Source organism: Zalophus californianus, chromosome 10 (genome assembly GCF_009762305.2).
Source record: "Zalophus californianus isolate mZalCal1 chromosome 10, mZalCal1.pri.v2, whole genome shotgun sequence".
Lineage (NCBI taxonomy): Eukaryota > Metazoa > Chordata > Mammalia > Carnivora > Otariidae > Zalophus > Zalophus californianus.
Genome location: NC_045604.1, coordinates 113,201,799 through 113,765,259, shown reverse-complemented (window position 1 = coordinate 113,765,259; position 563,461 = coordinate 113,201,799). Strand labels below are relative to the sequence as shown.

Here is a 563,461-nt window from a genome sequence, read left to right as displayed (position 1 = left end):
TGGGAGGAGGAGGGAGGAGGGAGAGGGAGGGAGAGAGGAGGGAGATGTGAAGTCCTGAAAAAACTCTCCTTAACCTGCAAGTATTCTGCAAAACACAGCCCCTGATAATCCCCAGGACAATCCTCTCAGGACACAGAGGCTGAGGCCCAGCGAGAGGAGGCCTTTCCCGGTTACACAGCCAGGCCTGGGCACCGTACCTGTGCAGCTTCCCCAGACCTCCTTTCAGCCTGGGGCTCTGCCTCCTCATGAAGGTGACACTTTATTTATTCAAACACAGAAGGCTCTTGAGGCTGTGTGCCATCACGGCTGAGGTCGGCCAGGACTGCTCCCTGCCTCTCAAGGCCAAGCAGGAGGCCATTCTAATGGCCATGCCCCCTTGGCGCCACACTCACTTGGCATCTCACCAGTGCTAGCCACACGGCCCTGGCACTTGCTTTCTGTGCAGGAGGGCTCCGTCTCCACGTGTTTGTGCAGGCCACACTGCACACTGGGGTACTGCACACGGCCAGGCCAGGGCACGGATGCCCACTACAGGGGGTGGGGCAGGATGTGACAAGGGCCTCTAACTGTGCTTCCATTTCTAGAAACACTGCATGCTGAGGAACTCAGCCAGATCCCACAGGGAACAGGAGACAAGGCGGGGGGCACCTCCATGGCCCCAGAGGGACATCATCGGGTGGTGGCTAGAGCCAGGTACGCTCCTAGGGAGCCAGAAGAAATCATGGTTTTGAAGAATATTTAATAACTGGGAAGGTACTTTTCATGAGTGGAAAGAAACACGGAAGTACAAGGAGTGCTCAAGCAAAACTGGAAATGAGAACACACACACCAAAACTCGTGGTGTGCACCTAAAGCCATGCTTGGAGGGAAATCCATAACTGCAAACTCCTGTTTTGTAACAAAAGAAAGATCTCAAGTCAGTAACTTACTCTTCTATCTTAAGAAACTGGAACAGGAACAGCAAACTCAACCCAAAGCAAGCAGAGGAATGAAATAACAAAGATCAGAGGGAAACAAATGGAGATGAGAAACAATAGAGAATATTAACAAAGCCAAAAGTCAAATCTCTGAAAAGAGCATCAACACTGTCGAACCTTTAGCTTTACTCACACAGAGATAGAACTCAAATTACTAAAATCAGGAATGAAAAAAGGAAACATTACTACTAACTTTACAGAAATAAAAAGAATTATATGGGAATACTCTCAACAATTGTACGCCAAGAAATTAGATCACCTGGATGAAATGGACAGATTCCCAGAAACCTAGAAGCTATGGAAACTGACTCAAAAAGAAAGGACTCCAAGAAAAATGAAGATCCATAATGAGCAGAGAGAATGAACTCATTAAAAAAGAAAGAAAGAAAAGAAAGAAAAAAGAAAGAAAGAAAGAAAGAGAAAGAAAGAAAGAAAGAAAGAAAGAGAAAGAAAGAAAGAAAGAAAGAAAGAAAGAAAGAAAGAAAGAAAGAAAGAAAAAGGGAAAGAAAGAAAGAAAGAAAGAAAGAAAGAAAGAAAGAAAGAAAGAAAGAAAGAAAGAAAGAAAGAAAGAAAGAAAGAAAGAAAGAAAAAGAAAAACTTCCTACAGAGAAAAGGCCAGCTTCTTGGGTGAATTCTACCAAAAATTTAAAAAAAGAATTAACACCAAGGCTTCACAAACTCTTCCAAAAACAGACAAGGAAGGAATTCATTCTCATGGAATCATTTTTATGTGTTGATACCAAAACCAAGTTATCAGAAGAAAAGAAGACCATGTACCACTATCCTTCACATACAGACATAAAAATCTTCCAGGAAATATTAGCAGGCCAAATCCACCAACACACACAAAAAAGTGATTATACCCCATGACCAGCTGGGATTCATCCAAGGAATGCAAGGTTGGTTTAACAAATAAGAACCATATAATATATATACTATATTAAAGGAATAAGGAAAAATAACATGATCACCTCAATTGCAGAAAAAACATTTGACCACAACCTGTTTTGTGATTAAAAAAAAAAACAAAACACTCAGCAAAATAGAAACAGAAGGGAACTTGCTCACTGGATAAAGTGCATTGACACAGCAGGCACCATATTTCACAGTGAAAGACTTAAAACTTACTCCCCAAGACCAGGAGGAAGACAACACTGTGTGCTCTCCCCACCTCTACTCAATGCTGTACTGGACGTTCCTGCCAGGGCAATTAAACACACACACACACACACACACACACACACACACACGAGAAAAAACACACTAGATTGAGAAGGAAGAAGTAAGCTACTCCTGTCTGAAGATGACATGGTCTTGTACGTAGAAAATCCTAAGGAATCCAAAGACACACACAGCAGAACTGATAAACGAGTCAGGAAGGTTGCAGAATACAGGATCAATACATAAAACCAACTGTATATTGATCAGTATGTCCTAGCAATAAACAATCCGAAAATTAAATTAAGAAAACAATTCCATTTACAACAGCATTGAAAAGACTAAAATACTTGGAAATAAATTTCACCAAAGAATTGTGAGATTTGCATGTTAAAAATTACAAAAACATTGCTGAAAGAAATTGAGGACACAATATTACAGTGGCAAACTCCCCAAACTGATCCTTAGATTCAAGCCCCATCAAACTGCCCGCTGCACTTTCTGCAGAAATTGACAAGCTGATCCTGAAATTCAAATGGAAAGAGAGTGGACCCATAATAGCCAAAACAGTGTTGACCAAGAATAAGGTTGGCAGACTCACACTTCCCGATGTCAGCCTTACTGCAACCTACAGTGATGTTGACTGTGCGGTGCTGCCACAAGGAGGGACAAATCCTTGGCACATATCGAGAGTCCAGAAATAAGCCCTTACATTCATGGTCAACTGATTTCCAAGAAGGGTGTCAAGTCAATTCAATGGGAGGAAAATAGTCTTTCAACAAATGGACAACTGGACATCCATGTGCAAAACAATAAAGTGGACCCCTGCCTCACACCATATGCAAGAATTAATTCAGAATGGGTCAAAGACCTAAATGTAAGAGCTAAAACTATAAACTCTTAGGAGAAAACATATAAATCTTTAGCACTGCATCTCTTAAAATCAACCTATGCACACAAATTTTGGTGTACTATGGTCTTATGTCACAGGTGAGGCGACTGAGGCCCAGAGAGGGGGCAGCCCTGTGTGCAGCCCCTGACCCCCTCTAGGAACCCCCCTGGTGTGTGCCCTCTCTGAGACAAGGATGAAGGAAGGGAGGGAGGGAGGGAGGGAAGGAAGAGCTTCTGGAAACCTGGCGACACAGCCACAGACTCTGGCTGTCTAGAATTTAGGGCTTGCTGGCCCTGGAGGACGTCTGAGTGGGTGCTGTGCTGGGGGAAGAGGCAGGGGGTGTTGGCACTGCCAGGCTGTGCTGGAGGACAGGGTGGAGGGCCCTGGACCAGCACGGGGTGGGAAAGTGGCCCCGGGGCCGGGCAGAGCTCACAGCAGGCACTGTGGTGCTGAGCCAGGGACCCGGGGTCTTGGCACCGTGCAAGAAAGAGCCTCCCGTTGCAGGTGGCAGCGGCCTCTCTGGGAGCGCAGGTCGAGCAAGTCTGCAGAGGCCTCTTTCTTGCCAAAAATGCAGCTGTAGGGAAAGGCTCACGGTCTCTCTCTGGGGACCCAAGGAGCCCTGGGGCCCCTGACGGTGGGCACCGGGGGATGGGATGGGGACAGCTGCCTGCTCTCCATGAGGCCAGTGGGGCAGAGCAGGGACCGGGAAGGACCCCAGGGGCAGCTGGACAGAAAGGCCAGGGTCCCAGCGCCTGTCCCCAGTCAGGCCCAAAGGAGGACCCCCTTGAGGCACCTGGAGAAGGTGCTGCTGCACCCTGGCATGCCCCCCACCCCCAGGCTGACAGAGGATGATGCCCACCCAGGCCCATGCTCAGTCCGAGACACCAGCAGGCATCTCAGGAGCAGCAGGAAAAGCCAGAATGGGGCGCCCCGCCCAGGCCCTCCAATAGGCACCCTCTGCAAAGGGCACAGCCAGCCCGGAGCCCAGAGCCCAGAGTGGTGACAAGCACAGGGCTGAGCCACTGGCAGGGGTTTGGGGGAACTGTTCAAGGCTATCCGCGCTCGGTTGTGTGCTCCGGGTGCCTTGTCCTTGACAGTTAGGATGACATGTAGTCTGGGAGGTATTCCTACGAGCCTAGAGCCCCCCAGGTAAGGTGATGGGGACTCATGGCCCATGTTCCGTGGCCAAAGGCTGGGGCCGACCCCCCTGGGGAGGGATGTAGCCCCCAGTGGAGCTGTCTGCTGGCAGCTTACCCCCCCCCACAACCCCCGCCCAAACCTGAAGCCTGCAGTGGGACCCCACCTAGGGACTGTCTAGGAGAAACTCAGAGGGGAAAGAAGGATTTCTGTCTGTCTGTCTGTCTTCCCTGCACATTGGAACCACAGAGGGCCTTCTGGGCAGTATAGCACCTGGTGGAGCCCCACTGGGAGCCAGAGGGCTGCAGGGGGGGGTTGCTTCATCCCCCAGGGTACACCAGGCAGGGGCCTCAGGCTGCCAGCCCAGCAGGGACTGGTGTCTGGTGCATGGCGGGGCAGTCCTCCCAGGAACGCTGCCCACTGATCGGCAGGCCAGGGGCCAGATAGCGAATACTCCACATTTTTTGGCGGCTCAAGGGCCTGGTTGGAAACAGTCACCGTTTTATTCTGCAGAAACCACATGCTTTGCGTCCCAGTGCCCTGCAGGGAGTGGGGGTGGAGTCCAGCTGCCCCCGCCCCTGGGGTGACAGGCCAGGTCCTGTTCACCGCTGTCACCTCCGAGGCCAGGCTGGGTGCCAGCCTCCGCCCCAGGGTGAATCCTGCTTTGGTGCCGCCAGGACAATGGGAGATGAAGGACCCCAGGGGCCCCCAGGCCTCCCTTCATGAACCCAGAAAAGACCCAGACCCCCAGCCCTGCCTCTGGGAGTCCCCAGCTGGTGAGGAGACAGACTGGGACCCAGGCAGTCGCTTCAGCTGAAGGTGTAAACAGGGCGAGATGGTCCGGACTGGCAGGGGTGGGCAGACAAGCTTCCAGGCCCTCTCACCTGGAGGCCACCTGGCCCACCCTGCACCTCCTCCGCACGTTCTGTGCTCGCAGCTTGGCGAGGAAGATGGACGGGTGTGTGAGTTCGTACACTCTGCCATCCCTGTTCGAGAAGCTGCTCAGGTGGGTGGCCAGGTGGGTTTGATAGACCGTTTTGGGGTCTGTGCACCCTCCTATTCGTGCTCCCCTGGCCTGGACGGCAGCTCCTCCCCTACGGGACTCCATCCCGAGGGCCTGCTCGGGGCCAAGCCCTTTGCATACACCAGCAAAGCTGTCCAGCAATGGCTTCCGAGAGTGGGGAGGGACCTGCCAAGGTCACACGGTGAGGACACCTACAGTCACATGGCAAGGTCATCCAAGGTCATATGAGATACCCAAGGTCCCACTACCAGGTGGTCCAGGGCACAGAAGAGCCCAAGAGAGCCACATTCTCACACCCCACCCTCGGCTGCCCCCAACAAGTGGACGCAAAGGGTCCAAGAGGAACTTCTTTATAAAGACCCCTCTTCGGCCAGGATGGGCTCAGGGCTCACGCTCTGCTTCAGTTCATGGGCCCCCGGGGATGCCTGCCCATGGAGCCCCAGCCCCAGAAACACTGGCTCCTCCTCCCAGCCCACCCACTCGCGCCCATGCAGGCGTTCCCCCCGCCCCCAGCAGAGGCAGCCTGACAGCGCCCTCGGGCCCCCTGCCTGCCTCCTCTGGTACCAGCAGGGACCCTGGAGAACCGAGCACTCACATGCGCACAACCGTGCACAACCGTGGTGGACAAACGCGTCCACATTCGCCGTGGTAACAGCTCCGAGAGGCATTTTGCAAGGCCCCTCGGGGTCCCATGGGACGGAGCCCAGAGGCGGGAGCGGCTGGCGCCCAGGGCTCCCTGCTCCCTGCCTCATCCTTGGATCTCCTCTCCAAGGAACTATCTGCCCAGCAGCCCTTCTCAGGCTCTGCCCTGGGGAACCCGGGCTAAAGGCGTGGCCCAGCACCCAACTTCCCAGCCCGACAGCTCCGAGGTCACATGGCCGGCCACCTACCATCACCTGGGGGTGCAACTGGCCCCAAAGCCTGGCCAAGGCCCAGGGGTCCCATCAAGGCTGCCAGCCACTCAGCCACCAGGTACTGCCCGACCCTGTTCCATCTGAATTGTTAATTGAAGTAAAGAAAAATTACCTTATGTCACTGCCAAAAATGAACGATCACAGCATCAAGGCACTGCGGCTAACTGAATTTTTAATGCAACGCTCGGTTAATGCAGACCCATCCCAGCCACAGAGGGAAACGCCAAGTCTCAGTCTGTGCCTCTATAAAATGGGCCACACGGCGGGCAGGATGCAGACCCACATGCATCACCCTGCTGCCTCCCTCCCCAGAGGGCTTTGCAGGCAGGGCCTGGGGTGCCCACCACAGCCTTGCCGGGCCCTGGTCCCCGGAGCCCCAGGACGGATGTCATTTGGGAACCACCTGGGATGCAGCTGGTGGGGGCTAGACGGGGACAACAGCAGGCTTCCCAGGGGAGCTGCGGCCAGGAGCCCAAGCGGATGTGAGCGGGGAGGGGGCCAGATTCAAGTCCCACCTCCAGCTGCTGCCTCGGGGGGACGCCTGAGCGTCGGAGCTTCCGTCTCCTCCATCTGCACGAGGTCACAGGCCCTGGTACAGACGGCACCGTTACTGCAGTCCCCACAACCCCGACACCCGTCAGGGGCCTGGCCCCGGGACCAGGCGTCTTGGCTCCGCTCCAGGGGAAGCGAAGCAGGTGGAGGAGAGCCTTCCACCCTGGAGCTTCAGCTCGGCTGGGAGCACCTGGCGTGAAAGGTGGGCCAGCCTGTGTTGTGTGTGACGTGGTGTTGGCAGCGATGACAGGGAGGAGATAGAACTCGGTGCTGCTGGGGGTGGGGGGTGCGGGCGAAATGGGGGAAGGGGTTACAGAACAAGGAAGTCCGGGGATGAGGAGTACACAGCACAGGGAGCTCAGTCAGCGACGCTGGAGTAACAGAGAGAACGGTCCAATCCCTGTGTGGTGCATGTGGACCCCGCAGAACACTGTGTCAGCCATGCTTCACTACCAGAACCCCAGCTCAGCTCTGCAGACAGCCGCGCACGCAGGACGTGCCCAGGGAGGATCTGCTCGGGTGACCGTTCGGAGCCCAAGGGAAGGGGGAAGCTTCTTCCTCCTCTGACCTGGAGCATGCTGCCCTCCCTGGGGGCCCAGGTGGCAGCCGTTGCTGACCCGGTTCCACAGTGGCGGCTCTGGAGGCAGACCGCGTGCTGACACGGGGCACTCGCCGCACCAGCCAAGGCCCCAGCACCGCGCAGTGTCTCCGGCCTGGTTAGCCTGAAGCCAGGGAGGCAGGGCGGGCCCCTGGCCCCTGGCAGAACCCTACCTGCTGCCCCCTCCCCTGGTGAGCAAAATGTGCCCCCTCCTCTGCTTCTCTGCTCAGGATCCCCCCCGAGGGTCAAGGGCACGCCAAGGGCACAGTGCCCTGTCCGTTCCCATCCCCAGAAGGTGGGAGGTGCCCACGACAGGCCTCTCCCCAGCGGCGGCTGAGCCCGGCCCAGGCTGGAGTGCAGCACATGGGACACACCAGGGACAGCCACTCCCCAGCCAGGCACACCCACTTCGCAGACCGGGACACCCAGTCTGGGTGTGGAGCGGGAGCTGCTCTGAGCAAGGTGGAGAGGCACCTAGTCCACCAGCATCTGGCGGGACCCGGCGCGGGACAAGGACGGGTGTGACCAGGCGACTGGAGGTCTCCAGGCAGGTGCACCCGTGAAAGAGCCACCACCCCAGGGCTCTGTTCCTCTGCCAACACTGGGCCCAGGCACACAAAAAGGAGGGTATGCCAAGGGCGGGTGTGACGTGCTTCGGCACAGGGAGGCTGAAGACCCCGAGGTCTGTGCTGGGGTCCCTGTGAGCATCATACAGAATCCTTGCTGTATGCAGAGCCACCGTCCCCACCGTGCGGATGCACACACGGAGGTAGAGAGGCCCGTGGCTCAAGGGCACAAGGCTTTCAAGAGTGCAAGGGACCAGCCCCCAGCCGACAGTGACTTCTCGGGCGCACCCAGGTGCAGCCCAGGGTGACAGGCCGGGAGGGGCCCAGGCAGGAGCAGAAATGCCAGGAATGCAGGGCAAAGCCACAACAGAGCCTATGCACCGCATAGGCCTGCAATCCAGAAACAATCCAGCCACAGACTGTAGGCTCCGCCGGGCGGCAGCCCCTTCCTGGCTGGGCGTGGATGCCACCCTGCCCACCCCGGCTCCACCCAGCAGCACAGGACCTGGCCGGGGCGACAGACACACGCAAGTTCCCGCCACAGCCACCAGCCCCCGCCCCCGGGGCTCTGGGCCCTCTTCCGGCACCGTCCCCTCCCCAGAAGCGCAGGAAGGCTTCTCTGCTCCAGCGCCCTAACAGATAAACAGGTCCTCCAACAGCCAGCTCGGGGCAAAGAAAAAAAACGGGGGGGGGGCGGTACTCTCAGCATCTCAGGGAAACATAATACATAAATCACACGTTGTCCACCTACCACGAGACACGTCTCCAGGGCCCAGTGTCGTGAGCGGTGCAGCCGCGAGACGCCCAGCCCGGGGTCGGGGGGACTGGGAGGAGCCTCCACGGGTACCACCCACGGCCGAGCACGAGCCAGGGTACGTGGCCCCCTGCGCCCGCGAGCCCCTACGCCCCGCCTCCCATCGCACGAACTGCGGACCAAAAACCACACCGTGAAGATGTGCTGCTGAAGGAATGCCTTTATAAAAACTCTCCCATGAACACGCAGACAACCAGAGACGCTCGCTTTCGCTCCGGAGACCCCACAGGCACCAAGGGGATCGTGACAGTCACACGGCCTCTCCGCTCGGAGCAGGGAGAGCGGGTCACGGGCGACACAGGGCGGCCGGCCCTCACTGGCTCGGCCCGCGGATGCCGAAGTCAACTCACTTCCGGATGAAGCCCATCGTCTGCTTGGCTGCTCAGCTGGGCGCGTGGCCGCCGTCTCCAAGAGGCCACACACCCGGGCAGGATGGCGCTGTTGGCCCATCAAGTTCCGGAATCCCAAGGGCACGCCTCGCCGCACAGGCTCTCGTGACGGGGCGGCCCGGGGCACCGCCGAGCGACGGGCCCCGTGACAGGAGACAGGGTCTAGACTCAGTTACGCAGCTAGAAAAATGTGACCACAAAGCACTTTTCACGTGTATGGGTTTTGTTGGTGGGTTTTTCTTTTTCCTTTTGGTTCAAAGAAAAAACATAGCAGGCTCTCAGGTATACAAAACTGGTAATATTAGATAAAAATACAAACTTCACCTTTACAAAACAAAAACAAAAACAACACACACACATTTCTGTTGAATACATGTAAAGCGTAACATCTTACCAAAAATAAAGAATTTAGATTCTGTCCAAACACTGGCACAGGGCCACCTCGCTGTGGCGAGGACTGGGACGGACTCGATTGGTTCACGCACAGTTCTCTCGAAATGGCTTAAATTAAGAAGTAAGATAAAATGGGGCAGGGGAGAAACACGTAAAGCCAGAAACATTTAGGAAGTGATGCATAGGTGGATATACCATGTTTATTTTAATACATCTCATTTGTTTGCATCCTGCGAGGGGAAATACGGTCCCACTGTCCTGACTTACAGCAGCCTGGTGTTACCGGTGTAAATGTCATCCAAGAGATAATTAAAAAAAAAAAAAAAAAAAAAAAAGCTAGCCAAAGAGTAAAAAGGAAAGCTTAATAATCACTTTATGGTGTAAAAAAAAAAAAAAAAAAAAAAAAAAATCCACTTAAGGCTCTCGGGAAGGTTTCTGGATAGACTTAAACACTACAGCAAGGAGATGTGTTTCTAAGTCCCGTGGTGGTTCTGAGATACCCCTGCTCCCGTGTGCCCTGCGGGGCCTTCGGCCCCCGCCCGGAGTCCTCCAGAAAGCAGGCTGTGTCCCTGGCAGAAGCACCTGTGACCCTGGACAGAGATCCGGTCCGCCGAGGCACGTCGCTTCCATCCCACGGGGGTGTCCCTCCATTCCAACAACTGTTTAGGTATTTTCGTGAGTCCGTTTTGTTTGTCATGTTTTGTGGTTCTCTTTGCTCTCTCTCTCTCCCTCTCTCTTTTTGACAAGGAAGCTTCTTACTGTTTCACCGAGTGCTACAATACTTGCTTTAATGTCACATTAAACAAATGTGTACTGTCTCTTTGTTCTCCAGAGTGTGCACGGAGACGGTTTTTCACGGAGGAGAACAAAGACCGCACGCTGTCAATGAGCACCGTACATAGTAGGTTCAGGAATGTAACACGCCATGTACATCCGTGTCCCGGAAAAGGGCTGCTGGCTTATCCTCACCTCACATCTGCAAGGAGAGGGGAGAGAAACAGACACTGACGAGGGACCGAGCGTGCGCGCTGCAGCATGAACAGGGACCACAGGGAGACGCTTCACCCAGTCAGGGGACACACTCACACACACGGGGACAAATCTCAGGATTTGAGGGGTTTGTGGCATTTTTCAAATCAAATATGCCTCAGTACCCTTTCTGTAACCTCCTGACCAGAACTGGGACTAGACTCTTGGGATCTCACAGAACATTCCTTAAAACAAGCCCCATTCTCCCATTGTACAGATGAGGGAAACTGAGGCCCAGATGGATATTTTTGTCTTTTTCCTCATGTTCCTCCTCCTGGGCCCCCCCCCCCCCACCGCCAGCAGAGGGCCTGATGTGATTTCTGGAGCTCTGGCAGCCATCCTGGGCCATGAGACAACCCTGAGGATGGATACCACCAGGCAGACAGGCGAGCAGATCTACACTGAGCTCTGAGCTAGAGCAGCTCTTCCCCACCCACATTACCTGTTCACTGCTTGTCCCAACACCTGTACTACCCACAAGCTAGCAGGGACGCCACTTGCCTCTCACTTGGTGTCTCTGTCATCGGCTGGCCCATGGAGGCCAGAGCCCAATCAATGGTGTGCAGACTGGACACACAAGCAGGCACAAAACCACCCCCAGAGCCACACGCTTGGGGAAAGCAAAAATCACAGGCAAGAAATTGTTTTGAGGCTGCTTCAGGAACCCACCCTACTGGATCCTTTCCCCCCCCAGAGGATTCTTATGAATGGACCAGACCCGCCAGCCTCAACACTGCTGACCTGGCAGCTTTCTGCAGTCACTGAACCAGCACCTGCACTCTGAGACACGATCTCTGAGTCTCATTTTTCCTACAGCCACCCGTTTGGGATGCCATGGGTTCACACATGGCCAGAGGCATGTACTAGGCTCTCCAGAGCAGACCCAGGTCAACAACAAGGAGCAGGAAGGCTGGAAACTGCCTCCGTGATGACTGTGGTTGCCCAAATCCCATTTTCCTCTGGGAAGCAGAATGCCTCTCTACAAGACTACGCTGCCCAGGTCCTCTTGCAGCTGAAGGATGGCCAGGGTATCAGAGCAGAAGTCACTGGGTGGGACTTCTCGAAGAGGGTTCTTTTGCCCGTCTCCCAACATTACTCTTCCAGCCTGGAGTGCAGATGTGATTTCTGGAGCTTCAGCAGCCATACCGAGCCATGAAGCAACTCTGAGGATAGACAGCCCCAGTCCCACATGGGAGAGGGTCCCTGATGATACCTGGAGGATGCCACACCTGCTCCTGAACGTCTACGGCACCTCAGCCCTTGCTGGTTTCGGTGTGTTACCAGAAGCCAGTTTCCAACACAGTAGCCAACAGCCCTACACGTCTATAAAACATTTTCAGATAAGATCCACGCAGTCTTCAATTCCCTTACCTATCATCCTGTAAGCCTCAGTCTTTCATCTGTCAAATGGGACGGGTAACCTGCCCAAGGTGATCCCAGCTGATAAACATCAGAGCTACCCCACTGCTGTTCAGGAACCCAAATCACTCCAGTCCTGTGACGCCGGGGCCTCCCCAATCAACGCAAGAGACCCAAGCCAGAGCGGGGACTCCGGAGCAGCAGGGGACATGAGCGAGCAGACCCACAGCCCAGCCAGACACCGGAAGCCTGCAGGCCGATCAGGGCCGATAAATCAGAACCGCGAGCTCGCCGCCACGGGAGGGATTCGCCGTGTGATCAGCCGGTGCACCTCCCACCCACAGGACCGAGGCACATCCGCACACAGCTCCTACCTGGTTGGCTGCATTAGGTGGGTTTTAACCTTTTTCTTTTCCGTTTTTTACCTGACTCCCTACGCCTTCCTGTTAACAGAAGGGCAGGGAGGGTGAGCGGGCCTAAGGGTTAGGGCTGCGGACCTGAGGCAATAAATAGCTGAGGTGTTTGTCTTTCTGGAAGAAAACTCAATTAGCTTTGGCACAGAGACACTTCCTGGTGCCCTTGAGCCAGCCAGCCCGACACAGCGGGTCACAACGCCACACTGCCTCGGGGCGAAGTCTGCCCGGGGCCAAGGGGGAGGCCGAGAGGCCCCCAGGCGCCGCCTACTCGGGGTCGGGCCTCCCTCAGCCTCGCGGCTCCCGGGCACCCGATGCCCCAACCAGGGTGGGGACGTCCAGCGTCCCCCAGCAGGCCGCCTGGGCTTGCATGCTGGGCTGGTGGCAGCACCGGACCCTACCGCCCGCCAAGCCCTGCCTCGGCATGGAAGCCAGGCCCCGAGGACTCCCTGTGAAGTGAGCTGAGGGCGAGGGCGAGGAGCGGGACAGCGGCCGAGGCGGGGCTTACCCGTCTCCTCCTCCCGGTGGTCCGGGTTCAGACCGCTGGCTGTGCATGTGCATTCCAGATGCTCCTCCAGCCGCACCTGCACTTCTTTTAACTTTGGCTTCTTCCTGATGTACTCCACCTTGGCCACCTGCCCGAGACAACAGCCCCGCCGTGAACACCTCGGCCACGCCTCGCACGCGTCAGCGGGAAAGGGGTACGTGCTCGGCCCCACCCAGGCCAGGAGGGCAACGCCAGCAGGCTGACCTCTGACCTCCAACCTCTAACCTCCTCCCCGCAGAAAGGCAGGAGTGCCAGGTGGGAAAGTAACCTTCGGCATTTGTGGTTCAGCCCATGTTAACTGGAACCCGAAGGCTCGTCCGTGTGAGTGGGCAGGAGGCCTGCATGAGGCGCTCGAGGGAAGAGCTCTGAGCAGGGCGGGGGACGGAAGGTGTTCGCTCCCAGGTCTTAGGGGCAGCTGGGGCAACAAAACCTCCAAACGCACGCTTGATTAGTAAAGGGACAAAAACCCACGGCCACGGAAAGGGGCTGCCGCACGTGGCCTGTGGCCCCGGCCTCAGCCTCCCTCCCGCCCATCCTGCCGAGGCCCCAGGAGGAAGGAGCGCAGCCCCAAGGGCCCACAAGAAGGCTGTCAGGGTCTGGACCTGGATTCTGGTCTGTGGACCACAGATTAGGGCCCCACAGAGATGGAGCCACCTCACGGCCTCAGTCTCAGGCTGGAGGCCTTCCTGGGGACCCTGGCTACAGCTGACCTTGGCCTAGGGAACCCCAGCCTTCTCAGAAACATGGGCAGGGACCCCGGGGTGTCGTCCCAGGAGGCCAAGGTGGGGAGAGTGTAGAACTGAGCCAGTGGTTCCTCCAACCAGGCGTCCTCCTTTGTCAGCCCAAAGTACCTGGGCACAGAACCACAGCATGGCGGACCTGCCTCTGCACCTCTCCCGGGGTCTGTCGGGAGGAAACGGCCGGATCCAGCCCGTGGGCACAAGCCCAGGCAGCCTAGAAATCAAGCTCCTACGGACCCCAGCTCAGGCCTGGGGAAACCGGCTCATTGTGTCATGGGAACGCCACTCCACACATACACATCTGTGCACACAGCAGTGCACACACACGCCCTGCCGTGGGAACACAACTCCGTGCACACACATATACGCACCCACCTGGCATCCACGGTGGCCTCACTTCATCCCAGCTCACGAAGGACATACAGAACACTAGAAGCATGCCTCCCAGACTCTCTCTGCAGCCCCAGTGGGCTCCCCCCACAAGTGCCCAGGCCTGAGCTCGGTCCCCAGCGGGGGCGGGACCACCCTCTTCCCACTTGCCCTGGACCCCACAGCTCTGGGCACACGGCAGATGCTCCCATCTGTGCCAACACTGGGGTGCGGTCCTGGAAACGGCCCCCAGGGATATCCATTCCACCCCATTTGCCAGGGGAAACTGAGGCAGAAAGGGAGCAGGGTCCACCCAGGTCACACCCTAAGCGTGTGGCGGCATCAGGGAGTTGGCAGGGGTGAGGGGATCCCTGGTGGAGAGCAGAAGCCCCCAGCCTGGGGACAGTGGGGAGGGGACGTGGTGAGAGGGGGGAGTTCCTATGCAGAGGCCTGGACTCCAGAAGCCAGAGGACCCCAGGCGAGTGGGACCGGCCACCCCACAGGTGAGCTGGCCCCAAGGCTTGCCCAGACCCGTCCGTAGCCACTGGGCTGCAGTAAGGGTTAACCCGCAGTGCAGAGGGTGCTGGGTGCCCAGCGGCCGTGGGAAGTGGGATGCGGCCTCAGGTGTGAATGTGGACGGCCAGGTGTGAGCTCAGAGGTGGGGTGGGAGCCAGGCCCAGTTTGGGGCCAGGCCTGGGAGGTTTTCTAAGGAGAGAAGAGGTAGAGGAAAGGACCTCAGGCATGAGCAGCCCCAGCCAGAGGGCAGGGTCTGCTCCGCAAGGCACCTACCGCTCCAGGAGGCCAGCACCACAGAGAGTGAGAGAGAAAAAGAGAGAGAGAGATTGATCCTTGGGACATGGGGGCAGAGAGCCTCCACTTTCCCCTCTATAAAATGGGAACAAAGATCGCGGCCCCCGCAGGGTTTCACATGTATGGAAGCACTCGGAACTTTGCCACTGGGCTACCTTCCGGAGCAAGCAACCCCTGGTACCAGCATGTTGAGCTTACCAAAACCAGCCCCCAGGCCCAGAGTGAACCTCCCCTCGAGGGCACTGGGTAGGGTGCACCTCAGCAGGCCTCCCAAGAGGACCCCGGCCTGAGCCTGGCCACCGTGCCAGCCCTCCACGTCAGGAGCTCCAGGCCCGCCTCAGCCCCCTCTCCCGGCCCAGGCCTAGGGTCAAAGCAGGTAGGTCAGAGGCCACGGCCCCCAGTTCTGAGCATTCATGCGCCCCCACACACGGCTTCCCTCCGCCACTGGACTCTGCTGGGGGACACAGGGAGGCTGGGGGCAGGCAGCAAGGCACAGGTGAGCTGGCCCCTCTGCTCAGCAAGTACCTCACCTAGTTCCTTTAGGGGAGCGGGTACTAGGACCCCAGGCTCTGGGTGCAGGGGGCCAGGCTTGTTTTCCACTGAAGACAGACCAGCCACGGTGGGGAAGGCAGACACTCCAGAAACCCACCCCCGCCACGGTCCCCTTGGCAAAGCACTCCTAACACTGGCCACTCCAGTCTGGGAACCCACTTTCTCCTCAGACAGGCTGTTTTTATCAAAGAAAAACAAACAGCGATTTATGATTGCACCTGCTTCTGGGTATGTGAGGATTCCAAGCTGTTCCACCACCTCTGTCTGGCCAGGAAATAGCTGCATTTTTCCCCCAAGAACACACTGAATATTAACTTCTCAAAGCAGCCTCCACACTAACCAAGTCCCCAGAACAAGATGTTTACATCTTTGGGACCCTCATTCCCGTCACCTCAGCCCCCAGATCCATCCTGGAGCCCACCCAGGGTCCCCACACAGGGTCCCCACACCCCTCCCTTCCTCCTCCCTTTGTGCCCGGGCGTCTGAGCTGCACCCTATAAAGAGGACCTTCACCTTCCCACCGTGAGTCTGCCTGGCAGGAACCACCCCACCTGCATGCTTCCAGGGCAAAGCCACCCGAGCGTGCGATCCAGTATTGCCGTCACCCCTTCTAAACAAGAGACACCGAGCACAGAATCCCCGAGCTCCTGCTACTCATGGTGTCCGGGGCTGGGCCGGGTAGAGCAACGCCCTGCTGGGGACCTCCACCCCTCCCCAGGTCATGGCCTGACCACTGCAGAGTCGAGGGCAGGGCACCATCCACGACAAACATCAGCATTTACTGAACCCCATGTGCTGGTCACTGCAACACTCACAGCTATCCTGTGAGGGTGCAATTATGGTTCGTTTTACGGATGGGTGAACTGAGGCAGCTCAGAGGGGAGACCCACACTGCCCGAGCCACTGATTTTCCCCAAGGTCCCTGAGCTGGATCTCATACTCCATCAGGGCGCAGAGGCCCGTCCCGGGCACCCCAGCAGACACACCCAGACCCACCTTCCAGAAGCCTGGGGTCTAGCGACACACAGCCACTACCAGCCATCACGGCTGTGGCCGAGGACCTGGGTCTCTCCCTAGAGACTAAGGGACCTAACCAAGTTAACGGACTTGGCTGTAAACCCACAGGATGCCCTGAAGAAAAGGGGAGCCCCCAACTTTCAACACCACACAGCGAGAGGCAGGAGGTTTGCCCCACAGCCGCATCCAGTGCGACCCGACCAGAGTCACGGGCTCCGCTGTCTACACCACCCCTTCTGCTAGCCCTTGACCCTTGGACCTAGGGGACAGGGTCAGATGCCTGCAGGGTATGGGGTCCCCGCTCACTGGGGAGAGGAGCTCATTCATCTGGGACCCCAGTCAGGGAGCACGCTTGGCCCCCCAAATGCAGATCCCAAACGCTGAGCACAGCGAGCTGATACAGGGACGTCACCCCAGCCCGGACCACGTACCCACCCCACCCCTCCCCGAGAGCTAATGGCGGCTATCCCCTGCAACCCCAGGGGGACCACCCTGAAGGCAGGTCCCAGAAGACACATGAGGGCCCAGCCCCAGAGAGTGAAGGACCCATACCTGAGACCATCAGAGTTGGAGGCACAAGACGCCCCAGGCCACCCTCCCTGGCGGTCACGGAACAGAGCTGGCCATCCACCCCAGCAAGTCCCGACAGTCAGGGCCCGGGGGGCCTTCAGCTGAGCACACCAGAAAATCCACCGTCTGGGCCTCATGGGGTGGCCGTTCCCAGCCTTCCCTTACCTTCTCCAGTAAGCGACCTTTAACTGTGACCAAAAGGCCATAAACCAGAAAACCAAGCATGTGTCAGCCCAGGGCAAGACCTCCCGCCTGCCCAGCCACCCGGGGCCCCTGCCGGCCCCCAGCACCCCTCCCAGAGGCTGGGCCGAGGACTCGGCCCCGACGGAGCGCGGACAGCCTCCTGGGAAGGCGTGGGGGCCAGGCCGGCCTCCACAACGGACCTCCTGTTCCCGCTGATCTTTAGTCCCTTCTCGGCCAAAACCCCCAGTGTCCGGGCCGGATGTTTTCCTGCCAATGCTCTGATGGGTGGGCAGGGAGAAGGGGCTGCCTTCCCTGAGGGAGAAGGAGGAAGGAGTCTGAGAAGAGCAGGGCGCCGGACATGAAACCAGGCCGCTGGGCTCCGGCCGCAGGACTCAGGCCCTCCGTCCCCTCGGGTGGACCATGACCCCATCCGAGCGGACGAAGGCCTGTGGGGGGAGGCCTGGCCCAGCGCCACCATCTGCTGAGACCTTTGGGCCTGTGCCCAAGGCAGATATGGGCCCCTCCCAGGAGGGGGCCCCTGGGCCCCCCCCCCACCCACTCAGGGTGGGCCAGGAAGAGGGGATCACGGCCCATCCCAGGACCAGACACGGGGAGCCCCACTTCAGCCCGGCACTGCTTTATCTCTGAGCGCCTAACTGGACACCCGCAGGACAGGCCCTATGCCCAGCGTCCACGTGTGGGACCGTCTCACCTAGAACACTACCACCCCCACGCCCAGGAAGAAAAGATCTCAGGTGTCTGGATTCTCGGGGCTCATGAGACTCTCTCACAACACACTGTAAGTGAGGACACGGGGACCTGAGGGAAGCAGGCCAGGGTCCCGCAGCAGGCTGCAGGGGAGAAGTCGCAGTGCGAGAAGGCACAGCCCCGTCCCTTCGGGCCTCTGTTTCCCCCTTTAACGAAGGGTGCAGAGCTGGGCTCCGTGCCCAGCCGGAGCCCCTGGCAGCATGGAGTCGGGAGGCCTCAGTCAGGCCCGAAGGCCCGGCCAAGACAAGAGCCAGCGCCCCAGGGAAGTGCACCAGGGCGCTGGGAGCCTGGGCGTCAGGGGAGTGTCCGCCGTGGAGAGCACAGAGCAGCAAGCCATGGAATTTGCTTACTCAATGCCCCAAGTGCTCGAGGACCAAGTCCCCGGAGGTCAGGGGGAGCCCCAGGTACAGGCCTAACATGCCTTCTCACGTGACAAGCAAGTGTCCCAGCCAGCTACACGGCCTGTAAGTGAGAAAGTCTCCCCTGCACTTCACTCTGGGGCCAGGGGCCAACATCCAGGGGCCCTGAAGAAGGGCACACGGGATCTGAAAGAATCTCCAGTCGAGGAATGGCTTCTGACACACCCCCAGAATCTTCATTCCAGGAAAAATGGACGCACTTGCTGCTAGAGGCTCAGCTGAGGGGGCAGCCCATCTCCACTCGATAGGTGTCCCGCTGCCCAAATCCACAGTCCAGGGTTACGTGGGACCATAACCCGCCCAGAGGCAGCTTCCAGGGAGGGCAGCCCCCTGCCCTAGACCGGGAGCACCCAGGACGCTCCAGCCTAGCCACACTTCAGAGAAGCCAAGACACTCTGGATGCCTCCCCTCCCACTCTATCCTTTTGGAAGCAGGAAGATGGCACCCAGACAGGGGCTGAGCGCAGAGAAGCAGAACAGCTCCCCTCCACAAAGGGGCCCGGCTGCCCTGGGACCCACTTGGGACCTGCGCAGCCCTAGACACCAAGTCACTGTGTTTCAGACCCATTTCACAGATGGGACACATGAGGCCAGAGGACAGCAGACCCGTGCCCTAGGAACTCCTCCAGCCGCTGGGCCAAAACACCAACATTTGGCCAAGACCCCAGTGTGGCAGCCCAGAATGACCCAAAGCAGCAGATTTTCCCCAAGGACTAAGGCGGGAAGAACAAGGAGCCCCCACACGTGTAATCTGAACACGACCTTCCTATGCCCCCAGCACTGCCCTGGAAGTCACCAGGGCCAGCGCCCTGCCCCGGAGAGGGCTTTGGGGCAAGCGCTGGCTCCCAGGGAATGCAGGAGCACGGCAAAGACAGCCAAGCCGGCACCGATCCTGAGGGTCTCCAAGCGGAGCGTGGCTTCCCAGGACCAAGGCACCGCCAGGAGGGCCCTCCGGAGGGGAGTCCCTGGACACACAGCCCACAGCAGAACGGGGTGCCCTCCCTGACTTATAGACAAGGGACGGAGGCCCAACATGGCAGGCCCTGCGCCCACACCAGCTCTCCTGGCCTGTTTCCCATGTGCTTCTGGGGAGAGGCTCTGAGAGGGACCCCTGACCCCTCTTGCCATGCACCACAGCTCCGCTCAAGTGCCTGCAAAAACTCTCCGGGGCTTGGGGGAGACAGCGGGCAGCACGCACACAACCCGTGAGAGCCTTCTGCGTTGTCGCTTCGTGGGGGAGGCTGCTTGCAGTGGCGGCGGGGGGACCAGAAGCCCACCCCCCAGCAGCCGGTCCAGCCCCACGTCCCAGCTCTACCACCAGCCTGCTCTGCACCCGGGGCCTCGTGTGTTGTCGGCCACATCAGCCTCGGGGCACCCCAGGGTGGGGCCCAGGGCTCACCTTGACGCTGCGGTGATGAACGCGGGAAGGCTGACACTTGACGCTGCTGGTGTTGCAACAGCCCGCACAGCGCTTCACCTCCACGCACGGGGGCCAAATCAGGAAGTTGGCAGACGTGGGGTCGACCTGGCTCCGAGGTATCTCGTAAATGACCGTCCTGGTCTTGCAGACTGCAGGGATGGCTTCCTCTGCAGAGCAAGAGCCAAGGTGAACGCACGGGCCGTCCCGGCAGCACCCAGGCCCACCCTGTGGCCTCAAGCCCTAAAGGAGGCGTGTCCCCCCACGGCTGCCGCTTCGTCCCTGTGGCACATCGCACCACCCCAGCGCCCAGCAGAGATGGAGAGACACCCAGGGCCCCGACTCGGTGCATTTGGCCTGGCCCAAGGAGGAGCAGAAGTGAGGGCCAGGCAGGGAGGCCCCAAGGCAGGAGGGCAACAGGCCCCACAGCCAGTGGACACATCAGGGCCCAGCGCCACCAACTGCCACAGCCCCCAGGCCAGGCCCAGGAAGGGAAGACACCCGAGACGGGCAGCGGATGCAGGATGCGGGACGCAGGACTCAGGCCTGCCTCCCCAGCCCACCGGCCGCAGACCTGCTCACTAAAGGCCACCAAGAGAGCACCCCGCCAGCTGGGAGGCCGACCTCCCAGGAGGGACTGGCTCTACCTTCCAGTCTGTGCTCCTCAGCACAGGCCGATCCATCCGACCCGAAGCCCCGAAATGCAGTGGATGCCAGGGCACCACTGCCCGATGAGAAATCCACCTGGGGACCCCAGCACACGCACCTTCCTCCCCACATGCTGCCTTACTAATCCACGCCGGCCCCTAGGCCCACTGGGCCTTGAGTAATGCGGGGCCGGGCAGGCAGGCCCCCAGAGCCCAGAACTGGAGGGAGCCACTCCTGGCCGCAGAGGGGCTGGCACGACCCCCGTGGCCAGCACCAGGCAGGGCCCCGTCCTCTGCAGACAAGCAGAAGAGCCTGAAATGCAATCAAAGGACAACAGAGGCCTTGCCCCAGCACCAGGGAGGGGTGCCAACCTCTCTCTTGCCCGTCCCCCCACAGGGGCCAGAAGACCTGAGAGCCCTGGGAGACTGGGGGTACTGGCATCCTCCCCGGTGGCCTGGGAGCACCTGGAGAGGGGGCGCACGGGGTCTCCCAGAGCAGGCCTGCCAAGAAGGAAGGCCAGGTGCTGGAGATCTGGCCACTCCAGTGCAGGAAAGGGCTCTGCTCACGGCAAGCAGCCCAGGGCCCACTGGCTGTGAGGGGCCTGGGGACCCTGGCCAGGCGGGGCCGAGGCTGGAGCCAGAGAGACAGTCCAGGGCTCCCCATCTGGAACAGGACAGGCCTGCTGAAGTGCCCTCACCTCTGACACTGGGCTGGAGAACAGGAAATCTACAGTTCTACAATAAACGTCGTCTGGGTGGGCCCACCTGCCTTCAGGAGGACTCCTCACCCACACACCATGCTGAGGCAAGAAGCTACGAAATCTACCTTCTGGGAGGAATTTAAAGCTCAGAGGGGGCAGTCACTGCCCAAGGGCACGCAGCAGGGAAGAGCAGTGTGGGGGGCGCACACCCAGGCAGTTAGGAAAAGCAGGAGGAACCTCCAGGGTGGCACAGGACTCGGGGGGTCATACCCCCAGAGCCCCGCTCCCAGGGCAGGAAAGTGCAGGCCAAGATCTCTCTCAGAGCTGAGCCAGAGCCCCGGAAACCCCTTGCAGCCTCAAGGGGCCAGACAGATATGGGGGTACTCTGCTAGAGAACAGGATGCAAACACCCCGCAAACCCACGCCCGGTGAGTGGGGTGGGGGCCATGGGCAGGGGCGTCTGCTGGAGGCCCATTCCGTGGCTGCCAGCCAGGCCACCACACTACAGATTGGAAAGGAAACACGACCACGTTTGCAGCGAGGCCTCCTCCAGAACAGGCCCCAACAAGACCGGGCACTTAAGGAATTTATGATGGCTCTCCTCTCCTGGAAACTCTTGGCCCAGGCCAGGCTGCAGCAAGCAGCAAGCAGCAGACGGGCCGGGGCAGGGAGGCGCCCCCGGCAGAGGAGGGAGGCCTCCGGAGAGACGGCGGGCGGCTGGGGCTGAAGCCGCTGGGGCCCCTGGGCCTTTGTTTTACGGAGGGGCGAAGGGATGACTCCCCTGAAGGCCCAGTGGGCGAGAGCCCCCCAGCGCCCCCTCCCCACCCGGCAGACCCAGGGCTCACCAATGCTTCTTTTCCTCCGGATGGGCACGGGCGGCTCCTCAGGTGCATGCTTGGTGGCATGGCCCCCGTGGGCTCTCAGACTCGCTTCCAAAGCATCCTCGGCCCCTACAGATAGAAAGAGGAAATGGTGACCAGCCGGTCCACATCTGTGGGGCACCCCGGGGCCTGTCCAGCGGCGCTTCCTACCTGCCTCCCCCAGACAGACAGGGTCCCCGGGGGGACACGCCACTCCCACGTATGCAGAGGATGAAAGACTCCCAACTGCCAAAAATCACCCGCCGACCTCTGGGAAGCCTACACGGAGGTCCCCCAAATGTGGCACCCCTGCTGCGCTCTGCAGCAGAGCTACGGACCTGTGCAATCGGTGCGGAAGGGGCGGGTGATCTCCCCAGGTGAGGGCTGGCCTTCCTCCGCCGTAATACCCAGAACTACCAGGCCGGCTGCTCCCAGGCAGGCCCACCTCCTCGGAAGGGCCCCGGGGACAGGGCCCCTCCGACGGCACTGAAGGAGAAGCGCATGCGCTGCCATGACCTCCCTGCTGAGCGCGCGTGTCTTTCTCTCCCTCTTCTTACTAAACCAGCTCTGGGCCGACAGCTGAACTCCGCTTGCTCCTGAAGTTAGTCCGCTCGGAGGCCACAGGAAATGCAAGTGGGGAAAGTAAAGGGGCAGGAACCCTGGTGCCCGGCAGAGGGGGCGGGCTGGCAGAAGCAAAGCGTGCTGCCCCTCAGACGCGGACCCACCGTCCCAGGGTTAAAATCAGAACTGGACCCTAATCCCCCAGGCCTGCAACGGCACCTGGTACACACACCATCACCCTCGCCCGCCCCAGTGCCCCTGGGCAGCCTAGGGGAGTCCCAGGTCTCTCAGATTCCTAGAAGGGAAATGTGGGGTGGGAGGGACACAGAGTCCTGCCACCTGCCACTGGACCCGGCCTGCCCCGGTGACACTGCCTGCACCTGGATGAGGTGGGTCACCCCTGGCCTGCCCGCCTTGGCCCGCAGACCCAGCTGGGGGAGGTCTCTTTCTACTTCCCCCTCCGCCCCTGGCTCCCCAGTGGATGAGCAAGGGCACCAGGTCCTGAGAAGCATGCCCCCACAGCTGTGCAGACCTCCCCCGTGTGCTGCTGTCCCTTCCCTGACAAGCTCAAGCGGCGTCCTGGCCAGCAGCCCGGACCACAGGCCCCCTCCTGCGTGCCTGGCCCACCGGGGCCTCAGCGACTGTCCACAAACCAACAAATCCAAAACCACTGCTCACTTAAAATGAAAACCGACAACCAGGCAAAAGGTACAAACAGCAAAAGATGCGCCCTTTCCGAAAACTAGAGTCTGGGAAGAACCCAGCTTCTCACTTAAAATGACTCAATGTTCCACTGCCACTAATTTTTTTGAGACCCAAAATAAGATCAGAACACGACTATTCATGCAATAAGAATTTCCCATCAACCAACTGTTACAAGAAGCATTTTTTCACGAAAAAGTGACATCTATGAGTCACGTCCTGGTGGAAGCCATCTTGCCACCCTCAAACCAAAGACCTGCTGGCCCATCCTCGGCCTCCAGGAGAAAACGCCCCATCGGCCACCATCTTCCCAGCCTCCCGAAAGCCAGGCATGAACCGCTCCGCGGATGCCTCGATCCCAACGCGTCTGCAGGACCTGACGCGGATGACGAGCAAGGATGTGCCTGCAGGAGCTGCCGGGAGCCCCGTCCTGGCCGCTCGCCTGGACGGACAGAGAAGACCACAGCCCGGCCAGCTGATGGCCAGCGCTGAAATCTGAACCGGCGGGCGGACTGCTTTCAAGATGAGAGCCCTCCTCTGCCCCCTGATCAAGATGGGTGGTCGCCGTTCCACGCTGATGGGGGGCGGCCTGCAGCCTGACACTGCTTGAGAAATGACCCAGCAGTGACTTAGGAGAGAAGGCCCCGCCTGAATGAGGTCCTAAAGCTGCTCTCAGGACAGCTCATCAAGGGGGTTTCCCTTTTGTCTTGCATGCACAAATGCCCAAGTGACAGCTCAGGATGGGGACAAGTCCTCCGGCCTTCAGTCCTGGTGGAGCATTAATGGCCCAAGCAAGATGGGGACATTCATGCATCTGTTACTGAGTGACCCCACCGCCCGGGCACCAGACCAGGCTGCTTGGAGAACAAAGCTCCCCCCTGGCCGCCTCACCGCTGAATGGCTGGTTTCTCATCACACTCGACGCACAGGTCCCAAACTCCAGCCACTGGTCATTCAAAGACCACACGCTGGTCTCTGCACCCGAAAGCCCCACGTGGAAAGTCAGCTACCCCTGAGCTCCACGCACACCCTGGGGATTCTCAGACTCAGTGCCGTCCTCACTGCTGCTGTCCTCACCACCTCCGGCTTCATCTGTAAAATGGGGACGCAGCCGCCCACTGTCCCAACCAGGGTCCCATCCAGAGTCCATCACAAAGCCCTGCCAGGGAGGAGAGGGCCTGTAAGAAAAAGCCTTTTCTGCTTCCCGGGCCTGATTAGCTCTACACCCAAAACACCAACCTGAAGGGGCCGGTTCACCCTTGGAGTTACAAAGAGGGATTTAGGACTACCAAATGGGTTTCTCCACACCCCAGCTCCTTCCTCAGGGATCCCAGGCAGGCCTCCAACTGGACCTCACGGGGGTCCAGGGCCTGGAGAGCAGCTTAGTCCTCAGATAATTGGCCCCTCAGCTGTTTACGACCTTCCACAGTTGCAAGATCTGTTTCAACTCTTCACTTTGGGCGGGAACAGGTGTTGGGGGAAAGAGGGCAACGTGAGCTCTAGGAGCATCCAGTGGCAGCTTCTGTGCTCAAGAGACCAGCACTGCCCTGGCTCGCAACTTCCCCCTGTGAGAGGGCACCAGGCCGGGACGGAGACCCCACTTTGGGATCGGTGTCACACAGGGCCTCCTAGGGGGAGAGCTAGTGAGCAAAGAAGATCCTAGAAAACCCCTCTTCTCACTCCAGTTTCCCAGGCAGGAATTCTACCCCAGAATCCTAGTCAGACCCCAAACCATGTGGCAGAAGGTGGAAGGCAGGGGCGGGGAGGTGGGGTGGGGGGGTGGGCAGGAGGTGTACGAGCACCCAGGGCTTTTTATAAGGGAGCAATTTGAAACCAGCCAGGGAACTAGCGGGTGCATCCTTTTTCGGTTTGGACCCTCCCAGAGAGGCTCTGGGCCCAAAAGTCCCCAGGGTCAGGAATGCCATCAGCATAACCCACCACGCTGCAATGCAAAAAGTGTTAATGGGTGGGGGGCGGGGGGCGGGGGGGGCGGGGCTGCAGAGACCAGAATAAGAATGGTCCCAACAGAAAGTGAATGGCCCATTTCCCGGTGGCATCCCAAAGCTGTCCCACAGGGAGGCCCAGCCCTGCACCAAACCTAGCTCCACCAAGCCAAAAAAAAAAAAAAAAAAAAAGGCCCTGAATCTTCTCAGGGAGGCGGCCTCCCCACTTTCACAGATCTGCCAGGGACCAGCAGAATGTAGGCGAGTGTTTTCCTCAGCTAACCAAAGCCAAACCCTTCTCCCCAGGGTTACACATCAAGGAACCAGACCAAAATCCCCCCTGGCCCAACTCTGATCTCCAAGTGAAATTCTACCCCCTTCCTGATAAGGATCAGCCAAAGGATTTCCTGGGTCACGAAACTACAGAAACCATCGGCCTTGCTAGCAAATGGTCTTGGCATGAAATGAAAATAGTTCAGGCCTCTCCACCACCATAATTAGGTACAAATTTCCAAATGACTAGACCATGTGATTTTACTTAATTCTCCCCCCGCCCCCCCTTTGAGGGTAGTCTGCAGCGAGAGTGAAATCTTCACTGAAAATTGTTCCAACCAACCTCTACCACCTTCAGCCTTCTGTCTGACAAGCCCCTTTTGGGCCTCTTTTTTAACCAGACGTTAATAAGACGTATTTCTGTAACTAACCCTCGCATGGGTGTTCCCCCACCGAGTATTAATTTGGAGCAGGATACCACGAAGATGTGGGCCAGAATCCCTGCCCTCTAGGAAAAGGCTCCCTCCGGTCACACCGCAGCCACCAAAACCACCAGCTCCCACCCCACCAGGGACAACCTGGGTCCCTGGCAACCCTTCCCCACCAGTCCCCTCCAACTCCAAAACCCACACCAACCAGCTTCAAAACTCGGCATTTACAAATAAACTATTTTCTAAAGTGCCTAGGCTCCACAGCCCGAGGGTGAGCCCCCAAACAGTCCCCAGACACCAGATGTGTCCAAGATGTGCCTTTTTATTGGCCTGTGAAAAGAGAAAGGCACGGGTCTCCAGCAACCACAAAGGCTGGGCCGCCGCAGGAGCGGGGCACCGGCTCGCGGCGATGACAAAGCGGCCCGGCCCGGGGGGCGGCTCCTCCCTCGCGCCTGCCCGCGGGGCGTGAGGCCAGGGCTCTGCGCCCAGGCCCCGGCCCGCTCCGCTCCGCCGCTCCTCCCGGCCCCACAGGGCAGGCCCGGGGCCCGCACACCTGGCCCCAGCGCCGGCGCCCTCTACGCCGCTGAACTTTCTGTGACACGCGCGCGGCATTTTCCTTAAATGCAAAAACAATCCCCGGGCGAGCGAGCAGCTCGCGGCCGCCGCCGAGAGAGAAAGTGGGGATTGGAAGAGAAACTCCTGACTCATCCGCCTGGGCTTTTATGGCCCGGGATTGGATTCTGACCTTTCGGTGCGCTCCTGCGCGGCGCCCGGCCCGGCCCGAGCGCGGGAGGCGGTGCGGGGCGCACACCCCGCACACCCGCCCCGCGCGCCGAGGGAAGGGGCGCGATTTACCTACGGAGTCTATCTCCAGGAGTCGCTGGAGGTCCCGGATGCTGTGGATCTGACTGTGTGCCAGCCTCTCAATCACCTCGCGGGGGATCTCGGCTTCCTGCAAACAGAGCCACACGGTCAGCGCCCGCCGCCCGGCCAGCTCGCGTCCCGCGTCCCGCGCCCCCCGCCCCCGAGAGCGGCCCGGTCCCCCAGCCGAGGTTGCCCGGCCCCGAGTCCCAGGCCCTCGCAGCTCGCGGGCCGCCCGGCCCCCGCCCGGGACCCTGGAGTCAGACGCCGAAGGGGGGGGGAGGGGGACTGGGTGCGACCCCAAATTCTCGGCCCCCATCCAGGTCCGCCTTTGCAGAAGGCAACCCCTCCCACCTTTAAATTTTCAAACAAAAGCCCGGCACCGCGGCCCCTCCGCCCCGGGTGTCAGTTACAGGAGGTCTAGGGGCAGCGAGGGGCCCGAGGAGTTTGATCTAATAGTGAAATCGACATGCAGAAAGATCAAGTTGAAATGCGTCACGGATCGGCGACGAAAGTCACGGCAGCCTTAACACTTTAATCTAGCCAGGGGCTTAAATTTCACACCCCGGAATCCCGGGCCGAACCTGCGGGGTCAAGGGTCTCCGTCGCAAAAACACGCGCGCGCGCGCATTCACTCGTTCACACGCGCGCCCCACCCGCTCCGGCCCGGCCGCGGCCCTAGCACCGCCCAAGACGCTCCAAATCCAGCGGGCGGCTGGGAGAGGCTGCCCGGCAATGGGAGGGTTAAATCTCCACCTCTCGCAGCTCTCGATCCCTGCCCAGACCACCCCCACCTCGCGGGCTCCCCCCCACTCCCTCCAGATTTTTAAAGGGAGTCGGGGGTCGCTGGGTGGGTGTGGGTGTGGGAGGGAGGGGTCTCAAGCACTAAGTTCCCACGACGGGGGCTGCAGAAAAGTCATTCATCACAGCAGAGCTCCCGGGGATTCGGGATTCGACATGGGGGGCGGGGGGGGGGACGCCGGCGGTGGGAGGACGCGGGCGCCTGGCCCGGCCCCGGCTCGTCTCGCTCAGCCACCTGTAAGCAGGCCCTGGGCGGGCGGGACTGCGCCGGCCGAGCCGCCCGGCCAGGCTCAGAGACAGGGACCGGGGGGGAGGGGGGGGCTGCGGCCCCGCACCGCCCACCCTGCCTGCCGGGGGCTTCCGCCGCAGCCGCCCCTGTTTATCCGCCGCTCTTCTCCCCTCCCTGGTTCCGCCAGGTCACACACACCCCCTTCCGCGCTCCCCCCACCCCGATACTGCATTGTCCGCCGCGCCCCTGGCTCCCCTCCCTGGAGAGGAGCCCGCGCCCCCCGAAGTTTCTCCCCACTCGTCCACCCCGCGCCACTCCGTCCCTCCAAGGCAGAGCGACGCAACACGCTGGAAACTCACCAGACACACTTCAGTATGGCAGAAAATAAAACCCAGTTGGAAAAATCAAAAAATCGACCACCCTAGCAGAAATCTGCAGATCCCCAGAGCCCGAGGCGCCCCGGCCCGCGGGTGGTTGCAGGAGGCGTGCGCCGGGGGAGTCGGAGAGGGGACGGGGCGCGGGGGTGGCACCCACCTCGGCCAGGGCATGGGCGAGGTATCCGCAGCCGAGGAGTAGCAGGCAAGCCCAGGTCCTCATCGCGTCCCGAGGCGCTGGCGGCTCGGCGGGGAGGCGAGGCCGCGGGGCGGGCGCTCCAGCCGGGCTCCTGTGGCGGCGAAATTCAGTACCATCCCTCAGGGAGCGCGGCCCGGAGGAGGGTGGCGCGGAGAGCAGGGAGCCGGCGGAGCGCGCCCGGCGCGAGCAGCGAGTGCGGAGAGGCAGGCAGCGCCAGCGAGGAGGAGGAGCAGGGAGTGCGCGCTCGCCGCGCCCGCCGCGCCGGGAGCCTCCTGGGCCGCCGGGTAGGGGGTGGGGACGGAAGGGGCGGAGGGCGGGGGCTGGGCCTCTTCCTTGGTGCGTTCCCGGTGCTGGCCGCCGCCGTGCTCGCTCCCCGGCGCTGGCTTTAGGAGCGACCCGGCCGGTAATTCTGCATATTTGCGGGCGTCAGCCCCGAGAGGGACCCCGGAGCGAGGCTGGAGCCGCCGCCGCCGCACCACCCATCACCTGTCTGGACGCCCGGCCGGGCCCCGCCGCGGGCTCGCGCTCTCCCTGCGGGCTGCGGGCGACCCTGCGCGCCCACCGCCGGCCCCGCGCTCGCCTCCGGCCTCCTCTCGCAGCCGCCGCCCGGCCGGGCACGGCGCGGCCCAGCACGGCGCGGCCCGGCGGCCTGCGTGCGCCCCTCCGCGGCGTGCCCTCGGCTCTGGCGCCGCGCTCCGCCCTCCGCCGGCCCGAGCCGGGCAGCGCCCGGGGCCGCGCCGCCTGGCAGCCTCCGCCCGCCCGGGGCCTCGCCGCTCCGGCCTGAGGGCGGGCGCAGGGCCGACCCGGAGTCGCCGCCGCCGCCGCCGCCGCCGCCGGGGAGAGGAGGAGGAGGCGCGGACCGGCCCGGCTCGCCGGAGTTGTGCGGGCTCCGCAGGGCGCGCGTGTGGAGCCGGCCGGCGGCGAGGAGGGGGTTATAGCGCCGCCGCCGCCGCGCCCCTCCCCCCCCCCCCCCCCCTCGCCTCCCCCGGATTCCGGGCCCCGGACCCGCACCTCGGAAGCGCGCGGGGGCCGCACGGGCCGGGCAGGGCCCGGCCGCCGCCGCCGCCGCCGCAGTGAGCACACACTGGCGTTCACGCAGGCAGTAAAATCCATCAAAGCCCCGCGCCTGGCTCCGAGCAACAGCCGCCGGGCTCCGCTCGCCCGGCGGGGCTCCCCGCGCGCCCCTCCCTCGAGCTTGCCCACCCTCCAGTGCCAGCTGCAATCCTGCGGCACCGGACGGGGAGGGGAGGAGGCCGCCACAGAAGAGCCGCCGTCGCCGCCTCGCCTCCCTCGGGCCCCAGCGGCGGCCGAGGGCAGCGCCCGGAGCTGCTACGCCAAAAAGGGCAAAAGCGAACCGGCTCCCGCCTCCGGCCCCCCGCCCCGGCGCTCGGGCCTCTTTCCACCGTTAGGATCCAGGGCTCCTGCCTCCCCGTCTCCATAAAAGGAGGGGGAGTGAGTTTCTGGTGAGAGGTGGGGCGGGTTTAGGGGCGCGTCTGGGGCACTCACCTGGCGGCTGCCACGCGCCGCCGCCCAGAATCCGATGCCTGGGGCGTCTGAATGAGGAACCTCCACCCGCATTCCGAGATGGGAGAGCGCCCAGGTCGGAGGAGGGGGTTGCAGTGTGTCTGGTCCCCACCCTGGGACCCCGCGTCCCCACTCCCTCGTGGAAGCCTAGGCTGCGGCCTGAGCCGGGGACTCGAGGGGGCGGAAGGGAAGGAAGAGAAAGGAGCCGCTCGCGAGGAACCCCCGGAGTCTGAGCCTCCCACGCCGGGATCCGCTGGGCGCACAGAGCGCCACCTCCGGCCGAGGCGCGGCACAGAGCGCGATGCGGGGGAGCAGCGCGCTCGAGGCCGAGGCCTGAGCCGGCTGCACCGCTCCCCTGCCACGCAAGGGCAGGTGCACCCGAGCTGGGCAGATTACGCCCGCCTAGAGCAGGTGGGATCGGACCCCGGCGGGTCCCTCGAGGGGACAGCCGAGCCTGGAACCGGGGTTAGGAGGAAAGACGGGCCTTGCGACCCCAAAGCTAGACGGCAAGGCCCCAGAAGGCTAGGAGACTCCCTGGCCAGTGGGAGGGTGGGCGGCCGGCCGGGAATTCCGCCCGCCCCAGGCCTCCGCCCCCTTCGGCCCCATCCTGTGGATTAGGCCCGTGCCCCGCCACGGCCGCCCTCCCGCCAGACAAAGGCAGTAAAGGCGTAGCCCCGCGGGCGGTCTTTCATCCTCGGCTGGGCGGGCTCCGGCATTTCAAAGGCCAAGTCGGGAGGGCGATTTGGGGGCGCTCGCCTTCCCCCTAATACCTGGGGAGGGGGGAGGCGGGACTTCTCCTGCCCTTTCCAGAGGGCCCTGGTCTACTAGCGCCCTTCCACATGCTTTCACACCCCTGCAGCCTCCCAATGCCCCTGCCCTCTCCAGGCGGCAGCCCCCCCCACCACCCGCCGCCAAGCCCGCTGTCCAGGTGTTGCGGGTGAGGAGGGTCAAGGAGGACCGAGGCAGAACCAGGGAAAGCTTGGAAACATTTAGAAGCACAGGAGGGCCAGTCCTTGTCCGTCCAGGTCAGAGGGGCACCACTGGCCGGTTTGGGGAAGGCAGCCCAACATGCACCACCAGGACTCAGGCTGGACCCCGTCTGAGCCATGCCTCTGCATCCTGACTGGGCTGCATCACCTCCATTTGAGCCTCGGATTCCTCTCGGGCAGAGGGACCGGAGGACACGCCTTCGGGGTTAAAGGCCTGGGTTCAACAGTGGGTACAGGAATGAAGGAGGGGAGGCCGCCTTGTATTTCGGCGCGGGGCTCTTCCAGCTCCAACCCCGCCACACCTGAGCCCCTTCTCCATGCGGCACTTCAGGGGTGCCCAGCTGGAGTTTGCGGCCAGCAGGGGAGTTAAGGGGGTGTCTTCAATGGCAGTCAAGCCAGGTCCAGGGCGGAAAGTAAGGGCGAGGCCTGAGTGCATCCCAGCCCAGACTGGAGAGGGGGGGGGGGTAGGGAGAGGAGCAGCGCCGGCGTCCCTCTAATCGCCGGCGGCTATTAAAACCTCCACGAGTCGTCATAGCGACCAGACAACAGCGACTCTGGGAGGGTGGTAAACGCACCGCAGGCACCTCTGGGGGCGGAGGGGACTTAGGACACGGTGCGGGCTCCAGCTGGGGTTGGGCAAGGACCCCCAGCCCCACGCGCCCCACCCTCCCCGGATCCCCAGAAGAAACCGGCAGAATTAGGCCCAGGAGCCCAGTTTCCAAGAATTGGACATGGAGACAGGAGAACTGACTTGACCAAGAGGTCACCAACTTAGATGAGAACCCACACGGATAGGCTCCGTCCCCCGGCCCTGGTTCCTCCTGACACCCTGCCCAGCCCATTCAGGTTCCGAGCACCCTTTTAGCCCTTGGAAAAGAGGGGCTGGGTGAGGAGGTGGGCCGCGGATGCCCACGCCAGAGAGGGGACCGTAAGTCCGGAGGCCAGGCGCATGGGGGCTACTGCACCTGCCCAGCGCTCCTGTCCTGACCCTTGCTGGTCAGGCGTGGTCACGTGCTCTTTCTGCCTGGGATCAAGTTTCACTTCCAGCCGCTATTAGGCGGTTCACACGGTTCATTGCAAATATTTGATAATGAGGCTAAATATACATCGGAATTGGAGGAGGCGTGGGCGGCCGTGCCCAACGCGTGGGAGCAGCGTTACCGGCTCTGCGGGCATCCCCGACTGGCACCCAGCTGTGTGCGGGAGGCAGACCCGCCCTGCGCGCACTGCCCCTGGGCCATTCTGACCCCAAGCCCGGGCACAGTCCCTGGAGGCCACGCAGAGGGCCCCTTGCGGAAGGAGGGGCTGCCACGGGGGTCTCCAGAGTGTGGGAAGGTGCTGGTGGGAGGTGAAGGTGCACCTGGCTGATGGTCGGGATGTCCGGTCGCCCCCAGAGCCGGTGCTTCCGGGCTATCTCGGGCGTCTCCGGCGCGCCCCGACATGCCTGAAGGCCCATAATTAAAGTGAGTCAGGTGCTCCAAATAGGCGGAGAGAGGGGCCGCCATGCAGCTGGGGTGACTGGTTGGGCGTCCGCCCCTCCCTGGTTGCCTGCCGGCACTGCCCATGACCCAGAAGCCAGGGAGCAGTGGGAAGGGCCTTGGCTATTCCTCAGAGCAAAGTAGGGGGCCCGTGGGAGGGGCATCTGCCTTTATTAAGCACCTTCTGTGGTGTGCAACCTGCATGTCCCCCTAAACCCACCTCACTGCCTATGTGCCAGTGCCTACCTGGGGCCTGGCTCCAGGTGATGCTCCCTTATTGCTACGATGTTATTTCCCCGTGGGAGTCATGACTGACACCCACTGAGCACCTCAGGCCCTGCATGATTTCATTTCACTCACATAGACACCGAGGAGCAGTGATCTAACCCACCTCTCCCCATTTTACAGATGGGAACACTTAGAGGCCAGGAAGCCGGGCCATTTGCCCACAGGACCAGGGCCGAGACGTGGCCCGGCCCCCGGGGAGCAACTCTGATGGCACGGACTCCTCTGCACAGACCCTGTTAATTCACCGAAGCAGAATTCCTCAGGTGGCGTTTGTCCCAAGGCTCACAGACAGGAGTGTGAAGGATGCTGGGTCCCCCAGCAGCATAAGCTCTGGGACTGGAGCCCATCCCACTTGGTCCCCAGTCCCAACGTGCACAGGGCAAGAGGGGCACACCCAAGTCCTGGCTGCCCTCTGTCCCTTGGCCTTGGCCTTGTTGTGTGTTTGTCCTTAGACTGCCTTATCTCAGGTCTCTCTGGAAAACGGGGGTCAACCACCCTTACCACGGCCAGTGAACCTCCCTCCCACCCAGGAAAAGCAGCCTGTGCGCGTGTGCACGCACGTGCGCACACACACGTGTGCACACACACATACACGCGCGTGCATGCGAGGCTGCGGGGCCGTGGCGCCCAGGGTGGGTCACAGGGGAGGGGGCCAGCCAGGCATCCAGACACAGGCCACTGCCCAGAGCCAGAGTGGATTTCAGAACAATTTGTAATGATGAAACACCACATTTCCCTTTATCTCTGGGCAAGGCTTTCTTGGTTCAGAGCAGTTAATCCAGGAGCAGCCTCAGCCGAGTGGGCATGGCTCCTTGAAGATCAAGAGTGCCCGTGAGGGCGTTAATTAGGGTATTACCGCAGGCCGCCCCAGGCCCCAGTGGCTACGGATCGGGCCTTTCCAGTTCAGGCTCCCCAGAAGGGGTGAGAAACCTGGCAACAGGCTGGGAACACATTCTCAGTGTTGTTTTTTACTCCCTATTAAATATTTTTATTTTCCTTTTTAAATACACAAACAGAAACAGAGTGTAAGACAGCTGTGTGCCCACAATCATCTTGTGACTATTTTGTGCGGGAAGACCTAGGCTAAGGGACACTTGGTGGCTTGAAGGCTGAGGCCATGGGGCATGGGAAACGTGTGAACAAGCACGGTGACTGCCGTAGGCATAAGGCACACGCAGCCGAGAGGGCTTCGTGTGAAAGTAGAGTGCGAAATTTCTCATTACTAATTTTTATGTTAATTACATGTTGAAATGATAGCATTTTTGAGGTACTGAGTTAAACAAACTACAATACTATGATTAATTTCACCTGTTTTCCCTTTGTTTAACATGGGTCCTAGAACATTTGAAATGTCCTGTGTGGCTAAAAGGGTATTTCTATTGCGTGAAGCCAGTGTAGACACACACAGTTCATACCTGCCCTGTAGAGCCAACCAGGTGCGTGGGGGCGGGCCTCCCCCAGCCTAGAAGCCAGCAGAGCTCTGGAATCTCAGCGACCCTGAGACCAGGGGTGGAGCCAGGGCTCAGTTACACCCCACCAGCCTCACCGGCTCTGTGACCTTGAGCAAACTGTGTGGCATCTTGGAGGCTCAACCTCCTCCTCCGGCCAGCTCAGAGGGTTGCTTTAAAGAATGCTCGCTCACATATTCAACAAGATACTCGTGTGCCAGGCACTACATGGGGCACTAGGGATACAAAGCTGAAACAAAGCTCCCCTGGAGCTCAGTGTCTCCCAATAAGCAAGTAACAGATATACATATGCTATTTCAAGGAACATATTTTGGGGGTGGTCAGTAAGGCCTATTTGAGAGGGAGCCAGCTAGCCAGCTAGAAAGTCTAGATCCAGCATTCTAGGCAAAGACAGACACGGCATGTACAAAGGCCCTGAGGCAGGAACTGGCTTGGGTGGTTCAAGGAACAACAAGGGGCAGGGGGTGGTGGGTGAAGGTGAGCTGGGAGAGGTCGGCAGTGGGGCAGGTCACACACACTGTGAGACCAAAGTAAGGCATCTGGATTTTATTCGAGGGGCATGGAAGGCATTGAAGGGCTGGGGCAGAGAACCCAAACTGTGGCAGCACAGATGGGAAGCTTAGCTGCAGTCCCCTCTTCCCCTCCCCTGCCTCCTGGGGTCTTCGGGACTCATGGCCAAGTTCCTGTGTGGTGGGTGTGAATTCCAAGGCTGGGACTGGTCACCCAGTTTGAACCCAGAGCCACCCCCACACCTCTTACCCCGGATTCCTCTCAAGTCCATGACCGCGGATGGGGTGGGAAGGGCCTGCAGTGCTCCTTGGCCATCAGACAACGACGGGACTCAGCCCGGCCCAGACAGAGGTCGGAGTGTGGGGCTGGGCCCTGTGCCTGTGGGGACATGCGGGCAGGCCTACCACTCCTCCCTCAGACAAGACAGTGAGGTCATGCCCTCCAGAGACATAGGGCTGGCAGATGGAAGAGCCTCCCTATGTCCGAGGGGCTCGCACCTCCCTCCATGGAAGCACAAATCAGACCAGAGCCGTGGGGTCAACTCAGGGGTGGGGATCTCACTCACCAGGGGAGAGGGGAAATACAAGGTGGCCTGTAGCGGCCAGGGCCGAGGGGCTGAAGGTGTGCGCAGGAAGCACAGAGACTTATAGAAGGAAGAAGAGCGTGGGTGCGTATGAGGAAGAAGGCGTCCTAGAGCCACAATAATCAGAACGGCGTGGCTCTCGTGTAACAAACGGATCGGAACCTCGAGCCTGTTTATTCAGTAAGACAGTTTAGAAAAACGACCTGATTTAAACCCTCACTTTACCCCCAATACTAAATCCACTTCAGGTCAAGAAATGGTTAAACGTTCAGGAACGAGCATGGAGCGTGTGGGTCTTGGTACAGGGAGAAGCTCCCACTGCCACCTGTCACGCTCTTGCCACTGTGTCTTGTCTCGATCAGCCTCGAGGAAGCAAGGGGACATATCGGCACAGAGAGGCATTCCACAGACACCCACTCCGACCTTCCGAACATCACTGTCACAGAGAAGCGTCAGAATCAGAGGGGGGCTGTTCCGGGGACAGTGGACGGACGAAAGCATCTCCACCCAAACCACCATGATGTCCAGGGCGGATCCTGGTGACGCTGCTGTGGGGGTGCAGGCGGACTCCCGGCTCCTCCGGAGATGCCCGGGTACCTGCGTGAAATGGCGTGAGGTCTGCGGCTTATTTTCAATGGTTGGGGTGGGGGTTGGGGACTGTGGATGACGGAGAGACAGATGACAAGTAGATGGGCTGATCGAGAGACTGATGATGGACAGAAGGCGGAGGACCACAGATGGGGGAGTGTGCGCAGAAGGGACGCGGGAGCCTGGGCAACCGAGGGGAAGGGCTCACAGCTCTTCACTGTACCACTCTTACGACTTCTCTGTAAGGCTGAAAGTTTTCAAAATATAAAATCATGAAAAAAAATGCCAATTCCCAGTCCCTAATTTTCCCATAGTTTACCAAACTTCTAGAAGGCGGAGAACTTTCACAGCTCCAGAAGACAAACCAAATCACTAATCAAAGACCAGCAGAAGTGTTACATCTCACACTTTTTAAGTTAAAAAAAAAAAAATCCAATTTGACAGGATAGAAATTTAAAACATAGAGTAAAAATCTAAAGACCTGAACCAACGGAATCCTTCCATTGTGGGTTCGGATGGTGTTCCTGGCTCCCCTGTGTACTTTCTATCTGCGTAGAACAAGTGTATTAGCCAAAATTTAAAAGACATTTATCTGCTGGGTCTCTGCCCCCGGTTCTCTCCTCGGAAAACCACGGACTGACGCAGACAGGAGGGATGACAACGCGGATGAGCCCACGCTCGAGGGCACTTGGCTGCACGGCCAGGGGACGTGTCCAGTGGGGGTGGGGCAGTGCCGGGCAGGAGGGGGGCTGCTGCCATGCTGACAGCCACTTGGCACCCGGAGCCGTGGACGTGGCTGTGACCTGACCCTGCAGTCCCTTGTCTGGGCACCTGGCCTAAGAAAATGGCCTGACGACAGAGCGGCCTCGTGCAGGCTCTAGGAGGCACGACTGATACCACAAACATTGGAAACACCCTAAAATCCCAGGTGTGAGCCGGCCTTGTTTTCCTGGCCCTCTGGTTGGAAACGGTGTCCATTCCCGGGGGGGCGGCGGCGGCGGCGGCGAAGACAGTTTCCCGTGGTGTGCAAACGGACAGAGACGGGACACTGTCCACGGCGGGGTCAGAGTGTGGGGCTGCCGGTCTGGCTACCTTCCACCCAACATCCAGGTGGTCTGACTTGTCTGAGCAATTCGTCTACACCTCTGTGGTAGAGGAGACACCCGGGCATCCGAAGCGGGCAGTGCTGCCCCTGCCCCGGGCTCCCCTCGTGCACACTCCAGGGGAGGGCAGCTCTCAGAGCTGCCGGGCTGCATCTCACCGGCCAGTCGGGGACACAATGCTCCAATGGGCCTTGCTGTGCCCAAGGTCCCAGCGTCCCCCCTCACCCTGCCCCAGGCCTGCCTGCGACGGCTGCTCTGGCCTGGCCTGGCAACCTGACCCCTGCCAGGTGGGGCATCCGGGAGGGGGCCCTGGAGCTCCGGGCGCACACCTCTGCTCTGAGTGACCCTGGCAGCGTCCTTCCTCCCTGTGGGGACGAGGGCTGTGGGCCCAGCAGAGGGGGGCCTGACAGCCCCTCCCTGTCTGTGACTGCTGGAGAAGCTATTTTCATCTGTGGCTGTTTTTCTCAACAGGAGAGAGCAAAGTACGTCAGATAATCTTAACCTTGTCCTGCTGTGACCCTCATGAGATGGGGGGGCTGGCAGCCTCCGTAGCCCAAGCTTCCCCCTGGTGAGCAGCATACGGGTCCTCCGGCTTCCCGAGTTCCTACTACGTGCCTGCCCGCGGGGGTGTCAGAGGGGCAGGAAAGAGCCCAGGCCCAGGGCCCAGGGCGGGAGGCAGCCCGCATCTGAGGATGGCTCCACCACTGGCTGGCTGTGCAACCTGTGGCGAGTGGCTTCACCTCTCTGAGCCCCTGTGGCCTCACACATGCCTGGGAAGTGCTCAGCACGGCGCCAGAGTGCAGCTGAAATGCTGCCCTGATTCATTACCAGGTCTGGAGAGCGCTGCATGCGGTGATGTGTGCATAGACACTGCCCGGCATGCAGCAGGCACTCAATACAGAGTGACTGCACCTGCAGCCCAGAGCCCCCCCGCCTGGGCCACAGGAGTCCTGGGTGAGGCCAGGCTGCCCAAGGCTCATCATGGGGCCACCCCTCAGGGTCCCTCTGGGCCACACGCCACCAGCCCTCATTTACCTGGGACAGTGTTGAGCTCAGCCCTTCAAACCTCCGTGTCCAGCTACGACATGACGAAGCCCTGCATCCAGAGAATCCAAAATAAAGCCACCAGCCCCTGAAACCCAAACTTGGGTATACACGAGGGATTATTTCTGGGTCCCGCTTTGACAACACGCTAAGACACATTCATTCAACAACAGACATTTATCATGACCTCATAGGAGCAACGTATCTCTCGAGAGACCTCGCCATGGGTAACACCACCCCTGCCCTCGTGGAGCCGACCTACCAGAAGGTGGAGGTGGATGGCAAACATAGAAACAAGGGGCTTACCTGCCTGGTGATGGTCCTTGGCTGGATGCTTTCAGCTCCAGGGAAGGAAACTCAACACAACCTGGCTTATACAGTGAGAGATCTTACTGGGAAGCGCAGAGGTCATGCTTCAGCAGAGGTCTGATCAAGGATCCAGCTCTGTGTGTTAATGGTCCTCTCCCCTTGACATCTTCCTTCAGCAGATCTCTTCATGGTGACAAGACGGCTGCCAGAAGCAGCCTGGGCTTCCTCGTTCACACTGAGCAAGAAAGAGCAAGAATGCTGTGCCGCTGGTTTCTCTCAAGACTGAGGTAGCTCCTTCTCAGAACGCTCTCCTTGGCCAGAAATGGTGGGATGCCATTCCTGTGTCCCTTTCTCCCCTCCCCTCATCGTCAAGATCTCAAACCCAGAACTCCCTCTTGAGCCCCAGACTCCACTCAGCACCTCTGCCTGGGTGTCCCACAGACAAGCCAACTTTAACACGACCAACACAGACCCCCCGACCTACTGCAAGCTCTGACCCTGGGGACCCTGTCCTCCTGGCTGCTCAGACCATAGCCTGGGAGTCAACCCTGAAGCCCTCTGAGCAGATGTCCCATGTGCCAGGAAACACTGGTGACTCAGCCCTCAAAGTGTCTCGGAAACCTGACCAGTGCCCACCCAATGTCGCCTCCTGGCCCTAGCCCCCACCTTCCCCCAGGAAAACTGTCCCATCGTCCTGGGCACCACACCCCCACCTGCCAGTCCATCTCAACTCTGCAGCTAGACTGAGCCCCTCAGATGGATCAGCCCGTCCTTCTCTGCTCCAGGGACAGGAAAAGCCACCGGATCTCGGGGGAAATTAAGTGTGCAGTCGGACTCTGGTGTGAACGCACTCAATGGCCCCCGATGCTGGCGTCCATGGCTCCTGCCAGCACCCCCATCGGCAAGTCTTGGGCCCTCCCTTGAACTACAGAGCATTGTCCTGGCAGATAACAGGTTATAAATAATCCTTTCCTCCCTGTCCAGGCTCCCGCCCGCAAAGCTGAGGTGGGCAGGAAGCAGCTACTCGGGGGTCTCACCCAGGCCGGGACCCAGGGCCTGCCCAGCACTTTCCCGTGAGATCTGGGAGTTGAGACCACCACCTGGCTCTTGCCTGTCTAAGCGGCTGGTGTGGCCAGGGTGAGAGGCCCTCCAGGTGTCCCTCAGTGTCTATCAAGGACCCCAGAACTCAAGTAGCTGTGGGGTCCGGGTGAGGAGAGCTCAGCACCCAGGAAACCCAGGTCCAAATCTGTGCTGTCTCCTTCTAGCATGTTCCACGGGGAAGTCATGGAGCCACCTGGGCCTCGGCTTCTGAGGAATCATAACAAACCACTCCCAAACTGGGAGGTTAATCCACCACAAAGAGCGTTTACCTCACCATGTCCGAAGGTCGGCCGGGCGGTCCTAGGCACCGTTTCTCTGCTCAGGCTGCTTGTGCGTCCTCACGACCTGGTGCCTGGCTTCCCCAGAGCGGGTGACCCCCAGACTAAGGCATCCTCAAGGCCCTGTCCTCCAGCACTTCCATAGTATCCTCCTGGTAACAGACCTCCAACTCCACCTGGGTGGGGAGCACCCAAGGGCGTGAAGCCCAGCAGCGGCTACCCCTGACTTAAGGGGGGTTTCAAGGATTAAGTGACCTCACACGGGGAAGCACCGGCACGTGGTGGAGACTTGGCACTGGGCACCTCCAAGAATGGGCCCCTGCCTCTCCAGACTCAGCAGGAAGCGGTGACCCAGGCCCAGCCAGGCAGGCCGGCGCAGGGCCTTGTCTAGCAAAAGGGCTGCACCCCTTCTGGCAGTGCACATGCCTGGTGGCACGGCTTATCATTTTCCCGAAGGGTCCCCCAAAACCCCGTCCAGCTCCCACCATCTCCCTGGCCCTCCTGAACCCTGCCCCAGAGTTCCTGGACTAGCCCCCGTCTGACGGGAGGCTGAACGAAGCCAGGCTCCCCAAGGGCGCCCCTTGGTCCAGAGGGCAGAAAAGGAATCTGAGAAGGCTTCAAGGAGGTGGTAGCACCTGAGTCAAGTCTGGAAGGATGGCAGCCAGCAGCTGGGCTCCCCCAGGCCAGGAATTTTCCTTCCAGCCGGGCCCCGCCCATCTTATCTCCCTCCCCAGGGAGCGGATCCCAGGGACCTTCCCGAGAGGGCGGGCGGCCCAGCCAGCTCCCCTCCCGCCGGCGGCAGCGCTGACTCATCAGTCTGGAATGCACGTTCAATTCCTCCGCCACCCCTCCCCCTCCCCTGCTGTCCCCCCAGGGCCCACCCACCCCTTCCTGACCCAGGCGCGAGGTTCCGGCCGCCCGACGATGGAGGATGGGTCAGGGACTCCCCAGGACTCCCCGCCACCCAGGAGGCCAGGGCAGGAAGGAGGAGGTGCCTTCCCAGCCAGGGGAGGGCTTTCCTCAGGGACCCGCCCCCAAGCTGGCTGGCCAGATGGGGAAGTGCAGGCTCTCGGCATCCCTCTCAGCCGGCCCCAACGGAGGTCGGGCCGAACCCAGAACCTCCTGCCCCATCTCCTCTGCACCTCAAGTGCTCACTCTTCACAGGGCTCTGGCTTCTGGAAGCAGCTGAACAGGGGCCTCATGCTTTCCTGGTGGCCTCCCTGGAGGAGGGGGCACCTGGAGGACCACAAGCTCCCTGCCTCTCTCTGTGCTGCCAGTTTGCGGACTCTGCCAGGGCAGCGTCCGGTGGTTCTGCGCGTCCTTACACCGTCTCGGCCCCTCTGAGCCTGTGGCTTGACCCATCTTCCTTGGGCTCACTTTTCCGGGCCGTGGCCCCACAGGCATTGAGAGGACAGAATCCCTGCCCTGCCCGCCGCCAGCCTCCTGAGGCAACCCCCCTCCTTTGCCACGTCCTTACCTGCTTCAGTTCACCTGCCGACCCAGGGAGCTGCACAGGAAGGCTTCAACACCCACAGGCAGGCGGCATTCCATTCCGGAAGGTTCCCACACTCCCCCTGGGTCCCCACGAAGCCCAGCGGGGAGGGCGAGGCTGGGTGCCTCCAGGCCCCCACAGAAGCTGAAACCCCTCACCCCGGCCGGTTGGTGGTCTGGACTTGGGCCGCGCCCCGAAGCCTGAGACTCCCCCCCGCCTCAGATATCTAGGGACCGGCCACTGGGTGCCAGGCCTGGGCAGAGTGGGCAGTAGGGCAGACAGGGCCTCCGAGATCGGAGGTGGGGTGCAGGGGAAGTTCGGGGACAAGCACTGAGAAGGGGGCGTGGATGCAGGGATGGTGAGGATCGGGGCTGCCCGGATCTGGGGATGGGAATATACCAGGAAAGGAAGGGGTACAGTGGGAAGGGCTGGTCTGTGCTCGTCTCTGCCCGCAGGCTCCCCGGGGCCCATCTGGGACTGGACTGTAAGAAGGTAAGCGGGGAGCTGCAGGAGGCTGGTGACGGATGGCCAGGGGCCCGGACCGGGGGTGGCCGTAGAGGTGGAGAGGGAGCCCAGAGGCAGCCAGCCCTGGCCTAGAATGTGTGGGGGTGCCGGGCATGGAGGGCTGGGGGGCAGCCTGGATTGGGCGAGGCTCCACTGCCCCCCAGCCCCACCTCTCAACTGGCCGTCAGGCCAGTGTTCTGGCCCCTGGGACCAAGGCCTCATGGTCCTAAAGCACCCAAAACCCAGTCCCCAGAGTGTGGCCCCATTCTCAGGCCGGGAGCACCCTGGAGTCCACCCCTGCCCCCTCCCCCAGGCCAGGGATCGCTGAGATTGTCCCTGGCCACCCTCACCCCCCAACACCACAGACACTGTCTAATTTGGAGAGTTCACACTGGAACTGTCTAAATTTGTCAAGTTTTTCCGGGCAACCTATTTAGTCTGTAGAAAAACGAAGTGTGGGGGTTCCTAGGAGTCTCCAGGTATGACCAGGTCACTTTTCTCTGGAAGCACATACAATTTGCTGGAGTGCGTTTGGAAACGGTGATGATCCAACCAAAAGCAAAGTAACACACGTTTTCTTCTGACTCGGTAGCTTAGAGGAGTTATGTGGGGGCCTGGAGCCCAGAGGTAGGGGGGTTCCAGCCCTGGCTCCAGCATCTAGTGGGACCTGGCAAAGTCCCCTCTGTCTTTGGCTCAGCCTCCCTGCCCCATCTAAGGTTCCTGAGGGTCCTTGATTCAGCGGTTCAATTCATTCTGATCCAAGCACTCCCTACAAGGCCTTTTGTGTAGGTTTAGTCAATCATGCATTCATTCAACAAACTTGTGTGTGGGGCTGGAGGAGTGGGCAGACAGCTGTGGACCAGACCAAGAGGGCCCTTGTGTGGGGAGACACACAGCCTGGTGCAGACTGATGAGCTGTCCACCCAAGCCTGCAGGAGGGCCCCCTCCCAAGGACCTGGAGAGACACAAGGCCTGAGTCCTAAGGAAACCTCTGGCCAGGCGGCTTACCCTGGGTGGCCAGCAGAGTCGCTCCCGGGGCCTCCAGTGCCCACGCAGGGAGGCTGGCTGCTGAGGCTGCCTGGCTGTGCCGAGGCCCACACCATCGGAGGGGCGTCCGGGCCCAGCAGAGCATCCAGGACAAGGCAGGAGGAACACCCCCACTGCTATCCCCCCAGGTCCTTAGTTCCCAAGACCCCCACATCGGGGAGCAGAGACAAGCCACACACGCAGGGCCCCGTCCCACGTTTGAACCTCAGAATCGTGGTGGCTGTTTATGTCGCAAGGCTTCAGAGGGACGCTACACGGTGACCGCAAACCACACCCAGGGGATGTGGTGGGTACCGGGGACACGTCTGTCACCTCCACAAAGCCGGGTTCCCGAGCAGCAGCTGGGCGTGCTCGGGAGCCAGCCCCTGGGCGACGGGGGCTCCGCATGCGGGGGGAGCTGTGCAGCTGCCCAGCATTCCAGGCCCAGTGCCGCTACGGGGTCACCCTGCAGCCCGGAGGCCGGCCCCGTCTGAGCCCGTGGGTCTGAACACACAGGATCTGGGATCCACATGTTTTGCCTCAGATGTGGGCGCTCTGGTTAGACAGCTTCTGTTCCAGTAGCTCCGAATCTGCACGTCCACTCTGCAGCAGCCCCCGCGTCACGGGCACATCGAACCGCACTCACTTGGTAGACGAGACAGTCAAGGCCCTTAGAAGAGGGTCCTGGCCGCAAACAGCAGCGGGACTCGGGGCAGATTAGACGGCACCCTAAGGGTTCTGTGCGTTGGCAAGCGCAACGTATGCCGACCTGGAACCGTCACGGTGTGGTAGGTCAGGGACTGCCGGGTTCATTGCCCAGCACATTCCTGAAACACACCAGCCTGATTTCTCCAGCTGTGAAAGTAAAAGGAACGGTGGACTGGGGAGGCTAAAAGGGAGGTCTCCAGGGGAATGACCCGGGGCTCTGTGCAAGCTAGAGCAGACCCCCCACCACTGGGGGCAGCGGAAAACCCAATGACCTTCCACGTGGCTGAGTAAAAGTTCTGCACGTGGATTTTAAAATCGATGCGGGATCAGCCTTTGTGAAGCAACTCCCACAGAAGGGTCCTGAGGGCCTTGGGGGCCCCCGAGCATGCCACGGTCTTAGGTTTCTAGGCCTAGATTGAGAGACTAATTGAAGGTTTCCCCGCCCTTGGAGCTTAAGTTAGAAGCAGACTAGCTGACCCCCACAAGAGAAGGGATGCTCTGCCCAACTGGAGGTGAGGCTGGGGCAGAGAAGTGAGTCACCAGCTTCCTAATTTGGTCACATCCCAGAAGGCAAGAGCGGTCCGAGAGGGGAGAGCGAGGTCGGCGCGGTCCACGGCTTCCTGGAAGGGGGTGGGGTTGAGCCGCATTCTGGCGAGGCCAGGGCAGACCCCAGGGACACCGTCTGGATCTGAGTCTCAGGAACCGGAGCCCCCACGGCCTGCAGCCGCCACAGGAGCCTTTGAACTGCAGGGCCCAGGACCCCCAAGTCAGCCCAGACGGACAGGCCGCCGCTGAGGGCGAGGACCTCCCAGACAAGGAGTCAGCCTCCGCTGGGCGCAGCCTGGCAACTGTGGGCCTGGGAGGGAAGTGCCAGACCTCAAAGTGAGTCACTGCCCGTCTGATTCAGCCACTGAGCCAGGCGAGGGGAGGCTGGGGCGGTTGGTAGCCACGGGTGTCTCTCCCTAGCAGGGTGCGTGGGGAGGCCAGGGTCTGCGAGCTTCTTCCTGCCAGTTAGGGTCTCATTCCATGCAGGGCTGCGGGGGTCACTACCCAAAATTTACAGACGGGAAAGCTGAGGCTCAGAGGCTCACGCTCACAAGACCCATGGCAGGCGGCGAGGGACGGAGAACCCAGGGCACCACGCAGAAAAGCCACCGCACGGGGACTCGTATGCAGCAAGAGGGGCTGCTGGGCCCAGCGCTGGTCCGTCCTCTGAATGCCCAGGCTGGCCGGCCAAAAAGGATCTCTCTGGGGGAGCCAAACCACCTCCATGGCCAGGAACAGTGTCAAAGGGGCACGGTGACCGGACAAGGGCTGACGAAATGAATGAACTAATGAATAAGGCCGGGTGTCCACGGCAGGGCAGGCCTCTAACTCTGGGGCCCCAGCGCCCAGCACCCACCCGTGAGCCCCCCGCAGGTCAGGGAAGGGATTCTGGACCACTGTGTTCCCTTCCAGGTACAGTGGGGGCGGTGATCCTGGGCTGTTTTAGAGTGGGGAGGGTAATTCCCAGAGATGTCCAGGGACTTGCTCAAGGCCACACAGCAAAGCGGCAGAATGGCCCCAGGGGACTCTGGGTATGTGGGGAAAGGGGCCAGGGCCAGGCCGGGCGGTGCCGCCTACGTGGGAGGTGTGAAGACTCGGCTTGTTGACCCCCCCTGCAGCACCTCCTCTGCTCCTGCCCTGGCCGAGGCCTCCCCCGCCATGCTGTCCTCCCTGCTCTCCTCCGCAGTCAGGCCCAAGCACCTTCTCTGACGCACACCAGACTCCTGGCTCCTGGGCGCCCCACTCCGCAGGGTGTGGAGGGGTGTCCGCTCCCATCCCCGGTGCCACCTGCCTCACCTGCCTCCGGCCTTCTGCACACTGCCCCTGAAACTCCCAGCCTCTCTCTTCCCCTTGGAATCAGAACACAGGGACCCGGGCTGCCCATCACCCGGTGTCCTCCAGCGCCCACATCTTGCAAAGCTCGCGTGCGGCGCCACGAGCAGGACCTCCGTGTGGATCCAGCCAACGTGTGGGTTACCCCACCGGTGCGAGGGGTGCTGTGTGCGCGCCGCTCCCTCCCCGCACCCCACCGAAGTCCGGCTGCTCTTCCACATGTCGTCATTTCAAGGAGGGCGGGCATGTGGCACGTGGAACCACAGAGCCCATGACCCTTGTGCCGGCTCTTCTGCTCAGAGCGACTCTCTGGAGATGGACCGGGGCTGCTGCCGTATTGCTGGATGGGTCCTCTCCGTGGCCAAGCCACATCCCGTGGCAGCTCGGGGACAGCCCGCTGAAGGACGTCTCGGTTGCTTCCAGCCTGGGGCCGTGTGAATAAGGCTGCCGCAAGCCTTCCCGTGCGGTGCTGCGTTTTTCTGGGGCAAGTGCCCAAGAGCGCAGTAGCTGGGTCATATGGTAGTTTCATGTTGGGTTTGGGTTTTTATCAGTGTTTCTTAAAGGTTTATTTATTAGAGAGAGCGCAAGTGCGTGAGCACACGTGAGTGGGTGATGCCGCGGCCCTGGGGTTGTCACTACTTTTCCCTGCAGCCGCCCGGACGGGCGTGGGGTGTGGTCCCTGCGGTCTCCTCGGCCCTTCGCAGCCCTCATCCATCTGAACGTCGGTGCCCGTATTTGCCACCTGCATGGGGTGTGACGCCCGCTCACGCCCTAGCTGAGTGTCCAGAGCTCTTCCCTTCGTGGGACATATGGTTTGAAAACCTCTTCTCATCTGTGGCTTGACTTTTCAGAGGCTGTTGCAGGACAAATGGTTTTAATTTTCAGGAATTCCAAGTAATCCAATTTCCCTTTTACGGACTGTGCGTTGGGCGTCTAGTCTCAGAGCAGTTTCCTAGCCGGCTCGAGATCGAGGATCTCCTGTTTGTGCTAAGTTTTATACTTCTGTGTTTACGTGTAAGCTGTGAGCTGTTCTGAGCTCGTTTTTGTAGGTGTGAGACCTTGGTCAAAGTTTCCCTTTTTTTTGACCTGTGGAAGCCAGAGGCTGAATTTCCCAACATTTCCCTCCTTCAACCAGAAGTTTGCTTTTATGTATTTATTCAAATGTTTATCGGGGCCAACTGAGTGCCCAGCCCTGTGAGGCCCCGGGCACCTGCGCTCATGAGGTTCACCCTGCAGGCCTGCCCGATCACGCCCTGACCGCTTCCGGAAGCCGCCTCAGGACTGTGGTGTCCACGTCAGCCCCCAGGGCAGCCGAGAGGCACGGGGCCACCAGGCACAGAGGCAGGCATGGCCCCGGCGGCTGGGGGTCCGGGGGTGCATGGCTCAGTCTACGTGGCCACAATCCGCAGGCCCCTCCAGCGCGGACCCCTTCCCGGCAGTTATTCCGTACTGCGCCCCTGGCACCGCCCTGGGGGCCGCGATGGGGCAGGAACAATCACCCGGCTTGTTGTCTCAGGCACACAAAAGTACGCTTTCACAAGCCCTACAAGACCGGGTCTGTGCCCGCCTGGCGCCAGAGGGAACAGGCCCAGGGCCCAGCTGGGGAAGATGCTACTCTGGCCCATGGCCCCACAGTGGGCAGCAGGGACCAGAGCCCACCCTCTGAGGCCCGGGACTTCCTGGGAGAGGGCCTGAGTTCGAAGCAGCACGGCTGGTGGTGGACCCCAGCCTCCAAGACGGGCACAGAGCTCGGCTCCAATCCCAGCTAGGCCTCTGTATGAGCTGCCTCCAGCCGCTGTAACAAAATGCCAGACCTGGGGCTCAACGCATCTGCCTTCCTTCTGTGGCTCCATGTGGCCCCACACCCACGCCGGGACCCAGTCTCTGAGGACGGTGGGAGGATGCCGGCCAGGCCCAGCCTTGCGGACCGGGGTAGGGGAGGGCTCGTGGGCGGGGGCCACCGTCTTCAGCCTCCAGCTTCTCATCTGTAAAACGGGACCTCAGAGTGCAACGTGGCCTCTCTGCCTGTGGTGGTCTGGACACCCACCGTGCCATGGCGTCAGAGGTGCCCAGGGCTCACTTCTCATGTGGCATCTGGCCACCAACAGCCCTGGCAGTGGCCAGGGTGACCCATCGGTGAGAGCCCTGACCTCGGGGCCACCCACAGGTCCTGTGACATCCTGCTTCCCTGCAAGTGTGACCGTTTCTAGTGAACAGCTGTGGTTCAAAGTGACTTCCAGGATGAGGTCCTAAGAGGCACTGCCCCCTCGGGCCACTTGCTGGGGGAAGCCAGACGCCATGTCACCACATGGTGGGGAAGCCGAGGCGGCACCAGGAGCCGTCCCGTGTCAGAACCGAGGCCTCCTGCCCACGGCGGGACTGCCCTGGGAGGCGGCCCCAGGGGACGCAGACCCAGCCCCCTGGCCTCTACCCTGCAAAGGGACCCAGGCCAGAACCGCCCAGCTAAGCTGATCCCCACGCCTGCCCCACACGCAGACATGGCCACACGGTAGGCGCGTGATGGTTGGGGTTGCCAAATTTGAGGAATTTGTTACGTGGCGCGAGGTAACAGAGAGGCTCCAGGCCCCAATCCCAGTTCTGACTCCCTAAAGTGGGTCCCTCGACACCCACCTCCGCTCTGCCCAGAGTCTTCCCCCTAGTCTTTCTCCCTGTGCTTCCCAAGCCCAGCCCAACAGGCCAGGTTCCCACCGGTGTCGGGCACCTGGGCCCCCTTTCCTCCGGGGCGCTCAGGCCTCAAACCAGGACCTTCACGTGCTAAGGCCTCAAACCAGGACCTTCACCTGCTAAGCCACAGGATGCTGAAGTGACGAATGTTGGCATATCTCTAATGGATTCAGAAGGATAACTGTTATTTACACGTACGTCCCCTACGGGCTCATGTGTAACTTTAACAGAAGCAATTGAGGAGGATGCTGAGGCCTCTCTGACAAAGACAGAGCATGTCCAGGGCTGCAGATGAAGGCCGCACACAAGCAGCTGATTCCCACACTTGCTTTGTTCTCACCAGCTCAGGGGAATCCATGCTCACACAGATCGGATCCGAGGGCCCAGGAGGAGGCTGCCCCCAGGTCTGCAAAAACCCGTGGTCCAAGAGCGCAGCAGCACGTCATGCAGAGCTGCGCTGTCCAGAGGGGCAGCCGCCAGCAACATGTAGCCATCGTTGGGCGCAGGAAAACTGCCCGCGGACAAGTGCTACATGAGTGTGTGCGCCAACGCCAAAGACGCAGTTTCCAGAAAACAGGGTCTCTTATCTGCTGTTTTCTATACCGGTAATATGCTCAAAGGGCAAATGACAGTGTTTTCGATATACTGAGTCAAACAAAATATATTATTGATACTATTATTTTTAAGTAGGCTCCAAGCCCAGCGTGGAGCCCGGGGGGCGGGGGACTGGAACCCACGACCCTGAGACGAAGACCTGAGCTGAAATCTAGAGCTGGATGCTTAAGCGACTGAGCCCCCAGGTGCCCCTAAATAAACTATATCATTAAAATAAACTTCTCTACAGAGACAGAAAGCAGATGCGGGGCTAGGGGAGCAGGTGGGTGTCAGTGTGCCACGGGGACACTGAGGGGGGGATGGAACGTTCTGGAGACGGACAGTGATGGTGGTTACAATTGCGCTTAATACCACTGGACCGTACATTCAAAAATGGTTAAAATGCTAGACTCTATGTTATGTCTATTTTAGCACAAAAACCTGAATCTCACCTGCTTCTTTCACTCCTATTTTTGAAGTGGTACTAGAATGCTTAAAATGACGTACTTGGCTCACATTACATTTCCATCACGCAGTGCTTTGAACTGTGAGGGTTTTTTACTGTTCAAATACATATTTTAGTAAGAAATTTGAGCAAAGACTACTGGGTATTTACCCCAAAGATACAAATGTAGGGACCCGAAGGGGTACGTGCTCCCCAATGTTTATAGCAGCAATGTCCACAATAGCCAAACTGTGGAAAGAGCCAAGATGTCCATCGACAGATGAATGGATAAAGAAGAGGTGGTATATCTACACAATGGAATATTATGCAGCCATCAAAAGGAATGAGATCTTGCCATTTGCAACGACGTGGATGGAACTGGAGGGTGTTATGCTGAGTGAAATAAGTCAATCAGAGAAAGACATGTATCACATGACCTCACTGATAGGAGGAATTCTTAATCTCAGGAACAAACTGAGGGTTGCTGGAGTGGTGGGGGGTGGGAGGGATGGGGTGGCTGGGTGATAGACATTGGGGAGGGTATGTGCTATGGTGAGCGCTGTGAATTGTGCAAGACTGTTGAATCACAGATCTGTACTTCTGAAACAAATAACGCAACATATGTTAAGAAAAAAGAAAAAGAAGAAGATAGCAGGAGAGGAAGAATGAAGGGGAGTAAGTCAGAGGGGGAGATGAACCAGGGGAGATGATGGACTCTGAAAAACAAACTGAGGTTTCTGGAGGGGAGGAGGGTGGGGGGATGGGTTAGCCTGGTGATGGGTATTGAAGAGGGCACATTCTGCATGGAGCACTGGGTGTTGTGATCAAACGATGAATCATGGAACACTGCACCAAAACAAATTATGTAATATATGGTGATTAACATAACAATAAAAAATTAAAAAAAAAGAAATTTGAGCAAAGTATGCGTTGAATTCCTAACACGTGGCAGAGAAACAGTTTGAAGACTGCTGCCAGTCCCAGGCCCCCACCCCTCCCAGCGATGCCACGCGGCTTCCTGCATCCCGTTCTGGGCATCCAGGACCACACGACCTAGGCAGCTGGTAGCCAGGTGGCCTCGTGGCCCCGGGTCCATGGGAGGAGCCCAGAAACCTCCGGTGGCCAGCACTTATGGTCCTTCAGAAAGTTCCTGGGGGTGGTGGGACTCGAGAGCAGGCCAACCAGCCCAGCACGGGGGTCCAAGGGAGCCTCCCGGGAAAGACCACGTGCTCTAGCGTGGCGAACCACCACCCGGTGAGCCCTCCTGGGTACGCTCCTCAGAACCTCACCTCCGGCCCGACCTCGGGCAGACAGGGGTCTCACTACAACGCACCCCCAGAGGGATCTCGGCTCAGGGCTGAGAGCTGCACCCCTCACCCACATCCTCTGTGCATGGAGACCCTTCCCCACCCACCACCTCTTACCAGCCCAAGGGACAACTTCAGGGAAGGTTCAGGCAAGGTTCTCCCCATCCCGGACCCACCAACTGCTGCCCAGCCCAGCAGCAATGACCTTCCTTGGGTCATTCCTTGGTCTGGAATTCCCACATGGCCAGAGCAGGGCAGACTGACCTGCACGGGGGCTGGCGTCCCTGTTCCTCGCTTGGTGGTGGCTTTCCCAAGGAGCGTGGCCCCTGTCCAGCCATGAGAAAAGGAGCTTGGCTGGCGGCCCCCCCACCCCTGCTCCCATGGGCCCTTCCCAGCCCCACAGCAAGGCTGGAGCCCGGACCCACCGCCGGCAGTCCCGAACAACAGGGCTGCATGTGCGCCCCCGTTTTGCTGTGGGGCTGAAGCCTGCCTGTTGGCCTGGGAGAGGCCAGGGGAGGCCTGCAGCAGGGGGTTAGGCTCTGCCCAGAATCGCGGCTTCCAAAGTCTGGACATGAGGACTGAGTCCTCTGGGCTCCCTGTCATCACCCCTGTCCCGTTGGCTTAGAAACTCAGGTCCATCCAAAGCACCTGAGGTGGGCAAGGGGCCCGTTTCCTTCCCCACAGCACCCAGCGCTGCTGCATCCCCACGACACCATAATGAGCTCTTGATAACGGGACGGAGAACGGAAACGCCCAAGCTGATGGAAGGGAGAGTCCCCCTGTCTGCGGTTGGGTGGGCAAATAAACACGACCTGGTCCATACAGTGGACATCACTCAGCTGTTAAAAGGAATGGAGCCCTGCCCCCTGCCCCCACGGGGACGAGCCCCGAAGACACGAGCCAGACACGGAAGGACACGCACGGGGACCCCACTCCCACGAGGTCCCGGAGTCGTCACACTCACGGTCACAGAGGGCAGACGGCGGGGCCGGGGCTGGGGGGCACGGGTCGGGCTCCGTGCATCACGAGGACAGGGTCCCCGAGTGTGGGATGGAACATTCTGGAACCGGACGGGGGGACGGCTGCACAGCAGCATGGACGTGCTCGGTGCCCCTCAACTGCACCCTGAGAAATGGTTAATGTGGTCAATTTTACGTTACGTGTATTTCACCACAGTAAAAACAAGAGAAAAACCCTCCTCTGTGAAGGATTTCAGACTAAAAGCGCAAGTCGGGAGGAGATATTTCATTGCACATTTAATACTACATGCAGCATTCAGAACGTCGCGATAAATAGGGCAGGCTTACACATCACAGAAAATCCACGGGCAAAGGCAGGGCTGGCCGGGGGCCACCTGGGACCGGCAGCCGCCCGGACGTGCACAGGAAGAGCAAAATTGGGGTAACTGCACCATCTCATTTGTGACACCAGGAGCCACCACGAGGCTCTGCATGGCCCACAGGCCTCTTCGCTCGCGGGGTGCTTGGACGGAAAATACACCTACAGGGGCACTCAATGGATCATGGACTTGAGACTGTGGGGCCTGGAGCTGTTTGCTACTTTTCCTGCTTCAGGAGGGTGGGGTCTTGGTCCACACTTACCTCCCAGGGCAAGGGCACATGTCCAGTGGGCATCGCTGGACAACTCAGAAGACGACCCTGGTTCTCACAACTTTATCCAGAATGTGTCTAGAAAACCCCTCCCCTCCCTCCGAAAGTCTCCAAGAAGCTGCTTTGCAAACAAGTTGAAGAGCAGACATCATCCAGGCCCCACCCCACTCCGGGAGAACAATGCTCCCCAGATGGTGGTGCATCCCCAGCTCCAGGGAAGGCAAGGGCAGGCCACTCGACCCCGTCCCTCCTCTAAGGGTACCTGGGAGCTTGGGTCCAGGGGCAGGGGAAGGTCACCAGAAGCTCTCATGCCTGGCATCTCTGGCAGGAGCCTCAGGAGCTGGGGCCTTCTCTTCCTTACACTGACTTCCCCTGGAAGCTGCGGTCCCTCTGGGACACCCCCCCTGGAGGTCAGCAAGCCACACTGGGGACTGCAGCCCTCATCACATGACATTCAAGGCCCCAGGGCACGGTGGCACCTGCATGGCCTGACCCAGCCGACCCAGCCCACCTGCGCCAGCCTGGACTCATGGCTGGCCCCTCGGCCACTGGGGGCAGGCTGGCTCGTGTGCCCCCAGAAGTTCAGGTCCGAGAAGATGAGCCCACCAGCTGCAGAGGGGGAGGGATGTGGGGAGGGGCCGCCAGCATCTCCTCGGCCTGGGGGTCTTGGGGGACCTTTGTTTTTGCAATGCACAGGGTGACTGTTTTATTCCAAACGTGAGTCCAGGGGGCGGGGCAGCCCCGTGTGGCCGGGGCGCCCACCCGCAACGGCCGCAGATACAGACGAGCACGCCACCACACGGAAGCGGGGCCGCGGGGCTGTAGGGCTCAGACAGTGAGGGAGATGAAGCTGTTGTAACGCTGGATGTTCCTCTTGAGGATCTCGGAGCAGGGGCCCAGCACACGCTCAAAGCGGGGCCGGTCCAGCTTGACGCACTTGAGGGGCCCCCGGGCCACTACGGTGGCTGCCCGGGGCCGGTTCAGCAGCAGCGCGATCTCCCCTGGGGGGCGAGAGGGTGGTCAGGGGCCCGGCCCCCAGGGCTGCCCACACCGCTCAGTTCCACTGGATTCCAACAAATACGCGTTTAGTGTAAGCATGTCCCATGGAGTGTTGGGGTACCAACACATGGCTCCCCATCAATCTGCCACAACCCCACGTGGTCTGCAGCCCGGGCCCCTGCCGGAACTTGCGTGGCTAGGGGCTCGAGGTTATGACCTCCCGGGGGACGGCCGTGTCCGGGACACATCCGTCGATGGTGCCCAGGCCTGCACCCCGCACGACCCCTGCAGCTCTCCACCTCAGGGCCCTTCCAGGGACCCCCCAATGAGACACGCACCCTGTGAGGGCGGGGACTCCAGACTCACCGAAGTAGTCCGAGGGCCCCAGGCGCCCCACCTCCACGTACTCCTCGTTGGGGGACCGGCGCTGGAGGACGGAGGCCGTGCCCTGCAGACGCCAAGGGGACACGTGAGGGTCAGCGGCTGGATAGGGCATAGGCAGGGGAGGGGGGCATGGCCTGAGGTCACCCAGCAGGGGAGTCACAGGTGAGGGGGTCACACCCAGCAGGGGGTTCACAGAAATCAGAGGTGAGGAGTCAACAGTGAGGAGGTCACAAGGAGAGGCCACAGGTGAGAGATCACCCAGCAAGGGGGCACGCCCAAATCCCCTTCCTGCCAGCTTCCATTCATGCGCCCCCCCCCCACTAAGCTGAATTCAGGGTTCTCCTCAGGGACAGAAGGGTGTGGAGTCAGAACCTCGCTGGGGTCTGGCCAAGGGCGTGAGGCTGCCATAGGCCATACAGTGGGGAGAATCTTGGAGCTGACCTTGGGCTAGCTCTCAAGGACACGGCGCTCCAGCGGGATGGGTGTGGCCTCAGGTCATTCACCCAGTGAGCAGTGTGGCTCCCTCCCGACCCCCAAACGGGGGTGTCTCCAGACGCTGCCGGCTCAATGATTAACGCAGGTCTTAGAGACGAGCACAGGGCACACTGAGCACATTTCAGCCGAAGTCTCCCGCTCCAGGGGGACCTGCAGCCTCACACCCGGGCAGGAACGGGCTGAAGCTCTGGCATTGAGTGGGTTCTGACCCTCGGGCCCCCTTGCCTGCCAAGCCACTTGGGCTGGTCCCTTGTTTGGGGGAACCAGACACCAGCTGCGTCCATACCTTCCTGTTCTACACCTGTCGGCGGGCTGGTGCCGCTACGCAGACTAAAAGGGAGGCTTTATAAACTGCCGGGAGCACCCAGGTGGTGCTCAACACTGACCCTGCAAAGCGGGTGTCGATGAACGGCGTCCCTCCCGCAACCAAGCCCCATGTGGCTGGGCTCAACGGCCTCCCGAATAACGGAGCCACTGGGAGGGGCCACCAGCTTCTTCGTGGCTGCCAAGCGGACTGAGGCCCGGGAGGACGCGGGCCCCTGCACCCCCCACTGCCCTCAGCCGTTAGGGCGCGCCCGCAGCTCTGCAGCCCAGCACCCCGATGCCCTTGCTGCACGAACAAACGTGCTCTTGTTCCAAGGTGGGCTCAGTTCACCGGCTCACCATCTCTGGCCGGGCCACGTGCGGGTTACTGAGTAACTCCCACCTCACCTGTCATAAGACTCTGCTGGTGCTGCAGTGCCTGGAATCTCTGGGCACCACCTGGCAGCCCCTCCGGCTGGATTCCCCCCACTCGCCCCTGATCCGGCCGTGGGGCCACTCGGCTCATGGGCCTCTGGGGTGTTTATGAAGCTGGCTGATGGATGGCGCCAGACGTCTAAACAGCCAAGCGACGCCACCACCACCCAAGAGTTGCGGCTGGTGGGGGGCCTGGAGAACACGTGTTCCCTCCCCGAGCCCCTGGGAGGAATGGAGTCCTGGCCCCCACGGCCCGCACTGGGTCTTCCCCGCAGCGAGACGTGGGGCAGGTCACCCAAACGCCACGTGCGGTTGCTGCCGCCATGAGAGCCTGGGTCCCCTGTGCCCAGGGCCGCCATGACAGGCATTATTTTTCTTGACACCCCGTTGTGCCGACCTAATTCTCTTTCACATCTATGTCTTTTACCTTGTGATGCACGTAATCTACATGCCTTTCATTCCCATTTTAGACAATTTTCCACTTTACAATGGGATCATTTTCTCCTTCCAAAACCCCAGGCATGGAACTGGAGGCCTTTGGTTTGCAGAATTACTCGGCGACACTCCAGGCCTACAGTGTCCCTTCAGATGCTTTGAACCCCCAACATCGGCAAACCCAAGCGGAGTGGGCTGAGGGTTACTGGGATTCCGCTGCGCAGATGTGGGTCAGCGACCCGGGCTCATTCCCACCTCCTGCTCTGGCGACCTCAGTCCCTCCTGGTGGCTCAGTGGCTGCCGTGGTTCTGGGAGTCACCAAATGTCTCCCCACGCCATCAGCAGGAAGAGAACCCACTTCTTCCTCCTGCAGCTCTATTAGCAGGAAAACCTTCTAGAAGCTTCTGGCAACCTTTCCTCTGCTGCACTGACCCAAGCAGGTCAGACGTTCATGGAGCCACTGCTGAGAGGGTGGGCACTAACAGGGAGGGGCTGGGGATCCAGGTTGTGTTCACAAGAAGGAGCAGGGATGGGCTCGGGGGTGGGGGGGCCAGCACGGGTCGGCCACATGGACAATCACCTGAGACCGCCATCCCCCGTGCGACTGGTACCATATCCTTTCTGGTGGCACACAGAGCAACGGCCACATGAGACGAGACCACCGACACGGGGGAGCACACATGCCCTGCCCACACACCCTCAGAGGATGTGTGCACTCCGGCACGTGGGTGCATCACCATCCCAGCCAGACGGCAGCGAGGTAGGTGCCTACAAGGAGAGCCCTCAGCAAACGCAGGGTAGGGAACAGCGCCGTCTGTCGTGGGCCGCAGCCCCAGGCCTCCTTCGTGGGTAGATGTGACCACGTGGCCACGTTCTCACAGACAGACTCCCTTTGCGTGACTGTGACGCTGACCGCGGGCAGCAAGGCGCAGTGGGGGCACCAGGTGGAAGGGCCACGTGGGACAGCCTCCCAGCCCAGGACACATGCTCACAAGAAGACACTTCGTTCTTCCAGGTGCGCTGTTTCAGGGCCTCTGTGCCAGCAGCGCCGACTCCCCCACCCACACACCATCCCCCAGCGCCCAGCGCGGGACCGTCAAGGACCGCTCTGTCTGCCCAGTGCCGGCCCGAGCCTGGAGGGCGCAGACCTCCAACCAGCAGAGCGCGGTTCCCACGACACGACACGCCCCGGTCCTGGAAATAATCCTCCCATCCGAGCCCTGCTTCCCAGACCGCCGTAAGGGCAGCACAGACACCCTCGCGGGACTGAGAGTTGGAATGTTCTGGGCTGGAAAAACACACTTGCCAAAACTCCAGATCATATTCCCCAAATTTCTCACTTAGTGATTCTAACCCTGGTCTGAAAATAAATCAGGTCACACGGAGCACGGCTGGGAGAACGCAGGAGAAAAGCCTTAGCACAGGCGTCAGGGGGTGGGGATTATAAATGATCCCTTTCCTTCAGCATTTTATTTATTTTTCAAAAGTTTCCTATGAAATCGAAAACCAAAATAAACGTTCTGGTTTCCGACAACGGGCAGGTACAACTTCCATGAGAAAGACCCAGTGAGGTGGCGGCAGAGAACAGCCGGGTGGGGCGGGCACTCGGGGAGCACGCCTGGCCCCAAGCCTGTGCTCCAGACCCGCACTGCGTGTGCAGCAGGTACCCTCATTCCAGCCATTCTCTCGGGCGTGCCTTCCCACACCCAGTGCACAGAGCAACCCCTGCACCCGCCCGCTGTCTTGGAGCCCCACCCTGATGGGATGGCAGGCGTCATCGAGTCGGTTGGAGCTGTGAGCTGGTGGCGGTCACCCCAGTGCCCGCTGGACCCTGATGGCACCCAGTGAAGGGGGAGGGACGAGGCTCAGGAGGGGTGGGTGTCCATCAGACGCTGACATGCCGGTGAACAACTGAGCACCAGCTCTGTGGCTCCTTCTGCCTAGACCAGTGCTGTACGGACAGTATTGGGGTTTCTGAAAGAGCCATCATTGCGGCAGACAATAGCCTGTCCCAGCGTCAGACCCATCGAGCCCCTCCTCTGTCCATTCTAAAGTTCTGGAGCCTTGTCTCTGCCCAAGTGCGGGTCCACCTCCCTGTGGCGTGGCGGAAAGACTCGGTGCAAGGGTGTCACACGCTTGGGGGCAAACTGCTGAGGCACACACACTGGCCTGTGTTCGTGCTGGCGTTCAGTGGATGCTCCATGAGGCCAGGGTGAAGGGAGAACAGCAGAGCCACGTGGGCCCCAGGGCTCCAAGAAGGGGGCAGGGAGCACCAGAGTGTGGGGCGCCACAGGCCCTGCTTGGGGAGGGCTCCTTCTCCAAACCCAGTGATTGTCTCATTCCCCCTGAAGCCAGCCAGCGCCCATGAGGAGCTCAGGAAAGTGGCTGGCGACCCATGCTCCAACGGGCAGCGTCTGGGAGACATGCAGGCGGCCACACCACCTGTCCTTGAGTGGAACGACAGAGGGGCATGCAGGTCACAGGCCACGGCTCCGTTCCTCTGGGCTCTGCTCCCAATGCCCGGTTCTTCCCTGCCACCTGAGCACCCATGGCTTCCGCAGGCTCAGGGCACCCAGGGCTCACAAGCCCGAGGTGTCGTAGGCACACACACCCTGCCATGAGCCAAGGTAGGAGAGAGATGCCAGCACCCAGGGCTCCTTCCAGGTGGGGGTGGCTGGCAGCCTGCTGTCGGCTACTCTGGGGTCGAAGTGGTTCTGGAGCTGCCCCCCAGCACCCCACCGAGGACCCCAGGGGCTTCCAGCTCAGCAGAGCCCGAGCCCAGCAGCCACCTGCCCTATCCCCAGGCACCAGGGTCTGCAATCTCCCTGCGCAGGCTGACAGCCTGCACTGCGGGTACCAGAGCCACTGGGTGGGTTCTGGCCTCAACATCTCCCCAGGGGGCGGGTCAGCAAGCCCAGACCACCCATCTGTCCATCCTCCATACCACGGCTTCTGTTCCTCCCTCCACGTCACAGCCAAAGCCTCAGGCCCCAGGCTCCCCCCTACGTGCTCCATCACTGTCGCCGTGTGTGCGCCGTCCCTCTACAAGGCTCTCCACCCATTCTAGTGGCACCCCATGGCACACCAGGCTCTTTGAAGATGGGGCCTGGCCCCTGGCCTGCACATACACAGGCCTTCCCAGGTGATGCCACCTCGTGCAACGTCACCTCCAGCTGCGTCTCCCTCATTCTGTGTGGAGCTCCTTCCCCGCACGCTAATCCCTGGGGGAGATGCCACTGGCCCTCTGCCTGGACTTGGGCTCTCCCGTCCCTGCACGGTCGGGGTCACACTCCGGGCCCCTCACATGGCCCCCCGTCCAACTCCACATTCCCCACCCTCTGTCTCAAGCGGCTCGCGGGCCAGGGGGCCTTGTGCTCATCACAAGCATGACGCACCCTGGGAAGCTGCCCCACGGCTATGGACCAGCACACAGCCGCCACATCAGAGGGACACGCTGGGGACACTCGTCTTGCGGCCCACTGCTGGCATCCAGACTTCCGGGGGTCGGGGTCTGCAAGTCCTGAGTCCCCGGGGGGCCCTGGCTCCAAGATGGGGGTCTCGACACCCCCAAAACCTGACTCGTCCAGAATGGCGCATCTGTTAGGATTTATCCGTCTTCGGGGCAGTGATGCGCGTGCTGCTCAGCCCTCCTCCCGTGGGGCCAGGAACCGGGCGGGATCATGCAGGACCTCACGGCCAGCACACACACTGCACGCTGCCTCATCTGGGAGCACCTGCAGGCCTGTGGGCACACGCGTGAGCAACAGACAAGGTCTGGCAACGCAGGCCGCCGGGGCACCTCTGGCCTTGGGGGGGCGCGTTCTCCATCTGGGTAAACAGCCCCCAGACTCCCGGAATTTCTTATGCTGAGAGCAAACCCAGGAAGAACCGGTCAAGGAGAAGGCGCTTGTCAGGAATGCTCACAAGCTGCCATGGGGATGGATGGAGGTGGGGGGGGCGGGGTGGACGATGCTTTCCTGACTCTTCCGTGTCACTTCCAGCAAGTAACACTGTCATTGCACAATTTTTAAATTTTTGTGGGGTTTTTTGTTTGTTTTTTTCAGAAAAGGCTCTCATCTGAGCTCCAGCCTTGATGACCAGCAAGCCGACTTGTACGGCCTGTGATTCTTCGTCCACAGAATGGTCTGGGCGCAGCCGGTGCCAAGGCCCCGGGTCACACGGACATGCACTTAATCCGTCCTCAAGCCCGTGTGCCAAGGTCATTCCAGAGCCCAGAGCACCTGGCCTGCCCGGGTCCCGCCCGAGGGGTCGGAGGGGTGTGCAGGCATGCCTAGTGGGGAGGCCATTGGGTGACAAGGTAGAGACACGTCAGAGCCCAGGAGGGGCCGTCGGAGCTACTCCAGACGGAGCCCCCGCTGGGGTCACAGCAGCACAGATGGTCGCCCCAGGGGACATCCAGGCACCAAGTCGGCGCTGGTGTGGGTAGAAGCAGATCTCTCAGATGTAGCCATCACACTCCCTGGTATTTACCCGAAGGGCCAGGATGAATACTTAACATCCGCACGAAACCCGCGCAGGCATGTTTACGCACTTTATCCGCGACAAGCGAGATGCCCCTGAGCAGGTGAGTGGCTTCCCCGTGTTCCATGCAGACAGCGGGCTGTGATTCCGCACACTAACAGAGAGACCCACCTGAACGTCACACCATGGGACCCCGACGCCCGGACGCCCTGGCGAAGCAGAGCTGTGCACACAGCACAGGGGGGCCGGCTGCCAGGGGTTCAGGGCAGAGGAATGAACAGGTGGGACGCAGGGGACCTTCAGGGCCGGGAACACTGTGGGACACGTGGCGGTGGATACCAGCTGTCACCGTCCAGACCCACAGAATGTGCGCCCACCCAGAGGGACCCTCGCACCGACTGTGGTCTCTGGTTGACGACATGTCCGCGTGGGATCACCGATCGTGACAAACGCCCCGTCTGGGGGACACTGATCATGGGGCAGCCTGTCCTGGTGGGGGGGAAGCAGGGGGCTATGGGAAATCTCGGCTCCTTCCACTCAATTCTGCCGTGAACCTCAAACTGCCCTAAAAAATGAAGTCTTAAAAGTCAGGGAGCAAGAACTTCTCTGAAAACCCTGTTGGCTCTCATTCTGGGGACCTGGGCCAACAGGCCAGTAAACACCTGTGACCTCGGGTCGCCCCCACCAGGCAGCAGGACAAAGGTCTGGGCGCTAAGGAGGGCACCAACCCGGGACCCGGGCACTCTGGAAACGGGCTTCTTCCAGTTCGGCCCAAAAGGGAAGTTGCTAGAGAAGTCTGGGACAGTCGGCCATCCTTCATCACCGACCTGCAGACTCTGCCTGGACACACACCTTTGTCCATCTCCTCCGTCTGGACCCCAAAGCCCAGCCCCAACCTGCCCACCACACCTTTCCTGTCGGTGGGCGAGTCCCTGCTACCCTCAGGCCCACCCACTATCACCGCGGGTCACCGCGCCACCGCCAGGGACCCCTGCATTGGCCTGGGACCCAAGGTGAGTCTGTGCCAGGTCAGTGGGGCTACTCCCCTCCTCCCCAAATAAATATCTAATGACCAGCTGCTGCTGCCCACCCCCCAGCTGTGCACACAGTGAAGGCGCTGCACGGGCCGAGTCACGAATGACCCCAGGGAAAGAAGAACACCCCCAGCGGGGCGTGTGACGACCCCCTTCCTGCTCCCCGAGACCCTGGTGAATTTGCACCCACCGACGGGGTCCACGCGTCTGAGCGGCAAGCAGGGCGAGTCCCTGGCCAGAAGGCGACCTGGGAAGAAGTGCGGTGCCATTGCTTCAGCACCGTGGACGTCCACAAAATTAATTTGCTAAGAGAGCAGATAAACCACATCTGGAGTTTCCGTGGCAATGCCTCCCTGGCTGCCACCTGGTGCAGGACAGCGCGGGAAGCTCTGTGTCGGAATTTTATGGGAACCAGCTGCCCTCAACACCCACCCCAGCCCCGGCCTCAGCAGGGTCCTCGTGGGCGTGCAAAGTGGGGCCATGTGGCCAAGCATCGAGACCCGCCCACAGCTTTGTCCATTTTCCTGGAGCGCGGGAACCAGGAGGTAGACCCTGACTCTCTCTGTCCCGATGCCCCTGCCTGGGGAGGCCACGGCCGGTCCCACCCCATAGGCTGCGGCAGGTCTGGCCCTGGGAAGACCCGAGTACTTTCTCCGTGTCTGTCGGCGGGGTTTATGTGGCAAGGATCTCACTCAACGGCTGAGAACGTTTTCCGAGAGCTCTGGGGAGATCCAGAGTCGGGGGGATTCAGACACAGCTGGCATCTGCAGAGCTGGGAGACAGGGAGACCACCTTACCCAGGAGGGGCCCTGCTCCGGCAGAGACCCCCCAGGCTCAGCTGAGGCCGGGGATCCTGCAGTCCCACTCGGCCATCCAGGCTGGGCTCCCACCAGCCGGCAGGTGTTCATGACTCACGGAGTGTCTGTGGGGGCCGCTGCCCACACCTGTGCAGGGCAGGGGGTCTCTGCCAGGCTCAGCCACACCTGGGGGACCCGCGGGGAGGACATGCACGAGGAAGCAAATTCGATGACCATCTGCCAAAACGGAGCAGAGACATTCAGCCAGACAGCGGCATGAGGAGACAGGGGTCCGGTCCCACTTGTTGCTCTGAGGAAAATAGGAAGCCCAGCACCAAGCCAGCCAGCCACGCAGAAACCTCAGCCAGTGCTCCTCACAGGAGGCACATCAGCAGGCGCCTGGCACCCAGACCTGGGCCTCAGGGCCCTAGGCACCCACCTGCACGGGAGGCCGGACTGTTCTGGAAAAGCCAAGAAGCAGGTGCATCAGTCAGGGTTCTGAGGAGAAACCATCAATGGGATGTGTGTGGACAGAGAGGTTCACGTCTCTGAATTTGCTTGCACAACAATGGGGACTGCAAATCTAAAATCCACAGGGCCAGCAGCTGGCAGGGGGTGTCTCTTCTCGGAGACCGCTGTCTTTTTTCTCTTAAGAAAGCCTTCAACTGATCAGATGAGGCCCACCCACACCGCAGAAGATCCTCCCCTTCACGCAACATCAGCTGATGTCAATGTTAATCCCATCAGAAAAATACCTCCTTGGAAACATCTGGTGTTGAGCAAACATCTGACATCTGGGGACCATGGCTTGGTCAAGTTGACCCATAAAATTAACCCTCACAGAAGGGACCCGCAGGGCCTGGCCCCTTTCCCGCCGTCTCCACAGGGCAGGGGGTCACCCTGCACAGTGGAATCCACAGGCGTCCCAAGAACTGGGGGTTAATGCGTTACAACGTGTGCATGTGCCATCAGCTGACTGAGGAGAGGACAATTCAAACCAGAGAGGTCACGTGCCTGGACACCTCCTGCAAAGTCTTCTAGAAGAACACAGGCCATTCTCACTTCACTTCCCCCATGTGAGGCGTGGGGGGGGGGGGGGTCTCTGCTCCTACAGAAACATCAGCCACCGAATAGTCACCGAGTCTCCAGGACTATCTAACCCAGGGGACAACATCCATGGGGAAAGTGCTCACTTTACAAAACCCAAAACAGCACTAACTTCTGCTTTGTTCTATGACATTCTGGGTCGACTCCCGGGGGCCTGATGTGCCACCCAAACCAGGGACCACCCAGGCGGCCTCCTGAGCCACCGGCAACACCCCGAACGGACAGGTGTCCTCCAGCCCCACCTGCGGCGCCCCCAGGCAGCTCACTGGGTGCCAAGGGGAAGCAGGGCTGGCAGGCCCGACCCGTGTGTCTGGCAGGTGTGGCCAGGGGGCCTCTTCTGGTCGCGCAGCAAACAACAGGGAGCCTCTGATGCCTGCAAACCCTGGGGTCCCGTGTGACCCGCCCGACCTGGCTGATCACAGAAGAAAAGGGGAAAAAATCCAAGTTGCCAAGGAGACCACTTCAAATACATTTCCGGGAGTGTAGGGTTACATTCCAGAGCCTGCACACCCGCCCTGATGTGTGTGAGCCCCCACCCCCATCAACGGGGAGGCCCCAGCCCCTAGACAGAGCCGTGGCAGTCACCGTCACCCCACCGCCCTCCCCCCTGCACCATCCCCTGGCTTGCCCCCGGCACACCCTCAGAGCCTGTCCCAAGAAGAGACACCGACAGCCGCTAAGGGATGAGCAGCAGGGACGCCCCCCAGAGCCAGCACGACACCGGGAAGGCCCCTCCCCGGCGTCACCTGAAGGCAGCAGAGAGAGAAGAAATAAACGTGTAAGACGAAGGGAGCAGCACTCACTCCATTTCTCGGGCCCCAGACGAGAACGCGGTGTGCTTGGAGCCTCTGCTGCACCCATGCACACACGAGCGTGCGCACACGCACACGTGCACACGCGCGCACACACGCACACACGTGCACACGCGCACGAAGTAAATGCCTGCCCGGCACTCGGGAGCAAGGAGCAGGACCCCGGCCAGTGGGGTGCGAGGCGGACACTGGTGGGCTGTGCGGCCTTGGCTGTGTCCCCCGACCCCCACTAGGAAGGGATGCTGAGCACTGACCAGACGTCCCTGGCGGGGGCCTGGGAACTCACACAACACATCCTGGGCTTGGAAAGCGCCCGCTCACGTCATCAGGATGAACACACTCGGTAGCGAATCCCTTCCCTGGCGTCCTGTGAGGGCCCCTTGCCAATCTGCACCTCTCACACGCATTTTACGCTCTTTCTGCCTGTGGCCTTGGACCTGGCTGGGAGGCAGCCTTGGTCACAGCGAATAATGGACAATTGTTTGGGCTGGCCAGAGTTACTCCCTTGGCTTTGAGACCACAAGCACTGAGGCCACCAACCCCAAAGCCTGCAAGGGCCTGCCGAGCAGGCTCTAGGGCTGGATGGGGACTGAGGCTAAAAGGGCCCTTTCCCACCCCAAGGGGCCGCCCCTCAGGTCTGCTGGTTGTGGCCAGATAGAATGCAGGTCCAAGGTGGTCAGATAGCAGATTTTTAAAGGGAAGAGATCCGGACTGTTATGGGAAATATCTTGATTTTTAAATACTGACAATTCAAATATTTTTTTAAAAATACCACACAGGCCAATACAAACGTGTCTCTGGGCCAAATTGGCCCTGTGAACACCAGCTTCTTGTTCATGAATTTAAACCTAGAGCAGGAAAAGATCTGTGCTTTTAAGCTGGCATCACGCCCTCCCCTTGGTCCCCGGTCATCAGAGCCACCCGAGGGTGGCTCCACACAGGCATCATTCGTGGTGACAACTGAGGAGGACAGACAGGCAGCTCCAGGGCTCAGTGATTCCTCTCATGGGGCCTGGCCAGCCTGGCCGGGTGCTCTCACTTGGGGGTCTCTGCGGACACAGGCGGGTGGCCGATCTTGTGGAGATGCAGCGGGCTGAACATCCAAGGGGGGGCGTCAACTGGCCACTGAACTCGGAGCTCCAGGCCCCACTGATAAGCCAAGCCCTGTGGGCATCTCGGCATGGCCGCTGGCGCCAGGATGAAGGGCCCCAAGGGTTAGAGGGTCTGAGGGCCCCCCACGACCAGCCTGAGTGCCCCATGCCAGGGCTGCCACATCCCAGGGGTCTGGCGAGTCGCCTAGGCCCTCCCACGAATCAGACTCCACCTGCCCAGGAGTGCAGCGAGGACTCGGTCTCATCTAATGCAGATTAGGGGAATGGGGTGGCTGAAGGAACCTCCTCCACCTCCAAATGAGTCTCATATTCTTAACCACGAAATGCTAGGCCCACACAAACCCAGACAGGGTGTCATATCCAAGGCCACAAGAGAGAAGTCAGACAGTCTGGGGCGCGGGGGCACAGGGGTCGGCCACATGCCACCGAAGAGGGGACGGCACCCCACCTGCCCCTTCGTCCGATGGTCATGGTTGCTTTGGAGACAGGACGAGCTTTCTGCAGAGGCCCTGGCTTTCCTCCTAGACGCACAGGAGGACCACACAGGATAAAAACGGGGCCTCCCCACCAAACTCCGCAGCAGAAGTCTCAGGAACATGGCCTCCGGGAGCGAAGATGAGCCTGGCCAGCCTTCCGCCCTGACGACTGGCTCCGTCCGCATCACGGTGGGATGCAGATTCAGCATGTGTCCTGCCTGGGCTTTATTCATTCCTCCTTCCTTCCTTTTCCCTTTTCAAGGAAATGTGTTGAGTGGGCCTCCTGCCCTAATGACCTCGAGCCACACCACTGTGAGCGCTTCCCCGCGCTGTGGACGCCTTCAGAAATATTTACGCGGCTTTCAAGGAGCTCAGGCTGGAGGCAGCCTCCTTTGCCCACACACATGCATGGGCTGCCTGCCTGCCACCTGCAAGCAGGGTTTGTCCCGGGCATGGTGCTGGGACGGGGCGGGAAAGTGACCAGGTCCCCATGAGCATGCTCGCGGTATGACCCGGAACCTCCCGGTGCCTCGGATGCCCCCGCAGACCCGCGTCTCCCCTCCTGCTGAACTCCACGGCCTCTGACGATTTCCTGCTGGAAGGGGTGGAAGGGGCAGGCTGGCGGCAGAGAGGAGGGGCCCCAACATGGCGTCTCAGGAAGGGCTCTGCAGGAGCCCAAAGCCGCGAACCAATTTGTGTTTCTGTCCGCGGGACCTTATCTGTGCTGCTTGTGCTTTATGGGCTGCACATCACTGAGGTGGGCGAGCGCCGGCAGAGGGGCTCCAAACCTCACCACCCGCATCGACAACCCGGCAAGTTCTCCTTCTCTCAATTTAACCCAAGAAAGTGGCTCACAAGTGCCGAGCTCTGTGTCCGAGACCCAGCAGGGATGGCCGACTGCCACGCCAGGCCCCCACGCTGCCACGCGAAGGGCTCCCTTTGTCCGGTGGCAAAATGCACAGCTGAAGAATGTGCTCTAATGAGCATGAACGTGAAATCTTTCCGCCCCTGAGCGCCGGAGGAGGAGGAAGCGAGCCCAACAGACGGCAGCATACCTCTGGCCCTGCGTCATCAGGGCTGCCCACACCGCGAGGCGGGCCCCCCATTCATTCCGGGCAGCGCCTGGGCGGGGGCTCACTCTGGGGGTCTCAGCCCAGCCCAGCCCCAGGACAGGCGGCCACAGCAGCTGCTTGCCCCTGTCAGTGACAGGCTTGAGCGTGGCCGCCACGGATTACAGCCCCAGACCAGCTGTCGCGGGGCCTCGTCAAAGGGACTCATGCATGTCCAGGCTGAGAACGTGGAACCATTTTTAAAAACTAAACTTTCAGTTTGAGATCATCGTAGATTTGCACGTAGTTTTAAGAAACAGTGTGGAAAGATCCCACGTGCCCTAAGTTTACGCATTTCCCCCAACGATAACACACCACAAAACTCTAGGTTCCAGCGTGGATTCATATTCCCCACCTTCACTGAGCCCACACGTGTTCAGTCCTATGTAGTCACCACACATGTGGGCCTGGGCACACGGCGCCATTTTCTAAGAAGAGACCCTTCTGATTCTCAAGGGCAAGAAGACGGGTCAGTGCGGGCCAGAGACTGCTATCGAGACAGAAGGCAGGAGGGTGGAGGGCTGGGGTGGTGCATGCAGGAGTAGCAAGGGCGGGACGCCTCATCCCCTGCACCCCAACCGGGCAGCACTCACCTCCGTGATGATGAAGAAGTCATCCCCAGGCTCCCCCTGGACCACGATCTTCTCTCCGTCCTCAAACTGCACGGGCTCCAGGGCATCCGCCACGGTCAGGCGCTCCCATTTCTCCAGGGACTCTAGAGCGGGTGACAAGGAGACCGTTACCACGGCGTGCACCCCTGCTCTGCACCCCAACGCTTTGTCAGGAAGCGCCGTGGGTCAGCCTTTGCTAAGACAGCAGTGAGTGAGACGGGGAGCACGTTTCCATGCCGGGAAGGCCTGGGCGTTCCACCAGTGAGTTGGGTGGGATGTACTGGGCTAGCGCTCCATCCCCGGCAGGGGACAGGGTCTTGGATAGGGCACTGTGCTCACACGCATCGCGGTTTAGCTTAGGCGATGGGTGCTGGAAGTGAGGCCTGTGAACCCAGCATGAAAATAGACATCTTCAGACGTAGGCTGCCCGTGTTCCTGCAAAAACACAATCACGGCTAAGCACTGGGGCTACTACGCGGTTTAAAATATTTCAGCGGTTGAAGCAATTCCCCATCCAGAAAAAACACCATTCATCACGGTTCAACTGCAAATGCACTTACGTTGCAGGGCTGGGCAGAGCACACCTTCCATTATTTTAGGTCAAAACACTGAATTCCAATGCCACGCTCTAAACCTTTACAGCTCACGAATTCTAGATACCTTTCTGCCTCTCCCTGCACCTTCCCTTCCCCGTCATTGTCCATCCCTAGCCCTCAGGAAGGAAAAGGAAAAAAACCCAATACGCTCCTTTGGAAGAAAATAACTTTTGCCTGATTAACTATTTCTTTTTTGGCAGAAAAACCTTCCCTGGCCTATACTTATCAGATGCTACTTAAGTAGGTCAGCGGCTAAAAATACAAAGCAAAGCATTTATTTTAGAACTAGGTTAGGAGCGAGATTTCTCTGCTTTAAGACGCCTGCCAATGCTGTGCATTGGAAAGGACGAGCTTCTGCGGAGCCGCCGGCACACGCGCCCCGCCGGCCCGTCCGGAAAGGTCTGCACAGCCGGGGCTGCTCAGGAACCCAAGGCCGGTGGCGTTCCCACACGGAATGAGTCCGTGCTCGGGGGGAATTCAGCATGCAGGCCGGCCCGAGGGCCACGCGGCACGTAACTCTGCGAGTCACATAACCAGGGGGAAGCCGTTCCCACTGTCCCATCGGCAAGTTTCTCTGTTCCATCTGAAACGTGCCATACTCTGGGGTCCGAAAGTCAAGACACGCAAAGCTGTGTCCCCCAGCAGCAGGAATCTCAGGAGACACTGGGGGGATGGCAGTTTGTTGCCCTGGGTTTTGAACCGTACCCAGTCTTTGAGGTGACACAGGACACACAAGCCCTGGGCGCGTTTTCATGGCGTTCGGGGTCCTGAGTCTCAGGGTTCCGGGGGCTGACCGTCACGGGCCCTTTTCCTGAGTGGGATTTCAACTCTGCACCTGGACTGCGAATACAGACAGGCAGGCGTCCCGCCGGCAGCCACAGCCCAAGACCATGTGAGGCACCAGACGTGGAGACCAGGCTTCCCCCAAGCCTGTCTGGTTCTGTGCCCGTCACAGACCGACCCCAGTGTCCATGCACAGGACCCTCCAGGCCCTGAGTGCACTCTGCCACCTCCATGTTCCTTCCTGCCAATGGAGGAATGGAGCTGAGGGCAGGCCGGTAGAGGGCAAGGCCTCCCAACGCCAGCCGCAGACATCTCTCCTGAGGATTCTCTGCAGCCAGGGTGACTGAGGGCGAAGATTAGTCTCGGGGTTGCTCTGCCCAATGGCCATGAAGAAGCACTGGCTGGTACCAAGCTTGTGGACGGGGACTGACCCGAGCGTGTAAGAGCGCCTGGCGCCAATAAAGGGAGATGGAAGGTGACCGTGGGCCCCAGGGTCCTGGGTTCGGGGATTTCTCATGGGGCTAAAATACCCCTCACGCAGCCCCTATGAAACCGTGGGAACCAGCTCATGAGGCGGCCAATTTTCGCTTCTCTGAGTACAACACTGGCCACACAGACCAGCATCCCTTCCTAGGACATGTCCAGACCAGACGCACCTGCAGAGACATGGGAGTGCCTCACATCACCTCCACTGGGGGTGACCAGAAAGTTCTGGAACCAAGGAGTGGTGATGGGGGCAGACGCCCTCAAGAAATGGCTGACACGGTGCATGCTGTGTGATGTGCTTTCACCACCAGAGGAAGAGAGGAACCAGAACCTTGCCTCAACATCTCACAGGGTCTCTGCGAGGACGTGGGGTCAGAGGACCCGCGGTGCCCTCCCTGCTGGACCTACTTTACTGTTTTGTGTTAAATTACTCACATTCACTACAAAGAACTCAAGAGATACAGCAAACTGTAAAGAATGTGAAAAACTGCCAAGCGCCGCCCAGAAATAGCCACGGCGACATCACAACCTGGCCGTGTCTCCAGTCACAAACCCAGACAGAAGGACGGACAGACAGACAAGCAGAAATACTCTTATAGACGTGACCCACCAGCTGTGTCACCTTTTTCAACGTAAACTCTTAACTCTATTTTGCTTGAATTTAACACAAGAAAAAGAAGCCAAAAGTAACCAGGTATTTTTTTCAATGTAAGATATATTCTTTTCTAAAAGATTCCCCTAATAAAGATCATTAAAAAAAAAAAAAAAAAAACGGTCCTCAGATTGAACCATAAGGAATGCCCACCTTTTAGGTCAAAAGGAGTAGAAAACGGGCCATTTCAGGTGGCTAGACTCGGCAGTGGCGCTGGCTCCACGTTAGGACAAGCTGGCCTCTCCTGGCCTCCCTATGGGTTTGGGGTTCTGCTCCCTGGTATGGCCTGTGAAGGAGCAAATGCACCGCAGGCCACCCACCCTGACCGGGGTCTTCTGAAACCCGCCTTGGGGGCACTGGCCCTCCGCGGGCACTGCGGGCACCTCGGGCCTGGCCAGGGGCGCCCTGTGCACTGTCTCTGGGTGGCTCGTCCTTCCACATCCCCTGGCGCCCTCCCTGGGTCCGGTGGCGAGTCCTCCACGGGGGTCCTGCCCCACCACTGCTCCATAGCTGCCTCATGCCGTTCCAGCGCATCACCGACTGACCCCATGCTCAATCTCGTCCACTTTTCTTCATTTGGAGAAAAAAATCAATCAAAAAAGTAGCGTGAACAACATAACTGTCTGTCCTGAATAAAATCATATGACTATTTTGTCGTAATAGCTTCAGATCTATTTGTTCGGGTTTTTTAAATTTTTTAATCTTTTATTATCGAAGCACAGTTGACCTTCAGGTCTGTTTTTTAGAGATGCCCTGACATCACGCTCGAGCTGACTTCTCTCCCTTCCCCGAGGCCGTGGCCTCGTGCTTTCCTGTAAGACAGCCTCACAGATGCTACGGAGGGCTGCTTGCACCACCCACGCATGCTGCGTTCTGCTTCTGAGATCTGCGTTGACCCCGGAGCTCTGGTGCACTCGCGTGACTGCAGTCCATCCACACGACGTGGCTGACTTCACCTTGTTTCCCCTTCCTATTCCTCGTGGAAGCTGCTGCAGTGAATGTCCGCGGCCGTGTCTCTGTGGCCTTGCGAGAAACACCCAATGGCAAAGCTGTAGGGCTGGGGGCACGCGGCACCGGCTCCACTCCAGGACCCCAGTCGACCTCCGAGGCTCTGGCCAGGATGCGTCTCCCACCTCTTCCCTCCACTGCTTGCTCACTGGATTTGTGTTCTTGAGAAAGGCTACTACCCTGGATCTGTCTGCTCTTTCTGTGGAATGCTTTCTTCCTAACTGGGTTCTTGTCTGTGTGTCGCTTGCTCTGAGCTTTTCTCTGTAGTTCCGGCTCCTGCGGCTGGTCTGTGCGGCTGCTGTGGCTTTTCCCTCCACTTGTCCAAGCTTGCTATGAGCTGGTGCGGCGTCCTCCACTAGAAGGGCAGGCAGCGAGCCCTCGCCTCGTCTCTGTGGTCCGGACAGCAGGGACCGGGCAGGGGGAGAGCCCAGCTGGGAGCCAGGGCTGCTCCAGGGCTTAGGGCAAGCCCAGTGTCCCCACCAGCTCATACCATGCAGGCAGGGGAGCAGCCATGGGACTGACCTGCTGCCCAATCCTACACCCTCATCCATGAGCGTCAGCCCTTTGCTTCTTTCCCTTCCTCACTCCATTACGTTCTTGTAAGACAAGGATACCCTTCAATCAGCATCTTTACCCAGCAGCCTGGCCTGGGGGTGCTGCTGGATGGTGGTTTCCAGTGGTTCCTGGAGACTCAGCACTCAGCTGTCCCTCACCTTCCCAAGCACGGCCCCTCCCGTGAGCTAGAGCCTCCTTGTCCAAAGTGCAAGTCGCCAGCCACATGTCAGAGGCTGGACACAGATAAGGAACATCAGCTCCATTGCTGAAAGTTCTGCCAGAAAGGGCTGGGCTGCATCAGCATGTGATCATCACGCACGGTACAGCAACTTCAAAACACTTAAAAACTCTTGTTGATGAAAATTTTGTTGACACTTCTGAAAATCAACAGAAATGGAGCCATTGTGTTTATCAGACCCCAGAAGAAGGAAGGGCAGAAATGCAGCAGGAGAAACCACACTTAGGAAAGCACCAAAACAGGTCATGGGAAGAAGCTGAGCACAGTGGGCTGCCTTTACTACAACATGAATTGGGCTTGCAGCTCAGAACCGATGGACATGGAGGAAGGGCTGGAGGTGACTCTGGTGGTGGAGGGACAGACAAGAGGAGCTGACAGGATGAGGAACAGACACTCAAGGAAAGGAGAATGGTGCCCTAGGGGACAAGACACAGAGCTCTTGGTGTATGCACGTACACGTGGGATCGTGCCTGTGTGTGCATGTGTGTGAACACGCCTGTGTGGGGGCATGTGTGCATGCATGCGGGTGAGTGTGCCTGTGTGTGCATGTATGTGTGAGCATGCCTGTGTGTGCACACACGTATGTTTGCATGTGTGTGATCATGCTTGTGTGGGTGCCTATGTGTGCATGCATGCATGTGAGCATGCCTGTGTGGGCGCATGTGTGCATGCATGCGGGTGAGTGTGCATGTGTGTGCATGCGAGTGAGCACGCCTGTGTGGGGGCATGTGTGCATGCATGCGGGTGATTGTGCATGTGTGTGCGTGTGAGCACGCCTTGTGGGGGCATGTGTGCATGCGTGCGGGTGATCGTGCATGTGTGTGCGTGCGTGTGAGCACGCCTGTGTGAGGGCATGTGTGCATGCATGTGGTTGAGTGTTCCTGTGTGTGCGTGTGTGTGAGCACGCCTGTGTGGGGGCATGTGTGCATGCATGCGGGTGATTGTGCATGTGTGTGCGTGCGTGTGAGCACGCCTTGTGGGGGCATGTGTGCATGCGTGCGGGTGATCGTGCATGTGTGTGCGTGCGTGTGAGCACGCCTGTGTGAGGGCATGTGTGCATGCATGTGGGTGAGTGTTCCTGTGTGTGCGTGTGTGTGAGCATGCCTGTGTGGGGGCATGTGTGCATGCATGCGGGTGATCGTGCTTGTGTGGGTGCATATGTGTGCATGCATGCAGGTGAGCACGCCTGTGTGGGGGCATGTATGCATGCATGCGGGTGAGTGTGCCTGTGTGTGCATGCGTGTGAGCACACCTGTGTGGGGGCATGTGTGCATGCATGCGGGTGATCGTGCTTGTGTGGGTGCATATGTGTGCATGCATGCGGGTGAGCACGCCTGTGTGGGTGCGTACACATGCGTGTCCCAAGCTTGCACATCACCAAGGGCACTGAACCTGCCAGGCATGCAGGGAACATGGAAATGGCTGGGGCCAGCAGGCAGGACTCAGACGAGACTGGAGGAGGCCACGCGGCACAGAGCGTTGTACACTGGGCCAGGGCCACTGACCCAGGATGGAGACCTTGCTGAGAAACTCCTCATACATCTTGCGCTTTCTCAGGGTGCTGCCCTGTTTAGGAGAAAGAAGACAGAGAAGGTAGGTCTTCAAGCCTGAATCGTTTCAACATCTCCAAATTTCCCCAAATGACTCTGAATCCTTTGAGGATTCCATGTCTCAGAAGCCCCTCAGAGACTCCACCCCGCACCTCCCCCATCCTCCAGGCAGCTGCCCCTCGCCTGGCTAGCCTCAGCAACCTCATCAACCTCATCCAGGCTGGGCCGGTGACGGGTCCACACAATGAGCACTCAACCAACCATTCCTGAGCTCGGCTTTCCATGGGCTGAGGGCAGGTGTGCCCAAGGTAGGATGGTGAGGGGCGCTGTCTGGGCAGCCTCACCGCCTCCCCACACCACCCCCGGACACACACGCTGGGGCCAGCAACAGAACCACATGGGTGATGCATTAGAGAGGGGCAGCCAGCATCAGTGAAGTCTCTGGACCAGACATGCCTGAAACTGGTACTTGGGGAAAAAAGCGAATGAGTTGCTTCTTTCCCAACCAAAAGTTGGCTGAATAAGACAAAACCCGCAAACAGGGTCCCATCAGCCTTTAAGTGAACTAGAAATGAAAATCCACTCCAAAAATTAGAATCTGAATGTGAATTAGACAAAGGCGGGTGCCTGGGTGGCTCAGATGGTTAAGCGTCTGCCTTGGGCTCAGGTCATGATCCCAGGTTCCTGGGATCGAGTCCCGCATCGGGCTCCCTGCTCCTTGGGAGCCTGCTTCTCCCTCTGCCTCTCTCTCTCTGTCTCTTTCTCTCATGAATAAATAAATAAAATCTTTAAAAAAAAAAAAGGACAAGGCACCCCCTTCTTCAAGTGTGCATCCCAGTGAGCTGGTGGCCTAAGCAAATAAGGAAGCCCAGGCCTCCCAGTGGCCAGCACCAGCTTGGCAGGTAGAGAGCAGCCTGGACTTCAGCCCCTCACCCTGCTGCCCAGGGCCTTTGGACAGTGTACACACTCTACAACTATACATGGTAGCCCTGCCAATGAGTACTGGTAAGTATGGCACATTGAGAAAACAGGGACATGCAGTCCACAAGCAGCCTTATCCATCAATGGGAGCTGGAAGTTCACCTGTGAAGTGAAAAGGATGGAGAGTCCAGTCACCACAGACTAGACACCTGACGTGGAAAGAGGTGGGAGGAAAGATGGTAACAATAAAAAAGTGCTTAGGCCAGGGCAACGGTGGGTCCTCCAGACACTTGGGATGATTACCCTCAACCCAGAGGAAGAGGCAGGCTCAGAGGGGCAAGTGACCCCCTAGACTGTGATCAAAGGAGCAAGAACGAACCCAGACTGGGCTCTACAAGTCCCAAAGCTTGGTGATGATGGTGATGGTGATGGTGATGATGGTGATGATGATGGTGATGATGATGATGGTGATGATGGTGATGGTGGTGATGGTGATGATGGTGATGATGATGATGGTGATGATGATGATGGTGATGATGGTGATGGTGATGGTGGTGATGGTGATGATGGTGATGATGGTGATGATGGTGATGAAGGTGATGATGGTGGCGATGGTGATGATGGTGATGATGATGATGGTGATGATGGTGATGATGGTGATGATGGTGATGATGGTGATGAAGGTGATGATGGTGGCGATGGTGATGTTGGTGATGGTGATGATGGTGATGATGATGATGGTGATGATGATGATGGTGATGATGGTGATGGTGATGGTGATGATGGTGATGATGAAGGTGATGATGGTGATGATGGTGATGAAGGTGATGATGGTGATGATGGTGGCGATGGTGATGATGGTGATGATGATGATGGTGATGATGGTAATGATGGTGATGATGGTAATGATGGTGATGATGGTGATGACGATGATGGTGATGAAGGTGATGATGGTGATGAAGGTGATGATGATGATGATGTTGGTGATGAAGGTGATGATGGTGATGATGGTGATGGTGGTGATGATGGTGCTGATGGTGATGGTGGTGATGGTGATGATGGTGATGATGATGGTGATGAAGGTGATGATGGTAATGATGGTGATGAAGGTGATGAAGGTGATGATGATGGTGGTGATGGTGGTGGTGGTGATGACGGTGAGGATGGTGATGGTGGTAATGAAGGCGATGATGATGATGGTGGTAGTGATGGTGGTGATAGTTTTAGTGATGATGATGATAGTGAGGATGGTGATGAAGGTGATGATGGTGATGATGGTGATGAAAGTGATGATGGTGATGGTGATGATGATGATGATGCTGGCAATGGTGATGATGGTAATGGTGATGATGATGGTGATGGTGATGATGGTGATGATGGTGATGAAGGTGATGATGATGTTGGTGATGATGATGATGACGGTGGTGATGGTGGTGATGAAGAAATGGTGATGATGGTGGTGATGGCGCTGATGGTGGGGTGATGGTGATAGCAGGGATGAGCCTTCCTGAGCACAGTGGAGGAGGGCTGACAGGGAGGATCAGCACACTCCCATTCCAACTCGAGATCACCCATACCCCCCCACTCTTAGCCCAGAGTCACCCCCTCTGGGCCCTAGTTTCCCCATCAGAAGAATGGACAGACAGCACTATGTTCTCTGTGTCTTTGACCTGGGCTCCTCCCCACCTTCCTCCAGACTTCCCACCTCAGCCCAGCAGGCTCCTTGTCTGCTTCCCACTGAGACACAGAGGGAGGGCTACCAGCCTCTGGATGGTGCATGAACATTGGGAGTCCATTCATGCGCCAAGAGGGAGGCACCCCTTGGGCGCTCTGTCCCAGAGAGGCTGGCACTTGACTCCTGCTTCACGGGTACAGGGCGGCCTGAGGAGCTTTTCCATTCTTCACACACGGAGTGGGAACCCCACACCAGACCTAGGAGGGACCGACGGGGCGGGCACAGGCAGTGCTTCCTGACCCCCCTCATTGCAGATGGGGACATGGAGTGTGGCCCTGCTCAGTGGGGGTCCTATGCCACACGGAGCAGCAGAAGCAAGAAAAGGGATGTTTGAGGGAAGCTTCTGGATCAGATGTCCTGGGATCCCTATCGCCTGAACACATAGGGAGGGGCCTCCTCCCTGGAGACACCCCTGGCGGTTCCCCGCCACCCCCATCTCCCCCTTGGCAAGTCCCAGTTTAGTGCCAAGTGAATGCATGGTGGGTCCACTTTGCATGACGGATGCATCCAAATCCGCCCAAACCCAGGACTGATGCAAACACGGGGACTGTCCTGCAGGACACTCCCTTCCGGGTCGGCCAGCACTATCATTTTCTTTCCCAAGACACAGAAGCTATGCAACTCCCAGCACAGCCATGGCTATTCTTAGCACACAGGGATCCAGAATTAAGACAGAGGAAGTGCCAGCAGCCTCGGTGTTTTGGGAACTTCCCTGAATACAAGGTTCCAGCCACAAAAATCCCACAGCCAAGAAGGACTGAGCACTGGGGATGGTGAGAAACAATAGCTTATGCAACATGGGGCCAGGTGCGTGCGGAGGGCACTGCGGGCGGACAGAGGCTGCTGGGCCCTAGCCCAAACCTGCCCCTGCCTGTGGGAAGGAGGGGGTAAGGTGCCTCAGGGCGCCCCACCCACGAGGCACCCAACCTCTCCTGGAGAAAACAGGAGTTAGCAAGTTGAAGATGAAGAAGAGAGAGAGCATGGCTCCGGAGGCAGGGACATTCAGCTGCTCTCGCCTGATGTGTCCACGGCTCTAGAAGAGCCCCTGGCACACAGCAGGCACTCAGTCAGTGCTTACTGAGTGCACGGATGACAGGTTCCTCATGCGCATGGAGCATCGCCCCCAGGACTGCACTGAATTCTCCCTGTGTTGTGAAAACTGGGGTGTTGTGGTGGGACCAGGGTGGGCGAGGGACGCTGACGTTCCCGAGAGGGGCAGCCTGAGCAGGACTCCATATCCAGGCTCCCACCTGACTGAGCCCTGAGGCTATTTTAAACTACTTGCAGACTGTCCCCAGGCCTCCCCCAAAGCACCCCTGCATCACAGCCCCTCCCTGGAAGCTGCACTGTCCAGACCAATCTCGGGGGGACAGTCAAGTCCCAGAGAGCATGTGGGGGAAGCCAAGGTCTCCCGGCAAGGAGCTAACCCTGGTCACCTCCCTCTGGACCTGTCGGGACCCCTCCTGGGGTCCAGGCCCTCTGGGATGCTGGGTCTAGCAGATACCATCCCTGACCCACCCGGAAAAGCACCTGTCCCAGCCGTCACCACCAGGCGAGCCTAGGTGGCTGAGGAGTGAGACTTCCAAAGGCCAGGCGCTCAGCTCCGGTGGCCTCTGCCCAGGGATGGGGAGGGACGGAGACCCTCGGCCACTCTGGGATGTCCTCGGACCAGTGTGGCCGGCCCAGAGCCTTCTGGCTTCCTTGCTGCTCCCGGAGTAGGATGGTTTCCACCCTCCCCGGGACAGCCCCGTCAGCTGCAGAAGCTCCTCTGTTCAAACCCCTGCAGGGCTCCTCCCACACACTCAGGTGGGAGTTGAGGGCTCTGTGTTAGCCGTACCCCCCACAGGACCCCTGTATCCCCATCCACGGTGGTCTGCCCACTGCTCCACGAGCATCCAAGCTCATGCTGCAGGGTCTTTGCCCAGACACTCTTCTCCTGGATATGCTGGTTCCTTGCTCAGAGGCCTCGGCTCCAAAGCTGCCCTATCCCAGGAGGAGTTCTTCTGGGCCTTTCTATAACACAGCAGCTCCCCCCCCTCCCCTTCTCTGCTGTAATTTTCTCCAAGGAATTGTCGCTACCTGAGGTACGTGTTTGTTCTCTGACTCCTGCACTAACATGCTGGCTTCCAAAGGGCAGGCTCTGCCCCTGTGATGATGCTCCCTGATCTCAGCACCAAGAACGGTGCCTGGGCAGGTGGTGTGTGTGGGATGAGCACTGAGTGGGCACACGAAAAGCCTGCCTCCTCTCCCCAGGGAGGGCCTCTCCGTTCACAGCTCACCATGCCCCCGACCGCCACATAGGGGCCTGCGCCCACCCTGCACCAGCGAAGAGTGGATGTGGCTGCACAGGAGAGAAAAACTAAAATGACAGGGGCAAAAACACCCAGGGGCTGACCCCCACATGAGGACATCTGGGGCCAAGCAGTCTGGCCCCGCTGTGCTGGGGCTACCAGAGAGCCAGGCTCCTGGCATCTCTTTGCTCCACCACCTTGATGAACGGTTTCCATCCTCAGAGTCACCTCATGGTCCAGAATGGCAGCTGGCGCTCCAGCCATCACAACCCCATTCCAGACAGCTGAAAGGAGACAGGAAGGGCAAAGGGGCCTTCCTAGCTGCCTGCTTACCTTTTAAGAAGTTTCCAGAATCCTTCCCACACTTTTCACCCATCCCATCAGCCCTTTTCTATCACCCCCACTTGGACAAAGCCAGGGTTCCTGCGAGATGATTGGCTGTGTGCCAGACCACCCCCCCCCAGCCCTGCTGAACTCCTGTGCCAGGGAGCCACTCACCATGAGGATGCGCCGATAGCTGTCCCGGTCGATGCCCCAGAGCTTGAGGTCCGTCTTGGCTTTCACGGTCGCCGCCCTGGGGGTGCCATAGATGAGCGCCAGCTCCCCAAAGCTGCCCCCTTCGCTGATGCTGGTCACCCACTCTCCGTTCACATACACCTTCAGGGGACAGAATAAAAAACGTCAGAAAGGTCACGGGGGATGTGTGGGGTCACAGTGGCCTGTCCTGTACCGGGGGACCTCCTCCATGCCTGCCAGAGGGGGCTTGGCAGGAAGGGGACATACAGCCACAGCCCCCAGACTCCCTTGCCCACAGGCACAACTTCCCACCACCCTGCCCAGGCCCGTCCTGGAGCTCTGCCAGCCATGCTGCCTGCCTCACCCCCAGCCCTATGCAGAGTCGCACGTGGCTGGACCAGCACGATGGCACCCTCTGAGTCTCCGCCCTCCACAGGCAGTGACACGGGCCTGCATGGGAAGCGGATGCACCATCCAGCGCTCCTGGTCTGCGCAGAAGGCCTGCCTGCCTCCCTCCCAGCCTTCAATTCAAGTCCTCTTCTGCCTTGGAAGGGTCTCGGGGCTGGTCTCCCCAGCTGCACACGGTGGGTCAGACTCGGTGCTTCCTCAGGCACCCCTGCTGACACCTTCCCGGGTTCTGCCCCCAGCCCACCCTCATGGAGCCATGCTGACGGGGCCTCCCAGCCTGGGGCCGTAGCACCCAGCTCCCGGGGCCTGGGGTCGGTGGAGTCGCTGCCGGGGCGCCGATGAGGCCCAGCTGAGAGGGGCCCTTTCAGCGTGCGTGGGTGACCCAGCACAGTGCTGCCACTATGCATTGACCCTGCACGTTCCGTATCGCGCAAGAATAGTACAGATTGTTTATTATGCGGTGCCTATGCAGATTCCGTTACTATAAATTGACACAACGCAGCTTTATTCCCCCAGTGTGTCAATGAGCTTGAAGAATAGTGCCCATTGCCAAAATGGGTGTGCATCGGGAAAGAACGGATTGCCGTGAGTCATGGACGCCATTCTTACTGAAATCAATGACTCATTATCTGGGCAATAACTGAGGCACAGAATCGTGTATCCGCAAGAAAATACCATGCATGTGGTAACTCCGTAACGTGAGTGAGTGAGGGTCCCGGGGGACCCGGCCGACCATGAAGCCACATGGGAAGGAGACCACAGCTGCAGAGAAGAAGCCGCCCCACAGGGGCCTGTGTGCGTGTCCCCGCCAGCCTCCGCCAGCCTGGCCGAGCGCAGGGCGCCTGCTCCTGGGCCTGTGTTCTCGTGCTCCTGCAGGGAGATCGGGCCCCTAGGTCCCCAGGGCAGGAGTCGCCAGCTTCCACACAACGAGGCTCTCCCCAGGGACAGGAGGACAATGTCCTGTCCTTCCCACGAGGCAGGGATGCATGGTCCAGGAGTTTTAGGGACCACAGACGACATCCTCCAGAAGCTGCTCTCCTGGTCTTCTCAAAGGGGACCGAGAGACTGTGGGGAGGGGGGCGGTGACAACTTCTCAAGGGTCCCGGCAACCCGGGCCCCCGCCGGCCCTCCCCATACTGTGCTTCGCTGTGAAATCCTGCCCACGGAAATCTGACTCACAAACACCCATGTGCCTGGATCCCAGCTCTACAGCTCGGTGACATCGGCACTGCTCCCCCGGGACCCCTCAGGTGACAGGTCCCCTCCAGCGACCATGGCTCCACGAAAAGGAATCACAGGGTGCATCCTTCTGTTGCTCTGCATGTGAGCTGTTGGGTTTAGTGGGTGCCCGTCCTGTGGGGGGACGCACGTTTCCTGCAACTTCTCCAGGGTGAGTGCCGGGCACTCCTGTGTGCACAGATGTTGCTAAACACTGTTCCCCAACAGTTGAACCAAATGGCCCCCCCGACCAGTGCACACTGCACGTCTTCCCGGGGGCCTCTTCAAGTTGGGGCAGTGAAGGGAGCTTGGGAACGTGAGTCAGTGGTTGGGAGACTCTGCCTGACATGGTAGTCTGGGGGGGTTGGGGGACCTCCCCCTCACACCTGAGGGTCACAGAAGCCACCCACCTCGAACAGCTGCTGACAGGGGCAGGACACCCAAGAGCACAGGCACTCAGGGGACAGACAAAGGAGCTCAGCAGAGGAAGCAGGGCAGGACCCAGGGGAACTGGGGGACCTGGGGCCCAGAGTGCATCATCACCAGGGGCCGCCGGGGACCCCCTTCCTGCCCAGAAGCCCAGGCCTCGGAGAACTCCCTGAGAGGCGTCAGAGAAAACCATTGTGCAGAGTCCCAGACGGGCCCAGGAACACACTGCAGGCCGCCCCACAGAGCACAAAGGGGCCATCCTTCTCGGGACACTGGCCTCTGTCACCGCGGCCAGTGCAGCACTGGGCCCCACCCCAGCTGGCACGCAAAGGGGCTACTTCTTGCTTTGTTTCATTTTTTGTTTCTTCTTCTTTTAGAAGAAAAATGGTGGGAGGCCCCACTGGGCTACACTTATGGTCCCACCATTGACAGTGACTTCTCCGGCTAAGCCCAGAGCTCCCACCCAGCTGTTCTGCATTCGTGCATTCATCCATCCATCTGTCCATCACCGCCAGTGTGAACTGAGCGCCCCTCTGTGCCCTGCACGTTCTAACTGCTGGCAGTCACCAGGGGAAGGCAGGCGGGTTCCTGTCCACGGGGACTCCAGCCAGGAGAAAGACGGCAGGCACAAAATCATACAAACACACATTCATCATGAAGTGTGCTCCGGGCATGAAGAGAGCAGGAGGCAGTGTTCAGAAGGACCAGGGCAGTGACTGTGCGAGGAGGGCTCTCCACGAAGGAGAACTTGAGCCAGGCCCCGTGCGTCCAGGGCCAGCGTGCAAAGATGTGGGAGAAGGGTGACTGAGGCAGAGGACAGGGTGTGCAAAGGCCCTGGGGCCACAGTGAAATGGAGGGCACTGGATGCCACATGACCCAGCAGGAAGAGAAGCCCAGGGGGCAGGAGCCAGGGTGGGGGAGGGAAGGGCTGGGATGTTATTCTAGAAGCAAAAGGAAGCCACAGAAGGTTCTGGCACTTCATCGGGTTTGCGCTGTGACGCTCCCTCTGGTGGGGCCGCCGGAGGGGGAAAGGAGCGGGGAAGTCACTCAACAGGCAGCTGTGGGCAGCGGGCTCAGCAATCCCAGCGGCTGGGTCAGAGCCCGGGAGCCGAGGCCCAGTGACCAGCGTGGCAGCAGGTGGCTATGACGTGGTCCACACTGGACAGGCTGCTTCCGCTCCACGCAGAAGGAGGTGGAGATGGTGATCGGACCAAAGGCACAGGATCCTGCTCAATCAGATCCCGAGTTGGGGCCCCAGCATCTGGAGCCTCAGATGCAGACCAGGGCTGAGAGAGCATCGTCCACATGGCGTGCTCGCCACCTCACTCCGCCACCTGCCCTCCCTGACCTGGGCATCTTGGGGCAGGGCTCTGCTCCACAGGAAACAAAGACGGGCCGGCAGAAACCATCTGGGCAGCGGAGACAGAACACCAGGGCCCAGAGTTATCCGTGTAATCTAAGCAGGCGGGGGGGTGGGGCAGACGGGAGTGGCCAGGTTTCTCACACCGCCTGGAGTTGACCTGGCACTCCGGCGTGCCCCCGGCTGTTCTGCCTTCACAGATGGTGAGGAAAAGTTAATGGCCCGTCTCCTGCTGCCTCCCCAGGCTCCCAGCATAAGCAGCGGGCGCAGCCCTACCGCGAGCGGGCACCTGTGTCCCGGGCCCTCGGCGGGGCTGCCCACAGGCACCCTGAAGGGAGCAGAAGCCCGCCTGTGAGCTGCTCTTCCCGCCAGGCTCCAGCACCTCGAGCCCCAAATGCCAAATGCCCAGAGGGTATTTGGTTGGTTGCTGCTCACAAAGCAAGCCCTCCCGCACAGGTGTCCCTCCTGAAGTTCCCATCTGCAGAACCTGGGCCACGCGGGCTCCACTTCCATTCAGGTCCCCTCCAGAGGAACCCCGAATCTGTCCTGGCGCATGGCCCTCCCCGACGTCAACCACACTCAGGTGCTCATAGGGTAGGATTTTGCAGGGACCCTGAGCTCCCCTCCTGAAAATGGAGCAGGTGTGTGGTTTGTATAAAGGCCACCACCACATGGGGTGGCTCTGAGTTCCCTGTCCCCCAGGTGCCGAGGACAGTCCTTACCAGCTGACCACACCCAGGCTGCCAGGGCCTCAGCAGAGAATGAAAAGGGCGTGCTGGGGTCCCCAGATGCACTCTACGGTGAAACAGGGGTTGGAAGGCCCCAAGATACTGCAGAAAAGCTTCACAGCCGGCTCCGGGTGAACCAGTCAGTGATTGAGTAACAGAAACATCCTGATAGCATGGGCAGGAGCAGATGCTCGTACCCATAGCAGCGAGATGCATGATGGCCAAGGGGTGGGAGCGACGCAGGTGTCCGCTGATGTGAACATAGGAACACAGTGTGGTCCATCCACATGACAGCCTTAGAGGGAACCTGCCCCCATGGGGACAAGCCCCGAGGATGGGAGGTGGAGGGACACCAACCAGGAAACAGAAGGACATGCACGGGTACCCCACTCCCACGAGGTCCCGGAGCTGTCAGACTCACAGACACAGAGAGTAGACGGCGGGGCCGGGGCTGGGGGAGCGGGTGGGGGTCTGTGCGTCACGGGGACAGGGTCTCTGTGTGTGGGATGGAATGTTCTGGAGCCAGATGGGGGGATGGTGCCCCTGAACCAGACGCAGAGAAATGGTTAAGATGGCAAATTTTATGTTACTTGTATTTTACCAATTAAAAAAAACAAAAAAGCAAAAAACCAGAGCTCCAGGGAAACGCTGAATAACTGACCGCGACCCACGGAGCCAGACGGCCATGCCCTGGGGTGCCCTGTCCCAGGGACGCAGCTCAGAGGCCTCATGCCCACCTCAGAGGCTAGAAACCGGAGGGAAGCGGGTGGGGCTGGAGCTGGAGGGCGGGAGGGTCCCAGCACAAAGGAGGGTCCCAAAATAGTGAAGGCCTCGCAGGATTAGGGAGGAGCCAGGCCTCAGACAGAACTATGTTCCTGAGCCCTAAAATCGGCAGCTGAGTATCCTTTTAAGTAGAAATGCTATGTTCCATGAATAAAACAAATTGGAAGATATTTTTATACTTAGAAAAATGGATTATAGCTCTTGGCAACACACACACTGCGGTGTCTCTCTGGAAAACCATAATTTAAACTGAACCTGGTGCTTCTGGCATTGGTCACCTGGCCAGTCCCCTAGGGCGCTGCTGGTCAGAGGGCAGCGTCCACCCTGCAGAAGAAGAGGGCATGCGCAGGATGCCCACCCCCGAGCGCAGCCAGGCAGAGGGCCAGGCTGGGGTCCCGGGGGAACGTGCCTCCTATGGGGCTTCGGCACTTGGTGAGCCCCTCACCCCCATGAGACCAGCATCGCTGGAGCCTAAGAGCCAGGGTCAGTAGGCCCAACATTGTCCTAGGCACGACCCTGGGCCAGGTCAGCCAGGTCGCTCCCCTGCATCCTGGAAGGCAGTTTACAGAAAAGAGCACACAAACGCAGCGCTCGGGCCTCAGAGCATCTGCGAGCAGTAATAACAGTAATTATTATAATACACATCCCATAACTCACCCCAGCTAGCCCACATGCCACTTTTTCATCCTAGATTCCTGACTGAGCTCTTTTGATTCCCTTAAATGTGGCCTTCACCCACAGTGCTGCACTGCCCGGTGCGTCCCACATCACAGGAGGGCTCCCCGCCCGCCCTGCCCACTGGGAACCCGAACAGGCTGGTGGGGGACCCCGACGGGCATCGTGGGGCGGCCCCACAAGTCACTGCCTGTCCCTTCAAGGGCTGGCTGGCCCAAATTTGAGACTATAGCTGGACTCAGACATCCACCCACGGGCCCGGACATCCTGGCTCAGGCGAGCCAGGGTCCAGTGAGCGCCTTAAAGCTGCCTTTGTACCTAAGCCTCTGAGGCCGGGGCTGGGGGGCTAGATCTGCCAAGACAACATATTTGGATAATTCCGGTTACAAGAAGGTGACCTCACTTTTCCCACTCCCCAAACTGCCTCCATGGGCCCCTGGCCTCAAGAAAAGCCAGCTATGGCCCCTGGCACAGCGTAAGGTGGCAAGCACAGGGAGCCTGGGGAGAGCCCAGAGACCCCTACCCCATCTCGAGGGGGCTCTGGGGCTGGGCTCTGGGACCTCCCTTGAGGGGGTGGGCAGGGGGTCCCATCAGGATGAGCAGGCCAAGCCAGCCACTTCCTACCCGTCAGTCACATCCTACCTCTGAAGCGTGCTGGGGACAGTGGGGCAAGACGGCAGAACTTTACAGTTTGCAAAGAGACACCATCTTGTTGGACCTGAGTGCACTTAAATGAATGTAGGTGGGTGTGACGAGGCGAACGGCCCACACTAAGCAGCTAAGTGGCAGGGGTCGGCCCAGAGCTGCACACCCCAGCACCGCTGTCGGGCACAGCAGGGCCCACAAGCTGCTTCCCTGACCTGGCCGTGGACACAGGCGCTGTTTTCCAGACCAGGTAAGAGATACTCACATCTACTTCTCCTTGGTCGATCACATAGAAGTTATCTCCTTCGTCCCCTGGAACGAAAGAAAGCAGAGACTGTGGACAATGCGGAGGGTACCACGTGGGGCGCCTCTAGCCTCCCTGTATGCAGTACCTGCAGCCTCACTTCACGGAGGCCAAGCAACTCTGGGTCCCACCCATTTTTCCCTTAATTTTTTTAAAAATAAAACTTGTACAAACACCATGATGGTCTGACACACATGGACACAGTGACGTGGCCAGCACATGCTCCCGGCGCGATCACCTATGTCTCGCGTGTGGTGGGGCACCTGCAGTCCACACTTGGCCCATCCCAGGGTTCGACTCCGTTAACGAGAGTGCAGAGCGACTTGCTCTGGTCTCATTAGTGACTTTCCTTGAGGGTGGACAACGGGTTTTGTGTTCACACCCTGGGCATGCCCACGGCCCACAGCCCCCGCGCTCTGGCTCAGAGAAGCAGGGAACGTACCTTGCTGTATGACGGTCTCCCCGGCGATGTGCGTGACAGGGAACATGGCGTCGAAGATGTCACTGGAAGAGAAAAACGTACCACGTGTCAGAGCTGAAGTGATGCAGGGCACGGGCACCCCAACGCATCACCTCACATGGAGCAACCAGCTCGGTTCCCCCGGGAAAAATGGGAAAAGGAAATCAGGGTCTTTCGTAAGCCTGCTGTCCAGGCACCAGCTCACCACCTGGGGATGCTTCTGTGCGGGTACAGACGGGATGGAATCACACTGTACACATTGCTTTGGACAAAAAAAACAAAGTAACAACATAATGCAAACAAAGTAACAACATACCCCAAGAACGGTTCTCACATCTATAAACATAATCCTACCAGAACACTGCTTTCTGCATGCTTCCGGAGGAGAGACGCTTCTCCTCGAGGGGCGTCCTGAGACCCCAGACGCAGAACAACGCACAGAACAATGCGTTAGACATGCAGAAGCCTGTGAGCCTGACTCTGGCTGTGCCAACAGGCAGTCTGGCCATTTAATTTCCTAAATGTGGCAGTGGAATGGACCAAACGGGCAGGACATGGACAGCGGGGAGGTGGAGTGTGCCCACTGGGGACCCCTCACCTCTGCTGACTGCAACCAGGACGCAGTGTCAGAGGTCAGCCTCATGCTCCCATAATGCAATGGCCACCTTCAGGAGACAGCACCACCCACGGGTCCCCGACGGAGAAGTGGGCAGCCGGGGCCCCGCAGTGGGAAATGCACACTGCAGAGCTCTGAGCGGCCTGCCTCCCCTCGCCTGGCTGCTGAAATAAGAGTCTTGGAAACCTTCGCCCGACTGCTCGGGCTGAACCAACCTCAGAGGTGCTCACAGGTGCTGGACGCAGGCTGAGTGCCGAGCCTCCAGGAGCAAACGCAGAATGAGAGACACAAACCACCCTGTGCCCTGCGATTCCCAGGCTCCAGAAAACATTAACAAGTCCTTCTTAAAGCAGTAGCTGTTTTCACCTCAGGGGTGGGGGTACTGGTGCGTGGCAGGGGCCCCTCCCCGCCTCCTCTTCCCCCCCGGCGCGGACCTAGCATCTGTCCCCTGGCCTGGGCTGCACTTCTCAGCCACACCTTCCCTGGGGGAGCATCTGCAGATGGGTCTGGTCTGTTTTCCAAACTGCATTTCTTCAAAACCACAGCATCAGGGATCTCAAAATGAGCAGATCTTTAAGAAACGATTTTTCAACTCCTACCTCATTCTTTAAAAACTTTAAGTAGTAATGGTAAAATATTTCCACAAATGCCATTAGCAGTGACGCTAACCCCAGGACCCACCACCATGCAGCCTGGGCAGGTGTCTCAGGCAGTGGTCAAGCCACACAGTAGGGCCCCAGCCCACTGCCCTCCACACACATGGCCGGTACGTCTGCTGCACATGGACGAACCCGTGAAAAGGCCTATGCTTATCATTCACATGAAGGTCCTGGTTGCAATTCTTACATTTTGTCCTGTGTTTCTTGATGCGTGTGTACATGGAGACACGCAGACCTGGTGAATCCCCTAGGGGCTGCCCTGCCTGGGCCTGGCCCAGCACCCCACTGACCACACAGGCTTCCCCCCTGGGGTATAGAAGGAGCAGCCCAATCTGTGAACAGCAAGGCCAGAGAGCCCAGCCCCACTTACCAAAAAGGCCTGCTAGCCCCATTTCCTTTGGAAGAAGCTAACGTCCCCAGTGCCCCCCCAGCTCATCACCAAGGCTCGGACACAGGTGGTATGCGGGACATACAATGCACTCCCACCGGCTCAGCCCATCCCCCGCTAAGAAGCCCCCCTCCTTCCCCAACTTCTGTGTCTTCTCAAAACCCAATCCTTCCTGCTTCTTAGTACTTAATGGCATTAAAAGGCCCTGCCTGCCTCTGCCACAAAAAGAAAACCGGTTTTCTATTCTAATCTGGAAGTGACCTCTGGAAGGCTTTACTGAAGCTGCCACCCGCATCTCAGAGAGTCTGACACGTGGGTCCTGTCGCCCCCACCAGGATCACCAAGGACACTGGGCTTGGCACTCAGGCATCCGGGACTGTGCCAGGCCCAGGGACACAGTGCCCGGGGCTGCTGAGACACAGAAATGTGAAGACATTACTGTCCTCACTCCATGAGGCCCCAAGGACGGGACCAGAGCAAGCCAAGCACCCTTCATCTGTCCGCTTGCTCTGAGGTCAGACCTGCGGCTGTCTCGTCCAGACTAGGAAACCAGAGATGCTAAGTACCTTTGCCAAGGCCCGCAGCTGGGAAGAGGTGAGGCCGGGCCGCACTCCTGCCTTCCCGTGCAGGGCTCTGTGGGGTGCTGGGGGCTGGGCAAGGCCTCCTAGCATGGAAGGGGAGGCGTGTTGGGGGGCACAGGGCCTTCCATGTCTCAGAGAGCAGGTGATGGAGGGCCCTGATGCCAACCCCGGGGAAGCCACTGGCCAGGGAGGGGCGCTGGTCATTGCCAGGGGGCAGGGCCCTCCAGTCCCAGAGGCAGCCCTGTCAGACAGGCTGCACCCTGCCCTCTGCTCTCAGCCTGACGTGCGGTCCTCGGGCTCCTGAGCGGCCCCCAGGCCAGAGCAGGTGTTGTTCCCTCAGTTGCGGGGAGCAGCCAAAAAAGGGGTGCCCGCTTGCCTTATCCCAGTGTCCCTGTGGCCCTGTGGGTGCTTTTCACCAGGACACCCCCACACACAGATCCGAGGCAGCCCAAGCACCAAAGGGACCGTCAGGGTTGGACCAGGAGTGATGGGGGCAGAGGCATCATCTGTTAATTTTGCTTTAATTATAATTACTTATTGGTACTGTTGGTTTTTGTCACTCTAGGTCAGGGGCTGGGTCTCAGCCCTGCTGTCCCGTGGACATCTCTGGCTTCCGGTTCTGCCCAGGCACCCCTTCCAGAATAAGGTTTTACCTGCATAAAATGGAATAAATAGAAAAACCAGCAAAATCAACAATATGGAAACACAATGGTTAAAATGTTTAAAGAACCAGCCTGCAGCATCGTAGCCCGGGGTTTGTCCTCCTGCGTCACATAGCCGGGGTGGGGCATGCCCAGCGACCACCCCAACGGTGAGGGAGCCACGAGCACAAGCCTCATTTTCAGACAATCTGCAAGAGCCAGGATGGGATGCGGAAGTGCCCACACTGCCTTCAGGTGACAAGATCATAGGCACCGCTCAGGCCTCAGCAGCCTGCTCACGACAGAGGGAAATGCCATCCACGTTCACGGACTCCTTCACAGACCTCCTCCCTCCCTCTGGGCCGGCAGGCCTCTGTGCTGGGGGCCAGGACCCAGAGCAGAGCATCACCAGCAGGGAGCTGCGTCAGGATGGTGGTCAGGGAGTGGGCACTCCTGGACCCCAGCCGCACCCGGACCTTGACCCAGGCGGAGCCAGCGTGACACTCGGGCCTGCAACGTGCTGGGTCCCCCAGACGACCCACGGCTCAGAGACCACAGCCCTTTGGAAGCTCCCACCTGAGTCACCTGGTGCCCCTCCTTCCCTGGGCTCCTTCGCTCTTGCTCTCCAACGCCTGTAGCTGATGGTGTCCTGACTTCCTACTCCCCAGCTTACTGTGAGTTCTGAGAACGAAGACCATGTCTTCACTGCGGCCTGACACACAGTGCCTAGCCCGCGTCTGACTCACAGCAGGTCCTCGGTACAATACGGACGAAGGATAGAGATTGGATGGGTGGATGGAAGGATGGTGAATGGGTGGGTAGATGGGTGGGTGGTGGGTAGAGGGTATATGGGTGGGGGGTGGATGGAAGGAGCAGTGGATGGAGGATGAGCTCTCTGTTAAGGCAGCTCCACAAGAGTAGATCAGCTAGAACAAGGTATGCGTCTCCTGACAGAAGTCCCTGCTTCCTGCAGCTATTCACTATGAAAACGGTGGCAGTTGATCTTGAATCCTCAGGCTGACCCCAGTACTCTCCACCCAAGAAGAAGCCTCATTAACATTCTTTCATTTAAACCTCAAAACCATAGAAAGACTTTGACCCCCATCATTGCCCCCATGTAGGCACAGGAATATCAAGGTTCAGAAAGGTTAAGTGACTTGCCCATGGTCACACAGCTGGTTTTGGGTGCAGTAAGGCTGACCACCCCCTCAAGGTGCCATTCATTCATGCCACAGAAGGTGCACAACAGAACACACCAGGGCGGTGGGGGGGGGGGGGTCTCTGCTCTCCCTGGCCATGCATCCAGGACCCAACTCATGGGGTGGGTCTACACTGAGGTCTGGCCTCTGCAAAGGAGGCAGTCCCTGGCTCTTGCTAGCAGGACCAGACTCCTGGAGATGCTCTCAGGGTGGGAAGGCTAGATGCCGCCTACACTTGCCAGACAACTTTGCATCAACCGCAGAGGGTTCCTCCCCTGGCCCATGGTCACACCTCCACTTCCGGGCTCACCTGGCTGCCACCAGAGCCCCGCTGGCTGACTGGTCCCCTTGGTCCTCTGTGACCAGGTGGGAAAACCTGATGTGATCTGGTGGTCTTCCCAGAGAAAGCTGTATCCTGCCGGCTGGGGGTCTCATCCTGAGCGCTGCACTCTCCCTGGTTCCAGCAACGAGGGCATCACCTTCAAAGCCTAGACCCTTCCCCTTCATGCCTGACTCCCTTGTGGGGAGGCTTCCCAACTGTTCACTTGAGAGTCATGTTTTCAATGACACATCCAAAATGAGGTCTCGCCCTTGAGGTCAGAACACCACCAATGAATCCCAGCTTTCTATATTTCCAGGAGAAAAATTGCAAGTGTTCTCTTCGGTCTTGGGGAGCTCATCCCCACTAAATAAAGGCAGTTTGAATCCCCACCACACAGAAAAGTTTGGGGGTTTGTTTGTTTTCAATCTAAACCCCACAGACAGTCCAAATGCAAGTAAATGTTTGGAACATGACCTGCTGGTAAGTTACTCATCTCAACCTTGAAAATAAGACTTTACAAGCTAATACCAAGCCAGCTGGCTGAAGCCCACCGCACACTTCACTTGACCATTCAGGAGGTAAGAGCAGGTTAAACTGCCTCCGAGCTGGAAAACAAAGTCTAGGGCAAGAAGGAAAGGCACTGTCGGGCGGGGGCCTGGGCGGGCCTCCCTCCACCTTCCGGGGCAGCCCCCACTCCCTGGGACGCCAGCACCAGGCAAGCTCCACCAGACCCTTCTGTCGCCTTGGGCCAGCCCCCATCTCCTCCTCTGTCCCTGCAGAAGCCAAACCCTGGGCTCCTGAGCCCTAGGCGGTATCAACAGGACGTCTCTGAATGCCCTCAGTCCGTCCCAGAAGGGAGAGGGCATCTTGTTGTCTCAAGGTCAGAAGAGCCCACTCCCGGGGTGAAATCTCAATACAACTTCATGGCATTTGTCACCATCATCCCCATTGTCCTCATTTCCAGGCGAGAGGAGGTCTGAGGCTCAGAGAGGGTAAGGAACTCACTCAGGGTCACACAGCCAGGAGGTGCAAACGCAAGACTCCAAACTAGGTGATCCGGCATGTAAGCCAAGTTCCCTAATAGCAGGATGCGTGCTCGGCAATGGGTTCGTGCCAACTTTACTAAATTAAAACACTTCCCCTCTAGGCTTAGTTTGCTAAGAACTTTTATATTGCTAAGCTTTATCAAATTCTTTTTCAGCATCTACATGAGATACCGCACAGATGTTTTTTCCTGTGGTCCATTAATGTGGAGAGTGTTCTGAACTCGAACCGTCCTTAAAACCCTACTTGGTCTCGATGGGTGGTTTTCAAAAGGCAAGTTGGATCTGTTTGGCCATTGAGGATTTTTGCATCCAAATTCACAGACTACATACTACGCCTTATAGCTCTTACACGGCTTGTCGTTTGTTCTCTTGAGTTGTCCAGACCACGGGTTAGCAGCTGGGCAGCCTTCCCTGGGTTCTGTTTTCTGGAGCCACTTGTGACAAGAGAACGCACGGTCTGCTGACATTTGACGGGACTCGCCCACAAAGCCGTGGGGACCTGGCCTCCCAAGGGAAGGCCTTTGGCTACCATTTAATTTTTTAGGGTTATTGATCGCTCCGCATTTTCTATTTCTTCATGTGCCAACATTGGCACCATTTTCAAAGTTAGCTCCCAACATTTAAAAGTTGACAAAGTTAGAAAAATCCAAATTTTTGGCTTTTCTTTTGAAAAATAAAAGGAAGCTCTAGCAACACGGGTCCTGCATTCTCGCAAAGCAAGACCTCAGGCCAGTCGCATCCTGGTCGGAGCACATGCTCTCGAGTCTGCCACAATCCACAGAAGGGCACGGATTCCTGGCCCCCGGCTGCGTGTATGTGCCAGCCTGCCCATGCGGCTCACTCTCTGGGTGTGGCAGGTGCACACGTGGGACCTCGTCACAAGGTGGGGGCTGTCCTGATGGCTGCCACTCCTAAACTTGCCTGGAGAGACCCAAGGGTCTGAATCTCCAAGGACTTCACCCATCTGTCTGTAGAATGGGCATGGGAGCCTGCCCGCCCTCCTAGAGCTCTGGGAGCCTAACCCAAATACTGATGTTTGTGAAGCACATAGCACAATGAGCTCTCATAGCCAGGAGCTTCTGTAAGTGTTTCTGCGGGTTCCAAATCCCATGCACACAGCAGCCCTTTCTCCCAGCCCTGCTACGATGCTCACACACATCTCAGGATCCCTTGGGAATGAAGCCAGAGGTCTTGGCCTGTCTCTGTATGTCTTCTGTACCCCTTTTTAATGGCTTACAACTCTGATATACTTGGAGCTGCAGCCGGAGGTGGCCTGCCCTCAACCCTGCAGAGCAGCCTGCAGAAGCAAACAGGCTGGGCCAGTTCTCAGAGCGGGGCCACCCTGAATGGGACAGGCCTGGGATACAGCAGGGCGGAAGTGACAGGGTCCCACACCACGACACTCACCACCGATCACCTCCAGTAACACACAAAGCAAAAGATATCTAACTTTTGGAAGCATGGGGGACACGGGTGTCAGAGCAGGATGCATGTCCCACTCACCGCTGGTGACGTCAGGCGAGCAGAAAGCGACACGGCACATAGGTGCCAACCGCAGGTCTGCACAAAAACGCACGTGTGTGTTGACGAGGAACAGAAGGGGATCGTGAGCAACGAGAACAGCACACTGAAACACAGACCACCCAGACTGCAGGAAACATGTCTGAGTGAACACTTGCGTATTTTCCTGACTCCAAAATGACGCCATAGATGGGAAAAGTGCCACTGACGTCCAGTCCGTCCTCTTTAGAAGTGGTTCTGAAAGACCCAAACCTGCTGCCGTGGCCTTGGGAGAATTTCTCTCTCTGGCTGTTGGGCTCACGGGTCAATGTCTCCTGAGGGAAGGAAGCACCCCAGACCTGCGGGCAAAGCTCTGGGGCACTGAGCACCATGGCAACACCCTGTTTGACGCTGTGGGTCACTGCGCGAGTGACAGAGCTGGGCACTCCAGACACAGCGGCCCCAGGTTGTGTTTAGGCTTCTCCACTGTTTGGGTGAAAGCTCACTGTGTTTCTCTATGGACTGCAAGTTTCCAAATAATTCTCTCTAAACAGTGATAACTCAGGCATCGCTGCGTACTGTGGTGAGACACGAGGTCCTGCCTGCTCCTGCTGGAGCACCAGGAACATGATGTTTGTAAACCCCAGGAGCCTCGGCCTCAGGGCACCCTGGTGCCACCTCATCTGCAGTGGTTTCTCAGTCACGCGTGCCCGGCCGAGGACTCCAGGTGGGGAGGGTGTCCACTCTACCCTGTGCCTCTAGGGGAGGGGATGATGGAGGGCCAGGATCCCCAACCCAGAATCACCAGTGCACACCTCTGGCCCTGATGTTCACCGTGTCCCCAGATGCCCAGGACAACCCGAGCTGCCAAGTAAGAAGGCACCTTGGATGGAGACCAGCACTGGCAGGTATAGGCTGGGGAGGGTGAGCTTTTCTCTTAGGGATGTGCCCTTTGAGGGGAGCCTGGGTGGCTCAGTCATTTAGCCTCTGCCTTCGGCTCAGGTCATGATCTGGGGGAGGGTCCTGGGATCGAGCCCCACATCGGGCTCCCTGCTCCTCGGGAAGCCTGCTTCTCCCTCTCCCAGTCCCCCTGTTTGTGTTCCCTCTCTCGCTGTGTCTCTCTCTGTCAAACAAATAAATAAAATCTTTTTTAAAAAAAGAAGAAGAAGAATGTGCCCTTTGAACCAGTAAGCCTGCTTAGGGTTCCATTCCCCTCCCATATTCACCGTGGAGACATGATTACACACATACAAGAGGAGGCTACCGGGCTGCCTGGGACAGTGCTATTTGTAGTCATGGAAATTTGTAACACCTAACGGCTGGGGACTGGCTAATTAAATAACACAATGGAATACAAGACGCCGCCGCAGAGGCACATCCGTGGAGAATAATGATGTTCACTACAGGTCTACTAAATAAAAAATGGGTTGTAAAACAAAGTCTGATAGATTTGCAAGGAGAAACAGACAAATCCAAATTATAGTTGAGGATTTCAACACCCGTCTTTGAGTTACTGGCAGATCCATAGGCAGAAAATGAGTAAGGAAGAGCACCATCACTTAACTAGATGTAGTTGACATTTATAGGATATTCCATCAAACAACAGCAGAACACACATTCTTCTCAAGTCTGCACAAAACATTTACCAAGACAGACCACATCCCGGACCATAAAATACACCTGAACAAATTTAAAAGAATATGAGTCACATAGTGTCTGCTCTCAGACCACAAGGGGTTAAACTAGAAATCAGTAACAAAAAGATAGCTTGAAAGTCCTAATATTTGAAGGTTAAGCAACAGACTGAATAACAAAACGTGGGTCAAGAAGAAGGCTCAAGAGAAACTGAAAACATTTTTAACTAAACAAAGATAAAATGCAGCTTATTAAAATTTATGGGATGCAGCGAAAGCAGTGCTTAGAGGGAAATTATAGCACTGAATGCACATATTTTAAAAGGGAAAATATCGAAAATCAGTAATCTAAGCTTCTACCTTAGGAAACTAGAAAAGAACAATAAGTCCAAAGCAAGCCAAAGAAAATAATAAAAACTAGAGCAGAAATCAGTGGAATTTAAAATAGGAAATGAATGGAGAAAATCAACAAAACCAAAGGTGGTTCTTTGAAAAGATCTATAAAAACCTATAATCCTCCAAGGAGGCTAACTGAGAGAGAGAGAGGAACACACAAAAATCGGTGTCAGAGTGAGAGAAGACGGTATCACTGCAGAGCCCATGGACGTTAAAAGGTCAATAAAGGAATATTATCAACAACTCTATGTCCACAAATTTGAAAACCTAGATGAAAGGGACCAAGTTTTTGAAAGACATTATCTACCAAAACACACACAAGAATAAAGAGATAATAAAATCTATTGAAGAAATTGATCCAATAATTATTAACTTTGCAAAACAGAACGCAGCAGGCCCAGATAGGTTCACTGGTAAATTCCGACAAATATTTAAAGAAGAAATTATACCAATTCTCAACAACCTGTCCCAGAAAACAGAAGCAGAGGAGACACTTTCTCTTCGAGGATAATATTACTCTAATATCAAAACCAGACAAAGGCATTACAAGAAAGGAAAATTACAGACCAATATCTCATGAACATAAATGTAAAAAATCCTCAACAAAATATTAGCACATCAACTCCAACAATGTATTAAAAAAATTATACACCACAACCAAGTGGGGTTCATTCCAGATGAAGGTTGATTCAACATTCAAAAAACAATCTAATCCATCGCATCAAAAGACTAAAAAGGAAAATCACATGACCATAACAATAGATGCAGATAAGGTATTTGACAAAACTCAACACTCATACATGATAAAAAACTCTCAGAAAAATAATGCAGGAGAATTTTCTCAACTTGATAAAGAACATGTCCAAAACACCTGCAGTTAACATCACCCCTAAGGATGAGAAGCTAGATGCTTCCCCGTGAGACTGAGACCAAACCAAAACACTCCTTTACCACCACTCTTTTTCAACATTATACTGGAAGCCCTACCTAATGCAATAAGATAAGGAAAGGAAAAAGGGAATGGAAAGGAAGAAATAAAACCGGTTTTGTTTGCAGATGACACTGACTGTCTATGCAGAAAATGCCAAAAAATCAACAACAATAACAAAACCTACTGGAACTTGTAAGCGATTATAGCAAGGTTGTGGGATATAAGCTTAATACACAAAAGCCAGTCACTTTCCTACATACCAGCAATGAAAAAGGGGAATGTGAAATTAAAATCACGATGCCACTTACAGTAGCACCCCCAAAAATGAAATACTTAGGTATAAACCTAACAAAACATACACAAGATCTATCTGAGGAAAACTACAAAACTCTGATGAACAATTAAAAAAAAATACAAATAAATGCAGAGACATTCCATGTTCATGGATAGGAAGACTCGATTTTGTCAAATTGATCCCAACTTGATCTACAGATTCAATTCAACCAAAATTCCAACAAGTCATTTTGTGGATGTCAACAAACTGACCCTATGGTTTATGCAGAGAAGCAAAAGACCCAGAAGAGCTAACACAATATTGAAGTCTGAGGACTGACTACAAGCTGCAATCATCCAGACAGTGTGGTATCGGCCACAGAGCAGGCAAACAGATCCATGGAACAGAACAGAGAGCCCGAAACAGACCCCCATGAATACAGTCAACTGACCTTCGACAAAGGGGCAAAGGCAACATGACAGAGCAAACAGAGTCCCCCCAACACTGGTGCTGAAACAACTGGACATCCACACGCAAAAACCGAATCTAGACACAGATTTTACTTCCTTCACGAGTTAACTCAAAATGGAACATTGATCTAGTAATAAAACTCAATAACGACACTTCTGGAAGATAACAGAGAAGACAACTAGGGGACCCTGGGTTTGACGACTTTGCAGATACAACACCAACAGCCCCCCAGATGGAAGCCTGGCTCCACCACAGAGGATGCTTCTAGTTGCCCCTCTTAGGAGGGCACCAGCACCCCCCAGGGTACAGCGGAGGCTCCAGGGGCCACTCTACTGAGAGCTCCATCATCCCTGGCTCCCACCCACCCACTGGGCATCACTGGGTGAGAATGAGCAGCCACAGGGGGGTCAAGCACCAACCATCAGTTGCGGCCACACTCAACTCTGACTCAGCCACTGGGAGACCATGGAGAACAAGGTGCGTGTAGTCCCTGCCTCGAGAGGGACCAGCAAAACAGGGGCAGACACGAAACAGATGGGGCCTTCTCGCTGTCATTCATTCATTCAACAAACATACAGAGGACCAGTGCTGGGTCAGCCCCCTTCCTGCCTCAGCCCGTGGTGAGAGCACAGGTGAGAAAGACAACCCCCTCCTTGCCACCCGGCAAAGACTCTATGAGAGGCATCAATGCCCCTGAGTGCACAGCCGTTGGCAGTGCCAGGGCCTCCTCCTCCACCAAGGGGGCCCAGCAGTCAGGACGCCCCAGAAGCAGCTAATGGTTTTTATAGCAGATCAGCTAGAGAGACAGGATGGGCACCAAAGGCTCTGGGTCAGGCCCGCATCCCACACTGTAACCAAGCTTGGGGCTGGAAACCTCATCACCACTTCTGCACAACAGGCTCAGAAACAGTGTGTGGGAGCCAAGGGGAAAGGGAGTCACCTCCAAGGGCCTGTCTCCTGAGACTCAGATTCTGGATCTTTCTTCAAGGATTTCATGCTGGCAGCCAGGGCCGGGCATCCGGCTCCGGGTCAGGCTGGGGGGCGAGCTGTGGCAGCTGGGCTATGGCCGGGGGACTATGGCCGGGGTGCTGAGAAAGCTAGCCAGCAGCAATTCATCAGAGGTTCAGCAAGGGTCGGCGCGGCCGCCCAGCAGGCCAGCCAGAGACAATGGGCAGGCACATCCACCCTCTGGCCCTGACTCCTCAGGTGTAACACCTGAGGCTCACAGAGCTCCACAACCTCATCCGTCTCCCACCCCAACAACCCTGTCTTCACCTCATCCAAGAAATCCCCTGGGACGCCCCCTTCACACAAGTCAGGGCTCCTTGGTTCCCATGCTCGTTTGGAAAGCAGTTGGTTTGAGCCCCTTAGGAACAGGGGTTAAGATTCACTGTCCTGCAGCCCACAGCCAGGGCTAACCCTGGAGGGACACAGGTCTTGGAAGGCCCCCTGGAGGGACACAGGTCTTGGAAGGCCTCCGTGCCATCCCCACAGCGCAGGGGAGCCCCCTTCCCAGCTGCCCCTCTGAAGGCCACGTCCGAGGCCAGGAGTGAGAAACAGGAGCCCCTGCCACCCTCCTCCCACCTCATCACTTCTCAGGATAGGGATGTTCTTCAGGGTTACAGGCATCTTGATTATTTGTTATTATTGATTATCAGGCCCACAGACCGATCACAGATCCAGGCGGCCGGTGCTATTGTCACCACAGACTATGCTCCATGTATGTCGGAGGGGAGAGCGCAGCGGCATGTCTGCAGAATCACCGGAAACACCCCCCCCAATCCAGGGTGCTGTGGGCTGAGGACACGTGTGTTTTCTTTCCACAGCTGCTAAACCAATCACCTGCCCCAGGGCTATTTCCAAGGGCCCAGCGCAGACGCACCCACCTGAGCCTAGGTCACATCAGAGGCTGGGGGTGGGGGGCCAGGGCATGATCGGGGCCCATCAGGGTAGGGTGGTCCAGGCTCCCAGTGGCTCCACTGGGAAGTGACAGCGTTCTACAGGGGGGTCTCAGGCAGGGGGTCCTCGTGGGAAAAGCTGGGGCTGCCCAGTCAAGAAACAAACTGCCCCGGGCTGTGGGAGTGCTCCAACAACCTGCCCAAGGGGTCCTGGCAGCATGCACCTGAGGCCCATGGACCCCTCGTGTGTGGTCTCTACTGATGCCACCGGGGTCCTGTCGCTCTGGTACAGGAAGGAAACGTGGCCCACTCAGAACCATTTGATTTTGCTATTATTGCTCTTAACTTACTCTGAACCAGAGTGAAAACACTCTTAAAAGGCAGGCCCTAGTAGAGTCAGAGCCTCCTCCCTCCTTCGCTGCCACGCTTTACGTTAGAGGCACTGGGGGCACGCCACAGGCCAGCGTGCCCTCAGAGCCTGAGGTGCCGGTGGGACACAGACGGGGCTTGGACCTCAAGTCCAATGAGCCTCGCGCCAGGCACGGGGTGCAAACCCCTGTGCACGATGCCAACCCCAGCCACTCCCACTTGTTACCCCCTCATCGCCGTGTTCTCCCAGCTGAGGTCCCCGCCCCCGCCGGGCCCTGTCTGAGCTCCCCGCCTGCAAGCCCATGAGCATGACAAGTAGCCGTTGCTGACGGCACGAAGTCTGGAGGGGCTGCCAAATGGCACGCGGTCTAAGCCTTGGTGTGCATCACGGGATGAGCGGGGAGGCAGCCGTGCCTCCACTCATCTGCAGTAAAGCGGGCTGCCGTGCAGACACTTAACCTCACTGAGAGCGAGCTAACGGAACAGCTCTTGTCCAAGCATCCCGAAAGGTCAACAAAGCTCTTAAAATTCTGTTCCAATCCCCCACTTCTGGGCACCCGGCACCGCGGGGATCCCGGAAACGGGATTCACTCCTTGTGTGCACACACCACCTTTGCTGGGGCCAGAGGGTCCCCACGTGGAGGGCTGCCTGGATGTCCAGGCAGTCCTGGACAAGTCAGAGCTGTGACCCCGTGAGAGTGAGTGAGGACAGGCCTCTTCCACACACTGAGCCTGTCCCTCGGCCTCCACAAACAAGGTCCTGTCACCCGTGACTCACCAGAGGTCCTGAATTTAGAGACACAGACGAGAAAGAGGGAGACGTCTCTCAGGAGCCCCTCCAAGCCCACATCGTCCCTACAGGTCTTGGAGGGCAGAGAAGGGCGGCGCCTGCCCAAGGTCGCTCAGCCCAAGGTCACTCAGCCCCAAGGTCACTCAGTGTCCCCAGACCCACTGCAGAGATCACCTGGAGGAAGGGAGTGCAGGTGAAAATCGGGTGCTGATTCTCAGCCAGACTGAAGTCCACATGTGTCTTTAGGGTCTCACCTGCGCAGAACTCTCGAAAGAAACCTCAGTTGAATCTCCCGCAATATCATATCGGAGTTCCCCAGCTCATCCCAGGAAATGCAACACTGTTACTTCCAATCAGGCCTCCTTCGGGCCAAAGGAACCAGGGCAGGGCTGCGCCTTCCATTTCGAGTCTGGCTCATTGTAACTGACCACAGTAGTAAACTCAGGGGTGCCTGAGAGCAACACAATGGAAAGCCCTGTAACGACCCGAAGGCTGGAAAATGCAGTCACGGCTTCTGCACATGGAGGGCACCACTCACACGTCACATGGACATGTGGATGAACATCAGGGCACCGTGTGCATTTACATACACCGTCTCCTTCATAACCCACGGCAAGCCCCGTGATGTGGCCACACGGCCCCCAGAAGGCAGACGGGGATGCGGGTCTGGTACATCAATTGCCCACAGACACGCATCTGGGCAAGTCCAGACGCAGGGCAGCAATGGCCAAGTTCACACTGGACCCAGCAAGGCCCGCGCCCCTGGCTCTCAGGAGCTGCAACACCCCCCAAATTCTCAACCTCATGCTACCTTTCTAAGAGAAGAGTTTCTGTGTTTCTGGATGGGTGGTGCACAAATGCCCAAACTGGGGAAGTCTGATATTCGTGAACTTTCCCGGCTCTGCAAATCCAAGTGCCGAGCGGTACCATGGCAGGCAGAGAGGACACAAGAACACCGTTACTTCCTTCCTAGACTCTAACACCAGCTATAAAATTACTGAAAAGAACAGCAAAACACTCCCCAAATAGAGCTGCTTGCAGAATCATCATTATTTCCACACAATTAAACCTTGTTCTCCGCGAAAGCATCACTTGGAAATGGCCCTGTTCCTGGCCTGGACCCCTGAACTCACGAGCCACATAAAATTGATTACGAGTTAATTGCTCCGTGAGATGCTTAGCTTTGAACTACGGGCTGTCACAGTCCAGGTAATTAAGAACAAGCCATGTTAAACAAACTGAATTAAAACCAAGACTTAAACGCTTAAATTGGCCACCCGCCCGACTGTAAGAGGAAGGGGGTTCGAATCCAGAAGGTCCATTAGCTAAAGCTCACGGTCACCTAGTCTGTCCCCTGTCCCCCTGCAGTCTGGCCTCTCTGCATCTGAGGCCCCCGGCCCTATTGCACACACACTGGATCCCCAGCCCCTCACTTCAGACCCGTGACCTACATCTGGGGTTCTCTAGTGCCAGTACAGGCCACCTAAAGGAGTGTCCTTAAACCACATACCCTCCAGATGTTTCTAAGTTAACATCTAAAATGTTTCATTGTATGTTCACAAAGTTGCACACTGAGTTAAATCTGGCCTGCTGCAGACATCACCTGCCCTGTTCCTCTTTAAATACAGCCAGTAAGTATAAACCCATAGTGCGATGGATATGTGTCCACCGACCAGGACACAGCATGCCCAGATGTTTTCCAGATGGCTGGCGCAACGTTCTTTCTGGTTCCGTCTGTGGGGGTGTTTCTGGAGGAGATGAGCACCTGAACCAGAGGGCTGAATGGAGATGCCCTCCCCGAGGCGGGTGGGCACCGTCCCATCCATTGAGGGCCTACCGGGGACAAAAAGGGGGGAGCAAGGGAGTTGGCTCTCTGTGTGAGCTGGGATGTCGCCTCCTCCTGACCCCGGACAGCCAGGCTCCTGGGTCTCAGGCCCTCGGACTCCACTGGACCACATGGCCAGCCCTGCTGGGTCTCAGCCTCCTCAACCACATGAACTGACTCCTGTAATAGACACCTCATGTATATCTGCATCCCACTGGCCCCATCTCTCTGGAGAACCAATACACCACGATGGCCGGCTACTCACCAGCTACTGAAAACAAGACATTACTGAGCATAAAACGTTTTTTTTAATATTGGCTGACTAAACATAAATACGTTAACATTTTTATAAACTATTAAATTGAAAGATTATGATTGTTTTGGAAATACACCATTTAGAGGTTTTTTAGAAAAGATTTATTTCTTTATTTTAGAGAAAGCAGGTGCACGAGCAGGGGGAGGGGCAGAGGAAGAGGGAGAGAGAGGAGCAGACTCCCCGCTGAGCACAGAGCCTGATGACGCAGGGCACTATCTCACGACCCTGAGATCATAACCTGAGCCAAAATCAAGAGTCAGATGCTTAACTGACTGAACCACCCAGGCACCCCTCACTTAAAATTTCTATACTTATGCTGATTTATAGTGCTTTATCTGAAAACAGAGTCTCATTGTCCCAATGTTTGGTGGCCTAAGACTTCTGCATTGGGGCAACCTACCCAGGTAAGACCCCTCTCACACAGGAGGTCAATTTTAAGAGTAAAGTCTGGGAAAGGTGACTGCAACTGCAAACACGTCTCCGGTCACTCTGTCCCAAATGTGAATCTGAAAGCTGAAACTAAGGACTCTGACCCTGTGTGAGTGGCCCCTGGAGGGCCTGCACACCGGGGTCTGCATGTCCTGCTGGAAGACCACAGCCCACAGAAAGGCAGGATCTGGGTCCCCCTCTCCTCCCTCACACCTGGTCACCTCCGACCACCCAGGCTGTCCCTCCAACCAGAAGCGAGCCTCCTGATCCTCACACTTTGCAGGTCTTGGGTCAAAACATTCCCTGGGCCCCCAAGAGGCCCTCCCTAGCTGCTGTGTCCAGCAAAGACCCTCACCTGTCCACTTCTGGTGCATTTCCCACAAAGCCTCCCCCTACCCTAGAGCAACGCAGAATCACATGCTGAGGAGCAAGTGTGTGGGGAGCAAGCTCCTGCTTTAGGGAGCATTCCTGAAGCTCACAGAGGCTATGTCATTTGCCAAGGTCACACAGCCAGCAAACAGCAAGGCCTGCCCAAACCCAAGGTCATCCCGAGAGGTTCTCCCTGTACACCTCTGGCTCCCCTGCCTGACCCAGGCCCCTCTTACTAGCAAAACAGTCTCTAGCACTGCCACATCTCAGAGGGTATTCAAGCCCTCCACCTTCTGGAAGCTTCCCTGGGCTCCTCCCCTTTTGGTGCTGAAATTCTCCCAGGCCTGGAATTTAGGGGCTTCTCAAGGGCAAGAGCCAAATCTCCACTGCCCTGCTCCTGACCTCCCACAGCACCCTGCCCAGGACAGAGCACATAGCCAAGCTTAGCGAGGCTGGCAGCCCTGAAGTCTACTCCCAAAGTAGAGAAGAGCCACCTGGGCCAGGATGGATGCTGGCCTGGCCTCTCCAGGACCCCATACAAACCACCTCACCTGTGAACTCCATTTCCTCACCCATCAACCAGACAAAGACTACGATGCACCATCTAGGGTCATGGCGAGAGATTCATGAAATCACGCATGTCAAGTACTCACCAGGTACACAACGTGGATGGAGCCCTGGTCAACACTGACTAATGGGAGCCACTGGGCAAAATCAACACCTGAAATGGTGATACCTTCCCAAGCCCGAGAACTAGTCTTTAGAAAACTGCCTATTCTAAAAGTTTGGGGAGTGGCGCCTGGGTGGCTCAGTCGTGAAGCGTCTGCCTTTGGCTCAGGTCATGATCCCAGGGTCCTGGGATTGAGCCCCTCATCGGGCTCCCTGCTCCATGCGGAGCCTGCTTCTCCCTCTCCCTCTGCTGCTCCACTCCCCTAGTGTGCGCACGCGCATGCCCTCTCTTTCAAATAAATAAATAAAATTTAAAAAATAATAAAAGGTCAGGAAAGATCAGGGAAAACCAGGGGAACCTGGATGGATAAGGAATGAATGAAGGAGGAATGAGTGATTGAGGAATAAGTGATTGAGGAATAACTGAAGGAGCAACAGCTCATCCTGGCCTCCCCTCCCTCAACGACCGGGGTCTAGCCTCCACCATGAGAGGGCTTTGTGCCAGCAGTCTGGAGGCCAGGGGCCTCCTCTGGCCCCGGAACACAGTAGGGGCGCAGGCAGGGGCACCGAAGGGTTAAAGGCCATGCTGCGGGCGGGTCTGGAAACGGGGTTGAGCAGCTGATGGGAAGGTACGTGGTGAGTCGTCCCCACAGCTGCTCCTGGAGTCAAAGCACATCTTTGTTTGCTGACTCCCAGCACCGGCTGCTCTTCCCGAAGGATGAAGCGGGCCAGCTGTCTCACCACAGGACACAGCCTGGGGAGGCCGGACCTTCAGAAGTGACATGGACAGCAACAGAACCCTGCCATCTGGGTCCCGGGGGGTCCTGGTTCCCTTCCCCTTCTGGTGGGCTCACACACTCGGGGCGCCATCCCCAGGCGCCCTGGACAGCACTGGCCCCACAGGGGGACCGCCCACGAGGCTGGATCCAACGCAGGAAGGAGCGTACCCCATTCCAGAAATGCAAGGCGCACGCAGCAGCTCCGGGCATGACCCGCAAGCAGAACCATGCCACCCGGAACGCGCGTACCAAATGTGGAGCGATCACGAGGACAGGCACGGATGAAACCTTAGCATCTCGCACTGAAATATTTACGGCCAGACCGTCTGACGGCTGAGGCCCGCTTCAGGAATCCAGGGTCGGAGAGTGGGAGGGAGGACGGAGCTGCGCCGAGCGGGAGCTGGGAACGCGGAGGCCGCGAGCTTCATCACACTGTTCCCTCCCCCGCTGCACACGCCTGCGATTCCCCCACCATACAAGAACTTTTAAAAATAGTACCTTGCAGTCATTTCTACTAACAAAGAGTCACCAAAACGACTTGCATGACACTAGCAGAGTAAGAAGTTCTCTGGTAGTAAAGGACACACACACCTCACATGCCCACACACGCAAACACACACACACACCACATGCACGTGCAACATGCCCCAGACACACCACACATTCAAACACACACCACAGGACACGGCACATGAACAAATACACAGCACACACATGTGCACACACCATGCACCCTGGGACATCCGTGTGCGCCCCATCTCAGCAGGGCCAACCGGAACCCCCCACGCATGCGCTCCCTCCACCTCCAGTGTGTTCCCACAACAGACACCTGAGAGCTCCTTCCTGGATGCCCCTGCATCCTAGGGCACCCCACAGCCCCCCAGCAGCGGCTGAGTCCTGGGCCGACCCCCTCGGAAGCTCCCGGCACCCCCACCCGGACTCCAGGCCAGCAGCGGCTCCCCCCAGAGAGAGGCCGCCGCCCCCTGGGGTCTCCAGGCCCTCAGAGAGGCCTTCAGAAAACACGGCCCCGGCTGTTCAGAGAGCGGACAGCATCCTGACGCAGACCCCCACATGTGCGGCAGTTCGGAGGAGCAGGCAAAGAGCCGGCTCCGTGCGGTGAGCAGGGTCCACACGCATCGCTGTCTGGGAAGACTCAGCTGCATTTATGCCCTTAAACCAAAATAAAATCCCTGGTGAGTCAAGCGTTCAATCACTGAAAGAAAAACAAGCAACCAACAAATTGAGAAGGTTCTAGAAAAGATCACAGCATGTTTGTTTACGGTCCTGACGTCTGGAAGGCGTTCTGAAGAATGCCAGAGGACGCATGACACAACAGTGGAATACAACACTTCAGCCTTAAAGACAGAGGGAACCGGACCCCTGCCCCCAAGGGGACGAGTCCCGAGGACACGAGCCAGACACGGAAGGACACGCACGGGGTCCCCGCTCCCACGAGATCCCGGAGTCGTCAGACTCACGGTCACGGAGGGCAGACGGCGGGGCCGGGGCTGGGGGAGCGGGTGGGGGTCCGTGCGTCGCGGGAACAGGGTCTCGCTGTGCGGGATGGAACGTTCTGGAGCCGGACGGGGGGACGGCTGCACGGCAGCGTGGATGTGCTCGGTGCCCCTGAACTGGACCCTTTGAAATGTTTAAAGTGGTAAATGTCTGTGTTGTACCTGTTTTGCCACAATAACATAATTACAGGAAAAAAATTTTTAAACTTGCACGCGAAGAAAGAATTTCATAGACAAACAGAAAAGTCCAATCACAAATTAGGAAACATACGCACTACACATCCAATCATCAAAGGCCTGATTTTGTCAGTTTACCAATAATTCAGGCAAGCCAATCGAGAAAACAATGAGCACAGGATAAATCGGGCAATTTGCAGAGAACTCAACACAGAAACCAAGTAACCGGTGGACAGAAGCACAAATCCTTCACCCTGAAGTATGCCCTGCTCAGGGGCCACATGGGGCCCCTGGTGCAAAGACTCTCGATTTCAGGACGGCAGAGCGTGAAAGGGCAGGCCAGGACCTTCCCAGCCCGGGGTCCACACCTGGAAACGACCCTGACCCCGAGCTGCCACTTCCCAGCAGACAGCCTGGGTGAGCGGGAAGGGCAGGCGCCGCACACAGCTTGGGGCCAGTGGAAGGTGGGACCGCCTCTCCCAACGCACTTTCCAAAATGCGAAGGTGGGACCCTTTAACCCCAGGGCACTGACGCCTGAAAGGAATAGGCAGGGCTGTGGGAGCCAACATGACACCACTTGCGGGAAGAACGCCCCCAGAAGTGTACACACGGGGGACGACCACACGGGCCCGCCTGGGTTCTCGTCTGTACCTCTCGGCACTTAAGAAAACAGCGGCTTCCCACTGAGCCTGTGGCCCCCGCCCAAATTCAGCATCTGCCACGGCACGTCCTTCCTTCACCCACACTGTTCCCACCACTCCAATGCCCTCCCAACTCTCTTCTGCCCGTCCTTGAAGGGCTGGTTCAAAGGTCGCTGGTTCTGGTAAGCAAGCACCCCAAAAGAACGGGGAGAATGGGGTCCGTTCCTCCTCTGTGACCCCACATGTATACAAATGGCCATGGGACAGCCACATCCCAGAGAAGGACTGTTCACTCTTTACGTATCCGTCGCCACTGGGAGGAGCTCTCGACGGGAGGAGGACACAGCTGTGTCTTGGGGTCCCGACACCCACACGGACATGCACCACACAGGGCCTCACCAGCGCTTACTAGCTTTTGGTTTGGTCACTAGCTGTGGGACCCTGGGCAAGTAACTTGGCCCCCACCTCATCACTTACTCCCACAGGGTGGCTGTGCAGGTCGGGAGGGACCCAGAGCTGCCAGCCGAGTGCTGGGCTCTGATGCAGAGCACAGTATTACCTACAATTACGCCACAGATGCCCTTGGTTTTCTCACTCTTCGGGAACCTGGGGCCCGTGCAGGGTTCTATCACAGGAAGACTGGCCTGCCCCAAGGAACCCATGTGACCTTGGGCCAGTCAATTTTCCTGCCTGACAAACGGGAGCAGGGATGCTGGCCAGGCCCCCCTGGAGTCCCCATGGAGATGGGGACAAATGTGGGTAATCACAATCCTCCTCCCAGGCCACCTGCCCTTCACCCTGGCCTCTTCCTACAACCCCCCAACCCCAGCCAGGTGGCAGGAAAATCACCTAACTTTAGTGACCATGGCTCAAGAATGGGGCAGAGCCAGGACCCGAGGCACCCACCAGATCTGAAAGCCATTGGGGCTGTGTCACCACCTCGGGGTTGCGTGTAGAGGTAAAGTGGGCCAGCTCACCGCCAGGGGGCATCCTTCAGCGCATCCTCCCAGGACTCGGGTCTGAATGAATACCCTCACTCCCTGCCCCTGAGCAACAGGGCAGCCGGCCGTCCCACGCCCTCCCTGGGCCCCGTGCCCCTGCCCATATAATGGGAACTGGAAGCATGAGGACTTTGGGCGGCCCAAATCTACTGCCTACAGGAGCCTGTAGGGTGGCACCAACAGGTGAGGGGATTAGGTGTAGGAAAATGGGGAATGGTTGGGTCTGCAGCATCCTGGAGACAGCACACCTCCAAGTTCTCGAAGTTTTAAAGCATTATGGCACCAAACCACCAAGACCACAGACAGGCAAAATCCACGGCAAGCTGCTAGATGTTCACACCAGACAACAGAGCCCTGAGGTTCTCCTCCCGATCCCATAATCCGATGGGCCGAGCTTTGCGACCCGGGCCCCCAGTAGCACAAGCCCTGGCCGCCCTTCCTAGCTTAAGTATCCACAGAGAACCGAAACTGTGCCTTACTTGACTTCCAGGACCACGTGACTTTTCATCAGCTGGACTGATTCTGGGCACTCTTGAAAAGACTGTCCCCTTCCCTGGGAGCTGGGTGGCGTCATCATGCAGGAGGCAGGTCAGCCCGATACAGCCCTGTGCTCACTTCTCCCGGTCCTCACTGGGGGGCTTTAAGCAGCCTGCTTACCCTCTGCGCCTCCATGCCTCATATCAGCCCAATGTCATCAGCAACAAAGCCAGTCAGCCTTGTTCTAACAAGACAGTGCCCATGAGGCCTGAGGTCCAGGGACCAGCTCAGAACACATCATGTGATGCAAGCTCCAAATTCCAGCTTCCCATGGAATACGGTGCCCGTGGCCTGAAAGTTGTTATCCTCAAGGTCTCTGCCCAGAGCAGGTGGCTCTGTGCAAGATGAAAACTAAATTCGTTGCCTGTGTGAGCCATCAAGCTCCTACTAAGACAAGGCCCTGCGTTCTCCAATTGCTAATTTTGTGTTTTCGTGTTGCCTGAAAGAGAAGCAGCAACCCTGAAGCCAGAGCCAGGTGGGAGGGAAGGGGCCGAAGCCGCTGGAGAAGCAAAAGCTGCATGTGAATCCAGCAGACGGCGTGTTTTTCCCATCACCTGGGGACCCCAGCCAATCTGTGGAAAAACAGGCTGCTGGGGATGCGCGGGCGGGAGGCAGAGACAGTGGCAGATAACAGGAGACAGCTGCTCGGCCGGCGGTGCGGCCCTCCAGCCAGAGGCCCATTTTAATTAGAGCTGCAGAGAGCGGGGCCGCTGCCAGGAAGACCGCCCCAGGGTGAGATGCTCTCGCCCGCCCGTCTGGCGGCTCCAATAATGAGGCCCCAGCCGAGGGCCCAAAGCACAGAGCTGCCTGGACTGCCCGTACCGCATGCACATGGTGCCTCATTACCGCGCTTCTGGACTCCCAGGGGCACGGCGATGCTCGTCCCCGGGCACCCTAATCAGAGCAAGCCAAGAAGAGACCTGACTGAACCCAGGGGGCTCCTCCCTCCCTCCTTCAGTCTGGGATGCATCCTTGGGGCAAGGCCAGGATTCTTGGCATAGCCCAGGGCTCTGGAGCACCCTGCGGGCTACCTTCTGAGGCTCTTTGGGTCCCTGAGCAGAGAGTAACTGCCCCCAACATCCCCAAGAAGGACAGAAGATCTGCATCTGCTCACAGTAGCTGACACCAAGCAAGGAGTCTATACCCGCCACTTGGACCCTCACCTGGAGTAACTCAACACAGCAGAGGGGCTATGGAGGGGCATGAAGACACCTGCTCCAGCCCCAGCTAGGACACCTGCTGCATGGCCCAGAGCAAGTGGCAAGGGGCCAGCCCAGGGCATGAGGAGCTCCAGTCCCAGCCAGGACTCCTACTGTGACCTGGAGCAAGGGACAGTGGGGAAGGCCTTCCCCTCACTGGGCCTTGAAACCCTCCCCTCTGTACACTGATGTTGGGGCATGAGCTGGCGTCCCACACTCCTTCCTGCTGTGTCCTGAGGCCCAGAGCAGCCAGCTGACCTACCTCAGGCTCAGGATGGAGCAGAGAATGACCTTGTGGAGTGGCCTCAGACTAAACACTGAGAAGGAGTGAGGTCTGGCTGTGGGGTTCATGTGCATGTCTGGGCCAGCATCAGAAGGGCAAAGCAGTGTCCAGGGAGAAGCCCACTGACTCAGCCTGCCCTCCACACCACAAAAGGGTTACCAGAAAGGGAGGATGATGATGACTATGATGGTGAGGAGGGGAAGGAGGGTGGTGGTGGTGATGGTGGTGATGGGGATGATGAAGGTGATGATGGTGATGGTGATGGTGTTCATGATGGTGGTGGTGATGATGGTGTTCATGATGATGGTGGTGATGATGGGGATGATGATGGTGTTAATGAGGATGGTGATGATGGTGATGGTGATAGTGATGGTGATGATGGTGTTCATGATGATGGTGGTGATGATAGGGATGCTGATGGTTTTGATGAGGATGGGGATGGTGATGGTGGTGGTGATGAGAATGATGATGATGGTGGTGGTGATGATGGGGATGGTGATAATGAAGGTGATGATGGTAATGGTGATGATGGTGTTCATGATGATGGTGGTGATGATGGGGATGATGATGGTGTTAATGAGGATGGTGATGATTTTGATGAGGATGGGGATGGTGATGGTGGTGGTGATGGGGATGATGATGTTCATGATGGTGGTGATGATGGGGATGATGATGGTGTTAATGAGGATGCTGATGATGGTGATGGTGATAATGAAGGTGATGATGGTGATGGTGATGATGGCGTTCATGATGATGGTGGTGATGATGGGGATGATGATGATGGTGGTAGTGATGATGGGGATGCTGATGGTGATGGTGGTGATGATGGAGATGAGGATGGTGTTAATGAGGATGGTGATGATGGTGATGGTGATAATGAAGGTGATGATGGTGATGGTGATGATGGCGTTCATGATGATGGTGGTGATGATGGGGATGATGATGGTTTTGATGAGGATGGGGATGGTGATGGTGGTGGTGATGGGGATGATGATGTTCATGATGGTGGTGATGATGGGGATGATGATGGTGTTAATGAGGATGGTGATGATGGTGATGATGGTGATGGTGATAATGAAGGTGATGATGGTGATGGTGATGATGGTGTTCATGATGATGGTGGTGATGATGGGGATGATGATGATGGTGGTGGTGATGATGGGGATGCTGATGGTGATGGTGGTGATGATGGAGATGAGGATGGTGTTAATGAGGATGGTGATGATGGTGATGGTGATAATGAAGGTGATGATGGTGATGGTGATGATGGCGTTCATGATGATGGTGGTGATGATGGGGATGATGATGGTTTTGATGAGGATGGGGATGAGGATGGTGGTGATGATGGGGATGATGATGACGATGGTGGTGATGATGGAGATGATGATGGTTTTGATGAGGATGGTGATGGTGGTGATGAGGATGGTGATGATGGGGATGCTGATGGTTTTGATGAGGATGGGGATGATGGGGATGATGGGGATGGTGGTGATGGTGATGGTGATGATGATGTGGATGGGGATAATGATACACCCATAAACATCACTACATTTCACCTTCCCTGCGACCCTCTAAGTAGGTTTTATTACTCTCATTTGACACTTGAGGAAACTGAGTCCCAAAGAATGTCATTATGCAACTTAATGACATGATTCAACAGTCTCCTTCCAAAAATATTTTAACACACATTCAATTCTGTAGCATGCGTGTGTGTGAGTATGCATTTGTGTGTACAGGCAAGTGCGTGTGAGAATGTGTGCACACGTATGCACTGTGTATACGTATGTGTGTGTGTGTGTCTATATGTGGATGAGTACACATAAGCGTGTGTGTGCACATGCATTAGTGTGTGTGTGTCAGTTTGGACATGTATGTGTTTGTATGTTTAACGCATCTCTGGCCTGACACAAAGGGTTCAGGGGTCTCCTGGTCCTCCCTGCTGCTCCCCAGACCCAGCAAGCCAGAGTCCACTCCCTGCAGTCTCAGTTCATCCCAGGACACCTGGGGCCCCCCCGATGACCCAGTCTGGATCACCCCCTCTCCCATGTTCCTTCCTCCTGTAGGTGCGTGTGACCTGTTGTTACAGGAGCGGGGGAGGCAGAGCACAAGCTTTGGAGCCTCAGGGACTCCTGTTAGAACCGTGTCTCTGCTTTGACATGGGGTATGGCCTCGGGCAAAAGACAGACCCTTGTTACATACAGAGGGGGAAACAGAGGCCAGAAAAGCCTCCAGTAACCACCAGCTGGGAGTGCCGCGGTCCTAGGAGACAGAACACTGCAGTGTGGCCGGTGAGCGGCCCTCCCCCACAGCTACGTTGCACTACCTTCTCCTGAACAAAGGAGCTTAAACAAAGCCCTCACCTCTTGACTCACCGAAGCACCGCCACACAAACCTTCTGAAGGAGAGGGACCGTCTTAATCTGACAAGGGCAAGACCACCCCGCCTGTGACCACAGGGTCACCTGTCTCACATCTGAGTTTAACAGGAGGGGCTTTGAGCACAAAGGCACTCACCCCACAAGTGGATTTGCTTGCAGAGGAGTGTTGTTTCCTCCACCCACGCGGGAGGCAGCTCTGAGTTGGGGCGTGCCAGGCGCTCTGCGAACCTGGAAAGAATGTGCCCCAAACCACAGCTCGGGCTGTTGGGCCCAGCTTCTAATAAATTGGAAAAAGCAAAGAATTTGGATACCGTGCAGGGGGACATCAAGTGAAAGGTCAAGAGACGTTGTCTCAGGCCCGCTCCCTCCGGAGCCCACTTCCTGAACCCAAACAGGCCGTAGCCAGAAAAAGGATCCCCTCAGGGTTTCAATATGGAAAGTGAGTTTTCCCTGCAGCAGAACCCCCCACGTGAAAGCCCTCTTCCCAAGCCAGCCTCGCCAAGAGGAATTTTCAATCCGACCATCTGCTTCCTGCACTTCTGGTCCCCCTGGCTCCTGGATCCAGAGAAGTCCGAGGCAGTGGGAACCATGTGATTCTGGAAAGTCGGGGCCAAGAGCACAAACACTTCCTGGACACATGCAGCTGGGACGGCCGGAGATAGTGCTCAGATCAACTGGCCCTCAGGCGACACCAGCCCTACAGCAGCCCGGGCCTGGGAGCCGGGGAGGGGCCAGGAAAGGATGTGAAGGACGTGGCTCAAACACGGCTGCCACAGAGGGGCCACGTGGGCCCCACAGAAGGGGAAGCTCGAAGCTCAGTCGGGCTGGAGGGGAAGCAGTCTGGTGGCTCCTCGGGAAGTCACGTGCGGAGGGACGATTGCCCCGAAAGCCACTCCTAGGTGTGCACCCCAAAGGCTCCAACACCCATGTTCACAGGAACGTGTGGCACAACCACCAAAAGGCGGGAGCAGCCCAAGTGTCCCTTGACGAGTAGGTGGATAAACGCGTGGTGGCGCACCCCACCCTCAAACAGGAGGGCGGTCCTGTCACAACATGGGGGCACCCTGAGGGCGCCGCACGCAGGCCCGTAAGCTGCACACGGGAGGACGGGTGGGTGCCGTTGACGAGGCAGAACCTCAACCTCGCGGGAGCCCGTTCCCAGTCTCCCTGTGGCTGGGCCAGGCCAGAGGTTCTGGCCCGCACACATCTGAGGCAGCGACACAGGACGACGGCTCCAGACCACGGCCGGAGGAGCCTCTCACTCGCTCGGCTGACCTTGACCACGTCCATCAGAACTCAGGCTCTGAAGAAGGGCGCGGCTGCTGAGCCTGATGATGCCAGGGTTACGACGCTTGGTTAGCCTCCCCTGTGGCTCCGGCAACAGCAAGGGAAGCCTTGGGGATATGAGTCCTGGGAGCGTCTGCGCCCTGAAACGCCAGCAAGACACGGTGTCTGGAGCAGGCTGGTGCTGCGCTTGCATCTGGGAGTACGTGAGCAAGAAGAAGTTCACAGGGACCATCGCCATAAATAATAATGAGCCCACATGCTCACGTCGAGTTCTGCTCCCGTGGCCGTCCCTGGAAGAGCTTAAGGCAGACCAGACCAGGCGACGGAGACCCAGAGAACAAAACTCATCTTCCAAGTGAGTAGCCAACTTTTGGGAGACTGAGGCCCAAATCACTGTGCCCCAGAACTCTCTCCCTGCACTCAAGGTTGGGCCTGACCCAGGTGAGCAACCCACCTGCCGGCCAGCAGGAACAAAACCAGGATCTGCTACGTACAGATACATATTCCACGCTGGCTCCGAGATCAAAGTCCACCCTGCGCTGCCCAGGTGGCCGTGTGCTCTTGTCTACCCGGAGGGGCACCTCCTCCCCCAAGCAGGCACCAAAGTGCAAGTTAGCAGGACCCAATGGATCCAGGCACAGTCCGCAGCCATCCGTCCCTGACGATCGAAACCCGGTGAAGAACGGACAGAGGTCTGTGTGGCCACTGCGGGGAATATCTGACCTCCTGCCTGAGAGTGGGGAGTCTGTCCGCAGAAAGGGAACTGCAGAGGGACCCAGGGACAAGCCAGGGTCCTGGGGCCACCTCCATATAGCTCACCTTTCACTCTGGACCCCTGGCACCTTTTGACTTTCGATCCATGTGAATGCACCATCTACTCAAAAACCAGGTCTAAATTTGGACTGAGTTTTTGATGTTTACATTCAAGTTAATAAAGATACAACTCCTGAGTCATCTGGGCCCACCTGGTGACAGAGACCATAACTGCCAGGTGGACACCTCCATTAGGAGAGCTGAGAACACTGGAAGCGTGTGGTCTCCCAGTTCAGAAGCCCAGAAGACCAGAATCAGCACCAGCAGGTGAAAATCGAGGTGCAGGAGGGCCCCATGCCCTCAGAGGCTCCAGGGAAGGACCCCTCCAGCCACTCTCGCATCTAGGAGTGGCTGGTGGCCTCTGGCCCGAGGTCACCTTGCTCCATCTCTACCTCTGTGGTCACAGGGCTTCTCCTCTTTTGAGCAACCTTCCTGTGCCCCCCTCCTGCAAGGACCCAAGACTGCATTTAGGGCCTCCTGAGGGTGAATCCTGAGCGTCTTTGCATGGCAAGACCCTCCTGGGGTGCAGGCACTGCAGCGGGGCCCACACAGAGAACTGGCCTCCCCTCCCTGCCTGTCGTGCCCCCGTGTGCTTCCACGGGGTGGGCATCCCCTGGAACACGGCTCCAGCTGCCCTCCACCACGGAGACTCCAGAAGTGCCCCAGCAGCGTGAGGCCCCAGAGCACCAGGCCTCTGGACGCGCCTGCAGCCTTCCCAGGGGACCCACACGTGCGATGTCGCCAGCGGCCCTTGGAAAGGCATCACATCTGTTGAGACCTCCTGCCGCGTCTCTCTGGCGCACCTACTCCGCAGCTGGGGCCCATCCTGCATAGACGCTGCACCGTCCAGGAGCCGTAAGCCTCCCGGCAACGCTGGCAAAGCGAGGGGCGGACAGACACGGAGCCACCGCACGGGGCAGCACTCTGCACACACACACCTTCCTGGGACGCTCAGGTGAAAGGGCCCACCAGTGTCACAGAATGAGGCTGCAGGGGGGACTTTCTCTTCTTGTTTCATGGATTTGCGTGTCGTTTGGGTTCTGTAGAGCACAGTCATCAAAACATGCCTGGTTATCTAGCCAGGAAACATAACTCGCCAAAAATGAGAAAAAAGAGAGAAAAACTAAAACCCTACACACCCTTTCATCCACATCAAGGAATTGAACTTGAAGGAAGAAACAAACAAGTACCAAAGGTGAGTGCACAGGACAGCCACGGTCACTGAGAAAACACGAGCAGCCCTGGGAGGGAAGTAAGGGTCTTACAGCAACTCTATGGAATCAGATGCTAGAGACCCTTCCTGACAGAGGGCCGTTCACGACCTCGTGAGTGGGGCAAACCGTGGAGGACGTGAGCCCACGTTGTGACGCGGAATTAGCGCACACGCATGAATCCACAAGCACCGCAGAACGGTCCCAGGGATTTTCTCCAGGAGTCCAATTTCCCTAATTATTTGTAGGCTCTCCATTCCCAACACATGGCCCCCGAGGCCCTCACCGATGTTGGGTGGCCCCCCGGAAAGACCCCACCCTGCAGTCATTCCTGGTGCCCGCCGGGGCCACATGACTCGGCATCGAGGCCCATGGGTGTCTGTGGATGACAAGGGCACATGGAAGCCTCAGATCCTGACCTGGGCACACGCACGTCCCCTGCGGCTGGCGGCCAGCAAGGCTGGGGAGGGGTGTCGATCCCGGCCCCATCCCCTCCCAGGTTCCTACCTTCTCTCGTTGTCATCCAGGTGGGCAAACAGCACATTTTTGGAGATGGCTTTAGCCAAAGCCGTCATGGTCTTGTAGTCCTTTGGGATGACCTGCAGGGGAAGCCAGTCAAAGTCAGACTTGTGAGCGTCCCCGAGGGCCCTGCAGACAGACGGGGTACAACGGCTCAGCGGCAGGAGTGCGCTCGACGCCCCTGAACCCTGCACGGCAACACAAAGTGGTGCATGGGCAGACTGTCCCCAAAACCCTACCCCCCAGCGTGTGGCGTCTGCAGGCGGGCCCTGGCGGGATCAGCACCCCAGAGGAGCAGACCCCCAAGAGCCCGCTCTCCCGCTCTCCTTGACACCGGAGGACGGGGGGGGCGGCGGGACTCCCACCAGGAACCAGGCCGCCGGCACCTGCTCTCAGACGCCCGGCCTCCAGACCGCGAGAGATTGAGCATCCCAGCCACCTGGGCTCACACACATGGGAAACCATAGGCTACCCATTTTGTGCCTAATTAACTTTTTTAAGAGATCAAAAACTAAAAATACCAAGAAAAAAAGTAAAAGTGAGGGTATAAGAATATAAACCCACAAGATGGAAATGACAGGCCCCCGTCCAAGGGCAGGCAGGAGGCCGGGCCGCACACCGATGCGCATGGGGACACCGCGTGTGCACTCACCCTCCAGAGCACACCACGACGAAGGCGCACCTGCTCGGGCCTGGCAGCGGCAGGCTGGGCGCCCAACCCGAGGGCGGGACACCGAGGAACAGCAGCGCGGCGGAGGGAATTCCCACTGGGCGGCTCTGAGGCCAGGCTCTAGTCTCCAGGAGGATGGGAGCCATAGGATCTCCTCTCCCACAGCCTGCGAGCCCACGGGCAGTGACTGTGACGACGACGTTCCCACCACCACGGCCCCTCTCAGAGCAGAAGGGAGAGCAGCCGGGAGCAGGGACCCCAGGACAGAGGGCCGGGGCGGGGGGGGCCCACCTTCCTCACGTAGGACACGGCATCCTCCTCCGTGTACACCTCGGCACTCACGCCCCCTCGGCGGCGGCGGGCTTTCACCACGGGGTTCGGTGGGGTCGGGGAGACCTCCTCATCATGGGAGTCTGACTTCTGCTGTGTCAGAATCTGTCTGTTTTCTTCCTGTGGGAGAAGACAGAGGGAGGTCTGAGAACAGCAGCCGGCGCGGTCTGTCCACCTGCGGGTGCAGCCGAGGGGCCCTGTGCAACCCTCCTCCCTCCGTGCCCGGCAGACCGCCGGCTCCAAGGGCACCCCCAAGTCCATGTCTTCCCACCCAGCCCCACAGAGCTCCTGCTCGGAGGGTTTCTGCCCACCCTCACCGCGAGCACAGGCAAGGTGTCGGCCATGGAAAACATCAGACACATTTGAAGGCCCCGATGGCCTCCAGTCTTGGCATGACACGCATCCCCTCGAGGGTGCCATGGTCACAACCTGCCTGCACGTGTCCCCCAGCCGGCACGGGCTCCTCCCAGCCCAGAACGCGCTTTCCACGTCTCAGGACTCGCCCCAACCCCGCAAATGCCACAGTGGGTGCAGAGTCCCCTCCCCTTGAGGCTCCCTCCCCTCGCCCCTCCTCGGCTCCCGTCCTTGCTCGCCCAGAACCGCACGGTTTGCTGAACTGCCTGCCAAGCCGTTTCCCACAGCAGCTGTGCCCGAACGTGCCCCACATCCTTGCCGTTTTCCCAGGTTTGGGCTGTTTTTCATGTGGTTGATGTGTGCTGGGTTTGGACACACTGACTTTGAGAAAACAATGAGACCCGGACTGGGGAATGGCCCACACAGCACTGGGGTCTCAGGGCGGACACACAGATGCTCAGCTCCAGGGATCCCAGACAAACCCCCAGAGGCAAGTACCCAACCTGCAGCCAGAGCTACTGGCCAAGGGAGAGCAGAAAGAGGGACACAGGGCTTCCTCCACCTTACTGCCCACGCCCAAGCGGTGTCCCTGGTGAACACGTCGGTGCCACCTCCAGCAAGAAGCCTTCCATCCACCATTCGTCTCTAAGTCCCGGAGTTCTCCCCACACTGCTTCAACACGATGGGCCGCCAGAACCCACTACACGCTCAGCCGGGACCCTCCCCACTCACAAGACGTGGCACCTCAGGCACCGGCTGGAAAGGAAGGCTGAATGAACAGAGTCAGGAGGGGGTTTGAGCCCCATGTCCTTGAGTTACATATGCTGTCGTGACCACAATGCTCAGAGGCTGGGGGCTGATGTTGGGCCCCGGCCTGCGACACGCCCTCCAGAGCCCAGGCTTGGGGGTGCCATCTCACTCAGCAGCCCCCTTGGGAGGCTTGGGTGCAGCGAGAGGGTTTCCAGCAGGAAGGGCAGGGTTACGGGACGCCCACCCGGGAGGGTCAGAGCAGAGGAACGAGACCTGCCAGGAAGCCCCATCGTGTCCGGGCCGGCCCCGGGGCCACTGGGAGAGGTGCCCAGGTGAAGACCTGCGCAGTGGCTGTGTTACACACAGAGGGAAGGGAAGAGTGCTGGGCGCCTCACTTTCCTGGTACCGTGGGCATCACTGTCCTGCCACGGGCCATTTTCCATGCTTGCCAGCAAAGGGCCTAACTGGGCAGGATCCAGGAGATCTGAGGCCACTTGGGGAGGCGTTGGGTGGAAACGGGATGGCATCCCCTCCCCTCCCCCTTGGGATTCCAGGAAAACCTCTAATTTTCCGGAGCCCCCTTCCTGTCTCCTGTTCTCACGCTGATGAGCTGTCTGGGCTGCAGGATGGTCAAGGGCACGGGGTCAGAGAAGTCCTCACAACAGCAGTGTGGGAACAGCATTTCCAGAAACCTCCGCGGCCAGAATCTGCACCAGAAACGCCTAACGCAGCTCCAGGGACTGTCCCTGTTCTGCCCCCGGGGCCAAGTGCTCCCTGGATCGTAAATGACGGTCACGATCTACTTCTGACCACGTTTTTCTGGCACGAGGGGTGAAAGGCAGGCTTGTGGCCTGAGAAGAGAAAATTCTTGGCCGGGGAGGGGTGGGATGAGGGGAGATTCTCTGGACCTGAGTTTCTGCTCCTGAGAGAAGCCCGCATGCCTGGGACCCGGGACAGGCAGAATCCCTCCCTCCACGCCCCACCCCCAGGCGTGCTGGCTGAGGCCACAGCTGGGGCGGTTAGCCATGTCAGCCTGACCCCGCGCACAGGCCCTGAACACCCCAGAGGAGGGGAGGCTGTGTCCCAGCGGGGACTGGACTCCCAGTGGCTGTGCACAGTCAGCATTTCTAGGGCTCCCCCCAGGGAGACAGTCCCTCGGCCCCTGTCCCCTCCGACCGAGTGGGCGCCGTGGTATCGGAGATCTGTGGTGTCCAGGGCAGGGGTCGATGGTGCCGGCCCCGGGCCGCCCACAAGCCCCTCTCTCGGGGCTACAGCCTCTCAGAGCAGAAGGCGGGCCCAGGGCCATCATTCCCGCCTACAAAGCCAGGAGAGGGCAAGGGCCACGTCCAGGGGCACTCGTCCTTCAGTGGCAGGGTGAGGAGAGAAATGTGCCGTTTCAATCACTTGTTGAGTACCTCACCCAGAGACTGCTACAGAGAAAAACGCACAGTTCTGTCATGAAGATTTCCGTCTAACAGGAGAGACAGGTGAAAAGTCAGGGCAAGATAACAGCACGAGCCCCAGAGGACTAGGCACAGGGCTGGGCGGGCGGAGGGGAAGAGTCAGGGAGGGCTTCCTGGAGGAGAGGCCTTCTGAGCCTGCCCAGATAAGCCGAGTGGAACCAGGGACACCCGCGGGCCCCTGTGAGCTCAGCCTCCACACCTCCCCAGGCACCCTGTTCAGAAAGCGCCCTCTCCCCAACCTGTGCACCAGCTCGCACCATCTCTTTGCAAGGCCGCCTTCCCAGATGCCTATTTTATTCATCTCTGCATTTATCATCTGCTACCACCTCTGATCTCTTTGTTTCATTACCTTCTGCCAGATCTTTATTATTCTCTGCATGCCTTTGCTTAGTCTGGCTCTGTCACTCGATTTCCGACTTCCCAGGCCATACACACAGTGGGTTCAATAGGCCCCCTCCCGAGGGTGGCTCTATTTGGAAATGGGACCTTTGCAGATGCTGTCAGGTCAAAATGAGTTCTGGACACATGGCTCGCAGGGCAGACCTCGCTGTGAAGGCAGAGGCAAAGGCTGGGTGATGTGTCTGCAAGTGAAGGACTGGAGGCGACAGGCTGGGACGCAGGAGGAAGCGCCCCACTGAAGTCTAGGCCTCGTGCTCCGGGCTCCGAGCTGTGGGGCAATCAGTTCCTGCTGCCTGCAGCCGCCCAATCCGTGGTGATGTGCTCTGCTCAGGAATTCCTGATCTTACTTTCTGGCGAAGCAGTAATTTTCCCTCCAAGGATCGATTCTGCTGCAACTACGGGAAGCTTTGTCACTCAGTTTAGGTATTTCATGATTTTTTGCTTTTTACATAGATTTTTACTATGACAGTCTTCTTCAATAAATTATGCAGAAGCTCGTTATTGGTTTCCAAGTGCATGGGGAGGCTGGCTGCCTCCTTTTTTCTGGTTACTTCTTTATTAATGATAATAAAGTAACTATCAGATTATAATCAAAGAATAGAGTTTTTAAGTGAGAAAATGATTTAAACTCATCTGGGGATCCTTTTAATAACATGTCCCACTGTGTATTTGATTGTAAAACCCTGACTTACACACACCTTTCCTGGATCTCGTATTTTGCCTGATCATACACTGAGAGGACCCAGAAAGAGCAGAACTCAGTAGTGACCAGAGCAGACCAGGGCCTACTGTCTCGTGCAGCTGGGCGTATGCCCAGGGGGGCAGAGCCGGAAACTCCTGTGCTCGGTATCACGACCTAGCACCTGGAAGGCAGCAGGCCTGCAGCAGGGGTTCAGTAGGTATCTGTGGAATAAACATGTGAATGAATAAACCCTTTCTGCCGCACAGCCAGCTTCACAAATCAATGTGTACATCCGAGCCCCATAATTCTCTTTCTTAAAATACATCCAAGCAAAGCAATGAGAGGTGTCAAAGAGATATCGGTGAACGTTCTCTGCAACGTTTAAAAATTTTTTAATACAAGGCACCTGGGTGGCTCAGTCGTTAAGTGTCTGCCTTTGGCTCAGGTCATGGTCCCGGGGTCCTGGGATCGAGCCCCGCATCAGGCTCCCTGCTCAGCGGGAAGCCTGCTTCTCCCTCTCCCACTCCCCCTGCTTGTGTTCCCTCTCTTGCTGTCTCTCTCTCTGTCAAATAGATAAATAAAATCTTTTAAAAATAAATAAATAATAAAATAAACAAAAAACAAAATAAAAAACCAAAAGCAGGAATCAAATTATATACAGAGAATGAAAACTCAGGCCACAGACTAGGAGAAAATATCCACAAAACACAAATACAATAAAGGACTCCTGTCCAAAATATACAAAAAAAGCCTCTCAAACTCAAGAACAGGAAAACAGACACCCAACACAGAGCATCTGCCCACAGGGAACACCCACTCGGGAAGATGCTCCACATCATGCGTCCTCGGGGACACGCAGAGGAAAACAGTGAGGAGACGCCACCGCCCCCCGTTGGAACGGCCGCGGGCCAGAACACGGTCAGCACCAGATGCTGGCGGGATGTGGAGCAGCGGGGCCCCTCGGAGCAGCAGGGAATGGCGCGGCCACGTCAGGAGGGGCCTGTGGTTTCCTACAAAACCAGCCACGCTCTTGCCATGCAGTCCAGCGGACGTGCTCCTCGGCATTTACCCCCAGGACGTGAGAACGTAGGTCCCCGTGACACCTGTGTGCGGATTTTACGGCAGCTTTATCCACAGCTGCCCAAACTGGGAAGCGACCAGGGTGCCCTGGAGTCAGGGATGGACACACACGCCGTGGGCCGTGCAGACGGCGGACTGTGACTCGAGTTCTACAGAGGAGTGAGCTCTGAAGCCGTGGAGGAACCCGACACGTGTGTTCCCGAGCCGGCTCCGGACTGTGGGATTCCAGCCGTGGGGCGCTCCCGAAAAGGCAGGACTGCGGGGGCGGTAAACGGTGGGCAGGTGCCGGGGACTGGAGAGGGGAGACAAGGTGGAGCATGGTGGATTTGTGTAATACCGTAATTGGATACATGTTGTTACACAACCGTGCAAACCCAGAGACCGTGCCGGAGGCAGGCCGTGGACTTCAGTTAGTGACAGCGAGCGCAGGGTGATGCTCATCAGCTGCAGGAGGCAGGAAGGTGCAGGAAGGTAATCACAGGGGCAGGCGGGGCATGAGGGGCAAGGACAGCCCTGCACGTTCTGCTCAATTCCTCTGTAGACCTGAACTGCTCTGGAGGAGTCGTCTATCCTTGGTAATTCCATACAGTAGGTTACAAATTTTACGACGTGTGGGAGGATCAGCCGCAGGGGAAAACACACCTCCAAGGAAACACAGCAGACGCTGAAAGTCTCCCTCAAGAGATCTGGACGAGGCATCTTTGTTTCCTTACCCTTTTCTGTGCTTTCTTAACTTCCCTAAATTTCGTGGAATCAACCTTTCTTTTTATTGTTCGGCAATTTCTGAAAGCTCTAAACCTTCTTTTGGAAACTGCTTTAACCATTTGACATTCACTTGACCCAGCGGCACCACGTGACGTTCCACCAGATGGAGAAGCGGCAGCCCCTCCTTTGGCTTCGGGCTTGTGGCTCTTCTCACAGATCCTGGGGCTGCCCGTGTCCACGTGGCTGTGTTCCTGAGTGCTCCGACACACGGTGCCAGCGGCAGGCCTTCTATCCCCGGTCTGCAGAAGCATCTTCCACGTGACCACACCTGTGCTGCTTGGTGGGCAGGGAGGGGGCGAGGGCACCTAACTCACAAGTGCACAGAACGTGTGATGCACACAAACACGCGTGAAAAAGGGGGAAAGCAGTTCACTGAGAGTTCTATCTGCAAGGAGTTTCTCCGTAAAAGTTATTTTCTATTACTAATGTTAGTTATAAAATCATTCTGGAAATAAAAAACAAATGTAAGAAAATTAAGAAATCCCCATTTTGGAAGTTTCTGATCCTCTCTGCCTGAAGAGGATAGAGATGTCCGAAGGGAAGCAGGCCCCGCCCGGAATGTCCCTGGCGGAGGACCGCAATGCTCGGAGAGCAAGAGGGTCGGAGGCGGCAGGAAGGAGAGGCTGGCTCGGTGAGTGGGTGGGTGGGTCCTACTGACAGGAGCCCCTGGTCGCAGGTTCCTAATAAGTGACTGAAGCCAGTCTGCGAAGGCTCCGTACTGTGGGATTCTGGAGAAGGCAGAACTGTGGGCCCGAGGAGTGACCCTGATGTAAACTCTGGGCCTCAGCTGACGATGGCGTCTCTCACCAGGTGTGACAAGCGCTCAGCAGGTGCAGTGTTACAAAATAGGGGAGGGGCACCTGGGTGGCTCAGTCGTTAAGCGTCTGCCTTCGGCTCGGGTCATGATCCCAGGGTGCTGGGATGGAGCCCTGTGTCGGGCTCCCTGCTCAGTGGGAAGCTGGCGTCTCCCTCTCCCACTCCCCCTGCTTGTGTTCCCTCTCTCACTGTGTCTCTTTCTCTGCCAAATAAATAAATAAAATCTTTAAACAAATAAATAATAAATAAATAAATAAACAGGAGAGCCGTGTGCACGGGGAGGGGCTCGGGCTGGGGAGGGGGACGTGGGAACTCTGTACTTCTTGCTCAATTTTTCTGTGAACCTGAAACTGCTCTAGAAGAGCAAACCCTACCAGGGCGCCTGGGTGGCACAGTCGGCTGGTTAAGTGACTGAATCTTGGTTTCGCCTCAGGCATGATCTCAGGGTCTCAGGATCAAGCCCCTCATCGAGCCCCGCGCTCAGTGAGGAGTCGGCCTGAGATTCTTCCTCTCCCTCTGCCCCTCCCCCACTGCCTCATGTGCATTCCCTCTCAAATAAATACACAAATCTTCAAAAACAAAAGTAAAGCCTACCAACTACAAAGAAGTACTGCTAAAAATACAATAAAAATGAAATAGGAGCAAATCAACCAAAACATATAAAGGATCTGTATATTGAAAATAAAAGTTTTTCTGTTTTTCTTAAAAATTTTATTTATTTATTTGAGAGAGATAAAGAGTGAGAGGGCATGCATGAGTGGGGGTGGGGATGCAGAGGGAGAAGGAGAAGCAGACTCCCTGTTGAGTGTGGAGCCCAACCCATGGTTCAACGTGGGGCTCGACACGGGGCTCGATCCCATGATCCTGAGACCCTTGAGACCACAGCCTGAGCTAAAGGCAGATGCTAAACAGACTGAGCCACCCAGGTGCCCCTGAAAATAAAAGTCTTTCTCTCACAGACAGGAGAAACCACAGACCTAGGTAAATGAAGAGCTACTCTGTGTTCACGAACTGGAAGATTCAAGATGAACGTTCTCCATTCTCCTCAAACTGGTTGATGTGTTCAGTGTAAGCCCACTCAACATTCCAAGAGGATTTTTTGGTCCATGTCACCGAGATCACTAAAATATACCTAGAAAGGCAAAGGAACCGGAGTAGAGAAAACAATTTTGAAGAAGAGCAACGCATGAAGACAGAGTGAGCCAGACCGTGAGGTGCCCCCAGGCACGTACGGCCAGCTGATGGATGACAGAGGATCACCCAAAGTCAGCGCACAGCCCTCCCATACAAACTTCCATACAAAAGCACAATTCATTAATAAATATATGCATTGATAAACCCACCTTCAAAAGTGGAAACTTTTGCTCTGTGAAAGACACTAGCGAGCAAATGAGCAGAAGACCCTGGACAGACTGGAAGAAGGTGTTTGCAAAGCAGGGACTACACGGGACTCACATCTGCATACGTGAGGGTACAAGTTGAACACATAAAGCACTTCCGAGCCCAACAGTAAAGAAGAGCCTAGTAAGAAACACGGACAAAAGACCTCAGCAGGCACCTCATCTAGGAGACGTGCCGATGGCAAGTAAGTGCATGGGAAGATGCTCTGTGCCATCAGTCATGAGGAAATGAGGAAGAAACCCGGTGGAAGGGCCAGCAAGTACCCATCAGAATGACTCAAACTTTCGAAAGCTGACAGTATCGAGTGCTGGCAATCTCAGGGCCAAGAACCACAGCTGGTTGGAACACAAGACAGTGTAGCTGGGCACTTTGTTACCAAGTCAAACATGTGCTTACCATACGACCCAGACACTTTCTCAAGTTAAATAAAAATCTACATTCACACAGAAATCTGCAAGACAAATACATGCCTACAGCGGCTCTGTCATTGCCAAAAACTGGAAGTGATCCAGATATCCCTCAACTGGCCAAAGGATGAGCAGACTGTGATCCATGGACTCAGCAAAACAACGCTCTTGGCCTGCACAAAACCAGCACAAGTCTCGGGTGCCCTTGGAAGTGAGAGAGGCTGGACTCAAAGGCTACATGCTGTAGGCCTCCACTGGTTCTGGAAAATGCTGAGCTGCAGACACTTCAGCAGTTGCCAGGGGCTACGGGGGCGGGGTGGTCTGGCCAGCAAGGGCAGGAGGGAGGGGAAGGCAGCTCAACAGATCTGGATCTCAGGGACGGTAGACAACTGGACACCTCTATCAGAACCCACGCAGTTGCACACCACAGAGCACACGTTTAGGGTATTAAAATTCAAAGAAGACCTTTAATGGGAGAGGGGAGTGGTCCCGGTTCTCTCTTCCCAGATGTGTCCGCTCGTTCCAAAATTGACACACAACGTAACTTTCATCTTTACTAAAGACCAAAGCCTTAGCCTGGACCCTCGTGTGGCCCCCACAGAGCCAGTGTCCAGGGAAGGTGCCAGGCCACCAGGAGGGAAGGAGCACCCAGCTCAGCAGGGTGGTGTCCATATCCACAAATTAGCACAAGAACAACTGTAGAGAAGCTGATGTTGACGCGGGTTTGGGAAAACAGCACTACTCACGCATGTTAGGAGAACCATAAACTCATTCCGTCTTTGGGAGTAAAGTGGCAATACGGCTCTAGAGCCCTGAAAACAAGCCACACTCTGACCCCAGCGCGCACACCCTGATTGCGTGCATGCTCTTCCTTCTTCAAATCATTTCCTTGGCATAAAGGTGTTTTCTGAAGAAAACAAAAAAACTGAAAACCATCAAACACAAAACAACACAAATAAAGTAAAAACTGTGACATCACATGGTTTTATGGCCACACACACCATAAAAATGCTACTGAGGAGAACACAGAATAGGGTGCGCTGGATGCCACCAAAACAGACACTTTAAAATGGCCAAAATGGTAAATTTTATGCTGTATAGATTTTACACAAAAGATACTAGGAAGGAAAATCAAACTAAAAATGCACGTATGCCACCACCACCCACATCCACATGTGTGTGCATGCTGAAGAAGGTCCCAGAGAAACGTAGCTGGGTACACGGATGAAGGGGGACGGGCACTTTCCTTACAGCCTCTAAAGGGCATCCCTACAAGGACCAACGATTCTACCGCTCCACGAGCTTCGGCAAGATCCCACCATGGAGAAGCTTCGGGCTATGCTTGGCCAGCGGATAAGGACTATTCGCCCCCTCACAACTGGACCTGAGAAAAACGACCTTCTTAAACTGCACTCACCGAGGCCTGAGGGCTGGCAGCTGGGCTTGGCCTGCCCGGACAGCACCCCGAGAGCTGGGCCATCCCCACTGGTCTGTGCCGGCCTAGCGACACCCTTCTGGGGCTTTATCGGGGGCCCCACACACACGCTTCCTGCTTGTCACACATGATGAGAAGTCTCCCTCCCCAGGCTTCCTGTCCACTCAGGCCGGCCTCATGGGGGGGGTGGGGGTGCTGCCTGGGACTCTGCCCTCCCCTGGACCACAGGCTCCTGGGGCCCAAGACCCAGGGCTCCGCCACACCCCAAGCCAAAGAGCCCCCCTGCTCCCCTATTACAAACACTCTGCGGCAGCTAGCGGGGCAAGCCAGCATGACGGCAGAGGGGACGCCCGTGGCTTTCAGGGACTTTATATTCTGGGGGGGCTCAGATCTGTCTGTTACAGGGATAATCCGTAGTCTGGCTGCTGGGCGCATGCTTCTATCAGTGCCCGCCATCCACTTCAGAGCACTCCTGCGCGGACAGATACTCCGCGGCTGGCGAGGCCTCTCACAAGAACAGAGCTATACCCTACGGCCAAGGCTTTTTTTTTTTTTTTTTTTTAAGATTTTATGTATTTATTTGAGAGAGAGAGGAGAGAGCATGAGTGGGGAGCAGCAGGCAGAGGGAGAAGCAGGCTCCCCGTGGAGCAGGGAGCCCGACGTGGGACTCAATCCCAGGACCCTGGGATCACGACCTGAGCCGAAGGCAGACGCTTTACTGACTGAGCCACCCAGGTGCCCCCACAGCCAACTCTTGTAACCTGCTTTCCTACTCACCACTGGACTTCCGTCGTGGGTAGGCCTACCTAAAGCCGCCCTACCCGCCCCTGAGAAAGTGGCTATTTGCGGTTGAATTGTGTCCCCTGAAAGTTCACGTGTTGGGTTCCCAACCTCAGGACCTCAGACTCTGAGCTTACTGGTGACGAGTCTTTGCCGATGTAATCAAGTTATAATGAGGTCATTGCGGGGGGGGGGGGGGGGCCCTAACGCAATGTGACACAGCCTCCCGTTAAGGAAGGAGGCCATGTGAGGATGAAGGCAGAGGTCAGCACCAAGGTCCTACGAGCCAAGGAACACCAAAGGCTGATGGCACACCATCAAACGCTTGAGTGCGGACTGCAGCCTGCAGGGCCCCCTCCCTGCCCATCTGCTCCTACCGCCCCCATCCACTCAGGGGTCCGGACGAAGCCCCAGGAGCCACGCTTCCTGCTTCTGTCCTCACTCCACCGGCAAGCCCTGAACACCCTACCAAACGGAATGGCCCGAGCTGGCCATGTTGCTCCCCCTCCGCTAACCCTAGATGCTTGACTAACTGCAGCCATTGCCACAGGTCCCCTGGGGGCAAAATGTCCCTGGTTGAGAACCTCTACTTGGGTCTCACTCTGCTGCCTCAGCCGCCAAGTGGGTTCCCCGACTCCAGCCACCCCCATCAGGCCCACCCCTGAGACACGTCACCTGGAGGGCATCACTTGTGAGCAAACCACGGGAAGTAACTGGGGCCCTGACAGAGTGAGGGTTTGAGACGGGGGAGGATGGACTGTCCCCTGCCTAATTCTCCCAGCACGCAGGGAACAGCACATCCCACAAGTCCCCTGTGGAATGCCTCTCCTCAACCACGGCCTCAAACGCAACCAAAGGAAAACGGATGAAGGCTACATGACCATCTTCATCTATCCTCTGAACAAAAACAGCTTTTCAAATTAACACAGCCAAAGCTGGCTAGTGTGGGCAAACCACCAACCAAACCCCGTGGTGGTAGTGTACAAGGACGCGAACAAGATCACTTCCGCCCGGTATTGCCATTGGGAGTTTCAGTAATCCCGTGTCTGAAGACAAACAACGCCACACACAGGAAAAGAGTCTACATGGGAACGTGTTAGCGTGGCATTATTTTTAACATTAAACAAAGCTGGAAACAACTCAACTATCCAATTGCAAGGGAAACGTTGAGAAAGTATCAGCACGTCTACTCAACCCAGCACTGCGCACCCACCTGAGTGAGGTCTGTGAAGAACGCGGAGCAAATGAAAAATGCACGGAGGGGACCACATGTGACTGTGACCCCTTCTATCTCTGAACTTTCCAAACTTGCTTTAAAAGCCATGCACTCATACTTGAAAATGTTTTTTTAATGGATTGTTTTAAAGGAAAGAAATTCACCCCTTTGGGTTGGAGCTCTGTGTCCACAGGAGGCCCCCATTGAAAGTGAAACACTAATGGGCGGGGACTCAGAGGGACTCAGATCTGAGCCTGACCCAGGGTTCCATTCACCCTTGAGACCAGGACAGGAACAGTGAAGTTGTGAGCAAGGGGCCCAGAAGAGGAGTCTTAGGTGCCGCCCAGAGAGTGTTCAGGGTCGGGAGCCGGAGGCAGGAAGGAAGGAGCCCACCACGGAGGGACAGGTTGCCAAGGGGCTCAGGGACCCCTCCTGCTCTGAGCCTGTCCTCCCACCGATGAGCCAGGAAGGGGTGAGGGACATCATTCACAGAGGAATGAGCTGGGGGGGTCCCCTCAGAAGAGACGTGTGGATGGACGTGTGCTTTCCCACGCTGCACGAGTCTGAGAGGCGTTCTTCTCTGCCTATGCCCACCTCCTCCCAGAGGCGCAGATTACTGCCGAATCCGGTCTCAAACGCCCCACGTCACATGCCTATCCCGGCTATGGCCAGCTATGTTCTAGCAGCCCAAATGCCAGTGGCACCTGTAACTACACCCGGTCCCCATCTCTGTCCCGAGTTGGAAACTGTCAGTGGGCCCCAGAAGCTATCTTCACAGTCAACTCTTCCCCAAGCTCTGCAAGCGGTAGAGCCTGTACCAGCGGGGGTCTGCGGCTGGGACTAGGAGCCCTGGAACGGGTGAGGCAAGGTCAGGCCCCACGGAGGACTGCTCTCCCCACACTCCCTGCAAGAGCCAGCACGACACAGGGAACAGGTGTGCCTCAGGGGAGAGCAGGGGGTGGTCGTCACTGACCTTCTCCAGCTTCTCGAAGTGCTCCCGCAGGAACTTCATGGGCCTGTCGGGCTTGGAGATGCACAGGTGCACGATGCAGTCCTTGAGGACCTGCTGAACGCCATGCTTCTGAACGTAGAGCTCACACCCCTTCAGACTCTCATCCTCCTCCGCCTGGTAGGACGACGGGGACGCCATGGTGACCCCGCTTCTGGCTGCCTGGTAGGGGAAATGCACATCACAGGTTGCTGGGGACGGAAGCCTGGGGCGGCACCCCACAGGGCCCCAGAATGTGTCATTGTAGTCCCATCCAGTGACTGATGGGACACGGTCTCAGGGTCCGTGCTTACAGGCCTTTCCTTCTGAAGGGCTGGATGAGCCGTTAACATGACAGCCACAAAGCCTTACCTTACAGATCTTTGCGGGCATGGAGGAGACTCAAACAGACTTGTACATGGCTGAGCAAACCCTCCCCTCTGAGAAATCTGAAGGTGGGGAGTGGGGGGCCCGGGGGCCTGAGTGGCCAGCCCAGCACTTACGTGGTCTCACTTGCCACCATCCCTCCTCCCTTTTTAGGGACAATTGTGTGAACCAGGGATATGGGGAGGTGCTGCTACAGGGTTGGGGTAGCCTGCTTGGCAGGAACAGAAAGAAAACAAGGCAAACAGTTGAATCCCAGCTGAGGGGCCTTCGGGAAGGATGTTACATGGAGAACAATGGCAGGGCCGCACATTCTCAGCCCGGCGTTCTCGGCCCAGCGCTCCGGGCTAAGTCACAATGACGGCTCAGGAACCGGGAGCCACGCAGCCGCTCCGCTGCTGGGACCCAGACCCGGGTTCTCGGCCGCCAGGAAGACCCCAAGGCCGCGCCCCCTCCCCAGGCCCCGTGCCCGCGGTCCCTGCGCCGCCTCCCCAGGGCCCGCGCCCCTGGTCCTTGCGCCCCCAGCCCCCTCTTGCGGCCCCGCGCCCCCAGCCCCCGCGCCCCTTCCCCAGGCCCCGGCGCCTCCGGAGCCTGAGCCCCCGGCCTCTGCGCCTCTCCACGACTGCGCCGCGGGCACAGGTTCGGCCAAGGGGGCGGGAGCTCCCCAAAGGCCCACATTTCCCGGGGCCTCCGGGCCGGCCGAGCTCAGCCCCTCACCCGCGCAGGCCAGGGAGCCCGACGCAGACCCCATCCCAGCCCGGCGTACCTGGATGCGCCGCGCCCGAAGCCCGAGGCGGCTGCGCGGGGACGCGGCGGGGACGGCCGGCGAGCGGGTCCCGCACTGCAGCGGCGCCGCCCTCCGCCCGCCCCCGCGCCGCGCCGACCCACCCCCACCCCCGCGCCCGGCCTGTCCCCCTCCCCGCCCGCCCCCGCATCGGGCCTCCCCACCCCCCACTCTGCTGTGCTTCCTGCCCCCCAGCATCCCTCCATCTGCCCCCCCCGACAGACCTCTCCCCACCTCACCTCTAGCTTACCCCTGTGCCCCCTCCTCCTCCCTTCCCCCCACCCCAACGATCCCACGCACCTGAAGGAAGCCACAGATTTTCATGCACAGGCAGCCAGGACAACCACCATTGCCCTCCACCACCCACTCCTCACACCTCAACCCCGCCCCCCCCCCCCCCCACCGCCACTGAAGACCATGTGACGGTGCGTCTCAGGGTGATGTCCAGGACCCCCCACTGCTCACCCCAGGCAGGTTCATCTACACGTCTGCAGGCCCCCACTCTCCAGCTCAGGGCCAGAAGAGGTGGCCAGAGGGCCCCAGGCCACCCCAGGGAGAGGTGAGCTGATTTCCTTTTCTTAGTTAAGGGCACCAGCTTCATCCCAATGCCCCAGTGGGAAATCAGTGGGTCATGCTGAATTCTTCCCACCCTCCTCCAGCGTCCATGAGGTCCCTGAGGCCTGCGGAGTCCCTGGGGTGACTTCCTAATCTATAAGCCCAGACCTGCAGAAAGGAGGACTGCCCTTCTGTCCCTGTTGCCCAGCGTCATGCTTTGCCCCCCTTCTGGCAGGGGGTGGCAGAAACTTCATCTCAATCAGTTGGCGGTCCCCGCCCTTTCCATAGAGTGGTCTAAGCACCAGGAGAGGGGCTAGGGAGCTCAGGCCTTGAAGGGGAAGGTATCTGCTCACCTCTCCCACACTCCCCTGTCCCATACTCACCTGTCCACAAAAGCAGGCTGAGCACAGCGTGGCCGGCCTCCGCCGGCATGCCCCTGCAGCAGGGCTAACACTGCCCGACTTCCTCCTGCCTGTGTGAAGGGAGAGGAACAGGTCACACTCAGGTAGACAATCTGGGAACTCCTTTCTGCCTCCCCAGCCCTTGCCCTCAATGTAGGGGGAGGTCGTCAGCAGGGAAGCCAACTGGACAATCAGTAGCCAGCGCCCTTACGTGAGGATGGTAGGAATGTCCCTCACAGAGCTGGTTGTAAAAGCACGGGCACCACCATGCTGGCATTCACAGGTCACCTCCCCACTGGATAGTGACAAACCCTGGCTTTTGTAGGGTGTCCAAGCAGCCACATCCTTCCACCAAAAACATACCACTGGTATCAGGTTACCAAGTAAATTGTGCTTGTCTGAGAATGTTCCCTCCACCCGCAGGGAAGGACCACCCTATGTGCTCAGCCCTCCTGTGTTCCCCAGCAGAAGGTATTCACATTCCCCAGCTCCGGGGGGCTTTATTTCACCCCTAGAACCTGGGCAACCAAGCCTTGCAAAGACCCAACTTCAAAGCCACATTCTTTCCCAACCACTACCCACCCCCAGACTCCTGCCTCTGCCCGCTCCAGTTTACCCACCAAGATTCAACTTGAGTGTTCTTTCTGCAGGAAGACTTCCCTGGGGCACCGCACCTCCAGACGGGGTGGGGCTCCCTGGACTTTGTAGCTCTCGCGGCAAGTGCCACACAAGAACTACGTGAGTTTGTTGGCTTGATGCTGAGAGCAGTGCATGGGCATGGGCACTGTTCGTTGTATTCTTTATTCAGTCTGCATGGCACGGAGACTAAACACAAACATTCTCTGCGATGCAGAAAGGCAGACTACTCGTCCAACCCGGGTCTCTGGAGAGGTGGCAGAGTATCGTGGTCTGAGATGGGCCTGGCAGGGGACCACTCCGTGCGCACGGTGCCTTGGGCAGCATGCAGAAGCCCTGAGGGTTCAGAGGGTGGAGGAGGTGGCTGACTGCTGTTTACCAAGGGCTCGCTCTGGAATGACACCTGGGTGCCAGAACCTTCCTGGAGGAGACCCTCCCATCTCAAACAGGCGGATGCTACTCAAGTGCAGCTTTTACCTGAGGCTGGAGGTACAGGGAGGAGCACGCAGCAGGGGTCCAGTGACCATGAACACCAGGGGTTATTCTCAGGGCCACAGCCGTTCCTCAGGGAGAGAGCTAAGTCCCGTCCCCAGTACACAGGGGCAAGGGCCCTGGAGGGATGCAGGAAACGGGGCCACAGGGGAAGAGAGAAGAGAGCTACGGAGGAAGAGAAGGCAAGGGAGAGGCGGAAACCACCCCGCAAGCTCCACGCCTCCGAAGAAACTGCTATCGGCGAGAAATTCCCCGGGGAGGAGGCAGCAGGAGACGTTATAAGAAAACAGTGCTCATTTTCAGCTTTCACATTGCTCACCAGGTAGGTCTGAGATGTAAAATTTCACACCAGTATCGCCACCGTATGTCAGCGAACTCTTGATCATGCACGCTCCCTGGTGTGGCCTTGGGGTGTGGCCCCCGGCGGTGGCGGCCCAATAGCATGCACGGAAGCAGACACCCCGTGGAGCCTCGGGGGAGAACCCAGTGCTGCCTCGAGTGTAGCCGCCAGAGGACCCAGACTTCCCATCCGCAGACATGCGAGATCATCAGTGTGTGTTGTTTTAAGCCAAGTTCGTGGTGACCGGCATGCAGCCTGTCACGGGGGGAATCCAGGAAAGAGCCCAGCCCTGTGTCTGGGTTGGTGCTGGACGAGGTGGAAACCACTGCAGAAATGCTATAGGCTGAATGCTTGTGTCACCCCAAAACTCCTGCTTAAATCCTAACCCCGTGCGGGGTGCTAGGAGGGGCTTTGGGGTGAGTCAGTCATGGGTGGGGCCTTCTGGATGGGATCAGTGCCCTCATGACTGAGACCCCAGAGCGCACCCTCGCCTCTGCTGCGGCGCGTGGACATCACAAGAGGGCCTTCGTCTCGGACACGGCCTCCAGAGCGGGGAGAAAGAAATGTCTGTTGTTCATAAGCCGCCCAGCGTGTGGTGTCTCTGTCACAGCAGCCTAGACAGACTCAGACAGGAAGAGGCGTGAATACTCAGAAAAACCATATATGAAAATACATTATAGAGATAAAGGAATTAAAATATTATGAATCTGGCAAAGGAACGAACAAACATTAAGGGATCAGAACAAAGAGCCCAGAAATAAATCTAAACCAATATTTACAGGGATTTTGTATGTGATAAAGGCGGCACTGCATATTTGTGGGGATAATAATAATTCAATAATTAGTTTGGGGAGAATAAAGTCACCTGTGCCTCTGGACTTAAATATAAAAGCAATGGAAGAAGCGTTGGGAAATGTTTCATGATCTCGGGACGCAGGAGGCCTTTCTAGTCCTACTACGACATCAAGGAGCCATGAATGTAAAAACCACATACTCTATAAAAATGAAAACTTTGTGCATAAAAACCCTCACACGTTCAAAAGAAAAACAAAACAAGAAGTATATTTGCCACACCTATCACAAAGGGCTGATTTCCTTAGAGGAAGACGACACCCAGTTACACTCAAACTAAGAACAGTGCAAATTCAAAGTCCGTGGAGGTGCCCTGTGCCTCCTGGGAGGCTGGCCCAAGTCTGTGCAGATAGGGTGCAGGAAACGGGCCTCGCAAACACGGCTCCAGCAGAGCCTCTTTGGACTCCCATGCAGAGGACCTCGAGCCCAGATTCAAACGCACACATCCCAGCAACTCCACGTCGCTGGGTTTATCGATAACGTGATAAAAAATCAATACTGTCGCGACTATCCTTCCTCACACATTTTTCTGCTCACGGGTAAATGTATCTACCTGCCCAGGTGCACAGAAACACATGAAATAACAAAAGTGGGAGGAAAAACTAAGTATCCATCAACAAAGGCCTGATGTGACACCCCGCGGCACATTCGGACAGTGGAGTGTCACCCAACTATTCAAAAGGACATGACAGCTCTGAGGCAACGCTAACCTAGCTCCACCGTATGTTCCTAAGTGAAACAAAAAACAAAAACCATGGTATGAAACTTGGCGTGCATGCTACCAGACTTTACAGGGCGCCTGGGGGGCACAGTCAGTTGAGTGTCCAACTCTTGGTTTCAGCTCGAGTCATGATCTGAGTCATGAGATCGAGCCCCGCGTCCAGCTCTGTGCTCAGTGCAGAGTCTGCGTGTCCCTCTCCCTCTCTCGTCCCCACCGCTCAGGCATTCTCTCTCCAAAATAAATAAAACCTTTTAAAAATAAAAGGGACTTTACAATTCGCACACGTGGATCCACGTAGATTTGGGCACAGGATACCTCTAGCCAGACCTGAAGGACAGAGGTGGCCTGAGGGGCAGGGAGGGCAGAAGTCCTAAAGTGACCATGTCCTTGAGTGCCGTTCCTATTGTACACCAAATACATGTATTATCTATTCAAAAGTAACTTTCTGTCTATTAAAAATTTTTTAAATCTTCCTGGAAAAGACGGGGAATTCAAAACACCCATTATTTTCACTCTACAAACCACAATAAAATCACAATAAAGGGATTTTTTTAAAAGATTTTATTTATTTGAAAGAGAGCACGAGTGGAGACAGAGGGAGAGGGAGAAGCAGGCTCCCTGCTGAGCAAGGATCCTGATGTGGGGCTCGATCCCAGAAGCTGGAGATCATGACCTGAGCCGAAGGCAGAGGCTTCAACAACGATGGAACCTGACTGAGACCCCAGAGCGCGCCCTCGCCTCTGCTGCGGCGCGTGGACATCACAAGAGGGCCTTCGTCTCGGACACGGCCTCCAGAGCGGGGAGAAAGAAATGTCTGTTGCTCATAAGCCGCCCAGCGTGTGGTGTCTCTGTCACAGCAGCCTGGACGGACTCAGACAGGAGGAGGCATGAATACTCAGAAAAGCCATCTATGAAAATACATTAGGGATTTTGTTTTTAAAGGCACAAGCCCTCGAGGACTGGAAGGACCCAGAGAAGACCTTAACAAAATTCTGGGAGCCTGAAGGAGAACAGGAGAGTCGTCATTGACTAACTGGACCCAAGAACGCTGAGTGGTGAACTGTGAACATCAAGAGCCCAGTTCACACCACAGAATCCCCCAAAACCTCAGGAATGGTTTCACCGGATACCAAGGAAGTGAGAGCCAGTGGTGGGGGGAGAGTTGGCCTCATGCCCCACGGGGACTAAGACGGTCTCCAGATGGGGGGGTGGCACACCAAAACCAGGCAGATGCATCAATGCGTGTGCGCACCAGGTGCTGACCACGGCCCTTTACCAGAACGCCAGGGGCCCCGGGGCGCTGGGAGAGTCTTGGGAGGCTCACGGTTCACGACACATGAGGCCCAGCTGGTAGGGCCCACGGGCAGTGGCCTTCCCACGTGCTCCCAGCTTCCGACCCCTCCTCAGCTTCCCCAGTGGGCCTGTGTGGCTCACAGAGCTAGTGATGCCGCATCCTGAGGCCAGATTTAAAAGGCCACACTGGGTGCCTTTAGAGCCCACCCGCCAAGCCACGAGGAAGCCTGCGTCACTGCCTCCCAGTGAGGCCCCAGCCTTCGACCAGGCCCACCCATCACAGAGCTGAAACCACTGTCCCCAGAGCACTCGGCGTCACGCGGAGGCTGTGGACTCGTGGGCGACACTACGTTAGATAACCAGAGCCTGCCTCCAGTTCTGCAAGCTGCAAAGCAGACGCTCCCGCCCTGCGAGGCTGGCCGCCACCCAGTGTTTGTGCGTCTGGGAAAGGCAGGGCCGTCTGTGCAGTTACCCAAGCCAGAAACTTGGAGCGCCCCGGACATCGCCCTCCCCCTCAGCCCCGAATCTTGCAGGTTCTGCAGAGTAACTCTGGCCCTGCCCACAGGCCCCACCACCTCCTGTCTCTCCCGCTGCCTCCTGACTCGCCCCCCTCAGACCTGTCCAGAGGCAAAGCCAGTGACATCTTCAGGCCACCCGAGGTCCCACACTCCCCGCCCTCTCCTCCCTCCCCAGGCCAGCATTCCCTTCCTCTGTGCCTGCTGAGCTCCTGCGCCTTGGACCCCACTTCCAGAGTCTCTCCTGGAGGCGCCTGCACCCCCGCTCCACGTCCCACTGCTCGAGGGCACTGTCTGTGTCACATTTGATCAATGACCTCCCTCCCGGCCATCAGCTCCATGAGAGGCAAATGCATCTGCTTTGACTCACCGCTGTATCCCTGTGCCTCACAGGACACCCAGAAATGTCGAACACCCCATAAATATTTGTTGGATGAGATTATGAATGAACCAACTACATGCTCTCTGCTAAAATCAGTTTATTATACTGACTTAAATGACACACTTTAAAATATATGTCACCAGAACAGTGAACAAGCAAGACTCCGGAACAGACTTGGAGATCACTTTTTCCCCACCTCTTCCTGGCTCTTTAGTATTTACTCAGTGGAGGAAGTTCTGTTCCTGCTCTAGATACACATTTGGACAGCTCCATCACATTTTGGCTCAAACAGAGAATTTCAAAGTTCTAGGGTTATGTTAAGATACAAACCCAGTGTCAACTCAGTCTTTCTAAGTGTCCGGGACTAGGAAGTAATGGAAACTCCAAACTCAGTTTAGAGAGTTGGAACATGCCCTCCTCCAGCGAGGCATCTCTGCGGCTTCGAGCAGGTGGGGAAGGAAAGGGGTCCGCTAGCTCCTCCCTGAACTCACTGAGGGAGCTCTGCCCTCTCCCTCTGGCCTCTAGAATTCCCAGAAGAAAGTCACCGCCCCGGACACTGTGTCACCACCGGGGACCTCACAGTAGAATCTACAATACGGGGTCTTCTGTGTCTCGCTTCTCACACGGAGCACTGTGTTTTCGAGGTCCATCCCCATTGCAGCCTGCGTCATCACTCCTTCCTTCCTAAGGCTAAATTACAGCCCATCGTGCAACGGACCACGTTGTGTTGCTCCATCACCCATGACGGACACTGGGGATGCTTCTGCCTCTCGGCTGCTGTGAGCATGGGAGCACAGGTATCTGCGTGATACCTTCTGGCTACATAGCGGGACGTGGAATTGCTGGATCGTACGGGAATCCTAGGCTTAATTTTTTGATGAGCTGCCAGGCTGTTTTCCACAGCAACTGCACAGTTTTACCTTCCCACCAGTGGCAAACAAGTTTCCAATTACTCCTGTCTTTGCCAATACTTGTTACTTTCTGGTGTTTTTGTTTTGTTTTGTTTTGTTTTGCTGTCTTTTGTGTTTTTAGAGATAGCCCTTCCCATGGGTGTGAGGTGCTGCCGGCTCTCTCCAATGCTGGGCAGAGAAACGGCTCACATCCTTTCTGCCACGTTCCAGGGGCCAAGGTGCGTCTGCAGGCCAGCTCACATTGGACACGAGGCTGGATCCATGTGCAGGCATGGGAGAAATGTCAGTGGCTATCTTTGGAACCTGTCCACTGCATCTAATAGGACATTTGCTATGGGATATTTGTCGTTGTGCCTTCTATTCCTCATTCGCTAAGCTGTTACCCTGAATAGGTGTCACGTTGCATCAAATGCTCTCTCTGCACCTATTGAGATGATCCCGTGATTTTTCTCCTTCAGTTTTTCTTAATGCAGTAAATTACATTAATTTCTTACATTAAATTAACCTTGTGTTCATGGAATAAACTCAATATATTCTTTTTAAATTCCTTATTTCCAGATTGAGTTGGTTAACATTTTGTTTAGGATTTTTGCATCTGTGTTCAATGAAAAAGGTCAATCCATAATATTCTTTTTGTGTAATGTCTCTGTCACTGTGATGCTGGCCTCACAAAACAGGTTGGGAGATGGTCCCTCTTTCTGTTGTGGGGAAGCGTCTAGGATGAGAGTTATTTCCTAGTTAAATGTTTTACAGTTAATAAAGCACATGTGCTTACAGCCATTATTGTGGGAAGCTTTTAAATCACAAAGTCAGTTTCTTTACTAGGTACTAGACTCTCCTGCCTTCCTATTTCTTCTTGGGTAGTTTTCCTTAATCACATTTTCCTAGGAATCCTCCGTTTCATATACTTTGGGAGGGATAAAGTGGCTTATATGATCCTTTTGGTGTGTTTTAATGCTCACAACCTGTAGGGGTAACCTCTTTACACTCCATGTTATTTTATGCTTTCTCATCTTCTTCCCTTGCCAGTCTTGACAGAGATTTATCTATTTTATTAGGCTTTTAAAAGAACAGACTCTTGGTTTTATTGATATGCTCTACTGTATGTTTGTTTTTCTATTTCCCTAGTTTCTGTTCTAACCTCCACTATTCTCTTTCTGTTACTGGATTCAGATTTGTCTGTATATTTTGCTATTGGGTTAAAAAATCAACACTTAGGGGGCACCTGGGTGGCTCAGTGAAGTGTCTGAGTCTTCATTTCGGCTCAGGTCATGATATCAGGGTCATGAGACCAAGCCCCGAGTTGGGCTCCACACTCAGCATGGAGTCCGCTTGAGGATTCTCTCTCCCTCTGCCCCTCCCTCCGCTCACACACACTCTCTTTCCCTTCCTCTCCCTCTGCCCCTTCCCCCGACTCACACTGTAATAAATAAATAAATCTTAAAAACCAACTAAATGTCCGTGTAGCCCCCATCACCAAAATGCTTAAGTACTGTCACCACACACAGCTGCCCTATAGACACCTTTATGGCTGCACCTAACCCCAGAGAACACGAAGCTGCATCTCATGAATGCCATGTAAGTGGGATCATTCTGCAGTCACCCTTCAACGACTGACTGAGCATAATTCCCTAGAGCCGCCAGGCTGTTGTGTGTAGCAGCAGTTCATTCCTTTGTATTTGAGTAGAATCGTGTTGTTGAATTTCCACATTTGAAGCGTTCCTTGTTCTCTGCTGACTTTCAGTTTGATTCCATTTGTCAGAGAACATACTCTGTATGATTTCAACCCTTGACATTGAGTAAGGCTGTTTTACGGCCCAGGATTTGGTCTATCCTGGAATATGTTCCATGGGCACTGGAAAACAATGTGTATTCTGCTATTGTTGGGTGGAGGGTTTCACAAATGTCCATTAATCCTGTCGGTTGATGGTGGTGTTCTTCTATATCCTTGCTGAGTGTCTGTCTAGTAATTCTAGCAATTGCTGAGAATGGGTAGGGAAGTCCTCATATGAAGTCTTCTGTATACTTTGAACGTCTGTCGTTTGGTGCATGTATCCCTGGGATGGCTAGATCTTCCTGGTTGATTGATCACTTCGTCATTAGGTAATGTCCCTCTTTTTTCCAAGAAATTTTCTTTGCTCTGAGGTCTACTTTGGCTGATATTACTATAATCTGCTTTTTAAAAAGTTAATGTTTACATGATATATCCTCTCCCATCCTTTTACTTTCAATCCACCCATGTCATTGTGGCCGAAGTGAGTTTTAGCATATATTAGACGACGCAGTGTCAGGTCGTAGTTTTTCTTCACTCTGCCAATCTCGGTCTTCTAACTGGTGTGTTTACACTACTTACATTTAAAGTGATCGACAGGGGCGCCTGGGTGGCTCAGTCGTTAAGCGTCTGCCTTCGGCTCATGTCCTGAGGATCGAGCCCCATGTCGGGCTCCCTGCTTGGCGGGAAGCCTGCTTCTCCCTCTCCCACTCCCCCTGCTTGTGTTCCCTCTCTCGCTGTGTCTCTGTTAAAAAATAATAAAAATAAATAAATAAAAAATAAAGTGATCGACAGATTAGGGCTTCCATCTACTATTTCATTATTTGTGTTTTTTCCCTCTCTTGTGCCCTGTGAGATCTTTCAACAGGCCTTTGGAATTCCACTTAATGTTTTTGCTTGTACCACTGTGTTTAGTTTCCTAATGGCTTCTCTAGACATCACCACATACATGTGCACTTGGGGAAGTTGTGTCACATCGCGTGCAGTATAGAAACCTTACTGCCACTTGCATCCCTTCGCTATTCCTGTTTCTCAAACATAATTATCATAAATATTTCCTCCACATACACTGAGCACGATATCAGTGTTATTACTTTTGCTTCAACCATCAGCTACAATTAAAGAAACTTATGAAGTGAAAGGTGGTCAGTCATGTTTACTGCCATGTTCACCCATCCTACTGTTCTTCATTTGCTAAGGGTCCCTGCCTTCTTGTTACAACTTTCTTCTGTTTTGGAGAGCTTCCTTTAATCATTCACCAAGCGCAAGCCTCCTAGCAACACATTCTATTTGTCAGCCTCCGTCTGAAAATATCTTTATTCCTCCCTCATTCTTGAGGATGATTCTGTTGGTGGGATTCACTTCTCTTTCAACACTTGAACAACATGCCACTTCCTTCCGGCCTCTGCGACTTAGGATGAGACACCTGCTGTCATCCACATTGGCGTCCCTCCACAGGTGATGCATTCTCTCTAGCTATGTTTAGCATTTTTTTTCTTCTGTCTTTAGTTGTCAGAAGTTTACCTATGATGCGTCTGGGTTTTTAGAGGTCTTATTTAGGGCTTGCTCAGCTTCTTTAATCCGTGGATTTATGTCATTTGCCAAATTTGGGGAGTTTTCAGCCATTATTTCTTTAAATCTCTCTCCAGCCCACATTCTTCCTCCTCTTGTTCTAGAACCCTGGTGATACAAATCACTGCCTTGCAGGTCTCAGCTTTTTCTTCCGTCTGGTCCATTTGCTCTGTCACTTAGATGCAGTAAACACTACTGTTTTACCTTCAAGTTCCCCGAGTCCATCCGCTTGTCTCTCTGCTGTTGTGTCCGTCCAAAGGTGCAGCGATCGCTGTGTCCCACTGATGGACACAATACTAGTTTGGCTGTTATAATTTTAAGTTCTATGATTTCCATCCAGCTTATTTTCATAGTTTTTACTTCTTTGCTGAGACTTTTTTGTTCCATTTGTTTCAAAAGACCTCATATTTTTTTAAATATTTATTTTAGAAAGAGTGAGAGAGAGAAAGAGTGCCATGTGCACGAGAGAGAGGAGGGGAAGGGCAGAGGGAGATAATCCTCCAGCAGACTCCTGGCTGAGCCCAGAGCCCAACTGGGGTTCAGTCCCACAACCCATGAGATCATGACCTGAGCCAAAGCAAGAGTCAGTGCTCAACCGAGACACCCAGGCACCCCAAGACTTAATAAATGATTTTTAAAAGCGTTTCTATGACTGCTTTACAATCCTTGTCAGATAATTCTAACACCTGATCTATCTGGGATTTATGTCAGTTAATTGTCTTTTCAGCAAAATAGTGGTTTTCGTGGCTCCTGATAGGACAAATGATTTTTGATCGTATCCTGAACATTTTGCGTATCATGTCAGAAGACTTCAGGCATTACTGAAATCTACTGTTTTAACAGAAGATTGCCCTATTTAGGTCTAGCATATAGATTCTGGCCTACTTGTGTGGCTCATGGTGCCAGTGAGTTTCATTTCACAGCCCTGGCAATGCCCTCTTGGTCTGCTTTCTTCTTCTGGCTGTTGGGGGAGCGGGGCAGCACCTGCTGGTCCTGGGTCTCCCTGTGCCAGCAGGTGGAAAGCTGGAAGATACTGGGCTGCATGGACTCTGCCCCTGCATAGGAGACTGCCCGTCAGCACTACAAGAGTCGGTGGGCCTGTGGGGCTGTGATGCTGGTGCATACTGTGGGCTGGAAGTGTGGCTCCCCGCTAGGTCTCTGCTGGGTCTCCCCTTTCCCAAGCCCTGTGGCCACAAAGACATGGCTTTTCTTGCAGTTTTCTTGCCTGTGCTCTGACTTTGTTAAATTAACATTTGTTAGATGGAGCCTGGGGTGTCAACAACGACTGTGTGGGGAAGCGGAAGAGAAAAGCTTATGACTCACAGCTCCTGAAGGTGCACGGCACAGCACGTGGGGAGATCAAGGCCGGGTGTAGGCAGAGAGAGGGTCTGTGGATGGAGTGCTTTGGGGTTTCTGGGCAAAGGCCGGACTGGTCAATTCAAATCAAAAAGAGCGGGGCTTTGGTAAGCTTTGCAGGGGCTTTATGTAAGAGGCGCACAGGGGTGGGCCCTGGGCAGCAGGGGGACATGCTTACCACAAGGGCTATAGGAGCGTCACATCAGGAACTTCACTAACTGTGACTCTGCAGGCTTTACCTAGGACATGTGCTCACGGCAGGGACTGGTGTTGGTCCAAAGCCCTGCAGGCCTCCTGGCTACGCTCCATGGACGTCGAGGCAGCAACATCACAGGCTACTTTAATGACACTCCCAGGGGGCTGCAGGCAGTTCCGGCTTGGGTTGCAGACCTCTCCGGCACCTGTTCTGGGAAGCTGTAAGAGAGAACAGGAAAACCCAGGGAACCCACGGTGCTGCCACCACCCAGTCCTGAGGACTGCAGCCAGCCAGTCTCCCTGCAGCAATCAGAGCCCCTTGCCCATCCACGGCTGAATTACTGGCAAGGTACTCAGTGGTACCTGGAGGAAGGGGCAAGGAGCAGTGAGCCTGCACCACCTCTTCCGGGGGCAGGAAGCCTCCCCATGTTGCATGTTTGCCGTTCCCCACCTTGGGCAGAACCTCAGCCTTCAAAGAGCCTCAAGCCCTTCTTTCCACCTCCTCTTCCATGGCAGCCGAAGTAGTCTGGTAAACACGCAAACCTGATGGGGCCCACTTTCCCACCCCAGAAACCGCCCTCCAGTCCCTGTTCATTTAACAGAACGGCCCCGGTGGCCAGACCCAGCCGCCTCCCTGCTCCCATCCCTGCTCCCGCCACGAGGAGCTTCTCTTCGCCTCCCGGAACAGCATCAGGACGCTCCCGGTGTCAGTTCCCGGGGCAGATCGGGTGCTGATTCCCTCCGTCTGGAGGCCGGAAGTCGGAGGTCAAGGTGTCGCGGGGCTGGGGCCTCCGGGGGCTGCATGGGGCAGTCCGCTCCAGGCCGCCCTCCCCGGCCTGCAGACCGCCATCCGCGCTCACGGCGTCTCCCTGTGTGCTGCGCGCAGCTTCAGGGCCCCCCTTTTAGAAGGGCACAGTCACATTGGCCTAGGGCCCCCCAATAACCTATTTCTAACTCGATGAGCCCTGTAAGGGCCCTATCTCCAAATAAGGTCACGTTCCGAAGCCCTGGGGATTGGGATTCCGATACAGGAACTCTGCGGGGCACAATTCAATGCAGCACCCCCACCCCAGGGCCTTCGCCCCTGCCGGTCATCCCCCTGCAACGCCCCCCGCACCGCCTTCGCGGAGCGAACTATCACCAACCCTTGTCAGTCACCTGTGTTGGCGTTTCACGGGCAAGCCTCACCCGTCTACACCAAAGTCCTCTGCCATCCACTTCCTCAGGGCCGTGCACCTCAGACTTGTGCCTCCTGTCGCTAGACTGAGCCCTCAGCCCGTAGGGAGCCCGGTGCTTCCGGCTCCCCGCCTCCAACGCGCCCCGGAAGCGTCCTGTCCGCGCCCGGAGCTGCCAATAAAGTTGTGTTCGGAGCCGACCGGAAGACGCGCCGCAATCCGCACCGCGGCCGTCGTGAAAGCGCCGGTCTCCCCTGGCGACGGGCAACGCGCGGAAGATGGCGGCACTGATGGCGGCGGAGGCTGCGGCGCCCCCGGGCCCGACCGAGGCGGCCGAGACGCCTGAGACGGCCGAGGCGGCGGAGCTGAGCCGCGCCCTGAGCCGCCTGCTGCCCGGGCTGGAGGCCGACAGCAAAGTGGGCCGGCGGCGCGCGCTCGAGGCGCTGCAGCGCGCGCTCGAGGCAGCCTGGCCCGAGGCACCCGACGCCGACCCTGCCGCCGCGGCCGCCGCCACCGCCGCCTTCCAGGGCCCGTGGGCGCGCCTGCTGCTGCCGCGCCTGCTCTACTGCCTGGCTGACCCGGCCGAAGGCTGCCGCGCGCTGGCCGCGCACCTGCTGGACCTCGGCCTGCGGCGCGCCGCGCGGCCCCGCGACGCCCTGCCGCGCCTGCTGCCCGCGCTTGCCGCGCGCCTGGCGGGCCCCGAGTCCGCGCGCGGCCGGCCGCCGGAGGCCTGCGAGGAGCTGCGCCTGGCGCTCGTGCAGCTGCTCAGCCTGGCGGTGCGCCTGGGCGGCCCCGCGCTCGCGCCCCACCTGGACGACGCGGTGCGCGTGCTGCGCCGCACACTGCGCGACCCCTTCGCCGCCGTGCGCCGCGAGAGCTGCGAGTGCGCCGCGGGCCTGGCGCGCGCTACGCCAGGTGCTCGCCTCTCGCCGGGGTCGGGAATGGGGGCGCGGGGAGGTGGAGGCGCGGCCGCCAGCGGTGAGCCCCCCCCCGGACCCCGGAAGCAGCCGCCGCTCTTTGAGATCGGTGGTTCTCAAAATGCAGATTCGGGGAAACCACCGCTGAAATTGCTAAAAGGGTCTGGGATGCGGTGCGTTTCGATCACTGCCCCGCGCCGGGGTGAGTAATCCAGGCGGTTGTGGTTGTAGGTTTTGAGAAACACCGCTGCAGTATTTAACTTCTCATCCCCTTTTCTCGACAGAGTCTACCTGTCTTCCCTCTTTGGGTTGGACGGCTGTCTTAAATGCAGAGAGGCCGCTTCTCTCCTGTTTTCCTTTAATCCATTTCCGTGATTTAAAAAACTCTAATCTGATCAGGACAGTCCCTTTTTCTAAGTAGCCATTTCTGCAGGATCTTGCCCCGCTTACCTCTCCTTGCTGCCTCAGTCTGGGATGTGCAGTGGTAGGAGGCCTCTCCTTAGTCCCGTTGGGAAGGCTTCCTGTAGGACCGAACATTTAAGTTGAAGATCAGTGATCGGTTGTCAGGAGGAAACTACTTTTGAGAAATAAACTTGGCAGATCTGAGGAGCAAAAAGGAGGTCAAGGCGGCTGGAGGGAAGGAGGGCGGGCAGTGGGGAGCTGCTGGGGTTTTGAAATTATTAAATGCAGGGTGGGTGGAGGGTGTGGAGAAGGGCTCGAGAGGCGTAGATTCAGATTTTTAAAAGATCACTCTGGTGCTCATGGAGAATTGATTACCAAGATGGCAAGAAGGAATGAGGTCAGTTGGGGTCATAATTAATCCATATTTAGATGATGGTTAGCTTGGACTTGAGTAGGGGTGAACAGTCTGCTAATAGAGATGGAGGAAAATGGATTCATGTTGATCATGGAGCTGGCAGGATTTCCTGTTGAATTGGGTGAGGGATGAGGGAGAAGGAGGTTTTGGTGGACAGGAGACAAAGGAAGAACAGGGATTCGTTTTGGCCCTTCCCATTAGGGACTGTCGAGATTTCCATTGTGAATCATAAGTTTGGGTTCAAATACTGCAGAATTCTAGTAGAACTGGGGGTGAGGCTTGGGCTGGACACAGCCATTGGGAATTACAAGCTTTTAACATATTTCTCATTGACCTCCCCCCCCACACTTCACTCCCTGGTGTGTGCATCAGCCAGATTGACTGCTTCTCATGCCTTCCATCCTTTGCATGTTCCCTCACTAGATTATAAGTTTGGGAAGTGTAGGACAGTGTGCCTTGCACATAGCGAGGTACCTGCACACAACCCACGTGCCCGCCAATTGTTGAGTGAAGGACTGTTGCCTCTGCTTGAAGCATCTCCCTTCTCAAAACCATCTCCCTGCTCTGCCCTCTCTTGGTGAGGGGCCTCTCTTGGATCCCCATCACACTGGGAAGTAGTAGATTAATATCCTGCCTTGATCTGAGGACCTCAGGGTTAAAGAAGTCAACCAAAGCATCTCTGAAATAGCCATCTTTTGTATGGGTCTCAAGCAGCGGCAGAACTGAGGTTAGAACTCCAAGACCAGGACTATAAGAAACATTCTGGTTCCGACTTTCTGAGAGGCCCTTAAAATTGGAAGTGGAATGGCTTTATCCAAAGCAATGTTGGCCCTGCTGTCTACGGTAGCGCTGGGTGTCTGGCTTCAGGCACACCCGATGTGGGGACTTTCACAGTGTCTTCTAGACTTGATTTCTCTGCTTTGGTCAGCATCCCTCTCAGGCACCCAGTGCCACTGTCATCAGCTTCAGACTCTCCCTCACAGCTTCTGCCTCCAGCTGAGATGGGGTCAAGCCCCCAGCCTTTTCCCTTTGGTGCTGTTTGGGTCCCATGCCTGTCCTGTGCCTCTCCCAGTGCCCGGGGTACAAACCTCTACTAGACAGGCCTGAGCCGAGTGCCGTGCCTGCAGCAGGGACCTGGGTGGGGAGAGGAAGTTCCAAAGCACAGGTGGCCTATCCTCTTGGGGTCCCAGGGTGCTGGGCTGGGCCCAGGCCCCCAGGGAGCAAGCCTGGTAACTGGCGTCCTCCTCTGTCTCACAGACCACTTCCACATGCAGTCGGAGTCCTTGATCGGCCCCCTGATGCAGAGCATCTCCCACCAGCACTGGAAGGTGCGGGTGGCTGTCATTGAGGCCACGGGCACCGTGATCCAGTTCGGCAGCAGCAAGTCGGTAGACGATGTGCTTCCTCACTTTGCTCAGAGGCTCTTTGACGATGTCCCCCAGGTAACAAGAGTTTCTCCTCTGGGTGGTCCCTCCTCTTCACCAAAAGCATGCTTTTGGTAACTCACTCCTTTTTCTTTTTTAAACTGTTAACCTATTACACCAAACATCTTTTATCGTTTATCTTTATTTCAGTCACAAGGTGTTCTTAGTTCGTGTCTCTGAGAAACTGGAGAGAGTTGAATTGTTTTAATACATTCGTTATTCTTAACTGTGAGGAATATGGAAGAGGACTATTTCCTCTTTGGAAAACAGTCTGTGTATACAGCAGTTTCAGAGGCATCTTTAATATGCCGATCCATCAAGGCAGATTTACTTGACAAGCCACAGTGGTTGGGGTACCCAACCTGGGAGGGGAAGGATGGATCAGGGTAATCACTCTGTCGGGCCTTGGGACCCGCAGAGAGACAGAGAAAGATCAGAATACTGGCTTTTGTGTTGGCAAAAGTCAGCTTAGAGGCTGTGTCATGGATCTGAGGCCACATGTACTTATAGAACTTCACAAACGCCAACAACGAGGAGCAGAGCGAAGGCCCCAGTGGGCAGGCCCCCTCCCCGGGGGAGGGGACAAGTGAAGCGGGAGTGTGTGCTTCTGGCCACGTGGGGCTGGGAGGAGCAGTGGTAGTTGGCAGAAGTCCTCCGGAGTGCTTATAAAGTGCCCCTGCCTCATGGCCGGTGGGATATGAAGTGTCCTGAGGTGGCCAAGGACTGAAAAGTTGGTGGTGTGGTGGCGTGGCCTCTGCTGTCTTGATGGTAGAAGTGTTGGCTACATGCATGAAGCACGTGTGTGCCTGCCTGTCCTGCTGTCCACGCACCATCTCATCTCATCCTTCACATCAGCGGCTTGCACGTCCCCTGCAGTTGGGAGGTTATGTTATCTGCTCAAGGTTGCCCAGCTGGGGCTAGCCTCTGGGCCCAGGTCTGGTGACACCAGAGACTGTTCTCTGGCACTGTCCAGCCTCCCAGCCACAGGCACACTTGAGTTTTCTTCCAAGGTACTTTGGTTTTTTTTATTTTTATTTTTTAAAGATTTATTTATTTATTTTAGAGAGCGTGAGTGGGAGGGGCAGAGTGGGGCAGAGAATCTTAAGCAGGCTCTGTACTCTAAGCAGACTCTGCGCTGAGCACAGAGCCTGACACGGGGCTTGAGCTCATGCCCCTGAGATCACAATCTGAGCCGAAACCAAGAGTTGGACACTTAACTGATTTTGCCACCCAGGCGCCCCTTGTTTTATTCTTTTACATAGCTTTATTGAGCCACAACTCACATACTATGTAATTCATTCATTTAAGTGTTCAATGTTTTTGATACATTACATTATTTTTTTTTAAAGATTTTATTTATTTGACAGAGAGATACCCAGCAAGAGAGGGAACACAAGCAGGGGGAGTGGGAGAGGGAGCAGCAGGCTTCCCGCTGAGCAGGGAGCCCAGTGCGGGGCTCGATCCCAGGACCCTGGGATCATGACCTGAGCCGAAGGCAGGCACCCAACGACTGAGGCACCCAGGCGCCCCAACATTACGTTATTTTCAAAGTATTTGGTAAAAGATACATAACATAAAATTTGCCATTTCAACCATTTTGAGATAGAGTTCAATGCATTAAGTACATTCACAACATAGTGCGACCATTGCCACCAACCAAAATTTCTTACCATCCCAAGCAGAATTGAGCAGTGACTCCCCATTTCTGCCTGCCCGCCACTTCTAATAGCCTCTTTCTGCGTGACTGCGTCTACTGAGGATACTTCATAGAAGCAGAATCCATAAGTGACCGTTGTGACAGACCTCCTCCCCTGAGTGTGATGTGTTTGAGGCTCACCCGTGCTGGAGCACGCAGCAGTGCTCCCTTCTTTTCTAAGGCAGAGTGGTACGCATGGTGTGGATGGGCCGTATTTGGTGTGCCCCTTCATATCCATGAATGGACACCTGCATTGTTGCCACCTCTCGGCTGCTGTGAATAGTGCTATTCGAACATGAAGGTGCAAGTCTCTGAGGCCAGCGTCCCTTCTTTTGGGCGTGGGGTGTAGACCAAGGAATAGGATTGCTGGGCCCATAGCAGCTCTACCATTAGCTTACTGAAGAGCCACCAAACCATTCTCCACAGTGACTGGATCGTCTTAAATGCCCAGCAACAATGCGTAAGGGCTTCAATTCCTCTAGATTCTCCTAACACTTATTTTCTGGTTTTTGTTAATTTATAGCCATCCTAATGGGTGTGAAATGGTGTCTCAGTGTGGTTTTGACTTCTATTTACCTCATGATTAGTGACGTTGAGCATATTTTCATGTGCTTATTGCCAGATTGTCTACTTACATGCCATAAGATTCAACTCGTGGGGCTCATGATGCGGTTTTGCCTGCGGGCACGTGTGCACATGTGGATTGGAAGGGCCGCGATACCTATTCATCCACAGAAGGTTTAGAGTTGCTTAGCACCTGCTCTGGGAGTCCTGAAGAGGCAGAGGGGCCAGCGGGAGTGGTCTTGGCTCCTCTTCAGGACTGGGCGTGCCTCTCAGCCCTTGGGGCTTTAGGGGCCGGGACAGAAGGCCCCACTCAGGTGCGTGTCTGTGATGTCTTGCACCAGGGTCCAGGTGTGGCGTCCTGGTGGCATCCCAGGATGTCTGCTTCGCCTTGCTTGCCAGGGTTCATCCTCAGCGTGTCTCCCTGATTTGTAACAAGGGTATAGGCAGAGACGAAGGGACCCTCCTCCACCCAAGAACAGGTCTGTCCGTTCATGTCAGGGCCAGCTGGGTGGGTCAGCACGTCGCAGCATGGGAGGTGGGGACCCAGAACAGAACTGGGCTCTGCCAAGGGAGGAGAAGGCAGGGTGGTAGGTCAGCGCTCATGAGAGACCTGGCTGCAGGAAGTGAGGCCCAGAATGGATTCCAGTGAAAAACAACAGCACTGCCCTGACTGGGACAGTGTCTCAGCTTGCTTGAGACAGAGCAGGGGCAGTGAAGACAGTGGCTTCCTTGTATCGCAGATGAAATGGTTTTCCTCAAATTAGTGTAGAAACTACGCACTGACAGCTTTCTATAAACAGCATAACTGTGTATCAACCAGGAGCTTCCTGTAAATAGCTTAGTTATGTCAAAGCTCCCTGTAGACAGCATAACTGTATCGATGGGTCACTGTAAGTATTGATAGGTCCCTATAAATAGTATAACTCTGTATCGATAGCTCCCTGTTAAAGTATAACTGTGTATCACTGAATTCCTGTAAATAGTGTAAGTGTGTATTGATGGGTCCCTGTAAACAGTGTAATTGAATCAATGGGTCCCTGTAAATAGTATAACTCTGTATCGATAGGTCCCTGTAAATAGTATAATTTTGTATCAGTAGCTCCCTGTAAATAGCTCTCTGTATATAACTGCGGAATAGCTTCTATCTGTTGAGCTTAAAACATGAGTGTTTGGTGCCCTGACCCTAGGTGGTAAGAGTTTGCATTTCCACAGAAGACGGAGGAAGTCTTCAGCTGATTTCTTTCTCTTTGGTGCCGCCAAAGACAACAGTATGTTTCTTTGGTGACAGGTTTTCGCAAAATTTGGGGCTGCAACTATTTCTTGTTACTTGATTTTCCAAAACAAGTGCACTCCACTGTTAAAACTATTTTTGTTTCCACTTCTTCCCAGTGGTATTTGGTTTGCTCTATACAATTTCCAGGGCTGATTGAGGTAGGATTTCAAATCCAGCCCGGCTGCCACCCACCACCTTTCACGCTGATGCTGTGTGACCACAAAGTTCCTTACCATAAGCGGTCAGGGAAGTCATGCGCCACCTTCCTGCGTCTGCATCAGCTCTCGGGCCCTCGTGGTCCTGGGCTCTGTGGATATTTGCTGGGACTTCAGGGGCTGGGCCACTTGCAGCCCAGGGCTGTGTCAGGATCCCACCACGCTCTGTGAAGAAGGTGAGGTCCTCACTGCTTTGTAACTTGTAGAAACATCTAGCAACTCCTGTGCCTACTCAGTGCCAGGTCCCTGAGCTACATGGTGAGTGGCCACCTGGAAGTAACTTCCTCTAAGTGCTTTGCCTGAATTGACCCATTTGGTCTGTGTGGTCCTCCCATGCGGAGGAGACTGTGATGACTTCCATCTCACAGATGGGGAAGCAGGGCAGGAGACACAGAGCTCACCTAGGGACATGGGGCACAGAACATGGGCGGTGTAGCTCCTGGAATTCTCCCTCTGGAGCTCTGTCACCTCGGGTCTCCAGGACATGTCTGAGGACATGGAAAGGGGGTGTCCCAGCAAAGCGGGCTAAGGTAGCTTCCCCAGAAAGTCCCACCCCATCCTCCTGCGTGCACCATTCAAGTGGAAGAGTACCAGCTAGGGTTATGCCATGATCCATTGTCATATGTGTCCATGACAGCCCTCGGTTGCCCCGGGGTCACCCTTACCTTCAGGAACCCCTCTGCGTTATTGCAGGTGATAATGTTTCAGTTAGAAGCTGGAATTGTGTGTGCTCTTTGTAGTTTGGATAAAACACTTCGACCTATTGCCAAAGCACCTAGGATGTGTGACCTGCATGGGTGTCTGCGTGGGAGCCTGCCTGGGAAAGCCAGGCTCAGCAAGCTGGAGCTTGGCTGGCCCCACCTGCCCCACTGCTGGTGGCCCCGCGGGCGTCCAGGCCAGGTCTCAGGCATTTCTGAGCACCTGCCCTCTGCCAGCATCCTGGTGACGCATAAAAATGAGCAGGTCCTGCCCTAGCCCTCGCAGGGGACTGAGTCTCATGAGCTCCAAGGACTTCACTGGTGCTGAGGAATGATCGGTGTAGGGACAGAGGGGTGCATGCCAGAAGGAGAGTGTTCCCCCATCAGTTCTGGTGACTTTTTAGAGTCTGTGGGATTGGATGTTAAAACTCCAGACCCTGCGGGGTGGAGTCCTGCCTGAGTGAACTTGAGCAGGTATCAGAATCCTTGGGTCCAGTCAGAACATCTTGAAAATAGAAGCCTGTTGCTCTATCAGAGAAGGGTTACACTCTGTGGCTATTTTTGTTAGAACAGGTCTGAGATTTCTACCACGTCGGTAAAAAACAATCCATGTGTGGGTGCAGGGGAACGAGGTGCAGGGTGGCTTTGCTGGTTGTGGTGACCCTGCCCCCCCTTCCCGCTTCCCGCCTTTAGCCCCGTCTCAGACTGAAGGAAGAGGAGCAACAAAGGACGGCAGCTTGCCCGCCCGCTGCACACCTAGTAAATACCATGGTGAATCTTCTCAGACGGAAAATAAAAATGTTACAGATTCAGTTGAAGCCCCTTGTGCTAATTTTTCTTTAACAGAATTTGGATACTCTATATTTGAAAAAAAGTTGGCTTGTTAATAAATATTGTGTTGATGCTATTAAAACTTTATTTTAAAAATGGGGCTTACTTAAAATGATGGAAGGTGCTTAAAATCCAAGGCCTTTGGTCAGCATGGGACAAAGTGGTGGTCTGCAGAGCAACTTTGCATGAGACAGTTATTTGCACTCAGGTGCTGGGCAGAGAGACCCCCTTGCCTCCCCCAGCCCTCACACGCTAAAGTCTGAAATGCTCGAGCTCAAGGGAGTGAATTTGAAAAAGGTGATTTCTTCCAACGGGCTGTGCCCAGAGCTGCTGCGAGTCTTGGTGGATGGAATGAAGAGTCGGCTGAGGGGTGCATCGTTAGCATCTGCCGAGGGCAGGGTGCAGAAATAGAGGGCCACCTGATGAGAACTGGACATTTCTTTCATCCTTGACTGAACAAACTGAGGTGAAACGTTCCAAGTTAAAGGAGAGTGGAAAATTATCTTTCGTTTTCATGTGTTTCCCCCGGCTCTGTGTGCTGATCTAACAGATCGTATGCCTGCGGGTTCTCCAGCCCAACACCCCGGGATCAGTAAACCTGACTCAAGAAAGTAAGAGTGCGTTTCTCTTTTTTTTTTTCTTAATTGATGGATTTCCTGCTTAGTCAAACTGTTACTTGGCAACTCTGTTCAGTGCTCTTTTCCTGAACTGGGTGAAAGGGGTAATTTGTCTCATGATAATGGTGATCAGCAGGTTTCTTGAGGCTGGCAGAGGCCTGTCTGTGTGGCTCGGGAGCTGCTGGGAGGCCAGCCCTCAGGCTCTCCCAGCTCAGAAGGGGAGACGCAAGAAGTCTCCAACCTGCAGAAGAGCCTGGATCTTGGGGGACGTCAGAGTGACTGTCCTGGGTGTGGGGCCCTCCTGTTGCCCCGACACGTGGGTAGGGTGTCATGGGTGAGCGCAGCCGGACGGGTTCCTGTGGGTCCCTACAGGTCCCTGACCCCCCAGCTGCTGGGGCCACCTTCGTTAGGAGTCCTCCGGAGTGTCTGGTGCCGGGCTGGGTTGCGGTTGGATTGTGTCCGTCGGGCTTTCGAGTGCCGCCAGCGTGTGGTGTTGGCAGAGCTTCAAGTGTGGTGCTGCTTCGTACAGGTACTTTTTCAGTAAGAATGACCCTCAGGGGGCGCCTGGGGGGCTCAGTCGTTAAGCGCCTGCCTTCGGCTCAGGTCGTGGTCCCAGGGTCCTGGGATCGAGCCCCGCGTCGGGCTCCCTGCTCCGCGGGAAGCCTGCTTCTCCCTCTCCGACTCCCCCTGCTTGGGTTCCCTTCTTACTCTGTCTCTCTCTGTCAAATAAATAAATAAATTCCTTAAAAAAAAAAAAATAATGACCCTTGGGCCTCTCACAGCATTAGCTTTGAGGCACCTTGATTCCTCAGCAACCCCTCGGGGCCCTAGGATCATGCATGAGGACAACATGGAAAGATTATTCTGTGCTAAGTCAGTCCTCGCTGTTGCGGGTGTCCAGTTGTTTCTAGGTACTTGGACCTCTCTAATCGTGCATGTTTTTGTTGAAAGAATAGCTGAGATTCTCTGGGATCTTTAGTTGTGGTTTTGATTGTTAATTACATGCTTATGTCGTTAATAATAACCACCCTTTTATTTCATATTGTAACTTTTCATTTTAAAATAGTTTAACACAAGAAGTTGCAACAGTAGCAGGAGCCCGAGGGCCCTGCTCCCAGGCTTGTTTGCCTCCCACGGTCTGTGCTGTTTACACTGGCGGGCAGGTGAGTGAGCCAGGTGCCAGGGGCCTCCTGCGTGCAAGCACTGTGCCAGGTGCTTTCCCTGCTCGCCAGAAGCCAGTGGCACGTGTCCTGTTATTCTCACTTTCCAGAAGGGAGAATAAGCTTTGGAGAAGGCATCAGGGCCAGGGTGCACTCTGCTTATCTAGCTGCCTTGCTGGAGCTGGGCTGAGCAGCCCACCCCAAGTCCAAGTGCCTAAACATGCACCCTAACCTGGGTGCTGCCTGGGGCACACTTCACCTGAAGTCCCTGCGAGTGTTTCCTCTCCCATTGGCAGCGCCAGCCAACAACAGACACACACCACCAGTGGTCGGCCCCCTTGCCCCTGGTGGGACAGCCTTGGTGTGGTGCCGTTGTGCTCCTGAGCCCCCCAGGATTCAGCCGAGCCACATCTCTGCTTGGCCTCTGCCCCATCCTGCTTCCCTCCCATGATGATTTAGGGTGTCTGGATTCCCACCTCAGGCTCTGCTCTCAGGGAGCTAGACCTTGAGCACCTGGTGTGTTTCTAAGCTCGTTTCTTCCCTGTGGTGGACAAAGTGGGCAGAGGCATGCACGTCACCTCAGGTCACCAGCAACAGAGCTGGGGGTGCCCTGCTGGCTTCCCCAGGAGGCCCTGGAGCTCCAGGACTGGAGGCCTTGGCGGTTTGGCGCTGCAGGCTGACATTTCCTGGTGGCTTGCCATCTGCCGTTTAAACACCCACGGCGAGAGCGCCCAGCCTGGCTGGGAGGGCCCCATGCAGAAGACTTCGCAGGCGCCCTGCATTGCCCAGGGCAGCGGTGTGGCCCTGCGCTAGCCAGCAGAGGGTCAGGCCGCAGCCCAGGGATGTGAGCTCTCTCCAGCAAGACGAGGTGGCCCTGACGTTTTCTCCAAGCCCGAGTGTGGACGGCAGAGCTGCTCTGGGACCTCAGGCTGGCGTCTGGCCCCCACGGGTGTGCACAGCAGGCCCAGCGCCACCCCGTGGTTAGCCTCCGCGTTCTTGGTGCCCGGCTGAAGCCTCCCCTTGCCTTTGCGTGTAGGTGCGGCAGGCGGTGACTTGTGTGGTGGGGGGCTGGCTGCTGGACCTGCGGGACCGCTATTCCTTCTTTCACAAGCTCATCCCGCTGTTGCTGAGCAGCCTTGAGGACGACATACCTGAAATTGCGTAAGTGCTGAAATCGTGCTGGTGGTGGCCGTGCTGGGGGGCTGTCGGGCCTTCGGTTTTATGGGGCTCAGAAGCCTTAGCTCTCGCAGATGTGGGTCCCTTTATTTTCTGGATTATCTGTCACTGAGAGCCGTGGTTGTTGCTCTGCTCCCACAGGGTCCCTCCCGGAAGCCCACCTTGTCCCCTTGTTCACAAAGAAGGTTTCCTTGGTTTTTAAATAGTCTTGTGTTTGTAGTGCTCAGGGCACACACGTAGAAATCGGTCATGGTCTCGTGCCATCAGCAAAGGGCTCAGGAGCCCGATGGAATTCCTGACCCCCGCGGGGAGAGACTCAGCGCCACGTCCGCAGGCCCCACCGGCTGCGCAGGACCTGCCTGCCCTGACCCGTACATTGTGCTGCAGGCTCGCGGCCGCTGGCCTCTGGGAGAAGGTCGGCCTGCAGTGGCAGAGAGAGAATGAGGACGACCTCAAGGACAAGCTCGACTTCTCCACGCCCCCCCCAGCCCATCACCCCTCACCAGGTGAGTGCGAGGGGAGGGTCTGTGCCCGAGGAGAAAGGTGTGCCCCAGCGGCACTGCGGAGCCACGTGGAGCCCGGGCTCAGGCAGCACGCCCCAGACAGGCGCTGCGGGCAGGAGGAGTACCCCAGCCTCCAGTGCCATCCAAGGCCATGAGCACGCCTCTGTGGTGCCCTGTCCTCCAGGCCCGCTTTATTCAAGGGAGCGTGTGGCCGCCGCGACGCACTGGGCTGTGAGCATGGGCGGCTGCAGCTGCCGTAGGGGCAGCCCTTAGATTTGGGGTGAGGTGCGCGCTCCGAACAGGGGCTCCCCTCGTAGGCTTCCATCCTTCCCTCATGGTGGTTCCCTGCCGCGCCGCGGACACACGTGTGTCGTGTGTGCGTGTGTCTCCCGCGCGCCTGAATCCCACGTGAGCGGTGTTGGCGAGGAGCCCACCCGCCCTCCCCCTCCTCTGCCCTGCGGACCCGCACACCTTTGTTTCTTTTGTTCTGGAAAACACTTTCTTGTGGAGACGAGGCATCTCCCGGTTGCCATCTATCTGCCGAGAGTCTCCGTAGAATAAAACGCTGATGAGGTTCACGCAGGCGGGGGCCAAAAGCGGTAAAGACGCACCCCGTCAGAGACCACAGCTGTGTGGGAGCCCGCGGCCCCAGTGCCCTGGCGCGGGCGCCGCACACCGCAAGGCCAGCGAGGAGACAAGCACTTGTAGGTTGTATTTGGTGTGATGTTGACTTTGAGGCCCCTCCTCCCTCTTAAGCCTGCGAGGGCCGTGACTGTGATTCTTCCTGCTCAGCGTGCCTTCTCAGGCAGCCTCGCCTCCTGCACTGCACGGTTGGTCTGAGGGGAGATCACACGTATTTTAGAAAAGGGACAAAAATTAGGTGCTAGCAGGGATTGTTCTCATTTAGTAAAGTCCGACAACATAACGTCTTTTTAGAAACATAGGCCTTAGACATAAAGGTTGCTGTGGTTTTATTTTTAAACCCGACCTCATTGCCTGTGAGGGAAGCGCAGTTCTGAAGGGGGTTCCTGCCCCACCTGTGTGTGCCCTCTGCCCAGAGGCAGCGTCTCGCTGATCGGCCCTGGCGGCAGCCTGTGCACTCTGCTTACTTATGGGCAGTCTCACCAAGGCTGGGATACGGTGACCGACCTCGGATGTGAGGTCCGGGACGGCTCCCTCCCTGGTCCTGGACAAAACCTGAGGCTCTCTGCTGATAGCACTCCACGAGTCACCGTGGCTCTTTGCCCACACGTGGTCTGCATACACAGGGCTGTCCTCCTGCTGCAGAGACATTTGTACCCGGTGCTGGCGTGGCCTTGGGTCTGCTCTCAGGTTACCCTGCAGAGTGGGGTGCAGGGGCACAGCAGGCTGGCAGCGAGGGATAGGCAGCCTCCAAAGGCTTGTTTCAGTCCAAGCAGAATGAATTTAGAATGAATTACAATCACGTTGGCAGGATCAGGGCGCCTGGGCGGCTCACTCGGTTGGGCACCCCTCTTGGTTTTGGCTCAGGTCATGATCTCAGTCACGGGGTCAAGACCCATGTTGGGCTCTCTGCTCAGTGGGGAGTCTGCTTGTTCCTCCCCTCCCCCTCCCCCCACTCACGCCTTCGCTCTCTAAAATAAATAAAACCTTTAAAAAAAAAGTTAGCAGGGTAAGCACTAGATTTTGTTAGACTGTGGACAATTTTCTCCTAAAATTACTTCTTTAAAATTGGAATTTTATTTATTTATTTTTTTAAAGATTTTATTTATTTATCTGTCAGAGAGAGATAGCGAGAGCAGGAACACAAGCAGCAGGAGTGGGAGAGGGAGACGCAGGCTTCCCACCGAGGAGGGAGCCCGATGTGGGACTCGATCCCGGGACCCCGGGATCATGACCTGAGCCGAAGGCAGACGCTTAACGACTGAGCCACCCAGGTGCCCTAAAATTGGAATTTTAAAATCTAAGTTTTCAGATTCTTTTTACACCATTTCACACGTCAGATGTCATCAGCCACTTCCTCGGAACCTTGCCACTGGCCGCCTGCTTCTGCACACACACGGCCCCCCTGCCGCCCCCGGCTCAGCCGCCGGCCTCCCCTTGGGTCCTACGCTGTCCCCCACGCCTCGGCCACACCACAGCCCCGTGAGATAATCCCTGTCAGTACCCTCACCCTTCGAAGGTCGAATCTGACAAGCACATCGCTGCATGACCACCACGCGGTAGGATCCGGGGCATTCTGTCAGCCCCCGACCGTGCCCGGCCCCTGCTGCCGGCACTCCCTTCCCTCTGTGTGGTTGTCTCCCAGGACGTCGTCACTCACACAGTGCAGGCCGCCCACAGCCTGTCTGACTTCAGCATTCAGCCCCTGAGGCTTGTCCGGGGGCCTGCCTTCCTGCTGTGGGGAGCATTCCCTTCCGTGGATGCACGTGGCTTACCTCGGGCCGGGTAGGCCGGGGGAAAGGACGTTTGGGTCATTTCCGGGTTTTGGTGATTTCGAACGAGGGTGATCTAAGCACTTGTGTACGGTCTTTGTGTGAACTCAGTTCACTCTTTGGGTTAAGCCCCGGGGAGTGGGACTGCTGTGAACTGGGAGCTGCCTTTCTCCTCTCTGTGGCCGGCTGCACGTTTGTGTCCCACCTGCAGGGGGCGGGGTTCCTGTCGGTCCCCGTCCGCACACTCAGTGGCCCTGGGCCTGGCGTGTATGTTACGTGCTCACGTCATGTGCTTGTCCACATCCCTTCCTCCGTCAAGCGTCTACTCAGACTTTTGTCCACGTTAAATTGGGTTGTCATCTTATGATGGAGCTTTGAGAATTCTTCGTCCGTTCTGGGTACGACCCTCTGTTGGATCTGTGTTCTGTGACACTCCTCTTTGGATGGGTTCCCTCTGACGTCCCCAGCTTGCTGGCAGCCGGTGGCCCTGGTGGGACCTTCCCCCACCCCCGCTCCCTGTGACTGACGCGGCCGATGACTCCCCTCCTGTTTCACGCGCCTCGCTCCCTGTCCCGATAGCACACTTCTCTAAGTGTGGACAGACAGACCTAATGAGGTGCACAGCTCACTGCTGCGGGGCCCGTGTCCTGTCCAGTCTGGGCCTGGTCCAAACACTGGGCCAGAGTCTTACAGAGCCCCGTGTCTGCTTTGCTGAGAAAACAAGGTGCACGTAGCATGGGCCATCATCTGTCATCACGCTGTGTGCCATTTGACAAACACAAGTTTCCTGTTCCAAAATGGAAATGAAGGTCCACTTTTAAAACCCAGCTATGTGTTGGGAAGATTGGAAGGGCGTCATTTACTGTCCCCGAGTCAGTCATTCCCTGAACAAAGTGCTCTTCTGGGGCAGAAGGGCAAGTTCATGCTTGGAGAGGATCTGCCCATCTGTTGCTGCCTGAACCGCCAGCAGCAGGATCAGGTGGTGACAGTGGGTTCCGGAGTCCTTTCTAAAAGCTGGAAGTTAGCCTCCTGTTTAAAACTGTTTTCCTTGGTGATGCTTGAGTGAACAGGGAAGCACCTCTTCATAATGATGAATGGCTTGCCAGATCTGACGCAAGAGAATAGAGTTGGTTTTTTCCCCCCATTTTAGGAATCAGTGGAGTTCCGTTTGAATAACTACCATTGTAATGTAGATCGCGTTCTTATGCCCTTCAGGGTTTTCATGTTTTCTTGAGAGCTCAGACCTGCTCTGCTTGTCTGTTTCATCCAGGTATTTGGAGAGGTGGAAGTTGTCAGAAAAGGTACATTGTGCAGAGGAGAGATGGGGGGGCGGGTTTGCTCTGGGGGGACCAAGTGAGGGTCTGTGGCATGGAATATTACCCACTTGAGCTAGCCTCAGGTACTAGGGAGCAGGGTAGCTCCCTGTTTGGTGTTATAGGAGAAGGGTGGGTTCCCACCACTCAGAGGCTGCAGGCAAATCTGGTTTTCCCCTTATCAAGTGTTGAAGCACCCAGGCCCAAAGGGGGTAGCAGCTTGTCAGGACCTGCACCCAACTGAGCCAGGTTCAGGTTCACACAGGTTCACGCAGCTTCAGGTTCTCCTTGGTGACCCTCCCTTACACTCTTCCCGATGTCCCCTGCCCCCTGCACTGAGGGGTCTCCATTTCTTCAAGGAGGTCAGTCTCTTGTCGTTTCTGAGATACCTCTGCTTCGCAAACACCTGGAGCCTTGTGCAGAACACCCAGTGTCATCCTGCCTATTTGTGGTGGTTTATAAATACATAGTACAGGGTAGGTCTGCCGTCTGAGTTAGATAAACTTGGTAAAAACAAAACTGATCATCTGTTTTTCTCGTTGCAATTAAATTACACTTTGTCTAACTGTTCAAAAACCAAGCCGATTTAATGTTCCATATGCTTCTGGCCCAGCTTAGTCAGGGTTTGGTATTGACCTCTCCTTGAGTTAAAACTCCAGTATGGTGGGGGCGCTCTGCCCATTTGCAGACCACATCCCTCCCCTGAAATCAGGACTCATGTCAGGCTGCTGCTGTCTGCACCCGGGATGTCACCCCCAGGCCCAGCAACCCCCAGGCAGGGCTCACGCTCCTCATGACGGCAGGGGCTGTGCAGAGCTCTTTCGGGGGGTTCAGGCCTGCCTCATGGGCACCCGCCCAGATCAGTGATAAAGCCCCAGCTGAGCTGATCGGGGGGAAAAATGACCTTGGGAGGAATCGGGCACCTGAGGGGAAGACAAAGCTCACCTGGGCTTTGAGTGAGGGCTTGAACTCTGACCCTCAGACCTGAGAGGTCAGTTCCCAGAGCCTCTCTGCCTCCTGTGTATACAGACTTGAGTTTTGACACCCACCTGGCTTTCACTTTCCTTCCCAACCCACCTTTACAAACGGCATCCCCTCCTTAGGTGACGCAGGATTGTCATGTTGCTTCACCGTTGGTTTCTACGAAAGTTAAGCAATTTTTTGTTGCCATCATATTTAATTTTGTTTCAATTATGAAAACAAATTGGCTTTACGCGTATTTGCGTCTGGTCTGCTTGTTGTAAGGTTGATCAAGCCTCGTAACCGCAGCTGGTTCTGTGGGGCTGAGCCAGTACACCAAGCCATCTGCCCGCCCCTCTGCTCCTTGTCCACTTGAGCTGTCTTTGCATGCTTGCTGCTTGCGGAAGTACTGCAGTTATGTTTTCAAAGAAAAGATTAGTAGATAGTGGCTGAGTTGTAGTCTGGACTCTGGACATAAGAAGTTAATCATCGCTCAGGCCTCCGGCGCTTCCTGGGATTCCAGGACAAACAGAAACACTGACCTTGCGTTGTTTCCTAAAATCAACAGTAATTACATATGGAAAGAGAACCCTCACACATTGCTGGTGGAAAGACAAAACGATGCAGCCTCTTTAGAAAAGAGTTTGGGAGCTTCTTGAAGTGTTAAACATGCACTCTCCGTGAGATCCCGTGACCCAGCTGTCCCCCACCCCAGGTAAACATTCAACAGAGATGAAAACCGCCCCCCCCAAGGCGTGTGCATGCATGTTCACAGCAGCATCATTCACAGAGCCCCAGAGTGGGAACAACCCAAGGTCCAGCAGCTGGAGCCTGGATCAACCAGTGTGTCTGTCCATGTGCCGTGCTGCAGGGCTCAGCCGTGAATAGGAATGAATTTGGACGCGTGCTGCAACATGAATGAAGCTCAGAAACATCATATTTAGTGAAAAAGCTCATTCATATGAGATCTCTAGGAAAGATGGAACTGTAGGCAGGGAAGGCAGACCCGTGGCTCCTTGGGGGCAGGTGAGTGGTTGACCACGAGCAGCACGGCGCCCTGGTCGAGCTGGGAGTGTTCTGAGACTGCGTGTGCATCGACTCAGCCCACGGGGTTGAGAGTAGCTTCGATGACACATAGGTCACACCTCAGTAAAGCTGTTTCTAAGAAACTCACGGAGGCTGTGTCCGTGTTAGCGGTCTGTTAGTGTTCAGTGAGCATTTCCTGGGGGCTCCCCACCCACGGTGCAGAAGACAGCAATTCGATGGCCCCTTCCCCTGCCTGGGACTCAGTCTCCAGGGATAGCCCTACAGTGATGGGCCTTGGAGCCACTGCACCCTCAGGGTGCAGGTGCCGGTGAGTCCCACTGCCCGGGAAGAAGGGCACCCTGACAGCAGGCTGCTGGAGGGGTGGTGGTTTTGGGTCACGTCTGGGTTGAGCATCTTGAATGTAGGAGCTGCTGAGGATAGGGCCGGGTCTGGGGCCACCCTGGCCACAGGCCATGGCTCGCCCGAGGTCTGCCTCGGGGTACAAGTCTCTGTGCTTGGCCACCTAAAGCTCTCCCAGGATTAGGAATTGCTGCTATGGCTCGTGTGTGCAAGGGTCATAGCTGTTGACAGTGCAGAAGCTGCCTGTGTCCCTGGGCCTGGCGAGCACCCCATGCACCACGAAGACCTGCCATCACCAGAGCTGAGCCACATGTGATGTGGGGAGAGTGATGGGAACAGCCAGGCCCAGAGGCATGTGCCCTTGTGTCTGGACGCAGCAGCCGTAGGAGTGGTGTATCCCCCCGGGGGGCGCAGTCACTGTGGGCGGGTGGGATCCCTGGGCAGCTTAGCTCTTTATTCTCTTTGGAACTATTTGGTTGGTTGGTTGTTTTTTAACTTTGGTTTTGCATTACTTTTTTGGAAAGAAAAACAGAAAAATATCTCTCTTAAGTAGTGCTGAGTTCATACCCTCCTTGTGGGCAGATAAATACGTGGAGGTAGACGTAGGTAGATGGGACGGGCTTCCTGCATGTCAGAACACTGAGCGTGGCCTCTGACCGTTTGTAGGATTTGTTCAAGTTATCAGAAATATGCAAACAGATGTAGTACGAAGATGTTCATCATAGTGGTAATTGTAACAAGAGTCCATAGATTATAAAGCTCTGTTCTCTTAGCTACTTAAAATCACACCCTGGATTCTCGAGTATTCTTTTGGTGAGTGCTGAACGAGAACGGTGACGGGAACGTTCTGTTTGCCGTCGGGACAGTACTACTGAGCACTTCGTGGGACCGAGAAACTAAATTGTGATTTATTTAAGCTTGATGAACTTCAGCCATGTGTGGCTAGCAGCTACCGTCCTGGCAAGTGCAACTCTGGCATCTAGAACGGGGTGGGGGGCCAACTTTTCCTGTAAAGGACCGTACGGTTGGTGTGTCCGATGTAGGGCCCCATGTGTGTGTCACAGCGGTTTTGCCTGCTGGGGTGACGTCCCCACGGCCCTGGACAACAGTAACTGAGCAGGCATGGCTGCATCCCACTGCCACTTGATTCCCAGAAACAGACGGCAAGCCAGATGTGGCTTCAGAATATTGTCATTTCCACTCCATCACGTAACACAGAACAGTGGGCTTTAGAACACACACGTAGTGAGGCCCCGTGTTTCTTTGCAGTTACCGCGTAGGCCCTCATGTCCCCAGGCTTGTGCCACCAGCCGCCCTGTTTCATGTCCCCTCGTCCAACAGACTTACCACGGTGGATACGCCATCAGGAGCATAGTATCGTTTGCTTGTTCGTTAACAAGCGCATGTAAACAGCCAACATAGAATCATTGGAACTAATTTTCTAACATAGCATAAAAATAGAAAAGTAACAGGGAAAAAAATGAAAATGGGGTCTCATGGTAAAACTGGTGCTTACTAAAACACCCTCTAAACTCTGACCTGTCATGATTTCATCATCTTTAGAGTCTTTTAATTAAGAACTTCTTACTAAGTTTTTATTTTAATTCCGGTGAGTTAACATACAGCGTTCTTTTAGATTCAGTGTATAATAGAGTGACTCCACACTTGCCTGCGTCACCCAGTGCTCATCATCAAATGCACTCCTTAATCCCCGTCGGAGGCAGTCACCCATCCCATCTCCCACCTCCCTTCTGGTCACCGTCACTTTGTTCTCTAGAGTTAAGAGTATGGCTGAATAATATTCTAGTGTGTGTGTGCAAGTGTGTGTGTATACATTGCATCTTCTTTGTCCATTCATCAGTCAGTGGACGCTTGGGCTGCTTCCATAGTTTGGCTATTGTAGATAATGCTGCTATAAACATAGGGGTGCACGTCTCCCTTTGAATTAGTATTTTTGTGGGGTTTCTTGGTAAATACCTAGTAGTGCAATTGCTGGATTGTAGGGTATTTCTATTTTTAATTTTTGAGGAACCTCCATACTGTTCGCAGTTTGCGTTCCCAGCAACAGTGCACAGGGGTTCCTTTTTCTCCGTATCCTCACTGATAGCCACTGTTGCTTGTGTTGTTGATTTTAGCCATTCTGACAGATGTGAGGTGGTACCTCATCATGGTTTTGATTTGCGTTTCCCTGATGATGAGTGATGTTGAGCATCTTTTCATGTATCTGTTGGCCATCTGGTTGTCTTCTTTGGAGAAATGTCTGTTCATCTCCTCTGTCCATTTTCTTATTGGATTATTTACTTCTTGGGTGTTCAGTTGTATCAGTTCTTTATGTATTTTGGATACTAACCCTTTATCAGAAATGTGATTTGAAAATATCTTCTCCCATTCAGTAGGTTGCCTTCTAGTTTTGTTGATTGATTTCTTGGCCATGCAGAAGCTTTCTATTTTGGGGCACCCAGGTGGCTCAGTTGGTTAAGTGTCTGCCTTCGGCTCAGGTCATGATCCCAGGGTCATGGGATCAAGCCCGACATTGGGCTCCCTGCTCGGCGGGGAGCCTGCTTCTCCCTCTCCCTCCTCCTGCTGCTGCCCCTGCTTGTGCTCTCTCTCTCTCTGTCAAATAAATAAAATCTTAAGAAAAAAAAGAAGAAGCAGCAGCTTTCTATTTTGATGTAGTCCCAGTAGTCTATTTTTGCTTTTGTTTCCCTTGCCTCAGGAGACAGATCTAGAAACATGTTGCTGCAGCCATTGTCAGACATTACTGCCTGTGTTTTCCTCTAGGATTTTTATGGTTTCAGGTCTCACGTTTAGGTCTTTCATCCATTTTCAGCGTATTTTTGTGGATGGTGTAATAAACTGGTCCAGTTTCATTCTCCTTAATGTTGCTGTCCAGTTCTCCCAACACCATTTGTTGAAGAGACTGTCCTTTCCCCATTGGCTCTTCTTTCCTGTTTTGTCAAAGCTGAATTGACCATAGAGTTGTAGGTTCATTTCTGGCTTTTCTGTTCATCTATGTGTCTATTTTTGTGCCAGGACTATAGAGTTTTTGATGACTACGGCTTTGTGATATAACTCAAACTGTAGAATTGAGATGCTTCCAGCTTTGTTTTTCTTTCTCAGAGTTGCTTTGGCTATTCGGGGTCTTCTGTGGTTCCATACACATTTTAGGATTGTTTGTTCTAGCTCTGTGAAAAACGTTCTTGGTATTTTGATAGGGATTGCATTAAACGTGTATTTTACTTTGGGAAGCATAGACATTTTAACAATATTCGTTCTTCCAATCCACGAGCATGGAATAGCTTTCCATTTCTTTGTCCTCTTCAATTTCTTTCATCTGTGCTTTCTAGTTTTCAGAGTATGGGTCTTTCACGTCTTTGGTTAGGTTTATTCTTAGGTATTTTTATTATTTTTGATGAGATTGTAAATGGGATTGCTTTCTTCATTTCTCTTTCTGCTGTTTCATTATCAGTGGACAGAAATGCAACAGGTTTCTGTACCTCGATTTTGTATTCTGTGAGTTTACTGAATTGGTGTATCAGTTGTAGTTTTCTGGGGGGAGTCTTCCGGGTTTCCTACATAGAGTATCATGTCATCTGGGAATCGTGAAAGTTTCACCTCTTCCTTACAATTTGGATGCCTTTCATTTGAGGCTAGGACTTCTGGTACTGTGTTGAAGAACAGTGGGGAGAGTGGACCTCCTTGTCTTGTTCCTGACCTTAGAGGAAAAGCTCTCCGTTTTTCCCCATTGAGTACGATGTTAGCTGTGGTTTTTTCATGTATGGCCTTTATTATGTTGCGGTATGTTCCCTCCAACCCTACTTTGTTGAGGGTTTTTACCATGAATGGATGTTGTACTTTGTCAGACGCTTTTTCTGCATCTATTGAGAGGATCATATGGTTCTTGTCTTTTCACTTGTTGGTGTGATGTATCATGTTGATTGATTTGCAAATACTGAACCATGCTTGCAGCCCAGGAGTAAATCCCATTTGTCCATGGTCAATGAGGTTTTGTGTTTTTGTTGTTTTTTGTTTGTTTGTGTTTGTGTTTGTTTTGTTTTTTTAGAATAGGAGGATGGGGGGTGGTAACGGAGGAGCAGAGGGAGAAGGAGAGAATCTTCAGCAGGCTCCATGTCTAGGGCAGAGGCCAATGCGGGGCTCAAACTCATGACCCTGAGATCATGACTTGAGTCAAAATCAGGAGTCGTCCCATCAACCAACTGAGCCACCCAGGCACCCCCATGAGTGTTTTTAATATATTGTTGGATTCGGTTTGCTAGTATTTGTTGAAGATTTTTGCATCCAGTTTCATCAGGCATACTGGCCTGTAGTTCTCTTTTTTTGAGTCTTTCTCTGGTTTTGGGATCAGGGTAATGCTTGTCTCACGAAAGTTTTCTTTCCGTTTCTATTTTTGGAATAGTTTGAGAACTGAGTTTTGATTTTTGTAGATCAAACCTTTTTTTGTAGAAATTGACAAACATTCTAAAATCACCTGGAAATGCAGAGGACCTAGGGCCGCCACCACTTTGACAATGAAGAGCAAAGATGAAAGGCTAACACTCCTTTTTCAGAGTAACCCGTGGAGCGAGAGCACAGGACTCCAGTCCATGTGGGGCTGGCGTACAGAAGACAGTGGGAGGGAGGTCAAACATTCAGAAGCAGATGCCCACATCTGTGGACAGCTGCTCTTGGACAGGCTCCATGACAGTTCAGTGGAGAAAGGATGGTCTTTCAACACTGATCACTAAAAATAAATAAATTTCAAAAACAATCCACTTTCTTAGTGGGCAGAAAGGTTTTTTAGGGCACCTCACCAGCAGAGATATAAATGAGCACATCAGGGAGTGAGTGTGAAGCCAGATAAGCACCACACAGCTTCTCAGTGGCTTTCACTGAGGACGGGCCACCCAGGCACGGTTGAGGACATGGAGGAGCTGAGCCCCTGCCCAGGTGGTGAGGACAGGAAACAGGGCATCCACTTTGGAAAACCGCTTGGCAGTTTCTTCAATCAAATGCTGCCTCCTGTGGAACCTAGTGGACGCAGCCTCGGGCACTAACCCTCAGGAGTAGCCTTGCCCACACAGGCTTGCGTGCGGTGCTCGTCACAGATTTTTTGGCAACAGCCCAGCCCGGGAAGCAGCCTGAGGTCCATCAGCAGGTGACAGACAGGCAGAGGGTGAAGGCACAGCACCACGCGGATGGCCCCGGGATCACTGTGCGGGGGAGGCAGCTGGGCAAACTCGGGTGTGAGCCTCTCGGTTCTGCCCGGAGACGGTCCGTCCGTAGTGACGGGAAGCAGAGTGTGTCTGTCTGGGCAGGCAGGGAGTCCTGGGGTTGCTGCAGGGGCACAGGAAGCTTTGGGGTGATGGGTGCATCTGCGTTCTGATTACAGTGTTGGTTTGAGGTGTGTCTGTGTGTCAAAACTTAAATCAAATTAGGCACACTTGGTGTATTTTATTGTGTGTCACACATCAGTCTCTGACACAAATTTTAAGCTAAATGAGGACATTGTGGCTTCATTTCTGGCCTCACGGTGTCCCTTAAACGAGGGACACGTGATGAATCCACTTCCCCAGGATCCGTGGAGGTTTAACTTGTGAATTTCCAGCTTCTTCTCTCTGCCTCCAGAGACTCGCCCCGTGTTGGGCTGCCGGGAGCTCGTCTTCAGAAACCTGTCCAAGATCCTTCCCGCCGTGTGTCACGACCTCACCGACTGGGTGGTGGGGACCAGGCTGAAGGCCGCGCAGCTGCTGCTGGTGCTGCTGTTGCACGCCGAAGACCACAGCACGCAGCACCTGGACACTGTCCTCAGGGCACTGCACCGTGCCTGCGCCGACGATGACCCGGCCGTGGTCCGCAGCGTGAGTTGCCTTTTCCTGGTCACGTTGGTTGCGCTGTAGCTTACGGGGTCGTAGAGGTCACCCGTGTCCGCTCGTGGGTCTGCAGGTTCGCATTAAGTGTGAGCAGCCATGGAACTGCCTTCACAGCTGAGGTAACGTTCACATCGCCCTGAGAGCCCCTTGGGTCTTGGCATCCGCTGCCCCCCCTCGGCCCCCGCCCCCAGATCTGTCCTCTGTACCCGCAGAGGGCGGCATGTAAAGGTGACCCTTCAGGGGACCGAGCCCCCGCTCCTCACGCCTCCTCTCTCAGCTCGAGCAGGTGGGTTGGGGCAGGGCGCCAGCGCGCTTCTGACAGACTGTCCCCGTGAGCCTCGCTGGGGCAGGCAGGGCACCTCCCTGGCTCTGACGGCACGGCCCTCGTGCGCCCACGGGCTCTGCAGGGAAAGCCAGGCAGGGGCTCCCGGCCCCAGTGTGACAGCAGGCGTCTCCTTGCCAGTTCTCGCTGCCACCCACCAACCGGCCGGTGGTTAGTGCCACCGCCTGCGTGGATAGAAGCAGGTGAGCCTCAGGTTTGCTTCCCCTGTCCCGTCCGCCCCCGGAGCTTGGCCACTGGACGCCTTCGCTGAGCACTGGGCCACGTGGACCTCACTTTGGATGTGCATGGCATGCTCACACCTGCCCAGAGGATGCGTCGTGGGGCCCATGACAGTGGCCTGGCACACTGGGGAGCGTCCCCATATTATGTTATTTGGGAACGTTGTGTAACTGGAATCACGCAGTGAGTGTCCTTTAGAGATTGGCTAATGCCCGAGGCCCACTGTTCTGACTGCCGAGTGGTGCCCACTGTGTGGAGATGCCAGCGTGTGGCCGTTTGCTCGTAACAAGCTTAGGTCATTGGCAGCAGATGAGGGGCGTGAGGCCCTGTTAGGACTTGGCCCTCCTGGGAACCAGCTCCCTGAGGAAGCTCTGCGGGCCGTGGGGGCGTCCTGTTGCCCACACGCTGGGCGGACCTTCAGTCAGGGCTACGCGCCGGGCTGCAAGCGCGGCAGGCAGATGCAGGAGTGCCGAGGGCCGTGTGGTGGGCCCTCCAGGGCTGGGGCAACCCATCAGCCTCCTGCCTTCTCTCGCAGTGCACCAGATCTGCAGAGCTGGTTGGGGTGTTCGTCAGCCCAGAGGTGTTTCTGAAGCTGATCTTGTCCACGCTGAAGAAGTCGCCCTCCCCCTCTGGCCTCCTGGTCCTTGCTTCCGTCATCCGAGGCTGCCCTCGGGAGGCCCTCCAGCCACACCTGAAGGTCATCGCCGTAGAGCTGGCCCGGCCCCACATCTGTCAGGGGTCTGAAAACGTAAGCTGTGGGAAGGGTGGAAGGCGGAGCACGTCATGAGGTTAACCCTTCGTGCAGGGGAGGTGGGCGGCACTCCCTGCCCACGGCTTTCTACACATACCTGTTGATCACTATTAGTAGATCCCCACAGGCCCATTGGAGGTTTCCACCCAAAAGTACCGTCATTGACACCATCTTGTCTGGAGACCGGCGTGCCTCCTGCTCTGTCCAGTTGGTGGGCATTCACGTTGAAACTAAACACATGGAAAGGGCAAGTCCTGCCTCACGCTGGCCGCCTACCCCGTGGCCACTGGCCACTGTGCGGGACAGTATGGGATAGGGCAGGTCCATGCCGGGGACGGGCTGTGGGGCCACAGCGCTGGGGCTCACGCGGTCAGCACCCTTCCTGCCACCACCGTCAGCCCTCAGCCCGTCACCACCACAAGCTGGTTCTTTGCTCGTGTCCCTCGGCATTGTCATAACGTGCTCAGAACAAGCAAGCTGAGCTTGCTGAGCTTGCTGAGCTTGGCTGGGAAGTGGGTATGGAAATCCACCCATGGCTATGAGGTATTCACTTTATTCTACCTCGAAGCAGTCTGGGTAGCCAGACTTCGTCATTTGGAATGATTTATAATTGTCTGCTATTGAGAGAAAAAATAAGGACTTTGTTTTTGTTTGGCTGTGACAGGCTTAAACCCTGTAACCTTAGCACTGGGTGTGGCCCTCCCGCTCCTCTGTAGGGAACGGGGGTCTGCGCCAGCCCCTTGTCTGTCCCCCGTGGTGCAGGCTCAAGGCCCCGCAGCCGCTGCTGGGCCATGACTAACCTGGGGCTGGGGGACCAGCTACGTCTCCGGGCACGGCCAGCTGCATCGACTCATCTGGTCCTTCTCTGGCTTTGGGTGGCAAAGTGGTCCCATTACGGTTGCAAACCCACCGTGAAGGCCGCTCAAAGCACGGCAGGTGGGAAGTGGGGCTGAGGTATCAGGGAGGGAGTGTCGGTGAACCGTTCTGCCTGCTCTTTGTGCTTTTAACAGATTTCACCTTTTCCCAAACCCGTTTTTAACGTCATCATCAAACCATGTGAATTCTGCATTTTTACTCAGCGTGGCCTGGAAATGATTCTGATCCCTCTACATAGATTTGTGAGCCAGAAGCTTTCTTTTTCCTAAAAGGCTAAATTTGAAATTTTGCAAACATGCTTAAATACAGATCTTACAAGTTTTATAGGCAAGGAAATATAATTTTCATGTCTTAGCATTATTTACAGGAAAACTTAATCCCTTAATCCACAGAGTTCAGATTATGCCTTTGGCTCCTCATCTTCCAGTTTTTTTAAGGAAGAATTTCTGTAATGATTCGTTTTGTTTCGTTTTATTTTATTTTTTTAAGTAGGCTCCGCGCCCAGCACGGAGCCCAACGCAGGGCTTGATCTCATGACCCTGAGGTCATGACCCGAGTGAGCTGAGATCAAGAGTTGGTCGCTCAACCGACTGAGGCATCCCTGTAGTGATGTTTTAAACAGAGTATGATCACACCTAGTGTCTCCCCCGATGTGTTCCAGGCTCAGGCTGAGGAACCAGCCACAGTGAAAACCCAAGATGCGCATTCTGCCCCTTTCCTCACAGACTCAGACGTTTAGCAAAGGGGACGAACACTCAGGTTTAGGCAGAGGCACCAGACGCAGCCCTGTTCTCCCCAGGGCAGGAGAGTCTGGTGCAGCCGTGGTGACATGGGAAGCAGCACGAGCTTCCTGCAGTCCTTCCCCAGGAGCTGGGAGGACCGGCTGCAGACGTCTTTCAAGAACACACTGAGGTGTAGAAACTCCCTGTCAGCCAGACAGAGGAGCCCCGAGGGCACTGCTGGGCCGCTCCTTGCGGGGCCTCCTGTGCTGCAGGGCGGGGTCGAGGCAGGTGCCTCCCCAGGTGTGTCTGGCCAGTGCTGCACCTGGGACTGAACTGAGGGAATTGGATCCTTTCCTTTGTAATGTTTGTTTTGTGACAGGTAACTGAGCTGAGGAAATAGTTTGATACCGTACGAATAGCTCATTTATTCATTCCTGCTTAACGAGCAAAGACCAGGAGTGCAGGGGCACAGTCGTCATAGAAATGTCAGCCTCTAGCACTTTCTCCCGTAAAGTTTTGACAACCTCAGATGACACTGGGTTTCAGGAGCAGAAACTAAGACATCACTTTGGAACCTGTCGCCTCCCCCCTGCCTTTGTCTCCCTCTGGGGTGCAGGTGAAGGGAACATTCTCTGCTTAAGTGGGAAGAATTCCATGAACGCTGAGACGCGGTTTCCCAGAGACGGTGCCGCACTCCCCGCAGGAGGGGACATCTGTGAAAGCATGAGGCTCCTCGCTGGCTCTGGGTCCGGCGCACCCCACGACCGCCAGCCCCGACAGCCCACCCACGCTAATAGTGGCTCACATCTCAGGAGCTGAATCCCTTCCTAACTGAAAGTGATTCCTCCATAAGCGTTTAGTATAGGCCGTTCTAGAGATGAGCTGAAATCACGTCCTTAGAAACTGGGTGGCTGCCCGTCCAGGTCTAGAAGAAATCGGGCCATGGGACACGTGAGAATGTGAATTAAACACTGGCCTGGCTTCCCCAGGGGAGCTGGACGCCATCGCTCGAGGCCACCTCCCATGCTGCACGTGAGCAGTCGGGTGTGTGTGGGCCACACTCCTCTGTGATCCAGCATGAATTCTTTGTTTGAAGTCCTGCGATTTATGTCACTTGTGCATGAGCCACAGAAGTCCAGAACCGCCTGTGCGCGGGCCCTTGTTAGTGAGACCGCGTGCGTGTACAACTTCAGTGCCAGCCCACTGCTTCGTGAGCACCACCCTTTCTGTCCTTTGTGAAACCCTCGTGAGGCACACACGTGGAGGGATGTATGTGAGGAGCAGACGCGGACATGGGCGGGAAGGGGTCCTGCCCCACGTTTGATGAGGCTGCAGTCCGGGAGGTGAGCGGCCGGCTGGATAGACCTGGCTGAGCTGCCCCCTTGTTGTCACCATCCATCAGGAAGCATGTCCTGAACCACAGAATTGTATTTCTTTATTTTTTAAACTTACTATTACAGAAAGACTCAGAAACACATAGCAGTAAAGGGCATAGCGGATGAAGCCCCACATGCCCCCACCCAGCCTCAGTGGCCATGGGCTCTGGGGCTTCTGTTCTGTCCACTTCCTCCACCTTTTCTGTTACCTTGGGGGCGGGCTGAGAGGGCTGAGTGTTTGCAGGTGGCTCCAAGATGCCCTGTCGTTTCCCTTGTGAATTTTACGGGATGTGTGGCTAATGCATAAGAACGTCTTTAAATGTAACCAAGAGACTGCTAAGCATCTCTTTCTTGGGCCATGTTCAGTTTCCCCTGGTAAAGAACACCATGAAAGTTTTCCATGAAAGAAGGTACTCCTGTGGTCCGTGTGTTTCAATCTGTGGCCCTAGTGTGCTGTGTCCTGTCAGTGTGGGCCCTGGGGCAGGGAGAGGGAGCTGGGAACTGGGGTGCGGCACAGGGGGGCCCTGGGGCCGGGGGGCAGGATGGGGGGAGCAAGGGGGAAGGGAGCAGGGGGGCCCTGGGGCAGGGGTGGGGAGGAGGCTGGACCTTGGGGGGGCGGGGGGGGGCCCTGGGGTGGGGGTGGGGAAGCTGGACCTGGGGGGCTGTGGGGGGCAGGGTAGGGGAAGGGAGAAGGGCAGCCTTGGGGTGGAGGGAGGCAGGACCTGAGCAGAGGGGGGCAGAGGGTCAGGGGGGATGTTGGGGAGCCGTGGGGTGGGAAAGGGGTGTTGGCAGGGGGCGTGTGGGTGGGGGCAGAGCTGGCTCATGGTGCTCCCTGCTCTCTTCACAGCGCCTTTATGGGGAGCACCTACTGCTGTGCGTGCGGACGTTGGCTTCTGTGTGCCAGGAAGACTGCAGAGGGTGCAGCTTACAGCTCATGGAGGTGCTGGTGACCGTCATGGCCCTCTCGGGTGCCACGGGCCTCAGCGACAAGGTGAGGCTGCAGGGAACCCCCGCTTTGCTGTGTGGGTGATGGAGCTCATGCTCAGGAAGGTGCTCATCTCTGAGCAGACGGAACCGCTGTCTAGAAATCCTCCTGCTCTGAGTCCAAAGCCTCGGGCTCACCTGACTCAGCTGACTAGCAAGGTGGAGGAGTGTATGGGACATTTGGGATGAGTCGCTCATGAGGTGGCCGTAGGCGTGCCCAGGATTCTGGAAAAGCCCCAGCTGCCTGCTTCTTGTTGTGTCGCAGAGGTCAGGACAGCTGCCGACAGGCGGACAGGACAGGAGCCCATCCTCATCTCTGTGGTTAAACACATATGTGACCGACAGCCCGGAGGGAAGATGGCGTCGTGATTTCCTGTCTAATCACGGGCCAGCCTTGCAGAATTACTTCTGTTTCTTCCCCTCTGGGTCTGAGCTTTAAAAACTCTGATGTCCAGGTTCCCTTGGGCTCTGGGACCATCAGGAGGCCGGTGTCTTGCCACCTCTCCAGGAGAGTGTGGTTTTCGTTCTGGCTCTCTCTCGCCAGCCGCGGGCAGATCTCTAGGGGCTGACCCGCATGATGGAGAGGCGCCCGGGCACGTCATGGGACCCCGTAACCAGGAGGCCCTCTGCCCTCCCTCTCCTTTCTTGGGCCTCCAGACTTTGTTTTCTCTCTGTAAAAACAACCTTTCCATCGCTTCTCAGCCTTTTGGCTAAGATCAAGTGTAGTGTCTGTTCTTAACAGTTTAATATCTGATACGTTCTCTATCTGAGGACAATATATTGAATGGATTCTTGGAGCAGGAAGATGGAATAGGAGCTTGCTCTGTCCACTCCACGTATGCACCTGGTATTGCAGTACTTCCAGGAACGGTGCACCCCCACCTAATTAAAAAAAAAAAAACTTTCCAAAGGGCACATATCTTAGCAGGCCGCTTGTCAGTACAGGGCCACAAACAGAGCTGCGTGCCTGGGACCCGAGCGGAGGAAACCGGCCAGCCGTCAGGCTGCAGGCTGGGAGGATGGCTGTTGGCCTGTTTCTGGTCCCCTTGCCCTCTGTCCCCCCAGAGGGCAGTTGTGTCCACCGGAAGGCCCGGTCACATGGTGATCTCAGGCCAGCATTGTGTATGTCTGCTCAGTCCAGTGCCCTGCTGCCACCTGGCGCCCAGCTCTCCCGCCGCAGAGGGGAATGCGGACCCCCAGAAGAGGGCGGTCTCCCAGGAAGCCTGCTGTCCCCAGGCGCCCCTGGCATTGTGCAGAATGAGGGCACGGTGGCTGAATCTCTCGTAAACACACGTCTGTCTGTATTGTTACTTGTTATCCAGATGGCATTGACGCAGTGTGCACAGTGGCTGTCAGTCGGGCTCCTGCCATCCTCACCGCAGCAGGCCCTCCAGGGGCTGCTCATGTCACGCTTCCTCGCCGGTGGAGTGTTTCCGGTTGGCCTGAGCGGCTCTCACTCTCTGATGATAAGGATGGGTCTCCACGGGGCTTTTGACCCTTAAGAGCGGGGTTTCCCAGCCTGTGGCTCACACTTGCAGGTTCAGGAGACCATGGACGCACTGGCCGCAGTGCAGGATGTGGACGGCAGCCAGGATCTCTACCGAGAGCACGTGGGCCCCCTCATGGAGTGGGTGGCGGCTTCGCACCATGACTGGACCATCCACTCCGTGGAGCTCCTGCAGTTCAACGTCGTGGTCACCCACGCAGGTGAGTTCCCGCCACGCCCAGACTGGTTCAGGCCACGCCAGGAGGCTCCCAGCTGAACCAGGAGGCCACAAGCCAGCTGAACCGTGGGTGACTCAGTCTCTCCGGCCCATGGGAACCAGCATTTTGAGAACCGAAACCTTAATTTTAAAAATGCAAGAACATTATTTTTGAAGACTGTATGTAACAGGGATCTTCAAAGTCTGCCAGGCAAATGGTTTTGATGTTAAGCCTCGAAGGTGTGATTTCTCAAGGCCTCCTCCTCTGTAGCCCGTGTTCTTTAGGGATGCCTCAGCGTTGTTGAACTTAGCGCAGCAAACGGGCGTTCTGTGTGGGCCCCCACGCCCATCCCCGCCAGGCCGCGGGGATGATGGAAGAACATTTCCTTGGGCAAAGCTCATGCTCACACCCATGCCTCCTCCCTGCCTTGTAGAAATTCCTCTCTCGGACCAGTCGTGGAGAAGGTTTCACTGGACATACTTCATTCTAAAAGATGATTCTTGAAAAAAAACAACAAAACTTACTCTCAGACCCTGATCAGCAGCTTCCCTCCCCAATTTAGAAAGCAGCCAGAGGCTGCAAACCCACATGCTGTTGGGACTGATCAGGAAAAGCTGGGCCATTGGCCACAGCAGGGGCAGCAGATGGCCTGGGGGAGGCCCGGCCACTCTGCACTTTACCTTCAATGAATCAAGTGTTCTCTCAGAGTGTAAATATAGTGTATTTGCTCCCTTTGTTTGATAGCATCCTGTGTGTTCTGGAGGGGCTCATTTCCAGATGCCCTGCGACCTGGGAGGTGTGGGCATGCCCGCACACGCCGGTCGTGGGTATTGCTCTTCAGCTCTCCAGGGCCATGCAGTCCTTAAGGACTTTCTGCCGGAGCTCAGATTTACCCATCTTTTTATACCGTTAGTGCGGACAAACGCCCTGTAGTTTGGATGGGTTTTTTTCTCATTTTTACAGAGAGCGTTTAAAAGACTTGACATGCTAAAAATGATGGATTTTTGGTGCCCAGCTGGTAAAGAGGAGACCGTGTGTGAGCTGGAAGTGTGTTTACAGGAGGGGCAGGAAGACGTTCACGGAAACGCCTCTGTCCTTTTGCTGGTGCATTTTCTCTGTGTTTTGTGAGAAAGCAGTAGCTCGGTAACTACTCCTGAATGACCCTGCTGTCCTCCTCCAGTGAGAATCATCTGGACGTTGGCCTTCTGTGCGATATTGAAGGAAAATACACCACAGGGTGTGTGAGCCCTTGGCGCTCACCCGAGCTGGAGGTGTCCTGCTCCTAGGCCACAACGTCCTGTCTGGTTTTGTTTCTCTTTCTTCCCCGAAACCCACACCTGGCCTCAGGTTAACGAAAGGCCTTGTTTTTCCATCTTTTTTTTTTAAGATTTTATTTCTTTATTTATGACCCAGAGAGAGGGCACAAGCACAAGTAGGGGGAGCGGCAGAGGGAGAGAGAGGAGCAGACTCCCCGCTGAGCAGGGAGCCCGATGTGGGACTCGATCCCAGGACTTGGATCATGACCTGACCTGGAGGCAGACGCTTCACTGACTGAGCCACCTACGAGCCCCTTGCTTTTCCATCTTGCAGCTTTGACGCCGGGTTTGAGTTGGAGCATCTGAGAAGACCCCAGTTGCTTTGCTTGTTCTCAGGCTCGTTGCAGAATGAGCAGGGTGGCCGGGAGTGGCCCTGTTGGTTGTGGAATGCCGGCGGGGGCGGGGGGGGCTGTCTGGGCGGCGCTCCATGACCCATGTCCATGCGATCAGAGTGCGTGTCTACACCCCGGGGACTGTTTATTCCAATCACGACTCAGCGTGATTCCAGATACTGAGGGTCATTCCGCGTGTCTTCGGCCCCTGCTAGCTTGGGGAGACCTGCACCAGTGCCCACCCAGCAGCAAGCTTGAGAAGAGCGATGGTTGCCAAGTGTAGGGGCAAATATTAAACACCTTACGTGTTCTGAATAATTTATTTTAGTTGATGTTTAAAATATTGCTTGACTTGAATTTTTTTTTAAGAATCTGGAAAAAATATAAGGAAATAAGTTTCCATATGGAATGATTAGCATGATTTTGGGAGTTAAATGTTTTCTTTTACAATGACACCCACGATCTAAAAGGAGGGGAAGGTGGTGGGACAGGCCGTGGCTCCGCCTGCACTGACGGCCCCTCTCCCGAGCCCGCGTGCTGTGGTGGGGCCCGCTGACCGCGAGCAGGACCTGTGGGTACCGCGTGTGTGTTTTCCAGGCCCAGCGCTGGGAGAAGTGCTGCCCCACCTCGTTCCCATCCTCAGGAGCTGCCTCCAGCCAGCCAGAGACCCACAGATGCGCCTGAGGCTCTTCTCCTCCCTGTCGCGGGTGCTGCTGAGCGCGAAGCAGACCGTCGACTCCCAGGGGTAGGTCTGCCCAGCCTCCGGCCTCTGCGGGGTGCTCTCGGGCCGGAGCTGGGTCACCCCTGGGCTCTGGTGCCGGCCGCCCTCCCTGGGTAAACAGACGGCTCTGGCAATGAGCGCCCACCCGGACAGACACGAAGTCAAAGTCGTTTTCATGTGGCCATTAAAATTCCATCAAATGAAGAGGTTTTAGGGAACATTAACTATTAATGGTTTATACATTAGGTGTTCTCAGTTTTAAAAGCCTTTCAAACCTAACAGAATGGATTGACTCACCATTGGTGGTTAAAGCGTTAGAAGAACCTTCTGTCCACACAAACCCGTGAAGGGCCTCCAACGTGACGGCTCTTCAGTGAGGGAGAGGAGACAGGGATGCTGGCGGGAGGGAAGGGGGCAACCTGAATCCACAGCAGGGCCGAGGCCCGTCCAGAGCAGAGCTGGGTGCCAGGGGAGGGCAGGGTGATGAGGCGTGTGGGTCCCTGTCCCCTCGGAAAAGGAGCATGTCTGTCAGGAGCGGCGTCCTGCCGTGTCACTAGCATGCTAGGACGCATGCTGTGAGCTCTGCCGGCCCATCGAATTGCAGGGAATTCTGTGTCCTGCTCGTCAGCACGAACTCTGAGCCTGCAAGAGCCATAAAAACAAAGTGCCGCCCTGGGCAGAGCTCCACCCTGGATGAGCCACAAGGGTGTGAGGGCACGGGTTGCCTGCCGCCCCAGAGCCTGTGCTCCCGTGTCCTCGCGAGGGGCCTGAGCAACCCCCAGGCAAGGGGAGCCCTGGGGTGCCTCGCTGACCCTCTACTGATGCTGGAGTGTGTCCACTGGCCGTCTGCAGGTCCTGCTCAGAGGGCAGGTGCTGAGAGGGCTGCCCTGGGCCCTCAGCCTCACGAATATCTGACAGTGACGAGACGGGGCTTCTCAGTGTGAGAAAGTGCTGTTTTGGGGGGTCCCCTCCATGGACGGGCTGCTCCTCCCACAGAGCGCCCCCAAGCATGGGCCCTGGGTACCATCCCCACCCCCAGGCACACAGCCTCTGCTCTCCAGGGTGTCTATGGATGTGCAACAGGCCTTGTTGGCCACCACCTCAACTCTGTCTGCTCCTCGAGGTTGACTGAGGACTGGGGAAGGGGTGGTAGGAGGTCTGTCTTCAGAGTGCTGCCTGCAAAGGTGGCCGGGGCTGAGGAGTAACGCACCCACGGTCTCCTTGGGCGGTGCGCTCATTCCAGCAGGGACCCAGCTGCAAACCCTTGTACAACTTCCCTTACACAGGAGGCGCCGCTCCAAAAAGTCAGGTGCTGCGTCTTCCTCTGTGATGTGTCGCTGCTTCCAGCGCAGGTTCTGATTGACCCAGGCTACACATGGGGCCTGCCTGGTGGCCCACGGCCGAGTGGCAGTCGGGCCAGCGCTTGGCGCTCCACTTTTCCAGCCACTTGACCTGGACACCTCGGGGGTCGGCACTGGGGGCTAGGTCTTTCTAAAGAGACCTCTTGTGAATCACTTTGCAAGAAACAGCAGCTCTTTGCATAAAAGTTAAAGATCATATGGAAAACCTAATCCGTGTGTGTGTGTGTGAGCGTGCGTGCGCACGCACCTGTGTGTGTAAATGGCTCAGACCAGAGTCATTCATTTACCAGCATCGCTGGTTCTGGGATGCCCCCTGCTGGAAGCCAGCAGGTGGAGCCTCCCGCAGAAGGGAGGGTCAGTGGGGGACGAGGCCGGGGACAGACCAGAGGGACGGCCGCAGGACATGGGGAGCAGCCAGGGTGCTGCGCAGCTCGGGCCTCGCCCTGGAGGCTTTACCTTTTCAGAATCCAAGACCAGCTGGTATTTGGGATGGGAGCCACCTTTGCAATATGCTTTGGAATAATGTTCAGAAATAAGTTGATGGATTCTTTGTTGATCCACATGTGTTTCGATGTAACGGTGGAGGCGCAGTGGGATTTGTGAGGACGCTCTGGTGTTCCTCTGTGCAGCTTTTAATGGGGTGCTCAGCGTGTGGCCCCACGCCGGCCAGGCCAACTGGGATGTGGGAGTTTACCATTGAGACGACGTGCCCTGACTGCTGGCATTCAAGCCCCGGGTGCAGACCTGCGGTGCCCTCCCCTTGGATGGAGGGGTGTGTGCCCACGGGGGACGGTTGGGGGCGGTGTGTGTAGGATGGACACACATGCAAGTGACTTTGCTGGCTTGGTCACCTCACACCTCCGCTTTCAGAGGCAGGAGGAGGGACAGGCAAAGCCCCTGCAGCAGAGGGGTGGGGGCACCCTGGAGGCTCAGAACATGCCCTGGGCCCAGCAGAGGACAGGAGGAGCCCTAGAAGGCTGTCCGCTCCCCCACAGGGCTCTCCCTGCCCCGCAGGGCACCTGCGCCAGGGAAGCCAAGGCCCGCTGGTTCTGGCTCTCTCCTCTTCACCTGTGTTCCGTGTTTCTGCCCCAGGCAGTTTCACCACTATCTCAACACTGTGGCAAAAGACATCTTGGTCCCCAACCTGCAGTGGCACGCGGGGAAGACCGCTGCAGCCATCCGCACGGCAGCCGTGTCCTGCCTCTGGGCGCTCCTCAGCAGCGACGTCCTGTCGGAGAAGCAGGTGGGGCTCCCAGGGGCACCTGCCGCAGGAGGGGTGCACACACACGCAGCTGCCAGACCCCGCGTTCCACAGCCCACGGAGGGGAGGGAGCATGGGGGCTGTGGGCCAGTGTGCCCCACAGGCAGCAGCTTGTGTTTGATCATCGGGGGTTTTCCTGGGCTTACATGCTGAGTGTTGCTTTTGCAGAGCAGAGAGTGTAACCGCAGGAACCTCCCTGAGTTGGGCAGATCTCAGGGTTTCTGTGCTGCTGTCAGGGCAACGGGGACAGCAGTTTGAAGGCCTTGCTGTCACTGTGCTCAGCCCCACGTCTGCACACCCTGGCCAAGGGCTTGCCTAATGCACAGGCTCCACTTCCTGCTACGCTGAACCACCCCGATCCAAGTTACAGCATTCTCCAAATCTCGTTGGACACAGTAGACACCATGCTAGTAAGGAGCAGAATATGTAGGATCTGTGTCTCTCTAAGATTGTGTGAACAATGGATTTATCAACTCACCAAGTTAAGCAAAATTATTCAAGTCATCCAGATTTTAAAATCAAGGTTCAGGTTTTCTTATGTAAAAATTTCAGATGGTATTCCAGACTCCTTTCTGTTTGTATGAGAGCCAGGCTCCTTCTGTGACAGGCAGGGTGCACACGGCACATCCCAGGCAGTGTCCTCACCGGGCCAGGGCCCGTCACCAATCCCTCGTGTCCTCTCGTTGCAGATCTGGGAAGTGCAGGAGACGCTGATGCTGGACATTCTAACCACCCTGGAGGAAGACTCCCAGATGACTCGATTAATTTCGTGCCAAATTATTAACAGATTTCTAAAAACCTCCAGTGGTGTTGGCGATCCAGATAAGTTCATCAAGATTTACCCTGGTAGGACGTTTTTCTTTGTTTCTTTTATAGGGAAACTAGGAACTGCTCCTTTGACTCCCAGTCAGGTCGGTGCTGAGTCCCAACGCGGCCGTGACGGATGAACCGTCTGTGGGTAGATAGCATAGCACAGGAAACAGGGTGGCCTGTGCCCGGGAATTGGGTGCCCGGGAATTGGGGGCACAGCCCTGCCGCATGGCAGGGGTCCCGTGGTGCAAGGGCAGGCACCCAGCCATGCCTGAAATCCCGCATCTCCGCCCTTCTGGAGCCCAGGCACCGGGCGAGTGTCAGATATCAGATGCAGGAGCAGAGTAGCAGATGCAGAGAGTCCCTAAAACACCAGGAAAACCCAGCAGGAAGAAGGATGGCAGATACCCCCATCGCCGGGAGGGAAGATGTGAATTCTAGAACCCACCTCCACGTTCAAACAGAAATGCAAACGGGAACCAAGATGCGACCGAGGAAGAGCCCCAGAGACCTTCTTGAATGCCGCGCAGAGACCCCAGGGAGGGGCCCTGTGGAGACGCAGGAGTGGGGTTGGCGCTAGCTGGGGCTGCAGTGTCCGGACACACCTGCGGCTCTCGATTCCTACGCCCGATCACAGCCACACAGCTGAGCCCCGGCACCTGTCCCTTCCCTGGGCCGCAGCAGGTGGCCTAATTCATGATTCTAAAAGGTGGTCAGAAGAATTCCTGAAAATGAGATTCAAAGTGGGGCCGCTGGGTGCACGAGACCAAACACGGGAGAGGGCAGACTCCGTGAGAGGAAGACGCGTGTCTGTGCGGAGAGGCTTGGGCTGTGCACACAGAGCTCCGGAACGAGGGACGGGTGGACGGACGGCCAACGTCAGAAGAGGTGGTGGCCCGGAATGTTCCAGAATTGCAGACCGTGCATCTTGATGAAACCTGAAGTCAAAGTCCCCTTTCCTGTGCATTCTTACAAGTTAGGTTTTGCTTTTGTGTTTGTTTCCGTTGCAACAACTGATGACCTCTACACTCCTGTCTGTGAGCAAATCCAGCCGGCGTTTGGTTTGTGGACTGTCTGGACTTGTTGGGATTTTGCTCACTTTTTAAAACACAAGCCAGTGGAAAGATGGCTCATTTGGGGGTATTTGGGGTTAAGTCCAGAAGGATTTTTTCAGGGGCTCTGTTATTCTGTGGCAGCAGCTCGTGCTCCTGGAAGCGGTGTGTTTACAGAAGTATGGCTGCGTGGCCGCAGAGGGCAGATGTGCCCTAAGACCTCCCACGATTTGGATGCGTGCACCCAGCACAGGCTCCACGTGAGCCACCTGTCTTCCCGAGCCAGCCGGTGCCCATGACGGCTGACCCCCAACGATCCCAGAAGTGAACTTCCAGGCCATCTCTTCTACTTAAAACAAGAGGGTTAGGAGTCAGCATCACAGGAAAACGCACCACCCAACGTTGTCCCGTGCTGGCGGGAGTGAGCACAAGGGAGGGATCCCTGCCAGAGACGCGGGTGATGGTATGCTCGCTGGCCATCCCAGGACTGGGTGAGGTGGTGCTGGCCGCGCCCCTTCAGTCTCTACAAGGTTTGCTTCCATGAGGCCCAGAACCTTAGGAAAGAGCACCTCCCACAAGTTAACGCCCATCAGGAAGCCAAGAGCCACGTACTGAGAGCAGAACCGCGCAAGCCCAAGGCCCTATATGCCTGCGTCCAGGGGACAGGCCTCCCGCCAAGTGAGGCTACTGTCCTGCTCCCCACCGATGTCCACCTCCTGTCGTGCTCACTGAGTCTCCAGAGACACCCACCAAGGGCCAGAGGTTTCTTGTAGTTTGGGTGAGAAAAATGTACATTTGATGAAAACCTCACCCGTTAACAGTGAGAGTTTCTACCCACAGGAGAGATGATTACTGTTTTCAGCGGCCAGGTGGTCCGGCCCCAGAGCTCAGCAGAAACAAAACTGATGCAGGTGCTGGCTGTCACCTCACCAGGCCCCGAACTCTTTCCCTAGAGCCCGCAGTGTTGGGGGGAGGGCCATCTGCATGTCAAGGGGCCGGGGCAGCCAGGTGTCCGTGATGCCCGTGGTGACAGACTCTGAGCGTCTCGGAGCTACAGAGGGCCCGGGGCTGCCTCGCAGGTGAGGAAACAGCTACAGAGCAGCTCAGGCCTGCCTACACACACGGCAGGCACAGGGCCAGGCACTCTGCCGCCCGCTGGCCAGTGTCCACCCTCTGGCCAGTGCAGTCGAGGGGTCCTAGGACACCGGGAGCTGCCCCCAGCCCCTTGCATGTGAGCACCAGTCTCCCGACAGGATGTGGGTTTCCCGGGGCCCAAGGGTGAGTATCCACCGCTGTGGGGTCAGGTCACTGCTCTGGCCTCTGTCTCACTGTCCTGTCCGGCCCTGTCTCCAGAGCTCCTGAAGCGTCTAGATGACGTTTCCCACGAAGTGAGGCTAGCGGCCACCTCCGCCTTGGTCTCGTGGCTGGCATGTATCCAGAACGACGACGGGAAGTCCTACTACCAAAGCAACATTCAGTTCCTGTACAGAGAGCTCCTCGTGTACCTCGATGACCCGGAGGGCGCTGTCCAGGACGCGGTGTTAGGTAGGCATGGCGTGACGTGTGCTTGGTTCTGAGACCTGTCTTGAGTGCGTGGAACTTGGCTCTTCGAGCACGGGGCAGCAGGTCCACGGCCTTGGGACCCCTTTGGACCATCAGGGCCGACCCAAGGGCTGGGTGCCCGAGTGTGCTTGTGCGGTACAGCCTGTGATATTTGCCGTGTTAGGAAGTAAAGTTGAGGGGCACCTGGGTGGCTCAGTCGCTTAAGTGGTTGCCTTCAACTCAGGTCATGTCTCAGGGTCCTGGGATAGAGTCCCACATCGGGCCCCCTGCTCAGCGTGGGAGCCTACTTCTCCCTCTGCCCCTCACCCCACTCAATGCTTTCACTCGCTCACGCACTCTCTTTCTGAAACAAATAAATAAGATCTTTAAAAAAAAAGTTAAAGTTGAGAAAAATTTTAGATATTTATTAATTTGTTTAGAGTAACAGTAAGCCCATTGTATATTAACATAAATGACATGTGGTTTTGAAAGATATATCTTCCAAAACAAAATAACGAGCAAGAAGAATGGCATTGTTTTACTTCTTTGCGAATCTCGATGAAAGACAGCTAGGTGTGCACAGCTTCTGCGTTCTGGAGGCCGTGATGTGTGTCGTTGGGTGAAGAACGTGAAGAAAATCTGGCCTCAAGCAGGTATGCAGCTGGAAGAGAGAGGCGCCATTTCAGGTAGTTGTGGGCATGCTTTTTGCTATTGCCCCACACCGGACAGGCGGTCATCCCCCGAAGGCTACCTGGGGGTGGACCCCGGCGATGTTCACGCCTGATGGTCTGTCCTGCATGTCAGCCGTGTCCAGAAGTCACGTTGGTCAGCGTGGAGCTCAGAACAGTCTTGGGAAGAAAAGCTTCAGGAAGCTGTCTAGCTCACGGTGGCAGAAGCAAGTTTCCTATACTCACAGTTTCTGCTAAAAAGTCACAAACGCTGTCACTGGACTGATTTCTGAGCAGAGGTTCTGCTGGGTGCCCGAGTGTGCCTATGCTGAGTGTGTCCCGTCCTTTGTCAGTTGGTCGTTCTTTGCGGGAAAAGCGTCAACCTGGAGACCCAGGCACACCCCTGCCGTGACCCCGTCACCGCCCAGGATGCTCAGAAGGCGGGCCCAGCTGCCCTGGGGAGCGTGGCTTCAATGTCATCCCTGCAACAGCCACGGAAAGCATAATGCAAAGACGTAGAAGTAAAACGCCAATCGGTAGATCTTAGAGTGAAAGTGTAAAAAATATGCATATAACCCAAAAGAAGTCAGGGAACGCAGACAGGAAGAACACAGGAACAGGGACAAACAGCAAACAAATAGACCAAATCCAGCCTCAGCTGCAGGCTCGTGGAATGTTAATGAGCCAAACGTTCCAGTTAAAAGGCAGGCGTTATCAAGTCAATAAAAAAAATCACAACTCTAAATTAATGAATTAAATTAGAAGTTGGGTGCCAGAGGACTGACCTAATAAAGGAAGTTTTACTGCTTTGTTGAAGACATTCTCGAGGGAACTTGCCGGACGTTGGTGGCGGCAGGAGGCTCGTGGACCCCACGGCCCCCCAGCCCTTGCTTCCTGCCGCGCAGTGAGCAGATAGCCGCGCCTGGTAGTGTCATGGACACAGTTTTGACTCCCAGACCCAAGGGCCCGCAGGACCCCCCAGGGACCCTCACGCACACAGAGCCGCCACCTTGGGCCGTCGCAGGCGGGAGTGGGTGACCGTGCAGCCCGTTCGGACAGCTGGGCATTATTCTCCGAGCACCAGCAGCTGGAGGACACACGGGTGTCCTGGCTCCGCTCCACAGCCATACCCAGTGCGTGTGTGGGGTCTGGCTTACTCGGCCAAGTTCTCACAGACCCCACACCTTGCTCTCCTCTCTCCTTCCTCTCCAGCGAGAGAAGTGATGAGTTCTGTCCATCTCCGAATCTCCACATCCTGCGACGTGGTTCCCACCAGGGGGCAGTGTGTGCACCGTCCATCGTCCACCTTCCAGACGTGCTAGGACTCAGGTGACGCAGTCATGGCGGCAGGCCGACCGCACCGCTCCTTTCTTGCAGCCTCTGCCCCTGCACCGCTGACCTTGGGGTGCTTACGGCAACTCCAGGCTCGAGCACATCCTGCCCCTTTGCTGTCCCATCTCAGCAGCCAGCCAGCCGTGTTTAGAGTCCTGTATGGACACACCCCAAACGCCCCAGTCTCTCCTCTCCAGTCTCCCGGATGACTGGCTCTCCTCTTCTGTGCTCCCCTTAACCCCTCGCATCTCCTGGGCCTCCTGCCTGATGACCTCGCTCTGTCCCACTGACAAGGTGAAGCTCCCGCGTGCCCTCTCACCCCCCAAAGCCACTCCCGTCATGATGCCCATGAGCCTTGCTGCCAAAGGCAGCCTGCTGCTCGGGTCTCTCCTGCACCTGCATGCACTCCACAGGACCGCTGGTCACCACCTCCGTCCTGTGGCCTCCAGGACGCCCTGGCTCCTGGTTTCCTCCCATCCACCTGGCCGCTGCTTCTCTCTGCACTCACACTGTCTTGGTGACCTCTTCTCCTCTCTGACTTCAGATGCCACCCATGTGCTGGCAACTCCCAGATTGAAGTCCAGAGCAGATGTCTGCCCCCAAACTCTAGACACACACGTGCCCAGACCTCAGAGGGCACAAGGGTCTGCCAGGCATGGAGGCCGTAGCATGCAGACCAAGCCGGGATGGTGCCCCCATTCGCCGACCCTGCGCCCCCTGCTCCCCCTGCTCTGTCTCCGTGGCCACCAATGGCCATGCCGTCCTCCTGCGTCTGAGGGCAGAAACCTCCTGAGTCTGCTTGCCTGTATCCGCCAGAGTCGCCCTGCTAGATGGCGTGGATGACACCAGTCCTTGGCCCACGGTGCCCCCCGGGTCCCTTCCCACCCAGAGTTCAGCCGCCGCCAGCCCAGTTACCGCAGTGATGACCAGTAACAACACTGCGATTTCCTTCTTCCTTCTGATTCTTATCTGCTGCCCCCAGACTAAAATGTGAAAGGATCCACAGGATGGATTTTTTTGCCTGCTGTATCCACAGTGCCTGGCACGTAGTAGGCTTGCAGTGGGCGTTTGTTGACTGAATCAGCATCAGTAAATGTGATAAGAAAATTGATCGTCTTTCTAAGCCAGTTTATCTGCTAACACAAAAACTGTTTCTAAAGCCAAAATGCCACACAATCATCACCCTCGGGGATTTTGAAAGATTTTCATGATCCACTAACAACTCCAAGAAGGTTCTTTTTTCAAGTTCTTTTTGTCCACACTGTGACTATCATGTACTGCATCAGATGACTTTAAAATGCTGTAATAATTTTTAGGATGGTTTTCATGCCGCGGCTAAACTGAAGGGAAGGTACAGAAGTTTCCCACATACCCGCTCCCCCCACACATGCAGCATCCCTCCCCACAGGTGGTCCATTTGTCAGCAATGATGACCCACAGACACGTCAGCACCCAGAGTCCACGGTCCACAGGAGGGTCACTCTGGGTGGTGTGCCTTCTGTGTGTGTGCACAAATGTATGACTTGGATCCTCCGTGACAGTCGCACAGAAGTGGTTTCACTGCCCTGTGTGTGCAGCCTGATAGTGTCGAACCCCACCCCCGACCCTGACAGCCTCTGGTCTTTCACCATCACCACTTTTCCAGAATGTCATAGAGTTCAAATCCTGCAGCATGAAGCCTTTTCAGATTGGGTTTTTTTTTTTTCACTTACTAATACACATTAAAGGTGCTTACATGTCTTTTCACAGCTTGCTAGCTCATTTCTTCTTAGCACTGGTTAGTAATCCATTGACTAGATGGACCACAGATCATCCACTGTTGAAGGACATGAAACTGGCAACTATGGAAAAAGCTGCTCTGTGTATATGGATGCAAGTTTTTGTGTGGACCTAAGTTTTCAGCTCCTTTGCGTAAATACCAAGTAGCACGATTGCTGGATCGTGTGGTAAGACTGTATTTAGTTTTGTAAGAAACTGCCAAACTGTCCTCCGAAGTGGCCGCCCCATCTGGCACTGCCACCAGCAGCCCGCCGCTCCGCATCCTCTCCAGCATCTGCTGGGAGACGGTGTTGTGGATTTTGGCTGTTCTTACAGGTGTGTGGCTGTGTCTCCCTGAGCACACTCGAGGTGGAGTGTCTTCTCAGATGTGTTTGCCCTCTGTCTCTCTTCCTTGATGAGGTCTTCAGCACGTATCTTACTTGCATTGTTTTCATATTGTTTAGCTTTTGGAGCTTTTTGTGTATTTTGGATAACGGTCCTTTATCAGATGTGTCTTGTTAGTATTTTCTCCCAGTGTGGCTTGTCTTCTCAGTCTCTTGATACGGCTTTTTGCAGAGTAGAAGTTTTTAATTTTAATGACATCCAGCTTATCGGTTATTTCTTTTGTGAATTGTACCTTTGGTGTTGTGCCTAAAGTCATCACCAGAATCTCTGGCTACGGGCCAGTGGGGAGCATGGCGGCGTCTCCGAGCAGAGAGAAGGAGAAGGAGCTGCCGGCGGTAATAGCCCGCGAGAGCTTGTCAAGAGAACTTAGAGAAATGCTGGCAATTTCGAGAAATCAGAAGTTGTTGCGTGATAAGGAAAAGCAGGTCCTGGAGTTGTTAATTCACAGAGATGGGGAATTTCAAGAACTGATGAAATTGGCACTTAATCAGGGATGTAAGTTTTAGAAAAGGAAGTGGAGAAGAGAGACAGTGATATTCAGCAACTACAAAAACAGCTAAAGGAAGCAGAAGAAATACTGGCTGCAGTGTTTACCAAGAAAAACACACATCAATAGAAAAGGCAAAGAAAGGTGCCATCTCCTCTGAAGAAATAATTAAGGGTGCACAAGTCATGCTGTGTGTGTCCCGCTGACCTGGGTCCCAGGGGACCCACGGAGACCACAGCTGGCGGGTTTAGAGAGAAGTGGGTTATTGGGTCAGATGAACAACCCTTCCACTAATGGCGTAAACGGCCATTTACTGGGGACGCATGGCAGTCAAGTGACCTAAGTAAATAAAAGTCATCGCCGCACCCAGGGGCACTGGTTCTCTCCCGAGTTCTCTTCCGGGATACTGTCGTTCTTCCAGTTTCATATGTCAGGAGTTAATTTTTGGGAAGGATGGAAAGTCTGTATCGAGATCCTCTCTTCCCTCCCTCCCTCCCTCTCTCTCTCCCTTCACACGGGCATCCACTTGTTCCAGACCATTTGCTGAAAAGGCTGCGGGCTCCCCCGTGCCGCCGCTGCTGTTACCAAAGGTTAGAGGACTGTGCGTCTGCGTCTGGGCTCTGTTCTGGTCCATCAGTCTGTTCTTTGAATAAGACCATGCTGTCCATTACTCTGGCTTTATGGAAAGTCTTAAGTCAGATCGTGTCGGGCCTCCAGCTTTTCTCCTTCAGGGCTGCACTGGCTGTTCTGGGACTTTGGCCTCTAGATTGAGTTGGTCAGTATCTGCAAAATAACTTGCTGGGATTTTGATTGTGATCAAGTTGGGGAGAACTGGCATCGTGACAGTATTGACTTCCTATCCATGAACATGGGCTCTCTCCATTTATTTTATTATGTTTTATTTTCTTTTATTTATATATTACCTTTGTTTTATTTGCACATTATCTTTTTTTTTTTTTAAGGTTTTATTTATTCGTTAGAGAGCAAGTGCAGGGGGAGCAGCAGGAAGAGGGAGAGGGAGAAGCAAACTCCCTGCTGAGCAGGGAGCCAGATGTGGGACTCGATCCCGGGACCCTGAGATCATGACGTGAGCTGAAGGCAGATGCTTAACGACTGAGCCTCCCAGGCGCCCTGATCATGTGATTTTCTTTTCCAGCCTATTGATGCAATGGATTATATTAATTGATTTTGAAATATTGGACTAGCCTTGTGCACCTGGAATAAACCCCACTTGGTGTTCATGCATAATTCTTTTTATACATTGTTGGATCTTATTTGCTACTATTTTGTTGAGGATTTTTGTATCTAGGTTCATGAGAGATAATGGTCTATAGTTTTCTTGTAATGTCTTTGTCTGGTTTTGTACTAGGGTCATGCTGGCCTCGTAGAGTGAGTTAGGAAGCTTCCATCTTCTGGAATAGAGTGTGGAGAATTGGTATAATTTCTTCCTGAAAGTTTGGTAGAATTTACCAGTGGACCCATCCGGGGCTGGTGGTGCTTTCTGTTTCGTGAGGTTATTAATTATTGATTCCATTTCTTTGATAGATATAGGTCATCTGTTCTTGTGTGTCTTTCCAGGGATCAGCCCACCTCATCGGGGTCCTTACGTCTGTGGGCCACGACTTGTTCAGAGGACCAGCTTTTGGTTTTGTTGATTTTCTCCATTGATTTCCTGCTTCAATTTCACTGATTTCCACTCTAATTCTTATTATTCTTTTCTTCTGTTCACCTTGGATTTGTCTTTCTTTTACTAGTTTCCTAAGGTAGAAACTTAAGGTATCGATTTTTAGATTTTCTTTTCTCACATATGCATTCAATGCTGTAAATTACCCTCCAAGCACTGTTTTCACTGCATCCCACAAATTTTGGTTGTGTTTTCCTTTTCATTCAGTTCAAAATGATCTTTAGTTTCTTTTCAGATTTCTTCTTTTACCGTTGCATTATTTGGAAATGTGTTGTTTAATCTCCAAATATTTGGGGATTTTCCAGTTGATCACTTGTTGATTTCTGGTTTCATTCCATTATGGTCTGAGAGCAGACATTGTAGGACTTTTTTTTTTTTAATTGGTTACGGTTTTTTGCATGGGCCAGAATGTGGCCCATCTGGTGAGTGTGGCAGGGGAGCTTGAGAAGAGTGTGTATTGGCTGCTGTTGGACGGAGGTGTCTGCAGATCTCTGTCATAGCCCCTAACGGATGGTGCTGTGGAGGTCGGCCACATCCTCGCTGACCTTCCGCCTGCAGGCCTCTCCACTCTGATAGTGGGTGTGGAAGTCTCAGCTACAGTGTGGATTCATCTGCTTCTCCTGCACTCCTGACCATTTGGCCTCGTGTACTTTGGTGCTCTGTTATCAGGCACGTGCATATTAGGGATCCTTATGTCTTCTCCGAGAATGGACTCTTCCTCATTGGGTCACACGCAGCCTCTGAGTCCTGGATAACTTGCCCCACTTTGCAGTCTGCTCTGTTTCTAGCTGTTTTAACTGGAATGTGCAGCTTACTCCCATAAGCAGCAGTTGGTTTACTATTGATTCCTGGTGTTTGAAGGGTGTGTTGCTGTTTTACAGAGGTCCTCAAAGCAGGCAGCGTTCTGTTCCCTGAGCTCCTGGTGAGAGAGACCGAGGCAGTTGTCCACAAACACCGCTCTCCTGCCCACTGCCAACAGCTTCTGCAGCACCTGCAGGCCCTGCCGCCAGCCCAGTGAGCATGGACGGCAGACGGCGGAGGAGCGCGGACGGCGGAGGAGCGCAGACGGCGGAGCCTGGAGCGAGACCCAGCTCCTGTCCTTCCCCGGGCTGGAGTCTGTGGCCTTCAGACCTCACAGCACGGCACCTTTTAGTCAACAGCCTGAGACATTCACGAGCAAGACTTTGATAGCAAGAATGTATTCCCTAAGAAATGTGCCCGGGATTCTCCTCAGATGGATCTCGAGCCCGGGAGTTTCAAAATAATGTTCACTCTGTGGCTTCTATACATTTAGGTCTTATTTATACCATGACAGATCTCCCAAACATCTATAGGTAATTTGAAATTAAAACTAAATGGCATCTGCTGACACCGGCAGCCAAATCAGCCTGTTTGTTTGTTTCAAAGCTACATGCACCTGCTGCGCCCTTGAGTTAGGATATGTGTTTGTGCAAATGCCCACCCCACCAAGACTGTTTTGTAAAGCAAAAGTTGTTAAAAAGAAATTCATTCTTTCCTTGGGTTGTGTCTACTGAAACTTAGTATCACAGTGAACAGACTAAAAGGAACTTGAAATTTTTATCAATTAAATTTTTGCTGTTTAAAATATGCTGGAACTCAAAATGCTATATGGATACATTCTGTTACAATGTTTTTTCCTTATCTCAGTAATGCGAACAATGTTGAAAATAGAGTATTTAATCAGATAAAATTTTGGTTGCTCTCTTATAAGTAGGAGTAAAGTAAAATTGGGTTTTATTCTCTAGCACTTTCTACACCCAAGTGCCTAAAAAACTTCATTTTAAATGGGTATTATTTCCATAACCCAATTATTTATGTTAACACAGGGGGCGGGGAATATTGTGTGTATTTTCTAACAACCAAATATTAACATTTATGCTTAAGTGTTTGAAAATGTAATTAAAAGTATTTATTATAATATCTTGTACGCCTGTCTTAATGTGCTTGGTAGTTAATTGACATTTTTAGATTCACTAATTTTTCCCTTAGATCTAAATCTCACAGTGATCCCGGACACTCCCCCACTGCTTGGTGTAGTGCCCTTTCTGGACGCCAGGTGGCAGGCGCCCCAAACCCCATCAGGAGGGCGTCTGCAGGAGAGCCTGGCTGTTTGGTCGGGGACGGCAGGCCTGCACTAAGAGGTGGGATCTGAATCTGCACCACAGACTTAGGTTACTGCCTCCCAGGCCCCATCTGCTTTCCCATCCCAGCTGTGACAGGATGTCAGCCTGTTCTGTGATCAACCGCAGCTGCAGGGGGCTTAGGATGCCCTCAGGGACATCACCCACCAGTTCCCTGATGGCCCCCTTATACCCTCTGCTGTTTCCTTCCTCAGCATCACCTGGAAACCTGTGAGGAATGCAAATTATGGGGCCTCAGCCCAGATCTGCGATGGACCCAGTGGCCAGCCCTCCAGGGGACTGATCCCCTAAATTGTGAGGACCCTGCCCTGAGCACAGTGCATTTTCGTGTCCAGCAAGAGCTCCAGCTTCCATCTTTGATCAGTCACAAAGGGTCACGGGAACCAAACAGAGGTGGCAGACAACTTGGCTGGAGGTCACACACACAAGGCAGGCATGGTTGGACACCGGCATCGGCTGCCAAAGAAAGATGAGCACGGCATTCCGGTTTCTGGACGTCTCTAAGGGGACGTATTCAGAGCATCACAGTGAATCAGTGCTGCCTGGCATGGTGTCAACAGGTAGCTGTGTTCAGAGAAAGACACAAAAACTCAGCTGACAAAGGTTAGTCATCTAAACACCTGAGAACCAACGCGTCCCTCTTAATTTTTTTTTTTAATTCTCGGGGTGCCTGCATGGCTCAGTCGGTTGGGCATCTGCCTTCTGCTCAGGTCATGATCCCAGGGTCCTGGGATCGAACCCCGCATCGGGCTCCCTGCTCAGCGGGGAGTCTCCTTCTCCCTCTACCCCTCCCCCCAGCTCGTGAGCTCTCTCCCTATCTCAAATAAAATCTTAAAAAAAATTTTTTTTGAAATTCTTGTCCACGCTCAATTAAATCAACTATTTGTGGAGCCCTAACTTTCCTGTACAAGTGGCGGAGAACAGGAACGTGTAAAATGTAGACCCTGAGAGTTGACGGTATCACTGAGATGTACTTACATACTGTGACAGTCAGCCTGCTAAGTGTACAGCTGGGTGAGTTTTAGCAAGTTTTCAGAGCTGTTGTAGAACACTTGTGTCCACCAGAGAGCGTCCCGGGGCCAGGTGCCGCCGATCCCTGCCCGCATTCCCATCCGAGCAACCGCTGAGCCGCTTCCGTCTCTAACCTGTCTGTTCTAGATGCTTCATGTGCATGGAATCATGTCTGTGGTCTTCGGTGTCTGGCTTTTTTCTCATAGCACAAAGTTTCTCAGGTGATTGATTTATTCATGCCGAGTTCAGGGGTCAGCAATCCCTTTCTGTCAAGAGCCAGATAATAAACATTTTAGGCTTTGAGGTCTCAACTCCGTTTTCTGTTCACCCGTTGATGGGCATTTAGGTTGAGGCCATAGTGAATAAAACTGCTCTGGGCTTTGTGACATGTGTGGGCATGTTTCCGTTGTCTTAGGTGGGTTCCACAGAGCAGAATTGCTAGGGCACATTTGATATGTGTCTGTAGCTCCTGATGGATGGATTGATTGCTGTTTTTAACTGCTTTATTGAAGGATGCCTGCCCTGCAGTTCACTGCACCCATTTAAAGCGTGCAGTTTGACAAGTTCTGACACATGCGCACCCACGAACCTCTCCACCCCAAAGGTTCTTCCTGCCCTCTCCCGCACCCCCACCCCACCCCCTCCAGGCAACTCTGGTCTGGTTTAGTCACTAGAGTATGCCCTGCACATTTTGGACTTCCACAGCACGTGCTTTCGGCTTGGCTTTTTGGTCTTCTTTCATGCGGCACAATTATTTTGAGATGCATCCACATTGTAGCGCCCATGGGTGGTAGCACGTTCCTTTTTGTCGCTGAGCGGTATTCCACTGGATGGCCACACCGCAACCCTGACGCGTGTTGGCTCCTGGCCCCCAGCTATCACAGAGAAGCTTCTCACAACACGGTAGTACAAGTCTCTGTATGGACATAGACTTTCATTTCTCCCAGGGGAACATCAAGGAGGGGAATGGCGACCACACTAGATTCTATTTAAGTTTTTAAGAAACTGTCAAACTATTTCCCATTTTATATACCCACCAGCACCATATGACAGTCCTGGTTCCTCTCTTTTTTGCCAACATTTGATATATTGGCCTTTTTAGTTTTAGCCATTGTAATAGGAATGTGGTGGTATTTCAATATGGTTTTAGTATGCACTTCCTTTATGTTTAATGATGTTGATATTTTTTCACGTGCTTATTTGCCATCTGTAGCTCTTCATTGGTGAAATATCTTAAAATCTCTTGCCGATTTTTTAAAGATTTATTTATTTTGAGAGACAGAGCTCATGCGCACTCGCAAGCAGGGGGAAGGGCAGAGGCAGAGGGGAGAGAGAATCCCAAGCAGATTCCTTGTTGAGTGCAGAGCCAGACATGGGGCTGGATCTCACGACCCCGAGATCATGACCTGAGTCAAAACCAAGAGTCAGTCGCTCAACCGAGCCACCCACGTGCCCCACCCTTGTCCATTTTTTTTTAAAAATCAGGTTTTCTATTGAATATGAGTTGTTCCCATATTCTGGATACAAGTGCTTTATCATCTATGATGTGCAAATATTGTCTCTCATCATGGAGCTTGTTTTTCACTTTTTTTTAAGATTTCATTTTTAAGTAATCTGTACACCCAACATGGGGCTCAAGATCACAACCCGGAGATCAAGGGTTGCACGCTCCCCCAACTGAGCCAGCTGGGCACTCCTGTTTTCACTCTTTAACAAGGTTTCTTGAAGAACAAAAGATTTTAGTTTAAAAGGAACTTATCAGTGTCTTTTATTATGCTTTTGGTGTTATATCTAAGAAATATTTGCTTTAAACCCAAGTTTCACTTCCTAAATTTTAAGCTCAAAAAGTTACTTTCATAAAGAGGATTCGTCTACTTGCTGTACCATAGTTCAAAGGCAAGGTTTACTTCCTTTGAAAATCTCCTTTCTGTGATCTAACTGAAAATATGAGATCTCTCTGGGGTAAGTTCGTTGAAAATAAAACCCCTACCTTTTAATAACCAGAGACAGCCCCCTATGTGCCAGTATGGGATGATCTTTAAAATACATTAATAATCATAAACAAGGAATACAACACTAGGGGTGTCTGGGTGGCTCAGGTCGTGATCCCAGGGTCCTGGGATCGAGCCCCGCATCGGGCTCCCTGCTCCGCGGGAAGCCTGCTTCTCCCTCTCCCACTCCCCCTGCTTGTGTTCCCTCTCTCGCTGAGTCTCTCTGTCAAATAAATAAATAAAATCTTTTTTAAAAAGGAGCACAACGCTGTATAGGATGAACCAGATGTAAAAGGAGGAAAGAGGTAGCAGCCGCTGACTCGCTCTCACGCGGATACACTATTCCTGGAAGGGTACAGAAGAAACTACGGGGGTGGCCTCTGGGGAGGGACCTGCATGACAGGGACTGGAGTGGGACCTAAGTCTACGCCTTTTGGTACCTTTGAATTTACTTTCTTGTGCATGTATTATTTCCTATTCAAAAACAGAACTCCGCTGAGCCCCACGGACACTGGTGGTGTTTTTAGCTCCTAGGTCACACCTGTTTCCTCTGTAGAGAACAGGGCCCTGTTCCAGGCAAGGATATTCAGGAGGTTTATCAAGAAAAGCTGTTTTGTTGAGAAATGAAAATGTGAACACAAGTGTTCGTAGCAGCTGCGTTCCAGCCCCAAACGTCCATCAACAGTTATAAGTAAGCTGTCCACCCGACAGAACAGCGCGCCCCAATGGGAGGAGCAGACCCTGAGGCGCACCGCGGGCGTGGCTCTCTCAGCCATCCGCTGCCTTAAGGCGGCCAGGGTTTCAGTGGGAGTGCAGGGCTCTAGAACAGGCAGAGCAGATCCACAGGGGCCGTTCCACTCTCTCCTCTACTTCTGTTTGTCTGAATCTTGTGTGCTTTTTCATAATTGAAAGTGCTGAAACTTTAGAACAATCTTGGGATGAGCTTGGAAGGCAGAAGCTAAGACTGAGTGCTCTCGGGGGCTGCCTCTCCTCCAAGCCAGAGCAGGAAGTGGGATGTCCCCTTACACAGACCCGCCTGTCCACTGCCAGTTGCCTTACAACCAGCTCGGAAAACTAAGTCTTCTCTAACGATAGATCTTTCTTCCCGACTTTTCCCCATTTTCCAGGACTCTCCAAATACCCAGTGTCATCTAGACGTCCAGTCGTTGCCCGTGTGATAGACGACGTAAGAGAAACAATTACTGGATGTTGCTTGGGGTGGTTTGTTTTCCTGGCTTTGAGTCATTTAGAATTTTAAAATCCCTTTCAGGGGCCATGGGCAGTGCTGTTGTGGGTGACAACTGGCATCTCAGAGGGAGGCCGCCGAGTCCCCAGCCTGCCCAGCACCAGCCTCCACTCAGCCGCGTCTTTGACCTAGGCTTGTCCTTGGCCTTGTTCCCAGGGTCCTGAGCCTCTCCTGTGACTCTTCCTATAAGCCAAGGATGGTTTCAGGAGCTGGCTGGGACACTGAGGCCGGACCCTACGCCAAGGACAAGGTGCTGATTTGTTCTTAGGCATCTGGGCAGGGTTTTCTGGTCTCGGAAAGTGTAATCTGAAGAGACACGAGGGTGCCTGTTGTTGGGGAACAGCAGGCGTAACCGTAGACGGAAGGATCTTGTAGAAGTCTAGGTGTTGTCTTCCTCCAGGGCTGTTAGTTTTCATATTTCTGTTCTTCAGAATGTGAGTTTACAGTTGTGGCTAAGACTGAGAGCAGAGAGAAGTGGTGGTGTTGGCACATGTGAAGCAGGGGACCAACAATGGCCTTTTAAATTAACAAAGGTGAACTAAGGGGTTTGGTGTGGGGGACCCTGGCTCTTTTTCAGAGTCTCCGAACAACAGGCATTTCGATTACGATTTTAATCCTTGTGGGCTCTCTGTTCGTGCAGGAGGTACTCTGGTTTTAATATAAGTACACACACCAATCCTGCTGTTTACAGGTAAACAGCCTGCTGGAAATTACCCTCCGGGAAGCCTGATCATCCCTGAGAAGGGGCCTTGGTCTTCACGGTGGGACGACAGCTTTAGCAACCAGCCCCTCTCATCAAACTGCTTGAGCGTGTACTTCTTCCCCTTACTCACGAAGTAAAATTGATGTTTCAGAAACTACTGTGTACTGTACGTTTCACGTACAACTCGAAGCCCTTGACAGGTAGTGCCAAAACCACGATTAGGCACTGCTAACCTGGGAGTGTATGACTCCTCTAGGATAAGACCCTATCTTCCTACAACCGGGCAGCGTGGGATGCCTCAGACCGGAGCCCTAGAGCCCCGCGCCCTGCGTGGCCCAGGTGCATGATGGCACCCCCGGCCATCAACTAGCAGCCAGTCCACACCCAAGCACGCCAGGCTCCCTGCGCACACAGTCCCCGGCAGGCCCGCCCGCGCCCCCAGCATCCGCGCCCTCAGCGCCCGCAGCCCCAGGCCCCCCCAGCGCCCCCAGCCCCAGGCCCCCCCCCCCAGCGTCTGCGCCCCCAGCGCTCGCACCGCCAGCACCAGCAGCCCCGGGCCCCCCAGCACCTGCGCCCGCACCCCCAGGCCCCCCCAGCGCCCCCAGCCCCAGGCCCCCCCCCCAGCGTCTGCGCCCCCAGCGCTCGCACCGCCAGCACCAGCAGCCCCGGGCCCCCCAGCACCTGCGCCCGCACCCCCAGGCCCCGGCCAGCGCCCCCAGGCCCTCCAGAGCCCCCTGCACCCGCACCCCCCAGCAACCCAAGTGCCCACACCCTCAGCACCCCCGCTGCCCGCCTGCGCCCCCAGCGCCCGGCTGCCTCCTACTAGCCCGACGGGTGCCCCTGCTGTAGCGGGAAACATGTGACCACAAGCCGGCTGCCCTGGTGACCCCCGCCTGCACCTGTCGCCGCCGCACAGCGCCCGCTCCCGCACCCCGCAGCTACCCAGGACCTCGACTACGCACTCGGGCCCGGGCGGTGCCCCACGGAGGCGGAGGTCGGCGCCAGCCACTTCCCAGCCGCCCCCGGGGCGAGGGCGCGGACACGTGACCCGGACACAGACCGTCGCGGACGCTGCCGTCGCCGGAAGGCAATGGCGCGGGCGCTTCTGCGCGTGCTCCGCCCGAGGCCGCGCCGGCGCCGCCGATTGGCTGCGTCCGGGTCACGTGGCCGCGTCCCGCCGCCGGGAGGAATGCCGGCGGAGTCTCCCAGGTGTTTGCCGCCTGCGGTGTTGGCGCGGGCTCCAGCCCAGCGCGCTTCCCTCGCGGGTGAAACGCGGTCACAATGACCTGGGCGAGGTCAGCGCGTCCGTCCCCGGAGCGTCGCTCTGACTGAAAGCAAGTACTGCGGTCACTAGGGCTCGAGGCATCCTCCCCATCCTCCCTCGCCCCGCCCTCCTGGTCCGGGAGGGGCCCCCGGGCGGGGAGGGCGCTCAGCCGACGGGTGCTCCGCGTCCCCGCCCTGCTCCTCCCAGCGCGGCCCCGCGCCGCGACACCACCCCTTGGGGAGCACCCGGGGCCCCTGCAGGGCTGCGGGGGTGTGGTCCACAAAGAGCCACCCACCTGCTGTAGCCACATCCTTCCGGGTGGGACGTACACTTCCCCGGGGCCGCGGTGGGGGGAGGAGGCCGGGAGTGCCCTTCCTTCCTTCATCACCGCACTCTCCTGCTCCTCCAAATCAGCCAGCACTTACACACGGGCCTCTTAAACAGGTGACCGGTTCCGGGGCCCGGACAGGGAAAATAGGAGATGAGCCTGGCGCGTCGCGTATCACTAGAAAGTAAGGGGGTGCACACAAAGTGAGGTTGGGGTGTAGGGGGACTCAGGAGCCACGCTGGATGGCGAAAGCTGGGACAACATGAGCAGCAAAGTAAACCATCCTATTGAATCATAACTTACAGGGTAACATAAATACCCAGGAGTCCATAGAGATAAAAGGTAAACAAGTGAGGGAGAAAGGACAGCTCTTTCCCACGGAAATACCACAATTAGTAGATGTAGGAATAGGGAACTGGAAAAACAACTTTAGGCAAATGACAGCGTAGTACTTGTCGGGAGCCAGTTCTAATGGATGCTAAGATTAGTGGGCAAAAGTTTTGAGACAGATACTGCTTCAAATCTCTCCCCCAAGATATTTATTAACAGGGACAAATAGCAACCTCAGAGTGGAAAAACTTGACCAACACACCTCAAGCAGGTAATCAAGGTGTAAGATAAAACAACAGCATTGACCCCTGATGTAATAATGCACGGAGAAAGACACAACAGCACTCCTGTGGTTTTCTTGCCAAAAATGCATACCCTCCATCAAATCATGGGAAAGCTTCAGAGGAATCCACGCAACGACATGGTACAACATAACAGTACTCTTCAAAAGGGCCGAGCTCCTGAAAGATAAGGAAATTCTGAGGAACTGCCCCAAATTGGCTGTGTCTAGGACTAGGTTAAGTACTAGTGTGGAAAAACATGAAATCTGAATAAAGTCTGCAGTGTAGTTGACAATATTTGCTATAGACTGAATATTTGTTTTCCCAGAACTTCATATATTGAAACCTAATCCCCGGTGTGATGGTGTTTGGAGGTGAGACCTCTGGGAAGTGCTTAGATCGTGAGAAGGGAGCCCTCGTGAATGGGTTCAGTACCCTTGAAAAGGAGCTGAGAGAAGACAGCTGTCTATGAACCAAGAAGTGGACTTTCACAGGCATCAAACCTGCTTATAACTTGGTTTTGGACTTCCAGCCTCCAGAACTGTGAGAAATAAATTGTTTTTTAAGCACCCAGCCTCTGTTAATTTGTTATAGTGGCCCAAACAGACTAAAGACAGTATTCCACCAGAATTAATTACCTGACTTTGATATTTGTACAATATATACGTAAGATGTTAACCTTAGGAGAAACTGGGCAAAGAGCATTTGGGAACTCTCCGTGCTTCTTTTTTGTTTTGTTTTGTTTTTGTGAAATACAGGTGGGCTATGGTGAATTCATCCTTCTCCTGGACCAGGTGAGCAAGGGATATTCAACATCAGGGTTGCCCTGGTGCCCCAGAAAGGGGCAAGCCGATGAGAAGCTCAGGCGGGTGCCCTTTCATGAACTCCCCGCTGCCCACCCTGCCTCTCCTAGCTTCTCAGGTACAAATGTCCCGAGCAGGAGCAAGCTTGGCAAATTGGAGAGCAGCAAGGAGGCCAGATGAGCGGGAGGAAGATGGCAGGAGGCGAGCTTGGACAGACAGCAAGCATCAGATGGTTGGGGCCCCATCAGGTGGGGCTAGAGGAGGTATTCTCACCTACCCCTTCACATCTTCCATCTCCATTTAGTACAGTTTTGTGCTGTTGGGTTTTTCTCAGTTACCTGTGTAGCATTATGTAACATTTAGCACTTAAACGTCTGTATCTTGCACAGCAGCGTGGGACGGTATCTGTCCTTTCCTACCACAGAAGATAGGGATCCCATCCTTAACTCTCTCCTCTGCTTCCACCCACCTCTCAGCTCACAACATCTAGACGTTTGCTTATGCAAAGGTCAAGGTTGCTGCCTACCATCAGAACAGATTGAAAATACTTAATTTTTTCATGCTTTGTTCGTAGATTGATTCCCAAGGCTAGAAATCCATCAGTGGTTTTTCTCTTTATGGCTGCATTTTCCTCTCTATGCTCAATGGCCTTAAAATGATTATATTCCATGAGTTGCCCAGAATAATGCCACATTTTGGTTTGCTCCGTATTTGGACCACAACTTATGTTACAGCTTTTGTTTTATTTATTGAGTTTCTAACTGCCTGTATTTTTTTTCTCATTGACAAAAAGTGTGCCTTCACCATATCCCTCACGTTGACCCAGCCTCTTGTGCTAAGTCTTGCCCCAAATGCCCACCGTTTCCCCTGGAGTTGTATGTCTGAGAGCCCTCGGGCCTCTGCAGGCCTGCTGCCCAGCCATCACTGTGGACATCGCCCCACAGGCCTCCAGACCACTGCTCCACTGGTCCCACGCTTTCCCTGTTCTTGGTGTCCTTTGTTCTCTGAAGTGCATTATAAGCATGTCCTCAGAAAGGGATGTCTGCATACCAAAAAGGCCTTTAATTTGCCCTCACAGCCATAGACTTCTAGATCCCAAGTTTGCCCCCAGAATTGTGACCGCACAGCTCCGTTAGTGTCTTGCTATTGACAGTTGGGTGATCCTTCTTTTGTAGGAGTCATATGAGTTTTATTTCTGGATGCTTTTAAGGTCTTTTTCCTAATATTCTGAAATTTCACAAGAACACATCTAAATAGGATCTTTGTTCACTTTGCAAGAGGGTCCCTTTCTCTTAGGTTCTTCCATTCTCTGGTTCTAGAAAGTCTGTGTGCGTGATGTTGAACTGATCCCCCCATAATTTCTCACCTAGTCCTCCTTTTTGGGTCATTTTTTCTATGTTCTGAATAGATATTTGGCTTTATTTTCTAACCTTTCTATTGACCTTTTTATTTCTACCACTTATTTTTAGAAGTCTCTTTTTTGGGGTACCAGGGTGGCTCAATGTGTTAAGCGTCTGCCTTCAGCTCAGGTAATGATCTTAGGGTCCTGGGATCGAGTCCAGCGTGGGGCTCTCTGCTCAGCGGGGAGCCTGCTTCTCCTTCTGCCCCTCCGCCTACTTCTATTCTCTTTCAAATAGATAAAATCTTTACAAGAAAAGGTCTCTTTTTCTTTAAATGAATTTTATTGATATTTGGTTTACATACAACGAAATGGTCCCATTTTAAATGTATATTTTGATGAGTTTTTGTGCAGTTTTGTAGTTACCACAGCAATCAAAATACAATTGTCTTGGTCCCCTTCCCAGTCACACCCCAACCCATACCCAGGCTTTGGGCAACCACTGATCTGATCTGCAGATTGGAGTTGTGTTCTCTAGACCTTCGTGGTCGGCACAGTGTTTTTGAGATCCACATTCTTGCATCTAACAGCACTTCATTGCATTTTTATTGCTGAGTAGCATTCCACTGAATGCGTATAACACAATAGTTAAACTGTTTATCAGTTGATGTTTGTTCTTTGCCAGTTCACTTTTGAATGATGCTTTATAAACATAAGTGCACAAGTCTTTGTGTGGACATGTTTTCATTTTGCTTGGGCAAATACCTAGGAGTGGCCCAGCTAGACTGCGTGGTAAGTATATATTTAACTACATACTAAATGGCTGATGTGTTTTCCAAAGGAGTTGTATCATCTGACGTTCCCACGAGAAATGTAGGCGTTCCGTTTGCTCTGAATCTTTACCATCACTTGGTGTGGTCAGAACGTTCTCCGTTATTCCAGGTAACTCTGTGTCCTTGATAGGCCTCCCTCCTCAGTAAGAGAGTTGACAGGAGCTTCATGTCCAAGGGTTCACCAGGCTCTTTTTGTGAGGTAGAGAAAAGAAGGAGCCATTAGACACCTTCCCAGATGCCAGACGGAGGGACTGAGGAAGGAATTACTTGGGAAGATGAGAGCTGCCCAAAAAAGCTCCCAGGCACTTTGGGAGAAGAGGTATGTGGCTTTCTGAGCAGTTGCTATGTGGCAGGCGTGGGGAAGCAGCCCAGAGCTTCAGTTAATCCCTGTGTGCCAGCCCCACCCCCAGACCTGGTCTGAGCCCCTGAGACCACAGGAGACACAGGCCCACCTCTGCCCAGACCCAGCCCCCAGTATCTACGCTGAGATGCAGTTCCTCCACCCACATCTCTGCCTGCTCTTCCCCTACCCCGAAAATGTCAAGTCTCTCCTCTCCTGCTGCCTGTGGCCTCCCACTCTGCTAGTCTCTGCCGGTCATCTCAATGAGGCCGCAGGTGAGAGGGAGGGAATTGCCTGTGCTCCATCTTCATCTTGCACTGGGGTCTGGATTTCTGTGGCCTGGCGGGACATCCACACGCATGGCTCGGTAGTGAAGGCTGATTATGAAACAGTATATATAGCATCCACTTTTATAAAAATATGAATTATGTACAGAGAAAAGTGACAGAACAGGCCTTAAAATGTTTGCAAAAGTTACCTCTGGGTGGTGGGATTAAAGTAGTCTATACATCTTTTTAACTTCTTAAAAAACTGTCACATGCTTTCTGAAAACTTTGGTTATATGGACAGAGTCTGCATGGTGGCTGAAGCCCCAGGCTGTGGGGTCACCTGGATCTGGATTTTCAAGCGTTAGATCTGCCCCTTACTAGCCGCAAACTCTCAGACTCAGTGCCCTGATTTGCCATGGAGCTGTTCTGAATATTCGGTGAGGCAGTGCTGCCGGGCCCACAATGGGCAGATTTGATCAATGTTGGCCATTATCCTACTAACATTAGTTTTAAGATAAAAAACAAACAAACGGTAAACAATTTACACCGTCCAGCTCTGAGCTGAGAGCTTTCCTGGGCACTTTCCAGTGTGAATTAACTGCAAAGGTGCTAGCAGCCAGATACCCGAACCAACTGGCTTCTGTGGGTAAAGCAGTTGATTGTAGGGGCGTCTGGGTGGCGCAGTCAGTTGAGCATCCAACCCTTGGCTTCAGCTCAGGTCATGATCTCGGGTGCGGGATTGAACCCCACCCAGCAGGGAGTCTGCTTGGGATTTTCTCTCTCCCTCTCACTCTGCCCCTTCCCACCCCTCACAAGTGCTCGCACCATCTCTTTTTTTTTTTTCTTAAGATTTTATTTTATTTTTTTGACAGACAGCGAGAGAGGGAACACAAGCAGGGGGAGTGGGAGAGGGAGAAGCAGGCTTCCCACAGAGCAGGGAGCCTGATGTGGGGCTCGATCCCAGGACCCTGGGATCATGACCTGAGCCGAAGGCAGACGCTTAACGACGGAGCCACCCAGGCACCCCCCCCCCCCAGCACCCTGTCTTTCTAAACAAATCTTTTTCAAAAAAGGCAGTTAATCATAGGCATCAGTTGGATTCTGGGGAATATCTGCTAAAGATAATTTTGGTTTGGGTAGAGTTGGCATTGGACATTTCACTGTGACATTGCTTGGCTACCTGGACCAGCTGTTTATTGGGGCCATTTCGGAATGATCATCAACTCTCCATGCCAGATACTCAGCCACTTTCCCTAAGGCAGCTCATATAACCACCAAGGGACTTGATGCTCATGAGTAAGAACGTGACAGTCGTGTTAACCACCGGAGACCGCGCCTGACTCTCAGCAGCCTGTCCCACCGGACCAAAGTCCCGCAGACTTGGGTGAAACGCAGGTTTTCTCTATATATCACGTTGTTTATGCGTGCCCTGAAAGGCCGATGAGCTACTGAATGCTGACATAAACTGTCTGAAATAATTCTTGGCAGGCTTCTCTGCAAGGAGAGAGCAGCTGTGCTGGGAGCCCCTCAGCACCATCAGGACTGGACTGAGACAGGCCTGGCGCTTACTGGGGCAAAGCTGACCTCGAACATTTTCTCAGGTTTTTAAAAAAATATTTTCTGCCCTAATTTTTCAAAGGGGCAGGTGTCCATGAATCTAATAGATCAAGAGTCCATTTGTTGTGCGGAATCCATCCACCTGATATGGGTGAGGCCCTGTGCCAGGCACAGGAGAGCTGGAGATGGTGGCACAGGCCCACCCCTGCCTCCCAGAACCCAGAGTCTGGTACACCATGTCCAGCAGAAGTATAATGCAAGATGGATGGCATCTAAATTTTTCTAATGGCTGCAATAGAAAAAAGAAAAAAAGATGTGGGTGAAATTCGATTGGATAACATATTTTATTGCACCCAGACCCAGTATATTAAAAAAAATTTCACTAATCAACATCAAACAGGATGAGATATTTTACATTCTTTTCTTCATACTGAGTCTTCCAAATCTGTTGTGTTTACACACATAGCATGTCTCTCTGACGACCAGTAGGATTTTCAACCATCCTGGTTTACGCAGAGCCACCTGGGTTCTGGCTCTGAAAGGCCTGCATCTCAGGAAAGACTCCAGGGGATGCATAAAGTGCTGTTTTTCCTGAAAGGGTGTGGAAGGCTGGGGGAAAGTAGAAAACTCTTGTGGCAGCCCCCAAATAGGAGCTAGAGCACACAATATTCTGTGTCCATTGGAAGCAGCATAAATGCCCCCCGCGGTTACTGCCACTGCTTTTCCCCAGCTGTTGGTGGCAGCCACGATTTGTAGTTTACGTAACGACCATGTGCCTTGCATCACTCCAAGGGATCCAAATTGCTAATGCAGTGTAGCGCCTGCCTTTAACGTTGGCTGGGGCTTGACTGTTCTGCTTTGTGTTGAGGTAGTGCTGGTGTAAGTTTTCACATGGCAGATGCCGTGGCCGTGTTGTCTAAGGGTTCAGATCGTGAAAATGAGAACAAGGACCGTATGAATGCTGGTGTGACCTAGACGTCGCTGATAAAGGAGGCTCACGAGTGTGACTTTGATGGCAGGTGAAGCACATACAACTGGACTAGGGAGCTAAAAACCAAAACAGCGTCCTGCGCAATATGCAGAAGAGACGGGGTAGGGATGATGAAGGAACGGATGAGGGCACATACAGAGACCGAACTCAAGGCCCGGACATGTCAGGAAGTTCTTCTAAACCAGTCACAACTTTTTTTGTCTCCCCCAAAGCCACCAATATTCAGTCCCCAACACTGGCCACGGAATGAGCTCAGGCACACCCACCCCCCTACTGAACTCACGTTGTCCACGCACTGCTCTGTGCAGCTAAGCAAAGAGACCCTTCCTCACCCATAGATTGGAATTAAAATTTTGAGAAGGGATGTGTATAAATGGGAGAAATTTTGATGAGCTGTGTTATCTACCCAACAATATAGAATGGGTCTTGTCACATCCTATGAACCATGATGTTGACAGTCTGTTAAGTGATGCACCGAATCCCGGCAGCGAAACGGTGTTTTCCCAGCTCCTCGTTACTTTGATTTGAAACAAAGAGTTTCAAATTGTCTTCTTGATTTCAATGAAGATTTTGATGAAATTGCAGAAAACATGACTCAAAAGATTGTTGATACCTTGTCCAAAGACAAACTAGGGCGCTTGGGTGGCTCAGTCGTTAGGCGTCCGCCTTTGGCTCAGGTCATGGTCCCAGGATCCTGGGATCGAGCCCCGCATCGGGCTCCCTGCTCAGCGGGAAGCCTGCTTCTCCCTCTCCCTCTGCCTGCTTGTACACTCTCTGTCTCTGTCAAAATAAATAAAATCTTTAAAAAAAAAAACAAATACAAACTAGACTCTGCTCATCCATCTGTGTATTTGGTGACAGGGCAAGTGTAAATTCTGGCAAACTCCATTTAGCTGATTATCTTATTACCAAAGAAAATGAAAAGCTCTTACCTGCTCAGTGTCCTCCACACCTTGTATACAACACTGCTGTTAAGGTGAGGTCTGCTTACCTGTTATATTGGGGTTTCCAAAAGGAAAGTTTTGGGTTACCTTTTAGTTTCCTCAAATATGCGGAAACATGATTTTTGACTTTATAGAAATGGAAGGAGAAAGCCTTCCTACAAGGTGTCCGTCATTGTTGCCGTAGGAAAGATGTTAAAATGTTTGCCTGCCATAAAATCTAATCTTATTCCTCAAAGTGTGAGGCACGAGGAATGTCCTTCTCTAATTTGGAAATACATAAGGATGAGAACAAAGAAAGGGGTTACAGGAAAATGGAAATTTATATGCTGTTTTTCCAGAACTGCCACCAGAGTGTCTGATGCCCTGTGTAGACTGTGGATGAGAGCTCACGTGGCCAAAGAACAAACTCACTTCACGACAGCAGGACTGCTTCAGGACTCAAACGTGTCACCAGAAAAAGGTAACTAAATTTGACAGGACTTTCTCATTCCTTTAGTAAAACTATAACTTATTTGAAATCCAACTTGGATTTCAAGTTTTGATGACCTCTGTGCGTTAAGACCATTTCCTGAGAAAGAGAGTTTAACTTCTGGTGACTTCCACTATGCTTTGGAGTTTGTTTGTTTTTAAGATTTTATTTATTGGGGCACCAGTGTGGCTCAGTTAAGCATCTGCCTTCCACTCAGGTCTTGATCCCAGGGTCGTGGGTTCAAGCCCCACATTGGACTCCCTGCTCAGTGGGGGAGTCTGCTTCTCCCTCTCCCTCTGCTCCTCCTCCCCCCACACTCATGCTCTCTCTCTCGCTCGCTCACTCTCTCAAATAAATAAAATGTTTAAAAAAAATAAAATGGACATTTGAGACGTGGGGAACCAAAATGATAAATTTACGTATGCAAAGAGCCTGATTAACAAGTGGCTGGTCTACCAGAGTGAGCCTGTGCGTACAGGCGGGTGGATGTTCTTTGAGCACTGAAAACAAATTCCCACAAGTGCTCGTAAGGTGTCATCACATTGGACTGACACCAGGAATCAGAGTTTCAGCGGCTTGATAGGAACAGCGCTGTAAGTCAGCATGAGCTGTATGCTTGACTGCATCCCAAGTTTCCCACTGCCTAAAAGAAGAGAGGGACGTCCTGAGTTCAGAGACACAGTGTTGGAAAAGGAAACTGGAAGAGTTAGACTGCTCAGAGCGTCATGGGACAGAAGGAAGCGGGTCATGACCCCCTTAATTGGTCTTACCGTATTTTTGTTCTCCTTTTAAAGAGTCTCGCGTTATAGGGGATCAAAGTATGGGTATACACAACAGCTTGGACAAATGTCCAGGGAACTATGACAAGTTTAAAAGGCCAACCTCAGAAGCTTACCTCCTGTGTGATTCCACTTGCGTAACATTCCTTTTAAGTAACCTACGCCCAAGGTGGGGCTTGAACAGCTCATGACCTCGAGATCGAGTCAGAACGCTCCACCCAGTGAGACAGGCAGGTGCCCCAATTTATATAACATTTTTGAAATGACAAAACTGTAAAAAGCAGGGCAGATTTGTGGTTTCTAGAGGTTAAGGACGGGGGGAAATGGGACCAGGGGCTGCAGAGGGTGGAGATGGTTATAGAAGTTTACAGGGGAGACCCCTGTGGGGCTGAAACTGCCCAAAGAACCTCACAGGTGCAAAAATCCGCAGAACTACACATCACACACACACCCAGGAGTGGAAATGAAATCGGGGAGATCTGAATATATGGGTGGATTACATCCACCTCAGTCTCCTGGCTGTGATAGTATACTGTAGTTTTGCAAAATGTTACCATTGGGGATGGAAATGGTGTATTATTTCTTACAACTGTATGAGTCTACAATTACCTCAAAAATTTCAGTTAAACAGAAAGTTGTACATGTATGTATCTTCAGAATACTTAATAGCATAGACTCCAAAATTTAAATATCCAATAAAAAATTTCTTAAGTGTAAAATAATGTGTCGTAGTGGAAGACAGAAAGAAACATACAATTTTTTCATGATTTCTTCTATTCATTACTACTAATTGCACTGTTAACTAGTCCTGTGGTTAACTAGTCCTGTTTTGTTTAAATGTAACAGAAAAGTAAGTAATACAAAATAATGCATGGTTTCAAAGAAACACCTATTTTCATTTTTCATGTGAAGTGATAGCACACATGTGGGTAATTCTTTTCTATGAAAGCACTGTGTTTTGGGGTGAGGTCTGGAATGTCTTTGTCCCGGGTTGGCATTCTAAAACCTCGGCCCCTTAAGCCCATCCCAGGTGCTTGGGTGCACCTGCGGCTACAGCCCAGAGGGCACTGGTGGGGAGGACTTGGGGGTTGTCTCTGCAAGAAGGGGACGCACTACACTTCTGTCGAAGCTGAAGTGGCCATCACCGCTGGGGAGATAATTCGGGAGGCAGGAAAGTTGCTCATCTGGCAGGCACTTCACTGAACTTCTGGGCAGGGGCTCAAAGGGCAGGGGCTGCAGGACTGGAAGCAACCCACTTGAAGACACAGTCCAGAAAAACAGGCGCCTGGGGTTTCCTGAGGACATCTTCCACCAAGACCTGCAAAAGTCCCCAGACCCATCATCCTCAAATTAAAGTGATCTATGGCCCTTCTCAAATGGAAAATCATCTTCACAGACCCCCACCTCCATCCCAGCGTGTTTAAACTATTTTAATTGTAAACTTTCTTAAATACGTACAAAGGTAAAACTAAATATGAAGTCCCTGTGTTCTTGGCACTCAGGCAGCTATGAATCCAGCCGTGTCTACAAACTAAATCTTACCAGAAATGGTGCCCTAATTGGGCCCCAGTGGGCAATCCTGCCGTGGCTGAGCCCACCTCTGTGTTGTACCCTGAGTGAGGTTGGAGCAGTCTGGCTCTCCCCACTCCTCCCCTGCTTGAATCCCTGAGTGGCCCCAGTGCAGCAGTTATGGGTCCATTAGGGTGCAAATGAATCACTTTCATTGTTTTCTCTTCTGTCATCTTTGGCTCACAGCAATTACCCGAAGGCCCTTTCATGCCATTGTGTACTTCCTGAAACACCACACCTGCCTTCACAGGAGCCACTCACAGGGTGCCCTCAGTACCCTTCAAGAAACTCCTTGAAGTTAAATATAAAACTGTTCTAAAAATCTCAAAATAAACAAACATTTCCCTAAGGAAGCTAGAAAAAGAAAAGCAAGACCCAAGACCAGCAGAAGGAAGAACATAATAAAGAATAGAGCCGAAATAAATGATAGAGAAATGAAAAAAAGCAAAAGAAGAGATCGATGAAACCAGAAGGTGTGGTTCTTTGAAAAGAATAACAAAATTGATAAACCTCTAGCCAGACTCATAAAAAAGAAAGAGAGAGGCCTCAAGCAACACCACAAATGTAAGAGGAGAAATAACACCACCACAGAAATACAAACAATCATAAGAGAATATTATGAAAAATTATATGCCAACAAACTGGACAACCTGAAAGAAATGAATAAATTCCTAAAACCATACAAACTACCACAACGGGAACAGGAAGAAATAGAAAATTTGAACAGACTGATAACCAGCAAAGAAATTGAATCAGTAATCAAAAATCTCCCAAGAAACAAAAAGCCCAGACACCTTCCCGGGAGTATTCTACCAGACATTTATAGAAGAGTTCTTCTCAAACTAGTCCAAAAAAAAAAGAAATGGAAAGAAAACTGCCAAATTCATTCCATGACGCCAGCATTACTGTGATACCAAAGCCAGAAAAAGACACCACTAAAAAGGGCCATTTATCCCTGATGAACATGGAGGCAAAAATCCTCAACAAAATACTAGCAAACCAAATCCAACAATATATTAAAAGGATCATTCACCACGATCAAGCGGGATTTACTCCTGGGCTGCAAGGGTGGTTCAGTATTTGCAAATCAATCAACATGATACATCACACCAACAAGTGAAAGGACAAGAACCATATGATCCTCTCAATAGATGCAGAAAAAGCATCTGACAAAGTACAACATCCATTCATGGTAAAAACCCTCAACAAAGTAGGGTTGGAGGGAACATACCGCAACATAATAAAGGCCATACATGAAAAAAACCACAGCTAACATCGTACTCAATGGGGAAAAACGGAGAGCTTTTCCTCTAAGGTCAGGAACAAGACAAGGAGGTCCACTCTCCCCACTGTTCTTCAACACAGTACCAGAAGTCCTAGCCTCAAATGAAAGGCATCCAAATTGTAAGGAAGAGGTGAAACTTTCACGATTCCCAGATGACATGATACTCTATGTAGGAAACCCGGAAGACTCCCCCCAGAAAACTACAACTGATACACCAATTCAGTAAACTCACAGAATACAAAATCGAGGTACAGAAACCTGTTGCATTTCTGTCCACTGATAATGAAACAGCAGAAAGAGAAATGAAGAAAGCAATCCCATTTACAATCTCACCAAAAATAATAAAATACCTAGGAATAAACCTAACCAAAGACGTGAAAGACCCATACTCTGAAAACTAGAAAGCACAGATGAAAGAAACTGAAGAAGACAAAGAAATGGAAAGCTATTCCATGCTCGTGGATTGGAAGAACGAATATTGTTAAAATGTCTATGCTTCCCAAAGTAAAATACACGTTTAATGCAATCCCTATCAAAATACCAAGAACGTTTTTCACAGAGCTAGAACAAACAATCCTAAAATGTGTATGGAACCACAGAAGACCCCGAATAGCCAAAGCAACTTTGAAAAAGAAAAGCAAAGCTGGAAGCATCTCAATTCTACAGTTTGAGTTATATCACAAAGCCGTAGTCATCAAAAACTCTATAGTCCTGGCACAAAAATAGACACATAGATGAACAGAAAAGCCAGAAATGAACCCACAACTCTATGGTCAATTCAGCTTTGACAAAACAGGAAAGAAGAGCCAATGGGGAAAGGACAGTCTCTTCAACAAATGGTGTTGGGAGAACTGGACAGCAACATTAAGAAGAATGAAACTGGACCAGTTTATTACACCATCCACAAAAATACGCTGAAAATGGATGAAAGACCTAAACGTGAGACCTGAAACCATAAAAATCCTAGAGGAAAACACAGGCAGTAATGTCTGACAATGGCTGCAGCAACATGTTTCTAGATCTGTCTCCTGAGGCAAGGGAAACAAAAGCAAAAATAGACTACTGGGACTACATCAAAATAGAAAGCTGCTTCTTCTTCTTTTTTTTTCTTAAGATTTTATTTATTTGACAGAGAGAGAGAGAGCACAAGCAGGGGCAGCAGCAGGAGGAGGGAGAGGGAGAAGCAGGCTTCCTGCCGAGCAGGGAGCCCAATGTCGGGCTTGATCCCACGACCCTGGGATCATGACCTGAGCCGAAGGCAGACACTTAACCACCTGAGCCACCTGGGTGCCCCAAAATAGAAAGCTTCTGCATGGCCAAGAAATCAATCAACAAATCTAAAAGGCAACCTATAGGGCGCCTGGGTGGCTCAGTCATTAAGCGTCTGTCTTCGGCTCAGGTCATGATCCCAGGGTCCTGGGATCGAGTCCCATATCGGGCTCCCTGCTCGGCAGGAAGCCTGCTTCTCCCTCTCCCACTCCCCCTGCTTGTGTTCCTGCTCTCGTGCTCTCTCTCTCTCTCTCTCTGTCAAATAGATAAATAAATCTTAAAAAAATAAAAATAAAAATAAAAAAATAAAAGGCAATCTACAGAATGAGAGAAGATATTTGCAAATGACATCTCTGATAAAGGGTTAGTACCCAAAATATATAAAGAACTGATACAACTCAACACCCAAAAAACAAATAATCTAATAAAAAAATGGACAGAAGAAATAAACAGATATTTCTCCAAAGAAGACAACCAGATGGCCAATATACACATGGAAAGAAGCTCATCATCACTTGGCATCAGGGAAATGCAAATCAAAACCACGATGAGGTACCACCTCACACCTGTCAGAATGGCTAAAATCAACCACACAGGAAACAACAGGTGTCATCGAGGATGCAGAGAAAAAGGAACCCCCATGCATTGTTGCTGGGAATGCAGACTGGTGCAGCCACTCTGGAAACAGTATGGAGGTTCCTCAGAAAGTTAAAAGTAGAGCTACCTTATTTACAAGAAAAAAATATGTATATACACAAAAACACTAATTTGAAGGGATACAGGCACCCCATATTAATAGCAGCATTATCTACAATAGCCAAGTTATGGAAGCAGCCCAAGTGTCCACTGACTGATGAATGGATAAAGAAGATGTGGTGTGTGTACACACACACACACACACACACACACACACACACACACACACACACACAATGGAATATTACTCAACCATAAAAAAGAATGAGATCTTGCCATTTTCAATGACATGGATGGAGCTAGAGGGTATAAAGCTAATCGAAATAAGTCAGAGAAAGATAAATACCATATGATTTCACTCCTATGTGGAATTTAAGAAACAAAACAAAGAAAAAAAGAGAAACCAAGAAACAGACTAGTTATTTATTTGAGAGAGAGAACACAGGTGGCAGGAGGGGCAGAGGGAGGGGGTGAGGCAGACTCCCCACTCAGCGGGGAGCCCCACTTGGAGCTCCATCCCAGGACCCCGGAGTCATGACCTGTCAAAGGCAGATGAGACGCTCAACGACTGAGCCACCCAGGCTTCCGGAGAACCCGACTCTCAGCCATAGAGAACACACACACTGACGGTCAGCAGAGGGGCGGGCTGTGGGGCTAGCACGTGGCCCACAGAATTCTGCCAAAGGACAATTGTTGGTGTTGTATGGAAGTGATGACTCACTCTGTTGAACACCTGAGACGAACGTTACACTGTATGTGTACTGACCGGAATTGGAATTTTAAAGTAAAATAAAAAATACTTTGCTAATTGCTTGGTAGCAAACATCCCTCTCCTCAGAGAACCTAGAGCATGGGGAGGCCCCGCGGCCTGAGCGACGCTGCCCGGCTCCGTGCTCTGCAGGAGGAGGTCATCTTCTCTGCTTCTAGGGAAGAGAAGCCATCAAAATATCTCTTGCCTTTGACCCAGTGACCCCACTTCCAGTAGTTTATTGAAGGAAATAGTTGGGCCAGAGAGCAAAAGTGGGTGTTCAGGTGGTGCTCCTTCACGGTGGGACATCTCCAGCCACAAGGAAACGCAATGAGGAGAATTCATCCAGACAGCGATAGGGGTGCTCACGAAAGAAGACGTACAGTACAATTCCAGTTTTGTTTGAAGAAAAGAGAGACGTATGTCAGAGGATGCTCTAAAGTGTGAAAGGTGGTTCTTTTATATGGCTTGCTGCAGTGATGTCCTAAAGTGATATTAGGTACCCCCCTTACTGGTTGTTGTTTTTTTTTTCATTTTTTCCCTACAACACAGCTTGCCTTGAAGTAGAAGAATAATAAAAACTGAGAGAGGACTCCTCTCAGGGGTGGCCTCCGCTCCGGTCAGAGGGCAGCCTCCCTCTCTCCCGTCTGGTTCCCAGGTCACGGTGTTCAGGCTGCCCTTTCTCCTCCGAAGGGGTTGGAGTCCCCAGGCAGGTGGTTTCACAATCAGCGGGAGAATTGCATCCACGGGAAGAACCCGGGGAAGGCTGCTTTCCACATGGCCCACAGAATTCTGCTAAAACACACATAGTACACAACTTACCGTCTCAACCATGTTTAAGTGGGTAGTCAGTGGGTGGAGCACATTCACACTGTTGCGCAGCCGCCACCGCCAGCCATGTCCAAAGCTCTTGCGTTCTCGCAAGACGAACTGTCCCCATTAAGCTCGAGCCCCGCTCGGCCAGCCCTGGTCCCACAGCCTACTGTCGGTGAGCCTGACCACTCCGGGCGCTTACGGAAGTGGACCAAACACACCGTTTGTCGTCTTGTGTCTGGCTTATCTCACGGAGCATCGTGTCCTCCAGCCTCATCCCTGTGGCAGTGGGCGTCAGAGTCTCCTTACTTTTGTAAGGCTGTGACATCCCACCACGTGGATGGGCCACCTCGTGTTTATCCATCATCGGCAGGAGACACGTGGACTGCTTCCACCTCTTGGCTGCTGTGAACGTGGGGGAGGGGTTGCTCAAGACCAGGATACGGACTTGGGCCTTTCCCCTGAGTGACCTGAGAGCCATGGAGAGGTCACAGGATGCAGGAGTGTTGACAGCTAAGGGTGGGTGCAGGGAGACCAGCTGGGGGGCCCCTGTGGTCATCTGAGCAAAGGCTGGTGGTGGCTCGTGTCAGGGGCGTGGCCACGGTCAGGGGCATCTGTTTGAAAGGTAGAGAGGAACTGAGGGGAGGTGGAGTAAAGGTAACAACATCTGCATCCGGAATTCAGAGGTTCCCGTCTAGAGGCATGCATCTTGGCATCATCAGCTTATGACGTGTTGAAAGGAATGAGCGTTGGATAGAAATAGGACATCCAAGGATGAGCCCCAAACTCCTCAGCATCCAGGGGTCAGAGGGATGAGGAAGGACCCGAGAAGAAGCTGAGGAGGAGCCAGAGACCCAGGGGAAGGGTGTTGAGGAGGAGCATGATCCAGATGAGGCTGCCACCAACCACTGGCTTCTGTGAACCAGAGGTGCAGGGTGACTAAAACAGAAGCCCGTGTTGAGAGCGAGCGCATCCTGATATGGATCTTTGAATTCCAGAGTTTGGAACGGCCGGCCAGAGCAGGGACGGCCAGCGCCGTCTGCTCGGTTCCTTCTAGGAACCCCTACGTCTGTTGTGCGTGCGAAACCACACCCGGGCTGGGGAGCTGCCGATGCCACCCCTCAGGGCGCAAGCACAGGCGGCAGAGACCAGCATTCCCTTCTGGATGCCACCCCCCCCCCCCCCGCCCCCAGCCCCAGGAGGAGCCAGAGGTAGGCAGCACAGGAACCAGCACCAGGAGAAGTGAAATTGTTTCCCTCGAGGCACTGCTCCTGGTAATTTTCCTTCACCGGCTTCTCCGCCAGCCCTGCCTTCTGATCTCACGTTGGCCCCAACATCTAGATGCACAAAGCTCGGGCTTGGGTTTCTGACCCCGTCTTACTTACTCCTCTCCCAGGAGTCGGGTTCTGTTTACAGCTGAAGGTATGAGTTCACGGAGAAGAGAGGACTCTTCCCTCTGGCAAGGTAGCAAAACGTGTTTGCTGCCCTCCATCTGCTTCCCTGCTCTCAAGACCACGAGCGGACCCACCTGTCTCCTCTTTCCACTCTAGCCAGGCTGCTGGTGCAGCTTCTGCCTCAGTTTCCCTGGCTGTGAAACCATACTGACCAGCAGCAGTGGGAAGACAGGAGACGTCAGGGACAGGCTGTTTGCTGCCCAGGCAGAGAAGCAGACCCTGGCTGCGCTCTCCCGCCGCCTGTCCTTGGCCCTCCCTCACGTGCTCCTCCTGTTCCTCCTTGGATGGAGGCCTTCTGTGCCTCCAGCGTGAGAGGACCAGCACTCCCAGGGGCAAGGTCCTGGTACCGGGATGTCCACCATCTCAAGTGAGAAACCCAGGCAGTGGGCTCTGGGTGCAGAGCACAAGGACGTTGGCCCCCACAGGAGCCATGCCCCTGAAAGCCCTTGTCTTCATGCATGTGACACGTGACAATCGTGAGTGTCCCTTGGCCTGGTCTGCAGGAGTGCAAGGTAGTGCCTTGGGCCCACAGAGTGCTGGGGTTTCGGAGGTGTGTGACCCACCTGCCTGCAAGCCCACGATGGGGGTCCTGAGCCCCCTGCCTGTCCCCAGACGTCAGTGGGCTTTGGCCTCAGACTGCCTCTGCTCCACGGCATAGCTGTAGGCAGCATTTCCCACCAGCATCCCTGTGTAATGGACGTCACTTACCTATCGCTTCCAGAGGGCCGGGTGCTGCAAACACATTGCCTCCATTCTCCCAGAGGCCCTGCAGGCAGACATGATCAATCCTGTTTATAGTGGAGGCCCCTGGGGCCCAGGGAGGCCACGGACAGGTTGTGCCACACAGCTCCAGTTGGTTGACTGAGGGTGGGTGGGAGGCCAGAGCTGCTGGCCCCCCAACCCACACTCCTCCCCCTTACCCCTCAGGGAAAAAAACCACTTACAATCTTCCATCCTTAAAACCTGTCATTATTTTATGCCACATCCATGGGTTAAGACATTGCAAAGTGGAATCTCTTTGCTATTTATTTAAGTGATGTGAAGTTATGTTGAAAAATTGCTTTTAGGGGCGCCTGGTTGGCTCAGTCATTGGGCGTCTGCCTTTGGCTCAGGTCATGATCCCGGGGTCCTGGGATCGAGCCCCGCATCGGGCTCCCTGCTCAGCAGGGAATCTGCTTCTCCCTCTCCCTCTCCCCCTGCTTGTGTTCCCTCTCTCGCTGTGTCTCTCTCTGTCAAATAAATAAGTAAAAATCTTAAAAAAAATTATTTTTAGTTCCAAAACATGGGAAAGTAGCAGAGAAAGTTTGATTATGTTGCTTCTCTGCCTTGACTGAAACATTTCTTCATTAATTCTTTGGAATTTATGTAGTTGGAAATAAATGAATCATAGTTGCATTCATTCATATAATATACAAACATATTAAACCCACCTTATTTATCTCTATGATACATGCAGATATCTGCATGATATATAAATGTACTGTTTGTAATCATAATCTATATTTACTAACTTTTAAAAAAGATTTTATTTATTTATTTGACAGAGAGCAAGCAAGAGAGCACAAGCAGGGGGAGTGGCAGAGGGAGAAGCAGACTCCCCGCTGAGCAGGGAGCCCGACGTGGGACTCGATCCCAGGACCCTGGGATCATAACCTGAGCTGAAGGCAGACGCTTCACCGACTGAGCCACCCAGGTGCCTCTGTATTTAGTAACATTTTAATAAATGCTTTACATATATTATAAAATAATCTTTATAGAACATTTATTATAAAGATAATTTTGGTCTATCTATAACTGGTGACATGTTGTCTCTGCACTGAGAGGCCCTACTTCTGGGTAGAAGGCATGCCCACAGGTGGTGTTCACCATAGTGAGACGCGGGAAGGGCTTGAACACCCATCGGTACAAGAATGGTTGGGTCAGATTTGCTCTGTTCTTATCGTGGAGTATGATACATCCAGCATAAGGAATGGAGTAGAGCCCTTGGTACCAAGGGGCTCCATCTCAAAGCCTAATGTGGGGAGCGGGGCCACGCTGAGCAGAGCGGCCGTGCACTGGTGGTCCGCACGCACCTGACACCCAGCGGCAGGGCGTGCATCCTTGTGGGAACCTGCTTGTGTGCGGGAGGGTAGAGCCACTGCGAATCTGTCCACGAGCCTCCCTGTTGAGGGCTGAGAAGGGGACCAGGGAGCTTTAGGTTTATGTATCATCTATCAATCATCTACCCTTCTCTTTACCTACTTAACTACCATCTATCTGTGTGATTGCTCCCCCCTCTCCTGTCCAGGGTGGAAGGGGGAGGTAATTCAACCCTCCTCTGTGGCTCACTGTCATTGTTGATCCCTCCTTATTTTCCCCAGTTAGTCTCCGTATATCATTCCCTACTCCACTGCCGTTCCCTTCCCCGCAGGCACCCATTTTATGGTTGGTGTCTCTCTTTCTTGCTCTAAGTGTCCTTATTACACTCCAGCCCTCTTTGGGTGTGTTTTCACTCACCTAAATGGTGTTATGCTGTATAAGTCTGTGTTCTCCAGAGAAACAGAACCACTGGAAGAACACACGCCGGGGAGGTGCATACACATGGAAGATATATATATATATGTATATATGAGATTGGCTCACAGGATTATGGAGGCTGAAACACCCAGCAGTGGAGACCCAGGAGGGCCAATGGTGTAAGCTCCAGTCTGAGTCCAAAGGCAGGAGAAGACCTGGACTGGCCACAGGGAGCCCAAAAATAGGTTCAAAAATTATTCTGGTCATGTCTGTGAGGGTGTTTCCGGGTGAGATAAACATTTGATTCAGTAGCTGGAGTCAGGCAGATGGCACTCCCCGGTGTGGGTGGGGCTCGCCCAGTTCACTGTGGGCCCGGAGAGAACACACGGTGGAGGAGAATGGGATTCTCTCTGCCAGTTGACGCATACAAGTAACCAGCATGCCATCTGCCCAGTTGGCCTGGGACAATCCAGCTTGTTGCCTGGGATCCCGCCTGCCAGGGTGTCCAGGTTTGCAGGACCAGTGGAGTGTCCCTGTTTGCCCACCACAGAGTGTGGGGATGGGCACCTCAGAAGGAAGGCCCTGCTCAAGTTCCCTTCCTGTGGGCCTGGGGGCAGGTTGGCAGGTCTTGGGCATGAGCATCCCTGTGCCCTCCACCTGCCCACCAGCACTTGGCGTTATCCACTCTCTGTTGCTGACTAGACAGAGGTGCAGTGGTAAGGAGTTACTTCCATCTGCATTTCTCTGATCACAAACGAGCTCAAGCATCTCTTTTTAATTTTTAAAGAATTTTAAGATTTTTAAAATTTTTAAAGTCATCTCTACGCCCAACATGGGGCTCAGACTCACAACCCCGAGATGAAGAGTTGCACACTCATGCGCCAACTGGGCACCCCATCAAGCATCTCTTCTATTCTTGTCGTGCATGTAGGGTTCCTACCGGGGGATTGCCTGTTCACACCCTTTGCCCACTTCTCTACTGTGTTCCTGTTTTCCTCTCGATGATCTCCAGGGGCTCCTCGCACCCTCGAAGCAGTAGCTCCTTGTCTGTTTTAAACATGGCAAATGTCTTCTGACCAGTGAGTGGCTGCTGGCTTGTCATGGTGTCTTTTACGGAACAGATATTTTTTTTTTTTAAGATTATATTTATTTATTTTAGAGAGAGAGAGAGAGAGACAGCATGAGGGAGAGAATCTCAAGCAGACTCCACACTGAGCGTGGAGCCCGATGCAGGGCTCAATCTCATGACCTTGAGATCATGAGCCGAGCTGAAACCAAGAGTTGGACGCTTAACTGATTGCACCACCCAGGCGCCCCAGACACCTTTCATTTTGACATAATCAGATCCGTCCATGTACTTCTGAGGTTTTGTTTAAGAAATCCTTGCACGCTGCTGGGCAACAAGCTCTCCTTATCATCTTTAGACACTGTACCACGCCTTTCCATTTAGCTTTCCAGTCATCTAGCAGCAGTTTTATTTCTTTAAAAATGAAACTTCAAAAATAAGAAAAATGTTAAGAGTTAATTCGGGATAGTGGAATCAAGTTGCATGTTGCAGTACTTTTTTGTAGTTTAACGTTTAGAAACTTTTAAAACTTCTAAAACTTTGAGTTCATTGTGCAAAATACAGTAACATCAAATAGGACAAGAGCAATCTACGATGCCCCTACTTGGATAGAATCACTGGCATCATTTTTCTGTGCTCTGTGTATGTGTGTGAACACATGGAATCCCACAGCACATAGAATTTTCAGTTAAAGGCTTGTCATTTCCTGAGTGCATTTCATGTCCCAGCCTCTACACATTTGTGTGACACAGTAAGGTGCTGTTTCTTTCCTTTTTTTTTTTTTTTTTGAAGATTTTTGCTTATTTATTTGAGAGAAGCAGAGCAGAGGGGGAGAGAGACAAGCAGACTCCCCGCTGAGTGGATCCCATGACCCTGAGATCACGACCTGAGCTGAAACCAAGAGTCAACGTCCAAACCAACTAAGCCACCCAGGCGCCTGTTTCTTTTTCCAGAACTAGCTTTGTTCTTGGACGTGTCTCTTCCATAATTTAAGTCTGCGACGTCACGTTCACGTCCCCTTGTGACTTCACACTGACTAGCTGTCACTCGAAGGATCCTTTCCTTTTCTTTCCATCTGGAAGCCAGGGTCCACACATACTCTGCGTCCTTGAACAGTGAGTGAAGGCCTCCAAGTGTTTAACTCCCACCTCAGGGCGCTGGCGTCTGCGGTTCTCTCTGCCCAGAACGTTGCTGGTTCGCTCCGTCCGGGTCTCCTCCGTCACCACCACAGCAGCTTTCCCTGCCGCCACATCTACATCTGCAGGCCTCCCACGTCCTAGCCCTGCCTCTGCTTGTTTTCCTCCAAGCTGCTTACCCCCTCCCCAGGCCACTCTCTGAGGCTTGCCCAGGTGCTGTTACCGCACAGCTCCGGCCCTGGAGTGTGGGGACATTGTGGGAGTGCAACCCCAGTAAGGAGGGTAGTGCGCCCAAGGAGCTGTCCAGGAGGGTCGCAGGTGGGCCAGGTGAGTGGGGAAGGCCCCGTGGAGTTGCTGGCCCACAGCCAGAGGGAGAGGAGAGGGGCAAAGTGGGGGAGATGGGCAAGCAAGGGCCCCAGTCGTTCCCTAACGGGGCCCCGCAGAGAAGTCTCCGCCTTCTCGGGCCTCCTCCTGAGGGGTGGACCAGGTGCTCTCAGAGTACTTGTTACCTGGGCTCCCACCGCGACGGTAGCAGATGGACTCAGACCAATTCACTGGTACAGACGAGTTCCAGCCAGTGAGTCCAGACGAAGCCAGCACAAACTAGGTGGAAGCCAGTAAGGGTGGGTGTGGGTCCCAGGACGGACTCCAGGTGTGGAACCCGTCCCCTAGCTCAGGTGCTCACTGGAGTGAGCACCGGTGGGCCTGTGCCTGGTTTCGGCCTCTTTCCCCAGGTGGCAGAGACAAGACCCAGAGGCCTGCGGGTTTCCTCCCGGCACTGTGTGTCCGCACGGGGGACAGTTTTATCCCTGCTCTCAACTGCTTCTCACTCCTCCGAGCATCCCGTCTTGCTTGTTAAATCCTAAAAAAGTCCCTCCCTGTTTTTGTTGTTTTTGCCAGAGATAGTTTTGCCCTCCCCCCCTCCCCCTACCTAGGGACCAAAACGTTTACCTGGGCGGCCACCTGTGCCGGCCGCTACTGCGCACGCGCGCGTCCGAACTAACGCGCAGCCGCGCCCCCCTACAGGACAGCGGCCTTCTCCCGGCTCCTTCCCCGCTCCCTCGATCCAGCAGCCCCCCCACCCCACAACTCACTCCCGGGGAACGCGCCACCGCTGCCCGAGAGACGCGGCCGTTGCGTGCGCTTGCGAGCGGAGAGCAGAGGACTCGCCGGGGCCCTCCCGCCAGCCGGAGCCTCAGTCTCCCCTCCTGTAGAGGGGGCGGCAGTCGCCCCCGTCCCGCCCTACAGCGGTCCCCCCAGCGGCCCCTGCAGGGCCTGGGGCGCGGGACCCGCGGGGCGGCGGAGCGGTACGGGGACGGTGGCCTCACGCCCCTCCCCCCGCGGCCCCTCCCGCCGCGGCCGCTCTCCCGCCTCCGCCGTACGGCCCCCGCAGCGTACGGCCCCCCTTGCCGTACGGCCGGGCGCGTCGCCTCGCAGCCCCGCCCACTTCTCCGCCTCGGGACTCGGCCTCAGCTCGCGATTGGCCGGGCTCCTAGACAGGCCGCCTTCTCCTTGGCCGAGGGGCTTTAGGTGGCGCGCTGCAGATTGGTGGAAGTCCGCGTTGCGCCCGCCCCGCCTCCAGGCGCGGCCCATGATTGGTTGGCGTCCGCAAGAGCTCCTCTCCGGCTCTGGTCTGGGTGGCGCGGACCAGGCCTGGGAGGGCAGCGGCGGCGCCGTCTGTGGTGGCTGTGGCGCGAGGCAGGTGAGCTCCTGGGCGGGGGTGGGGCGGCCCGGAGCGAGGTCGGCTGGGGGGACAGGCCTGGGGCTAGGGCGTCCCTCACGGCGGGCGGGAGCTGCGGGCCGGGGACGGAGGGTACGGGGGCCGAGCCGCAGGCCCCGCCTGGGCCGCCAACGGCCGCCGCCCCCTCCTCGGCCCCGCGCGTCCCCGCACCTGGCCCGAGTCTGCGGCAGGCCTGTCTCGGAGCGTGCCCTCCGCCCGACGTCACTGGCGTGCCGGGGTGCCGGCGGGACTGTGGGGACGCGTGCGCACCCGGGGACCTGTGTCGTCGCTGCCCGCCCCCACCCGGGGGCCCTCGACCCCAGCGCCCCGGATCCCCTGCACCCGGGCTCCCCGCCTCCCCCGCTCACCCACACCTGGGAGACCCGGACCCCCACCCCCCAACCCCCGGGAGCCCCCGCCTCCCCCGCTCACCCACACCTGGGAGACCCGGACCCCCACCCCCCAACCCCCGGGAGCCCCCGCCTCCCCCGCTCACCCACACCTGGGAGACCCGGACCCCCACCCCGCCAACCCCCGGGAGCCCCCGCCTCCCCCGCTCACCCAACACCCGGGAGCCCCCGCCTTCCCCACTCACCCAACACCCGGGAGCCCCCGCCTTCCCCGCTCACCCAACACCCGGGAGCCCCCGCCTTCCCCGCTCACCCAACACCCGGGAGCCCCCGTCTTCCCCACTCACCCACACCTGGGAGACCCGGACCCCCACCCCCCAACCCCCGGGAGCCCCCGCCTTCCCCACTCACCCAACCCCCGGGAGCCCCCGCCTCCCCCGCTCACCCAACACCCGGGAGACCCGGACCCCCACCCCGCCAACCCCCGGGAGCCCCCGCCTCCCCCGCTCACCCAACACCCGGGAGCCCCCGCTCACCCAATCCCCGGGAGCCCCCGCCTCCCCCGCTCACCCAACACCCGGGAGCCCCCGTCTTCCCCACTCACCCACACCTGGGAGACCCGGACCCCCACCCCGCCAACCCCCGGGAGCCCCCGCCTCCCCCGCTCACCCAACACCCGGGAGCCCCCGTCTTCCCCACTCACCCACACCTGGGAGACCCGGACCCCCACCCCCCAACCCCCGGGAGCCCCCGCCTTCCCCACTCACCCAACCCCCGGGAGCCCCCGCCTCCCCCGCTCACCCAACACCCGGGAGACCCGGACCCCCACCCCGCCAACCCCCGGCAGCCCCCGCCTCCCCCGCTCACCCAACACCCGGCAGCCCCCGCTCACCCAATCCCCGGGAGCCCCCGCCTTCCCCGCTCACCCAACCCCCGGGAGCCCCCGCCTTCCCCGCTCACCCACACCCGGGAGCCCCCCCCCACCAACCCCCGTGCGCCTCGGTCCCCTGCTCCCCTGACCCACACCAGGGTCCCAGGCTCGGACTCGGGGTGCTCGGCCTCCTTGGAGTTCCGGGTGGGGGTGGGGCGCCCCCTTGACCTGTTTTGCAGCCCTCCTACAGGATCAAGGAGTTTGCACCTTGTGCCCCTGTGCGGGCCGGTCGGGGCCTAGTGTTTGTGGGACCCTCACCCTCAGCCCGCACGTGTGAGCCAGTGTAGAGTGCACGCTACCCACCTGGCAGCACAGCGCTCAGGAACAGTGGGGAGGGGGCCCGGGGACTTGTTCGTGCGCCCCACGAGCACTCTGGTATGCCAGGCCTAGCATGCCAGGTGGTTCTCTGTCGTATCAGAGCTTCCAGGAGCTGCCCCAGCGTGTGCTGCTCTGGTCTCAATCCGGTGTGTACAGACTCCCAGGGTCTGCAGTGCTCAGAAACTTGGGTTTTGGTTTATTTTCTTCCATTTCGTCGGACACTGTGTAGTTCTTCTAAGTCTGGAAGCTCATGATGGTTAGTTCTGGGGGATTTTTCTCTCACTGTTTTCTTTGACACTTGTTTTAGTTGTCTGTTTTCTGTGTGTTTGGGAAATACTATTATTTGGGCGTTGGACCTTTTGGACCCTATTTCTACCTTTTAAAAATAAAATCTTTCTCTCTCTCGTTTTCCATTTTTGTCTTTTTGTTTCACTTTGCCAGAGATTTCCCCAGTCTTTTTTTCTCCTTTATTTAGCATTTTATTTTAGCCATCGTATTTTAACCTTCCCAAAGCTTTTTTGGTGTTTTTTCCCTCTAAAATTCAGCAGTATGTTTCTTATTTCATAGATGCAGTAGTGTCTCATTCTCTTCTTCCATGACCTCACTTTTTGCTTGTTTTGGTCTGTCTTTCCTGAAATGTTGGGTAATCTTGGTTGAGCATATATATCTGAGAGTGGGACCCTGCCCTGTCCTTGGGAAGTTCTGTGCACCTGCTCTGGCGCTTTCACTGTTGGCTCATAGGAGTGGGGCTTCCTGGAGGAACCCTCAGCGGTATTAACTTTAGGTTCTTTTATTGGGCTTTTTGTATTCTCAAGGGCTTTCCACTCTCCTGCCTTGTTTTCAAAGTTGGGTAGAAGAGTGTGGCTGTGACCCTCAAAAATTAGTAAGGAAGTGCTCACTCATCTCCCTTTTCAGGAGGCCATCCTGGAGCTTCAGGATTCCTCTTCTGCTGTAGAGACCCCTCGTTTTTTGTAATTGTTTTAAGATTTTATTTATTCATTTGAGAGAGAAACAGAGCATAAGCAGGGGGAGTGGCAGAGGGAGAGGGAAAGCAGGCTCCCCACTGAGCGGGGAGCACAACATGGGGCTCCATCCCAGGACCTGGAGATCATGACCTGAGCTGAAGGCAGACGCTTAACGACTGAGCCACCCAGGTGCCCCGAGACTCCTTGGTTTTATCCTCCAGTCTTTTTTGAGGGAAGGCAGGAAGCAGGAAGGCTACCTACTACTTTTTTGTGACTTGTGAAATACACAACATAAAATTTGCTCCTTTGATGTGTAGGGAGCTGCATTAGGTATGCTCTGCAACCATCATCACTCTCTAGTTCCTGAACTATCTGTTTGCCCCCTTAGTGGAAACCCCATACCCATTAGCAGGCAGATCAGACAGTTCATTGCTAGTTTATAGAAATACAACTCATTTTTGTGTGTTGATCTTGTAATGTGCATCTTTGCTGAATTTGTTAGCTTTTATAGTTTTTTGCGAATTGTGTAGGATTTCCTATATATGAGATCATGTCATCTGTGAGTAGAGATAGCTCCAATTTGCTGTCTTTTGTTTCTTACTCCTTCCTAACTGCTGCAGCTGGAACTCCAGTACCATGTCAAATAGCAGTGCTGAAAGGAGACATCCTTGTTCTGTTCTTGATCTTGGGGGGAAGCTGTCTTTTACCATAGAGTATGATGTGAGCTATGGGTTGAAGTAAATGCATTTTATCAGGTTGAGGAGGTTCCCTTCTATTTCTGGTTTGCTGAACATTTTTATCATGAGAGAGTGTTGGATTTTGACAAGTGCTTTCCTGCACTGAGGTGATCTTGTGGTTTGCCTAACTGCTTTTAAACAGACTTTAAGCGTTCGATTCCTCCTGTATTTGCACTCCAGTCTATACTCTTCCAAATGGAGACGGGTGCCACTGTTGTAACCATTCGGGGGTTCCATGATGACAGCTGGACTCTTTCTCAGTGTTCGTCATTACAAGCTTGTGATTCAGCTTTTTCTGGCTTAGGTGTGTTTTCATTTATCCATTTGCATTCTAGCTTCTAGGTTTCTTGCTGTTGTCTTTTCTTCCTTTTGTTTTGCTCCGTGGTTATGTGCCTTTAGGAAACAATCTCTTTTTAGGAGGGGTATCAGAAGAGAGTGGGAGCTACCATCTTTGTTCAGTGTACCATTTTTAACTGGAAATTCCTGGGTGACCTATTTTCAGACAATACTGGCATTTGATGGAGTGTCTGCTCATAGCCATTGTTTCCTGGTTCTGAATTTATGGTGATCAGATGGTCTCCAGACTCTGAAAGTAGAGCCAGTTTGAATTTGCTCACAGTACAAATGCCAGGCAACATTATTTGGTAGAAGTGACACAGGATGGAACCATCTTTTAGCATTGCAACTCCTGCCCCTACCTAAGTTATTTCAAGGTGAGGCAAGAGCACAGGGAGTCACAGTGCCTGGGAGACCCCCCGGGATTCAGGGGAGGTCATCCTGAGCACATCGCAGAGGGGAGCACCCACATGTAGGTTCGCAGGGCAGGTGGGAATAAGACAGTGACAGCGTACACGCGGGAGTGACGTGGGAGCTGGGGTGTGCCGCACCTGGTTCCACGCGCGAGTGACGTGGGAGCTGAGGTGTGCTGCACATGGTTCAGTGGGTAGTGATGGTGTCCATGCGGGAGTGACGTGGGAGCTGGGGTGTGCTGCACCTGGTTCAGTGGGCACCTGTGCTCGTTCTTTCTTGCTCCCCTCCATCCCCAAATTTGGAACTCGTTGCTATTTTGGATTGCTCACCTGTCCTGATTTCAGGTAGAAGAGACTGGATCTGCTATGTGCTTTTGAAACCGTTTGCTTGCATTGGGCCAAAACAAGCAGGATTCGCCGATGGGAATACGGAACACACCGTTACTACCCATGACATATATTGTGATTGGTTCCACTTTGTTGGGGAACTTGTGTCGTTCATTAGGCAGTTCTGTAGTTTGAATCACATGCGTCATCAACCATGCTTGTTATCTGGGTGCTTCGTTCATTTAGTCACATGGGGCACTCAGTGAATGGTCATCGGTTGCAAGTTTCAGTTTAGGAGCTAAGAGCTATGTGACGCGTGCTTCTTGACTGTGCAGAATAGAGCTGCCGTCCTCGATGTAAGTGGTGGGGAGAGCGCTCAGGTACGGGTGAGTGACTCCCGATGGGGAACGAGCAGCTGCCCCCGGGGACACGTGTAGCTGGAAAACAAAGCTGTGCTTTGCCTGGTTGCTTTGTTTTTCAGTCATTGTATTTTATTGGATCTTCAATTAATATTATTGGATGATGTGAGCTATATCTAGAAAATGGAAAACAGATCAAGTTGATGATTTCTTCACTCTCTACTACTTACGCTGCAAACCTTTTCAATACCAGAAGACACTGACTTTGAGCCTGCTGCTTCATGTTTGGGAGGACGGAGCATGAAAAGGGTTATTGAAAACTGGTGTGGATTTAAGTGTTCACAGTACAAGTAAAAGCCTGTAATTGCTGTTCCTAATTCTCATTCCCAATTATAGTTAGAAGTAAAGCGCAGATGATACAACTGTTCCAACCGGACGAGCACACGTGAGCAGCACTTTGAACCATTAGTTATTAGTTAGGAGAAGAGTAAGGCCCAGGTGAGCGTGACCTTTTCTGCTCATCACACATTTGTATTGCTCTTGGCATGGTTTTGCCAGGTGTGGTCAGACGAGCAGCAGAGACTGGATTTTCAGATTAAAGGCAAAGCGAGGAACACGCACAGCAGTGAGTTCTCCCCACTGTGCAGGCACCTACATAGTGTTGATTTATTCAAGTGATGTTTGGGCGCTGCCCTCAGAGAGTGCAAGGTCTTGTCAGAGAGAAAGACTCATTAATAAGCAATTATTACAGTTTTTGTGGAGTGGTGAGTGCCGGGGGAGTGCTAAAGCTAGCAGCTAACTTGGATGTGGGGTTTGGGGCTCCAGGAGCGCTTCCTGGACGTGGAATCTCAGCTGAATTCTGAGGTTGGGCAGAAGGTAGCCAGGAGCATTTGGGATGGAAAGAGACCAAGGGAATGAGGGTGGGGAATCAGGAGGGCCTCCCAGACAAGGAAAGAGCATGGGCACTGTGTCCATGGGGTGAAGAGAAGAGCATTGTCTGAGTCCAGGCCCTCGTGAAGCTCCCCCAGGGGTGGGTGGGAGATGGAGAGGAGAAGTGAGACGTCTGGATGGAGGGCCTGGTGCCGTCTGTTTCTTGGGTCTTATCTGTGGGTGCTGGGGAGCCATGGTGGGATGTGAAGGCAGCGAGGCGGTCGATCTCTTTGTAGATAGACCATTCTGGCAGTATTCTGGCTTGAGGGGGCAAGGCTGGAGGGCAGGAACTAGTCAGGAGTGCTTGCTGGAAGCCAGCAGGAGATGGAGCAGCAAGAGGAACCAGAAGGAAGAGGTGGTGACCCACTGGGAGGGGAGGAGCAGCCTGAGAGGTGATTTGGACATGCTGGATTTAGTTATTCGTAGATCCCAGCGGAGATGCTCAAGTACAATCAGATGCTTACCTCGCTGTACACAGAGAAGTTACAGACAGATGACAGGAGTCAGGTCAGTAATAGAATCCACAACAGACTGTTCATGTGTTCTTGGGTTGGAGGAGGCCTTTCTGAGCCGGACAGGAGGGTCCAGGAACAGCCGACAGTGCAGCCCAAGTCACTGGAGGCCGGCCAGGGGGGTATCCCAGACACGGATGAGACACGTCTGGTTAGTGTCCTGTCAAACAGGAAGAAAAAGGCAGCACCCCCAGTCTTCCCGAGTCAAGAGTCGTCACACACAGTCCGGCCCTCCCAGGGCCAGGAGGGGCCCCATCAGAGAGTCACTGCCCAGCCCTGCTGCTTGAAGGCATTGGCCAGGGACAGCATCTTCGCCACAGAAATGGCGTCCTGGGCCGTCCTTCTAACTGTGCTACTTATAAGGAAATTTAGTGCATCCTGGGTTTGAAGCAAATACAGTAAAACTATGTTGTCATACTTTCTGGATTCTCAGAAGAAAGACCCTTTATATTAACATGTACAAAATAAATAACTTGACTTTGGGCTTTTGCTGAAACACTAGGATAATACCACTGTCAGAGGCAGTGGGTTTTTTATTAAAAAGATCTGGAGCACTTTTCATCAGGAGATATAAGTGTGTGATAACGTGTCTTCACATAGAAGTAATTATCTTCCCTAAAAGTCAGAGCTATTTTCTTACGTAAACAAGCCCATCCAGCCTACATCTCTTCCTGTTGTCTCATCATTCCCCCCAAAAGGGAAGAAGCACCCTATCTTGGCTGGATACTGTTTTTCAGTACAGACTTGCTGCTGATAATAACTAACTTTCTTTGAGTATTTTTATCCTGTGCCAGGCAACACCAAGCAGGTTAGGTGTACTCACTGGTTGGCTCCTCCAGTAACACTCTGAGCAGGGGCGCTGTTGGTATTCCCAGTTGATGGCACCACGGAGGTGTGAGTACATTGTCCTCTGCTCCCGGGTTCTCACAGTTGAGTAAAAGAGCCCGAAGGGACCCCGCGGGTCGGCCTGCCCCCATACCACTCCACAGATGAAGACCAAAAAAAATTGTTTTTGGAAAATAATAGTTATTGGGTTAGTTGTTGAAATTATAAGACTAACACCTACTCTTTATTTATTTATTTATTTTTTATTTGAGAGAGAGAATGAGAGAGAGAGAGAGAGCGCACACGAGGGGGGGGTGGGTGGGCAGAAGGAGAAGCAGACTCCCCGCCGAGCAGGGAGCCCGATGTGAGACTCGATCCCGGGACTCCAGGATCATGACCTGAGCCGAAGGCAGCCGCTTAACCAACTGAGCCACTCAGGCGCCCTAACACCTAACTCTTTAAAAACAATGTTGAACAGTACAGAAGGGAGTGAGGAGTAGAAGTGTCAGTCTCTATAATTTACCATTAAATTTAGTGGTTTTTTTCTTCAAGTTTATTTTTTTTATTTTTTTAAAGATTTTATTTGTTTATTTGACAGAGATACAGTGAGAGAGGGAACACAAGCAGGCGGAGTGGGAGAGGGAGAAGCAGGCTCCCCACTGAGCAGGGAGCACGATGCAGGGCTCGATCCCAGGACCCTGAGATCATGACCTGGGCTGAAGGCAGACACTTAACGACTGAGCCACCCAGGCGCCCCTTTATTCAAGTTTAAAAAACATTCAAGTGTGTATACACACACACACACACACGTAACTTGTAGCATTCTGTGAAGCTCTCTCAAGTATTTTTGTTTTAGTCATTTGTGTCTAATTCACTGTTGTACTCAGTTCATTTTTAGGATTCTCAGTATAAATCACAGTTTTTCATAAACTAACATTATTTTATTTCTTAAGATAAAAACAGATGAATGCCAATTCCTTTTTTTTTTTTTTTAAAAGGATGTTGCAGTCTTTTTTTTTTTTAATGATTTTATTTATTTATTCATGAGCGACAGAGGTGGGGAGAGAGAGAGAGAGAGAGAGAGAGAGAGAAGCAGAGGGAGAAGCAGGCTCCCAAGGAGCAGGGAGCCCGATGCGGGACTCGATCCCAGGACCCTGGGATCATGACCTGAGCCGAAGGCAGACGCTTAACCATCTGAGCCACCCAGGCGCCCGAATGCCAATTCCTTTTTATATGGTAGAAGTAATTACACTGAACATGACGTTTGGAAAACACTCATTTCTTTTTTTTTTTTAAGATTTTATTTATTTGAGAGAGAATGAGATAGAGCATGAGAGGGGGGAGGGTCCGAGGGAGAAGCAGACTCCCTGCTTAGCAGGGAGCCCGATCCGGGACTCCATCCCGGGACTCCAGGATCGTGACCTGAGCCGAAGGCAGTCACTTAACCAACTGAGCCACTCAGGCGCCTGGAAAACACTCATTTCTAACCCAAATTATGATCTTTTTTATGGTCTTACTTAGACCAAATTATGATCTTTTTAATATGTAGGCAAAAATAACTGATTTTTTTTTAGTCTCTACATTATTTAGTTTTAACAGGACTGATATTGAGCAGAAGAGGTACATTAAGATGTAGTTCTAGGGTGATGGGCACCAAGGAGGGCACATGATGGAATGCGCACCGCGTGTTGTATGCAGCTGACGAATCACTAAACTCTGCCCCTGAAATAATGCTACACTATATATGAACTAACTTGAATTTATATAAAATCTTGAAAGGAAAAAAAAATTAGTTCTAAGTTTTAAAGGGGCACCTTGGAATTTTATTCTGAAAAGGAATCCTCTTTGCAGAGGAGTGACAAAGGAAAACCAGTGTAGCTGCCCTCCAGGTGATAAGGATCGGCCAGGGCGGTGGTAGAATGTTGGTCAGGTGTGCATGTGCGTACGCACGGCCCCTGGTCCCTCTCTGGAAGGTCCTTGAGGGACTGCCTGGCCAGACGCGCCAAGGCTAGCAGGCCAGCAGAAGCCGTGTGTGGTCAGCGCCTAGCATCCAGCGTCCCTGTGGGATGGCACTTGTGGCAGATGGCGTCTGAAGCTGTGCTGAGAGCTGGGAGGAGCGTCTTGTCTGTTGCTGTCCCCTTTGATTGCTTCTGTCCCCGTGGACAGGTTATGGGCAAGAGCCACAGCTCCTGACCTTCACCTCGGGGACCCGCCGCAGGTCGTTTCTAAAGATTTCTGATCGGAAGGCGGCGTTGGCCTCTTCTGCCTGGACTCACTCTGTCTCAGCCACTTTGCCAGTGACTAAATCACCTGAGAGAAAGTTTGATTTTTAACCTGCTCGTCTCTAGAAACACAGTGCTTTGTGCACTGCTTGATAAACATAACTGTCAACTAGGTGGTGCTACTTGGGGTCTCCAGGGGGTAAAAGGAGGTTCCTTTTTCCAGTTTTTCTTCAGAACTGATAGCATTTCCTAAGAAAATGTTGTGTGTTGAGATGTTAGTTTTTTTCTGTGTCTTTGGTTTTGCCATTTCCTTGAAGCTGTTTTTCAACCCTTGCGTGACTTGTAATTTTTGAGATTTTTCAGGCATGTTTTCTAGATTGTTACTAGTTTAGTACATTCTAAATAGTAAAAATTCAAATTATATGTGCTCACAGAACTAAAATTCATTCTTGGTTAAAGCATTCAAGAACACAGCTTTATATTTTCATCTCTATGATGTCCGTATAGCAGTGTGTACTTAAAGGGCATCGAAGGAGAAGCCTAACTGGGGCACCTGGCTGGCTCAGTCAGTTAAGCCTCCGACTCTTGATCTCAGGGTCATGAGTTCGAGCTCCTCATTGGGGAGCCTACTTAAAAAAAAAAAAAAATCTTAACTCTGATTTTATTTTTATAACTTTCTTTAGACGTTTTTTTAAACTCTGATTTTAGAACCCTACTAAGAACTGCATGTCTGTAAAGGTACTTAATTCCTTAGGTCGTAACCAAAGTTCAGCCTGAACAGAGGCCCTCTCCTTTTGTGCTTGCTAGCATGCATGTTCTCTTAGCCACAAGTAGAATGAGCTACAAGGAGACAATGATCTTTTCTGCCCGCAGATGCTGCACTCAGCCCTGTGACCCCTAAGATGTGTGCTTTTCCCGGTTAGGCATGGCAGCTCAGAGTCTGATGCTGCCCGTCCTGAAGAAGCTCTCTTTTACCAGGGCGGAGGAGGTGCCCTCATGCACTCTGCCAGGCTGCCCAGCTGGGGAGAGTCCCACCCTGCAGCTCTGGGCCTGGGTCCTGCCATGACCCCCGACAAGGTCCTAGCAGCCAGAGCAGAACACTCTGAGGACAGTGGAGCCTGGACAGGGCCCCTCTTTTGTAGCACATGCGTTTGCAAAATGTCAACCTCAGATTCTTTTCAGGGTTTTTTGATGCCATTGAAGACATTTTCAATCTGCTTTTTCACCTACTGTTGTGTGAGTGCAAATCAGCTTTCCCTTGAGTCTCAGGCTGGGGCTGCTGGAGGCAGGGCCCTGAAACCAGCAGGAAGGCTTTGGCGTTACAGGGATGGATGTGGAGGCTGGGAGCAGCATTTTGAAAATGCTTAGGACTCAGTTTAGTTAGTAGTGGGTCTAGAATCAGAGTTCTGACATACTTCTGACGGGTCTGAGACTGGTGCCCCTCCCATCCGTAAGCTCCCCGGGGAGCTGTCTGCACTGCCAGTGGCCTTTGCCTATCCTTTAGGCCTGGGGTTGAGTCAGTGTCCGTCTCAGGGGTTGCTCACTCAGAACAAAAACAATCCATGTTTAAAGGATTGAGAGCATAGGCTGTGTAAGTTCATTCTACCAAATATTGACGCTCACGGTTGAGTGTCGTGTGCCGGGCACTGCCTTGCACACATGATTTCATCCCTTTTTCCACTTTATTTCATTTTCATCCTCTGACTGTATTTAGTGCTCCCGTTTCATGGAGGGAACTCAAGAGTGATTGCGAGTGTTCAGGGAGAGAGGGAGGGAAAACAGGAAAGAGCAGGGTCAGTGGAGAGAAGGACCAGGTAAATTCCAGGACCATGTGCCGTCACATCCAGGAATTCTGTGCTGCAGTAAGCTTGGAAGAGAGCAGCAACCCTCTCTCCCTTCGGAAACTCTGCGTCCCGCGTGGTGGAGCCTCCGCATCCACCTGCCTCTGCAGGTTTTGCTTTGCCTGAGTTTGGTCCTCTTGTGCTTCTCCAGGGGAGAAGTGGTTTTCTGGCCTGTGGACTAAGTTGTGGCCAAAACACCCCCCTGGGCAACGGGTCTCATGAAGCTGGGGCTGGGCTCCGCATGTAGCTTTGTACTTAGATGTGCTTCACTAGAGAACATGACATAGAATTCATGTGGTTTGGGGAGTGAAATCAGAATCAGCTGGCAGAAGTAAGCATGTGTGTCGTGCCCCGGCCCCTCCTGTCTTCCTTTCCTCCAGAGCCATGCTGCCCGGTGTTCGTTCTAGAGTCTGGTGTCTGTCCACACTGGTCCTCTCTGGAGGGTGTCCTCTTTGGGCATTTTATTACATCTGTATCTCCTCTCCTGACACATTTTATCAGAAGTCTACCACTGTCTCTCATGTCTCCCTGTTCTCACCGGTTGGATTTTTGATGCAGTCACTGCTGGAATCCTGTCATTCCCGGGATTCCGTGATAGCCAGTAGCTGTGCTTGGTTCTTTGATTGGATTTATTTCAGACACAAGAAATTAAATGTATTTATTTAGGAATTTCTTTTTTTTTTAAGTAGGTTCCATGCCCAGCACTGAACCCAAAGCAGGGCTTGAACTCATGACCCTGAGATCAAGACACAAGCTGAGATCAGGAGTCAGACGCTTAACCGACTGAGCGACCCAGGCACCCCAAAATTAAATTTATTTAAAATTGTGTAAGGCCTGCCTGAAACCTGGCTAGAGGTGGGATGGCTCAGCCTTGTCCTCTGGCTCATTGACGGGAAGAACAGGTTGCAGGACTGTAGCTGGTCCTGCACCTCCTGTTAGCTTCTGAAAACACCATTCTTCCTGCATTAGAAATTAACCAAAATCTCTTTCAGGTGGTTAAAAATGTGAGCACATATAAATTAACTTTTTAAATGAGGCTGTGAGTTCTCACACATGTCTTCCCTCAGGCTCTAGCTCTTCTGTGCTGAGTCATGGGCTGAGCTCCTGGGTCCTCGGTGGCCCTTGTCGGTCAGCTAGTAGAGGTCGAGCTGGGAGCCCAGATCTGAGGGCTCTGCCCTGTCCTCAGCGCGGCTCTAGTGTCTCTGTGTTCTGGTCCTGATCTTGGAAGTAAATGCTCAGGTATTGGCTTTAGGGCTTCTGCCGTTCTCATTTGTAACAGTGACCTCCGTACACTTCAGGGATGTAGTCGCTAAGGGCGTATCAGACACCAATTGTAGCCTAGTTGGGGGAAGTTAGCGATCAGGACAGCTTTTTGCTGGGGTTTAATCACGTTGGTAATGCAGGTATTGAAGAATGTTAAGGTGAAAGGTCACTTTGGGAATGAAGTTGGGAAGATTGGGTTTTGTTAATCAAGTGAGTAACTAATAGGGGATAAAAACCCCGTCCGGTGTCCACTCTGGAGAATGAGGACAGTTACGGGGCATTTATAGTGTCACCCTCCCCAGCATTTCACGGTTGCTTGGTGAGTGAGTGCTCAGCGTCAGGGTAGTCAGGAGCCATTGTGAGACGCTGCCGGGGCGGGGCTGGGGCCCAGGGCCCCCGGAAGCCCAGGAGCGCTGGGAGCCGTGCTGCTGGGAGGGGACGTGGCAAGAAGACGCCCGGTTCTGCTCTCCCACTGCCCCTGCGCCTGGACTTCAGTGTTGGCCAGAGTAGACACTCGGGGGTCAGGCAGGGGAACAGGTGGACGAGCACACGGGTAATGCCAGAGTTAATTTTATCTGTCCAAAGAGCTTGAAGTGTGTGCATTAATAGATTGCCACATGCGGATGCCCTTGTTGAAGTGCGTTTCACGGGCAAGTGGGCTAGGTCTCTGAGAGGGACTGAGGAGTATTGAAATGTTTAAAATGGAGGAGTTTCGTGGTGTTTGTTGAAATTAGTAGGCAGGATAATTTTTATAATGTAAACAGTGTTTTTTATTTCTGTGTTTCTTAACTCCTTAAAGAATATTTGTGGAGCACCCAGGTGGTCACTTAAGCATCTGACTCCTGATCTCCACTCAGGTCTTGATCTCAGCGTTGTGAGTTCAAGCCCTGCGTTGGGCTCTGCACTGGGCATGGAGCCTACCTAAAAAAAAATTGTTTTTGGACTGGTTCAAAGAAAATGGTGTGAATCAAAGTACTTTTGGTTTAGTTTGTAGACAAGAGTCATTTACACATAAATACTTTTTGTCCATGTTGGTCTTTAATTTTAGTTTTATCTTTCATAGATTTTTCAACAGTAGGTTATGAATCATATCACTACCATGTGGGTTTTTTTTATATTTATTTGAGAGAGAGAGCATGAGTGGGGAGAGGGGGAGAGGGAGAAGCAGGCTCCCTGCTGAGCAGGGAGCCCGATGCGGGATTCAGTCCCAGGACCCTGGGATCATGACCTGAGCCGCAGGCAGATGCTTAACTGACTGAGCCACCCAGGCGCTCCTGTTTATTTTTAATTTGGAGGGTGTGTGTGAGTGTGTGAGAGAATATTTTTAGCCAGAGTCATTCCAAAGAAATTCAGATGACAATCTGAAAAACAAAACTTTTATTTATTTATTTATTTTTAAGTAGGCTCCACACCCAGTGTGGAACCCAACATAGTGCTTGAACTTCCGTGAGGTCAAGACTTGAGCCAATATCAAGAGTTGGATACTTAGGGGCGCCTGGGTGGCTCAGTCGTTAAGCGTCTGCCTTCGGCTCAGGTCATGGTCCCAGGGTCCTGGGATCGAGCCCCGCATCAGGCCCTCTGCTCCGCGGGGAGTCTGCTTCTCCCTCTCCCACTCCCCCTGCTTGTGCTCCCTCTCGCTGTGTCTCTCTGTCAAATAAATAAAATCTTTAAAAAAAAAAAAAGTTGGATACTTAACTCAGCCACCCAGGCACCCCAAACCTTTTCTTTTTTTAAAGATTTACTTATTTATTTTTAGAGCGCATGCTCGTGCAAGTGTGCGGGGGAAGGGGTGGGTAGGGGAGAGGGAGAGAGAGAATCCCAAGCAGACCCCTTTCCCTGAGCAGGGAGCCTGACAAGGGGCTCTATCTCACGACCTGAACCAAAACGAAGAGTCGGATGGTTAACTGACTGTGCCACCCAGGTGCCCCTAAAATTTTTTTTATGATTTTATTTTTAAGTAATCTTCATGCTAAACATGGCTTGAACTCACAGCCCAGAGATCAAGTTGCACGCTCCACGGACTGAGCCACCCAGGCATCCCCCCAAACCTTTTTAATTAAAAAATTATGGTCTTTGGGGGAAAAATAAAAGTGTAAGCTGTGCCTTCTGCTCGTGCATCGTTCAACCTACAGTTTTCTGGTTTGGCAGCGCATGGGCAAACGGCATCTAGAATGAGCGCTTGACTGTGGCCTAGGAACATCGTTTAGCGTGCAGTCTTCTGGTTTGGCAGCGCGTGGCAAACGTGGGCATCTAGAATGAGCGCTTGACCATGGACTAGGAAGCCATTCTGTTTTAGTTAATAACAATGAAAACTTAGTACAGGAGAGTGAGAACATTTTGATACCTTTAAGAATTTAAAAATACATTTTAAAAACGGTCTGAGTCCCTCTCCGTTTTTTGGAAAGTGCCCCAGTTTTCATAATTATAAATGAGTAATCTAGGGTTTCCCCTTTCACTCCTGTGGGTGTATCATTGTAGGGAGCTAAACATAACAGAAGGACTTGTAACTATGAGAAAATTTTGTCTCCTTTGCTTAACAAATAAAAAACAAAAACCGACTACTAGCTTTGTTTCACTCAAATTGTGATAGTGACGTTTGGGTCCCCAAGTATGTGCCCTGCGTTGGCTGCAACAGACAGGACTTGTCTGTGTGTTTCTACCCTGTTAACACCCTGCATTGCTTTTTCCCCACTTCTGCAGTATGACTTGAGGCCGTGACCATGGATTTTTCTCGGCTTCACATGTACACCCCTCCTCAGTGCGTGCCCGAGAACACTGGCTACACCTATGCACTCAGGTGAGCGTGCTCGCGACCCGTCCCATCGTTGCCCGGTCACCTCTCCGCTCTTGAATGCCTGGGATATGGGAGCTTCTTGCCACTTGCAACCAAATGCTGTCTTTTGAAAGGGAAAATAGCTGCAGAGTTCCTGTTGTACGAAAGCTTTACAAAACTGCTAAACCGTGGAGACGGGGAGGTTGTTTTGACAACCAGACATTGGGGAAGTTGTTTTGACAACCAGACATTCCGGTGACTCAGGGTGAGTCATTGCCAATGTCCTGTTTTAGACCCCACCCAAGTGGCTGTGGTCTTCTGGATGAATCGTTGTGGTTATGGGTACGGTTTTATGATTTGTATTAATGGCGGGGTATTTTGAAGTGAATAGAAATAACCTGGAAAGTGATTTACCTGTGAGAGGAGGAGGAACCCTAAACAGAGTTTTGAGGAAGCCCACGGTTTCCAGAGCGGCACTGTCAGAGGCTCAGTTCTCTGTGCTTACTCTGACATGATACTGAAGTCTGAAAGTGGCTGAGTGGCCCCTTGCCTGTCTAGTTCACCAAGTAGGAGGGATTGTTGAGACGCAACTGAAGAGTTACACACCACGGGTTAGTGCTAGAGAACACAGCACTCGGCGGGAAAGAGCGCTGTGTTCTGGCACACAAGGAAAATGCTTGTGTAAGTTTTTGCAATGGCTTATTTTCTGAAGAATAAAAATAGAAACTAATAAAACTGGAAGGTATTTTAACAAAGGTACTCTTTAACCACGTTAGTCAAACCTCACATTAGATGATTTTTTAATGTACAATTTTAGATTTTGTCACCTTTTGACTATTTTTGTCAAAAGTCCTGAAATACTTTAGAACAAAGGGAGTGGGCCAACTCAGATAAAACTGTTCCTTATTCTGTATTGTAGAGCATAAAAATAATTACTCCTGGCAACTTATTTTTAGCTTTTAGAACCTATTTTAAAATACAGATTTTTAAGAAATGCACATGTGTAGGTCTCTGCCTTGGGGAAGCAGCGCTGTGAGTTTCAGCACGCCACACTCCACAGCCTTCCTTCAGGTGGACGTGTGGGTGGATGTGGGAGCAGATGAGAAGTGACGTAGGAAAGGTGGCGGGGGGGTTCGTGTGCCGTGCTGGGAGCTTGGACTTTCATCTGAGGGTAGTGGGACCCAGCGAGGGGTTTTAAGCTGGAAGTGGCCTGACCAGGCTTCTGCTCAGAAGGATGTTGAGGCCGGCGGCGTGGGTAGGGGGTGGGGGCTGCTCAGAGACCAGGGTCCATGGTGGCCAGCACCGGGTCCTTCCCCTCAGTGCTGATGACTGCACCTCTAGCCGACGACTTGTCCAGCATGTCTTCATTGTGGTCTTCTTTGTCAGCACGTCACTGAGCGCACGGAGGATCCGCCAACATCCTGGTCATTCCACTTAATTAAACTACTTCTCTACGGTGGTGACTGCCTTAGCGTGAAAGTCTGGGGGGCGGTAATAAGCCCCCTAACTCTCTCTAGCTTCCACCCCTCTGGCGCTAGGCCCCTCCCTCCCTCTCCAGTGGATTGTTGTGAAGCAAATCTCTAAAAGGTGATACTTTAAAAAACAACTAGCCAAAATACTAGTATCACACCAAAAGCTCCAAGTAATTTAAAATAACCCCCGATATCTCTGTAATATACTGGAGAATCACTGCTCAGTTTCCCGGATCCTCATTTTTGTTTTAAATCAACCTAAACAAGATTTTCCCATTCTTCTGAGTATTTACCTCTGAAGTTCTCATCTGTGTTTCCTGTGGTGATTAGATGCAGAGGTTTGATCAGGGCTGGGTTCGTGTGTTTGTTGGCGGGACTCCACGCTTCCTTCCTGTCAGGGATGCCTGGCGCCTGGGTTGGTGTGGAGGCTGTCCAGTGCTGGGGGCTGGGCCGGACCGTCCCTGAGGAGCCCCCCAGCTCCACGCACGTTGGGGGTGCAGCCACTGGGACATTGCCTTGGGCAGGAGGCCGATGTTCCCAGAAGCCCTTCAGAGACCCCGGCCCCCCCAAAGACGAGGAGACCCCCCAGCTCAGGTGGCAGCCCACACTCTGGAGGCAGGTGTCTGACTGTGCCAGCCTCTGGTAAGTGCACCACGATCTCCACCGCAGAAGCTGAGAGCAGTGTCGAGGAGGGTCCCGTGCTGCTGGAAGGCCACACCAGCAACAGGACTGGGGCATCGCTGGTGAATCCAGCACCATGGGAGTCTGTGTACAGAGGCAGCCTGAATGCAGCAATGGGGGCAGGAGTTGGAATGAAATGCGTTGAGGAGTGAGTGTAGACAACTTTTTCAACCAGTGTGCCTGGTCAGGGGAGGAGAAAGGACCCGGCTCTTTTTACATTTTGTTTTTCCCCCACCGCACCATGGGGACAGATGAGAGTGTGTCTAGGTGCTGATGGTTGGGAGCCATAGAGAGGTTGAAGGGGAGGGAAGAGGCCCTAGACAGAGAAAGACCCAGCCCGGAGCGCACAGATGGCATTCGGATGGCCCATCTGCAGTAGCGGGAAGGAAGGGGAAAGGGCCGCATGAATGTGCGTCATTCCACAGGCTCCGCCTGAGAGGGGGCAGCAGTTCTCCCATGAGGCTGATGGCCTACAGAGAAGGAGCGGCAGGGCCTTCTGCACTGGAGAGCCAGAGGTGGGGGTGAGGCGGGACCTGGTGGCCTTGGGGACCTCGCTGCTGTGGTTCCCAGGGGCCTGCAGCCGTCTGGTACAGGGGCACAGCCGGGTTCATCCCGGGGCCCTTGCTGCTGGGACCCAGAGGCCAATGAACGTGGGGGAAGGGCTGTGACGAGAACCCTTATCCGGAGCCCAAGTGAGGCTGAAGGACACCTTCAGTGAAAGATCCCAAATGGTGGGTGATGGAGGCTCAGGGGCAGCCACGGAGGTCACATAGAGAAGAACTTGGAACCATGGGGGTTTGGGCAGGTTCCTATATGGGACTTGCTCTGCCCAGTCCCCCTGCCCAGTGGCCAAGCTGCTGTCTTATGACACTGTAGCTCTCGCAGCCCTGGTGGGAATCAGCACCACGAGCCCCCGTGCCACTGCCCTGCTTCACAGCTTGTGGCTGCTGAGCGTGCATATCCTCTGGCTTTCAGCTGTGGTAGATTTTTTCTCTAGTCTTTTAACTAAAAGTGCATCTAAATAACATACGTTTCTTTTTTTTTTTTTAAGCGTTCATTTATTTATTTGAGAGAGCGAGAATGAGAGAGAGAGAGAGTACATGAGAGGGAAGAGGGTCAGAGGGAGAAGCAGACTCCCCGCTGAGCAGGGAGCCCGATGCGGGACTCGATCCCGGGACTCCAGGATCATGACCTGAGCCGAAGGCAGTCGCTTAACCGACTGAGCCACCCAGGTGCCCCTAAATAACATACATTTCTAAAAGAACAACATTTAATTCATGAAGGAACCAAACTAAAATCTGCTCTGAAGGATTCAGTCTATCATTGTCTTTGGGGTCTTTGTACTCTTCTTTTATTCTAGTTATAATAAAGTCCTGTAACACCACAGTAGCTGAGGTGCTGGCTGGGCTGGGTGCCCAGTAGCTCACGTCTCCTACAGATATTTGCACCTTTCTGCTGAGCTCTGGGCACATCTGTCTGTAGGAACCTTGTAGGAATGATGGTTGGGATCCCAGCCTAGGGCAGAGGGTGCCACTGGCTTGTGTGGCCCCTGGACTGCAGCCCTGGTGGAGGCGTTAGTCCCGAAGGTACCACATAAACGCTGAGCCCCAGACCGAGTGGCCTGCGTTAGCCCTGTCCCCGGGGAAGGATGGCCAGACAGGTGGTCCAGACTGAGAACCTGCAATGGCTGGTCCCTCCTCCCTTCCTCTGAGCCCTCCCTGCTTTGGAGTTCAGTGTGTCCAGCTCAGACTGAAAGGGCCTGAGGCCCCATCTGCTTTCAGCTCCAAAGGTAACCACTGTTACCAATTTGAAGAGAACCTTCCAGGTCTCTTCTGTGCCTTTCCCTACCTTTGTATGTATATGAACGTGTGCTTCTGTTTTTTGTTTTTTAAGGGATAGACCTTTTTTTTTTTAAAGATTTTTATTAGAGCACGAGCCTGAGTGGGGGGAGGGGCAGAGGGAGAAGCAGGCTCCCCGCTGAGCAGGAAGTCCATTGTGGGACTTGATCCCAGGACCCTGAGACCACAACCCAAGCTGAAGGCAGATGCCCAACCGACTGAGCCACAAGGTGTCCCTCTGTTTTTTTGTTTTTTTGTTTTAAGTAGGCTCTAGGCCCAATGTAGGACTTGAACTCATGACCCGGGGATCAAGCATCGCACATTCCACCAAGCCAGCTGGATGCCCCGTGTGCTTCTGTTTTATAGTTTGTTGTAACATAAGTGGGATGATACTAGAATCTTTCTATTTAGCAGTATATGCAGATCTCTCATGATCATGTTAAAAGAATTCAGACAGACGTAGCCTGGTTTAATTAACCATTCCTCTGCTGGTGGATAGTTTCTAGTTGTCTGCTCTTGTAACATTCTTGTATTTTCTTCTCCCAGGGCCTTTCTAATCAGACTGACGGGTTTGGAACACCCTTCTGATGGCCAAGGCATTCCAGGTTCTGGGTTGGAGTACCGGGGCCCCTTCTAGATTGTGCAGGGGTAGTAGTGTTCCAGCCTGGAGCCCCCAGGGCCTGTGGGGCTGGGCTGCACACTGTCGGCTTGCTTGCCTTCTGCTTATTTCTGTAGTGGTCTGGAGTGACCACCACCTGGTTTGGGGCTTAGACCAAAGACTTTGTCTTTGGATGTTTGGCTGTCCTTAGATGAAGAGGAAGAGTGTGCTGGTGGAGGGGACTGGTCCATAGTTACACAACAAATTCTGACTTGAAAGAACAGAATTTTCTTAAACTAAGATTGTACTTGTATAAAATATTTTTGGAAGAAAAGTATAACCATACTTTAGATTATACCCAAATTCTGCTTAGTGTACTTGCGGTGTGCTCAGCATGGGTGAGCGTGGTATGTCTCTGCCCCTGCGCCAGCCTCCGGTGCAAGCGAGGAAGGGGCTCTTCCTGAAGTTGTGCGAGCACCTCAGCATGGATGGCTGGGAGCAGCTGGTGTTTACTTACTGTCGGTTCGCTTGAAGAGTTTTTAGTGTCAGATCTAATAACACTTATGGTGAACATGATTCTGAAAATACTTTTATAATCTAAAACATAAGACAAACTTGTCCTTAGCCCACTTCCTTTCCTTGAGAGCCTCGTGGCTCCTCTTGATTTCCAGGTGCTCAGCCCAGTCTGCTCTCCAGAGGGCGCTGTTGTCCTGCTCCCTGGACACCTCCGTGTGGGTAAGGGGGCCTGCAGAACACAGGCCCCCTCCAGCAGGGTGGGCAGCCCCTCCTCAGCCTTCCAAGTTTGCCTTCTTGCTCGCTTTGCTGCTGTCTTTGGCCAGGCCCCTCTGCCCACAGCACCTTCCCTGCCGAGCGTGGCTCGTCTCTAGCTGTGGGTGTGGAGTCCTCACTGGTGGTGACCACACAGTCGTCACCTGGATGGTCTGGGCAGATCCGGAAGTGCGATGCCCTTCCCAGTGGAGGCACACAATAGGTGCTCAGTTAACGTGTCTTGATCTGGAAGAATTTCCTGACAGCACAAAAGAATGCATCTTTTAGTTTGAGATGATTACGTGGAAGGGTATTGAAGTGACTTTGTGACAAGCTTGTGTCTGGCTTTATGGTTGAGTTAGACGCAAAGTAGCGTTACGTACTGCCCAGTGTCTGGCTGCTTTTCTCCTTAAGGGATTAGCTGTCACATGGTCACTGTTTCCTTAACTGCTCTATCAGGCATAGAGCCTACTAGTAAATGCATTCTGATTTTTTAGTGATGTTGACCTAGTTCCCCATAGGTGGAGGTTCTTTTTTTTTTTTAATTTTTTTATTGTTATGTTAATCACCACACATCTAGGTGGAGGTTCTTGTGAGCACATCCTAAAGCAGGTTAGGGTCAGCTCTAGACTGAAATATTTGGGTGCCTGGGGACTTTATCTCATAGATGGTGTGGCCAGAGCACGTCTGTGGTGAGCATCAGTTGTCCACCAATTTGGGTGACTTCTGCTTTGTGGAAAAGTCATCACACAGTAATGGCTGTCTTTAAAATCTGCACTAGATCAGTACATGTTCTGTTCATTATTTGCTCAGTATGTTTCAGAAACTCTGCGTTATTTATCTCTGACAAGTTTTTTTCCTTCTAGTTCGAGTTATTCTTCTGATGCTCTGGCTTTCGAGACTGAGCACAGATTGGACCCCGTGTTCGATTCTCCAAGAATGTCCCGCCGTAGTTTGCGGCTGGTCACCACCACGTGTGCCGTGGAGGATGGCCAGGCTGGGGACGCTCACTCCTGCACCAGTAGCACCGTGTCCCTGAAGGACCGAGCGGCCAGGTAAGCACTGCATCCTGTGTTCCCAAACATGCTCTAACACCATGAAAACCGAATGTACAAGCTTTCTAGTCTGCAAAACCACACTCTTGCGTCTAAGGATATGTATGTACACCATGGAAATTCACACCTAAAGTCGTAGATGTGCTGCAAATAAGGACTGAACCTAATCCTGGACCATGTGGCTTGCTGGTGTCGACCTTCTTGTGCAGGCGAAGATTTCTGGTTCTCTGGCCTTGTGCTCAGACCCTGGGGAGGAGCATGGGCACCCTGGAGCTGGCCTCCAGCATTGTCTGTGGGGGGTAGCCTTACCAGACGATCCTGTGGCACCGTGGATGAGCTCTGCATTGTTAACACTTGGTCTCTTTTTTTTTTTTTTTTAAGATTTTATTTATTTATTTGACAGAGAGAGACACAGCGAGAGAGGGAACACAAGCAGGGGGAGTAGGAGAGGGAGAAGCAGGCTTCCTGCCAAGCAGGGAGCCCGATGCCGGGCTCGATCCCAGGACCCTGGGATCATGACCTGAGCCGAAGGCAGACACTTAACGACTGAGCCACCCAGGAGCCCAACACTTGGTCTCTTTATTAAAATCTGTGTGAACTAACAGACGCATCCATGAAGTTTAGCTGTTCACCTCCATTCGTGATTGCGTTCGCTTGATTTCTGAGCTCTCCATGTGCCCATCACATGTGCATACCCAAGAAGAAACAGTTGCAAAATCTTTGTGCCATTTCGAGATAGTGTTCTATTGCTCACATAAGAAAGACGAATATCCAGTCTGAAGGGTCATCTTTCACTCAGGATTGGGGTGGTTCTATTGCTCACATAAGAAAGACATAAGAAAGACGAATATCCAGTCTGAAGGGTCATCTTTCACTCAGGATTGGGGTGGTTCCTATGAAGAGAGGTGGTGGAATGCCAACTTGGAGCCAGGCTGGGCGTTGGCGGCCAAGGCCCCACGTGCCTCACACTCAGTGTGGGTTATTTAGAGAATAGGAGAATAGGATTGCAGCTCAGTAGGCTCAAGAAATGCACTTGAGGGCCCCAGTCGACTCCATGTGTGCGTGGCGCTGCAGCCAGGCTGGTTTTCTGCTACTGGGCAAGGCCACAGCCCGTGTGTGGGTGTGGTTTGCTCACACACAGCGGTGCTTCACTGTGTCCTGGCTCCTTCCCTTGCGGAGGGAGGATCTTCTCCCTGCCCCAGCCTGGTGCTGACATTCATAAAGTTTGTTTTTAGGGGCTTTGTTGTTATCTGTGCAGCCTTTCCTTGCTGTCCTTAATGCCATTCCATCTTTACCAGGGACTGAGAAATCAAGCGATGTGTGCGTGCACACACTTATTCTGAAAGGGGAGGGATTAAATTTATAAATCATAATTTTTTAAGTCTTTATTAGATTATTTTAGGTTTTAACCACTTTTGGGTTGTGGGACCCAAAATAATCGGAAAACTGTCTTGTGTGTACAATTTTAGAAGCAGCTCTGGGACCCCAGCTTCAGGATTCCTGTGTCAGGTTAATGGGTGTTTCATTACAGCAGAGAAGACATAAGAAAATGGCCTTAAAAATACTGTATTTGTTTTCAAAGATTTTGTGTTGGTAAAATAGAATCCTTTTGTATTTACTGTAAGAAAAAAGTCTATAAACTTTTTCCTTTTATTCTTTTCTCTTAGAACAGTAAAGCAGCGCAGGAGTGCAAGCAAGCCAGCTCTTAGTATAAACCACACCTCGAGGAAGGTCGTGTCCTGCGCCGTGGGCCAGAGCGTTGCTAGCACGCTCTCAGGTGTGGCCTGCCTCCGGCCTCCGGTGCTGGATGAGTCTCTGATCCGCGAACAGACCAAAGTGGACCACTTCTGGGGTGAGTCGTCTGCCCCTTACAGGGTGGGAGAAGCTGCGGGAAGGTCCGAGGTTTCCTATAGACTCAAGTTCAGAATGCAGGCAGCGGCTTCCAAACACCTGCTGCTTCTGCTGGCTGCGCTCACGCGTAATCAGTTGTGACATGGAACCAGCTGAAGTGGTCGGGTTGTAATCTGATAACTCTTTTTCTAGACGTGTTACTTCTGTAGGATGGGGAAGCATGGTTGTTAGAAAAATCCACTGATCTAATTTCAGGTTCCAGACCGCTCTCAGCAACAAGGCAGACGCAGTATTTTTGAGTCCTTAGAAAGCACCCCGTGTGGACGAATTGACACTAGAAAGCAGTGTGGCTCATGAACCTTCTTATCTAAAGCAGCAACAGTGTGACCCTGTCCTTGCCCCTGGCAGGGTGACGGCCACAGAGACATGCAGCTGCTTGCTTGTGTCCACTCCATGTTCTGTTCGGCCCCTTTGAGGAGATGAGAAGATGCAGATCAGCTCCCAAAAGTTTGTGTGCTAATTTGAGGCAGCATTGGGATTGGTGCTTGCTCCGTTTGACTCAGCTAGCAAGGGTGGTTCCCCGGCAATGCCGGAAGCAGAGGGTGCTGGTGGGGCTTCTGCCTCTCCATACTGGGGTCTTGTCTTCCTGCCTGTTCTCCAGGTGTGTGTGCGCGTGCAGGTATGTGTGCAGAGGCACGTGTGCAGGTGTGTGTGTGTGCATGCAGGTGTGAGCTCAAAGGTACGGGTGTGTGCCTGCAGGTGTGTGGAGGCGCTCTCTCCAGAGATGTGCTTCCACCTTGATTCAGAAGATCATGCCTGTATATATCTGGAGGAATTTCCATTAGTTGCAGGCATCTCAGGGAATAAATCTTGACCGTTGCCAAAATGCTGATTTATTAATCATTGTAACCTTTACTTTTTGTGTGTGTGGGCTTTGTTGTGATAATTCGAGCTCATGAGCAAACACGTGTGTATGTTTTAGGTCTTGACGACGATGGAGATCTTAAAGGTAACTATTTTAGTCCTTTTTTCCTACCCATTTTTCAAGATGGAAGTTTTTTTTTTTTTTTTAGGTATCTGTAGATTGTGATAAACTGGTTCCCTCTACTTTTTTGCAAACTTTAGGTGGAAATAAAGCTGCCACTCAGGGAAACGGGGACCTGGCAGCAGAAGCCACCAGGAGCAACGGCTACACGTGCAGTGACTGCCTCCTGCTGTCCGAGCGCAAGGACACGCTCACCGCGCACTCTGCACCCCTCGGGCCGTCGCCGAGGCTGTACTCGAGGGACACGAGCCAGAAACCTGAGTCTGTCTCTTTGAAAGGTTAGAAAAAGATTTCCTGTCCAAACATTTTTTATAAACCTGGTTTTATAAGCCTCTTGGCATCTGCACTGTTTCCTGTCATTGACTTAAACTCAAAATCGTCTGATAAAAGTTTAAGAAATGCACCAAAAATGAACTTTGTTCCTATTCATCCTCTTTGAATTTACATTTTTTGTGGTTCGTAGTGTCTGAAATTCTGTGAATTTGAGCTTTGGGTGAGCAGAGGCAGACCCCCCTTCAGGGAAACCTGGTGGCAGCGTGTGACCACTTTGTTTTCACGCGAGGTCACGGACACTCCCGTGAGTGGGAGGAACAGCTTGGTGGCGGTTTATGCCCGTGAGATGAGGAGCGTGTGGTCTCTGTGGTTATGTAAGAGTACATGAGCTCGGGGTTCCTCGGGAATGTGCAGGGCTGGGGTGGGTGCTGGCAGCAGTCATTTACTGTGTGCCCGTGGCCCGTTCACCAGCCGCAGTGGGCTTCCAAGGCCGGGCTGCATTTGTTTGAACAGAAAGGCCCTCGGAGCTGGCCCTGGACCCACTGGGCCTGCCACAGCTTTTCCAAGCAGGCCTGGGGGGCACCCTCCTGGGTTGGGTGCTTGCTGCCTCTCCTCTTTGCCTGGGTCCCCTGGGAGAGCATAGCGACAGATCCCCGTCCAGGTTCCATTACACGGCTGAGACGTCCCTGCTGATTGGGGACCCATGCCTGTCCATGATTCCCTACCCTGTGGTCACGGAGAGGCCAGGGAGCCCTGGTTTCCAAGTCTGCGGTCCCCAGTCTGTTTTAAGCCAAGTGCCAGTCTGCGTGGCCAGGCTCGAGAGCATACTCAGTCAGGTGGGCAGGGATCCAGAAGGGCGGACCTGTCATCTGTCTGTCACTGTGTTCCTGGCTGTGCCCTGCACGTGAGGGCACTCAGTATTTTTCAAATGACTATTTTGACAAAATGAAGGATGGTAGTAGCAGGACTGAGAGTTCTTTCCATCTTATCCTTGTGGCTCAGGTTTCTGGGTTTGTCTACTTTGGGTTATTGACAGTGTTGGCATTAATGTATCAAAACGGGGAGGCGGGAGGGGGAGGTGGCAGAGTCGGTCCGAGGAATTGGTTCCAACACCTTTTGGATTGCAGAGGCCAGCATCGCGGGGCACTCTCTGGCTCTCCCTGGCCTGCGCCCCAGCCCTGCAGTCCTGTTGCTCTCCACATCTTCTAGACCAGCACACTGAGCTTTAGCTAGCTTAAGAAGCTCAATAGTTAAGTGAGGGAGCTGGGATCTGGACCCAGGCATCTGGCCTCCAGGGTGCTCTCCCGAGATACTGTGCCACCTCCTGAGGGCTAACTGTCCGGGTGGAGCTTGGGAGCCAGGCCTGGCACCTGACTGAACTCCGGGCAACCATCAAACATGTCATGTGTCTGGCTTTGTTGAGGCCGCGTTTCTGAAGCATGCCATCACCAAGAGGAGGACAGTAAAAGCATGTTCCACCATCCATAACCTCCTGCGGTATCTGTGCTCACAGACCAGTGAGCACGTGTAGAAACAGTCCCTGCTTTCCTGCAGCCCCTCACTCGCATCATAATAGAGGTCATGTCTGTATTCCCGACAGCCAGCTGTCTTCATCCTGAGGCTGTGGATGGGGGTCGATGGCCTGAGCTCAGCCCAGATGGAAGAGTGCTGGGTGTGGTTTTGGTAGTAGCCTCTGGAAGTCTTTAGCTTGAATTGGTCTTGAATGTTTTTGAGGGGAAAACAAGCTATATTTTTATCTGCTTTGGGCCTCTGCTTATCACCTTTCTTGGTCTTTTAAATTATAATAGTGATTACGACCAACACTAATTTAAAAACATCTGTTCCTAATTATTTGGGTAAAGCATTTATCAAAGAACATTTGGAAATCCCAGACATGCACAAGGAAGAAAATTAAAATCGCCTGGGACCTACCACCCAGAGGTGACCACACTACACGCTGGGTCCAGCCCGCTTGCTCCATGGTTGCCTGTGGAGACCATACTGTGTGAATTGTCACACGTTACCACAGTTACCGAAAATATGTACAACTCTTCTCGAGCATGAATTATTAACACCCCACACATTTTCTGTCTTTATTTTTGTTTTTACTTATTCTGGTTGTAAAATCTTGGAATGGTACAGATAAAAGAAGTTCCTTCCCTTTGTCCTTCCCCATCCTCCTCTGGTCTCCCTTCCAGAGGGAACTGGTGCTAATAGTAAGAGATCGTGGCGAATTCTTCTGCTTTTAAAATGAGGTAAAATGCACATAACATAAAATTAACAGTTAATCATCTTAAAGTATACGATCCAATGGCATCTTTTCGTACATTCACAATGTGCGACTACCACCTCCATTTTGCTTTTGTGCGCCTATAGAAATGCGCGGTTTGTTTAAACGCTATCATAGTACGGATATGGCTTTGCAACTTCATTTCATATGCCAATTCAGATGGACTTTATTCTTTCTGATTCTTATCTAATATTGCATTTATGGTTATATCAAAATGCATTTAATCATTGTCCATCTAGATGGACATTCATGTGTTTTCTGTTGGTATGCTTTAAAGATTTTATTAGAGTGAGTGAGCGAGCGCACTGGCATACACATGCATGAACAGGGGGAGAGGCAGAGAGAGAGAGTCTCAAGCAGACTCTGCACTGAGCACAGAGCCTGACACAGGGCTCTATCTCACAACCTAAGCTGAAGTCAAGAGTCGGACGCTGAACCAGCTGAGCCACCCAGGCACCCCTGTGTATGCTTCTAGAAACAATGTTCTTTGGGTGTGTTTCCTCGTGTGTATGTATTTGTGTACACGGGCGAATCCTTCCCTAGGGTAGACAAATTAGAAGTAGAACAGATGCATTTGAGCTTACCAACCCACTTGAGCCGTGCGGTTTCTGAGTCCTAAGTGTTTTGAGGTTCAGGGGAAGTGCAGCCTTGACAAAACGTGGATTTCTGGTTCACATCAAAAAGACTTTTTAAAAGGCTTGGAAGTCTTTTCCTTGGGTCATCCAGGCTCTACAGAGCAGGGTACAGATGGGATGTCTGCACGCAGACAGACTAGGTTCCTCCCGGGAAGCATGGAAAGCTGGGCCCTCAGGGCCTTCCCGGGCCTCACAGGGAGGCACCCAGGAAATCAGAGATGGAAAACAGAGTGTCTTCCATGTTCTCTGTCTTGCCTATGGCAGCTCTTAACTTAAAACTTCTGTTGGGGGATTATTTTAGGATAAGGTCAAAGCCTTAGGATAGGTTTTTGAAAAATTGTCATTTGTCTTGGTGGCTTAGATTAGCACGTAGCTTACTGAACCAGCCTCAGGCTTTAGAGAAATCAGGACTTAGGTGCCTGCCTCCTTTGGGCACGGCAGTAGACGCTGTGAGCAGCTGCAGCTTGAGCCCGCACGCTGCCTGGACACGGCTGGCAGCGGGGTGGGGGGCTGCGCACGCGCTCTTCCTGTGCTGGGTGGCTCCCCACGGCAGCCACTCTCCTGAAGAAACTGTAGCTAGCAATTAAATACTTAAAAAGCTGTTCCAGTCTGCAGCTCCTAAATAAATATCACTGCTGGGGGAAAAAAAAAAAGTCCTTGTGCAATTTCAGTTTGAATAGATTCTTCCAATCGACTTCCCAAAAGACTGACCCAGATTGCTCTCCTGCGGTGGCAGTGTGAAGGTCCTCATTCTGTGTGCTCTTGCCATTTCTTCATTTGTTCATGTTTTCACAATTTATCCCGTTCCATGGGTGAAAAATGGAATTTCAGTGTTTTTGATTATCAGTGGAACAGACCATGTATTACCTCTTCATAAACGTTTTGTATTTTTCCGAAGCTTCACGGGAAATTTTCAGTGCCGTGTGAAAGATGGGCAGAGGCACAGTGGGAGATGCTTGGCGCTGATGCTGGGGGTGGGGGGAGGGGAGGCTAGCCACGCTTCTAGGGATGTTTTGATACAGCACTCCAAGTCAGCAACAGGCTACTAAGTAGGCTATTTGGGAAAAAAGAAAAAACTCATTTCTTTAAAATCCCTCCCCCTCAGACTTTACCGGTTCCAGCTGGCCTCACGCCGTACATTCTGAACTCACGCAGGGCTCCCCAAGCCAGGAGAGGGAGTGGACCAGTGTCAGAAGCACTCCCGGGTCTACACTCTGTGGAATAAAAATTTCTAGCAACTGTAGCTTGTAGAGGATCACCCTACACATTTCAGGTTAACAGAAGAAAAGTTGTCGGGGATCCTGTTGTATCTTGAAGCTGCACTAATGACACGTAGCAGAGGACAGTGGGCTTCCGTAACGGACCTGCTCCTTGCAGGTGCTCATGCCGGCGGTTTCTGTAGTGTCCCCATTGCTGCAGCAGGCGTCTCTGAAGCTGCTGGGCGCGTCTGGGGGTCCTTTTCCAGGCAGGTGACAGAGGACAGTGGGTGGTTGTTGAGCGGGTATCTGGACTTTGGAGTGTATGTAAGCAGGATTGGGGTGCAGTCACCTCAGACGGGCTCTTATGTGCAGGCTCGCCTGTGACCGAGACTTGGTGTTCAGCTCTCTGGCACGGGACCGCTGTGTAGCTCTGTCTCCGTCAGGAGGTGACTTGTGTCACATGGGGCAGAGCGATGTTTGTCATTACGGCTCTTCCCAAGTTGTCATCTCTGATGGACACGTGAAAGGTTGATTCTGCTTTGCCCCAATGAGTAGTTTGGCTATCTGACTTTCCAGGGGGAGTAAATGTTGACGTTGTGGGAAGAAATAACTGTGTTCACGGTTTTTCAATAGGCGGTGCCCCTGTCCACATGGATAGGATTTTGTGGCTGGCCAAGGACACTTCGTCATCCTTGTCATCATTCTTAGTCCAGCTTTTTCGAATGGTTTTAATGAAGCTCAATTATGAATCAGAAAATTACAAATTGAAAAGTTATGAATCAAAAGATCGTGAATCAAAAAGCTATAAGTCAAAAAGCCATGAATCAAAAGGTATTTAAATCATTTTTTTCCTCCTTTTTCCACCTAATAATACTTTCAAGGTGGAGAAAACACTACCTTTCCAGCGTGGCGCTTCCTCCACGTTTCTCCTCTTGTGCTCTCATTAAGCAGACTTTCTTGTGGCGCTTTTCTGGGGTCTTTCTGCGCTGATGGAAGTTTTTATGCGTTTGTACTGTTCTGTTTTCTGAAAGGGGAGCAGCGTTTCAACATTTTTAAAGTCATTTTTTAAAAACTTAACTTGAGTTTTGATTCTTACTGCCTTTTTAAAGCAGAAACAATTTATTTGAATGACGTTTAGAATGTAGTTGTTTACAGCCATTTTTAAGCGGGCCTGTCTCTGTGTTGCATTGGCTGTGGTGCCTTGTTCAGCCAGGTGGGGCTTTAACCTCTCTTCTCCCTAAGCCCAGCCCTACCACCTGCCCCCCGCACCGCCCCCCCTTGCCTCGCCTGCACACATAAGCCGGTGGGGTTTGGTCTTGCATGCTCTCTCTCTGACCGTGCGGCCCCGTCGGCGTCTGGGAAGCATCTGAACTCTCTGAGCCTGTTTTGCGTGTATTGCAGCTCATTCCAGTCACTGTGGGACAGTGAATGTAGGAGGGCTTCTCAGAGAGGACGGCCACCTCAGTGTGAAAGGGGAGTCCTTGTGTAAGTATGGCGTCCTGGCGCGTGGGCTCGCGGGGCAGTGGTGGCAGCTCCCCACAGGTGGCAGTACGGGGCTGCAGACACAGAACAGACGCCCCCTTGCGCGTGCAGACTTGCTGAACCCTTAACAATAGACGGCAGGAGCCACCAGATTGCATTTTCTTTGATTTTTTTTCTTTTTTTGCGTAATTGAGTTTCCAAATTTTCTCAAACTGCCATTGTTGTGCACAGTTCCGTTGACCAGGTTTGCATAGTAATCTGTCCAATTAACTGCTTGTCACCAGCACCCACAGGCGATGACTCTAGGAGGAAGGGGCTCCTTGAGACGCACACAGCCATCCGCTCGCAGTCCTCGAGGCCAGAAGGGGTAGCAGGGGCCATTGGGCACATCTTTTCTTATGCAGGTTGTTGTTTGTACCTTTTTATTTTGCTTTTATCATGTTCTTCACAAATGCTGTAGCTCCTTGTTTGTATTGGCAAGTCAAATGCTTGTTAAAAACGGACAGGAATAATACCAACTTTAGCTTGAAATACAGAGAACGTCTCTCTTGAAAAACTTCTTTGTAAATGTATTTAGTATAAGTTACATGTCTGAAAAGTAGCTTGCCTGAGGTGCAGTCAAGTTAGAAAGGCTGGTCACACTCCCGCGGGGGAGTTGATCCGAAAAGAAGCCACTTGTCCTGTCCGTGCCCGGTCGCTGAGACACACAGCCTCAATCCGGTGACTGCCGTGTCCTGAGCCTTTGCCACACACGGAGGCGTGCATGTGGAGTTAGAGGGTTTCCAATTTATACCTGTAAGTTTCTTGCCAAAGGGGCATCTTTTTTAGACAGCCTTTTTTTTTTTTTTTTAAGTTGAGCTTCAAAAATAATGGTCTCTTAATTGGTAATAAAACAAAGTGATAGATTAAAGAATCCACTTAAACCATGTTTCTTCTCACCTCAAGGATAGCGTCAGGAGTCTCAACACACAAATGTTTATAGGAGCATATAACTTTCAGCAGGTACTCATAAAAAACTGAAACAAAATGGATTTCATAAGCAGTTTTCTGCCTTATATAATGTGTGATGTTTGATACAAAATTTATTGTCTTATTCTGTCATCCAGTGGTACTACCATTTGTAATCCCCAAATACTTTTTCACTGGAAAATGTTAGCTTTTAGAATGGTCTTGGTGTAATGAGCCCTCCTGGTCTCACCTGGAGCTGACTGCTGGTGTCTGCAGAGTTTTATCTGCAAGTTGTGGGGGTACCAACTGTGAACACTGCGCTGGGGGGCACTGCCCGTGGCCCCCCACCCCCAGGGAAGTTCACAGGGAAGTCTGCGTTTCACGTTTTAAGTATCTGCAGGAAGAAGTGAACAACCATTCAGAGTGTAATAGAATTTCATAAGTAAATTTCAGAGTCTTGCTTAGTCTTAAAATGGTTTTTTTCCCCCTGAGAAGAGACTCTGAGCTGACTTGAGGGAATTTTGGTAAGATGCATACGAGGGGGAGTTTGTTGCTGTATTGTAAGTATGGAGAGTGGGTTTTCTGGTGTATGTTTTGAGTGTGCCCCTCCCGCACACATGTCATCTGTCACAGGTCACCTGTTGGTGCAGACGCTGCAAAGGATCGGTGCTTCCGGATGGTCCGTGTCGAAGACACTGTTGTCGGTTCTTTGGTTGGCCGTAGTAGCTCCAGGTGGTTATTTTGGCTTTCTCTGTTAGCATTCTCTGCCAAGTCTTTGGGCAGTTAGGCACCTGCAGTTAATGATTGATCCAACCAAAGGGAAGTGTCATTTTGGGGTACATGCTTTGCTCCTTGATAGAACATGTTTCATTCTTGATTCCTTAAAGAAGTGCTAACATAGTGCTTTGGGTGCATGAGCGTTCTTTGTTTCCCTGCTGCGGAAGTCCACCTGCTCCGTTGAACTGGAATGGAGAATGCATGGATTTGGTGTTGCCTCATTTGTAGCCTGCTCTGTGTATCCGCTTCGCTTTGTGTGCTTCTCAATGTTCCTGTGTTTGAGTACATGGACACTCTTCTCAATATGCATCACCCCTAACTTCCTCTTCAGATACTTACATAGTATTTGTTAGCAGATGTCCTTGTGCTTCTCGCTTGACCTTCACAAAAACAGTCCATTTAGGAGTTTGATTTTCCAAAGAACATTTCTTTAGAATGTTTGGTGTGTTCTCTTTCAGGGAAGGCAGCCTCTGGAATATACTGGTGGCTAGGGATTGGATGGTACCAGTTTGTTACTTTGATTTCTTGGCTGAATGTGTTTCTTCTTACAAGGTAAGGAAACCAATATCATGTCAACTGGGTGTTTTTAAGAACTGACTTTGTGCTCATTGCAGAATATAACTTTGATTTTTTTATAATGATTTAGCTTATATTTACGTTGTTTTTATAGTTTGGTATATTAATGTCTTGCCTTTTTTATATCACTTTATATTTTACAAAGTGTTTTCATATTTTTATGTAATTTTTCAAGCCATTCCTCTGAGAAAGGGAAGGCAGCTGTCATTCTTAAAATCACAGTGTATAGGAGTGAGTTGCCTTGTCAGGGATTACACAGATCGGGAGGGCTGTGGTGAGGACTGGGAGAGAGGGTCTGGTTAACTCTGGGGCAGTTCACCCGTCCCCAGGTGACCTTAGTGGGCCAGTAGCCAAGGTCCTTTAGTGCCCATCATGGTGCCATGAGAATCAGTAATGAATGTGTTTGTTACTATGGGCCAGGGGACACTATTTTATAGAAAGGTCCCCCTGTACACCTATACACTCCTTGTAGATAACACCGTAACTGCTTTCTGGGGCACCTAACCGGCTCAGTTGGAAGACCGTGTGACTCTTCATCTCAGGGTCTTGAGTTCGAGCCCCACATTGGGTACGGAGCCTACTTAAAAAAAAAAAGCAAGCAATTGTAACTGCGTTTCTTTCTTTTTTTTTTTTTTAAGATTTTATTTGAGAGAAAGAATGAGAGAGAGAGAGAGCACATGAGAGAGGGGAGGGTCAGAGGGAGAAGCAGACTCCCTGCTGAGCAGGGAGCCCGATGCGGGACTCGTTCCCGGGACTCCAGGATCATGACCTGAGCCGAAGGCAGTCGCTCAACCGACTGAGCCACCCAGGCGCCCTGTAACTGCGTTTCTAATACTGAAACTTTCATCTTAAAATAAGAGCGTGGTTATTTTGTATAAAATTACCTAGAGAAGTAAAATAGAATGGTGACCCTGAGTTTTCTTATATCCAAGTTAAAATTTTTCTTTTTATTCCTAGGTGCCTTCGAAATATCTGCAAGTTTTTAATCTTGCTCATTCCATTATTACTTTTACTAGGTAAGTAAACTTTGACTTAGTTCCACGATGAATATCTCTACATGCGAAGATGTAAATGAGGGCAAGAAGTGAGCGTTTCAGTGCCTGTTTCACAGAGCATGGTACACACATGCAGTTGGCTCTTGTCCCCTTCAGGTGCAGGTCTGTCCCTGTGTGGCCAGGGAGACTTCCTCTCAGGCCTGCCTGTGCTCAGCTGGACACGCATGTACGGAGCCCAGCGGGCGGACGGCCCTGAGAGCTCGGTCACACCTGACGCGTCTCACCTGAGCCAGCCGCCGGAGGTAACCACACAGAAGCTCTCTTCTGTGGCATTCCCCGTCTGTGTTCCTCAGAGAACAGGCCCTCTGGTTCAGAAAATGTTGTTAAATGTCAAGTAAGCAAGCTTTATAGTTCCTTAGATGTTCTGAGATAGTTCAAGTGATGCATATGGAAGTAATCTCATTCAGTTAATTCTAATTTAAAAAACAGTAGTATGCATTACTTTGGAAAATATGGAAGGGAAGAAGAAAAGACAAGCCTCCGTAGTCTGCCCCGTAAGGAAGATCCCTGAGGACGGACATGGCCCTGTCCTGTCCTTTAGCATCTCCACACTCCTCGTGGGGCTGCTCCGCTGTGATCCTGTGCTCCGAGGTGGTTTGTTGCCAGGCCTGATGGCCCCTTTGTGCTATTGGGATTGCTCTCACTGCTGTAGGCTGGTGACGAGGCTTTCCACTGGCATCGGATGAGCGAAGTGGAAAGGCAGATGACCTCGCTGTCCGGACAGTGTCGCAGCCACGATGAGAAGCTTAGAGAACTGGCTGCTGTGCTTCAGAAACTGCAGGCACGGGTGGACCAGATGGACGGCGGTAGCGAGGGGACGCTGTCCCTGATTCAGCGTGTGGTAGGGCAGCACTTACAGGAAATGGGTGCCGACAGACTGTCGGGCTCGCAGGTAATGTGGGTTCTCGAGGGTCTGTTTTCTTTTTAGGGATGAAGAACGGGAGCGGGAGCGGCGCTGCTGTGACAAGTGGTCGTGCTCTTCGGCTGTGGGGAGCAGTTGCTGAGGGCCAGGGTGGTTTCCTGGCGCTTGCTGGAGACCGGGAACTATACAGCTCGGGGGACACCAGCGGAGTGGGCGCCCCGCTGGGGGCTGGGGGGCTGGGGTGTTGGGGATGGAGTTGCCGTGGGTGGCTTGTCTTGGGAGCCACGGGACCTGGTGCCCTGCCTGCAAATTGTTCCTGACGCACATTTTACTGAGAAAATGGATTGAACATAATAGTTCAGCGAAGTTTCACTGTTAGCTGTGATTTGATTTGCATTTTGTATCAACAGTGATTTGAAATGTTCAAATCTGTGATCTAAAAAATCTCATGATAATGAAGTTCAGAGGAGCTGCTCTTCCATGTGGAACCCTGAACAAAAATGTCTTGTTTGTTAGGTGTTCTCAAGGAAAGAATTGTCAGTTTTCCCCAAAGCTGATGTTTATTTTCATAAGTTCCAAAATGAGTATTTATTAAATATTTAGGTACTTTGGAATGAAATCTTTAACGTACGTGTTGTCCCTTGCCTCAACAGCCTGCTTCTCGTGTCTCTTGTCTCAGAGCCCCTCCCCGCCTCAGCTGTCCGCACCACAGTCCAGGAGGAACCCCCAACGTGTCCCCCCCCCCCCCCCCCCCCCCCCCCGCCTCACTGGTGCAGTCTGTCTCTGGCCTGGGGACTCCCAGCCTTTCCAAGGCCCTGCACAAAGCCTGGTCCCACTGTGCTCTTGAGCAAGCCTGGCTCTTGTCCCTGGAGCCTCCACCTAGACTTGGCCCCAGGCCGAGCGTCCCCTGACTACAACCTCCCCTCCCACCTTTCAAGTCACTGTCTTCTTACACCTGATAGTGAATGAATGACCCTTGACTCTGGTTTGGCCCGAGGCACATCAGTAGTTGTCATTGTAATGTGCTGCTAGCAAGGGGACCTCCAAGGTGACAGGGCAGGCTTGCACCTTGTCTACATAGCCCCGGGTGGCCATGCTTGGAGTTCCCGTATCTGCTCAAGGCACACTTGGTGTCCTGCATTGATTCCTCAGTCTTTGCCGATTTTCAGTTTCTTGACCATAAAATTGAGATGATTTTGGTCAGATCCAGTTGACACAGTTATGATTGGTCTGTTCTTATTGGCCATTTAACAACTTTGTCGGATGGTTGAACAGAACTTTGCTGGTTTTTGCAGACAAGATGGAACAGTAGGAAGGGTTGAAGCTCGTTTGTTTTAAAAACAAAACAGCTGGGGCACCTGGGTGGCTCAGTCGGTTAAGCGTCTGCCTTCGGCTCAGGTCATGGTCCCAGGGTCCTGGGATCGAGCCCCGCATCGGGCTCCCTGCTCGGCGGGGAGACTGCTTCTCCCTCTCCCTCTGCCTGCCTCTCTGCCTACTTGTTCTCTCTCTCTGCCAAATAAATAAATAAAACCTTTAAAAACAAAACAAAACAGCTGGACTGTTGTAGGTGGCAGGTCATGAAATCTGTCCCTGTAGACAGGACATTTCCTGGGTGAGCATAGAGTCACGCCAGGAAACATGTTGATCTTCAGGAGTGTTTCTCAGCTGGGGCATTCTGAAATATTGTCACCACCACAGGGATGATATGACGGTGAAATCCTAAAACAAACCAACAGAAGTGGTGAGCTGGCAACCTTTAGTTATGTTGATTTCTTTCTCTTGCAGAGAAAAAAGATGACCATTCAAAAAAAAAAAAAAACAACCAAGCATCAGTTTGTGTCGTGTTCTGTAAACTATCAAATCTTAGGCAGTCTGGGCTCACTTTAAAACTAGGTTCTAAATTAGATCAGCTAAGTACAGGTTTATCCTGTTCTTCTCACCCCTTTCTCCAGTATTCACCTGTACGTAGGTGTGACCGTGATGCTAATCCTGATGCAGGGCCCTCCCAGCTTGCTTCTGAAAAGGCCCCCCACGCTTGTCTTACCCCTGCGGTCCCCTGGGACTCCCCACCCCGCGCCCCCCAACGCTCCTCACTGTGCCATCCAGCACGCCACCAGCTGTGTGGGGCGGTGTGAAGCTAGTTTCTCAGCTGCAATGGCCACATGTGGCTAGTGGACAGCGAGAGTGGACCCTCTCATTCTGGCATGGAGTTGGGTGGCAGGCGCAGACGGCGAGAAAGCTCACGGCTGCATTCGTGGATGCCCTTTCTGTGCGTCAGCGACCTGGGTTCATCTTTCCAGCTAGCTTGTGTCCTTGTGCTCTGGTTTATTTCATTTTTAATCTTGTTTTTATTTAAACTTTTATAAATTCACTGTAGTTATAATTTGGAAGAGATAGGGTGTAATTAACAAGCGCAACTTCCAATAATGGAAGTATCGAATTACTTCGTGTCTCTGTATGTTGTGGCCTGGGTCTCAGTCGCTCAGGGCATGCGGTGCCCCCGTCCCTGCCGTCTGAGTGGATAGTTGGCAGTGACTTTTCGAGGGACTTTTGCCAGGGACTCTGACGGTTTCCGTGTTGTTCCACCTTCTAAGAATTGCTGAACAAATTGGTTGGACGTAGCTTGAACAAACTACAGTTTTTCAGCAGTTCCCTCTCTTCTCTGATGCGTTTGTCACTGTCTTGTCTCACTTGGTAAGTCCCTTTAGTCACCTGGTAAACCGTGCTGCAGGGCTGTGCTCCGGTCGGGTCCTTCCCGGAACTGCGTTTTGTGTTGCGTGCTGTGTGTGAGCTCAGTGAGCGGGTCGGTGTGTCTTTCCTCGCAGTCCCCCTCCCCCCATTCTCCCTCACACGGGGGCCCCCCATGTGGGTGTCTTCTGCTGAGCACAGGCATGTGCGCGCTCTAGTGAGGGGTGGACGTGTGGACACTGAGGGGCCCCCCCAGGACGGCAGGCCAGGCTGTGACCAGGCGGTCCCGTGTTTGGGGTTCATGTGCAGGAGCAACTTCCAGGTCTTTTTGTCTATTGCTTAACTCCCACTTGTGTTCCTTTCCAAGACTGACGCCGTGACTTTCTACCAGGAGCACGAATTGCGCCTCTCGAACCTAGAAGATGTTCTTGGAAAACTGACAGAGAAGTCAGAGGTATGCATCTCGACCTTTCCTCAGCGAGAGAGCATCCGCATCCGTCTGTGTGCTTACGCTCCTCAGCCTGCAAGGAAAAATCTTTCTGACTCTTGCCTCTTGCCCCTGGGACCTCAGTTTACTGCTTTCATGTTTCACAAGTGTGTCTTTTTCATGGACTCCAAGGCATCTTTTCAAGGGGGCCTGAGTCCTTGTTTCTCCTTGAGGTCACACAGCCTCCTGCAGAGTGACTTTGTAGAGCAAGAATCTTTGACAGACAGCATTAATTTTCTGGCAAAAAAGCTGTTATTATCAGATATCGGTGAAGCAGAGAGGGGGAGGCCGGGATGTTTTTCCTGATCTGAGCCACAGAGACTATGGTGCGCTCTGATTCGGGGTCCCTGGGCACGTGGATGCAGGGGCAGACGTGGCGCAGCCCTGGGGGTGTTGGGGCGGCTGCCCTGTTCCTGCACGTGGAACCAGGCGAGTTCCAGTCACCCACTGACCGCAGAATCCGTGGTATCCATGGGGAGGGGAGGGCTGGAGAAGGAAGCCAGAGGCCAGGAGCGTAGCCCTCGCTTCATTTTGTGCCATGGGGATTCTGACCTCGTTCAGCTGGAGTTTGGATGCGGCTCCCCGATGTGGCGGTGTCAGTCCCCCATCTCTGAACGGACCCTGTTCATGAGTCCTATCTCCATGTGTGAATCTGCCATGGCCTTGTCCTTCCCCATTCAGAAACGACTTCCCAGAGGTGCTGGCAATGTTCTCCTTGGCCTGGGTGCTACAGGAGCTGCTCATTTTGAAAATCCATCAGGGTGTTCCGTGTGATTTCTGCACCTCTCTGATTATACGTTGTATGTCTTCTAAAAGTTTACTTTGAGGGGCAGCTGGCTGGCTCCGTCGGAAGAGCATGTGACTCTCGATCTCGGGGTCGTGGGTTTAAGACCCATGCTGGGTGTAGAGATTACTTAAAAAAAAATCTTAAAAAAAAAATGGTATAATCCCTAAAACAAACAAAAAACCCTTTACTTAAAAAAATAAACACCCCTCGCCTGCCAAGTGGTAGGCAGGTCTGGGCTTTGAACTGAGGGGGAAAAAATTCACAGATAAATACATGTAGTTCCATATAGAAATACAATGTTAATCAAGTGTGTGATTTATGGAATGTTAGTATATAACTCCTGTTCAAACAGGTTCTTTCTCATACTTTTTAGGCCATCCGGAAGGAATTAGAACAGACCAAGCTGAGAACAGCTAGGTAGGTTAATTTCAGATGAATTTATATTTTGTCTTGTGTGTTTTCTTGTAATGTGGAACCCAGCAATCATTCCCAAGGGAGCGCTGTGTGCACCACGAGTTACGGGCTTTCTGGTGGAAACGCTCCCAGTGCTCTTTCTGGGTGGCCCTTGGCGCCACCTAAGGACAGAGAGACTTACTGCTAGGGTGCTCTCGCAGTTGAGCCAGGGCCCTGGTGCAGGTGGACTTCTCTTTGTGAACTGTCAGCATCCCAGCAGCTGCTCAAGCCGGCAGGACGCCTGCTTTCCGGGACCACCCGTGTGTGTGGCTCTGTGCCGCCCCCGAGCTGTTTTGTGGCCATCTAAATGGCCCTTTCCCTGATGGTTTCCTGGGGGTGTGATATGTGGGCTGCTTTTGTTTGGCACCTTTGTCCATCCCTCCGAATTCTGCTAGAAGTATGGACTTTCCCTTGACACACTCACGGTGCCTATCTTTTCCCACACCCCTCATTTTATTGACACAGGCTCTCTGCACCGCCCCCATGTGTGTCTAGATGGGACACCTGTACCCTCCTGTTGCTCCAGGGATTCCTACAGCTCTGCGGGGGGCCGGGGGGCGGGGGGAACCAGACGATGAGCTTTAACTAAGCACCTTCCCACCCCTGGCTCCTGTGTGTGCTATAGATCCCATATATCCTTCCCGAAGGACAGATTTGGGTGTGACTACATCTTACTCCCTTTCAGAACCTTTATTTCCATAAAAAGTGTGTTGATTTGCTGGTACATGGATCCTAAAAGGTTTATCCTGCAGTCTGCTTTTCTGAGTAATGAATTATTGGTGTCTCACCAACTACACCAACTTACAAAAGAAATATAATATTGCAATATTTTACATTATAATGTATAATTTCTACATAAAATAGAATTATTAAACTCTGAAGCCATACATTTTTAATTCAGTTATCCGTTCCATTAGCTTGAAAATTTCTTACTCAACTTTATGGTGATTATTGTTAAATATTGTCTCATTTCTGAAGTCTTTTTGTAGTTTTAGGGAGATAGACACAGGTATTTATTCAAAAGGTACAGGTGTTTAATATGAAATGGTCTTGAGAGCTTTCTCCTAGCACTGGAAGGGAGCTGCTGGTTACAGCATGTGTTAGACGCCCTGCCTGGGCACTTGGGCATATTTGTGTGTACGCACATGGACTGACATGGACGGGGTGCGTGTACACGCGTGAACCGGTGCGGATGGGGTGTGTGGAGTGACGCGGACGGGGTGCGTGTAGGCGCCGCATGAACCAACGCGGATATGGGGGTGCATGTACACATACGAACCGGTGCGGATGGGGTGCATGTACACGCGTGAACTGGCACGGATGGGGTGCGTGTACAGGCGTGAACCGGTGTGGATGGGGTGTGTGGAGTGACGCGGACGGGGTGCGTGTTGGCGCTGCGTGGACTGATGTGGACGGGGTCTCTGGGATTTTGACTTGAAGCTGATGGTTTGTGTCCCACCTTAAGGTGGGACAGGTAGAGGCGTGTGCAGTATCGACTGGTCTGGGGGTGGCGCTGGTCCCTCCACGATTCTGTTGCCCGCGTTTATGTTACGCATGTGTGATTGGTGACGCCTGATTCCTTTCCTCCTCCCTCCTCCCGTGGACTTGCCAGCGGAGTTGAGGAAGAGCAGCACCTCCTCTCCGTGGTGAAGCATCTGGACCTGGAACTGGGTCAGCTGAAATCTGAACTGTCCAGATGGCAGCATTTGAAAACCAGCTGTGAAGAGGTTGATACCATCCAAGGAAAGGCAAGTTGTAAAATGTCTTCTCACAGAAAGGAAAAGAACACTTGAAGTTTTAGGTTTATTAAGTTGATCTCAGTTTTCTTTAGAACCTTTATTTTCTTACATATGAAGTTTTTAAACATCCAAGATAGAGTGGTTAATATTCAACTCTCCTGGCATTTCCTGTGATACGTTAACGCTTCAGTGTGCTTTCCACACTTTCTTTACGTGCATACGGCCGTGTGCCAGCACGGATTTGGAGGTCCGCCGTTCATATGTCTTCAGCACAGTGGAGTCACATTGCACTCTGCAGCTCTGCTTGGTGTGGTCACGGATCAGGCGGTGTCGGGCCCATGCACCCTTATGCAAGAAAGGAATTCCAGACCTTTATAGCTGCGTGAAAATGAAAAAACAAACGTTTGAATGGCAAAAATCATGGTTTGGGTAAAGGCAGATAGTAGATTGGGAAAAAGTATTTGCGATACAGGTGATAAACTTATCTCCGCTCTGCAAAGAGCTCCTAAAGTTGCCAGGAAAGGAGACAGTGGGAATGTGGACAAAGCATGTGAGCAGGCCACTCAGTTCCACTAATTGGGTTTGCAAGAAGGAGATCAGTCGCCCCAGTGCTGACCTGGCGGCATCGTGAACGCCTGCAGCCTTTTGGGGGTGGGATGTCTTAGGGGATTTACCAGTTACAAAGATGCTTACTCTTTGCAAGTAGCAGCCTCACTCTTGGGACTCCCCCAACAGAAGTGAAAGCGCTGGGCAGACAGGCACGGGGAGGACGTAGCCGGGTGTCTGTGGCGTGCGGTGCCACAGAGCTCTGGGAGTGGCTGAGCTGGGCCTCCCTGCATTATTTCTCTGTGCATCTCTCGTGCCAAGCAAGAAGGGGAGGTGTGTAGAAATAACATGCAAGGGCATTTCTAGCGTACGTGAAGTAACACTTAAGTTGTTGGCATAACTGATTCCTTACCAGACTGAGTTTGAGGACAAGGGGCTCCCCTGTCTCCACACCTGACCCACGGGGGCGCCCTGCTTGGTAAATGCCCTCTGAGGAGCACACGCAGGAGCAGGCCGGCGAGGTGGACGGAGCCGCTGTCCTTGGCTCTCTCGGTGCACACTGCGCTTTTCTGTTCCCGTTCTCTGTAACATATTCCAGCATTTTTGGAGAGGTTCTCAAATTGTAAAGGGGAAGAATTGTCGCATTTACATTATGGATATTTGAGAAGCTTGGTGATAGTTTCGAGGTGTTAAGGTGACAGAAGCGAAGTGTTGAGAGGGTTTTGTTAGAACAGTAACTTCATGTTCTGCTTGTAAATGGTCTTCCTAGGTAGACGCCCAGGTCCGAGAAACCATCAAACTCATGTTCTCGGACGGGGAGCAGGGCGGTTCTCTCGAATGGCTGCTACAGACGGTTTCTTCTCGGTTCGTAAGCAAGGACGACCTGCAGGTTTTATTACGGGATTTGGAGCTGCAGATCCTGAGGAACATTACACACTATATCTCTGTGACGAAGCAGGTTCCAGATTCTGAAACCGTAGTATCTGCTGCAAAGGAGGCAGGGATTTCCGGAATCACAGAAGCGGTAAGCGCACAGCGAGAAATGCAGTGCATGTCGTAATGGGGCTGGTGACCTAGTTACTGAGCTGACAGATGTGCTGGGAATGCCAGAGGTGCTCAGCACAGTGTGGGGTGCGGGGAAGCTGCGGCTGCTGTGGCTGTCACCCAGCTGTCCACCTGGGTGGCCACACACCTTGTGAAATCACAGGACTTGCCCAGGAATATGGTGCCGGGCTGCTGTCCCAGACTCTAGTCCTTGCTTCGTCGTATTCTGTGGAACCCACGGGTTCTCTGGCTCATGATTGTCATGGCTGTGTGTGAGAGCCCACGGTGACAAGGCAACCCCGTCCCACGTCCACGTGTCGGCCCCTGTGGTAGGGGCGCAGGACTGAACCCCCCGCCAAGCCTGTTATCCCCAAATGCAGTTAACTGAAAATGTATTCTTGATGGAAATGTCTGGTCTTCATTTCTACATTAACACTGAGTCTTGTCTCCCCACTGTGCACTTGGCTGTGTCCAGCAAGCACGTGTCATCGTGAACAACGCCTTGAAGCTGTATTCCCAGGATAAGACTGGCATGGTGGACTTTGCTCTGGAGTCTGGCGGTGAGTAAACTCCTGGTTACCAAAGACAGTGGTCACCTGTTGGCCCGCTGCGACCTGCCCCACTTCCAAGCAGTCTGGAACCCGATGCTGAGAAAGAGCATCACTCCAGGTACGCCCCTCACGCTCTTGCTTTAGGGGGCAGACAGCTTCTCCCGTGGAAGGGCTGCTGGTGACGCGTGTGGCTCTCACATCAGTTGGCATCAGCACAATCCCAGTTTGGAGGCTATATCAGAGTTTACTGCCACAGAAACACCGATTATGATCTTGTGTGTGGTGAAGTGCGTTTAAGTGTAGAAGTGCCGTAATGGACACGAGAGCAGCAGTTTTCAAACTGTTTCCCAGAGCGCTCAGTGACACGAACACGTGTCCCTCCAGGCATTTAGTGAGTGATGGGTTTGTGCCTACTGCATGCAGGGACCGTCCTGGGTACCAGCAGCCCTGGCCCCGCAGGAGCCTTCCCTCCATGGGGGAGATGGTGGCAGATAGAAAGCAGCCCGTGATACCTAGCCATGAGGACGGCTCCCGAGTGAGCGGAGCGGTGGGGTGCTGCTTTTGTTCCACAGAGAAATGAAGGGGAACGTGGTGGCCCGTTAAGTCGGGGAAGTGGTGCGTGCAGCAGGCACGCGGGCTCAGGACCCCGTCCTCAGGGCCAGGTGTATTGAGCCATCACAGTGGTGGTCTAGTGAAGTGTTGTGGTCCACACGTTTTCTGTCACCTACCCCCTCAGCAACGTTTGGGACGGTACCCCCGGATCAAGCACAGGGGCGTTTCTGTGAGGAAACAGGTGAATGTCCGTACTACACAAGAGGGGTGAAGACTCTGAGGGACATCACGTCTGTTTAGAGGAGGTTTGGGTGCCATCTGTGTCACTGAAAGTCTTGGTTTTCTGAGTTTTTAAAATTTAGGACTTCCAGATCAACAGCTGGTGAACCAGCATTTTCTCTCAGAGAAAGGGAGGTTCTTCGCGCACGGTAGCCGATGAAAGGGTCGGAGAGCCCTGCAGGTGACTTGGTTCACCCTCACCGGCACTGTAGGCAGTCTGCGTGATGCCCCGGCCAGGAGCCTGGTCCCCACAGGCCCTGCACTGGCCCAGAGCCGCCGCTGCGTGCGAACCCCCCCACATTCTCCCACGTTCTCCTGGTGTCCCCCAGGGGTCAGGAAGGCTCTGAACTGTTGTTAGCGTATGTTCTATGGAGAATGACTTTTTTAGACTGTTAAGTGATTTCAGTTAACATGTTTTTGAAATTCAGTGATTTATGAAGAAACCATATCAATTCAGAGACATCAAGTGCTGTTTTAACCACTCAGCTGGATAATTATTTTCTCAGGAGCACAGCTAATCCTGACAGACTTGTATGTCTGTAGAATTTTGGTAATGTTAATGTTCAGTGCATTACTCAAGGCATTCATTGACTCTTTGTAAGTTAAAAGAGTATTTTTTTATAGGGTCCGTATTTAAGGATTTTTTTTTTTTAATGAGGATAGAATGTTTAAACAGGTAATCGAGAGGCTCAGAAGTTCAGGTCTGTTGATCAACAAGGTCAACATCACTTTGTCTTCTTGTGCAAATTCCCGGTTCTGCCCGCTCACGATCAGAGGAAGAGTCACCACGTGGCCCCCACAGCTGCATCTGGGCGTGTGCTGTGGGGGCTTTGGTGGCATGCCCCAACTTGGGAACCCCGATCTCTTCAAATACAAACTTCTCAGCAGCTTTTATCTTTAGTTTATTTTTTATTTTTTTATTTTAAAAGACTTTATTTGACAGAGACACAGCGAGAGAGCGAACACAAGCAGGGGGAGTGGGAGAGGGAGAAGCAGGCTTCCCGCGGAGCAGGGAGCCCGATGTGGGACTCGATCCCAGGACCCTGGGACCATGACCTGAGCTGAAGGCAGATGCCTAACGACTGAGCCACCCAGGCACCCCAGCTTTTATTTTATATATTTTTTCTTTCGAGAGTTTGTTGTTGCTTCCAACACCATCTTGTTTGGTTTGGCACCAGCACCCTGTCTACCCTATTTCTTTCTTTCTTTCTTTTTTTTAAGATTTTATTTATTTATTTGACAGAGAGAGACACAGCGAGAGAGGGAACACAAGCAGGGGGAGTGGGAGAGGGAGAAGCAGGCTTCCTGCTGTGGGGAGCCCGATGCGGGGCTTGATCCCAGGACCCTGGGATCATGACCTGAGCCAAAGGCAGATGCTTAACGCCTGAGCCACCAGGCGCCCCTGCCCTATTTCTTGTTGAGGGTCAAATTGGACATTTTTTTAATGTTTTTTTTTTAAAGGAGATATAATTCGCATAACCTGAACTTCACCCTATTAAAGCATTATGATTCAGTAGTTTTTAGTGTATTCACTCCAGAATACATATGTTACCCCAAATAGAGCCATGGACCTGTTCTGTTAGCAGACGTGGCCCCCTGCCCCCCATCCCCCGAGCAGCCGCTGAGAGCGTCCCGTTGCTATGGCCTGTGGGTAGTGGGCCCTCTAATGACACACATGCGTGTCAGGGAACTCCTGCCTGTTGGAGTCGTTGCTCTTTCTTAGTAAAAGGCACGAAAGTTCATTCAGAGTCCCCTTTGCTAGAGTGGCGGACAGGGGTGCTGCTTTGGGAGGTGGCACCTGTGTGCTGAAGCAGCTGCAGACTTTAACCCTGAACTTGGAAAAAGTCAACGTGAGCCTGGACTGTTCTTTATAGAAGTTAAAAGCTTGAGAATGTTCGCCCCTTTCAGTGAATCCTTGTCGGGTAAGGAGACTCCTTCCCAGTGGGACCATTGCAGACTCTGAGGCAGCTCTGAACTCTGCTTTAAGGTGGGAGCATCCTGAGCACGCGCTGTTCTGAGACATACGAGACCAAGACTGCGCTCATCAGCCTGTTTGGGATCCCGCTCTGGTACTTCTCCCAGTCCCCGCGCATTGTGATCCAGGTGAGTCCTGATCTGGGTCCCCCCCCCCCCCCCCCCGTGACCCCAGTAGGAGCCAGGAGCCGTGTTGTGGCCACTTTCACTGCAGCATCATGTACGTCCCTACGGAAGGGTGCCGACCCAAGGGCTCAGCTCCATGGGTTTGCACAGAGCAACACCCCGGCACCGCCCCAGAGGGGGGGCCTCTAGTGCCCTCACTTTGGCTGTGCGTCGTGCCCTTGTCCTTCTGGGTCATCCCTGCAGCATGAGCCGCTGGTGCCCTGTTGCAGCCCAGGTGACGGCCGAGGGTGTTCCCTTGTGAGACAAGGTTGTGCTTCGTGGTCCATGAGGAGGCAGAGCAGGTGGAGACCCCTCCCCTGCACCGCCGTGCGCCGCACACAGCACACGCCAGCTGACAGGGCTTCACACTCTCTCTCCGGAGCCTCTGTGGGCTGCTCTTGGGGTGCATGGCTGCTTGTGCCTGGCTTGTGTTACACAGTTGGTCACCGAGACTGAGGAGGAAGAATTTAAATTGTCCCATGTTTGTTTCCTCTCGTAAAGTGCTGTCTCGTATTACTGACTTCTTTGAAGAAGTTCTTTTCTTCTAAACAAGAATTCACAAATTAATCTGACCATGAGTGTCAGTAAGTTAAGATTTCCCTGCCCTAGTGCTGTCGTGGTTCTTCCATTGTCCTTGGGAGCCCGGCTGGTAACGAATGTGTGTGGGCGGCTTCCCTGCAGGCGTGAGCCCCTGCCAGGCCTGCCCAGCCGTCTGTTGGGGCGCCGTCGCTTCCCCGGGCACCGGTTTGTGGCCACTCACAGGACCCCTCAGGCGTTGCCTTGGCTGCCTCGGACAGTGCAGAGGGCTTGATGGTCTTGACATCCCCCACGATACCACACTGACCACGGCATTGTGCCTGTTAGCCAGCTGGATCCGGTCGTCCGGAAGTAGCCGGCACTTCAGATGTTAGATGTATGTGAGCGAGGGAATGCTTTGTCAGGAGAATGCCCACAGGAACTGGAACCGGGAGGGAGGAATAGGAGAAACTGTTACCTGTAATGAAATTGGAGGAATAGGTGATTGCCTTCTTAGAAGTAAAGAGAATTTTTATAGAATCTGGCAACAGCAGACACAGGATTCACTCTTACTTCCGTGACCAAGCCGGGGTGAGGGTGGGGACACATCTGAGATAGTGTCCCCCAGCCCTCCCGGGGCCCTGCCTTTTTGTAGAGGGCACAGCCAGGGCTCACTGAATCGTGCCACCCCCTGGAACACACGCGAAGCCCAGCCTCCGTGGTGCTGGGGAAAGCTGCTCCCAAGCAGGGGACTCCTAGAGGCACTTTGCTGTGCACAGCACCCGGAGGGGTGCCAAAGGGACCTGCAGTGTCCCTGCAGTGCCGTCTGGGGACAGAGCGTAATCCTTGGGGGCCCAGATCATTTTCACAGGGCAGGCAGACAGGACACGTAGATGAAGAACAAAAAGGCCTCAGCAAGAATGAGTACAAGCATAAGCACATGGTGGAGGGGTCACCGCACCCCTGCCCCACCCCCTCCTGTTCCACCTCGCGGGCGGCCGCGCGCCATGCACCTGACTCGTGCACTTGGCTGCTTCTGGTCAGCACAGCACGTTCAGCTAAGGCCCCTGTCAGTAGGCATGGTGGCTCTTCTTTTGCTATTAAAAGTCCTCTCCCAACAAAATATCCTCAACGCCTGTCAATTTTGTATTTTTGCCAGGGTATCTTAGGGACGGCAGGGGACTGCTGGGTCAGAGGGTTGATGCATAAGGACCTCTGCTGGATTTTGCCAAACGACACTCCTTGAAGGGGGTACGTTGTGCGTACTGACCAGCACTTAGCGTGCGTGGTTCCACAGGCCCTTCCGTTATTATTGATCTTTTCGGTGAGAAAGGATAACACCTGTGTTTGCCTCGCCCATTTTTGTTGAAGGTGCTGGTTATTTTAACTGTTAGGAGGCTCACTCCCGTACCGGAGACAGCCACCCTCTGGGGCTTAAGTTGCAAATGCCTCTCCCCAGTTTGTCATTTGATTTTTGCTTCTCATGGTTTTTTATTTTGCAAAAAAGTCTTTCGTTTCTGTTTCATTGTTATTAGTGTTTTCTCTTTGTGTTTCTGTATTTTAAGTTTTAAAACGTCAGGCACATTCTCAAGAGCTTGTTTCACTACAGTTGACCCTTCATGGGGGTTTGAGCTGCGCACGTTCACTCTGGCAGGTGTGTGTTTATAAATGCAATGCTGGAACAGTGTGTTTCCTCTTCCTTATGATTTCCTTAATAACGATTTCTTTCCTCCAGCTTATTTCATTTTAAGAATACAGCAGATCACACATGTATAAACCGTGTGTTGATCGACTTAATGTGATTGGTGAGGCTTCTGGTCAACTGTAGGCTGCTAGTGGTTAAGTGTGTGGGGTGTCAGAAGTTACACGTGGAGTTCTCACTGTGCCAGGGGTCAGTGCCCCAGCCCCCACGTCGATTGAGGGTCAGATGGATTAAGTCATTGTCTTCTGCCTCTTCCCTAGCCTGACATACATCCAGGTAACTGCTGGGCATTCAGAGGCTCCCAGGGGTACCTCGTGGTGAGGCTATCCATGAAGATCCACCCAACCACCTTCACTCTGGAGCACATACCAAAGACGTTGTCGCCCACGGGCAACATCACCAGCGCTCCCAAGGACTTCGCAGTCTATGTGAGTGAGCCGGGTCCCCGTTCTCCTCCCCCTCCTCCGCCCGCTCTGGGCCTTGCCCACAGATGAGCCCATCAGAAAAGGCTGTTCCTGGTGTTGCTGGCTCCTGTCCTCCCCTCAGCCCTTCAGTGCTCTAAGCAGATGAGATGCCAAGGGCGCCACCCAGTCCTTTCCTGGGGAGGGCAGCTTGTAGGGAGTATGTTCTCTGCCACCCAGCCTGTGGACCTGGAGAGTCCGGTTTCCAGAGAACATGTGACCGTTGGGCTGTGAAGGCAGCTGTGTCAACTGTTTCCTGCCAGATCGACAGGAAACTTCCAACACGCAGGTTGGAAAAAGAGCACTCAGGATTCCCATTGTTCATGCTGCAGCATTTTCTGCATCTATGCAGTCAAGACAACATAGTTCATAAAATTTTGTTTCTTGCCTTAAAAAAACAAATTTCCCATAGATATTTTTTGATGGCAATTAACTTTTTTTTTTTTTTTTCAAGATTTGAGTGAGAGAGAGAGTGGGAGAGGGACAGAGGAAGAGGGAGAAGCAGACTCCCCACTGAGCAGGGAGCCCGATGCGGGGCTTGATCCCAGGACCCCGGGATCATGACCTGAGCTGCAGGCAGACCCTTAACCGACTGAGCCACCCAGGCACCCCTGATAGCAATTAACTCTTTGCACACATTTTTAAATAGCATAAAATACCATTCTGTAGCTAAACCTGGATGTACCTCTCCAGTTTGTCGCTGTGATGCCAGCTGTCCTCCCTCCCTTAGACCAGACGCTCACAGCCCTGCATGCCTCACCGCGGAGGGGGCAAAGGGGTGGACGGGGTGTGAGTGTCTGCAGGGCCACTGACCCATTGCTGTGGGCAGGTTACCAGCACTGACCTCCCTGCGCCCTCTTGTTCTCATCTCCGCTAACTTGACAGGTGAAAACAACATATTTCATCTAAGTTGCTGTGCATTTCACATGCACTTTCCTTTTTTTTTTTTTGGTAGGTTTGTCTTGTTTTTATTCATTTATCTTACGAGATCTTAGTTTCCTTATGCATACCTGAGCTGCTTTCTACAGAAACGTTAGTCATGTGTCATGTACAGATGCACTTCCCAGTGTTGGTCCTTTGATGCTGTGTTTGGCCATGTGTGCCCATGGCCCATTGTTGCTTCCATGCATCCCACACCGAGCAATCCTTCCCCGTGATGACACACTCCAACAGTCACCTCTCTTTCCTGCTGGTGACTTCCTTCTTGTGGCAAAACACACACCAGAGTCACCCCCTTCCCCATCTGAAGCATGCAGTTCCCTGGACATTGGCACATTGGCACAGCTGTCCTTCATAGAACTTGCTCATCTTCCCAGACGGAGACTCTGTCCCCATGCCACACCAGCCCCTGGCACCCCCCGTCTGCTCTCTGTGCAAGGCGGCGTATTGTCCTTTTCCTGGGCTCATCAGGCACCCTGGGGTTCCACTCTGGAGCGTTGAGGGCACCATGGGCCACATGGGTGACAGAGTGGTCTGTGCAGTTGGGCAGTCAGTCCTGTGTCTCTCGTTAGCTTGCCGGTTGCAGTGTGGTTCTCCCTATCTTGTGTGACAGGAGGAATAACAGCTGTCTCAAGGTGTTGTTGTGGATTGTGTGACGTCCTTAACAAAGTGCCAAGCTTTTAACAAGAAGGCCTTATTAATGCTTTCATCCTCCCAGATTATGTTGAGGGGAAGCAACCCTAATTAATGCAGTGTCTTTTTCCAGTATTTAATGACTATCTGATTTTGGTTTCAGGGATTAGAAAATGAATACCAAGAGGAAGGGCAGCTTCTGGGACAGTTTATGTATGATCAAGAAGGGGAATCACTCCAGATGTTCCATGTTCTGGTAAGGACTTGCACGGCTCCCAGGGGCCTGTGGGTTCCTCCTGTCGGGTGGGCAGGACAAAGCTGCCCAGGGGTGTATGTGGGCATTAGCCCCTGAGAAAAGTGGAATCTGAGCTTCCCAGCTCTTCCCAAATGAGCCTTTGTAGTGTATATTTTGCTCTGCACACGGGCGTCCTGTTACACTCATAGTAAATCTGTGGCTCTTGAGGAGTTCCGTTTTGCCTGAGCTCTGTGTCCTGCAATAGATGACGGAGTTCACACTAACACCTAATTTCCGACATGGCTACTTCCTGTCAAATATGTCAGAGTTGGGGGGAAGTGATTGGGCCTGGGATGTTGTGAATTAAGTGTGACCCCTTCCCTTTCAATTTCAGAAAAAACCTGACAGAACTTTCCAGATAGTGGAGCTTCGGATTCTCTCAAACTGGGGCCATCCTGAGTACACATGTCTCTATCGGTTCAGAGTTCACGGAGAGCCTGTCAAGTAGAGACCCTCCTATGGTTCTTGTACATTTTGTATATACGGGGACAGCCTCAAACACTGGAGCCCTTCCTGAACCAGGGCACCTGGAGCATCGGGAGGACGTCACCCCTAAATAAACTTGCCAGTGGGAGCTGATGCCCCGCTCGCTCTTCTGTCCACAGGAAACACTGCATGTTGAATGCCTGGCTTCCCTGAGATCCGCCGGCCACAGCCCATCTCTGGGAATCCATTGGAACATGTGGTTGTTAGGGGGTTTGTTTTGAACATAAAGCTCTTGATACTTGTATTCTCTCGACATCAGGAACAAAGCAAGTGAAGCTACAGGTCAAAGTGTTCTTGAAGCTTTGATATTTAGCCTTTCACTGGCCCTTCTACAGGACTTTGGGGGCAGACCTATTTCATCTGTTCCATCCAGCGCACGTTTCTTTCAGGGAAAAACATTGCCACCAAATTTCAGAGTTCTGAACTCCTTTCCTTTAGGAGAGGGTTTCTCCTTTCTTCAGCACCAGTAGTTAACGTAAGTTCCCAGGTGGGGGAAATAACTGTTTCTCTACTTTATTTGCTCCTGCTTCTGAGAAAGACTTTCACAGTCAGGCCTGGGTGTGTTGTTTCTGTTCAGGATCCAGGGTGATTCGTTTTGTCGTGGGCTTGAATTGGGTCTGATTTGAAAGGGGGTGGTGGTCTGGATCTCAGCCAACGCCTAAATGGAGCGCTCAGGTCTCAGCGAGGCTCCGCCCATTGGGGGACCACCCTGGAGTTGGACCTCACAGTGTTCCTAGGATCCCAGAAATCCAACCTTGGGGATGTCATCAGGTTGTGTTTTAAATTTTGCTGCAAAGTTGAACACTAATGTGCTGCCAGTCTTTCAGGATCTTCAGTTTTTACTCTACTGATGGTTCTCCAAGGAGACTGTCCAGTGCGGCAAATTCATCATTACGTTGTAATGATGAATGTGGTTTATAATTTTTCTTATGGCGGCACTTTCTTCCTGGCTCTAGTTGGGATTTGCCTCTTACTACAACTGTCGGCCATTCTCAATTCCTAGGAGACTCGTTTTGTTTATAATTAATATTTAATATTTAGACTATTTTACTGAGCAGACTTTATAAATGAGATATTTGCAAGGCACTTAAAGTGTTACAGATGTTTTAAAAATTATTTAAGTTTTATTGGGCTAAGAGTCTTTCAGTGTTCTCATAAACACTGTATTTTCAGAAACAGAAAGTGATGGTGCTGCCTGGGGTTTTATGTGTACTGCACAACTGTCCTCGACTACATAAAGTAGCATTTTTTCACTCTTAGAATTGGAACTAAATAAATGCCTATGCAGTTAAGTTGGATAAAATGTATACAGATGTTTCAGATATTACAGGATAAATATATAAATCAAAATTTCCTATATAAAACTAAATTTGGGAGTTGGGTGGAAATATTTTGAATATTTATTTTTAAAGATGCAGAATAGGACTTTGTGCACGGTATTTTTGTAAATGCTTTTCAAAATACTTGTCTTTGGTAGTTCTTCTTTTGCTGCCACCAAATTGATAAGATGCTATTGAAATGTTTAAATAAAGAGTTTAAATTTTTAAAAGTGCATGTGATGTTTCCAGTGAAGAATAAACGGTCTATTTCTTTCCTCAGTTTGCCTTGTTCCTGCCCATGGGTGTGGGGGAGGTACCAGTGCATTTCATGTTCCTGCTGCCTCTGCCCTCTGAGGTTCCAGGTCAGCAGGTGCTTGATCTCAAAGGAACACCTGTGTCATCAGGCTGTCTGCTACTGAAGGCAGGTGTGGGACACAAGCTCATTGTCAAGCCTACCCCAGGGTTGGTGCGTTGAGTGAACATTTATCGAGTGCCCACTGTGTGTGGCGCACTGAGCAAAGATTCACTGGTGAGCAAGGACGAAGCGCCTCTCCTTCAGGCGCTGCAGCGGGAGCAGCACAAGGGCCATGAGTCCGGAAGGGACCCTGGAGGCGAGGACAGCCCAGGGCCAGCCGACCTTGTGCCTCCCTGACCGTGGATTTTCAGGGGCAACCAGCATTCCCATGTTGTGTTTATCCTTCTGTAAACCCCTCTGTCCACCAGCAAAGATGTGCGTGTGCTTCACCGCTGTTCACACAAATGATGGCAGACTCGATGTACTGTTTTGTGTCTCCATTGTTTCGGTTATGGAACAGATCTTAGAGATTGCCTATCCATAAAGAACTTGTTAAAAAACAGCTCTACTGTTGTTTGCATGGGTATACTCTTTAGTTTGAACCAGTCCCCAATGGACGGACATTTTGTTTGAATTTTTCCCTATACAAACAATAGGTGTGCAAAGAAGGAACACTCTGTACTCCATACCCTTGGGAGTCTGGAGTTGGCTGACCCCGAAATCCAGGAGTTGGCTGACCCCGAAATCCAGGTGGCCTTCAAATGGAAAAACGGCTTAAGTTGTGCCTCCTCCCCAGTCCCTGTCCCTGTGCCCGAAACCGGTCCGTGCCCCCGTGCCCGTGCCCAGAACCGGTCCGTGCCCCCGTGCCCGTGCCCAGAACCCGTCCGTGCCCCCGTCCCCGTGCCCAGAACCGGTCCGTGCCCCCGTGCCCGTGCCCAGAACCCGTCCGTGCCCCCGTCCCCGTGCCCAGAACCCGTCCGTGCCCAGAACCGGTCCGTGCCCCCGTCCCCGTGCCCAGAACCCGTCCGTGCCCCCGTCCCCGTGCCCGTGCCCAGAACCCGTCCGTGCCCCCGTCCCCGTGCCCAGAACCGGTCCGTGCCCCCGTCCCCGTGCCCAGAACCCGTCCGTGCCCCCGTCCCCGTGCCCGTGCCCAGAACCCGTCCGTGCCCCCGTCCCCGTGCCCAGAACCCGTCCGTGCCCCCGTCCCCGTGTTCAGAACCCGTCCGTGCCCCCGTCCCCGTGTCCAGAACCGGTCCGTGCCCCCGTGCCCGTGCCCAGAACCGGTCCGTGCCCCCGTGCCCGTGCCCAGAACCCGTCCGTGCCCCCGTCCCCGTGCCCGTGCCCAGAACCCGTCTGTGCCCCCGTGCCCGTGCCCAGAACCCGTCCGTGCCCCCGTCCCCGTGCCCGTGCCCAGAACCCGTCCGTGCCCCCGTGCCCGTGCCCAGAAGCGGTCCGTGCCCCCGTCCCCGTGCCCAGAACCCGTCCGTGCCCCCGTGCCCGTGCCCAGAACCCGTCCGTGCCCAGAACCGGTCCGTGCCCCCGTCCCCGTGCCCAGAACCCGTCCGTGCCCCCGTCCCCGTGCCCGTGCCCAGAACCCGTCCGTGCCCCCGTCCCCGTGCCCAGAACCGGTCCGTGCCCCCGTCCCCGTGCCCAGAACCCGTCCGTGCCCCCGTCCCCGTGCCCGTGCCCAGAACCCGTCCGTGCCCCCGTCCCCGTGCCCAGAACCCGTCCGTGCCCCCGTCCCCGTGTCCAGAACCCGTCCGTGCCCCCGTCCCCGTGTCCAGAACCGGTCCGTGCCCCCGTGCCCGTGCCCAGAACCCGTCCGTGCCCCCGTCCCCGTGCCCAGACCCCGTCCGTGCCCCCGTGCCCGTGCCCAGAACCCGCCCGGGCCCCCGTCCCCGTGCCCGTGCCCAGAACCCGTCCGTGCCCCCGTGCCCGTGCCCAGAACCCGTCCGTGCCCCCGTCCCCGTGCCCGTGCCCAGAACCCGTCCGTGCCCCCGTGCCCGTGCCCAGAACCCGTCCGTGCCCCCGTCCCCGTGCCCGTGCCCAGAACCCGTCCGTGCCCCCGTCCCCGTGCCCGTGCCCAGAACCCGTCCGTGCCCCCGTGCCCGTGCCCAGAACCGGTCCGTGCCCCCGTCCCCGTGCCCAGAACCCGTCCGTGCCCCCGTCCCCGTGCCCAGAACCCGTCCGTGCCCCCGTCCCCGTGCCCAGAACCCGTCCGTGCCCCCGTGCCCGTGCCCAGAACCCGTCCGTGCCCCCGTCCCCGTGCCCAGAACCCGTCCGTGCCCCCGTCCCCGTGCCCAGAACCGGTCCGTGCCCCCGTCCCCGTGCCCAGAACCGGTCCGTGCCCCCGTGCCCGTGCCCAGAACCCGTCCGTGCCCCCGTCCCCGTGCCCAGAACCGGTCCGTGCCCCCGTGCCCGTGCCCAGAAGCGGTCCACTGGCCCCACGCTGTCCCGGTGCGCGTTCTTGTCCCCGTTTCCTCCCAGACCTCCAGCTCCGCGTTAACAGGAGGTTCGGTGTCCAAGCGAGCCGACGACTGCTCGTTCTCGAGCAATGACTTGTCACCTGGACGTGGCCCTCTCTCTGGTCCCCAGACCCGGTCACCCTCACCTCCCCAGGGCGGCCTGCGGCAGAAAGCATGAAAACATGGCTTTTATTTCAGAATCTTGGCATCCCAACGACCGCTGAACTGGTGGTGCTTAGGCCTCGGGCCAGCCGTCCCGGGCGCACCCGCGGCGGGTAGGCCCAGCCCCCGCGCTCTGCCGTCACGCGCCGTCCCCATTGTGGCGTCAGCGTGCCCCGCCACCGGGACGTGCGCGCCCGCCGTCTTTCCGCCCCGCGGCCCGCCCCTCGGTCACGTGGCCGCCCGCCGCAGGGTCTGCGGCCCCGCCCCTCGGTCACGTGGCCGCCCGCCGGCGTGCCCGCCTCCAGCTGCGCGCGGCTCCTCGCGGGCCACCGTAGAGGGCGTCGGGCGGCCGCCGGGACGGAAGCCGAGAGGCGCTGCCGACCGCGCCTGCGACAGCGTCAGCCCTGCGCGGAGCGCCGGCCCGATGGCGGCGGCGGCGATGGCCGAGCAGGAGAGCGCCCGGAACGGCGCCCGGAACCGCGGCGGGGTCCAGCGCGTGGAGGGCAAGCTACGCGCCAGCGTCGAGAAGGGCGACTACTACGAGGCGCACCAAATGTACCGGACCCTCTTCTTCAGGTAGCCGCGGTGCTGCGGCCGCCGCCTTCCAGGGCTTTCCGCCGAGCCCGGCGCCCCGCCTCCGGCCGCCTCCCATTGGCCGCGCCGCGCCGCCCCGCGCCCCCGTTGGCTCGCGCTGCTGCCTGTCGCCGCGGCGGTCGGAGCAGGCGGGCGGGCGGCCGGCAGGCGGAGGACGGAGGACGCCGGGCCCGGCCCCTGCCTCCGCCCGGCGTCTCCTCCCCGGCCTCCCCTCCCCGGCCTCCCCCTGCCCGACCCCGTCCGCCCTCCCCGGGCCCCCACCCGGCGCCGCCCGTCCGCGGCCTCGCCTGGAGCGAGCCCCGGGGTCTGCGGCCCCCGGCGGTCCGGTCGTGCGGGTGAAACGTGCTCCCGCCCCGCGGCCCCCGCGGCTCGCGCCGGAGCAGCCGTGTCCGTGAGCCCGGCCCCGCGCCTGCACCCGCGCGGCCGGGGGCTGGGAGAGCGCGGCGGGTGCCGGGGACCAGGGGCGCTGGGGGGCTCGCTGCGCGTGCCGGGCGGGTACTGCCGCGGGCTACTGCCGCGGGGCGCGCTGAAGTCAAAGGTGCTTTCTCCGCGCGGCTCCGGCGCGTCGGCAGCTGTGTGGCCTGCGGCGATCCCCGCGTGGGCTGCGCGGTCACGGGAGCTGTGCTGTGGCGCGCTGCTGCTGTGGTCCGAGTCGTCGTCGCGCGTGGGGGGCGCTCGGCGGTGCTGGGCGGTCCGGGCGGAGCAGTGGGGGGCGTTCGCTGGGATGGGCCTGGACGACAGCCGTCGGGGTTCAGTCGGGTCCGTGGAGGGCCTTTCCTGCCCGAACTGTTGTGGTAGGGCACTGAGGGGCCGTTGGGGCGGGCCTTTGCACCGTTCAGGCCTAGGCTTTGATGTCTGTGAGTGAGACGATGGACCAGGGTCTGCGGGGACTCCGAGGTCCTGTCCCGGCCATGCTCGGGCTCCGCGGCTTGGACGAAGCCCGCGCAGGAGTGAGCACAGCTGGGCGTAGGCCTCCTCCGCCTGGCAGCTTCACCGGCCCGAAGTCCGCGTGAGGGGAGCTTTCCCAGCGCTCCAGACTGGCCCGGGTGCTGCTGGCTGTTCTCTGGATTGCTACGCAGGTATTTACCCGCTGATTAATCAGCGAAACTGGATCTTCCCAAAAATAAACAATGTTTCTTGTTTTGAGACAGTTTTGCCCTGTGGGATGAGCTGTGAAGAGGCAAGTCTGTCTGCCCATGTTTGGGGGTGGTGATGGAAAGCAGGCTCTCTGCCACCCCAGCCTTGACTTGGCTTCGGATTCCACCTGTGCTCTGTGACCTAAGACCAGCCTCGGCTTCCTCCTGGGGCATCTGGGGTGCGCCTACACCGCTCGGGAGTTGGGAAAAATAAATCCTCTGCCGTGGGCCCCACTGGGGACAAAGTTAATGGTGGCATTCATGGCCATCCGTAAGGCCTGGCTGAACTAGCCTGGAGTTGTCCCTGACTCCCAGGGGACCGTCCCTGCAGACCTGTGATTCCAGTCCTGTTGAGACCCTCCTGGGTGTGCAGCTCCTGGACGAGTCTGATTCACTGGGTCATACTAGATTCTTGGTTTTTCTGTAAATCAATATATGTGTCTGTATTTAAGTGTTCACATGAAAAGTGCAGTTTGGTGCGTTTTGGCATGTATGTTCCCATGAAACTACCCCCAGTCAAGATAAGAAGAACATCCATCACCGAAAACGTAAAAGGTTCTTTTCTCTGTTCTCAGAATCCATCACTCACAACCCTTGCCCCAGGCAGCCAGTGCTCTCTGTGGCCCATAGGTTGATTTGCATTTTCTAGAATGTTTTGTAAGTGGAATCATATCCTCTTTTTGCACATCTTGAGTTTGTACAGCATGATTATTTGGAGATTTACCCACTTGTGAAGCATTAGTTCATTTCTGTTGCCCAGTGGTGTTCTGTGCTGTGGATGGACCACAGCTTGTTACCTACTTACCTGTTGGGGTACATTCACCAAATTGCTGTGTTTTGTTTTGTTTTTTAACATTGTATTTATTTGAGAGAGAGCGTGTGCGCACACGAGGGCTCGAACAAGGGAAGGGGCAGAGCGGGAGGAAGAAGCAGACTCCCTGCTGAGCAGGGGTCTCAATCCCAGGACCCTGAGATCATGACCTGAGCTGAAGACAGAAGCTTAACTCACCAAGCCACCCAGGTGCCCCCAAATTGCACTGTTTTAATTGTGTTTCACGGCAGTTGAAGGAGAAGGGGCCACGCGGTTGGGCAGTGCGGTGGGTTGGATTTACTCCGTGCGCATGCCTCGGGTGTGGGCAGTAGTTGAGGCCTGGTGGCGCAGCTGAAGGCTCTGACCATTCAGTGGTGCTGGTGCCAGCGGGTGGCCACCCAGTGTCTTCAGATCTTTCTCCGCCAGGACGAGGAGGGAGTCTGCTTTCAGGCCTATTGCTTTATTGGCGCTCGGTCATTCTCCACCCCCTTTCTGGCTTCCATGGCTGTTTTGCGGGGGTGGCCACAGGGCCACTTGGCCCAGTATTAGGATCGTCACCTTCCGGGAGGGCCTCTGCAGCCAGCCTGCCTCCCCCTCAGGGGCCTTTCTGAGATTTGTGTGGTTTTGCCTCTTAAATGAAGAAAAATTTTTTAAAAGAAAAACTTACAGGGCCGCCTGGGTGGCTCAGTCAGTTAAGCGTCTGCCTTTGGCTCAAGTCATGATCCTGGGGTCCTGGGATTGAGCCCCGTGGGGAGTCTGCCTCTCCCTCTGCTCCCCCTCCCGTCAGTTGTTGGCTGGCAGATGACACCAGCATGTGCCCACAAGGTGCGCCGAGCAGGTACACCTGCCGTTGGGGGCTGCATGCATGGTGCTGGGCTGGAGGGTCCTTGCTCCATCTGCTCTCAGCCCCCCGGAGCCTTGGACCCAGATACTAAATTCCTTTCCATTCCCTGAGTTCTGCAGAAAGAAGCACGTTCATTTCTCAGGGTTGCCTTTCACTGTTTGTTTTTGGCTTTCCTTGATCTGCAACAGGTGATTTCACCTGGATGGGAAGAGTGTTGGACGGGGTGCTTTGCCCCGCCCCCCCTTGGGCCCCCAGGCGGGTGCTTGAAAGCAGGCCCTGTTACCCCAGTGATTTGCTGTCACCTGCTTGTTAGCAGCTTCTTTTATCTGGTGTCCTGAGAGGTGGTCTCTTGCTGTGCATCAGACAGAGGAGTGTAGAGTTCTGTCCTGTGTTTTGTAAGTAGCAGCATGCTGGCAAGATTGTCACTTGGGATAAGTGCCTATACATCCATGGAAGTGGCAGCATGAGGTGGTGTGCCTCCGAATACTTGTCTTTCCAGAACAGTCCGTGGCAGTGCTGGCCCCAGGTCATGTGCAGGGCGGCTGCCAGCAGGACCAGACTGGGATGAGCTGGGTTGGTGTGGGTGTAGGCTGTGTGTGTGCGCGTGTTCGAAGGAGAGAGAGAGGGATGGCTCTCAAAAGCGCTGTTGCAGAAACCACAGGCTGTGCAGATGACCTGCAGGCTGCTGGTGGTTTTCCTTCTGGGGGTGCAGGTTCTTCTCACCAGCCCCACCCCCTTGCCCAGCAGATGGCGTCTTCTGTTGGGGCTCTGTCTGGGCCAGCTGGGTTCCCCTGTGGATGACTGTGATGGGGTTGTGTTCTCCTGGGCAGGGGGAGGGGGGGCGGGCGGTGTCTGGTTGTGGAACCTTTTTGAAGAAAATACCTTTTCTGTGGTTAATTGAACAGCCAAGCGCTTGCATTCCCACCTGACCCGTTGGTCCGGGTGAGCTGCAGACGGGCTCCCAGGTGCGTGTGTTTGGTGTTTGCCTGTCTTGGTAGCACCTCCGTGCTGCTTTAGTGTCTTTAATAGGTTGTGTCTTAACTGTGAGCCACAGACTTGAGGGGTTGTATTTCTTTTCTGATGATCATGGAGTTAAATTCCAGCCAGTGAAGAGCGTCCGGCACCACCTGTGCCTAGCTCCGCCTGTGCTTTGGGAAGCCACTTTCTGCTGTTGACTTTCTCTCCCACCCAGCTGTGCTTCGCTGGACGGGGTCTGTTGCAGGTGGACCATCCTCCCGTGGTCTGTGTTGAGTTAGCTGCTGGGCTCTGGCTGCTCTGTGTTTCTGTCTCTGCAGTTCAGGAAACTGAGAAATGTGCTCAAAGTGGGAAAGTGAGGCAGGCCGGAGGGGCTTTTGGGGGGTGGGGACCGCAGTGACATCGCAGTGGGTGCTGCGTGCGTGTGTGTCCTTGTCCCCCACCCGAGAGTCTCCGTCCTGGAGCTCCTGCTGTCCCAACCCCCGAGCGCAGCCTTGAACTTGGTTCTCTGATGGACCCCAGTGTGCTGCTCTGTCCCTCACGCAGCTCCTACCACCCGGGCAGGCCTGTGCTTCAAGATGGAAGTCAACCAGCCTTTCTCTGGGTCCTGCTGAAACCGTTGAGCTGCTCCAGGCCTGTTGAGGCACAGACGACATCCCCTGCGGGCGCTGCTGTCAGATGTAGGGCACAGGTCTGCTTGTGCCCTGAGGTCCGAGCTTCTGCCAGCTGGGACTCCGTGTGTACCAGGGCAGCCTGGGCCGTGGAGCACCCCAGCGTGGAGCCTGGACAGACTCCAAGGGGGGCAGGGTGCTGTGACCACTGGGTGAGGCGGTGGGCCTCTGGAAACAGAACACAGCTCCACTCCATCTTTGGTAGGAGGCCTGGGCGCCTGCGTGCCCGTGTACGGGATTGTTTGCTTTATGAAGCTTTCATGTTGATGCAAACGTTTTATCTTTAGCATTTAATCTCCAAACTATAGCCATCGGGCTGGGCGAACGTCATTAACAGGGTATGTCAGACTCTGGAGGATGTGTGTGGTGGAGCATCTGCCTAACTGGACCTAACTGGGGCTCTGCTCTCTCTTTCTCTCTCTCTCTCTCTCTCTCTCTCTCTCTCTCTCTCACAGATACATGTCACAGAGCAAGCACACAGAGGCGCGGGAACTCATGTGCTCAGGGGCACTGCTGTTCTTCAGCCACGGCCAAGTACGCAGGGGCCTTGTCCCCTTCCCTGCTTGGGGCCTGCGGGTTGGAAAAGGACCGTCCAGGGAGAGGCCTTGTTGGCACTGGCCACAGCTGGGCGAGTGTCCACTGAGAGAGCTGGGTGCTGCACGTGCAGCTGGGGTCTTGGTCCTTCAGGCTGCACTGCCGAGTGAGCGCTGGGCTCAGAGTAGTGTCCTTAGCTTCGGTCCACCATGCGTTGTTAGCTGGAAACCAGAGTGGCCATCCAGCTTTGGCTTCTGAGAACAAGCCAGAGCTGTTTTTGTGATTTTTACTCACTTCCATGTTTTATAGCAAAACAGTGCTGCGGACTTGTCCATGCTGGTCTTAGAGTCGCTGGAGAAGGCAGAAGTCGAGGTGGCCGATGAGCTGCTGGGTGAGGCTTTATTACTGTGCATGAGGTACCTTCGCATGTGGAACATGACACCCCTGCGCACTCTCTGTGGCGGACGGTGGCCTCTGGTTTGTCCGGGAGACCTGGCTTGCCAGCCTGCCCCATGTGGTAAATGTGCAATGGGGGAAGTCCTTCTTAGGAGCTGCCCAGCCAGAGGGATGGAGGAGGGGCCTGCTCCCCGCCTCTGCACCCCAGCATGTTACCTACCTGCCCAGGTCTTGCTCCTCTGCGGGCCAGCTCCCTGCTAGAGCGCCCCCTCCCACCCAGCTCCCCGACACAGGCTGAGCCGTGAGGCCACAAAAGAGCATGTGGCTGCTGGCTCTGCAGCTGAGAGGTCGGTTGGGGGGGGGGCCCTGGGTGTGGGAGGGTGCGTGATAAGGACACCCCGGCATGCCAATTCCCAGGTTTTGAAGTGAAGTAATTGTTTTGGTGAATGTCTATAAGGTAGAGCATCCAGAGAGCCGAGCAGCAGCGTGTTTCTTTGGGTAAGAGTTTGTGTTTGTGTTGTTTTAGAAAATCTGGCCAAACTGTTCAGTTTGATGGACCCAAATTCTCCAGAACGAGTGGCTTTTGTGTCTCGAGCCCTGAAGTGGTCCAGTGGAGGATCTGGGAAACTGGGCCACCCCCGGCTCCACCAGCTGCTGGCCCTCACCCTGTGGAAAGGTAGGCCGGGGGCACCTGTGCAGACAGCACCTCTCGGGGCGGGTGCCAGCCATCCCAGGAACAGCTGTTCCTTTTTATGCCCCACGTGGCTTTTATTTGTGTTAGCCACTTTAATCGGGTGAACTCATGGGCCACAGGAAGTAAGGAGCGGAGATTTTGCTCTCCACCGGCCTGGCCCTTCCTGCCTGTGGGCCTTCACCGTACCCACACCAGCCTCCTTTCTGGGACATCCTCCCCAGACCAGCCCTCTGATGGCACCCTGCTCTGTGTTTTCTTCACATTTATCTGAGCTTCTGAATAAGCATTTGTGGGGGCTGTTCAGTCCATGAAGGGGGGATCCTGGCAGTTCCTGGGTATGGTTTCCATCCTGAGCTCTGAGTCTGCTCTCAGGCACAGGAAAAGGCATTTGGTTGGGTGCCCTGAACAGCATTTGTCCAGGAGAATTTGAAGCGCTGTCTCCTATGTGGTGAGCACCTTGCAGGCAGCTCATTCACAGTGCGTCAGCCTTCGTGGGGGGGGTCCAACCGTACGCTGGGCAGGGGGTAGGTGAAGGGGTGGTGATGGTGGGCAGGTACCTTGGTGGGAGCAGAGGGGCAGCCTCCTTCACTTGGGGGCAACCTTCTACCAGAATGTCTGTGACAGCTCCTCCTGGAAACAGCCTGCTCGCAGCAAGTGGCACAGTGGTCAGACAGGTCTGTCTCCTCCACAGTCAGCAGGCTCAGGGCGCGTTCCTGCTTGTGGTGGGCACCCGCCATGAACCCAGCCCTTGTTCATGCTGGGAAGCCAGCCGTGTGAGCATCTGTGGGCAGCGGTGCTCACTCCATTGTGTGTCCCCACCCGCTGTGACCCACGAAGCGGGAGGTTTCTCCATCCCCTGCATGCTGGCATGCCAGCCCTACCCTCACCCTGGAGGGACATGACGAGAAAACGGTCAGATGTCAATTCAAAGGTTAGACAGTCAAGGAAATGCTCCTTGGAGGGTGCAGTGGAAGCCCTCCCCCACCCCTACCCAAGAAGCACGTGGGGCCTGAAAACGAACAGCTGATGCTTCGAGGCCGAGGCTGTGGCCGTCGCCATCGTGGGCTCCCTCTTCGGGCACACATTCCCTGTGGGCGCCTTGCTCCTCTGGACTTGGCCTCAGCCCGCCACCCTGGCCTGCCCAACTAGCATGGTCCCCGTGTATTTTCTGTCTGTCCCGCCCACAGGACACTGGTGTGTCTTGTTCACTGACCTCGGTGGGAGGCCATCTGTGCTTGCCAGGCTGGCGGGGGTGCCCTGGCCTTGTCTTCCAGGGGCGCTGAGTCTGCACGTGCAGGGGGATGGCGGCGCCTGTGGCAAGCCTCTGTTGTCAGCGAGCATTGATTTGGCACCATTATGCCCGGTCTGTGTTTGTGGGGCGTGTGGGGAGACGCCAGGAAGAAAATGGGGCATGACCCTGTGTCTGTGGCTAAGAAGCAGAAAACGCTTCAAGAGTCCCTCATAGCCCTCGCTGGCTAAGAGCCAGCTGTAAGGCATGGATGTTTAATGGGACGATTTTAAAATTCAAGAGACCGCAGTTACACATAGCGCTTGAGGCACAAACCCCAAGGGAGAGAAGTGCAGATTCCACGTCCCGTCCTCCACAGTGTCCACAGTGTCTGGAGGCTGTGCTTAGGGATGTCTGCCGAGCTGTGGTGCCCGGGGGCAGGCCCAGGTTGCGGGACCTCCAGGGAGGTGTGTCCCCCGATGGGGGCGGAGCCACCTGCCGCCATGTTGGTTTGCCATCTGCGGCTCGCCTCCTCTTGGCATGTTGGCTGTGTGTGGCGTTCTGTTACTCAGGCGTCCCTCTGTTGCGCACGTTTTACAAAGTCAGGGCTTGTGGCGGCCCTGCCTTGAGCAAGCTTGCTGGTGCCACGTTTCCAACCGCACTTGCTCACTTGGTGTTTCCATGTCACAGTCAGTCGTTCTAGCGACAGCGCAGGCTTTTTCATTATAACTTGTTACGGTGATCTGTGACTGTGGTCTCTGATATTGTCCTGGTTTTGGGGCACCAGGAACTGCGTTCATGGAAGAGGGTGAATTTCGCCGATAAATGTGTGTGTGCTGACTGCTCTACCAACCAGCCGGTCCCACGTCTCTCCCCTTCTTCCAGCCTCCCTGTTTCCTGAGACCCAACAATATTGAAATTGGGCCAGTTCATGACCCTACAGTGGCCTTTCTGTCCCGAGTGAAAGGAAGAGTCCCACATCTCTCGTTTTAAATAACAAACTACAGATGGTTAAGCTCAGTGAGGATGGCTTGTCCAAAGCTGAGGTAGGCTGAAAGCCAGGCCTCTTGTACCAAACAGCAAGTAGTGAACGCAAAGCACCGGCTCCTGAAGGACGTGACAAGGGTTAGTCCAGTGACACATGAATGATGGGAAACCGAAACAGCCTTATTGCTGATGTGGAGACAGTTTGAGTGGTCAGGATAGAAGATCGGCCACAAAATTCCCTTAAGGCAAAGCCTGATCCAGAGCGAGGCCTTGACTCTCCTCAGTTCCATGAAGGCTGAGAGGTGAGGAGGCTGCAGAACAGGGGTTTGAAGCTAGTAGAGGCTGGTTCGTGAGGTTTTTTAGGAAAGAAGTATTCTCCATAAACTAAAAGTGCATGGTGACCGAGAAGCTGCAGCAAATGACCTTGAAGATCTAGCTGGTGTCATTACTGCAGGGGGCTGCACTCGACAGATTTTCAGTGACGATGGAACAGCCTGATAGAAGAAGATGCCGTCTAGGGCTTTCAGGGCTTACGTACCTAGAGAGAAGTCAACGCCTGTCTTCAAAGGACGAGCTGATTCTCTTGTTAGGGGCTAATATAGCTGGTAACGTTAAGTTGAAGCCAATGCTCATTTACCATTCTGAAAATCTCAGGGCCCGTAAGAATTAGGCTAAATCCACTCTGCCTGTCCTGTATAAACGTAACAACAAAGCCTGGATGACAGTGAATCTATTTACAACATGGTTTACTGAACAATAAGCCCACTGTCGAGACCTACTGCTCAGAAAAAAGATTCCTTTCAAAATAGTACTGCTTGCTGACAATGCACCTGGTCACCCAAGAGCTCTGCTGGAGATGGGCTGCAAGATAAATGTTGTTTTCATGCCTGATACAACATCCATTCCGCAGCCCAAGGATCAAGGAGTCATTTCAACCTTCAGGTCTTATTCTTTAACAAATATATTCCATAAGGCTATTGCCGCCATAGATAGTGATTCCTCTGATGGCTCTGGGAAAAGTCCATTGAAAACTTTCTAGAAAGGATTCATCATGCTAGATGTTACTGAGAACATAATTTATAGGAAGAGATCAAAATACCAGTAGTGACAGCAGTTTGATAGACGTTGATTCCAACCCTCGTGGACGAGTTTGAGGGGTTCAAGACTCCGTGGAGGAAGTCACTGCAGATATGGTGGAAACGGCAAGAGAACTAGAATCAGCAGTGGAGGCTGAACGTGGGACCGAACTGCCGCCATCTCACACCTGAACGGACAAGGATCTGCGTCTTATGGAGGAGCAAATAAACTGGTTTCTTGAGATGGGATCCACTTCTGGTGAAGATGCTGTGACGACTGTTGAAGTGACCACAAAGAATTCAGAGGTTCATACGAGCTGAGCTGATAAAGCAGCAGCTGGGTGTCAGACGACTGACTCCCCAGGCTGAAAGAAGTTCTCCTGTGGGTACAATGCTGTCCAGCAGCATCCCACGCTACAGAGAAATCCCTCATGAAAGGAAGAGTCCATCAGGGCCGCAAACGTCAGTGCTGTCTGATTTTAAGAACTTGGCACGGCCACCCCAGCCTTCAGCAGCCACCACCCTGATCAGTGAGCAGCCATCAATGACGAGGCAAGACCCTCCACCAGCAAAAAAGACTATGACTCCCTGAAAGCTCAGGTGATGTTAGCATTCCTTAGCCATCAGGCATTTCTTAAGGCGTTTCTGGGCATAAGGCTACCGCACACTTAACAGACTCCAGTGTAGCTTAAACATAGTTTCTGTGTGTAGTGGGAAACCAGAAAGTTTGATTTGCTTTGTCGAAGAACTTGCTTTGTTGTGCTGGTCTGGAACCGGGCCCACAGCATGCCCGAGTTGCTCCAGGGTGGGTTCCAGTCCAGTTCTTGGAGGGAGCCTTGTGCTGGGCCAGAGCACATGGGTGTCGTTTTGCCCAATTTCCCTTCTCATAGGATGCTCTAAAACCAAAAGGTTATTCTGGGGGGTCTGAGGGAGAGAGGAGAGGCAGCACAGGTGCACAAAGAAATGCTGACTCCAAATTGTTCTGCGTTCCTGAAGGCGGCATGCAGGGCCCTGAGAGCTGGTGTTCCCGGTAGAAGGTGGCAGGCAGCAGGGGCCCGGGGCCAGAGCCCTGGAAAGGCGTGGGAACCAGGTAGCTTGTGAGCAGGACAGGGGCGTGATCCTGTCTGCTCCAGGAGATGGGCCAGGGTGTGGGGAGGTGGTCTGGGAGGTAGCTCGGCCTGGGCTGGGTCTCTGCCTCGGCACAGCTGCCACCCTGGGCGTCCTGTGCTCTGTCGGATGCGGAGCACACCCACTTAGCTGTGGCAGCCGGAAAAGGAGGGGCTGGGGTGTTGAGTCCTCAGTGTGGAGGGGGAGGGGGAGCAGGTAGATTTTTCAGTGATGAGTGGGGAGAGTAGGTTTACAGCCTGAGTCACTTACTGATGTTGAGAAGATTGGGATTTTGGTCATTTTTTAAAAAAAGAGAAACGCTTAAAAACACCTTGAGTGTTGGAGCAGACAGGCACTGTGGTGCTATTAGCCCGAAAGCTTCCTGCGTCGCTGAACTTGACGCGGTGGTGGAGCCCTGTGTGCGGGTAGGAGGGTGGGGGCAGGGACGGCGCACTGACACGTGCATATTCATCAGTGTCCCCCTTCCCTTTGTAGAGCAGAACTATTGTGAGTCCCGGTACCACTTCCTGCACTCTGCGGACGGCGAAGGCTGCGCCCACATGCTGGTGGAGTACTCGACCTCCAGGGGCTTCCGCAGCGAGGTGGACATGTTCGTGGCCCAGGCTGTGCTACAGTAGGTACCCACGCTCACTCGGTCCCATCTGTGCTCCATGGCTGTCCGGGTCCGTCCCTCGTCCCCTGGCCTTGTTGCCCTGTGACCCTGCTGCAGACCTCTCGGCATGGGACATGCTGTCCCTCTCAGCTCTCCCAGGCGGCTGCGGAAGTGAGTGTCCGGAATTAGCGTTCTGCTGTGACTCCCCAGTGTCTGTTTTCTCATGGTACCTCTTAGAGGTTTTTGGCTTTCTTAGCGTCAAGCCACTATTTTTTATAGGGCGTGCATATTTAATAAATTTTACAAGGTGTCTTGGAATGGGGACTGCGCATGCTTTTGAAGCTTTTCCAGGGCTGCGCCTGGCTTCCCGGACATCTCGAGCGTCCGTCCCCACTCCATCAGGCCTCCTTGCTTCCTCTCCCTGCCCGCAGCAGGCCTGGGTGGTGCTGACACACACAGCACACGGGAGGGGTCTGTGGCCCGAGTTCCGGGCGTCTCCTGCGTGTGCTCCTCCCGCAGACACATACCAGTTTGGTGGCCGGGCATCGGAATAGGAAATGTCTTAGGAATTTCAAGGGGTTGGGGTCACAGAACGCTCACTGTATGCACTCGACAGCACCTCAGAGCTTCCACGCTCTGCTGCACAGCGGCGCGTTGCTGGCATCTGCAACTCAGAAACAGACGTTTCTTAGACCCCAGCGCTCCCTGCCCCGGGCTGTGGGGTGTATGGTGCACAGAGTCCCTGGACCGGACGGGATCATGTGCAACCACCAGGCACCTTGCCATCGGTCCCTTCCTATAGCTTAACAAGGTGGAGGCCCCCAGTGCAGATGGTCCAGCTGTGGAGATGTCCCCCTGGGGCAGAAAACAGAGCCTGTCCCCTGCCCGGCACAGCACCTGGGGCCTGCAGCCTTGTTCCCACGGACCCCTGGGCTCACTGCTCACGTAGGCAGGGGCCTGACAGGTGCAAACAGGCTGTAGTCCCGACAACTCCCTGCAGTGTCCGAGCTCTGCTGCCTTTGGACACTGTCACCTTCCGAAGCTTCATCTCTTCACCTATCAACTGTGGCAGTCAGGAGGTGCCCTGCTCACGGGAGGGGGGCGGCGCAGCTTGTCTGAGCACCGAGCCTGGCCCGGCGGGTCCTCGGTTTGCCGGAGCTCTGGGACGGTGCAGGTGCGCGGCCCAGAGGCTGTTGGACAGCTTTCTGTGCCCCTGGAGGCATCCGGCATGCCGTGTTCACCTGAGCACCTGTAGAAATGCCGCTGCATTCTGCATCAGTTGCCCACTTACTAGGATGTTGCTTCCAGGTTTCTCTGTTTAAAAAACAAAAGCAGCGCATCGGTGGTGTTCACAACGTACACACAGAAGCACCCGTCCATCGAGAACGGCCCTCCGTTCGTCCAGCCTCTGCTCAACTTCATCTGGTTTCTGCTGTTGGCTGTAGACGGGTGAGTCTCCCATGTGTTTCGGGGCGTGTGCACGTGTGCTTTTCTTGTTCGGCTCTCTCTGATTTTCACGTGGAGACAGAGCTGGGCCCCGCTGTTCTCCTGTTTCAGAGGCAAACTGACCGTATTCACGGTGTTGTGTGAGCAGTACCAGCCGTCCCTGCGGCGGGACCCGATGTACAATGAGGTGAGAGGCTGGGGGCGGCAGCCGGAGAGCAAGAGAAGTCCTCCGTCCCCGGGCGGCCCCCGGAGAGGAGCGTGGGGGAGGTCTTGCGCATGGGGCGTGTTCTGGCTCCACAGTGACCCCGTGCCCGTCCTCTTCCAGTACCTCGACAGGATAGGACAGCTCTTCTTCGGCGTGCCGCCCAAGCAGACTTCTTCCTACGGGGGCTTGCTCGGTAAGGCCGGAGCGGGGGGCGCCTGCGGGGTGGGAGCGGGGCCTGCGTGGCAGCCTCACACCCTGGCCTCCCCCCGGGGCGCTGTCTCCGCTGGCACTGCCCGGCGTGCGGTGGCGCTCTCCCGAGGCTCCGTGTCTCTGGCTGGCCTCGAGGTCCTTCAGCAGATTCCCAGACACGCCTGAGAGGGTCCTGTCGGCCCTAGGGCTTCCCTCTCCTTTGGCCATAGAATCAAGGTGGATTTCTTCTTTTTTTATTCTGGTAAAATACACGTATCCCAAAACTTGCTATTTAACCATTTCTTAGCATCCAGTTCAGGGGCACCGTCCCCCCGTCCGCCTCCAGAATGTTCCATCCTGCACACGGAGACCCTGTCCCCGTGACGCACGGACCCCCACCCGCCCCCCCAGCCCCGGCCCCGCCGTCTGCCATCTGTGACCGTGAGTCTGACGACTCCGGGACCTCGTGGGAGCGGGGACCCCGTGCGTGTCCTTCCGTGTCTGGCTCGTCCCCGTGGGGGCAGGGGTGGTTCCTTCCTTTAGAAGGCCGGGTCATACCCCGCGGTGTGGATGGACCACACTGTGTTCGTCCATTCCTCTCTGGTGCACCCCATAGTGCTGCTGTAAACGTGGGGCTGCGTGCATCTGCTTGAGCCCCTGCATCCAGTGCTTTGGGTAACACACCCTGAGGTGAGATTGCTGGGTCACGTCGAAATCTGGTTTAACTCGTGAGATGCTGCCAGCCTGCCTGCCACAGCAGCAGCCCCGTTTCCCATCCCGCCAGCTGTGCACGGGGCTCCAGTCTCTCCGTGTCCTCGCCCACGTTTGCTGTTGTCTGTGCCTCAGTAGTGGGTGTGAGGGTCTCACCGTGGCTCTGATTCACATCGCCCTGACGGTTAGTGATGTTGAGCATCTTTTCTTGTGCTTATTGGTCATTTGTATGTCTCTGTGTCCATTCAAGTCATGTGCCTGTTTTTGAACCAGGTTGGTGATTTCTCTATACTGGATACTAATCCCTTATCAGATATAAAATTCCTGAACATTTTTTCCCATCCTGTGGATTGCCTCTTTTTTTTTTTAAAGACTATTTTTTGAAAGCAGTTTCAGCGGGGCATTTGGGTGGTACAGTTGGTTGAGCATCCGGCTCTTGGTTTTGGCTCAGGTCATGATCTCAGGGTCCTGACATGGAACTCCGTGTTGGGCTCCACACTCAGCATAGAGTCTGCTTGGGATTCTCTGCCTCTCCCGCTGCTCATGTGCACTCTCTAAAATAAATGAATTTTTTTAAAAAGGTAAAAGGAGTTTTAGCTTCACAGCAAGATAAAGAGGAAGGTATGGAGAATATCCGTTTCTGCCCATGCCCCCTCACAGCTGTTACCGGCGCCCCCATCAGAGTGGTGACTTTGTTAGAATTGATGACCTTACATGGACACCTGAAGTTCATGGTTTATGTCGGGGTTACTTTTGATGTTGTACGTGTATAGGTCTAGACACACGTGTCCACCATTAGAGAGTTCTGCAGAGTGGTTTCTGCCCTGAAAATCCTGTGCTCAGCCTGCTCACCCTTCCCCACGCTCCACTGCCTTTTCTCTCTGTAGGTACTGCCTTCTGATGCATGGAATTTTAAATTTTCATGAAGTCCAGTTTATCTGTTTCTCCTCCACTGCTCATGCCTTTGGTGTCCCATCCATAATGTCCTTGTCTGGCCCAGTGTGGTGAAGCTTTTGCCCCGTGTCGTCTTCTAAGAGTTCTACTGTTTTCAGGTTTACATTGAGATCCTTGATCCATTTAGAGGGTTTTGTTACATGGTGTGAGGTGTAGGGGTCCAGCATCCTTCTTTTCGAGGACGTCCAGTGTCCTGGCATCATAGGCTGGAGAGACTGTCCTTCCCCCTGAGTGGTCTTGAAGCCCTTGTCAGAGATGGTTTGACCCCTCTGCATGTGGGCTTATTTCTGGTCTCTCTGTTCTGTTCGGTGGGTCTCTGTGTCTGTGTGCCCACACCACACTGCTGTGCTCACTCTGGAGTAAGTTTTGAAATCAGGAAATGCGATCCCTCCAGTTTTGTTCTTTTTCAAGATCGTTTTGGCTGTTTGGGTCCATTGCAATTCCATATACATTTTAGGATGAGCTTTTCTTTTCTTGCAAACAAGAGATTGGATTTTGACAGGGACTGCATTGAATCTGTGGATGGCTGTGGGTGACACTGGTCTTTGCAGCATGTCAAGTCCTCCAATCCACAGACTTGGGAAGGACTTCCATTTGTTTATGACTTTAATCTCTTTCCCTGGTGGTCTGTGGTTTTCATTCGTGAGTCCTTCATCTCCCTGGTTAAGGTTAGTGCCTAAGTATTTCATTCTTTTTGATGCTGTTGTAAATGGAATGTTTTTATGATTTCTTTTTCAGATTGTTCATTGCTGGCGTAAAGAAATGCAACTGATTTTCACATGCTGACTTTGTATCCCATTATTTTGCTGAATTCATTTACTCTTAACAACTTTTTTGTGGAGTCTGTAGGGTTTTCTGCATATAAGATATGCAAACAGATCATTTTGCTCCCTCCTTTCCACTGTAGATGCCTCTTCCCTCGTCCTCGTGCCTGGTTGCTACGGCCGGGGCTGCCAGTACCGTGTGGACTGGAGGTGGTGAGGGCAGGCACCCTCCCCTTGCTCCTGCTCCTCGAGGAGGAGTTAGCAGTCTTCCACCACCGAAGATTACAGTTGCCATGGGGTTTTCAGAGACGGCGGGTACTGTTGGGGGGTGGGGGGCAGTCCCTCCTGTTCCTGGCTTATTGAGTGCTTTTACGAGAGCGTCACGTTTGGTCAAGTGCTGTTCCTGCAGCAGTTGAGATAGACGATCGTGTGGGCTTCCCCTCGTTCTGCTGACGCGGTGCGTCACACTGGCGGCTTCTCACGGGGAGCCCTCTGTGCTTTCCACGAATAAAGCCGCTTGTTGGTGGTGCGTCGTCCTTAATGTGCTGCCGAGTCCTGTTTCCCAGTGGTCTGTTGAGGGTGTTGGCCTCCGTGTTCACAAGGGATACTGGTCTGTGATCTTCTCGTAGTATCTCTGGGGTTCTGCTGGCCGTGTTGGATGAGTTAGGAAGCGCTCCCTCCCCCTCAATTCTTTTGGAAAAGTTTGGGAAGGATTGGTGTTGGTTATTAAGTGTTGAGTAGCATTCACCAGTAAAACTGTCAGGGCCAGGGCCGTTCTTTGTTGGGAATTTTTGATGATGGATTCAGTCTCCTTACTTGTTACTGGTCTGTTCAGATGGTCCATTTCTTCATGGTTTAGTCTTGGTGCGTGTTGGAGGCCAGGCCTCTGCCCCTCATCTGCCTAGCCTGGCAACATGGTGTGGCCTTCCCCGCGGTCTTGTACGGACTTCTTCCCTCTGCCAGCCAACGGCCAGTTTAGTCATTCATCTGAACATGGATTTTGTGAGCCTGAATGTGGTGGGATTTTTGAGTAGATCCTGTTTCACAGAGTTCATCGTTCACCCACTCGTACTTAAACCGGTCTTGCCGTTGAGAGGTCTCATGCGGCCAGGCAGCATTGAGGCTCCCTTCCTCAGCTTCCTTCTGGAAATGACGTTGCAGAATCAGATGGCTGATCTATGTAAAGGATACATGTCCCCCACACTGATTGCACTGTGCACTGTGTTCCTGCCGGAGCTGAGGTGGCCCCCAGGTGACAGGTTCAGGTGGGGGCTTGTCCCACAAAGCTTGGTGATGCTGCTCCCACCCTACTGCCCAAATCCAGGTGGGCACCCTGCCTCGTGGGCCCGGCAGGGTTGGCCTGGCTGGGCATTTGTGTCCTTTGAGCCATACCACGCTCTGTGGAAAGGTCTTTGGTCTGAGATGATTTTGAAAGTTGTTATACACAGTTGGACTTTCTACTTGTAAACTGTGTCTGGATTTGTCTCGTGGAAGGAACTCCTGCCATATCTGGGCCTGGGTGGGGCTGCGTGCATCTGAAGCCGAGGTGGTATTTGTGTGAATTGGCGTCTCTCGGGCGTGACGCCCCGCCCTCAAGCCTCGCCATGGGTGTCCTGACGCTTGGTGCCTATTCATTTCCCACCAGAACTTCAGACTTGCCCCTTCTGGCACCCAGGCTTCTGGTGGCCTGTTTGATGGACCTGATTTTGCATGCCCGAGTCTGTCCAGACAACATCGTTCACATTTCCATTTATTTTTTTTCATGGTGGTTTGGCCTCAGGGGACTTTCTCATCTCCTGAGTTTGTATTGAATCATTGTTTTTTGAATAAAAGTGTCAGTGGTGGCAGCCTGGGGGGGACAGTGGTCACCATATCTGCACGTGAACGCGTCCTGACCTTTGTGATGTACACGTGTGATGTACACCCGCGTGCCCGCTCGACGGTGACCTCCCCGTGACGTGGTTCTGCTGACGATTCTCCACAGCTGTCAGGCTGCCGTGCTCTGTCCCCCAAGATGGGCCCTCAGGGTCCTTCCCCAGCTGCCAGGGCCTTGCAGGCACACTGAGTCTTCCCAGAGACTCGGCGGGGGGGCCCCGGAACACGGCACCATGGAAGGTGGGGTTCCCCAGGCAGGGGGTGCTGACTGAGTGCTGCCGCCGTGCCCCTGACAGCCCCTGCGTTTGCTTCCAGGGAACCTTCTGAGCAGCCTCATGGGTGCCTCGGAGCAGGAGGGCGACGACAGTCAGGACGACAGCAGCCCCATTGAGCTCGACTGACCCCGCCCGCCTGGCCTGCATGAAGACGCCCTGACCCCGGGCCCTCACACCCGGGGCTCCCGTTGTGAGGCGATGGCGGCCACGCGGGCGCCCGTGAGCTGGCCCGGGGCTGCGCGGCCTGCTGCGGCTGGGCTGGCTGGGCTGCACCTGCACCTTCAGACTGACCCACAATAAAGCACAGGCCTTGCCGCGCTACCACCCTTTCCCTGTCCTTTGTGTCTGGTTTGCTTTGGGAGGCGACCCGGCGTGCGGCGCAGGCCCGCAGGCCCGATCCCGTCGAAGATGGTGTAGGGGGCGGCTGCCGGTGGCCCGGAGAGCATCTGGGCGGCCGCTCTGGGGCACACCCTGAGGCCACGGTCATTTGGGATCAGGAGTCCTTTCCACGTTTCGTAATGCAGTATTTATTTTCATTGGGTGATTGGTTCCTTTGACCTGGCATTGTAGGTTTTAACCAAATAACCAGGAGTGAGCAGATTTGCCCTCTCTCACTGACGCTATACCAGAGGTTCCCAGAGCAATGACGAGAGGGGAAACACTTTATTTTTTCACAAATAAGAGTTGTAGATTAATACACAGTGATCATGCATGGGAAGGAGTTGAGATACACACTTTTATTGACTGTAAAATGGAATTTAAAGGAAGGTTTGTGTTACTTGTTGAGTTGAAATAAATCCTTTATACTGGGCTTTGCAGCGCTCGTCCTTTCTGAGTGAGCTCCTGGGGCCGGCGGGCGGGGAGCGGTTGCCAAGACCAGCGGTGGCCGGGCCCGCGTGCTGTGCCCGCAGGGGGTGCTGTGGACGGCCGCGAGCGGCCGGTGTCGGGAAGGTCTTGTGATTTGTGTGTAACTACGTGGTGGTTTCTTTAAATGTGAGAAACCAGATCCAGTGGGGTCCTGCCTTGGCACGGGTTCTGCGTTGCAGGCCACGGGGCGGGGGAAGGAGAGCGCCGAGCCCCCCCCCCAAACTACCCACCGGGGCTCTCTGTGGAGGGCGGTGGTGGAGGGAGTCCTCACAAGGGGCAGGCCCCAAGCCTGCGATGGACCCGCGGCTTGTGCCGTGATGCTTGTTCTGAAACCACAAAATGCATCCAGCACAGTCAGTCCAGTGGGAGGGACGTCGGAGCAGAATGCGGGTTTTTATGTTGAATTTTGCCCCAAACTAAGTAGATGAGCACAGACCGCGCACACCTCCTGGCGTCCCTCCGCACCCCCCTCGCGGTGGCAGCGTCTGTCTCGACCCTCAGCACATGGAGACCCCCCCTCCCGGGTAGGAGACAGCTTTGCGGCCGTGCACCTGACCCCACTTTCCCTGTGAGCGCTGCCACTTCTTTCATGCGGTTGTGAGTGGCGCTGCCATTTTCCAGGAACGCTGCCTCCCGTTTGTAGCCGTGCGGCTCGCGGGCCACGTCTCCACGGTGGAGCACGGGGCGGGCGGACGGCGGCCCCAGGGCAGGGACTCCCAGCGGCCGGAGCTGTGTGAGGTAAGCACCGTGACCGCCCTTTGCGGGCCGTGAGCCCCCGACCTCGTTGGAGAACTTGTCCCACCAACGGTAGCATGTTCTGTTGTTTCTTTTTAACGTGTTAAGTGTCTTGGGCACAAGTGCCCTTGCGTCTGGTCAAGACAGGGCCTAGGAAACCAGTCCCGGAGAATGCGTGGCTGGGGCTGCCCCCCACGTGGGGAGGGGGAGTCCTGGGGGCCTCCGTCTTTTCATTTCCACCCGGGATGAGACCCCCCCCCCCCGCCCCCCTCTGGGGCTTGAGGCTCTTTGTCTAGAAGCGGGGAAGACGGGCTAGCGATCACGGGGGGTGGCGTCGGCGCGGCTGGGGAGGAGGCACCTGCCTGGAGCGGGAGGGGGTGGGCGCCCTGGGTGACCCTGCGACTGTCCTCACCCCCCGGCCCAGCTGTCTTGGGGACCAGAGCTGAGATGGGAGTGAGGGGGGCACTCTCTCCTGCCCCTGCACCCCCCCATCCCGGCCTACACGGGTCTGAGCAGGGGAGCCTCAGGTGCAGAGGGGAGATGGGGTGGGGGGAGGCCCACAAGGGTAGGCAGAGGCCCCCTCCCCCTACACAGGGGCCACTTTAGGGTAGGACATGAGGGTTGGCGTGACGGGACCCCCTCCTAGTTCTCTGAAGGGCTGGTCCAGGGCTGCCTTAGGGGATGACTGAGTGGGGGGCCACCCAGTCGGTACCTGCCGCCTGCACGTGCTGCTTCTCTGTGCCCCCGACCCCCCACTGGAGGCGACTAGGTGGCTGTAAGTCCTGGCGGGCCAGCCGCGCGCTGGGTCCTGTGGGGGAGCCTGGGCCCCCATCTTCCCAGGGCTCGGTGCCCAGCGGGCCGCAGACAGGAGCTGACCGTCCACCCTCCCTCCCAATCCAGGCGTGTGGGGCCCAGTGCGCTGCAGCTCCCCCGTGCCTCTGACCCCCCGGGGCCCTCTCGCACGTGCCAGGTCCGCTGCTTGAGGGGAACCCTGTCCCCCATGCTAGCGCCCAGCACCCCATGACCGACACACAGCAGGTGCTCAATAAATACTTGTTGAGGGGGGTTGGAGGGGGAGCGGGACGGGGAGGGCAGGCATGCAGGCCACCCGCTGTCCCCACGGCCCAGCCTCCTGCTCAGGGGCAGGGTCCTGGTTAGGTGGGCAGGGGGCAGGGGGAGTTGGTGAGGGGCTGCCGGGCTGCCCTGAGCCAGGAGGCCGGGCCTAGGCCTCAGAGGAAGAGTGGTTCAGTGGCCGGGGGGGGGGGGGGGGGGGTGGGGGGGTGGGGGGGGGGGCATGGCAGGGGTCACATCAGTGGGTGGCAGCATGGTGGGGTCAGGTCGGCCGGCCTGCAGTGAGGTTCCAGAGAAACAGGTCCTAGTGGCTAAAGCTCAGGCCCCACCTGGCCAAGTCCGAGGCTGCCACTTAGGGCTGGGGCCAGGAAGCCGGTTCCTTCATCTGCCGGCCCCCCCCCAGTCTGGCCGCTGCCTCCTCGATGGCCACTTCGGCGAGTCCAGTTCCCTCGGGCCTCCAGAACCGTCTCTCGTTAGGGTTTATGTTTGAAGTGGGCTTCCACTGGAAAAAGGACAGGCGTTTAGCCCTGTCACAGCCACCCAGGAGGCGTTGGGCCTCCTTCCCTGCCACCCCATCTGCACGCACCTGCGTACTCCTGGGGCAGCATGGGCCTGTCCACGACCTTCCGGAAAGCCTCTACCCAGGCCCGCTGCTCCGTCTCCGTCTCGCAGGCCAGCAGGAACCTACGCTCCGGCGTCACGATGGTGATGCCATGTGGCCAGTGGTGGCCCTGGGTGGACGGTGGGAGCCCGTCCAGCACCGTGTAGCCACTCTCCCTGCTGCCGATGAAGACTTCCCCACGAGCAAAGGCGTCCTGTGGGCAGAGGCCGGGCAGCCCCTAGGCAAGGGGGTGGCTCTGCTCATAGCCGGGGAAGCCCCGACCCCGGAGACCCAACCCGCCCTCCTGCTCCTCATTCCCGCCGCCTGTGGCCAGCAGACGGGCCTGTCGCTCATCTCTGCGTTGTGGGGGCGGACACGTCCGCCCTGCAAGGGCCCAGCCGGCCTGGGCCGAGACCCGCCCTTACCAGGGGGTCTTTGAAGTACATGAGCCTCCGGTCATCCATGGTGAACCAGCGCTTCCGGAAGCCTTCTGTTTGCTGTGGGTCAGAAAGTGCCGGGGTCCCGCTGGTCAGCCTGAGGCAGGGCACCCCCACACGCATGCATTCATCCTTCACTCATTCGCGGCGCCTTCCGTGGCCAGTGCTGCACCCTGCTCTGTCCACCAGGTGGCCGCACCGAGGGCCTTTGCACGTGCTGCTCCTCGCCGGGCCTCCCCGGGGCCCCGTCTGGGCTGTGGGGCTACCGTGGGGGTGCCTCCACGAGGCAGGGAACGGGCTGAGCTGGCCCTAGTAGGGCCCGAGGAGGTGCACGGGGGGCCTGGGGCGGGGGGGGGCAAAGACACGAGGCTGGCTCAGCCCTCGGTCCACAGGGCCCAAAGGTCTTGGGGTCCAGGGCCGTCCAAGATGATCTGTTCAGAGCCCTCTCCCAGGGGTGCTAGTGGCACTTTGACCCTCCACGGCCACCCCACCAGCCCTACCCAGCCCCAGGTAGCTGAGACGCTGATCTCGGAGGGGGCGCTCCGGCCAGCCGGTCAGACCCACCTTGGGCCCCGTTTTCTCCATGTAGCCTTCCTTCAGGTAGTTCCGGGAGAGCTTCGGCACCAGCTAGGGCAGAAGATGGGCTCAGGCCTGGGCCCTCTGGTCTCTCTCCCCCACGCGCCCCCGGCCCCCTCCCCACTTGCTTGCTGCCACTGAGCTGAAATGCCCCAGAATAAAGGAGAGGGGTACATGGGGGCCCTTGGCCAGTCCCCCAGCCCCCCAGCGGACACAAGCAGTCGCCACTTACATCAGCGTCACTGGCCCCTGGGAATGCCACCTGCAGGTAGTGGAAGCGGGCGGCTCGGAGCGCGTTGAACCAGTCCACGATCTCCTGCGGGTCAGAGGTAGGTGAACACGGGCAGGAGGGTGGATGCGGGCCTGCCGGGGTGCGGCCCTGAGGCGGCCTGGGAGGACGGGGCCGGCTCCGCACGGGGCACGGGCCGGGGGGCCAGGGAACAAGCCATGCTGTGGCCAGCCAGCTCGGGATGGGCAGGGGACAGACGGGTGGGAGGCCAGCGGCCAAGCCAGCCAGCCCCCAAGCCCTGATGCAGATTTGGGTGTGGGGAGGCTTTTCTCCTCTCAGATGGGGTTATTTTTACAAACCGAGTATGTTGCCCAGAGCGAGGCTCATCTATTTTTAAATCCACCCAGAGCTGCTGCCTCCCATCTTCAAGGGGAGGAGGAGGAGGAGAGCCGCTCTGCATGAGCCAAACCCCCTCGCTGGACAGGGTGGACCTGCAGCGCCCCCTCCTGGCTGCCATGCCCCGCCACTCCCGAGACACCTGCCCACCCGATGCTGGAATCTGCCCCGAACCCTGGATGAGCCCAAATATCTCCTCACCCTGCCGACACCTGGCCATTGCCAGCCCCAGGGCACCTGCATGCCTGTTAGGGCTCCAGAGCCCACTCCTGCTGAAGGGGTCATCCCACAGCCGCCTGCGCCACAGCTAAAATTACTCCTCCTCCGCCACGCCCACCTGCTGCATGCCCCGGCCCTGCCCCTGGGCCAGGCCCATGCTGCAGTGTCCACACCAACGCTCTGTATTCCCCACCTGGTGCACAGGGTTCCCAATTCAGGCTGTGACTTTACACTCCGGGCCCTGCCCACAACTCTCTTCACCCCTGGTGCACCCAACCCCATTCGAGTCATCAGTGAACTCTCCAGTCCCTCTCCTGGGGCCAGAAGGCATTGTCTCCTGCCTGCTCCCCAGCACTGGTCTCCCACCTCCCTCAGGACTCCCTCAGATCATTGAAACCATGGCAGCTGGACAGGTCAGTGGCAGTTCAAGTTGGGCCATGACATCTTCCAAGCAAAACACTGCACCTCTAATAACGATACAAGTCCACAGCATGACCACAGGCCCTGCAGGGTCTGCCCAGCTCAAATGCCCTTCCTTTCCTACCTCAGCCTTGTCAGCTTCTCAAATCTATTCTGTTCCATCTGGCCACAGGGCCTTAGCACATGCCATCCCAGTACCTGTCTTCACCTTTGGGATATGGTCCCCGCCCCCCCATTATGCAGAGTCACTGTTCCTAGCCCTCAGTACAGGTGGGATTTTAGTCGCTTCTCTGACTCATGCCCGTCTCTACTGGCAAATGGTGCAGTCACTAACTGAGGGCAGAGCCCTGTCAAACAGGCTTACCGGTATCTAGGCACAGAGCCCAGCCCAGAGCAGGTACCCTAACCACAACCCTCTTTGAGGGAGGGGGGCCACTGGGGACTCATGCCAGCAGAGCATCATGCTACACATACAGAAGGGCGCTGGGCTCAGTCTCCCAAGGAAAATGAGGGTGGAGGCTTCTGGATAAAGCTGAAGATTGGCCCATATGCCTTGAGCCGTGACCCGCCTAAAACCTGTTAATACCACATGCAATCTTACAAAACCAGATCAGGAAGAAACAGAAAACTTGAACACACTTATTACTAGTAACAAAATGGAATCTGTAACCAAAGAACACAACACATGAAAGTCCAGGACCAGATGGCTTCACCAGTGAATTTTACCAAACGTTTAAAAGAAGAGTTAATAAACTATTGCAAAAAAAATAGAAGGAAAGCTTCCAGATTCATTCTATGAGGCCAGCATTATCCTAATAACAAACCAGACACACTATGAAAAAGAACTACAGGTCAATATTTCTGATGAACACAGATGCAAAAATCTTCAACGAAATACCAGCAAACCAAATCCAACAATACACTGAGAGGATCATTCACCCCAAGCAAGTGGGTTTCCTCCAGGGATGCAGGATGGCTCAACATTTGCAAACCAATCAACGGGACATGTCACATCAACAAAACATTTAAAAACCATATGATCATCTCAGTAGATGCAGAAAAAGCAAAGGAAAGCAACTGACAAAGTACAACATCTCTTCACGATAAAACCAAAGCGGGGTTAGATGGGACATACGTCCACATGATGAAGGCCCGATTATGTGACAAGCCTACAGCTGACCTCGTGCAGTCGGGAACAACCAGCACTTTTCCCCTAAGATGAGGATCAAGGATGAAATGAAAGAACAATAGTAACTTGAGGCTGTATGGAGAGATGATATCAGGAAAGATCTGTAACTACTTTTTGTTATCAATGTGATATAAAAGACTAATATTTTGGGGTCGCCTCGGTTAAGTGTCTGCCTTCGGCTCAGGTCATGATCCCAGGGTCCTGGGATCGAGCCCCATGTTGGGCTCCCTGCCAAACAAGGAGCATGCTTTTTCCTCTCCTCCCTGTTCATGCTCTCTGTCACTTTCCCTCTCAAATAAATCTGTTAAAAAATAAAAAGACTAATACTTTTAAAGAAAAATAATCAGGAATTAAAAGCTGCTATTACTGTTAACTTGTTTGTAATTGCAAATCTTGTTTTATACCTACATTAGGAGACAGTGCATTTAAAAGAATGATTGTATTTTGGGGCACACAACGTGTAAAGATGAAATACCGTGACATCGACAACCAAAGGGGTGTTGTACAGACAGCTGTGAAGGAACAGGGTTTCTGCACGTTCCTGAAGTTAAGCTACTACAAATTCGATTTAGAAGGTTATAAGTTTAGGATGTTAAATGTAATCTCCATGGCAACCAGGAAGAAAAGAGCTATAGAATATACACAAAAGGAAATTAGGAGGGAATTTAAACATTTCACATAAACACAGAAGACGACAGGAATGCAGGAAACGAGGGACCAAAAAAAGCTGTAGGCCACACACAACATGAAGGGCACAAGGGAGAAGGAAGTCCCTCCTTACCAGCATCCACATTACAGGTAAAGGGATGAACCTCCCCAGTCAACAGGCAGAGAATGGCAGGACGGACAGAAACACACGGTACAACCACTGGCCGTCCACGAGAGATGCGGCCGAGATCTAAAGACACAGCGGGTCGGAAGTCAAAGGATGGGAAAGGATACTGCGCGTGGACAGCCAGCGGGAGAGAGCCGGAGTGGTTTCACAGACATCAGACAGACAGACAAGGAAAAGGCCACAGGGACGAAGGAGGACAGTCTATGTGAGTAGAAGCCTCGGCACAGCAAGATCTAACAATTACACTCACGCGCCTAATGACAGACATCACAGTGTAGGAAGCCGAACCCGACAGAGCCGAAGGGGGACATCGCCAGCCTCGAATGACGGCTTGAGACCGTGACGCTGCACTCACACTGATGGACAGAGACATCCGGCAGGAGTGAGGGAACAGAGGACTTCCCACAACCAACCAGATCCAACCAGGCAGCACGTGACCAGGACGGCACACGCAGTCCTCCCTAGGGCCCACGGGGCGTCGTACCGTTGTACAGGATGGACCACACGTGAGGCCGCAGGTAAGTCTAGATTGATTTTAAAAGGCAGATGTCATACAGAGTATCTTCTCTGGCCACAACAGGGTGGAGTCAGAAGTCAACACAAAGAAAACTGGGACATTCACAACATGGCGGAAATGTAACACACTTTTAAACAACCAGTGGATCAAGGAAGAAATCACAAGGGAAATTAGAAATGAAATGAAATTTGATGAAGGAAAACAAAACCCGACACCAGAACACGGGATGTAGCAACGGTGGTGCTAACAGGGAAATCTGTAGCTATAAATGGTGACATTACAAAACAAGAAGGATGTCAAACCAACGACCGAACTTACAACTGAAGGAACTAGGCAAAGAAGAAACTAAACCCAAAGCTGGCAGAAGGGAGGAAATCATAAAGACTGGAGCAGAGATCAATGAAATAGAGAAAAGAAAACCAATAGAGAAAATAAATGAAAGCAAAAGATGCTTCTTCGAGAAGATCAATGAATCGGCATGCCTTGAGCTGGATGGTCTAAGAAACTGACTCAAGTCACTAAAATCAGACACAAAGCTGGGGATGCTGCTCCCAGAAATAAAAAGGTCTATGAGAGCGTGCTGTGAACAACCGTACACCAACAACAGGGTCACCTCGATGAAGTGGACAAATTCCTGGAAAAAGAAAGCCCACCAAGACTAAATCAGGAAGAAGGGGACCATCTGAATGGTCCTATAAACGAGTAAGGAGACCGAATTTGTCATCAGAAATTCCCAACAAAGAACAGCCCTGGCCCTGATGGCTTTACGGGTGAATGCTACTCAACACTTAAGCAACACCATCCCTCCCAAACTTTTCCAAAAGAATTGAGGGGGAGAGAGCACTTCCTAACTCATTCTGTGAGGTGTTCTGTATTATACCCAGCATAACCTGGACACCAAAGCCAGACAAAAATACAAGACAACCACAGACCAATAGCCCTTGTGAACACTGATGTAAAAGTCCTCAGCAAGATACTAACGAACTGAATTCAGCAGTATATTAAGGATTATACACCATGACAAAGTGAGATTTATTCCTAAAATGCAAGGGATTCTCAACACGAAAACTCATGAAGTTAATACACCACATTAATAGAATGAAGGAAAAACAAATCACACGATCATTTTAGTTGATGCATGAAATGTATTTGACAAAATTCATATGGAATATCTGGGAACCCAAGTCGCCAAATAATCCTTAAAAAGAGTAAAACTGGAAGCACTGCACTTCTAATTTCAAAACTTACGATGAAGTCACAGTCCAAAGAGCATATGGCACTGGCAGAAAGACGGGCCAGAAACTGGTCAAATTATTTGTTGAGAAAAGGTGTCAATACCATTTAATCGGGAAAGGACTGTCTTTTCAACAGTGCTGGGGAAACGACATCCACGTCAAAAAGAATGAAGCTGGGGGCGCCTGGGCGGCTCAGTCGTTAAGCGTCTGCCTTGGGCTCAGGTCATGGTCCCGGGGTCCTGGGATCGAGTCCCGCATCGGGCTCCCTGCTCCGTGGGGAGCCTGCTTCTCCCTCTCTCTCTCTGCCTGCCACTCTGCCTACTTGTGTTCTGTCAAATAAATAAAATCTTTAAAGAAAAAAAAATAATGAAGTTGGGGTACGTACACCCCAATGTTTATAGCAGCAATGTCCACAATAGCCAAACTGTGGAAAGAGCCAAGATGTCCATCGACAGCTGAATGGATAAAGAAGAAGTGGTGTATCTACACAATGGAATACTATGCAGCCATCAAAAGGAATGAGATCCTGCCATTTGCAACGACGTGATGGAACTGGAGGGTGTTATGCTGAGTGAAATAAGTCAATCAGAGAAAGACATGTATCACATGACCTCACTGATACGAGGAATTCTTAATCTCAGGAAACAAACTGAGTGTTGCTGGAGTGGTGGGGGGTGGGAGGGATGGGGTGGCTGGGTGATGGACATTGGGGAGGGTACGTGCTATGGTGAGCGCTGTGAATTGTGTAAGACTGTTGAATCACAGATCTGTACTTCTGAAACAAATAATGCAACATATGTTAAAAAAAAAAAAGAAGAAGAAGAAGATAGCAGGAGAGGAAGAATGAAGGGGAGTAAATCGGAGGGGGAGACGAACCATGAGAGACTACGGACTCTGAGAAACAAACTGAGGGTTCTAGAGGGGAGGGGGTGGGGGGGATGGGTGAGCCCGGTGATGGGTATTAGGGAGGGCACGTACTGCGTGGAGCGCTGGGTGTTATGCGCAAACTATGAATCATGGAACACTACATCCAAAACTAATGATGTCATGTATGGTGATTAATAAAATAAAAAAGAATGAAGTTCGACTCTTACATAACATAAAAATTAACTCATGGGGGGGGGGGGCGCCTGGGTGGCTCAGGTCATGATCTCAGGGTCCTGGGATCAAGCCCCGTGTCGGGCTCCCTGCTCAGAAGGAAGTCTGCTTCTCCCTCTGCCTCTGCCCTGACCCCCCCCCCCCACCTCCTGCTCTCTCTCGCTCTAATAAATAAATAAAATCTTTAAAAAAATTAACTCAGTGGATCAAGGACCTAAACATAAGCCTGAACCATACAAATCTTAGAAGAAGACACAAGGCAAAAGCTTCATGAAGTTGGATATGGCGATGATTTTGTTCATCTGACACCACAGACATAGGCAACAAAAGACAAATTGGAGTTTATGAAAATTTAAAAATTTTATGCTTCAGGGGACACTATCCACAGAGGGAAAGGCAACCCACAGATTGGGAGACAACGTTTTCAAGTCGAGTATCTGCTAAGAGATCAAGATCCAGAAAATATAGAGAAGCCCTAAAACTCAACACCTGAAGAAACAACCAACCAAAATCCAAAATGGGCAAAATGGGACCTGAATAGACCTTTCTTTGAAGACATACAAATGGCCAACCAGGACATGAAAAGATGCTCAACCTCAGTCACCATCAGGGAAATGCAGATGAAAATCAAGACGAGAGCACCTCGCACACATCACGGTGCCCGTCAGAGCCCGGAAGCAGCTACTGGAGGGTGTGGAGAGAGCCCTGGCGCCCTGTCGGTGGGAGCGCAAGCCGTGCAGCTGCCGTGGACCAACAGTGGGGAGGGTCCTCAGACGGTTACCACCCGACCCCACAATTGCACTTCTGGCTGTATAATCACAAGAGCTGAACGTAGGGCCTCAGGTATTTGTAGCCCCAAGTTCATAGCAGCACCCTTCATGAAACCACCGGCTGTCCGTCAGGGTAGGGGCTGATAAACAGCGCGGTCCATCCACACGACAGGCCACGCAGCCTTAGGAAGCGACCGGACCGCTGCCCCCACGGGGACCCCACTCACACAAGGTCCCAGAGTCGTGAGACTCACACAGAGTCGACGGCGGGGCCAGCGCTGGGGGAGCGGGGGGGGGGGCGGTCTGTGCATCACGGGGACAGGGTCTCCGTGTGTGGGGACGGAACGTTCTGGAATGGGCGGCGGGGATGGCTGCACAATGAACGTACCCAGAACCGTATGCTTACACATCACGAAAATGGTGAATTTTAGGTGTGTTTTTACACACGACAAAAGGGAGAACAGAAGTGGTTGCCAGACCCTTGTGTGTCTGAAGCGTCGCAGACACGTTTCTCCCTTTCACTCACATGCCCGTGTCGCGGAGGTAAAAACGGAAAACCGAGGCCACGAGGAGGACGGGCCACCTGTGACGAAAGGACAGACCTCGAGGGCTTGGCTGGGGGCTCCCGGCGCCCTCACCCTGCAGGGGGTCTGCGTGCGAGGCGGCTGGGTCGGCCGTGGAGCAGGACGCGGTGCACGTGTCCCCAGCCCGTCCCCCTCCTGCGCAGGGGTGCTAGGTGCGCTCCCCGGCCAGGGCCAACCGGCTCCGTGCGGCCGTGCGGGGCGCAGCGCTCCGGCTCCCGGCACCCACCTTCCCGTCCTCGTGGTAGACAAAGATGTTGCGGGTACTGTTGTCCTTCAGGTAGGTGACCTGCAAGCCATGGGGGTGGCCGATCTTGGCTGGCTGGAAAGTGGCGTTCAGATGCTCGATCTTCATGACAGCCTTGGGCTCCTTGGCCTGGAAGCAAGGCCATGCCTTAGCTCCAGGCGGGCAGGGGAGCAGGCAGGGCGGGCCTGGGGGTGCCGGGTGTGCTGTGTGGCTTTGGGTAAGTTACCTACCCACTCTGGTCCTGGGCTTCCTGACCCGTAAGTCTGAGGTAACAGCACTGCCCTCCCCGGGGATGAGGAAGGGGGATGTCTGACACCTGGGCAGACCCCCCCCTCTCCCCGACCAGCTCCTCCTCTGTCTGCTGTGCCCCCGCCCTGCTCCCGTCCCACCAGCCTGGCTTTCCTCTCTGCCCGGGAGCTGGCAAACTGCCCTGCGGTGCCCTCTGGCTCTGCGTGTCACCAGGGATGTCCTGACCTGGAGCTGGTCTGGGTGGGCGCAGGGCCCAGCCAGCCCCTCCCCACCCGCTGCCTGGATGACCCTGTCGGTCTTGGGAGTACCCAGCATTGCCAACCAGGCCCGGCCCCAGGGAGCGACTGTGACCAAGGGGTGGGCACGTGTCCCCACGGAGCGGGCAGCCACTCCAGCCAGGAATCGTTTGAGGGCAGCTGGGGACAACAGCCACTACAGGCCCTGTGCCGGGCTCACATCGCTTCTGTTGAAATACTTCAGGGACCCTTCCCGTTCCGTCAGCACAAACTTCCGACTTAAAAACTGCCCATTGTCCCGGCCGCGCTTCCAGAGAAAGCCTTCTCGGTATCCTGGGGAGAGAAAGGGTGTGGGTCAGAGGGTCACAGTGGACCAGAGCGGAGGCCATCATCCTGACCCACACAGAGGGTGTGGGTGGGAGGACTCCAGCCTGTGGTCGGGAGACCTGTCGGCCTCGAGGCTGCAAAGCTTGGTGGGCGTGGGCCGGACTCACCAACGGCGCTGGGACCCAAGGCCACCCCCTCCCCAGAGGCTGCCCGCTGCTACCTACTGTTTGGGGTGTTTTCCCATTTCCTTCCAGAAGCGTAAGAAACAGGGAAAGGGGTGCAGTGCACTACCCTGTGTGCAGGCCCACGGGCGAATGTGTGAGGAGACGCCTGTGTGGCCGGGGCGGGGGGCGGGGGGGTGGGGCAGAGCAGAGCAAGGTGCCCACTGCTGAGTCCTCAGGATAGGACCTGCACGTGTCTGGAGGGTCTGGGGGCGGGCAAGCGTCCTGCACTGTCCAGGTGAGCCCAAGGTCATCACAAGGGTCCTCACACGCGGGAGGCAGAGGGAGAAGTGACTGTGGAAACAGGAGACGCAGGGAGGAGTGGCCCACCCCTCCACTCCAGCCCCCCGACTCTGCGGAGCTCAGAGCCCCGGATGCACCAGGCCGTCAGGCACAAATTCTGTGGCCCGCTGCCCCAGGAAGGGAATACTGTCTTCCCGTCATGTTCAGTCCTGTCACATTGCCGTCAGCGAAGCCAGTTCCAGGACCTTGTGCCCCAGAGGAGCTGTGCCCCGTGTGTCCCCATGCCTAGCTGTGCTGTCCCGCCACAGGGCAGGGCCAGGGGAGCCTGCTGCCGCCGTGCCCGCGGCGCAGTCCCGGCTCTTCCGGCTCCGCGGGACCAAGGCCCTGGGGACACCCGCATGCCGTGGGCGCGTTCCTTGGGGTTCGCCGGTCACAGTCAGGGTCTGTGGCTTTCCGTACAAACCGCCCAGCAGTTCTGCCCGGGGTTTCGGGGCACTCTCCCTGGGGAACCCGTCCTGCTGCCACGCCCGAGGCTGGCCCACGATGGGAGGAGATGGCTGGACCGGCATGCCGTCAGTGCCCGCACAGGCGGTGCGGCCCACCGCGGAGCCCAGGCCCCGACAGCCGGGGCTGGCTCGCATTCCAGACGCCACCTCTAGGCCCTGATCCGCGCCCGCCGCTGCAGCGCTGGCAGCCCCTCCCTGACACCACAGGGACAAGGAGCTATTTTCTCTGTGCTTGAGACATGCGACCCTAAAAAGGCGGCGGCCTGGCGTCGGGGAGGGGGCAGCTGGTGCCTCTCAGTCTGTGGCGGGACAGCGCCAGATGGGGCCTCTCCCCTCCCCCCCGGGCCCCCCGCGCACAGCACCAGCAGGCCTATCCCCACTGTGTGCACGGGAACAGGGCCTCCACCAAGTCCCCAGGCCCACACGGGGCCCTACCCAGAGCGACCACCTGAGCACTCTACCCAGGGCAAAGCTGCAAGTCCACCGGCCTGCAGGTCAGCCACGCTGTGGACGCAGGGACACGCCCGAGGGTAGCTTCTGCTCAGCAGCTGGAGCCGTGCCATCTGCAGGGCGGGTGGCCACCCACACCCCTGAACATTGCCCATGACGAGGCCCTGGCTGAGCACATCACCCACATGATCCCGTGCCGGCCCCAGGACTTCCAAGTTGTACAGAAGAGGAAACTGAGGCACGGAGACGCAAGGTCCTGGTCCAAGGTCACCCTGCCAGCCAGCGCCAACCTCGGGCCCCTGCAGGACCCCCTGCCCCATGCCCGCCCGCTTGCCCGCCTTGCCTGCTGGGCCCAGCAGTGCCTCAGGGCGTGGGCCGCGGCCGTCTGAGCGGGGGCGGGGACCCAGCCCCACCGTCCACCCCACACATCCCCTGGCCCAAGCCAGGCTGGAAGCCGCGGGATGGAGGGGGGCGCTGGCCCCAAGTCGGTCTGGCTTCTGGGCCACGTGCCTGCAACGGCCGGCGGCCAAGGTGCCTAATTCCAGGCACTGGGACCGGGGCGGTAGCAACTTCAGACGGGCGCGGGCCAGGGTCCCAGACTTGGCCCCAGCCGAAGGACGGCTGTCGGGCCCCCCATGAAGCCAGCGGCCTGCCCATCCCGTCATGGCCTGGCCTCCCCGGGGAGGGGGGCCTGACCGGGGACGACTCCCGCCCACCACACTCGGGGCCTGCAAGCCGGGGTTTCCAGAGCCCTGCAGACTCCAGGGCTCCGTGCTGTCCTGACGTCTACACAGGCTCAGGGTGTCTGTGCTGCCCCACCCTCCCCCCACGCCCCTGCCGACCGCACCCCTGCCAGAGGGGTCTCCCCTGGCCGCACGCAGCAGGACGGGACCCAGCGGTGCCCCCCCCCCGGACACGCATACCTGGAGCTTGGCTGTGCTGGGGAGACCGCTTCCTCCCAAAGGACCGGCCAGTCCTGAGGCAGAGGCCCGATGCTTCACTCAGCATTTATTGAGCGCCTAGAGCGTGCAGGGCCCTACCGTGAGCCGGCACCCGCTGTGTGCCAGGCCCCACCTGCCCCGGGGCCTCCCTGGCTGCCTCCTCCCGAAGCCCCTCTGAGGAGCGCCCGGAGGAAGCGCAAGGATCCTCAGCACCGTCAGTGGCGACGGTCGGCCACCACTGGCCCCAGGAGTGGCCACACCCAGCCACAAAAACGGCCGTCCCAGGTGCAGGCAAGCACTCAGGCACGGTGCCCCCTTTGCCGGACGGACGGCAGGACAGTGGAGTCACTCGGCAAAACTGTTTAAATTAATGAGGAACCACCACACGCTTCTCACACGACCCAGAAAACCACGTCCACGTTTGAAAGCCTGCATTCACAGTGGCCTCGAACCGAACACAACCCGAGGTCCCCGGCTGGGGAACTCATCCGCACACGCAACACCTCTCCACACTCAGGACGGAGCCACAGGGACGGCGCGGCAGGGCCAGCCTCCGATGCGGATGGCCCCGTGGAATGACCCCGGAAGAGGCATGAGTCTGGGGCATGGAACCAGGGGCTGGGGGCTGGGGGCGGCTGACGACAGCCTGCAGAGTGGGACTGTCCTGCATCTGCCTTGGTCACAGGACCATCCCCTGCACGGGGCACGGAGCTCAGATGTGGGCTGCACCTTACGTAAACAAGATACACGTTCACCTCTTCGTTGGAGCAGGGACACGCGGCCTTGCTCTGAGGGGCAGGAGAGCTTACCGGGTGGCCCAGGCTGGGTGTTCCGTACCCAGACCCCGGGTGGCCCTCCCAGGGCAGGAGATGGGCCCCACACCATGTGGCCTCTGCCAGGGGATGCCTGGTGGAAAGGTGTGCTCTGGGCACAGAGCCAGGACCTGAGAAGACACCAGGGAAACTGAGGCCCACCTTGGGCACCTCCGCAGAAGGGCCAGGACCTAGGTCCAGGCCTACAGGTTCTAGTCCCCAAGAGGTTGACATGGGGGCCCAGGCCTGGCCTCCTTTGTCCCTCCCTCCCTGGTACCCCGGCCACCTCACTGGGGGACCGGCACAACCTCCTGCACGGCCAAGTCTGTGCCCCAAACCCTGGTTCCTACGCAGATGCCCGTAAGCAGTCCTGAATCCAGTGGGGGGGGGAGTGGGGGGAGGCACATCTGGCCGAACCCCACAAACACCTTCCCTTGAAGGGACCTGCACCTGCCACCCCAGGGATGCCTCAGGCCCACTGGGCGTGCTGCATCTGACATTAGTCAATGCTTCCAATGACAACCCCATGCTGAGCACCGTGTCCTCCCCACTACACAGAGGAGGAAACTGAGGCCCGGGGGGACGGGCTCTGCCACGCAGGGAGCTCTCTGCTCACCCTGTGACACTTAGGACAAAGGCGGAGCAGGGTGGCAGCTCTGGGACCGGCCCTGCTTTGCATAGAGAGGAGGCAGGGGGATGGGGTCCGAAGCCTCGGCAGGAAGTGCTGTGTCTGTCGGTGACTGGGGGCGGCCCAGGCGGCCTGGTCCTCGGGACAACGGGGGGCATTGTCCGGCCTGTGAAAGGCGGCCATTGAGGCTGTGGCTCGAGGCGGGGCACAGCATGGGGAGCGAGCCAGGAGCGTCACCAGGGCCGCCCCTGTGCGCCGGGGTGGGGCCGGTGGAGGCCCCTTATCTCCACACGTCCCGTGACCTTGGCTGCAACCTTGGCCGAGGGCGGGGAGCGCCAGGCTGGAGCCACCCGGAGCCCCGGCCCCGCGGCCTCCCCACACCCCTCGCTCCCCGGCACCAGGTGGTGCCTGGCCCGCCAGCGCGTGCGGCGACCTGAGGGAAGCCCCGGTGGCCGCAGTAGGGGCCTCAGGGCCGGGCAGCCACCTCGGACGGCACGACTAACCCCCTTCACGGCGGCCCCGCTGCCGCCCCTGCCCCGCGATGCCCCCCGGGCACACACGTGCAGCCGCTTCTTGGCCTTGATGCCCCCGAGGAGTGCTGGTCAGCGAGTCCGGTCAGGGTCCCTCCGCGGGGCCCATCCGGCGTCTCCTCACAGCCGAGGCGAGGCTTTGCATTTCCAGCAAGAACATCACGGCAGCCACGCCGCCCGGGCACTGGTGCCCCGTCCACGCGGGGGGAGGCGGCTCCAGCAGCTCCTCGGCCGGCCGGGCCCTTTTCCTCCACCCCAATCCACACCCAGGGGAAGACGCTTCGAGACGCACAAATCCTGGCTCCCCCCAGCTTCCCTGGATTTCGGCACCTGCTCCGCTGGGGCCCTCGCTGCTGACCGTCCCGTTCCCCCGTTTCTTCCTCGGTGACAGTGGACCTCTTCTGTCAGAAGGGCCGAGCCCTCCTCCCTCCCCGGTCCACACCCTCCGTGGGCAGGGCTCATGTCCTCTCCCCTGTGGCCCGTCTTGTCGCCCTCACGTCCGGCTTTGGGGCCTGGTGCCCCTCAGAGAAGTGTGCTGGAGCCCTTCCTCCCGGGAGGCCCGGGGCACCACACGCAGCGGGACAAGCTGTGAGCGGCGCACCCCACGCCCGCCACGCCCCGCTGGGGGCACGGGCTCCCGCCACCTGCTGGTCCCCGCAGCCCCTCTGAGCTGGGGGGGGGGGGTGGGGGGGGGTCGTGGCCGCCAGCCTGGGCCTCACGTGGCTCCCAGGGCCGCGGCCTTTCCCGAGGCCTTCGGCTCCCTTCCTCCTCGTGGGAGGGGCCGGGCCACTTCTGCCTCCGTGGGGCCAGGTGGGCGTGTCCTCCCCGGGCCTGAGAAAGTGCTCTTGCGGCAGGAAGTGCCCACGGGAATCCCCTGGTGCTCCTCACAGGGCAGGGGGAGCAGCCCGCAGAGGGAAACCAGAGGGCCAGGGACACCTCAGGGGGTACCCAGGTGCACCCGCTCCAACACCCCCAACACTGGGGCTGGCAGCAGGGGGCTCGGAGGGGCTGGGGCCTGTGCAGGCTTTGGGTCTGGGGGCACCTGGCTGGCCAGGCCTCAGAGGCCGTGGGCCGTGGGGCTCCTGGATGCCCCTGAATGCTGCCCTTCCTCCTGGAAGCCCCAGGGGGGCCTGTGGGGGGCACTGGGGAGGCCCCTGCCGTGAGCAGATGAGATTTAGCAGCTGTGCGGGGCCAGCGCACCGGCCGCCTCCCCACGGGGCGGTGGCTTGGCGAGGACCTCGGCGGCGGCAGGCGGGTGGAGCCTCTGCCCCTTCTGCGGGCCCCGGAGGGGCTGACTGAGAAGCCGCCGGCTCCAAGGCCACCAGTTCCGGGCCCGCTACTGTGCCCCTCCCGCAGTCCCCTCCGCCCCTGGCCCACTCTCTCACCCCTGTCCAAGAGGGACAGGGCTTGGCGGCACCAGGAACTTGGGGGAAAGTGTTCTAATGAGGGACCTCGGGCCTGGGAGGGGGACACACGTGTAGGCAGGAAGGCTCCCAGCTTGTCACACGGTCATTACCACCTCCTGAGCTCAGCGAGGCAGGAGGCAGACACCGGGCCCTCGCAGACCTGAGCGCCTGGAACGGACCCAAACATGCAGGGGAGGGGTCTATCGGGGCTGCTGCCCTGTGCACACCCCCACTTCTGGAACCCAGACCCCACGTTTTCCCCAACAGGGCAGCTCCAGGACGCAGAGGCAGGCCCACATCACACCTCCCGTCTTTCGAGACTGGGCCCCACCGCGCGCCCGCTCCGCGCCCCCCACCGGCACCTGCTCACCCTGCAGACAGCCCAGCACGGGCCCACCTCCCCGACCAGCCAGGGTGCCCAGCGCGGCCCTGCCATCCCCACAGCACCCACCCCGTCTGAGCCCAGCTGCCGATGGCCACGGGACGACTGAGCACCAGGCCACCCAGCTCAGGGTCAGGAGGACCGGACACGGGCCCAGACCAATTAGCCGGCCCTCCAGATTCGAAATGAGCCTGGCAGTGCCGGGAGAGGTACAGGGACCAGGGCGGAGAGACAGAGAGACAGAGGGGGACGGAGGCACAGAGACGGGGCCTTACCTGCGGAGTAGGGCTCCTGCTTGTCAGGGTGGGTGAACTCCTGCCGCTCGTACTTGGCCCGGATCCACTGCTCACGCAGGAGTCTGGGAGGAGAGAACGTGCCGTGCTGGGCCGCACCACAGGGCTCACAGAGGCTCCTGGCGCCCCGGGGGCACGAGGCCCCTGAAAGAACGCGTGCCCGCCTCCGGAAGGCAGGGCTGAAGGGCCGCCAGCTTTGATTTTTTAAAATCATTTGCTAATCAGATAGTTTTACCACTAATACTTCCCCTTAAAAAAAAAATTAGCTCTGGGGCGCCTGGGTGGCTCAGTCGGTTGGGCGTCCGACTCTTGATTTCAGCTCAGGTCTTGGTCTCAGGGTCATGGGATCGAGTCCTGACATCAGGCTCTGCGCTCAGCAGAGATTCTCTCCCTCCGCCCCTCCCCCTGCTCGTGCTCTAAAATAAATAGATAAATCTTTGAAAAACAAATTAGCTCTAGGGGCACTTGGCTGGCTGAGTCGCTGGAGCGAGTGACTCTTGATCTAGGGGTTGTGAGTTCGAGCCCCCCCGTGGGGTGTAGAGTTTACTAAAGAAAATGAACTTAAAAAAAATTAGCTCTAATTCACGTACCATCAAATGCGGCCACGGAAAGCGTCAAATACACAGGTTCACAGTCCCTCTCAAGGATGTACCGCCATCACCGCAGAGAGGACACCCTTGACCCGGGCCCAACCACGGTCCACTGCCGTGTGGATTGGCCTGTGCCGACGTGGCATCGGGCAGTGCATGTCATGTGGCCTTCTGCGATGGGCTTTGCGCACAGAGCAGTGTCTGAGGTTCACCCTCGAGGTGGCGTGTACCAGTCCGTGCTTTGTGTCTTCCCGTGGCTGAGTAACATCCCCTCCCCTCACCCCCGACTGCCAGGAAGGTGGCCCCAGCAAGCAGCAGAGGGGGCGTCTGCCCGGCCACAGAGCAGGGCTGCTCTGTGCTGGCCCCCACGGTCCCCCACCGGCTGGGCAGCACATGCCTCTGACGGCTCCCACCCCCTGCACACTCGGGCAAGATACCAGCTCCTCATCCTCCGAGCCCTGCACCTCGGCAGACACTGGGGCTCGGCCCTGGCCTCCCATCACTGCCGCTGCCCTGACCCAGGCCACCCCCACGGTCTGCTCTCCCAGAGCCGCTCAGAGCCCTCTGTGGCCCACCTGCCTCCGTTCTTCGGTGCTCACAAGACCCTCGTTGAACCCCAGCTCGGCCTGTGACCCCTCCCCATCCCTCCCGCCCCACCTCTGCACCCACCGGCAGCCCCCAGCCCCTCCACTTCCAGCTGTCACAGCTGTCCCAACACCCGACCCTGAGGGCAGCCACAGCCTCCATTTCTACTTCCGAGTCACGTCAGCTTGGCTGGCACCACGGCGGAGATCGCTCAACCCCTCGGGAGGGGCCGTCCGGCTCTGGACGACACACACCCAGGTGAGTCTGGGACCCAGCACGGCCCTCGGGCTTGGGGGCTCCCCCCACCAATGCAGCAGACAGGGGCCCTCAGGCCTCGTGCTGGGCCCGTGAGGCCAAACCAGGCTCTAGGGGCCCAGCTCTGCGGGTGTGCACGTGGTCCTGGGGCCGCCCGTAACCCCCGGTCCACGAGGCCTCTGAAAGCCACCGGGATTTAGGGTCTCCCAGGTGCAGAGGCCAGGCCAGGGGCAGGCAGGCAGGCAGGCAGGGCCGGCTCCTTCTGCAGAACCAGGCCCCCCTCGGGCATCCTCGGCCTCTGCCCCTCTCCGCACAGACCCTCCCCTGGGTCCCAGTGCCTCCTCTTCTGAAGATACTTGCCATCCCACCTCTGCCACCCAAAACCCACGAGCCCTTATTCCAGGCCCTTCGTGTCATCTGCAAAGACCCTGTTCCCAGATAAGGGCCCTGCACAGGTCCTGGGGTTCGGACCTGACCTGCCTTTTGGGGGACATCATTCAACTCCCGACAGGGTGGAGCTGTAGGACCCCGGGGAGCCAGCTCCCCTCCTGCACCTGCTTCTCTGTAACATGGGAACGCCATGCCTGGCTGCTCCGACGTGTGCGAGCCAGGGCCTGGTGTGTCAATGGGACGCAGACAGCTAACAGCCATCCCGTGGCCTCATCTGCACCCCATCACGCAGGGCACCCACGAGGTCCCAGACCACAGCCTCTGCATGGACGCTGGCCCCCGAGCCTCCACCCGGGCCTGGCACAGAGGATCCCAGCGGCAGCAGGAGGAGGAAGCCTGGGCACCAGGGGAGTCCCCACCCTGCCGGACAGCCCGATCCCAAACCACTCGGTCACCAGGGGCCCCGACACAGACAGGGTGCCGCAGTACGGGACCCTGACCTCCTGAGACCACCTGGCCCAGGCTCCTCCACCAGGGAAAACCAGGGTCAGAGGGGGGTCCCACTGTCCACCGAGCCCCATGATGAGGGAGGCCCAAACCCCCAGTGGACACTGCTCTTGAAACCTAAGACCCGCCCCGTGTTCCCGAGAGCTTAGGGGAAACAGGCTTCACCGCCTGCCCCCCAAGTGCCAGGGCCCTCGGAGTCAATCTGGGTCCCCTCAACCCAGAGCAGATGCAGAGCCGGGACATGTGCAGGACTGGCCGCCTGGAGCTGGGGGGGCGGGGGGTGGCCAGGTGAGTGCGGCGACCACCGCCCCTGCGCGCCGCAGACCCCCCACCCTGCCCAGCCCTGGAGTTGCCCTGCTCTGACCCCCAGGGCCTGCCTCCCCCATTTCCACAGCCCGTCGGGGGCACCCCAGTGCCAGGCAGGCGGCGGACCCCTCCCCCCCCCCCCGAGCCTGGCGGAGAACCTCCAGTGGGAGTGTGGCTGCTTGCTGGCTACCATGTCAGGTGCTGGCGGCTGACCACCGTTCCCGACAGCCCTCCTGCCCCCGGCTCCGTCAGCCTCTGAGTCCCATGCTCTAGGACACTCTGCGAGAGGTTGAGGCCTGGGCTTTCCCTCCTGGGGAGGTGACTGCCCTTGGTGCCTCAGTTTCCCCTTCCACAGGGTGGGCAGCTCCCCCAGGCATTGTCTTTCCCTTCCTTTGTACCATGGGGAACCTGAGGATACACCCTCCTCACGGTGGTGAGCCCCTGGCCCAGCACGGCCGCCATCCACACCCGCTTGCCCTCTGAACTCCCCGAAGCAAACCAAGACCTCCTATCGTTTATCTGCCTGATTTCTGAGGCTCTTATGGATTGAATTACACCCACCACCCCTAAAAATACGTGGGAGTCCTAACCCCCAGCACCTTGCAGATGAGCCCCATTCTGGAAGGAAGATGGTTGTGAGTTAACAAGTTACCATGCGTCAGGCTGGAGTGGAGGCACCCCCAGAGAGAGGACCCAGACAGACACAGGGTGGCCATGTCCAAGCCCAGGAGGGGGCTCAGGAGACGAGCCCTGCACACCTGGACCGCCAGCCTCCGGGAGGTGAGACGGTGAAGTTCTGTTGTGTGAGCCAACCCAGCTGGGGTTTTGCCCCCCGCCCCCCGCCCCAGCAAGCCGGCACAGAGCCCCATCCAGCTGGGAACCCTGCTCGCCAAGGGCTTGGGGGCGCCTTCGGGCTCCAGCCTCCCCCGGCCCGGGCCCCTGAGAAGGAAGCAGGGGGGCTGGCTTGCAGCAGAAGCAAAACCGAGAGGACCTCTGCTGACTTACTTCCCGTGGTGGCAGGACCAAGCCCGAGGGCAGCGGGGCGGAACCAGGAAGGGGGCCCAGGTCCCCACCTCTGAGCCACCACCTGACACGAACATGACCTTTGTCCCCAGGCCTTCTGAGCACCGCTCCTCATGGGCTCGCCCGTGGGCCCCGAGCCCCACAGACGGGAGGCCGTGGAGGGGCCACACACCCCCTGGTTTTGTCCTCAGGACACCCGGGGGTCCTCCCTGGAGGCTGCTGCAGCCCCCAGCTCTAAAAGTGCCCATCTTGGGGGGGGCTGCACCCTACAGTTTACAAAGGGATTCAAACCACGCCTCCCACCACGCATGGCACTCCTCGGTGAGCTCGGAATGTCAGCCACCACAGCTCGCTGGCCTTGCAGCCGCCCAGTCACAGCTCCCTGGGCGGGGCTCGGACCCCACCCTGCAGGCATCCGCACCCTCCTGGGCCTCAGGGGCTTGGCCTGGGCAGACCTGAGTGCCTACTGAGTGTGGGGACGGTGGCAGGCTCAGCTCCCGCAAACCTTCACCTAGCAGAGGCTTCTGGAAGGCGAGGCCTGCCCAGGGTCCCCTTGCTCCCTCCTGGGCTCCCTCCTGGGCTGCCCAGTCACCCGGAGAGGCCCTGACCGCACAGCCCCTATACAGCACAGGGATGGTCTCTGCGAGCATGTCTCAGGGACCAGGACGCAGAGGAAGCTGCTGGGCGTCCTGGCCAGGACACGGCCTGTGAGCCAGGCTGTCCCTTGTCATCCACTCTGAAGGGAGATACAGGGCATGCCTGCAGCCGAGGTGATAAAATCGTGTCTCAGCAACAGTTGCCCGGCCTCACTGATTCATACCGAGACGGCCAGGCAGGGCCTCAGGCTGCAGATTCCCCCCTGGGCCCAGAAGTGGCCGGTGGTGGGGCGAGTCTCAGGATGTGACCCGGTACCTGCACCGGGGTGGGTCCCTGGCAAGGCGTCCTGACCCCGGAGACCCTGTGGCCATCAGCAGCACCTCCCCGGCCTGGGAGGCAGGTGGCCAGGTCCTCAGGCAGGTGGCCGGGACCGGGAATTCCCAGCATCAAGCCCATATCCCAGGTTCTGGTTGCAGCTCATCTGCTGGGATCTGTGTCTCTCACTCAACCCCTCTGGGCCCCAGGAGCACCCTTGTCCAAAGAGGGCCATTTATCTCCGTGGCTGAAGCTGTGGCGGAGCCACCGTGGACACTGGCCAGCAGAGGCAGGGCAGCCGGGGGGACTGAGTAACACCTAAGGGGCCAGTCCTGTGCTGGGGGCACAGAGGGATGAGGCATCCTGGGGGGGCGACACCCAGGGAGGGAGGGGGTTCAGGGAGGTCTAGAAGTGCTGGGAGACAGGGAGCCGGGCCAGGGGTGGGTGGACGCTGCCCTGAGCTGCTCAGCACCCTCCTCCGACCGCCGGGGGGGCACATGAGGCCCTGGAGACCCCTGCTGGGACCCACAGCGAGGGCCCGACTGCCCGCCCTCCAGCCACCGGCCACCCCCCCACTGCCCGGCTCCGGGGGCCCGGCCGCCCTCCCCAGCTCCCGGGTGGCAGCCACCGCCCCGCCTGGTGGCTCCTCCTGATGCCAGCCCCCGACAGATCCCCCCTGTGACTTACTGACAGTCAGAAAACGTGGGCCGGTAGTAGAAGGGAGGCACTTTGGACTCGTACGTGTCCCTCGCAGCGTCGTTCCCATGGGAGGCCATGAACTGCAGAGGGAGGACAGGGTCAGTGCTCCTGGAGGCCGAGGCCTAGGGCAGGGGCCGCCTGACCCCAGAGCCCTGGCGTCCCCAGCCCCTCCTGTCTCAGGGAAAGCAGTTTGCAATGGCCACAGGGACGCACCCCCAGTTCTGCCAGGGGCCCTGGAGAGGGTGGGCTGGGCCCTCTTCACATCCCCCGGGGCTGCAGAGCTGCTCCCTCCGCCCAAGCTGTCCCGTCCCTGCCTCACGCAAGGCCCGCTCTCTACTCATCTGACCCATGCCCAGCAGGCAGTCCCCGAGTACTGGGCACAGTGAGGGCCCCGAGATGGAGACTGGCCCGGGGAAGCAAGGTCTATGTTCCCCTTGAGGCGGACAGATGGTGGGAGTCAGGAACCTGGAGCAGATACTACACAGGCAGCGGGGGAACAGCGGGTGCAAAGGCCCTGGGGTCAGTGCCAGGTGTATTGGAAGAGATGCCTCCAGCTAGGCTTGTGCAGGGGAGCAGGGAGGGGACCAGCGGCGCCTGACGCACGGTGGCCTCGAGGACAAGGAGAGTGGAGGGGATTCCTTTTGCACCAATCCTGCCTCCTTCTGACCCCCGCCGCCACCCACCAAGAGAAAGCCTTTCTTCCAAACCCACTGAACTTTGAGGACCATCAGGCCATGACCATGGCCAACCCAAGTGGGTCAACTGGAAAAAATCACCAACAATAAGACACTTCAGCAAAAAGCTGGTACCAAATTAGAATTCCAAAATCAGTTGCTTTTCTATCTAAAACCTCAATCAAGAACTTGGCAAAATACTGAAGAGCCAGCCTCATGAGAAATGCTCAAAGTCTCCACAAAGACAGAACGTCCACGCCCCTGAGGGATGCTCAAGAAATCTTGCACAGAGACACACACTCAGAAGGGTAGACACACGCCGCCTCCTGATGTCGATCTATGTTGTTTTAGAAGTTGTCAAAAAAGTATTTTTTGAAGCTAGCAATGATTCTAAAGTTCATTTTAAAATTAACAAGCAAAAATGCTCTAGAAAATTCTGCAAATACTCTTCCTACCAGATATTAAAACCTGTTACTGACCAGAGAGCCAAATCAATGCAACCAATAAAAGGTCCAGAAATAGATCCAGTAAGATCTAATACTTCATATCGGATTTAATGCACATCTCCGATCGACGGGGGGATGCCCGTTAGCTGCCCATCACTGGGAGCAGGAAACGGGGAAACCAGCATAGAAAAAGCACAGCTGGACTCAACCTTTTAGCCATATAAGCTCCAACTGAATTAAAGATGTGATTTCCAAAATTAAACAGTAAAAGTAGTAGCTAGAAACTACGGTATAATTTTAAAAAATGATTTTAGGAAAATACGGGAGGAAATCTTTGTGACTTTGGATTAAGAAATGGCTTCGTAGGCGTGATCCCAAAAGCACAAACAACAAAAGAAAAAAAAAATGGAACTTCATCAAAGTTAAAAACTTCTGTGCTTCCAAGGACACCGTCAAGGGCGTGCAAACGTTAGGCTGAATGAGAGAAGCTGGACAGTAATTCCAGAGTGCGTGGCTGTCTTCGCAAAAGGTGGCCCCAAGGGGCAGATGCCCAGAGGCAGGACGCAGACGGGTGGCCGCGGAGGCGGGGGGGGGGATGGGCCCCGGGGCTCCTCTGAGGTGCTGGGAAGACTTGGAACCAAACACAGGTGGGGGCTGCCCAACCCCGTGAATGTGATAAATGCCACTGGGCTGTTCACTAAAATGGTGGGTTTATGTGACTTTCACCTCAGTAATAAAAAACATACACATATCGCTCCTTCAGAATATAAACTGCACGTTTAGCATTGCAAACATTTTATTTAAAAAGGAAAGTTAAGGGGCGCCTGGGTAGCTCAGTCAGTTAAGCGGTTGCCTTCGGCTCAGGTCATGATCCCAGGGTCCTGGGATCAAGCCCCACATCGGGCTCCCTGCTCAGCGGGGAGTCTGCTTCTCCCTCTGCCCCTCCCCCCTCTTGTTCTCTCTCTCTCTCACTTCCTCTCTCTCAAATAAATGAATAAAGTCTTTAAAAAAAAAAAAAAAAAAAGGAAGGTTAAAAGATAACCCGCAGGAGAAAAACTATTTGCAAATACCGTATCTGATGAGGGACTCAAGTCCAGAATATATAAAGGACTCTGAATATGTGCTCCTAGCTCAGGAATAAAAAGACAACCCGTTTTGAAAATCGGTAAGGGATCTGAATGGACAGGTTTCCGAAGAACACACACGAACGGCCAACAATGAAAAGATGCTCCCCGCCGCTAATCACTGGGGAAACACGAGTCAGGCCCACAGCAGGCGCCCAGCTTGCACCTGTGAGGGAGGCTGGACTCAGACACTGGCCATGGGAAGTGCTGCGGGGGCCGGGACCGCCCTGCATGGCAGCAGGCACGTGGCCCTGTTCCAGGCAGTCCGGACAGAGCCACGCCACTCCGTCTAGGAGAAAGGCCGCTTCTGTCCACACACGAGCTTGCCCAGGACTGTTCCCAGCAGCATTATTCATAAGAGCGGGAAAATGAGATGACCCAAGCGTCCACCGACGGATGGGCGGGTGTGTCAGCTGAATGTGGTCTGTCCACACAGCAGGAATTACTCCGCAGCAGAGGGGCGTGTGGCCGAGACACCTGCCACCACACGGGTAAAGCCGGGACACGTGGTGCTCCGCAGGGGGCAGGGGCCACAGAGGCCGCGGGGCGGGGGTGGGGGGGCGGTGGGTAGTGACAAGACCCTTCCAGAAGACTCGCATCCATCGGGACGGAAAGCACACCTTCCGGCTTCCAGCGGGGGCTGGGCGGCGGTTGTTGGGTGGGGGGTCTGTGAGGGGCTCATTTGGGGAAAATACTCCAAGATCAGACAGCGGGGATGGCTGTACAGCCGCGCGGTGGAGTGAAGCCTCCCGCGGGCGGGCTACATGGTTTGCGAATTCTACCTCCGTGACGCCCTGATGAGTCAAACCAGCCTGGGGCAGCGCAGGCCCATCGAAATACCCTAGAACCCCGAAAACCACAGAAGACTGATACGTTTGACTACATCAAAGTAAACAAGTTTCCACTGCAAAATCCACCACGAGCCAAGTCAAAAGACAACCCAGAAAAACCGTCTCCTACTACCACCTCGAAGGGTTAAATCCCCAAATAGAGACGAAAACGAGAAAGCGAAACAGCCAACTCCGCCCCAGCGAGGGGCCAAGGGCGCTCAGGGAAAGCCACAGACCCTAAACCGTGGCACAAGATGCTCAGTGTCATCAAGACACAGAAATGCCCCATGACGGCCCCACAGGGACATGGCAGAGGAGAAACACGGGGACCGGTGTGCAGGGATGCGGCAAAGGCTCTCACACAGGGCGGGGGGGTCTGGGGGGGAGGCACAGAAGCCGCTGGGGTGGGAGATTGCAGTCACGTGGTCTTGGACTCTGTGGCCTTGGACCCCACACTCCCACGTGCGGGGACAGGCTTCCTGGAGCTGCTGCGGTCCTGAGGGGCACAGGTGCGCCTGCCTGGCGGTCACTGAACCTCCAGGCGCCTGGTCCCATAGATCAGGATTCTCCGCAGGAGGGCTTACTCCGTGTTCACCGGGAGGACGGAGGGCCCCACGCTCAGGGCACCTCCGAGGAGACAGAGCGGCCGGCCGGGGGCCTGGGCCCCCCCCCGTCACGCGCTCCCTGCATGCACACAGCCTCAGGGAGCGTCCCGGTGCTCGTTGGCAGATGTAGAACAAGGTCCCTCCGCTCACTGGACGTCATCCTCTCATAAAAAGGAGAAAAGCCCAGACACGCACTAGAACGCAGGCGACCCTGGACTCGTGGTGCTTGGTGAAAGAAGCCAGACACCAAGGCCCCCCAGTGCCCAATCCCTTCCATGGACATGCCCACAGTGGGCACATCTGTGGGGACGCAGAGCAGATGAGCGTCCCTCCGGCCACATTCGGGACAGCTAAGGCATGGCTTTCTCAGGGGTGAAATGTCCTACAAGGGACCTTGGTGACGGTGGCCCGTGAACGCACCGAGGGCTGCTGAGTGGTGTGTGCAGACTGGTGACCTGGGGGCCAAGGGCACAGGGGCACGTCTCACCCCTCCTGGCCCCCTCCCCCGCCCCTCCCCTCACCCCTCTGCCCCTCACCCCCACCCCAGGTCAGCATTGGCCCCAGTCAAGAGCCTGGAGCACCAGGGGTAAAGGGACCCCCGGGGTGTCTGACCTGGGGGGCCAGGCCGAGGGCACCCAGTGAGCAGCAGGACTGCAGGGTCTCCTCCCTGCCCACCGCCACCCCCATCCGCTCGCAGGCCCATACCTCCACTTGGGCCTCCTCCCAGGCATCCAGCCGGACGGACTTCACCTTGCTGACCTGGGGGATATTCCGGTGGATTCCGGAGCAGCTCAGACAGATGAACACCCCCAGGGTGTAGGAAGCCCAGTCGGGATCTGGAAAGCAAAGGCCAGACGCTCAGGGAGGCTCCGCCCCAGGGAATCAGCGCGGCTGGGACTCTCTCTGGCCTCAGTCTCCCCATCTGTGCAAAAGGAGGCTGGCAAGGAGACCCCTGAAACTCACAGGCTCATGTCTCATGGGCTCGTGTCCCACGCGAGGTCTCTCCTGCCCGCCACAGGTAAGCAGCCCCACCCCTGACGTCCCAGCTGCTCGGCGGACACCCAAGTAGACAACCCGTGGCCACGGGAGACGTGCTAGACGATGATATGCGATCAGCGCCACGTGTGTCAGGCGTGACAGGGATGCTGGCTTGGCCACGCGCTCAGACACGCCTTGATGTCTCGCTCACCCGCCAAGTGCAACAGGAACACGTGTGTGCACGTGTGTGTGCAGCAATGTGCAGAGTGCTGACGGCCACGTGACCCCACTGGGGGTGCAGGTCCAGGTGGAAGCGCATTCGCAACTTCTCATATTGAACCGGGCAAGCGGTGGAATGTGGCACTTAACAAACTGGGGACTGGTGGCAGCTCCAGTGTTGTTCCTTGTGTTCTGTGCACCCCGTGCTAGTAACCGAGTGTGGGGGCTGGGGGCCAAAGGAGGCAAGCACCTTCCACTTGTAAGGAAAGCTTCTCCTACATCAGTGTGGTTTAAATCTGGTTTAAATCCAGACACCAGAGGCCCAGAGCCCCTCCTCAGACACCGAAGGCTGGACCACAGACCCACAGCACTGTGCTAGAAGTGTTTGCAGGGTGTGTGCATGTGTGAGTGTGTGAGTGGGCAGCTGCGGGTGTGCATGTGTGAGTGTGAGTGGGCAAGTGCGGGTGTGCACGTGTGAGTGTGTGAGTGGGCAGGTGCGGGTGTGCACGTGTGAGTGGGCAGGTGTGGGTGTGCATGTGTGAGTGTGAGTGGGCAGGTGCGGGTGTGCACGTGTGAGTGTGTGAGTGGGCAGGTGCGGGTGTGCACGTGAGTGTGAGTGGGCAGGTGTGGGTGTGCACGTGTGTGAGTGGGCAGGTGCGGGTGTGCACGTGTGAGTGTGTGAGTGGGCAGCTGCGCGTGTGCACGTGTGAGTGTGTGAGTGGGCAGGTGCGGGTGTGCACGTGTGTGAGTGGGCAGGTGCGGGTGTGCATGTGTGAGTGGGCAGGTGCAGGTGTGCACGTGTGAGTGTGTGAGTGGGCAGGTGCGGGTGTGCACGTGTGAGTGGGCAGGTGCGGCTGTGGGGGGCTGGTGCAGCAGGCACCTCTGGTTCCTGGACCAAGGACCCAGCAGCCCTGGCCCTGGGATGTCTGGCCCTGGCCCCAGACTCACAGCTGCCCGAGGGCACTGGCCATGCCTTGGGCCCAAGCCTCCCTCCCTGCCTGTTTGGGGAGACAAGCTCCGGCTTACTGTGAGATCCGAGAGGGACATGGGGGGCCGGCGGGCTGAGCAGTTGAGCACAGGGTTCTGGTGGTTACAGGCCTTGCTCACTTTCCAAACCTGACAACCAAGCTCACAGCATCCCCGTCCCCAAGGTGCCTCTGAGGCGTGCGACCTGCTCTAGGGTCTAGCAGAGGAAGTGGAGGCCAGGGAGGCAGATCGCTTCCAATGGCCCCGAGAATAGAGAAGTTTCGGGAGAAAAACAGCCATGTCATCGCTAGGGCCCCGCAGAGCCACACAGATGACTGTCCGTGGGGGCTGGCGATCCTCCCAGCCATCACCTCCAACTTTGCCTCGATGCTTATTTATGGGGTGGGGGTGGCTGGTGCAGGAGGGGACTCCTGGTGAGTCTGGGGGGCTGGGGAATGGGGAAGTGAGCCCACGCGCAGACACGGGCTCCTGGCCGGGAAGCTGGAGGCTGGCACTCTGATACCAACGGGGGCCCCAGGCCCCCACCTCCTCCCTGTCCGGGGCTTGGCTGACATCAGCCTTCCCCACTGGGGCCAGTGAGGGGTGCAGCCCAGAGAGCCTGAGGCCTCAGAGCCTCGGTTCTGGGGGCCTTACCCCACTCAGAAGAGCTGTGAGCAGAGGGGCAAGGCAGGCCACCAGCCCACCCACCCATCCTCCCAGACATCCCCTCTGTCCACCCCTGGCCCCCTGCCATTCCCCCCATGGCCCCCCACGGCCCCTTTGCCTGCTCCGCCCACAGCCACTGGCCCCGGAAGCCAAGAGCATCACATCAGCTTTCTGTTTGGAACCTTCCGGGGACTTTTCACCACCTCTCCTGGCTCCTCCCCGGGCACTGCTCCAGCCCCCGAATGCCTGGGCAGCCCCTCCCTCCCACATCTCAGTGCAAATGTCACCCTCACGGGGCCCCTGGCCACCAGCAGGGGGCACCCTCATGGGTCCTGCATCATAATGCCCTTCTCGGGTCTTCACACCATCTGCCGGGCCGGCGCTGACTTTCTTTGCCTGTTTACCCAGCACTGCCTGTCTCGACCCCTAGAATGTAAATGGGTCAGGCGCCTGACGTGCTTTGGGCCCTCTCCCAGCAGCCCGGTCCCCAGATGTCCACACAGCCACGTCCCTGAGCTCCCCCACCCCGCCCATGGCTTGGGGGACACTGAGGGACAGGCCACCACCCTGCTGCCCTGAGCACTGACCCGGGGAGGTGTCTTGGCCACAGGGCTTGACCGCAGCCAGAAGCCAGGCCTCCAACGTACTGGGGTCCGCACAGCAGGCAGGCCAGGCATGCAGGGGACCCAGAGAGTGGGCAGCAGGGGAGATCGGGTGGGGAGAAGGCCACATGCCCCAGCTCTGTGCCTCCCTGAGGGCTGGGTGGGGGTCAGAGGGCCAAAGACCCCCCCCTCTAGCCCACGCGTGCTCAGCAGCAGACAGAAGACCCCCACACGTGACCCAAGTTTCCACAGGAACCTGGGGATGCAGAGAACATGCAGAGAACAGGACAAGGGTCCGCGGCTCTGCATGAACCAACCTTCCACCTCTGTCCCCTACTCTCAGAAGACACTCCCTGCATTTTGGTAGCATTCTCCAGAAACTGCCAAGGGGGCACACCGAAGCCCCTGGTACTCCCCCCTGCCAGGCCCCTGCCCCACGCGCCCCTGTCCTGTGGCCACAGCCCACCCTCGGCAGCCTGCCTGAATGCCTGGGCGCACCCACCCTCCTTGGGCCCCAGGAGCCGCTCCCTCTTCCTGAAAATGCTGCCCCACCAGGAAGTGAGCCACTCCTCTGGTCTGAGAGAACACGAGCAGGGAGGACCCACGTGGGCCAGCCGCACCGGGTCCCACCCCCTCCCCACCCTTCCTAGCTGTGTGTCCCAAGGCGAATTACTTAACTGCTCTGTGTCTCAGTTTCTCCTCTGCAAAACAGACAGCATTCCATCAAGGACTGCGAGACCATTCATACACAGACAGCAGGGGGCCGGCCTGGTACGCAGAGTGCCCAGATTACGCAGGTCGTTACAGAGCAGCATGCACAGCCTGTCCTGGGGGATCACTAACAGCTTCCCCGGCCACCCTCAGCCATGTCCCGGTTCAGACACTCATCTCCTCAGCCCCCCTGAACACGGGTCTGTGGCAGAGACCACTGGGGCTCTCGAGCAACCGTCTCTCTCTTCCTCCCTGGGGTCACAGGGCACGACACTTCCCAGCCTCCTGGAATGTGATCAGAGGGACCCATGTCCCTCCAGGCCTGGCTGACGGCCACCACCCGCCCATGGTGGTCTGTGGTGTCCCCAGCCTCAGCTGACGGGGGGCGGGGGGGAGACTGAAAAGGGGGGGAGGGGAGGAGGCCCCTGAGTCATTGTCTGGAGCAGAGAGGCCCCAGAGAGCTGGGACCAGGCACCTCTGCAAAACACTGTTTGAACAAGTAACAAGTCCTGTCTCTGAGATGTGGGGCTATTTGTTACAGCCGCTGGGCTTCCTAACAGTCTGTCTCCCCACTCACTGTGGGCTTCTCGAGGACATCAGTCCCCCAGGACCCAGCACAGAACCTAGCCAAAACAAGGGGCTCAAGGGCTTGTGATGAATGAACGACCAAATAGCCCTACGTCTGCAGAGTCCCCACTTCCCAAGAGAGAGCCAAGGCCTTCTCCCCCTGCACCGACACACATTCGCCGAGGGATGTGCGGCACGGGAGCGGTGTCGTGCGGAGCACAGCGGCTTTGTGGGGCAGAACCGCGTGGCAAGGGTGGCACGCGGTTTATAGTTAAGAGCTGTCGCGGTGGACCAAACCACGGCCCAGAAAGGGGAGAGACCCAGTTCCCCCAGTGGGCTCTGTCTTCCCCAGAAACGTCCACCAAAGCTGCTCAGTCAACAGTTGTGCACAGAGTGCCCAGTCTTGGGCAAGGAGCAGCCCTCTAGGCCTCACCCTCCTCCTCTGTGAAATGGGACAATAATGGCGACGTGCAAAATAAGCCCAACTGGGAAAGTCACTGGGGTGCAGGGGAGACCCCACTTCTCACCACTCGCTGACGTCTGCTCTGGACCTCTGGCCCAGGCCTCTCTCCGCACAGCCTTCATTGACTCGTGTGGAAATCCTGAGATCGGCTGAGCAAAGACCACCAAACACCCCTGCTCAGCCATCCTCCATCCTTAGACACAGGCTCTGGGACAAGGCTGTCTCTGTCCTGGCCTGGAACACCTGTTTACAGAACAGGGATTAAGCAGGGATTGGCAAACCGTGGCCCTCAGGCCTGTTTCTGTAAATAAAGTTTTATTGGCACACAGCCACGCCCATCATTTACATTTTTGGCCCTGGCAGCTTCTGCACTACAAGGGCAGGGTTTGAGTGGTTGTGACGGAGAAGGTGTAGCCAGCAGAGCCTGAAATATTTACTATCTGCTCCAAGCCCTGTGTCAGGGGGAAAAAGGGTGAGACAGACGTGAGCCCAAGGAGGGCATGTGATCGGAAGGGGGAGCGTACAACCACCACTGATAATCATCTCTCTGACAACAAGGCTCCTAGGCAGAAGGAGAGGCTATAAACCTGCCTGACATCCTGCCGTGGGCCCCAGGACCCACTGGGACCCACACTTGAAGGCTGTTTGACCCCAGCCTGCCCATCCAGTGGGGGTGTGGGGCGATACGCATGCACGCCCTCAATCATAACTCAAGCAGCTGCTTCCAAGGAGGGCTCAAGGGAGCCTGAAATTAAGAAATGGAGACACTAGGCAACACAAAGTTATCGCTTGTGCCTTATTAAAGAAGCTTTGGTGGTGGAACCCCGTTACACATTGCGAGAATGTGAAAGGCCGACATGACCAAGTGATGAGGATGAGAGGGGCTCGCAAATGGCACCAGCAAGAGTACAAGTTGGTTCGACTCCCTTTGGGAAACCGCGTGGCAGCTGCTCACATAACTAAACATCTCTGTCCCGTAAACCAGCAATTCTACTCCTCGGTATTTACCAAAGTGAAATGAAAACATGTCCACAAAAAGATTTGCATACCCAATAACATACAAAGAAGACAAAAACATGACCAACAGCGATTTATACCGGAATGCAAAGCTGGCTTCATGTTTGAAAATCCACGTAATTTGCCATATTTACAGATTAAAAAAGAAAAACCGTATGACTGTGTCAATATATTCTGAAGAAGCACATGATAAAATGTACCATCTTGGTAAAAATTCTCAGAAAACTAGGAATAGCGGGGGACTTTCCCAACTTGATATACAGCATCTGTGAAATCACTGACCTCATACCTAATGGAGAAAGACTGAATGCTTTCCCCTAAAATCAGGACCAAGACAGGAATGTCTGTTGTGATGACTTCTATTCAAAAACTGAAGTGGCGATTCTAGTCAGTGCAATAAGGCAATAACAGAAATAAAAAGGTGGGGCGCCTGGGTGGCTCAGTCGTTAAGCATCTGCCTTCAGCTCAGGTCATGATCCCAGGGTCCTGGGATGGAGCCCCGCATCGGGCTCCCTGCTCAGCCGGAGCCTGCTTCTCCCTCTCCCACTCCCCCTGCTTGTGTTCCCTCTCTTGCTGTGTCTCTCTCTGTCAAATAAATAAAATCTTAAAAGAAAAAAAGAAGTAAGAAGCTTCTAGATTGGAAAGGAAGAAATAAAACCTCTTTTATTCATATACAACATGATTATCAACGTAGAAAATCTGATGGATTCTACAAAAACACTACTATAAATAATAAGGCTGCAGGATATAAGACAAATATACAAAAATCAATTATATTCACATATATATCAGCAATAAGCAGCTGGAAACTGAACATTTAAAAATACCGTTCACATTCTGGAGATTGTTGCACAACAATGTGAATATTTTAAATGCTACTCAACTATACTTAAAAGAGGGTAAAATAGTAAATTTTACGTTATATATATTTTCAAATATATATATATATTTGAAAAGTTAAAAACACCATTTACAATTGCAGAAAAAAATGAAATACCTAGGGGTAAATATGACAAACAGTACACTGAACACTACAAAATCGTGCTGAGATACATCACAGACCCCCCAAATATGTAGTGAAAGATATGATTTTCATGGGTTGGAAGACTCGATATCATGAAGATGTAAATTCTCTCTAAATTAATCTAGAGATTCAACGTAATCCCAATCAGAATTCCAGCAGGATTTTTAGAAAATTTTTTAAAGATTTTATTTATTTATTTGACAGCGAGAGACACAGCGAGAGAGGGAACACAAGCAGGGGCAGAGGCAGAGGGAGAAGCAGGCTTCCCGCCGAGCGGGGAGCCCAATGCGGGGCTCGATCCCAGGGTCCTGGGACCACAACCTGAGCCGAAGGCAGATGCCCAACAGCTGAGCCGCCCAGGTGCCCCTCCAGCAGGATTTTTAAAATATAAATTAACAAACTGATTCTAAAATTCATATGCAAATGCAGGGGACCTAGAGTAACTAAAACAACCCTGAAAAAGGATAAAAACAGAGGACTAACCACTACTTGGTTTTAGAATTTATCGTAAAGTTATAGTTCTCAAGACTGCGTGGTATTGGCATAGAAACGAGGAGATCAATGGCCCAGAACAGACCCACACGTGTTACTGACGAAGGTGTAAAGGCAATTTAGTGGAGAAAGAATCATCTTTCAGCACATGGTGCCGGAACAGTTGGATACCATCTGCAAACACATTAAAGTTCAATCCGTGTCTCGTGCCATGTACAAAAAGTCATTCAAAATGCATCATCGCGCCAAATGTAAAACCTAGAGCTATAAACCTTCCAAAAGAAATCTTTGTGACTGTGGGTTAGGCAAAGCCTTTTTGGCCACAGAAAATTGAAAAAATTAAATAAATAAGATAGCTTCATCGGAATTTTAAGAAAAGATCTGCTCTTTGAAGGATGCTGGTTGAGACAAATTAACACTGGGAGAATTTGCAAAGGCAAATCGTGTATCTGATAAAGGACATGAATCCAAAGTGCACAAAGGACTGTTCAAACCAAGTAATAAGAGTACACAAACATCTCGGTGACGAGAAGAGGCGGAGGGAAATGTGTCTCCGCAGAAGGGATGGGGGCGCAGGGCGGCCAAGGCCCCACGAGCCCGCACTCCTCCTCCCCACCCCCTGGCAGGCTTAGAAGGGGTGCATTTTATTGTGTGTGAATCACACCTCCATAAAGGTGAATCTAAGAATGCAGTGGGTGTTTCTAGGGCCCCAGCCAACCCCCAGAGACTGGAGAAGCAGAAAATCAGGGCCTCTCACCCTGGTGCAGCCTGCTCTGCGGGGTCAGCAGGAACCCGCTTTCTCTATGAGATACGCCCTCCCTCCCTCCCTCTCCCAGACCCGGCAGCCACGCTCTCCCAAAGGCTACATCCGGCAGGCACCCGGGAGCCATGTCAGCCAATCCAGGGGCCTGGCCTTGGAGAAGGAAGCAGGAATGTTCCGGGCATCCTCCAGAGCCTCCCTGGCCGTCCCGTCGACCTCCCCACACCCCCTGGGGGCTAATGACTGAGCACTGTATGGAGCCTGGTCCCACAGCTCCATCCGAGGCAGATCCTGCTGTTCGTTACTGCCCTTCCACACGATGAGGCAAATAAGGCCCAAGGTGGGTCAGACACTTGCCCGAGGTCACCCAGTGGCAGACTGGAGCGGACCAGCCCTGGGCTCCCGGAGCCCGCGCTCCCCGCCCTGAGCTACTTTCCTTCACAGGTTTGACACAGGCAGGCGCCAGGCAGGGGAGGGAGAAGGGGGTCCTGGGGGTGGAGGCGGTCTCCCAGCTGGGCATCTGGCCAGGCCCACAGGCAAGACCACTGCTCACGGGTGGTCACTGTGATCCCCAGCTGCCGGCAGGGCTCCCCAGCACCTCCTGACACCCAAGAGTCAGCTGACCTCACACTTAGGCTCTGAGCCTTCCAGCGGAAGAGGAGGGGGATCCCTCGCCCTGTCCCACAGAGAAGCTGCATTGCAGCGAGGCGAAGGCCACCAGGAGAGGCGGGGTGCCGGGGAAGCGCCGGCAGGAGGGGGCCTGGGCTGGACCACCAGGAAGGAAAGAGTAGAAGCTCAGGCAGCTGTGCGCTCCGGCAGTGTCTGCAGCAGGGCTGGATCAAGCAAGCGGGACGCTTTGACCTCACGCGCCCAGCGTGCCTCCCCCAAAGCTCAGGCTAATGGTTCCGCAGCATTTGGTCTGGGTGCCATCTGCCCAGCAAAGATCTGCCGCAAACGTCACCTCTCTGGGATCGCACAGGATGCCGCTGAGCAACTCGGCCGGCCTGCGTGACGCACCTGCACACCGAGTGCGCGGCCCACGGAGGGAGATCCTACAAGATGGAGGCGTGGGGTAGCAGCCTCCCCCGGGGGCCAGCCAGCCAGGAACACGGTCCTGCTGCCCTCAGACTCAGCCACCCTAGAGGGCCCTGTCCGAGCACCCCACACCCGAAAAAGTGCCCTGGGGCCTGGGGTGGCTTTTCAATCGAGAGCCCTGATTTTAAAGAAGGATGCTCACTCCGACAGGGCAGTTCTTGAAGAGACTGAGCAGCAGTTTAAGACTCCCGGGCTCCCGGAGAGGGAGCCCCTGGCCCCGGCAAGCCCCCGAGGGCGGAGTGCCAGCAAGCTGGTCCCACGCTGGCGCCCACCTGGCGCCCCAGGGCAGCCCCAGCACCCCTGTAGGAATCAGGAGCATGTGACTCCCTGACTCCCCGACTCCCCGGATTCCAAACCCCACCCTCCTCCCTAAGAAAGCCTCCGGGCAGAATCTCAGGAGGGCCACCCTGACCCTATAGGCAAGGACCTCCGGAGTGGGTCTGTGTGCACACTCAGGCGGTGGGAGGACACGGACGGCTGGACAGAGGCAGGCAGGAGGTCCCCAAGAGAGGAGGGACAGAGCTGATGCTTTCACAGTCCAGGTGGCCAGGCTGGACCAGGTGGCCAGGCTGGACCTGGAGGCTCAGCCGGGTCTGCCCACCTGCACAAACGCCCACAGCCCCACATCGGAGCCCAGAAAGAGGCTCCAGGTATGAGGTGTCTGCATGTCTACATAAGCCTCACACTCTGAAGCTTAGAGCCCCTCCAGGGCAGGAGGGCCGCGGGCTGGGGTACCCCAGCACCAGGACCCCTTTAGCCCAGGCAGGAGGGCCCCACACCCCACTCCAGGCTCTGCTCCGGCCACACCCCTTCCCCACCACGCAGGGAGCCATCCGGAGCCTGCCCATCCTCTCTCTGGGCACCAGGGACTCGGGGATTCCTCGCCCAGTAGCCTGGAGTAGGCCTCCAGGGCCTGTGTCCCCCCAGCACAGACCACACCCCAGGGCATGTGCTGGTCTGCATGGACGTGCTGCAGACAGAGGCGAGGGCAGCAGAGAGGTGCTGGGCCTGAGTCTGCATCTCTACTCCTGCCCCAGCCCCACGACCACACCAGGCTGCCCGGCACACCTCCAGGCCACAGCCTCGCCCTCCGTGCGGTGGGGTGACATCACCTGCCGACCCGGACAAACTATGCCCCAGGCCACCAGCCTTCTCCCAGCTCCTCCCAGACACCCCTTCCTCTTCCTACCCCCTCCCCTGCCTCCCAGGGCTGTCACTGCCTTCCCTTCTCCCCAGCCCCCCCCTCCCCGGCACTGCTCTGCTCCTCCCCACTTCTCCCTCCCCACTGCTCTGCCTTCTCCCCAGGGGCCTGGAGGTGAGTCAACCCCGCACCATGAGCAGAGGCGAGGCATCTCGGCAGGTGAGACACATCCTGGGGCTGGGCTGGGCTGAGCAGGTAGCGTCACCGCCCCCCCACCAGAGCCCAGCTGGGGAGGAGAGCGCAGGCATGGAGGTGTGGGTCTGGCAGGGCCCTGTGGCCGGCTCCCGAGACGTCTGCCCGTCCCACACTGAGGCCCAGGAGTGAGGAGGGCACAGGTGGGGGGTGAGGGGTGGTTTGGGGCCTCCCGGCTGCCCTTTCTGGTTTCTGTTCTCAAAACCTCCAACACACTAAGCGCTGTGCTATTTGCTCGACCCTCCTTCTCCCTGCCGGAACCTAAGCTGCAGGGGGCGGGCATGTTTGCTTTCACACACCCTGTGGACGCACCGAAGAGGGGGCCATCTATGGATCTACGGAGCAGGCGCTCAGTGAGCCCCTGGAGGAGGGAGGCTCGCACCTTCCCATTTCTCCCCACCCAGTGGGGAACTCAGCCTTCCCCCGGGACCCTCCCCTCCCGCCTGGCCCACAATCCCTTCCCTCCCCTGGACCAGCCCATTCAGCGCACCTGTTGCCAGATTTCAGCGTCCCTCTCCTGACCCCCAGTACCTTCCAGCCCCTGCCCGTGTACGCCCCTCCATCCCCCAACCCCTGTCACAGACTCCACTGGCCTGCAGGTGCTGCACTGGGTCCTTCCCCCTGAAAGTCCCCCCCCCCGCCCACCTCCAGGCTCCGGGGAGACCCCTCTCATCTCCTCTTCTGGTTGTAAAAACCGTATTTGGGAACTGAGTGCCTGTGCTGGTCACACGGCACTGGGAATGTTCTAAACGCCCCTGGGCTGTTGGGTTTTGATGGTCAATGTTATGTTATGTGAATTTCACCTTGGGGAAGAATAAAACAGAAACAGAAAACTATGTACATCTTCGGCTATTGGCTACTTGGTGTCTACCTCCAGCCTCTTTCTCCAGAACGTTCCTCAAGCTCGAGTCTCCGCTTGCGGTCTGTGGCAATTTGCCGATCGTGAGCCCTCACGCCAGCAACTGGTCTCCACCCTTCTTCCTTCGTCCTTGGCTCTAAGCCGGATGCCCTCCTCTCCCCCGACCCGTGCCCCACACCCCACGTCCCAGCACATCTTATTCCCCAAACTGCAAAATATATCCAAGATCCGACTTCGTACCGCACCACTGCCATCGCGCTAGACTGAGCCACTGTCCCCTCCCATCTGGATGACTCAGAGCCCTCTAACGGCCTCCCGGCACACCCTCACCCGTCGGCCCAGGACCCTCCCCTACAGCAGGTACAAGGCCCTGCGTGCGCCATGCCCCCCGGCCAGCCTGTCCCCCACTCTCCTCTCCGGACACACTCGCTCCTTGCCTCTCCTTTGAACACACGAAGCTCAGGGCTCACAGTGGCGGGGGCTACGCCCACCCCTCCTCTGGGGGAGCTGTCCCCCCTCCTCCATGGAGAATTCTGGATAACCCCAGCACCAGAAACCCCAGGGTCTCCTTATCCACCTCTCCCCACATCCCCTTCCAGTGACATCCTCCTGCTCAGGGAGCCCCAGACCTCACCACTCCCCAGGACCACACCCTAACCTTGGCCACTGCCACCTCAGTACCTGCGCTCACCCAAGGCCTGCCCTGATGTGGGGGGCCCTAGTCTACCCCCTGCTCCTTTCCACGTCGCCCTGTGTCTTCGCTGCACTCCCCCATCACACCGTGTACAGCCCATCCCTCCACCGAAGCCTGTGCCCGAGGAGCTGAATGTTTTAGAGAAAGACACAGGACTGTGTAGAAGGTGCTTGGGTTAATTTGGGACCAGGGGAAGGTCTGGATGGTAAGCTGCAGTTACTTGTGGTCAATGTCAGCTCTTAGCACAGGCCCAGCTACCCCTCTGGACCCCTGGCCCCGGGCAGGCAGCTGTGCCGTGTTCCGGAAGAAACCACACACACGGGCAAGAACCAGGATGGGCAGCAAGGACCCCGTCCTCCAGGTATTGGGCCAGTGCTCTGTTCACTGACCGATGCCCCTGGCCAGGAGGGGGGCAGCCACTCCCCTCCAGCTCACGTGACTTCTAAGGATTTAAAGGCCTGGGTCCCCACCCTTGGAAGACAGACATTAAAGAGTGGGCAAAACAGCTGCATATAACAGGAAAAGTTTACAAATGAACACAGCAAAGCTTAGAAAAGACCCGAGAAGGGGCATCTGGGTGCTCAGCCAACTGAGCGCCCATTTCTTGATTTCGGTTCAGTTCATGATCTCAAGGTTGTGGGATCAAACCCCGGGTTGGGCTCCAAGCTCAGCAAAGACTCCGCTTGAGATTCTCTCTCTCCCTCTGCCCCTCCCACTCACGTGCTCTCCCTCTAAAATAAATGAATAAAATCTAAAAAGAAAAAAAAAAAAAAAGACCCAAGAAGACATTAAGTTTACACCTCAGGCTGATCCTTGGCAGACAGTCTACAACAATCAAAACAAAACAAAAACAACGACTAGGCGAGCAAGCCCTGGGAAGAGGGGAGAATCTGATTTCCTAGTGCCCACATTATTAGTTTCAAATGTCCAACAAAAACAGTCACGAGGCATACAGAGAAACAGAAAAGCATGGCCCATTCAAAGGAACAGATGAACAGAATCTGTCCCAACAAGGATTTAGTGGCAGACGTATTACACAGATGTTAAAAAATTTTTAATGTGCTTGAAGAAAAATGCCATATGTGAAGAAAGTCAAGAAAACAACGGACAGACAAAAGGGAAACAGGAATAAAGACAAAAAAACCTACAAAGAAACCAGAAAGAAACTTCTGGATGTAAAAGCACAGTAACTGAAATAGAAAATTCACCAGAGGGATTCAAAGGCAGATCTGAGCAGCCAGGAGAGAGAAGCAGTGACCTTGAAGACAGGACAATGGAAGTTATGGAGGCCAAGGAACAGGCAGAAAGAAAGATAGAAGAAAAGCAAACAGAATGTAAGGGGCCAAGCGATGTGCATGGGAGACACAGAAGGAGAGAGAGAAAGGAGCAGGGAGAAGATCTGAAGACATCACGGTGTGAGGAGACGTGAGCCATGAGGCTCCGTGAACTCCAAGAGGCCACACACTAAGACACACAACTGTACCATGTCCAAAACCCAGACCCAAGGATCACGAAGGCAGCAGGAGGAAATCCACTTGTTACAAGAAATCCTCAAATAGATGAAAAGCAGATTTCTCATCAGGAACTTCAGAGGCCTGGGACGCCTGGGTGACTCAGTGGTACTGAGCAGGGAACCAGCCTGCTTCTCCCTCTCCCCCTGCTACTCCCTCTGCTTGTGCTCTCTCACTCTCTCTGTCAAATAAATAAAATCTTGAAAAAAAAAAAAAAAGAAGAAACTTCAGAGGCCAGAAGACAGTTGGCTGATATATGCAAAGTGTTCAGAGGAAAAAACTGTCAACCAGGAATCCTATTTCTGGCAAAACTGTCCTTCAAAAGTGAGGGAGAAATCGAGATGTTCCCAGATAAACAAAAGTCGAGGGTGTTTGTGACCAGAGCTGCGGTACCACAAAGCCATATGGAGAAACAGAGATCTCAGAAAAGGTAAATACATGGCAACTACAGAAGCTAGTGTTTTATAACAATGGTTAGTTGGCATTCAATGGTATTAAAACTGGTTTTCTATATGATTTAAGAGACTAACTCATTTGATAAAAAAAATTATTAATGTAAAACTTAGTACTACTACAACTTTGGTATTTAACTCCAGATCTTGTTTTCTACATAAGAGACTAATGCATTTAAAATAATTATTATTTATGGGGGCACCTGGCTGGCTCAGTCGGAGAAGCATGCCACACGTGATTTCAGTTGGGTGGAGAGATCACTTAAAAAAATGAATGAATGAATGAATGAATGAATATTTATGTTTTGGGGCACACAACGTGTAAAGATGAAATACTGTGACATCGACAACCAAAAGGTTACAGACAGCTGTGAAGGAACAGGGTTTCTGCACGTTCCTGAAGTTAAGCTACTACAAATTCGATTTAGAAGGTTATAAGTTTAGGATGTTAAATGTAATCTCCATGGCAACCAGGAAGAAAAGAGCTATAGAATATACACAAAAGGAAATTAGGAGGGAATTTAAACATTTCACATAAACACAGAAGACGACAGGAATGCAGGAAACGAGGGACCAAAAAAAGCTGTAGGCCACACACAACATGAAGGGCACAAGGGAGAAGGAAGTCCCTCCTTACCAGCATCCACATTACAGGTAAAGGGATGAACCTCCCCAGTCAACAGGCAGAGAATGGCAGGACGGACAGAAACACACGGTACAACCACTGGCCGTCCACGAGAGATGCGGCCGAGATCTAAAGACACAGCGGGTCGGAAGTCAAAGGATGGGAAAGGATACTGCGCGTGGACAGCCAGCGGGAGAGAGCCGGAGTGGTTTCACAGACATCAGACAGACAGACAAGGAAAAGGCCACAGGGACGAAGGAGGACAGTCTATGTGAGTAGAAGCCTCGGCACAGCAAGATCTAACAATTACACTCACGCGCCTAATGACAGACATCACAGTGTAGGAAGCCGAACCCGACAGAGCCGAAGGGGGACATCGCCAGCCTCGAATGACGGCTTGAGACCGTGACGCTGCACTCACACTGATGGACAGAGACATCCGGCAGGAGTGAGGGAACAGAGGACTTCCCACAACCAACCAGATCCAACCAGGCAGCACGTGACCAGGACGGCACACGCAGTCCTCCCTAGGGCCCACGGGGCGTCGTACCGTTGTACAGGATCGACCACACGTGAGGCCGCAGGTAAGTCTAGATTGATTTTAAAAGGCAGATGTCATACAGAGTATCTTCTCTGGCCACAACAGGGTGGAGTCAGAAGTCAACACAAAGAAAACTGGGACATTCACAACATGGCGGAAATGTAACACACTTTTAAACAACCAGTGGATCAAGGAAGAAATCACAAGGGAAATTAGAAATGAAATGAAATTTGATGAAGGAAAACAAAACCCGACACCAGAACACGGGATGTAGCAACGGTGGTGCTAACAGGGAAATCTGTAGCTATAAATGGTGACATTACAAAACAAGAAGGATGTCAAACCAACGACCGAACTTACAACTGAAGGAACTAGGCAAAGAAGAAACTAAACCCAAAGCTGGCAGAAGGGAGGAAATCATAAAGACTGGAGCAGAGATCAATGAAATAGAGAAAAGAAAACCAACAGAGAAAATAAATGAAAGCAAAAGATGCTTCTTCGAGAAGATCAATGAATCGGCATGCCTTGAGCTGGATGGTCTAAGAAACTGACTCAAGTCACTAAAATCAGACACAAAGCTGGGGATGCTGCTCCCAGAAATAAAAAGGTCTATGAGAGCGTGCTGTGAACAACCGTACACCAACAACAGGGTCACCTCGATGAAGTGGACAAATTCCTGGAAAAAGAAAGCCCACCAAGACTAAATCAGGAAGAAGGGGACCATCTGAATGGTCCTATAAACGAGTAAGGAGACCGAATTTGTCATCAGAAATTCCCAACAAAGAACAGCCCTGGCCCTGATGGCTTTACGGGTGAATGCTACTCAACACTTAATAACCAACACCATCCTTCCCAAACTTTTCCAAAAGAATTGAGGGGGAGGGTTGCCTGGGTGGCTCAGTCATTGGGCGTCTGCCTGCAGGTCAGGTCATGATCCCAGGGTCCTAGGATCGAGTCCCGCATCGGGCTCCCGGCTCCACTGGAAGCCTGCTTCTCCCTCTCCCACTCCCCCTGCTTGTGTTCCTGCTCTCACTGTCTCTCTCTGTCAAGTAAATAAGTAATATCTTTAAAAAAAAGAATTGAGGGGGAGGGAGCACTTCCTAACTCATCCGACACGGCCAGCAGAACCCCAGAGATACTATGAGAAGATCACAGACCAGTATCCCTTGTGAACACGGAGGCCAACACCCTCAACAGACCACTGGGAAACAGGACTCGGCAGCACATTAAGGACGACGCACCACCAACAAGCGGCTTTAATCATGGAAAGCACAGAGGGCTCCCCGTGAGAACCCGCCAGTGTGACACACCGCATCAGCAGAACGAGGGGAAGCCCACACGATCGTCTATCTCAACTGCTGCAGGAACAGCACTTGACCAAACGTGATGCTCTCGTTAAGGTATTCAAGAAGCCAGGAACAGGAGGGACTGCCCCCCCACACACACACAGTACCCGCTGTCTCTGAAAACCCCACGGCAACCATAATCCTCGGTGGTGGAAGACTGCCAACTCCTCCTCGAGGAGCAGGAGCAAGGGGAGGGTGCCTGCCCTCACCACCTCCAGTCCACACGGTACTGGCAGCTCCGGCCGTAGCAACCAGGCACGAGGACGAGGGAAGAGGCATCTACAGTGGAAAGGAGGGAGCAAAATGATCTGTTTGCATACGACATGGTCTTATATGCAAAAAACCCTACAGATTCCACAAAAGAGCTGTCAGAGTAAGCGAATTCAGCAAAGTAATGGGATACAAAGTCAGCACATGAAAATCAGTTGCATTTTTATATATTTTTATTTACTTATTTCTTAAGTAATCTCTACACCCAACATGGGGCTCAAACTCAGCACCCTGAGATCCAGAGTTGAACGCTCTACTGAGCCAGCCAGGGGCTGCAGTCAGTTGCATTTTTATACAGATTGAGCAATCTGAAAGTAAATTGCAAGAACAAAACAACTTACAATAGCATCAAAAACAACGAAATACTTAAGAAATAACCAAGCAGGTAAAAAAAAAAAAAAAAACTTGTATGATGAAAACTATAAAATGTTGTAGAAAGAAATTAAAGACATAAATACATGGAAACATATCCCATGTTATGGATTAGAAGACTTGATACTGTCAGAATGTCAATATTACCCAAAGTAAATCAAAGACTCAATGTAATCCCTACCAAAATCCCAATGACATAGTTTGCAGAAATGAAAAGCCCATCCTAAAATCCACCTGGAATCTCAGGGGACCCTGAGTAGCTAAAACAATCTGGAAAAAGAACCACAAACCTGGAGGACTCACACCTCATGACTCAAAATCTAATACAAAGCTGTAGTCATCAAAACAGTGTGGTACTGGCATAAACGACAGACATATTGGCCAGTGGAACAGAATAAACCAGGAAATAAAGCTTCGCATAGATGCTCAGGTGATATTTGACAAGAGTGCTAAGACCACTCAATGGGGAAAAGATAGATTTTTCAACAAGGGGCACTGGGAAGAGGCCCACATGCAAAAGAATGACATTGAACCCTCACCCAACAGCATATACAAAAATTAACTCAACATGGATCAAGTACCTAAACCTAAGACCACAGGCCCACATGTTGGGCCTCAAAACAAGTCTTAATAAATTTAAGAAGATTAAAATCACGACTCATCTTCCGACCACCATGGTGTGAAACTAGAAATCCATTACAAGAAACCTGGAAAATTCACACGTGTGTGGAGATGCAACAACATGCTCCTGAACAACCAGTGGGTCAAGGGAGAAATCCAAAAATAATTGAGACAAATGAAAATGGAATACAACACACAGCAACTCAGAGAGCCCAGCAACAACTGTGATGAGAGGGAAGTCCACAGTGGCAAGCGCCGGCCCGGAGAATCGAGAAAGGTCTGTGATAAACAACCTAACTCTGCACCACAAGGAACTAGAGAAAAAAAAAAACAGAGGAAGCCCAGGGCGCCTCGGGGGCGCGGTTGATTAAGCGCCTGGCTCTTGGCCTGGGCTCAGGTCGTGATCTCAGGGTCGTGATGTCAGGGTCATGAGATGGAGCCCCACATCGGGCTCCATGCACAGCGTGGAGTCTGCTTGAGACTCTTTCTCCCTCTGCCCTTACCCCCACTCGAGTGTGCTCTAAAAAGAAAAAGGAGAGAGAGAGAAACAAAAAGATAATAGAAAGATCAACGAAACGAAGAGCTGTTTTTTGGAAAAGACAAACAACACTGACAAACTTCAGCGAGACTCACCAAGAAAAAAAGAGAGAGGACTCAAATCAATAAAATCAGAAATGAAAGAGGCGGCCTACGACTGAGACCATGGAAACACTGAGGATCGTACGAGACTATCATGAATAATTACCTCCCCACAAATTGAACAAGAAACTGATAAATCCCTAGGAACATACAAGACTGAATCATGGAAAAGTAGAAGATCTGAACACATGGATTAGTAGCAAGGAGACTGAATCCGTAATCAAAAACCTTTCAACACACCTCCAGAACCAGACGGCTTCACTGGTGAAGTCCACCAGCATTTAAAGAAGAAGCAATACCAATTAATACCAAAAAATAGAAGATGAGGGAACACTTCCAACTCCTTTTATGAGCCCAGCGCGACCCTGATGCGAAAATCAGACAAGGGCACAATTACAGGCCAACATCCCTGACGAACACAGATGCGAGAGTCCTCAATGATAGATTCGCGGACTGAATTCAACAACACATTAAAAGGATCACACACCATGATAGGCTGGGATTTACTCCAGGGATGCAAGTTTGGGTCGAGAAATCCATCCGAGCAGCCTCTCCTTTGCTGTCCTGCCCACTGACCCCTTGCAGCGTGTCCAATGAACGTCTATGTCCTTAGGAAGAAAAAAATCAATTTGGCATCCACAAATCAATGAATGTGATATGCTCCACTAACAAAAATGAAAGATAAAAATCATATGATTTCAACAGATGCAGTTTTAAAAGCACTTGACAAAATTCAACATCCATTTATGAGAAACTCTCTGAACAAAGTGGGTACAGAGGGCACGTACCTCAACACAACAAAGGCCATGAAGGTCAAGCCCCCAGCTCACATCACACTCAACAGTGAGAAGCTGAGAGATTTTCCTGTAAGGTCAGGAAGAAGACAGGGATGCCCTCTCTCTCCACCTGTATGCTATCTGGTGCTGGAAGTCCTGGCCAGAGCAACGAGGGAGGAAAATTGATAAAAGGCATCACAACCAAAAGGGAAATAGTAGAACTGTCTCTATTTGCAGATTATTTCACTATTTCTACACATTATGTGTAGAAAACCCTAAGGATTCTCCACACACGTGTACCCTCACTCACACACACACACACACACACACACACACACACACGAACTGAACAATGAATTCAGTGAAGTTACATGACAGAGGGTCAATGTACAGAAGTCAGTTCTGTTTCTCCACACTAATAACAAACCATGAGAAAGAGCAATTAAGAAAACAATCCCATTGACAGGTGCATCAAAAATAATAAAACACCTGGGAATAAAGTTAATCCAGGAGGTGAAGGGCCTGTATGCTGAATGCTATTAAAACCTTAAAGAAATTGAAGACACAAGTAAATGGAAAAACAGTCCATGCTCATGGTTGGAAGAATTAATACTGTTCAAATACCCATACTACCCAAAACAATCTACAGTTCAATGCAGTCCCCACCAAAAGTCCAATGGCGTTTTTCACAGAAATAGAGCAACCAACCCTAAAATTTGTATAAAATCACAAAAGACCCCAAAAAACCAAACAATTGTGAGAAAGGGGAACAAAGTTGGTGGCTTCATGCTTCCCAATTTCAAAGTATTTTACAAAACTACAGTAATCAAAATACTATGGTACTGGCATAAAAACAGACACACAGATCAGTGGAACAGAACAGAGAGCCCAGAAATGGACCCACCCATGCATGGTCAATTAATCTAAGACAAAGGAGCCCAGAATATACGACGGGGACAGAACAGCCAATTCAATAAATGGGGCTGGGAAAACTGGACAGCCTCGCACCATACACAAAAATCAACTCGAAATGGATTAAAGACTGGAGTGTAAGACCTGAAACCATAAATCTCCTAGAAGAAAAGAGAGACGGTAAGCTTCTTGACATCGGTCTTGGTGAGGATTCTTTGATTAGGCAACGAAAGCAAAAAGAAACCAACGGGACCGCATCCAACTAGAAAGCTTCTGCACGGCCCAGCAAATCATCAGCCAAAGGAAAAGGCAACCTGTGGAATGGCAGAAAATATTTGCAAATCATATCTAATAAGAATATCTAAAAAAATATAAAGAACTCCCACAACTCGGTAGCAAAACAGAACAACAAAAACACCCAACAATGCAATTAAAAACTGAGAAGCGGCTCTGAACAGTCTTCCAAAGGGGACACACAGGTGGCCAGCAGGTCCACGAGAAGGTGCTCAGCATGATCGTCAGGGAGAGGCACATCAGGACCGCGGTGCGATCCCCCCTCCCACCTGTCAGAATGGACAGTCACTGTCCAAAGGACAAGAAGGAACAAGCGTTGGCGAGGATGTGGAGAAAGGGGAACCTTCGTGCTCTGCTGGTGGTAAAGCAAATTGGGGCAGTCACTGCGGAGAACAGCATGGAGGTTCCTCAAAAAATTAAAAATAGAACTACGGTAAGATCCAGCAATTCCACTTTTGTGGAGGGGAACACAGACACTAACTAGGAAAGTCATCCGCACCCCCGTGCCCACTGTGGCGTCTTTCACCATGGCCAAGACACGGAATGGCTAAGTGTCCACAGATGGACGAGTGGACATCGAAGATGCCGTGTGTACACACGCACTGGAATAGTGTTCCGCCACAAAAAAGAGGAGAACCTTGTCCTTTGCAACAATACGGACGGGTCCTGAGGGCATTATGCTAAGTGAAATGAGTCAGAAAGAAAAAGATAAATACCATATGTGGGTCCGAGGAAAAAACCCCTGAACTCACCGACACAGAGGACAGCCTGGTGGTTGCCAGCGGGGTGGGCGAGATGCGTGAAGGGGGCCGAGGGGCACCAACTTCCAGGCAGAAGATAAGCAGGTCCCGGGAAGTAACGCACGGCGTGCTGGCCGGAGTCAATAACACGCGTTGTATATTTGGAAGTCGCGAAGGGAGTAGATCTCAGAAGTTGTAACTGTGTGCTGACAGACTGTTCACCAGACTTACTGAGATCATTTCACAACATACACAAACCCCGGGTCACTGGGTTGTGCACCTAACACTAATATCATGCTCCATGTGAATTGCACCCCAATTTCATTTTTTTTTTTTTTTTTAGATTTTATTTATTTGTCGGGGAAGAGTGCACAGGCAGGGGGAGCATCAGAAGCAGTCTCCCCGCTGAGCAGGGAGTCCGATGCGGGGCTCGATCCCAGGACCCTGGGATCATGACCTGAGCCGAAGGCAGACGCCTAACGACTGAGCCACCCAGGTGTCCCTGCACCCCAATTTTAAAAAGGAAGGAATTTTGCCACATGCTACCATGGGGCTGGCCCTGCGGACACGAGACAAACACTGTGGGACCCCACTTCTCTGAGGGACCCGGAGTCGTCAGGTTCACAGAGGGCAGCGGGGGGGGGGGGGGCCAGGGAGGGGGGCGTGTTTTGTGCGGACGGAGTTTTAGTCGGTGAAGGTGGAAAGTTCTGGAGACAGCTGGCTACACAGATGTGAAGGCGGTGAAGGCCCTGAACCGGACACACCCACATGGTTAAGACTGTCCGTTCTAGGTTATGTGTATTTTAACACAATTAAGAGAAGGGGGGAAAGAGCCGGTCTCAGCCACTGCTCTGGGCCTGACGGGGCCACAGGGAACAGCCGCCAGGAGGGCAGGTGACAAACCCACGCCTGCCAGCCTGGTGGAGCCCCTTGCGGCTCTTCTGTGGGGGTAATGGGACCGAGCCGCCAGCTCACAGGTGTGGGCAACAGCGCTAGCAGGCCTCTGGCCAGGAGCAGGGCTGAGTCAACAGCAAACGAGGAGGGCGGGGCAGTGTCACCCGCCTGCCTTCACGGCGCTGCCTCGCAACAACGGGGCCCAGCTCACACACCCTGGCCCGCCCAGCAGCTCCGAGTCCCCTCTGGGGCGATCTCAGCCTAGTGAGTGTCTCCGGCATGGCAGAGAGGGGTGGCTGAGCCTCCCCTGCTGGGGTGGAGGGGGGCAGCTGCTCCCCAGCCCCCCATACATGCGCGGGCACCAGGGGCCTGCTGGCCTGTGGCCGAGCACAGAGCCAGCTGAGGGACACCGCCTGGAGGGCCCCCCAACCCTCAAGACCAAGAATCGCCTTGTGGCCCAGCCGTTCTACTCCTCGGGCTCTGCCCGAGACTCAGACTCGCAGCCCCGCGTTCACAGCGGCCAAGATGGGGAAGCCACGCAGGTGTCCGCGGCTGGGCGGTGGGCCCAGTGTGGGGCGTCCATATCACAGAAGCACGGACACGCGAGTGTGGAAATGAGCCAGAAACAAGGCGAACGCTGCAGGACTCCCTCACTCGAGGTCCGGGAGCCGTCAGACCCACAAACACAGCAGAGCCGGGGGGTGGGGGGCCTGTGTTTCTGGTTTACAGGATGCTAAGGGCTCTGGAGACGACGGGGGGGGGGGGGGGGGGAATGGTGTATTCAATGCTCCCACACACCTAAGACTGTTAGGAGGGGGACTCCTGGTTTCAGCTCAGGTCATGAGCTTCGGGTGGGATCACGCCTCAGGCTGCCTGCTCAGCGGGGAGTCTCCGCTTCCTCTCTCCATCTGCCCCTCCCCCTGCTTGTGCAAGTCCACACGCACGCCCTCTCAAATAAATGGTTAAAATGGTAACTTTTATGCATATTTTACCACAATAAAAATAATCATTTTTTTTAACCCAAGAACCAGGTGGGTTGGCTGCCCCAGAGATGGGTGCTGCCTGCCCAGCCCACTCCTCAGCAGCCCCCTGCCAGCCACACGCCCACCCAGGGGACCCTCTCCCAAACGAGGCCAAATTCCTGGAATTCCCCCCAACCAAGCTGCTCTGCCCTGGCTTACAGCAAGTTCAGCAAGTTCTGGAGAGTCATGTCCGCCACGAATCCTTCCCGGGCTGAGCGAGCAGCTTCTGCTCTGAGATCACCTGCCTGGCTGAGCAGATACCACCTCGGGTCGTGGCTGAGCCGCAAGGACCGTCCCCCCAGGCCTCTCAGAGCCAGACCGTCTGGGTCCTGGCTCTGGAAACGTGCCTAGAGCAGCCCGGCCTGCATGCAGCCGTCTCAAACCATCTGTCTTGTCAGAAACGAGGACTCCCTCACGGTGTTGACCGTGCACGTCAGAAGGCCCAGGTGCTCTCAGAATTGGCTTTACCTGGGTGTTTCCAGGTAACTCAGATGTCCAGGGGACATGCATCAAAGGACCACACGATTATCACCCACGGCCAAACCCAACTGAAGACGTGAGAGCCCCCAAGTCCTTCCGGGGCATCAGACCTGAGGCTCAAAGGAGAGAATCTATCATTTGTTCCAACTAGGTAGGCAGCTTGGAGGACATGCAGAGGCCCACCCCCCTCCCGTGACCCCAAGAGGAAGACCCCCACCCAGGCCTTGCCGGGGAAAGGGTTGCAAACGCACCCACTCCCTCAGGCCTGTCACTTCTCCGGGAGGCTGTTAGCTGGGTCCCACGCGCAAAGGAGAGGGGAGCCTGCTACTGAAGCAAGTCCTGTGGGGCTGCAAGGACTCCCTCACCCCAAGGCTGCCTCCCTCCCAGGAGTCCTCACCTGGCCAGTTGGCCCACAAGGGCCATGGTGGTTAGAGGTGGCCCAGGCCTGCCCTGCCCCCTGGCCCCGGCAATGCCCTGCTCCCTGTTGGCTGTGGTCAGGCAGGGCAGCCATGAGCCAGTCCATGTCACCACAGAGTGGCCCCTAGCTGCCCGTCTGGGCCAGGGTAGGCACAGTGGCACAGAACCTGGACAGACCAGATGGCTCCATCCAAGCAGCAGATACTGTGGGCGGGCATTCCACTGGGGTCATGAGGGAGGAAGCAGGGCAGCAGGCCTTGCCCCGGACACCCCTGGAGCAGTGGGGAAGGCCAGCAAGGGGGGGGCAGGGCTACATCAAGAGACCTGCTCTGGTTTGAAGCCCCACATCCCCCAAGGTGGCTCAAGTTTCCAAAGCCTCAGTTTCCCCAGCTGTGAAATGGGGGCAATGGCCAGCATCTTGCCTGTTCCACAGGGCTGCCAGAGAGATAAGGCAAGATGCTGGTGTCATGGGCCAATTCTGAAAAACCAGAGGCTTGGCCCAATGCCTGGGAAAGCTGGGCTTGTAAGAACTGACCGCTCTGGAGCCCAGCGTGCCTGCCTCGGGGCAGTGGCCTCTGGCTGGGGGGGGGGGGGGCAGGGCATGACACTGCCCACTGGGAGGGGAGGGGCCCCTGCAGGGCCCAAGAGGCCAGGAAGCCCCCTGTCCCACCTGCCCACCCCGCGAGGTCACTGGAGGGAGGCTGTGGGTCCAAAGATGCTGCTCCTGAGCAGTGTACCCGGAAAGGAGAGGGACAGGGCCAGCCCCCCCTCCCCCGACCCCCTGCCCGAGGCTCTCCTGAACAAGGGAAAGTGCAGGTCTGGAAGAGGGAGGTGGGGAGCGTGTGAGCGGTGCCAGCCAGCGGGCAGGAGCAGAGCGCGACGGCGGCGCCAATGCAGCCCCCACGGCACCCTCAGGGTGGGCCCCGCGACTCCCCGGGACTCAGGAGGCTGGGGGAAAAGCCACCGCAGTTTGCCCGGCTTCCAGAGAAGACTGCCACCGGCTGCGGGGCACTCTAGCTCCTGGTACGGCCTCTCTTGGCAACACCATAGCTGACCAGCAGATTCCCAGGACCTGGGGCTGCCAAAGACCCACCCCCCAGCCCAGTGGGTGGGCAACAGAGGAGGGCTGGTGCCCGGGTCCCTTCTGGAGTGCCCAGAGGCTGCGTGTCTCAGACGGCCATCTCGGGACAAACGCAGGCCCCCTCCTTGGGGGGCTTGTGCTAGGTGTGTTCTGAGGAGTCTGGCCTAGGAGCCCCCAGTGGGGTGTCCAGTGCCCCCCTGGAGTGCCTGGGGAACAGCCCTTGAGTGGGGCCACCCTCCACCCTGGGGTGACATGAGCAGGTGAGGCTGCCCCACCCCCACCCTCAGCAAGGACTAGGGGTGCTGCCGATGGCTCAGAAGCAGGGTGCTGCCGGCCTGGAAGCCCGGCCTCTCCTTTTCCTGACCATCCCAGGACAAATCGCCCCAGGAAGGGAGGGGAAGCTCCTCAGGACTCTGGCACCTTGGAGATCACCCCAGCGCAGGGCCACCCAGAGCAAAGTCCAGGAGATGCCTGCTGGGAGGGTGGGTGCAGGTGGACCGGGAGCTTGTTACAGGCTGCACCTGCCCGGGGGCCCCACCTGAACTGGCCACCTGCCCAGAGCAGCCAGTTGCCAGGGTGGGGAGAGGGGAGCCCTTTCCTACAGGCTTCCTCCCCCAGCCCCCTGCTCAGGGCGCGTGCAAAAGGGTGGCCCCTGGCGAGGGGGGCGGCATGACGTCACCTCCAGGTGGTGGGGAGCCAGGTGGACCCCCACACCCACGCACAGAAGCCCCCAGGGCGGCTTGCCCTTTCTCTCCCTGCAGAGGCTGGCCCGCGCGATTTCCTCTTTCTCTGCGGAGCCGAGGTTTCGCAAGGCAGCGGCGGTCCGTGGGTGACAGCGAGACACGCAGCCCGGGGGGGAGGGGAGGCGACACAGCCACAGGCCCCGGGGCCGCTGGGAGGCGACGTCCGGCTCCATGCAGGTGCACCCGGGGCCCGCACCCCCCCCCCCCCCCGCACCCCGGCCACGCAGGCGCCGCAGCACCCTTCCCAGTCCCCGGGGCTGGCATCCAGGCCGGCACCCACCCCGGGCCGCACCCATCCCGGCCCCGCACCCGCTCGCGCCGGCGCCCACCCGGGCCCGCGCCTCCCAGGGGCGCACCCACCCCGCCCCACATCCAGCCTGGCCCCGCACCCACGCGGACCGGCCACGACCCTGGGCGCACCCACCCGGCCCGCACCTACCCGGGGCGCCGCAGTCGGCGCATCTCGTGTTTCCCGGCCGCTGCAGCAGCTCCAGGACGGCCCTTCGCCGCTCCTTGGCCATGGCCGCGATGCTGGCCGCCCGGGATGCCGGCCCGGGGCCCGGAGCGTCCGCCGCGCCGCGCTAGGGCCCCACGCAGGCTGCCCGCCGCCCGCGGCCCTGCGCCATCCTGGGCGGCCTCAGCCCGCGCGCCGGTTCCGCATTCCTGCCGCCGGGCCCGGCTCCGCCGCCGCCGCCTTCGCCGCCGCCGCTGGTGTCTCCGCCGCGGCCGCCGAGCGTGTGCCGGCGCGGGGCCCGGGGCGCACGGCGCGCTCTGGCCGGCACGGCCCGCGGGCGGCCCCCAGCGGCGCGGGCGGGCGGGCGGCCTCCTTCCGCGCCCAAACCGGCCCCCAGCCCCAAGGTCTCCCCGCTGCCCACCCCCATCTGAGCACAGCGCCACCGGCCACACCGTGTGGGGGGCTTGAACAGGCCTGGGAGGGCTCCTCCGCGCGGCGCTGGGGGCGGGGAACAGCTCCTGGAGACCTACTGTGCGCAGGGCAGCACCCCTGGCCCCGTGGGCGCGCTGGGGATGCTGGCTGAGGGAAGAAGGGGTACCAGCTCACACCATCCCTGCCCCAGGGAGGAGTGGGCCAGCAGGCCCCGCCAGCTGTGAGGGCTCAGGCCGCAGAGGGACAAGACAGTGGGGGTCCCCATACCCGGGAGGAAGCCCCACTGTTATAGGAGGCCAGGGACCCAGGAGTGAGGGCGACGGGAGGGATGGAGGTGACAGGTAACAGGTGTCTCTTCCTCTGCCTGCCTCTGCACTTTTCCAAATTCTTTCCATCATCTTCCTAAATTATGGATGCAATGATACATACAATTGAAATAAGCGTCACACTGAAGAACTATAGTTTGTTTCTCTCTACCCCCGCCCCGGGCAATTCTGAGCCGAACGCGGTTAACCATCCCTCTGCATCCTTCCAGAATGGTCCCCGTCCTGTCAGAACACCAGGGCAGTCCCTAATCCTTCTGACCTGCCACCGGGTTTTTGTGGGGTTGTTTTTTTGGTTGGTCGGTTGGTTGGTTTTCACTTAGTGAAACCTTACATAGCTTCCAAGTCAATACATATCGACCTATATTTTTCTCTTTCAGTGGCTGCATTCCACCCAAAGGTCAGCTGGGCCATGCCGTGTTCACCCAGTCGCGGGCTAAGGGGCATTTAGGGCGTCTGCGGTCACAGCTACACGAGCCGCCCTAGTCTACCGCCAACACCTCCGTGAGGGCTTCAGGTGGATGCACATCACAAAGGGGCCCTTGCGGGACAAGGGGAAAGAAAGGTGCTTGAATCACGGGAAGACCCTGCCCGTTGCCCTGTCCCACCAAGTGCAGGCGCGGGGCGCCACAGCCAACTCAGGGAGCACAGAGCTTCCTGGGCCTCGTCTGTTTGGCAGGGCGTGGCACCCCATTCTAGTCTGCATTTCTAAGTCACTAGTCCCGTGGTGCTGTGTGCTCAGCTGACCACACGTCTCTCTCCATCATCAGACTGGAGCCTCCTGAGCAGATGGATGGCGCTTTCACCTCTGGGCCCCTGTGCCAGGGTCAGAGCCTGCCACCCAGCACACGTGAGGAGAACGTTGCTTAACGGAGATGTTAATGACAGCGAGGTACAGCTGCTGGCTAGTGAACCACGCACCAGGCGTTAGGTTAAACCCCTCAATGTAGCTTCTTATTTAACTCCCATTTTATGGGGAAACTGAGGTATGGAGCAATCCAATCAGTTGCCCAAGGCCACACATGGCTTCTACATGTCAGGACTGGGAAAACGTACGACGAGAAAAAAGAGACACACACTGGGAAGGCCGCCCCGAGAGGGGCCACGGCCCCGCCCGGGGGCGGAGAGGAGCACGGGAGCGCTGAGGGGCCAGAGGGAGGGGTCGGAGGAAGAGCAGGTGTGCACCAGGGCCTTCTGCGGGAGGGAACCACGTGAGCAGACAGCCCCGGCCTGTGCAGGGGCGCGTCCTCTGCCTTCTCTGTCTTCACGTCTGACTGAGGGGGCGACAGCATCGCCCCGGGGAGGGATGAGAAAAGAGAAGTCAGGATGTAAAGCCAGAGTCCCCCAAGGAGGCGAGGGCAGGGGCCGCAGGGCTTCCTGACAAGGGGGCGGCCCCCACTGGCTGTGGCCAAGGCTGCTGGAGGAGCACGGGGCCCACACAGGATCCAGATGGTGACAGCACAGCGGAGACACGGGGTCTGCATCTTCTGGGCCTGGGCTGGGGCCCCGCCAGACCTGGTGCCCACCTGCCCACGGCCACTGAGCCCCACTGAGCAGATGCTAAGCTCCTTGTGGGCAGGGTCTGCCTGCTCCTGTCCCCACGGCGAGGGGGAGTCCACGCACAGCTGGTCAGCAGGCAGGGGCGACAGGGCCCTGGCCCCCAGCCAGCACGGCCGCATCTCGGCATTGGCAGGGCTGGCTCTCCCAGGGAAGGAGTGAATGGACGGAGGCTTCCAGGGATCAGGGCCAGGCCTTGGCCTCCTGGAGGGAATGGACCCTGCCCTCAGCCTGATGGAGCAGCCACTTTCCAAAGGCTGATGGCAGACACACACAAGTCGCTGCCCTCCTTGAAGCCCTCCCCGGCCACGCAGGCAGGATCCCCCAGACGAGGAAAGAGACCCCCACCAAGTCCAGGATTTTGTCCATGGACCCCAGAGCTCCCAGCCCAGAGTTTTGAGATGATCAGGCCCAGAGCACCCCATGTTCTAACACCCCCTTGAGGAGAATACAAAAGAAACCACCTCTCACAACCGCTTCCTGTCTTTCTATCAACAAGGTTTTTTATTCTACCAACTGGATTTCTAAGATCTCCACAGCAGGGACTGGTATGAACGCCAGTCCCTGCTTTCTAGTCCGTGGGATACCCCTCCAAGCCCTCTGGATGCGAGCAGCTTCGCAGCCTGACAATGGTGCTTGGTCTCTGTCCAGCACCTCCCGGGTTTCCAGTCCCAGATAGGCTGCCAGGGAGGCGGCTGGAAGCTGAGGGACCTCCGTCCTTGCTGGCTTGCAGTCGGAGGTGTGAGGTGGGCTGGGAAGATGCAGGGATGCTCTGGGCTTGAAACTCAGCTTTGTCATCAAGACCCGCACTAGAGAGCACGCCCTGGGCTTACTGGGGGTCCCGGGATACACAGTGTTGGCGGACGCTGGACAGACACCCTCCGGCCCAGCCACGGAGACAGGATGGAGAAGCCAAGGCTCCCGGAGATGAAGGTGGCACAGGGGTTGCCTTGAGAGCAGGCCGTCTGGCCAAGGCGCCTCCAGGCAGCCAGTGAGGTTTGCTGTGGGGTAGAAGAGCGGGCCAGGTGCAGAGGCCAGGGAGGCCAGGAGGGCCCCCGAGGTGCCCAGCAGGGGCGGTGATCCTGAAATGCAGGGTCCCGGGGGACAGCGCTCCCCACCCAGGGCCACGGAGAGTCTCCACAGTGCGCTGCTGTGTTTGCTGGCTTATGCTGGGGGTCGAATTGCCTCCCAACCCCTGTACCTGTGAAGGTTAATGTGGCCTTATCTGGGGACAGGGTCTTTGCAAATGAGCAAGTAAAGTCGAGGTCATGAGGGTGGGTCCTGCTCCATGACTGCGTCCCTTTAAAAGGGGGATTTGGACACAGACACGCATGCAGGGAGAACGCCGCCGTGTGATGGAGGAGGGGGCGGCGGGGTGCAGCCTGGAGCAGCCTCGCCCTCAGCGTCTCCAGGAGGAACCTGCCCTCCACCCAGGCCTCACGCCTCCACAGCTGGGAGGGAACAAGTGTCTGTAGTTCTGAGGCTCACGAGCAAAGGAACAGTGTGACGTTGCTTTTCTCAGGAGCTTTCAAACAACAGAGTCAGGAAACAGACAGCTCCCCAGGCTGCCCACTCCCCAGGGGACCCCTGGCCTCTTCTCCCTCCCCCTGCCTCCTGCCAGCAGTGGGGAGGGTCCAGGCTGTCTGGATCAGTCTAACTTGGGGTGAGATAAGAGCAAAGGGGCTGGGAGTCCAACAGTCTCAGAGACCCCAGGCCCAAATCTGGGCACATTTTCTTCCTCTTGAAGCCAAGAATGCTCCCTCCACACAGCCTCCTTGGGGCCCCCAGGTTCCCACCTACAACCCTGGCCTGCGGCCCATCCCGGGGTCATGCCTTCCTGTGGGACCCCCTCCTGGTCTCGCCTCTCTGTCCTCCCTCGAGGCCGATGGGCAAGGGCAGGCCTCAAGGAAGGCCGGGGGGAGCCAGACACATCAGACACAGCTGTCTGTGTGCCTGACCAGGGGCCCTGTAGGGCAGGCCCTGCCTCCAAGGAGGAGAAACAGATCGGCCGTCACCGGTGTTTGCTGGAGGGGACAGGGGAGGCCACCCAGTATCAGGGAGGACAGGGAGGAGTCAGCGGGGCTTCCCAGGGTGAGTCTGAGCCCGCTACAGGAAGGCGTCTCAGGCCGACGAGCACAGAGGCCTGGGGCTTTGGGGAGGTACCGACACAGTCCTGGGGGGCTGGCCCCTGTCCTGAGGGTGTGGGGAGTAAGACAGGGACTATATGTCTGCCCTTGGGGGTCCACGGGAGGGTGTCTGGGAAAGGCAGGCCTGAGGGCAAAGACCTAGGGGAGACAGCTTGCTCATCTGGGGGTGGGGGTTGCGGACACGGGGAGAGGAAGGACTCAGGGCTTTGCGGCCACGGGAGGCACCGGAGATGGTGGCACCACCAAAGCCCACGCAAGATCAGGGAAGGGTCCACCTGGGGACCACGGACACAGAGGCAGAGGGCCAGAGACAGGGACCTGGGCCGTCGGGAGTGCCGGGAGGCTGCAGCAGGCAGGCCACCCAGGAGCGGCTGGGTGGGGGGCCCAGGGGGAGGGGGACCCAGGTGACCTGGGCACAGGGGGGCCGTGCAGAAGGCAGGAGGGAGCTCCCAGGGAAGGGGCAGTGAGGCAGGACAGCGGAAAAGCTGCAGAGCAGATGGCAGATGGCAGATGGAGAGGACAAGCTCAGACAAGGAAGCAGCATGAGGCCTGGGTGCCTCCGGCGTCCCCCATCCCCACAGAGGTGGCCCCTTCCCTTGGACACCCCCCGCCTGTGTCCGCTAGCCCTTTTTCTGCCCGGACACCTCTGTCTCCAGATTCTGGAGCAAATTCTGTAAAGGGGGTAGGGCTGGCACTCTTGCCCAGGACAGGAGAGGGGACACACCCAGCCCAAGGGAGGTGGCCAGCGTGAAGGCCAGTCCCGGCCACCCCCTGGCCCAACCCAGTCCCAGGCACTCAGGAGGAGTGGGCGAATGCTTGTAGTCCTTGGTTGACTTGGCACCATCTTTCTGGGCAGCCGGGCCTTCCTTCTCTAGGACCAGGTGGCGGCCGCAACCTTTCAACCGTATTCACGGAGCACCTGCTCCGTGCAGAACCCTCAGCGGTTGGGAGGAGCTAGCCAGCTAGTAGGGAGAGACAGAGACCCCCAGGCACCCAGCAGAGGTGTGTCCACCCCCTGCCAGTACCCAAACGGTGTACACTGCATCAGCCCTGACCCAGCATGCCGGGGGGGCAGACCCCCGCCTTGTAACTCACAGGCTGCACGACCAGCAGCTCCCACAGTGGTGTTGGGCGAGGTGTGAGCAGAGCAGGAACCAGACCGGGCCGGGAACCCTCCTGGGGCCTCACACCCTCCTCTGGCCCCCGCCAGGCAGGACAGCCACATCCTTATGCCTTTGCCCTCCCTCCTCCATGGGCCTGCTCCACGCCAGCCCCCAGGGAACCCCTGCTTCCACCGTGGGCCCGGGTGTGAGGTGTGGGAAAACCCGCAGCAGGATGTAAGCACAATGCCCAGGGAGCCAGCCCCCCAGGGGTGGAGGCTGCAAGAAGGCCACTGAATGCACACAGCCACATGCCTGACCACGAGGAACAGCTTCCTGGTGTGGCCGGGGACAGTTCCCGTTTTGAAGCCAGCCTTACCCAGCTCAAGTCCTGCAGCCCCGCCCCCGGGAGAAAGACTCATTGGTTTTCTCACCCAGAGAAACACAGAAAAAGCAAAAGAAAGACGATCCGAGTGGTTTGGAGCTTCGCAGGAGAGGGGCTGACATGCGGGGTGCCCCTCCCACCCTACAGCCAGAGGTGTGGTAGTGACAGCCCCGCAAGGCAGGGGGGCGTGGGTCACGGCCACCGGATGCTCTCCACATCCCTGTCTGGGAGTGGCGCGAGCCCAGAAACCCTCTTGGAAGCTGGGGGTCACCAGGGGAGCCCCCGCAGATGATGGGAGGGTGCGGGTGCTAAGGTTTGCTTAGTCGGTGCTGGGGCATCTGAAAACATGTTTCGCTTGGTTTCCCAAAGAGCAATGGCATCTGGCAGTGGGAGGAGGGCGGGTGTGGAATGCTTCCAGCTGGGTCAAGGGCTGGCAAAGGCGTGGGCCCCGCGCTGTGCCCGAGGCCTCTCCAGGCAGCCACCCTCACGGGGCCGGGGTGGGCCCAGCGGGTGAGGTCCTCTGAGGCTATCCGCCCCTCGCAGCCATTCCCGAACGTGGCGGGGGGAGAAGGGTGTGATCCGCGGGAGGATGTGGGGCCTTGCTCCCTTTCCCTGACCCTGTTCCCTCCCAGCAAGGACACTGAGCAGTGGATCTTAAGTTCACATGCAAATTGAGGCAAAAAAATTCCAAAAATCCACTTAGAAAGAACCTTTAAAAGCCAATCATAAAAAAGGCAAGTGACCCAATTAAGCAACAAGAAAAGGATCTGAACAGACATTTCTCTAAGACGACTGACTACCATGGCCAGTGTGGACACGAGAAGACGCTCACACCATCAGCAGTCAGGGAAGTGCAAATCGAACGGCTCCTAGATCCTACCTCCCCCCTGCACACGCACACGCACGCACACACGCGCGCACACGAGGATGGCGGCAGCTCAGGACCAGGAACCGGAGTGGGGCGGGTGTGAGGCCTCGAACCCTCACCCTCTGCTGCTGGGGATGGAAAATGCACCGCCGCTGTGGGAACAGCCCGCTGGGTCCTCTAATAGCTGAGCACAGCGTTCCCGAGGGACCCAGCAAGTCCACCCCCAGATACAGACTCAAGAGAAATGAGAACACACTCAGTAACTTGTCCGCAAATGTTCGCGCTCTTCACAGCGGCCAAGGGTGGAAGCGCCCCAGTGTCCAGCACAGGAGCAGTGGGCAGCACGCTGTGGTCCGTCCACACGGCGGAGGACTCCTGAGCCACAGAGGAGCGAAGCACCAACACACACCACAACCTGGGGAACCTTGAAGACGTGATGTTCAGGGCGCCTGGGGGGCGCAGCAGTTGAGCGTCTGACCCCGGGTTTCAGCTCAGGTTATGATTTCGGGGTCGTGGGGTCGTGCCCCGCGTTGGGCTCTGCGCTGAGTGTGGAGTCCGCTTGGGATTGTCTCTCTCCCTTTCCCTCTGCCCCTCTCCCAGCTCATGCGCCCTCTCTAAATAAATAAAAATAGGCAGACAAATCTTAAAAACACACACACACACGATACTCAGTGAAATAAACCAGTCACACAAAGACGCATGTTGTGTGATTCTACTAGTTATAGGGGTCCTGAGACCTGAAGGGTTTTCCCCTTGTGTCCCAGTGAGAACGGAGTGGCTCCCCCTGTTTCTCGTGTCTGGCGTCATGGCCCCTGTGCTAAGCCCCGCTGAATGAAGGGGTCCTGCCTTCCACCCCTCAGCACCCCCACACAAGGCTAACATCACACCCCCTAGAGGATGGGGAGACTGAGGCAGGAGGCACTGGCTCACACATCTCACAGGCTTCTCCCCAGGATCAGATCACAGGCCTGAGGACAGGGTCGAGCACAAGGGACCCCCCCACACCCCAGACAAGGTGGTCAAGAAGCCTGCAGCCTCAGGAAGCACAGGGAAGAAGGTGTGAAAGCACTTCACAGTTTATCAGGTGCCACACACTGCAGACAGAGCTGACTGCCTCTGAGCCCATCTGCCATGGACAGAGTCTACGAACCAATACATCATGACGAGCCTCAGACAGGTGCAAGAGGACCAGGCATTTGAGACAGGGCTTGTATTCCTCAGAGAAGGTCCCTCTGCCTACCATCCATCCATCCCTCCAGCTACCGATCCGTACATTATCTATCATCTATCTATAATCTATCCATCTATCATCTACCCATTTATCATCTATCCATCCATCCACCCATCCATTCCTCCTCTACCCATCCACCTATCCATCCATTTTCTATCATCCATCTATTCATCATCTATCGTCTATCCATCTATCATCCATCTCTCATCCATCTATCCATCATCTATCCATTCATCTACCCACCCATTATCTATCCATCCATCATCCATCCATCATCTATCCATCCATCATCCATCCATCTATCCATCCATCCATCATCTATCCATCCATCCATCCATCTATCCATCCATCCATCATCCATCCATCCCCCATCCATCTATCCATCCATCCATCATCTATCCATCCATCCATCATCCATCCATCATCTATCCATCCATCCATCCATCTATCCATCCATCCATCATCCATCCATTCCCCATCCATCTATCCATCCATCCATCATCTATCCATCCATCCATCATCTATCCATCCATCCATCCATCATCCATCCATCCATCATCCATCCATCCCCCATCCATCTATCCATCCATCCATCATCCATCCATCCCCCATCCATCTATCCATCCATCCATCCATCCATCCATCCATCATCTATCCATCCATCCATCCATCTATCCATCCATCCATCCATCCATCCATCATCTATCCATCCATCCATCACCCATCCATCCCCCATCCATCTATCCATCCATCCATCATCCATCCATCCCCCATCCATCTATCCATCCATCCATCCATCCATCCATCATCTATCCATCCATCCATCCATCATCCATCCATCCATCATCCATCCATCCCCCATCCATCTATCCATCCATCCATCATCCATCCATCACCCATCCATCTATCCATCCATCCATCATCTATCCATCCATTCATCATCTATCCATCCACCTATCCATCATCCACCCATCCATCATCTATCTGCCTATCCATTCATCCACCCATCCATCTATCTATTCATCCAACATCTATCCTTCCATCATCCATCTATGTCTTTCCTCCTACAGGATCATCTATAACGTGACTGACATTCCTTCCACTTCCCACTGAGACGTGGGATCTATGTTCTCACCTTAAATCTCAGTGGGGGTTGGGACACCTGGGTGACTCAGTCAGGTGAGCCTCCAACTCTTGGTTATGGCTCAGGTCATGACCTCAGGTTTTAAGATCGAACTCTGTATCAGGCTTCATGCTCAGCACGGAGTCTGCTTGAGATTCTCTCCCCTCTCCCTCTCCCTCTGCTCCTCCCTCCGGCGCTCACTCTCTCTCTCTCTCTAATAAATAAATAAAATCTCAAAAAAAAATCTCAGTGGGAGTTGTGATTGCTGCAACCAGTGAAGGATGGTTGCAAGACAGCACACAGACTCCTTACGCTGGGTCATAAGAGGACGTAACTTCCACTTGGTGCACACTCTGTGTCGCTATCTTTCCATTCCGGTCTGTCTCTCCTCGGGAGCCTGCGCTGCCAGGTACAAAGCCCGGCCCCCAGCCACCACACTGCAGAGACCATGTGGAGAGGGCCCAGAGAGACAGGGAAGCCCCAGCTGCCAGAGACCTCACAGCTCAGGTCTGGGCCGTGCCCATGCAACTGAGAGCCTCAGGTGGGGCAGCCAATCCCAGAGACATGAAAATGAGAATCATACAATGCTGTAGTTTGAAACTGAGTTTGGGGTGGCCTGCAGCACAGCAAGGACTAACTGGCGTAGTGGGAGGAGAGAGGAGGCTGGAGGAGCAGGGGCCACAGGGCTGTGTACCTCGGGACTCCATGGCCCTGGGCAGACACCCACATCCAAGCACTCAGTCCCAGGGGCCGGGAGGCCCCTCATTCATAGCGACCTTCTTGTCTCCAGGGGGGTCTTCTCTGGGCGGGGCTCCTGCCACCCCCAGATCCCATTTCTACCCCTTGCAGCCTCTACCCTTAGGCACAGTTTGTGGGTGCAGGCAGCGAACCCCTTGCCACCCATCACTGACTCCCCTGTGGTGCCAGGTCCACAGCAGGCACCTGCGGCTCCCCTTCTCTCTGAGCCCCCAAGCCCCCAGCCCGGCCGTCAGGTCAGGAAGATCTGGGGCCTGAGGGATGCACAGACCTGGTCCTATCTGCAGTTCCTGGGGAACACAGCACACACTGTCCCCTCTAGGGGACCCTCTTCAGGCACTGCGGTGCTGCCACTGTCCAGCAGGGGCCGCCATGCCACCATATTCTGTCCCCGAGGTGCCACTGACCCTGCAGGTCAATGGGAAGAGGGAGAGCTGGTTTCCTCTGAGTGGTTGGCCCCCACCCCTGCCCCAAATTACTGGGCTTTTGTAACAAGTCGGGGGGATAGCACCAGATCCCACAGTCCAAAGTCTAAAAGCCCCGAAGTGGTAACCAGGCCAACATCTTCAGAAGGGTCTGTCCTTCAGCTCCAGGACACGCCTGGAGGAGAAGTGCTCCCCTGGGGGTGTCCCCAGTCCCACCCCCACACCCATCCAGGACCCGCTGTCCTTCCAACACTGCCTGCCCACCACAAGCCTCCTGGATCCCACACCTGCAGCCCCAAGCTTCCATCCCTGGGCCTTGCTCCACCCCAGGGCCCAGGAGAACGTTTCCCCTTGGAGTGCAAAGAAGCTGGGTGTCCCCCAGGCAGCGAAGGGCTCTCCTCTGTTCAGTGGGGCAGCTGCTAAAATCTAAAACTGTAACATAGCAAGCAGAGTCCTGCCCTGGAAGCTCTTGTCCCCCGTGTCACGGCCAGGGAGCCCCCCCCCCCCCCGCCGCCAGAACACAGCTGTTAGGGTGCTGGGGTCGACTATGCAAGCACATCCCCTGCCTCACACTCCTCGTGCACCCAAGTAACTTCCTCTCCTACCTCCTTCCCCTCCTCGAGTGGCCTGGGCCTACTCAGGCTCACTGTCCAGCACACGGTGCGGGCCCTGTGGCCGAGACACGTCCAGGCTCTGCGGGCCCAGGAGTTCGGGTGCAGCTGTAGCAAGGGGGGGCCACAGGCATGTGTCCCTCTTCCTGCCCCCTGACCTCTCTGCGTGGGGTCCCCAAGGGGACTCACTTGGGCTTCCTCAGAGCTCAGCAGCCTCTAAGTCCAGATTCACAGAAGTGGACAGAGGCCCACCCCACGTGCATAGGCTTTAAAATGGCCCTACTGCTCTGGGGTTTCACTGGACTGAGGGCAAGAGGCTGGTCCAAACCCCGAGACAGGCCGGAATTGGGGGGGCAAGCTCGAGAACAAGGCGCTCTCCCGCTCTCACCCCTGCAGCCCCTCCCCTCCAGGGCTCAGCAGTAAATCCACAGCTTTCCAGAGATTCTGTTGGCTATCTTCTGAGTTCAGGGAGAAAAAGGGAGAATGGTAAGAAACAAAGCAGACAATGGGGCGCCTGGGTGGCTCAGTCGGTGAAGCATCTGCCTTCAGCTCAGGTCATGACCCCGGGGTCCTGGGATCCAGCCCCGCATCGGGTTCCCTGCTCCGCGGGAAGCCTGCTTCTCCCTCCGCCACACCCCCTGCTCATGCTCACTCTCTTCTCTTTCAAATAAATAAAATCTTTTAAAAAAAAGCACCAAGCAGGCAAGAGCACTTATTTCGAGACATCTTGTCCCCCTGGCGGTTGCAGGTACCCTCCGCCCTGCTGCTTGTGCGTCCTCGGGCTGCATCCACACCCCCAACTGCTCTGACCCCTCCCCGGCCCGCTGCCCTCCGAGGGGACACAGCCTGGCCTGGAAGAATCAGGGGTGTCCACCAGGAGGAGAAGGGAAGGGTCCGCACGAAGCGAGCATGAAAGGCACTACAACATGACAGGAGGGCTCCTGAGAAGTGGCTGGGCACGGTTCCCCAGCCCACCCCGGGGACTGATCAGCCAAAGCCAGGAGGCTGGAGGCCAGGTGGGCGTGGCTAGACGCCACAGACACGTACTCCAGTCCCTCCAGGAGCACAGAAGCCTGCTCTGGCCTGGGTCACGTCTGTCTCAGGACGGCCACTCTGCAGATGGAGCTGCCGCTGGGTCTATGCCAGGCCTGATGGCTGACCAGGCACCAAGCATGATCTGCTTGGCCTCGGAGCTCCGTGCCCACCCAGTGGGGCCTGGTGGTCTCCCTCTGGCCCACGACCCCCCCACCTCAGGACGCACAGCCCCCCGCTCCTGTGCTGCCCAGGGGCCTGCAGACTGGCCCCCTTGCACAGAGCAGAGCCACCCACTGCTCCTCTCTAGGCCCAGGAGAGGGAGAGGCGGACAGGTGGGCCAGCCCTGACTGCAGGGCACAGCGGTCATCAAGCAGGCCCAGGGAGAACAGCCCTGTCCCGGGAAGAAGACAGAGATGACTGGAGACGAGATGCCGGAGGGTCCTCAATGGGGAGGGAGATGAGAGTCCTGAAGTCTGCAGTTCCAGTGAAGTTGTCATGGCTCTCGGGGGGCGCAGACACGAACTAGGCCCACTTGGCAGATCTGCAGGCCTGTGGGGCAGCGACTGCCCCATCCACCTTCACGGCTCTGGATCCCATAGGTCCGGCATCAGGAAGGACCTGCCTGCCTCGATCTTCAACATTCCCGGACCTGCTCACCACTTGGGCCAGCAGAGGAGCATTTTAAAGCGAGACCAAACACAACAGCAGAAGCCACCTGGGCTTCCGCCCTTCCTGAGTGCCCAGCAAACCTACACAACAGTGGTCTCAGGCTTCCTAAGGCCTTGGACGCCTGGGGAACACGTGGCGTGTCCCCTAATGAAAGTACGCTGGTGGATGGCGTCCTTCTAGGCCAACATCAGCAGGGCCCTGACGGAGCCCAGTCAGACCGACTGGCACCTGCCACCTGGCCTGGACCCTTCTTCCCTTCTTCCCAGGAGGTGCCCCTTCCCTCTGCGAAGTTCTGTGCACAGGTCACCGTGAATCTGGTTCCATTCCTGCACAAGACTGGACACTGGTAATTTTACTCACTACAACAAAGTCACTTCTGTGGCCTGACAGAAAGCTCTCCGACGTCTCCTGAAATAATAAAATCTCTGCTTTCAACAAACTGAGGGTTGCTGGAGTGGTGGGGGGTGGGAGGGATGGGGTGTCTGGGTGACAGACATTGGGGAGGGGATGTGCTATGGTGAGTGCTGTGAACTGTGCAAGACTGTTGAATCACAGATCTGTACCTCTGAAACCAATAATGCAATATATGTTAAGAAAAAAGAAAAAGAAGATAGCAGGAGGGGAAGAATGAAGGGGGGGGAAATCGGAGGGGGAGACGAACCATGAGAGACGATGGACTCTGAAAAACAAACTGAGGGTTCTAGAGGGGAGGGGGGTGGGGGATGGGTTAGCCTGGTGATGGGTATTAAGGAGGGTACGTTCTGCATGGAGCACTGGGTGTTATGCACAAACAATGAATCATGGAACACTACATCAAAAGCTAATGATGTAATGTATGGTGACTAGCATAACAATAAATATTTAAACAATAAAATCTCTGCTTTCTCGCCCATAAAGAATCTCACTGAAAGACTGAATCCAAACGCCCGGTGGCTGGAATGACAGGCACATAGCTCGTTCTTTCCCAGGAAGGACGGGCATGAAGCTGGCAGTGCAGACAGAAAGCAGTCTTTCTGGACTCCAAAGGGGACACCCGAGCAGACTGCCACACCCCTCCCCCAAAAGGCCCATGAAGCCACCATGAGTGGCACCAGGCCCGCCCCCGGCTGCCCTACGTGCTTTGCAGAACTGTATCTGGACACAAAACCAGTGCGCTTTTCCCAGGAAAAATAAACCAGGCTATTTATGGACAATATAAAATTACAACCACAGGCGTGTAATTTATAGGTGATACAAAATAACAACCGAACACAGCGAGTTCTCAAACTAATGATTTGTTTCTATAAAAATGATACATGCTTGTTATAAAATGCAATCATAAAGAAAAATACATGGAGGAAAACCACATACATCCAAATGATTCTGTCACTCGGACATGTATCATGACCGTTCACTGCCCGGGATCCCAGACACCTCTCACGTGTACCTAAGATTAGAGAGACGAACACTGGACAGGAACGGAGTCATGACATACATGCAGGGGCTGGCTCTGACCTGATCCTGTTTGTTAAGTACATACCCGTTCTCTATCGTCCGCCAGCAAGAAGCAGCTGCAAAGCAAGTGCCAAAGATTTCAGAAAAATAGGGGCTTTAAACCCAGCCCTGAGAAAATTCGATCCATGACCGGGTTGCTGCAGATAACGAGACAAAGCTCCACAGCCGTGTGAGAGCACGTCTTCTGGGCACGGGCATGGGTGAGCTACTCACCATCCAGCAGCTCGGACCCAAGGCCCAGCCAGGCCCCGTGCTTCCGTGTCCCGCTCACATCACTGCTATAGGGTTCTTTGCAGTGTGGGGCGGTGTGGTCGGCAGAGTCCACATCCGCGTCCCTGGCCAGACCCCGTGAATCTGACTTTCCAGGGGGTGGTCAGGTTGAGGATCTTGGGCTGGCAGGGGACCCTGGATTATCTGGGTGGGCAGTGTCATCAGGAGGGTCCTGGTGAGGAGGCAGGAGCGTCAAGAGTCAGGGAGAAGATGCGACAGCTGAGGACAGAGAGGACGCTCTCCTGGAGGGCGGGCCCCAGGCCAAGGAACGTGAGAGCCTCTAGAAGCCGGAAAGAACAAGGAAACAGACTCTGGCCAGAGCCCCGAAGAAACGCAACCCTGTGGGCCTTATTTATGAGGAAAAAGCATTAATCTGTATTGTTTACACCACTGGGTCTGCGGTGACTTAAGTGAGCACAGGACGCTTCGTGGAGGGGAGAGTCCGTCTTGCTCTTGATGGTGGGACAGCTGGGCAGAGGGAACCCCAGTGCTACACCCCGAGCGCCCCTGGACACTCGTGTGGCTGAGGCCGTGGCCACATCCGGCGTGCCCCACCCCAGGGGTGGGGCCGGAGGGAAGCGGACTGAGGGGCTCATCTTCAGGGAAGGTGGCTGTGGGCCCAGGCCTGACCGTGGAGGCCCAGGTTCCCCGGCCTATCTCCCGCGTGAGAACACTTGGAAAACGTTCTGGAAGTTGTCTTTGGGCGCCTTTGAATACCGCTGCTGGCTTCCTGCAACCAGTGTGCGGGCGCTTTACATGAGCAAGGCCGGAGGACCGGGTGCTCTGGCTCGGACAGGACTTCTGCACCCTACGCACCACGCGGCTGGCAACTCAGATCTGGAAAATCAAAGGCTGCGCCGGGAAGCTGTCCGCGACCTCTCCTCGCACGCTTCCTCCACCACTTGCCGAAACCGTTTGTCTTATCAGCTGCCTCAAAATCCACTGGATGCACCTCAGAATGAGAATTTACTCAACCACGCACACGGAAAGTTCAACCAGTTTAATGCAAAATACTTTTTTCATTTTGAAATAATTTTAGACTCCCAAAAATTTGCAAAACTAGGACAGAGTTCATATGCCCAGCTTCCCCAACCACCACCTTACATAACCACAGAACAAGAATCCAAGCGTCCTGATAACCAGCCTGCACATCGCTGGGCCCCAGCGGCTGCCCGTCACTTGCTGGCCCGGGGCCCGCGTGGCCGTCAGTCTGTCTCCCCGGACCCCAGGCCTCTCGGGCCCCTGACACCTGTGAAGAGCACCGGTCCTCGCCCTGCAGACTGTGTGTAGTCTGGAGTCTGCTCACTGGAGGGAGGTAAGAACACCCCAGGAGGGCGTCAGACGGGGACACGAGCCGTGGGCAGGTCACCCAGCGTGACCACACCGACATGTCTGCTGCACCGCGGGAGGCCCCAGACCAGGCCAACATGGGTTTCGCGTCACACTCGGCCCGAGCCCAGGCCCCCGGTCGGTTCTCGTCGACACCCCCTGTGGCTGTGCTGTGACTGCCACCCCCCCCCTGCTATTTCTGCGGGGGACAGACCAGCGCCAGGAGCTGTCTCTCCCCGACCAACTGGGATCCCATTAGTGATACGTGTCAGCGTGGACTCGTGCAGAGTCACTGATTGTGAAGACTGAGCCAATACAATATTCTGTTGCCCAAACTGGCCCAGACGTGGCTCCCCGGGGGGCCTGTGTCCTTCCAACAAGCCCCCATCGTATTTCCGGCAATTCCTTACTTTCTGACACAAAAAGGTCCGGGCTCGGGTTGGATTTCCCACTCTGGCCCGGGCGCCAGCCCGCCCTTCAGGAGCCTGGTTCCAGCCGTTGGGAGCAGCACTCCGGCCTGAGACGGGGCGTGGGTGTGCACCTGCTGTGGGTGTCGCAGCTCAAGGCCCCTGGCTGCCAGAGCTGGCAGGTGCCCAGATGGATGCACGCATAACACCTAAGTCCGTCTTTCTGTCCGGCCACCTTATCTGTGATGCAACAGGGACTCCCAAGATCCCGGCTCTTCTCTGCGCTCCCTAGCTCTCTGGTCCTAGAACACTCGTTTTCAGAGCTGGCCAGAGAACAGAACTTGTCTTCTGGTCCCCAGCCCGGTCGGACTCCTGCCTTCCACAGCTGCAGGGCCCGCTCTGCCCCACCCCCACCGCAGCTGCACACTGGGTGCCCCACAGCTGTGTCATTTCTGAGCACGGAGAACGGGAATCCGGCTGAGTCAGAGCTACACGGCACACCGGCGACCATCCTCCTTAGTGTCTGCTTTGTCCTGCCTCAATTTCGTGTTTGCACAAACGTGTAGCTACTTCTGGTTCCCTGTCTTCCTTGTTACTGTTACTACAGGTGCTTCCAGAGACTGCCTTTCTCACGTACGGCACCTGTGGTAGGAGGTCAGCCCGTGTCAGTTCAGATTCCACGCTCCCTGCCACGCAAGCCACAGGTCACTGACAGCTCGCCCGTGTGGGCATCTGGGTCACCTCAGTGTTTTCTAACTACAAACAAGGCCGCGTCGACAACCTTGTACATACGTAATTCTGGACAGTTAGCAGATACAAACTAGTTTCATGGCTCAGTTTGGTTTGGTGATAAGAGCGAAGATACTTCACCAACTGGACGATAACGTGAAAGAAGTCTGTAGCACAATGACAGGGTAAGGCAGAGACCAAATACTCAACAGTGACAAACCGCAGCGGAGCAGGAGGTGCTGAGCCACCCGCGTGGTGAACGGGGCAGAGTCGGCACCGCGGACGTGGCACCAGCCGCGGGAGGGACTAACTTCAGGGAGGGTCTAAGCCAAGAGGCATCCACCACGGAAGGACTGAAAACAGAGTGACCTGAAGGCAGAGAACTGGACACGGACATGCCTCTACCACCCACGGCCGAGGAGTGGGCAGTGGCGACTTTCGGGAGCCCAGACGTGGGTCATGGCGGGCTGTCCCCCCCAGGGTCACTGTCTGGGTGGGGATGTGTCCACCGTCTTCCATTAGCCACACTGGGACCAAAGCCAGGTGGCTGGGAGCCAGGGAAGGCAGCGCCGGGCCCAGACCCACACACACGTGGCATTCCGTGCGTGGGCCTGAACCCTGGTCACGTATCGAAGCCGCCCAGAAATCCTGGCTCGGGTCTGAGTACATGTGAGGTTTAAATGACTGCAGGCGATTCCGGTGGTGGCTCTGGCTAACGAGACGCCCCGGGACCGTCGCCCTGACACGTGTCAGCCTGAATGTTCTTTCAGAGGGAGATGCTGGGAGACCACGTGTGAGGCAAACTACAAATGTCCTGACACCCGTTTCCCAGTTACGATAAACAGACCCTTGTAATTAAACTGCAACACGGTCTGCACCGGTTACAGAATGAGCCTTTGGTTAAAAGGTACTTGGTGTTCAGACATTACCAGAAAAATATCACTAAGTCCAATAGGTCAAAAGCCAGACGATCTCTCCTTTCCAAGTTCATACTCTATATTTTGTTTAAGAAAAGAAAAAAAACAAAACAGGAAACGAACCAGTGCAAAGCAGCACAACAAGGAAACCGTTCTGCCCGGAACAGTTTCTCCCAGTATCCGTGTCTCTGTGGGAGGCCAAAGCCGAGAGCGCTCAGTGCGCCAGCACCGGGAAGCCACGCACAGCATCACGCCGTGGAGTCACCGTGTCGCCCAGGCCGCGCGTCCCCTGGCCAAGCAGGCATGACTCCACACTCCTACCTCCCGCCCGCCACGGGTCTCCCTACGACCTCTGCCACACGCGACGTAAAGCTAAAACCCAACACTCTTGGGGGAAAATGAGATCTAAAACCAACAATAATTTTTCAAAACAACCTGGGCAACATCAGGATGAGCTGTTTCCGTCGAGGAGGGCATTCCGGAAGCCTCTATGTCACAGCACCTAACTACAAGCCGCCAGTTGACAAGGCTGCACAACAGCTCCACCCTGGAAGACGGGGCAGCGGGCGGTCCTCCTCCCAGTAAGAGTTAGGTTTTTGCCTCTGGTTTTCCACCGATCAAATCGCCAAATCCCAGTTTTTCCAGGGGCTCCTGTGCCATCAGCTGCCTGCGGAAAGGGAAGAAAACGAAGAGCGCCGTCTGCACGGGGCCTGTGCTTTCACTCCCATCCCGCCCAACCAGTGTCCCAGGGGCTGCCTGTGGCCGGGGACACTGCTGCTCTGGGCCCCCAAGGGCCTCTCTGCGCCCTCCTCCTCCTGCCTGTGACAGCTGCACCCCTGGACCCAAGAGAGACACCCGCCCCCACAACGCAGGGCACAGCCAGAACCCGAAGGAAGCAGGCAGACCCCAGTGAGGCGCCCCGAGGGCCCAGTCTGGAGCAGAGCCCTGGCCTCCAGGTCCCTGTGAAGACGCCCCGGACAAAGTGTGGACAGAACAGGACTTTGTTTGCTACAACTGACCCTGAACAACACAGGGGTTAGGGGCACCGAACACCTGCGTAGTCGAGGATCCGTCTATAATTCCCGACTCCCCCAAAGCTTAAGGACTAACATCCTACTGCTGACCGGAAACCTCAGCTATGACATAAGTATATCCTGATAAAACGTAAGCCAGAGGGAAAAAAAGTGTTATTAAGAAAATCGTAAGGAAGAAACGTATTTCCAGGACTGGACTGCATTTATTGAAAAAGTCTGCCTGTAAGCAGACCCGTGCTGTTCAGTCACCGCATCTGTTAGCTTTACTCATAACTCAGACACGCCCAGATGCGTGGCGCGTGGGCTCCACGTCCTCTCGGTCCTGCCCCAGGCCCCGCACGGCCCCAAGCCGGCCCGCAGCCACGTCCTGCTCCCACTGCCTTCCTATAACCAGCCGTGAGCCAGCCTCCCGCCGCGTCCATGTAAGTCAGGGCCACGAAGACAGGGATGCCCCGCACAGAGGACCTGCCGAGCTCAGGAGCCTCCCCCATCTGGCCTCCCGCCACCCACACTCCAGGGAGTCAGGAGGCCTGGGTTTCATTCTGTTTGGTTTTGGGGGGCGGGGGTGGGTCGACCCCAACTCTCAGAGGCATCTGTCCGTCCTGCTTGCCAGGGGGGGAGGGGGGAACAGCGTCCCCGCAGGAACCGCCAGGCTCAGCTGACACACGGCCCGCTATCACATCACACACTGTGTCCCGGCTCCCACCGCTGAGCCCGCGGACCCCCCCACCAAGCCCGGCGGGCCAGTGCAGGCAGCCCGGAGTTCAGCCAGCATGCGGGGCACCGCAGGACGTCCAAGGCACCTGCTCCGATGACCTGCTTTCTGCAGGCTCGCGGGGGTCCAGTGGGAGCAGGCCACACTTCTGCAGAAACACAAAGCCTCACAGGGAGATGCTCTCTATCCAAACCTCACAATGGCTGTCGCTTATCCCTCAGGAAAATGTCCCCAGAACTGCAAAGTTCAGTCAGTACAATTTAATCTAGAAGCAGATTAAATTCTATAGCATGGAACGCACGCACCACTCCTTAAACTCAAATGAGGAAAACAACGATAAATTTTCAACACATCTTGGCAAAAGAGGCCACCTGGCTGACAGTTCTTAAAACTGACTTCTCTGACCACACTGTGATCAGCAGAGCAACGACCCCCAGATGACACCCTCCTTGCTGGAGCCTGTGTCACCCTCCACGGCAGAGGGGAATTCGGGCTACAGGTGAAACACAGCTTCTAACTGGCTGATTCTGAGGTGACGTCACCCAGGACGACTCAACCTCATCACGTGAATCCTGAAAATCAGAGACAGATGGGAGGCACGGAAGGGTCGAAGAGATACACCATCGCCAGCTTTGAGAAGGCAAAGGGCCACGAACCAAGGAGCACGGGCGCCTCTAGAAGCTGGAGAAGGCAGGGAGCAATTCTGCCCTGGAGCCTCCAGAAGGAAAGCAGCCTGTCCACGCCCTGACTGAGCCCCGTGACACCCGTGTCAGACTTCCTGCCACAGAAGGGCAGGTGGGTTGGCAGCACACCAACACAGGGCGAGCGGTGCTCCTCCCGACATGCCACGGCAGGACGGACCTGCGTGTTTAGCGGCACAAAGAAGGAATAAGGAGGAAAAAACCAGAAGCCAAATAAGACATGGTTCAACATATCCTTTCTACAAATCTGTTAATCTTCATAAAATCAAGCTCCTTGGCAAGGTCCTAAAAACAACAAATACAACATTCAACAAGTTCTAAAGCCAAAAGAATTTCAATGCCTTCCTTCAGCATAAGGGAAGAGACCATCCCATTTCCAGTCCAGTATTTTAGGAACTGAGCCAGCATTGAGTGAATGATTTAGGGCAACCGGATTTCCGGGAGGCCTGGCCTTCACACCAACCCATGCTCCGGGATGCGGCTGCATGGCCCGATGCCCGCCCCATGGCACGGGGACCCAAGTGAAATGATTACAGAGCCTTGATATCACGGATCATAGGTGTATTTGCTGTTTTCTCTGCCAACAAAGCAATCCCAAACAGCTTCTCCTGTGAGAAAAATGTGGCCCACACCTACAGCACACATACTTCCCCATCTGGCTACAGCGGCCCACGGCCTCAAGAGGCAACTTTAAAAACTTGTTGTGGTCCAGTTTTTTACAAAGATGCATACAGAGGCACAAACCAGTATGTCATGTCTGGGATTTCAGCACAAAAGGGAAAGGGAAGAAAAGAGGTTTGTAAAAAGCAGGAGGAGCAAATACGCAAAATCTAGCTACTGAATCCAGGTGGTCGTGGATTTTCATTAAAAACCATCCAAAAGTCTATGGCCAAAATCACTGACCAAGTCAGAAACACACACAGGCACCCTTTAAATTTATCTTAACTTCGCCTGACCAGCTAGCGAAGCCACTTAAAATAATAGAACCCACAGAGTGGCCAGCTGCATCCATTGGCCCCCAACGACCTCAGCAGGCCTCGGGGAGGCCGGTCTCCAGAAGCTGTGCTGAGCAAGGCACGGCCACACGGAGAGCACGCAGCTCACTCCTAGGGTCAAATGGGGAGAAAGGACAGGGCCCTTCTGCTGGTCCTTCACCAGGCAAGCCAGGAGCCTCTCTGGGGACACAGGCAGCCCAACTCTGGAACAACTGCGGAACAACTCCCGGCAGGAGCAGCTACCTGTGTGTGCTGGGTACTCTGGCCTGCACAGGGTGATTAACCCAAGCTTCAGAGGGGCGGGTGAGCCTGAACAACTCCGGAGACAGAGTGAGGGCCTCACCTGACGGCCCCACTCCCAAAAGGGCCCATCCCCAAGGTCCCACATGTCTACAAATAGCCCTCAACACGCCTGTGGGCCTGAGAAACACAAGAGATTTTGCCCCGAGGGAAATAAGACGAGTTTGTTATGGGAAAATGGAAACGGGGCTCCAACTGGATTGGTTTATGTCAACCCATCTTCAGACAAAGCCATCTGAAGACTGGATTCCTTAATGAGCTAATGAAGGGCGCAAAATGCACAAATACAAGTTCCCACCCCCACTATATAATTATCTGCCTCTCCCCATTAAGGACTAGAAGAGTTCTTAAGTAAAATCTCAACGGATCATAGTTAGGAACATTTGCTTTATTTAAAAGCGAGCTCTAGTAAATTCTGGTCAAGACAAAACAAATCCTTTGTCTTTCATCATTTCTGAAATGGCCTATTGTCTCTCCTGTCACATTTCAAGCACAGCTGAGTCGACATGGGACAAAACAACATTTTCATGCTCTGAGAACGTGAAAGAAAGAAACCGTGTACCCACAAGCTTCAAATCTTTTGGCTCAGTCAGCATTTTCATGATGTACGGGTCTGAAACCTTAATGACAGGTCAGCAGCTCCCAAATATGGAAAGAAAATACTCTGAGGAATGCAGTCGTATATGAGGCTGTCACTCACGGAAAGGTCCCCGCGACTACGACACAACTTCTAGTGCCATTTAATCTGCCTCAATTCTAGGGGCAAAAGCAATCACACAGCTGTGAAAGGCAGAAGTCTCAACGAGCCACGCTGCAACGAGCTCTTGGGGAAAGAACGCTTCTGGGGAGCGGAGGAAGGTTCGAGAAGTCAGAGATGTTAGCCGGTACTTGCCTCTCCATCCTGCATTCTAAATAGGCTTTTGATTCCTTTCTGCACAAAGCGTTTTCAAACTTATTGTCGCGGAGACACTTCATGAATTTCTCTTTGAAGCTTTTACATTCACCTAGAACGAGAAGGAAAACAGCATTTCCTCTTAAAGCGAAAACAGGACACGCTCGCACGGCCGCCTGACGAGCAGCACGACTCCTTTCAAAACTCGCTTCCTCCACACGCACGCGCTGGGAGGCGAGCACCCGGCCACCGGGGAGCTCACGTGGGACTGTCTGACCTTCGCTGCGGGGTGGGGACATTTCACAGGAAACCGTGGGTTAGGACAACAGTCGGTAAGTCCACTCTCGGAGCCCTGGCTTCCACAGGGGCTCACCCCAAACCCAGACCCGGGCCCCACGCCTGCGGGGCTCAGCAGCGCGTTCCAGGCGTGCGCGCGTCCCCGGCTACCAGCCTGCAGGCCCGGACGCGGCGGGTCCCCCACACGCCCCGCTCCCGCCAGCCGCTCCGCGCCGGGCCGTGCCGCCGGGCCTCGGTTTCCCCACCTGCACCGCGGAGCCGTGCGGCGCCACTGGACACTCAGGACCCGAGGCCCGGCGCGGGAGCCCAGCGGCTGCCCGCCGCTCACCGAAGTGATCCAGCGGGAAGCTGCCCTTCTCCGGGGGCCGCGGCTGGAAGCTCTTGGACCCAAAATTCATGGCGGTCGACATCTCGGCGAGCCCCGAACCGCCACGCGCGCCCTACGCAGGGCGGCGGGCCGAGCGCCGAGGGGGCCCAGCGAGAGCGCGGAGCACGTCGAGCGGCGGGCGGCCACGGGCGTCAGGCCCCGCCCCTGCCGCGCGGGCCCCGCCCCCGCACCACAGGTCCCGCCCCTACGCCGCCGGACCCCGCCCCCGCCTCGAAGGCCCCAGCCCTTACTGACCGGGCCCCTCCCCGCCACCGGGACCAGTCCCCTGGCCGCAGAGGCTCCGCCCCCCTGCCCGGGCCCCGCCCCAGCTGGGCTCTGGAAGGCCCTGAGCCGGGCTGCTCCGCCCAGTCCTTGCCAGTCTCCTCCAGTCTGACCCTCACAGCAACCCAGTGGCAGAGGCCAGCCGTCATCTCCTTATGATGAGGAAACGGAAGTCCAGAGAGGCTCAGCAGTGTGCCCAAAGACACACAGCTTCAGTCCACAGGAAGCCCAAGAGCAGGTGCACTGGCAGGGTCAGGCAGGCTGTGCGGCACCTCTGCATCCCCAGGTGTCTGCGGGGCTTACCTGCGGGGGAGGAAGGAGTGAGGGCCGACACAACATAGCGTCACACCCCGGGCAGCTCCAGCGACAGAAGTGTGATTGCTGTCGGCTCTGGAGGCCAGAGGTCTGAGACAGACGTGTGGCGGGGCTGCCTCCTCCCGGAGGCTCTGGGGAGACCCCACCGCAGGCCGCGCGCGAGCCGCGGGTGGTCGCCGGCAGTCCTGGGGCTCCTCGGCTCGTGCGCACACCCCGTCTCCGCCCTCACCCTCCCGTGGGGTCCTCCCCGTGTGTCTGTGTCCAGATGTCCTCTGCGTACAAGGACGCCAGCCACACTGGGTGGGCGCACCCTAACGACTTCGTCCTCATTACATCTGCTATGACCCTATTTCCACAAAAGGTCCCCTGCTAAGGTCTGGGGTACGGGTAGGTGTCCAACCTATGAATTCGCAGGGGGCGGGGGATGCAGCTCAACCTGTAAGGAACTAAAACAGCGACGTGGACAGTTACAGCTCTGGGGGTCACTTATTGTTACTATCGTTCTTATAGCAGCGAGAACAACAGTGAAAGGGCTCGGTGGAGACCCCAGCTCTCCCGCACAGAGCCTCCCCCCAGCCCTGTACCCGGGGCAACCAGCCCTCGTCCCCAAACCGGGCCTCTGGATTTCATGGCGAGGGAGGAAGTGGATCACTGCCCTCCCAGTGCCCCTGCGCTCTGTGATTCTGCCAGGAGCTCCAACCTGCATCTGGGCATCCATCCCGTCCGTGTGCCTACCATGTGCCAGGCCCTAGACATAAGCAGATTGGGGCCTCAGCAACAGGGCTCACCAGCTACCCCCTCCCCGCAGTCCCTGACGTGATCCAGCACCATGCCTCCTTTTAATGTCAGGACTAGGAGCAGTTCGGGCAACTCAGGGGCTTTGCAGAGAAGTGCCCTGCCAACAAGCCCTCACAGCCCCCACCTCAGGGCCTGCCCCCTCCTCAAGGCCTCTGGAAGGCATCCAGCTCCCCACTCACTGGCTCCCCAGCACGCCTGCCCCTCCTCAGTGTGCACCAGGGGATCTGTGTGCCTGCGGTTGCATTCAGCAGTGTGTCCGGGGCCGGCAGAGCCAGCCCTGAATGCCACTGGGGCCTGTTGGGGGTCCACAGGGAAAGCCCATCGCAGCCGTTGAGGCCTTGATCAGCCTGGTATTCTGGGCCCACTAAAAACTACAAAAGGAAAATTGCACCTTGATCTTGTCACATAATGACCGTTTCATGCGGCTAGAACCAGGGGCCACGCACTGGGTTATTCATTAATATGTTTCCAGGGCAGTGAACAAAAGACGCTTTTATTGCCCAGCAAATAGCACTTTTCCACTTGACTAGATCACACCACTCAGCAGTAAAGAGGACAGCCCTGCCCCCCAAGGTTGCCTGCAGCCTCTCCATCCAGCAGCCCTGAGGAACCAATGAAGCATTGGAGGCCCAGTGACCCCGAGGTGACAGCCAGCTTTTAATTGACACGTCTGTACCTGGCAGATGATTATTGCTTTATATGAGACGTTTGGCTGGGAGGGAGGGAAGGGATTTTCATCTGCGGCGCACAGATAAAGAAGTGGGGGAAGAAACTGATGCTTCTGGAATCCCTCTTCCGCGCTAGGCTGTTTGTCGTGGGGCCCCTGGAACAGTGCCGGACATACAGCGGACATTCAGTTAGTAGTATCTGAAGGATGAACCTGGTTAGGCAGACGTTCTTATCCCTCACCTCACATGTGGAGAAACACAGAGGTCAAGTCTCGTCCGAGGTGACGCAGCCAGTGTCCGAGCCACGCGGCACCGTGTAACAAACATCCCCAGCTCAGCGGCATAAAATAGAGATCATCGGCTTTGCCAAGAACTTGCAGTGTGGGCTGGCCTTGTTGGAGACGTCCTGCCGGGCATCAGCCGGGGACGCTCAACCTCAGACCGAGACCCTCCCCCTTTAAGACGGCCCCTGGATCGACACTTGCCTGAAACTAGATATAGCAGATCTCTCCACTTTAATACAGTCTGCTGCAAAAGTGTATTTTTCAAAGGGATGAAAACACAGTTCTCAGAGAAATATAAACTGCACATGTGTTAGTTTCATTTAACGCATGGATGAAGGGGTTTGTCTGGATGGCAAAGCTGGTTCTGAGAAGGGCGCCCTAGCCCTGATATATCCACTTCTGGTCAGAGGAAAAGAAAGGATGCCGGAGTCGGATTGCTAAGCTGGACCTACAACAGGTTAATAGCTCACGGGGCAATAAACCATAACCTTCGGGATTATCCTTTCTGCCAGACAGAAGTGATTTGCATTTTACAGGAAAATCAATCACTTGTAGCTTTTCTGTTTCCTACCTGTGAATGTCTAGCTCGGGGGCACCTGGGCCTGGCCAATAATAAACGGTAAGTCAAATACAGCGACTCCCTGGGAGGGTCGAATGATGCTCAGGCAGACTGGCTGGACCGGGGCTTCGAGGATACAACGAAGGGACACAGTGTCACCCATTTGCCTTATTCCTGAGTATGGGGAAACTTTCCTGAACATTGCTTATATGAGACTGAGGCTGCCCATAGCAAAGCTCCAAAAACTTAACCATCAGAAACGTATTCTCTCCCAGTTCTGGAGGCCACGAGGCTGAACCCGAGGTGTGCAGAGCCACACTCCTTCGGAGGGCACTCGGGGAGGGTCCTTCCCGCCTCGTCCAGCTCCTGGTGGCCTCATGTTCGTTGCTTGGGGCCACGCCCTCCATCCTGGCTTTTCCAGAGTCACCTGAATTTCTCTATGTCTGTGTCCTATACTCTTCTGTCTCTTTTAAGGACACCCGTCACTGGACTTAGGGCCACCCTAATCCCAATCTAAACTTGATTACGTCTGCAAATACTCTTATTTCCAAATAAGGGCCCATTCTAATGTTCTAGGGAGACATGAATTGTTTGGGGGGGAGGCCACTCCACTCCCTTTGGGTTATTTTCCCCCTTTAAAGAGTTCCAGCTGGCCCAGAAAAGTCGGGTTGCCGTAGGTGGTTGGAGCCCAGGAGGTGTGGGCAGGGCCCCGACGCTTAGAGTCTTGAGCTTGAAAGTTGATCATCATGCTGAGAAAATCGGCAAGCTGGCCTTGACTGGAGGGGTGGGCAGAGAGGAGAGGGGGTTAGAGTGGAGCCCAGCAGCCCCCCACCCAGCATTGGCATGGGGCGTGGGGAGCCGGCAAGGCTAGGGCCCCTCCCGACGCCCGCCACAGGGGAGGTCTGTGGGGAGAGGCAGGCCGCGCGCGCGACAGTGGGTACGACGCCCCACCTGGTGCGGAGCGCACATCAGTCAGAATCTAACGAGGGGCAGCCCCTTGGCTCAAGGCTTCTGGTTGTAGGAACTTACTTTTACAGCACATCCCTTGCAACTGGGCACATAGGTATTTCGAGCAGGATGTTTTTGACTGAGAGAGAGAAGAGCAGAGAGGAGACGAGGCAACCGTCCGGGGTCTGATCCAGTCACACTGTCACCGCAAGAATAAAGAGCAACTGAACAGAGGGAGGGAGACAAGGGCGGAGGAGACTCTGGGGTGGAAGGGAGGTTCACGGTCTGGGACGTGGCGAGGGTTTCCCAGCCGTACACGTATGTAAACTCGTTGCACCGCACGCTTGAGCACGAGCAGCTCGCCGCACGTCGGTACAACGAACACAGCAAGGGCGCCGCACGCAGGTGCCGGAGCCTCTCTGGGAGGACGCATGGACGAGGGGCCCGGCGGGGAGGGGGCGCACTTCACGGACGGCCCCTGGCAGGCTCTGGAGCCCCCGCGGGTGTGCGTCCGTTAGTATCTAGTTAAATGGATAAACAGCCACCCAAACGCCTCCGTCCCAGAAAGAGCCTGTGGGATGGTGTGGTGGGCCGACGGGTGGCGCCCGCGGAAGACGCGCCCCGCGGCCTCTGCATGGGAGGCAAGGGTCTCGAGGTGAGACCACCGTGGGCCATGGCGGGTGAGGCCCAAGCGGCAGGCCGGGTCCTCCCCGAGAGCCCGCGAGGAGCCAGCCTGCCCGCACCACCGTCCTGACCGCTGGAGTGTACTTCTGGACTTTTAGACGCCCAGCTGTGGTTCTTGGTTTTGCGGCAGCGCCAGGACTCACACGGTGGTGAGCGGTGGGGCCTCTGGGGACCTGAGTGGGACCCTTCCCCAGTGCTGGGGGGCAGGGGGTAGCCAGGGGGGCAGCAGGCCTTTCTAGAAGTTGCTGAGGAAGGGCCCTGTGGGAGGGACACTGGTTGCTGCTACGGTTTTAGGCTCAGGAGGGGAAGGCCCCGGATGAGCTGCCAGAGGAGAGGTGGCCTGGGAGGTCACGGGGGCGGGGCGCTTCCCAAGGCCTGGCCAGCACCGTGAGCGTCCGCGGGGCCCGGGGCGTCGGGGCCCCAGGACCAGAGATACGAGGAACAGGCCACACTCTCAGGGAGGAGGGACCCTAAGCCCGTCCCCAGGGGACAAGAGCCGTCTCTGAGGGCGGATGGGACTGGCGCTCCCCACCTCTGTCCTCCACAGACTCTTCTAGAACCTTGCCCCTCCCCCATGCAGTCCCCCTCCCTTTGGGCCCGGGACAGCCCCGGGACACCCCCCCCCCCAGGTGACCAAGCCGCGTGACTCCAAAGCTAGGTCACAGGTCATAGGTTACAGGTTGTGGCCTCTGACACTTGAACCTTCACTCTTGAAGCTTGAAAACACAAGTTCACCAACATCATTCCTCAGGTCAGAGTCCAACACGGCTCTTCCCGTGACCCCCCTCAGCCAGGGCTGCCCCTGGGAGCCGCCACGAGGCCCTCGCTCTGGCTCGCCTCCACCGCCTCCTTCCCTTCTGGGCCTATCCCACCCGGCCGCACCGACAATCCAGGACAGTCTCCCTATTTTAGGGTCAGCTGATGAGCAAATTCAGTTTCACCTTCTACCTGAATCCCCTTTGCGTGGAACCTGGCGTTTTCACACGTTCCCGGGAGGAGGTGGTGGATGTTCCGGGAATCGGTTCCCAAGCCCTGGCCCGTGAGGCCGTGGGAGTCCCGCCCCCCCCCCGGTGGCCCCGTGGCCCCGTGGTGCCGTGGCCCCATGCTCTCACGTGATTGCTAGGAATCCGGGGGGCACAGGGGTGCGGGCCTGCGATCCCTGCACCCCTGCTACTCGTGCTGCTGTGGATACGACGTCTGGCTCAGGCAGAACAGTAGGGACAGGGCACAGGTGCAGGGGTGCAATGGCAGGGCCGGGGTCAGCGCGGGAGTCCGGGGGGCGCAGGGGCGCGGGGCGGGGATCGGCGCGGGGGGCGCGGGAGTCTGGGGGGATGGGGCTGTTTCACATCTTGAGCGTGGGCGTGGTCACACGGCTGTACGAGTTGGTGAAAACTTGCAGAACCGTACCCGTGAACGCTGGATTTCAAGAGCGTAATTCTCCTGCCAGGCGGGTGCACCGAGGCCCCAGCCCGAGGCCAGTCCGCAGACAGACGGGGCAGCTCGGCTCTGCAGGACCACCAGCCCCAGAGGCCCCGCACTCCGCTGGGACCCTCCCGCCGCCCCCACCCTTCCGAGGCCTGGATGTGGAAGAAGCCTCCACACTCGTGGTGCTCAGAGAGATTCTCCGCCAAGACCCTGCTCGCCCCTCAGGGGCCTGATGTGACTCCAACAACCCCGAGCGGCAGCCCTGCTGGCCGGGCCCTGAGAAGTTCCAGGTGTGCAGCTGGCCTCACCTGGGCCTGGCGCTCGGGTCGGGGGTCACCCCGCGCCGCAGTCTCGCCGGCACACGCTGCTGGCCCCGTCCACACGAAATCCCAGGAAACACCAGTAGGGTCAGGATGCCCATAGGGCGGGATCGGGCATCTAACCTGATGGGTCTGGTTCCCAAGCCTGCCCCCCTCACTGCCACACCCCTTCCCCGCAGGGTGGGACAGCACAGAGCGCGTGGTGGGTGCTGTGGGGGCCCCACCCTGATCCCCCTCACCGCCAGCACACCCAGAGGCCAGGGGGGCTGCGAGCGCCTCAAACCCAGGCCCCACCTCCTCTCCTGAGAAATGGGGGTGACCCCCACTAGGCTGTCAGGAGGAGCACAAGGGTCTTGCAGGTAAAACGCCAGAAACTGGCTGAGCCAGGACTGGTTTTTGGAAAATCCCCTCCACCCGTGCAGCCACGCCCTGCAGGGGACCGTGGCTGATCTGCAGGTGCCCAGGCGGCGGCACCGAGGTGGGGGGCCTCATGCCCGGCGTGGCTCACGGGTGCCCAGGCCTCACCGACCTAAAGGAGGAGGATGGACCCCCCCCGAGCCCCCACCCCGAGTTCTCACCTCCAGCGCGTCGGGCCGCACTGCCCCTTCCCTCCTTCCCAAGGCTGTCCACCCAGCACCATTGCTTGGTCCTGCTACGGGATCCGCGCAGCCCTCTGCCGGAATGCCTTTCCACCTGGGACTGGCACACTCAGCTACAACACCCGAGGTGTTTTCAGTGGCAAAGCCCCTGCCACGTGGGTCTCTTCCCCTGGGCTGGGGCGGGGGGGGCCTTTCTGGATCCCTGCCCACCAATTTCTGTAGCCCTAGCTACCGGCGGAACCTAGCACACAGGTGCTCGATAAATGCTCGCTGAACTAACTGAGGTGGACCGTCCTGGGCGGCGAGCACCCACAGCCCACGCGCCTAGTAGCAGCCTTGGTACCTGGCACTCAGCCTAAATGACCCGGAGACACCGCTGTTAGGGAGCCGTCCGCCCTCGCTGCGGCCCCACGGCTGTGCAACGGGACGGGCTGCCCGCACGACAGTGAGCACCCCGTCACAGGAGGTGTGCAAATGCAGGCTGGGAGGGGGTGCGGGCCGTCGGGCTGCTTTGGCTCTGGGGTTTGTGTAGGGGCACGGACGGCATCTCCCGGAGACGGGCCGCGCAGTGAGGGGCCCCACGTGGGGACGGGGTTCCCGCTGCCTCATGTCGGGGCAGGTGGCGCCGAGCAGGCCCGGCCACTTCTGATGCCAGCACCCTCCCGCCCCTCACAGCTCCTTTCCACAGGGCACCTCCTCCCCTCCCAGCTGGGGCACCGGGGTTGAGGAGAGCGGAGTGCAGCACGGACAGACGGGGGCTCGTAAACCCGGCCAGCCCGTCCTGCCCCGCCCTGCACCGGCCAGGGCCTCCCACTCCAGGTGACCACACTTGAAAAGTCACCAGGGAGCAGGTTGTCACTCAGGGCAAGCGTGCGGTCAGAGACTCTGCAGGGGATACTCTGAGGGTCCCGGGATCTGAGGCGTTTGCTGTGCAGACCGTCGTGGGCCATCCCCAGGGTCTCCGCGGACCTCCTGCCCCATGGGCCCTGCTGACGGAGGCTCGGACCTCCCCTCAGAGCTAGGGGGCCCAGGTCCCAAGGCCCCACGAGCCCTGGTTCTGACGGGGAGACTGAGGCAGAAGGCAGAGGCCTGCGGCAGGGGCAGACGGGCCGCCGCGGTGTGTCCTGTCCAGCGGGCAAGGGACGAAGATGCCCCAAGCGCAAGGCCTGGTTGCTAGCCCCCCCCCCGACGGCCCCTGGCCCCCCCTGGCTCCCTGCCACAGACGCGACCCCACATTCCCCGCACGCCTGTCACTTTAAGCTGCCTGGCTGTCCTCGGCAAACTGCTCAGTCCGCATTCTCCGGGTGGGGGGTGAGGCACCGGCACGCCCTCCCAGGGGCCTATAAGGCTCAGGGTGGGGAGCTGGGGCCTCGCCGCCCGCCGTCCTCATGGTGGCCCTGCTGCTTCTGGGGATCCTGCTGCTCCTGGGGCTCTGGGGGCTGCTCCAAGCCTGCACCCCCACCCCCTCCCCAGCCCCTCGCTGGCCCCCTGGGCCACGTCCACTGCCGCTCATCGGAAACCTGCACCTACTGCGTGTGTCCCAGCAGGACCGGTCACTGATGGAGGTAGGTCAGGGCAGGCAGGTCCTGGGCACCCCAGCCCCAACTCAGGGGACACAATAGGCCCAAGTGCCCACCCTGCCTTAAGGAAGAGAAAGACAGCCCACCCTACAGGGAAGCAGACGGGCCATGTAAGGAGCAGGGGCCAGGAGGGCTTCCTGGAGGAGGCAGCATTTGATGAGCGCCTACACAAGAGCCCGGACTGGGGGAGGCGGAGGGGAGGAGGCAGGTGCTCCGGGGAGTAGTACCACACAGCAGAGGTCCCGCGAGGGAAGGAACCCGGACTAGCCCACGAGTGTGCGTGGGGCGTAGGGAGCACCTGCTGGGTGTGGCTGCTCCCAGCCCGGGCTGGAGGCTACAGGGTCCTGGCCCCATGTTGAGGGCAGGCTGCCCTGCCCTGCAGCCAGGAACGGCCTGCCCAGCGGACAAAACAGAGGCACAGGCCTGGCCCCCCCACCCCCCAAGGGCTGCCCGGCCAACGTTGCTCCAACCACGGCTCCCACCACCAGTGCACCCTCCTTCCCCAGAAGCGCTGCCGCTTCCTGGTGGCCCCCCGGCCCTGCGTGTGGGTGGGGAGGAAGGGGCTGCAGGAAGCACCCTGGGCACCAGGGTTCTCAGGCCATGCCCGGTGTCGCGCCCGGGGGCCGCCGTCCAGTGTGCGGGTGTGGACAGGTCTGGCTCCGTCCCTCGGTGCAGGTGATGGACAGCAGTTCACTTCTTGCCTCCGGGCCTCCGTGTGCCCATGTGTGAAGGCCCAGAAGGGACGGGCACAGGCCGAGGCGTCAGAGGCCAGCCCTCGCCGCGCAAGGGTCTGGGTCTGGGCCTCCAGCTGGGCGGGGGGTTCGCGTGAGGTCTGGGCACCCCCTGCTCCTGTGCATCTGGGCTTCAATGCTGGGGCGGCGTCTGAGCGGGGACAGGCTCCCCATGCAGACCCCTGGGCTTCTAACACAGGCCACCCCCGCAGACAGCCCCTCTCTGCTGCTTCCCCGCAAAAGAAAACCACGACGGCGACGCCCAGCACCAGTGGTAGTCCCTGCCTTCCTGGAATGGATGGGGAGGGGGCTCAGCGGGATCCAGCAGGACCCGGCTCCTGCCAAACACACCTCCTGCTTTTCAGCTCCTGGGCCTTTGCTCGCGCACGCCCACGGCTGGCCCGGTTTCTACAGAGCCTGCCTGGGCCACTCCTGGCTCTGGATGTGCCCCGCACCCACCCTGTGTGGGTGCAGCCCGGGGCGGGTGCGCACGGGGTTCCTGGGGGTGGGGCCGCAGGCTGATTCCTGCCTGTGCCCACCAGCTCTCAGAACGGTACGGGCCGGTGTTCACTGTTCACCTGGGGCGTCAGAAGACGGTGGTGCTGGCTGGCTACGAGGCTGTGAGGGAGGCCCTGGTGGGCACCGGGCCGGAGCTGGCTGACCGGCCCCCCATCGCCATCTTCCAGCTCATCCAGGGAGGTGGGGGTAGGTGTGCGGCGCAGGGTGGGGAGGGGGCAGCTGAGCGTAGGAGTCCCCGGACCCCAGGAAGGGGGGGTCTGCCTCTCTGAGCAGCATGAGAGTGTGCCCAGCGTGGCTCCTAGGGGAGGGACACAGTGTCCACATGGCCGGGGACCATGACGCCAAGACTGGGTGCGGCTCACCAAGGCCAGCCCCAGGGGTGGGGTGAGGCCCCAGCCAGGCCCCCCGACCTCGCTCCCTGCCTGCATCACCTGGGGTTGCTCACTGGCGGCTCATCTGACCTGCAGGCATCTTCTTCTCGTCGGGGGCACGCTGGAGGGCCGCCCGCCAGTTCACCGTGCGCACCCTCCACGGCCTGGGCGTGGGGAGGGGGCCCGTGGCTGACAAAGTCCTGCAGGAGCTGAGGTGCCTCATGGGGCACCTGGACTGCTACGGAGGTGAGTGGGGGCCGGGCCCCCCCTGTGGGGGCCCCCTCACCCCCTGAGGCTGGTCTCCCTCCCACTCCAGGCCAGCCTTTCCCCCTGGCCCTGCTGGGCTGGGCCCCCTCCAACATCACGTTCACGCTGCTCTTTGGCCGGCGGTTCGAATACCAGGATCCCGTGTTCGTGTCCCTGCTGAGCCTTATCGATGAGGTCATGGTCCTCTTGGGGACCCCCAGCCTGCAGGTGAGAGGTGGCTGCTCCTGGCCTCGGGGTGGGGGGTGGTCTCAGCACTGCCCCTGCCCGAGAGAGGTGAGCTGCCACCTTGCAAAAGCCCCATTGGATTCAGAGCCAGGAGGCCCAGGGCATGTCCTGTTTCTGACACCAACTGGCCATGTGACCCCAGGCCGGTTTCCCCATGCCCTCTGGGCAATGAGAGGGCTGCAGGGCAGGGTGCCCATCTGCCTTCCCCCACGCCTGCCCATCAGTAGCAGATGCACCTGCTTAGAGGTGGGGATGGGGACTGAGCATCTCTTCCCTGGATACGGGGCTCAGTGTCCCCCTGCCCCCCCAGCCCTCAAACCCAGGGACCCTCCACCCAGCATGGGTCCTTCACAGTGTCACACGAATGGTGCAAACTGGCCCTGCTGATTCTCAGAACTCGCAGGGGCAGGTGCATTTCACCCTTTACAAAGTGTGAAATGTTCGCCATCGTGACCATTTCTGTGCTAGGCCGCTAAGTGCATCCATCTGGTCGTGGTGCGTGTATTTACAGACCCGCGGTCACGGGCGTGAGGCAGGGGCTGGTTACAGAGTCTCCCGGTCTCATGCTTCGGTCCTCGGAGCCTCCTCGCCTCCGAGGGGGGAATCTGGCCTCCTTGCCGAAGCAGGCCGTCCCAGGAGGATGGAGGCCAGAGGGGTCGGAGCAGAATGTTTCGGGCCTCCGTCCCAGGGCCAGCCCCTCACCGCAGAGTCGCCTTGTGTAATTCGATCCAGGGATCACTAATGCTCTGGGGGATACCCAGCGGTCATAGTGCACCAGGAGAGCTGTGGACATCTTTGTGCCGGGCACATGCTGGCCCCTCAGACGACCTGGTCACAGTGGGTCAGCTGAAGCTCTGAAGTTTGCAAATTCTTTGTTTTCAGGACTTTAATGAGAGGCAGCACCCCCCCCCCCCACCCCCGACCCGTCCTGCTGGCTCTGGTGGACGGAGAGCAAGCATGATCACAGCCGCCTGCAGGGGTGAAACCACCACCTGTCCGGCAGCCGCCCCTTCCTGACCTGGGACAGAGGATTTTGTGGGAGCCCCGGGGCTGCTGGTCCCACCAGGAGGGCCAGGGGCCCCGGGCATGGAGCCTGGTGCCCTCTTGTGGCCACGGGCAGCACCCACACAGCATGTCTGCCTGGAGTCTGGGGCAGCACCTGGGGACCTGGACAGGTGGACACGGCTGCTGGAGGGTGAGGGGCCCTGCTGTGGGCCCTGCACCCTAACCCCGCCCACTGTCTCGCCCTCCGCCTTCAGCTGTTCAACATCTACCCCTGGCTCGGGGCCCTCCTCCAGCTGCACCGGCCTGTCCTACGGAAGATAGAGGAGGTCCGAGCCATCCTGAGGACCCAGCTGGAGGCGCGGCGGCCCCCCACGCCCGGGGGAGGCCCCGTGAAGAGCTACATGGACGCCCTGATCCAGCAGGGGCAGGTGTGGGCAAGACCCACCCTACCACCTAAGAGGCCTGGGGGCATCTGGGGGCCGCACCCCAGGAGGAGTGGGGTTGGGGAGGGGTCCATGCTGGCCCTGCACCACCTCCTCCACCTCCTAGCTGAGGATCCCTCTGAGCCTCGGTCTCCCCATCTGTGAAATGGGGCAGTTGCAGTGCCTGCCTCAAGGGGTGGCTGCAAGGATGTGGTGAGCCCAGAATGTAGTAGGTGCTCAGCAGACTTGGCTCTGCCTTCCTGCCCAGGCTCTTGTCTTCTATCCCTTTCTTGAGCCCAGAGCTGGGTTGGGGTTGGGGGTGGGGGTGGGCCGGGTGGTCCATGGAGCCCTGCCTCCAGCCGAGTCCCATCCAACCCACCTCTGCAGGGGAATGACCCCCAAGGCCTGTTTGCTGAGGCCAACATGGTGGCCTGTGCCCTGGACATGGTCATGGCTGGTACAGAGACCACGTCGGCCACGCTGCAGTGGGCTGCCCTCCTGATGGGCAAGCACCCGAGTGTGCAAGGTGAGCTCCCAGCCTGTCTTCCCAGCACACGGCCACCTGCCGGCTGGGTGGGGGTCCGCCAGGGCCTAGGGGATCCAGGCTCCCAGGGATGCTGGCGCCTACGCTCTCACCCACAGGCCGGCTGCAGGAGGAGCTGGACCGCGTGCTGGGGCCCCGACGGTACCCCCGGCTGGAGGACCAGCGGTCCCTGCCCTACACCAACGCCGTGCTGCACGAGGTCCAGCGGTTCATTACCCTCCTGCCCCACGTGCCGCGGTGCATGGCGGCTGACACCCAGCTGGGCGGCTACCTGCTCCCCAAGGTGGGCACCCCTCACGGACCCTGACAGGGTGGGCAGGGCCCTCCCTCCCCCTTCCCTCCCCCCTTCTTTCTGCTCTGGGTCAGGGTGGGTCTGGCTGGCCTCCTGGGGGGACCTTCTCTCTCAGTGCACACCCTGGGGGAAGGCGGTGCCAGGCCTAGTCCACCTGCTGCCCCGCCCACAGGGCACACCTGTGATCCCCCTGCTGAGCTCTGTGCTCCTGGACAAGACACAGTGGGAGACGCCCCGCCAGTTCAACCCGGGCCACTTCCTGGACGCTGAGGGGCGCTTTGTGAAGCGGGCAGCCTTCCTGCCCTTCTCTGCAGGTACCCCCAGCCCTCACGGGTGGGGACAGCACAGGGCCCCTCAGCCCCAAGTGGCCTGGTTACCAGGGACCTTGGAAGCTCAGGCTCAAGCCTGCTGGGCCCCCCACTGTCCACAGCCTCTGGCAACCGGCCTCTGCCCCTCAGAGCTGGCCCGCAGCCCGGTCACTGCAGACCTTGCTCTCAGGCCGCTCCCACTGCAGGCCCTCCCTCGTCCCTCCAGAGACTCCCCTCTCCCTCCACTCCAGGAAACTGGCCGGGCTCCCCGGCATAGCCCGGCAAAGAGCAGGTCTGGAGCCCCCCCCCCCCCGTGCCCCGGTGTGCTCTGCAGGCCGCCGCGTCTGCGTGGGAGAGAGCCTGGCCAGGTCGGAGCTGTTCCTGCTTTTCGCTGGCCTCCTCCACAGATACCGCCTGCTGCCGCCGCCCGGCCTCAGCCCCGCCGCCCTGGACACCACGCCCGCCCCCGCCTTCACCATGCGGCCGCCGGCCCAGGCGCTCTGTGCAGTGCCCAGGCCCACGGGCTCTGACCAAGGAGACCCGGGGAGGGTCTGAGTCACTCCCCCCGGTCCCGGCTTGGGGTGCTCTGTGGGGGATGGAGGCAGGACAAATGGATGGACAGACAGAAAGCCCCTCATGGGGGCCCTTGCTGGGCTCTTTGCTGTGGTTCCCCAAAGCCCCTCCTGGGCCAGATCCCTGTTCTTTCGGGGGCTCAGCCCCCTTCCAGTTCCCCTTGCCCAGAGGTGTCTCTACCCCTTCTCCTCCAGTCTCCCCAGGGCGGCTGGGGCCCCCTCCCCGCCCTGAGCTCCCTGCTCCCTGCCCTCTGTCCCCGGACCCCTCGGGCATCAGTGCTGCCTTAGTCTGCACCCAAGCCCCCCACCCATACCTCAGGGTGCCCCTCACGCCCTAGTGGTGATGCACCCCCCCTCCCCACTCCCCCTGCATGCTGCCCCCATCCGGTTCCCCCACAGGCCCAGCATTGGCCAGGTACCCACCAGGCACGGAGGTGCCCCCTGAAGCTGGGGGTGCAGGGTGACGTCCACCCAGGGGCCAGCCTGAGACCTGTGTTCCCAGCACGCTCAGTCGGCACCGTGCCAGGCCCTGGACCACTGGGTCTCCTGCAGACCCCGCCCTGTTCCAGCAGCTCGTGGGCAGCCATGTCCCGGAGGCGCTCTGCCCGTGAAGCGAGGACCAGGCGAGGGGTAGCTGCCGCCAGAGGATCGGGGACCCTGCAGGGGTGACCACAGAGCCTGAGCAGGAAGGATGAGCGGGAGTTTGTAGGGAGGACGCTGGGGCCCCCTTGCGCTTGACCCCATCAACCTCTGGCTCAAGCCTGCTGGGCCCCCCACCGTGGGAGCCCACCGTGGCTGGCTGCTGGTCCCACCAGGAGGCCCAGGGGCCCCGGGCATGGAGCCTGGTGCCCTCTTGTGGCCACGGGCAGCACCCACACAGCATGTCTGCCTGGAGTCTGGGGCAGCGCCTGGGGACCTGGACAGGTGGACACGGCTGCTGGAGGGTGAGGGGCCCTGCTGTGGGCCCTGCACCCTAACCCCTGGGTCACAGGACCCAGAAGCAAGTGGGGACACAGACCCCAAGGCCCAGCTTCCGATCTCCCCCACGCCCAAGATGTACCAAGGCCTCTAGGAGAGGGCCTCTGGGCAGGGGGCTGTTGCTGACAGGGCCCAGAGACACCAGGTCAGGGGTGCACCGCGAGAGGCCCTCCAGCATGGGCCTCCACGGGCCACCCCCACACCGACTCACTTCCCGTTATCTGGTGTCCTGTCTTGTATCTGGCGACCCATCGGTGGCCTGGGAGCCTGGCGGGGTCGGGTTGGCCCTGTCCTGGCCGCGTGGTGGCTCTGGGCCATCCCGGCCGCCCTCCCCCGGCCCAGGCTCCGGTGGGGTCGCAGGGGGCTAGCAGAAGCGAGGCAGCCTCTCGACCAGTTGCCACGCCCCAGAGCCTTCTCTCTGGTCCCTTCTGACCCCCCAATTTCTCGTCTGCCCCTCGACCCTTCCCAACACTGAAGCCTTGGCTTTTTAAATTCCAAAGCGTGTGTGTGGGGGCAGACGAATGCCCTCTGAGGCAGGGCTGGTGGACAGGTGCAGGGCCGGGCCGAGGACGGCATGACGGGACATGACGGTGCACCAGGGATCGGACAATTCCCGGGGCAGCTGCAGAAGGGGGTCCCTGAGGCCCGCGTGCACGCAGAGTGCTCCCCATGGGACAAAGGGTAAGGATCGGGGCGTGAACAGTGTCCGGGGGTGGGCAGCAGGGGCGAGTCTGTCCGTGACCCTGCGCAGGGCGGTGGCCACGGGCCACCGTGGATGTGCTGCTGCCCGTGCTGGGCCCCTGCGGGGGAAGGGGGGTTATTCTGGGGAGGGGCCCGTATACTTCGCTTCTGGGGAAAGCTGGGCGGTGGGTGAGGGGCATGTTGTCGTTGCCTTCCGTCTGTCTGTCTGCCACATCTGACACTGAGGGAGGGGCCGGGAGCCCCCCTGCAGGGCCGGGCCGCTTTACTGTCCGCGGTCACAGAGTGCTAACAGCATGGATCTCACCTAAGTTCATCTCCGTGAACAAACGAGAGCGTCCTTCAGAGCGTCACAGAACATTCCGGAATGCCTGTGGAAACCCTTTCAAGAAGCTGTGGGTGGGAGAGACTGGGCTGCTCGGGGCGGGCTTGCCGGGAGGACGTGGAAAACCAGAAAAGGGGGGACGCGAGCATCGTTGTGATAAACCCAGAGCTGCCGGGACCCCGTTTCCAGAAGCCGCTCCCCGCGGAGGAGAGGGGTCCGCGGCACCTCCCAGGTCGGTCGGCTTCAGGCGGGGGCAGGATGCAGAACCTGAGCCGCATGTTTCCTAACTTACAAGAACAGGCATCAAAATGAACCACTTTCCCGGGTGACTTAGGTTTTCTCCACAGAAGCCAATGGGGTTAGTTGATGTTTTAATTTGCCAAGAACAAACCTGAGCAGTCTTTCCCCCAGGTGGGAAGGTGTAGGTCCTGCCGGAAAGCACTCCACAAACACGCTGCCCTGGGCCCCTCCCTGGGGCGGGGGGCTCCGACGGAGGACGCACGGCAGCTCGGGCTGGGGGTCCGGCGGGAGATCCCCACGGTGACCTCAGTGCCCTCCTGGTCCAGGACGGGAGCCTCCTGGGGCCCCGCGGCGTGGCTCCCTCAGGCCCCGTCCAGATGCAGATCTGAGGTGGGCTGGGAGCAGGGCTGGTATGTGCGGGGCCCTCGCCCAGCCTGGTCCCGGCCTCGGGAGGCAAGCAGGGCCTCTGCAGGGCACCCCCCCCGCAACCGTGAACCCGCCAGGTGACATGACCTGGGGCAGGGCCCAGGAGAGCCAAGGCCGCCGTGTGGGGACCATCTGGGGGGTATGGTTCCCTTCTCCCCGCCCTCCTCATGGAGTTGACACAAAATAAGCATATTAGGCGCTGAGAGAGCACAATGCGCCGAGTCTGATGTCTGACCCACGAGACCATCAGCACAACTATGGAACACACCCACCTCCGTGGCCGCCCTGGATGCCCCCCACACTAGGCCCGGCTCAGTGATCACATGGACACCCCGGCCTGGGGCCGCAAAGGGGGCTCGCCCACCCACCGGCTCCTGCCCTGACCAGGTGCGCAGAGACCCCCCGCGATGCGGGCGGGGAGTGACGGCTGCACCATGTGGTGGACAGCTCGCCAGTCACCTCGGCCGCGTACCCTAGCTGTTTTGCTTTGTATTTTCCCTGTGGTAAAACATACATAAAATTGACCATCTTAACCCATTTCAGTGTATAATTCAGGGGCACCGAACGCATCCAGCTGCCGTGCAGCCGCCCCCCCCCCCCCGTCCGGCTCTAGAATGGTCCATCCCGCACACGGAGACCCTGTCCCCATGATGCACGGACCCCCACCCGCTCCCCCCGGCCCCGCCGTCTACCCTCTGTGACCGCGAGTCTGACGACTCCGGGACCTCATGGGAGTGGGGTCCCTGTGCGTGTCCTTCGTGTCTGGCTCGTGTCCTCGGGGCTCGTCCCCGTGGGGGCAGGGGTCGTTCTTTCCTTTAGAAGGCCGGCTCATGCGCCATGGTGTGGACGGACCACACCGTGTTCGTCCATCATCCGTGATGGACACTTCCAAGTCTGCGGTCCTGTTTCTTGCCAGCTGCACCTCCAGCAAGCTCAGCCTCCAGGCTGCACGGCCTTGGGGAGAGGCCTCTGCGGACATCCATCAGGGGTCCCTAGACCCTGTGGGTCAGGAGGGGGCAGACAGCCTCTCTGAATGTTGGTTCCCATGGCCGCAGCACCCCTGCCTCTTCCTTGTGAGGGAAGGAGCCTCTGGGAGCTGGCGGGCGGCTCTTGGCCCGAGATGTGACTGTGGTCCAGGGCGGCAGGGACACCCACCCTGAGGCAGACGCATGAGGGGCTGAGAGTGCGTCCTGGGGGCAGGGGTCCTGGTTCTGTGGCCACCTAACATCCAGAAGCCCCTCTGGCCCTAAGTCTCCTGCCTGCCGCCAGGGACATTCCTGCTGGATTAGCGCTGGTTTATCTGAACACAGACACAGCTCTCCTGGGGGCCCCAGGGAGGGAAAGCTTGGCACGGGGGGCCACTCGGCAGCTAGTCCCCATTTCTTACCGTAGGAGGTCAGGAAAGCCTGAGCCATGTTTCCCCAGACGTCCGGGAAGCCCGCTGAGGAAGGCTGCTTCCTCGGAGGGTGGGGCGGGGGCCGTGGCGGCTGTTGGTGGTGCTGGTGGGCCTGCTGGGTCTGACACTCCCACCCCCAAGTCCTGCGCCCCATCGCCCGTTCTGACGTCTCAGCAGTGCTTGAGACTATCTACGTGGTGGACGCGGAGAACTTCGCGGAGAAAGACATTAAGGCGCCAACAAACCCGTTTCACCGTGTTCTTTCCAGAGCCCAGTGCTTTGCCGGGAGCTCTGTCCCGCGAGGCTCGTCTTTGCTCCCGCTGGGGTGTCATGAACGAGGAGCCTGAGCGCGTGTCCCACCTGCACACGCCGTGTAGCCACAGGCCACGTTGGCACCCGAGCGCCCACCGGCCCCTGCCCCGGGGGTTCTGTCACCGCAGACGAGCCAGCTGGCTGTCTCAAGGATGTTGTTGGAGCGGTGTCGACGGTGTGCCCTTGTGGTCCGTCCTCCCCCGCCCAGTGTATCCACGCTTCTTCCCTTTTACTGGTGAGTGCTGTTCACTTCGGTTTCCTGTTTGGCTGCTGCCGGACATCTGGGTTGTTTCCAGTGTGGGGGGGCGTTGGCGGGAAATCACCAGCCACTGTCAAGACGTTTCCTGGCCCAGTGGCCCTACGCAGACAGCCCCTGGGCACCCCTCACTGTGGCCTGGCCCGGGGCTCAGGCGCTCCCACCTCACTGCCCCTGGGGCCTCATCAGAGGGCCATCTGCAACCGGCACCCCCAGCAACTGAGGCCGGTCGGTTGCACACCAAGTTACGTCTCTTGACAGCTTTGTCCAGGTGACATGTCTGTGTCATGTCCCTCTCTCTGCACCTTCTGCCAGGGGGACCTCGAGGGAATAGCACTTTAGGCTCCGACAGGAGCTCTTAGGGAGGAAAGAGCCCTCCATCTGGTATTGGGGAGTGCCCTGCTCTTTCCACTGTATCCAGTAACAATGAGGACTCGGGACTCATCACATTTCCCTTTTCAACTTGGCTGCCAGGAAACCCAGAGCTATGGTTCTTAATCAATCAACCTGATTCCTTTAAAAAAAAAAAAAAAAATCTGCCCTTTGTTTGTAGCTAGGGGTTTTTCTTTGTACGTCTAGTTTTCAGTGTCATTTCCAGGACACCTCCGAGCTTGGGCACAGTGAGGCTGGCATCGACTGTCCATGTCCCCAGATTATTTGTGGAGCTGTGATGCCCACTCACAGACCTGCACTGACGTGTACTTCCAACATGCTTCCCTGCTCAAGTTCTCACCTGATGGATACCGGGGGGGCAGGACTTCTCATCTGTCTCCAAAGCCACCTGGGCCAAAGAGGGGTCGGGCCAGTTGCTCCCACCCACCCAGAACTGGACACGTGATCGTGCGTGTGACCCGGGTTCCAGCTGCACAGTGGGTGGGGGACAGGGCCAAATGCCCCCCAGGGAGTGGTGGGGCACGTCCCCTTTCCATGGGGGTGCCGCTGAGGTGCAGGTGTTGGGTGGGAGGTGGGGCAGAATGACCCTAGAGCCCAGGGGTCTGGGTTACGGGTGAGAAGAGGGGGGCCCCACGGACCAGCCCAGGCCCCTTTGGATGAGTGGGCCATTCCTGGGCCCGGGTGGTCCAGTGACTGAAGCTGAAGTCAGTGCAGAGCCTGAGGTGGGGACACCGCTAGGAGGGGACACCTCCGGGGAGCACAGCCAGCCCCAGGCTTCTCCTGGAATAAGGGGTCTACACACAGGCCTGGAGCCTGTGACTCTATTAGCACTGTGACGCACATTGTAAGCGAGTCACTTTACACAGCTTCGTGGTGTTCTGGTTGTCTACTGCACGCGGCCCAGCAATAGGGTTTACAAACCTGCAACGTGGGCAAGAGTCGGTGGGGGCAGCTCACTCCTCCTTCATTCAGTGTCACCTGGGGTGGCCGCCATCTGAAGACTCGCCATCACCTGAGCACCCCTTGTGGCCCCCCCACGTGGCCTCCCCACGTGACAGGGGCTTCCCACATCATGGCGGCCAAGTCCCAAGGGCAAGCGTCCCAAGGGCACCAGCCACGTCCTCCCCCTGCCCTCGCCCCAGGGGTCCCACGGCGTCTCGTCTGCTCCATCCCATGCTGGAAGCTGACCCACGACCCAGCGGCGGAGCGTCAAAGCCACGGTGGACAAGTTTTAAGACCACCGCACATATCCGCCACCCCGTGTCATTCTCCACAGGTCCCAGGAAGCGCAGGTCCTCCTTAAGGGCCTGCCCACTCTTCCCACAGGTGGGGCAGACACGGGCCGCCGCGCGCAGAATGACTTCCAGGGGCTTTGACATGCACGCTCTTCCGGGAACAGGGAGGGCAGCTCCGGCGTTTCCGCAGGCAGCGGGCCTACTTCCCGGCTGGGACGGCAGTGGGAGGGCAGCCAATGTGGTCACTGCCGACACCTGCCGGCGGCAGGCCCACAGCGCAAGTGCTCAGCGCCAACAGGCAGGAGCGCCACACAGAGCTTGCCGGGATGCTGTCCCGGGGCCTCGGCTCCGGCCCAACGCACGCTCACTCTCAGGACAAGCTCCTTAGAGTCAGGACAGGCAAACGAGAATGGGGTGCACGGAGCAAGGGCCACGGCCGACACAGGCCGGTTTTATTGAAAACGCAGCCAGGTTTTCCCGGGGACTGGCCAGCTAGGCCCCAGGAGGGAGGTGAGGGATGGGCGAGCCACGGCCTGGACCCACCAGGGAACGCAGGCAGGTGACCCAGATGCAGGCAGTCGGCACCAGAGGGGCCCCCCACCCCCCACCGGGGACGGACCACAGCTGGAGGGAAGGGCTGGCTCTGGTCAATCTCTACAACAGTCCCCGTAGAAAAATAGACCTTTCTCTCAATAAGCAAGCTCCCCAGGGGCTTGAGGGCCACTGGGAGGCCAGGAGGCTATGTCACAGTGGCCACTTTCTGCTGTAAAGGGATGAAGACACGTCACGATCTGTGAACAGTCTGGCCACAGTCAGTTCTTCCAAGGGTCAGGCGCCACAGGCCCACTGGCCGCTGACCTGCTGGTAGCCCTGCCTGCCCCTCGTTGGGGCCCCGCCGCTGGGTCTTGGGCGGCAGCAGCGGCCTGCTGGGCCCCTAGGAGAGAAGCTGCAGCACCCGCCGGATGCGCTGGGTCTTCCCCAGTGGGAGGGGCTCCGCGCCACTGGCCTTGTCCACCTCCTGCATCAGGGCTTCCGCCTTCTGCACCGTCAGCTCCCGGGCGCGGCCCCTGAGCCCCTCCAGGTAGGCCAGCAGGGTGGAGAAGAGCGCGTCGGGAACCTGGGCGGGGGAAGAAGACGAGGGCGTCAGGGGCCCTGTGGGGTGGCGTGGAGAAATGGGGCATTCACTGCGCGGGCCCCAGGCTCCAGGCAGGGCTCCCAGTCCAGCAGCTGGCATCTCAGGCGGCACCCCTGCTCCTGCTCTGTCCTCCTGCCGCAGGACTACGGGCTGGCCTCCTGCAGTGACCCTCTCCCGGTCCTGGGCTATTCCCTCCACGGGCTTCAGGCTCGGCAGCCCTGGGTTCTCACTGCTCCTGAAATGCCACTAAATCAACAGGACACAGGTGTGTTTGTGACGAGCGAGCTTCTAGGACAAAGAACGGAGGTCAGGGATGAAGCTGATGTAACCGCATTCCGCTGCCGCCCCCCAAGCCCGCCTGACTCCAAGTCTGGCTAGTCCCGTCCAGAGGCGAGAGGGAAGGAGGGGCTGGGTCCACTCAAAAAGCAGTCAGTGACTCCCACGTCTCGACTCTGAAGCCACAGTAGTGGACTGGCATTGGCACAAACACGCAAGGCAAGGGGCAGAGCCGGGGCCGAAGGGGTGACCCCTCCACCCACGGTCAGTGGGTTCTGACAAGGGCCCTCGCTCCGACGGACGGTGTTGGGACGTCCCCGTGAGGACCCCTCCCTCACACCATCGTCAGACATCAGCTCAGAACAGGTCAAAGACCTGCGAGTATGAGTTAAAACTATAAACTCTTAGGGGTGCCTTGGTGGCTCAGTCATTGGGCGTCTGCCATCGGCTCAGGTCATGATCCCGGGGTCCTGGGATCGAGCCCCACATCAGGCTCCCTGCTCGGCGGGAAGCCTGCTTCTCCCTCTCCCACTCCCCCTGCTTGTGTTCCCTCTCTCGCTGTCTCTGTGTCAAATGAATAAATAAAATCTTTTTTTAAAAACAAAACAAAACAAAAACTATAAACTCTTAGAAGCATCGCAGAATGACCTGGGATTAGGCAACAATTCCTTAGATAGGACACCGGGAGCGTAAGTAGCTAAATAAACCCCAGATAAACAGACTTCATCAAAACTAAAAGCTTTAAGCGGTGAATGTTGTGGTGTGTGAGTTGTAGCTCAACCGAGAGCACAAGGCAGGTGCCCACTAAGAGCAGCCTGCAGCCATTGACACGGGAGGTGCAGGGACTCCAGTGCGGCGGGCTGGGCACAGGGAGAGGGTACGAGACTTCACCTGCTGAAGGGAAGCCTCCCTCACTGCCCCCCACGGGCTGCCCCCCACTCCATGCTGCCCTCACCCCCCTCCACCTCCTGTGCCCACACACTGCCCCCCAACAGTGTGTCCACCCCCCCGTGCTGTCTCCCCACCCTGGGCCTCCCCCATGCTGCCCCCTGCCTCCCTCCATGGGCTACCCCCCTGCCTCCCCTGACGGGCTGCCTGCCCCTGGAACCTCCCCCCACAGCTGCCCCCTGCCGCCCTCCAATGGGCTGCCCCCCACGCTACCTCCCTCTACTTACGGACCTCGCCCCAACTGACCCCCTCCCCCGACAGCTGCCCCTGCTTCCTCCAATGGGCTGCCCCCCCACCACCCCGGCTTCCACAGTGTCGGCAGCCAAGCCTGTGTCCTGCAGCAAGACTACAAGTTTCTATTCTGAAATCTGAGGATACAGGAGAGAAGACCCATGATCCTGAGCCCAGCCCATCAACCCACCCGGAACCCACGTGGAAGTGCACAGGCCACCGGGGCGCGTGCAGCCCTGGCCACCCCCACAGGGCACCACCTGGGAGCAAAGTCTCTGATTCCAAAGTCAGAGGCCAAGCAAACAAACCACAAGCAACCTGGATAAAATAAAGGTTATACAGAGAGAAGAAAATGTCAAAACCGTATTGTTGCCATCCTTGGAGAAATCTGGAGATGCGATCCATCCGGAACACGGGAACAGGGTGCTCCAAGAGCACATGGGAGGGAAGCTGTGCCCTCATCAACACGTATCACCGGCCGTCCTTGCTCATTGCGGCCACGCTGGGCTGGTGGGCGCCCCCAGCGCCAGCGACACAGGGCTCCGCTGCAGGTGCTCCCGGTCACCTGGGCCGTCTGCTCCGGAGAAGCGTCTACGTGGACCCTCTGTCCACTTTGAAATTGGGCTGTCCTGTTACCGAGGTAGGAAGCTTCTCCCTGCATGGCAGACCGGCCACGGGACACGGGGCGCGCACGCAATTTTTCCCATTCTGTGGGAGGCTGTCTCACTCGCGTCTGTCTGTCCCTCCGTGTCACCATGCTTGTGGAGCTGTGTTTAAGGCACCTGTGCCTGACCCGAGGTCATGACAGGAGAGCGTCAGCCCTGACATCTGCGGCTCCGACTCACTTTTAACTTTTGTTAGAGGTCGGGTGGGGTCACCTTCATTCTTTGATGTGTGGATATCTAGCTAGCCCAACATGGCTTGTTGGGGACCGGCCTTGGCTCCCCCCTCGGTGCGCCCTGACCGTGAGGGGCACTTCCAGGCTTTGCCTCCCGCTCCCTTGTCATCCACCCCGCGGTTAGATTAGGCTTCTGGATCTGTCTTGTCCCAGGAAACCAAATCTTATATCCTGCTCCCGGAAGAAAGTACTTCTGAACACAACGGGGTGTGTGCACCTACACACATGTGCACACGCGCACACCCATGCCCTACACAGGCAGGTGGCCACCGTGAGGTTGGGCCCGGGGCTGGAAGAGAGGTTCCCGGGGGAGGCAGATGCTAACTTGGTTTCTTCTACTCCGGACGCTGGGCTGACTGGACACGTGTGGGACCGAGAACAGTTCTGCCTCACGTCATGGTCTCTGCTGATCTGGCAGGCGGTACCGGACGGCCGTTACCGCAATGGTCCTGCCAAGGAGCATCCTGGCACTGCGCTGCAGGGTCACAGAGAGGCCCGAGTGTGGACCACACAAGAGCCGGCAGAGCAGGGCCTGTCCAGGGCGGTGGGCTGCTCTGGAGGGAGCCTGTGGGCAGGGACGGCGGGAAGTGTGAGGAGCACGGCTAACTGTGGGGCCAGCAGGCAGAGGAACCACTGTCTACAGAGTCTGGGGTCCAGAGCGCCACAGCCCCTAGCTTCCGCCCGGGGCTCCCACCCTGTCCCTGCTGCCCTCCCCCGCAACCCTGACGAGCCACACAGGCTCCGGGAGTGTCTGCTGGACGGAGGGGAGGCCTTGTTATCAGGGCTGTAGACACACCAATAACCAGCTTGACCCTCTCCTCCCCTCCCAGCATCCCTAGGTGCCTTGGCCATTAGTCGTCCACTTGCAGCTCAGGGCTCCCTCTACCCCACTGCCTGTGCTGGGCCCCAGATGAGCTCTGACCCTGACCTCAATGGGCTCACATCCATCCATCTATCCACTGGTTACTGCACTCTCTCTGGAAAGCCCCCGGACACCAGTCCCCAGCTGGGTTTTCAGATACATGTGCCCCATTTTCCAGGGCAGCCCAGGCAGCTGTGAAGGGTCAGCAAGAGCCAACAAGCCTTGTCCTCAGGGGGTGCACATTCCAGCAAGGCCAGACAGGTAACGAACTGGCAGGATGCTGGGAAGCAGCAAGGTGCTGCGTCCATCCACTGTGGAGAGCACAGTCCATTCAACGGGTGGTGCACGTCCCCACGTGCAAGAAACCTAACTCACCACATACAGGGTTAACTCCCATTGGTCAAAGTCCTAAATGTAAGAACAAAAACTTAAAAACCCTTACGAGAAAACAGGAGTAATTTTCCTGACCTCCGATTAGGAAATGATTTCATAGTTATGACGCGGAAAACACAGACAACAAAAGAAAAAATAGAAAAATCAGGCTTCACTGAGGTGACGACCTGTCCCTAGCAGGGCTCCCACCACTGTGACAACTAGTGGTCTCAAGGGGACAGGCATGACCGGAAAGCAAGGGGCCGTCTGGCCGCAGCAGTGGTCCCCAGGGTGCCCTGGCCCCTCCCCGGGGGCAGAGGGGAACACAGACCTGGGCAGGGTGGTCAGGGCATGGAGGTCTGTGCACGTAGCTCCCCACTGGCTCCCTGCGTGTGATACCTGCTCCCAAGAGTTCTGGGGACCGTGGGTTCCCTGGGTCTGAGCTCCTGGGCCCAGAAGTCTGGCGATGGGGGACTGGGAGTATGCCCCCAGCTGCGGCAAGTGGGGCTGTGCAGGACGGTGGGGTCACGGGGAAGGAGTGCGGTGTTGTTACCCCCGAGGGGGCTCTGCTGCGGGCCACACCACTGGCCTGTGACTCCTGCAGCAGCCCTGGCCCGTGTGGACAGCTGTCCGCCCATCCTGCCACACCCACAGCCTCGTTTCAGACTGTGGCTCTCAGGTGCTTCCTCCACAGAGGTCCCCCCATCACGTGTACACGGGCACCCTTGACCTCCTGGCCATGGAGCCACCAACCACAGATGTCATGAAAACTACACTTGTCAAAACAAATGATGGCAGCAAGGGATGACGACCTGAGAAAATCAACACTGGTAGACAATCCACACCTGCCCCCTCCCTGCATGCACACACCTGCACCCCACAGGGTGTATACACACCCACGCCCCCTGCGTGCACACACTCGCACCCCACAGGGTGTATACACACCCGCACCCCCCCGCGTGCACACACTCACACACCCCGAGTGCACACACCCGCACCCCACAGGGTGTATACACACCCGCACCCCCCCGCGTGCACACACCCGCACCCCACAGGGTGTATACACACCCGCACCCCCCGAGTGCACACACCCGCACCCCACAGGGTGTATACACACCCGCACCCCCCGCGTGCACACACCCGCACCCCACAGGGTGTATACACACCCGCACCCCCCGCGTGCACACACCCGCACCCCACAGGGTGTATACACACCCGCACCCCCCGCGTGCACACACCCGCACCCCACAGGGTGTATACACACCCACACCCCCAGCATGCATACACCCGCACCCGAGTGCACACACCCACACCCCACAGGGTGTATACACACCTGCAGCCCCAGCGTGCACACACCCGCACCGCACAGGGTGTATACACACCCACACCCGCCGCGTGCACACACCTGCACCCCACAGGGTGTATACACACCCGCACCCCCTGCGTGCACACACCTGCCCCAACACAAAGCCATGAGGGAGGCGGCCAGGCCCTTCCCTACAGCCACGTGCTGATCGACGCATGCAGGAGAGGACGCATACACGTGGCCAGCACCACGGTGACCGTTGACCCAGACCAGAGCTGCTGATGGATGCTAAGACCGACGGGCACAGGGGGGATGAGGAACAGGGTGTTTCCATAATCTCGAAGCACCTCCACAGACACAGCTGATTACTACAGGAGCAAGACTAGCCAGTGTCCCCCCAATCACGGGACCAACGTCAGCATCCAACCACCTTGCACCTGCTACTGAGTGTGCTGGGAGGGCACAAACATGTCCCAGCTATCTGACAACCGGCCTCTCCGGGCACATCAAAGTTGTGAAGGAAGTTCCAGACTAAAGGAAATGACAGGGGCAGACAAGCAGATGTGACTGTGGACGGGACCCTTGCCCACGGAAGCCACCGAGGACCAGCAGAGCCCATGGTAGTCCTGTGAGCTGGGCTCATCTGCAGGAAGACGGCACAATGGAGTTTTGGGGGGACACACTGTCTCCTCCACCCCCCAGGGTCAAAAGATGGGAAGGGCAGGACTTCCAAGCACCCGGGACGACAACATTCCCCTAACATTGGCAGCTTCCTTGGGGAAGGTTCAGCTCGATGGCAGTGGGTGGGCTGATGGCCCAGGCTCCAAGCCCGCAAGCCCCTGGCCCAAGCCTGGCCTCTGGACAAGCCCCTGCTCTGCACAAGGGTTCTTACCCCCTGACCCCAAGCAAGGCCCTCCCTCTGTAAAATGAGGGGTTGGACTGGGGGCTCCTGGCGGGGGGGGGGGGGGTCCCACCACAATTGCTAGGGCCTCTTTCTTAACCACAGCCTTGGCCAGGCCTGGCTGCTGGGGGCCTGCCCTTCCCACGCCCCCGCTGGAGGGGAGGTCTCAGGCCCGTGTGGCTGGAGCAGGCCCTGGCACTGGGTCCTTCCATCCTGGTCACTGCTTGACTTGACCCCACCCCCAAGCACACACAGACTTTGTCATCTGGGAGACCCCTCCACCCCCCCCGCACCCATCTTCCCTCCTCTTCCCCACCAGGGACACACACCTAGCGCCCCCCGCCCCGCAAGTGTGCACACACCTGGTCACTGTCGTACATATGCATCAGCAGCCAAGTCTGCCTCGTCTTCTGAAATCTCCAGTTCTCGTGCTTCTCGGCCCAGCTAGGTATCAAGGACAGGACATTTCAGGTGCTGGCAGGAGGAGCCGGAAGGGTGTGTGCAGCCCCCGTTCCCCCAGCTGGAGGGCAGCAGACAAGGAACAGGAGCAGAGGGGGCTCAGGCGCCTGGTGCTGGGGGGACACCTCACTTCCGCACGCCCGTGAGGCCTCGGCCAGCTGGGCCTGCCTCCACATCGGCACCAGGGGGCACAGGGCTCTTTCTTCCAGCCCTACAATGCCACGATTTTATGATGCCAATGTGCACATCCGGAATTCCATGACATCAGCCGTCCTTGCAAAGCCTTTATCGTGTGCTACGGCAGAGCCTGCCCACCAGAGTGCGGACAGCCTTTAATCCGAGAGCTGTGTGTGGAGGGTGAGGGACAGCAAGCTAGGAGGAGCCAAGAACCCCGACCTGGAGGGCCATCCTGGTCTGGGCTGCTTGGACGCCAGGGACAGAGAAAGAAATCCGGCCACGCCAGCCCCATGCCTCCGCTAGAGCCGCCTGGCCTGCACCCTCCCAACCCAAAGGCCTCCAAAGGCCCAGCCCTCCCCCGCCCCCCCCCACACCAAGACCATAGCAGCAAAGCCAGCCTGCTGACATGCAGCCCACATTGTAGAGGCTGGAGGATGAGGAGGCAAGTAGCTTTAGGTGTCAGAGGAAATACGTCAAGGTGGGTGGCTGCTCTGGGCAGGACCACAGGGCCAGGCTCTTGGAGCTGAGAGGTGAACACGGGCCAGAGGCTAGCATGTCTGGGACTCGCGGGTGCCGATGGCCGTGGGGAGAAGGGCAGAGGGTGAGCCCCCAGGGCTGTGTGACCACTGCTCTAGCTGCAGCCTCATGGCCTCTACTCGGTGGGGGGGGTCCAAGAGCTCTCGTTGGCTCCACAGAAGCCAACGGGTTTTTGTGGGAAAGCAAAAACCACAACAGTGGTCCTTAGAGGAAGGAACGGAGGAAAGAGAGAAATCCTCCCAAGGGGCCCCCTCCCCCATGTGGGTCAAGTCACGGCCTCCGCCTCCAATCTTCCTCCATCGCCCGCTCCGTGGAAACAGAGGACTTCCTTTGCCAGATGGTCCGATGTGAAACAGAAGGCGCTGGAGAGACGTATCAGCGTAATAGAGGAAGGCTCTTCCATCCTGGTTCCGGCAAGCAACCCCCGGGAGCTGATGGTCCACCGTGGCCCCGGCCAGACTGCCCATGAGCAGCCTTCCTGGCAAGTCCCGTGGGCTCAGCTCCTGTGGTTTCGGCTCCTGTGGCTTCTCTGCCATTCTGTGAGCCACGACTGGGCCTCCTCACAGCCCTGGGGGAGTGGCTGCCCTGGAATCTGCTCCTCCTGGGTCTTGAGTTCTCGATTCACTGGCAAGCCCTCACTACGCTTAGTCATTCTTTGTAACAAACTTTCCCTGTGCTTCCACCGACCAGCTGCACCCTGGCCCATCCCCCCACCCCGAGGATGGCACGTGACCTCACCCCAGGGCCTGTGAGGTCCCTCCTAGGCTGACACGGTGTGGCGGTGCCGAGCTCCACTGCCTGGGACCTGGCTCCCATCACTGCCATGTCGACAACGTGGACGGGCTGTGCACCCAAAGCAACACCCCTGCCTAACCCCAGGGCTCTGGTCACCTGAGCCCCCAGGGAGTGCCAGAACAGCTTCAGATATGCCGTGTGGGCCCACAGGAAGCACGGGGACCAGCTGGGGGCCCATGGCACGCCTAGGACAGGCAGAGAGGAGGCCCCCAGACAAACAAGGACAATGACGGTGACGGTGCACACGGTTGAGCCAGCCCACCTGCTGGGGTTCTGGCTCCATCCTGGGGACACCTTGCTGAGAGGCAGTGCCCGCAGGGATGGAGGATCTGTATTCTGGGGAGCAGAGAAAGTGAGAGACTGGGGTCGGCAGGGAGGGAGTGGGGACCCAGGACCAGTGTAGACACCCCGGTGCCGAGGGGGTGCGGAGTCCTAGACGGCTCCTAGAGAACGCGGCTCTGAGCACCACATGGTCACAGATGAAGGACACTTCAACAGTCACTGCCCAGGCCCCAAGCCCATGGCCACCCAGAGGCGCGGCGCAAGAGGGGTGACAGGTCTGACGGCAGCTCTGAGGCTCTAGTTCCACAGGGAGCTCTGGGCCGAGGCCCAGCCTGAGCCCCAGCATCGGGCAGATTCTGGAGCCCCTGAGCCGGTGACTGTCTCTGACCTCCACCAGCCCCACCCCGCACCGCGGCCCTCAGGGCAACCCTACGAACCCCTCCGCAGACCGCACACATGCCAACTCCCACGTTCAAACCTGATGCAGCCACGGCCCCTCGAGGCATCCCAGCTCCATCGTCGAGGCAGAAGGAAACCTTATCTCAGCTGATAGGAAGGTCGATCCTGGTGCCTGGACTGGGACCCAGGTGTAATGAGGGTCCTCGGCTGTGATGGGGGGGCAGCAGCCTCTTGCCTCTGCAAGAAGGTCCTGAGCTGCTGGGGCTCCACATCCCACCGACCCGCAGGCCCCGCCACCCACTCGGGGGCCTCCGTGCTGCCTCTGCCCTCCTTGTAGCCTGCCCGAGCAGCTGACCTACGGTGCAGCCCATGCTGGGGGTGGGGCTGCGAGGCTGGCGCACCGCGGCCCACAACCCCAACAGGCCACTGCAGATCTGCTCCGGGCCCCTCACTTCCCCCCGCCCTGGTGGCCTGGCAGCGCTGAGACCCGTATCTGTCACACAGCACACCAGCCACTGTCCACGTGCGCACTGTGGTGTGGGGACTGCAACAGACACCACGGGCAGTGTGGCCACGGAGCGTGGCACAGAGCGTGGTCTGCATTCCAGCTTGGTACTTTCCAGTCCCCAGCTCTGAGCCGCTGGAGTCCTTTCTGTAATGTGGGGCAGTCACACGTTCCTGTCCCAGTTTAGGGGAGAGCAGGGGGGGGCCCCCTCGAGGAGAACTGCCGCTCATAGGAGCTCTCCGACCCCTGCTGGCCTCAGCAGCGTGGCCCAGCTTGGCTGGAAAACGGGGTCCCAGCCACCCCTGGTGGAGCCTCATTCCCACAGGATCGCCCCGTGTGGCAACAGGCACAGCTCGCAGCCTCCTGCCAGGAGGATGGTCCTGTCTGCTGGGCAGATGCGGGGGACCCTGTGCACAAGGAGAGAGCATGTCTCCCTGCCCTCAGCCCAGCGAGGGGCTGCAGCCCACACCATGGGCAGCCTGGTGCGAGGCCTCAGGAGGAGAGAATGCTGGGCACCTCTGTTCTGGGCTGTGACATCCCACAGGCACCCAGGGCCACTCCTGGGGCTCCTGCAGGGTGCAGAGGCCACCACTGACATTCCACGTGCACACACACGGCACGGCTCCATCTGGACGTCACCTACCACTGTCAGGCACAGGGACAGCGGTACTGGGCGGTCTCGGGAGCCCACGCGGGCTGGAGGCGAGGCCGGAAGCGAGGACAGGCTGCCGACCAGCACATGGACAGGATCCCCGGGCTGGCCTCTAGGTAATGGGGGTAGTCCGGACAGGGCCGTCGCCCTTGAGGTGACAACCAGGGATCTGGGCACTCCACACAGTGGAGCAAAGACTGGGCCCCCAGCCCTCCCTCTTGCCTTCCACACAGGGTCAACATGGACAGCGGCCACAGGCACCGTAGGCCTCCTGGCCCATCCTTACTGCCGGCCCGCCCCAGACTCCATCTGTGACCTGCTGTACAGCCTGAGATCCACTCTGTGGCTGGCACCTACCTGGCCAGTCTACCTGCTCCTGTCTCCAGTGCTGACCCGTGACCCTGCCTGGGAGTGCGTCAGCTGGGCGCGCAGGGGGGTGCGTCAGGGGGGCATGCAGGGGGTCGCGCCAGAGGGGGCGCGAAGGGGGGCACGCAGGGGGGTGCGTCAGCCGGGCGTGCAGGGGAGCACGAATGAGCGCCGGCTCTCAGAGTGGCGCGGTGGCGGCATCAGCTCTGACCTCAGAGGACGCTGGCGGCATCGACAGCACTGAGCCCCGGCACCAGACAGGCCTCGCTGACTGGAGAAACGTGCGCTGGGATAAGAAGTGCGCCAACCCGAGAAGGGTCCTGGTTGGTGACGGTGAGCAGGGCGCACCCCTCCACACCCATGACTCGCAGCTGGGCCACCCCCGCCTCTGCCAGGGACATGGGGGCCTGGGACTTCTTCCCGGCACCTGCTAAGTTTGGGGAAGCCAGGAGGGCTGTGCCAGCCACCCGGTCCCACCAGATATGGATCCCCAGCCCGGTCCCCGGGCCCCAATCCTAGCCCTTCTGCTGGGAACTGCCCAAGTGACACCAACGTTGGGGACTGGACTCCCTAGGGGGCGCTGGTTCCGGCACAGCCCCACTGTGCCCAGTAGCCAAGAGCGCAGGGGAGACCGAAGGGCCCAGGTGGCACAGAACCACGCGTCCTTATGGCTGATGACCAGGGCCAGGGGATGGGGACTCCTGACTGCGGTCCAGGCCGCCGCTCTCCGGCCAGCCGCTCCCAGGGGGCAGCGAAGGAGGAGTGGGGCAGAGAGATCGCTGAGAGCCCGGGCACAGCCCTCTTCCCAGCCAGCAGGCGGGCTTCCGGAGAATTCCTGCCCCCAGCGCAGCCAGGGCAGGGCCTTCCAGCGCTCTGCAGGTGGGGGTTCAAGAGCCAGCGGGCAGCTGTCCGCCCAGGAGCACTCTGTCCTCCTCACTGAGTCCGTCCAGTGACGCGCCCAGGGGGGCAGCCCAGCAGCCTAGCGCGGTGTCCGGATTTGGTTCAACAGTGTACAGGACGCCGGTGGAGGGCTCGGTGAGCCAGCACCCCACACCCGCCAGGAGGGCCGTCCTCGGCACCCCCGCTGGTGGGGCTGGAAACGGCGTGGCTGCTATGTGTCCGCAGCTCCTCCCACACCAGAGTCACCAGCGAGCCCGTGTGCCCGAGACAAAAGAAACTGCGTCCACACAGAATCCCGCACATAGACGTGCACCACAGTAACAGCCCCAACGGCCACGTGGCTGAAACAACCCCAATGCCCAGCAACGGGCGCACGGACAAACAAAACGTGGTGCGCACACACTGTGCGCAGCATTTAGCTGTGAGGGGAGAGGAAATTGTGGCACGCGCTGCCATGTGCACGAACCTCCAAACAGTACACTGCGTGGAAGAAGCAGGCCATGAGAGGCTGCGTGGTGAATGAGTCCCTTTGCAGGAAATGTCCCGAATGGGCATGTCCTTGGAGACATGAGGTGGATGAGGGGTCCCCTGGAGCTGGGGCGGGGGGCTGCTCTCTGCAGTGACAAGGGCGTTCCGAACTGGCTGTGTGGTGGCTGCATGTAAACCATTCTCCAAAAACGGTATGGGAGGAGGGAAACCGTGCGTCCACGGCGGGCTTCCCAGGCTGACCCCGCTCTGGGCTGCTAAGGCTCCTGGCCTCAAGTGAGTACCGATCGGAGAAAGGAGGGACCCACTTCCCAGGGAGGAGGACCAGGCGTGGCGACCGGCTGGGGCACATGCCGCCCCCTCCCAACAAGTTTCTTGGCAAACAGAAGCCAGTGGTCTCACAGGGGCCTCGTTTTTCCTGGAGCTTCTAGAAAGTCTCCTACACAGCTGTTAGCAATGTATCCTCTAGCCACTGCCCGCTTGTAACGACAGGGTGAAACGGGCCGCGGGCAGTCCGAGGGCTCCGGCCGAGGCTGCGGTGACCGCGCTCTGCTCCCCCGGCACGGCCAACTCCTCAAGCCCAGGATGGCGGCTCTCCCCTCCCTCACACCACCGGAGGCGCTGGGTCTGTGGGGACACCACTGGAGGTGGCGCTACAGGCCCCGGGGTCCCTGTGGTCCCAAGAGCCAGATGGGTCCTAGGTCAGCTGAGCCTGCAGCCCGTGTCCCTCCCTGCAGAGACCCCCTGGGACACTGGCCGGGCCCCGCGGGAGAGGCTCGTCTTACCCACAGAGGTAGTCCAGGGCCAGCTGGGCCCCGGAGCGCTTGGCGGGCAGGCTCTGGGCTGCTCCTGACTCCCGCAGCCACTTCCTCTCCTCTTTCCTCCGCTCCTTCTTCAGCTTCCTCTCCAGGACCCTCTTCTCTTCCGGGGTCAGTGCGGGCAGCTGGGGGGCCGTCTCCTGCCTGGCCCCCAACACTGCTTCTCCCTGCAAGCCAAGGGAAAATCGGCCTGTGAGGATGTCCCGCAGCATCCTGGACCCCCGCTCTCGGAAGCTGACCCCTCCAGGTGGGTGGGCTGTTCCACACCCTGTGCTGGGCTCCCCAGCAGCCCCTCACCGCCAGTAACTGGGGACGGGGCTGTTCAGTGTCTTGCTCTCCCAGGGACCCAGGAGACCCAGCGCCAGGTGGGATTGTCTCACCCCAGGACGGGTCAAAGTTGACAGACTTCAGCCCTGTTTCCTGACCCTGCACCTGTGCTCAGCACCGCGGACAAGGATTTCTGGGCCTTGACGAGGGCCCCACCCCCTGAGGCCCTGCAGGAGACCCGCCCGTCCCCCCTCCCCTCCCTGTCCTCACCGCTGTCTGCAGGCCCCCAAGCCCGCCCCGCAGTGGGATGTGAGGTCCGGGTGCACAGAGGCTGGGCTGAGAGCGCACACTTCTTGCAGGGGCTGAGGACAGCGGGGGGCAGTCTTCCCGCCACAAAGATCCACTGAGGCCCTTCTGCTTTTTGCACAAACCCCTCCGGAGGAGAGCAGGCGGCTCAGCGGCTGGGGGGCATGGTGCTGGTGGCCTCTCGTCCGCCCCCCATCGGGCTGTGACCTCCTGACACCACCTCTTTCCCAAAGTACAGTGCCCCCCTCCCCCCCACTGTCACAGCAGGTAGAGGGTGACGACCCCAGCAGCTGCACACGCTTCCGCCTGCCTGCAAAACCTGGACCGCCAGCGCTGCTCACGGGATTCCAGCCAGGGACCCCGCCACCGCCCCCAACGCCTCCAGGAAGGGCGAGCACGCTGCCCCGGGCGCGTCCAGCGTTTGTAGCACACCCCCCTCCCTTCAGGCCTCCCCAGAGGCCACACAGGCCCCCTCATGAAGTGCCAGTGCCTTGACAACCTTTGTGTTCCCACTCAACCCCAGGTCCTTCCGGAACCTTCTAAAACAAAAGAGCAGCTCCTCCCTCTGCCTCCTTAAAACCAAATGAATTTACCAGCAGTGGGGCTTCAGGGCTGCCCCAGGGAGACTCCAGCAGCCTCAACGCCACACGCGGACACGCACGCAGACGCGGACACGCACGCAGACGCGAGGACGCGCACGCGGGCACACGCGGACGCGCACGCAGACACGGACACGCACGCAGACATGGACACGCACGCAGACACGGACACACACGCAGACATGGACACGCACGCAGACACGCGCGGACACGCACGCAGACACGGACACGCACAAAGACACGGACACGCACGCAGACACGGACACACACGCAGACATGGACACGCACGCAGACACGCGCGGACACGCACGCAGACACGGACACGCACAAAGACACGGACACGCACGCAGACACGGACACGCACGCAGACACGGACACACACGCAGACATGGACACGCACGCAGACACGCGCGGACACGCACGCAGACACGGACACGCACAAAGACACGGACACGCACGCAGACACGGACACGCACGCAGACACGGACACACACGCAGACATGGACACGCACGCAGACACGCGCGGACACGCACGCAGACACGGACACGCACGCAGACACACGCGGACGCGCACACAGATACAGACATGCGCGGACACGCACGGAGATGCGAGGACGCGCACGCGCACGCAGACGCGAGGACGCGCACGCAGACACACGCGGACGCGCGCAGACACGCACGCACAGACAGACGCATACACACAGACGCACATGGACACACATAGAGACAGACACAGACACACGTGCACACACGCACTGATGTGCACTGACACACATGCAGACACACAGACACTCGCACGCAGGGCTCACAGACACGGCCCCAGGAGCCCAGCACCCCAGCGACCAGAGGGCGTCTGGTTTTCAGGTGGGGTTTCCTGAGGTCGAGGGCACAGCAGTCTGAGGACCGGGACGTGGGCGTCCACGGGGAGTCTCCCTCCGGGCTCCCTGCTCCGACAGTGCTGGGCCCAAGGCGGCTCATGGGGCGGGCAGCACAGAAAGTCTGGCAAACAAGCTTCGGTGCAGACCGGCCTCTGGCCCCTCGCCCCCCCTCCCCCCGAGACCACGCAGGCAGCACGGCAGTGGCCACCCGGGGCCGAAGTCTTGGGACAAGGTCAGGGCCCTAGCAGCGCTGGGCCGAGGACGTGTCGACACCGACCCCGGGGGACCTGGGAGGGGCAGGGAGGGCAGGAAGCACCCTTCACGGTGCCAGGTGTCACCAGGATGGGGCCTCTGCCCCCTGCCCCGCTGACCCTGTGCTGTACAGAGGCTGCCCCTGGGGCTGGAGGAGGCTGACGCACAACACACGGACTCCCTCTGAGGGCCCGGTGCCCACGGAGGGGCCAGCAGGCAGGCGGCGGGAACCCGAACGCCGCGTTGCCTGCACAGCCTGGGGTGACGCCCGGCATGAAGGGCCCCTGTCTGGTATTAGGCACGCAAACCCAGGAAGGACACACACAGCTTCTTTCTCTCTCTGGCCAGCAGTCACCCTGGTGTGGCAGTGGCTGCAGCCCGCGCTCCGTGTCCTCAGGAAGCGAAGTGTGCCTCCAGAGTTGTTCCGAGGGCCAGGACGCCTGCCCCTGACTGCGCCAGGGGCCAGCCAGGGACACTGAGGGTTCCAGACCCACCGACGCCCACACCCGGGCCACGGCCCGAGCCGAAAGGCCTCTCCAGAGAAGCTGGGAACAGAGAACGACAGGTGGAACCTCCTGAGTTTTAAATGCCGGCAGTTCCAATTAAACAATGCAGTCTGTGGGCAAAACCAACCACTGTGTGTGAAGGACCCCTGAGCCCAAGACCGAAGCTCCACCTGCTATAGGCCAGCCTTCCTTTCCCTAAACTCTGACAGGCCTGCAGGCATCCGCATCTGCCCTTTCTGGTTCTCTTCCAAGGAAAGGGGCCGCCGAGGAAAGTAGCCAGAGCCCCTCTCCCACAGCTACTTCTGGGAAGGGAGACAGAGTGACGGACCATTGCCCCTCCCTCAGCTGTGGTCCTTGCCCGGAGGGGGGTAGCACACGAACCCAAGCAACCATCTGTGGAAAACACAACAGTCCCGGGCATTGCTTGAAGATCAAGAAGCGGAGCCCAGGTGTGCAGGGCTGTGACGTGGCAGGGGCAGGGGCCATGGGCCAGCTGTGGGCCTCACCTGGTCCCTTTGCTCCGGGTGCCCTGACCGTTCTGGCCTGGCCGGGGACGCCCCCATTGCTGCTACCATCACGTGAGGGCACGGGGCTGCAGGGGCAGAGAGGTGTCTCAGCCGCAGTGGGGCTGGGATGGCAGACAGCAGGACAGGGCCTGGCTGGACCCAGGGACCTCCCAGCACGGGGTGAGGGCCGTGGGGGCCTACCCGGGACCCTCCTGCTTCCTGTGTCCCGTAGCCTCGCTGGCGCAGTGGGAGGCCGGCGCCAACGCCACGGGAAGCAAAACACTTCTAAAGCACAGCGTCCGCGAGCTTCGTCCGTGAGCTTCGGCGACACCACCGTCCCAGGAGGTGGAGCTGAATACAATTTTCTTTGGATCGAGAATGAACTTTCTCCAGTTGCCACTGATCTGATAACCCTCCGCAGAACTAGGTTATAATTAGCAAATAACAGTTTGGACATGCCTGCCCCCGCCACCGAAGCCTCCCAAAGCGAAGCTACTCGGGTTTAAGGTTGCCCAGGGGCTTGTGAACAGCCTACGTAAACACAAATCTGAAAAGGAGTGCAGGAGTCCAGTAATGGAAGCCGTTGGAGCCCCTTCTGGGGATGCAACTTTCAGGGGAAGGAGGGGTCTTCAGAGAGCGACACGGTGGGGAGGGGCAGCACCCCCAGCCCCTGCAGGCCCAGCCCACTCTCCAGGGGCAGCATGGGGTGGCAGCAGATCGCAGCTGTGAACACGACCCTTTTCCAAAACACAGACTCAGCCGGCCGCGTGGGGCTCAGCTGCCATCACCCACATGTGCTGCCTGTTTGCTTGTCACAAACATGTGGAGTTGATAGCTTGTGGTCTCAGTGCAAGCACACAGCTCTATGAAGATGGATTACCGGGCGGCAGCGCAGCCATGGTCTCTGGTCTTCTAGATTGGACAGCATACAAAATCTCCTAATACGGGAAATCCAACTTTCAGCAACACATTCTCTTAGTTAGACGTGTCCTGGGCTGCATTTCAAAAGGCACAAAAACAATTCAACGTGCATGGAAAACTTTGGGCAGGACAAACGGACCTGCCGTAGCTGCCGCAGGGGTGGGGGGAGGGGAGGGACAGACAGGCGGGTGTGGCCGAGGGACCTTGAATTTCGTCTGTGCCGTCTCCATGTTTCTCAACGTAAATGTTTTTGTGTACAATAGTAAGTCATGTAGCGCTCATGTGATTAGAAACACATTTAAAAATTAAATCCGTACCAGCTTCGAGGGCAACGAAAACACTGACTACATGCATCAAATGTACGGAAAAGAAACGAAATCAAAAAACCCCACAGACTGGAGAGTGGAGTCAATTAACCAAAGGAAATACAGGGGGACTTCTGATAGAAAAGTTGACTGTGTTTGAGAAAATACAAGTGCGTGAAATCAACAACCGTTTTCTTTTACCCTGATAACTCCTGGCTGACACAGGGAGAAACGGCACTACTTGGATTTGGGAAGGTTGCCACAGGCTTCACCCGGGCAGAAAAACCCTCAGACAAGATCTGCAGGAAGTAGGCTCTAAGGAGAACAGGCTCAGCACTTCTTTGGACCCAGGAAAGGAGGCTTTCTGGGCGCTGGACTCGGTCACAGATCAGGGGCTCCCCTGCAGACACCCAAGGCCCAAACAAGAGAACCCGCAAAAGTGAGCACCCACCATCGTTCCCCAGGAAGGGGACACAGGAGAGGAAGCCAGAGGGAGGACCTGCAGGTTCGAGCCACAGTGTGGGCAGATGGGGCGGATACCCAGCGAGATTTTTCTCTCCCTCTGGCGAATACCCAACCTCACAAAGGGAGGGTCACATGTACTGTTGGCGCTGGGCCCGTCTTCCTTCACCCCGGGCTCTCCTGCACAGAGAACCACACAAACGGGACCCCCGGGGGGCTGCCATGCCCACACCGGCCACTGGAGGCCAGGCACTCCTGGCCCCGCACCTTTGGCTCGTTTCTGTGACGGGAACCTACCAAAACCTCTGGTGGGCACTGGGGTCAGGCCTGTGGGGTGGGAAGGGTGCTTGACCATTCCTCCAGGGCTGTGCTGAGGCTCCTGGGGCCATGTCTCCAAATCAGCTTCCTGTGCCTAATATGTCTGCCACTCTGCTTTTGGGGGGATCCAGTCTAAGACAGCCTCTGATGGGAAAGAGTGGCTGCATGCACCTGCTTCTCGGTCCAGCACCCCTGACGTAAGGCCGCACACAGCAGCTGGGACCTCAGGCTGGACGGGGTCTCACCCCTGTTCCAGTCCCTCAGAACCCTCAATCTGTCCCCAGCCAGCTCATCCCCTGTGCCCAGTACGGCAGCCCAGTGACGCAGTGGGGTCCCAGGGCCTGGGGAGCAGGCAGCCTTTGGGGTGGGGGCAGCTATGGGGTCTTGAGAAATCATCTGGAAGGACAGCAGTGCCCACCATGTGTCCCCAGCCCCAGACATGGCCTGGCCAGAGCCCTTGTCCAAGGCTTCCCCGGTCCTCCTGAGCCTTAGAGGAGGGGCAGAGTGGGCCACTGCAGGCAGGGGAAGCTGCCGGCACGTGTGGTCCTTGTAGGCACAACAGCGGGGTGACATCACCTCTGGCGCATGATCAACTCCAAGATCCAGGGAGGGATGCGGGAGTCTCAGGTCCGGGACCGGGAGCTCGGGCCACCAGGAGGCACAGAGGTTCAGGGAGGGATGCGGGAGTCTCAGGTCCGGGACCAGGAGCTCGGGCCACCAGGAGGCACAGAGGGCTGCCATCCTGCACGCGACTCAATAGCCGGCTTCCACATCTGGCAGCTGATGTTAGGGTGCCCTGTTCCCACTCATGCTGGGGGATTCCAGGTCACAACAGACCTTCCTTCTCTGCAGGCTCGAGGAGCAGAGCCTTTGTCTAAGAAAGGAAGACCCAGGAGGCAGGGAGGACCCCATGTGGACTCGAGGGACAGGGGCTGTGACCACCCCGTCTGCCGGGACACCCTCCTTCCCTGGCAGGCGCACGCCCTCGGGCACAGGGTCACGGCTGCGCACCTGCCAGGTGTGGGGGGCAGCAGGCAGAGCGCGGTGTGGTGAAGGGCACAGGGAGAGGAGACCCCCTGGCTGTACGGCCAGCAGCTCTAAACACCTGTGACCTTGACCCACTATGTGAAACCGTTCAGGGCCAAGCAGGGACGGGACCGAGGGCTGCCCACAGCACCACGCGTGCCTGGAGGTGCCATCTCTCCGCAGTCTCCCTTCGGGGTGGCCCTGAGGACGTACCTGGGTAAGGTGTCCCCGAAGGCTGTGGCTTCCCCCTGTAGAGAGGGGCACACTGTGGGCTGGGGGCACGTGGAAGCTGATCCCCCCAGAGGAGACAGGCAAATGCAGGTGGGGTCCTTGGGCTCTCTGCCTGCTCTGGGGCTGCTGTGCGGGGGCAGAGCCACGAAGTCACCCCCACAAGTACCTGAAGACCTAAAACATGCGGCTGATACCCTGCCATGTTTACGGTTCCCGAGAGACAGCACAGACCCGTCTGCAGTGGGGGCCCAACTTCAGCCCGGACCCCTGTGGACCTCGTCTCACTCGTGTGTTCTTGGGGCCATCTGGACACGCTGGGGGCACAGCGTCTGCTTTGCTGTAACCCTCCTGTGGGGCCTGGGGCCTGCGTGGGCACCCGTGCTGGCTGACACGGGCTTGGGGGCATCTCGAGCCACAGAATGAGTGGTCTCACCGTGGACACGGGCGATGGACGTCCTCTGCTGTCTGGGTCAGGGCACACAGGACACCAATCTCGCAGGAGGTCTGTTTGGCACCTTTGTGCCGGCTCGTTCTGGTGAAACCACAGCAGGGACAGTATGCGCTTATGAGGCGCGAAGCCCACAGGAGTCTGCTCAATGTGCCACCTTCCTTCTTCTGGGGCCCCCTCTGCACTCTGACCGTGGCGTCAGGCCCTTGGGGTGAGGCTTTCCGCTGGTTCTGTGTGGCTTTATGGGCAGACAGCCCTGCGGAACCCTCTGCTCGGGCAGCGTGGCGGGTGCTGGAGACTTGGGGTGACATGAACCGTCACGGTGTGAATGAAGACTACCCATTCCAGACCGAGCTGACCACAGAAACCGGCCCACACAGACCCGCACTCGCACCTGCAGCCACCCCCAGAGCAGCAGACTGTGTGAGGGGCATCACATGCCACAGTGCAGCGGACCCCTGGCATCGTCCCCCACCCCTTCCTCTGGAAACTGGGTCATCCAGGGGCAGCGTCTGTGGGGTCAGCTGATGTGACCCCTCCCGCGGACCTCGCACCAGTGTCCGGTTTGGGACGGACTGTCCAGTGTGGGCTTTCTGCCAAATGAGAGACTCAGGGGGAGGGGTCTGACATATACACAGGCAGTGCAGCCCAGGGTGACGTGGGCTGTGACATGGACGCTGGCCATGCCCTGCTCGCTGGGTGCCTCGTCACTAGTCTGCCCCTGCTCCCGAGCACGGCAGCTGCCCTGGTTAAACGTGGATTGCTCTGAGCCTCAGGGCCCGAGGAGAGGCCCCTGTGCTCAGCACCGCCCCAGCCCCAGCCCCAGGCATGCAGCCATGGTCTCCAGCCCTCGTTCGGGCTCCACGAGGGTCGACAGCAGCCCTCTGTGTCCCAGAGAAAGGCGCCTTGTCTTTCCCAGACCCAGGAGCAACGATCAAGTGCACCTCTTTACACAGGGAGCTGGGAGGGAAGGGGGCCCCGTCGCGTGGGAGGAGGAGCGGCTGGTCCAGGCTGGGGCACAGAGGCGGCCAGAGCCCAGGATGGGCCAGGAGCTGCTCAAGTCCACTCCCCACAGGTCGCTGTGGTCCTGCCACCAGCTGCAGAGGAGAGTCGGGACAAACCAGCCATCCTCCGGAATTCCCCACTTGGAAAGCAGGAGACACTAGTCTCAATGCTTACGAGGTTTTGTAAAGCAAGGGAAATTGATTTTCCTCCCTGAGATCGTGTGTGGAAATCCAAAATTCGATCAGCATTGGAGCAGCTTTGGGGGAGGGGGTGAGGGCTTCTCCCTAGGCTCTGCAACCTTCTCTCTGCTTGTCTACATGGTGGAATAATGCCTTCTGACATTTGGTGGCCACATTTTCTTTTTCTTTTTTTTTTTAACGTTTCTTTTTTTTTTTTTAAAGATTTATTTATTTATTTGAGAGACAGAATGAGAGAGGGGAGGGTCAGAGGGAGAAGCAGACTCCCCGCCGAGCAGGGAGCCCGATGCGGGACTCGATCCCGGGACTCCAGGATCATGACCTGAGCTGAAGGCAGTGGCTTAACCGACTGAGCCACCCAGGCGCCCCACATTTTATTTTTCAAAATGTGGTGAAAGGAAAAATAACTCCAGCAGGAGAAAAAGAACCTAGAACGTAGCCAAATTTAAAACCCCCCCAACTCTTCGCTACGGGCCGTTCTCGACGGTCCCCCAGGCCAGACACTGAAATGTGCGCACACCCCTTTGCTCTCCCCACAACTCCACCAGGCAGGGGGCTCGGGCCCCTGGGACTCACAGCCCGGGCCTGGGCAGGTGCCATCCAAGGCAGAAAGTGGGAGCTCAGGCCTGCAGGGGTCCAGCGCCACGGAGACAGAGACGTCCTCCCTAGAGCGCAGAAGCAATACGAAGGTGGTAATGGAATTCTGCGACCTTGTTTTCCATGCTAAGTCTCTGCGTTCGCTGTGGGCTGTACGCTCAGAGCACATCTCTGTCTGGACGGGGCCACATCTCCAGGGCTCCCACATGGCCACCCCCAGGTCTGGCCCAGGGCAGCCGGCAGTGACACGTGACAGGACGGGTCTCCCCAGGCTCCCAGTGCGGCTGGGCCCAGCGCCCTCACCTGCGGGCCAGCCTGAAGGCTTCCTCTCCAAAGGCACCGCACATACCCGGCCGCTACCCGCGCTGACATTTGCAGAGAACTCTGGGGTTTGACAGAGCTCATCTCCGTGAGCCCGCTCACAGAGGTCTTTACAGATGGGGAACAGCACACAGCGCTCAGAAGGTGCCCTGCCACCCAGAGGCCAGCCTGTGGCAGATCTGGAGGAGGGTGGTGAAGGGCAGAGATGTCCACCCAGCAGCCTGAGTTCCGGCTCCTGACCCACCCACCCAGGGCCAGTTCTCAGAGGGGGGCAGGGGCTGCGCCAAGAGCTGAGAAGGGCTGGGCCTTCCACCAGAAGGCCGGGCTTGGACTCTGCTCCAGTTCCTCTTAGGTTCAACTTTTATGAGCTGTCGACTTGGTACGGGCATCTAAAACCACAGGACTAGCTCCAGGCACACACACAAGCCTCCACCTGGCCCGTCGGCAGAGGAGTTGAGCCTGGAGCCATGTCCTGGCTCAGGACGAGCTTCCTCCGCAAGCTCCAGACAAGCTCTGGGCAGCGGTTCCCAGGACCGGTTGCTCATCAGGAGCTGGGGAGGGATCGGGGGCAAGGAAGGAAGAGTCTGAGGCTCAGAGGCTGCCCAACTGGGGTCCAACTGTGCCAACTGTGCACGTGAGCCCCTGCTCCCTATGAAACAGGAAACGTGCCCTGTGCCGACAGGCTGACATCTTACCGTGGCTTTGTGGGAAAAAGCCAGCCCACATGCACACACCGCTCACCACAGCTGGTGGCAGGAAGGGCAAGGCTAACCCGGGCCATAGCAGAGGCCACACTGGCTCCGGACAGACAGAAGCACAGTGCTCACTGCACAACTAAAGCTCCAGAGATCAGGACGCAGGCTGAGAGTGAAGACACCCCTCCAGCTGGGCCTCAGCGTGGCATCAGGGACAGGGGGCTGCTGGCACCTGTGCCCTGGGCCCGTGAGCGAGGGGCACGCTCAACCTCCAGGACAGCCCCCACTCCCACCATGGGGTCTGCAGCCTGGCTGGAGGAACTGGGAGGCTGGGCGAAGCTGGGGGCAGGGCCTGCGTTGGGGCCTGGGCTCTCCCTACGGGCTCCATCACCTCAGGCAGAGTGGCCTCACCTGTGGGCCAGGGACCCTCTGCCTCTCCCAGGACACGTGAGCCAACAGGGCACGCAGCAGGGGAGGTAGGTGCTGCCTCAATCGGGAGGGTCTGCCTCCCCGGGAGGAAAGAGATTCCCCGGATGGTGTCCGTGACGGACACTAACCCATCTCCCCAGCACCAGGAGTGCAGGCAAGGCCTGGGGACGGGGCAGGACGTACCTGAGCTCACCCAGCAGGCCAGTGACGGGGCACGGCCTGAGTCCCACCCACTCTCCGTGCTCACCACCAGGCCACCGCTCCCAAGAGGGGAGCACCCACTGGCTCCGGCAAAGCGGCTTGCAGGGTGCTGGTTCTCGCCTCCGGGAGCTCAGGAGTGTCCACCCCCCAGCCTTGGTTTCTTCCCACTGAGGAGACACCAGAACTGCCTGGGCCCAGGGGTCACGTCTCCTGCTCCAACCCTCCATCCACCTTCCCTTCCCGGGCACGTTCCTCGGCCCCAGTCACGTCTGTACCGTCCTCTGCACAGCGTCCTGCCTTCCCCAGACCTGCTCCTGCTTCAGGAGCGGGCACAGATCACGATCCAGAAGGGCACTCTCATCATTCCCATCGTGGTCCTGTGGGGTCGCCTGCTGAGGCCCCAGCCCCCACATGGAAGGGAAGGGGGGGCAGTCCCGGGTAAGAATGTCCCGCCCGGCCACCCCACCTCATGTGCAGCTGGCTCTCTGGCTTAGTCGGAAAAGCAGGTGACTCTTGATCTCGGGGTCATGAGTTCAAACCCCACACTGGGTGTAGAGATTACTAAAACAAAACAGAGAGGAGAGGCAAGCGGGCAGGCGCAGTGCTGCTGTGGGATCTGCTCCTCCCCGACCTCAACTGAAGACGCAGCTGCTGGGTTGGCTTAGGAGAGAGCCCAGAATTGCAATAAACCCTGAGTGGTTCCCGAGACCACTTCCGTGCAGCCTGTGCCCCAGGCAGGATATGTGAGAGCAAGACGCCCCCCTCCCGCCCAGGCTCACCCAGGTCCCAGTGGGCCTCTGAAAAGAGGGGTGGTGCAGACCAGCACACGTGGGCCCTGCTCAGCCAGGGAGCAGCAGGGAGAGCTCTCAAGGGAGGGCAAGCCACGTGCACGGTCTCGATGTTGGCACAGCAGGGACCAGGGTTGGGAGGGGCAGCACCTGAGCAGGGACTGACAGGCAGGGACCCTCCCCACCAATCTTTTCATCGTGGCGGCAGAACCAAACTACTGGAAATAGTTCTACGAAGTGTCAGAAGACAGTCTGGGGTCCAGGTATCCTTTCCTCACCTGGAAAGTGCAATCCGTGGCTGGAGGGGCTGCTTTGGCACGGGGCCTGAGGCTGGAGCCAGGAACACAGGGAGTGGGGTCAGGCCACTTCAGACAAGGGCTCCCCGAGAGCGGGACTTGTGCCGGGGAGCTCACCGACGTACCCTGGGCCATCCAACAGCGCTGTTACTTGCTGCCTGCCCAATTCCATACTTGCGTCCTCAACCACCTGTCACCTGGTAAAACCCATCAACTGACCACCCAACAGAGCGGGCACATTAGAACACCGCGCAGCAGAAACAACGGTCAAGGGCGAGCCCGAAGCGGGGGTCTGCTGTCAGGGACGCCCTCACACGGGGGCTGGGGTTTGGGGTGAAAGTGACCGTGACTGTGACCGTGGGGGGCAGGGGGCATGAGCCGGGGAGCCTCCTCCCCTTCCTCCTCTGCCCCTGAAGGCCTGGGCGGCAAGGGAGGCAGTCTCTACGGAGTCCTCCGTTTACGGATGTGGACAGAGCCCTGCCCGTGCCGCATCCGTGCGGCCCCCGCGCAGAGGACCCGTAATCACAGTCGCCTGTCCATGAACTGCCCAGAATGCTCCAAGCAGCGGCTTCCACACAGGAGGCCCACCAGAGCCACAGTGGGGTCTGCTGACTCTTCGAGCCTTGGCACCGTGAAGACAACTGTCCCAGAGTCCAGAGTTTGGGGGACAGAAGGGGCTCTGGAGACAGGGGTCTGGGGATCAGCAGAAAAAAGGAAGCTAGCTCCGGCTTGCAGGACTCCCCATGACAGAGCCCCTCTTCCTTCTGGTTCTGAACCTAGGAGTTCAGTGGGCAGGCAGGAAGCCCACGCCTCCATCTGTGGCACCGCTGGAAATTTTGTTCCAGTTCAAAGACTGAACCTCAATCAGACTCATTACCTCAGTTATGAAAATTCAGAAGGGTAACTTATGGTAACAAACTACCCTTTCCTTTTCTAGAAACAATGAACAACAATAAAAGGGAGTACTTCCTGTAATTTTTCAATACAGTGTTTTATTTTGAAATAAGCAAACGGGCATGCAGCTGTGAGAGGCAATACGGACCCCTCGCGTGCCCCCTTCCCGGGAGCCTCAGTGACACGCTTGCAGAACCAGGACCAACAGGCCTTTTCAGCCACCAGACACTCACAGCAACACCCAGGCGACTCGCTAGAGCCGATGAGATAAAATGTGCGGGGACGAACCGTCACATCCTTCTCAGGCTGATTTCCCCAAAGTCCCCCTTACCACCCTAAGATACCTGCCCAAGCTGACATGCAGAGTACAGTGAGTCCTCCGCTACCGCACACATGGGACAGTTTCCCCGTTTCATCTGTCTGCAGCATCCAGGCTGAAACGGCAACTTCAGAAAACATGCACGCGGACACTGGCGAAGCTGCTGCTTTGAGGCACCACAGAAGCAGCCAGGAGACAGGGGCCGCGGGGCCCTGCGCTCAGCGGGGGTCTCGGGCGGCGCTGAGTGGAGGCAGACGCGGGCTCTGGCCTCGAGGAGCTCACGGCCGGATGTAAGTGAGCTCCTGGAGGACAGGGAGAGCGGCGGCCAGAGCGGCTGTTCCAGGCAGCGGAGGCTCCTCACAGAGCACAGCTCCTGGATCCGGACGCCTGTGCAAGCGGTGGGGCCTGCGGACCCCTCTGAGGCGGCTTGCAAACGCAAGACGCGATACACAGGACACGCAGGGACACAGAGACCATTACCAGAACAGGCACCGTCTGCACAGGTCTGACAGACCGTGACCGGCGTGCAGCCGAGCACAGGTGAGGTCTCCACCCGCCACGTGCCAGGACGCACCTGTGCTCTCCACGGGTCCTGCCAATGCCACCGTGGTCTGCCGCCGACATTCACAGTGGAAGGAAATGCTAAATGTTAGCAGAGACAGTGAAAACAGTTATTTCTTTAAATTCCAGGTTCGAACTCTCTGAATTTGAGAGCCGGGATTAAGAATGTAACCCCAACTCGAGCCTGGCTCCCCAAGCCTGTAGGTCTGCCACCACACACCTTGGAGCCCTGGAACAGCCAGGCTCTTTCCCCACCCGCTTCTCCCCATCTAAATCCACCTGGCCTCGGAGAACAGGATGGAAGCCGCTGGACCCTCTTCCCAGAAACACACATGCAGGCACACACGTCAAAGAACAGACTTCAGGATCGCAAAGGAGCTCACCTCCTCAGTTTTCAGAGGAGATGAGGAATTAGAGGGGTGAAGTCTTGTCCACTGCTCTGGGGAGGGTCTTCCACACTGACATTCTTCAAACCCCAGGGCCTGGGCTGTTGGTGGGACCTGACTCCGTCTCAGCTTCTGGGCGTAGGGCTATGGGGCCACCTCCACTGCCGCACAGCGCACCTTCGTGCTGGGCAGGCCGTGGGCACCAGACAGCCCAGAGCCGGGAGACCAGTGCAGGTCATGAGCGCTGGGTGGCTCAGCTTTTCCTACCGCTTCTCTTAACCCCAGGATAGAAACGGGTGTTTTGTTAGAGACCAATATGCACTGCAAAGCCTGAAGACACGCAGGTATACAGATGTGGGTACAGGAGGCAGCCGAGATGACCAGCCCCACAAAACCTTTTTAATGGTCCCACAGAGCTTCAGCCTGAGATGGCTGTCAGGATGCCCCAACTCTCCCACGCTGTCCTGGGACCAGCTTATCGGGTCCTTGGGAGACAAGGTGGTCCCGAGCCAGCGAGGAGAGCTCCTCCGCCCAGCCCCACACCCGCAGTTTGACGCCCTGGGTGTCTGCACACACAGAGAACCCTGAGATGGGATCTTTACAAAGGTCAGATTAGGTTTCTGGAAACAAAGTCCTCTGATACTATAAGCCAATCCTTTTATTTAGAACACTTTTACCATTTCACAGCTGGTCTGTCCATCCATCCACGTCAGCATGTCCAGCCCTGTCCTTGGAGGGAACACTCTCTAGTGGAGGCAGACACATGGATGAACAGGAGGAGCAGAAAGGCTAGGGTCTGGGGGGATGAGGGGGGACAAATCTCCACGTTCCTGTGAGAGAGGGAAGGAGGTGTGAAGGAGGTGTGCATGTGGTGCCCACAGGGACTGGTGACCGATGGGGAGAGCCACCTGGCAGACATCGGTGACACCTTCCTCCTTTTACCTTATCAGCCAGTCCTGACTGGGAGACTCCAGCAAGCCGCCCCTCCCAGCAAGTGTGGTGGACGGCCCTGGCCAGGCACGGGTAAGTCAGCACCGTCAACGGAGGGTGCAGGGCCCGCGACCCGTTTTGGTTCAGTGTGGAACGTGGTCAGTCTCGGCACCACCTCTCCCAGAGCACCATCTGGGGCAGCCGTCCAGGGCAAAGCGCACGCCAGGCGCCTCGGGACAGAAGTGAAGGGCGACCCTGTTCCCCAGGAGCCTGAGGTGGGGACAGAGGGACGTGTTAACCGGCCGAGCTACGGCTCTGCCTGAGCCCGTGGACACTGGCAGCAGGGACAGGAAAGGCCATGGGGGGAGGGAATGCTGGCGGTGACCAGGAGGCCAACTCCGGCAGCAGGGCTGGGAGGTCAGGGGAGGAGGAGCATGACGGCGAGGACTCCACGCTCTTCATCAGAAGAACGTCGACTCCACAGAGAAGGAAGCTGGTAAGCGGGCCCTCCCCTGCCTCCCTGCCGAGCGGAGGGGTCAGCGTTGCATACTGAGCATTTACGGCAGAGGGCTTTGCCCGCACCAGCACAGTCTTAGGGCCTTCTGAGAGCAGGCTGAGTCCCCAAAGAGGCTGCAAGGGGCCCTCCTTGCCAAGCCTCCCACCAGGTAGGCACAGGCCCCAGCACCAGGCCGGCGGAGCCCCAGCACTTCACAGCCAGACAGAGAAGGCGTGGACACCGCCCCCCTGCAGGGAAAGGCTAACCGCTTGGCTGAGGCAGGAACCCCACTGGGTCTTCCTGGACCTCCGGGGCCCAAGGGCCCCTCCAGCTGCTAGCCCTCACTGCCTTGGGTTGACTCCCCCCCCCGGGTGTGAGCTTCGTCATCCCGAGTAGGACTGCCTGACTGGGCCCTCATTGGGTTTTAGGGAACTCATGATCTGGACTCAGTAATGTTTCTCTCGTTACCAGTGGGCCAGCGCAGGCGTGGAGCCCAGGGGCACTGGGAATGGTCAACAGCCTCGTGTGGAATGTCACCGCTGTGGCTTTCTAGGCATGAGCGCTAGACTGTAAGGCAAAGGTCACCATGTGCAGCCCTGCCCTGTGTTCACAGCAGGCCCCCAGCCACGCCCACCGCCTTCCTAGTAAACTCTGCATCTGCCTTCCTTGCATTTCCGGAAACGTGGGACTGGCCAGGAATTGAAGGCTGCACGTTGTGTTTAATCTGGAAACGCCATTCTGGCAGGCTGATGGCCAGCACGGGCAGAGCCAGGCAGAATATTAAGTATAGGAATTGTAAATGAGTCTAGAAATAACATTTACTACACCAAAAATATACTTCTCAACAACTTCCGAAAAATCAGCAGAGACTCGTTCCTGATCTGGCAGTGCTGACCTTGCCACACGTTAACAAAAATCAGATTCTTAATGTGTGAACACACACTACACAAGTGCAAAAACATCTACCTCCCACCTCAGTTGGGGCAGGCCCAAGGCTCAGGGAGCAGGCACAGGGCGCAAGCTCTCCTAGGACGACTGCGGAAAGAGGCGCTGACACTGCTTCTCTCAAGGAAAAAACCAACAGTTCTGCGCAAGACTTCCCGATGTGTTTTCATGCTGCTCCAACCGAACAGTCTTTGGACTGCATTCTCCCTCAGCAGCGTCTCGGCTGAGCCTTTGGGTACAAAGTGAACAGGGCAACTCGATCTAAATCCTCATGTCAGGGGCCCCGCTGCCTTCTGGGCCCTGTGGACCGTTCAGGACCTGCAAAGGGTCTGAGCTACGGGGGAAGAAACCAAAACATGTGTTGGCTCCAAGATGAAACAGCAAAATCAAAACAAATGCTTCACTGAATGTATACAGTGTATCATTAAGTCAACTCCATCAACTGTTATAAACATAATTTTCAAAATAATTCCATCACATTTGGAAACCATGGGTTAGGTTTTTCTCACTTTGCAAGAATTCCTGAATGTACAGTGAAAAATCACGTGCCCAAAGAGTTACAGCCAAATCATTTCACAAGCAAAACAGTAATACCCTTGTAAGTTTCCCTCCCGCAAACAATGATGTGCTGTGCGTGGGTGGGCCTTGCAAAGGTAAGGCCGCCTTGGGCTACATAGCCCTGAAGACTTCCCCAGCAGAGAGCAACACCCACCCCAGGAGAGGAGAGAAAGGATAGGTGAGTCCCAGAGCGCAGAGCAGGGACAGGGTGTAGACTACTGCCCAGCTTTACAGAGAAGACGGGCTGGAGAGCCGGGGGACTCGCGTGGGGTCACATGGCCTGGGGCTGAGCTCTCTGAAGCAGCACCCAGAGGGTCAACGGGCCTCAGAGGCCTTCCCCAGGTAGGAGCTGCTAAGAGCACAGCTCGGAGCCTCCCTGACGTCCCCCATCACCCCCCACCCCCGGAGCAGGACACAGCTCGGAGCCCCTGTCCTCTGGCCGCAGGACACTGCTCGAAGCCCCCAACCCCCCTGGCCTCCCCCCGGTACAGGACACAGTTCAGAGCCCCCGACCTCCCCCCGGAGCAGGACACAGCTCGAGCCGTCCCCTCTGGCGCTGGACACAGCTCGGAGCCCCCCACGACTACCCCCCCACCCACCGCTGCAAGACACAGGTTGGGGCCCCATCCTCACCGTGCAGAACGCCGAGGCTGGGGCGCAGGGCGCTCCGTGACCCCAGGAAGTGGGGAAGGTGGACCCGGGTCGCCAGGCGGGGCTCCCAGGGCGATGTAACCCCGGCAGCGGCGTGGGCCCACCCGCGCCCGACCCCATGGGGGAAGGGCACCCCGCCCTAACCGTGAGATGTCTTACCACGGCCCGGGGTCTACCCGGGCCGGGCCCCCCCGCAGGAACCGCCCCTCCGCCCCTCCGCCCCTCCGCCCCGAGCCGGACACGCCCCGCCCTCCGCGCCCTCGGGCAGGGCGGATGCCCCCACACCCACTGGGCCCCGCTCCCGGGCTCCGCGCACTGACCTCCGCGTCCCGGGCCGTCAGCGTGCCCGGGAGCCGCCCGGCCGCAGCGCCTACGCACTGCGCATGTCAGGCCGGCCCGACTCGGCTGGAACCGGATCCAGCCGGCCGGGCGGTGACGCAAGCGCGCGGGCGCTCGGCGTGTGAGGGCCCAGCGTGTGGGCGTGTCTCCGGGCGGTGGGCGAGGCCCCCGCGTGTGGGCGTGGCTCCAGGCGGTAGGCGGGGCCTGTGGCCACAGGTGGGCGTGGACCCCCAACCCCAGCCCCGTCCGGCTCTGCAAAGGAGACAGGAGATGTGCGGCGCCAGGCTCCTTCCTTAAGGAGGTTGTTCAGAAGAGAATGGCGACTCAGGGCAGCTTCTCGGTCCACAGCTGGGCCACCCAGTGGCACAGACAGAGCCCACGCTCAGAGGTCTGCCCATTTCCACGCCCCGCTCCCGGGCTGCTCCGACAGGAGGCAGGAAAACCACTGCTGCAGCGCCCCCAGTCGCTCCCCATTTGTCTGCCCACAACATGGAGCCCCATCTGACTGGCAGGCTTTGGTCCCGCGTGCTGGCTCCATTCCCACACCTCCACCACTCGCAGCACCCTTGGGTTCCTTGAATCTGGCCTGCTGTCTCCTCCCCAGGGCCTTTGCACAAGCTCGTCCCTTTGCCTAGAGCTTCATGACTAGTCCTCCTCAGTTTCGGAGAAACCTCTGCTTCACCTCCTGAGCACCCCCCCCCCCCCCATACCACGGCCCTGCAGCCCTTCTCAGAGTGGTGACAGAACACCCACTGGAGTCCTCTGATTAACATCTAGTCCCCTCAAACTGGGAGCTCCACAAGCGTGGGACTCTAAGACATTGCCCAGGCAAGGCCAAGTGTTAACAGAGACCCACTGAATAAATGAATCACAAAGCTTTTCCTTCACCATGTGAACGCCCGAATCTCTCTCGAGCATGTGTTCCCTCCCCAAGACTGCAGATGAATCTTAGGATGCAAGAAAAAACCACACGCGGGCAGCCAGGAGCCTTCTGAATCCACCCAGGGGCCTGCTGGAGGCTCTGGTGGCAGGGCTGGTTGGGGACAGGAGCGGACACGTCCAACCACCTCTCTGGCAAAGGTCAGAAGCTAGGCATCCCAGGACGCTCTGTCCTCTGGCTGCTTAGGCAGCTCTAGAAGCCGTTTCTTCATTCACCCACTGTGTGCCGGCTGGCGGGTGTGGGCTTCCCGCTCTGGGTGTGGATGCCCCAGCTTCCCAGCCCGATAAGGATCTCCAAGGTCCTGGAGCCAAGACAGACTCTTCCTGTGCTTTTCCTCTCGGTCATTTCACCCTTACCCATGGGCTAATCCACACAGAAGCTTGCTCAACAGTGACGATGGGGGCAGGCACACGGGGACTGCAGAGGCCTGTGCCAGAGTCGGATGGATGCAGGGGAAGGCAGAGGGCAGGGTGGGGACGGCCTCTGTGCCTGGTGGTCTCATCCGTGCTGTCCTGCTTAATCTCTGGGACGCAGGCATTGGCACCCACACTTTACAGATAAGTAAACTGAGACTCGGAACTGTTCTTTAAAAAGTTTCCACGATTGCCAGTTTCCTGGAAAGGGCTCCATTCTGGGACTTCTGAGTCCTAGAAGATCTACGTGCTGACTTTCTAATGCATTCCAGTGTCACTACTCAGCCTTAAGAGCCCTTGGATTGATTGCTTTCTTCACACCCCATCTGGCTCCCGTGACTCAGCAGCAGCCCTGGGAGATGGGAGCGGGAAGGGGAAGGAGCTGGCTTGGCACACCACACGCAGGGACGGGATACACGGCTCCCAGTGCGCTCTCACACCCTCCACCCTTCACACCTGGGCCTGGGGCTCAGTGAGGGCCCCAAATGTGCCAGGCCTGCCTACTCCCAACCCACTGTCCCTTCCGGGCCCTGCAGGTTGCGTTCCAGCACGCCTAGGGCACACACAGAGGCCTGGGCCCTGGGCAGGTGGGGCTCTCTGCCACAGCAGGTGCTGCCAAGCCATGCTTCCCACCAGCTGTCTGACCCTGGGCCTCACCAGAGAGCAGCAAGCACAGGGCCACTCACTGTGCCCATGGGCTTCAGTGTGGGGGCCCCGAGAGAAACGGTACTAGTACAGCCCAAGAGCCCTTGTGGTGTGAGCCTGCGGCGGCAGCTGACCCACCCCAAGGGACCCTACAGCCCCACCCTCTCCTGGCAACTTAGCTCAGCAGCTCCCGGTTAGGAAGAGCCGGCATCGCCAAGGACCAGGACTCATTTCACAAATATTTGTTAAGCAATGTTTTCACACGAAATACTCCTCTGAGTGCTAACTATGCTGGGGGTACAGAACAGACAAAAATGCCTGCAGCCACAGTCCGAATGCTTGTTTCCCCCAAATTCATATGCCGAATCTAATCCCTGGTGTGATGGTATCCGGAGGTGGGGCCTTGGGGACATGCACGGGTCATGAAGGCAGAGACCCAGAGAGCTCCCTGGCCCCTTCCACCACACGAGGACACAGCCAGAAGGTGGCCCGCCGTGAACCAGGAGGAGGCCTTCCCCAGAACCCGACCACGCCGGCACCTTGGTCTTGGGCGTCCAGCCTCCAGAACGGAGGGACATCAGTGTCTGTTTATAAACCATGCCGGCTGTGGTATTCCACTACAGCAGCCTGAAGTGACCGAGATACCTGCCCATAGCGAGATTACGTGAGAAGACTAAAATACTGAGGGGAAAATTAGGTAGGCTAGTTGGAGAGTAAGTTGATTTTATGGTTTGTGATTTAAATGTCTGGGGTAGGATGAAGGTCGAGAAAAACAGTGGTGGGAACGCAGCACCTGAGACCCAAGATGAGGGCACATAGCCTTTGGTATGTGGGAGAAAGGGGGTACAGTGAGCACACAAGTCCTGGGGAGGGGGCATGGAGGCCCACATGAGGCAGAGGAGAAGCTAGGTGCCTGGGGTTCTAGAACCATGAGTTTCTCACCAGACCTTCCCCCAGAGGCAATACGACCTAGCCTTCAAAACCAGGGTGCCAGGCCCCCCAAGATCATGTTGATCATTGAGTCACAAAACAAAGAATAAATATGTTTGACATAAACATTACGAACTTGAATGTTTGGTCGATCGCATGCCCAATTTCCGGGCATGCCGCCTCCCAGAGGACCAATCACTGGTGAAATCCAAAGAAAATGCCGCAGGGGCATCGGAACCCCCACCTGGATACAGACAGACACAGCCTACAAAGCTCCTGCACACAGCACTTCCCTCCCGCTGAGGCTCCAAGCACAGGCCCTGCCTGGACGTGGTATCTGGTGGACAGAAACCGTGTGTGGCAGAGGGGGGCTGAGGGGGTAAAGCCCCGGGTGAGCAGGGTCTGCTGTCAGCCACAAGGAAGGGGAAGCAAAGCCAAGTACAGCTCAAGGCCTTCTGGGCTCTGGTCTCTGGGCCAGGTCGGCCCCTCCCCTCCCTGGCAGGGCAGGGCCTCCGTCACTGCAACCTTGGGTCGTGGAGGCCCCCCGAGGTCTCCTGCAGAGCCTCACGTCCAGGCCAAGTGGTGTCTCACTGGGATCCTATTAACCACTGACAGAAGAACGCGCAGCAAGCTCTGGCAGAACACAGGCGGGGAGGGGCTACTTCCCAGCGCGTCCATGAAGGCACTACTAGCCTGGCAGCAAAACCACACGAAACAGCACAAAACAGAGAAAACCACAGGCCAGAACCCTCACAAATATAAGTGCAAAGATCCTAATCAGCAGCACATAAAAAGAATTGTAGACCGCAACTGCGTGGAGTTTGTTCCAGGGATGCAAGGCCGACTCAGTATTCAAGATCAATCTGTATAATCCACCCTATCAACCGGCTAAAGAAGAAAAAGCACACCATCACATCGACAGAGGCAGGAAAAGCAGGCCACAAAATTCAAATCCCATTCACGATACACATCCTCAGAAAACTGCTGACTGCGGGAAGCTTCCTTAACTTGATAAATAACATCTATACCCCCACCTGCCCCGCAAGTCCAGGGGCAAGGCACAAAGGTCCTCTTACACATTAACACTGGGAGCCCTGGCCAGCATGACAAGGCAGTAAACGGGAATCAAAGGCGTTCAGACTGGAAAAAAAAGAAATACAACTGTCTGTATTTATAGATGGTGTGGCGGTCGGTACACAAAATCCCAAGGAACCTACAAAATACCTCCAAGAACTCATGAATCCAGCAAGATCGCAGAACACGAGAGCAAAACGCAAAAGCTGATTGTATTTCTATGACTTAGCACTGTATGTACAGAAACTCAAATTTAAAATACAATACCACCTACAATTGCTCAAAAAAAAAAAAAAACAACAAAAAACCTTAGTTGTAAATCCAATAAAACATGTTCAGAATCTGTATGCTAAAAACTGAAAAGAAATCAGATGAAAGAAACTAAAGACAGTCTAAGTGAATGGGAGACGTGCTGTGTTCACGGACTGGAATCCAACCTGGCAAAGCCAGTTCTTTACAAGAGGAGAGACTGTTTGCATGCAAAAGCCCAGCCAGACTTTTCACACATATATACAAGATTATTCTAGGATTTATATGGAAAAGCAGAGGAACTGGAATACTCAGAGTAATTCTGAAAAAGGAAAATAAAGTAGGAAGAATCACTCTATTTGATTTCAAGACTTACTGTATAGCCACTGCAATCAGGACAGCGTGCTATTGACGGAGGGAGACAGACCCATGAGCAGAAAGCGATAGAGAGCCCAAAACTGCCTCTTTAGCACGTTGAATTCTGACAAAGGTGTAAGAGTAACTCATTGGAGGAAAGACAGTCTTTTCAACAAATGACACCGGAGCAACAGGACATCCATGGGCAAAAAATGGACCTTGGACCAAAGAAGATGTACAGATGGCAAATAAAAATACGAAAAATTCTCAACATCATGTATCACACACACCTGTTAAGAACGGCCAAAATCCACAACACCGTCTCCAGCAGATGCTGGAGAGGATGCGGAGCGGCGGGCTGCTGGTGGCAGTGTCAGATGGGGCGGCCACTTCGGAGGACAGTTGGGCAGTTTCTTACAAAACTAGGCATATTCTCACCACCCGATCCAAGCAATCATCCCCCTTGGTATTTACCCAAAGGAACTGAAAACTTAGGTCTGCGCCAAAACCTGCACACATGTCTACAGCAGCCATATTCTCAATTGCCAGAATTTGGAAACAACCAGCATGTTCTTCAGTAGGTGATGGATAAACAAACCATGGTCCATCCAGACAGTGGAAAATTGTGCAGGACTAAAAAGCAGTGCGCTCTGAAGCCACGGGGGGCATGGGGGAACCATAAATGCATGTTCCTACTAAGTGAAGGAAGCCAGTCTGGAAAGGCTTCGTACTGAATGATTCCAACTAATGACATCCTGGAAAAGGCAGGACTACAGAGATGCTAAAAGATCGGTGGGTGCCAGGGGTTATGCAGGTGGAGCACTAGGATGAATAGGCAGACCACAGAGGCTTTTCTAGCAGTGAAACTGCTCTGTATGATACTGTCGTGCTGCATACCTGTCCTCACACATGTGTCCAAACCCACAGAACGTACAGCCACCCAGAGTATGCCCTGGCGGGGAACTGTGGACTCTGGGTGGTGATGACGAGCTGAAGTAGGTTCACCAATTGTGACAAATGTACCATGCAGGGGGATGCAGATAATGGGGGGAGGCTGTGCGTGCGTGGGGACAGGGGAATATGGGAAATCTTGGTACCTTTTGCTCAACTTCACTGTGAACCTAAAACTGGCATTTAAATAGTCTATTAAAAAAAAAAAAAAAACAGGGGTGCCTGGCTGGTTCAGTCGGAGGAGCGTGCCGCTCGATCTCCGAGTCATGAGTTCGTGCCCCACACTGGGTGTAGAGATTACTTTAAAAAACAAAACAAAACATAAAAACCTGACCTAACCCTCACAATTATTAACGTACAAAAATTAACTCAGACGGATCATAGGCTTACATATCGAATATAACACTGTTAGAAGAAAACATAAGAGAAAGTCTTTGGGACATAGGAATTAGTGAAGACTTCTTAAACATGACACCAAACACAGATCCATTAAAAAAAAAAAAAAATCATTAAACCGACTTCACCAAAAGTGAGAAGCTTCTCTTCTCTATGAAAGACCTTGCTGAGGGGGCATAAAGACAAGCCACAGGCCGGGACAAAATATTTACAAACCCCGTGGGTAACAAAAGTCTCATATCCAGAACGCACGCAGAACTCTTGCAACTCAATGGTTAGCAAACACACAACCCAATTAGAAAATGGGACAGGGACAGACATTTCACCGAAGAAGGTATAGGGATGGCGAGTAAGCACACACAGAGATGTGCGCTATCACAGGGCACCGGGGCAGAGCCAGCGAAAGCATAGGGAGGGACCACTCCGCACCTGTGGGGACAGCTGAGACCAGCGGGGTCGACCCCCAGAACTGGCAAGGCTGCAGACAGCGCGGGCACACACACGGCGGGCGGGAATGCAGGCATGTTACAGCCACCCTGGAAAACAGTTTGGTTGGTTCTTCCAAAACTGAACATGCACATACCCTATGACCCAGCAACTGAGAAATGAAAATTTATGTCCGCACAGAACCTGTCACAACTGCTGGGCTGCTCTGTCGGTAACAGCTCCAAGCTGGACGCAGCAGACACAAGCTTGGAGCAGTGAGTGACTGAGCAAAACCCGCCCCTCCGGACCACTACTACCGGTCAGAAATAAGGAGGAGCGGTCTAATGGTACACAGCAACAACCTGGACCTCTCAGGACATCAGGAGGAGGGAAGACAGCCAATCCCCAAAGGACACACACTGTATGGCTCCGTTACGTAACACCCTCACGAGGACACGACTACAGAGAGTGCGTGCATGGGGCCGTGAGGGGTAGCACAGTGTGAAGGACACTTTTTGTGTCTCGACGTCGGTGTTGCGGGGGTACACATGAGCACTGTGCCACGGTGCCCACAACAGTTTCCCGGTTTTGGTATTGTTCTAGAGTTAGGCAGAATATAACCCTCAGGGAAAAGTGGGGGAAAGGTACAAGGGACTGTGCTCTGCTATTTTTGCAACTTCCTGGGAATCTGTAATTATTTAAAAATAAAAAGCTAAAAAAAAAAAAAAAGAGGGAGAGCTCCAGAACAGAAACAGTACCAAAAAAGCAAATTCTGTGCCCCAGTCTGGGGGGGTTGGGTGTGGCTCAGACGAGCTGTCCCCACAAGAGCTGCATATGTTGGTGACAGCCCCACACTCAAGCCAGAAGGAGTAAGGCCACTGGCGGGACCCTGCCTAGCTCAGTCCTCACTTGGCTCCAGGCCTGGCCAAACGCCCAGCAGCCAGCCCCCCACCCCCTCCCCCTCCCCAAGGCCGGAGCGCTGGGCCCAGGCTTCTCGGGGCTGTGGGGCCTGGGCCCCTCCTGCCTTCGCTGGACAGGCTGACTGGGGGAACCAGGCGGAACCGCAGCCCAATCTCTTCCGAAGCCCCCCGCCAGGCAGGATACTGGCACATTGCTCGGCCCGGTCTGGGGGCTGGGGCGTTCTGCTGTTGTGGGAACGGCAGCCTTCCGGCAGCCTTCTGGCTTCACCACTCCCGAGCTTCCCGGGTAAAAGACCGGAGGCGCAGCCTAACGCGCGGGCGGCTGCACTCCCGCACAGAGCAGGCTGTCGAAAGGCCACTTGGGCACCAGCTCCTCCAGCGCGCCCACCCCCGCTCCGTGAAGGAAGCGCTCCCACACACACTACTTTTAACGCCGATGAAAGGCTTCAGAGGAGGAAAAGCAAACTGCCAGCATCGCGATTCCAGTTCTTCCCGCTAACTCCCGCGGGGGCTCAGTGCCCACAGTCTGCACGCCCACAAGGCCCCACCCGGGCCGACGCTGGTGCGGGGGCGGTGCGGGATCCAGGCTGGGCTCTGTGCCCGCGCCCTGGGGATGGAGACCTGCGAGGTCACCGAGCTGCGCCCAGGCCGGGTCTGACCCGCCCCTGCACCAGCAGGGCCCCGTGCAGCAGCGCGGGGTCTCTTTCTTTTGGCCCCCCCTTTTGGGAATTTTACAGGAGATCCCAAAGATACACAAAAGTCTACTGAATCCTCGCGCGTTCAGCAGTATGGCCCATCTTTCCCCTCCCGGCCTAGCCTCGGGCGATTCTGAAGCAAAGCCCAGACATCACATCTATTTTCAGTATATCCCTACAAACACTTAAGCACCAAGCTCTAACGCGCTCCTGGGGAAAGGAGGCGAGGAGCCCAGCGCGGCGCAAATGCGCTCCTCCGCCCAGGAGCGGCAGGAAGGAAGGTTTCTCCTGGCCCAGCAACAGCCCAGCCTATGAGAAGTCCCCAGTCCGGCCTCTCCAGTGGGCTCTTGTCCCAAGCAGCATCCTTGCTCTCCCTTCCCTCGGTTCTAAGACGGGCCTGTGGGTCACCCCGCTATGCCCGTGCTAACTGCAATTCCTTTGCCATTCCGGAATAAAGAAGGAACCACTTTTCACATAAAATAACTGGCTGTTCTGTTTTTGGGGTTAACATTACATTTGTGTGTTTGTGTATAGTATAAAATACAGACATAAGATTATATAAATAAAAAATATATAACTACAAAGAATAGCTTTTTCTAAGAAACTATCTTTATTAACTGTGTTATGTGGAAGCTGGATTGTGAGTTCTTTCTGGCTACAATTGGGACAGAAAAGTTTGACTGGATGAGTCCAATGAAATGCCAAGTTGTTGTCTGCCTTTGTGGGTGTGTATACCTGTGATGACAACAGAGAAACCACAGGCCCAGCTCTGAACCAACAGCCAGACATCAGCCACACACTTCCCGTCTAGCCCATGGGCTTTCCTAGGGTGGGACTCTGCCTCTTACCAAGCCCTCCACGCTGCCTTATCAAAGTCTACTACACTTTGCTGGAGCCCTGAAGAACATGAACTTATATTAATAGAACCACACAGAAGTCATGATACAGAACCCTCCTCTAAACCAGACTCGTAAGAACTAACAAATTAACTTTGAACATTCCTTGTCCCTGATCAACACATCACCTAGGATCAAATGTACAGTGTAAGTACATCATTACTGAAAGAAGGTGCACCTTCAAAAGGAAGATGACCCTGCCTTTCCGTCGAGGCTAGGGCAGCTCGAACCCTCCACGGCCTGGTCCCTAGCCCCCAAGAGAATGACTCTGGGCAGCAGCAGGCTACTCTCAGGTTCCCAGCCAGCAGTCCAGAGTCCCCTGAGCGTGGAATGCAGCCTTTCTTATCGACTGCCACTCCAGAATCACCAGAAAGACTTGCCAAGTCTCTAAACTGTGCTAAGCAAAGGGCCATTGTGATGTTTCTGTAATCCAGGGAGAGGCATCTCCGTGATCTCAGCAGAAAACTGGGCCGGAGTCTCCCTTTTCACTGCAGAGTGCAGTGCACAATTAGGGCACCAGCCTTGTGACCACAGCAGATGCAGCTACAAAGGCTCAGCCTTGGGGCCCAGGGGCCCCCAACTCCTATTCCTGAGGAAACCTCACCAGCAATCCAGGGGAGGCCAACTCCACGTGGTTTTCGCAAAGTGACATCTGAGTACGACGCAGTCAGAAACCCAGGATGCAGGTCCATCACACGGCTCTTACATCCCAGTCTACGTCTGCCCAAGATGGTGGTGCTGTCCCCACAGACGTCTGGCTCCCCTGGGAACTGGCCTGAACGGTTGGGGAGCAGCTAGCAGCAAGATACAAAGCTGTAGCCCTCTGGAGCGTATTTACATTCCCTAGCTATAAAATGCTGATCTTGGCTCAGCTGGAGGGTGGGCTTACTTTGAAGATCTCCCACCCCCCCCACCCCCCAGACTCTCTGCCATTTTTCCTGACCCCGTTTGCTTGCTTGGCAGAGGAAGTCTTTCTTTGCCGACAAGGCAGTGTAGGTGACCTGAGCACTAAGTGCCTTCAACGGAGCTGAATGTCAGCTCACCCCAGTTACAAGCAGCCGCTCTTGTGCTCAAATACCCCATGGGCAGACCTCATTAGACCTGGCATTCCAGGGACTCTGAGCAGGAACTCTGCTAAGGCCACTCAGACAACAGAGACAACACTTTACTTGGGCAGTCTGGGTCCAAATCCTGACCCCACCATCTGCTGTGTGACCTTGGGCAAGCTGCTTAAGCTTTCTGAGCCTTGATGCAACTTAAAATGAGAGTACCGTATTTCACTGCTGCTAAGACACATTTTCTCATCTCTAAAATCAGAATGCTTAGAATGGACGGTGTCAGAATTTAACTGGTGAGTGTTTTCAGTGGTTCACAAAGCAACTGTGCAGCATTAATGATGTCTTGGATGTGATGAAATGTGCAGGAAATACCTCAAGAGGTTGCTCTGGGGGCCTGGGTTAGGAGCTGGCAGAGGCAGGCTCTCCGAGCTGTGTGGAGTACCCGCTGTGGCCAGGTGCCTACTTCTACAAACCCACTTCTGGTGCTTGGCTGAGAAGTGACGGCAATGACAGCAGGGCCGACGGGGTCTACACGTGAGCTGGACGGAGTGAGGCTCTGCTGCACCCTTCGAGCAACGGGAGTCTGGTCCGCCAGCTCAGCCCCGACCTCCCTCTAGTCAGTGGTCGAGAAGCGATCCCGTGAGCACGCAGGCAGCACCTGGACGCTGGGCGCCAGCCCTGGCTGCCATCCTCGTCTGTTGCGGTTCGCTCAGCCCCTGCGCAGGAAGCAAATCTGCGTTAAGTTCTGCAGCCTGCATGCTTTGATTTTCAGAAAGAAACGCTCTTGGATCCTGAGCCAGAATGCGCCGCTAAGGGTACACTATTACACACCGTAGGAGTGCAGGAGAGTAAGTCATCTTGTTCTCTAAAGGTTCCCAACGTTTAATTAGAACAACAGCTACAAGACTAAGGAGGCTGCAGACAATGCGCTGTGTCTTTTGGTGCAGGAGAGTAAGTCATCTTGTTCTCTAAAGGTTCCCAACGTTTAATTAGAACAACAGCTACAAGACTAAGGAGGCTGCAGACAATGCGCTGTGTCTTTCGGTGCAGGAGAGTAAGTCATCTTGTTCTCTAAAGGTTCCCAACGTTTAATTAGAACAACAGCTACAAGACTAAGGAGGCTGCAGACAATGCGCTGTGTCTTTCGGTGGTCAGTGGACAAGGTAATTCCTTAGACCGGGAAGGAACCGGTGAATCCGGAAGCACAAGCGCAGGCTGCGAAGGAGCAGGTGCACCTGTTAAGGGCCAGATTACAACCTCCGGAGGGTGCGGGGGAGCCTGTCCCCTGCAGATTAGAGTGCGTTCTGACTCAGCACAACCAGCACCAGCGCTTCAGGGAGCCCAAGGGGGCGCCCGGGCTTTGCGTCCGGCACGCGGCTGACCCCGGGTCACCGCGCGCGCACCGCCCCGTCCCGCCCCGCCCGCGCGGTCGAGTGCGGCCCGAGGCCGGGGCGGGGGCGGGGCCGGCCGGGGGCGGGGCGGGGCCGGGCGGCGGTCACGTGTGTACACAGGCCCGCGCGGCGTGCGCGCCGTGAACCCAGCCACCGCCTCCTCGGAGCCCCGAGCTGCCCGCCCCGCGGCGACTGCGCGGCCCGCGGCCCAGCGAGCCGGTGAGTGGGCGCCAAACGCGGGGTCGGCCGGCGGGCACGCTCGGGGTCTCGGCCCGCGCGGGGAGCAAGCCCCGGGCTGCGGCGGCCCCGCACGGACTCTCCGGTGCCTCGGCCCCGCCCTGGCGCTGTCCCCTTGCGGGGTGGGGGCGCTATTCCCTGGAGGTTTGGGGGTGCTGTCCCCCCGGGGGGGTAGGGGCGCTGTCCCCTGGAGGTTTGGGGCTGCTGTCCCCTTGCGCGGTGGGGGCGCTGTCCCCCAGAGTTTTGGGAGTGCTGTCCCCCAGGGGAGGAGGGGCGCTGTTCCCTGGAGTTTTGGGGGTGCTGTCCCCTTGCGGGGGCGGGGACGATGTCCCGCATCTGGGGCCAACCTCCAGCTGCGCGCTGACCGGGCCGCCGCTACCCTGCGGTCATTAACCTGTGGAGGGGCATGTGGCTTAGCAACACCGCTGTTCCCTCACATGTCCTGCGGGGCGGTGGGGCGGGGGGGCGGGGGGGCGGGGGGGGGGGGAGGCTGACCGCGTTCTCCAGGGTCAGCATGCTTATAGCTTTCCTCCTCTTTATGATTGCACAATTTTTAGTAAGTTAGGGAACTACATCTAAATGCAGACAGCAAGTCTGTTGTTAACTGTCTTGGACACTTGGTAAAAATATAAAAATTCCCTGTGCATGGAAAGGCTTCTGCAAAACTTCACAGGAAGGCAGTGACCCCCCAGCCTTTGAACACCCACTCCCCTAGCAACAAGAAACCCCTTAACTCGGGTCTCTAAGCTGGGCATTCATCTGCTTGTGGTCATCTACCTAGTCTCTGCCCTGCCCAGATGTGGAAGGCCTGAGGGTGATTGTACATTTGATGTCCAGAGCACCACTTATCCCTCTGACGTCCTTTGAGGTCTCCATTCCAGCTCTAAGGAACAAGCTCCCTATTTCAGCCGAGCAGCCCCTATCTTCAGCCTCTAGCAGAGGTTAGCATGCAATTGCAAAAGACTTCTGCTGGCTTCACAGACCCCTGCAAATACAAGGGTATGAGGAAAGTGGCTCTGACCATGCATAGTGGTGACCAGATCCTCCACTGTCCTGACTGGGTCTAGCTGGGGCACCGCCGAGTGAAAATGACGCTTAGTGGACAGCCACTGTCTAGGACCCGTGGCATAGCTCGGTGAGGAACTGCTATGGGGCCCGGCTCTCCAAACCAGAGCCTCTGCTCTCTTCCTGAACGAAGCAGGCCTCAGATAAGTAGCTTGCATGTGGTCAGTGCTTACCAGGCCCGTCACACATAGGAGGCTGGGGCTGGAGCAGTAAGCCCTTCACCCAGGGCCACACACAGCTCTTTGACCATGCGGTGTCCTGCCTCTCTAGTGAGTGTGGAAATACCCTGAGGATGGAAAAGCACAGCCTTAGGGCAGAACATAAATGTCAGCGTGGAACTCAAAGCCCACGGTAGGTCGATGACACGCAAGGTATATCCACTTAATGTGGGTCATACAGGCTTTTAGGTTGGGATGTGAAGACTGATTTATACCTATTATATAATGAGAAGGTGACATACTTACAGAGAGATCACTGCTGGGAAATATGCCTGTGTGATTTACAGGTGGGAAGAGGGCCCTGCTGCCTCCTGGGGAGGGGAGGGGGCTCCTGGGGCAGCGGCATCCATCTCGCGTCCCTCGGATGTCATTTGGAATCCTGAAAACATAACTGTCCCCTGGCCTCTTGTGACCCAAAAACGTACCAGGGCAGTGTCTTGGGGGTGGCAGTGGGACGGGGGGGTGGTGGTGCGGGGGTGGGTGAGTTCCCTTCCAGAGAACTGGGGCCTCTGCGTTAGCACACATGACAAATCATGCTCCTTCTTCCTTAAACAGTGTTTCCTGTCATTTCCCCTTGCTTGCTGCTGGCTCTAAGGCTAAAGCCACTTGTAAAAGTGTGTAGCATCAGGCTGCACCTGCCCACAGGGGTCTCACAGACCTACGACCCAAAATACCACCCAGGCAGGGGACTCAGTCTAGATAAGAAAAAGGCTGATCTTCTCTCTAATTTAAGATGCCAAAATATCACGGTGCTGGGGAACAGAGTTCAGTCCCCTGGGAGCCTCCATGTGCAAACACAACATCCCTCACATCGCAGGACAGGGTGAGATGGACCAGGTGTCCTGTGAGTCCCCCAACAGGCCCACCCTGGGTCCCTTTCCTCCCATACAGGCCAGTGGGGGTGTACCCAGTAGCTTCCCAGTTTTAATTAGAACCCAGCAAACTGAGGAAGCAACTGTGATGAGTAAAAATAACCAGCGGTTCCTCCCTGGGAAAGAACCACAGGCGCTGATGAGTGGCTCTGAGCGCCACCACCGCCCCCCCTCCCCCCCCCCCCCCGGCTGCCCAGGTAAGAGCACACCCAGTTAAAGGCTGGGGGGAGATCAGGGAGCCTGGCTGAGGTGCCAGGTCTGCCCAGAGTCTGAAATGGAGACCCGATCTATTCTCAGCCCCTTGAATTTCTGAGTCAGTCTTTTAGTTTCTGTTTTCCCCTGGCCTGGAAGGAGCACTAGCCTCAAACCAAGTTAGTCCGAGAACAGAAAAGCCCAAGAAACTAGTGCTGCATTGACAAAAGAGCGTGTGTCCCGTGTCTCCTTCCAGGGAAGGAAGCCGGTGGCCTGGCACAGGCGCCTTGCCGGCCCGGACCTGACTGCTTGGTCTCAGTCCCCGGCAGCCCTTCCTGAGCCAGCAAACATGCCTGTTCTCTTCCACGGAGAAAGAGAGGCTGCTCTTTGTTTATGCGTCTGAGCCAGGTTGCCTGGTTCACTCACTACTCTGCACTTTAGAACTGTAAAAAGCAAAAGCCTATAAAAATCAAAACAACCCATCTATATAACGAACAGTTTCTTATCACACCCCAGGAAGGCACAGCATTTGTGATAGGAATCAGTATGCGTAAGCTCTCTACATTGAAAAACCTATGAAAACAGCAGCCTTTCCGGAGTGTCTGGCTCCTACCAGCTGGATGTTAATTGTAGCTAAAGCCTCTGCCCATTATTACAAAAGGAAATAAACATTCAGGAGTCACTTTCAAAGCTGATTGTTCTAGAACATTCATCTGAAGTTGAGTCTCATGGTGCACAGCGGGTCTACATCAAACAGAAACAACCCACAAGACCGTCAGCCAGGCTGAGCTGTCTGCCCACTCAGGGTGCACTGCCTGGGCCCCACAGCCCCGTGCCCACACCCAGATCTCCCGGCGACAAGAGGCGCTGCCACTCTCTGCTACCCCTTCTGCTGCATGGGGTCTATTGCTCACCTTGGGGGAGAGCCTCTGATATGACCTAATGATCCTCCTCCCCAGAGCCAGCCAGGCTTCTGGCAGGAATCAAGAGCCCTCTCCCCCTATTCAGAAAGCTCTCAGCAGGTGGCAAAGAGAGGGCTGCAGCAGGACTGGCTGGAGGGGGGTGGGGACAGCGGTCAGGGAGGGCTCCTCAGGGTGCTGATGCCAAAACAAAGCTTCAGGGGTGAGTTAGCACTTGTCAAGTGAATGGGAGGAATCGAGGAAAGGCAGTCTAGGCAAGGGATCAGTGTGTGCACCCCCGCCCTGCCCCAGTGTGGGCGGTGGGGGAGGGGGGGGGTCGGGCAGGAGGCCCAGCACCAGCGGGCCCCCAACACCAGAGGACAGGATTTCCTGATTAACAGAGCAAGGAAATAAGGGTAACGTTTTAGTGAAACCAGCTCAGCTACCTTGGAACAGGCTGATTCCTTTTTGCTGGTCTTTCATCTCTGTGGGCTCTGTGCGTGGACATGCCCGAGCACACGCACCCGCAGGACTCCCAGGAGGCGTGACCCCCACCCACCCCAGCGGCAGCCTGCTCCCGTGTCTGCACAGCGCCCCCCCCCCCCCCCCGCCCCGCCCAGACTCCTGCTGCGACCCACTCCGGGCATCCTGTTTGCACAGACACCGCTATTTACTTTAGCCCTGGATTTTAGCAAAGTTCATTTTCATGGCTTACAGACATGCACTTTTAATGAGCTGGTTTATACCATTTTGGGCTCTTTTTTGAAAAGGCACAGAAAGAAAGCCATCGATGTCCTGCCTCAAAATGCTTCTAACAGGCAGCCTAACAGCAGTGTGGGCCTTGCCAGCGGGGAAGAGGAGGGAGTGTCGCTGCAGAAAGGGCTCCCCGAATCCTCCCGTGTTAGGATGGGAAAAGAACGGGCCCAGAGCTGCTCTCTCCCCCGGCCCCCTTCTTTGCGTGCCGTGAACACAGGCGAGGGAAGCACACATTCATGCCCCAGTGTAACGTGAACGCAGCACCAGGAAATGCGCTGTTTGTGTTGTTGGCCACAAAGCCTTTAAGCTTCAGGAAGCCTCTGTGATGGGGACGGTCCATGCGTGTGGCGAGGGTCTGGAGCTTGCTCCTCTCCCCACCCTCCCCGACTCCCCCCTGACAGCTGGCACTAGGCTCGTGACTGGTGCTCACGTCCCCATACCTCCCTTCCTGTCGGTCTCCTCTTCCCATGTGTCAGGTGGCAGATTCTGTGCGTGCACCCTCCTCGTCCACCCACCAGGGACTTGCTGAGGCTCACCCTGCCGTGCTCCACACAGCTGGATCCACCTAAGCCCCCAGCAGTCACATGAGAGTCTCCTAAGCTGGAGAAACTGAGGTAGTACGTTACCCGCCTAACCAGCGCCCCCCGGTTGGGTAAGCAGTAAGCCTGGGCACCAGTCCTGGCAGAAGGCTCCGGAGACGGAATTTTCAACTAGGTGGACACTCCCCAAAATTTGGGGCACGTGCACCTTTCCTGACGGTGTGTTGCGCCAGTTCACAGGTTGCTAGCCCCACTCCCTCTGCAAGGCGGGAGTGTCCGTGTAAGCAGCCACCTTCACTGCCGAGCTCCTGTTTCAGGGCTCCCCCGCGTAGGGTAGAATGCGGCAGGCCAGGGTTCAAGGCAGTGCCTGAACTCAGAGCCGCTTCCTCAAAGTAGGAAAGCCACCTCGGACTGGTGTCCCAGGACGCACCGAGGCCCCACTGTGCACCTGTCCCCGTCTGTCCCCCTCCACCACCCAGGCCTGGCAGCTCCTAACACGGGCACCACCCCTGCTGCTTGGGACAACGGCCCCTCCTGGTTTTTCAGGGCTCCTCAGGCTGCTGAGCAGAGGTGTGGCCTGTCTCTGTTCCCAGCTTTCCTGTCAGCTCATCTTCCCCGTGGCCTGGCCTCCCACGCACAGGCCTCCCTTCCAAACCCGTGGCCTGCAGGGCCCTCTCTGCCCGCGTGCTGGTTCACTGGTCAGCCACCGGGGACCAGGCCTGCGCCTGCTCTTGCAGCAGGGCCTCAAGGCTGTGTCTGCGTGACTCCTACAGAGCTGGCATCTCGGGCGCTTGCCGGTACCAATAAGGAAGAAACCGGAGATCCCCAAAGTACTAGCTCAGGGCCCAGAGCAGAGGGTGCCTCCTCGGTTTTCCAAGCCAGCAAGGAGAGATGCCCAGAGGGGTGTTCAGGCCAGACCCGCGGCCACCAGACGTCCTCCTCCATCACGCCCAGGGGTCTGCGGGTTCCCTCCTCTCAGCCTTCTCCAGCACTTCCACGCTCCCGTGCTGAGCCCATAACCCTGCCCCAAGAGCCTCCCGACACAGCTCAAGCGGAGCACGACACGACCGGGAGGCGGCCAAGAGGTCTCCAAGGGTTGGAAATTGGCAAGTCTAGGAAAGCATCTTCTTGAAATATAATTATTGAAGCCCAGAGGGGATCTTGGAAGAAAATGGCTTTTCTTTTATGCATAAGAGCATCTGCAAGGACTGTCACCCGGCTGAGGACACACAGCTGGGGCCAAAGGGAGAGAGAGAGAGAGAGCGCCTGGAAATCGCTAAGTCCCTAGAAACCGGGATGGGGCAGAGAACCCAAAAGGGCTCCAGCCCCTAGGGGCCTCCCAGCGGACACTCAGACACGTCCTGCACGTCCACCAGTCTCTCACTCTGTCCTCGGCCGGCATTCACTGGGTCTCTCCTGCCCTGTGGGAGGCAGCTACTGTACCATGCCCTTCTGACAGGCTGGCCCCAGGGCCCCCCATGAGGCAGCAGAGGCCCGGACGGCAGTGCAACGACACCAAGTCCACAAATGGATCCAGCTTTGACCACGAGACTCTGTCCTTGCGAACCTCAGCCTTGCTCTCCTCTAAAGGGTAGGGCTTTTGGGGCCCAAGAGGTGATCCCTCCACATTGGAAGAAGTGACCACACAGCTTTGTTCCCTCTGAAGGCTTCCCACCGCACAGCCAGCCTCATGTGTGGGATGTCAGCTCAGCTTTTGGGTCCTCTCAGGCTTTTCTGGAGGGAAACGTCTGGCCTGTCTGGAGGCTGCCCTCTCTGGGATGTGCGCACAGCCAAGCTCGAGGAAAGGGGCCCTGCACAGCTGTGGACGCATACACAGTGACGATTTGAGTCACTATGGGCTCGCCCCGGGCGGGGAGCTTGGGGCTGCCATTTCTCAGGCCAGCCCCACTGTGTGCTCTAACCTGGTGTGGGGCCCAGCACCCTCCTGTGGGCCAGCTACTCCCTGCTACCACCAGGCTGGCTGCTCATCTGCTCTCCTCTCGGGCGCCCGCCAGCCCACAGGCCTGGAACCGTGCTGCCCTCCAAGCCATACTGGTCTCTCCAGCCCATGGGAACAGGACCAGGAAGGGGAGCAGGCACTTGAAAGACTGGCCCTGTTCTCCTGATGTGGAGGCTTTCTTCGTTCTGACTGCAATTAGAAAACAAAACAAACACACACAAAACCCTCAGAAAGGGAGGGTACGTGAGTCACCTTTATAGAAAAAGCCAGAAGAAAGTTACAGCGGGCTCCATCTCGGACAACCCCAAGCAGGTGCGAGGTCTCTGGCCTGGAGAGCTGCCTCCCTTTTCTGGCCCAGCCAAGATGCCCAGTGCCCGCGAGGAACAGGCCAGCCTGACTGTGCACGGCCCTCCTGCGGCTCCTCCCACCGGCCCGGGGCTGGGCCGCTACTCTGTCACCACAGAGGCCCATGTCCGGCTACACAGATGGGGGCCCAGCAGTCCTGCTGCTGCTGCCGTTCCCGTGGACGTGGGCAGCAGGACACCTGCGCGTGCTAGGGGCGCCCTTGCTGCGTGCACCTCTGCTGATGGGCAGTCCTGGCTCGTGGGAGAACACGCAGCACGCGCACAGAAGCCACCACGGACCCGTCTCAGCAGGGATCTCGAGGGTGAGTGGGTCACCCCTCCCCACGGAGATCTGGGCCGGAGAGGAGAGTGCTCTGGGAAGACGTTCAGGTTGTGAGGGGCCCTTCCAGGAGCAGGCTGGGCCCCCACCCAGGAAGGGAGAGGCTCAGGGACAGAAGCAGCACCCAGCTGAGGCGAGACGCTGGGCTGGCAGGAGTGGGAATCCATGGGGGCCCCAAGTACAGTCATGGGGGTGAGGCGGGAGGACAGGAGCTTGGCCCCATTCCCGGTGCCTTGTCTGCTGCAGAGCTGTGGGCACAACCATTGCTGTGGGTGCTGACGAGGGATCTGCGTGGACCTTGGGGGAGGCTCTGGGGGTGGGAGAGGCGACAGCAGTAAGTCTGTCTGGAGGCAGGCCCAGTAGAGGGGGGCAGAGGGGCAGCAGCAGCACTGAGGGAGCTGGTGAGGGGCAGGAAGTGGGGACAGGAAGGGCAGAGCAGGCCAGGCAGCTCTGCCAACAAACCCTTCTAGAAAAGACTCGAGGGTGCGTGGAAGAGGAAGCAGGCCCAGGAGCCAGGGAGGCAGCAGGGAGCTCCGGCGAGGAGGGTCCCAGGGGTCCTAGGGAGGAGGTGTGGAGACAGGCCCGGCCTGCTTTTGTAAGGCCAGCTTGGACGAGAAGCCCACCGGGGTCCTCACTGACCCTGACCCCGTCCGCTGAGGGGACAAGGCAGGTGACAGGGCCCTGGAAGTTAGATTATCCATCCTGCCGTCTGGGAAGAATGTGGCAGATTTCCAAATGAGAAGGGGTGGAGCGGGGTGCGCCGGGCACCATGGAGTGCACTGAGCCCAGCACACCCCTGCAGAGACAGCCTTCCTGGAATGGCCCGCCTCCCCCACCCCGCTCCGGCTGCGCGCCAAGTTCCTCTTTCTCAGGAGCTGGAAAGGTGGTCTGAGGCCTGGGCAGGAGGGCGGGAGCCAAACCATTGTTCCCAGGACCACCTCCTCCCCAGAAGGCCTGGAGGGAAGTTTCTGTTCCCAGGTTCCTGGACTTGCAAAACCAGAGTGTGCAAAAGGGAAGTGGATCACCCTGAGGAAATAGGAACCAGAGAAAGGCAGGCCGGGACCAGCCCCCACCAGAGGTCCTCCGGAGGGCAGGCTTGGGGGCTCGGGGGCATCCGCCTGGCTCCCAGGTGCAGAATGACAGGCAGCGGCCCCAGCCTGCACAGGATGGTGCCCCCCCCCCCCGCCCCCAGCTTGTGTCTTTTGGAACGTCAGCTATGATGAGAGCCAGCAGCTGCGAGACCCGTGAGTGCTTCACCAAGCGCCTGTGACTAAGGTTAGACAGGACCACCGTTCGCTCACTCACCAGACCCGCTGACACGTGGCCGTTCTGGGGGTGCAGTCTCTGTCCCTGGGCCTCCTGAGTACCTCCACCTGCTTCTCGCCCACCTGTGCCACGTGCCCACAGCCCCGGGCTCAGCGGGCTCCACCACCAGTGCTCACAGGGACCCATGTTGGGTTTGCACAGGGCGTGGGTGAGCCCATCTTGAGGTGGGCACGTGGCCATCCAGTGGCCTCAGTGATGGTGGCATCACCCCTGCACCTGGCCCCTGCCTCCCCCCCAGGTGTTCCCTTCCCTCCCCTGCCTCTCAGCCCCCTCCTCCCAGACAGGAATGAACGCTCCTGCTTTGGCAAATACCACATGCCCGTGTTTGTAAAACAAAGTGGCTCCTCGTCGCTGGCTTCCCCAGAAGAATGCTGGGGCAAAAGAGCAAAGCTTGTCATCGTCAGGCTGACAGAAAGCCAACAGTTGGCATCCTCCGACTCGATGCACACAACAACTATGCACAGACGCGAGCTCCCGCTTTTGAAATAAAGTGGATAAATTCTGTATTTACTAGCTGTCAGCAAACAGAAACTCAGGCCTATTCCAACCGAAGACCCAGCACTGGCGGCCCCCGCCTGCTCTCCACACATACGGCCCCTCTCTGACACGCGAGCCAGGGCCACACAAGCACGAGAACTGGGAAGGAAATTCTAAACAGACTGTGCTCCACGTGACCATTTCCCAAGAACGGAGCCACTCTCAGCCCAGCGCGCCGCTCACCAGCTGCCCTTCCCTGCGGCCCCACGGGGCAGCCGCAGGCAGTCAGGGCAGTGGCTCCCCAAGCCCCTGACTGGGGGGACACGGCCGGCAGCTCTGTGCGCCCCAGCGACACGGGGGAGACCACCCGCCCTTCTTCCTGCCAGTCCTGAGCCTGTCCTCAGCCACGGCCGCCCCTTCCAAGAGCCCCCGGTGCCCCTCTCCGTGGAGACTCGGTGCGGCCTATAGTTCTAAGCTGCCTCTCAGTTTCCTGGCTCAAGAGAAAAAAGGAACTCATCACGGCCCCACGCCCCGGTGTCAGGAACGGCCACGGGGACTCTGGGCAAGCCTTGTCGCACCTGCCCCATCGCTGAGCTCAGCGCAGGCTGGGGTGCAGAGGGGAAGGAACCTGGCGCAACTGGGCAGGAGCCCCGTTCTGGGGAACTGGTGTAAACAGAGATAGGGAGGGGTTGCTGTGTCTGCCAAGGGAGGCAGACACGGGGTGACTCGCTGGAGGAAACAAGCAGTGTGCTCGCCGGCCAGGCGCAAAGTGTGCACGAGTGCCGCACAGGAAGCCAGCGCCGGGAGGCTGCGGCCGATAAGCGCGCGGGGGCGGGGGCGGGGGCGGGTTGTTTGCAGAGAAACGCAGGATCCTCTCCGGTGTCTGTGCTGCCGAGTCGCTCCCGCACCGGTCTGCGGTCCAGGCGCAGAGACGTGTGGGGTCGGGATAAAGGTAAGCGGCCTGAGGCGCGGGCACGGCTGCGGGCCCCTGTGGGGCGCCGCTAGGGACAGGCAGCAGCAGGGAGCGCCGAGGGCAGGAGGGAAGCGACAGGGCAGGTCTGAGGAGGACGGGCTGCGTCGGACCAGGAGTGCGGGGCCTCGGGTCCCAGCCTTTCCTGGGGGCAAGCGCCCCACTTGAGCCAGGGCCTGTTGTAATGATGGCGCAGGGCCTTTCTTTCTGGGGCACGTCTCTGTCCTCTCATGAGGAAAGAGGCTTGGACACGAGAGTAGGGGGGACATCTCAGGCAGAGCCCACGGGTCCTTGGACAGGACGTGAGCCCAGCTGGTCACGGCACGGACGGATGCTCTGGGATGGAAGATGTCCACAGTGGCCACAAGAATGTAGTTTCCTGGGGACTCGAGGCCAGTGAAGTCTGGCAGACAAGCTCCCTGCAGCCTCCTCTGCTCACTGTCCCCCTCCGCCCCCCGGTTACTGTCGGAGCCACGGTTCAGCACGGCGGGGTCTCAGGACAGAGAAGAGGCCACACTGAAAGATGCACGGCCAGCTCTGGAGGCATTCAGGAAGGAGAAGGAGAGCGGAAACCGGCCATGTAATCAGCTAAAGATGACATGAAAGGGACCCCTCCCCAGCCCCTGCGGGACCCAGTGCCTCAGCTGTGGGACGCACGGGTGTTCTAGGAGCGCGCCACCTGCCCCGGGGCTCCCACCTTCTCCCCCAGCATCTGGCCCCTGGGGTGCAGAGCATCCACCAGGGCCAGAGGCTGAGGAGCACTGTCTAGACCTTAGGACCTGGCCCATGCAGTGGGTAACAGTAAACACTTCTAAAAGTGACGTAACCAGCACGTGTGGGCGGAGCCCGGCCAGCCCTGCGCCCAGCCCGGCCCTGAGTATTGCTACCGTCTGACACACATCACCCATCGCAGGCTGCTGGGTGGCATTCGTGAGGACCTCAAAACGTTCCCACTGACTGACGTCCCTGACGTCTGCACGGTCTCCCGCCCACCGTGGTCTGATGCTGGGGGACTCCGGTGCAGACACACTCCTGTTGTGGGGGCCCCCGGCCTCCCATTTCCTTCACTGTTAACCCCCCATCGCCCCACTGGCCCGGGTGGGGCAGGGCGAGGCAGAACAGTGGGTAAAGGTCTCTGGTCACAGAGTCCTTTCTCCATGTCACCCCTCACCCCCCCACGCCAGGCTCCGGCCTGCAGCTGGTGTGGGCAGGGCCTGGCCCCCGAGCCCCTCCATGGGCAGCAGGGCTGGCTGATCCCTGTCCCTAAGCCTGGGAAACAAATGTTTGCTTTGTATGTGCTTGCCCAAGAGGATTTCTTGTTCTGAGAGCAGGAGATCAGGTTGGACCAAACTACAGTTTGGAAAGTAAGGTTTTCCTCCAGAGAACTGACATTGGTGAAGAGTGTTCTTTCCTCACATTGTGGGTTCTCTCGGCCACCTGTGTAGCCAGGCCTCCCAAGCGCTAGAACACAGGCCACTGGGTTGCACTCCGCCTGGGCACTGCCTCCGAGGCTGGGTGAGGGCACTGGGACCGAAGGCCCACCCCGTCCGTCTCTCTGGGTACGGGCGCCTTGGCAGGGTGGAGCTCCTCCCCACCACCCCCACAGGGAGCATGTCCCCCCAGGGAACCCCAGGATCCACGACAATTCCCGTGGGCATGGCCTCACTGGGACCCCGCGATGGCCCTGTGGGGATGAAGGCACGAGCGTCTCAGCCCGTGGCAGCCAGCCCCACTTCCAGTCTCCCCTGCCTGGCTTAGCGCCTCCTGCTCTCCCAGCTCAGCTCACGGCGCACCTCGGTCACACACACCAGCTTGTGCAGCTGCCCACGTGTGCACCCGCGCCTGCTCACGGGGTTGGCGGTGCCGCCTGCTGGTGCAGCCTGGGTGCCACGAGAGACAGGATGGGTCTCTGGCCACCAGACCACAGGCGTAGGTGTGGAAGGCGGGTACACAATTCCCATGCATGCTGAGAAGGGTCCGGGCAAGGCTATGGCCTGCCTGCGCGGCAGAGAGGCTGCTTTTCTCACCCAGGTGGCTGTGGAGGGTCCCCCTGTCACAGGAAGGCCTCGTCAGAACGCATCCCAGCCCCGAGCGCTGTGCAGGTGCCGCCCTGGCTGACGGGCCATTGGCCCCATAGGCACCTGTCTTTCCAACCCACTTTCAGTGAAGAGGCTGAACAGGAGGGGGTTACGTGGACTCAAGGCCATGTAGCCCAGGCAGAGCGGTGAGGGCACGGTGGGGTTGGGGGAGGTCCTCCAGCGTGGCCATCTCCCCGCACAGAGAAGCCGGGACCCAGGAGGAGCCACGAAGCAGGCTGGGAGCGACTTCCCAGCAGCATCTTGGGCAAATCATCCGTTGCTCAGATTTCTCTCAGAAGCAGGCTTAGGGAGACTCACCGCGGTCGGTAAGATTAGTGCAGCATCGTGACCTCGCTGGCCCAGCTCAGGACTTAGGACAGCCATGGGACGGCACCTTCGCTTTCACAGGAAACACACGTGCTCAGGACAGAATTTTCGTCTCTGACTGTCCTGTGCTAGTTTAAGGAGCGAGGCTCTCTCCCTGCGCCACCTCTGTCTGCATTTCGGAGGGGTCCGCAGGCCTGGGTCTAACGTTGCGCTGCTTCCTCCCACACAGCCCCGCCGCTGCCGCCATGTGGAGCTGTGGCCCGCTCAACGGCACGGGCAGCGTGGAGGACCAGCTCCTCTGCCAGCACTTCTACGTGGTCCTGTCTGTCTTCTCTCTGCTCTACTTGGTCATCGGCGTCCCCGTGGGCCTGGGCTACAACGCCCTGCTCGTCCTGGTCAACCTGTACGACCAGAGCAGCATGACCATGCCCGACGTCTACTTCGTGAACATGGCCGTGGCAGGCCTGGTGCTCAGCGTCCTGGCACCTGTGCACCTGCTGGGCCCCAGCGCCTCCGGGTGGGCCCTGTGGGGCTTCAGCAGCGAGGCCCACATCACACTGCTGGTGCTGTTCAACGTCTCCTCCCTGGTGACCATGTACTCCACGGCCCTGCTCAGCCTCGACTACTACATCGAGCGGGCTCTGCCACGCACCTACATGTCCAGCGTCTACAACACCAGGCACGTGTGCGGCTTTGTCTGGGGCGGGGCCCTGCTCACCAGCTTCTCCTCCCTGCTGTTCTACATCTGCAGCCACGTGGCGGCCAGGATCGTCGAGTGCTCCAAGATGCAGGACACAGAGGCTGCTGACGCCATCATGGTATTCATTGGGTATCTGGTCCCCACCCTGGCCGTGCTCTATGCGCTTGCGCTCATCTCAAGGATCCGGAAGGAAGACACGCCCCTTGACCAGGATGCGGGGAGGCTGGACCCCTCAGTGCACAGGCTTCTGGTGGCCACCGTGTGCACGCAGTTTGGGCTCTGGACGCCTCACTACCTGACCCTCCTGGGGCACACGTTGCTCGCCTTGCGGGGGAAGCCCATGGATGGGCACCACCTGGGGATTCTGCTCTTTGCTAAGGACTTGTCGAGATTCCTGGCCTTCTCCAGCAGCTCCGTGATGCCACTTCTTTACCGCTACATCAACAGAAACTTCCCCAGCAAACTCCGGCGGCTGATCAAGAAAATGCACTGTGGGCACCAGAGCTGCTCCCCAGACCAAGTGGCGGTCCAGCAGGTGATGGCATAGAGAGCCGGTCCTGGGGCCGCCATCAGTGCTCACCGCAGGCTCACCTGGAAGGTGGCTGAGGGTGCACGCCCCACAGGCATGGTCCACTCCCAACTCCCGGGAGACAGGTGACTGACACTTCAATTGGATGCATGGCACTTTGTCACTGTCTTCCCCAGGAGGTCACTGCGGCAAGAACAAAGGACAGCACAAGGCGTGTTCTGGCCAAGTTTTCTGTTGTTCAGAAAGGCCACGTTGTTCAAAGCAACAGGGGCCTGGTGTGAAGGAAAGCTGTGTCAGCCCTTCTGCCCGAGGTGTGTGCACCGCTCAATCCTCCAGGTCCACGCCCTCGGCCTCCTCCACACTGGGTCCCCGGAGCAAAGTGATGACAGTCAAAAGCCAGTATTTATACTTCGTCTCGTTAAAATCCTTGGTTCCCTCTCTCACTTTTATTTTTGTTTATAAAAAGAGAGATCTGATAGAAAAGTCACAACAGTATGAAAATGAAGGAAGCAACACAAAAGAGCACCCGCGTCGGAAGGGTGGGTGGGGGTGGGCTTGGAGGCTGCAGGGTCGCATGGAGGAGGTGCACGGTGTCACACACACAGGTGGCGTGAAGATGCTTAGAAGGAGAAAGCCAGTGGTGTGGCTGGTCTTAATCAGAGTAAAGTAGCTCACAGCTCTCCTTGCCCACCGAACGCACCCAGTACCCCTGCCGCTCTCCCCGCTGACATCAGCTGGCCTTTGCCGTACAGGCCAACTCCCCAACGTGGCACCAAACTCAACAATACAAATAAACTGAAGAAAGGAAAAGGCGGTTAACGCTGACGCTGGAAGGGACTGCCCAGGGGAAAGACAGGCCTGGAAGACCGAGCCTCGTCTGACGCAGGCGCGGAGCGTGGGGCCGCTGCCGCGGGGAGCCTGAGACCCACCTGCTTAGCCAGAAGTAGCATGCGCCTGGATCCTTCCACACCGTGGCCTGTAAACATCTGCTTTAAAACTGTGGGAACAGAAGCCCCCTGCCCCCCACACCACCACGACATATCCCAGGCCTGCAGCCCCTAACTCCAACTCTGAAATCCACAAAACTCGAAAAGCAGGAAGATTTGTTTTTCAGGTTGGCAGCAAGTTCGTTTGGTAGCAAACCCTGATCTGAAGTGGTAGGAGGGCACTTTTCTGAGGAAAGAGGAGTGTGATTATGGGGCCCTGCCCCAGGCCCACTGTCCCATAGCGTGCAGTACACACGGCATGTTACTGTGTGTGCGCGCATGCACATGCAGAAAACAGACCCACAGAAGTTGTTTGCTGAAGGGACTATAAACACGCACATTCCTTAAAATGTGGTTTATATTTCAACCGAAGTTTCCTTGCAGTGTTACAGTTACAGAGGGAATAGCTTGGGTTGGAATTGGTAATTTGGTAACACCATCCTGCTTTTAGGGTTGTGCATCCAGAAAAAAAAACACCTGCTTTGTTTTTGGTCGATGCTCAGTAATGCACCATATTTATTTATTTATTATTTTTATCTCTTGACTCCCTCCACCCATTTCTCCCACCAATCTGTTGTTTCTATGACCTTGGTTGTTTTTTCAAAGATCCGCCATATAAGTGAGGTCATACGGTATTTGCCTTCCTCTGGCTGACATTTTCCTCAGCACAGTGCCCTACTGGTCCCTCTGTGTTGTCACAAATGGCCAGGCTTCATTCCTTTTTATGGCTGATGTTCCACACTGTATGTTCTGTGTGTATGTACACACACACCCCCACACCTTCCGCGTCCACTCGTCCATCGAGGGACACTTAGCTGCTTCCGTGTCTTGGCCATGGTGAATAATGCTGCGGTGAACACGGGGCTGCAGACGTCTTTTCAGTTGGTGGTTTTGTATCCTTTGGGTAAATACCCACAAGTGTGATGACTAGGTCGTAGGGTAGTTCTCTTTTTTTTTAACTTTTGAGGAAACTCTGTACTGAGTGGCTGCACTGGTCTGCATTCTCACCAATGGTGCACGACAGTTCCCCTTTCTCCACATCCTCACCAGCTCTTATCTCGTCTTCTTGATGATGGCCATCCTAACAGGTGTGAGGAGCTCTCCCTCTGTGGTTCTGATGTGCATCTCCCTGGTGGTGAGGGATGCAGAGCACCTTCATGTACACGTTAGCCATCTATGTGTTCTTTGGAGAAATGTCTATTCTGACCTTTCTCCCCATGTCGTAATCAGATTTCATTTTGCTACTGAGTTGTAGGAGTTCTTTATATGTATTTTGGATATTAGTCCCGTAGGAGAGAGATTAATGTACTAACTTGCGACAACCTGAAAACTTCTGAGTTCTGACATATCTGGTCTGAGGATAACAGAGTGTGGCTCGATTTTCTGCCACATTCCATGCAGGGAAGTTGCTCCGTTTGGTCCTGGTCTCTTGGGAAATTGAGCCCATGACTTAGTTGCCATTGTTTTTCTATCTGCACAGTGTATCCCCTCTAGGATGATGTGACTGAGTTAAGAGTCTGCCTGTGCAGAATCATGAAAGTACACTGGATGCCACGGCCCTGGTCCCGCTTGCCCCCGGTAGCTGGGAAACTCTGGACCAGTTCTGTGGGGCCCATCTACTTCCCTGACAGTAGGTCCGGGGCAGAATGAGAGAAGTTTCTGGGTTGCTTCTGTCAGGAACGTGCTATTTCTACTGAAGGACAGGGTCCCCCCTCTGCTGCTCCAGGTCTTCAGATGCACCGGGGTTTCTTTTCAAATCCCAAAAGCCTCAGGCCTGACCCCCTCCACCCTCCTCAAGCTGTGGGCTGCACGACGGGTAGTCCCGAGGCCACGGCTCCTCTGGGAATGCCTGGTGTTGGCTGAGTGACCGGTGCGGCTGCACGGGCCCCAGCACAGCAGCCGTAGAACCTCTCACCTGCAACACGCCTGCTACTGCTTCACCTCTAGTTCTGCCACGGCTGGCGGGCGGGCGGGCGGGCGGGCGGGGCTGGGGTCATGCCAACGTCCACCATGCACAGCCAGGCTCCTGGCTCAGGAAGCCAGCACCATTATTAGCAGAAACGGGATCCAGCGGGTGGGCTGGTTTGTAGTGGCAGTTGCTGTTTCAAATAAAAAGACCCTTTTCCTTGCTTATCTGTTCTGCTCTTTGCTTGAGGAGAAAGAGCTCCTAGGAGAGAGGGAAATCCCAAGAGCACAGAGCTAGGGGCACATGGGTCTCTGCCCACAACCCTTGAGTTTCTCACCCCAGCTGGGGTCCCCCAAACAGGAGAGGGACCTAAAATCACTGATTTGTTTTCAATTTCTCAGTGGCTCTGGTTGCAAACTAGCTTGTTTCTGGTGATGTCCAGGGGCCTGAGGGCTGAGGACAGAACGGAGAGTCCTGGTGGCTCCAGCAGCTGTGTGACTGCCGGGGGTCCCTCCCCCTTCCCAGCGTCCACATGTGCTGGTGACACAGGGCCCCTGAGGCATGTCGCAGCCTGGCAGTTCTTCCTGGTGAAGCACAGGCCTGAGGCAGGCTGGGTCTCCCGCGCAGATCCTGACCTCTAACGGAGACCCCCACCACTGCTTTCGCAGCATCCCCGGTCTCACAGACGTGTCTTCACCTCCATGCTCTTCTTCCTGCTGGGAACACCTCTGCCACCAACCCACATGCTGCAGAACCTACTCTCCACCTCACATTTGTTCATCCACATTCTTGTGCTAAATTCATCTCGGGTGAATCTGGTGTGACCTAACCCTTCTCTTCCAGGTATGGGAGCTTCCAACACTTCTGCCAAGTTGCCAAAAAAAAAAAAAAGGAAAGAATTTTGAGCTGAGAGGAGAATGAGCAGCTATTTGGAAAAGCTAAAGTAGACTGTGAACTCAATCCTATATATATATATATTTTTTTAATTGACCAATCTATACTTCCCCCAGTGAAAGTTTATATTCCAAGGTCATTAATTTTGTTACCAAAATCTTGATAATTACACTTTTAAAATTAATCTTATTTTTGTTAATCCACAAACACTCATCTATCTTGCCATGCTTGTTTAAGATTCCAAAAGGGGAGTTTAATCTTAGGTTAACTTCATGAAGGTTATAGAATTTATCTTAGGAAACCAGAGGTACTGCTAATTGCGGCAGACATGTTGATGAGTCAAACATTCATTCCCTCATAGAAAGCACTTGATAAAGGATATAAACCTGGAATAAACTATTAAGACGCTAAGTTACAAGCCCAGTTCTTGAATTTAAAATCGGTTGGAAAATTGGGGGCTTTTTCATTTCTCATCTGTTAAATCTGCTCCCGTGGATGCACCCATTGGTCTAAAGTTCTACATAAATGAGGCAGGAAAACCTGCCAAAGAAAAAACCCACACATTTGAAGATTTAAATTATTTGATATATATTATCCAATTCTGGAATTCTTAAAATGTGTATTTCCAGGGGTATAGGCTGTAGATCAGCAAATGGCACAGAACTTATTACCGTAAGATCGGTATTTCCCCTGGTCCTACAGACCCTGACGTCTCCAGTTGTTTCTCTGTAGCTCAGGGTTACAATCACAGTAAGGCGACCGGTCGCGGCCACGTACGGTGGCAGAGTGCACCGCAAACACCACCACACAGGCCAGCCACGAAGGCCAGCAGAGAGCCTTACAACTCCTGCAAACGTCACTCTTCCCGGAGAATAAAAATTTAAAAACTGCTGACCACATCCTGGGGGCTGAGGACAGAACAGAGTGTCCTGGTGGCTCCAGCAGCTGTGTGTGTGTGTGTGGGGGGGGGGGTCCTGACCCCTCTGCAAGAGGTCAGCATGCCATGCACACAGTGAGCTCTCAATAAAGTTGAAAAGTGAATGAGCCATCTAAGAATGAAAGAATTTGAAGATACCCATTTTATCTTAATAAAGAATATGCAGTTTAAAGACGTTTTATGTCTTATTTTGTCCATCGTGTATGTGTGTAAGACAGGGGTCCTGAGGACAAAGCTTTTGTTGAGTGCCCACTGTGTCCTCAACCTTTCTCCTGATACTTAAGACCATTTAACCAGAGGCTCTCCCGGCTCATCTGCCGTTCACATGAGGTGAACCTATGAAATAAGACGCCAGCGCCCGAGATGCCGGGAGACTGGCGGCGGGACAGCTTGAGCTCTAGCAGACGAAACATGACTCGAAATACTTTCCAGCCCTGGAGAGCAGGCGTTTGTGGAGCGCCGCCCAGTGGCCGTCGGCAGACCTCCACTCTGCAGGGCAGCCGAGTATTGACCACGGGGCCCCGGCCGCGGGGAACCGTGTTCCTGCCACGAGAGGCTGCTTCTCACAGGTTTCACCGCTGATGTGGTTGGGTTGGGTGGGTCCCGTTCGGTGATGTGACTCAGTGATCTTCTACGGTGGCTTTCACCCCCAAACCAGCTGCTGAAGAGCAGACACCCTGCTACACATCCCCGACGGGATGTGTCCTTCCGAAACTATTCCCCGCAGACACAGGCCCACACTCCACGAGGCTCTCCGAATTCACAGCAAATTGTGCCTTTACAAAAACACAGCCTCGGCGGCAGCGGACACCACCACTCAGTCCACCAGGTGCCGCCCTGCACGCACATACACGCGCACTTGCGCACACGCACGCTGCCCATGCCAAGCCCGCGCAGCCCCAGGCAGCCACACTGGAGCCAGCAGAGCCAGGCACCCGCAGGACGGTAGCCGGCTGAGGGCCTGTGATGCCGGATTTCTGGGTAGTTAAGGCTCGGCACGCTGCTGTTCACGGGGCACCTCCATGCTGGGATTTCTGATCTCCAAGTGAAGCCAAACATTTAATGCAACGTCCTACGTATCAGGAAGCGTAAATGCTATGGCTAGAGAGGTAACTAAGAAACAGTTGCAAGATTATACCTGCTTTTTATTTTTATTTTTTTAATGCTTTATTTATTCATGAAAGTAAGAGAGAGAGAGAGGCAGAGGGAGAAGCAGGCTTCCTGCCGAGCAGGGAGCCCAATGCAGGACTCGATCCCAGGACCCTGAGATCATGACCTGAGCTGAAGGCAGATGCTTAACGACTGAGCCACCCAGGCGCCCCATATACCTGCTCTTTAAAAACCGTTGGAAAAGCTTCCATCTAAAAAGGCGCTGGTGAATGGTGGAGTCTGGAAGTGGAAAGCACTCTGGCCCGTGGCCTCTGGGCCTGCTCATGCGCGGCCAGCTGGAAGGCCCCACGGGTCCAACCTCTGCTACGCGAGGGCTGCCCGTCACCTGAAGCATCCAGACTACTTCCATCACAGACAGGGCCCGTCCCTGTGAGGCCCTTCCTGCTCCCGGACTTCCAAGATCGAGGAAACGCTCGTGCAATGGACTCACGATTCCACAGCATGTGAATGACGCTCCCAAAAAGCGCCCGCCCCCTCCCCCTCCCCCCGGGGGAGGAGCCCACACTCCTCCCCACCTCTGTGGACACCTGTTAACTCTGTACACGCGGCGCCTCATCTGTGAGGAGACAGCCCACCAGACAGGGTTCAGTGGGCCCAACACTGGGGCCCTAAGGGCGGCCCCGCGCTCGCCACGTGGTTGCGGAGGCAGGCTGCCAGGTTGAGGGGCTTGGAAGTCGGGGTCGGAGCCACAAATAACCCGAATATGGTTTTCTTCAGGAAAACGTGTCCAAACACCCCAAGCATGTCCCCCCAGCGTCTGAAAAGGCCCCATTACTTGGCGCTTGGGTTCGCTCCAAGATTCTCGGGTGGCCACCGAGGGCAGATGAGCACGGATGTAAATCGGGCAAGAGCCAGCAGGACGGCCGCGGGTGCGTGGGCAGACAGACCGCCTGTTGGGGCAGTGGCTCGGCTCCCTGTGCTGGGAGCACCATGGGGGCACCCGCATGTCTGCACGCCCGCCAAGGCTCCCATCATCCCACAAAACTGCAGAGAAACACCCAGACTGTGGCCTGCGCTGGAACTGAGATCAGTAACTCCATCATCAGCCTGCTCTTTCTTCCTCTTGCTGAATGAACAGCAGGACAAGGAAAGCAAAACAAACAGCTTGGTGGCGAGTGGGGGCGGAAGGCCAGGGGGCAGGTGGGACCCCTCTGAGGCGACAGCGAGGCCCCTGAAGTGGGCCGCGGTGAGGGCTTCCGCCAAGTATCTGAACCGTATTTTCAGAACAGCAGGGTTATATGGCGTCTACCTCAAATAAAGCCATTTTTAAACACATAAAGGTGCCTTAGTGACAGGAGTCAAGACACACGCGGGGGCCATCGGTGCCGGTACTTCAGAACGTGACAGAGAGAGGTGGCTCCCCCCAGGCCCCGAAACCACCGATCTTCCGTCTGCATGGACCGGTTTCTCCCGGACCCATCCTCGGGACTCACAGAACACGTGGTCTTTTGTGGCGGGCTTCTCCTGCTGGTAAGGTCCCTCCAGCCTGTGGAAGGTGTCAGCCCACCACTCCTTCCTATGCGGTGCGTGGGTACACGTTTTCTTATCCATTCCTCCGCCTGTGGAGGGCTGCTTCCACCGCGACCAGTGTGAGGAGAGCGGCTGCGAACACGGGTGTGCGCGACACCGTGGGAGAAGGCCGTCTGGACAGGCCATGCGGCACAGCACAGCCATGTCCACAACCTGGGCCGGGCCGTGGGCAAAGCCAAGGGCAGATGCTCTTACTGCCGAGAACATAAAGTCCGACTGTCCGGCGCTCACACACAAGGACGCGACGTCCCAAGACAGTGTGTGCTGGGACAGAGCGGCGGGCGGCAGGGTCACTGCTCCCTGAACGGGCGGCCCCGTCGCTTTCTCAACATGGGGCCAGAAACTCGGGAGGAGCTGCGGGCACAGGCAGACCGCTGCCAGTGCCCACTCGAGTCGAACAAGCCACCCAGCTGACAGGCAGGCCCCGTGCTCTGGGGGCGGACGGAGGGCAGGGGAGGGCATGGGGTCGAGGGCACACCTTCTTTCAGGCTTTCGCTCATGCCCAGTATCCCACACACTCCTACCTCCTCGCTGGTGTCGGCACTTGGCACTGAGGGAGCGTGGGCCGCACAAGGGATGGGGCGGGCCAGGAACAAGGCGGCACAGCACTCCGTCCCAGAAGCCATGTCTTCCTGCACCCCAACCCTGATTCGGAGCACACAGCCTCGGGGCGCAGACAATCCAGCGGGGAGTAAATCAGATCCACGGAAATGCTAAGACAGGATGTGACAGAAGGTGGGGATGCGTCCTCGAGGCACCTCGGCAGGAGGGCGCTGGGGTGTCCAAAAAGTAGATGGACGGTGGGCTGGAGAGGTGTCCAGGCCAGGCCGGCCCACGTCAGACCCATGCGGGACCCTCTCTTTGTGCGGCTCACACCGTCTGGCAGAAACCTGCGTTTACGATGGTCCCTGGCCTCACACGTCCGGGTGTGCCCGCTCATCTAAGCCTCAGATAACGCACGCGCGAGGCACGGCCATAAATACCGTATCTGGCCGGAGCCAGCCGGGCTGCCCTCACAACCCCCACCTCAACGCCTCGGGCTCTCCCCTCCACTCGGGACCGGAAGTTCAGGCTATGAGTGCTGGTGGTTCTCCTAGCAGCTGTGTTTGTCCTGTGTTTCGTCCCTCTGCCCACGGATGGCTCGGCGGGAGCCCCGGCAGGTGGAGGGCTGGGCCCAGCGGCCAAGGTGCCCATGAGAACAGGAGGCTCCTGTGTTGTGGTGGTTCTCGCGGCCCGACCGGCCAGGGACTGGCTGCCAGCAGTGCGAGCTCGTGGCCTGGAGGCTGACGCAGCCCGTCGGCCAGCAGCAGCTACCGCGCAGACGGAACGCATTTCTGGACGCTGCAGAAAGGAGCCAAACCATACACTAGGCCTCCCAGTGGAGGCAGCTGGGGAGGACGGTGTGGTTTTCTCAGCTTAACGAAAGACCAGGAGGTCAGGGCAGGGAGAGGCCAGCTGGGCCAGCTGGGCCTGTCGCTCTTCCAGTAGCTCAGACATTTCCCCACAAGGCTGGGAGAGTCCAGAGGGTAGGCTTATTTTGCTAAATCGGGGCTCTCAAAACCCCCAAGCCCCAAGCTCATGCGAGCAGGAGGCAGGATGCCCCAAAGCATAAGACAGAGGTGGTTACTGCTCCCTGGGAACTCATTCTGCCTAAGGGGGCCCCAGATTTCACTTATGGGAGCAACGTCCCCATGATGCCAGCAGAACCCACACATGAGCACCACCCACATGGAGCGGGGCTCCCACCACACCTCCTGTCCCCAGGAGGGACCCCTCCCTGGGGCAGTGCCCTGGCCACACGTGGCCCAGCCAGGCTTCTGACGAGCCCGATGAGGCCCACCCACCAGCTCCATCACCCCGAGGCATCCTTCCAACAACCGGGCGCAGCTCTGTAAACCCATTCACAACAGGAAAGGTGGGGAGGCCCGTGGTCACCAGCTGCACGTACAGACTCAGAGACCAGAGAGCCTGCCGGGGTCGTGCACAAGGGCTTGGACACCAGGAGGCTGAGGGAGGCACACCAGCCACACAGTAGCTCAGGGCACCTCTGCTCGCTTGTGTGCCGGGGGCTGTAGGCCCTGCTTCCCCTGCTGGCCACGCACACTTGTCGGGGCCTGACTCCAAGCTGGGTCCTTCCCTGCGGGTACCCGTAGGCGGGGCTGATGGCCACAGGGGTCTAACAGCAAGGCACCTCGTAACCCTGGGAGCCGAGAGGCGAATGCAGGCCAGCGACACTGACAGGGACCCAGCCTCTCCCTCCAGGCCTCAGGTCTCCCATCTCTAGAGATTAGCCCCTGTGGGCGGTCCTCAAGCCTCCGTGAGGCTTCCCCACTCCTGAGCAAGCTCCCAAGCAGTTGCTCGGACCCGGGGCTCTGGGAACAGAGGCCCCAGGCCAGCTTGCTCTCAGGTGCTCATCAGCAACAACACTGTAGGACCCACGTGGGGGGTCCAAGTTGTGAGAGACGTTCAGATGAAACATGGTCTCTGACCCCAGCCTGGGCTCAGTGACCAAGGGGGCCCCCAGGGGCATTCTTTGCCTCCCAGGGGCCTCTGTGGGTTTTCCCTGGAGCTCACGCGGCCGTGGATGCCATCAGTGACCCCAGGGGGCTGCGTGCTGCACAGAACGTCCTCCAAGTGCTCCTCTACCTTATGCAGGGCCAGCTGCACAAGGGACGCAGGTGCATAAAGAGGGCTCTGCATGTCGCGTCTCCAGCCGGGGCTGGCCTGGGGACAGCGGCCAGGGAAGCCACGCAAGCCTCTAAATCCATTGCTGAGCTCTTGCTTCCTTTAGGCAGGTCCTCTCCTTCAGGAATTTGGGGGCTTCCAGGCCACTTCCTGACTCCACCAAGGCTCAGGACCGTGTGGACCCCATCCTCCCTCCGAAATCCTTACCTGCCCTGTGCCCAGCCTCCTTGCCAGGGCGCGGGTGACCAGATGTGGATGACCCCTGCAGGCAACAGCACCCTGACTCTGCCTGACCCCGAGTGAGGCTCCAGGCACAGTCCTGCGGGGCAGTGTGTTCAGGACTCGGGCTCGCTGACGTCCACCCTGCTGTCAGGGGACAGAGGGCAGTGCCCAGTCGGAGTGGCACCGATGCTGGCCCTGGAGCGGAGCGCACTAAAGGGAAGGCTTCAGGGGCCTTCCCTCTGGCTACACAGGTCGGGAGCACTTTTCCCTATGTTATGGGTGGGGTTTTAGGTCCTATTTTAAGTTGCAGACGTTGCCCGCTTTCTGGGAGGGACCGTTTTGTGAACGGGCCAGTGTGTGGAGTCTGCAGGAAAACCGCTGGATGCCCACAGACACCGGGGGCACAGGCACACACATTACTTCTTCTGTCTACGAAACGAAGCTACCTCGCTACATAGGCCGATTTGAATGTTTCTGGGTCACATGGCCAAACCACACTCTGCTTAAAATGCAACGTGTGTGGTTTCAGTGACTTAAGACTGAACTGTCTTCCTTACAGGACCGTCGGCCTGTGCTTGCCGTTTCCAGCGAGCCCAGAGCAGCTGAAGGAGAGCGCAGGCTGGAGACGAAGGAGGTGCGCGGGCCCCCCCGCACAGGTGAGCTGCCGGCCCTCCTGGCTTTCTTCTCTTTCTTCTCTTTCCCTGCTTCTGGGTCCCCCCGCCCCCTCCCCGCCCCTGGCTTACTGGGACTGAGCGCTGGCAGACAGCGCGGGCTGACGGGTGGTTTCACGGCTGAGCACCATTTCTCTCTGAAAACTAAGCCTTCTTTAAACTATAGGTTGGCTCCAGCAAAAACTAAAATGAGATTTATTTTTCTAGCATTTCGACCTGGAAGTGACTGAGCAGACTGCTCAGGTCTTCCTCACTAAGCAAAGACCAATAGTGGCTCTAGTTCTGTGTCCTGAAGACGGAGCCAGAGCAGGCTTATCAACTGTCAGCACACACATCTGGGCGCCGACTGAAGGTGCCAGGGGCGCTCCTCGCCCTGGGTCTCCATCCTAGGGCACAGACGTGGAGAGCTTTCGGTCTGGCAGAGTACAATGAACGTCTTACAGGAGGCACATCTGGAACGTATACGTTTCATGGGGCACGAAGCCTAGAATGGGGGGTCTCTTTCCACAACCGTGGCGGGGTGGGGTGGGGAGCCCAGACCCGGAGGTGTTCCACCCAGAGGGTGGAGCCTAGAAAGGAAGGGAAGGTTCAAGTTTTCAAAGCAAGCAGGGGCAGCCAACCTTCTGCACAAGACAGGCTTTGTGTTCAGGTGACGCTCAGTGTGGCTCTCTGTGACCACCTGAATCCCCTCTGTAAGTGGAAACCCCACGTGCCACCTCGTCTGACAGGATCTTCACAAAGATGCTCGGGGGTGACATGCTGCTGACACACACCCAGGAGCTGATTAATTTGTGCAAGACCACTATGGAGTGAAACGGTGGGCTGTCTACCGCACAGAGGGGCGGTGTTCACCTGCTGCTGGGACAGGGCAATGACGGAAGCCCACGGAGCAGAGCCCTCCAGGACCTCTGGGGACAGGGCTGGGCCCTGCACGTGCCCCTCAGTCGGGGGCCTGAGGAAGGTCAGGGCAGCAGCAGAGGACGGGGCTGGACATAAGAGCTAGGGATGGCAGGGCAGAAACTGCCGGGGGAGGAGTCTGCAGCGCCACAGCACCCCTCGCCAGGCACTGCGGTCCAGAGCACAGGACGTGGCATCACCGCAGGGGCCGTGTGGGGAAGGACAGAAACAAGGGTCTGGCAGCCAGCCTGGCCGTACGGCGTGCCACGGCCCTCACAGAGTGCCAGCGTCAGATGCCATCCTGGGACCGGCATGAAGCACACCGCAGAAGGCCACAGAACATCAACACCCTCCCGTCTGGTCCAAATGTGCGCTCCGCCCCTTTACCAGTGATGCCACACCCACCCTCAGGCAAGACCACGCAGGACCCCGGTCCTGGTACGGCCCCCACTTTCTGACAGACAGCGCCCACTTCCTCAGACCCTCCTCCAAATCACCCACCCAACCCCAAATCCTACAGCAGGCCCCTCTGCTGCAATGCTCCATGGGGCACACGGTCTGGCTCACCCCATCCGGTGCCAGGTGCCAGCTACAGGTGTTCTCGCGCTAAGGCACTGATGGCCCATGAGGGCAGGACAGTGGCGGCCAGCGGCGGCCAGGGCCAGTCTCCTCACGAGTGCTCGGTAAGTGTGTGGGAACGGGTGGATGGAGGGTGCATCTTTAAACCAGGAGTGGGTTTGCCAAAGCACGGTTCTCTCAGGCTCAGCTCTGGGAGTTAAGGCTGCCCCCAGTGCACCGGGAGGTGCTGGCCAACACCAAGGACAACAGGGCTGTCAGTGGACACAAACGGGCACCCCTAGGTCAGGAGACCCCCATCGTCTCTGCCCTCGGAACCGTCCAGACCAGTGGGAAGCTTCTCACAGGCGAGCTGAAAAGAAGGGCCTTGAGTACAGACAAGGGACTCTCACGGTGTCTCTGAACGGCGGCTGAGCAGCAAGGGGACATGGGGGAGTGTACTCAGGGTCAGAGGAAGATCCCGTGGGCACTCAGAGGCCCGGGGCTCGGCCCGCCCTCACAGGGGTAAGCCTTCCACAGCTGTGCTCTGGCCTCCTACTTACGCAGGGACGCAAGACGTGTCCATGAAAGCTGCGGGGATGGCGGCGAGGCAGGGTCCCCTGTCCAGGCAGGGACGTCCACTGTGTGAGGAGCAGGCTGCCCCAGCGCCAGGTCGGATAGGGAGGAGCTGTGTCTCCCAGAGGTATGTGTGTGCACGTGCGTGCGCGTAAGTGTGTCCAGGAGAGACAGAGGAGGTCTCGGAAGACACCAAAGGAGCAAAGTGGAAACCTTTTCATCTTTACACTTCAGGGAGGTTATTTTCCCCAAAACCCATAGAAGACATTCAGAACGGTTCAGGAATTCACGCCCTAGGACCACCAGGAAGGAGAGGAGGCAGACGCCTGGTACCGGGCCCCCACAGAAGCAGTATGGGTAAGGAGGGCCACACAGCTGGTCACGCTCCCTTCCCAGTCCCCAGGTGGGGGCCAGAGGTGGGACGCCAGGGCCGGCTCCCACACGCCATCTGGGCCTGAGTCTTGGGTGGCCCCCTATGTCCAGTGTCCACAAAAGCTCGTGCCCTCCGCCCTGCACCACCATAAAGCTGGCGGGCTGGACAGCACAGGGCCTGGCCATGTATGGGCTGAACAGTGACTCATGAGGCCCAACGGCTCCCCGTCTGCAGGGACCACAGAAGACAGGGCTGGAATGGAAACATTTACGCAGCCAAGCCCAGAAGGCTCTACAAAAGCCAAGTCCTGCCAGAGGGAGAGGGAGAGGGAGGGGCTGGCCAAGAGGGAAAGGGGCTGGCGCCCTGGGACAGAGTAGGAAGGAATCCTCCCAAGGGGCGGGGACAAAAAGCAGTTTACCTTCCGGTCACTCCGTCCCATAACTCACTAGGATTAACATGGAGCACGGAGCGCGCCCACCACATTCTCACGCGCCTGCAACTTAGGAGCTGGTGGTGGAGAAATGGTGGTGGATGACGGGACCCCCAGATGACTGCCCAGAGGTTCACATCTGAGACCGACGGGGCGACAGGGACAGGGTGCGCTCGGAGACCCTGGCACAGGGTCACGCCAGCCAGGCTGAGGACACGGCACAGTCCCGGAGCAGAATCCTGACCTCAGAGGCTCATGCTCTTTCCATATAGAAACAGTCTGTGAGCCTTTCTGGGATCACATGTGAAAATAGCACAGACCTGGGAAAGACCCAGCAAAGACGGACAGCAAAAATTCAGAGAAGCGTCCCTAGTGGGGTCCCAGCACTCGAGTTGTTACTCAACCCCGGGAAGACAAGAAGGGCCACGTGGACGCAGGGAAAACACCGAACAGCCCAGGTGCTCAGTGCCCGGAGGAGAGCTCCCTGGGACGTAAATGCAGGCCCATAACAAAGTACGCGTGAGGAGCAGCTGCTGCGGGAAGGCCCCACGGAGCAAAAGCTGGACCGCCACCCGGGGCCCGTGGGGGGACTGAGGGAGCGTAAACCCACTGGAAGCCGCCCCGCACGCCCCTCCCACTCCGACAGCCCATTTAAGGGGCTATAGCCACGAGCTGCTATAAAGAACACAAGATTCTCAGGGCTCTGGCCTTGGAGTGCTCCCCGGGGACCCCAGAGCTGGGCCCTGGCAGCCCTTTCGTGTGACTCAGAAAAGGGCCCCCGCAGCCCTGGTTCTCGGCCCGAAACTGGCACCAGAACAAGGCAGGGCTCTGCCTCAGAGGGTCAGCCTGCCTTCCAGGGGAATTCGGGGCCTCAGCTAAGACCTGTGCTGGAAAGCGTAGGCTCTGGCAGGGATGCAAACCATCACAGCTTCTCTCAGGCAAACACCGGCAGCTTCACATCAAGTGAGACGCACACTCACAAAAACAAGCCAGTGCCCATCAGCAGCTGTACGGATCGAGACGGTGCAGCACACACACAGTGGGACAGCATCCGGCCAGGAGGGAGGACACACTGCCCTTCCAGGCAGCACACACGGGCTCGTATGCGCCATGCTCCTCGAGACAGAGGAGGACAAGTCCTGTAGGATATCACCTACCCATGCAGTCGAAAGAAGTTAAACCTATTAAAAAACAAACCAGGGCGCCTGGAGGGCGCAGTAGGCTAAGCGTCTGACTCTTGGTTTAGGCTCAGGTCCTGATCTCGGGGTCGTGAGATCGAGCCCCGCGTCGGGCTCCACACTCAGCGTGGAGTCCGCTTGAGACTCTCTCTCCTTCTCCCTCTGCCCCTCACACGCTCGCATGCTCTTTCTCTCTAAAATAAATAAATAAATCTTAAAAAAACAAAAACGAACCAGTGAAAGGATGGGACGGGGGTCAGACGAGGGCACAGATGAGAAACGGGAAGTGACTAAGCCAGGGACCTGCTGCACAGCTGATGGGCACAGACAGTATTACATCGGCCGATCATCAATGCATAAATGTATCAAAGTCACACACTGCACACTGTACGTTTACAACGTGGAACATGTCAAATTTACCAAATGAAATTTTTTTTTAAACACACTTTTTTTTTTTTTTTAAGATTTTATTTATTTATTTGACAGAGAGACACAGCGAGAGAGGGAACACAAGCAGGGGGAGCGGGAGAGGGAGAAGCAGGCTTCCCGCTGAGCAGGGAGCCCGATGCGGGACTCGATCCCGGGACCCCGGGATCATGACCTGAGCCGAAGGCAGACGCTTAACGACGGAGCCGCCCAGGCGCCCCCCAAATGAAATTTTTAAAAACAAGACCTAGCAATCCCACTCGTAAGTATTCACCCAAGGAAAAAAGTATTATGCTCACCTACAAAACTGTATGTTCACATATAAAAACCTAGGCACGAATATCTGAAGCAGCTGTATTTGTAAGGGCCCAAGCCTGGAAAGAGCCCACATGCCCGCGGAACGGCAGATGCACAGCTGGGATGCGACTCAGCGACCCGTGCATCACGGGGGGGGTCTCTGATGCTGTCTGCCGAGGCGGAACGTGCCAGACGCTAAAGGCGCCACACCGATGACATCCCAGAAGGGTCCGAATGAGAGGGACGGTGCGGGGGTTGCCCGGTGCGGCACAGGGACGGGCTGAGCACCAAGAAATGGCACAGAGGAATTCAGTGGGTGATGGGACCGTCTGTATGCCGTGTGTGGTGGTGTTTGCAGTATACACCAAAAAGAGTAACTTTCATCGCATGTAGATTTTAAAAATGTACAGGTTCTCGGGCCAAACCGTCAGGCTCTGATCTTGATACCATCGCTACTGCCAGCTACCTGAACAAATGACTCCCTTGCTCTGTGACGTGCTCACCTCCACCACAAAGTGGGATTTCAAGTGTCCCTACCTCCTGTGGAAAACTGGGCGGTTTGAGGAAATTACTCTGTGTAAAATGCTTCCAACAGCGGTAGCAGGTGGTGAACACCCAGCTTGCCGGCAACGGCCCTGACTTCCGCGAGCCCTGCCCCCCCGCACGCCCCTTTGCAGGGTGAGCTGCAGAGGCTGGGGCGGGAGCGGGAGGACTGTCAAGGCCAAAGAGAAGCTGTAAGACAGACAAGAGACACAAGAGAGTCAGGGATGTGGGTGGGAGTTTGGGCGGAAGAGCAGTCATCACGGACAATTTCATGAGATGTCTTACGTGTTTTATTATCTTTCCGAATAAAACCCAAAAGTTGTGGTGAGGGGAATGCTGGTGGCCAGCGCGGCCCCTGAGAAGGCTCAGCCCAGAGACACAGTGGGTGGGGTGGGTGCGGCCGCAGCGCAGGCGCACTGGGAGAAGGTTCCGTGCTCCTTGGGCCCAGAAGGGGGCAAAGCCGAGAGCCCACCAACCCTTCCCAGGCTGGCCTCAGCAAGGCCAGGGATTCGGAGGCGCATCAGGTCTCACCTGCTGGGACACCTCCCCCCCTGGATCCAACCCTGAAGGCGTAAAAAGGTGCTAGAATTCCACCCTTTGCCCACACAGCCCTGGGGCAAAAGGCTCAGAGCCTGCACACCTGCGTTAAATCCAGGGGAAGGAGCAGCACCCCACTTGGTATGCTGCTGGGACACTGGGGGCCAGTGCGCCCTGCCCATCCTTGGGTGACCTCCTTTCCTTGAATGTTCCCCTGCCTGGGAAGGGGTTGTCCTGGAGCCCAGTGTACAGACGGCAGCACACCCACTCCTGACTGTGGGCCCACAAGTGCATGACCTCTCACCAGACAACTCGCACACCGGACGGAAGAGAGCGTGAGGCTGGAGCTCCCCCAACCCCGAGGAAGGCCCCTTGCCTCCGGAGACAAGCACAGGACAAGGCAAGACGCAGTCAACAAGCTGACGAGTCTGGGACGTGCTCTCAAGGCCAGATTTGGGGACACATACCCTCTGTCCACCTGGCTGGGTGACCCAGAGCCTGGCCACCAAATCAGGGAACAGAGCCGACTGCCACAAGCAGGGTGGCCTCTGACAATGAGCACCCCCAAAACCACCGGCAGAGATAGTACGGTTGGCCCCAGGAAGTGCCTGGAACACTGGCCAGATGCAGGGATCAGACACCGGCACAGCCTAATGCCATTTCCTGACCTGTGGTCAACGTTCACAAGATCTTCTTTCCAATTTGCCTTAATTAAAGATTAACATTCCAAATCACTTCCTCTCAGTCGGCTCACTATTCTTAATTTTGAAGTCACTCAATGTCCTGGCAATTACTCATTACCTTCAGCAGCAGCAGATGGAAAACAGCACAATTCCCTGTGTCTCTCAGACGAAGCCAGCCAGACACGTACCTGGAGAAGTGTGTGCATTCAAGTCACCTCTGCAGGCCTGTGGGATGGAGAGCAGGGTCAGTCCCCGGGGAGAGCTGCTGACATGACAAAGCCAAAGCAAGCGCACCAAGGCAAGCCCACGCGAGCCAACCTCCACACGGTGCAGCCCACGGCTGTCGGTCAGACGAGGATGTGCATCTGTGTCTGGGCACTGGGCACGTCCAGGAAGGAGTGAGAAACGCCGAGGACACGTCTACGTGTGCAAGGGTGCCGCGTGCCAGACAACCGCATGTAACAGAGGCTTCCAAATGCAAAGTCGGCCACAGAGACAGCGCTGGACGTGTGTGGTCACGCTGTGCGACTCCGCCAGCCGGGCCCCCAGCTGCCCCCGTGGAGAGCGCAAAAGCTGGCTGTGGGGCCAAGCCCACCATGAGCACTCCACGAACGGGAACTTTCCAGTTTTATTCCTTCAACCTCCTTTGAATGAGTAGCTATGCTATCTCCCAGCCTCAGCTGCTGTTTGGTTAAAATTTAAGGGGGAGGATACGTGTATACAGAAATGAAACAATTTTGGTGACAAAAGACCAGCCAGGAAGGCTGTGAGTCTGTCAGCACTGCAATTTAAAGCCCCAAGTCAGGACTTTACAGCTCAGCTCAAGCAGCTCCTGGCCGCAAGACCCAGGAGGCGCTGAGGTCCTCGGGGGGCCGGCACGCACACAGAGCCACCTTTCCGTCTCCAGAGTCGACACCATGGAGTGTGGTCCCCTCAGACAGGCCAGAGTCCGTCAGAATTCTTCTGGGTCCAGAAGCTGTACGGCCACATGCACACACGTCTCAGGACAATGCGGATTCGGGCCGTTCCCTCCCTGAGGCAGAGGCCCTGACTGGAGTGAGCACGAGGCCCTGGAGGGGCTCCGAATCTGGGTCCCGGAACTCCACTCCCCAGCAATCTTTCACTGACCCCCAATTTGGGGAGATCAGGGCCCCTGGCGCACATGCTTTAGAGGTGGGACGAAGACGTGACCTCGTTCCAAGAAGGCGTTTCTTTTATGAGCAGTAAGGTTCCTTCTGATGTGGGGGGAGGCGAGGCAGAGGGGTGCCCAGGCCCCTGCTCCAGCGGGCCCCGGCTTGAGTTTGCTCCAGAACGCCCACGTAGGGAAGCTGGCTGTCACAGCAATCCCCGTACCCACCCACCTCAGTGGGAGGCCCTCCTTCAGGCACAGGCTCCCTCCCCCCGGGGGCAGTCCCCTCTTGCCCTTAGCGTGACCCCATGGTGACAGCCAGTAACAGCGTGGTATGCTTCTGTTGCAGCTCAGACACGGCCGAGATGAGCTCCCACAACATGTCGTGGGTCCGGTACCCAAGCCACGTCTCCACGGCAGTTGAAGACGTCATCACTGCGCAGAGCATCGTCTCTAGGTGCCTGCACGTCTACATGGCCCTGTGTGTCCCGGTGAGCTTGGCGGCTGGGCTCTTCAACCTGACCACCTTCATCAAGGGCCGTGCCAGGCAGGGGGGCCTGGACGCATTCCTCTCAGACCTCACGGTCACCCACGTGCTGGTGACGCTGCTCTCCCTCACCACCGTCAGCCGGCCAGACTACATGGTCACCACCAACCTGGGCTGTGCTGTCCTCTCCTTCCTGGCCAACGTCTGCTACTTCAACGGGCAGTACGTGCAGCTGGTGATGCTCTTTGCGTTCCTGCTGCAGGGCTCCGCGCCCTGCCTGCGCACGGCCACCAAGGCGGCCCAGAGGCCCGTGGAGAGCCTGGCTGTCATTGGGGGCTGTGCCTTCTGCAGCTCCCTGGGACTGGCAGCCCTGCTGGGCACATCTGGAGAGCTGTCCAGAAGCACCCTGTGCCAGGTGGACCCGCTGACCGCCTGGCCTGAGTATGAAATCGTCAAGGTCAGCCTGGGCTTCGGGCTGGCCCTCGTCCTGAAGCTGGTGTTCTTCATCCTGCTCGTTGTCCAGCTGGCCCGGAGGGCGGCCGCCCCCCAGAGGGATGCGGCCTCCACTCCTCGAGTCGTGCTGGCCACGGCCCTGACCACGTTTGCCTGCCGCCTCCCCTACAACATCGCACTCCTGCAACGGGCCCGGCTGAAGCTGCAGAGGGACATCGGCTCCCCCAGGGACGAGCTCCTCATGAGCCTGGCAGAGCTGGTCCTGTTTGGGGAGAGCAGCGTGAATTCCCTGGCCACCCTCTTCCTCCACCGGCCCTGCAGGCTGGCACTGCTGAGCGTTCCGGAGCGCCTCACCCGATGGTGCAGGAAGGGAGAGCCCAGCGACAGCTTCTCCTTAAAGAGAGTTGGGGGTTAAGGCAGGGCCCCGCCTGCAGCAGACAAGCAAGCCGGACAAGTGAGGGGGTCTTTCTGGCAGTGAGGAAACAGAACCATTTGCTACAACTCCAATCTGCATGGTGAGCGCCAACAAGGGGTGACGGGATGGCCTGGAAGGCACTGCCAAATAACTGCCTGGCATTCGGCTCTGCATACGCAAACACTCCATACCCTGGCTCAAACCAAACACTTGGAGCTGAAGGAAACCCTGCAAATCCAGGGTGCAGTGACTGTGGAGGTTCAAACTGGCCAGACACAGGCCTGACTGGGCGGAGATATCCTAAATGCTGGTGGGCAATTCCGTTAGCTTGTCCGCGAGCCGGCATCCTTCTCTGCTCCTGCCCGGCCAGACGACAGAATCTTGAAAATAAATACACTATTCAAAGAACTTTAGGGCCATATTATAACCTGGTCCTAAAGGGTCATTAACTGGATAACCTTTAACACTGCTAGAAAGTTTGGACCACCTAAATATTGCTGAGAGCAAAGAAGTTTGGTTCTATCTTTTTAAATTTATCATCACTGGAGGTCTGAGCATATCACCCACACGCTGATCAAGTGTCCCACGGCACTCCCCACTCCCTGTGACCTGGCAGGTGGTTGGTGCCCATCGTAAGGGCTCTGGGTAGTCAGTGACAAGCTCTGTGTCTAAAGCCCCATCTGCTCTGTTTGACATCATGTGCAGAAAGGCTGGTACCAAACATAAAATACAAAGTTCAGTAGTTAATCTTAACCCAAAATGTACTCTTAACCAATCTTGCTAGAGTTATATTAAGATTTTCTTGATTGAAGAGAGAGAGGAGGCGTGCAAGGGAAAGGTGTCTCTGGTTGTGGGATCCTATTCCTTTGACAGTTTCGGTTTTTCATGAAAACTTGACTGTTCAGAGCAGTTTTAGGTTCACAATCAAATTAAACAGAATTAAGAGACTTCCGCCATGCCCTGCCCCCACACTGATGTCCCCCCGGATGAAGCATCTGTCACAACTGATGGATCTACATCGACACATCACTGTCACGCAGAGTCCACAGTTCATGTCCGGGCTCAGTCCTGGTGGTGTACATTCCGTGGTTCGGGTGGGTCTATATGGACACGTATCCCTCATTATGGCATCACAGAGTACCCACTGCCCGAAAAGCCCCCGTGCTCTGCCTCTGCACCCCTGCCCTCCGCCCCTGGCACCCCCATCTTTACTGCCCCCGCAGTCCTGCCTCTTCCGGAACGCCCTGCGGCTGGAATCCCACAGTCCGGAGCCGGCTCACGCTGGCTTCTGTCACTTAGGAACACGTGTCAGGTTCCGCCATGTCTTGGTAGCTTGTTTCTTTTTAGGACTGAATAATACTCTGCTGTCTGGACAGCTTCTATTTCAATGAATATTTTATGTTACTCGGCAAACTTTGGAACAAAAACATTTTGAAGATTTTCAAAAACATTTGAATATTTTATGTTACTCTGCAAACTACAGAACAAAAACTTGCCTTTTGCAAGTATGTCTTTTCAATGTTGATATACCTGCATTGCTTCTTTGGAACGAAAAGGATTTGGATTATATGGTTAAATAGCTTCTGTAATACGCCATTAAAATATTAAATGCTTTAAAAAACCCACTCCCCTTCTGTTTCTGCTCCTCTGTGTGCTCACACAAAGAGTGTTGGTCCTGGACTGCCGGCAGGCGCGAGGCCGGTAGGGGCTGGCAGGCGCGCAAAGGACAGAGCTGGGAGCTTCTGGAAGTCAGTGCGTTCCCTTCCACCAGGAGGGTCAAGCAGGACAAATGGCATCAGGACTGACACATTAAGGCTGCTCCTTCACGCACGGTAGAGTAATTTTTACTAGATGCTGGGTGTCATGAATTTCCCTTGTTGAGTGTTTAATTTTACTCTCTTACTTTTTTAAAAGATTTTGTTTATTTATTTGAGAGAGAGCAAGCAAAAGAGAGAGAGAGAGCATGAATGGTGAGGAGCCGCAGAGGGAGAGGAAGAAGCAGGCTCCCCGCTGAGCAGGAAGCCCAACACAGGGCTCGATCCCAGGACTCAGGGATCATGACCCGAGCTGAGGGCAGACCCTTCACCATCTGAGCCACCCAGGCGCCCCTTACTCTTAAAGAGTACTGATGTTTACTCTGGCAGGCACGTTGTTCCTTGTAGATGCGTGGGATTCTCTGGAGAGCTTTGTTAGTCAGGGTCTAGAGCGTCCCGTTCTGGGGTCTCTCCTCATCACAAATGCTCAGAAGCGTCTCTAGTCTGGCCGGGTGGAATGAGAAGGTGGCTCAGGCCTATGTAATTCTGGGAGTTGTTCGGCTTGGAGCTGTCCTGTAGCCGCTCTGGGCATGGCCTGGACTGTTCACACCAGGCACGTACAGGCTCAGGAGCTCTTTCTTGACATGGCTCCCTGTCTCCAGCCCCATCTCCTGCCATTCCAGCCCCTTCAGCCTCCCAGAAACCTAATACCATCCCCTCAACGTGGTCCGGTCACCCTGAGCTGCTCGGAACACCTCCTGCCTCCAGACGAGGGGGCTCACCACGCCTGCTTCCTTCTCTCCAACACCAAGGTCCTGCACTGCCCACTGCCCCAGTGTCTGAAAACAGCTGCGTCCTCTATCTTAACCAGCTTTTAATGGTTTATGGCAAGTTCCCTGACGTTACTCATTTATGGCCAGAAGTGGAAGGACCTAAATTAATGTATAAATACACAATAATAGAAGCCAACAGCCTACTAGTTTTAGAACAGAAGGAGGGGTTAGGCTCACATGTGCTCAGGGCTTCTCCGAGAAATGGCGGACTCAGGCTGGGACAGTGAACACGTAAGCCAAGCCCGGAGAATCTGATCCCACTGAGTTTCTCAGTATTTTGGCTAAAGGAATGGTTTTAGAACCCAACCACAGGCACGTAAATCGGTGGTTCTCAAACTTTTTATTTTGAGCCATAGGATCCTTTCTTTAAACAAATCCTACAAGGAAGCCCAACGTCTGAGACACTAAAAGGTACCGTTGTGACAGGAGAGGAGGTGGGGACACCTGACCTCTAGAACACCCAGGTGCCCCCGGCCCAAACCACCAGCCCCGCAAGGGCCCTGTGGGGACAGGGCGGCTGCCAGATGTGGGGCTCGTCTGCTCACCCCTCATCCTGGGACAGACAGGACACACTGAGAACAGGAGCTCTGCAAGGACAAAGCCGAGAGAAAGGTCAAGAGCCACAGAGAAGTAAGAAAACACGCAGAACTGTGGTTTTCCAGCGTGGGAGGTGCCCACGAAACCTTGATTTGAAAAAGATGGCTCAGAACGGGGGGGTGGGGGGTGGAGGGTGAGGGGAAGCCACTTCCTGTGGCCCCAGCCTCTCCCCAAGGACCCAGACCTCCAGCCTGGCATTCTAGAACATGCCACCCACAAACAGCCCTCCCCGGGGCAGAGCCTGGTGTGCGCCATCCGCCCGCGCTTCTGCGGGCCACACGCACCACGTTCTGGGTGCAACTGGCACATCGCTCTCAGAGAATGAGAGGAAACGTCCAGAAAGCTCCAGGCGACGGCTGAGAGGAGCCCAGCTGCCCAGAAAGTCAACATGCGCGAAACCACGGGGACGGCTCTTTTATGGTGTCATAAAATACCCCCAGGCTGAGTGGGTGTGAAGGTGCATCTGATGCCTGAGAGCACCTGAACACTCACCATCCCCTTCCTGTGACAGAAGAGGCCGGATGGTGGGTCTGCAGAAGGCCCGTCCGTTTTTCTCTAGGTAACAGCCTCAGACAGTGTAGACGGTGGCTGTTTGGCACACTACGGGTCTGCACACACACGGGACTGCAGCTCGGGTCTGACCCACAGCCCCAGAGAGGAGGAGAGGACAGCGCTGGCACGTCCACTCCTGCCCGCACAGGCTCCGGGCTGGATCTGCAGAGCTCACGTGGAAGGAACTGCCTGGTGGTCGCCCCTCCACTCCCCAAGCTGGCTTCCCGGGCCACACACACACACACACACACACACACACACACACACACACACACTCAGAATTACAAGTTCTGATACTTGGCCCCGGCCAACGGCTACCCACTGGGGGGCCTACAGTATTCCCTAGCAGCACACACCTCCTTAGGCCAGCCTGCAGCCAACAAAGAGGATGCAGGACGCCCATCACACACGCTTCCCCAAGGTAAGCACGGTCCCGTCCCCTCTCTGGGCCCTGGCCTCTGTCTTCATAGCAGGTGGTGCTGGCCTGGATACTCAGGGTGGGTGTGAGCACAAAGCCTACAGAGTGCTTTGTAAAGAACACAGGGGCAGGGGCTCTCTGCTTCCCCCCACTCGGGATAATCAGAGACAAGGCACGAAATGTTGTGTGTGCGGTGTTGCCTCTCAAGTGTGGGAGCACCGTGGTGCCCGTGAGCTTCCCCTCCCATAAGCACCACATAGGCCAGGTGGACTCCAAAGCGTGGCACCGACATCACTCGGGGCCTCAATCGTGAGCCTACAACACTGGGACCAATATGCTCTCTCCCTGCGATGCACCCGAAGGACACAGGAGCCCAGCTGCCTGGGACTTGGCCCACGTCTTGTTAACCAGGCTGTCCTGGTGAAGGGTGGTGCCCGCACAGTGGGACAAGAACGGCAGAGACGCCAGGTGACCTGTAGCTGCTCTACGGGCATCACGTAGCTCCACAAGCACCAGAAGCCCACGTGCCCCCACTCTACCGAGGGCCCCGGGGCAGCCGACTGCAGAGGGAGAAAATGGAACCTGGCGGTTCAGAAACCGGGCTGGCTCCCGCTGGGGCACAGTGTCTCACCACAGGGGCCCCTCCACAGGCAGGGGGACAATTCTTTGCTACAGAAGAGCAGGGGTGGCAGGGACGGGGGACACAGGGAGGTTCAACAGTGACATGCAGGCAGCACCAGGGCTGGAGCAGCTGGGAATGAGGGTGAGGGTTTGGGGGGGCCCCTCGTTCAGGCAGACCTCCTGGCTTTACCGCATGTCTGCTCTCTACGCGTTACCCATTATCGGACTCCATTTGCAAATTTAACTAAACGCCAATCAGACTGGATTCCCTTTGAAGTTTCCCCGTCATCCGATTCTGGGGATGGACAAAAATCTATAAAGTCCAAATTCAGCATGGAGACAACCTTGTTACAAGGGGACTGGCCACGTGGGAAGCGCTCAGTGTGATGACAAGGACCGTGGGCCAGAGTCAGCCAGACCGAGGCCTGGGGCAAATGCCCCGAGCTCAGGCTTCTCACCCGTGCGGCAGGATAGGACCAGCCCCGACATGCCAGAGCGCTCAGTGAGGGTGGCGTGAGCCAGCGGATATAATGCGCGTAGCAGAGCCTAGCGTGAGTAAACGCTCACTGAAGGGTGGATTTTAAACTTTACAGGAGGTCTTTATGCTTGACAGAGACATCTGCAACCCGGGCTCGGGTTCATGGACTGAAATCCCTACCAGCGGGGTCCTGTGCCTTACGCGAGCCAGTCGTGTGAGGGCTGACAGGTTACTAGCCACCCAGTGCCAACACCTGGTAGCCCTCAGCAGCCGATGCCACACCTTCTGCACAACATCAGCCCGCCAGCCGCAGGGCCGCCCGTCCCGGAGCCACCTCAGCGGGAGACGCAGGGGTGGCGCGTCGGAAGCCGCTGGAAGCTCCTCAGCCTCCAGGACCACAGGGGCTGCAGCCACGGGCCGGGGCGAGTAGGCAGAGGCTATTTTTACGTGGCATGTCTTGGCTATTTCAAGGTTCGGATTTTTATTTATTTTTTTTAACACAAGAGGAAGTTGTACTTTCTCATGACTCACTTCTTTCAAAATGGTGTCCTCGGGCATTGTTAGGGCCTTGTTCACGTTACCATGTCATTCAGAACTTGAAGAAGCTAACAGTTTAGAATTATATCTGGATTCCAAAGCTGGAAAGAACGCTGATGCTAGTATTTTTCCACAAAAAATTTAACATAGTATTTTCTGCTGAAAAATATGTGTATAAAACACGAATCTGAAAGATGTTAGATTATTACCCTCCAGAATACCTTCAAGCTCACAGGCTCCTGACAAAACAGAAAGCTTGCAGGGACCACACTGGCCACCTGCAGTGCCCGTAACCAGAGGAGCACCCCGCGCCCGATGCGCCCTCGTCCGACCAGATGCCTCCACTCCCAGCCGGGAACCAGCCTCTGTCCTCTGAGGGAGGAACATGCTGGCCCCCATGCTGCCAACGCAGCGGCCATCTGCTTTATTCACACTCAGGAATCCAAAGGATCATGCTCAGTTCAATCTCACAGCTTCAAAAAGTCACCAAGAGGAAGGTATGAGACCCATTAAAATGTGGTGATGTCCAGGAACACCGCACGTGGTGCAAGCAGCCAGAGCACGGCAGGTCCTGCAGACCTTACAGACCTGATGTGCAGGCACCTGGACCCTGGTGCGACTCTGCCGGCCTTTCTCCCAGGCAATGGTGAATCCCAAGCCCCGGCCGGTGGGGCAGGAGACAGCAGCTGCCTGCAGGACGGTCAGGCACTGGGGGTCCCTGGGACTGGGACTAAGTTCACCCCGACCACACAAGAGTCGCGGCCGTGGCGGGGAGGAGGAGGGGGCCTCTCGGGTTGGTCACCAACTCCTGCTGGACAGGTGCACGCAGGCGGTTTCAGGAGCAAAGGGAAGGGGCGCGCTGAGACCCGACTAACACTGAGAGCAGAAAAAAAAACTCTGATTCCTAATGGACTTGCCCCAGATACCTGCTATTTCTGGGGTTTAAATTTCTTTCTGGAAATGCTTTTGTGAAAGTTCTAGGTTAAATTCTCTAAGTATAATTAGTACAGTACTCTCTAGGCTTAGGAAATCTAGTGCTTAGTTTTAAAAACAAGCAAGACCATTTCAGTTCCAACAAATGACGACGGGTCATCATCTGAAAGGTACACAAGACCTACTTCCAATGCTTTCACACTTAAAAAAAATTGTATCAGTGGGTGAAGAAAAGCAGTTAAATCTGGAAACTTCCATAAAAATGTGTAGTGGGACCGAGCTCATTGCCACAGTGTGGGAGAAAAAAGGCCAGCAAAAAAATGGTTAATGCCGGCCTTCTCAGGAGGCCGTCCAGCGGTGCAGAGCACAATGGGCGGCCCTGGGAAGCCTATAAAGCCTGCAGTGCCCCGGTGTCCGGAGCAATGACCAGCATTCTGGCAGGTCAGCCTCGTGCACCAGGCCTCCCTTCCCAGGACCACCGCTCCGGCATTCTTCGACGGGTGGAACCAAGTCCAGAATCCCCACCACCTGAGGGAGAGTTGCAGCTACGCCTCCAGCCTGCCATGAGCACGTTTGCTGAGGCTGGCTGACAAGCCTTCCAAGGGACGGGGGAAGGGTCTGCTCAGAACCGGCCCAAGTTGGGGTGGCTGGCTGCGGTGCAGGTGAGTCTCCATCCTGGGTTCCTGGTTCTGCATTGGGGGCGATGGGGACCGCCAGGCAGACCTGGCTCAGTGGTCTCGGGTAAGGTGCCACATGTTATGCTTACAGCTGGATGCAGATGTGGATACACAGGCCACGCTCTGGTGAGAGGGGCGTTGAGGCTACAGACCCCCTCCTCCACATAAGAACCCAGACATGGCTCTAACAATGTCAGAGTGACTGTAGTCGGGGAGGCTTATGCACAAAGGTTCTTTCTGTGAGGCACGCCGAGAATAATATCCAGTATTCTGTCGTATTCCGCTCAAGCAAGGGGCTGTCTCACATTAGGACAACGAGACGGCTCTGTCTACAGTACCGCTCTTCAGTCACTCAATGAAAACGCTCGCCCAAGCCACACGTCTGGGCGGATTAGTATTCCTTCACAAAGATACACACCCAGTAGATTTGACAAATGTGGTTTTAGTTTTCTAGAACTAGACAAGCAGTGGAAACGCGAAACAAAATGATACCAAACTGTTTCATGCTCATCTTTATAAATTCATGGTCAACACTCAGGAGGGTGCTGTGGCGGTAGGAAATGCACCCTACTTCCTGTGTTGGTTCTAGGCCGCTATGAAATAACAGTATTTGCCAAGGATCAAAAGAAAGACTCATGTACGTGGGAAAGAAGTGCAGGACTCGCTTTGAAACTCTTCCCACACGGCCTATCTTGACAAACATAGGAACAGGACGAGTGTGCGCGGTGGGCTCCCTCACCTTCAAGCCCTCCTCTGGAAGCATCGAAAACGGCCCCAAGTTTCCACATTTAGAGAGCAAAACAAGCACCCACGGCACTTTTTACAAAGAAATTTAAAAACAGAGGCTTTAAACATTACAGAGAGTTATCTGGGAACAATGTCTTTTATGTGGTTCAAACTGGTATTATCCACTAAAGAAAAAAATGCAAAATAACTAATAAACTTATCAACACCAGCTAAGCAAAGCTTACTGAATACTTTTTAAATAATAACTGACCCTAAGGCTGTGATTTATGTTTTTTTGCTTTTCTGCCCTTTTTTTTTTTTTTAAGCAGTATTTTCAAGCAGTGGTTCAATAAATGTCTAGGCTGGTTTGGCAACACTTCAAAAATGACTCCTAATGATCTCACAGGGTAAAACAAGAACTCTCAACAGAAAAACAATTCAAGTCCATTTTAATGTGCCAGGTCGGCTTCCTTGGGGTCTCTCTCATCCTCTGTGGCGGGGCCCCCCCTCGAGGCAAGGGCACCCCTCCCCAGCTGTGACGGCCCAAATACCACCGCGGCTGCCCAGTGAACCCTAGCTGACTCGCCTGTCAAGACTGCGGATGAGCCAGGCGTGGTGGACGGCTCCGTAGGCTAGACCTGTCAGCAGCAAAGGTCTAAAGGGCTTTGCTCAGGCTTTTTTTTTCCCCCCAGCTTCTAGGTTACAAACATTACAAAAATATATTAGATTTTACAATAATTTATGAAAACATTGGATAAATATTTACTAAAGCAAGTACCACTTTTATGATTTTTTTTCTCTTTCATTTCATATCATGAAAAAAGTTTCATTTGGGGCACCCAAGCTTAGGTTAGCAAAAAAACAAAACCGAAAAACAAACTAGATTTCTTTTATCTGTTTTATTGTAAGAGATTCTGCTCCAGTTTCCACGAAGCATTCTGGGTCCACTATCTTCATAGAAGCTGGGTTTTTCCCTTCCCATCTTAGTTCTCTTTCCAACAGCTGCTGAAATAAATTTTATTTCCTCTGCTGGCAAATAGTACTTTTCCTGAGATTTCCATACCCAACAGCCATGTTCCTTCATAAGCCTGCTATTCAACTATTTTAAAAAATAGGCGTCCACCGTGCATTAGGATGACTCACGGTCCAGGCTCCAGTCAGACTGAGCGGCCCGGGAGCCCTGGGGACAGAAAATGGGGCATTTTCTATACTTAATTCTTCTTCCTCAGCTCAGTGACAACCATCTCTCCAAGACACTAAGGACCTCAAGTCCCAGCCTTCCCTTCACACGCATGTGCCTGCCGTCACCCTGTGGCCATCTGCTGCAGAGACCGTCCTCATCAGAAAGCCATCAGAAAGCCGTAAAGACTTGAACCAAAGACTTACTCCTGTTCTGTATGCTTCTCTCAGGTGCGCAGGTAGTGAGTGCCAGCCGGTGGGCACTGAACACAGTAGTCGACGCCCAGCAGACGCCCGGCAGACGCCCAGACAGGGCGCCCAGCAGACGCCCAGAAAAGGAGTCACTCACGGCGCGGACATGGATAACCTTCTCCATTTGCTCAGCTTTCTGCAAAACAGACCCACACTGCTTCTGGTGGTGCCTGTGATGAGTTCTGCTCTTACAAACATCTGGCTCACTTCAAAGAGCATCGCCTTTCTTTCTAGAGATGGATTTATTGTTTAAGTTGGATTTCTGTGAGCCGTGCAGCAAACCGTGAAAGCTGTGCATCTGGGGATATGGACGTCTTTGGCATGGAGACGCAACCCGGCGCCTCCAACAGCACCTCCCCAGAGCTCAACCTGTCCAGCGCACTCACTGGCACCGTCCTGGCGAACCAGACGGGAGAGCTCTCCGAGCACCAGCAGTATGTGATTGGGCTTTTCCTCTCCTGCCTGTACACCATCTTCCTCTTCCCCATCGGCTTCGTGGGGAACATCCTGATACTGGTGGTGAACATCAGCTTCCGGGAAAAGATGACAATCCCGGACTTGTACTTTATCAACCTGGCGGCGGCTGACCTCATCCTGGTGGCCGACTCCCTGATTGAGGTGTTCAACCTGGACGAGCAGTACTACGACATCACTGTGCTGTGCACCTTCATGTCCCTCTTCCTCCAGATCAACATGTACAGCAGCATCTTCTTCCTCACGTGGATGAGCTTTGACCGGTACATCGCCCTGGCCAAGGCCATGCGCTCCAGCCTGTTCCGCACCAAGCACCACGCCAGGCTGAGCTGCGGCCTCATCTGGATGGCCTCTGTCTCTGCCACGCTGGTGCCCTTCACCGCGGTGCACCTGCAGCACACGGAGGAGGTCTGCTTCTGCTTTGCAGATGTCAAGGAGATCCAGTGGCTGGAAGTCACCTTGGGTTTCATCATCCCCTTCGCCATCATCGGCCTGTGCTACTCACTCATCGTCCGGGTGCTCATCAAAGCTCACAAACACCGAGGCCTGCGCCCGAGAAGGCAGAAAGCCCTCCGCATGATCTTCGCAGTGGTCCTCGTGTTCTTCATCTGCTGGCTACCAGAGAACGTCTTCATCAGCGTCCACCTCCTGCAGCGCACACAGCCAGGAGCCGCTCCCTGTACACAGTCTTTCCGCCACGCCTACCCGCTAACTGGCCACATCGTCAACCTGGCAGCTTTCTCCAACAGCTGTCTGAACCCCCTCATCTACAGCTTTCTGGGGGAGACTTTTCGGGACAAACTGAGGCTGTACATTGAGCAGAAAACCAACATGTCAGCTCTGAACCGCTTCTGCCATGCTGCCCTGAAGGCAGTCATTCCAGACAGCACCGAGCCGTCGGATGTAAAGTTCAGCAGCGCTGTATAGAGGCGGCTGAGCGGTGTCAGCACAGGCCCAACACTGTGTCGCCCCAGGGCAAGGCAGGAGGAAGGGCAAGGCAGGAGGAAGGGCTGGGCCACACTGTGCCCTGAGCCTAGTCAGAACTTGCCAGCCCGCCTGTGCCCTAGCTGTGGGCACACGTGGGCTCTCAGGAGCCCACACTCCAAGCCACCCTGACTTTGGGCCGAGCACACAGCACTGGGGCTCCCCACCCACATCACGGCTGCGGGGCATGGGGCTGGCGTGAACAGGTGCAGGGCATGGGGGCCACTCTGCACACACTGTGTCCCACAGCAAAGGACATTTCTCATGTTGGCCAATGAAAGAAAAACGAAGGAGACATTTTGGAGGCAAGACCTTAGTTTCAAGGTCAATCTGCTATAAATCTGCCATCCTTGGGAGACAGAACACACTCAGCAGATCTGAACTGGATACTACGGTCCATCCCCCACGTCTGTGGCCTACAGTTTATTATGAGTACTAACAAGTGCACTTGAGTTAGAGGGGAACGGAGGAGCGCTTCTCCCAGGCACACCCCCCAGAGTGGCCCCTCGCCGACAGCAACTGCGTGACCCTGAGCACTCGGGCTGCCTCAGCAGGAAGGCTCTTCTGCAACCAGAGACCCCCTGCTGTCCGAGTCGCCGGCCCAGTGCTACCTGTTTGCGGGTGCCTCTGCACCTACACCACCAGGGAAGGAGCCCATGGGGGTACAGGCTGGGGAGCCAGCGTGTATGGGAGAAAGTTAGCCTCTGAGAGTAACAGTGGGGACGAAGATGACGGCAATGTATACAGATCTCCCTAAAATGTACAAAAGAGAAACTAGTGATTGCTAGGAACGTCCAGCCTTTCTCAATAAAACATAGTCACATCCTGATTCTCAATTCTCTTGAGTTGTTCGCTGCGGGGTAGGAGGGCAGCAGGATGGGGTCCTTAGGCCTCGGCAGCAGAACCAGTCTTTCCTCACAAGGAAATCCCCGTCCCTGGCGTCACTAAGCTCAGGACCCAGCCAGCGCTCCCTCACAGGACCAACATCTAAACCCAGCCACCGGCACGCACCTGGCATCTCCAAGATGTCTGACTCTGATGCACCACAGGCCCTGGTTCTTCCGGAAGGCTCTGTACTATCAGCAGCAGGCATGGTGTAGCTCAGAGTGCTCATGAGGCAGCTGGGGGCAGAGGGGCTTCTGTCCTCCAAGAGAGGCCCACTGGGGGTCCCTCTCCTCTAATGCACAGGAGCTGGGGGTCCTGCCCTCCAGTGTGGGCTGGGGCTGGGGGTACAAGCCTCCAATGTGGGCTGAGGCTGGGGAGCCCTGGCCTCCAATGTGGGCTGAGGCGGGATCAAAGTGAACCCCACTCCTCCTGCCCCATACACTCCACTCAGGGGGCCCACCTCCCCAGAAGAGGGGGCCCTCAAGGATTTTCACACAGGCAGGGCTTCCTGTGGGAGAGGCGAGACAATGTTTACGTGATAGGGAAATGAGCCACTTGAAGTTTCAGTGGGTTTTATGGGTGCAAATCTTCAAGAAAGAGAGTGTCTGTCCCAAGTAAATATTTGTGTCGACCAACTGCGACCTTACATAAATGCCATCTCCAGCACCCAAGTCCCACCTCAGACTCACTTTCCAAATAAATATCCCCGTTGCAGGACCGGAAAACCAACTGAGTGCCGAGGACGGTTCTCCTGCACTAGGAGCTCTGGTGTGGGGGATACCGCTACAGGGTGGCCGCATGAGCTTGCCCGCGGCGCTGTCACAGGACACGCCCCTGCAGCCAAGGTGAGGGGAGCAACTCTCAAGGAAGAGTCCTCCTTCCACCCTCTGCCTCCCCAGAACCTCCAAAAGTCACGAGTCTACACGGGGTACAGACACCGCATTGATGCACCTCGTCCTATAAAAGCCGGGAGAGGTTCTAAGATGCCTTCCCTCACACATCCTCTGAGTCCCCCGTGGAACAGCTTCTCAGGATGGGCTCTGCCCCAGCCCAGGGCCTGGTCAGAGCAGATGGCCACGCCCAAGGACCCGGCCTGCAAACCCTGCTCCTTACCAAGTCCCCCCTTTGACTTCAGGGCTGACAACTCCAAGTTGCAGAGCGGATGCACAGACGGGCGCCCCAGCCGCGAGCATCTGACTGTGTGCAAGGGTTCATCAAACACATGCACCATTCCCAGTGTGAAAAGCAGTGGCAGGGAGGTGTTTGAAGACTACACAGAGCCTGGAGACCCAGGCTGTTTAGCTGTAGCTCTTGAGAAAGAGTGGGGAGGCAGACAGCACATCAGGGATCAGGCCTGCTCTCTGATTCTTCCAATAAACCCATGAGACACACACTGCCCCCATTACTCAGAGTCCTGAACTGCTTGAAATCTTGAATGGTAATAATGTAGCCAGGAACTGACCCACAGCCTATGTCTCCAAAGCCCACGTCCCTTCCTCTACAGCACTCGGGGATCAAGAGGTCAATCAGGGTCACAGGCTCAATCCTTTCCAAAAGGTGCACCAGACGGGACATTCTGGGCAGGAAGGAGTGGAACGGAGAGCCCCTCCAAAGATGTCTGGGCAGGAACTGTGCCTGACCAAAGCCCCAAAGCATCGGTCAAGGGCAGGGACCTCCTATCCCCAGGCAGCCCTCCACATGGGCTGCCATCCACATGGCGGACATGGCTGTGAGAGCTGGAAAAGGCCGGCCCTGCGCTCATCAGCCATTTCCTGCTCCTGAATGGCTCACCACCAGGTCTGTCACAGCTGGTGCTTGTCCGGGGCACATGTCCGACAGGGCCGGACACAGCTCCTACCTCTAACCTTTCAAAGCCCATCTCCTGATGTGTAAACCGGCAGAACTCCCCCAGAGAGTCCACTGGACGGTCACTAGAAGGGCAAGTGCAAGGTAGAGATCCTCACTCAACAGAAAGGAATTCTTACCCCTGGCTGGACAGGTGGCCTCTGGAGTCTTTTCTGAGCCCGAGACCCTAGAGCCCGTGTCAGAGATGACGGAGGCTGTGTGTGCAGGCTGCCTAGCCCATTCAAACGCAGGCCATTCTCAGAAGCATCTGCCTGAGATTAGAGGCTGATTTAATTATTTTGTCAGGAACGTCACAAGATAAAATGAAAGCATTTGGTTGCCTTGCTGTTTCCTGGTAACCTGGCTCTCCCAGCCACCGATGCTCTGTAACCCCACCAAGAGCTCAAAAGTATGGAGCTGTAAGCACCCAAAACCCACTGGTGCTAGCACCAAATAGGACTGAATAATTTTCTTTGTGCTTAGCAATTAACTCTTGATTATGAGGGTGACACTTCCCAGACCCCGCATCCCCCTGGGAGGGGCGGAAGCATTTGGGTCATTACAACCTCACTGGAATGTGCCCTCTCGTCTTTCGAGGTGGTACGGGTGAAGCAGTCCTGAAACTTTTACGTGCATTCTGAATGGAGCATGTTTGTCAATGAACCCAGTTGTTCTCAAGTGGACGGCAGGAGATGCAATGTGGAAGGGGGAAGGGAAGGGAGGGAGGGCCCCAGGGTTGATGGAATTGGGGGTGTCCAGAGAACCCCGAGATCTCTAAACTAAGAATATGTGCAGGACGGCACACGGGCCGTGTACGTGCACATGCGCACGGCACACGCATGCGTGCATGGTGTGTGCACATGCGTGATCTTATGTTCTCTAGCTCCATCTGCTCAAAGGGGCCAGGAAGGGCCTGAGCGGCCGTGGGCCCAGCGGCACCCAGGCCATCCTCCTGAGAAGAAGCCAGGCTCCTCAGAGAAATGGCCAATTAAGGCAGGGCAGGAGTACAAGGTGAGCCCTGGCACGTGGTGTTCTGCCAGAAGGAAGAAAAGCTTCAAGAGAACAAGAGTCACGTTAAAATGACACGGGGACCTACCTGAAGGGACCCCACTAGCCAAACTCAGGGCACTTTGAGCATCAAGACAGTCACAGACTACTGACAGGTAAGAATGCATGCGTCCGCTCCAGGAATGAACACAAGTAAACATAACGTAAATGAAACGAACGCTGAAATAAACAAACACAGTACAGTCACGCACAGCGAGTGAGCCTTGCGTGCCTGAGAGCACAGGGCTCCCACGGGTTGGTGATGGGGGAGGCTACTGTAGCAGTCTCAGCAAAGCCCGGGACAGGCGAGAATTCCGAACGCAGGCTAAACCCAGGACACCTGATGGAGCAGGACATCTGGAGAGGCTTCGCGCGTCCCGTCCAGCTGCTTCTGTGTCGGGGAGGCAGGCACCACACAGCAGAGATGGGACGGCCCTTTGTGGAGAGCCGACGGGGAACCCAACGGGCAAAGGCGGTCCAGACGTGGACCTAAATAGTGCACGACGTCTCCATGTCCTATCTGGGACTGTGACCTCAACCTGGACAGGAGGAAGTATCAGAAAATCCAAAATGCGGATGGGGTAATGATCCAAAACGTCACGTCAAAGAGACAAAGAAGGGCAGAGGGAGTGTGCCAAACTAAGAGAGGGTAAAGAGATAAAGCAACTCAAGGCAGCATGTGACCCTCAACAGGACGTTCTGCAAGGGAATGCTGCAAGGGTATTGCTATGGGGCCAAGGGACAGGAGGAATTGCTTGGTGCTGAGAACGGTCCCGTGGTACATGAGATAATTCTCTTCTTCTAAGAAAACCCACAATTCAGTATTCATGGCTAGGGGGTACCCACAGAAAGCGCCGACCGAGGACAAGCACGCACACAGATGTCAAAGCAAACGGGACAGAAGGTGCGGAATGTCCATTCCAGGCCGGGGCACAGACCCAAAAGAACTGAAACAGGTGCTCAAACGAAAACTTGTACATGATTACTCACAGCAGCACCATTCCCAATGGCCAAGAGGTAAAAACAACTCAAAGGTCCACCAACAGCTGATGGTCTGGCCACACAATGGGATCCTATTTGGTCACATAAGGGAATGAAGCACAGACACTTGTCGCAGCGTGGACGAACCCTGAAGGCCTGAGGCTCAGAGAAAGAAGCCAGACGTGAAGGGCCACGTGGCCTGTGACTCTGTTCAGCAGGCCCATCCGCAGCGACAGAAAGCAGGCGGGGGCGCAGGGGCCGGGGGAATGGGGAGGGACGCTAACGGGGACCAGGTTTCTCCTGGGGGCGAAGAAAATATTCTAAAATTAGATCGTGGTAACAGTCAAATAACTCTGTGAATACACTGAAAACCACTAAGTACACACTTTAAAAGGGTGAATTTGCATTACATAAATTACATCTCAGAAAAAGCTGCTGTTTAAAAACAAACCCACCACGCCACCTGGTCACGTGTTCCCACAGCGCTTCTTCCCTGCTCGGCCGCGTGCTCGTGCCTGTAAAACCACTCGGTGCCCGCCGAGGCAGTGCGGGGTCTGCCAGCAGTCTTCCCTCTACCCGCCAGGCGCTTCACGGGTGCCAGGAACACCTGCCAATGGGAAGGCTGATCCGCCCAGGGTCCCAGAAGCTGCCTTCTCCTAACGAACACTCTCTCTCCTTGCACACTGCCGCATAGTTCAGGCTTTACTTTCTTTTCCATGGTGGGAAACTGAGCATTTTGGGTGTCTTCTGATATGCTGGCAAATTAAAAACAGACCAACAGAACTTGAATAAGAAGTAAAGCTGAAGGGGCGCCTCAGTGGCTCAGTCGGTTAGGCATCTGCCTTCAGCTCAGGTCATGAACCCAGGGTCCTGGGATCGAGCCCCACGTAGGACTCCCTGCTCAGTGGGGAGCCTGCTTCTCCCTCTGTCTCTCCCCCTGTTCGTGCTCCCTCTTTCTCTCTCTCTCGCAAATAAATAAATAAATCATTTAAAAAAAAAAAAAAAGAAGAAGTAAGCCTGAATTTACGAAGGGCTGACAGGAGTGGCCAGGCCGGTCAGGCAGGACCAGCAGCCCAAGGGCGCCAGTCTCCGAGGCTGACTCTCCGGCCCCCAGCTCAGAAAGGAAGCAGCCAGCCATCAACAGCCATCTCTCTGCTGCGTACTGTGCTGGGGCACCTTCACGGGGCCAGCTGCTCAGAACCCAAGCAAACAGAGGCTTCCTTGCCGGACCTACTCTTACCCACGCCTGCACTATGCACCTTCTGTTTGGGACAGAGCCCCTCCTGGGCACGCGGAGGCTCAAGGTACACGACACTCGTCATGTCCCTGGCTCTCCTCTCAGGTCAGGTGAGCTGTCTGAGCACTGAGATCCATCTCTGCACCCGTGCTCATCACCTGAGCCAGGGAAGAGAAGCCTGCGCTTCTCACACGACTCATCACTGAGGCCGAAGCCTGCTGCGGATCTGATCGGTGAGCACTCCACCTTCCCAGTTTCTGGTGGGTCGGGAGTCAGCCGCCCAGCAATCGCCAGAAACTGGAAGGGAAGGAGGGAGGAGGGTGGTGTCATGGGTAAAATGCCCACCAGGTCCCAGCCTCTCCCTCCCTCCCACCCTCCCGAGTGCCCTACCCACACCCCATTCTATCCACAGGACAACCTACAGGACAGTGCAGCCACCATCAGTCAGCAAGCCCTTGCCAAAGATAGAAGAGTCCCAGATAAGTGGGGTGGCCCTGTCCAAGACAGCGGGACAGCCACAGGGGGACCTGCCAAGGCAGGGAAAGACACAGTACCCACTTCCAGGAACACGAGGCCTGGCGCAGCCCCATCCAAGGCTCCCACCCTCCCAGATGAACGGTCCAGACCAGTGAGCGTGTGCACGGCCTCAGGCCTCGCCTCCACACCCAGTTAGTTCTGTGTCGGCAGAAAAGTGTGGGCAGCTGTGAGTTAATCTGGTTTTTGCCATTGTCCAGTGGGTGGGGGTTCTCATCTGGGAACAAAGGTTTTAAAAGCCAAAGAAACACAAAACAAAAGTGCATCAAACCTGACCATAATTCTAGGCCTTTATCCCAGGGTGGAATCAATCTAAAACTTATCACAAGAAATCAGCTGTAGGAAGTCCTGGAAAGATGCCAGTTAGTATCAGAAAAGGCCATGTCCCCCAGTCTCTCCGGGGGAGGGGGGGGGCTGGTTCTGCTGAATGCGGACATCTACTGACAGGAAGTCCCTTACAAGTTCCTGTGCCTTCTTCCCTCCTCCTGCCCCTGCCTGGACAGCTCCTAATGTGCTCGCCCACCTTCTGCTTCCCGGCCCCCCTTCTCCTGGGACCTGAGCTCCCGGAGGAGGGGGCTGTACGAGACCCCACAGCAACGAGAACAGGGCTCGGGAAGCACTTGCTACGCAGAGGAAGGAAGACCCCAGTGGTGGCTCTCAGCACCTCAGTGTGGTTCTGAATGGTCACCTGGAGCACGGGTGAGTGCTCAGCGCCCGCCCCCCCCAGCCCAGGAGGCCAGGCTCTCCCAGGAGGGTCACAGCGAACTCCTGCAGCCAGCAGGAAAGGAGGCGCACACCACTCGTCAGAGACACAGCCCTGCCCAGGACACTCAGTCTTCAGCAAACAACACAGTTTTTCCCTTTGCGGACGGACTCAAAAATGTAAATTCCCCCAAATGAAGAAAATCAGAGCAGGCCACTTCAGAGTCCCGGTTCCTCTGAAGAGTGAAAAGGCAGAAGGCTCTTGCCCACGAAGTCACTGCACAGAACTGCCCCAGAGGGACTGCAGTCTGTCCCCTAGGCTCAAAGACCGGGTCCCAGGAAAACACCCAACTCCTCCAGGTGGCCCCATCAACCAGTCCCTGATAACAGTGGATGCAGCTCGATCGGGCCACATACATCATTTCTACACCTTAAAAACACAGGAAATCTGAAGGCATTGGGGGGGGGGGGGTCCCAGACCAGTTTCTAGAAGAAAGCAGGAAATAGGGGAGGGGAGTTGCAATGTCCTGAGGGCACCCGTCACCCCATGTGGCCCACAGTGAGCCGAGGCTACAAGAGGCTGCGCTAGAACCCCCAGCTGACACACCAGTGACCCAAGCCCCCGTATCACCTTCGTCCCCCCCCTGCAAGTGCACGCATGTGTGTGCACTGTATGTACAGCAGGCTAGAGACCAGATGCCCTCAGTGCCAAGGAGCACACAGCTGCCCTGTGACAGGGGGACAGAGGAGACGGCCGCTGTGGCGTGGCGGGGCTGGGGAGCCAGACTGGGGCAGGCGTCGAGGTGGTGCTCGTCAGCGGCACCCCAGACCCGCCGCAGGAGCCGACACAGGCTTCCGGGAGGACACGGCCATCCCAGGCGGCGGAACCGCCCGGAAAGATTTCTGAAGCACGGTGACCAGGAGGTGCGGGAAGATGGCCGGTGATGCAGTGAGAGCAGCGGCCGACGCACGGGTGCAGACGGGCTCCACACTGGAAGACCATGTGCGATGCCTAAAACAACTGCTTATCGCACTTAGAGAAACAAGCATCAAACTTGAAAATATCTGCAGGGAACATAAAACTATAAAAAGAAACAGGAAATAGAGCGAATATTCCAAAAGCACAAACTTCCACAATCTCCAAGTCATATGAAATAGATCATTTCAAGAGCACTGTAACTACGGAGGAAACTCAATCCACAATGTAAAAGCCCCTGAAAAAGAAACCCTCCAGGCCCAGAGAGTTTCACTGCTGACGTTAACCAAACATTACAAAAAGAACTGACACTAAATACCCTGATTCATAATCAAAGACAGTACCAAAAAAACCTGCAAATCAGTGTTCCTCATGAATATAGATGCAAAAGTCCTGAAAATCCCGGCAACAGAATTCAGCACCACGTAAATGTCACTAGCTACTGGGACCACAGAGGACACAAGGCGGGTTCAACGTTCAAGTGTCGCATGCCACAGTACACAGGCCACCGAGGAAAAATCACAACTGATGCAGAAAAAGCACTAGACAAAATTCATGACAAAAACTTGAGAAGACGAAAAGAGGAGAGTTTCCTCAATGGGATGCCGAACATCTACTCAGTGTGGAAGACAGCAGAGGGGAGCAGGGCCCCCAGGTCTGAACCTGAGTGGGACTCTGCCACTGGAAATTACTGACCGACAGCAGCGCTCAGAGCAGCCTCGAGGGAGGAAGTAAGGAGCACCAGGAAGGGTGAGGGCCTGAGCCAGGATGTGGCCGGGCTCTGGTAAATGCTGAAGTCGCCAGGACTTGCCGACGGACTGGATGGGGGTGGGGGAGGCAGCTGGCATCAAGAGACAAACACAAAGATGAAAGGACACGCACGGGGACTCCCTCGTGCGAGGACCCGGAGTCATCAGACTCACGGACACAGAGGGTAGACGGCGGGGCCCGTGCGTCACCGGGACAGGGTCTCCGTGCGTGGGGATGGAACGTTCTGGAGCCAGACGGGGAGCCGGCTACACAGCGGCGTAGATGTGCTCGGTGCCCCCAAACTGTGCACCGAGAGTGGTGAAGATGGTCCATTTTATGTTACGTGTATTTTACGAGAATAAGAAAGAACAAATACAAGCATTTTGCCTGAGCAGCTGGAGCAGCTGTTGTCAGCGGAGGCTGAGTGAACGGCTCTGGGGAGAGCGAGAACTTGAGTCTCAGTTACGTCTTGAGTCCCCCGTTGGATGTTCAAGCGGGACACTGAGTGGGAAGGGATTTGAGGTCTGTGGGCTCTGTGCTGGGGCTACGTTGTCAGAGCGGTGGCACCTGCACCTGGAGCCAAGTCACTCAGGAGGCCAGCGCGGGAGGTCAGACAGCAGACAGCCAAGCACCAGGCCCCAGGCCTTCCAGCACAGAGTGCGTGCCATTTACCAAAATGCTTCGAAGCTGGGTAGTTCAGATCTTTGCCTTTTATTCCAAGGCAATTTTACCTCTAAATACAAAACCATCAAAATATTAAAAGCCCACAACGAGATGCTACTCAAACTTAACAGTATTACTAAAAGTCTGACGAGACTAAGTGCTGTAAAAAAGGTCTCTCGTGAATTCTCGTCTGCTGCTGTGGGCATGTCGTTGGGTCTGCACTTTTCAGAAGTCACTGGGGGTGTGCGAGGCTGCTTCTACAGTGGTCCCGAGGGTCCCCACATCCTGACAGCCATGCCCTTGTGTGCGGGCTGGACCCTGCAACATGCTTCTAACCCAGAGACTGCAACAAAAGTGATGGGAAATCACCTCCAAGACCAGCTGTAAAAGATCATGATGTTCCTTTGTGTGCCCGCTCTTTCTCTCTCACTTTGACAGAGCCAGGTGCCATACCGTGAGCTCCCCACGGAGAGGCCCACATGGCAAGGCATTGAGGGCAGCCTTTGGCCAACAGCCGGCAAGGAAGCAAGATCCTTGGTGTAACAGCCAGTGAGGATGAATCCTCCCTATAGCTGGGGAGAGAGGGTGGATGCAGATCCCCATGCCCGGAGCCCCATCGGGCCTTCAGGTGAGACCACAGCCCCAACCACACCCCACCAGCAGTTTGAGAGAGATTGAGCCCCAAGACCCAGCCATGCCCCGCCCAGACCCAGATCCACACAAACCTGGTTATTTTAAACCACTAAATTTCATAGTAATTTGTTACATAGCAATAGACAATCATGCTACGGGTTTATCTAGTGGAGATGAAGCTCCACTAATCCCAAGACCCTGCAATTCCACAACTAGGTATAAAGCCCCAGGGAAACGTCTGCACATGTATGACAGGACACATGTATGAAAGCATTCATCACAGCATTGTTTATAATTGTCAAAACCTGGAGACAAGTCAAATGACCACCACCGGAATAATGGGTAAGCCATGGTATATTCACACAGAAAAAATGTACACTCCAGAGCTACATACCACTGCACGGCTAACGAATACAAATACAATTTAGCTAAAAAAACAAAACAAAACAAAACATGCATAATGCAAGTGCATCCACATAAAATTCAATACAAGCACAAGCAAACTGTGTAATGGGATGAACACCTGAGCAACACAACTCCGGAAAAAAACAAGGAGGTGACGAGAGGAAGAGCCAGCGTGGTTCTGTGTCTTGGGCTGGCTGTGGCCTCCCCTAAGCTGTGCGTACCCCCACTTGTGTATTTCATAATAAAAAGGGAAGAGGGAGGAGGAACAGGAGGGAAAGAGTCCATCACAGAGTCCGGCGATCTGCAGCCATAAATGAAACCCTCAGCTGCTCCGTTTAAAACCAGAGGCTCAAACGAGAATTTAACACTTAAGAGTCACTACCAGTCCCCAGACTAAAATGGCCTTACTTCCTCAGTAAAAGCAAAGGAGCACTGCAAACCCCACCCCACACCTCACACTCCTGTTCTTAAAGGTTAAGTCAGGTAAAGGCTAGGATCAGACAGGATGTTGATGACACGAGACACTGAACTAGAAACTTCAATAAAGAAGAGGAGCATCATCTCCTCCATGCCTCAAAACACCATCTGGAGAGAAGAAGTCTCCCCTAATAGGGCAAACTTGAGAAGAAAGAAAAGGTTTATGTATGCAGGGGGTCAACAGAGCAGGACCGGCCAGGGAGAGCCGGGAAAAGAGACAGAAACACGCAGCCTTGGTCTATGCTACCTAACTCCTTCCCCGCCCTGAACGTACTGCTTCCCTGCGTTTCCTGGCTCCCTCCTTGGGGTTGGGGTCACCCGGCTCTGCTCCAACCCCCTCCAAGCCCAGGGACCCCCATGGACCAAGCCCCTCTGCAGCCAGCCACCCCATCGAGCTTACGTTAGTTCATTCCCCTACAAACACCTAGAAACATGTCTGACTTCTTGCTTCCCTTAAGCTCCAGAGATGTACAATTTTGCCTTAAAAACTCTTAAGTACAGATTAGTCCACCACAAATGAATACAAAACCTGAGGGAAAAAAAAAAAAAAAGACTGCATTTTCTATTTATTTTTTATTTTATTTTATTTTTAGAGGACTGTGGTGGGGGAGAGAGAGAATCCGAAGCGGGCTCCACACCGTGAAGTCATGATCTGAGCCGAAATCAAGGGTGGATGCTTAACCGACAAAGCCACCCAGGTGCCCCAAGACTGCATTTTCTATAAACAAGTTATCCCGAGGGAAGGACCTGCCTGCTGGAGAGAAGTGAACTCCTTCTCCCTAGCTGGCTGCCAGTGGACCGGCTCCAGGGCCGGTCCCCTGAGTTCGGTCTGTCCCCAGACTCTGCAGAGCTGTGTGGCTCCTGGTTCAGTAACAGGCCACTTATTACTCAAGCGAACGCCCTGCCCGGACACGAGCACTCCAGGTCTGCCTTCTCAAAGTACAATCCTCCTTGTTTGTTTTTCTTGAAAAAAGTTCTATGTTCTTTTTAAAACCAAAGTTCCATAAGGTTGTGTGAACCCAGGACAGTTCTAATTTTCAGAGGGTTTACTTGCACAAGCTGCCAATGTGGGAGTTGAGGGTGTTTGTTTTAAGAGGATGCGGGGGCAGCAGGAAAGACAGAAAATACCACAGGTTTGAATTTCTTCCCTACAAAATGCATACTACAGGAAACTCAGTTTATATGCCCGGGAACATCTCCACCCTCTGCTCCAAGTTACAAATTTATGATTCCTCTTCAGACATGCTGGCGGCAACCATGACACCCGAAAGAGCAGGGTAAGGGCGCCAGGCAGCCTGTGCATCCAGCACTGGCAATGAAGCCCAGCTGCTTGGCAACACCTGCTTCTTCGCCAGGCCCGGGGATGAGCTGCAGCTTTGAGAACACTGACCGCCATCAGGCCCTGCACAGCAAGGTGCAGCCCCAGGCTCTCGGGCCAGGAGCACTGCTCAGCCAGGGCCTGAAGGACACAAACTCACGCGTGAATGTGGCCGTGCAGTGCCAGGGTGCTCTGTGAGAGCAGAGCCTCACACACACACACACACACACACACACACACACACACACAAGCATACACACATGCACATGGGGACGTGTGAACACTTACATGCATGGGCACGCACACTCGCTCTCAGGCTTGTCAACACTCCCCTGTGCATCACCCACGTCCTGGCTGACCAGGGTCCCCCAAGCCTGCCCTCTAGGAGCAAGTTGCCCACTCAGTCTGGCACGGCAGAGAGACCCCTCCATCCTGAAAATGGTGGCAGATACCACGTGCCACTGGGAGAGGCAGGCACTCGTGGCTGCCAACATAAAACATGTGACCCATGTCTGGTCCTCTGGAATGGCATTCCGCTAACCTCCTTCAACACAATTTACCATCACAGAGCAGCCACACAACCAAGTCTTTATACTTCATGAGGGACCGTCAGCCAGAAGCAGAAGCCGCTCTGTGAGACACCACCATCTGCCCCCCACACGAGCAAAGACAGAAATCCGGCCACCATGTGCTACCAGTGCTTGTTAGGACGTGTCAGCACACAGACAAACGTGGTCACCATGGCATCCCGAGGCTGGGAAGGCTGTCATCATACAGTCGCACAAATCATCCCTTGTGTTTCAATTCCCCAAGTGCAGCTGTACCATCAGAAATTTGCTGATAAAACTGCTCACGAAGCCTGACCTCCTGATATGAAATCTAAGACGTATGAAATCCAGACCCCATTTTCATGTATTACTCGATTAAAAGAAAAATCACAGCGATAGGTACTGAGAGCTTACCACAGCCCAGCGCCGTGCTACATGTTTGCCATGTGTGGTCTCAGGTACTCTAACTGCCCCCTTGAGCCGGTGCGTGGTCACCCCAACTTCTCAGACGTGATGCTGGAGCACAGAGGGGTCACTCTGCCTTGGGTCAGGGGGTAGGGGGAGCAGGAGGGGGGGTTCGGATCCCACAGCCAGGCTCTACTAAGAACCTATCGGCCTTTACAGTAATAACGTAAATGGAACACCAATTCATAAAAGTGCCCTGAGCAAATGAGAGATTCACTCAAATTGTGCCTATGCTGCCCACACATTAATGCCACCCTCCCCAAAGGAGGTGTGTCCTCACACATACCACTTGTTCCAACAAGCAAGGAGCGACGACCACTTCTTCAGCACTCACTGGCGGCAGGCACCATGTCACCCCTCAATCCATGGCCTCCAGCGTCCTCACAGCTGCCCTGCGCACCAACCCCACATGACCTCCATTTGACAGTCAACAGAGAAAAGCCTGGTGCCCCGGGCCACACCCCATCCCACTGCCCTGCTGAAACCCAGGTCTACCCAGCAAGCCCATAACACTAAGCGCTGCCCACAGCCCTCCTCTCTGAACTTGACAACGAGGTGATCACGCCCATGACAGACTCCCCCGGTGCCCATTCCCCCCTTCCTGCTTTCAGGAACAGAGCCTCCAAGTTTTGACCGGGCTCCTGGCTGCCCAGCTGGAGATGACAGTCAAGGCCTCACCCATGGCCAGATATGAGCCAATGACCAAGACGGGGTCAGCAGGGTGTGACCAGAGGGCACGCCTGAGGCTTCCCGGTCATCTCCTCTGTGAAGACAAAGCCACCGGCCCTCACTCCGTCTGTCCCCTGCCCCAGAACTAAAACACTAGCACAGTGAGCCAGCACTGACCACACAGCAGGGACAGCACCCCAGGGGAGGCAGAGCAGGAAGATGAACAGGGCGCAGGGGCCTGGACAACCCAGGCCTGGGCCACTCACCCCTGGGCTGTGGAATAAACATGTAGCCTGCCTGTTTAAGGTACTGAATCTTGGGATCTCTGGGTTAAAGGGGTTGGTCTATACCCTGATACAGGTGCGCAAACCTCCTGCTTAGATCCTACTTTTTGGTTCCTTCCCAAAACAGTCACCGAGCCCATTTTGCACACCGAGGCCCACGCTCCATCTGCGGTATTCCCCAATGGCGGCACCTGGACATTCATCCCAGCCTGCTGATACCCTGCAGTCACACACCTCCATCCTGCTCCTGAACCACGACCTGGTAGCCAGGCCAGCTGGCCCGGTGGGGCAACGTGCCTGGCTTCAGGTGGCAGCCATGCTTAGTCCTGGACAATGTGCAGGGCTCTGGGACCAGCGGAGGCTTCAAGGAGGTAAGGACGGCATCGTCCAGATCAACCTAATGGTCACTGTGAGCCAGGTCCTCAACCTTCACTGTGATTCTTAGCTTTAAAAGATATCACCTATCAGCATGAAGTAAGAACTAATAAAGACCTAGGAAGTCTGATATCCACACCTTCGCAACCGCATTCACTTATGTATCTGGGCAAACTGCAGTATGGTTTCCTCCAGGTTCACAAAAGTACATTCTTGAGAGAGGACCATGCAGCTCAGCCGGAAAAAGACCATCCTATGCCATTAAAACTTACCAAAAGAATGGCAAGCTTAAACTAGACACTGTTTATGCTCCTAACAGCAGGAGACATGAGCTCTGTGCCTGGGAAAACCATCTTCAAAGCAACAACTGTTTTCCCAGCTGTGAATACTTCATCCTGGGAAATCTTTTCATACCATTACAAAAATAATTTTGAAAAGATTGAACAAATATTCAGCCTAATCTGCCCATTCTGGTATTTTAGACCCAAAAACTGGAGAACTGCCTTGCATACATTGTCTGATTAGGCAGTGACTAATCTTCCTTATGAACATTAGTGAATGTTATAATGAAATAAGCTTCCTTAAGTAAATGTAGCATCCACTCAACTGGAAACAATAAATTTAGTGGTTTCCTTTGAACAGCCAGGAAGTGCAGATAATTCCAGCAGAAGAAGGGGCAAGGCAGAAGCACCCCACTTCTGCATGTTGTTTTATGAATACGTGCAAATGAACAGAAGAAAACTGGTTCTGATGAAGGGGATGGCCTGGCGGTCATGGGCAAAACCAGCGAGAAAGGAGCATGCGCGTGTCACAAGTCAGCTCCTGGCACCTCTAGGGCAGAATCTCCCATAAGCTTTAAAACTCCCAATGTATATCAGGACAGAAAGTTTCAAGCCACAGGCTATATGACATCCCCCTTCTAAAGCCAAGAGAAAAAAGAAGAAAAAAACCCAAAAAACAAAAACCAAGCCACTGATGCAGAGATTCATTCAAGAGACCAGGTTCCCGGCCGGCTCTGCTTTCCTAGGCAGGAGAAGAGAGTCCCAGCCTCGGGCCTCCAGGGCTGTCTGGGACAAGGAGTGACAACGCTGGACCTCGAGGAAAGCAGGACGGAGCCGTCCAACCCCGGAGGGCTGGGTGGAGTGTGCCTCAGTCTCCAAAATGCCAAAAGGACTACTCGAGGGTGAGGCTGTGATCCTTACCTCACAAACTCTGTGTGATGGAGCAACGTGCACCCGCCTGGAAGCCAACCACATCTTTAAAAATACTTACAAACATGCTAACGTACCAAACGTTTCTCTCTCTCAACTTCTCCACGTTTTCTGAAATTTTTCACCATGAGTATGTCTTATTTTTATAAAGTGTGGGTTGGGGGCTTTATTTTCAAAAATTAAGTTAAGAATGGTATGAAAAACGGCAATGTATAAATCAAGTGTGCATGAAGAGCTCAAGTGTGGGACAGACACAGCCCCATCGGTATCTTAGGAATGGCAGGGACACTTAAAAATGGGACGTGCTGGGGCGCCTCCGTGGGGCAGATGGTGGGGCGCCCGACTCTTGGTCTCAGCTCAGGTCGGGATCTCAGGGTCGTGGGACCGAGCCCCGTGTTGGGCTCTGCGCTCAGCGTGGAGTCCGCTTGAGGTTCTCTCTTCCTCTCCCTCTTCCCCTCCCCCTGCGCGTGCATGCGCGTGCACTCGCTCTCTCTCAAATAAATAAATCTTTAAAAAAAAAAAAAGGGAACACACTGGATGTCAGAAGGGTGGAACGGGGGGGGGCTTCCTTTGTCAACTTTCCTTCTTCACTGTTTTGATGCAATTTATCCAGTAAACAAAGCTTTCCCAGGGCAAACTCCACGTGCACCTATTTGAAACGCACTGTTTTCTCGTTCCTGGGTGTTGGGAGGCAGTGAGCAGAGGCCCACAACCCCGGCGTGGCGTACAGCACCCGCAGGCTGCTCACGCACACAGATGCAGGGGCCCCAGCCCCTGGGGGACAGTACCAAACTCTCTCTCTGCAAAGACAGGCAAGTGTGTTGTTCCCCCAACGTGTGCCTGGGCGTCGTGGACAATCCAGACCACAGCCGGAACGAAGGCTCCAGAAATGAGCCGGTCAAGAAACATGTGAGTGCCTGCCGTGTTCCTGTGTGCTGGGGGCGAGGGGGATGAGTGAGCAGAGATGCTGTCTGCCCTTGGGGACATGTGGCCAGAGGGTGAAGGAGAGGCCGAAAAGCATGGACACAGGTGGATGGAGGGCTGGAGGCCACCACAAGGTTTCGGCTGTGAGCTGCTTGCAGTGAGAAGCCACCGTGTGCGTTAGAGAGAGCTCCAAGGGCCACAAAGGAAGGAGGACAGGGGTGGTCCCTCCGGGTAAGGGTGATGGGGCTGGGACTGGGTGGAAGTGGTCAGATCCAGGGTGTCCCTGACAAGTGGAGAAGAGTCCTACCTGGGGAGAGGGGGTCCGGACTGTGGTGTCTGAAGGCAGAGGCCCCTCCCTCCTGCGGCCGCTGTAGCGTCCAGGGACAGCTGAGTGGAGGAACAGTGAAGAGGAATCAAGTCACAGCGCACAGCCCGCAGGGAGCCAGACTGGAGCACCCCCAACCCCCAGCCCTGAAGGGCAAGGGCCCCAGGACAGTGGCTGTCACCAGCCTCTGCAGGGGAGGGGTGATCCGCTGCTCCCCATCGCCATGGGCCGGCAGGGGGAGGGAGGTGGGGAGAACCGGTGGCCAAGAATGACAGCAGGTGGCGTGTGCACTGGCCGTGAGAACACAGATGTGCAGCCGTCTGCGCTCGGCCCTCCCCGCGCCCCACCGCTCCACAGCCCGCTAGAGCGCGTCCCTGGATCATTCCCAGGCTGCACTGCAGTCTCATGGAGAAAAGATACCAGGATTATCCTTGTTTTTCATCTTTTTCCCCAGCCAAGTTTTCCACTAAAAGAACACTGCTGGTTCACAACTTGTAGACGCCTGAAAACTCCCGGAGACCTTTCCCGTCATCCGCCGCATCCGCTGTGTCCGCCCTGTGAAACACATCTCCCACCTCCCGCCTCGGCTCTAGGCAGCCACGACCTCATGCCTCCCATCTGCTGGGACTTGTGGCAACAGCTCGGGAAGCTGCCCGTCTGGGCCCCAGGCCCCCGGCCCAGCAGAGGTGGGGCTCAGCAAGCCGGCTCCTGCCCTGGAAGCCCGCCTTGTTTTTCTGGTGGCTCGCTCTCTCCCATGTTGCTTCCCAGCTGGTTTATTCAGCACACCGCGTGTGAGTTTGGGACGCACCCCTCTTTGATATTCACGCTGTCATCTATACCACAAATTTCTCAGCCATTTTATCTTCAAATACTGCCCTTCTTCCACCTTCCCTCCTCTCCCTCTGACCTCCCCTCCTGGGCTCCCCGGCAACACATCACGGTGCCCATCTGGGCATGTGCTCACCTCTCTCTTAGCCAGGTCTGACCCACCCGTAACTCCATGATGAGAGTTTTACTTTTACTATTTCAATTTGACTCCTTTCAACTCTTCCCATTTGTTCTCAGGCTAGAAGGCAAAAGGACAGAATGCTGACTCTCCCGTTATCCCCCAAACACTTTAAACCCATTTAAACTCTTCCAGGCCCTCTGCCTTGTGCTTCTTGTGAATTCTGTCCCCCGCCTTACCTGCTGACTTTGGGGACAGGTTCTTTCCTCCTATGGACTGTGCTTTTTCAGGAGAGCTGTTCTCCTTGGGAGACCCCGGTGGGGTGGTTTGCATTTGTCTCTGCTGGAGGGTCTGTCAATTCCACTGGTCCAAACAAGTCTCCTTGTGAGTTTCTTGACCGGGGGCTCCCATGCTGTGGGTTCGTGCAAATTTGGGCCTGGCTCTGACATACACCACAGGTTTGGGATTCTAATTCTGCGTCACAGACTCTTCACCCAAGCCGGCTTCTTGCTATGTCTGCCCAATGGGTAGGATTTTCTAACTCGTGTGTGAAGGACCCATGGCTCTTGGCTTTGGAGCAGGAGCTCAGTTCTACCAGCGGCACATAAGTACACACCTCGCATGGCTGTCTTGTTAGAACACCCTTATAGGGGCGCCTGGGTGGCTCAGTTGTTACGTGTCTGCCTTCGGCTCAGGCCATGATCCCAGCGTCCCGGGATCGAGCCCCACGTTGGGCTCTCTGTTTGGTGGGAAGCCTGTTTCTCCCTCTCCCTCTGCCCCTGCTCGTGTTCCTGCTCTCGCTGTGTCTCTCTGTCAAATAAATAAATAAAATCTTAAAAAAAAAAAAAAAAAAGAACAGCACCCTTATAGCGGAGGCCCAGTTTTGATGCCTCTGGGGCCACCAGCTCCAGCTTCGCTCACCAGTCTGGCTTTGAGCTTCTTTATTTCTTGCACACTGTTTGCTTTTAGTTATGTCACATAATTCTGTTGTCACATTTCTTCAAGCATGTTTATGTGTTTGAAGCAGAAGGGGATATTTCTCATGTCAGCCCATATATATAAATATAATGTGTGTGTGTGTGTGTGTGTGTGTGTGTGTGTGTGTGTGTGTGTGTGTGTGTGTGTGTGTGTGTGTGTGTGTGTGTGTATGTATTACCTCAAATTTCATCACAGGCTGAAAACTGTGGGCCAAAAGGTCACCTTGGGAACATAGCCTACACAAATGGTATGGAGCCCTTCTCTGGTCACTCCCACACGCCTACTAACTCCAAGTTCATTCTCCTAACGGTCACAGCTCACACGCCACCTGACTCCCAGGTCAGCATGCAGGCTCACAGCTTCCCTCAAGTACAGTGAGTGTAGCTTCCAGGCACGAAAACTGAGAACGTTTAAGTGATGCTCACAGTTTTGGGGTGAGCGTCAGAGCCTGGACTGGAGCTGAGGATCACAGCCTCTCCCCACCACCAGACCCTGGGTTGGGACCGGCTTCCAGGCTCCATGTGTGACGACATCTCAAGGCCCTGCACATAACCTGGTGCAGACGCCAGCAAAGACACCTTTCTGTCTACCAGGCAACCGGTTCCCTCCTTCCCTCCTTCTTCTGGGGGGACCCGAACCACAACCACCTGCTCCCCAAATGCCACTCATGCCCCAGCACTACACAGTGTGGGGGCCACACCAGAGCCGGTCTCATGGGACTGAGGGACTGTAGGCAGGCACACAACACAGCCTGGTCCGGCCAGGAAGCTGAGCAAAACAGACCAACCAACCAGAGGCGAGCGGGCTGCCAGGCATTCCTAGACAACAGGGGAGAGGCTCAAGCAGTGGGCCAAGTACTTGGTCTGGGGAGGAATTCACCCAAAATGGCATGTGCTCATAATCCCCACGCAGCCATTCTTCACTTCTCCTCGAGAAACGCCTCTGGAGACACCAGACATATATAAGAACGCTCATCACCAGTGAAAACTGATGTGGAAATGTTGGGGCTTGGAGCTGACAGCCAAGAAAGACTTCTTGAGACGTCTTCAGCGCAAAAAGGTGGTTTTTATTAAAGCGTGGGGATAGGACCCCTGGGTAGGACGGGTTGCTGCTGCCCCCGATTGTGAGGGGCAGCTGATTACATTCTCTGATCTTGGGGGATATAAAGACAGGGAAGTTTCCGAAAGGATTTCCATATGCTAAAGAAGACTCCCAGGATCCTGGAGGCCTAGCTACTGTCAAGCTAAGGTTGTTTTTCCCTCTAACAAGGCATTATAAGATGGGGCGCTTCCTGGAGGAATGTTCTATCTCGCCTGTCTCAAATATCTGTCAGTGTGCTGCAGGTTATAAGGAAATTTAATTTTATCTACATTTCCCTTTGCCTTTGTTCTCAAAATCAAAAGCAAAACAACCAGCTGTCAAAATCTGGGGTCTCCTCCAGCCGCGGGGTGGAGCAGGCCTCCACGCTCAGATGCAGCCCAGGAGCAGGGGTCCCACTGCCAGCCTCGCAGTCCCCAAGACCTCAACCAGGAGGCCACCGGCTTTCTAAGGCAGCCAGGGGATGCCTCACTGCACGCCCCTCAAATTCCTGTAATGGCTGGAGAAACGTAACCCCAAGGGGGCACAGGGCAGGACAGGGTGTGGGGAGGCAGTCTGTGCAAAGGCCTGGGATTGCAGAGCCCCAAGGAAGCAGGACAGCCCTGCAATCTGGGAGAGGCAGAGGGGCTGTCCGCTTAGAGCAGAAGCCATAAACAAGAACTCGACTAGAAAACTATCTGAAGCATAAAGCAAAGATGAAGAGTTCTTAGCATAAAAAGCAAGTTTTCCAATCAATACAGAGAAGACAGGCTTTGTAACAGAACTGGTAAAAAACAAAACAAAACAAAACAAAACAAAAACTACAGGCATCCACAAAAGCAAATGACCAGTATGTACATGGAAATGACCATTCATGGTTGTAATCAAGGAAAGGGAAATTAAAGCAACCGTGAGCTACTTTTCTGTCATACTAGAAAACAGGAAAAACAAATTATAGTGCCCAGGGCTGATGTGGGACACAGAAAATACATCCATTGTGAAAATACTGAGGATATACTCCAAGATATTCACCACAGGGTTATCTCAGGATGGTAGAATAGTCTTTCTGATTTCTTCCGTGTTGTTTCCTGTAGATTTTTTTTTTTTCCACGCTGGTCATGTATAACTCAGGAAAAATAACAAACATTGCTTTTTGAAAATTCCACTTTGCTGAGTTACTTTCTGCTGAGCAGAAGGAAGCAAAGCTACAAATATCTCGCTGGCTGGCTCCAGCAGCAGTGAGAGCATTAGCAATGGATGTGCCGACAGCTGGATTGGGGGTGGGGTGGGGGGGATCCTGTTTTTCTTGGCCCAGAATGAGGACTGCCAGGTCTCCATGGCAGCAGGGAAAGCTGACTGGCTTCCAACTTTTCTGCAATTCTTCAGATGTGACAAATGAGTGGAGAAAACCCATTGTAGAGACTGAGCGGCACACACACACTCAAGGCCAACCTAACAGACCCCGTGGTCCCGGCCACCTCCGAACGATGCCCGGTGAGGCCCACCACTCCTGAAAAGCTCCTGGAGAAAGAGACAGGATGTCACACAGGGGCAGGGCAGAGAAGGCCACGTCAAACCTGGACCCAGGAGGACGGCCCCGCCACGAAGCCAGGACAACGCCCCAATACCAGCCTACTGGCAGTTTCCAGAACCGACCAAGCCAGGGGCACACATCGCCAAACACTGGAAAAGCAAGTTTTAATTTCACCTCTCCTAATTCCGAGGGCACCTTTGTGAGCACCACCATCAGAATGACTGAAATAAACACCAGAGAAACACCAAATACTGGTGAGGAGGTGGAGAGGCTCATCTCGCACGAGATGGTGGTGGGAATGTAAGCTGAGACAGCCGCCCACTCAGAAACTGAACATGCATATAGCCAACAACCCAGCAGTTACCCTCCTGGGTGCTTACCCCAGAAAAATGAAAATTCGTGCTCATGGTTGTTCATAAAAGCTTTATCCGTAAAAGCAAAGATCTGGAAACAACCCAATTGCCCTTCGTTCAGTGAGTGAATGGCTAGAAAGGGAAGGTACCAGGGAGCTGTGTGGTGACAGAGGATTTCTGCACCTTCACTGTGGTGGTGGCCCCAGCAACCTACACTGGTGATAAAGCTGCATGTGCACGCACAGCCACAGGCACACACGTGAGCACACACAAGTATACACGTGGGCACAGATGTAAGCACACACACGAGCATGAACACATGAACACACATGCAAGTACACATGCATGAGTACACACAAAACTAGTAAAATCAGAATGAGCCCTGTGGATGGTGCCCATATCCATTTCTGGTTTTGACACCGCGGTCTGTGATCAGTGGGGGAAACTGGGCAAAATGCACACTGGACGACCTCCCTATAATTTTTTACAATTTACTACGTATCTACAATTATATCAAAAATAAACTCTTCTGGGCTCCACACTGGGCCTGGAGCCTACTTAAAAAAATAAAAAACAAAATAAACTCTCTTTCAGAAAACATCAAAGTGAGCACTCCAAAGGCACAGTTCTAACCAGGCCCTCTAGAAGGGCCGGCCCTGTCCACCTGCCAGAGGCGGCTCCCAGCAGGAACAACGGCTTCTTCACAGGCAGGCCCGTCCCTGAGCCACAAGGACACAAAGTGGGTGGCACAGGGTCTGGAGTTCTGGAAGGGGCCTCCCACGGCACCCTCTTCCATCCCCCTCCCCACAGGAACCCTCCCAGCATGAGGCCTCCACACCCACCCTGTGTTGGCTGGAGCACGCCCAATGACAGGTAAACTCGTTACCTCTTATTTGATGACTCTGACTTTCAAAAGTACCACCTCATTCCAGGCCAGCATCTGCCTCACTGTGCTTTCTGCTCACCGACCGCGAGAGAGCAAGAGGGCGCACACACGAGCAGCGCGGAGCCCGCTTTGTCACCAGAAAGCCCCTCAAGGATCTGAAGGCAGCCTCGGGGACTCACCTACACCACCCTGAGGTCAGCTCCTCAAAACAGTCGTTGGGACACCTGGCCCCCCAACCGCCCCCAGACGGAGGCTGAGCAGGAGAGAGCCCAGATGGCCCCCAGCACAGCAGCCAGGGGTTTTGTCCTCTGCAGTACTGCCAGCCTTTAAAATCCTGAGACAAGGCTCCCTCTGAGATTTCTGTGCTCTGTGGATCTGTATTCTCTTCCCCCAACAAGCTGCAGCCAGGATCCCAGTCAGTGGCCTCCCCATGGGACAGAGGAGCCACAGACCGGGGGACTCAGGTGGCTAGAGCTTGGACCCTCGGGGCTTGTGTCCAGAAGAGAACGCAGGTGTCCAAGCTCGGCACATTAGGACCAATCGGTGGTTCCGCTTCCTGTCTATGTAAATACTAATTATTTTATATTTCAAATCAAATGTTCTCTTGCCGCTCACAGACGCCGTACTCTTTATCTAATCAGCCCTCTGTGTGGCGGTGCCCATGGTAACCTTTCTCCCTGCAGCAATGATGCAGGGCCCTCACCAGTCCCTAGGACAAACCCAGAGGCCTGCCAACCTTCCCAGGATCCCCGATGAGGGCCATTCCTTACCCAAAGTGCAATCCCTGGGCTTCCTTTCATACTGTGGAGACCCAGGAACTTGGGGCCGAAAGATCTACAGCCTAAGCTGCCAGACCTCCAACAGGGAGGACTGCTCCAGAGCAGGGAACAAATCTGGGCTGGGAGCAGCTGTGTGGGCCAGGGCCCAGCACGGGTGGGCTAGACTGTTTAGACCAGGGGAATGCAAACTCTGGGCCAATGGCCCCATGCCCGCCTATTTTGGTAAATAAACTTTATTTGCACGTGGCCGTGGCCGTTTGCTTACATACTGTCGGTGCCCTGCTCCTGCTCCACACGCGCAGCCTGAGCAGTGACACAGACCACACGGCCCACGAGGCCTCAGACATCTCCTAGCTGGCCCCGGACAGAAGAGAGCTGCCAAGCCCTAATTTGATTTAGATCAACTCTCTGAGGTGGGGGAGAGGCATGGTGACCAAAACGCTGGCCAAAGTACAAAAACCAACTATTTTCATGAAGCGTCAAAGAACTGACAAGAGCAGGCCCAGACTGAGTGGTACCCAGAAGCTAGAACCCAGAGTCATGGCAGGACATGGGGGACATTCTGTCCTGAGGCGATCTGCAGGTGCCCAGAAGTCAGAATTTTGGCTCTGGTGGCCTCCCAGGATGAGAGGATGGACTCAAAGGCCAGGGCCCCCCAAGGTGGAGAGCCCAGAGGAAGAGCCACCCCGAATCTCCTCAGCACCTTTCTGTGAGCACCTTTCTGCTGAAGTAACATCTAAAAAGATGTGTCTGGGGGCGCCTGGGTGGCTCAGTCGTTAAGCGTCTGCCTTCAGCCCAGATCATGGTCCCAGGGTCCTGGGATCAAGCCCCGCATCAGGCTCCCTGCTCAGTGGGGAGCCTGCTTCTCCCTCTCCCACTCCCTCTGCTCGTGTGCTCTCTCTCTCTCTCTCTCTCTGACAAATAAATAAATAAAATCTTCTTAAAAAATTAAAAAAAAAAAAGAGGTGTCTGATTTTGTAATAAACCGTTACTGTTTTTTTAGGGGGAAAGGGTTATTTCGGAGGGGGGACTAAAAGTTGGGGTTTTTTTTAAAAGATTTTATTTATTTATTTGACAGACAGCAAGACAGCAACAAGCAGGGTAGCAGTGAAGCAGAGGGAGAAGCAGGCCCCCCGCTGAGCAGGGAGCCTGATGCAGGGCTCGATCCCAGGACCCTGGGTCGTGACCTGAGCCAAAGGCAGACGCTTAACCAACTGAGCCACCCAGGCGCCCCGAGATTGTTTTTAATCCTGTACGGATGTTAAACTTTATCACATGCTTTGCAAGCACGTACTGAGATGAAAAATGGCCGCAGACACAGGCCCTTTCCATTCTTCTGGAAACACCCAACCCAAGATCAGGCCTGCATCAGGCTCCCCTTCTTGGGCCAATCCAATCACTGTTTGCTACCTAATGCAAATGGGAGGAAATCAGTGAGAAATACTACCTACCCCCCAGAGTTAGAACCCATTCATCACTGGGTTTTCTCATGTTTTGTGTGATTTTTCCACCCTAACAGTGACTGATGTGACTGTAAACCCAGATATTAAGCAACATGGTAAATTAACTATGGCTCTATCTAAAAAAAGTACAATTTTACATACTGTGTGTTTTGCTACAAGTTATATGTGAGAAAAGCCAGTGCAGGTTATTGTCCGTAACAGGAGACCGTCCCAAAGCCCTCTAAACTCTACCGCAACCCTCATAACAACAACAACAACAAGATCACCTTGCCTGATTCACCTTCCTTTATAAAACAGATCTATTGTTAGATTATTAGAGTTGGTTGAAAAATATATACAATAATGAGCAGTCCGATAACCTCTTATATATGAAAACATGTTAATTCAACATTAAATAAAACTTGTATCTGTAGCAGCACAAAACACAATTTTTAATATATACTTGCTGAATAAGTTAAATGTCCTAATTTGAGCCCAGCGAGTTGCTGCTAGGTTTGATCAGTTATAGAAAAGTTCGGTGAGGGGTCAACATGGAGGATGTGAGAAAATAAGGAGTGGAAGAAAATTCCAAGGTTGGTCAGGCCAGAAAGCTCAATTTCAGAAAGGAACACGGGGCGGAAGGAAGCGGGGGGCCACACTTGTGTGGCCAGAGCAGGGACAGCAGGGCAGCCAGAGCAGGCACCAAGGGGCCCAGGGGGTGTCCAGTGCAGGCAACAACAGGACAGCGTAGCTCCTCGCAAACCAGCCTCCATCGCTGAGTTGTATTTTGACATCATGTGACACAAAAAACAGACCAACGGAGTTTGCCCTGAGCTTGCTGCAGGACCTCTGTCCAAGCCACTCACTCCGGGACAGATACAGAGATCTCCTCAGAGAAAAGCATGAAACTTACATGAAGGACTTAAAAACTACCCCGATAAACCACAAAAGACTTTCCATGAAACCTGAAAGCTGATTCCAAAACTCACACAAAGAAGAAACTATGTGACAAAAGCCAAGAACACCGTCCCCAAAACAATAAGGAAGTACTTACTCTATTCAATCTTAAAACACACTTTTAAAACTGAAGAATTACACAGTGTGGCAAGAAGCAAGTTAAATAAATAACGGTGTGGTAACTTAATGGGCTATTACACAAGAAAACTTAGAAAAAATACATAAAACAATATGTTCATAATTGTGGAAAAGAGAAGGCAGCTTTTATCTTAAGGGGGAAAACAATACCAGAGAGATTTTTTTTTTTTCAAGATTTTATTTATTTATTTGACAGAGAGAGAGCAAGCACACACAGGCCGGGGGAGCGGCAGGCAGAGGGAGAGGGAGAAGCAGGCTCCCCGCTGAGCAGGGACCCTGATGCGGGGCTCGATCCCAGGACCCTGGGATCACGACCTGAGCCGAAGGCAGAGACTTAACCGACTGAGCCGCCCAGGCGCCACAATACCAGACAGATCTGACGTCTGCCTGTACACATGGAGAGTATCACCATCAAAGGCAAACTGGGAGAAAGTACGTGTAATATCCGAACCAAAAAAAAAAAAAAAAAAGGTTTCTTAAAAAAAAGGCCGAAGATGTGACGAGGCAAATCATGGCGGAAGAAAATTTCTTAATGAATGACTAGAAACCATCTTGGTCCCTTGTGATTACGAAAATACAAATTAAAACAGGCCCTACTTGGATGGAGCTCCATTGTTGGGACTCTACACTTAGCAGGGAATCTGCTTGAGGATTCTCTCTCCCTCGGCCCCTCAACTCTCTAAATAAACAAACAGGTCCTACTCTGCACCCACCAGATCGCCAGACACAGAAGCAGTGGGGCCCACGGACACTGCACCACGTGTTCACCTACCGGCCCTCCCACCCGCCACTCCATTTCCAGGTGTGAACCCAAGAGAAGCAGTCACACACACAAACGCAATGGATACACGGGCACTTGGCAGGCGTTTCCACAGGTAAATGCAGAAACAAAGTAAAGGACCGTTACCAGGGAGGCTGTGAGGACACTACAGGCTCCAGGGAAATGCTAAGTAAGAGTTACAACCAGTAAAGAAGATCCACACAGGTGGACCGGGAAGCCCCTCCGGGACACAGCGAGCCAAAGGACATGTTAACAGAAAGTGTAAACCATAAAGAAAAACTGATAAAATTAGACTTGATCAAAATTTGGAACTTCTGCTCTTCAAAAGCCACTGTTGACAAAATGAGAAGGGCAGCTGCAAACTAGGGGAACAGAAATCAGATAAATAAAACCTGTATCCAAAATATGTAACCAACTCTCAAAACTCAACCATAAGAAAACAATCCAACAAAAATGGAGAAGGGAGGCGAGCAAACACTTCACCAAAGATAACCTATGGCAGCCAGAAGGCACACAAGATGCTCACGCCACCAGGGAACTGCTAGTGAAACCGCAAGAAATCATGATTTAAATACGAATAGTTTACTCCACGTCAATCATACCTCCATAAAGCGGTCTTTAAAAGCCACACACATAGTAAGACACAACTACTTTCCGGAGAGTGGCCAAAATTAAAAATACTGACGATACCAAGTGTGGACAGACACATGGAGCATCTGGAACCCTCAAGCACTCTGGTGGGAATGCACAGTGGTGTGGCCACTTTCAAGACAGCTTAGCAGCTTCTTAAAAAAAGTAAACACACACTTACCATATGGTCCACCTGAGTCCTGAGAATTTACCCAAGAGAAATGAAAACAGAAAGCCTAGCACAGAAATATTCAGTGTGCTCATTACAGCCCCAAACTGGAGACACCCCAAATGTGTGCGAACTGGTGAGTGGAGAAACAAATGTGTGGTAAGGACACGGGAGTATTACTCAGCCACAGAAGGAAAGAACTCAGGAGGCAGCAAAGCTCGAGCGAGCTCGCCGAGACAGGACAAGGGGATCTCGGCCTCCCACCAGCTTACCGTGGCCCTCAGGGCAATCATGGACTTCTCTGGGTCTCCCTTTTCTCTGAACTCCCTTAGCCCTGAAGTCGGTCAGTTTATAACTCCAGTTGGTTGACAACTTAGCATTCAGTAGTCACCAAGTGGAAAACAAAACAATGGCAGAGGGGAACTTCTGCTAGAAAAACAATTTAGGCTCCCAGGGAGCTGCCTATAAAGATTAGCACCCCCTCACCCCCACTAGCTTAACAACAAAAAATCTACTGCCAGACCAGTAATATTTCTTGAGGCAAAATACCATCAGAATGAAGTATTTTGGCTCTGAGCGAATTCTCAAGGCCCTAAAGTTCACAACCTCATTTGATGGTTTTATAAAGTACTTGTTGGCCTGATGGCCGTAATTCCTACCCCATTTTTGAGATTACAAAGGAAGGAAAAAAGACGGTCCACATGGAGTAGCTGTGCTTCCCTTCCAGATAAGCAATACTCTGTGACCTCCCGGAGTGTGGCAGTGCGGAGCCCGGGCCACGTCCAGCCCCGCTGTCACTGGCCACGTTCCCGTAGAGCCCATGAAAACACAAGGGGCACACGAGGCTGCACTGGGAACTCAGGAGCCAAACGGCTAATGCACAGCACATTATATTCCAAAAGAAGAAAAGTGGCTATTATTGTCACCATGCCCTGCAGACTTCAGGAATGCACTGTCATTCCCAACGTGGGACGGTCTGCTCAACAAATCCGAGATCTTTCTCCGAAGCATATCACCAACATTTATAGTGTGAGAGCAGATGCCAAAAAGGAGCCGGGTATATTCCTTATACGGTGCTAGGCATTGCTGCCAATGCACACGGCTGAGCCGCCACTGACTGGCAAGTCCCCGCCCAGCTACCCTAAGGGGCCAGGCCGGGCAACACGGAGGGCCCCGCTCCCAGAGTCTTCCTCATGTGCTCCGAAAGGGGCCAGACGCAGGGAACCCAACTGCGAGCCTTTTCTCTACCCCAGCGAGCCAGGTAACCGAGCAAGCACCAGCCTCTCTGGTCGACTCCCGTGTAGCCAGGACAACAGCCAAACCCTGTGGCATCCCAGAGCTATCCCATGAGAACCCCAGGGCAGTGCAAACACAGGGGTTCTCACCCATGAGATAAACGGAGGAGGCCCCTGCTCACCACCAGCCACCCCTGCTGTCTCCAGACAGCCAAAGCTGCATGCACTGCAGGACCCCCTCCCACATGTTCCCCAAGGCATGCAGTGGCCTGACTGACCCTGAGAGGGCAGACGCATGATGCCATCTCCCTGGCGTGTGGCTCAGGGTCTGGGACAGAAACCAAATCATGGAGTATCTCCTCAGCGGGGGTGGGAAGACCTGCAGGATCAACACCACAACCTCCTGCCCTTTCCTCTACCAACTGATAATGGGGATACAGCCCCTCTGAATACACCTCCTGTCTAATATTTAATATTTGCAACCCTCTCAGTGGAAGGGGTCCAGCGACTTGGAAGGTCTGACTGTCCAGCCCCTCAGCCCAGGCTCACAGGAGGGTTTCAGGAAGCCATGAAATGGGTGGAGACTCTCTGGTCCAGGGCATCATCCTTGGAAGAGGACAGGCCTGTGGACCCCAGCCCTGACCTCCTGGGCGACCATCCAGCAGGACGGCGGAGGAGGGTGTAGCACAGGCGGTAGGTCCTTAGTAAGGCCTGCGGCCGGCCAGCCAGAACCAGTTACCAGGACGCTGAGGAAGCCATCAGGAGGGCTCTGCCCCGTCCCAGGACATCACAAACACCCTCTCCAAGATTCAGACCCGTAAGGGCCTTGGCAGGTTAATGGGCTAGTGAGCCTTGCAAACGAAGGAGTGAAGAGGGGCACAAGGTTCGGAGTGTCCAGAGCTGCACAGACGGCTTCCCGCGTCCAGAGTGCATGGAAGTCAAACAAGATGAGCCCACTGGGTGTGCCGAGGCCCCCCCTCCCAGTGGGAAGTCTGGCTCCCAGGAGGCTGCCCCCAGGGGCCATAGACGGCAAGCACTGGGGAAACTTCAGCCCTCCTGGCACAGGCTCAGGGCGCTTGTGCTGTGGGAAGTGGCCACACAGGGTCCCACAGGCCTATCCAGACGGAGAGTCCCGGGAGGACAACACAGTGGTCCAAGTGGGGACAGAGGCTTCTCTGTTCTTCATGTGGATTCCGGAGGTTGATCCTGGAGCCAGGGCGGTGGGGGGACAGCACAGTACTTTTCCACGAGCTCCCAGGGTAAGAGGATGTGCTCTCCAGGCCCGGTCCACCCGCCCTCCTTAAGATTAGGTGCAGCATTCAATGTTCTCTCTTTAAAAACTGCCTGACATTGCTTTTCCATAATTTCCCATGAGAACCACAGAGTGAAGAAATACTTTTATTAGCAGAACCCAAGGTATGTCCTCCCAGAAAAGTCTCCACCTCCCTGGGAGACTGGCCCCAACAATATAAGGGGTCTTCAGGGCACAAGCCCACAAACACAGCACCTCATTCAGAGACCGACATAAAAATCCTCCCCGGGCCTGGAAACACACTGGGCAAAGCACCGGCTGCCTGTAGGCAGAGAGGCTGCGACCCCTGCTGGCCGGTCCCGGTTTCGCACTCACTCTCCTCTGCAGGCCACAGGTGGGTTTCAAAGCCCACTTCCTGCTCCTGGGCTGGGCCAGCCTGCCACCAAGCCTCAACACTCGAGACACAGAACAGGAAGCAAAAGTGCACGTGCCTCTACCAGGAACCTCCTCCACTATGTCACAAATCAAACAAAAATCTAGTCATCAAAAGAGAAACCAGAAGCTCCTCTTTTGTTTTCGAAATTTATTTTAATCAACATGTACTTTAATAACAAAAAAACAATCACATACTGTTATAAAATGACCTGAACTGAATAAAAAGAATATAACCTTGGATCTTAGGCAGAAATTCTAACCCATGTTGATGTCTGCCATAAACCCACACTGTTCTGTGGGTCCTGCCTGTGACTGGCAGCCAGCAAGCAGAGATCATAAGAAAGGAAAGCTGGAAGTTTTATGACAAAACTTAAAATCACCAGGGTGATAGTATAGGGTTTATTTTATTTTTTAAAGATTTATTTATTTATTTGTGAGACAGAGAGAGCAAGCGTGTATGTGCATGGGGTGGGGGGGGGTAAGGGGGAGGGAGAGGGACAATCTCAAACAGACTCTGTACTGAGCACAGACCGTGACAGGGGGTTTGACCACAGGACCCTGAGATCATGACCTGAGCCAAAACCAAGAATCAGATGCTCAACTGACTGAGCCACCCAGGTGCCCCAGTAATGGGGTTTATTTTAAAGAAATTGGAGGAGTCTAGAAGAAGCAGGAAAGTATCCTAGAAACAGCCCAAGAAAATCATGTGTAATTGCAGCTCTGTAAGAACCAGGGGTGGACTGGACCACCGAATGGGAGCTCAAGGAGCTCTTTACGCCAGCTTCCATCTGGGATCTGGAAAGCGGGAAGAACAGACACAGTCAGGGCTCAAGTGGTGGAGCACAGAGAATAACAAGAATTGGCCTGGGGCGGGGGAGGGTCACAAGTTTGCTAAGAGCCTGCATTCAGAGCAAGATGCAGGTGCCAGTGACACCAGCCAGGCTTCCTGATCCCAACGCCGGTAAACCACAGGACCTCCACACACAGGAGTAGAGCGGCGCTCTGATCAGATGAGCTGCCCGACCTGGTCGGGTCTCTGCCAAGAGCGTGCAGGACCAGAGTCCCGAGAGGCAGCCAGGCTCCCTGCCCACCCCCACACCTCCCGGTCCCCCAGGGCAGCAGCTGAGCATCTCCTCGCGCTCCTGGACTGCTGCGGCCACAGGGAGATGAATGCACTTACACCATCTCTCAAAAGCACAGGGATGCCGAAGCGGATGAAGTACTCAAGTGATCTGCACCAACAGTCATCGAACTGGGCACACACAGCCTGAAGGACACGGAGACTCGCCCCGGGCATCCTCGTGGCACAGGTGGTCCCAGGAGCGCACTCGCAGGGCCCTATGCCACTAGCACTCATTCTGAAACTGCTCTGAGAAAAGGCTAGAATGGCCCACAAGCAGGGAGCTGACTGGCTGTCAGGTGGGTCGTCCCCTCTTCCTCCCGCTGCACCGTGGTCCTTTCCCCAGCTTGTGAGGAAAAAGTCACTTGTCAGGGCGCCTGGGTTGAGCGTCTGACTCTTGATTTCGGCTCGGGTCCTGATCTCAGGGTGAAGTCCGCTTGGATTCTCTCTTTCCCTCTCCCTCTGCCCCTTCCCCTGCTCATGTGCGCGTGCGCTTTCTCTCTCTCTCTCTCTCTCTCTAAAATAAATAAGATAAACCTTGAAAAAAAAAAGCCTCCTGTCACCCTAAATCTTACTAGGGAACACTGCTGAGGGCATAAACGCCCCAGGAGCACTAAACAGAGCTTGAGATATTGGTGCTGCAGAAGTCAACCTCAACTAGCCAGCAACACATCCTTGACCAAGTCAGGTGGTTTCCAATTCTTTCTTCAAAAGAACTGAAGACGGACCTACTCAAGCTGTCATCTAATGGCAGATCTTTAAAAATAAAATGATAACATGTGCCCCAAATCACATTAACCATCTCCGAGTTCGAGGAATTAAGAACGCTGTTACGACCAAACTTCCATCCTCATTCACTGACGTGAATAAGGTTGTTCAGGGCTTACAGGCAAGCGTGGGAAATAGGAACAAAACCCACACTCAACCTTGTCCCGCTCGAGCAACAGTGATGCTCACCCACAAACGAGTGAACGGGGAAAGCCTGCCATATCACTACATGATGTATGCCTGACCAAATTTTACTTTATGTGCAATAATTTGTCAGAATTTACCATTTCTTACGCCATTGTAACCAACTGCATGCTAGGAATTGTAAAGAGAACGCAATAAAGAAGAAAAATGTTAATACTCAGAATGTGGTGGTAACAGAAAACAAATTTAAATGCACATATTTTTGTGGCAGACTTATATCATGCCAGATACAAACATTTTTATGTTACGATCTGAATTCTTATATACAGATGCCCAGGCCACGCTCCACGCATCCCCCGGGGCAGGGCACCTCTCCTAGCGCACGACGCACCGGCCCGTCCCTCCGGTCCCTGAGAGCAGCACTCGCACGGCCAGCTCCGGCGTGCGCCACCCTGCTGCCGCCACGACCCCACGGGTACCTACCTCGGGGTGTGCTTGCTCGGTGCCCGACACGGCTTGAGGTGCCAGCAGGGTCTCTTCTGTGGATGCCTTCTTCAATTTTTTGTTCTTTTTCTCTGTCATTTCGGTAACTTTTCTCTTCTGTTTTGCCATCCTGCAACAGAGAAGGTAAATTGCTAAATACATGGGGAATAAAAGGTCTCGGGCCATGCAACATTTTTAAACAAAGGGGGAAGAGCACACTCCCATCATTAAAGAAGTACAAAGGTATTTCAGGAAATATGGTCTATCCAAGTTAGAAGAAAGTCAAATCCCCCAGGTCTACTTTCCCGTCAGCTGGGGAAGCCGCGGCATCACAGGCCGCAGGTGACCATCATGCACCCTGTCACTAGGGCATTCGGTCACCAATGCGTGGAGGGGACCACGATGTGTCTGGGATGGCCTCCTCGGATTGTGGAAGAGGCACCAACTGGGGCCACATAAAAGGAGCAACACACAATCTGAGAAGTGTTTGATTATGTCTACTTTCTCAAGCACAGCAGTGTCTAGAACTCCACGTAAAAGAACAGAAAAAAGCCCGTGAATTCTAAAACACATTTCCTTTGCGGGATTGTGCCACAGGGGAACCAAGAAATGGCTGAAGTACTAGAACCTGGAAAGCATGTCAAAGAGGTCGTAGTGGAGAGCCCTCCACTGAGGGCACTGGCTGCTGCTGGGACCTCTGAGAGGGTTCCTCTGAAGGAGGAAGGCTGAGGGGGGATTTCTAGGGGGAGGGGATGTCTGCGGGAGGCGGACATCTGAGGGAGACATCTGTGGAGACGACAGCTAAGGGAGGACTTCTGAGGGAGGACATCTCAGGGAGGGTATCTGTGGGAAAGACATCTGAGGGAAGAGGTCAGAGAGGGGACCTCTGAGGAAGGACCTCCAAAGGACGGCATCTGAGGGAGGAATTCTGAGGGAGGATGTCTGAAGGAGGGACATCTGAGGGAGGACCTCTGAGGGAGGACGTCTGTAGGGAGGGCATCTAAGGAAGGACTTCTGAGGGAGGACATCTCTGGGAGGCTGTCTGTGGGAAAAACATGAGGGAAGAGGGGGACCTCCGAGGAAGGACCTCCAAGGGAAGGCATCTGAGGGAGGAATTCTTAGAGAGGGACATCTGAGGGGGGACATCTGAAGGAGGGACCTCTGAGGGAGGAATTCTGAGGGAGGGAGGTCTAAAGGAGGATGTCTGAGGGGGAACATCTGAAGGCGGACACCTAAGGGAGCCATCTGTGGGGCGGGCATCTAAGGGAAGACTTCTGAGGGCGGACACCTGAAGGAGGACATCTAATGGGTGGGGAAGTCTGGGGGGGGGGTACATTTGCAGGAGAATATGTGAGGGGAGACTTCCGAGTGGCGAATCAGGCTGATTCTTGGAGGGAGACATGGGAACTGAACCAGCTCCTGCTGCTGCAGCGAAGGCCACTACTGGGTGGCGCTGACCGCAACAGCAAGAGCAAGAGGAAGCGCCACCACCCACTCCCCATCCCACCTCACCCCCACCCAGCCCACCTGCTCCAGTCTCCCCATTGCCCTCTTTGGGTGGAGGCCAAAAGGAGCTGAAAACAGAAAAGCACTTTGCAGAGGCCCACAAGCTATGATGTGAGCACCACAATGTGGAGTGTAAAATGTGCTTTTGGAGCTGAGATGGTAATTTAATAACCAGCACCTGCAAACATACACATACTGCCTTGCATACATGTGGTTTTTAGCAGAAACAATCCAATCACACATTAACAAAGGATTAAATAAATCGGAAAAAACCAACAAAATGGAAATCAACTCAATAATTAAAATAAATGAGATAGTGTTACAGATACAGAATGGAAAATACAGAACTCTATGTGTAGTATTACACAATTTCATTTTAAAGAAAATAATACTGGAACATCTGTGTGGCTCAGTTGGTTAAGCGTCTGCCTTCGGCTCAGGTCATGATCCCAGGGTCCTGGGATCGAGCCCCGCATTGGGCTCCCTGCTCAGCGGGGAGTCTGCTTCTCCCTCTCCCTCTGCCTGCAGCTCCTTCCGCCTGTGCTCTCTCTCTCTGTCAAATAAATAAAATCTTTAAAAAAAATTTAAAAATACTGAAAAAACAGTAATAGAGAAAATATGTAAAATAAACACACACATTTATACACATACTTTTGTATACATATATATAAAATGTCTGAAGGATATAAATAAAACTTTTACCTTTATTTATATCTGGGGGTGGGGTTACAAGGGACTTTCTATTTATTTATAGCTAGTTTCATTTTGTTTTCAAGGTTTTATACTTGGAAAAAAAAAATGAAGATTATCTTTTAATACCAGTCCTTTAAAACTACTTACAAGGCCTACTAATGTCAGCTTTTATTCTAACAAATTATAAAAATGTATTTCATTTTATTTATCCTAAACTCACTCCCAATGGCTTCATCCTCCATATTCCAGATTTTACATATATATATATATATAGACACACACAAATATATGTATAATACGTGTATCTATTGCATACTTATGTCCATATTTTTTTTTTTAGGATTTTATTTATTTACTTGACGGAGAGAGACACAGTGAGAGAGGGAACACAAGCAGGGGGAGTGGGAGAGGGAGAAGCAGGCTTCCCGCCGAGCAGGGAGCCCGATGTGGGACTCGATCCCAGGACCCCGGGACCATGACCTGAGCCGAAGGCAGGCACTTAACTGGCTGAGCCACCCAGGCGCCCCGTCCATATTTTTTTACATTTAATTTTAGACATGCTGTTCAAGGCTGTGTATATAGGTAAAGGGACAGAAACCCAATGTCCTCTCCTCTTGACACTAGAATTCATTTTGGACTCTATCAAAAGATAATAAAAATATAACTCATTCAGCAAATATTTTTTGAGAGCCAATTCTGTGCCAGGCTCTGTGCTAGATGCTGAACACAGGGCAAACAGCATGGCAATAACAGCCCTGATTTCGTGAAGCTTTCCTTCTGGTGGGAAAGATAGACCTATTTAAGTAAATGAGAAAACACTTTTACATGGGGATAAATGCTGTCAAGAAAATACAACAGCAGCAGGTGAGCACAGGTGACAGGCAGGCAGGGAGACATGCACAGTGGCAGGAGGCCTCTGTGGCCAGTGAAGGACAGAGCAGGCAGCCCAGGCAGAGCTAGGCAAGCAAAAGCTGGGTGTGTCCTGATGTACCGAGATGTAAACTTCCCCCAGAGCAAAACTGTTTCCACAGGACAAAAGGGGAAGATTCCATCAAGGAATCAGGTGGTGGAATTAAGCTCGCACACAGCGTCACCCAGCAATCCCACCTCAGGCACGCTCCGCTCCTGGGTACCGTCACTTGCGGGTCACTCTGTCACCACCTGCAGAAAGCCGAGCGTGTGCTAGGAGCTGCTCTAGGCTGGACCAGGCCGTCCAAAAGACCTGTCCACACACAGCTGACATGCTTACGGGGGGACACAAATACAGGATACATCAGAAGATGGTAAGTGCTACCCGAAAGCCAAATAGAAGTGGGAAAGCGTTATGGGAAGGGCAACTATAAAGGGTGATCACAATGTGAAGAAGCAACGCAGACATGGAAAGCCCAGATTTGGGTTCTAAATACCATTCTCTATAAAAAAAAAGGGGGGGGTTGGAGGGGGTGCAGAGCTCCTTAAGATTCCCGGTCTGGACCAAGTAAAGTATAAGGTGAACCTGGGATATCAACACCCAGGAAACAGTCGAATGATCATGGGGCCACATCCAAGAGGACACAGCACCAGCATGGAGGGCTCCCCTTGCCCCATTTGGGGCTGTGATTGATTACAGCACAATGAAAGAGTATTACTGGTGTAGAATCAGAAAAATTCCAAGCTCCACATTCTTTAATTAAGCCTTATCTAAAAAAAAGTATTCAAAGCCAGAGGCTACAAATTTCAATTAGCAGTGTAATAAGAAATCTTAAAATAACAAGAGACTGTTGACACAGGAGCTTTGAAAAGACAAAGGACTCTGTCAGCCAATTACCTTGCTGGAGAAATAAGGAAACTTTAGCAAATATTTACACACCAGTTACCATAAAAGTTAAGTTAAATCTTTATTCATGCTGTAAGTTATCATTAAAAAGTTTAATCACTAAGTCTATTTGCTAAAAAGAGAGAAAGACTTTTCCGTATTACAAAAAGGTTTCTTTTAATAGTTCTAAGAGATGGTGTCTCATGACTTTGAGACAATCAATGTTTGTTATAGAAAATGACATTTCCTTATATTTATGGTCAGTGATTTTCAACAAGGGCACCAAGACCATTTAATAGGAAAGAACAGCCTTTTTAACAAAAGGTGCTGGGACACCTGGACTTCCACATGCAAAAGAATGAACTGAGAGCCCTACCTCACAACAAACACAGAAATTAACTCAAAATGGATCAAAAACCTAAATGTAAGAGCTAAAACATAGGAGTAAGTCTTCAAGACCCTGGATTAGGCAACAGTTTCTTAGATGACACCAAAAACATAAGTAGCAAAAGAAAAAAAACATAAATTTTGGACTCCTCAAAATTAGAAATTTTTTTTGCTGCAAATGATGTAAGCAAGAAAGTACAAAGACAATGTCAAGAACCGGAACAAATATCTGCAACTCATATAACTTACAAGAAACTTGTGTCCACCATGTATGAAGAATTCTTACAACTCAACAACAAAAAATCCCATTTAAAAATGGACAAAGAGGGGCGCCTGGGTGGCTCAGTTGGTTAAGCAACTGCCTTCGGCTCAGGTCATGATCCTGGAGTCCCGGGATCGAGTCCTGCATCGGGCTCCCTGCTCGGCGAGGAGCCTGCTTCTCCCTCTAACCCTCCCCTCTCATGTACTCTCTCTCTCTCATTCTCACTCTCTCAAAATAAATAAATAAACCTTTAAAAAAAAAAAAATAAAAAAAATAAAAATGGACAAAGAATTTGAATACAGATTACCGCAAAGATGACACACAAATGGCCAATGAGGACATGAAAAGATGCTTAACATCATTCATCATTAGGGAAATGTAAATCAAATGACACACCACTTCATAGTCACTAGGTTGGCTGTAATCAAAAAGACAGATTATCATAAATATTGATGATGTGGAAAACTTGGAACCCTTCTTCACTGCTGGTGGGACATAAAATGGTGCAGCCACTTTGTACAACAGCCTGGTGGATCCTCAACAAGTTAAACGTGTTACCATATGACCCAACAACTCCACCACAGAAAATGAACACATCCACATAAAAACTCAAACACTAATGTTCATAGCATCAGTCATAACATCCAAAAGGCGAAAACAACCTAAATGTCCACCAACTGATAACCAGATCACAAAATGTGGTATGCCCACGCAAGGGAACATTATTCGGCTGAAAAGAAAAGGAATGAAGCACTGACTGGATAAATCTTGAAAACATTCTGCTATGTGACAGAGGCCAGTCACAGGATACTACAGACTGTATAATTTCACTTATATGAAATTTCCAGAACGAGTAATTACAGAGACAGGAAGGTAGCCTGGTGGTTGCTCAGGCCTGGTGTGGGGGGCAGGGGCTTGGAGTGACTGTGCAGGGTTTCTTTTGGGAGAAGGAAAATGTTCCGAAATTAGGTTGCGGTGATGGTCACACAACCCTGTGAATACACTAAAACACACAAAGAAAAAAAAAACCCTCTCATCTCTCTCAAATTATCTGTAATAAATTTAACAATATGATGCCCCTGTACCGGTTTTCTTTCTTTCTTTTTTTGCCCTTAGCGGTAACCCTATTTCAGAGAAGCTATGAAGGGGGCATGAGTGTGTCTAAGCATTTGGCACAACCAGAGCCAACAAATGCTCCTCAGTGACCTCAGGTGCTGCTTGAAAAACAAGCAAGCGAAGGGAGGAATCCATCTGCTGAGAAGGGTGCTGAAGAAACCAGCCTCAGTGGAGCCCCTGAAGGTCGGCAGTGGTTAAGTGGCCCGGCGCCACTACCTCAGAAGGCTCAAGACCCGTCCTTTATGTGTTTCTTTTTCCTCACAGGCTTTTCTGCAAAACATCTAGCTGCTCATAAAGCTACACCAGCATAAGCTTTCCCCATATTTGGTGGCCGGGAGGAAGGTCATGTGGAGGGGTGTTAGGAAAGCTAATCATAACAGTGGCCGTGAAAATTCACATTTACCCAGCGCTTACCATGTGCCAGGCCCTGTTCTAAGTGCTGTACGCGTATGAACTCAGTTCCTCCTGTGGCCAGTGAGGGCGGCACATGGGTGAGGAAACCAGGGCGCACCTATCCGGGGCAGACCTCTGAAGTTTGGAAGTGATCCCAGTTTGAAAAGCTGAAAGATGACAGGGCTTGCCTCCGAGGAGCAGCCCAGGGGCAGCTGACCGCTGCTGTTCTTTTCCATGTCCCACTACCGCTGGAGGTTTGTAGCTGTATGCACGTATTACTTAGCTAACTGGATAGGTTAAAAATGCCATTTTTTTACATAAGCGATTTTTAAAATTCTATTATTCAGGATTAGCCAGAGAATGATGAAAAGGCCGTTATCATGCCTACTGACAGGAGAATAAATTGGCACAGTCTCTTTAAAAGGTAATCTTGTAACATTTATCAAGTGCTTTGGCCCGTAATTCCACTTCTAGAACTTATCCTGATGAAATAATCATTGACTGAGATTCAAATATAAGGATGACAATGGCACTGTACAAGGGATGATAACGCCTCTTCAATTAAAAAGTTGAAAACCCCATAAATGTCCAATAATAGCTGACTGGGAAAATGAATGACTCGTTCGCGCACAGGAGGACGCCTGCCCGAGAGCACACAGAATGTTCAGTCATATGAGTAAAAGCTCAGAGTACAACGTAAAGGGAAAAGATGGGGCGTAAACCTACATATGTACAATGTGACCCTCATTTTGTAAGAAAAATGATACACAAATATTTATGAAGCAAAAAACTAGAAGGAAATACATTAAAATATTAACATTTTAGGGAGTTAGAATTACAAGTATGGCTTTTCCCCCCTTCTACTTTTCTGTAATTTCTACAACAAAAGCAGAAACACAACACTTTATTCTAAGGTACCAGCTCAAAGTGTTCAGTGGAGCAAATAATTACTTCTACCAGCAGGAAGCTGAGGACCCACATCAGACACACAGAGACCAGCTAACCGTCTGGGCGTGGCGACAGTCACCGGTCAGGACGTGTCAGCACCAATAGGCTGAGGCTGCCGGGTCTCCAGGGCTGAAAAGAAACCCCACAGGAGCTTAAAAAAATAAATCAGCCTATAAGAAAAAAAGTCTTCTTAAATCTGAAATCCCCACCCATAGCCCCCAATGCCCCCTCTCACCCAGAGCATGATCCCTCTGATGTGTCCTATCAGGCTGCAGGGAAGGGCCCCTGGAGGAGGGTGTGCGCCCTCACAATCCACAACCCTCGAAATCCATCCAAGGAGTCCAGGAGCGGAACAGGACTTTGTTCCTGTTCATTTTGATCCAGACTGGTCTGCGTTCTGACTTGCCCACTTAGAATGGCCTCCAGATTTTGCTCTCCTGGTACTTTACCCTCCCCTCCCCCTCCTCCAAATGCCAAACTCGAAGCCCAGTTACTACAAAAGCTCCAAATTTCTTACTCACCAAGCCCACCTACCCTCTTTGCAGCTCACCTCGCTCAGCACCCCGGGGTCCAACAATCCTTCAGCCTCACTGGTGGCCCCACATTTCCCCACCCCAGCCACTCGCCTGGAAGAGCTTCTCCTCTCAAACCTCCAAGGTCTTCTCCCTTCTCTCACAGAACCTTACTTCCCGGTCACAGAGGAAATCAAAGCAACTGGAAGGGAACTTCTACAAGCTCCCACATCTACCCCCCACCCTTCTCTCCTGGCAGGATGCAATCCTGCCATTTTCCAACAGAGGCCAAACCCTCGACTCCCACACTGGGTTCCATGCCCCGCCTATGCAGGGACATCCCTGAGCAATTCCCCTCCTGCACTGTTCCAGCTTCCCTTCTACTCAATCAACTAAAATTTCCCACATCGTAAAAACTCTCTTGATCTCACATGCTCTTACCCCATTTCTGCTTCCTCCTGCCAAGACCCTCAAGAGCCACCTACCTGCACTGCCTGTAAGCCCTTCCCTCCTGTTCCGTCTCACAGCCCTCCCACCAGGCTTTTGCCACTCTACCACAACTGTTCTCAAGCTCACCAAGGACACCAGAAGGACAAAGCCTCTCTCCGGGACCAAACTGTAGCCAGGCTCCTCTCTCCACTGGTCCTCAACCTTGGCCCACAAAGACTTGCACAAAACACTAATACAGTTTCTAACAGCTCAAGGCCCCATCCCTACGATGACCCTAGCGCCCTTAAAAAGTGCCTGCCTGAGAAAGTCAAGGCTGCCGAAAGAATCCAGCCAACACCCGAAGATGGGGCCCCACTGGACGGCCCTGTGGAAGGGTAGGTGCCTACCTTTGATAAGTGCCAGTTAGCAAACCCAGATGGGTTTCACATGGACCGACAGCCCCACCCCAGTTTTTGTAGTTTTTCACTTCCTAAGTCTACTGAGTGCCGCTCCCCCTTCCCATGCCTAGTCCCTCAGTCACCTCTGGACAAATCCAAGGTCAGCTCAGTTCACACAGCTCTTATCCCTCCTGCAACAGTTATTACTGATGAAAATCCCACCTTACCTCTTTACCTACAGTCCAGCTTGCTCCTCACAGACGTGAAATCCCACGGCAGATTCTCAGTACTCACCTTATTTGACCTAAAGGCAGCATCTGACAGCTGATGCTCACCTCTCTCCACCCTCTTTTCTTCTCTTAGCTTCCAAAACAGACCCCACAACCATCTGGTTTCCTCCTACCCCTTCACCTCTCTGACCCTCCGCGCTGAGGGCTCCAGTGTTCCAGCCCAGTTTCCTCTCTGCCTACACTCATTCGCTAAGTGACCGCATGTCGTTGTGCAGCAGCTCTAAACACCAGCTACCCACTGGTGACCTGGAACGTGCCCCGGAACCGCACTAGTGCGCTGTGTCACCTACACCCTCACACATCATCTCACACACAAGGCGTCAGGATCGACACTTCTCATCGTCCTCCACAAACCATCTTCCTGGGCATGTGTCCTCTCAACGAATGGCCCCCTGGTGAAATACAAATTTTGGCTCAAGCTAAAGACTGTGGCGTCCCACAAGTCCGGTATCCGTTAACCCCGTCGGCCTTGTCTCTAAAGCACGTCCAGAGGGCAGTGACTACTTTTCACTCCCTGTACCACTGCTATGCGCCCATCTGCGTTTCCCAAGAGCCCCCGTCCCTGCCCCCTGCCCCTCCAGTCCCCTTCCAACACAGCACTCCGAGAATGACTCGGAGAACGCCCGAGGCTTCCCATTTCGCTCGGGGAGGAGTCCGCGACCTCACCTAGGCCTGCGGCGCGCGTGGCTGCCCGACGTCGCCCCTGTCCCCCGCCCTCCGGCCTGTGCTCTCGCCGCAGCGGCTGCTGCTGCGCCCGGGGTCCCTGCACCGCGGGGGTCTGCTGACACCAACGCGGCCCGCTCTCCGCGCCGTGCTCCGCCTCATTTTCCTGCCAGCGCCCACCACCACCTTACTTATTCGTTCTTGTCCGCTCAGAACGCAAGCGCCCCAGGTCGGCGTCGTTTCCGCCGCGAGTCCGGCGGCCAGCCCAGGCCCGGGGCAGGCGGACGCGCGGGAGCCCACCGAACGCTTTAGTCAAGGGGCGGTTTGTGGCGAAGGGAATGCCAGGCTCGGGGGGCACAGCCCGGGTAAGCCGGCGGCTCGGACCCCGCGCGCCCTCTGCGGGACTCCGCGGGTCCCTCCGGCCAACCGCTGGGGTCCCGCACCCACGTGGGAGCCGCCCCGCGACCCCCGACCCGCGGTCCTCGCCTACCTGCGCGTGGCCTCCGACGCGGGCTTCCGGCAGGCGCACGGCCCTGGTAACACGGTCCCGCCCTCCGGAGCGGCGTCGCCCATTGGCCGAGGCCCGCTTCCGTCTGCCCGCCGCCCAATGGCATGCGGCGGCAGCGAGGCGGCAGGTCCAGATGCGGACGCGGGCTGGTGGCGTCATCTCTGGGCGCTGCGGGTTTGCTGGGAGCCGCGGGTTGCCTAGCAACGCCTGCCGGGGCTGGGGCGCCGTCCTCGGTTTCTGGCCGCTGGGGCCCGGGGGCCCCGGGCGGTCTGTTTGGGCGCACCAGATTCGTCTTAAACATAACTCAATTGTATGAACTGAAGATGCTGTAACTATATAACTGTGCACAATGTTTGAGCGCCGCACAGGTGGAGCCCCGGGAATGCGGTCGTGGGCTTAGGGGTCGCCCGGGCGGCCCCACGTGGCTTTAAGGTGCCCGAGTTGGGTGACTGTCGGTGCCTCGGAGCATCTGGGGGTCTAGGGACGGGAACGCCGCGCCGGGCGGGCAGCGCGGGGCCGCGGCGGGAGCAGGTGCAGTTCTGCGGCGCCTCCCCTGCTTCTAGGTGCGAGGGTAGCTCCCCGCGCGCGCAGGTGCTGCTCGGGTAACACGCCACCTTCCCCCGGTGCGGGTGCGGCTCCGGTCACTCCCCGCTCTCCCCCGGGTGCTCCGGTCACTTCCCGCCCTCCCGCGCGCGCGCAGGTGTGAGAACGTCCGACCTTGCTGATTTCAGGAGAAACTGTCCTGCTTTCAAACTGCCCCGACGGCCTCGTGGCCCCACGGAGAAGAGTTTTCCTCCCATAAACTTAAACAGCATATCATGTAACGTAAAAACATATAAGTGAATGTATAATATATTGTTGAGGTTTGCCTTAAAAAAGAAAAAAGCTCTGATAATGTAGGAATGGGCAATTCAGGTCAGCCTCCCATTGAGAACAGCAAAAAAAGCTGGCCAAAATATAATCGTTTAAAAATTATTCTGTTTTAGGGGCACCTGGCTGGCTCAGTCTGTGGAAGATGCGACTCTTGATCTTGGGGTCATGAATTTGAGCCCCACACTGGATGTAGAGATTACTTAAAAATAAAAAACTTTAAAAGATAATTGTTTTATGCCATCAAAGTGAAATATTCTGACGGGATAAAAGGAAACCCAGAGTACTACACCTGACATTTAGCAACAATTTCCACTCAGGGGTCAGTCGGTTCTCGAAGAGGCAGCAGGAAGGCTGAGAACCTGAACAGAGGCTGACAGCTTGGTGGGCTAGAGCTGCTAAGGGGGAGGGTTCTTCTAAGTGTCCTATCTTTGAGCTGAGACCCTGAACAGCTACATGGTAAGAGTGAATACCACCAAAGTAGGCCAGCCTTGCAGGGACTTCATAAAATCCGTATTCATCTCAATTTCTGAAACTGTATTCAGGTGATTCAGGGTTTATTGTTGGTGCTGCTAGCCTGCTCAAAGCAAAAAGGGTAAAATCTTCCTAGAAGATACTAATCGTGTAGCCCAAATTATAATTGCTCATATATTATGTCCAGCACTCAATAGGAAAGAGCTGTGTACACAAGGAGACAACACAGTGTGATAGAAAACCAAGAAAAAGATACCATTTTCACCATACAATGGACTGCTGACACACTCACCCAAACTTGTAACTTCATGGGTCTGAAAATGTCCCATTCCCGATGGACAGCTCCAGTCACATGCTAAGATGATGTCAATCCATGGCCAGGTGCTCAATCTAAGGCCAGGTAGCATCCAGAGCTCCTTAGCATGGTATGTAATTCTCTGCAGCAGAGGGCATGGCTTTGTGCCAAGCTCTAGGGGACAGTGAGTGGGACCACACACAGTCTCATCTACCATGTATGTACCTCTCTAGCTCTATTGGACCTTCCAAGTTATATGGCCCAAGTGCAGGACAGCTTATGCCACAAATTGGATCTGCTGCAGAGCCTCCCTTTGCTTTGGGCCTCACTCAACACCAACGGACTTCCAGGTTTCCCAATAAATGAATAGTGGTCATATTAAATATGATCTATGCTGCCTCCCAGATCCAAAAGGCAGAAAATTGTATTTTCTATTTCTGCATAACAAATGAACACAAAACTTAGCAGTTTAAAAAAATAAATAAAACAATAAATTTAGCAGCTTCATGTCACAGTCTCGGGGCAGGAATACCAGTGTGGCTTAGCTCTGTGCCTCTGACTCATGGTCCCTCACAAAGCTGAAGTCAAGGTGTTTGCCAGGGCTGTGGTTTCATCAGAAGGCTTGTCTGGGGGACAGTCCATTTCCAAGCTCACATGTGGCTATTGGAAGGATTCACTCCTCGAAGGTCACTGGACTGAGGGCCTCAGTTCTCACTGGCCATTGGCAAAAGGCCTCCCTGAGTTCCCTGTCATGGGGACCCCTGTGAGGGCAGCTCACATGGTGGCTCGCTTCCCTGGGGCAAGTGAGCAGGAGGGCATACAAGAGGGAAGTCACAGGCTCTTTGAAACCACATATTGTGGGGTGCCTGGGTGGCTCAGTTGGTTAAGCGACTGCCTTCGGCTCGGGTCATGGTCCCAGAGTCCCGGGATCGAGTCCCGCATCTGGCTCCCTGCTCGGCAGGGAGTCTGCTTCTCCCTCTGACCCTACCCCCTCTTGGGCCCTCTCACTCTCTCTCTCTCTCAAATAAGCAAATAAAATCTTAAAAAAAAAAAACACATATTGTGTGACTCTGTTTACATGAAATGTCCACAACAGGCAAATCCAGAGACAGAAAGTAAATTAGTAGTTGCTGGGGGCTGGTATTGCGGAGAGAATGGGGACTATTAATAGGTATGAGGTTTTCTTTTGGGACACTGAGAATGTTCTGGAACTAGATGGTGGTGATGATTGGACAACATTGCAAATGTACTGAGTGGTACTAAATTATTAACTTTAAGATGGTTAAAATGGTGAATTTTGTGGGGTTCTTATCATGAAAAAAAGTGTGTTTGTTCCTCCATAAATGTGGTTATGTTATTCATGTCAAAAATGGCTGTGTTTGTTGGTGTCTGTGTGTCTCCAGTCATGGGGCTCCCCACCCCCAGCCATCTTGGCTGAACTTTGTTGAATATGTAAAACAATAACAGGACTCCAAAAGTTAAGACGGCACAAGAAAGCATTCTATCGCTCCCAACACTCCTACTTCATTCCCACCCACCCAAACTCACGTAAGGAGCCAACTTCATTAGTTTCTGGTTTATCCTTTCTGAGCTTCTTGTAGCAAAAACAAGCAGATATGTGGATATTTCTTTCTGCTCTTCCCCATACAGAAGACAGCATTGCACACATTCCTCTGCACCGCGCTCGTTCAAGCCAACAATCCGTCCTGGAAATTTTCCATCAGTTTACAGGCATCCTCTTGTTCTTTCCTACAGCTTCACGGGGCCCCATGGGTGGACTTACTGTGGCTCATTGAATCAATAGCCATACACGGGCATTCAGTCTCCAGCTCCGCGACTGTAAACTGTGCTGCAATGAACAATCGTGCACATGTGTATTTTACTATTGTTTCTGGTATATCTTCAGGGCAGACTCCTAAGGGTGGGATTGCCAAATATACTTTTGCTGGCTATAGCCAGATTTTCCTCCATAATGGTTGACATTTGGTATCCCCACCAGCAACGTGTGGACCTATCTCTTGCTTACAGCCTTGTCAATAGAATATGCCATTCAAGTTTGGATTTCTGCTCATCGAATCTGAGAAACAGGACCTCAGCGTGGTCTTAATTTGCATCCCTCCTAACTCAAGTGAGTCATCTCTATATCGCAGGACCATCCTTATACACTCTTGTGTCACTTCATTCTTCACCCATCTTCCTATCTGGTTTCTGATCTTTTTCCCCCTCAATGTGTACATTCTTTATGTATTAGAGATATCAACCTTTATCTGTGACGTATGTGGCAAACACCTTGTCCTTGTTTGTCACCTGTCCTTTGGTCTCGCGTACGCTGTTCTCTGCCATGCAACCGTGCTTTGCCACTCTGAACGCTTTCCTTCATCCGCCTGACTTTAGCATCATTGTGAGGAAGGCTTTCCCACACCCGGTTTTGGAGAAAGTCACCCAAGTTTTCTTCCCATAACCTGTTTGGTTTCATTTCTTACATTCACATTTCTGATGGGAGTGTCTGTGTGATGTAAGGTATAGACCCAATGTTACCTTTCTCTAAATGGCTACCTGGTTGAACCAACACTGCTGTTCAAAAAACCCATCTTGGTTCCAGTGATTTGAGATACACCTTTTATTTATTTTTTTAATAAGATTTTATTATTTATTTATTTTTACGAGAGAGAGAGAGAGAGGAGAGAGAGAGCATGAGTGGGGGAGGGAAGGCAGAGGGAGAAGCAGACTCTCCACTGATCAGGGAGGCTGATGTGGGACTCGATCCCAGGACCCTGGGATCATGACCTGAGCTGAAGGCAGACGCTTAACACCTGATATACACCTTTTATCACACCCGAGTTTGCACACGCACTTGGGTTTGTTTCAGGGTTTCCTGGTCCGTTTTATGGGCCCATCTCTTGCTGTGCCAGCAGCGTACTGTTTTCCACACGAGGCTTTACAGTGCGCCTTGAGACCAAGCGGGGCTTTCATTCCGTGTCTCCTTGGCTTTTCCTCCACGTGTAGTTTTCCATACGACTTTTGTAGCTCCAGAAAAGCAGCTCGTTGGTATTTTTATTGGGATCCTCTTAGATTTAAAATTAGTTTAGGCAAGCCAAAAGTAATGGCAGACAACGGAAAAATCAGAAAAGACACAACTGCTCTAAGCCCTGAGCTCTACAGTCACACACTTTGCAAGGACACTTAGAAGGAAAATAGAAAACTTGGAAACTGCCAGGTTTCCAAGTGGATTAATTCCTCTTACAAAGGCACTTGTCAAAACTATCAAAAACAAAAAAACAAAACAAAAAAAAGATTGAGAGAGATGAGGTTGGAAGTGGTTCTGACCATTAAAACAATAGCAACTGATATGTTTTTAGGGAGTGGGAAACTTTCTGCTTTTTGGAGCTGAGTTGGTTTTTATGTTAAAGTGGCTATGTACCAGGGTGGCTCAGATGGTTAAGCATCTGCCTTCGGCTCGGGTCACGATCCCGGGGTCCTGGGATCGAGCCCCGCATCGGGCTCCTGGCTCAGCGGGGAGCCTGCTTCTTCTTCTGCCTCTGCCTCTCTCCCTGCTCATGCTCTCTCTCTGTATCTCTGTGTCTCAAATGAATAAATAAAATCTTTAAAAAAAATAAATAAAGTGGCTATGTACCAAGTCTGTTTTTATGGTCATTGTTGTCCAGGCTGTGTGTTGTTTTGCTATTTTTACTTTTTATTTATAAAGAACTAAAAATAAGAATAAAGTAATAAATTGGTGGATATAATCTTAAATTAAATTAATTCTGGTAAAATGGACATCTTTATGATGTTGTCCCCCAAGAACAGAGCCTGTCTCGCTGGTTCATGTGTACTCTTGTGTCTTTTGTGTTTTAAAGTTTTGTCTGCTCTAGATCTTGCAGAGATCTCGTTGGGTTTATTTCTGAGTATTTTATCTTTATTGCCATTGTAAATGGGATTTTTCTCCTCCATTGTATCTTCAGATTGTTGTTTATGGCAATGAAGCCTACTGATTCCTGTGTGTTAGTTTTCTACCTTGTCACCTCTTGAAATTCTTGCATTGTTGAGGAGCTACATACATTTTATGGTCTTACGGAAATTATGTCTCACGTCCTGGTTTATTGTTGAGCACGATGTTACAGGGACCTGAGATACTACACTTGTCTCCCCTTTCCTCTGTGTCTCTATTCCCTAGAACTCAGTCTGGGCCCAGTGCCAGGTCTTCATTCCCTCTCCTTCTCTCCCACTCGGTGATTTCATCTGTTGCCATGGCTTTCCATCCAACCATATGCCGATGACTCTAAATCCTGTTTCTGGTCTCAACCTCGCCCCCTGGACTTGCTTACCCACCTGCCTACCTGGCTTCTCTACACAGCAGTCCAGTAAATATCTCAAACAGAACATGCTCACAGCCCAACTCCAGATTCTTCCTTTCAAAACTTTTCCCCCTTGCTCACCGTGCTCTACCCACCCCCATCCTAAGTGCCACCAAGAAAAGCAAGGTGCTGTCCCCACTCCTCTCTGCCTGTCGCCCTGTACATCTTGTTAACAGATGTTACCAGACTTTCCATGTCTCCCGCCCCCATCCATTTGAGGGCTCCACAACCTGGCACCCAGCTCACCCACTCTGTCCTCCTAATGCATTCTTCACTTCACAATGGCCAGAAATATCACTTTAGAATGTGGATCAGATTACTGTATTTATTCATTTGGGGGGTAACATGTTTGTAATTTTTTGAATGTATTCTTCACGCGCAACATGGGGCTTGAACTCACAACCCTGAGATCAAGAGTCACATGGTCCACTGATGGAGCCAGCCTGGCACCCCTGATGTTTGTAATTTTATTATTTCATTTTTAATGTTTTTTTTCAAAGATTCAGTCATTTATTTTAGAGAGGGAGGGTGCACGTGAGCAGGGGGAGGGGCAGAGGGAGAGAACATCTCAAGCGGACTCTGTGCTGAGTGTTGACCCCAACACGGGGCTTGATCTCAGGACCCCGAGATCATGACCTGAGCCAAAATCAAGAGTCGGTGCTTAACTGGCTGAGCCACCCAGGCGCCCCCATGTTTGTAATTTTAAAATTCCCTAGGGGCGCCTGGGTGGCTCAGTCGGTTAAGCGACTGCCTTCGGCTCAGGTCATAATCCCAGGGCCCTGGGATGGAGCCCCGCATCGGGCTCCATGTTCTGCGGGAAGCCTGCTTCTCCCTCTCCCACTCCCCCTGCTTGTGTTCCCTGTCTCGCTGTCTCTCTCTCTCTGTCAATTAAATAAATAAATAAACAAAAATTTATAAAATAAAATAAAATAAAATTCCCTTAAGGATTCCTCAGCAACTTACGGCCTCGCAGGCGGGAGCCTGATACCTGTCTCATGACTAACCCATATAATAACGCAGTCATACAAGTGACAACTTGAAAACAGGACAGCACAGCAAGTTTGTGTGTGTTGTATTTCCGTTGCTGCACAGTCATCCTTTTGGTCACGTAAGAGGCAGTTCTACACGTAACGGTTCAGGTATTCGTTAACATGGGGGAGTTTATACTTTTAAAAGCACACGCATATTTAAGCAGATTTCACTACTCTTTGGATGACTATAACAAACCAGGCAGTGTGGGATGTGGATCGTGGGGGAGGCTGTGGGGGCAGCACGCATATGGGATGTGCTTTCTGCTCAATTTTGCTCAGCAGAAGCCTAAAACTGCTCTAAAAAAATCAGTTTATCAAGTAAAAAAAGTTCAAATCACAACTGATCCTGCTCTAGGCTTATAGCTGAAATAAGTAACCATTGGGAACACGACGATTCTGCTCCGTCTCTGTATGTTGCAGCAGGAATTCGAACCAGGCACATCAAGCCCAACTCCTGCCAAACACTTCTGAGCACCCCCCATGGGTCTCTGGTCTGAATTCAGTAAAACTGCTTTCCTAATTTACAACAATTTTCCTAATTTAGCAAAAACTACAGTGATACCGTTTCCTTCACTTGTCGTTCTTCCTACAAACTCCATCTTTAGCCAAACCGTGCAAGGGTCAGCGGCCTCCACTAGACACAGGTGTGTCACAGCGGGGACGTGGGTGGGAGGGCATGTGGCGCCGACAGACCAAAGAGTCAGCCTGCGGCCAGTGCTCTGTGGTTGGCAGCACCGGGCAGCACCGGAGGACCTGCCTGCGGTGGGAGGCGAAGGACACAAACACTCAGCCAAATGACAAGCCATGATTTCACATCTAGGCGCTGCGTATGCACCAACAGCTGGTCGCTCAATACAGAGAACCTGACCTTTTCCCTGGCTTTCTGAGTGCTGTGGAAACAGTGGCCCTTCTCAGTGCTCTCGTTCTCCAGGGAACGTTCACAGGAAAGCGGGAAGGGAGACACTGGCCCACAGATACTCTTAACGCACTTTCTTTCTTCTTAAGATTGAGCCAAAGTGAAGCTATCTGCACAAGTAACTTTACTTTAGTTCAGAATGATAATCTACAGAATGTAAAATTAACCAACTGCTCTGCCTGTTGGCATGTTTTATTTATTTTTTTTTTACTAAAGGCCATTTTTTAAAATTTTTATTGTTATGTTAATCACCATATATTACATCATTTGTTTTGGTGTAGTGTTCCATGATTCATTGTTTCTTCATAACACCCAGTGCTCCATGCAGAATGTGCCCCCTTTAATACCCGTCACCAGGCTAACCCATCCCCCTACCCTCCTCCCCTCTAGAAACCTCAGTTTGTTTTTCAGAGTCCATCATCTCTCCTGGTTCGTCTACTAAAGGCCATTTTAAAAGGTTGCTTTTGTAGTATTCCAAGAAAATCTTAGCTGGTGATACATTCTAAGGAGAAGATCTCATCACCTACAACTGGGGTGTGTATAAACTCTACAACTGTGGGTTTGGGTAGAGCTCCCCCTAACGTCCTAGTGAGAGGCAGGGAGCGAAGGACACACTCGGACAAAAAATTTAGAAACCAACAGCAAACAACCTCTTGCCACAGCCGGACACTCTCCTCCTCGCTTGCAAAGCGGGGAAAGTTCCCTGCTGGGAAAGTTCCCAGCAGACCAAATGGAGAAATCGGACCTGTTTCCCTCAGCATGTTCCCCAGAACACAACACCACTGCCTCAGGACCTCTGCAATACTGGATGAATGCCAGAGACGCCGACTCTCAGGCCAGAAGCCTGGAGAACGAAGGCCATTTCAGCCACTGACCTATTTCAGAACCTATCTTTTGAGTTTGGTCTTAGGCTTATTGCAAAGAAGGAATACGGAAGGTTGATTAAAAAATACATTTAAAATACCCCCAATTCCTCCGATCATGGATGACCTACAAACGCTGATGGCTAGTGTGTCCACTCTCCCTGTGACACCCCACCTGACTTCCCCAACGCAACCAACATTCCCATCAGCCCTCATTGCCATCCAGACGGAAGGCCTCTGGTAACGCCTGGTGAGCATGGGATGCTGGGGCTTGCACACCACTGGGCAGATGGCGGCCAGTCCGGCTGCAGACTAGACGCCAGACACCAGGAATGACGGGCAGCCTGGCTCTGGGCCTTGCCCAGGAACAGCTGGCTAGTGCCAGCCCAAGGCCAACTCAGGAAAAGCAGGAAGGCAACCCGGGCAGGGAGAGGTGCTACCTCACGTGGCGCTTGTCACCTGCTGACTGTGGGTCCAGGTGCCCAGATAGGAGACTTGGGGCACCCATGTTTCATCTGTCCCAGCCAGCAAGAGAAAATGTCCAGCTTATACATCGGCTGTCACTCCCCACATCGGCCACAAATCCAAATTCCCTAGGACAAGATAGGGGTAACACCCTCAAATGGTTGGCATTTACGCCCACTTGTCCAGGAGAGGAGCGGGTGGTGGGTTCGCAGGCTGGACGGAGGCCCCGGGACAGAGTGTGAACGCTGGAGTGCCCATGTTCCTCTCAGCAAAGCTTCGGGTTTCCATCTGAGACATCCAACCTGAGCTTCCGAGGACCCTCTGCCCTGGGGATGCTCAACAGCTGGGAACACACACAGGACGCCCACGGCACCTGTTAACAGAACGCCACTCATGCCCAATCACACCTCTGGCTGCTGTTTGCAAATCAGTACAGCCAACAGGTTACTCAGCTTGCTCCAGATCACTCCTCAAATGGCCGAGCAAATGCAGTCCCATCCTGCAACTCAGAAGCTCCTTCCACTGCCTGGTGCTCAAACATTTCCACAGAAGCACCCCAACAGATAAGAAAAGTGAACCCCTCCCTACCCTGGACAGATGAACACAGAGCACAAAACTCTGCTACATTTTTCTCAAAAATGCATGCAGACTTTTAACACTAAAAAAATGTAATGTGCTGGGACACCTGGGTGGCTCATTTGGTGAAGCGTCTGCCTTTGGCTCAGGTCATGATCTCAGGGTCCTGGGATGAGGTCCTGCATCGGGCTCCCTGCTCAGCGGGGAGCCTGCTTCTCCCTCTGCCCCTGCCGCTCCCCCTGCTTGTGCTCTCTGACAAAATCTTTTAAAAAATGTAATGTGCTAATATTATTATCAGCGCTTCCCATGAAAACTTGTACACTTGGGGTTTCTCCATCTCTTGGCCGCAAACTTTTGGTGCATCGTGAGCAGCTCAGTGGCACCTACACGAGCGCACTCCCTTAGCTTAAATCCTTCAAATGGATAGCTCTCAGAAGAAGATGCTCAACTTTGCTAATTAAAGACATACTAGAGTGTGGTGACACCATGTTTTCATCAGATTAGGAAAAAATTAAACAGGCAGTTGCTGAGGTCTTGGTAAAACTGATCATGTTGCTAGGACTTTTTGGACAACTTGGCACCTTTTTTTTAGAGATTTATTTATTTGAGAGAAAGAACAAGTGGGGAATGGCAGAGGGAGAGGGAGAAGCAGTCTCCCCCCCGAGCAGGGAGCCCAATGCGGGACTCGATCCCCAGACCCTGGGATCATGACCTGAACCAAAGGCAGATGCTTCACCGACTGCGCCACCCAGACACCCCAACTTAGCACCTTCTATCAAAGCATAAACATACATCCTCTTCAGCACAGTGACACTAACACCAGGAAACCTCTAACAGACTGCCCACAGCCTGGTGCAAAGACCAAGACCTGGCCAGTATCTGGCCAGACCATGCCACTGTGGGAGGACGCACATGGTGGGCAGGAGGTACCCCAGGACCTTGGTATCTGTGGATGACAGAGCCGCCAGACGGGACACGGAGCAGTGAGTCAGTGCTGTGGAGCAGGACAAGGAGCCGGGCACTTCTACCTTCCCAAGCTTTCACATCCCTTGGAGCCCCTGACCGCCTACTAACGCAGCGCTGGAGGGAAGATAGAGAGCTCTGAGTACAACCATCCCCGTGTCCACGTTTCAGTGCCCATGGTCCCCGTGGTCTAGCAGCTGACGACCCCCCTCCTGACACAGCCTCTGACCTATTTGGACTAACACTCCATCACAGGCCTTCATCTCACTAGGAAGGCATTTGATCATCTCACGCCATCGCAAGCAGCGGGGAGTGCAGGACAGTAAGGAATTCTGAGGGAGAGAGACACCACACTTGCGTAACTTTTATTGCAGTATATTGTTAGGGGAAAAGCTCGGAGATCCTAGGGTCGGTTCCAGACCACAATAAAGTGAACATCTCCGTAAAGGGAGTCAAGTGATCTTTCTGGTTTTCAGTGCACATAAAAGCTGTTTATGCTATCCTGTAGTCTACTAAAATGTGCAACATTACGTCTAAAAACCAATGCATGGATCTTAAGATACTTTGATACAACATGCTTTCATTGAGCTGTGAGTCATAATCCCTGATGACAGATCACCATGACAAATAATCAGAAAGTCTGAGATATTTCAAGAATTACCAAAACATGACACAGACACACAAAGGTTGTTGGAAAAATGGCACCACAGATGTGTTCAATGCAGAGTTGCCATAAACCTTCAATTGATAAAAAAACACAGATCTGTGAAGCGCAATAAAGCAAGTAGTATGTGGTATGCCTGGATAATTGCAATTGCCCTTTTACTAGCTGTAGTTCATCTTACTGTGCCCAAGTCATAAAATTAAGTACCACAGGTCTGTACAGGGAAAAACCGCAGATACCTACAGTCCAGTGCAATCCACAGCCTCAGGCACCCACGGGGGTCTTGCAACGTACCCCTGAGCTAAGAGGGGACCACTGTACTGTGCCTAAACGTTCTAATCAAACCCGAAGACAGAAGCATGAGCACTCATAAGCTGACCATTCTCTTCCTGGTAAGATGTGGGTTTCTGTCCTTTAGTTTGGATGACCAAGAACAGCACCATCCAACAAAACTACAATGCCAGCCAGGCACCTGGGTGGCTCAGTCAGTTCAGCATCTGCCTGCAGCTCAGGTCATGATCCCAGAGTCCGGGGATCAAGTCCGCGTAAGGCTCCCTGCTCAGGGGGGAATCTGCTTCTCCTTCTCGCTTGGCTCTTCCTCCCCTCGTGCGCGCACATGCGCGTGCACACACACACACACGCTTGCTCTCTCTCAAAAACAAAACAAAAAAAACCCGAAACCATTAAAAAAAAGAGCCAGCCACCTACCTGTTTCTAAAGTTTCTAGTAGCCAGAGTTAAAACACAAACAGGTAAAATTAACTTTATTGCTTTATTTAAGCCATCATTTCCAAAATATTAGCATTTCAACATGTAAATAAATAACTTTAACAATGACATACTTTATTGGTATTGTCTTCAAAGCTCAGTGTTTTTGATTCTCAATTTGAGTATTAAATTTCCATGAGAAAGGGTTGACCTTTATTTAAAATTTACAGTTGGAACAAGACTCACATACCATACTGAAGAGTTTTCTAAAAAGTGCATCAAGTTAATTGCCTTTAAGTTAAATACAACTAAAAATTCAACCCCAGTTGGGCCGACTGCATTTCCCGTGTTCCATAAACTGTGGCTAGTGACTACATACTGGACAGCAGGGGGGCAGATAAGTGATTTGTCCAAGTGGGGTCCCCAGACCCGCAGCATCAGCATCTGCTGGGAACTTGCTAGAAGTGCAAATTCTCAAGGCCCACCCAGACCCACAGAACCAGAAAACTCTGGGAGGGGGGGCCCAGCGCCCTTCAGCGGAGCCCTCCACACAATTATGAGCACTGGGAAGTGTGAGAACCACTGGTCCAGAAAACAAACACCACCAATTAAGACAGCCCACAGAAATAGTTTTGATCACCTATTTGTGGAATGGAAACTGAATAGAAGCCCCTCCCCGCATTGTTTTGAGGCTCTGACACCAGGAATAATCGCCTGGACTTTATTAATCCAGGAGCAAGGAGAGGTCTGAATGTATAGGTGGATGACCAGTGGGTTAAGATCAGGACCCAACTCAAATGACACTTTGCTTCATGTTTCCCAATGCCCAGGGTCACAGGACATGGGGCGCTCTCAGACCGAGGCCGTCAGGGTAAGCCCAGCACTTGAATCTGTGTGGCCACGGGGCTGTTCTCTCAGTAGAACAGGGACTGTGTGTGTGCAGGGGCCACCTCGGAACAAGGGCCCTTAGCAAGGTAGGCCCACAGCCTCCCCCCTTTCCTGGGCTCAGGTGCCTGTCAGAAGCCACAAGATGAAGACCGAGTGCAATCAGCTGTGTGCTTGTGCAAGTGACCGAGGCTTCCAGAACCCTAGGTTCTTGATGGACTCAGGCCAGGGCACAGCTGCCCTCTGAAGGATCTGAGTGTGCCACATCAATCTTCACGTCACTTTATGTGGGGGGCAGGAGGGAGGAAGCAGAGGTTGATGGAGTAGCTTAGCCTAACTTAGAATACGATAGCCCTCTGTTTATTTTGCCAAAATTTGTACATTTTGCTGGAAAAGTCTTATTGGCATCTCAGACTGTTTGCCATGAGAAGTACAAAGGCAACAGAGCACAAGTGCTGCCTACCAAGCTAAAATGAATCACAAAACAAGCTAATGTGTGCCAGTGCGGGCGGATACAGCCACATCATCTCCTTACTTTCCCCCTGAAAGAGAACAAAAGAATGGCTTATTTTTTTAGGTCTGTCTTGATTAACCAGGAGCAACTGATCATATAAAAGCTCTAGGCCAAATAAGGTTATTTCAGAAACCACCTATAAAAATGTTACTACTAGATAGACTCCGTGCTGGAATGAACTGCGTTGGTAATTTGGGGCTCGAGAAAGCTCACATCCAGACCTTCTATCACCCTTCCTTACAACTAAGCCAACGGAGGAGCAAATAATTTCAACCAGTCAGTTATTAACTGCACTGCAACGACTTTTCAATGCTCGTCACTCGGACAAGAACCACCTGGTACAAAGCACCTGTATTTGTGCACACCCTCTGGACCCATACCTGAGTCGCTGAGCCAGCCAACTGGCGGACAGTGTGTTTAAGGCTCCCGACAGCTTGTGTTCAGAGGCTCTGGCAGCTGCACACCTACACAGAAAGGTCAGACCAACAGTCATCGACCCCTTCATCGGCTCACCTGGAGAGCTGTGTGCACAGCAAAACCTCTGCCTGGTTCAGGCCCAGACAACACGAGAAACTACCAGTAACTAAAAGGTAAATTTACGCTTCCACTTCCACTCAACAGCCAGTTTAGGCAAAAGTTTTCACTGACTTGAGAAAGGTGCTCTCGGTTATACCACTTGTGAACGGGTTGAATTGTGTCCCCACAAAATTATAGACTGAAGTCTTAAACACTCAGGACCTCAGAATGTGACATTTGGAAGTAAGGTTGTCACAGATGTAATTAGCTAAAATGCACTCAGACTGGAGAAGGACAGGACCCTAAATCCAGTAGGACCGTGTCCTCATAAAAAGGGGACATTTGGACACAGACACACAAGGAAAATGCAGGTGATGAAGGACACAGAGGCTGGGGGGGGAGAGACGCCCACAGCCAAGGAATGCCCAGAGCCTCTGGGAGGAGCCAGCCCCGCCACACCCCCATCTTGGACCTGTGCTTCCAGAGCAGGGAGACTGAACTCCTGCTGTTGGAGCTGCTCAGGCCTCGGTACTTTGTTTTGGCAGCCACTGGAAACAATACAACTAGAACCCAACTTTATAATTTAGAATCCAATTTTAATTTAGATTACATTCAACCAAACTCCTACAAAAAACATTTCACCTCAACAACTTAGTTCGGTACAACGCTCAAAGTTGCCCTATCTCCACCATGGGGGTCAGGCGCGCCCACTGATGTCACCATACATGAGCCGGTACGCCAGAGCCAGCCTCTCTTCTCACCTGGCTGTGCCGACGGGGCGGCCCCCGTGCTTGCAGCTGTGATCCAGAGGGTGTCTATGCTGAATGCAGAAACTGCCACGGCACTGGTCACAAGCCACCTGCAGCATCTCTTTCTTCTTGCAGCCCTCTTTTGAGCACCGGTACATAAAAATCTGTGAAAGCAAGAGTTGCTTCACTAAGCAATTATTTAACAAGCCCCTAATAAGACTACCAGCATTTAAACTAGAAATGGTTCTTAGCTACAAGGAATGAAGATTCCAAGATTTCATTCAAAATCTGCCAGGTAAACAGGTGAGTACTGAGGAGACTGGAAAGTTTTAACAAATAAACACAAAAGCAGCACCTTAAGTTGGGGATTCATGTGAGACAACTGGAGGCATTCTCAGCCAAAAATACCTCCACAGAACCCAGGGGAGTGGGGATCAGGGACATGGAAAGAAGGACGCCAAGCCTGTGACATTGTGTCCAGTCCCACAGAAGACAGCTGGCTCCAAGGGCTCTGGGGACATTCCAGGGAGCTGAAGTATCTACAGTCCCTATACCCGTTCTGTTACTGGGGTTTTGGGGTGTTTTTATTTGCCGGGGGCGATAGGGGTGGGGTGAGGGAGTGATATAAATTCCCAGGTACTGCCGACTCTGTGAAGTAAGGATGTTGGTCAAAAGGTACCCACCTAGAAGCCCGAGGGCAGTAGTACTCTGGCAAAGGCGGGCAGGCAGAGACGGCCTTCAGCCACCACAGCATGTGCTCACAGCGCAGGGATGCAGGGTGCCTGCCCCAGGAGAGCAAAGGAGGGTATGCCCGCCCTGGGGTACGGGGGTGGGGAGAGGGGACGGGCTCGGGTCATGAATCTCGGGTGAGTCAAGAACGAAGAAGACCTTGTCAATTCAGGAGGAAAGCATGCCTAGTGCAGCTGTGATCTTATACAGAGGCAGGGAGGTTTTAGAAGAACTTCCAGAAGGACTGGAGGGCAAGGCCTAACAGCGCACAGCAAGAGTGGGGTGAAGAGAATGGGGTTATGGAGGGGGCCTGGGGTTGGCTGGTTAATAAAGGGTTTTGGGTGCTAGTCTAAGGCATACAGAGCTTATTTTCTCATGTTGGAGGCTGAAAGCAGCAAGCGGGAGTTAACAAGACTTACGCTTATTTACCGCAACTGTTGTGTGTTTAATGTAAAACGACCACGTAGTTCGTAACTATAAACCAGGATCCATGACTGGAAACTGGGATTTGGGCCTGACAAAAGCCAATTTCCTGGAGACAAGCTCCTTCAAAGCCCACGCACTTATTTTGGAGAGCAACAAGAGAGGGAAAAAAGGAGCAGGGCATCTCAGAAAAATAACCTGAGTAACCTGGTAGGGCCTTCGGGAAGGGCAAACCACAGAGCTGGTCGAGACCAAACCCCAGGAAGGCCTGAGTGGTGTTGAGAATCTGCGGTCCAAGGGGAGAGGGGCACACGTTATGTGCCATCCACTGACGGTAAGTTCAGTTTGAGTCTCCTTGGACTTCTGGTTAAGGAAGGAGAACTGAACACATACTTGCTCTGACTCCTGAAATACAATGAAAATGACAGGAAGAAGATTCTCTAAAAAGCCCACAAGGGCCAAGAATAAGGGCGGGGGGCGGGACACAAACCAAACAGCTGCAAGATTTTAGGGGGAAAAAAAAAAGCACACAAACAAGTAATACTGAACCTGGCAGATACAAGAAAGCCAAATTGTAAACTGGTGGGTAAAGTCGAGAAGATGACTATTCACGAAACAAAACCCCCAAAGGTTCACAAATCAGCCGTAGCAGCAGCTCAGGGTGCCGTGGGACTACAACAGGAGAAGTGGTGCGAGTCTGAGAAACAGACCAGCAGAGTTGCACCTGACCCCAGCAGAAGACGCACGCTCGGCAGAGGGCCTGAGAGAGGATGCTGGCCTGGAAGGTGTAGCAATGGGCAGGACGAACACAAGAAACATGGGAGGGGCACTCAGAAGGCAGTAAGGATTTCACACTCCCTTCAGAGGAGATGCAAGAGCTCTCTCCACCTGGCTCCACAATCCTGGAAGCCAGAGCATGCTCTCCAGGCAGGGAGCAGAACATCTTCTCAGGGGAATCTGATTAGCCCAAGAGAAAGACTTGAAATCACAGCACAGAAGGTGGACTGGGCAGATGACCTGCAGCAAAGGCGAGAGTCCACACTGCCCCCACCGTGCTGCAGACTGGCACACGAAGACGACGTTCACTGTGATGCAGAAAAAACATCCTGGACACAGAATGCACAGGGAAAGAAAACTTAAGGGGGAAAAAAAGGAGACCTATCCAGGAGGTCCAACACCCAAGAGACAGGAGTCTAGAGGAAATTGAAGAATCCAAGATTGCATTCCAGATGGAAACACTGGAGTTTCCAGTTTAGAAGGGTCCACTGCCTACCTAGCACAACAGATGAAGACAGATCCACGCCAGGAACAGTCAGTGTGAAGCTTCCAAACTCTGGGAAGGGGCTGGGGTGGGGAGGAGTGGGGTGGGGAGAGAGCTTCCAACCTGCCAGACAGAAAACTGGTCCCACAAAGGACCATGTAGAACAGCTGGGAAATTCTCTAAAGCCACAGCAGAAACGAGAAAATGAACCAGCGCCTGCAACTATTCAAACAAAGATCTGAAAGCCAGGCTGCTATCCCCAGGCAGCTAATCAAGGAGAAACAAGAGAATGAAGACCCAGGAGATACATGACCTTCCATGGTCTTTCCTAGGGAGCAAGTGGGACATAGGCCTTGCCACAAATAAGGGAAAACTAAGAAAGAAAAACACAAGACACAGGAGACTAGGGACCCCTGGTAAGGGAGATAGATGCAGGAAACTAGGATCTAGCATAAGAAAAATGCAGAGGGAATCTCTCAGCTATGGAGACCTGGAACACCGGCCCAAGAGCACACGCCACCTCTGCTGGGAGGGCGGGAGTGGCAAGAGACGTGGCCATGTAGGAACGGGGGGGGGCGAACCCCATGCTCAGCCCACACTGTGGTGAACAGGTAATGCCCAAAACTACAGGGGAACAAGACAAACTCAAGAGACAACAATCCACACACTTGGAGAAAAAGGAAGTACCCCAAACAAACAAGACTAAGAGTTGAAAGCACCTGCTGTGGAGAACAGAGGCCTACTGTTTTTCCTAACATGATTTACCCCAAATGAACAAATGTAGAGCTTTCACAAAGATACTAATGCTATAAAAGCAAGAACACTGAATGTTCAAATTCTATGTACCCTTTTAGATTTTCCTAGGAGGAGCTTAGGAAAAGTGCACATTAACAGAATGGTTCTAGGGGTGCCTGGGTGGCTCAGTTGATTAAGCAACTGCCTTCGGCTCAGATCATGATCCCAGGGTCCTGGGAACGAGTCCCCCGTCGGGCTCCCTGCTCCTTGGGGAGCCTGCTTCTCCCTCTGCCTGCCGCTCCCCTTGCTTGTGCTCTCTTTCTCTTAAATAAAATCTTCAAAAAAAAACCACAAAAAAAACGCCAGAACGGTTCTAGAAACCACATTAACTCTCCATCTGGAGAGAAAAAGGTAAGAATCCTGTAAGGGAAGCAAATCCTAATGCAGACTCTAATATTCAGAGTATGTTCATGTAACTATAAGAACCCAAGCCATCACAACATGGGAAAACACTGACACATCACTAAGGTTTTATTATTGTACACAGCTGATTAGGACTACAGATATTTAGATAACCGGCCTTTTCCCCCCTACAGAAAGACCAAACATTCACAGAGTAAACATAATTTGTCCTTACCTTCTCTTTCTTCCAAGGATGGTAGTTACAGTCTCGATCAATGTGCTCACCAACCACCACATCTGGTATCTCTCCCTTTTTTACTGGGACAGGGTTGTTACAAAGTGGGCACACTGGGACCTGAACATCCTAAAAATAATGATAGATGATATTCCAGATTCAATCAAAACTCACAAAAGAAAAAGGTACGACAGCACATTGCATTGAAAACCACATAGGGTACACACACTGATCTTCTGACCGCTCATTAGAAGGGGACACTGTTAACACAAAGGATTAACAGTAAGGCAACTCTACAGATTCAGGATAGGTGGAGTCCAGGGGAATTTAAACATGACAGACTATTAACCAACTGTAGAAATGACCCTGAGATGATCAGTGAAAGGCAGCCAAGGAAAGAAGCCAATGAAATTGATCTGGTCTCAGGGCAGCAGGGCTGTCTGTCCAACACCATGTCGGTGAGTGGTGAAGCAGCCCAAATCCCTCAGAATGGAGAGAAAGAAGAAAACACGAGCCATAAAGACCCTCCAGTTCCCTTCAATTGCCAACAGCCTATCTGGTTCTTTTGTGACTTTCACACGCAGGGAGATTCACTCTCCTGATAGAGCACACGGCTAGGCTGAGCTCTCAGGTACCTAATGACCCAAGCACAAGACTGTAGGGGCTCTGGAGGGAAGAACAAAGCACCCAGCAGCTGCATGCCCAGCAGTTAAAAAACCTCAGAGCCAAGACAGGAGCTAAGGAAACTTAGCTCAGCAAGAAAACAGGTGACAACTGACATCCAAACAGGTAATCGAAGAATTATGGGGCCTACTGTCTGTAGGGGCTAAGCTGAAGGGTCACCCAGAAGCACTCCCTCAGTTGACAAGTCTGCCATATTGAGAAATAAAGCATTACTAATGATCTCTAGCCAGACTCTCCCTATCTAGGGGCATGGGAGGTCAAGCCAACAAATAAACTGGGTAGTGTGGCCTAGTCATCGGGGCCTGGTAAATGAGTCACCCTGACCCGCCCTCCATGATGACCTAGAAAACGCTGGAGGGTCAGACCCTGGCCAACACGAATTAAAGCATGTAATGATGCTAGGTCATTCACGTTTCTAAGTGCCACCCTAGGGAAGCAGCAGTACAGACACAGAGAAGTCACTAAGATAACCTCTGAACCACCGGAGACACAACGAATAAGGGCCACCGGCAAAGTCAGTAACAGAGGGAGCGCACCTTTGGACTCGCACATGTTGGTTTTCTTAGAGTCCTCTTCAGCTTCCCATTTTTCCCAGGTACTATTGCCACTAAATAGGATCCCAAGGCTGCAAAGTTACCCAGATAAGCCTTTTTAATACCTCCCAGATTAGATACCTTGTCAACTATTAAACTATTTCTTGCGCTTCACAAAGATACTGCTATGTTTTTTCTCGACGTAACGAATCAAAGGAGCAGATTATTTTAACATGCAAAGTAAGCTTTGAAGGTTTGGATACAACAATTTGACTTCAAGAGCCCCTAAAAATGAAACCGGTTGCTTTAGAGCTGTGCCATCCAGAACTCCCTGATGGTGGAAACGTGCCACCTCCGCACTGTCCAATACAGTACTTATTGGCCACATGTGGCTGCTGAACACCTGAAATGTGGCTGGTGCGACTGAGAAACTGGATTTCAAGTCTCATTTCATTTTAATGCAATTACTAGCTATATGTGGCTAATGTCTACTATTTGGACAGCACAGCTTTAGACAGTGAAAAATAGACTCTTTGGAATGAAGTATGATAAATTACCTTCTTGAATGCAAAGGGACATCTATGTGCAGCACAAGTAAAATGGTCTTTACAGAAATCTTGTTTACATGCATCACATTTTAAAGGAAGAAAATCTAAAACAAAAAAACAATAGCATTTTAAAGATCAGGACAAAAGAATTACAGAGCACATTAAACAGGTTATTTACCTACACTGAGTTCTTTACGCCTATCAAATGTATCCTTGAGGTACCACATGTGAGAAAAAAATTGGGGATCATGAATTTCACAATGCCAGCAATACTGAAGAACCTATAAAGCTATGTTTTCTTTTCAAGATTTTATTTCTTTCTTTTCGAGAGAGGCCGCGGGGGGTAGGGGGAGGGCACAGAAAGAAACTTAAGCAGACTTCCTGCTTAGCTCAGGAGCCCAACGAAGGGCTCCATCTCACAACCCTGAGCCAAAAACCAAGAGTCGGACGCTTAACCGACTGAGCCACCTAGGCACCCCTATAAAGCTCTTTTCAAAACACACTCATCCCATGTAGTATCGCAAATATTTAAGCAGCACGCTTGTATCCACTTGGCCTTGGCCCTGGTACCTGGCCTTCAGTAGATGCTGAATAACAGGGCTGAACAGAACCTGCACCTCAGGCCAGCCTCCCAACACTGAAAAGCCAGCAGAGCCAAGACCCAGGGAACAGCTAATTAATAAAACGGCTAGTTCTCCCCGACTAAACAGCTAACAAAACACACATTTTCTAACATTCTCTTAAAAGCACTTACCTAGCTGTTTGCAAGTTTTTTCTGAACAATGCTTCCCCAAATCAGGGAACTCCATTATGAGGAAGTGTCCAAAACACAGATAGCAGATAGATCACCTACAAGAATTAAAACATGAAAAGTACGATGGCCAGAATTTCAGTCCCAAGAGTTCATAACTTACAGCTAAGAAAATAAACATGTTCTGTGGGAAGCATTCAGTGCCCAAGTCATCCTGGGCCCCTGCAGAGCACTAAAGCATCACAAATTCTTGCTGCCTTTTCAGCAAAAAGGAGCTTGAGTACAAGTTACCAGCTCCTTCAGGATCCATTATGACCCTGACTGTTTCTTGGTCCTTTAATTTCTTACTTGAAGAAGCTCACCCAGAATTCAGGTTTGATTAAAACCATTCTGACTCACGTTGACAGGGTTTTCCCATATTCAACTTACACAAATGTCCGCAAAAAACTGGGCCACAATTTCACAGAATGAGTATACTCGTTGACATACACAAAACCGTCACCAGGCACTGAATCACGTTAGTTGACGACACTCTCCCGAAGAACTTCAAGTCTGTCCCTCCCGTTCTCAACTCCCTCATGCCTTGAGTTTTACTTACAACTTGCTCCCTAAAAACAATCAACCTGGAGTTGAGGAGGGAGAAGAGCAAGCGCTTAACTCATGGTGGAAACCAGGCGGACACGGGCTGAAGCTACTCTAGAGGGAACCTGAGTCCCTAACAGGCCTCACGAGATCCCTTCCAGGACCTAGCAGCCACAACACTCTCAAGAAGTCCCTCCCCAGAAGTCAGGTCCTGAGGGTCCACTCCGAGGAGGGTCTGCCATGCTGTCCCCAGCTCCCCTCCGGTCATGGTTCAGAGTCACTTCCTCCAAAGGGGCCTTCGTCCCGACCGTCACAGCTTCCCTACACCCTCAAAGGATGCTGTTAACTCCCGCCCCCGCGCCCACTCACTATGGCCCCAACTGCAGACGGGCTCTCCAGTGCCCGCGCCCCGGAGCGCAGTACCGCGGTGGCAGGCGCGCCCGCGGCTGTCTCATCGGGCCCAGCCCTTGACACAGCAGCGGTGAGAGCCCACGGTCGGGGGCTCGTTCGGCTAGCACCTGAAGCCCTCCCCGGCGTGCGAATCGGGCCCCCGCGCGTCCCCCATCCCCGGACCTGGCTACCGTCGGGCGCCCGGGTGGCTGCGGAGGCGAGCGGGAGGCGGCGGACACGGAAGGCTGGATGTCCCTTCCAGCGGTCACCCACGAGGAACAAGACCAAAAGGCCGGGGAAAATGGGATTTGCGGGGCGGCCCCGCGCGGTCCAAGCCCGCGGGAGAACGAAGCATCCCGTATCGCCGCTTCCTCGGCCATTTATCCCCGGCCTCGGGGGCCAAAGAGCCGCCGCGACGCGTATCCGCCCGGCGCGCTCCGATGACGTCACCGCCCGGCCGGCCAATCTCGCCCCGCTGAGGCTTGGCGTTCCCGGCGCTCCCGGAGACGTCAGCGCCCGGCCGGCCAATCCCGCCCCCGCCGCGGCCCCGTCGGCCCGCCCACTCCTCGCTCCTCCGCCTCCCTTCTCGAACAGTCCGGCCCCTTCTCGGAGCCGCTGAGTCACGGTGAGGCGGCGCCTGCGCGGCGCGGGAAAGCTGAGTCACGGCGGCGAGGCCGCGGCCGTTTGGCGGCCGTGCGGCGGGGCGGCCTCACCGGGAGCCGCGCCCTGCGAGGGTCCGAGCCCGCGCCGCAGAGGTGCCACCGCGAGGTACGGAGCCGGCACGAGCGGGCGGCGTGGGCGCGGGGGGCGCCCCGAGCGGGAGAGGGGGCCTGACCGTGGGGAGAGGACGCCCTCCGCCTCGACGGAGAGCTTGCCTGTCCTCGCCTCGTGGGCTCCCCGGGTGCTGCCGCGTCCCTCACGGTTCCCCTCCCCGCGTCCGCTCCCTGCGTCTCCTGCCCGGGCCCCCTCGCCTGTCCTGTCGCACTCTCCTGCCCCCCACAAATGTGTGCGCGGTTGGTTTTCCGTCTCGGAGCGTGTTACTTTGTGAAGCCCCCGCAAACGGAACGAGCAGATGCTCTGCGGGCACCCGGTCAAGTTCCCCAGGAGCCTCCGGTCACGTCCAGCCATCACCCCTAACCTTGTTTCACGTGTGTTTCCGTTTAAAGACCACTTGCCTTTAAAGACCAACCTTGCCGTCCGTTGTTGATTGGTTCACGTTGAACTCAGGGCCCGCCGTGCTGTGAGTCACGCCCGAACCCAGCCTGTCCGCTGCTGTTCTCTGGAGGGTGCATCGCAGCCTCCTGGTGCCTCGGAAACTGGACAGCACCTAAACACCAGCCTGGAGGCCCCTTGAAGCCGAAAGATTGCCACCAGAAAGCTTAAAACTGTGAAGACCGTAACACTGACTAGGCCGTGGAACGGAAGCTTATTTACCGTGTCAGAACTGAACCGAGAAAGAAGGACGGTGTCGTCTTGTCCCACCTTGACTGGAAGTGTGTCTCTCAGGCAGCTCGAGTTTTTGCTACTCAGTTCGTGTGGGCGAATAACTGAAGTACCACGAGTATCGATTTTGGGGTGACAGGTGAATTCAGCAGATAGGCAAATTCACAAATGTGGAAACCACAAATAACAGGAATTGTGTGTGTGTGTGTGTGTGTGTGTTTGTACGTGTACATACCCATTTTCCCTGGTCTTTTTCTGAACCGTTTGAGAATGTGCTATAGGCACGATACCCCATAACCCCCAATATTTGCATGTATATTTCCCCAAAGCGGACACTCCTAGGTAGCCATTCTGTAACCATCCACATGAGGAAATCAGTGTCAGAACAGTATTAAGGTCCAATCCGCAGACTCCATTGGATTTTGCCAACTATGTCAATGTCTCTTCTTCTTTTCTGCTCTAGGGTCCCATCCATAATCATAGGTGCAGTCTTCTTCATGCTGGGAGAGGTCTTCCATCCTTCTTGTCCCTAATAGTTTTTATTACTAAAGACCACAGACTTTGGAGATGGGTCGGGGTCCATGGATGTTTCCTGAGGACCAGATGCAGGTCATGTTTCTTGGTAGGAATACCACAGGAATGGTGCTGTGCTGCAACCCATCCTATCGTGGGTGATACTCATCTTGATTACCTAGTCATGTAGATGTCTGCTAGGTTTCTCCTTTTTTTCATTTGTAAATTGATTAGTATTTTGTAGGGAGATATTCCAAAATTCCACCATTATTTTATTCTTTTTTTTTTTAAAGGTTTTTATTATTTATTCATTTGAGACAGAGAGACACAGAGAGAGAGAGCAGGAGCAGTGGGGAGAGGCAAAGGGAGGGAGAAGCAGGCTTCCCGCTGAGCAGGGAACCGGAAATGGGGCTCGATCCCAGGACCTGGAGATCATGACCTGAGCCAAAGGCAGACGCTTAACCATCTGAGCCACCCAGGCGCCCCCCATTATTTTATCCTTTATCAACCTTTGCCTGTTGACTTTAAGTTCTATCAGTGACTTTTGCCTGGATCACTGTGATCATTGCTAAAGAGTGCTTTTTATTTTTTTAATTGTTTGTTTATTTTTTTATTTTTTATTTTTTATTTTTTTTAAAGATTTTATTTATTTATTCATGAGAGAGAGAGAGACAGAGGGAGAAGCAGGCTCCCAAGGAGCAGGGAGCCCGATGCGGGACTCGATCCCAGGACCCAGGGATCATGACCTGAGCCGAAGGCAGACGCTTAACCGTCTGAGCCACCCAGGCGCCCCTTTAATTCTTTTTTTAAAGTAAGCTCTACACCCAGTGTGGGACTTGAACTCACAACCCTGAGATCAAGTCACCTGCTTTACCAACTGAGCCAGCCAGGCGCCCCCCCCACCCCCACCCCACCAAATAGTGCTTTTTAAAATTTCTGTTGTTCATTTCACATTTATTAGTTGGTGTTCTATAAGGGAGAGACTTCCCTTTTGTTTTTTATTTATTTATATCAGTATGGACTCGATTTCTCTTTTATTCAGTGGTGGTGCTCTGCTGCTGTCATTTTGATGGCCAGAGAGCCACGTCTAGCTAGCTCTTGAGTTTTTCTGACATGTCCCTGTCATCCTGTCATTCTTTGCTCCCTTCCTTGCCTAGCCATTTCTCCAAGGAGCTTTGTTTCTTTTTAGTGGAGGATGGTATTTAGAAATCAAGATTTGAGTGACACCTGGGTGGCTCAGTCAGTTAAGTGTCTTCCTTCAGCTCAGGTCATGATCCCAGGGTTCTGGGATTGAGTCCCACATTGGGCTCCGTCCTCATCAGAGAGCCTGCTTCTCCCTCTGCCTTCCGCTCCCCCTGCTTGTACACGCACTCACTCATGCTCTCTCTCTCTCTGACAAATAGATGAAATCTTAAAAAAAAAAAAAAATCAAGATTTGAGTGTGTGGTGTGCTTATTGCTAGTAAAGTTCATTGCTTCTAGGCCTCAGTGGACATGGGTCAGGAAATGTATGTATATTTGCTTATATATAAAGACACATCTGTAATTGTCTTTACTTGTATATCTATATTTTTAGGAAAACAGTCGTATCTTTACCTTCAATTCCAATCCAACATCTCAGGATTTTTGGAATCTTCTCTTTGTGTTTATAAATAACTTCTCTAGCAATAAAAACCCAAGTTTCATTATTCTATTTTCTTATTTTTCAGTCTATGTATTTATTTGCTTAATGTAACAAACCACTCTGGCCATCATCTCCACCTCCACACCTGCTTTGTGCTTACCCCCTCAGCACTCCACATCCTTGAGCAATTGTAGGCACTGCTTCCACAAACTCCCTCCACCTTCTTCAGATTGGTCAAAATCCAGTGCCAGTCAAAGCCTTCAATTTTATTCCAGAAGGATTCTTTGTTTTTTTTTTTTTAAGATTTATTTATTAGAGCGAGAATGAGAGAGAGAGAGTACATGAGAGGGGGGAGGGTCAGAGGGAGAAGCAGGCTCCTTGCTGAGCAGGGAGTCTGATGTGGGACTCGATCCCGGGACTCCGGGATCATGACCTGAGCCGAAGGCAGGCGCTTAACCAACTGAGCCACCCAGGCGCCCCAGAAGGATTCTTTAAAAGAAGATAATTTACTAAGGAAGCATAAGTACAAATACAAGCCTGTAAAATCATTGTCATTATTTGTGGGTCAAAAATCACATATGTGTTATTATCTTTTTAATAATCCTAGTACAGAACTTTAATTTCTCAGGTCTTCCAGTAAATACAAATACCCACTACTTCAGTGCTGTAGACACTCAGATTTCCAAAAGTCAAGAATGTTAAGTAATCAGAGTGTTAAAAAATAAATTATAATTAAATGAATCAATTGCTGTTAGAAAGTGGGTTGGATATTGCCCTTTCCTATAAATTTTATGCCAAATGTTGAAGTGAAAAATCTTTAGATCCACATATTCCCAGGTTATCTGGGTCTTGCTACAACCAATTGTAACACTAAAATGTGAAGTTTTATATTTACATTAACTATTGAGTTTTAGAGGAAAAATCCAAATTCTTGCATGGAATCAAATTCGCCGTGCTGCAAATTCATAGTTTTGCACTTGGTAATATTTCTTATTGCTGCTGTAACAAATTACAGCAAGTTAAGTGGCCTAAAACCACAGACATACTATCTTACCATTCTGGAGGTCAGAAGTCAAAAATGCATCTCACAGGCCTAAAATCGAGGTGTTAAGGCAACATTCCTTCAGGGGGCTGTAGGACATACCTTCCATGCCTTTTCCAGCTTCTGGAGGTTGCCCATGATCTTTGGACCGTCACATCACCTCAACCACTACTTCCATTGCCACATCTTGTCTGACTCTTATTTTCCCCCTTTCACATAAAAGGATTGCATTGGGCCGACCTGTGCAATCCAGGATTATCTCCGCACTCAGGATCCTTAGCATGAGCACATCTACAAAGTCCCTTTTGTCATGTGAGATAACAGATTTGTGGTTCCAGGGATTGGGACATGAACATTGGTGTGGGGGGGGGGGCATCATGCTGCCTACCACAGGTAGTGACCACACTGCCATAGAAAAAAACAAAATTACTTTTTTTTTTTTTGAGGGGGGTGGGGGCAAGGAGGAGAGGGAGAGAAAGAATCAGAGCCTGATATGGGGCTCAGTCTCAGGACCCTGAGATCATGACCTGAGCAAAAATCAAGAGTGGGACGCTTAACCGACTGAACCATCCAGGCACCCCCAAGATTACGTTCTTTAAAATAAAACATTAAAAACTTTCAGTGTTCTACTTTTATCTCCTTTTTAAAATGTAAAAAAGTATTTAATGAAAAACATCCAAATTTTGAATAAATGTTTTTAATACAACCAGATTCATAAATGAGTTTTTAACCGAAGAAAATAAATGTAATTGGTTGGACGCTATCTCACCTCCCCAGACACAGACACAACAATCACATGTGTGCACACATACATGGATGGGCATTTGCATGCCTTGAGCGGACCAGAATTCACCCACAGCATGAGCTGGCACATGGGGAGTGTTGAGAGAAGATGTGAAAGTGGACACCCAGGGGCTTTACCAGGAGTGCACTTGGTCTACCTCTGCTGTTCTTTTTTGATCCTGATCTGGCTAAGACCACACCAAATTGTTGTGGGAACAAAACAATATCAAGTCACATTTTTTTAAAATGCAGCTTTTGCCATTAACTGAAGTCTGCATTCATACAAAAAGTTGCCACTAAGCAGAAGTTAAGTGACCTCCGTACATCTTCTTACCACGTCAAGATTAAGGGCTTCCTAAGATGTCCTCTGGGAACTGCCTGGTGGTCAGCAGGGAAGGAAGGACCTTGTAATATTCATGACGGTCCACGGGGGAGCGGAGACAGACCTTGGAGTCTTGGTTAGCAAACCTCAAGAAATCTGCTTCAAAGGAAGAGGCCACAGTGCATATCCAGTTATACTATCCTCTATCAAGGGACCAGTGTTCTTCAACAACAGGTCACTATTCTGATCTCTATTTTAAATACAGGGAAACCAAAGTATAGAAATGTTTGAAACACAGGCTCCTGAGTCCACGTTTGCAATTCTTCCTCTGCTACCGATACTAGCTAGAGATGAGGGTGGAGAGGCAGGCAGGGATCAGACCATGCAGACTTTATCTTGAATGCAAAGAGGTATTGTTGAAAACTTAGAGACTGACCTTGAGCAGTGGACAGGGCACAAAATTTATATATACTTCCCACAACTGTACAAAAAAATAAGTTCCTCTGTTTTCTAAAATGAAACTCAGCTTTTTTTTGGAGCCCCCAGATTGCCGCAGGCCAGCAGCTGCTCTCATCCCAGCCTGCATTTTTGTTTGCTGTCTGTCTGGGTCCAGTTCATCATGACCTCAGTCACTGTCAGGCTCAAATCTTGGTTATTCCAAGCCGCCTTCCTCCAACTACTTCCTTTCTTCTTTGGTGGCATCTGGGGTTGGGGAAGCTGGATAGATAATCTCATGGCAGCAGGGGCTCTGGCATACATGCCAGCCAGTTCCTTCCTGGCCCCTGCAGGTAGTGAGACCTGTCCCACCACCTCTGCTCATGGGCTAGCATTTGCTGCTGCTGGCCTCTGATCATGAGCTCATTACCGTGCATTGTTAACCTGTCCAGACCCTAAGTTACATGTTTCAGTGACCTTCTCAGGGTCCCGTGCCAGTGCACGTGGGGGTTTTGGGAGTTCCCTATAACTTTCATGAGGAGTATGGCTCTAGGGGCACCATCTCAGGTCCTCTCCCTGTTTGACCACATCCTAGGCATCTTCTACTGCACTCTCCCTGCATTGGCGCAGAGAAGTGTGCCTCTTCCAGAGGTAGAGAGGGGAAACCAGGCATGGACCCCTCTGCTTTTATATTATCCTTCTAATCTGAATTGTTTGTCATCTCAGCTGAGGGTTGTAGGATGAGCGTCGGGTCCATTCTCAGGGACCCAGACGGGTGTCTTCTCTTTCAAAGCTCTTCAAACTTCTCCCCAGCCCTGGAAATAATTTTTTACCTAGGTTGCAGGAAATTTCTCTTATATTATATCTTTGGGTTTCTTGCTCTAGGGTAAATGTCCAAAGCTTTGGTTCCTGGTTCTTTTTTCTCTCTTTTGAAAGCCTTGCTTTTAAGATTGTGGCTTGCTATGAGCTCTTAGAAGTTTAGGTTTAAGGGCGCCTGGGTGGCTCAGTTGGTTAAGTGACTGCCTTGGGCTCAGGTCATGATCCTGGAGTCGTGGGATTGAGTCCTGCATTGGGGCTCCCTGCTCAGCAGGGAGTCTGCTTCTCCCTCTGACCCTCCCCTCCCCTCGTGCTTGCTCTCTCTCTCACTCTCTCTCAAATAAATAAAATCTTTAAAAGTTTAGGTTTAAAACTCAGAACTGAGCAGTAACTTCTTTGGGCAGACCTTTCTTTGCAGCTATGAGTGTCACCTCCTGGCCTAGTCTTGATGGGTGGAAAACTTCTCAATGGAGAAGAGAAAATACATTGACATTGTGCCCATATAAACATTGTACTTTAAAACACTCATTCAGCTGCAGTATGTATAAGACAGATTGAAGTGAGGCAGGAGCAGAAGTGGGAGAGCAAATAAACTGTTACTGCAGTCTAGGTAAGAGATGACAGTGACCACAGAAATGCAGAAACCTTACTCACCTTCACAGCTTCTCTTGTAGGTAGGTCATGAGCATGTGATCCAGTCTTTCAGGGGAAGAGGGGCTTCTGGAGAAAGATCTCCCTAATAAAAAGGAGATACTCATTAGGACAAATCCATTTTCAGTAAGGTATTTTTGGGATGCTTGGAAATAGTAGCCTTTTCACTAACATGAAGGGCCAACATTAAGGACCATGTCCTTATGCTGAGCTGACGGAGGAGAAAGGTGGAAGGAGCCAGGTAGAGATGGTGATATTGAGCTGCGGGTCGGCTTCCTTGCCTCTGGACTTCTGGTAATGTGAGATAACACACATCCTTATTGTTCAAGACATTTTTTGTTGTTTTACCTCTTGTTGGTAGCCAAAAATACTGTTACCCGTGACTGGAAAAATTATTTCAATTCAGGGCATAGCAGCTATGAGACAAAAGAGAAAAGTGGGTGAATGAGCAACTGGATACATGCATCTGGGACTCAGAGAAGAGGTCTGGGGACAAGATGTGGGGGAGAAGAGGTTGCAGCACTACACCTTAGAAAAGCCAGCTCTGGAGCACCAGACTGAGTGAGCAACCAGAGGACTCAGGAGGAAAATAAGGAGGGGAACGCACTGTTGAAGCCAAGGGAAGATGGGGATTTCAAGAGGGAGAACTGGCTAACCGGCGCCTGCTGCTGAGAGAACAAGACAAAACATAAAGTGTCCACTGGGGTTAGTGATGGAGAGGTCACCGTTGTCAGAGGTAGAATGGTCCCAGAGGCAGAAGAGGAAGTCGGACTCGTGGCTGAAGAGCACAATAAGGTGAAGGCATGGAGTCTGGATGGAAGAAGCAGAGAAGCTCTTACCCAGAAAGAAAAACAGTGAAGTACGTTCTCCTGGTCCCACCCTGCTGGCCTAGCCTGCTTCAGCAGGTGACATCCCACTGCCCCTTTTCCACAAGACACTCTCTCTTCTGCTCAGACACATAGTCAATATTGCCTTTACATTTGTAACTCATATCCTCAACAAATATTTATTGGGCGCCTGCTGTGTACACAGCACCCTGTTTGGCTCCAAGAAAATATAAGAAAAGATTAAATGGGGTCTCTGTCTCTTCCCAGGAGCTTATAGTTATGATTGTGGAGAAAAGCCCACATCCTGAAACAACTGGACATTAAGTGTAAACATCGTATTTATGAGGTTGCAGGGCAGAGGCTGTAATCATGATTGGAGATCAGAGAATAAAAACTTCCCAGATCAAGCCTGAAAAATTTGGGCTGGACTACCTAGGAAAATTTCACAGTGGGGGGTGCTCCAGCAGACCCTTAAAGACAGGAGATGTGGACTGGGGAGGGGACTGCTGAAGCCAAGCCATGTGTCTGCCAGCATTTTTGGTTGCAAATAACAAGAACTCACCTCAAAATAGATTTTCCCAGAAGGGGAATTTATTGGCTCCTAGACTTGAGATGGGCCTGGATCCAGGAATTTAGACAAGGTCTTCCCCACCTTCCCTCTGAATGCTGGCATCTCTGTTCTATTGCAGAGTAGCCTCATCTTGTGACAGAAGCATAGTTGCCAGCAACCTGGGCTGCAGAGACACTTTTGAGGGTGAAAATGGGGTGCTGCTAATAGTTTTTTGGGACAGCAGGCATAAACTGGGACCCTGCTAGGAAAACTGGGGCACAAGATTATCATAAGCAAATGTTCACTCTGCGGCTACTGTCTGACGGCCCCTCCAGAATCACATGAAACAGGAGAGAGACAGTACTTCAAAGACTTCGTGCCATTACCAGATGAAGTAGGGACAAGAATGCTGGAATCCTAAAAGCAATGGTGTCCACTATTCATCATGAGTTGGCAATTCAGGGAAAAGAAGAGAAAAAGACCAAAGAGTAAAGCACAAATTTCAAAGTCAAACTTACTGGATAAAGACAGAAGACTTAGAATTTGAGAGAGAGAAATCTGAACTTCATTTGACTGGTAAGGAACACAGAACATTGTCCAAGGAATTAGTACATACAACGGATGTCTGGGGAGACAAATCTGGGAGTGAGTTCCAGGATATTTGGGAGGTTCAGAGAGGAGCTAGGGCTGTCTACCTGGAGTCCTGAACTGTTGAGGGTGCTGGTATGGTGGAGGTGCAAAGAAAGGGGTATATTCAAGAAGCAAGTGAAAAAAAAAAAGAATCAGGAGACCTTCTTGGCTGATTGGGCATGAAGGACAGAGAAGAAGCGGACACACCAGTTCAAACTTGGAGAAGCTAAAGTGGCAGGAATGGGAAGGTTACCAAGGGTAGCAATTTGGCAATGAGGCAAGTCTCTTGGGGTCATGTTAAATTTTGAAGAAGTTGTATGAATGGGGAGAACACAGGATTAAAACTGGTATACTATTTAAAGCCAAGATAATGAATAAAGTATCCCCAGGAGAGAGTAAGAAGTGGCCAGAATCAGGCCTGAGGAGGCCCTGCAACTAGATAACGGGAGGAGGAGGAAACAGAAAGCCTATAGCAGGATTGGAAAAGAATGCTGAAGCAGCATAGAGGAGCGGCCACAGGTGACAAGCAACACCAGGTGCTCTGCTGAATTCCACATGAGGACTGGAAGCCTGCAAGAAGTTTACCTAGACAGATATTTACGACTTTTAAGAAAGTCATTTCCTAGCATTCAGGGTACTCAGGGTTGTGCTATGTAACAGACAATCTCAAAGTCAATGCAGTTGAAAACAACAAAGGCTTATTTCCTGCTCAGATGTCCTGTCCCTGGTGTATACACAAGCTCTGCTCCACATTGTCCTCACCTCCGATGCCTGGGATGACAGAGTGATCAGTATTGGAAGTCTTGCTAGTTGCCTTGGCAGAAAGAAAAAAAGTGGCCACAGGGGCCTCGCACTGGCCTTAAATCCTCCTGCCTGGGAGTTTCAGAGCTCACTGGCTGAAGCCAGTTGCACACCCAAGCCAGGGGGTCCAGGAAGCACAGTCCCAGCAGGTGCCCAGAAGGGGAGAACTGAAATAGTTGTCTAAGAGGAACAATGATTAGTGTGGTGGTAGAGATTGGACGTGAGGCTGAAGGAGGGGGACACGGTGGAATTTGCTTGTCTAATGCTCAGTTGTGTATCTGCTCTCCTAGGGATGTAATTCTTGGTGTTAAACCGTAAGCCCCCTGAGGACAAGGACTGTGCCCTTTAATCCTTTGTACATGGTGCTAATACACCTCATTGTGTTAGGTAGGCTCCTTCAGGTGACAAAACTAGAGTGAGATTCTCTCTTAACATCAAGGCTTCACCATAAGGACTCTCAGGGAGGAAGGAGCAGTGTCTCAGTGCAGCCTTAAGAGAAGGAAATGTGTTCCCTGGGCGCCTGGGTGGCTCAGATGGTTAAGCGTCTGCCTTCGGCTCAGGTCATGATCCCAGGGTCCTGGGATCGAGTCCCGCATCGGGCTCCCTGCTCCTTGGAAGCCTGCTTCTCCCTCTGCTTCTCTCTCTCCCTCTCTCTCTCTCCTCCTCTGTCTCTCATGAATAAATAAATAAAATATTTAAAAAAAAATTAAAAAAAAAAAAAAAAAGAGAAGGAAATGTGTCTCCTCAAATTTGAGTGGCCACATAAATGTTTGCATGTGGTGGCCTCATAATGAATACACCAATGATGTAAACTACTGGAGACTGTCCTAGGAGCACTAGGAACAAAGTCCTGCTGGGTGGGATTGCTGACCCCTGCTGCCAGTGCTGCAGATGGCAGCCAGTACGAGTACTCTGTCCTTTAACTGACATCGTCTGTAGGTCTCTGCAAAGGCTTTGGCTCTGTGAATCTGAGAGTCACAGAGGGAGGCATGATACTTTGAGTCAAAATTGCCAACAGAAATCAAATTGTATTCCCCTAGACATGTGAGCAGAGCATAAATATTTCATAGACACGAAGTCAGCTAGACAGAGATTTTAATTCCAGAAAGTGATCATAAGGTAAACTACAGGAGATGCGGCTTATGATTTGCCTCATGACACATTTTTAAGTAAGCAAAAGCCCTGTGGAATAAAAATAAACTTGCTCAGGTTCCCCAGTGAATGGGAAGCAGCTGAGTGGAGCAGAGACAAACTAATGTTTTCTTTTTCCATCTCGTAATTTTGTGATGTGATGTTATCTAGCATATGGGACCCCTTGTATCACGGAATCTGTGTCACATGACTCTTGCTTACTCCATCCTTCAATAACAAACCAGGGCAAGGTCTTCTGTTTCAATATCTTTCTAAATATTGTTAGAAATGACCTTGGAGAACCCTTTGCTCAGTGCTCGTTGAGCCCCCAATAGTGAGGAGCGAGTGCCTGCTTGTTGGTAATTGTCCATGTAAAACGTTGTATATGACTGGAAATGCAAATACAAAATTAGAAAAGTGAAAAGGGAGCCCGCCTTGAAAATGTGGCAGAAACACTCACCCTTGTGAGGACCTTTCAAACCTCCTGTTAGAATGATTCCTCCAGCGTCACCACACAACCAAAGCTGTGCCTTGACTTCCTTTAACCTCCAACATCACATCCTTTGCATGTGGCACTCACCTGTTGCCATAAGATGGATCCAAACTCTCCTCTCCCCGCCATGAGGAATCTTTGGGTCCAGTGGGTGGTCAGAGTTGGAAGCCTCTGGAAATGATGTATCTCTGGCAGACCACGCTGTTGATCGTAGGTCTCGTTGAGTGGGTGACTGGAAGACAAGCGGAGGCGGTGCCAGGCCTGCAGGGGAGCCGTGGGCGAATGCATGGGAGTCGGGAACTGGGAAGACCACACAAACTCTGTGGCTCAATTAGCAGTGCTTACTAGCACTTGCATCTTGGTCTTCAGAAGGGTTAGTATCAGGGGCAGCTGGACCAGGGGTGCAGGCCCCTCTGAGCTGGCTCACAGCTCTTCTGTCAACTTAAAATGATTTCAACTTAAAACTTAAAAATGGAGCTGCCTTTGTCTCCTCGATAACAAGATTTTGAATTCTTTTGCAAGCCTGCCTATTGAGAAAGCACCCAGTTGCTGTATCTTGGAGCAGAGCAGCCAGGGCAGCTGCCCTCATTACTTAATGGGAAGCAAGCCTGCATTTCCGTTCCCTCATTTCCACTGAGGGAGGCATGAAAGTGCCTTGTGAGCTGTATATATTACCCCAAAATTAAAAATCTGGCAACTTCTGTAACTACAGGTAAAAATATCTTGATTCACAGAGGGGTCACCATGCAAGGAGATGGTCACTTGTATCGAGGCGTCAGGTTGCCGTCTGAAATGGAGAGGAGCACATAGCAGTGTAAGGTAGGGAACAGCACGTTGTCTTGAATGTAAGTCTTTATGCTGTACCAGTTGGGAGAAAGAGGAAAAATGTTTTGAACTGACCGTGGCACGTCTGCGGCCGCCGTCTACATCTTTGTGCATCACGGGCCATCACTCTCTCGTGGCTTAGAAAATCTGCCTGTTTTCACGTAGCAGTGATTATACTCACTCCACAGCATTGTGGTATTTCCACTTCAGCACTGTTGTTCTTTTTTTTTTTAAATGTCACCCTGATCTGGTCACTGCTGAGGATTCCCGGCGTTAGGACCATGAGAACTCAGGAAAAAGACTCTAGTTCAGGATGAAATAACAACGGTGCAAAGTTTCCAGTTTGTTTTCAACTTTGTGTTCGTTCCTGAGTGGGTTCTGAATAAGTAATAATCATCCTGATTTCCCAGTGACTTGATGTTCCATTTCTGGCCAGGCCCCTTTGCTACTCCCTTGAATCGCTGCATTAAATATTAAAGCCGCCTGCGCCCTGGCGGCTTCATCCTGGAGGCAGCGGCAGAGTTTTTGTGGGATAACTCCTTCTGGTTGGCTGCTAGATTTGTTCATTATTTTAATCTATGCATATTGGCTAGGACTGCAACATTGTCTCTTTTTGCACAAATACTAGTTTGAAATGAGGAGGAATCAATGACCCACCAGCCCAGCCCCGAGGAAAGGGAAGTCTCTGGCCTTTGTAGTTGCCACACCTAGTGCTGGGCACTGACACTGTGGTCTTTGGAATACCCCGTGCCTTCCTCTCTTCAGCCCAGCAGGGACATTTAGGCCACCCCCGCCGGGGTCTGTTGGAAGACCTGCTTCATACAACATACTTTGCTGGGTACTGTCAGGAGGGCGGGGAAGCGTAAGATTTGAGCTTGTAAGCTGCTTGGAGAGTGCATACATGTATATGTACGACACATACGACAACAGTCCAACCCCAAAGCAGTGCCCCGTGCAGAGAGGATGAGTCATACAGACGAGATGCTGCAGGCGGGGAGCAGTTATACAAGGTGAGCCTTCGACAGGGACGTGGACTTTGACATACGTGCAGGGCATGGGGGGGGTTACACTGTGGGCATGGCATTGGGGGTGTAGACTCCTCAGCAGAGCCCAGGGATGTCAGCGGGCAGTGCTCACCGTGAGGGCCCAGCTGCCAGGGCGAGTCTGCTCTGGGCCTTGGAGTCTTTGAGGAAAACATCCTCATGAGTCAGATTTGAATGAAGGGCCCGACCCTGGACACTTTTCCCAGAGGGACTCAGGTTTGTTTTCAGTGTTGTTCATACGACTTTGTTCTCTTTAGACCAGGAATCGTCCTTTTTGTTACTGCCAGTCAAGCCCCATGCCAGGCTGAGCTGGGTTGGTGTGACCATTCCAAAAGCGTTGTGATTCCATCTAAAGAGTTGTGCCTGAAGGGGAAGAAGAAATGAGGGGAGGGGGAACGCGCGTGCTCAAAGAGGGAGGACGGAAAGGGGCAGGTGCGGACCTCCCAGGCAGCAGCCCCTGCCAGCCCCCGGAGGCCCAGGCAGCACCAGCAGCCCCCTGGAGTATTCTTTGGAAAGAGCTCCTGTGTCCTTCTCTGCCAGCAACTGAGACTATAAAAACAGATACTAATTGTAGCGATAAATTACCAGGCCCTTCCCAACAGGCCTTTGGGTCCCAAGCAGAGGGATACTGACCTCCCCAGCAAGATACCTTGGTGGTCCTCTCCCTCAGCTGATAACCTCCGGCCGCTCAATGAATAGCCCTTGGCAAGAACTCAGCTTGGCTGCTGGAGTCCATGTTTGGGTGTGAGTCACATTTGGCAGGGGGAATCCCAGGCACTTTAGGACCCTCCTGGGCAGCCAGCAGGGCCTGTCCGTGAGAAGGGCAGCCACCGAGGCACCAATAGCACCCCAGTCTCTGCTGCTTTAGACTCAGAACAGAACCAGTGATTCGGTGGTTCAGGAAAGGAGCTTACCCCTGTACCCACCACATGCACAAAAACCAACAGATTTAATGAGGAATTTGGAGTTCTGTCCTGTACTGGCTCCAGTTTAAGCTGAGGAGGAAGTTGGGGAATCTCACATTTTGGGATGCTTTTCTTCTTCTTCTTCTTTTTTTTAAAGATTTATTCATCTGAGACACAGAGATACAGACAAAGAGAGAGAGAGAGCATGAGCAGGGAGAGAGGCAGAGGGAGAGGGAGAAGCAGGCTCCTCGCTGAGCCAGGAGCCCGATGTGGGGCTCGATCCCAGGACCCTGGGATCATGACCTGAGCCAAAGGCAGACGCTTAACCATCTAAGCCACCCCAGGCACCCCTCTTCTTCTTCTTCTTCTTTTTTTTTAAGATTTTATTTATTTGACAGAAGCACAGCAAGAGAGGGAACACAAGCAGGGGGAGTGGGAGAGGGAGAAGCAGGCTCCCCGCTGAGCAGGGAGCCCAATGCAGGACTCAATCCCAGGACCCTGGAATCATCACCTGAGCCAAAGGCAGACACTTAACGACTGAGCCACCCAGGTGCCCCTGGGCTGCTCTTCTTTTTGATGGGCAAGTGGACCAAGGGGGCTGGAACACTTCATGTGGTCCAAGCCCAGCCCCTGCTGGGCTTCACCGTGTGGCCAAGTTCCTTTTCTTTCCAGACACCCTCAGGCCTTTCCTACCTCTCCGGACAGAGCAGAGAGGGCCTCGTCAAAAGCATTTGAGCAGTTCGTGGTGACTGCCAAGGACACAGTGCCATGAATACAAGATTTGACAGGGCGACTGTTGCTTTGCATGTGGCCACGTGAGGGGGCAGTTGGATGTGCTCGATGACCATATATCCGTCAGCCACAGACCGTTGGGCTCTCTACTGGGTCTCCCTGCAATGAAATTCTTTCTGGCCTAGGATGGTGTTTGCAGCCCTGACTGTGAGTGCAGGTAGTTGGGAGAGGAAAATTCCATCACTTAGGTCACACGGCCATGACAGGCTGGCTTTTCCATCAGCGGTACAGCAGCTGCAACACCAGACCTCGTGCATGTCCTTAACTCGCATGTGTGGAGCTTAACTAGCTCTCTTTCCTCTAAGAACAGTGAGTGCTCATGCGTGCCTCGCGCTTCCGTTGACACGTCACATCAGTTGTCACTGACTCAGCGTGTCCAGGTGCCTCCCGTAAGCTTGCTTGGAGCATAGCTGAAACACTCCTGGGATTGAAGTTCAGTCCTCTTGAGTCTAAGTGGGGAGGACGGAAGGTACAGGGCGGTGAGCCTGCACGTGGTGACTGAAGCAGCGGTGCTTTCGCGAAACAAACAGATCCAGCAGGAAGAGAGGGCAGCTCTGTAGAACAGGCACACACAAGGGAAATGAGTAATTACGCCATCCGCTTCAGGCTCACACTTCCGTAAGCAGCTGTAAGTCTTCCTAACCCTGCCAATCCAGGGGCAAGAATCAGGCGGGGAGGCAGGCCTGTATGTGCTTTCTATACAAGTGCATTGAAATTGAGTGTCATGCTCACAGGACCCCATTCCTTTCCATTTTGCCTGATATGCTCCTTCAAGGTAAAGGTATAAAACACATTTAAGGTTCTTTACCTCCTTCCCTGCAATAGTAATTGGCAGTTACTCAACCCCCGTGGGCATCATAAACAAGGAGCACACCAAGAGACTCTGTTGCTGCCATTAGAACACACTGGCTTTAGCTGGATTGAACTAGAATCAACTGGTAGTGTGGAGAATGTAATGGTGTGCCCATGGTAAAATCGCCCCCACTTAATGCCCTAATTTTTGTCACAAAGCCTGGGTTTTCTCCTGGCTAAGCAAATGGAGTTTGGGTGTTGACATGTTCACGCTAAAAGGAGTGAGTCAGAAGATAGGTTGTCTACATCAGGGCACCCTGGTAGGTGCTACACGGAATTCTGGAGCATCATTAGTAATGGAAGAGAGACTGTGATATATTGCCTCCTACATGGTAAATACAGGAAGCAGACCAATACGTGACCGTTTTCTGCTCTCTTGATCAGGCATGGAATTTATACCAACAGCAGATGGTTACTTGGGTTTTATTCTATTGTGGCAAAAAGCACATGACATAAAATTTACCCTCTTTTTTTTTTTAAACCAGAAGTTTTGTGGTTTTTTTTTTTTAAGATTTTATTTATTTATTTGACAGAGAGGGAGAGACAGTGAGAGAAGGAACACAAGCAGAAGTGTGAGAGGGACAAGCAGGCTCCTCGCCGAGCAGGGAGCCCAGTGCGGGGCTCGATCCCAGGACCCTGGGATCATGACCTGAGCTGAAGGCAAATGCTTAACGACTGAGCCACTCAGGCACCCCTAAAATTTACCATCTTAACCATTGTTAAGTGTACAGTAGTGTAACTATATGCACATGTGCAACAGATCTCTAGAACTTTTCCATCTTGCAAAACTGAAGCTCTGTCCCCATTAAACATTCACTCCCCATTCCCGCCCCCAACCGCTGGCACCCTCCCTTCTTACTCTCTGTCTCTATGAATTAGTGACTCCAGGGACCTCATGTGAGTGGAATCAACACAGTATTATCCGTCCTTCTGTGTCTGGTTTATGTCAACGAGCATAATATCCTCAGAGTTTATCTACTGTGTAGCAGGTATCAGTGTTTCCTTCCTTTTTAAGACTGAATAATATACCATTGTGTGGATGGACCACATCATGTTTATCTACTCACTCACTGATGGACACTTGGGTTGGCTTTTGTGAAACATGCTGCTATGAACTCAGGTGTGAAAACCACAGTTGATGGGGTTCCTTGGTGGCTCAGTCAGTTAAGTGTCTGACTCTTGATCTCAGCTCAGGTCTTGATCTAAGGGTTATGAGTTCAAGCCCCATGTTCATTGAGCCTGCTTAAAAAAAAAAAAAAAAAGAGGGGCGCCTGGGTGGCTCAGTTGGTTGGGCGACTGCCTTTGGCTCAGGTCATGATCCTGGAGTCCCGGGATCGAGTCCTGCGTCGGGCTCCCTGCTCAGCAGAGTCTGCTTCTCCCTCTGACCCTCCCCCCTCTCATGCTCTCTCTCTGTCTCATTCCTTCTCTCTCAAATAGATAAATAAATAAATAAATCTTTTTAAAAAATAAAAAAAAGAAAGAAAAAATCACAGTATCACAGTTGCTTGTTTTTAAAAGAAAAAAAACCTCGATTTTCTCAATAAGAACTTTCTTGACTATTAATATTCCATTACTAACATATAAAAGGAGTACACCTGGCAATTGTATCACTAATATTTTCAACATCCTTGTGGAGGTAGTGCTTTAATGGTTGTAGATAAAACAACAGTCTAGCTCTAACCTGTCCTCTGTGAGGCTCAGCACAAGTAGAATAAACCACCTTTTAAATTCTCAGTGGCCATAAAAATGGGAGGAGTTTTGCTCCTCAGAACAGAAAAACAAGTCTTGTAGGCAGGTGATTTGATGAAAGGAGAAGCAGGGATTGCTTATTGTTGCCCCACTCCGTATCCCTGAGGCAATAGTCCTCAGGGAGGCTGAAGGACAGAAAGGCCGCTAGAGGTCTCAGCTGAGGCAGGCCTGGGACATACAGCCCTCAGCTCAACAGGGACCCTGGGGCCTGTAGTCCCTGGAATATCTGGGTAATCCCCTTTCCTCATTGCAAGGTGGCCTGAAAGTGACCACTTGCTGTAGACTCCTTTTGGGGAAGGCCCAGAGACATTATGACAGTTTGCATTTGCTGTGGTTTGTGTCATTCATTCCTCATAAGAACCTAGCTTCTCCTTCAGTTGGGGGGAGGGGCACAGGTCCAAGACCAGCTCAGATCTGGAAATGGAGCAAAGGACTGTGACTTCTCATTGGGGTGGTTTCCCTTAGCCCCTGTTATTCATTCAATAATGACTTCTTTTAATTGTATAATTAGGAAATATCTCATTAAAACTGTCTGTCTGTCCCTTAGGAATACCACATTTTATTAACCATCTTCATGGCATTGTGCAGGTCACCCCCTCCCTCTTCAACATTCCAACCTTGCTGCTCTTACAAGAATTGTACCCACCTTGCTTTTGACAATTAAGGACAGTCAGCTATGACTCTGGGATCTTGATATCCTCGTTGCTGTAAAGGGAGCCCATTCTATGACGGCGTTTCCTTTGCCTGCTCTGGCTTACAGAGCACAGGCACTACTGAGCTCCTCATCAATGCTGGTGCCCCCACCAGCCCAGTCCTCATTGATCTGATGAATGGAGTGTCTCTGAGCCTTCTGTGAAATGTGGCTGGCTGGTGTTTTGTTTCCAGCCTTATGAGGTACATTCACATTTCCATGCCCACTTTTCTGAGACTTGATTCCTTCTTCCACCATTTGCCACAGCAGTTATGACATTTATGTTTCAATTAGTGGGTCATCACTTTTTCCAGACTTCCAAGAATCTTCCTAGATGCAAATTCACACTGCCTCCCAGCGTGTTAAATCTTATGTCCTGGGAAAGTACTTCTGTATTGATAAACCCTCCCTTCACCCATCTGATATTCTGCCCCTTAATCCAGCGTGTCTTGGTGGCACATCTTGGCTATGTTATGCAGTTCCTTCAGGATACAATCTCTTTCTTCCCTGGCCAGGACCAGCTCTTCCTTGTCTGGGTTATGTTGTGATTTGAACCTTCCTGTCAGCCTAACAGCCAGAAGGGAAGTTGGGGACTGTAGCCTTTGATAGGGTGAAGTAGACCACTACTGCAAGTCTAGAGCATTCAGAGGGACCTGGGGTTCAAAGATTTTTGAGTGTATCAACCTAGTTGTTCCCATCCCAAGTTTCAGGGTCCCCCTTCTTCTAGTTGGGGCCTTGACCTTAGAATAGGGGATTTGCTAGGATTGAGAATGCAACCTTTTCTGGAGCCCTGCTGTCCATATCATTAAGTCTTGGGCCTGACTCTCAGTTCCTCCTGCAAGATGCGGGGTCTCTCTGAGTGCCACTAGAGAAGCTCTGGGGGTGTCCACACTTCACCTTGAGTTGGTGATTAACCAACCTCAGCCTTTCCTTATCTTCTTCCAGTGCATCGATAGCATCCAGCAACAGCCACCCTGTCCCAGGGTCCTGTTACAATTTCCTCACACCTCCCAAATTCACCAGCTAATGTCATTCCTTATCACTGTTAGTTTTTTTTTTAATTAGTAGGTTTCATTTTGTCAGACAGTTTTAGGTTTACAGGAAAACTTGGGCAGGCAATACAAAGAATTCCCATATACTGCCTCTCCTACACAATTTCCCCTGCTACTACCATCTTGCATTGGTGAGGTACATTTGTTACAATCAATGAACCAATATTGATACATTATTACTAACTAAAACCCATAGTTTATGTTCAAGTTGTCTCTTTGTGTTTTCCAATTCTATTGGTTTTGAGAAAAACATGTCATTTGTCAAGTGTATCCACCATTACATTACCACTTAGAATAGTCTCTGCCCTAA

The 563,461-nt window shown here is 55.2% G+C and overlaps 13 protein-coding genes, 4 long non-coding RNA genes and 1 other non-coding gene across 49 annotated transcripts; 10 read left to right on the top strand and 8 right to left on the bottom strand.

Annotated features, from left to right (window-relative positions):
• Positions 1–9,226: 9,226 nt before the first annotated feature.
• On the bottom strand, positions 9,227–28,654 carry PDGFA (platelet derived growth factor subunit A). 2 transcript variants are annotated; one of them, XM_027612916.2, is made up of 7 exons: positions 28,150–28,654; positions 26,580–26,676; positions 21,800–21,904; positions 19,589–19,776; positions 12,724–12,850; positions 12,177–12,245; positions 9,227–10,390 (listed from the first exon to the last, which is right to left on the bottom strand). In XM_027612916.2, the coding sequence occupies exons 1-6, from the start codon at positions 28,210–28,212 to the stop codon at positions 12,190–12,192; spliced, it is 636 nt and encodes a 211-aa protein (XP_027468717.1). In that variant the 5' UTR covers positions 28,213–28,654; the 3' UTR covers positions 9,227–10,390; positions 12,177–12,189. The 2 variants fall into 2 exon arrangements, with proteins under 2 accessions (XP_027468717.1, XP_027468718.1); XM_027612917.2 differs by lacking the exon at positions 12,177–12,245 and having other exon boundaries at positions 28,150–28,648.
• A 22,667-nt stretch (positions 28,655–51,321) lies between these two features.
• PRKAR1B (protein kinase cAMP-dependent type I regulatory subunit beta) lies at positions 51,322–129,960 on the bottom strand. 4 transcript variants are annotated; one of them, XM_027610764.1, is made up of 11 exons: positions 129,938–129,960; positions 127,817–128,014; positions 115,257–115,415; positions 114,284–114,375; positions 84,616–84,677; positions 84,135–84,181; positions 77,606–77,764; positions 72,116–72,176; positions 66,275–66,396; positions 53,067–53,148; positions 51,322–52,702 (listed from the first exon to the last, which is right to left on the bottom strand). In XM_027610764.1, exons 2-11 carry the CDS (start codon positions 127,991–127,993, stop codon positions 52,530–52,532), a joined length of 1,134 nt encoding a protein of 377 aa, XP_027466565.1. In that variant the 5' UTR covers positions 127,994–128,014; positions 129,938–129,960; the 3' UTR covers positions 51,322–52,529. The 4 variants fall into 4 exon arrangements, with proteins under 4 accessions (XP_027466565.1, XP_027466566.1, XP_035578017.1 ...); XM_027610765.1 differs by lacking the exon at positions 129,938–129,960 and adding an exon at positions 129,465–129,487; XM_035722124.1 differs by lacking the exon at positions 129,938–129,960 and adding an exon at positions 129,300–129,378.
• A 12,460-nt stretch (positions 129,961–142,420) lies between these two features.
• On the top strand, positions 142,421–189,647 carry DNAAF5 (dynein axonemal assembly factor 5). Its single transcript, XM_027610763.2, has 13 exons — positions 142,421–143,081; positions 145,158–145,342; positions 153,415–153,539; positions 153,942–154,060; positions 165,756–165,988; positions 167,098–167,310; positions 171,135–171,278; positions 172,810–172,978; positions 175,221–175,368; positions 177,798–177,948; positions 178,656–178,812; positions 181,182–181,373; positions 188,586–189,647. Exons 1-13 carry the CDS (start codon positions 142,445–142,447, stop codon positions 188,720–188,722), a joined length of 2,610 nt encoding a protein of 869 aa, XP_027466564.2. The 5' UTR covers positions 142,421–142,444; the 3' UTR covers positions 188,723–189,647.
• Positions 171,962–172,152, top strand: LOC113933802. The gene has a single exon (XR_003523507.1). It is a non-coding gene; the product is annotated as a U2 spliceosomal RNA (small nuclear RNA).
• A 134-nt stretch (positions 189,648–189,781) lies between the features above and the next one.
• Positions 189,782–195,858, bottom strand: LOC113932162. 2 transcript variants are annotated; one of them, XR_003522963.2, is made up of 3 exons: positions 195,780–195,858; positions 190,845–191,143; positions 189,782–190,430 (listed from the first exon to the last, which is right to left on the bottom strand). It is a non-coding gene; the product is annotated as an uncharacterized LOC113932162 (long non-coding RNA). The 2 variants fall into 2 exon arrangements; XR_003522962.2 differs by having other exon boundaries at positions 195,717–195,841.
• Positions 195,859–196,525: 667 nt separating this feature from the next.
• Positions 196,526–214,780, top strand: LOC113932754. 5 transcript variants are annotated; one of them, XR_003523128.1, is made up of 8 exons: positions 196,526–196,593; positions 197,349–197,563; positions 197,779–197,814; positions 197,961–198,086; positions 200,004–200,104; positions 200,199–200,314; positions 204,435–204,556; positions 214,723–214,780. It is a non-coding gene; the product is annotated as an uncharacterized LOC113932754 (long non-coding RNA). The 5 variants fall into 5 exon arrangements; XR_003523126.1 differs by having other exon boundaries at positions 197,934–198,071; XR_003523125.1 differs by having other exon boundaries at positions 197,934–198,086.
• Positions 214,781–216,901: 2,121 nt separating this feature from the next.
• LOC113931944 lies at positions 216,902–219,213 on the bottom strand. The gene is made up of 3 exons (XR_003522922.1): positions 218,971–219,213; positions 218,386–218,479; positions 216,902–217,168 (listed from the first exon to the last, which is right to left on the bottom strand). It is a non-coding gene; the product is annotated as an uncharacterized LOC113931944 (long non-coding RNA).
• Positions 219,214–219,454: 241 nt separating this feature from the next.
• Positions 219,455–271,998, top strand: SUN1 (Sad1 and UNC84 domain containing 1). Of its 9 annotated transcripts, none has more exons than XM_027610202.1 (23): positions 219,455–219,578; positions 234,626–234,722; positions 240,922–241,110; positions 242,778–242,962; positions 243,944–243,970; positions 244,087–244,284; positions 249,037–249,234; positions 249,805–249,888; positions 250,170–250,289; positions 251,467–251,565; positions 252,069–252,162; positions 253,144–253,202; positions 253,338–253,483; positions 253,894–254,133; positions 257,159–257,245; positions 258,439–258,482; positions 260,131–260,266; positions 261,573–261,827; positions 262,323–262,407; positions 265,217–265,332; positions 267,847–268,014; positions 269,783–269,875; positions 270,249–271,998. In XM_027610202.1, the coding sequence occupies exons 2-23, from the start codon at positions 234,646–234,648 to the stop codon at positions 270,360–270,362; spliced, it is 2,814 nt and encodes a 937-aa protein (XP_027466003.1). In that variant the 5' UTR covers positions 219,455–219,578; positions 234,626–234,645; the 3' UTR covers positions 270,363–271,998. The 9 variants fall into 9 exon arrangements, with proteins under 9 accessions (XP_027466003.1, XP_027466005.1, XP_027466006.1 ...); XM_027610203.1 differs by lacking the exon at positions 219,455–219,578 and adding an exon at positions 232,342–232,478; XM_027610204.1 differs by lacking the exon at positions 243,944–243,970.
• Positions 271,999–272,017: 19 nt separating this feature from the next.
• Positions 272,018–274,657, top strand: LOC118356027 (vegetative cell wall protein gp1-like). The gene is made up of 2 exons (XM_035722239.1): positions 272,018–272,032; positions 272,741–274,657. The coding sequence occupies exons 1-2, from the start codon at positions 272,018–272,020 to the stop codon at positions 274,655–274,657; spliced, it is 1,932 nt and encodes a 643-aa protein (XP_035578132.1).
• A 263-nt stretch (positions 274,658–274,920) lies between these two features.
• On the top strand, positions 274,921–293,055 carry GET4 (guided entry of tail-anchored proteins factor 4). 3 transcript variants are annotated; one of them, XM_027612668.1, is made up of 9 exons: positions 274,921–275,217; positions 280,128–280,206; positions 280,516–280,597; positions 281,129–281,278; positions 286,190–286,328; positions 287,616–287,756; positions 287,865–287,940; positions 288,079–288,151; positions 292,767–293,055. In XM_027612668.1, exons 1-9 carry the CDS (start codon positions 275,066–275,068, stop codon positions 292,850–292,852), a joined length of 978 nt encoding a protein of 325 aa, XP_027468469.1. In that variant the 5' UTR covers positions 274,921–275,065; the 3' UTR covers positions 292,853–293,055. The 3 variants fall into 3 exon arrangements, with proteins under 3 accessions (XP_027468469.1, XP_027468470.1, XP_027468471.1); XM_027612669.1 differs by lacking the exon at positions 274,921–275,217 and adding an exon at positions 275,453–276,314; XM_027612670.2 differs by lacking the exon at positions 274,921–275,217 and adding an exon at positions 279,988–280,010.
• A 303-nt stretch (positions 293,056–293,358) lies between these two features.
• Positions 293,359–365,992, bottom strand: ADAP1 (ArfGAP with dual PH domains 1). 5 transcript variants are annotated; one of them, XM_027612665.2, is made up of 11 exons: positions 365,859–365,992; positions 321,625–321,755; positions 317,229–317,320; positions 311,956–312,038; positions 305,455–305,567; positions 304,732–304,878; positions 297,246–297,329; positions 297,002–297,064; positions 296,426–296,497; positions 295,986–296,238; positions 293,359–295,901 (listed from the first exon to the last, which is right to left on the bottom strand). In XM_027612665.2, the coding sequence occupies exons 3-11, from the start codon at positions 317,315–317,317 to the stop codon at positions 295,873–295,875; spliced, it is 933 nt and encodes a 310-aa protein (XP_027468466.1). In that variant the 5' UTR covers positions 317,318–317,320; positions 321,625–321,755; positions 365,859–365,992; the 3' UTR covers positions 293,359–295,872. The 5 variants fall into 5 exon arrangements, with proteins under 5 accessions (XP_027468466.1, XP_027468463.1, XP_027468465.1 ...); XM_027612662.2 differs by lacking the exon at positions 365,859–365,992 and adding an exon at positions 347,601–347,894; XM_027612664.2 differs by lacking the exon at positions 365,859–365,992 and adding an exon at positions 347,601–347,892 and having other exon boundaries at positions 295,986–296,214.
• Positions 363,027–370,872, bottom strand: LOC113933020 (cytochrome c oxidase assembly protein COX19). The gene is made up of 3 exons (XM_027612671.2): positions 370,686–370,872; positions 370,061–370,172; positions 363,027–366,090 (listed from the first exon to the last, which is right to left on the bottom strand). Exons 1-3 carry the CDS (start codon positions 370,765–370,767, stop codon positions 366,012–366,014), a joined length of 273 nt encoding a protein of 90 aa, XP_027468472.1. The 5' UTR covers positions 370,768–370,872; the 3' UTR covers positions 363,027–366,011.
• Positions 370,873–378,994: 8,122 nt separating this feature from the next.
• Positions 378,995–384,563, top strand: LOC113932037 (cytochrome P450 2W1). Its single transcript, XM_027610415.1, has 10 exons — positions 378,995–379,171; positions 379,693–379,827; positions 380,460–380,622; positions 380,904–381,053; positions 381,124–381,281; positions 382,559–382,732; positions 383,114–383,252; positions 383,369–383,553; positions 383,735–383,876; positions 384,205–384,563. The coding sequence occupies exons 1-10, from the start codon at positions 378,995–378,997 to the stop codon at positions 384,423–384,425; spliced, it is 1,644 nt and encodes a 547-aa protein (XP_027466216.1). The 3' UTR covers positions 384,426–384,563.
• Positions 384,564–391,094: 6,531 nt separating this feature from the next.
• Positions 391,095–521,150, bottom strand: C10H7orf50 (chromosome 10 C7orf50 homolog). Of its 6 annotated transcripts, XM_027610153.2 has the most exons (6): positions 518,502–520,405; positions 518,270–518,395; positions 511,167–511,296; positions 403,975–404,174; positions 397,994–398,075; positions 391,637–391,819 (listed from the first exon to the last, which is right to left on the bottom strand). In XM_027610153.2, the coding sequence occupies exons 3-6, from the start codon at positions 511,293–511,295 to the stop codon at positions 391,637–391,639; spliced, it is 594 nt and encodes a 197-aa protein (XP_027465954.1). In that variant the 5' UTR covers position 511,296; positions 518,270–518,395; positions 518,502–520,405. The 6 variants fall into 6 exon arrangements, with proteins under 6 accessions (XP_027465950.1, XP_027465954.1, XP_027465955.1 ...); XM_027610149.2 differs by lacking the exons at positions 518,270–518,395; positions 518,502–520,405 and adding an exon at positions 521,049–521,150 and having other exon boundaries at positions 391,095–391,819; XM_027610154.1 differs by lacking the exons at positions 518,270–518,395; positions 518,502–520,405 and adding an exon at positions 520,750–521,026.
• On the top strand, positions 433,089–449,783 carry GPR146 (G protein-coupled receptor 146). 3 transcript variants are annotated; one of them, XM_027610147.2, is made up of 2 exons: positions 433,089–433,200; positions 445,811–449,783. In XM_027610147.2, the coding sequence occupies exon 2, from the start codon at positions 445,827–445,829 to the stop codon at positions 446,826–446,828; it is 1,002 nt and encodes a 333-aa protein (XP_027465948.1). In that variant the 5' UTR covers positions 433,089–433,200; positions 445,811–445,826; the 3' UTR covers positions 446,829–449,783. The 3 variants fall into 3 exon arrangements, with proteins under 3 accessions (XP_027465948.1, XP_027465949.1, XP_027465947.1); XM_027610148.2 differs by lacking the exon at positions 433,089–433,200 and adding an exon at positions 439,555–440,386; XM_027610146.2 differs by lacking the exon at positions 433,089–433,200 and adding an exon at positions 442,520–443,158.
• GPER1 (G protein-coupled estrogen receptor 1) lies at positions 473,903–478,615 on the top strand. The gene is made up of 2 exons (XM_027610145.2): positions 473,903–474,175; positions 476,327–478,615. The coding sequence occupies exon 2, from the start codon at positions 476,654–476,656 to the stop codon at positions 477,746–477,748; it is 1,095 nt and encodes a 364-aa protein (XP_027465946.1). The 5' UTR covers positions 473,903–474,175; positions 476,327–476,653; the 3' UTR covers positions 477,749–478,615.
• A 12,136-nt stretch (positions 521,151–533,286) lies between the features above and the next one.
• ZFAND2A (zinc finger AN1-type containing 2A) lies at positions 533,287–543,624 on the bottom strand. 2 transcript variants are annotated; one of them, XM_027613213.2, is made up of 7 exons: positions 543,366–543,623; positions 542,214–542,308; positions 541,469–541,563; positions 539,695–539,823; positions 535,922–536,073; positions 535,025–535,108; positions 533,287–534,672 (listed from the first exon to the last, which is right to left on the bottom strand). In XM_027613213.2, exons 2-7 carry the CDS (start codon positions 542,266–542,268, stop codon positions 534,654–534,656), a joined length of 534 nt encoding a protein of 177 aa, XP_027469014.1. In that variant the 5' UTR covers positions 542,269–542,308; positions 543,366–543,623; the 3' UTR covers positions 533,287–534,653. The 2 variants fall into 2 exon arrangements, with proteins under 2 accessions (XP_027469014.1, XP_027469016.1); XM_027613215.2 differs by lacking the exon at positions 535,025–535,108 and having other exon boundaries at positions 543,366–543,624.
• A 193-nt stretch (positions 543,625–543,817) lies between these two features.
• On the top strand, positions 543,818–544,627 carry LOC113931759. The gene is made up of 2 exons (XR_003522858.1): positions 543,818–543,950; positions 544,349–544,627. It is a non-coding gene; the product is annotated as an uncharacterized LOC113931759 (long non-coding RNA).
• The last annotated feature ends 18,834 nt before the right edge of the window (positions 544,628–563,461 follow it).

Excerpts from the sequence above, each read along its gene's own strand:
- PDGFA (XM_027612916.2), bottom strand. The coding sequence starts at position 28,212 with ATGAGGACCTGGGCTTGCCTGCTACTCCTCGGCTGCGGATACCTCGCC. Across the intron at positions 26,677-28,149 it reads TCGCCCATGCCCTGGCCGAG|GAAGCCGAGATCCCCCGCGA; the intron begins GTGGGTGCCACC and ends CTCTGTTTGCAG. Across the intron at positions 12,246-12,723 it reads CCACCGGGAGGAGGAGACGG|GAAGGCGTAGGGAGTCAGGT; the intron begins GTAAGCCCCGCC and ends TTCTGTTAACAG.
- PRKAR1B (XM_035722124.1), bottom strand. The coding sequence starts at position 129,323 with ATGAAAATCTGTGGCTTCCTTCAG. Across the intron at positions 114,376-115,256 it reads CCGTGTCCTACGTGAGGAAG|GTCATCCCAAAGGACTACAA; the intron begins GTGGGCCCCCCC and ends CTTCCCCTGCAG. Across the intron at positions 52,703-53,066 it reads GGGGCCCTCGGACTACTTCG|GGGAGATCGCGCTGCTGCTG; the intron begins GTGAGTCTGGAG and ends CTCGCCCCCCAG.
- DNAAF5 (XM_027610763.2), top strand. The coding sequence starts at position 142,445 with ATGGCGGCACTGATGGCGGCGGAGGCTGCGGCGCCCCCGGGCCCGACC. Across the intron at positions 175,369-177,797 it reads CAGACCGTCGACTCCCAGGG|GCAGTTTCACCACTATCTCA; the intron begins GTAGGTCTGCCC and ends TTTCTGCCCCAG. Across the intron at positions 177,949-178,655 it reads ACGTCCTGTCGGAGAAGCAG|ATCTGGGAAGTGCAGGAGAC; the intron begins GTGGGGCTCCCA and ends CTCTCGTTGCAG.
- SUN1 (XM_027610202.1), top strand. The coding sequence starts at position 234,646 with ATGGATTTTTCTCGGCTTCACATGTACACCCCTCCTCAGTGCGTGCCC. Across the intron at positions 260,267-261,572 it reads TTGATACCATCCAAGGAAAG|GTAGACGCCCAGGTCCGAGA; the intron begins GCAAGTTGTAAA and ends TGGTCTTCCTAG. Across the intron at positions 268,015-269,782 it reads CCAAGGACTTCGCAGTCTAT|GGATTAGAAAATGAATACCA; the intron begins GTGAGTGAGCCG and ends TTTTGGTTTCAG.
- GET4 (XM_027612668.1), top strand. The coding sequence starts at position 275,066 with ATGGCGGCGGCGGCGATGGCCGAGCAGGAGAGCGCCCGGAACGGCGCC. Across the intron at positions 275,218-280,127 it reads TACCGGACCCTCTTCTTCAG|ATACATGTCACAGAGCAAGC; the intron begins GTAGCCGCGGTG and ends TCTCTCTCACAG. Across the intron at positions 280,207-280,515 it reads TGTTCTTCAGCCACGGCCAA|CAAAACAGTGCTGCGGACTT; the intron begins GTACGCAGGGGC and ends CATGTTTTATAG.
- ADAP1 (XM_027612662.2), bottom strand. The coding sequence starts at position 347,682 with ATGGCCAAGGAGCGGCGAAGGGCCGTCCTGGAGCTGCTGCAGCGGCCG. Across the intron at positions 296,498-297,001 it reads TGGAGAAAACGGGGCCCAAG|CAAACAGAAGGCTTCCGGAA; the intron begins GTGGGTCTGACC and ends TCTGACCCACAG. Across the intron at positions 296,239-296,425 it reads TGTACTTCAAAGACCCCCTG|GGGCTGCCCGGCCTCTGCCC; the intron begins GTAAGGGCGGGT and ends CCCCTTGCCTAG.
- LOC113933020 (XM_027612671.2), bottom strand. The coding sequence starts at position 370,767 with ATGTCGACCGCCATGAATTTTGGGTCCAAGAGCTTCCAGCCGCGGCCC. Across the intron at positions 370,173-370,685 it reads CTTCCCGCTGGATCACTTCG|GTGAATGTAAAAGCTTCAAA; the intron begins GTGAGCGGCGGG and ends TTCTCGTTCTAG. Across the intron at positions 366,091-370,060 it reads TTAGAATGCAGGATGGAGAG|GCAGCTGATGGCACAGGAGC; the intron begins GCAAGTACCGGC and ends CCCTTTCCGCAG.
- LOC113932037 (XM_027610415.1), top strand. The coding sequence starts at position 378,995 with ATGGTGGCCCTGCTGCTTCTGGGGATCCTGCTGCTCCTGGGGCTCTGG. Across the intron at positions 380,623-380,903 it reads GCTCATCCAGGGAGGTGGGG|GCATCTTCTTCTCGTCGGGG; the intron begins GTAGGTGTGCGG and ends TCTGACCTGCAG. Across the intron at positions 383,554-383,734 it reads GCGGCTACCTGCTCCCCAAG|GGCACACCTGTGATCCCCCT; the intron begins GTGGGCACCCCT and ends CCCCGCCCACAG.
- GPR146 (XM_027610147.2), top strand. The coding sequence starts at position 445,827 with ATGTGGAGCTGTGGCCCGCTCAACGGCACGGGCAGCGTGGAGGACCAG.
- GPER1 (XM_027610145.2), top strand. The coding sequence starts at position 476,654 with ATGGACGTCTTTGGCATGGAGACGCAACCCGGCGCCTCCAACAGCACC.
- C10H7orf50 (XM_027610149.2), bottom strand. The coding sequence starts at position 521,131 with ATGGGCGACGCCGCTCCGGAGGGCGGGACCGTGTTACCAGGGCCGTGC. Across the intron at positions 404,175-511,166 it reads CCGAGCAAGCACACCCCGAG|GGAGAAGCAGTGTTGGGGGC; the intron begins GTAGGTACCCGT and ends CTTGGCTTGCAG. Across the intron at positions 391,820-397,993 it reads ATATGTACGACAGTGACCAG|GTTCCCGACGCGCTCTTCTC; the intron begins GTGTGTGCACAC and ends TCCCCCGCCCAG.
- ZFAND2A (XM_027613213.2), bottom strand. The coding sequence starts at position 542,268 with ATGGAGTTCCCTGATTTGGGGAAGCATTGTTCAGAAAAAACTTGCAAA. Across the intron at positions 536,074-539,694 it reads ATCCTTGGAAGAAAGAGAAG|ATTTTTATGTACCGGTGCTC; the intron begins GTAAGGACAAAT and ends TTGCTTTCACAG. Across the intron at positions 535,109-535,921 it reads CGCCCCGTCGGCACAGCCAG|GTGTGCAGCTGCCAGAGCCT; the intron begins GTGAGAAGAGAG and ends CTTTCTGTGTAG.